This window comes from Acomys russatus, chromosome X (assembly GCF_903995435.1).
Source record: "Acomys russatus chromosome X, mAcoRus1.1, whole genome shotgun sequence".
In the NCBI taxonomy this organism is placed as follows: domain Eukaryota; kingdom Metazoa; phylum Chordata; class Mammalia; order Rodentia; family Muridae; genus Acomys; species Acomys russatus.
In genome coordinates this window covers 75,156,762-75,733,477 of record NC_067169.1, presented here as the reverse complement: position 1 = coordinate 75,733,477, position 576,716 = coordinate 75,156,762, and the positions used below count along the sequence as shown (strand labels likewise).

Sequence of the window (576,716 nt, the reverse complement as noted above, 5' to 3'; positions counted from 1 at the left end):
GGCATGGAACAGAGAGAAACTGAGATGGAAATTTCATCCTTAACTGTTTAGCTTTCATTGTGCTGGAAGGTGATGTGAATACTACCAGAAGAAAAAAAATCCATCACTATTTTCCATCTGTGAACTATAATAATGACTGGTTTGGCAAGATGTGCCTACTTATGCAACAGTGGTATGAACATCATGGGAGTAACCAAACAGTTTCTGAACAAATATAAATCCTGATGCACAATATGAAACCCATATCTGAGGTCAATTACTGAGAAAAGAACCTATGCTTAGACAAGTCATAAGCCTTAGGGAAAAAATACTTTTATTCCACTAAATGGACACAGCATTAGACCAAATCACATTGACTTATCATTATTATCATAGATTAATCAATCTGTCAACTCTCATCAGGGAAGCTTCTATTTTCTTTTTTTTTATTAATTTATTCTTGTTACATCTCAATGTTTATCCCATCCCTTGTATCCTCCCATTCTCCCCCCCCCCCATTTTCCCATTATTCCCCTCCCCTATGACTGTGACTGAGGGGGATTACCTCCCCCTGTATATGCTCATAGGGTATCAAGTCTCTTCTTGGTAACCTGCTGTCCTTCCTCTGAGTGCCACCAGGTCTCCCCCTCCAGGGGACATGGTCAAATGTGAGGCACCATAGTACGTGAGAAAGTCATATCACACTCTCCACTCAACTGTGGAGAATATTCTGACCATTGGCTAGATCTGGGAAGGGGTTTAAAGTTAACCTCCTGTATTGTCCTTGGCTGGTGCCTTAGTTTGATCTGGAACCCCTGGGCCCAAATCTGCCTATTATAATGTTCTACTTGTAAGTTTCTAGGACCCTCTGTATCCTTTTGTTTTGCTGTTCTCCCATGCGTCTCTCATTTAGAGTCCCAATAGGATGCCTTCCCCTCTGTCCCAGTTTCCTGGTAAGTGAAGGCTTTCGTGGGACATGCCCCTTGGGCTAGTATGCAGATATAAGTGAGTATATACCATTTGAGTCTTTCTGCTTCTGGGTTAACTCACTCATTATGATCATTTCTAGCTCAATCCATTTATCCACAAATTTCGGGAATTCCTTGTTTTTAATAGCTGAGTAGTATTCCATAGTGTATATGTACCACAGTCTCTTTATCTACTCTTCTACTGAGGGACACTTAGGCTGTTTCCATTTTCTGGCTATTATGAATAAGGCTGCTATGAACATGGTTGAGCAAAGTTTCTTGTTGTGTGCTGGAGCATCTTCTGGGTATATTCCAAGGAGTGGAATAGCTGGGTCTTGAGGAAGCCCTATTCCCATTTTTCTGAGATAGCACCAGATAGATTTCCAAAGTGGCTGTACTAGTTTGCATTCCCACCAGCAATGAAGGAGTGTTCCTCTCTCCCCACATCCTCGCCAGCATGTGGTGTCGCTTGAGTTTTTGATCGTAGCCATTCTGATGGGTGTATATGGAATCTCAGAGTTGTTTATTTAAACATTTTATTTATACTTAAAATCCTCCTTAGATTACATTAAATGAAGACACACACATATCTTACCATACATATACATATATGTATATGGTAGTATTATTTTTTAATTAAACCAAGGGCTCGGAGCAAATCTCAGTGACAGAATATAGGTTTAATATACATTGAGTTCAAGACCCAGAAATACAAATAAATAAATTTTACATTTTAAAAATGTGACATGAACTCTGATGCCCTCAATTTGATCACTTCCCCTTGGTGAGCAGGCCCATGCGCACACAGAGGAAGGAGAAGCAGGCTATCCAGATGAGACTGGACAGGCTGTGGTCATATGGTTGAGGAGGAGGTACCCTTCTGTCAGACGGACAGGGGAGGGAAATTGTGCAGAAAAGGGAGGGAGGGTGGGAATGGGAAAGTACAAGCAAGGGGATAACATTCAGGATAAAATCTGAATGAACTATAATGAATTTTAAAAATGTGTTTCCCTAAGCAGTAAATTCTATGGTTCAACTACCTCATACATTTTATAGACAAACAGAAACCCAGTTTTAAAATTTTTCTTTGAAGACAAAAGCAACAATTTTCTTGATCATTAGGTACTGTTTCTGATAGCATAGAAATGTAGAGAATGATAAAGTGTGCATTTTTGCCTTCAATGACATAATAAGGTTGTTAAACAAACCCATAAAGAGCTTTGTGCTTTTTTTCCTTTAAGGCTTAAGTGGTGGGAGCTTAATTGTCAAGAAATCCATGCTGGGAATTATAAGCTTTGCAGCGATTGGACCTAATGAGAGGTCCTTAGATCATTGTTGCCTCAGAAGGGATTAAAGTAGTTTCCCTTGTTCTCTGATTTTTCCTGAAAACAGATTGTCAGAGAGAGAGAGAAAGAGAGAGAGAGAGAGAAAGAGAGATAGATAGATAGATAGAGATAGAGAGAGAGAGAGAGAGAGAGAGAGAGAGAGAGAGAGAGAGAGAGAGAGAGAGAGAGAGAGAGAGACACTAATCCTGGGGTCATTCATATTAATTTTCTTGTCTTTTTCTTCCTGATACAGCCACTTCCTCCTTCATATGACTCCATTATTGTTACAGGATCCCTTGTCAGAACATCCATTGTTTCAGTTTTCAGCTTCCCAATCTATGCACTAAATAAACCTCTTTTATTTATGAAGTAATTCTGTCTCAGTTCTTTTGTTATGATTCTTAAAATAACAACACAAGAACAAAAGAAAATCAGTGCCCTACATGCCAAGTACCAACTTTTATGATACTTAACATTCTAAACTTTTAAAGCCAGTGGTTCTCAACCAACCAAATACTGCAACCCTTTAATACAATTTCTCATGTTTTGATGACCCCCAACCACAAAATTATTTTTGTTGCTACTACTTCATATCTCTAATTCTGCTACTGTTATGAATCATAATGTAAACAGGATATCTGATGTGTGACTCCCAAAGGGGTTGTGACCTACTGGTTGAGAACCATTGTTATTATTAACATTGTATTCAAGTAGGACAATACAAATTGAGTTATATGGGATCATTTTACAAAAGACTGCAGGTTGAATTTTGTTTGATGGATTTTTTTTTAATGTTTTTTAAAAAATTTTTAATTAATTTATTCTTGTTACATCTCAATGTTTATCCCACCCCTTGTATCCTCCCATTCTTCCCTCCCCCCCATTTTCCCATTCTTCCCCTCCCCTATGACTATTCCTGAGGGGGATTACCTCCCCCTGTATATGCTCATAGGGTATCAAGTCTCTTCTTGGCAACCTGCTGTCCTTCCTCTGAGTGCCACCAGGTCTCCCCCTCCAGGGGACATGGTCAAATGTGAGGCACCAGAGTATGTGAGAAAGTCACACCCCCACTCTCCACTCAACTGTGGAGAATGTTCTGACCATTGGCTAGATCTGGGTAGAGGTTTAAAGTTTACTGCCTGTATTGTCCTTGCCTGGTGCCTTAGTTTGAGTGGGACCCCTGGGCCCAAATCTGCCTATTATAATGTTCTACTTGTAGGTTTCTAGGACCCTCTGGATCCTTCTACTTTGCTATTCTCCCATGCTTCTCTCATCTAGAGTCCCAATAGGATGTCTTCCCCTCTGTTCCAGTTTCCTGGTAAGTGAAAGCTTTCGTGGGACATGCCCCTTGGGCTAGTATGCAGATATAAGTGAGCATATACCATTTGAGTCTTTCTGCTTCTGGGTTAACTCACTCATGATCATTTCTAGCTCAATCTATTTATCCACAAATTTCGGGAATTCCTTGTTTTTAATAGCTGAGTAGTATTCCATAGTGTATATGTACCACAGTTTCTTTATCCACTCTTCTACTGAGGGACACTTAGGCTGTTTCCAGGTTCTGGCTATTATGAATAAGGCTGCTATGAACATGGTTGAGCAAATTTTCTTGTTGTGTGCTGGAGCATCTTTTGGGTATATTCCAAGGAGTGGAATAGCTGGGTCTTGAGGAAGCCCTATTCCCATTTTTCTGAGATAGCACCAGATAGATTTCCAAAGTGGCTGTACTAGTTTGCATTCCCACCAGCAATGAAGGAGTGTTCCTCTCTCCTCACATCCTCGCCAGCATGTGGTGTCGCTTGAGTTTTTGATCTTAGCCATTCTGATGGGTGTAAGATGGAATCTCAGAGTTGTTTTGATTTGCATTTCCCTGATGACTAAGGAGGTTAAGCATTTCTTTAAGTGTTTCTCAGCCATTTGATATTCCTCTGTTGAGAATTCTCTGTTTAGTTCCAAGCCCTGAATATCTAAGAAGGAGACAGTGTAGAATTTTAAGGTATGGAAAACAACAGATATGATGGCTTAAGGATGAGGCTATTATTGACGTGTTTATAAGACAACAAGAATAATATAAATTTCTGATCATATAGCATTGAAAAATACCAGGAAATAAAAAGCCTGATAGATCTATCATGTGCCAAATCATAAAGAATTTTAAGATGGAGGTAGTTTATAACCATTACACTTGGTTGCTGATCAGAGCTTGATGGTGAGAACCATTGCCGAAGACACCAAACACTTTGGCCACAGGATACAAAGAAATCAATTTGGTATTGATCAGGAAGCATTCATAGTACCATAAAGTGCTACTTAGACTTCTGGGGAAGAAAAGTCTTCAGGGGTTTTACTGAGGTGTGAACTCTACAAACTATAATGAAGACTCTAAGTGTCTATGCTTACTATAGAAATTGAACTTAGAAATAATTTATGGCCATCATATGCAATATTTTTCGGAATGGAACTAACCTTCAATTTCAAGAGAAGATATGCCTACAATGTTCTCTTCTTTCCATCTATTATTCTTAGTTGGGATTTCTGTGTCATTCATGTAACTGGGTGCAAGTTTTTCTACTATGTAAGTTGTTTTTACCCCTCTCTGATCAATCCCTGTCAATATATATTTTTTCTAGATACTGTTAGAAACCACAGCTATTGTGATGACATGGAAGTGTGTACTTCATTAAATGAAAGGCATTCAAATACCCATGATCTTTCTTTAGTTGTTTTGGAGAAGGAGCTACCCCACCAGAAAGTGTGCTCTCTATTCTTTCAACATCTATGTATGTTTGTCTGTGTCTGTGTCTGTATCATCTTTATCTCCATCTCCTTATATCTCTATGTATATCTGAACATGTTCATTAACACAAATGATTGGAAGTTGAAAATGTCACTTTCAGGAAGCAGTGAATAAGAAATAGGCATTTCCCTTGATTACATCTTTTCTATTGTCTGATTAAAGGAATATAATTCAATCAGTACACAAAACTGTAGGATTTTATGACATCACAGAGCTATGGGGTGTAGTGAGAGTTTTGGTTTCTTTAAAAACCTAGTTATGTTATGTGGACATGTTTTTTTTTTATTTTAATCTCAGTTGTGGGAAAAGAGCCTGCTTCATTACAGGAGATTATGATTTGCCTTGTGCTCTAGCAGGGGTGTGATCTTTGCCAGCTGCAGATAGTTATTTCTGGGGACTCTGGGGAGGATATGAATGGGAGAGTCCCGAGAGGAACTGTGGTAGATGCTTGCCCTCTGGCTGGCCCCAATTCTGCTGGTTTGTCCTGCTACTGAATTTGCTATTGTTGGAGAATCTGATGATGAAGATTGGACTTGGCTCAAGGAGCTCTATATCTCTAATCATTAGGAAATCATCTAAAAATTTCTCAATGCCACCCTCTCCCCACTAACTTTCTGTTTCTCCTACCTAGTGTTGGGGTGTTGGAAGTAATAGGGGTGGAGAATGGTAGAAGATACAAAAACCCAAATAAAGTAGTGTAAACAAATACACCTACAGTGGGGGATAGGGTAGGGGTAATGGTCTCCTAAACATCCTAATGATCCACAGAGAGGCTGATTCAGCAAGAATTACATTGTCAACTGAGCATGGCACCTTGCTACAATCTCAAGGAGGATCTCTAATTCAAGGCCAGCCTGAGAGAATGGCAGACAGAGATAGAAAATAACTACCATAGCCATTAAAATTTTAATTTTTTTATTAGAAGCTAACATTACTCTAACTGATAATAGTATAAGTGGAAAGAGTAGGAAAGTTTTAGAAATATACTCTAAATAAAAGAAATGTACTCAAACAGAAGTATTAATGTATAACTTTGAGGACAACAGACAATCCTACAATCTATTAGAACCCAAATAAAAAAAAGCAATGAGAATCCACTTGATGCTTAGAATTTGGCTAAAAACTATCATAAACCCTTATGTTTTATCTCTTACACTATAAACCTATATCATGCATCATGATTGAGTATATACATATACACATATGTATATATATACATATCTAAATCTCCCCATCATCCTATAATTCTGTGAGTTGTATAATAAGGCAAGGAAGTTAAAATAATTTCCCAGCACTACATGTTACACAGGAATTGAATGAATGAATCCAGGCATTTCTCATTTCAAAGTCATTACTAGTTATTATTTTCTAATACTTTTTAAATGTTTAGGTTTAAATTGTTTCTTTTATTTTTGAGATTATAATGATATTACATCAGTTTATACTTCCAAACCCTCCCATACATGCCTGTCCACCTTCCTGCAAGTTCACAATCTCTATTTCCACTAATTGTTATTGCATGCATATATATGTATATGTATGTATATACACATCTATTCCTAAATATAACCTTCTCATTCCATATAATAATACTTATATGTTTTCATGGATGAACAACTGGGACTGTACAACCAATTGATGTGTTGTTCCCTGGAGGGGACAACCTCTACTCTTCCCAGGTTTCCTCAGGTGTTTACATTTCTTTCTGTAGGGTTGAGGCATCATGTGCTTTACCCTGTCCACCTTGGCATGCCTATTGGTGTCATCCTTGTTCAGTTCATGTTTATGTAAGAATATTATTAAGATTTTGTGGGAGTAGTTTGTTAATTTAAAATTTTATTGTATGTGTATGGATATTTTTCCTCATTTATATCTATGGTCCATTTGTGTACATGGTGCCCAAGAGGTTTAAAAAAGATTGTCGATTCCCCTGGAACTGGGATTACAGATGTTTGTGAGCTGACATGTAGGTTCTGGGGATCAAATCCAGGTCCCTTGAAAGAACATCAAATGCTCTTAACTGCAGGGCCATCACTCTAGTCTTCTAACAGTTCTTCAAAAATAATTGAGAGTGATATTACGGGAGTTGGGATTTAGTTCAGTGTCAGAGCAGCTCCTAGCAAGCATAAAGCCCTAGGTTCACTACTCAGCTCATGGAAGGAGAGAGAATGTTCACTAGCAAGAGATAGATAGATAGACAGACAGACAGACAGACAGACAGATAGATAGATAGATAGATAGATAGAAAGAATATGATACTGTGCAACCAATATCTGGATAAATGATAAAACTAATAGAAATCTAATGCATTAGAAAAATTTAGATCTACATTTATTTCTTTTCATTAAATATTAAAAAAATCACAAAACATTCAAATCAGAAATTATTGTTATATAGCTCATCTATAATATATGTGGATTAAAATTAGAAAAATTGTTTTCCTTTCTCTGATTTGTTTACATTTATTCTGGGAAGTGATATCTTCCCTTGCACCTAGGAAGAATAGTCAAGAAATGTTCCTTATGTTTTCTGGTTACCCTTAAGCAATACGAGTCTTATTTCAGAAATTATTATTATTATTATTATTATTATTATTATTATTATTATTATTTGGTTTTTTGAGACAGAGTTTCTCTGTGTAGCCTTGGATGTCTTGGACTTGCTTTGTAGACCAGGCTGGCCTCAAACTCACAGCAACCCACCTGCCTCTGCCTCCGGAGTGCTGGCATTTAAGGTATGCACCATCACCACCTGGCAGCAATTAATATATTTACAATAGCGTATTTATACTGTTTACTTTATCCAAATTTCTGTCCATTCCAGAAGTTTCACAATTTAACTTGAATAAGAGGGGCAGATTTTTTACTATGTTTTAATTTTCCTCCTGTATCTTGTTAATTGTGTATTTTCCAGAAGGGGACAGGAAGGAAAGTACTATACCATACTACTATGGGGAGGCACAGACACTTCATGGAGCTAGAACTTGGTCAAGTTCAATTCTGGCTTTCTAGAATGTCCAATTAATATTCATTGAGACTATCTCATGGAAACATCACCTAAAATTCTCTCTGTCTTTGCTTTCATGCATCCATTCTGTATTTTTTCCCTCCAATTACTTTGCCACACATAGGAATCTGGGAATTTATACTCTTGTGGAAAGTGACTCCTCTGACTCGATTCTATGTGATCTGTTGGCTTTTTCTTCTAGAGCATACACATATATATGAATGTACATTTTGTCCTAAAGTGCAGACATTCCTCAAGTACAGAAAGTTCTATTTGCTCTGCATCTGCTTGCTTATTCATTTATTATTTTAAAGGTTATATTTGCTCTGTTATGTGGATACTTAACCTACAAACCTTGCCCTTTAGGCTATCTAGGTAATATGAGTCATATATTAATGTGCTGGATATTAGCTTCAAGATATTTCAAAGTTTCCATAGTTTTTTTTTTTTTTGATGACTCTTTCCCCTGGCTTCTGATAAGGTTCAAAGATCCCAAAATAATCATCCACTGAGAAAGTAGTACTAATAGCATATCAATAATTCTTTTCAGAAATCCCTTCTAAATGCCAAATCCTTTAATCAAACCAACCAATCTCCTTTGTAAGCTAAAAATGATATCCAACTAGAATCCTTCCAGCAATATTTAACTATTTTCATAAATTCCACACGATAAACTGTCACCTGGTACGTTATAACATTTTAAATTTTAGAACACAAGTCAAAACACGTATTAAGTATTTTCATTTTAATGATATTATTTAAAACGTCAAAATAAAATAACAAAATCAACTGAAAATGGCTGAACAAAAGAAAGAGGAGATTGAGAAGTACAATAGATTATAATTCTAAAACTGATCTTATTCAACAATCTGAACTCTTATATTAAGGAGCCTTGAGCATGGGGGTGTAATTTGCATTCTGCTTTTATAAGCAATGAAATATCTAAAGAAACAATCAAAAGGTTCTGTTTGGAACAGATTTGAAGGCTAAAAAGCTAAGTCCTTCAGACCAAGAGAGCTTATAATTCTGACAATGTAACAGAAAAACATCAATATAACTTTCTGGAGGTACTGACCAAGAGGTTATTTTATGTGTACCAACAAATGGTCCACACAAATAATTTTAACATTACTTCTATTTAAAAGCACAAAGCTCACGGGGTGTACTGCTCTGAGTTAGCTAATTATACTAACTTATTGGAAAGATATGCCTTTTTCTAGTTTAAAGGGGAATGGAATTAATGATACTGAAAGTAGAGCATAGCAAAACCAGAAAATTAACCCATATGTGATGAAGGTATCAACAATAGTGCCGTTCTTATTTTGTTAGCTATATTAGCAATGGCAGACAATTATTCCTCAGGTAAAAATGACTAGTGAAGCACCAGTACGGAATAATTTTAGTAATGACAGACAAGATTTAGAAGACACCAGGGTGGTCTTTTCCATCCAGAATGCAGAGCATAAAGAGTACTCAGGTATGGGATTTGGATATGACAACCATATAAGTTAATATCTAAAGAAATACTCCTTTTTGAGCTAATATTTTTATTTTTTTCATTTCTGGCATTAAAGCCCTCCTTGATGACCTCCTTGGCCTGAGGTTCTTTGCCATAGTCCTTAACCACCACACAACTAAAACCACTACTTTATGTGGCTTCCCTCTCAAGTGATCGATTTTACAGAGACCTACCCATTCCCTAGTTTCTTGCTGTTATCAACCTTAATTAGGTTGATTTGGTGCTCAGCACAAAGTGCCTCCATCAGTTTAACTTACATGGACTCATCACAGTTGAATTCAAGGACACATGGATGGGCCTGGCACTTGTCTAAGGCTTTGGCAGCTTCCCATATTCCTTATGCTAGGCTATTGTGGATGGGGGCATTCCTCAAAACTTCTTATGCAGAGCAGTATTGACATCCATTATGCCTCCAGCAGCAATGCCTACCTTGGCCATGGCTGTGGATTACAGGTGAGGCCTAATCTTGAACGCACCTAAGCCTCTGCCTCTATACAACTTCACAGAGGCAGGGGAAAAGCAAAAGTGACTCCTTTTAAGAGTGAAGAGATTCCTAAGTCCCATTTATTGATTTTTGATCTTAGAGCCTGAGCTGTTGGTGTTCTGTTCAGGAAGTTGTCTCCTGTGCCAATGAGTTCAAGGCTCTTTCCCACTTTTCCTTCTAACAGATTTAGTGAGTCTGGTTTTATGTTGAGGCTTTTCATCCACTTAGACTGTAGTTTTTGAAGGATGATAAATAAGGATGTATTTGCAATTTGTAGATGTAGACATCCAGTTAGACCAGCACCATTTGTTGAAGATACTTTTTTCCATTGTATGGTTTTGGCTTCTTTGTCAAAAATCAAGTATCCACAGCTGTGTGAGTTTATTTCTGGGTCTTCATTTTAATTCCACTGATCCACGTGTCTCTTTCTATGCTAGTACCATGCTATTTTTATTACTGTTGCTCTATAGTACAGCTTGACATCAGGGATGGAAATACCTCCAAAAGATCTTTATTGTATGGGATTGCCTTAAATATTCTGGATTTTTGGTTTTCCATATGAAGTTGAGTGTTTATCTTTCAAGGTCTGCAAAGACTTGTGTTGGTACTATGAAGGGAATTGTGTTGAATGTGTAGTTTGCTCTCCGTAAGATAACCATTTTTACAATGTTAATCCTACCAATCCGTAAGTGTGAGAGATCTTTCTACCTTCACTGTCTTTCTTCAAAGGCTTGAAGCTTTTTTTTTTTCATACCAGTCTTTCACTTGTGCGGTTAGCATTATACCAATATAAATTATGCTTTTAGTGGCTGTTGGGGAGGGTGTTAGTTCCCTAATTTCTTTCTCAGCCTGTCTTTGTATAAAGAAGGGCTGCTGACTTTTATTTATTTATTTATATTATTTTTACTTTAGTGTATTCAGATTATATCATGTTATCTCATAATTAATAACTTCCTCTTCCCACCCTCCCTCCCTCTTCTGTCCTATACCCTTCCCCTAGACCTATGCCAGTAGGGGACCTCCTCCCCCACCATATGATCACAACCTATCAGGTCTCATCTGGATAACCTGCTTTCCCTTCTTCTGAGTCCTGCCAGGCTTCCCCAGCAAGGGGAAGTAATCAAATTGGGGACATTAGAGTTCATTTCAGAGGCAGTCCCTGCTCTCACCACAACCTTGGTGAAAGAGCTGCCCTTTGGATAGATCTGAACAGGGATTCTAGGTTTACTGCATATATTGTCCTTGATTGGTACAACAGTTTGTGCAGGGTCTCTGAGTCCAGATCTGCCTTGGTGGTCTCCTAGTGGAGCTCCTGAATACTCTGAATCCTTACATCTACCCATTCTTCCATACCACTCTCACTTGGAGTCCAGTTGCAAGTCCCAGCATCTGTCTTGATCCCAGGCTGAGTGGAGACTCTCAGAGGACATTTATGTTGGGCCAATATTCACTTATAAGTGAGTATACATACCATGCATGCCTTTCTGGGTCTGGGTTACCGCACTTAGGATGATTTTTTTCTAGTTCCATTCATTGGCGTGCAAACTTCAAGATTTCCTTGTTTTAATAGCTGAATAGTATTCCATTGTGTATATGCACAAGTTTCTTTATCCACTCTTCAGTTGAGGTACACCTATGTTGTTTCCAGATTCTGGCTACTAGAAATGAATCTGCTATCAATATAGTTGAATAAATGTCCTTATTGTATGAACTACTGTTTTTTTTAGTTGATTTTGTATCTAGACACTTTGCTGAAAGTATTTATTAGCTGTAGGAGTTCCTTGGTAGAATTTTTGGGGTTACTTATGTATACTATCATATCATCTGATAATAGTGATACTTTGACTTCTTCCTTTTCAATGTGTATCCCTTTAATCAACTTTAGTTGTCTTATTGCTCTAGATAGGACTTCAAGCACTATATTGAGTGATATGGAGAGAGTGAACAGTCTTGTGTTCCATGTTTCAGTGGAATTGATTTAAGTTTATCTCCATTTAGTTTGATGTTGCCTATAGGCTTCCCATATATTGCATATATGTGTCCTGTATCCCTGATTTCTCCAAACAGAGAAGCTTCTGTAAGGCAAAGGACACTGTCGACAGAACAAAACCATAGCCTATAGACAGGGAAAAGTTCTTCACCAACCCTGTATATATATAAAGAACTATAGAAATTGGACACTTCCAAACCAAATAATCCAATTAAAAATGGGATACAGAACTAAACAGAGAATTCTCAATGAAGGAATGGCCTAGAAACAAAGAAATGCTAAATGTCCCTAATCATCAGGGAAATGCACATCAAAACAACCCTGAGATTCCACCTTACACCCCTCAGAATGGCTAATATCAAAAAACCAAGTGATAGCACATGCTTTTGAGGATGTGGAGAAAGCAGAACACTCCTCCACTACTGCTGGTTGGAGTGCAAACTGGTACAACCACTTTTCCATTCAATCCGGTGTTTTCTCAGAAAATTGGGAATAGTTCTACTTCAAGACCTAGCTATACCACTCTTGGGCATTTACTGGAAAAATGCTCCACCACACAACAAGGACATTTGCCCAGCTGTGTTCAGAGCAGCTTTATTTGTGATAGCCAGAATCTGGAAAAAACCTAGATGTCCCTCAAATGAAGAATAGATAAACTGTGGTACATTTACAAAATGCAATACTACTTCACTATTAAAAATAAAAAAATATTGAAATTAGCAGGCCAATTCATGGAGCTAGAAAATATCATCTTGAGATAGGTAACCCAGACTCAGAAAGACACATATGGTTTATACTCACTTAAAAGCAGATATTAGCCATATAAGACAGGATAACCGCACTACAATACACAGACCAAAAGAAGCTAAACAACAAGTACGACCCTATAGAGAATGGTCAATTCTCGTTCAGAAGGGCAAATAGAATAGACACCAGAAGTGGTTGAAGAGAAGAAAAAGGAAGGGAGCCTACCATAGAGCTCCTCTGAAAGACTCCACACAGCAGAGGATCAAAGCGCATGCTGAGACTCACAACCAAACTTTGGGGTGGAAGGCAGGGGTGTAGGGATTCTTATGAAAGAGTTGGCAAATAGAAGGACCTTGAGAGGACAGGAGCGTCAAAAGGTGACTAATGGAGCCAACAAATCCAGAGAGAGGAGGGGGATGCTAGAGAAACTGATGCACCAACCAAAGTCCATGCATAGTGAGGTCCTAGACTTCATGCTAACATGTAGTGTATAGACAGCACAGTGTCTTTGTGGGGCCTATTATATGAAGAGTAGGGGCTACCTCTGACATGGACTCTGGTGCCCACTCATGAATCAGTTCCTTCTGGTGTGGTAGTCTTGCCAGGCCACAAAGGAAGAAGATACAGGCAATACAGATGAGACTTGATAAGGCTGAGGTCAAATGATAGGGAAGGAGGGCTCCCCCTTTCTGAGGTCTAGTGGAGGGGGGAGAGGGTATGACAGAGTAACGGAGGACCAGGAGGAGAGATGAAGGAGGGAGCTATAATTGGTATGTAAATTGAACAAATTAAAAAATTTTAAATGCGTGAACAGAAGTACTGTTAGTTGATACAGCAGCCTACACATCCTGGGAGTACAGGGACATAAGGTTTTCTGAGCATAAAGGAAAACTGACTTCTTATTTGTGTTTCTTTACTAACAAATGGAGTAATTACTCAAGTTTTTTAGTGGAATACACAAACTGTGCAATTATATCTATTTTTAGAATGAGTACTTAGCAACGAATAAAAACCATTCTTTTATTTGTACTATCATATTCAATTATTTCCCAAGACATCTAGTTTTATTTGCAGTCATGAATTATCTATATTTATATGCTCCTTTCTACATAAGTTTAGTATAATTTATAATCTCAACTTTGAATTAAAGCATATGGAGAATTTTGCTTATATTAACTCACCGCCTCTGAAAAGCCTCTAGGTTTTCTGTAAATTTTGGAGAGTTGATTGATTTAGGTAGTATGAGGGGGGATGCAGATGACTGGGTAGTTGGAAGAATAACAGCAAAGTCTAAGGAGCTTAATTTTGATGTGAGGGATTATGAGCAGTTCTTGTAGGGTTTTCAGAAGTGTGGGAGCATTCAGTTGAATTTAATAATACTGCCTATTCTTGCTACATATAATCTGTTCTACATGAATTTATAATCTGTTTGGAAAGACAGAAATCTGCACATAAAACAATTAGTGTACAGACCAGATGATTAGATCACAAAGTGTGAAATTCAGTATTGAATACTATAGTGTAACCTCTTAAATATAGAAAAAAAAAAGTATTAAGCACATTATACTACCTAATACCGACATTTCATCAGTTAGAAAACAGTTCAAGATACTGATAGAGATGATTCATCTGACACTCCTACATTTCCATAATGTAAAGCTGTCATCTTAATGTGGCTGCCCAGCCAATGATGACATTTTCTCAACCCCAATGACATCTTCTTATAATAACCTATGCATTCTGTTGTGACAATGTGACAGATTTTCAATAGTGAAATGTGGGCCAAAGTGTTGTGTGTTACTTTGGAGATAGTTTATTATGATGAAGCTGCTTGTGCTTTTGCAGTGCTTAATTCCTCTATCTGCCAGCTCCATACAAAGGAATTCCAGGACCTAAATCTAGTGCTTTCAATCCCCATGTGGAGGAAAGTGGCATGTTGAAGAGGAACAACTACATTTGACTATTCACATTAATGAGAAATTAACTTGTATTTTGTTGAGCCATTGGCACTTTTGGGATTTCTTTGTTACAGCAATTAGTATTGCTTCAAATAATATGGACACTAAGTTTTACAGAAGTTCACAGGAACAGGCCGTCTCATAGTTCTCCAGGATTTAATTGCTTACTGATTTGTATGCTCCATTATTCAATGTAATTAACAAATGCATTAGTTCCCTCTCTATATTTACCTAATAATAAGTGACTCCTGAAAGAAGATTAGAAAATACTGATTTTTTTGACCCAGCCTTTCTTGCTGTTTTCTTGTTCAAAGTAATTCCAGCATGATTGAATTAAGCAGTTGACATTTTTACACAGATTTGCACAATGGAAGTGAAACAGAGTACTCTCTAGACTTCAGAGTGGGAGCATGCTCTAAGTAGTTTGGAAGAGTACTCTTGTTTACCTGCAGAAACTTATTTTTATGGTCTAAAAATGATATATGAAATTCACATTTAGGATAAGAACCCATCTTATGCAGCTCTGAGTTTCCAAGATTCCAAACTTCTTTTACCCTTAGATCTATTGAATAGCAATTGCATTACAATGTCATTAATCCGGTGAGGTTAGCTAAAAACTAGAGCATGGGTTAGGGAGTTTTTACCTTACTTGCTTTGAAATGCAATATCACAAAAATGTTCAAGCAGCAGATTTTATATTGAATTCCCTGCTTTTGGCAGATTGATCTGGGATTGTTGTCATGTCAGATTTGAATTGGTAGGAGAGTTACAGAAGATTATTGTATTAGCCCATGCACAAGTTGATAAGCAAACTTCACTAAGGTACATTTAAGCAGATTTGAATAGAGAGCAAGCACATGTTCAAACTTGCATGACTTAAAGTATAATTCTCTCAAATTAATCTTGAACTTTAACATAAACCCAATGAAATCTCAAATAGGATGCTCTTTTTATTTATATCTTAGAAAAGAATTCTAATATTTATCTTAAAAGAAAAAAAAAAAAAAGACCTTTGTGAAATAGAGTAGTACTTTGAGATAGATAGCAAGAAAAGATGATCATAGGAAACATTAAAGCATGTGCTTATAAATATTACATGTATGCTGTATTTGCTTGATTAGCCAAACAAGCAACTGTGATAAATTTAAGAGAATAATAAAAATTGGCACAACTACTAAATTGATTAGCATAAAAGTGACATTTAAGAAGCAATACTGAAATATAAGAGTACTTATGGAATAAGTGTCAATTAAAAATGACTCTAGTAGAGAGGTGGTTCTCAATGTATGGTTCCCACACTGTGGGATCAAAACCATATAACAATCAGAGTTTCAGATATCACCAAAGCTGAGAGTGGGGACCTGAAAACTATCAATTAAAAATTCTTACCAAATGATTTATATGCACAATGAAATTTGAGAACAACTAGACCAGAGTAGGAAGCAGTAAAAATTCACAACAATGAATTAGCAATATTTGCCACTTACGTGTCTACTTGTGAATGAGTATCTCTGCTTTACATACTCACTTGGAGATCCTTGCTGACACAAACGGTAATATATTTGTACTTAGAAAAGTGTATTATACTTTGACCATACAAAAGTAAACAAATTCTCTGTTATGCTGTGAGGACTAACTATATGATAATCTAGAACAGTCAGGAGTCTATAAAAAGAAGACGTTGAAATGATCACTACTATCTTTGTCACTCATCTGAACTTTTAACTGCAGGAAATGAAATCATGCCTTAGGAATATACAGGTCACTCTAAAATATATGCCATAAGAAAATTTCTGTACATTTGGAAAAATTATAACGGCTTAGATCTTTCTCCATAATAGACACTTTATATAGAATTCTTATTTTGTTTGCTTGAAACTTTTACATATGAACGCTGTCTCTCTATATTTTTTCTGACTTCCCTCTCCTCTTTCCAAATCTCTTCCACCATATTGTATCTCAAATTCACAAACTCCTTTTCTTTAATCATTATTGTTACATATATAAATTAAACCTGCTTTTTAAACTTGATGAGTCCATTTAGTGTTGCTCATACACACACACACACACACACACACACACACACACACACACACACACACATGTGTTGTTGGTACATGTTTAATACTGACAACTTAGTATTGGATTACCAATTAGGGAGTTTATTCCTGGAGAACACAACTTTTTTCACTTAGTAGTCTGTCTGAAGAACTCCCAGTAGCTATTCATCTAAGAGTTTTGTTAGCTTTCCTTCAGTGACAGTGGCATATTAAGTAGGGCTGGAATTGTTCAAATCTTGCCTAGAGGACCAAACCTTTTTCCTACCAATTTCCATATTTCCCTCTCTCCCACCATTTTCCCCATGACCCTCTCCATAGAACATGTGCTCTACTCTTCCCCTTTTCTGCAGGGCTTAATTTAAACATAATTTCCTTAAAGAAATGTTTCTTCATCTTTTCAGCAATATCATGTATCTTAGACAATGCTCATCATAAAATTCTCTGTATGTCTTTTATATGCCCAATTTAGATATATAATTATGTTTATTTGTTTTTACTTATATTAGTAAAAACTTCAGGGAGGGTAACATTGTTTCATGAACATCCTGAGTAGTTCGAAGTTAAGAGGACTTTAATTCAAAAAAAGAAGAAAGAGAAGAAGGAAAAAATGGAAAAATAAGGAAAAATAAGTGGAAGTAACAAGACAGCTCCTAGGACACCTTCAAAGAAAGCTTCCAATTGCAATTGGTCTAGCATTTCAGACTGTCCCATACAGGACTCTAATTAAGCCTGAAATGTCTCAACATTTAGAAACTGGACCACAAATGCTACCGAGCTTAATTAACCATTTCCCCAATTTTTTTTTATAATTTTTTTTTTATTTTTTTTTATTAATTTACTCTTGTTACATCTCAATGTTTATCCCATCCCTTGTATCCTCCCACTCCTCTACCCCCCATTTTCCCATTATTCCCCTCCCCTATGACTGTTCCTGAGGGGGATCACCTCCCCCTATATATTCTCATAGGGTATCAAGTCTCTTCTTGGCTACCTGCTGTCCTTCCTCTGAGTGCCACCAGGTCTCCCCCTCCAGGGGACATGGTCAAATGTGAGGCACCAGAGTACGTGAGAAAGTCATATCCCCCTCTCCACTCAACTGTGGAGAATATTCTGAACATTGGCTAGATCAGGAAAGGGGTTTAAAGTTTACCTCCTGTATTGTCCTTGGCTGGTACCTTAGTTTGAGCTGGACCCCTGGGCCCAAATCTGCCTATCATATTGTTCTACTTGTAGATTTCTAGGACCCTCTGGATCCTTTTATTTTGCTGTTCTCCCATGCGTCTCTCATTTAGAGTCCCAATAGGATGCCTTCCCCTCTGTCCCAGTTTCCTGGTAAGTGAAGGCTTTCGTGGGACATGCCCCTTGGGCTAGTATGCAGATATAAGTGAGTATATACCATTTGAGTCTTTCTGCTTCTGGGTTAACTCACTCATTATGATCATTTCTAGCTCAATCCATTTATCCACAAATTTCGGGAATTCCTTGTTTTTAATAGCTGAGTAGTATTCCATAGTGTATATGTACTACAGTTTCTTTATCCACTCTTCTACTGAGGGACACTTAGGCTGTTTCCAGGTTCTGGCTATTATGAATAAGGCCGCTAGGAACATGGTTGAGCAAAGTTTCTTGTTGTGTGCTGGAGCATCTTCTGGGTATATTCCAAGGAGTGGAATAGCTGGGTCTTGAGGAAGCCCTATTCCCATTTTTCTGAGATAGCACCAGATAGATTTCCAAAGTGGCTGTACTAGTTTGCATTCCCACCAGCAATGAAGGAGTGTTCCTCTCTCCCCACATCCTCGCCAGCATGTGGTGTCTCTTGAGTTTTTGATCTTAGCCATTCTGATGGGTGTAAGATGGAATCTCAGAGTTGTTTTGATTTGCATTTCCCTGATGACTAAGGAGGTTGAGCATTTCTTTAAGTGTTTCTCAGTCATTTGATACTCCTCTGTTGAGAATTCTCTGTTTAGTTCCAAGCCCCATTTCTCAATTGGGTTATTCGGTTTGGTGGTGTTTAATTTCTTGAGTTCTTTATATATTTTGGATATTAGACCTTTGTCAGATGTAGAGTTGGTAAAGATTTTTTCCCAGTCTGTAGGCTGTCGCTTTGTTCTCTTGACAGTGTCTCCTGCCTTACAGAAGCTTCTCAGCCTCATGAGGTCCCATTTATTAATGGTTGACATTAAGGCTTGGGCCGCTGGTGTTCTGTTCAGGAAGTTGTCTCCTGTGCCGATATGTTCCAGGCTCTTTCCCAATTTTTCTTCTAAGTGGCTTAGTGTCTCTGGTTTTATGTTGAGGTCTTTAATCCACTTGGATTTGAGTTTTGTGCAAGGTGACAAATATGGGTCCAGTTTCATTTTTTTACACATAGACCTCCAGTTAGACCAGCACCATTTGTTGAAGATGCTATCCTTTTTCCATTGAATGGATTTAGCTTCTTTGTCAAAAATCAAGTGACCATATGTGTGTGGATTCATATCTGGGTCTTCGATTCGATTCCGCTGATCAACCAGCCTGTTGCTGTGCCAGTACCATGCTGTTTTAATTACTATTGCTTTATAGTACAGTTTGAGATCAGGTATGGAGATTCCTCCGGAGCACCTTTTATTGTACAAGATTGTTTTAGCTATTCTGTTTTTTTTTTTGTTTTTCCATATGAAGTTCAGAATTGAACTTTCAATGTCTTTAAAAATTGTGTAATTATTTTGATAGGGATTGCATTGAATCTGTAGATTGCTTTTGGTAGGATGGCCATTTTTACTATGTTAATTCTCCCGATCCATGAGCAAGGAAGATCATGCCATCTTCTCAGGTCATCTTCAATCTCTTTCTTCAGAGTTTTGAAAATTTTTTCATACAAGTCCTTCACTTGCTTAGTTAGGGTAACTCCTAGATATTTTATATTGCTTGTGGCTAATGTGAAGGGTGTGGTTTTCCTAATTTCTTCCTCTGCAAGCTTGCCATTTGTGTATAGGAAGGCTACAGACTTTTTTGAGTTAATTTTGTATCCAGCCCATTTGCTGAAGGTGTTTATCAGCTTTAGGAGTTCTCTGGTGGAGTTTTGAGGGTCACTTATGTACACTATCATATCATCTGCAAAGAGGGATAATTTGACTTCCTCCTTTCCCATTTGGATACCCTTGATCTCTTTTTGTTGTCTTATTGCTCTGGCTAGAACTTCTAGATACTATATTGAAGAGATATGGAGAGAGTGGGCAGCCTTGCCTCGTTCCCGATTTTAGAGGAATTTCCTTGAGTATCTCACCATTTACTTTGATTTTGGCTATTGGCTTGCTGTATATAGCCTTTATTATGTTGAAGAAAGTGCCTTGTATCCCTGATCTCTCTAAAACTTTAAACATGAATGGGTGTTGAATTTTATCAAATGCTTTCTCTGCATCCAAGGAGATGATCATGTGGGTTTTTATTTTCAGTTTGTTTATATGGTGGATTACATTGATGATTTTCCGTATATTAAACCATCCCTGCATGCCTGAAATGAAGCCTACTTGGTCATGATGAATGATATCTTTGATGTGCTCCTGTATTCGTTTTGCAAGTATTTTATTTAGTATTTTTGCATCTATGTTCATAAGAGAAATTGGTCTGAAATTCTCTTTCTTTGTTGAGTCTTTGTGAGGTTTAGGTATCAATGAGACTATGGCCTCATAGAATGAATTTGGTAATGTTCCATCCATTTCTATCTTTTGGAGTAGCTTGAAGAGTATCGGTATTAGCTCGTCCTTAAAGGTCTGGTAGAATTCTGCACTGAAACCATCTGGCCCTGGGCTCTTTTTGGTTGGGAGACCATCGATGATTGCTTCTATTTCTGTAGGGGAAATGGGACTATTTAGCTTGTTTATCTGTTCTTCATTCAACTTTGGCAAGTGAAATTGTTCAAGAAAATCGTCCATTTCCCTTAGATTTTCAAATTTTGTGGCGTATATGCCTTCAAAGTAGGATCTTATGATTCTTTGAATTTCTTCAGTGTCTGTTGTTATGTCTCCCTTTTCATTTCTGATTTTGTTGATTTCAGTACTGCCTTTTAGTTAGTTTGGCTAATGGTCTGTCTATCTTGTTGATTTTCTCAAAGAACCAGCTTTTGGTTTTGTTGATTCTTTGGACTGTTTTCTTAGTTTCTAATTTGTTAATTTCAGCCCTGAGTTTGATTATTTCCAGGCGTCTACTCCTCTTGGGTGTTTCTGCTTCTTTTTTTTCTAGGGCTTCCAGTTGTGTTGTTAAGATGCTTATGTGCGATGTTTCCAATTTCTTTTTAAAGGCACTTAGTGCTATGAATTTTCCTCTTAGCACTGCTTTCAATGTATCTCACAAATTTGGGTATGTTGTTTCTCCATTTTCATTGAATTTCAGAAACTCCTTGATTTCTTTGTTTATTTCTTCCCTGACCCAGGTGTCATTTAGCAGAGAGTTGTTTAGTTTCCACGTACATATAGGCTTTTTGTTATTTCTGTTGTTGTTGAATTGCAGCCTAAGAGCATGGTGATCTGATAGGATATAAGGTATTATTTCAACCCTCTTGTATCTATTGAGGCTTGCTTTGTGACCTTCGATGTGATCAATTTTGGAGAAGGTTCCATGGGGTGCAGAGAAGAAGGTGTATTCTTTCTTGTTTGGGTGAAAGGTTCTATAGGTATCTGTTAGATCCATTTGACCCATGGCATTGGTTAATGATGTTATTTCTCGGCTTAGTTTCTGTTTCAATGACTTATCCTTCAGTGAGAGTGGGGTGTTGAAGTCTCCCACTATTATTGTGTGGGGAAAGATGTGTGGTTTAAGCTTTTTTAGGAGATCTTTTACAAATGTGGGTGCCCTTGTATTGGGAGCATAGATGTTCAGAATTGTGATGTCATCTTGGTTGACTTTACCTTTGATGAGTATGAAGTGTCCTTCCTCATCCCTTTTGATTAATTTTGGTTGAAAGTCTATTTTGTTCGATACTAAAATGGCTACACCTGCTTGCTTCTTGTGACCATTTGCTTGGAATATTTTTTTCCAACCTTTTACCCCGAGGTAATGCCTTTCATTATGGGTGAGATGTGTTTCTTGAATGCAGAAGAATGTTGGATCTTGTTTATGTACCCATTCAGTTAGTCTGTGTCTTTTTCTTGGAGAATTGAGGCCATTGATGTTGAGAGATATTAATGACCAGTGACTGTTAAGAGTCTTAATTTTGATGTTGTTTCCAGTCGAGCATTTGTGTAGTTGTGTTTTTGCCATGGGATAGTTATCTATTTCCTGGGTAGTTTTGGTTGTAGCTTGACACTTTCGGATGGAGTTTTCCTTCTAGTACCTTCTGTAAAGCTGGATTTGTGGATAGGTACTGTTTGAATTTGTTTTTGTCATGGAATATTTTGTTTTCTCCATCAATGTTTATTGATAATTTTGCTCGGTAAAGTAGTCTGGCCTGGCATCTGTGGTCTCTTAGGGTTTGCAGGATCTCTGTCCAGGCCCTTCTGGCTTTTATGGTCTCTGCTGAGAAGTCGGGTGTAATTCTGATAGGTTTACCATTAAATGTTATTTGGCCCTTTTCCCTTGCAGCTTTTAATGTTTTTTCTTTGTTCTGCAAGTTTTGTGTTTTGATTATTATGTGGCGGGCAGTTTTTCTTTTCTGGTCAATTTTATTTGGTGTTCTGTAGGCCTCTTGTATGTTTATAGGCATCTCTTTCTTTAGATTGGGGAAATTTTCTTCTATGATTTTGTTGAGAATAGTTTCTGGGCCCTGGAGTCTGATGTCTTCTCTTTCTTCAATGCCTATTATCCTCAGATTTCTTCTTTTCATGGTGTCCTTAATTTCTTGGATGTTTTGTGTCAGGAGTTTTCCAGATTTGGCATTTTCTTTAATGGTTGATTCAATATCTGTGATTGTATCTTCTAGCCCTGAGATTCGTTCTTCCATCTCTTGGATTCTGTTAGAAAAGCTCACATCTGTGTTGCTCGCCTTCTTCTCTGAGGTCTCATGTTCTCGTTTTTCTTCTGTCTGTGTGTTTATCATTGAATCCATTTTCATTTTCAGATCTTGAACTGATTTTTTGATTTCTTTCATCTGATTTTTTGTATATTCCTGAGTTTCTTCCATTGCCTCTTTATAGGTCTTCAGAGCTTGAACCGTTTTATTTATTTCTTTCATCTGGCTGTTTGCATTTTCCTGCAATTTTTCCAGTTCCACTCTACATGCTTCTTTTATGTCTCTCACCTGTTTGTACGTGTCTTCCTGCATTTGATTACGAATTTTATTTGTTTCCTCCATTATCATCCTCATTACTAAGGATTTGAGGTCATTTTCTTGTATTTCCATTGTATTTGAGTTCTCTGGGTTGTTTTCTTTGGGATAGCTGGAAACTGGAGACGCCATGTTGTTTTGGGTTTTTTTGCGTATGCTTTTTCGTTGTCCTTTAGACATCTTGCCATCTTTGTTTTTGTTGGGTAGCTTCCAGAGTTGAATGGAGGGTGTCTGACGATAGATTCACTTGTTTTCTCACGATTTCCCTAGGCTGCGAGCTCAAACTTCATTGGTGTGGATGTTAGGAGGTTAGCCCTGTTGTTCAGGTCTCTCACAGCCAGTGATCCTCAGCCCCCCTCTGCTGTGGATCCTGCAATTGTTCTGGGTCTCTGAATGATCGTTGGGTCAGGCCAAGGTATCCATAGCCTTCTGTTTTCCCTGCCAAATCCAGCGAGGAGCACTGGGACCGAACCACGGGCTGAACTCAGCTAGATTCTCAGGGCCTGAACCGTCTGCCAAGCTCAGCTAGGGATTTTGGGCCCAAAATGCACACAGGGTCCAGCCAGAATTTTTGGGCTGGGACTACGCACCAAGCTCTGCTAGGGCCTTTTGGCCCAAAGTGCGTGCTGTGGTCAGTTATTGACTCAGGGCCCGAACTGACCACCAATCTCAGCCAGGAATTCTGGATTCAAACTGCACACTGTGTCCAACCAGAGTCTTAGAGCTGGTGGAACCGAGAGCTCTGTCCAGCTTGTGCCACAGCAGGAGAACTGCGGCTGCTCTGAGTTAGCGCCAGTGGTGGAACAAGTGCTCCGCCCAGACTGTGTCACCACACGGGAGCTGCCGCTGAGCTGAGGTGGTGCCTAGGATGGAACTGAGCACGCCACCAAGCCTGTGCCACAGCAGGAGCACTGCGGCTGCTCTGAGTTAGCGCCTGTGGTGAAACCAAGTGCTCCGCCCAGACTGTGTCACCGCAGGAGAGCTGCCGCTGAGCTGAGGTGCTGCCTAGTGCGGAGCTGCGTGCTCAACTAAGCCTGCACCACAGCAGGGGAGCGGTGGCCACGCTGAGTTAGTGCCTCAGGCAGAATTGCTTGCTGGGCTGGGCCAGTACTCTGGGGCCGAATTGTCCGCTGAGTCCAGTCTGGGTCCAAAGGCTCCATGCGACCCAAATCCCGCCCCGAGTCCCCTCTCCTGCAGCAACTCCCACCAGCCACCACACCAATCGCCTCCACCGGAAGGCTATGAGCTGCAAACCTCAGCCGCCGCTGCTGGTGCCGCTGGTGTTGCTGCTTCTGCCGCTGCCACTCCGATCAGAGAAAAACCATGCTCCTCCCGTGTGCAGGGGTATGCAGGTTCTCTGCACCCTGGTCCCTCCGAACCGTGGAGCACTCCCGCTGCTGTGATGTTCGGACCTCGGTGTTCCTGGCTCAGAAATCTGTGCAATTCCCTGAATTGTTCACTGGAGCCTCCAAACGCGGTCCACACTGCTCGTCGCCATCTTGGATCCTCCATTTCCCCAATTTTATTTGGGCTCCTACAAAGGTATTATTCATCCAAAATCAGCCATAAGAAACTTTAGGAGAATGATGCCCCATTTCCTTTAAGGAGAGCCAGGTAGGTTTTTGGTTTCTTTCTTAGACTACAGAGTGTTATTATTTATCAATGGGAGTTGGTTTCAAGTTATTATTTAAAGAGAAAAGAAGGTTGGACTTAGTGATATCTTTCTTTTCCTTTATCTGCCATTCTTAGGTTTGGAGATTGGGGTTGAAAAGAAAGAAAGGGAGAATATACAAATATCTAGGGAAGATAGAACAAAGAATAGATTAGTGAATTTACTCCTCAATTTAATACCTCAATTGTCACTCACAAGGTTATTTTTAACTCACTGGTATAGAATTTTGTATATAGATGCTAAATAAGTTTAGTTTTAGATACAGTGGTATATAATTCAAACGTAAGGTTATTCTTCACACACATTTTATATATATACATACATATATATATACATATATATATATATATATATATATATATATATATTTCTACCCTAATATGAGGTATTGTACCCATATAACTCAATTATAATACAAGGTTTACTTCTAATACTTTGAAAGTGCTATTGAAGGATGTTTAGGATAAATAAGATATACAAGTTAATTGTTAGTTGATCAAATCAAATCATGATCATATCAATTCCTAGTCTATTTTTATCACAAGAATATACATCTTAGGTGCAACAGATAAGTATGATTCTATAGAAAGAGAAGGTAAAACAATTAGGTAAGGTCTTCAAAAACCTCAAAGTCCTACATAATACAACATTCAAATATGTTTTTTATTGTTTTAAGAATTATTTGACAGTAAGACAGGTTAACTCTTAGCAAGACCTAGCCTTCCTCAAAGAAGATGATGAGCATCAAAGAACCTCCTTATGGAGATGGCTTCAAGTGTGGCAAACCAGGCACTGGGGAAAATGTCCACATTTTGACCACTAACAGAATTCTGCTTAAAAGTAGACAAGCTTGGATGCAGGCAGAGTCTGTGGCCAAACTCTGTCAAGACAGGGTAAGGATGTTCTCAACAGTTCCTGCCTCACAAATATGTCTGTTAGATATATTGGGCCAGAAGGCTGAAGATGATGCTCCAATGTTATAGAGAGTTTGGGTGACTCTTCGGGTAGAAAACTGTCACTGTCATCTTCTCATTTGGAAAGCTACTAACTGCATTCCTTCTTGGTATACTCAGGTAATCAAGTTTATTCCTTCTCAAGTCTCTGATGGAGTTGAAACCCAGATAGTTTAGTTTTACAATTAAGTTTTATTGTTTAGGGGTTAAGATGTTTTTAGGTCTAGATAGATGTTTTAAGTAGATAATGACAAGATGTCATGGAGATTCATTTACATTCAGAATGTTAGACGGACCAAGATAGGAAAGATGTTTTCTTCGAGGCTGCCAAACACAAATAGCCAAAACACTAAGAATGTAATATTTATATAATTCCTGACTGTGTCATGGTTCTTCTTGTTATAAGAAGTTTAATATATATATATATATATATATATATATATATATATATATATGTGTGTGTGTGTGTGTGTGTGTGTGTGTGTGTGTGTGTAATAATAAAAATGTATATGTCAAAAATAAAAATATTTTAAAAGGTATTTTCATAATTGTTATGTCTGAAAACGTGAAAGTAATTATTTTTTTTAATCATTGCTTTCTGAAAAATTCCTGAGTTAAAATTTCTGAAAAAAATTCTGAGTTAATTTTTAAAAACTTTTACAAACAGAATAAGTAGCACTTTTGTTCTGATAAGTAAAATGACTACAGGAGTAGTAGGGAAAGGCTGACAGACTCCAGAGATAGGTAAATGTAGGAAGAACATGAGAAAAGAGAGTCAATGACAATACTGTTAAATAAGTAATCTCTTTCATCTAAACATAATTACTTTTCACCTTTTTTTAATTATAAAAAATGATGATATAACACATGTTTTTCCTTGGAAACATTTATGGTATTATTGGTGCACTTTTGAACCTGATTAAGTTTAGGTATAGAGTGGTGGCTTAGAGTATAAAATGGAGGTGTGTTTTGGAGAATTGGAGGCGGTAGATCTTTCAGATTTTACCAAATGAAAGAAAATAAGAAGAGAAGGATAGAATTATAAGGGAAGAGAGTGAGAAAACTAGACAAAGTTCCTATGTGTATTGAATGAGAGTCAAAGGTAAAAAGAAAAAGCAATTTTTAATCATTGGCAAGTTTTTTGCTTGTGCCACTACACAGATGGTGGTAGTGATTTGATTTTTGGAAAAGAAAGTATCAACTTTGAAGTAAATGTTTGTATGATATCATTTGGAGGAGGATTATGGATCAATTTAGGAATGAAATTAGAAGCAATGATATCAGCTTTTGGATTGAGCAGGAGGAGGCTATTAATTTGATATAGGGGAACGTCAGGGTATTTGTTGGCATTTTTTGTTCAGTTTGAGACATTTAAGTAGAAGCATTTTTGTTGGATTCTGTTATTTGTAGTAAAAGATTGTTTTGCATTTAGAAATGCTGTTTTAGGGGTCATAAGGTTATAGATAACAACCAAAGAAATAACAACAAAGAGATGGCTAGAAGCCCTGAATTTTAAACTGATCTTTCCCCCAAAGTCTCAAATGTTTTCCTTAATTTATTTATTTTATTTTTTACATATACATTTATATTATTACAACATATATACAATAGATTACCTATAACAAGAAGAACCATCACACACACACACACACACACACACACACACATATATGTTACATTCTTAGTGTTTTGGCTATTTGTATTTGACAACCTTGACGAAAATGTCTTTCCTATCTTGGTGCATCTACATTTCTGAATGTAAATCAATCTCCATCACACATTGTAATTGTCAACTGTAAACACCTATCTAGACTTAAAAACATCTTAATTCCTAAACAACTAAGTATCATTGCAAAATTAAGCTACCTGGTCTTTAACTCCATCAGAGATTTGAGAAGGAATAAACTTAATTACCTGAGTATGCCGGGAGTGCAGGTTAGTAGCTTTCCAAATGAGAAGATGACAGAGACAGTTTTCTACCTGAATAGGCACCCAAACCTCTATAATGTTTTAATAACAACAAAACTGTGAAAGTGCCAATGTACTCCAGTGTTTCAATTACCAGAGTAATTTGGTATTTTATATAGTATTCTACCTTTGTCCAATCATTTTCTATTTCTGATTTTTTTTCAATTCTTCCTTCTTTTTGATGAGTTTTTTGAAATGACTTTTCAAGTATGCAATTGGAAAGAAAACAAGAATGGCATTAGATGTTTATATTTTTGTTTAGAAAGAATTTTGTCATACTCAGTAGCTGTGGAATTCTTCTGTTACAGGTAGTTACAGTATTTTTTGTTGTAAGATGCTAGACTGTATAGCCAGTAGTTAATTCTAAGTCTTTAGAAAATTATAGAAAGCAGAACAGCACAGCGAGAATTTGTGATACTATTAAGATGGTGTGTTCCACATTATAGTTAGTGTCTTTAAAATGTACTGAGTAGACCTGGGTGGTGTCCCATGCCTGTAACTCAGGAAGTGCCAATGGAGGGAATGCTGATTTTTATGCCAGCACTGCTACAAAGCAAGACCCTGTTTCAAGTAGAAACCTGCCAGACTTTTTCTCTTTTAATAAAAAAAAGTTATTTATGCTCAGACTTTTCAGTGATGAAAGTTTTCATACTAAACAGAAACTTTATGGATTCTTATATCTCATATCTAACTCGACAGCAATGACTGGCTTTTCCATATCAGATATTTATACGAGGCTTCTGATCAAATCTGAACAATCACTATAAGGCGAAGAATCAATTTACAAAAATTGTATCTTTCTTTGGAAAATGCTAAGTGATTTCAGAGGCATAGCAGTGTTAATATCTAGTTGTTAATAGTCTATGTGCTTCATTTAACGGTGTCGCTTTTCCTTAGATTATCTACCATTAGATCATATGCAATTACATCTATTCAATATCTCCTTTTTATGGTTTCTACTAGACATCTTTTTCAGCCAAGGAGTTCAGAATAGCTACAGCAAACAGATTAATTATTTTAGTCACGACTGCATATTTCATTGATAAAACATAAAGGGAAAAAATTTAAATATATAATAAAAGTAAGATTCCTAATGCTAAGAAAAGTTACTGTCTATTGAAGACAGTAATTTGACCACAGGGAGCATTCTTAGAGCCTTTCAGACTAATTAGAATTCATTTACTTATTCTTTATCAGGTCCTTCTTCAACTAACATCTTCTCAAATGACCTTTTCTTTTCTTCACTTATGACTAAACCAAAGACTATACTTTCCCCCAAACAATCGTTCAAATAAAAATTCATTTTCCCTAATAAGCAGTTCTTAAGAATAAATGAAGAAAGTATGGCTACAGTCAGCTTATGTGAAGTGCTGGAAACATAATTTATAGATTTTTTTTTTAAGTAGATGTCATCAAGTAGGAGGGATATACGTCTGGCTTCTGAGGCTAGGAAAATTGGAAGTGTGCTAAGAACTTGTTTTGATCAACTTTATTTGTTGATGTCTAGGTCATGTATGAACTGGGTGTCCTATGCCTGAAAGAAAAAATTCCAAGTAAGGCGAGAATTATATTTATGCACTCTGCACAGGAATTTATCAAGAAAAAGGCACCAATATATACATTATCCTAGAATCAAATATTTAAATATCCAAAGCATTGACAACTTAGTGTAGCCTACTTGACTGAAAGGTGTCTGTTCTTTTTAATTAATTACTTAATTAATTTGTTCACTTTTCATCCCAATCACAGCCTCCTCCCTCCTCTCCTGCCCATCCCACCCTGTCCCCTGTTCTTCAGAAAAGGGGAACTACCCCCTCCCAAATCCACCCAAAAGGGGAGCTACCCCTTCCCAAATCCGCCCAAGCTCATCAAGTCACATCATGACTCAACAAGTCTTCATCCAGTGTGGCCTGGCAAGGCAGCCTCACCAGTGGGGAGTGAGCAAAAAGCAGGTAACTGAGTCCATGTCAGAGACAACCCCTGATCTCCTCACTAGAGGACCCACAAGAAGTCTAAGCTGCCCATCAGCTACATCTGTGTAGAGAGGGTTTGCTCCTTTTCTGGAAAACTGTAGTAATGTTTAATGCTTTCTGACAATTACTATGTTTTAGTCAATATTATTCTCTAACCTTTGGATGATTTTAGTTAAAGTTCCTGTTGCTGTGACCAAACACCACATCCAAGAACAACATAAGGAGGAAATAATTTAAGGCTATACTTCCATTTCATACACCATCACTGATGGAAATTACGGCAAGAACTCAAGGCAGAAACCTGGAGGCAGGAACTGATCTAGATATCACGGAGCAATGATATTTATTGTCTTATTCATGGTTTGCTCAGTCTGTTTTCTAATACACATATGTGAGTGTGTGTGTATATGTGTGTGTTGTCTTTAATAACATACATAAATGAATTCCTATTTCAATAACAAATATATACTTTCTTGGAAGTATTACAGAAATGATATTTGATGACATCTTTATGCTTGATGAAAGTAGGAGAGAATTAATATAATTAATACTAAGTAAGGAAAAATAAGTAGTAAAATGGAAGTTTTCAGTCATTTTCAGCTAGTTTAATAGAAAAATCTGACCACTAGGAAATTATGATCAAAATGAATTTGAAAGTTTTATCAATTTCTTGACACTAAACCAATTACAATGAAACTTATAGTAGGAAAGACTTAGGAAGGTGTTTCTATATCTTAGTTTTCTAAAATTACAAAATCTTTTGTCTGTGTATCATTTTGCTTGAAAATGCTACACTATGCCATATTTATAGAAAGTGACCCCATTGCTTCATGATCTTGTTATTAATTATTAGTATAAAGTTAATATAGTTCACCTTGAATTTTTTATTTAATTTCATTTTGCCCCTATTGAGTACTATAACGTTTCAACAATACTAGAAAAATTGTAGTTCACATTATTACTCTGATATCAATTACTCATTCTTATTATTATCTAAAGTGGCTGTACCTTTTATACTACAAACAAACTCAAATCATTGATTTTAGACGTTAAGCAGTTGGATTCATTACTATTCAAATAAAAAGTTAGGTGGATAATTAAACACATTGTGAAAACTAAGACTTGAGTTAGGAATTTTCCCAGATTCAAACATCACCTTTATTGAGTTATGATAAGCACAAGCTAACAAAAATCTCACTTGACAAAATCAAATCAGTGATTCTTTATAGTGACTGTAGACTCATTTTACAGACTGGCATTTCATCATTATAGTTTAGCATCTCTCACAAGTTAAAATTCTCTTATATATTTGAAACTGTTATTGTTACCATGCCACATTTACTCTAAGTATCATTTTCAAGTTAACTGCTCTAATTGTGAAACACAAACTGTTTATACTTTTCATTATGTATTTACGTACCATTAGTAAATGAAGTCCTGTTATAAGAAAAATAAAACAAAACAAAACAAAACAAAAAGCAACTTCATGGCCTCCCATATATTTTGTTGCTAAAATTTTTAATTAAAAATGGAAAATTTAGATAAAGTTAAAGCAAAATTTGCTGATCCACCCTCACAGAAAATGAAGTGCAAGAAAATTTTATTGATCTCTCTGCCTTCTTACCACCTCTCCCAGCCCTCTCCCTACCCTCTCCCCACACACATCCCTCTCTCTCCCCCTCCCCCCCACTCACATCTCTCCTCCTCTGGCCCTTACCCCTGCCCACACCCCCTTCCTCTCCCTTCCCACACCCTCCCTCTTCTCTCACTCTCCCAGCCCTTACCCCACCCTCACCCGCCTCCCTGCCCACACCCTTCTCTCTCCCCACCCTCACCCCTCCCTCTGCCCGCCTTCGTCCTTCCTGCCATGCTGTTTCCAGAGGAAACTCTTTCCTTGTAGGCATATACTACCTCTTGGAATTATACTATTTCCACTTCTGCAATTATTCCTGAGCCTTGCTAGGAGGGAGTGTAGTTTATATGTTCTGTTCAAGGATGAGCACTCTGCATTTTCTTGTTTTACACACATTGATCAGATATGTGTCCATATTAATCACCATCTACTGCAAATAAAAACTTCCTGATGAAGATTTACAGATGCATTATTCTATGAATATAATTAAAATTCTTTTGAAGTCGTTTTAATACTATGCCCATTTAGCTGAGTAATAGTTAAAATACTCATTAAATTGATTTTATCTGAGGTCATGGGCAGTATTTTCATCAATTTCTGAAATGGTCTTAAATATACTTTTGCAATGGTGCCCTATGTATTAATTATAAAATAAAAATGTTAAACAGTGTTGAAAATTTGACAATAGTCTATAGCAGAATTTAAAAAATTACCAATCAAAATTAGCTCTTTATGGAAAAATAAACAAGTGCATTCATCTTATTACTGTGTATACTGAAGAATTGTTTAAAATAAAGATTCCTCTTTATTATCAGTAAATACTTGATTTGCATAGCTATTTTATCAATCTCTATACATGTAGTCACAAAACAAGACATAATCTGAATAGTGTTCTCAAGTGGAAATGTTTAAGGATACCTTATTTAATTAATCTCATAAGTTTTGAGCACTTTGGCTATATTGTTTCTGATCTAATCAGATACATCTTCTAGACCTTAATGCCAAGAATTAAACCCCAAGTTTACTAAACCTTCTGTCTTCTCCAACCAATAATCAATTTATGTAATGGAAAACTAGGAAAAAGGAGAAAAGAATGCCCACCTTCAAAGATGGCATAACCCAAAAATGAAACAAACCAATAGACCACTACTCTGTAGTATGGTGAATCTTACAATGGAGCTATGTGGGAAAGATAAATTAGAAGAAAATCTGATTTGATGGGCTGGAGAGATGGCTCAGAGGTTAAGAGAACTAACTGCTCAATTCCCAGCAACCACATGGTAGCTCACAACCATCTATGATGTGATCTGATGTCTCTTCTGGACAGCAGGTGTACATGCAAGCAGAGCATTGTATAAATAATAAACAAATAAATCTTTTTTAAAAATCTGCTTTGGTGTTTCAAGATGCTACCACTTAGGACTTTATGTTCAGCTGATATTAAGTTGGCCATTCAAAATTGTATATTTAAAATTTATTTTAAACATCTTCTAAAACTTTTTTATTTAACTTATTCAGATTACATCTCAATTGTTATCTCCTCACATTTATCTTCCTGTTCCTCCCTTCTTCCCCCTTTCACCCTTTCCCCCTCCACTAGGACTGTGACAGAAGGGGACATCCTTCTGCACAATATGCTCACAGCCTATCAAGTGTCATCCTGGTAGTCTGCTTATCTCTTCTTTGAGTGTCACCAGGCCTCCCCACCAGCCTTGATGGTCTTCTTGTAGGTTTCTACAAGACATGGGGGTAGGAAGAGGAAGAGGTGAGGGCAGGTAAAGGGCTGAGAGAAGGGGGGTGAGAGCAAGGAGAGGGGGTGAATGGGAAGGGTGAGGACAGAGAGAAGGAGATATGAGGGCAGGGAGAGGGCAGAGAGAGGGAAAGGAGAGGGAGAGAAGAGGATGGAGAGAGGGAAGGGTGAGGGCAGGGTGAGGGCAGAGAGAGGGAGGGGAGAGGGAGAGAAGAGGATGGAGAGAGGGCAAAGTGAGGGCAAAAAGAGGCAGGGAGAGGGAGGGGTGGGGCTGAGAGAAGGAGGGGTGTGAGTGGGGCAAGGGCAGGGAATGGGAGGGGTAAGGACATGGAGAGGGCGGGGAATAGGGAGGTGTAAAGACAGAGAGGGCAGAGTGAAGGGGGTAAGGGGGTAAGGGAGGGGAGAGGGAGGGGTTAGGATGGAAAGAGTGCAGCAGGGGGGCAGCGTGCGGGGAGGAAGGGCAAGGTGAGGGTGGGGAGAAGGAGTTGTGAGGGCAGGGTGTGGGTGGGGAGAAGGAAGGGTGAAGTCAGGGAGGGGGTGGGGTGTGGGTAGGGAGAAGGAAGGGTGAGGATGGGGAGAGGAAGCGGTGTAGGCAGGGATAGGGCTGGGAGAAGGAGGGTTGTGGGTGGGGAGAGGTTGGGGAAAGGGCAGGGTGAGGGTGAGGAGAAGGCAAGTGGAGGGGTGTGGGCGGGGAGAAGGAGGGTTGAGAGCAGAGAGAAGGAGGGGAGATGGAGGGGTGTGGGCAGAGTAATAGCATTATGTTCTTCCAGAGAGCTTATGACCTTATGGCCCAAACAATGGTACCAGATATAGATTTAATCTTGTGAAGTACGAAGACTTAACTCCAGTCAGAAAGTGTATGTTTACCTGTATGATGTTCATGCAACTAGTACACCAGTAGGTATGTCTTGCCATGCCAGTCATTATTATAAATAGCAGTGTTTGCAGGTGAGTAAGATTGATAATTACTCAAGCATATTGCCTCTTTAGCTATAGATAATAACTGCCATAGCAAAACATACCTACTAATATATTAGTGACATGAATATCATGGAAGTAACAAAAACACTTTCTGACTGGATTTAAGTCTTGCTCTATAAATTGAAATCTATAGAGAAGTAATTTCCGGTAGGTAACCAAGAGCACTGAAGATACTTTCATTGTTTGTTGGTCTATGGAACCTCACTGGAAAATAACTTCAAAAGAAGTAAATAATAAATTTCATTGGGTCTTTAATTTGTTAGTGTCTAGTGTACAGTAGGAACATTGTGCAATTACATTTCAAAATTGTTAAACTTTGAATAGAATTTATAAACATTAATTTCTATAGAATGTATTAATTACTGCCTGAAACCTTTGTAACTGCTTACCTTGAAAAGAAGTAATGTATGCAATTTTTCTTTGATTTAAAATATTAATTACCTACTGTGTTCTAGGTGACAGGCTAACTGTTGAGAATACAGTGATGAATAATGTGGATTGCCACCCTGTGTGTGCTTCTTTCCTCAGGGTATCCAGGCTCATTGCACACTGGAGGGAGGGAAACTTATCGAGGTGCAATGCAGAATCTCAGTTGGTAGTGAGTGCATGAGAAGCAGCCTTCTCGGGATACAGTTTCAGTGAGAGTTCATTTAATTGGGGCAGGGGGACAATGGCTATTTAAAACTTTGGGGAGTGAGTAAAGGCTTTCAGGGTGAATGTACATCATTGGCCAAGGCCAAGGTACTGGGAATGCCTTATTTTTTTTTTTTTAACTGTGAAACTAGTTTTCTGTTTTATTTTATCTACTTCTTTTTTTTTAAAATTTAATTTTATATTTTTTTATTAATTTATTCTTGTTACATCTCAATGGTTATCCCATCCCTTGTATCGGGAATGCCTCATTTTAATGAAGAGAAATTCTGGGTTTTTCCTGGAAGTGACATTATAAAGAAAAAGAGGAACATTAGCTTGTAATATGGCCACCAGGCTATTTGAGCACATCAAGGTTTGCAGAGGTGGGGGCTGTAAAGCCTGCAAGCTGACATGTAAGCCCAGGACATGGAGGGATCAGTTCTACTCCTGCCAGTTTCTAGAATGTGTTTTCAGTGTTTGGACACTCCTTGACCTTACACTGTCTCCAGGCTTTCTCCCCTGATCACACAGCTCCCTGCACCCACATCAATTAAGTATTTAAAGCAATATATAAGGTATTAATTTTTAAAAATGTTTTAATCAAAATTAAGATACATATTTTTATCTAAACTGTTACAAAATACACATAATATGATAAATATGTCCTTAAACGCACAAAAAGACAAACATGATTCTAAAATATGTGTACATAAATAAATATGATGCATGCATTCATTTTTAATTTTAATTTTTAGAATTTTGTAGTTCTTATTATGATCTTCCATATCAATTGAAACAATACCTTTTTTAAAGTCTAAATATTATTTTTTCTATAACTTATTGACAATCTATTTCCACTGTTATGTTTTAAAATTTAAATTTATTTTTAAAAATTTCTTCACTTTATATCCCAATTATAGCCTCCTCCCTCATCTCCTCCTCATCTCACACTCTCCCTTTTCCCCCTGTTCCTCTCCTCTAGTCCTCAGAGATGGGAAGCCCTTGTTCTCTACCAACTGACCTCATCTCTCTAGTCTCATCAGGACTGCCTGAATCCTCTTCCTCTATGACCTGGTAAAGTCATGACCAGGGGAAAGTGATAAAAAAGCAGACAAAGAGTCCCTTACTAGGAGACTCATATGAAGACTGAGCTACATCTGAGCAGGGGGCCTAGGTCTTCTCCATGCATGCTCCTACATTTGTGCATCAGTCTCTGCTGGCAAACCCTGGGCCCATATTGGTTGGCTCTGTTAGTCTTCTTCTTTTTTTTTATTAATTTATTCATATTACATCTCGATTGTTAGCCCTTCCCCTGTTTCCTCCCATTCTTCCCTCCCTCCCATTTCTCCCCTTCTCCCCTCCCCTATGTCTGTGACTGAGGGAGACCTCCTCCCCCTATATATGCTCTCAGAATATCAAGTCTCTTCTTGGTAACTAGCTATCCTTCCTCTGAGTGCCACCAGGTCTCCCCATCCGGGGGACATGGTCAGAAAAGGGGCACCAGAGTTCGTGTGAGAGTCAGATCTCACTCTCCAGTCAACGGTGGAGAATATTATGTTCGGCGGCTAGGTCTTGGTAGGGGTTCGAAGCTTACTGCCTATATTCTCCTTGGCTGGTGCCATAGTTTGAGGAGGACCCCAGGATCCAGATCTGCCTGTCATAAAGTTCTTCTTGTAGGTTTCCAGGACCCTGTGGGTCCTACTATTTCCTCTTTCTTCCATGCTACTCTTGCCTAAAGTCTCAATCGGATATCCTCTCCTCTGACCCACTTTCTTGGTAAGTAAAGATTTTCATGATACGTATCCCTTGGACTAGTGTTTTGATATAAGTGAGTATATACCATTTGTCTCTTTTTGCTTCTGGGTGAACTTACTCATTATGATAATTTCTAGATCATTCGATTTGTCCACAAATTTTGGGAATTCCTCGTTTTTAATAGCTGAGTAGTATTCCATCGTGTAAATATACCACAGTTTCTTAGTCCATTCTTCTACTGAGGGACACTTAGGCTGTTTCCATGTTCTGGCTATTATGTATAGAGCAGCTATGAACATGGTTGAGCATATGTCCCTGTTATGTGGTAGGGCATTTTCTGGGTATATTCCAAGGAGTGGGATGGCTGGGTCTTAAGGAAGCCCTTTTCCCATTTTTCTGAGGAAGCGCCAGATAGCTTTCCAAAGTGGTTGTACTAGTTTGCATTCCCACCAGCAATGAAGGAGTGTTCCTCTCTCTCCACATCCTTGCCAACATGTGGTGTCATTTGAGTTTTTGATCTTAGCCATTCTGATGGGTGTAAGATGGAATCTCAGTGTTGTTTTGATTTGCATTTCTCTGATGACTAACAAGGACGAGCATTTCATTAAGTGTTTCTCTGCCATTTGGTATTCCTCTGTTGAGAATTCTCTGTTAAGTCCAAGCCCCATTTCGCAATTGGGTTGTTTGGTTTTATGGTGTTTAATTTCTTGAGTTCTTTATATATTTTGGATATTAAACCTTTGTCAGATGAAGGGTTGGTGAAGATCTTTTCCCAGTCTGCAGGCTGTCGCTTTGTTCTTTTGACAGTGTCTCCTACCTTACAGAAGCTTCTCAGCCTCATGAGGTCCCATTTATTAATTGTTGACCTTAAGGCCTGGTCTGTTGGTGAACTGTTCAGGAAGTTGTTTCCTGTGCCTATGTGTCCCAGGCTCTTCCCCACTTTTTCCTCTAACTGAATTAATGTCTCTGGTTTTAAGTTGAAGTCTTTAATCCACTTGGACTTGAGTTTTGTGCATGGTGACAAATAAGGGTTTAATTGTATGTTTCTACATGTAGACATCCAGTTAGACCAGCACCATTTGTTGAAGATGCTATCCTTTTTCCATTGAATAGATTTGGCTTCTTTGTCAAAAATCAAGTGAGCAAATATGTGTGGATTCATCTCTGGGTCTTTGATTCAATTCCATTGATCCACCAGTTTATTGCTTTGCCAGTACCATGCTGTTTTAATTACTGTTGCTCTGTAGGACAGCTTGAGATCAGGTATGGAGATTCCTCTGGAGGATCTTTTGTATAGGATTGTTTTTCCTATTCTGGGTTTTTTATTTCTCCATATGAATTTGAGAATTGATCTTTCAATATCTTCAAAGTATTTTGTAGGTATTTTGATAGGGATTGCGTTGAATCTGAAAATTGCTTTTGGTAAGATGGCCATTTTTACTATGTTAATTCTCCCGATCCACGAACAAGGTAAATCCCTCCATCTTCTCATGTCATCTTCAATCTCTTTCTTCAGAGGTTTGGATTTTTTTTCGAATAAGTCCTTCACTTGCTTGGGTAGAGTTACTGCTAGATATTTTATATTGTTTCTGGCTATCGTGAAGGGAGTAGTTTTCCTAATTTCTTCCTCTGCCTGTTTGACATTTGTATACAGGAAAGCTACTGACTTTTTTGTTTATTTTGTATCCTGCCAATTTGCTGAAGGTGTTTATCAGCTGTAGGAGTTCTCTGGTGGAATTTTGCTGGTCACTTATATACACTATCATATCATCTGCAAATAAGGATAATTTGACTTCTTCCTTTCCCATTTGGATCCCCTTGATCTCCTTTTGCTGTCTTATTGCTTTGGCTAGAACTTCAAGAACTATATTGAAGAGATTAAGGGGACAGGGGGCAGCCTTGTCTGGTTCCCGATTTTAGAGGAATTTCCTTGAGTATCTCTCCATTTAATTTAATGTTGGCTGTTGGTTTGCTGTATATGGCCTTTATTATGTTTAGATACGTGCCTTGTATTCCCGATCTCTCCAGATCTTTGAACATAAATGGGTGTTGGATTTTTGTCAAATGCTATTTCTGCATCTAAAGAGATGATCATGTGGTTTTTCTCTTTCAGTTTGTTTATATGGTGGATTACATTGATGGATTTCCGTATGTTAAACCATCCCTGCATACCTGGAATGAAGCCTACCTGGTCATGGTGAATGATGTCTTTGATATGCTGTTGTATTCGCTTTGTGAGAATTTTGTTGAGTATTTTTGCATCAATGCTCATAAGAGAAATTGGTCTGAAATTCTCTTTTTTTGTTGGGTCTTTGTGAGATTTAGGTACCAATGTGACTGTGGCCTCATAGAAGGAATTTGGTAATATTCCATCCATTTCTATCTTTCAGAATAGCTTGAATAGTGTCGGTATTAGCTCCTCTTTGAAGGTCTGGTAGAATTCTGCACTGAAACCATCTGGCCCTGGGCTTTTTTTGGTTGGGAGACTATCAATGGTTGCTTCTATTTCTATAGGCGAAATAGGGCTATTTAATTTGTTTATCTGGACTTGGTTCAATTTTGGCAAATGGATTCGGTCGAGAAATTTGTCCACTTCCCTTAAATTTTCGAATTTTGTGGCATAAATGCCTTTAAAGTAGGTTCTTACGATTCTTTTATATTTCTTCGGTGTCTGTTGTTATGTCTCCCTTTTCATTTCTGATTTTGTTAATTTGGATAGTGTTTCTCTGTCTTTTAGTTAGATTGTCTAACTGTTTGTCTATCTTGTTAATTTTCTCAAAGAACCCGCTCTTGGTTTTGTTGATTCTTTGGATTGTTCTCCTGGTTTCTAATTTATTGATTTCAGCCCTGAGTTTGATTATTTCTAGGCGTCTACTCCTCTTGGGTGTTTCTGCTTCTTTTTTTTTCTAGAGCTTCCAGATGTGTTGTTAGGTTGTTTATGTGGGATGATTCCTTTTTCTTTTTGAAGGTGCTTAGTGCTATGAATTTTCCTCTTAGCACTGCTTTCAATGTGTCCCACAAATTTGGGTATGTTGTTCCATCATTTTCATTGAATTTCAGGAAGTCTTTTATTTCTTCCCTTATTTCTTCCGTGACCCATGTGTCATTAAGTAGAAAGTTGTTTAGTTTCCATGTGTTAGTATGCTTTTTGTTATTTCTGTTGTTGTTGAAGTACAGCCTTAGACCATGGTGATCTGATAAGATACTAAAGATAACTTTACCTTTGACGATTATGAAGTGACCATCCTCATGTTGTTTGATTAATTTTGGTTGAAAGTCTATTTTATTAGATATTAGAATGGCTACCCCAGCTTGCTTCTTGTGACCATTTGATTGGAATATTTTTCCCAAACTTTTATTCTGAGGCAATGTCTGTCCTTGTGGTTGAGGTGTGTTTCTTGAATGCAGAAGAATGTTGGGTCATGTTTATGCATCCACTCCGTTAGTCTGTGTCTTTTTATTGGAGAGTTGAGACCATTGACTTTGAGAGATATTAATGACCAGTGATTGGTAAGTCCCTTCATTTTTGGTATTTGTAACAGCTGAGATTTTGTGAGGTTGTGATTTTGCAATGGTATATTTACCTATTTCCTATGTACTTTTGGTTGTAGTTTGACCAGTTGGGTTGGAGTTTTCTTTCTAATAGCTTCTGTAAAGCTGGATTTGTGGCTAGGTACTGTTTGAATTTGTTTTTGTCATGAAATAACTTGTCTTCTCTGGCAATGGTTATTGATAATTTTGCTGGATATAGTAGACTTGCCTGGTATCTGTGTTCTCTTAGGGTTTGCAGAACCTCTGTCCAGGCCCTTCTGGCTTTCATGGTCTCTGCTGAGAAGTCAGGAGTAATTCTGATAGGTTTACCTTCGTATGTTACTCGGCCTTTTTCTCTTGCCGCTTTCAATATTTTTTTCTTCTTCTGTATATTTTGTGTTGTTAATTTTATGTGGCGGGAGATTTTCTTTTCAGGTCTATTCTATTTGGTGATCTGTAGGCCTCTTGAATGCTCGTATGCATCTCTTTCTTCATACTGGGAAAATTTTCCTCCATTATTTGATTAAAGATGTGTTCTGGGTTGTGGACTCAGCTGTCCAGTCTCTCCTATATCCCTATTATTCGCAAGTTTCATTTTTTCGTGTGGTGTTTTAGTTCTTGAATGGTCTGTGTTAGGAACTTTTCAGATTTAGCATTTCCCTGAATGGTTGTTTTCAGTTCTGCGATTGTATCTTCAAGTCCTGATATTCATTCTTCCATTTCTTGCAATCTGTTAGATAAGGCCACCTCTGAGATGCTTGCTTTCCTCTTTGCAGACTCTTTGATCATGTTTTTCTTCTGTGTGTTCCTGCATCATAGCTTCCATTTTTATCTTCATGTCTTGGAATGTTTTAGTAATTTCCATCATCTGGTTATTTATATTTTTCTGAAATTCTTCAAGTGCCTTTTTATATGACTCTTTTAACTCTTCTGCCCTCTTGTTTGCTTCCTCCTGCACTTGTTTACAGATTTTATTTGTTTCTTCCATTATCATATTCTTTACTAAGAACTTGAGGTCATTTTCTTGCCTATCCATTGCTGTTAGGTTCTCTAGGTTGTTTTCACTGGGAATGTTGGGATCCAGTGATGCCACTCTGTTTTGGTTTTTGATAGCATTCTTACGCTGTCCTCTTGTCATTTTGATGGCTCCGATATTGGAAGGTATTTTGTAGTGAATTTTGCTGGTTGAGAGTGGTTAATTGATGACTGATTATAGGTCAGGTGCTCTTTCCTGTGGGGATCAGGGGGTATTTTTGTGGAACAGGTAGGTGATCCGGTTTCACTCTTGGTGATTTTCCTCTGCCCCCTGGGCTCCAGACTGAGCCAGCCAAAGTAAATATCTGTTTGGACTTTACTGCTGTAATTCAGATCAGCAGTCTTGGGACCTAGAATAAGGTCTGCACACAAACGTTTTGGCTGAGTAGGTTGATCCCAGCTGCCTATCCTTCCTGTGGATTTGTAGTCAAGACCCCAGGTAGATCAGATCTTCTGGGGGTGTAGCTGTCTTTTAGCTCTGCCTCTATACCCTGTAGCAGTGCCCAACCTCTCCCAGAACTATATGCCTGGAGGGACCAAGGTCGCTCTTGGTCAGCAATTAGGCACTGCAAGCAAGACCCTCTTTTCGTCTCCCAATAGAGTGAAAGTGCCTGCCTTGCTTGGGCCAGGATCTCCATTGGACTCTCTCATCCGGGAGCAGGGAGAGCAGTGCCAGGGCCTTGAGGCTGGGCGGTTAGTAAGACTGGCTCTGCAGAGCTCTGGTGGCCGCTCGCAGAACCAAATCTTTCCCCTGGGGTAAGTTGGACCCCTCACACTCTGGGTCAGCAATTAGACACTGGAAACATGGCCCATCCACGCCTTGTCTCCCGATAATGTGAGAGTGCCTGCCTTGCCCGGGCCAGGATCTCCAGCTGGGCTCACTTGTTTGGGGATCAGGGAGCGCAGGGCCAGCTCAGCTGGGCTCTCTCTTTCGGGGAGCAGGGAGCGCAGGGCCAGGGCCTTGCGGCTGGGCGGTTAGTAAGACTGGCCCTGCACCACTTTGGCGGTTGCTCATGGAACTAAATCTTCCCGCTGGGGTATGCTGGTCCTTTTAGACTCTAGGAAAGCAATTAGACTCTGCAGACACGACCCATCCACTTCTCGTCTCCCGATAATGTGAGAGTGCCTGGCTTGCTCAGGCCAGGATCTCCAGCTGGGCTCTTTCGTTCGGGGAGTGGGGAGCGGGGAGTGGAGTGTAGGACTAGTGCCTTGCGGCTGGGTAGGAACAATAGGGTTGCAGAGCTCTGGCGGAAGCCCGGGGAACCAGGTCTTCCCGCAGGGCCAATAAGTTCAGCTATAGCTCTAGGTAAGACCCACGTCTCCCGATGGGTCTGTGGAAGCAGTTCAAGCTGATTTCTCACTGCTGCTGTTTGCAGGCTCAGTCCGCTGTGATTGGTGTTAAGTTTGGCCCCGGATGGCCAGCGAGCTGTAGTCCCACTATAACTGTCTCTGTTGGGTCCCGCCGCCCGTGTTTTCAGTCGGGCTAGGCAGGTGACCTCTGCAGTTTGGGGTGGTGTGGAAGGAGGAATCCTAGGGCAGATTCACCCTCTTCACTGAGACTCCTCTCGCTGGGGACTCTAGAAAAACCCCTCCCCAAACAGTGAGTCTGTGCTTTATATACAGGCTGCAGTTTGCATGTGGATTCTGTTTCAGAGTTTGGGGAGTGCATTTAGCACCTCCGGGATGTTGCTTGACCCAGGGGGGTAGGCCCCCTGTTTGGTCTGTGGCCTTTGGGGCCCCACTCACTTACAGTTCTCAAAGTCCAGCAATCTGTTGCTCCTCTTATGTCTCTGGTCTCCACGGAGTAGATCAGTTACGTGGCTTAATGGTCGGCACCATCTTGGAATCTGCTCTGTTAGTCTTCATGTGGGGCTCCTGTTTTTTCCTAGTTCTTGTATCCCCTCACTCTTCTATAAGACTCCCTGTGCTCTTTCCACAGTTTGGCTGTGAGACTTAGTTTCTGCTTCCACTCTCTGATGGCTGGAGTCTTTCAGAGCACATCTATAGGGACTTCCCATTCCCACTTTCAACAACTTCCTGCGTGTATTCTATTTGTTCTTCTGAATGAGAAGTAAGCATACTGCCTAGGGTACTCCTTGTTACTTAACTTCTTCAGGTCCGTGGATTGTAATATGGTTATCTTGTATTATATGTCCAATATCCACTTATAAGTAAGTATATACCATGTGTCTTCTGGGGCTCGGTTACTTTACTCAGGATGACCTTTTCTAGATCCATTCATTTCCCTGCAAATTTCATGATGTTCTTGTTTTTGATAGCCAAATTTTATTCCATTGAGTAGATATAGCACAGTTTCTTTATCCATTCTTTGGTTAAGGGACATCTAAGCTGTTTCCAGATTCTTGCTACTAGGAATAAAGCCACTATGAATATAGTTGAGCAAATGCGCCTGTGGTATGTTAGAATGTTTTTGGGCATATGTCCAGGACTAATGTAACTGGGTGTTGATGTAGCACTATTCTCAGTTTTCTGAGAAAGTGCCATGTTGATTTCTAAAGTAGTTGTACAAGCTTGCAATTCCACAGCAATGGATGAGTGTTCCACTTCCACATCCTCAGCAGCATGTGCTTTCATTTGAGATTTTGATTTTAGCCATTCTGATAGGTGTAAGGCATAATCTCAGAGTCATTTTGATTTGCCTTTCCCTATGGCTAAGGACATGGGTTCAGCAATTCTGTGTTTCTTTGCCATTTGATATTCTTCTATTGAGAATTCTATTTAGCACTGTACCCCATTTTTAAATTTGATTATTTGGTTTGGTGTTGTTTAAAGTCTAGAGTTCTTTATATATATTGCATATTAGTCCTCTGTGGAATGTAATGTTGGTGAAGATTTTTTCCCAGTCTATATGTTATCATTTTGTTTTATTGACAGTGTGTTTTGCTTTACAGAAGACTTTCAGTTTGATGAGGTCCCATTTATTAATTGCTGCTCTTAGAGACTGAGCTGTTGTTCTGTTCAGGAAGTTGTCTCCTGTGCAATTGAGTTCAAAACTCTTCACCACTTTCTCTTCTAATACATTCAGTGTTTCTGGTTTTATATTAAGATCCTTCATCCACTTGGGCTTGTGTTGTGTACAGGGTGTTAAGTATGGATCTATTTGCTTTTTCTACATGTAGACATCCATTTAGACCAACACCATTTATGGAAAATTCTATTATTTCCATTGTATGATTTTGACTTCTTTGTCAAAAAATCAAGTATCCATAGGTACATAGATTTATTTCTGGGTCTTTGATTTGATTCCATTGATCCATCTGTCTGTTTGTATGCCAGTACAATGCCATTTTTATATTACTGTTGCTCTAGAGTACAGCTTGAGATTAAGGATTTAGATACCTCCAGAAAAATCTTTCATTGTATAGGATTGTCTTAGCTATTCTGTGTTTTTTCTTTTCCATATGAAGTTGAAAAATTGTTCTTCCAAGGTTCTTAAAGAATTGTGTTGATATTTTGATGGGAATTTCATTGAATCTGTTGATTGCTTTTGGTAAGATGACCATTTTTACTATGCTAATCCCATCTATCCATGATCATTGGACATCTTTACATCTTTTGATATCATCTTCAACTTCTTCTTTTAGAGACTTGAAGTTTTTTTCCTACAAATCTTTCACTTGCTTGGTTAGAGTTATGTCAAGATACTTTCTGGGGGTTTTGTTTTGTTTTGTTTTGTGTGTATCTATTGTGACAGGCATTGTTTCCCTAATTTCTTTCTCAACCCTATTGTCTATTGTATGCAGAAGGGATACTGATTTTTTTGCATTAATTTTGTATCCATTCCTGGGATGAAGCCTACTTGGTCATGGTGACTGATATTTTTGATGTGTTATTGGGTTCAATTTTTGAGAATTTCATTGAGTATTTTTACATCAATGTTCATGAGGGAAATTGGTGTGAACATCTCTTTCTTTATTGGGTATTTGTGTGGCTTAGGTATCAAGATACATGGAGCTTCATAGAATGAGTTTGATAATGTTCTTTCCATTTATATTTTGCAGAATAATTTGAAGAGAATTGGTATTATCTCTTCTTTGGTGGGCTGGTAGAATTCTGTGCTGAATCCATCTGACCCTGGGCTTTTGTTTGTTTGTTTGGGAGATTTTTGATGACTGCTTCTATCTCCTTAGGGGATATAGGATGATTTAATTTGTTTATCTGATTTTTGTTCAACTTTGATAAGTGGAATCTGTCAAGAATATTGTCCATTTCATTGATATTTTCAAGTTTTGTTGCATATATGTTTTTGAAATAAAACTTAATACTTCTTTGGATTTCCTCTGTGTCTGTATCTATGTCCTCTCTTTCGTTTCTGATTTTATTGACTTGGTGAGATTGGCTAAGGGTTTGTCTATCTTGTTGATTTTCTCAAAGAACAAACTCTTATTTCATTGATTCTTTTAATTGTTCTCTTTGTTTCCATTTTTATTTTATTTCAGCCCTGAATTGGATTATTTCAAGTCGTCTACTCCTCTTGGGTGTGTTTTATTTTTTCCCTAGGGCTTTCATACATGCCTTTAAGTTGCATGTATGAGATGTATCCGATTTCTTTATAAAGGCACTTAGTGCTATGAACTATCCTCTTAACACTGCTTTGATTGTGCTCCATAAATTTCAGTATGATGTGCCTTCATTTTCATTGAATTTTAGAAAATCTATAATTTCTTTATTTCTTCCCTGATCCAGATGTCATTGTGTAGAGAGTTCTTCAGTTTTCATGCATGTGTAGGCTTTCTGTTGAAGTCCAGCTTTAGTCATGGTGATCTGATAAGATATAAGGTATTAATTCAATCTTCTTGTATTTGTTGAGGTTTGCTCTGTGACTGACTATATGGTCAATTTTGAAGTAGTTTCCCTGAGATGCTGAGAAGAAGTTATATTCTTTCGTGTTTGGGTGAAAAGTTCTGTTAGATGTCCATTAGGTCCATTTGATTCATAACATCTGTTAGTGTCATTATCTCTCTGTTTCATTTCTGTTTTGTTGACCTGTCCTTTGGTGAGAATGGAATGATGAAGTCTCTCACTAATAGTGTGTGGGAATGTTTCTTTTACAAATGTGGGTGCCCTTGCATTTGGGGTAGGTTTTTCCTTTGATGAGTATGAAGTTTATGTCCTCATCTCTTTTGATTAAATTAGATTGAAAGTCTATTTTATTAGATATTAGAATGGCTAATCCAGTTTGTTTCTTGTGTCTGTTTGCTTTGAAAACCTTTCCTAGCCCATTATTTTCATATAATGTCTATGTTTTGTGGGGAGCCATGCTAAATTCAGCCATGTTAGAACTCACATGCTTAGGCTCCATGCTGTGACCTTTGAGTTATTCACCCTTGCTGAAGGCAGTCTTGTGTTCTAGGCTATTTTTGGATTGTCTACCCAGAGAAATAGGGAAGTTCTTACAGGCAACTACCCAGAGGATTAAGGAAATTCTTATGGAGAGCTATTCAGGAGATTGTATTCTTGCCCAGGGGGCTAGGGAAAGTGGGATTATAATAGATCTTGTTAACCTTGCTATATAAAGTCTTACTATCTGTATTAAAAAGAAATCTCCAGACTTGACTGAATATTTCTTATGTCTCTGTCCTGTACTTTCAATCCCCACTCCCTCTTTCAGGTGAACCCTGGTTTAATTTGTCCTGTGGGCCTGGACAATGTTTGCGGCTGAGGTGTGTTTTCTTGTATACAGCAGAATAGTAGGTCCTGTTTAAACACCTCTTCTGTTAGTTTGTACCTTTTAATTGGAGAGTTGAGGTCATTGCTCTTCAGTATATTAATGGCTAGTGCCTTTTAGTTCCTTTTATTTTGATGTTGGTGTGATAATGTGTTTGTGTGCTTGTCTTCTTTTGGTTTTGCTGCAGTGAAGTTATTTATATCCTGTGTTTTTGGGAGTGTAGTCAACCTCCTTGGGTGAGAGTTTCCCTTCTGTTATCTTCTGTAGGGCTGGGTTTGTGCATGGATATTGTTTAAATTTTGTTCTTCCGGGGGAGTATCTTGTTTTCTCCATCTATGCTTATTGAAAATTTTCTGGATATAGTAGTCTGGATTGGCATCTGTTGTCTCCTAGGGTATGTAAGATGTCTGCACAAGCCTTCTGGCTTTTATGGTCTCTTCTGAGAAGTCAGGTGTGATTTTGACAGGTTATATGTTCCTCAGGCTTTTTCACTTGCAGCTTTTAATATTTTTCTTTCTTCTGTACATTTAGTATTTTGATTATTTTGTGATAGGAGGATTTTCTTTTCTGGTCTGGGTTTGACCTATTAGTCCCGATCCCCATCATTGTAGAGTTCAATATCTTTGCTTATATAAGCATTTTAAAGGTACTTCTTCAAAATATATTTTGACTAGTTAGAGCCTGTTTTATTTGCAAAAGTCACAAAAATTTTCCCATAACTGCTGCATGTAATTAGATAAAAAATTTGTAGTGATAAGATCCAATGGTGGTGTGGATTCTTGGAAACCTCTGAGGACACTTTACTATTACTCATCAGTGACAACATGTAAACACATAATGCTTCTCTGTCTTGTCCACCCCTCTGCTGAGATTTTTCCTGTTCTTCCCATCTGAGGGGAGACATTTCTTTAGACACATCCCTATTGCTGGGGTTATATAGACTCTTATTGCCCTGTCCAAATGCAAACTAAGTATGTATTAATGCATTTTGTGATTATATTGTTTTCCTTATCACCCATAAATAAGTTTATATCTTAACAGAACATAATGAAAACATATATTTGAGTTAGACATGACTAAGTATACTTGCAAAATGTTAACTGAAAATCTAATTAAATATATTATAAATGCATGTATGGATAGGTTAAAAGAAATGTGAAAAGATTAATGTGTGACACAGTTTTATGGGACTCTTCATTTTCATTGAAATGTCTGAATAATTTGTAATACAAAATTAAACTTGTATTTCTTTTATGTTTTGAGATAGAGATTAAAGGCAGATTTGATTCTTTTTTTATTTGTTTAGTCACTTAGTGTAGCAGTTCTCAACCCATGGCTCACAAACCCCCTTAGAGATTGCATATCAGATAGCCCATGTATCAGAGCTTTATATTGTGATTCATTCCCACAGAAAAATGAGTTATGAAGTAGTAATGAAATAATTTTATGGTTGGGGGTTACCACCACATAAGAGGCTATATTAAAGGTTGATAGCTACTGACATAGTGTCTTTATTTGTTAGCATTATGAATGTCCTACTTAATTTGCTTAGCTAAAGGTGATAAAGAATAACATTACATAAATTAGTCTTGTGAGTAGTTATGAGTGGGAAGTATTTTTTAATATTTAAATTAATTTATTCATATCACATCTCAATTGTTAGCCCTTCCCTTGTATCCTCCTATTCCTCCCTCCCTCCCACTTCCCCCCTTCTCGCCTCCCCTATGTCTGTGATTGAGGGAGACCTCCTCTCCCAAATATGCTCTTAGATTATCGAGTCTCTTCTTGGTAACTTGCTGTCATTCCTCTGAGTGCCGCCAGGCTTCCCCATCCAGGGGACATGGTCAGAAAAGGGGGCACCAGAGTTTGTGTGAGAGTCAGATCTCACTCTCCACTCAATGGTGGAGAATACCCTGTTTATCGGCTAGGTCTGGGTAGGCGTTCAAAGTTTACTGCCTATATTCTCCTTGGCTGGTGCCTTAGTTTGAGGAGGACCCCAGGACCCAGATCTGCCTGTCATAAAGTTCTTCTTGTAGGTTTCCAGGACCCTCTGGATTCTTCTATTTCCCCATTCTTCCATGCTACTCTCACATAAAGTCTCAATAGAATGTCCTCTCCTCTGACCCACTTTCCTGGTAAGTAAAGTTTTTCATGGGACGCATCCCTTGGAGTAGTGTCTCGATATAAGTGAGTATATACCGTTTGTCTCTTTTTGCTTCTGAGTGAACGCACTCATTATGATAATTTCTAGTTCAATCCATTTGTCCACAAATTTCGGGAATTCCTTGTTTTTAGCTGAGTAGTATTCCATAGTGTAAATGTACCACAGTTTCTTAGTCCATTCTTCTACTGAGGGACATGTAGGCTGTTTCCATATTCTGGCTATTATGAATAAAGCAGCTATGAACATGGTTGAGCATATGTCCCTATTGTGTGGTAGGGCATTTTCTGGGTATATTCCAAGGAGTGGGATAGCTGGGTCTTGAGGAACCCCTATTCTCATTTTTCTGAGAAAGCGCCAGATAGCTTTCCAAAGTGGTTGTACTAGTTTGCATTCCCACCAGCAATGAAGGAGTGTTCCTCTCTCTCCACATCCTTGCCAACATGTGGTGTCATTTGAGTTTTTGATCTTAGCCATCTGATGGGTGTAAGATGGAATCTCAGAATTGTTTTGATTTGCATTTCTCTGATGACTAATGAGGACAAGCATTTCTTTAAGTGTTTCTCAGCCATTTGATATTCCTCTGTTGAGAATTCTGTTTAGTTCCAAGCCCGATTTCTCAATTGGGTTATTTGGTTAGATGGTGTTTAATTTCTTGAGTTCTTTATATATTTTGGATATTAGACCTTTGTCAGATGTAGGGTTGGTGAAGATCTTTTCCCAGTCTGTAGGCTGTCGCTTTGTTCTGTTGACAATGTCTCCTGACTTACAGATGCTTCTCAGCCTCATGAGGTCCCATTTATTAATTGTTGACATTAAGGCCTGGCCTGTTGGTATTCTGTTCAGGAGGTTATCTCCTGTGTCTATGTGTTCCAGGCTCTTCCTAGTGGGAATTTTTTTTGACCGAATACTGGTTATTAGTGGAAGCTTTAAAAATTCCAGATAAACATCGTGGTTTGTGTATTTATATTGACATGTTAATTCTATGTTAAGTGAAGCCTGTGATCTTCACGGGCATAAGAAGCAACACCAAGAAAGTGTAATGTTAGGTCATGAGGAGGAATTGAATGTGGACAAAAGGACATGCACACAATTCATGAGTGGGGATATAAAGCCATTTTTTCTCGTTTCCACACTGTCTTTGAATTTTTTCTCTTTTTGTGATGAATAGGTATATAAAATGTAATTAATAACAAAAATATAAAGTCTTTATGTAAAATTTCACAGCTTCGGAATGGCCATTCTAACTGTTTAAAGGTACACCATAATGTACAGAGTTTGCTCTACCCACTACTTCAATCCAGCTGTGTGATGGTTACATTTGTTAGTTCATTACAATAAACTGATTCTCTTTACTACAAAGTAAATATGTGTGCCATAGTTAGGGGCACTACTGATATAATGAAACACCATGACCAACTTGTAAAGAAAGGGTTTATTTTGCTCACAAATCCGTATAACAGTTCATCATCAAAAGCAATGAGGGCAGGAAATTGAGCAGGGCAGGAACCTGGAGGCAGGAGCTGATACAAAGATCACAGGATGAGTGCTGTTTACAGGCTTGCATGCTTTCTTATAGACCTCAGGAATACTAGCCCAGGGATGGCAACACCCCTATCAATCACTAATTTTAAAAATGCCTTAAGTCTGGATCTTATTTTGTAAATCATTTTTATTTTTCTTTCATGTATTACATCCCTACTGCCATTTCCTCTCCATCCTCTTTCCCCAGCCTCACCCCACCTCCTCTTTTCCCAGATCCACCCCTTTCATCATCCTTTCAGAGAAGAACAGGCCTCCCAGGGACACCAACTAAACAGCATAACAAGCTACAAAACAAAACAAAACAAAAAAACCAGACACATATCAACATCTGAAGGCTGGACAAGACAACCCAGTAGGAGGAAAAGGGCCCCACAAGAAGGCAAAAAAATCAGGGACAGTCTTTGTTCCCATTATTAAGATTTCCACAAGAACACCAAGTTAATAAGCCATAACATATATGCCTAAGATTTAGGTCATACCCCTATAGGCTCTCTGATCTTTACAAGTTCCCATGAGTCCCAATCAGTTGATTCTAGAGGCCAAGGTCTCCTGGTATGTCCCTGAGTCTTCTGGTTCCTCTGTTCCTTTTTCTCCCTCCTCCATAGGACTCCTAGAACTTTGATTAATGTTTGGGTGTGGGACTCTACATCTCTTTTAGTCAATCTCTGGGATAAATTCTCTCTGATGATGATTATTCTAGGCTCCAGTGCCAGAGCACTCTGCAGACATGACAAACTGTAGGTTTTGTGGCTGGATTGCTGCCCCAATCCCTCCACTTACAGCTTTGCTTGATTACATAAGATGACTGGTTCAGGCTTTATGGCCCTTATTACTAGGAGTCTGTGTTAGAGTCACTCTCATGGAGTTTTCATTGCACTATGTTTCCACTTCACCTTGAAATGGCCTCCATTTCTATTGCTTCTCCAATAATTTCTCCCTTCTCCATCTGATCACTCCTTCTTCCAATCCCACTGGCCCCCAAACAACTGCAATATCTGTTCTATTTCCCTTTCGCAGGGAGAACCTTGCATCCCTCCCCCCAAGCCCTCCTTGCTCCTTAGCCTTTCTGGGTATGCAGACTGTAGCATCATTGTCTTTTACTTTACAGTACAGCTGGGTCTTATGAAGGCATTTTCTCTCAATTGAGGTTCCATCCTTACAGACGACTCTTTTTTATTATTTAATTAATTTATTCAGATTACAACTCAATTGTTATCCCATCACTTGTATCACTTTCCTTTCTCCCTCCTGCTTTCACCCTATTCCCCTCCCCTAGGTCTAAGACCAAGGGGACGTCCTCTCCCACTATATAATCATAGGCTATCAAGTCTCTTCTTGGTAGCCTGCTTATTCTTATTGTGTAAAGTTGATATAGAACTAGCCAGGACTGTATGCAAAAGGAAAAAATGTATCAAAACTAAATAAAATCCACATCAGATGTTAGCAATTCAGGAAATGCATATTTCCTTAATTTTATTCTAATATTTATTATACCATGAAACAATGTTTTGTATAGGCTGAATTAAACTTCGTAAAATTACAAAGAGGGTAAGTTTTCTTTCAGCGTCAGGAAGTCTTTCATTGATATATTTATTTATTAACATAATTTATTACCATCACCATTCAATGATTAGTGATAATGAGAAATAGTATGCATTTGTGAATTACACTTGAATTCGAATTATAGTTCAAATATTGGAAAATATTGTCAATATTGAGACAAGATTTTGAAATTCAGTTTTTAGTCTTTCATCACTTACTTTTTTGACAAGTTATATCTGAGCTTATATAATCAGGCATTTATTATATACCCAATGACTATATGTGCTAGAAAAACTAAATACAATTCTAGTTTATGTCCCAATGCCTATCAAACATGTTGCAAGATAAATGCTTGGTAGCCAGTAATCCAGTAATAAGATGGAATTTAGACTGGTTTTACTGGGCCCAAATATCCCTAATTTGTATAGACTTTGTCATTTGTCTTCTTTGTTCCATTCTTCCAAAGGGAGAACTATCAAGCACTAATTTAGACTGTCATAGCAAAAGGTTTGACAGTCACTTGAAAAATAGTCATTATAAAAAAGAATAGAACACAATTATTGAAAGGAGAATTTAACTGACTACACAGTAATGAACTTACTGAAGATTGTGAGCTAGAACCATGACCATTCCAAATTCATGGATTTCTGCTTTTTGCTCATTTCTGTTCTGGCTTACTCAGTCTATTATCACTGTCAAGAAAGAGAGTGATTTAATACATAAGCTCATTGTTACAAAAAGAATTCTCCAAAAGAAAAGAATTCTTTTTCATCTTGCCTCCTAAGTAAAATAAGCTGTAAAGAAAATTAAGTTTTGGTAATATTTGACTTTTTGTGGAAATAAAAAGGCTATCTTATCTTTCTACAGTCAGAAAATGGGACAGTCAAAAGTCTAGCCAAAAAAAAAAAATCTGTAAATAATTTCAAGGCTGATCCTTGGGACGTTAATTTAAAAAAATTCATCACTTGACAGGTATCAAATGCCTCTGCTGATTCAAATGATGTGTAATTATAAGGATTCCCTAAAGTGAATAGTATCAAGCTTTTCTAAGCCAAGATCCAATTTTTAGTTTACCGTATATTATATTTCCCTCTTATTGTTCCTTGTGTTGTCATGAAAGCAATATGTTCATTTTATATCCTAGGATACAGAGTTACTGCTATACTGAAATCACAGTTAACTTAATTCATCTCTTTGTTCATCATCAAGACCTTGGGTTGATTTATTTTCAGCTATAAAACTTTCTTTGAACATTTTCCTACTGAAAGTAAAAGATTATCCACTTAGTAAATGTGAACTATACCTTTTGTTTTGCTTCTAAGTTAGTGGTTAATAATGTGGTTGTCTCATAAAACTTAAATTGGAGCCTGATTTCTTACAATAACATATACTACTTACCTGTCTGATCTAATCTCTTATTGTTCTTTTCCTTATTTGCTATTTATTTACTTGTTTATTTATTTATTTATTCACTGTACATCCCAATTCATCATAGCCCATTTCCTCCTCTCCTCCAGGACCTATCCCCTCTCTCTTCTCCCTATCCCCCCTCCCCTACTCCTCAGAAAAGGGGAGCCCCCATCCACCAACTGATACAGAACATCAAGTTGCATCAGGGCTGAGTGAATTATCTTCCCATGTGGCCTGGCAAGGCAGCCCCACCAGGGGGAAATGATCAAATAGCATGTAACAGAGTCATTGTCAGAGACAGTCACCATCCCCTTATTTACTAGATGGCCCTCATGAAGCTTGACCTGGCCATCAGGTACATATGTGCAGGGGACCTAAATCCAGTCCATACATGAGAAACCCCTGTCTGCCCTGGTTAGTTGACTCTGTTAGTCTTCTTTGGAGCTCCTGTCACCTCCAGGTTTTTGGTAGTGCATGCCTTTAATCCCAGTAGTTGAGGAGGCAGAGACAGTTGGATCTCTGTGAGTTTGAGGCCAGTCTGGTCTATAAAATGAGTCTAGGACAGCCAGGGCTATGCAGGGGAACCCTGTCTCAAAAAGCAAAACAAAACAAAAAACAAACAAACAAACAAAAAATCAAACCCACAAGTCAACTAACCATTAAACAAAACCATTCTTTTCCTTATTTGCAAAGGACTAACCACTTAGATATTTCTGGGAATTTGTTCTTATATTATTTATGTTTTTTACAAAATTTTAAAATATTTTATCAGCTCTTTGGGGGATTTCAAACAATGTATTTTGATCATATTCACCCTTCCTCTCCCACTCCCAACTCTTTTGGGATCTAACCATCTTTTCCTTCTCAGTCAATTTCATATTCTTTATATTCTACAATTGGGGCCAATTTGTGCTACCCAAGAATTATTTAATATCTGTCCTTCTCCTGGAGTATGGCCCATTAACAAAAGGTTACACTTTTAGAGAAAGCTAATATTTCTTCTTCCATCAGCTAAAAATTATTAATAACTCCCATTTTGGGGGTACAATTTCACATTCACTTTCCATCCCCACTCTGGAATTTGGCCTCACTTGGCCTTGCACAGGTCTAATATGTACTGTCACAATAACTGTCCTGAGTTCATATATAGGAGTTAAAGTTAGATTTTCCTACACTACCTACTCACCTTTCTGTTGTGTACAGAAGACACTGATTCTTTGTAGTCATCCACTGTCTCTGGCTCTTTCTCTTAGCCACATTATACTCTTCTTTTTGAATAATCCTCTTTTTGGTCTCCCTTCATAGAATACTTTGCACTGTAATCTTGAACAATGTTCTTATAATATCAATTATAGAAAATATTATATTGGTAAGGATACTTACCCATACCACCTGATATAAACACATGTTTAATCAATTATAGTTGCCAATGGTAGTCACTATTGTTTCTGTTAAAAAGTATTTTTCATAGTATTTTCTATTATTTGATATTATGTTATTTTCAACACCAGTCTGTTTCCACTAGGGTATAATCCAGTGAAAATCATACCCTGCTGTCTTCCTAACACCTTCTTATTTAATACTGGAACAATGTGGATGGTAAGGTATATACTAAAAATTTTGTTTCATGAGTTGAGTCATTTGCTTTTTAATGTATATTTTATTCATTATATTTTATGCACAGTACCGACTGATTGTTATCCCCTTGCTCTTATCTTCTCATTTCCAACCCCCTCCCTTTTTTGCCTATTCCCCCCTTTTAGACCTACTGCCTGATGGCACCCTATTAGGTTTCATCAGGATAGCCTGCATCCCGTTCCTCTGTGTGGCCACTAGGCCATCGTGTCAAGGGGCACTATGTGGGTCCCAGAGTGCATGTCAAAGGTTCAGCAGCAATTCTTCCCCACGAGGAGAATCAGAAGTCCATATGTTACATCTGAGCAGTGGGTCTTGGTTCTCTGCATGTATTGTCCTGGGTTGGTGCATCAGATTGTGCAGGATCCCGGTACTCAGATTCACAAGCCTTGAAGGTTTCCCTTTGAAGCTGCTGCTCCCTTCCAGACCTTCCACTACCCTACTCTTCCCTGTAACTCTCAGTGCTCTGCCCAGAGTCCAGCTTCCAGTACCAGTATCTGTACCAATCCCACACTGGGTTGATTCTCTCAGAGGAGATCTATTTTGGTCTAATATCCACTAATAAGTGAGTATATACAGTGTGTGTTTTTCTGGGTCTCAGTCTCCTGATTTAAGATGATTGTTTCTAATTCCATGCATTTGAATAAAAATTTTAAGATTTCCTTGTTTTTGATAGCTGAATAGTATTCCAATGTGTAAATGTATCACAGTTTCTTTATCCAGTCTTCAGCCAGGAAACATCTAGGTTGTTCCTGATTCTCGTTACTACAAATAAGCTGCTATCAACATAGTTGAGCAAATGTCCTTGTTGTATGGTGGAACATCTTTTGTGTATATACACAGGATTGGTATCTTGAGGTAGAACTATTCCATTTTCTGAGAAAGTGCCAGATTATTTTACAAAGTGGTTGTATAAATCTACACTCCCAGTAGCAATGGAGGAGTGTTCACTTTTCTCCACATCCTCAACAGCATGTACTGTCACTTGAGTTTTAGGTGTTAGCCATTCCGATGGGTGTAAGATGGCATATTAGAGTCATTTTGATTTGCATTTCCCTGATGACTAGGAATTTTGAGCATTTATTTAAATGCTTCTCAGCCATTCAATATTCCTATGTTGAGAATTCTCTGTTTAGATCTGTACTCCATTTTTAATTGGATTATTTGGTTTGGTGGTGTTTAGTTTCCTGAATTCTTTATGTATCTTAGATATTAGCCCTTCATCGAATGTAGGATTGGTAAAGATCTTTTCCCAATCTGTAGACTGTCTCTTTGTTCTAAAGTCCAAGTGGATTAAAGACCTCAGCATAAAACCAGACACACTAAATCTGTTAAAAGAAAAAGTGGAAAAGAGCCTGGAACTCTCTGGCACAGGAGACAACTTCCTGAACAGAACAACAATAGCTTCTGTAAGGCAAAGGACAATGTCAACAGAACAAAAAAGTTGATTCATTTTCAAAACACAATATCTATCTATCTATCTATCTATCTATCTATCTATCTATCTATCTATCTATCTATCCCACTCAATATTATGAATTGGTGCTCAGGAGCAAGAACACTAAGCTGTGATGTAGGAGAAAGAACCCTGCATTATTTCATCCAAGAATTTCATGATGTATGTAGATAAAGATACTTTAAGCAAAATTTATTTAAAATCCAATAATTCTAGGGCTTGGGAGATTTCCAGTGAGTGGGTATTTGCACCAAAGCCTAATTCCCTCAGTTTGTTCCCTGGGTCCTAAATGGTGGAAAGAAAGAATTGATTACTGAAAATTGTATATGAGAGAGTGCCTGCTTGTACACATGTGTGTGCACACAAGCATACATGCATGCACACGCACACACACACAGACATGGACAAAAACACACAAATAAATAAATAAATAACAGTAGGAAAATATAATTTTAAATGCAGTAATTCTGAATTCTACTAAAACCCTTCTAAACTCTTTCCATCCAATACTGAAACATTTGGCAGTGATATCCTTGGAAATAGAACTTTAAAATATATTTTCTCATAGCCTGTACAAAATCCTTGTTTTTACTAATTCATTCCTTACACTCTATAGGATGATCTTTTGAAAATATAAATGCAAAAACAGTCACATGGTTAATTCTTTTTAATAGAAAACATCCAAAATCATTATCTTATTTTTAGAGCCCCAGCACAATCTACCTTTCTTCCCTCCAGACACTCTGATCCTCTTTCTGTTCCCAGAACATGCCTTGCCCTTTCCCTTATTCTAGACCTTCACATATGCTATTCTTTTAGTCTGAAGCACTCTCCTCTGCCTTATCGCTCTTTCTAATTTTGCTTTCTTATATTAAATGGTGCTTTCTTCAAAAGGCTTCTCTTACCATCTTGACTTGTTGAAAATCTACTGTATATCCAGACAAAACCCTATACATTTCATCATTGTGTTTAAGGCACATAATTGTGAAGACACCCTCCAGAATAAAGTCCAGGGTATAAGTACTGTGTTTAGCACTGTATCCTTAACAAAGATAGTGCTTGACACAGAATAGAAGCTCAATAATTACTTAAATGAAATTACTTAAAGACATGTTTGTTGTTTTATCAGTCATATCTGGATAATGACCAGTTTAAATTCCTTAACAAGAAGTAACTTTAGAAAAAATGAGAGACTTGTCTTAGTTTTGTGTACTACATTCCTTGTTATTTTATTTAATAAAAAGGCCATGTTTTCACTTTTCCCATCACAATTTTTTTCTAAAAGAGATTTTTAATATTTGGAATGGTTTAATTTTATTTTGATTATATCATTTCTTCATTTTATACTTGTCATTCTAGAAAGAATATAGACAATCAACATAATAATATTTGCTTTTGGCTTCCTAAGTTTTATTTTCTCATTAAATATTAAAGCAGTAGTGGAGAATCAAATAAAAAAAATTAAGAGGACAGGAATGTCTACACTAATTATAACTTTTGTATATCATGGGAGAGAAATGCCTGACACATCATGAGTGTTGATCAAATATTGCTTAAATAGATTTTTGTCATCTATTATCTTTGGCCTGAAATGGAAAGGAGCCATAGATTCTTGACAGTTTTTGAACATCTTCTGAATGTCAATAATATTAGTTTTTAAAATGCATGCTAAAATGTGGGAATGCAAAGGTTTTGAGGTTTAATATGTAAGATGTTTTAATAGGTGCAATATATCAGTTTCCAGGTAAACTTGTCTTTGATAAAAAATACAATTAACAAAATACACTAATATGCAGCACAACTGATAGGTTCAATTACTATAAATATATAAATTTTTACCAACATTTTAGTTCTATTATTTTTCACATTATCAAAAGAAGCTAAGGCACTATTTTTATTTAATGACATATGTAAACAACTTGCCTATAGTCTTTTTACTGGTTTTGCTTTTTTTGCAGATTTCATACAACTGAATGACCTACAACTCACTCTCTAGCCCAAGCTGACCTTAAATTCATGATCTTCCTTCCTCAGCCTTCTGAGTGAGAAATATACTATTCAAAAAGGAAATCAAAATTCATAGGACTTTTGATACTTTAAATGCAATGAATTTATTTATTCATGTGACTTTTCGTGACCTTATCTAACCCAGTGATACCACACTTGCTTTCACAGTCTATTATCTCTCAACTCCTCTCTTCAAAGAAGATTAACACAGATAACAAAAATATTGATTATATATACATTTTTTTGAGACAGAGTTGCACTGTGTAACCTTGGCTGTCCTGGACTCCTTTTGTAGACCGAGCTGGCCTCAAATTCCCAGAGATCTGCTTGCCTCTACCTCCTGAGTGCTAGGATTAAAGACGTCTTCCACTGTGCCTGGCTGTATATCCATATTTTAAAGTATCTCTTCACCATACTGAAGAACAGTAAATAACTAAATAGGGATTCTCTATTTTATTTCAAAGTATAGATAAGAATTAAAATGTTGTATGCTGGCTAGAGGACTGAGAGAATGAAGCACTTCTTACACAAGCCTAACGATCTCAGTTTGATACCCAAAGCTCAGGTAAAGGGGAAAGGAAAGAACCAACTTTATCAAAGTGGTTTTTTCTTGCCAAAAGTGTGCTGTAGCATCATGTGCATCACTCCCACATCACAACAACACACATACATATACGATAATCTTTTAAAAACTAAAAATAAAATAATTTCTGACCTTATAGTTTAGTCCTGGAGTTCCTTGCTTATATAGTAGTAAAGACAATGTGTTGAAACTAGTTAAGATATGACAAGCTTTCTATATATAAATTTTGAGTACATGCATATAATTCTTTAATTAACCTAAGATCAACTTGATTTTATATATCAAAATTCCCAGAATATAGTTTTAATTTTGTTATGTATTTGATACTCCACTTTATAATATTAGAAGACAGTTTGATTTTTAAAATAGAAAAAAATTGTTTCAAAAGAGAAATAAGTAGAAATGAGGAAGGAAGCCTGCATTTTTGAATTGAACAATGTCACAATAGCAACCAATTCATTGCATCATCTTTAAACTCTTTTCTTCCTTATAATTGGAGAAGAAAATTGCAGGAACTTATGCTAATGATTGAAAATGCTGAGCAGAAAAACCCATGCCTTCTCTTTTGTAAGATTCAGAGTCTCTGAAGTCTCTTAGAACAGCTATACTTTGGAAAAACAAACTTTTTTTCTAGTTTGAGTTATGAAAAAATTTCTTAATCTGAATAACCACAGAGGGTTGGTAACTAGTAAGGGAGCAGTAGGAGGAGATGATCTTCCAAGAAAGTGGAAATGGAGTATAGTGTTATGAAGAGATAAAAGTGGAAACTAGAATAGAAAATTTTAATGGGTAGGGGATGGGAGGGCAGGGTAAAGGAGGAGATATTGGGATGAGAAACAATATTAATGGCATTCTGAAAAGATATGGAATCTACGACTGTAGGAGTTTCTTGTATTTGATATATAAGTGAAAGAAATTTAAATGGAGTCACAATATTAGACATCTTATAGCACTAAATAAAATATGGAGTGACAGGAATGAGTTACATCCTGTTGCATAATTGGCCCAAAGAGCCACATAATACCCCCAAACATAAAGCTGTTTTTGTTAGATTGATTTGCTTAGGCAAACTCAAATGTTTTTGATGAGGCAATGAAAATTTTGATTACAATTATGTAGCATACTCAATAATCCTGAGATTACAGAAAAAAGAGCAAAGTTATATGAGTGAAAAAAATCTTAGATAAGAGTATATAGATATAGAAATCTAACTTTATGTATATGCCATTCTTAAATTTCTGACTTGCAGTATAAGTTAGAAGTTAATTTTAGGTCTTTTAAAACATGTCAAGTATTTAGAATACACTAAGAATCATGAGTCAAGTCTAATTCTATCTTTTGAGGATCTTGTCTATGGTTATCCTTGCTTTCTGCGACATAAGAGTACTTTAATACACATCAAATCAACTATTTATCCAAATTTTCAGTGAAGTGTTTTCCTGATAATAAACTGTTCTACTCTGGTTTAATATTGACAAAAACAAAAGATTTTTTGCTTTCCAACACAAGTACATCAGATTTTTCCAGCAGGAGATTTAAAGAGTAAATCAAAGAGTGAGAAAAAGGACAGACACAAGGACAGACACACGCACACATGTGCACACACATGTGCACACACATACACAAAGAGAGAGATTTTAATTAATTTATTTATTTATTTATTTATTCACTTCATATCCTGATCTTAGCTTCCTCCCTTTTCTCCTCGCAGTTGCACTCATCCTCCCTATTCCCCCTCAGAAAAGGGGAACCTCCACAACTACCCACCCCAGTTTGTCAAGCCTCATCAGGAATGAGTATGTTTTCTTCTGCTGTGGCCTGGCAAGGCAGCCCTGGCCAGTGGGAAGTGATCAAAAAGCAGACAACAGAGTCCATATCAGAGACAGCCCCTGATCTCCTTACTACAGGACCACATGAAGCCTGAGCTACCCATTGACTATATTTGCTACCTCTGTGTAGGTGGCCTAGGTCCAGTCTATACATGGTCCTTTGTTGGTGCATCAGTATCCTCAGGAACTTCTGGGCCCAGGTTAGTTAGAGCTGTTGGTTTCTTGAGGAATCCTTGTCACCTCCAGGTCCTTTTATTCATACCCCCACTTTTCCACAAGACTCCCTATGTTTCTCCCAATATTTGCCTGTGAGTCCCTGCATCTGTTTGGATCTGCTGCTGGGTGTAGCCTCTCAGAGGACAGCTATACTAGGCTTCCATCTGTGAGCATAGCAGAGTATCATTAATACTGTCAGGGTTGGCTCTCTCCCACAGAGTGGGTCTCAGGTTGGACCAGGCATTGGTTGGATTTTCCCTTAATTCATGTTCTCTTTGTTCTTGCCCATTTTGCAGGCAGGGTGAATTTTGGGATGATGATTTTGTGGGTGGGTTGGTGTTCTCCTCCCTTCACTAGGAGTCCTATATAGTTAGAGAGTATCCTCTTCATTATCCATGGATGATGCTTCTAGGAGTCTTGGCTAGATTTACCCCCATATCCTTCCAGGAGCCTATCCTGTCCTAGGTCTCCTGCTTGTTACAGAGATATGAGGCCCTCTGTCCTCCTGCCCCTTCCCAGGTCTGCTCTCCAACTTCATTTCTCTCTGCTGCTGTGTTCCCTCTCTTCAGTAACTTCTGTTGTCTGTTCTGTTTCCCCTTCTGAGTAAGATCTTATTGTTCTCCCTTGGGTCCTCCTGTTATTTATTTTCTTTGGGGCTGGGAATTATAGTATGTGTGTCCTGTACTTAATCCTGCTTATAAGTTGAATATATACCATGTGTGTCTTCCTGGGTCATCTCACTCAGGACGATCATTTTTTAATTCCATCCATTTGCCAGCAAATTTCAAGATTTCCTTGTTTTTAATAGCTGAGTACTATTCTATTGTGTAAATGTACCACAGTTTCTTTATCCATTCGTCATTGAGGGACATATAGATTGTTTCCAGATTCTGGTTATTATTAATAAAGATTCTATGAACATAGTTGATCAAGTAGAGGAAAGGAAAGAGGGAGGGAGACAGAGAGAGAGAGAGAGGAGATAGAGTGACAGAGAGAGAGAGAGAGAGAGAGAGAGAGAGAGAGAGAGAGACAGAAAGACAGAGAGAGATTTAAAGCAAAGATATATACACAAAGCTATAAGAATCCTGCACATAATATTTATGAAATATATAATAAAGTAATTAAAATAGTAAGTTAAATTGAATGACTGGGGGAATTAGGAAAATTTCAGAAAATATAAATAATTAGAACTGATTCCAAACCAGCAGGAGCAAAATACACAAAAACATACTAGCATATTAGCAAAACCAAAATTCTTCAAAAGCACAAGGATGATTACCAAAATAAACATAATTTGGTCATATAACTTGATTAAAAGTATTTTATTTTTAATTTTTATATTTTATTAATTTATTCATATCACATCTCAATGGTTATCCCATCCCTTGTATTCTCCCATTCCTCCCTCCCTCCCATTTTCCCCCTACTCCCCTCTCTTATGACTGTGAATGAGGGGGCTTCCTCCCCCTTTATATGCTCATAGGGTATCCAGTCTTTTCTTGGTATCCTGCTATCCTTCCTCTGAGTGCCACCAGGTCTCCCCATCCAGGGGACGTGGTACAATATGGGGCACCAGAGTTCCTGTGAAAGTCAGAACCCACTCTCCACTCAACTGTGGAGACTGTCCTGTCCATTGGCTAGATCCATTCAATGGAAAAAGGATAGCATCTGCAACAAGTGGTGCTGGTCTAACTGGATGTCTACGTGTAAAAAAATGCAATTGGACCCATATTTGTCACCTTGCACAAAACTCAAATCCAAGTGGATCAAAGACCTCAACATAAAAACAGAGACAATAAGTCAGTTAGAAGAAAAAGTAGGAAAGAGCTTGGAACACATTGGCACAGGAATATCTCCTTTTTAAAAAATATATTTCATTAATTTATTCATATTACATCCAAATTGTTATCCCATCCCTTGTATCCTCCCATTCCTCCCTCCTTCCCATTTTCCCCTTACTCCCTTCTCCTATGACTGTATTTTCAAAATTATATTAAAGTCCAAATTCTTTTTAAATATAACATTATGTATGTCAATGAAGTTGTATAAGTGGTACAGATGTAATTTGGGGATTATATGGGGGATTTCTAAGCACAGCAAAATCATTTTGAAGTAAACTTGGAAATATATATATGTGAAAAAGCTTAAGACACTTACCTTGCAACTTAGTAATTCTAATGACTGAAATATTTTTTAAAAGAACAGCTAGAAAAATGTAAAAGAATCCATCTAAGAATATTAAAACCACCAATGGAATTGGCTACAAACAACAATTTTGTATATCTATTACTGTATAAAACTTTACAGAAGTTTTACACTTTTAAGTAAAATATAATCACTCTTCTTGCTTTTCTTCTCTCCAGCTTCTACCATGTCCCTTCCCTCCTAATTTCCCTCTGCTCCCTTATTTATAGCATTACTTTCTTTGAGTTTTGTTATAGACACAATAGTTGTTGCCCTTGTACGTGTCTCAGAAGATGAATCCCTATTGTGAAGACAGCACACTCAAGGACATAGAACTTGGATAATTCAAACTGGATCTAATATGGGAGCCTTCTTCCTGAACAATGGCATTAATAGAAATGCTAACTCAGATGCTAGGAACCTCAGGTTGTCTCACCAGTAGACAAAGAACTACAGGCAACTGATTACTTCTGAAAGTAAGAATTAGTTTCTCCCACTGATGAGCACCTTGGTTGGATATCCAATACAAAGTAATCATCTATGAAACCATATGAACACAAACACAAAAAATGGACTCAGATGGCTGTATTTATCTCACTATGTATTACTTCTCCGTGTGTGTAGCTCTCTTTTTGTCTATCTCTATCTCAATCTCTGTTTATACCATTTTATGATTTGAAAGATCAATGGGGAGTATATAAAAGGAGTTGGAAGAAGGAAAGGGAAGGAATAAATGATGTAATTATAATTTTAAAAAAGAAAAAAGAAATAATAAAAAATAAAACCAAAAAAACCCACAAAACTCTAAAGAAAATACAATACTGTCAGAAATATTTAAAAACTGAAATAAAACCACTTAATATCCTTAACATATGAGCAAGTTTCAACCAAACCATTAGAAAACATTAAATAGAATAAAATTTAACATGGGTCATAAACAGAATAATCCTTGATATTTTATGAAAAAGTAACCTCAAAATAATCAATACTCAGATGAGAAATTTTTTCAACCATCAACCTAAAAACTGGTTATGCAAACATGATTCTGGCAGGAACATTGGGAAATTGGCATTCATATTCAGTGAAGATGAAGTGTAAATCAGTAGAAATAATTTTGATGAAAACTTGGCAATGTAAAGGCTTGAACAGTTTTTAACCTTATGACCTAGTTATTCTACTCAATGAAGTTTACTGTAAAGGAACAACCAAAAATATCTATAAAAACATATAAAAGACCCTCTGAACATTTGTCTTCTTATTTTATTATCTTCTTATTCTATTTTCTCTAAGATTTTATATAATCACTCTATATATGCTTTTTTCTATCCCTGTCTTTCCTTGCTTCCAAGTTCTTTTATGTCCCCCCCATTCAAACTCATGACCCTTTCCTTAACTATTATTGTTACATATGTATATATAAATATACCCCGATCAATCCATTTAGTGTTGATCATATGTATATTTCTGTAGAGGTCAAGAGGTCATTATGCTCAACGATGCGCACTAGCAAAACTGGGGACATTAAATACTCATAGTTGTCTTTTCAAATGAAGGGATGTATAACTTTGTTTTCTTCCCAGAAGGCTGGGAATGGAGGTGGTTAATTATCTGGAAATCACTAAGCTATCTATATGGCCAGGCCACATCTGTATCTCCCAGATTCTTTATCTAAGCCATCCTCCCAGACCCTTATCTTGAGCACTGTTTTCTCATTCAATTGGTAGTACTCATCCTTATAGAAGATGTCACATGAATTCTATAAATAGGAACAATTTTCTTAATAGCCTGGTCACGCTTTTGCTGTCTTTCTCACTGAAACCGCCCTAGATCCTCCCTTCCCTAAACCCTTAAGATGTCACATGTACCACAGTTTCCATGTTCTGTGGTACATATACACTATGGAATACTACTCAGCTATTAAAAACAAGGAATTCCCGAAATTTGTGGATAAATGGATTGAGCTAGAAATGATCATAATGAGTGAGTTAACCCAGAAGCAGAAAGAATCAAATGGTATATACTCCCTTATATCTGCATACTAGCCCAAGGGGCATGTCCCAGGAAAGCCTTCACTTACCAGGAAACTGGGACAGAGGGGAGGGCATCCTATTGGGAATCTAAACGAGAGAAGCATGGGAGAATAGCAAAGTAGAAGGATCCAGAGGGTCCTAGAAACCTACAAGTAGAACAATATGATAGGCAGATTTGGGCCCAGGGTTCCCGCTCAAACTAAGGCACCAGCCAAGGACAATACAGGAGGTAAACTTTAAACCCCTTCCCAGATCTAGCCAATGGTCAGAATATTCTCCACAGTTGAGTGGAGAGTGGGATACGACTTTCTCACGTACTCTGGTGCCTCACATTTGACCATGTCCCCTGGAGGGGGAGACCTGGTGGCACTCAGAGGAAGGACAGCAAGTAGCCAAGAAGAGACTTGATACCCTATGAGAATATATAGGGGGACGTAATCCCCCTCAGGAACAGTCATAGGGGAGGGGAATAATGGGAAAATGGGGGGGGGGAGGAATGGGAGGATACAAGGGATGGGATAAACATTGAGATGTAACAAGAATAAATTAATAAAAAAAAAAAGAAAGAAAGATGTCACATGTAGTCTATTTATAGAACCTATCTTTATGGAAAGAGGTCATATGTACTTCACAAAGAGATTTGATGTAACCACGCTTTAAATTTTGTTTTACATTAAGGATTGAGTTAATTACCACCAGGGAGCTTAACTATGCTCAAAATACACTGCCTGATGTCAGACCCTCAAAGTGTAGGTCACCACTGTCTACCGAGTTCCTTCTTGCCTCAGATGGATTGGCACTATGCTGGCCATGGGGGTGGCACAGACCTCCACATATGTGCTGAGGTATGAACTTTTGGCTTTGGATAACCATATCAGTGTTTGACTACTAGAAAAGTCTGATTCTCCTTCTATAAGCAGTTATTAACTGCCTCTAGCTCTTTATGTATGCGTGGTGCCTGTGAGATTTTTCTTATCTACATTAGCATGTCAGCTGAGGTTTTCATTGTGCAGATCTTGTTAAGATGACCATAGTTTTGAGATTTTGTGGGTTCTGGTTACTTGGCATATATAGAAGGAACCATCTCACTCTAATATTTCAATCTCTCCTTTTCCACAGTTCCTGAAGTAGGGGTTATATTGCCATTATATCAATTGGTGTGGGTGTTCCATGGTCTGTTGTTCTGTGTAGTTGATCAATTGTAGGTTTCTACAGTACTCACTGTATGCTGAAAATGAAGTATATTTGATGTGGGGTTACAGTCATATTTCTCCGTGCATGTAAGCATAATTATTTAGCACACAGATAGAAATTATACTGATTGATTAACGAGATAGTAGTAAGATTCTCCTCTAGGATCCATGGCCTCACTAGACAGGAACTTGGCTGGTTTTAAAGTATCAGGCATGAATTCCTTCCTGTGGACCGAGCCTTAAGTTTAATTGGAAGACTGTTAGCTAATCCCAAAATATAAGTGCCATTGAGGATATCTTGCTATGGTAACCATTTTGTGCTTCATAGGCTTTATAGATGGGTAGGACTATGGATTTTTTTTCTCCCTTGGCATCTAGCATAGCATCTTCAGATACCATGAAAACATTTCTTCAGGGAAGAGGCTTCCAGGTCATTTCTACATAAGTTCCTTCAAGCACCATGTCTGAAATATGTGATGTTTTCAAAATATGGTTTTAACTTTAAATAGTGAGAGGTAGCCAAGGCTAACATCAATAGCCTATTACTATTGTTTGGTAGTTTCATTGACTCCTCTGACAAACACTTCAAAAAGATGTTTCTAATGCCTAATACTAGGGTTTTGTTAACTAGTCTATGTATTTGGGGAAGAATTATATCACCTGAAGTGGTATAAATTCTATCTATCTATCATCTATCTATCTATCTATCTATCTATCTATCTATCTATCTATCAAATTAGATATTATATATTTAAGTAAGACAAAATTACACTATGGCTTTTTCAAATATTCTTAGTACTGAGAAATCTCTTATTAGCAAACATATGGAATCAGCCTAACTACTCAAAAATAGGGCTTGTTTAAGTAGTTATGGAGTATTAATACCATTAAAAAGTATATTTTGTGTGGTAATTCAAGATCATGGCTAAATAATTGAGGTAAAAAATGGAAAAAGTAAAGAAACTGGTATATTCCTACTAAGTTATCTGGGAATGAGTACTAACGTGCTTTATGAGAATGATACGAGCTCCAGAATACACAAGCTTTGAATAAAAATATAAGATTGATAGCCTCTATTATTCTGTATCTTTATTTGGGAAAAGATCAAAAGCAATGAGTTTTTGTTAATGTAAATATAAACAAGATTCACTTATCTGCTTTTATTAGAACCCTAGACATACAGAATGCTTGCTGAAGGGTTGTGCTTCACAGTCTTGAACCCAATATAAGGAGACAATATGACATTGCTCTGATAGAGATGTATATGTTAATATCCCTTTCTTTTGAAACTCAGGAGGCTTGCCTGTTGCACAATACTTACACTAGAACTAATGTTAAAGGATATCCTGCTCTGAGTACAAGCAGCTACTGAATTATCTTATACCAGACTCCATACTCACTGCATTAGACTCCCATAAGTGGCCATAGCATTCGGACAGTCATTTCGAAAGTTAATGCTGAAGATTGTACATATATGCATACATAAGAAGGATACTAGACACCAATCTCTCACTAGTTGCAAAATTCAATTCATATGGATTAAGGACTAAAAGAATAGGAAAAATTATCCAGAAATTCTCTGGAAAGGATTTTTTTGTATAGAAGCTCAGAAACAAGCTACAAAAGCTACAAAAATAGACAAGTGGAATTACATTGAAAAAACCCTCAGCAGTGAGAAGACTTAGCAGCATGGAAATATATGTAATATAATGAGAGAAAATATTTCAAGCTATATATATTAAATGAAATAATATCATGATTATATAGGCAGTAAATGGACCAATTAAAAAATTGGCAGCAGACCTGGGGCTTTCAGTCAGTGATAACAAGCTTGCCTAGCATGTAGAAAGCACTCAGTTTGGCCTTCAGTGACAATGAAAAAGAGGCTATATAGAACAAAACAGACATTTCTCAGAAGACTTACAAATGACCAATAGATGTGTAAAAAGTTTATTATCATCACTTATCATCATTATGCAAATCAAAGCAATTTGACAGAAACATTATTTTATACAAGTTACAGTGACTATTTGTCAAGAGGCAAAACAAAAAATAGCAAATATTGGTTTGGAAAAAGGAAAATGTATTATTATTATTAATATATAATATAATAATATAAATATAAATAATAATTATATATTATTAATTCATATAGCTATTTTAGAAAACAAGTTACTGTTTCCTCAATAATTGATATTAAAATGACCATTCAAAGCAATAATCCTTTTACTTAGCTGAGAACCTAGAAGGTTTAATCATGCTTGTCAATTTGATTGGACATAAAATCTGTAGAATACATTTTTCAGAAAGGATTAACTGAAGAGGAAAGACCCTCACCCATCGTGGGCAAGACTTGACAACATCTACTCAGATAAAGAAAGGTATGAAGAAAACACAGTGCTGCTTGCTGACCTGAGCTCCATCCCTTTACAGCCTCTCTCCTGCTGCTTCCATCCTTGTTTGTCATCATAATATTACAATATCATAGGAAGTTAATGAAGGAAAAACTATTTTCTTCTAGTCAAAAAATAAAATCAAATCCACCTTTAGGTGGAGACCTAACATTCCAAGATTTAGGACTACTCCTCTGGCTGGTGGAGTCACCTTAAGCTTTGCTAAAGGGTGGGGGGACATATTTATCCCTTTAATGAGATAAACAAACCTACCACAAGGGCAATTGCTTGCAGAGACACAGCCATGTAACTTCTGTTAATCTTTTCTGAAAAGTGTCACTTTTCTCTTTTTCTGGTTGATCTCTTTTCTAAGTATGTTTTCTCTAACATCTTGGGTTTCCTCACTGTTTATCTAAAGCTCCCCCATCAAGCATTTTTCTATGTGTGTGTGTGTGTGGGTTTTTTTTTTTTTTTTTGTCTGCACCATGGATGACTTCCATTGCTAAACATGGCAGCATAACTGCAATTGCATGATTTTCCTTCCTTTCCTCTTCATTCCTTTAGAGAGATAAAGAGATTTACAGCTTACATGCCCTTGGATTTTTCTTTTAAACTTTAATAAAATTGCCCCAAAACATTTTCCTCATTCCATTACAGATATAATATATATTATATTTATTGAAATGTAATTATGTCACTTTCCTCTTTCAATTTCCTCCCTCCACCCCTCTACAAGGTGGGCAGAAAGATTATAATAGCCAGAAGAATAAGAAGTTTTCTCAGAGATTGTGTCTCCTATAAATGTCAGAGGTGCTATACCCATGAATTCTCATTAATACAGCTGACTAAACTACCCTAGACAAAGAACTACAGCAACTAAGAAATGCTGAGAGGTGGAAAAATAGTCTTTCCCAAGAAGAAGCCTGATATTGAGTCTATTATTCTTAATTTTTTAGTAAGACTAAGATCTCTGATATGGGTTCCTGATTTTTCTTCAGTAATGTGTGGTACTTATGAAGGGCCTTTCCTGAATTACCAGTAATGATAATCCAGCTTCTTTAACATTCTAATGTGGAGATAATGTTAGTGGCTTTCCATAAATTTACAAAGCCTTGAATACAATATTGAGACCACTGAGACATCCAGATTTGTGACAGGTAGCCTGTCATTCTCTCCAGAGTGCAGACAGCCACTCTTGGATTGTCTATCCTATGTTATATAAGTGAATTTACTAAACCACTCTGTCACATATATGCTCATTACATTATTGGTTATCTTCCTCTAAGAATCCCTAACTAATATATATCTTTAAAAAATTAATTCAGGATATTGAAGTTTTTCACACACACAGACACAAATGCACACATAAACACATAGGGAGGGAGAGAGAGAGAGAGAGAGAGAGAGAGAGAGAGAGAGAGAGAGAGACGAGAGAGGAGGAGGAGAGGAGAGGAGCGGAGAGAGAGGACGAGCGAGAGAGAGGAGAGAGAGAGAGAGAGAGAGAGAGAGAGAGAGAGAGAGAGAGAGAGAGAGAGAGAGAGAGAGAGAGATGTACATTCATGGTAAGTGGAGAAAGAGTAAAAGATTTGGAATTAATCTAAGTCGCTAACAATGAATGCACAAACAAAATGTGGCATATAGATAGTGGAATACTATTTTTCTGTGAAAAAGAATTGTGACATGAGACAATATGGAAAGACTTGTAGGACATTTTATTAGACATAGAAAGTTAAGTGATATATAATTTTTTCTTGTATATACTTTTAAAGAACTTTATTACATAGAGTTCAGATTATGTAGTTATCAAAGATTTGGAATGCAAGATGACTTGGGAAAATCAGGTAGTGTAGTCAATAGGTACAAGAGCACCAGTATACATGAGGAATAAAATATAATGCTTTGATGCATAGTCAAATACATATAGTTTAAGGTAACATATTGCATATCCAAAATATATGGAAGAGAACAGTTTAATAAGATTATCAGAGACAGACGGTAGATTCATGTGCTGGATAGTTCTTGTGAACTTTCCATAAACTAAAATCATGTGGGTAGAGGAAATCTTAATGGAGGAATTGCCTCTATAAGAATTGCCTGGAAACAAGTCAGTGGGACTTCTTTTTGATTAATGATTGATGTGGGTACTCCTATTTTACTCTGATCAATGTTACCCTTGGGCAGGGGATCATTAATTGTACAAGAAAACTGGCCAAGCATGCCATGAATAGGAAGCCTGTACGCAACATTTCCCCATAGTCTCTGCTTCAGTTCTTGCCTTCATGTACCTGTCTTGCATTCCTGCTTTGACTTAATATGATAACGGACTCTAATATATAAACCAAATAAAATTTTTTCTTCCAGTGTTGCTTTTGGATTCAGTATTTATCACAACAACATAAAAGCAACCTAGAATAGATTATGAGGTTTTTAAGTAGAATAATTATGCTTATTTGATCATTATGTAACGTATGCTTGAATCCATCCACTATACTACACTATGTCTGTGAAACTTTTTATTCTTAAATTATCATATTTACTTATAAATATGTAATCTCAACCAATATTCTAAGTATTTACTTTAAAAAAGTGTGTTTGAAACAATAGCATGGTAGAAATATATTGCTCAATTTTAGAACAATAATCCCCAAACAGAATTTAAATTGATTTCACAATGATGTTCATGGGTAAATAAATGTATAAGGAATATTAAAAAAGTGATTTTTGTAGTGGGATTTTAATAATCTTGTTCTTATTTTCTATTATGTTTCTATTTTCTTTATTTTCTAAATTATTTCCAATACAGCTCTGATATATTTTGTTGTTTCATTTATTGCTATGACAGGTTCTCACACTGTAGCTAAGGCTGGACTTGTATTTTCAATCCTGTGCCTCTGTCTTTTGAATGATTGGATTTCAGGCATACACTACTATATCCAACTTATATTCTGTAATTATAGAAGTTATGAATCAGGTTTGCTAAAATCAACCTCTTCTATGAAAATGTGAAAATGAATATAAATTCATTCAGAGTCTGTCAACAACTATTCTAATTCCTTAATATTTGGAAGGTACAAAGAGAACAATACTTTAGAAATCTGAGGACCCCCCAAAGTTAAAAAGGTCATTCCACATAAAGGTGCCTTGTAATGCAGTGGTTGGTGAATGCAAGCATAAGTTTGAAAATGGTAAATTCAAAAGCCAGCACATAATTACTTTCATTGGCATAGAGGGGGTAAATGAAATTCCTTAGATGAAACTGTTGGAGAGATCATATTTTACTGGTTCCTGGGTCTTTTGTTTTTCATTTAGCTTTTCCTTTTATATGATGCATTAAATTTTTTGATAAGCTCCCCTTTGCCATAAGGATGGATTTGATCGTTTAGCATTGTATTATCTGGAGTAAGCCCACTAGACCATTCATTCAAGGTAATTTCATTTTATCTGGAAGTATAATTGAAGAATCGCATTTTCAATGTTAGAAGATCACTAAAATGGTTCCTAGCATGAACCTTGGTCAACTGGATGCAATCCTATTTAATAGTGCCTTTGATAGCACTCATTTAAAATCCTAGCGCCAAATTCTGGGGGAAAGAGACCTTGAATAAAATTAGTTTCTAAAGGAACAAAGAAGGTAACATGTACTTTTTTTCCCTTAGAATTGATGACAATCTTAAAATGTCAGATCTGCCTGCATTTAAATAGCACATTCATAGAAAAATGAGCTATTTTTGCATAGGATAAAAAATACACATGAGTGGTCATAGAACTTCCGGAGGACAAGTACCTATTTTATCTTCTCTTTATGTTATCAGAAAGCAGGTTGAAATGCCCTTTGCAAAACACTTTTATAGTATTGGCAAAGAGAAAATTCAGCCAAATGGCTTGATTAAAGTTCTAATAATTATGAGATTGAAGTGTAATTTAGTTATCTGTATTTTATTTTCCTTTTAGCTCTTTTAAAATAAAAATGCATAGCTGTAGGACATCATAATTGTTAGAAAGACTGAGTCACTTCCATTTACTTTAAGAACTAATTGGCACAAAAATATAGTTTAGAGATATTTATTTGTCTTGACAAATACAATATTCTAGCTGCCTACAGTTTGGAGAATGCATTCATATTTTGCTTCACAGTATAAAAATATTAAAACCCATGATTATCACTAAAGGAAAGTAGACAAAAGCACACTTTAAAATCATCAAAAATATGTTTTCTCATTTTGAAAATAAAAAGAAACTATGGAGACAAATGTAAGAGTCATACTCTCTTTTTCTGGCATATAAAAATAGAGAGGGACCAAGAGCAAGCAGGTTGCTAGAAATGGAGTTTGAAAATGCCAAAATACCTTAGAGGTAACCAACAGCTCTCAGCTCTCAAATTGGACTAAAGATGTACACAAAAATGGAAAATTTACCTTGTAATGTTCACTCTCAATCAAGCATATTTCTTTTTGAAATAGACAGAGACCAGTATATGAAATGACATGCAATCAAAACGCAAAGTTTTGGAGCCCAGTCCCCAGTGTATACACCTACAAAACACTCCTGTACCTCAGGTTCAGAGAACACTGAAGAACAGGGACAGAAAGTTTGCAGCAACCAGAATATCAGAGAGTTTTCTGTGAGATTGTGTCTCCTTGTAATGTCAAGAGTTACACCTATAAAATCTCACCCACATGGATGCCCAAATGTGAACAGAACAAAGACGGTATCTATTGTTCTGGCTATTCTTGGTTGTCAACTTGACTACATTTGGAATGAACTACAATACAGAAATGGAGGGCATACTGGTGAGATATATTTTGCTTGGCTTGAAGTGAGTGGATCTACTTCTAGTCTGCATCTTGAGGTAGGAAGACACACCTCTAATTTGGGCCCTACATTCTGCTAAAAGCCTATATGAGGACATGGGAGGGGAAAGGAAGCCTTTCTCTTTGCATGCTTGCTTTCTCCATGCTAGCAAGTCTATTTTGTCACTGGCATTAAAGCCTACTTCTTTAGGATTTCACCATCTACTGGTGACCAGCTCATCCTGCCTTGTGGACTGAGCAACTACTGAATTTTTTAACTTTCTGTTCATAGTCTGCCTTTGTTGGATTAGTTGCACCATTGGCTATAAGACAGGTTCAGTCTAAAAGTTCTGCTACTCTAGAGAATCCTTACTAGTACATCAGTGAACATGCAAAGCTGGATGAAATAAAGCCCACAAGGCCTCAACTCTACAAAAAGAACAATATATAGGCAACTGAGAAAAGCTAGGAACAGGAGTGGTAATCTTCCCCAGGGAAAAGCACTCTACTCAATCGTCCAGTGTCAAATGGTAATCCCTAAAAGCATACATACAAATAACAGTATATGGACTATACAGATAACATTTATGAATATATATGAATATTCATATACATATGTGCATGCAATAACAAGGAAAATGGGAAGGAATATATAGGATGATTTGGATGGAGGAAAAGGAAAGTTTAAATGTAATTAAATTATAATATCAAAAATGTTAAAAATTATTAAAAGGTTTATGTATCTTATGAAAATTTTAAAGAAACTGTTGAACATTAAGATCTATCTGGGTATAGTTTTCATAAATTATCTGAACAACCATATACAGATTATTTTGATATCTGTAAATCAAGCCAATATCTTGTGATTGTGTCATTCTAAGATAGTTAAGGTGAAAAATCTCTGTGTATGTGTGTGTGTGTGTGTGTGTGTGTGTGTGTGTGTGTGTGTTGGTTCTCACTCTATGTAAAGGCACTAGATAAAAAAATATTTTTCCTTGCCTATTGTAACTATTGTTTTACAGTTTCCAAGTTAAATGGCAAACTGTCATCCCAGTAGTACACATGTATAATAGTAAGGAAGCCAATTGTCTAGAACCTCAAGAGACAAAAGGAATTTGCTGAAACTAGATTTCAGGTAAATGGACATCAAGTATAGATGTATTATCCCTAACACTGATCCTGTTTTATCTGCTGGGTTGAATACTCTTGGTATTTCAGATGTGTTAAGAGTGTTACTTACTGTTGATTCACCTGGATAAAAATTTAAAGAGACATACACTTTTATTTCATTTCATTTGTATTATTTAGTTTTTGAGAATTTCATATATGAATATTATATATGAATATCATCTCTCTTCTCCCTCTCTTCCTACAAACTCTGCTTATTCTACAACTTCTTTCTCAAATCCATGGCCTCACATTCTTCATTATTGTTGCTTATTTATTTATCTATTTATTTTATTTTTTAATTAATATTTTATTTTTTATAATTTACTGACATTACACACCAATTGTTACACCCTAGCTAGTATACTCCTGTTCCCACCCTCCCTCTCCCTCTCCCACACCCCTATTCCTTTCCCCTAGTCTTCTGACAGAGGGAGCCCTCTTCCCCTACCATCTGACCTCAGCCTATCACATCTCATTAGGATAGCCTGCATCCTCTTCCTCTGTGGCCACACAAGGCTGCCCTGCCCAGAAGAAGTGATTAAATTCTGGGCACCAGAGTCCATGTCAGAGGTAGTCCCTACTCTCTTAGGGGATCCACATGGAGAATAAGCTGTCCATCAGCTACATCTGAATAGGGGATCTAGGTCCTCTGCATGCGTTACTATTGGTTGGTGCATTAGCTTCTGCAGCCCCCCCCCCTACCCCTGCTCAGATTTGCTGGCTTTGATGATCTTGTGGAGTGCCTGTACCCTCTGGGTCTTTCTATGCCTACATTCTTCTGTAAGAGTCTCAGTGCTCTGCTTAGAGTTTGGCTGTGAGTCTTAGCATCTGCTTTGATCTCCTGCTGGATGGAATCTTTCATAGGACATCTATGTTGGGACTTATAAGGGAGAATATACCTTATGTGACTTTCTGGGCATGCGTTACCTTACTGAGGATGATCATTTCTAGTTCCATCTATTTGCCTGAAATTTTCAAGATGTTGTTGCTTTTAATAGCCGAATAGTATTCCATTGTGAAAATGTATCACAGTTTCTTTATCTATTCTTCAGTTAAGGGACATATAGGTTGTTTCCAGATTTTTCCTTGAGGGAAATTTAGTGTCTTTCTAGATTCTGGCTATTATGAATAAAGCTGCTATGAATGTAATTGAACAAGTTCCTTTGTCTAGTGGAGCATCTTTTGGGTATAGGCTCAGGAGTGGTATGGCTGGGTTTTGGTAGAGCTATTCCCACTTTCTGAGAATGCTCCAGATTGATTTTTCACAAGACACCTTGCATTGTGCCTACTGTTTGGCTGTGAATATCAGCATCTGTTTCAAACTGCTGCTGGATGGAGCCCCTCAGAGGACAACTCTGCTAGTGCCTGTCTGTAAGCATAGCAGAGTATGATTAATAGTGTCAGGAGTTGGCTCTCTCCCATGGGCTGGGTCTTGTGTTGGCCCAGGCACTGGTTGGCCATTCCCTCAATGTTTGCTCTATCTTTATCCCTGCAAGTTGCATGCAGGGTAAATTTTGGGTCTATATTTTTACGGATGGGTTGGTGTCCTCCACCATCCTCTAGGAGTGTTGTCTACTTGGTGTCCTTTTCATTCTCCAAGTCTCCTGCTCCTAGGAGTCTCAGATAGGTTCTCCTCCATATCTATCCGAAAACCTACCCTGCATAGGTCTCCAGCTTGTCACAGAGATGCATCCTGCCCACAGTTTCTCCTTTCTAAGTCCTCTCCACCCTCTCTCTGCTCTCACAGGGTCTAATCCCCACTCTCATTATCTCTCTGTACTCTCTCTCCTACCTTGTTACCTCTTTTCATCCACTACTTATGTCTATTCTATTTCTCCTTTTGGGTGACATTTAAGCATCCTCCATTGGGTGATCCTTGTTACTTATCTTCTTTGGCTCTGTGCATTGTAGTATATTTATCCTGTACTATATGGCTAAAATCCACATATAATGGAGTATATACTATGAGTGACTTTCTATGTCTGGGTTACCTCACTCAGAATTATCTTTTCTAGATCAATCCATTTTCCAGCAAATTTCATTATTTCCTCATTTATAATAGCTGAATATTCCATTTTGTAAATGTACCAAAATTTCTTTATCCATTCTTTGGTTGAGAGTCATCTAGGTTGTTTCCAGATTTGGGCTATTATTTTTTTAAATTTTTAAATGATTTTATTTTTATTATTTTTATGTGCATTGGAGTTTTGTTTTTTTTCTTTTTTCCATTTTTTATTAATTCATACATATTACATCTCAATTGTTATCCCATCCCTTGTATCCTCCCATTCCTCCCTCCCTCCTGCCTCCACCCTATTCCCATCCCCTATGACTGTGACTGAGGGGCACTTCCTCCCCTTGTTTATGATCATAGGGTATCAAGTCTCTTCTTGGTAGTCGGCTATTCTTCCTCTGAGTGCCATTGAGCCTCCCCATCAAGGGGATGTGGTCAAATATGGGGCACCAGAGTTCATGTGAAAGTCAGTCCTCACTATCTACTCAACTGTGGAGAATGTCCTGTCCATTGGCTAGACCTGGGTAGGGGTTTGATGTTTACTCCATGTATTGTCCTTGGTTGGTGCCATAGTTTGAGCAGAACCCCTGGACCCAGATCTGCCCATCATAGTGTTCTTCTTGTAGGTTTTTAGGGCCTTCTGGATCCTTCTATTTTCCCATTCTCCCATACTTCTCTCACCTAGAGTCCCAATAGGATATCTTCACATCTATCCCACTTTCCTGGTAGGTGAAGACTTTCATAGGAGATGCTCTAGCACCCAGCAAGGACATATGCTCAACCATGTTCATAGCAGTCTTATTCATAATAGCCAGAACATGGAAACAGCCTAAATGCCCCTCAGTAGAAGAATGGATAGAGAAACTGTGGTACATTTACACTATGGAATACTACTCAGCTATTAAAAACAAGAAATTCCCGAAATTTGTGGACAAATGGATTGAACTAGAAATGATCATAATGAGAGAGTTAACCCAGAAGCAGAAAGAGTCAAATGGTATATACTCACTTATATCTGACTATTATTAAAAAGTTGCTACAAACATAGTTGAGCAAATGCCCTTGATGCATGGAGGACCATCTAGCTATTTATTTTATACATGTAACCTACTCAGTCCTTTTAGTAAAGCTTATGTATAGTTCATATATATTTTTAGTGCTTCTTGTTTATAGGTATTTAGAGTTGCCAATATGATTTTGTATAACCTATCAGGAGGCTCCTTCCTATAAAAGGCTAATTCTCCCTCTCCTGATAGTTATTAATTACCATTCTTCTGTATCAATCTGAAAATTTCTATCTAGACCTAAAAACATGTTAGCTCCTAAACAACTAAACTTAATTGTAAAACTAAACTATCTGGTCTTCAACTCCAATAATAGATATTGATTTACATTCAGACTTTTAGACTCACCAAGATAGGAAAGATGTTTTCTCCAAGGTTGTCAAATACAAACAGACAAAACACTGTGAATGTAAAACTTACATAATTCATAATTGTTTTGTGTCCTTCTTGTTGTATGTAGTTTATTGTATATATATGTAATAATATAAATGTATATGTAAAAGTAAGATAAAAAAGATTGGAGAGGAAACAACATCAATGGATTTACACAATACTGGATACTGTATATTGTAATATCAACCCACTGGGAACATGTGCTCAATGATGTGGTAGTGGCATGTATCTAACTGGCATGTTGGTTGGATATGAGACATTTTGCACAGAAGGGAATTCATGTTTGGTCCTATAAACACATTTAAAACTCATGATAGATTTGCTATAGTTCCAAAAGGAGAATCTACTAATGGTATTTTGCTTAATAATCATTTATCAAACTGACTTCTAAATATTTATGATTATATTTATAAATTTGTGCTGCTCTCAAAAGATTACTGGTCTTCATCTAGTAGTTGGTCTTGTGAAATTTCCACCATCTGTATAACCAACCATGTAAGCTGATATTATTGTTTAGGTACCAGTATTTGTTGTGGTTTTATTGGGGGTATTGTCATAGAGAGACAACTATATCAGATAGATATCCTGGCTCTCTAGCTCTTAACTATATTTTTCTCTTCTTCAGTGGGGTTCCTAAGCATTAGGTGTATGGAATGTGTTATTTGTGTGCTGAGTGGGCTCAAAGCTTATGGTCAGTTGTTCTCTAAATTTTAACCAATTATGTCTTTCTGTAATGGACTCAGTCTGTTGCAACAAAACTTCTTTGATGAGACATTTAACTACAGTTATTTGTGGGAATAAGTATATGTGTTTAGAATGCACTTAGAAAGTAGACTCTGTTTAGGGAAATAACACTAATAGAACTGCTTTTAGGACCCATGAGGCCATGGGTAGTGGCTAGATTTATAGTACGAGGTGTGGATCCTCTTCAGCTGATTGTGCTTTAAGTCCATTTCACCCACTGTGGGCTACCATGATTCTTTCTATAATTTTTTAGTGTTATCCATTTATCTACAATTTTTATTAGTTTATTCTTTTATATAGCTGAACAGGATTCCATTGTATTTTTGTGCTACATTGCATTATCCTTATATTTATTGAAAGAATTGTAGGTAGTTTCCATTTCCTAGCTATTGATTGAGACTAGTGGCAATGAATATGCATGAGAAAGTATCTCTGAAATAGGATATGTAGTTCTTTGGGAACGTGCCAAGGAATGATGGTATTTCTGTGCCATATGGAAGTTTTACTTTTAGCTTTTTAAAAATTCTCCACAACAATTTCTAGATTGGCTATACCAGTTTACAATCTGACACACAGTGAACGAGAGTTCTCCTTTCCCTAAACCCTCAACATCATTTGCTGTCTTATTCTTTATCTTAGCCATTATGGGATATGAAGACATCTCAAAATAGTTTTAATATGCATTTTATTAATTGCTAATGATGTTCAACATATTTTGAAATATGTCTTAGTCATTTTTATTTTTTCTTTTATGAACTCTATGTCCAGACCCACAGCATATTTTTAACTAGGCATTTGTTTTCTTGAGTTTTTGCTTTTTAACTTCTTTATATATTTTACATGTTAATCCTCTATTAGATTATTCTCTTTTACTCTGTGAGGTTCCTCCTAACTGGAGTGATTGTTTCTTTCTTATACTGACACTTTTTAGTCTTATGTGTCTTATTTATCAATTGTTAAGATTAATTCTTTGGCAAATGGGGTTGTATTAAGAATATCCTCTTGGGGATGGGTGTGGTGTCACATGCCTTTTTCTCCATTATTAAGGAAGCAGAGACAGGGAAACCTCCAAGTTCAAATCTAATCTGGTTTACAGAGAGAATTACAGAAAACAAGGGCTACACCGAGAAACCCAGTCTCAAAAAACAAAGATACTGTTATCTATAGTAATATAGAGAATATCAAAAGAATTGACAAAGTAACATAAGATAGAATTATGATATGAAAAGCTGCAAACAGTAAATGGATGGAACTACAAAAATCATATTGAGTTAGGTAGCCCAGACAAAGAAAGAAAAAAAATCACAAATTCATTCTCATCTTTGCATCCTGTCCCCAAACCTTTAGATCTGCGTACAGACTCAGGAGTAACTGCACAAAACAAGATAGCAAAAAGCAACCATTTACATGGTTTTGGTGTGGGGTAGATGAGCAATAGGGAGGAAAATAGGAGGTACAAGTGCAGTATTAGAGGAAATGGGGAGAATAGAGAGGCTGTAATAAGGAAGAAGTGATATAAATACTGAAAAGGGGGAGCATGCAGTGACTTTGCGGATGTCTGAAAATTAATGGAGAAATAAACTATTAACTATCTATATAAAAGAACTATAATACATGGTAAGTCTGTGTATAAATATACATAAATAATTTCAATGAAATTTTCTCATCTAGGCTGACAATGCTCCCTTCAAGAGCCAATTACCTCATAACCAAAACCTCTACTCCAGGCATGAGAAGCCCTCTGTTGAGTTGTTGGTCAGAGTTGTTCAAAGAAACTCCCCCAAATTACAACCTGTTCCTAATGTTCTTAGACATCCCCAGTGGTGAAAGGTAATTTCTACTTGCTGAAGATATAATTTTCTTCAGAAAAAGGGCCTAGAAAACTCTGAGGTGGAACTAAGATAAAAGTTCCTCCATGAGGACTACTTTTCATGGTAACAGTCTTATGTAACTGTGGCAACTATGTGTGATAGTGGCATGCATACATTAGAAGTATCTAATAGTTCTGCAATTAGAATTAAGAATAACTCAACAAAAGGAAAATTATGCCTAATACAGGAAACTAGTCAACTCATCAGGACTAGTTAAGTCATGGATCTTGGCAGAGAATGTACAACTAGTACTTTAGGAAACCAACATAATACCAAACTACATTCTAATTATTTGCCTATATATCTACAGATTAAGTATAGATTCCATGCCTCATCAAGGAAACTTCTCTTTGCAATTGATGGAAACCATTACATAAAACCAGAACAAGTGAAAAGGCACAGTTTTACAACTCAAGTTCCGGGAGATGCATCTACAATAAAACTCATGTATCTAAGGATCAGGGGGCATTGAAGATGAGATGAGACAGAGGAACAGGAAGTTTGCTGTGAGATTTTTTTCCTAGTAATTTCAGAAACTACATAAATAAAGTCTTACCAACAAGACTTTCTGAACATATGTTGAACAAGGAGAAGAACAATAGACGTATTAATGTGTATGTTGAATGCTCAGGTGAATGCAACCTAAGAACTACAGGGAGCTAAATAATGCTGAGAGTTGGAGAAATACTCTTTGTCAGGTATGAGGACATCAATTAGTTATCCAAAGCCAAACGGCCAGTACTAAAAACCTGTATACAAATAACAGTATGAAAAAGGTGTAGGTTGTTTTAATGTGTTTAAGAACACACAGACACACAGACACACATCTATCTATGTAACAACAATGAAAGAAAAAATGGCTGAATTTAGAAGAGAGCAAAGAGAAGTATATGGTTAGTGTTTGGAGGGAGCAAAGAGAAAAAGAAAGTATAAAATTATACTACAATCTCAAAAAACACACAAAAAAATAATTTTAAAAGTTATAAGAAATATATTGATATTTATTTCATTTTTAGTGATTTAGGGATATTGAATAGAAAAAAGTAATAACCATAGTTTGCATGTGTTGATCATGTCAAATTATAGCTTTCCATGCTTTTAAATATACATTTAATCCAGATCCAGAAAGATACACATGGTATATACTCATTATAACCTGACACTAGCCCAATAGGGATGGCTTTTGAGAGTCTTCATTCAGTGGGAGGTTGGGGCAGAAGCTAGGACTTCCTATGTGACTCCAGGTGAGAGAGGTATGGGAGAATAGGGAAATGTGTGATGCAGAGGGTCCAGGAACTCTACAAGAAGACCACCAAGGCTGGTGGAGCTGCACCCAAGTGGTTATGCTCAAACTACAGTACCAACTAAGGACAATACATACAGTAAACCTAGAGCCCTTATTCAGATCTAGCCAATGGACAGTGGATTCTCCATAGTTATGTGGAGAGCAGAGACTGACTCTGACATGAACTCTGGTGCCCCTACCAGACTACTTCCCCTTGATGGGGAGGGCTGGTGGCACTCAGAGGAGGGTTAAGCAGGCTACCAGGATGAGACCTGATAGGCTGTAATCATATGGTGGAGGAGGAGGTCCCCTTTTATCACAGACCTAGGGGAGGGGAATAGGGTAAAAGAGGGAAGGAAGGAGGAATGGAAGATACAAGTGAGGGGATAACAATTGAGATGAAATCTGAATAAATTATTTAAATAAAATTTCAAAAAACTGAAATATATATTTAAGCACTGACAGAAAATCAACTTAAGATTATTGTAAAGCTTTGTATTTATGTATGAAGTGTCCAGTTCCAAGTCAATGAATATACTGCTGTGAGTTGCGGTCTTACTCTGGAGCCATTGGTGAATTTAATCAGATCACTAGCCCCTGCTTTCTATTTCTTATGGTCTTAACAGTGATTTCAGAAGCTACAGAAGGGAAAATCTGTTTTCATAGAGCGAAATGGGTCCAAATATTGCTCAGAGTTTGGCCCCATAGTCAGAAATTTTAGAATTATTTGTGTAATTACATTTTCTCTCCAAAAATTTGAAGGACATGATGTCTATATAGTGGGCTTAGTTTACTTTCAGCCCATCCAGTTTCTCTTTGAAATGAGCTTCGGTAATGGGTCAGATGTTTGATATTCAGATACTCCAGAGATATGAATTCGAAAGGCAACTGTAGATTTTGTTTTAATTTTTTAAGCAAAGGACATTAGTTTTTAATTTTTAATATATTTATTTTTAATACATATTTATATTATTACACATATATACAATAAACTACCTACAGCAAGAAGAATCATGAAACAATCAAGAATTATATATATATATATATATATATATATATATATATATATATATATATATATTACAATCATAGTGTTTTGGCTATTTGTATTTGGCAACTCAGGTGACAGCACATGCTAGCAAGGATGTGGAGAAAGGGGAACACTCCTTCATTGCTTGTGGGTGAGCAAATTTGTACAACCACTTTGGAAATCAATTTGGTCCTTTCTCCAGAAATTGAGAATAACTCTACCTCAGGACCTATCCATACCACTCTTGGGAATATACCCAAACAATCCTCCACCATACAACAAGGACAATTGCTCAACAATGCTCATAGCAGCTTTATTTGTAATAGCCCAAATCAGGAAACAACCTAGATGTCCCTCAATTGAAGAATGGGTAAAGAAATTGTGGTACATCTACACTATGGAATACTATTCAGCTAGTAAAAACAAGGAAATCTTGAAATTTTCAGGCAAATTGATGGAACTGGAAAAGATCATCCTGAGTGAGGTAACCCAGACCCAGAAAGACATGCATAGTATATACTCACTCATAATAGGACATTACCCACATAATACAGGATAACTACACTAAAAAACAGAGTCATAAACATCAACCAAGGACCATGTATGATGGGGACCTAGACCCATTGCTTGGATGTAGTAGCACAGTCTCTATATGGATCCCATGTCTGGAGAGCAGGGACTACTTCAGGCATCCACTCTGGCCACCGGACTTATATCACTTCCCCCTGGCAAGACGGCCATACCAGGCTAGAGAGGAAGAGGGTACAGCTAATACAGATGAGACTTGTTATACTGAGGTCAGATATTAGGATAAAAGAGATCCCCTGTCTGAGTAGTAAAGGAGGGAGGGAGAGGAGATAAGGGAGGGAGGAGAATTGGGAGGGAATGCGTGAGGGAGGGGTGATGTGAAGAATTTAAACTGCAGAACAAGCAGGTAACTTGTATTGCTAATCCCACTATATGGGACTAGCTCTGAGACTGGCTGAGACGTGAATGTCTATGCATAGACAATGATTCTTGTTGACTAAAGAACCCCAATGAATTACGATTAGATGCCATTCTTCATATGGCATGAATGAAGATTTACAGATGTCTTCTTTTCCTGTTCATACAAAGAACAGAAATCCAGCCTTAATTGTTCCATGCATCACACACACCTTTTATACACTTATAATTTTAGGACTGTATAATGCTTGTGAGAAATTATGTACTTTCAGAACAAAAGAACCAGACACTGACATTGGATCAGACCTGACAGGATGCATTCCTCGCAGCATACTGGACATTGACATCCTGTTTGGAGAAAGTGGTTGAAAAGAAATAAGGGAGAATATAGAAATGTACAGGGAAGATAGAAGAAAGAGTAGATTAGTGAATCTACTCCTCAACTTAATGCCCCAATTGTCACTCACAAGATATTTTTAATTCACTGATATAGAATTTTGTATGTAGATGCAAAATAAGTCGTAGATACAGTGGTATGGAATTCAAATGTTAAAAATTCTATACCAGTGAATTAAAAATAACCTTATTTGTGAATAACAATTAAAGCCTTAAGTTGAGAAGAAGAGTCAATAATCTACCTTTTGTTCTATCATCCCTATATATTTCTATATTTCCTACTTCTTTCTTTTCAACTCCTATCCCCATGCCTACAAAAGACAGATAAAGAAAAAGGAAGACATCCTTGAGTCCAACCTCATTTTCTCTCTGATTAAGACCAATAATAACTTAACCAACTCCCAATGAAAGTGGGAGGGAGGTAGGAATGAGAGGATACAAGTTGAAATCTGAATAAATTAATAAAAATTTAAAAAACATTCAAGATGCAATCTGAATAAATTATAATGAATTAAACTTTAAGAATTAAAAGCAAAACAAAACAGAAGAAAATGAATAAAATTCCACTGGCCATAAAAAAGAAAAGAAAAGAATCATCTTTAGCCCAAAAGAGCAAACAAAAACCTACCCAACCCCTCTTAGAGGAAATTGGGCATTGATCTCTTAAGGTTTCTGCCAGCTGATTTGAGGCAAATGATATCTTTGTAGGGGCTGAAATAAAACTGGGGAAATGGTTAAACAAGCTAGGAATAGCATTTGTGGTCCAGTTTCTAAATGTTGAGAAATTCCAAGCTTGATTAGAGTCCTTGTGGGACAGTATGAAATGCTCGACCAATTGGGATTGGGAAGCTTTCTTTGAAAGAGTCCTGGGAGCTATCTTGTTCTGATGAGGAACAGCAATTGAAGTAGTTGGTGCTGGAACATGAAGGATACAGCATGTCAGTCTCCAGCATGCTGCGAGGAATGCATCCTGTCAGATCTGATCCAAAGTCAGTGTCAGGTTCTTTGGTTCTGAAAAGTTACTATTTATCACAACCCCATTATACAGTCCTAAAGTAATAAATGTATAAGATGTTTCTGATGCACAGAACAATTAAGGCTGGTTTTCTGCTCTTTGTATGAGCAGAAGAAAGTTGTCTGCAAATTTTCATTCATGCCATAGGAAGAATGGCATCTAATAAGAAGTCGCAGGGATTCTGTGACCAACATGAAGGCTTGTCTATGCATTGACATTCATATCTCAGGCAGTCTCAGAGCTATTTCCATGTAGTGGGATTAGCAATATAAATTATCTGCTTGTTCTGCAGTGTGAATTCTTCACATCCTGATTGTATCCACCTCCCTCCTTACCTCTTGATCCCACCCCCTCCCTTATTCCTTCTCACTCCATCCCTTAGTCTTCATAAAGAGGAACACTCCTCCTTTAACATCTGACCTCAGTCTATCAAGTCTCATGTGTAGTACCTGTGTACTCTTCCTCTGTTGCCTGGCAGGGGCACCCAGCCAGGGGGGAAGTAATGAAAGTTGGAAGGCCAGAGTCCATGTGAGAAGTAGCTCCTACTCCCATATTGTGGGACTCACAAGGAGACTGTGCTGCTTATCTACTAAATTTGAATAGAGGGTCTAGATCCACATCATATATGTACTTGGTTAGCATATCAGTCTCTGTATTGTAATGTGGTTATCCTGCATTACGTAGCTAATATCTGCTTATGATTGAGTTTATATCATGTGTGTCTTTCTGGGTTTGGGTTACCTCACTCAGGATGATCTTATATAGTTGTTTACATTTGCCTACAAATTTCAATATTTCCTTGTTTTTAATAGCGGAATAGTATTCTATTGTGCAAATGAACCATTGTTTCTTTATCCATTCTTTGGTTGTGGGACATCTAGTTTGTTTCCAGATTCTGGCTATTGTAAATAAGACTGCTATGAACATAGTTGAACAAATATCCTAGTTGTATGGTGGAGCATCTTTAGAGTTATATGCCCAGGACTGGCATGGCTGCATCTTGAGGTAGAATTATTCCCAATTTTCTGAGAAATAACCAGATTGATTTCCAATGAGGCTGTACAAGTTTACACTCCCATCGGCAATGGAGGAGTGTTCTCCTTTCCCTACACCTTCTCCAGCATTTTCTATCACTTGAATTTTTAATCTTAAACATTCAGATAGGTTTAAGATGGAATCTCAGTTATTTTGATTGGTATTTCCCTGATGACTAGCTCTGTTGAGCGTTTCTTTAAATGTTTCTCAGTCATTCAGATATTCCTTTGTTGAGAATTCTCTGTTTAGCTCTGTACCCTATTTTCAATTGGGATATTTAGCTTAGTGGTGGTGTTTAATTCCTATATATAGGAATATATATACATACCTCAGATATATTTTTTGTTGGATGTAGGGTTAGTGATGATCTTCTCTCAGTCTGTAAACTGTTGTTTTGTTCTGTTGACTGTTTCCATTGTCTTACAGAAGCTTTTCAATTTCATGAGGTCACATTTATTAATTGTGGTTCTTAGAACCTGAGCTGTTGGTGTTCTGTGCCAATGAGTTCAAGACCCCTCCCCACTTTTTCTTTTAACAGATTTAGGGTGTCTACTTTGAAGTTGAGATCATTAATCCACTTGAATTTTATTTTGTATATGGTGATAAATGCGGGTCTATTTGCATTTTTCTATATGTAGCCATCCAGTTAGACCAGTACCATTTGTTGAAGATGTTATCCTTTTTTCCATTGTATGGGGTTGGCTCCTTTGTCAAACATCAAATGCCCATAGGTGTGTGGATTTATTTCTGTTTTTTCTATTCCATTCCATATGATGTGGAAAATTGATCTTTTAAAGTCTGGAAAGAATTGTCTTAGAATTTTGATAGGTATTGCTTTGAATCTGTAAATTGCCTATGATAAGATGGTCATTTTTATTATATTGATTCTCCTGATCCACAAACATGGGAGATCTTTCTGCCTTCTGATATCTTCTTCAATTTCTTTCTTTAGAGACTTGAAGTTTTTTTTTTCTTATAAGTCTTTCACCTGTTTTGTTAGAGTTACACCAAAATAATTTATATTATTTGTAGCTATTGTGAAGGGTGTAATTTCCCTAATTTCTTTCTCAGCCTATTTGTCATTTGTATACATCAGGGCTATTGATTTTTTGAGTTTATTTTTTTTATCTTTTTTTATTAATTTATTATTGTTACATCTCAATAGTTATCCCATCCTTTGTATCCTCCCATTCCCCCCCATTTTCCCATTATTCCCCTCCCCTATGACTGTTCCTGAGGAGAATTTCCTCCCCCTGTATATTCTCATAGGGTATCAAGTCTCTTCTTGGCAACCTGCTGTCCTTCCTCTGAGTGCCACCAGGTCTCCCCCTCCAGGGGACATGGTCAAATGTGAGGCACCAGAGTATGTGAGAAAGTCATATCACACTCTCCACTCAACTGTGGAGAATATTCTGACCATTGGCTAGATCTGGGAAGGGGTTTAAAGTTTACCTCCTGTATTGTCCTTGGCTGGTGCCTTAGTTTGAGCAGGACCCCTGGGCCCAAATCTGCCTATCATATTGTTCTACTTGTAGATTTTTTGAGTTTATTTTGTATCCAACCAATTTGGTGAAGGGGTTTATCAGCTGCAGGTGTTCGTTGGTAGAATTTTTAGAGTCATTTGTGTATATGATGATGTCATCTGTATACAGTGATAATTTAACTTTTTCCTTTCCTATTTGTAACCCCTTGATCTCATTTAGTTGCCTTATTGCTTTAGCTAGGACTTAAAGTACTATGATGAAGAGATATGGAGAGAGTGGACGCCTTGTCTTGTCCCCGATTTCAGTGGAATTGATTTAAGTTTCTCTTCATTTAGTTTAATGTTGGTTATAGGCTTGCTGTATATTGCCTTTATTATGTTGAGGTATGTGCACTATATCCCTGCTCTCTCCATGACTTTAAACATGAATAGGTGTTTGATTTTGTAAAATGCTTTTTTGGCATCTAAGTCTATGATCATGTGGGTTTTTTCTTTTAGTTTGCTTATATGATAGATTACATTTGTGGATTTCGATATATTGAACCACCCCTACATGCCTGGAATGAAGCTTACTTGGTCGTGGTCTAGTAGAATTCTGCACTGAATTCATCAGGCCCTTGGCTAATTTTTGTTGGAAGACTTTTGATGACTGCCTCAATTTCCTTAGGCGATACATAGAGGACTATTTAATTTATTCACCTGATCTTGATTCAATTTTGGTAGTTGGTATATATCAAGAATATTTTCCATTTCATTTAGGTTTTCAAATTTTGTGGCATATAGGCTTTTGAAGTATGACCTAATGATTCTCTGGATTGCCTCAATGTCTGTTGTTATGTCTCCTTCTAATTTCTGATTTTGTTGATTTGATTCCTCTCCCTTTGCCTTTTAGTTCATTTGCCTAAGGTTTGTCTATCTTATTGATTATCTCAAAGAACCAGCTTTTGGCTTTGTTGATTCTTTGAATTGTTCTCTTTGTTTCTATTTTATTGATTTCAGCCCTGAGTTTGATTTACAGCAGTCTATTCCTCATTATTGAGTCTACTTTTTATTCTAGAGCTTTCAGGTGTGTTGTGAAGTTACTACTATGGGATCTCTCCAATTGCTTTATAAAGGCACTTAGTGCTATGAAATTTCCTCTTAGCAGTATTTTCATTGTATCACACAAGTTTGGGTATGCTGTAGCTTCAGATTCATTGAATTTTAGGAAGTTTTCATTTTTTAAATTTTATTCTTTACCCAGATATCATTGAGTAGGTAGTTGTTCAGTTTCCATGAGTTACTGTAGGCTTTTTGTTGTTGTGTTATTGAGTTTCAGCTTTAATCCATGGTGGTATGATAGGAGGCAAAGGATTTGTATCTTTTTGTATCTGCTGAGGTTTGCTCTGTGACCAAGAATATGGTCTATTTTGGAGAAGGTTCCATGAGGTGCTGAAAAGAAGGTGAATCCTTTTGTGTTTGGGTAAAAAGTTCTCTATATATCAGTTAGGTCCATTTGATTCATGACATCTATATTTTTGTCATTTCTTCATTTAGTTTCTGCTGCAATGATCTATCTATTGTTGTGAGTGGGGTATTTAAGTCTCCCATGATTAGAGTGTATATTTATGGGAATTTCTTTCTTTGGGTAAGGGAAAATTTTGCCTATGATTTTGTTGAAAATATTTTCTGGGCCTTGCAGATTGGAGTCTTCTTCTTTTTCTATCCCTATGATTCTTAGGTTTGGTCTTTTCATAGATTCCTAGATTTCTTGGATATTTTGTGTCAGGAGCTTTTTAGATTTAACTTTTTCTTTTACTGCTGTATCAATTTCTTCAGTCATATCTTCTGTCCCTGATATCTCTTGAATTCCGTTGATAATGCTTGTGTCTGTAGATCCCAACCTCTTCTCTAGGGTTTCCCTTTCCAGGATAGTCTCAGATTGTGTTTTCTTCATAGCTCCTATCTCCAGTTTAAACCTGTTCTTCTTTTCCTTCTCCTTTTATGTGTAGTTTCTTTAAGTGACTCCTTCAATTCTTTCTTCTTTTTCTTTTTGTATTCCTGTTCTAGTTTGAGGGATTTTTTCCCTCTATGGCCTCTATCATTTTTATAACCTCAGATTTGAAATCCTTCTCTTGTGCATCATCTGTGATAGCATCTTCAAGGCTTGTGGTGGTGGTGGGACTGCTGGTTTCTGATGGTATCAAATGGTCCTAGAAATTACTGCTTGTGTTCTTACACTGACCTCTTCCCATTGTGATGTCTCTGGTTGTGTTGTGTGCCCATTGCCTTCTTGGACCCTGGAGCTTTCTGTGGATTTGCTGAGTGATCGGACGTTAGATCCACTAGTGTTCCTGACTGCGGTGTCTGCTCTGTGTTGGAATGCACAGACTTTGGTGTTTTTGCAGGCCTCAGCTCACTCTTTTCTCCTGGGGTATTCAAGAGCTGCCTACCAGCCAGGTGTGTGGCATGGGCACTGGTGCCTGGTGGTTATTTGGACTCCTAGGAGCTTTCTGTGGCTTTTCTGGGTGACCTGATGTCAGATCAACTACTGTTCCTAACAGTGGTGGCTGCTCAATGTTAGAACCCACAGACACTGGTGTTTTTATGAACCAAGTCTCATTCTGCATGCCTGGATTTCAGAAGCTGACTGCCAGCCAGATGTGTGACACTAGCCTTCAGAGGCTGTAGGCTCATTTCTTTGGGGACCTGGGACTTTGTGTTTTTTCCAGGTGGGCAGAGGCTGGACCGAACCATGCCCCACACAATTTGGACCACTCTCATCTGTGGGTAACCAGTACTGGTGTTTTGCTTTTCTCAGATCGGTCCTTAGGTTGCTGAATAGTCAGTGCTGTCATGCTGGTCAAACAAGGTATTTGTTAGGCCCTACCATATTGGATTTCCTCTAATTTTTTTCTTAAATACACAAATAGCACATGAATATTTCAGAAAAACAAGAAACTATAGATAAGCAAAGCATTTTAAATCATCCCCTCTCCCACTATTTGGACTGAAGTATAAGCACATGCATCTATCTAGAAGTGTGTTTGTACTTGTAGAGTGAGATTTATTAAGAATAATTACTATAGTATATTGTTCTATAAATTGAACTTACTTAAATTAAAGCAGTCATAAAATTTAATATTCAGTAAGTTCATGTATTCATTTTTTCCAGTTGCATTGTATTCTGTTGTGTGTACGTAATTTCACTAAATTCTTTTCATGGTCTTTTATGTAGTTTTTAGTAATATAAGCTTATTGACCCTAGCAAAATTGAGCAATAACATGTTGTGACATTTCCATATTAATGTAAGTTTTAAAAAAGTGTGATCTGTCTATTTCAATTTAAGATCTGATATATTTACCATATTTGTAAATCAAGATTTCTATAGCTCCTTCTTATAAGAAGTCTTTGTGTTTCTTTGTGTATACACATTATTTAATTTGAGATACCTATAGCATATCTCCAAGACTGCCACATGATCACATGCTGATTTCACAGAGAGTGTGTTGCCTTGCAGGAGAGAAACCCCAGTCTTGTAAAGAATGGATATATATATCAGGTAATAAAGAGTCATGCTTGACTTTTTTTCTGGAATGGGACACAGTCTTGAAGCAACATTACTTTTTTCTTCTGCTATGTAAACATCCTTGCAGAAGTAGTCAAGAACAAAGGACAGTCAGTGCTTCCACAAAACCGTCAGAGACTAGAGAGCTAGAGAATTTTTTTCAATATAATTATTGATTCATAATGGATGTGCATGGTAAGAAATTTCAAAGTTATACTCTTTAATATTCTAATGTTCACTTCTTTCAATAAACTTTGAAAGTTCCCACTTACTGACATTCCCACACAATGTATTTGTTGCCAGTCCTTCAAATTATAGTTATTAATATACATGGTGCTTTATATTTAAATTTTTAAGTTAATCTCTATGTGTACATTTGCCTTTTGTATTCATTCAATGGTTAATTTCCCTTTTAAGCTGTCTATAAATTTTTCTATTTTTTGTTTTGTCAAATTAATTTATAGGTGACCTTAAAAAATTAAAATATGGGTGTGTATAGCAAAGACATGCTTTAAATAGTTCTTGGTTTTGTGTTTGAATTTTATTTTCTTAGATGAAAAAATTTCTAGTATGATGTATACTTATTGAAACTCTCTCCTCATAAATTATAACATTCTTTCACAAATACCTCTGTGTATACATATGAATTCAATGTTATCCCAAAATATGTAATGCACACAGTCACCAGATGATGTCTGCTAAACTCATAGTCATTTTATGTTCAAATACTACTTCTGAATGCATCAATAGTTATTTTTCCCCTCATGTTTCAAGTTCAGTGCAGTTAGATATCTTGTCAAATCAGTAAGGAAGTACAGTATTATAAACCTTGGGGGGCCAGAAAGTTTTGCCTCTCAGAGCTCTTTTAATTCAAAAAATCTACCCTCACTGAATTTCCTTAGCAAGTTTCATGACCTAGCCATCTGACAGCATTCAACAAAATTAAATACCTTATCCTTTTCAGCTTCTGCCAAGTATCTCATAAACTGACTATGGTTAGCGGCACAAACACAAAAAGAATTCACTGCCTCAATCACTTCTTTCCCATGACTTTACCTTACACAGCAAAAGCCTGCCTGACAAATGATGAGGTGGAAACTATATACAGAACCTTTCCTTTTTTCACTTGAATGAACTTTTGAAATGTTCTTTTTTATTGCAAGTACCTCATCTAGAGAAAATGAATCCAACTTTTATATATTAGGAGGGAAGACTTCAAACTATATTTTGGCAGGTAGCTAAATATCATAAATGTTAGAAACACTGATATTTAATGGTGATATAGAGAAAGGTTTTTAATTAAAGGATGAACTATTCAGTTAATTAAACTAAAAGATTCATTATCTACATAGCAAAAATAAAAATGAATTAACTACCTCAGAATATGTACAAAACTCAACTCCAAATGGGATAAGTGTTTTGATGTGAAAATCAAGCATGTATAACTTAAATAAATTTTATGTGATAATCATTTTGGGGTAAATAAATGATCTTTTGAAGCATATGGAACACAAATCAAAAAGCAAAATATTGACTTTATGGATTATATTCATAACAATTGACCCACAACCATTCAATGTAGATAAAAGAAACTGTAGAGTGCTCACTTCTGAAAAGGACATCAGAATTATATTTTCTACTTCCAAGGCTCAGGGATCATCATGATAGAGGGAGTGGAATGATTGTGAGAACAAGAATTAATGGACAGCTACAGTAAAACCTTACTTTCTGGACATGACAGGGACATTGCAGACATTAACTCATGGTTGTCTATGGATAAATGTACAATCCCTAAAAAGATCAAGAGAGTCAAATCCAAGAATTGGTGGGGATAGAGGTGGCATGACAAATTAATTCACACCATAGATGAGAAGATATTGACAAATTTTGACAGCTAGATGAAGGAGAGAGGAAAGTCAGTTTTCCTTAAAGTTGTAGACCCTAAGATGCTACCCGTGCTATGCTCTGCTAGATGGTCTTAAACCCATGTACATTCAGGCAGCACTAAGTTAACTCAGTGGGTTTAAAACAAAAGAGCACATGATGTTGATACAGAAAAGTGATGGTAGTGATTAGGAATTATTTTGAGGAGTGGGAATAGGGATTTGAGTCAATCTAAATACATCCAATGAATGGATGGAACTCTTAAATCATAAAAAAATGAAAAAATAATGATAAAGTTCTAAACAGTAAAGTGAGCAAAAGATATACCAGTTCACAGAATATAAAGCTCCACTTGTGAGTATCAGACTTGTACTAAGAGACTTTCACTAATAAATTTCCTAATGGTTTAATAAGTAATGTGATGCTTATAACAATAATATGCTGACTAAGATCAAAGATAGGTAGGATTGCTCAGAGTGCAATGGCACTTACTACTGCACTTACTACTAAAGCTGAGCATTTGACTTTGATTCTGAGAATCCACAAGGTGGAAAGAGAAAGTCACGTATTGTACATTTCCTGCTGACTTCCACAGGTATGCCATGGCACATATGTTCAAAAATATACATAACACAGACACACATACACATACTCACAATAAATGCAACATACTTAAAAATATCAATATCAAATTGATTGCATTTAATACCAATTTGAGTAGAAAATGGCATCAAGAACTTTGGAAGTATCAGGTGATTTGGTGGCTTGTATGAGAACATAAAAAACTATATCCACTTTGGAAAAGTTTGTCATAATCTTATAAAGTTAAATATCCACATGCCACATGGTATGGAAATTATACTACTAGGTATATTGCCAATAATTTTTTAAAAGTGAAAAAACATATTAATAATACCACACCTTAATAGCATGGAGTAAAGGGGAGGAAATTAGAATACAATTTTAATAATCATAAACATATCTAGAATTTACCAGATACAGATCATTGATAAAATGACCATGAGAAACACTGATCATGAGAGAATGTATGTTTAGTGCAAAATGAAGACTCAGAATATTTCATGGGCTTATTAAATGCAAATTCAACTAATATTGGAAAAATATATTACCCTATGAAAGTATGAGATGAACTTGGTTTTAAATTCAAGGATGTGATAAAAATTTAAATTGCAATAATTATTTCTATTTATAGAAGTAAACTAGGGATAAACTAGAAGAGAGAGACAAAGGTAGATAGAATCCACTACTACTGTTCTGGGGTGAGGGGTAATGAAATCTATGGTATTCACTAAATAACCAAAATATAAGATTGGGGATTATACAAAATAAGAGATTTACTCATATGGGCTCTTTAACGTTATGTTACCCAGAAGGGATGAAAATAGTTCAAAGTAAGACAAAGTCTTCGTAAACAGTTTTTTCCTCACTGGTAGTTGAGGGCTGGATCCTTTCTTATATGGTAAATTCTGAGTATGGAGGTCTTGAATTAGCTGTGATTTATGTGTACCACTGCTTTGCAGAGCTGGTTTGGAAAAGTGACCCACTCTTTTGGAATGTAGCAAGAAGCAGAAAGTAAAGACAAGAAGAGTTGCAGTGATTTTTGGTCATTGATACCATCATATTAATTATGATAAACTCTCATACTATACCAAAACAACCCAGTGAACATATTTCTGCACAAGCTTTATTTTAAGTAGTATTGCTGATAGAAAAAACAAATATTCTTGATCAATATATTAAGAGGATTGAAAAAGTAAAGGATCAAGAATATTTTGAAAGATCATATCGTTAAATCTTGTCTATTCTGTAATAGTTGAGCATAAAGTGTGTATGTATTAGTGTAGACTTGAAATTAAGTACTTTCTGAACAAGCTTATTTCCTAAATTAGCAGTATCATTTAGAATTTCTACCACGATATTATTACTTATATCTTTGTATGTAGTAATTTAAGATAGGACCTCAAACTAGTTTTTCCTGCTAAACTAACTAGAAAGTATACCCAAGAAATAAGGTTTTTCCATTTTTAAGGAGAAGCCTACAACTGTCTGTGATCTATGTTATTTAATTTAAACTTCTTGGTTTACAATCTGAATAGTTTGATCCAGTAAGATGAATAATTTATGTAAAAGTACAGTTTTTGTAAATCCCTGGAACCAGAATCCAAGACATTCCATCTCTACTACCTCTGATACCTACTATGTAAGTACTGACTGCTCCCATTCTCTGCTCTAATAGAAGAATAATTAAATAATATTTTTATAATTTTATTAAAAGAAAATTTATGTATAATTTGAATATGTAAAAGCATCTGGAATAAATGGATGGATCTTAGCTAACTCTTTTATCTTCAATTAAATAAAGAAAAAAAATGAGGATCAAGGCAAGGGCCTCTGTTGGCTTTGACAGTAGCTATTATTCTCAAATATTTTCAGCTTTCTCATCTGAAAAGGAATAGCTGCACTTCATGCTTTAATATGCATGTGTAAACTAAACAAGATAAAATAAAAAAACAGTTTTATATTGTACAGTACCCATAAATTATTTATCTAATCCTAGGTTTGGATTTCTTTTTTAATGCTTTTGCTTTATTGTATGTGTATAGGTGTTTTTCCTGCATATATATATCTGTGTACCACATGTATCCTGGTAGTCTGTAGAGGGCAAAAGTATGACATACCCAAGAACTGGAGTTACAGATGCTTGTGAACTTCCTTGTAGGTTACAGGAATTAAACCTGGGTCTGCTGAGTGGGTCAGTGAGTGCTCTGAACCATTGATCCACCTCTCTTGCCTCATGGTTTTGAATTTCTTGATATCATAATTTACTTATTAAAATGTGATTGTTGCAGCTGAAGACCTATGACAGGGTAGGCTCCTGGGAGATATGAGGGTGAATCAAGCTGAGACTCCTAGTAGCAGGGGTCATGGAGACTGAAGAGGCCATCCTCTATCTAGACAAGACTCTTAGTGGAAGGAGAAGAACTCCAATCCTCCCAGGGAAACTTCAACCCTAGGCTTGCCTTGAGTACAAGACGTGTAGGGATAAAGTTAGAGAAGAGATTTAGGGAATATCCTACGGATGCCTGGTCCAATCTGAGACCTACTCCATGGGAGAGAGCCAACCTCGGGCGCTATTTAATGATATTCTGCTATGCTTGGCAATGGGAGCCTAGCATGGCTGCTCTTTGAGTGGCTCCGCCGCTGTTGGAAACAAAAGTGGAGACCCACAGACAAACATGGGATGGAGCACAGGAGTCTTGCAGAAGAGTGGGAGGAAAAATGGAGGACTCAAAAGAGAAAGGAGCTACACTGGAAGGCCGACAAAGCCAACCTACATTGACCCACGAGGCACAGTGGAGTCTGTGGCTCAGCCTGGGACCATTCATGGACTGGACCTTTGGCGCCCTGCACAGCTATAGGCTATAGGCAGCTCAGCACCTGATTACCCTAGTGAAGGAAGTGGGAGCTGTCTCTGACATGGAGTCTGCTGCCTGAATTTTTGTTGCTTTTCCCTGGAGGAGCTGCCTCGCTGGACCACCGTGGAAGAGGATACTCTTAGTCCTGATGTGACTTGATATGCAAAGGTGGGTGGATTGGGTTTCTCGTCTATGAGGAGTAGGAGAGGAGGATGGGAGAAACAGGGAGAGTGGGTGAGATGGGGGGAAGTGAAGGGGGACCAAAATGTAAATGGAATAATTAATAAAAGAATGTAAACAATATAATTATTGCTCATTATCATTAGTCTTAAGAGTGACTACATCTTACCTTATTTCCCCTCACTGGGAGTACTTCTATAAGTCGTATCTGTTGGATGTTTAAAATAAAAAAAAATGCTTCTATGACAGTAGAGTGAACATCTATCAGGCATCAATGATGACTTCCTCCCATTTAGAAAGGATACTATGATTGTCAGTTTTATTAATATTTCTGCTGCCAGTTCGCCTATTTCCTCTTTCCTACACTTAACGTTGTGCTACTAAACCTTTCTCGTCTTGGTTCTACATTCTTTTATAAAAATTGTTTCCCATAACATGTTTCTTAAGCCAGTATATTTTTCCATATATTTTATGTCTTGAACCTCCTAAAGGACATTCTTTCTATTCTGAAGTGTTTTTTTAAATGCTTCTAATGACATCTTGAGAAAAAAAATCAATAAATAATAATTAGGACAACAGTTGGGAAAATTCATTGCAGTGTGTTGAGATTATACTGAGAAAATACATATAAAAATAGGGGAAAGATACAGATACTCACTTCTTGACAGTAAAGTATGTTTTCAAAATATTTCTGCACAAAAGATTTGCCACTACTTCTAGACCTGTAGTTGTATAGGTTACTATTCTTTTCTCAGTCTCCATTATTTAAAGTTGAAAATGGTTTCAAATATAATTGTGCTGTGGCAAATGGAATTATAAAAGAAACATCTGTTTCTCTAACCAGCTATTTATGTATAGATCACTAACAAGTTAGAATTTATGGCTAACTCATATGGGTAGACGAATGAAATCTCTTGAGTTAAAAATGCATTGACATTAGAGGAAACAAGCTGAAAAAAAAAAACCTCATAGTCCTAGGAAATGAAGAGCATGCCACAATTGGGAAAACGTCTACATTTTGACAAAATAGTAGAAGTTTACCACTCTTGACAGTTTTGCTCACAACCTCTTCCTAAATTGGCTCTTTCAGTTGCATGAACAAGTTTCCAAGTGTAGTCATTGAACCTGTTGGATTAGTTAACACATTTCAAAGAACAGTTGTCATTTGAGACATAAAAAGGCAAGATTCACTGAATTCCAAAAATAAATGGGTTTTGCTCCTTTGCAATGGAGAGATATGGTGAGAGTGAGAACAAAAGCAGAGGGCAGGGAGACAAAAATAATTAGTGACTGGAAAAAGATATTTAATAAGATCAAGACTTAACTAAAATAGTGATGTTTTATTAATATTTAATTCTATTCATCCAATTAATTCAGAATATATTACAAGCATTAGCTTAAAACCCGATGAAATCTCACCTTTAAAAGGTAATTTCTACTGACCGATATTTTCTCCAGAAAACTTGCAGGTGATCTCGATAAAATCAATGGCTAGGTAAGGTTATAGGTTTCTTTTTCTTTTTTTCTTTTTTGTCTTTGTTCTGTTTGACAATGTATTGCTAGAATTTTAGTCTGTTACTATTAATTATTCATTTTGTTATGTTTAAGTCAATTAACTTGAGAGTTATTTACTGTTCTTGATAATTAGATGTAGCAATTAAAGCATGCTTTGTATTACACTTGAATTTTCTTTCTAAATAGCTCATGAACACAAAAACCATGCTGGGTTTGAAGATGTAGTTTTAAGTGGGAATCTTTGAAGTACAGTGATGGGTATATCCATTCTCCACTTGAAAGAACTCACTATAACACATTTTATAAGCCCAGTGTTTATAAACTGGTGAGTAAATGAGTACCAAATAGTCAGTTTGCTGTGCATGATCATGGCCATTATTGGTGAGCCAGACTGTTTCTGCTATACTATATTAGATAATCAGCTATCACACATGTAACTGCGATGGGGCTTGGCTTTGGGTCTCCATATTTGCAAGGAAAGCAAGTCTCGATATCTGTTAATGTAATGAGAGAAAAATGAGTACTCATAAACAATTTAACAGATTGCAGAAAACAGTGACAATTAAAGTACCCTGTGCCAAGAGGGAGGTGAATACTGTATCCCTTTTGGGAAAGTTATTTGACCTATTTAGTAACCTTAGCTAAATTATAGTGGTTTACATAAATAATGAGACTATTTTTGATTGTTCACATCAAATCTACACACACACACACACACACACACACACACACACACACACACACACACACAGAGAGAGAGAGAGAGAGAGAGAGAGAGAGAGAGAGAGAGAGAGACATATTAAGAATACGCATGGTGTCATTTACTTTTATATAAGAATTTAATATTTCATTTCATAACTGAGTGATGAGTAGAAACAAAAAGTGGAAAGTCTTAATAAATGTCAATGTTTTATATGCACACCTACACATAGGTTCATGAGTGTAAAGGTGATTTAACAATATTCCTACCCTCAGTTTAATTGAAAACAACAATTATTAAGATAAATTTAAAGTGCAATACAGTAAATATAGCAAGATATTCAGCAATAAGAACCAGAGTAAAGGTTAATGAGATAGCTCAGTAGCACAGTGCTTGCCTAGAATATTTGAGGCCCTGGATTCCAACCCTGGAACTACAAAAATTAGCTAAAACAGTATCCATGGGTAATACGTATTTAACACCAAGGCCTTTTGTCAGTTACACTATTCATTACTTTCAGAACCATGCCACAATTTGTCACAGCAAATCTTCACATAACACTGTGAGGTAGGTATGAACACGATCATCATTAATAGATCAGGAAATTGAAGTTTGGATATAACTGCAGTTAAAAGACCTGCATATGTTTGGTCGGGTGTTAGGAAGAAAAGCCATGAGGAGAAGCCTGGAAATGGCAGTGTGGTTGTTTTCTGGGAATTATAAATTAGAGAGCAGTGATAGAAAGCCAGATGATCTAGTTTATTCCCAATGCTAGTCAGGCCACAGATGGCTTACCAGTCTGTCTTACTTTCAATTAACTGTTCAGTATCATTTTCAGAAGATTCCCTTTCTTAGTTTCATCAATGTCCTCTATCCTCTATAACAGATTTGCTGAAACAAACAGAAGTCCAATTTTGTATGACTTCTCACAAATTCTAGGTATCTTAGTGATGGGTTTCTTTTTCTAAAATACTCTTTGGGACACCAATTTAAAAAAATCTGAGAATCTCTCAGATTATGTCTATATGATCAGGAAGTGGGTCAATTGTGGCTACAGAGCACAGAATGATGAATAAGTTAGCTTATGAGAAGAAAATGTGTATGTAAAATTTATTTGAAAAAAGAAAATTTAAAAATATGAAGATGGAAGACCTATATTTTAAATATTGAAAGCAGATCCTTCATGCTTCTTCTGGAAAGTAAATTATTGTTCTGTCCTGATGATTTTCTGTAGCTATCATTCTAATGTCTTCAACAACCTACTCAATGATAAAATAGAGCTACTTAATTTTATTTTTTATGGTTGTGTGCTTATATTTTATTAAGGCGACTTTAATAAAAATAAAAATTTAGATACACTTAGCTGCATTATCTCATGGTAACGACATAGTTCTGTGATATAGAGCTGGTCCAGTGTGCACAAGGGCCCAAATTCAATTTCTAGGATCCTGTTTGTCCTCCTGCCCTCCTACCCCAAAAAGAAGAGGATGAGAAAAATTCATAATCATGATTAGCTGAAGAACTATGGGTCAAAGGACAAGGAACATATATGAATGAGAACTTACTAATCTCACCCTATCTAAAACTTCATATTCCATTTCCACTTCTGTTATTCCAGTACATTTTTATAATACCCTGACTTATCACAATTTGCTGCAATACCACAGCATCTACTTTACTTGTATGTTGTATATATTTCTTTTCCTGATGACCTTTGTTTTAATTCCTGATGGGGTTTGAACACATGTCATGATACAATCCACTTTTAACCTCAGTTTGTAGCTTATGGGCATCAGGCAGTATCTTCCTCCTCCCTGTATCATTTATGTCCAAGTGAACCACACTTAAACCTCATTGTATTCATAGGCTTATTTAATTCCGTCTTTTAAAAAGTTAGACTCATGCTATAGAATGTGATGATGAGCATATTTTACAAATAAAGCTTTAAACCAAGGTCATAAATTATGGTACTGAGGTACAAGAATTCTAATCAAGCTCTTGGTATATTTTAGCATAGTATATGACAGAAAAGTGAGTGTGGGGCCTATTATCTCCATTTGCCACACTGTAGATTATCTATTACCTTCACTTTATGTTCTTTGTTATAGAGCAACTCAGTTATAGTTATTATGCCTAGATTTTATTTTATTGTATATTATATTTTTGGATTATAATATAATTATACTCCTATTTTTTATATCCTACCCCTCTCACCTTTTGCAAATTCATGGCCTCATTTTCTTTATTATTTTCTACATATATAGTATTACTAAATATATAAATGCAATTTGTTCTGTATGTATAATGTTACTTGTATGAATATATATTCAGGGCTGACCATTAGTTATTGGATAACCAATTGGTGTCTTCTTCCCTATTTCTTCTGCTCTTAGCATCCCCTAGTTGCTTGATGTTCTTTGTCTATGGTGTGGACCCTGTGAACTTTTCATCTCCCATGTCAGGATGTCTATTGATATAATCCTTGCTTAAGTCCTGCTTAAGCAACCATGTAGGAGAGACTTCATGTGTGTAGCTTCTGAAATTCCTAAAGTTGCAGTCTTACACTAAAGTCCTTGTTCCTTTGCCTCCTATGAATCCCCCCACAACTCTTTTGCAATGATCTCTCAGTGTTAGGTATATTAGTTGTGTCGTAGATGAAACATTTGGGATTGGGCACCAAAGAGAGTTTTCCTTAGTGAAGAGTACAGTTATCGTAATTTCAGGGTATACATATAAATATTTTGAATATACCTAGAGATTATACTGGATTAGTAAAGTGGCAATTGTAGATTCTCTTCCAATAACCATGACTGCACTAGCCTTGGGTAGTTGGCTAGGTTTCCAGTACCAGGTATGGTTTTCCTCTTGATGAGAAGTTCAGTCCGGAATACTTTCTCTCAGGATTTATGTGCAGCTATTTTAACCCTAAGGTTAATTGTGCTATGCTTGTTATTATTGTGATTCATTGCCATCATAGAAAACAGGACTATTGATGTCTTTTCTCTTTTTGAAGCTTCCATGGCACCTTCTGGTTCCATGAAATATTTTCCACAACTAGAAAGCATTCACCATTTGAAATTTTTTGATGCGAATATTGCTTCAGTGTCTTTTCTTCAAAGTCTCCTTCTGAGCTTAAGTAATTGTATGAAGGAAAACTAAGACTAGATCATTGTGGAGAGAACAGTGACCCTAATCATAAATGACAAAATGAGGAGAAATCTGTTGGTCAACTCTGAGAGATTGTAAGTTGAGATTCAAAGTGCACTGGGTCATGACATGATTGTAGAAACATGACATTTAGATATAACTTAAAATGGCCCATCATATAGTTTTCCAGATTGGCTAGAATTTCCTTAATTTCTCATAATCAAATGAAATTTCTATATTGTAGGCCAAGTCATCTCAATAATAATACAATAATATAATAATATAACATTCTTATATCAGCAAACTGTTGATAGAGTTCACTCTATCTATGTCAATCATTGTTCAAGAATACTCGAAGAATGTCCATCTTTAATAACTGATAGAAAGTAGAGACAAAAACTCTGTCACCATATTACAGTCTCTTACCAGTTCCTGGTTACGAGTAGTTTTCAGCATTAGCTTTTACTGATAAAGATTTTATATTATTTCATTGGCTCTCTAGAAAGGAACTTTGTTTGACATGTTGTGACATTAGCCTTGATAGAAATGAATGGGTAAAACAGGGTCATATGCAAATAAAATGCAGGCCAACATGTACCTTCAATTAAATATGGGAAAATGTTCTGTGGTCTCTATTAAAGCTTTTATTATGCTTCTTTTCTCTTGTGTGGTTAGAAAATACATACCATTTACCTGGATAAAGAAGAAGAACATAAAAAAGATGTATAGTTTCAGTAAGAAACCAAAGAGTGTTCATTTGTAAGTAGTTTGCTCAAATAAAATTTCTATGGTAGTTGGCATTGCTCAAGTGAGTCATTAGTTACAAATTGAATTAGTACACTAGGCAAAATAATGCTGTGTCAATACTATTGATGTGGAGTCAAGTTGCTTCTCCAAATATCATGACATTTCTACATCACAGATCATTTTTACTTTAATATTAGTAAAACTCTACTTGTAAAACTGATTTTTCTCATTTGGAAGATTTTCTGTCTCCATATTTTATACTTTGAGAGAGTAAATGAGAATAGTAAATATTTTTGTCAAATAAAAATGATCACTACTTGCAAAAAGAAATCATTGCACTAAATAATCTTCCCAGATAAGACATCAAGTCAACTGGAACTTATATTGTAAACAATGAAACTCTATAGAAAGATCATCAAACTCAATAGGTTGGTAACTTTATAAGGTATAAAACCTGTTTTAACCTAAAACATAATAATGATTTAAAATGCAAAGAAAAACATGGCAGCAGGCTTGTTTCTGTGGCTTTGCTATAGGTATTTGAAAAAAAAAGTGAAGTATTTTCCTCAGCACAGCACAATTACTAGTTCATTGCATGGAATCCTTATCTCTAACAACCCTTTACGCCTTCAGCTAATGGGAGCTTTCATTTTGCATGATCATTCCTTGGTTATGAGCCATTGCAATACTTCTGACTTTTCAATCAAAACCAGAATTTATAAACACAATAAGAGAGCATCTATAAGTCTGAGCCAGCAACTGAAGCAGGAGAAAAAGATGTATGTTAATGATTCAAGGACTAAAATGACTAGGCTATTCTTAGATAATAACTGTTTCATGTTCAGAATTAATAATTTTTATACATACTTATAATTATTAACTAAATTTTAACTCTTTTTGAGAAAATGTTCTGGTTTTGCAGAAATAAAATAAATTACTGGAATGAAAAAGTTGTGGAATATGAGAAAAATATATGTGACATATTTTGATGGAGGTGAATTGTCAACAGCAGGACATGGTTTTAAGCAGTTATATAATTGACATGACTCATTATTCCAGAGTAAACTTTTATAAGCAAAGCTCAGTCATATAAAATTTGGATGGAAGAGACATTACAGGCAGTGCAATGATGAAAAGAGAAAGTTAAAAGAGCAGTGGTCCTGAAAACTTACCTGTAATGAGCAATAAAATGATAGCAGATCATTATCTGTTTGTAGGAAATTCAGAAATTCATAAACTGATATAGGGCCCAGAAAAGAAATGAGTGGAAAGCACCAGTGCACTCTGTGCACAGAAATTGAAGAACCGTTATTATGGAAAACCTGAATGTGCAGTGGGGTAAATAATAAATTAAAAAGCTGCTGATTCAGGAGTGAGATCCCATCTTCCTATCAAGGAGAAGCAAATGGGTGGCTCAAGGGTGGAGTGGTGCAATTTAATAAGATAGCCCTGAGAATATAAAATTGAAGAACTCTATATGAATGGAGGCTACAGAATGTTATTTAGAGGAATTAAATTATAACAGCAGCACAGAACTTGAAGCTATTTTTAGTCAGATGTAGCAAAAGGCTACACAGTGCACCTATACCAATTCTGGGAGGAAATAGTTGTACATAAATAAAACCCATATGTGAGAATTTTTCTTTTTTATTAATTATTCAAATAACATCCCAGTCACAAACCCTTACCCCCTCTCCTCCTTGTCCCAAACTACCTTCCTGTTTCCCCATCCCTGATTCCCTACTCCTCAGAGAAGGGGAGTCCTCCCTACCCACCCACCCCAGCATATCAAGTTGCATCAGGACTGAGTACATCCTCTTCCCCTGTAGCCTCACAAGGCAGCCCAGCCAGGGTAAAGTGATCAAAAAGTAGGTATCAGAGTCTATGTCAGAGTCAGCCCACATTCCCCTTACTAGGAGAACCATTGAGACCCAAGCTGCCTATCTGTTACATCTGGGTAGAGCACCAAGGTCCAGTTCATCCATGGTCTTTGGTTGGAGCTTCAGTTTCCACAGTCCTCAACCCCAACCAGGGCCCTAGTTAATTGGCTTTGTTAGTGCTTTTGTGGAACTCCTGTCCCTTCTGAGTCTTTCTATATTTCCCCCCCACTCTTCCACAAGATTTTTTGTTCCACGCAATGTTTGGCTGCGAGTCTCTGCATCTGTTTCCATCAGCTGCTAGGTTGAGGTACTCACAGGACAGTTATGCAAGGCTCCTGTCTGCAAGCATAGCAGATTATCTTTATTAGTGTCAGGGGTTGGTTGTCTCCCATGGGGTAGGTCTCAGGTTGGTTCAGGCATTGTTTGGACATTTCCTCAAGCTTTGCTTTATTTTTGTCCCTGCGTATCTTGTAGGCAGAGTAAGTTTGGGTTTAATATTTTTGTGGGTGGCTTGGTGTTCCCCTTCTTCCACTAGGAGTCTTATCTAGTTAAGGGTGGCCTCTTCAATCTTCATGACCACTGCTGCTAGAAATCTCAGCTAGTCATCATCCTATCCTCCCAGGAGCATACTATGTTGTAGGTCTCTAGCATGTCACAGAGAAGCTCATGTCCAAGATTTCTGTTCTCTGTGTAAGCCCCCAGCCATCTCACCCCTGCTCTTCCTAGGTCTGATATGGACACTCATTTTTTTCTGTGCTCCCTCCCTCTGTTTCCTCTCTTTAACCACTTCAACTGTATATTCTATTTCCACTTCTGAGCGAGGTGTAAACATCTTCATTTGGGTCCTCCTTTTTACTTATCTTTGGGTCTGTGAATTGTAGTATGGTTATCATGTACAATATGGCTAAAATCCACTTATATAAGTGAGTACATACCATGTTTGCCTTTCTGCATCTGGGTTACCTCACTCAGGATGATCTTTTCTACTTCCATCCAATTGCCTGCAAATTGCATGATTTCCTTGTTTTTAATAACTGAGTAACATTCCATTCTGTAAATGTACCACAGTTTCTTTATCCATTTGCTTGAGTGTCAACTGGGTTCCAGTTTCGGGCTATTAGGAGTAAAGCACATACGAACATAGTTAATCAAATGTCCTTGTATGGTGGAGCATCTCTTGAGTATATGCCCAAGAGTGGTATAGCTGTGTCTTGAGGTAGCACTATTTTCTGACAAAGCTCAAGATTGATTTCCAGAGTGATTGTAAAAGTTTGCATTCCTACCAGCACTGGAGGAGTGTGCCCCTTTCACCATATCTTTGCCAAGATGTGCTGTCACTTGAGACTTTGATCTTAGCCATTCTTTTGGGTGTAAGATGGAACCACAGAGTCATTTTGATTTATATTTCCCTGAATGCTAAGGATGTTGAACATTTCTTTAAGTGCTTCTCGGCCAATCAAGATTCCTCTGTTGAAAATTCTCCATTTAGTTCCACTTTTAAATTGGATCATTTGCTTGTTGTTTTTTTTTTTTTAATTTCTTGAGTTCTTTATATATTTTTCATATTAGCCCTTTGACAGATATAGGATTGGTGAAGATCTTTTCCCAATCTGTAGGCTGCCTTTTTGGCAATCAGTGCAGCAGATTATGTTTAGGGGACAAACATGCAGTCCAAGGAGTCTTTTGAAAACTGTCTTCTCTATACCGTATGGATCAGAAGTACCATTCTCAAACTGCCTCACTTCTAACTGAGGACATGTATTTCCTGCTTAGAGAGAGCCAAGGCAGATGGAATTCAGAATTTGAAAAACAATGATGCTTCAATTAATGGGCTGCTGACACGCAGCCTCTGTGGTGCATATTTTACTCCTACATACATTTTACTCATGCATACACAGTCGTGTATATGATTTTTTAACCTTTTAAAGAGAGGATCATCACATTTTATGACAGAATGTTCCTGAAGAGAATTCCGTATGTATTGCATTTAGCAGTTTAATTCAGTGGTAACAAAGAGAAAGGTATACAATCCAATTTCAGAAGCAAAATGAACTACTGACGTACTTGGTAAAGACAAGTCCAATTTCAAAATCAAATAGTCTTCCTCTCAATGTGTGGCAGATCTAATTAAATTTAAGTCTAATATGATAGAGGGCAGGAAAACTTCTGCTTGTGCTTGATATGTATGTTGAGAGAACAAGGAATGGAGAACACATTCTAATTTCTACTGAGAAGAAAATAGTAACTGAGTATGTTATATTGGAAAGAGTTGAAACATGTGCTCCATTTCCTCTCAGTTATGGGATGACATTACTTCTCGGTTCTTAGCCAGATTCCAGGGAAGCAGATAGATAGAAAATTATGGAGTACATAATAATATAACAACATTAGAATTTATAGTTCTTCAATACTTAATTGCTTTATTGTTTCACTTCCTTGCAAGGGGATAATATGAAGAAAGTAGAAAATTTTCAGGAAATAAGTTAGGAATAACATTTATAATTAGATAATAACTTTTATTATGAAAACATTAAGCAAATAGTATCATTTAACAACCATTTATATCTTGAAAATTAACTAGAATGTTTTGAGAAGTAATTGAGGAATAAAAAAAGTGCACCTGTCCAGTGTCATTCTTGCCAGTAGTGAGATGTTTTGCCTGCTGCTTTGATAGGCATGCCAGTTGGGTTCTCAGATATCTATAGATTCAAAACTCTGTCCTAAATTTAAAGCAATGATTAAACTTATGTTTCCAAACAGTAAGCTTATGTACATTAAAAATGCATTTAGAAAGACATGAAAAGGAATACTTCAGAACTCAGCTAGTGGAAATGTCTTAGTCATATATTTACATAGGCTGTTCTTAATGTGAATCTGCCTTTAAGTGGAATCTTTTAGGTAGCTTTATCATTTAGAAAGGAAAATATTGGCAAGTGCACAAACATGTGACAAAGAAGGCAGAGGCAAAAGTCTGCTTGCACAAGAAGCAAAGTAAGAAGAAATAGAGGTCTAAGAAAATTCAGTAATAAAATAATATTAGGCTAGCAGCCACAGATCAATGGAAACAATAAGCTTTTTGTTTAGTTTTTGTATCAGAGCTTTTATTAAAAATGAAAAAAATAACAACTACCTCAGAAGTTATATATCACATAGAAGGAACTCAGCCTGGAGGAAAGGAAATTTTCAAATCAATTAGCAACCTAACATCAGGGCAGATTTCCCCAATTATTGAGGAGTGTGCAAGGTCTTGAAATTGAAATTCCATGGCTTTGTGGCCTCAATCATTGAACAATATTTGTTACTAATCTCTGGGTTTCTAACATTTCTTTGTAAGATGTTTCCATACAAAAAATGGCATCTCTGCCACTGATCTCCTATTTTACATAAGTTGTTCTCATCCTTTTATTGTTTCAGTCTTTGAAATCACAGTGTTTTATGATAGGGATGCTCTGAAATGTAGCTTAAAGGATGATTTCTGCATAAAAGGGCTAAGCTTGAAATAATGCTGATTAATGCCACTAGTTTTGCAGAAATGTCTTCACTCTGCTCTGTATGCATTTGCCTTTTGAAATCATTCCACTAGGAATTTTGTCTCTGACTTTGGTGTTCTAATCTTCTGCTATCAGGTTGACACTGCATGTTGCTAACTTTCACAAAAATGTCTGAAATTTGCAGGAAAGCTTGTCTTTTTGGCTGCCTCAATGAGATAGTGATGTGCCAGTTGGTAGGAAGAATGCTTATATTGGGAGATTAGATAAATATTTTAACTAGTTAAATGGTGTGTTGGAAGAAAAAGATATTTGACATAGATGAGAGTATTTTGAATTTGATTTCATTTTTTTGTTTTAATTTTAGGAAAAATATTCACTACGTACCTCTATTTTGATTCATTATGAATTTCTTCTCTAACTATCAGGAGCAAAAGACCATATATTCAGAAGTTGAAATGTTTTATCATGTCAGTTGAAAAAGTCCACCTAAATATTTCTACAATTGGGAAAAGAAAATACACATTGCATTTTCCATGATTACTAATCAGTGTTAACCATAGTATAAACACAGTATTTTATTTCTTAAAATGTTGTTGAAAGTGGTCTACTCACAGCAACCAATCAAAGGCAGAAATATTGAATCTCAGAATCTTTAGTAAGTTGAGAAATTATTCAAAAGCTTCAGATTTGTTCGCCATTATACAAGGGTTCACGCATTGCTATAGTTCTTCTAGTCCAATGTCTTCAAGCGATTTCGGCTATCATTAACTACATAAACACAATGGTATCGGCCATGCCTGTTCATGTCACATTGATGCTGAGCCCAGGCAGACTGCAGACATAGAAGTTGTCTAGATTCTCATCAATAAGAAGTATTTCTTGAAGACTTATAATAAAATATATTTAAATTTTATGAAAATGTTAAGATTTTGCAAATATGAAAAAGAAAACATCACAAAATTACGCATGAGTTTCTGCACTCAATTATCAGATTGCTATTGCTCATTAAGACAGCATATACTTTAATGGATATATAAATTACAAATGTAGTTGTTATATGTATTTGCTAGTAATACAAAATTCATTTCCATCTTTTTAATATAAAGTAATTTTATTTTATTTTTAAGTTATGTACATTAGTGTTTTGATTACATGTATGTCTGTATGATGGTACCAGATCCCCTGGAACAGTACGTACAGACAATTGTGAGCTGCCATGTGGGTGCTGGGAATTGAACCCAGGTCCTCTGAGCTACCTCTGCAGCCCCTATTTCTATCTTTTTAAACCGCCAAATCAGCAATAGAAAAAAATTATCTTTTAATAGCTGAGTAGTATTCCATAGTGTAAATGTATCACAGTTTCTTTATCTATTGTTCTAATGAGGGACACTCAGGTTGTTTCCATGTTCTAGCTATTATGAATAAGGCTGCTATGAACATGGTTGAGCAAATTTTCTTGTTGTGTGCTGGAGCATCTTCTGGGTATATTCCAAGGAGTGGAATAGCTGGGTCTTGCGGAAGCCCTATTCCCAGTTTTCTGAGATAGCACCAGATAGATTTCCAAAGTGGCTGTACTAGTTTGCATTCCCACCAGCAATGAAGGAGTGTTCCTCTCTCTCCACATCCTCGCCAGCATGTGGTGTCACTTGAATTTTTGATCTTAGCCATTCTGATGGGTGTAAGATGGAATCTCAGAATTGTTTTGATTTGCATTTCCCTGATGACTAAGGAGGTTGAGCATTTCTTTAAGTGTTTCTCAGCCATATGATATTCCTCTGCTGAGAAATCTCTGTTTAGTTCCAAGCCCCATTTCTCAATTGGGTTATTTGGTTTGGTGGTGTTTAATTTCATGAGTTCTTTATATATTTTGGATATTAGACCTTTGTCAGATGTAGGGTTGGTGAAGATCTTTTCCCAGTCTGTAGGTTGTTGCTTTGTTTTGTTGGCAGTGTCTCCTGCCTTACAGAAGCTTCTCAGCCTCCTAAGGTCTGATTTATTAATTGTTGACATTAAGGCCTGGGCTGTTGGTGTTCTGTTCAGGAAGTTGTCTCTTGTGCCAATGTGTTCCAGGCTCTTCCCCACTTTTCCTTCTATCTGACTTAGTGTATCTGGTTTTATGTTGAGGTCCTTGATCCACTTGGATTTAAGTTAAAAGCAAGGAATTCCCGAAATTTGGCGACAAATGGATTGAACTAGAAATGATTATAATTAGTGAGTTAACCCAGAAGCAGAAAGAGTCAAATGGTATATACTCACTTATATCTGCATACTATCCCAAGGGGCATGTCCCATGAAAGTCTTCACTAACCAGGAATCTGGGATGGAGGGGAGGGCATCCTACTGGGACTCTAGATGAGAGAAGCATTAGAGAATGGCAATGTTGAAGGATCCAGAGGATCCTAGAAACCTATAAGAAGAACATTATAATAGGCAGATTTGGGCCCAGGGATCCTGCTCAAACTATGGCACCAGCCAAGGACAATACAGGCCGTAAACTTCAAACCCCTACCCAGATCTAGCCAATGGACAGTACATTCTCCATAGTTGAGTGGAGAGTGGGGTCTGACTTTCACACGTACTCTGGTGCCTCTTATTTGACCACGTCCCCTGAATGGGGAGACCTGGGGACACTCAGAGGAAGGATAGCAGGTTACCAAGAAGAGACTTGATACCCTATGAGCATATACAGGAGGAGGAAGTCCGCCTCAATCACAGTCATAGGGGTGGAGAGTAAGGGGAAAATGGGAGGGAGGGTGGAATGGGAGGATACAAGGGAGGGGATAACCATTGAGTTGTAATATGAATAAATTAATAAAATAAAATTAAAAAAGAAAAAATTATCTTTACCACTTTGACAGTGGTTTACTTACTATTATTTAATATTCTTTTGTAAACTATCAGGAGATATGTGAACCATAAAAATACAATTTTGTGAATTATATGTGTACAAAGATACACATAGATTTCTTTCAACAAAAAACTTGAACATCATAATTTAATATTTATTTATATATGCACAAATGTCAATTTTTCATTCTTAAGCCTAGCTAAAAATATTGTCAGTCATTTTTTCTTTCTGGAGAGATCATATATTCTATTTGCAGAATGATTTAGATTATTTTAAAATGCTACTCTTGAAAGGTAAATACCAAGGTCATTTAAATGAAAAAATTTCAATTAAGTTTAGATATCTTAAATTTATGCAGAAAATGATGGAAAATATTGCAAATTAAGCAGCCTAATGAAAACCTTATATCTGATTTTACTGGTGTCTTCCTTAAGCTTAACACAGTGTAATGGACATCGCAGGTATCATATTTCCAGGTAATGTACACTGATGTTTACTGTTTGAAGTCAGACAATAAGAATAGCAGCCCTCTTAGCAGAAAATTTGTGTACTATTACTTATGATTCATTGTGTAAATATTTTTAACTACTTCACAATTTTGAATAATTTTTAAAAATAAAATTTAAAACTTTAATATTCTTTGAATAGTCTTGAGTCTTCTGATGAGTTTTTTTCTGAAATTATGTGTCAGCTGCCATTACATATATGTTGTACTTGTGAGTAACATTAGAGATTTAAACAACAAGAAAATTTAAATATGCAAGGTAATAATTTTGAACACTAAATCCATATTCATAAATTATAGGCAATACTAATTAGTAAACTGTGATAAATAGTACTCTATTAGTTAGTTCAGATACTAGCACTCTCTTGACATGTAATATGTTCATCATTGATATCATCTTTTTTATCAATATTGTCCTAAGTATTTACCTATTAGAAAGGTACTATGTACCTGATCTTATTCTAGACATTGTAGATTGCTTTGAAGTATGTCATGAATATTAGTGATTTGTGTTAGTTAAAATTTAACAAAGGCACATATGCCAAGTATATTGGAGTAATATATTGATGTATAATGAGAATACTGCACATATCTTACTACAATTTTATATTTTTCACTAAATATATTCTGTATAATGGAAAGAGAGTTTATTTGTAAATGGCTTCTGAACATCAAAGGAAAATTCAACAGAGTAAAACAACAATAGAAAAATTGGTCAAAAGCTGACAACTTCCATCTAACACAAGAAATATATAAGGAACTCAACATAAGCAATAACAAAAAGTAATTCAATTAAGAATAAAGAAATGATGTGTAAATAAAACTTCTAAAGAAACATGAGTTACCAACAAATATATAAAAATGTTTAATTTTAGTAGCTATCAAGGAAATAGAAATCAATGGTATTATAAGGCATCACTTCACTCCAGTTAGAGTAGCTATTAGTTAGAAAAAAATACAAATGGTGGTGCAAAACAGAAACAAGATATCACACACTTGAGTTGAGAATATAAATTAGTCCAACTAGAATGAAGGAGTTCCTCAAGTAACTAGAAATAGGGCTCCTATATGATCCTCACATTCTACTTGTTAGTATGTATTCCAAGGAAATCAAGTGAGACTATCAAATAAATAATATGCACCCATGTTTCTTATTAGGATATTCATAATAGCTAAATATAAAATTGATCTAGGTAATTATAACAATTTTTAAAAATGTGTATTATATATACTATTATTAAATTATAAATAAAAATGTTATCCTATAAATTTCACAAAAAATGATAGAAGTGGAAGAAAACATGTTTTTTGTTTTTTCAATTTTTTTATTACAATTTATTCACATTACATCCCAATTGTAGTTTCCTCACTCTTATCTTCTTGTTTCTACCCTCCCTCTGGATTTGGACCTAGGTGGGGGGCTGCACAAACTGATGCACCAACCAAGGAGATTGAAAGCAGAGATCCTAGATACTCTGTTTATATATAGCCAATAGACAGCTCATTCTTCATGTGGGAAAGGGTAGGAGAGAGCTGACGACTGCCTCTGCGTCTGACAGGAACTGTGGTGCCTGCGATTTGATCACTAACTCTTGCCAGAGAGGCCCTGTGAGAAGACAGCATGTTAAGTGAAATAAATTAGGCATGGATAAGTATTAATGCTCTTCCCATGTATGATGTGAAAAATGTCAATCTCAATGCAAAATACTGATTATTAGAAGTGGAAATACATGATTGAGTGTGAGAGACAACTGAACAAAACAGAAAATCGGAAACTGTAATATATAAGCAAAAATTCACCAGTATGAAAAGTAGAATGCCCCAACCAAAACCAAAACAAAAGAATCAACAAACAAACAAACAAACAAAACTCCAATTACAACTGAGTTTGTTTTGGGTTGACTACCTATTGTTGGGCATGGGGCCTGCCCCTGAGTATGGAGTATGGTTTGTGTATCAATAAGATTCCATTGGAGAAAATTGTTTGCAAGGAGATAGTCAGTTGAAGATAGCTTCTTGGTTAGGGATAGGAGCTTTTGTTCAGTCTCCCTCTCAGTGCTCGTACCACATCTTGCTTTGATATGTGCAGACCCTGTCCTTGCTCCCATCATCTCTGTATAAATCACATGTGCATCAGTACTGTTGTATCTGTAAGGCATTGTTTCCTTGGTGTCTTCTACCTCCACTGGCTTTTACAATTTTTCTACCTCCTCTTACACAAAGTTCCCTGAGGCATGAAGGGAGAAGCTTGATAAAGATATGCCATTTGGGACTCTAAGACTCAGTGTTCCAAGGTTTGTCTGTCTCCGCCCGCCCCTGCTTTCTCTCTCTCTGTCTCTCTCTGTCTCTGTCTCTCTCTCTGTCTCTCTCTCTCTCTCTCTCTCTCTCTCTCTCTCTCTCTCTCTGTCTCTCTCTCTCTCTGTCTCTCTTTCTCTCTCTGAACAATTGTCCAGTTGTGTTTCTCTGTACTTGTTTCCATCTACAGCAATTTGAAGCTTCTCTGGAGAAGGTTTGGAAAGACCCTGATCTATGGGTATAGCAAAATGTTCCTAGGAGTCACATATTGCTACATATCTCTTGAAAAACAGTAGTACTTTTTATTTCTTCCTATGCTCATGGCAGATCTATTCGAGGTTCTTGACCACCTCAGCAGGTTCAGCCATGGGTAGCATGCCATGAATTGAGCCTTAAATCTAAACAGATGGTGGTTGGTTACTCCCACAACTTTTGTTCCACTATTGCACCAGAGTATCATGTAGGCAGGTCATTACTGTAGATTATAGGGTTTATATTTGAGCTAGTGTATGCCCTTATCTTATGATATCATGTGTGTTTTCCCATTCCCCTCTCCCCAGGTATTTCCACTGCCATCAATTTTTTTTTCAATTTTCCATTCATAACATCTGTGTCCAACTGTATTATTTTCTAGTGCTCACTCTCCCTCCATGTCCTGCCAGCCACATTTTTACTTACCTCCCAGTTCCATGAACATTACTCAGTAGAGGTAAAGACTGTAGATAAACACTGGCTAGACTTCTTCAAGTTCAGTTTCATATGTAGGTGTTGTCTTCGGAAATAGAGACTTACCATCTGTTTGTGATAGCAATACACTTGGCAATTGCCTATGTTGTTTGAGGTTTTCCATAAGGCTTTTTTGGTTAAAAATACAATTAGATTTAACACATTTCTGGCACTTGAGGTTTCACTTGGGGGTGAGATATGCCTAATTGAAGTTTTATTTACCTATTATTTGGAAATTCCATTTATGTTTCTTTCATTTATGCATATATATATTAAGATGCTGTTGCTGTAGTAAGTTTCTTTGTGACTCATCAGATAGGGCTTAATTTTATCTGTCCCTCCCCTTTCTTCCATCCCTAACGCTCTCTCCATTACCTCACCAAACTCTTGCTTAAATGGTACGATGAGTGAACACTTACTTAGAGCTTGGTGTGGGGCATTTTTGATTTTTAATGTAGATTTACAAGAATTTCACACATGAACACTGTATTTACATCACTTCCATCCCATACTCTCATACTCTTCTCCCTAAGTCCTCCTGTGTGATTCCCCCCAACTTAACCAAATAACCTCTTTTTTAAATGTTTTATCATACATACAGGCCCACATGCACATTCACACACACACACACACACACACACACACACACACATACACACACACACACACACACACACACACAGAGAGAGAGAGAGAGAGAGAGAGAGGAGGAGAGAGAGAGAGAGAGGAGAGAGAGAGAGAGAGAGAGAGAGAGAATCATTTAGTATTGTTTGTATGAATATATATTATGTATCTAAGGGTTACTGTTGGAATTTGATAAATTTTCTGTGGAGAAGGCTGATTCTCCTTTTTTCAGCAGTCATTAGTTATTTGTAGCTCTTCTAGGCATGGAGCCTTGTGAAATTTCATGTTTTTACATTGGCATGTCAATTTGGTGTTGTCATTGTTTAGATCTTGCTTATGTATGGCGGTTTGAAAAATAGTGGCCACTATAGGGTCATCTAGTTGAATGTTTAGTCAGAAGGGAGTGGGACTACTTGAGAAAGATTAGAAGATGTGGCATTGTTTGAGTAGATGTTGTTATGGTGTGTCAATGTGGGTGGACTTTCAACTTTCAAAAGCCCAAGCAAAGCCCCTTGTCAGTCTCTTCTTGCTTCCTTCACATTTAGAGGTAGCACTCTTGGCTTTCCAGCAACATGTCTGCCTACATATCACCATGCTCTCCAACATGATGAAAATGAGATAAACTTCTGAAAATGTAAACAATCCTGAGCTAATTACACTATTTTATAAAATTTGTCCTTTTACCACAGGATAGGTCAACGAAACAGAAGCTAAACCAAGAAACAATGACACTAACCAATGTCATGAATCAAATAGATCTAACAGATATCTACAGAACATTTCACCCAAACACAAAAGATTATAACTTCTCAGCACCTCATAGAACCTTCTCCAAAATTGGCCATATAGTAGGTCACAAAGCAAGACTCAACAGATACAAGAAGATTGAAATAATATTTTTATCCTATCAGACAACCATGGACTAAAGCTGGACTTCAACAACGGAAATAACAAAAAGCCTACACACATATGGAAACTGAACAACTTTCTATTCAATGACAACTGGGTCAGGGAAGAAATAAACAAAGAAATTAGGGACGTCCTAAAATTCAGAGAAATGAAGGTACAACATACCCAAATTTGTGGGACACACTAGTGACAGAATATGCTGGCAAAGATGTGGAGAAAGGGGAACATGTCTTCATTGCTGGTGGGAGTGCAAACATATAACCACTTTGAAAATCAATCTGAGTTGTTAAAACAACTCAGAGATTCCATCTTACACCCATCAGAATGGCTAAGATCAAAAATTCAAGCGACACCACATGCTGGCAAGGATGTGGGGAGAGAGGAACACTCCTTCATTGCTGGTGGGAATGCAAACTAGTACAGCCACTTTGGAAATCTATCTGGTGCTATCTCAGAAAAATGGGAATAGGGCTTCCTCAAGACCCAGCTATTCCACTCCTTGGAATACACCCAGAAGTTGCTCCAGCACACAACAAGAAGATTTGCTCAACCATGTTCATAGCAGCCTTATTCATAATAGCCAGAACATGGAAACAGCCTAAGTGTACATCAGTAGAAGAATGGATAAAGAAACTATGGTACATATACACTATGGAATACTACTCAGCTATTAAAAACAATGAATTCCGGAAATTTGTGGATGAATGGATTGAGCTAGAAATGATCATAATGAGTGAGTTAACCCAGAAGCAGAAAGAATCAAATGGTATATACTCACTTATATCTGCATATTAGCCCAAGGGGCATGTCCCACGAAAGCCTTCACTTACCAGGAAACTGGGACAGAGGGGAGGACACCCTATTGGGACTCTACATGAGAGAAGCATGGGAGAATGGCAAAGTAGAAGGATCCAGAGGGTCCTAGAAACCTACAAGTAGAACATTATGATAGGCAGATTTGGGCCCAGGGGTCCCGCTCAATACCCAGATCTAGCCAATGGTCAGAACATTCTCCACAGTTGAATGGAGAGTGGGATATGACTTTCTCACGTACTCTGGTGCCTCACACTTGACCATGTCCCCTGGAGGGGGAGATCTGGTGGCACTCAGAGGAAGGACAGCAGGTTACCAAGAAGAGACTTGATACCCTATGAGCATACACAGGGCGAGGTAATCCCCCTCAGGAACAGTCATAGGGGAGGGGAATAAGGGGAAAATGGGAGGGAGGGAAGAATGGGAGGATACAAGGGATGGGATAACCATTGAGATGTAACAAGAATAAATTAATAAAAAAAAAGTTAAAAAAAAAGAAAATCAATCAGACGATTTCTCAGAAAATTGGGAATAGTGGTACCTCAAGACCCAGCCATACCACTCCTTTATTATTGTCTGTTTCTCTTTCCAGAATTTCCAGTTTCTTTTTTCTTTCTTTGCTTCTTTTCTTTTTTTCTTTCAATCTGGAAGATAATGGTTTGTTTTGGATACAGAGGGGAAAAAAACGTTGAAAATTGAGGATACATAGCCTTGACCTTATTTGGAGCTATCTTTTCTGCATATTTGAAATAAAGATTCTTTAAAGGAAATGATACTTTATTATTAACATCAAAACACTTGGTCAGGTCCCCAAGCTGCTCTTTTTTCCTTCTTTGTTGCTTGTGTGTTAATCTGGTGATTACTACCTTAGATATCTATGCAACTTTCAAGTATTCTGTGGCATCAACAAAGAAAACATAATATAAAAGTGGTTGTATCGTGTAAAGCTTTATCACGACAAAATTTCCCCTTAATAGTATAGACCCATGAAGGGAAACAGAGGAGGAGTGTATCTGGGAGAAGGAAGGTGGGAGGGTGACTGGAAGGAGTGGAGGAGTTTTAGTCAGGATATATTGTATGAGGAAAACATACATGTAAAAAGAAAGAAAAAGTTTCCTGAAGATGCCATTAGGGAGATGATGAGTGAATTAATATTTTAACAAAATGAACTAACCGTAGTAAATTTTCATCCAGGTTCATTAAATTTTCCACTAAATGTGGAACTTAAATGTAGTAAGTAATCAATATGATAGTGAGCAGCGCAACTTTATTATGAAAGTGAAGGAACGATAGTAATATATGGCAGCATAAGGAGGTTGAGAGGGCTGTATGACTGATAAGTTAATAGACAAATTAAAGAAATTTATAAGAAAGGGAATACACTAAATTCAGTAAGAGATAGAATTTGTAGTGATTTTAAGATTTGTAGTGTCAGCTACTGTGAAAGACTATACAACCTGTCTTCTGAAGATGTTAAATAAAAGAACAAATATTATTCTTCATTTTTAACTTTATAAAGTCTTATCAGGTAAGAACACTTATAGTTCTTGCAGAAGACAAAAGATCAGTTCCCAGCACCCACACTGTGGCTCAAAACTGACTGTGACTCAAGTTATAGGGGGTCAAACACAATTTTATGTCCTCTATATGTACTAGGAATTCATGCGGTACTTATATTTGCATCTGGGCAAAACATCCAGAAACGTAAGACAAAGATAAACAAATCTTTAAAAAAATTAGAAACCATGGTAGTTGTGAGAAGCAATTGCTTTGTTATATGGTTTCCAAAAAAATTAGAATTTTAGGACATCATTGCTATTAAAAACTGGTTTTACCTTTGTGTTACATGACTATTGTAAAAGTATAAATACTTGTTATACATTAAAATTTCAATTTATGAAATGTCAAGGTATTATCTTAAATGACACATGTCTAAAAGTGCAGCATACATGAAAATAACAATATATTGCCTTATGTGAAAGTTAGGTTATCATCTAAAAATCAGTAGTCTATGAATTAATATCTTATAGTCTATGGTAGTTCTTTTTCTTTTGCTATGATACAAACGATGACCGAGGCCACTTATAGCAAATTTGTTTTGGCATACAAGTTTTAGAGTGATAGTAGTCTATGATGGCAAATCAGAAGCATGGCAGCAAGTAGCTGGCATGGGGAAACAGAACCTGAACAGGCAGCTGAGAGCTCATATTTCGGCCTGCAAACAAATGAACTGAGGCTGATGGGAGATTTGAAACTCTGAAAGGATGCATCCAGTGACTCTGTCCTTCAGCAAGGCAATAGTTCCTAACTTTCCTCCAACTGTGACACCAACTGGGACCAAGTGTTTAAATGCCCAATACCATAGGGGATATCTTTCATTTAAAGTACCACATTCTGTTCCATGTTCGCCATGTCATAAGAGTTCATATAGTCTTTTAAAATCTAGACACTGTTTAAAAGCTCAAAGTCTCTTCTGAGACCCAAAGCAAGCTCTTAAGCATAACCCACTGTCAAATAAAAAAGCAAGGTATATATGTGCAACATACAAAGGCACAATATACATTATCATTTCAAAATGGAGATAATGGAGATATTGTGGGGAAATAGTATACCAAGCAAGACTGATACCTAATAGAGTGAACGTCAAATCTTGTGGTTCTACGCCTGATGTTAAAGACTTTAATTTCAAAGGGCTCAGATTCCATTAAGTTGCCTTGGTTATTGAATTTGCTGGCTGTAACATACATCTTTCTATTGGGTTGGTTTTACTCTCTCTGTACAGTTCACCTTGGTAAAATGCTACCTCCAATATTTTGGAGGGTATTTACTGTAAATCAGGCTTCGCTTTTACAGCTTCTTGCAAAAGCATCTCAGGGCCTCTTATCCTTCATGCAGGGACTCCCCTAACTACAGTTTATCTGGCCTTGGCAGCTCTTTGAAACCTTCAAGGAAGATTCCTTTACTCTTATATCTTTCATGATTCTAAATCCATAATCATGTGGAAGATATTTCTAAATTTGGAAGCCAAGGTAAGAATGGACTCTTGAAAATATACATGTATATATATGAAATCTGTATTACTACAGTAATCAACTCCTATATTTAGGAGTTAGAAACACGATTCAGTGATGAGAGTTCAGGACAAAATTTGATGGTCAGAAGACTGTATATCTAGGAATGGTGCTGCTAGTTACACAGTCTTCCAGATTTTTCAGTTAAAGGTTAATCTTTTAAGTTCAAGAGAAATGCAGAAATATGACAGTTTCTTACTTGGACACAGATGGTATAACTGAAAGAGCCAGAATTGTGAGCATGTTCTCCTTTCTCTATGGAAAACAGTTTTAAAATCATTTTCAAAGGGTAGTTTATTTTCTTCCTTTCTGAGTTTGACCCACGAATGCCATGAACTGTTATTTATTAGAATACTTGTTTAGATGAGTCAAACAAAAGCTGTTTGTTGAATTTTTAAAAATACTACATTTAGCTTTTTTGAACAGGCAAGACCACTCTGTCTAACAGATGGTTCAGCAGTTGTAAGAAAATTATTCACAACCCAAAAGCAGCATAAACAATCACTTGAAAACACTGTTTGTTCTCAATTTACATATTTTAGAAGATAAAACGATTCTGTTTTGTCTCCTTTTCTCACTATGTCTTTTAGTAGACATTTCATTTTTTTTAAATTTAAACATAGACAAGCAAATAAAACCTCTTGTTGGACACTGGGCTGATATCAATCTTATGAGCTTTTTAAAGGATTGTGAACTCATTGAAAAAAATTGAGAGTTTGAATCATGCTGAACTTTATTTTTTGATACTTAAGTAGTAAATATGAAGAAGGAAGTTAGTTTAAGGAAATAATTTTCTGTTACCATGTTCTACATTCATTTCTTTTTTTGTATGCATTTTTTTATTAATTTATTCTTGTTACATCTCAATGTTTATCCCATCCCTTGTATCCTCCCATTCCCCCCCCCATTTTCCCATTATTCCCCTCCCCTATGACTGTTCCTGAGGGGGATTACCTCCCCCTATATATTCTCATAGGGTATCAAGTCTCTTCTTGGCTACCTGCTGTCCTTTATTTGTGTGTGTTATGGGAGAGAAAAAATCAATTCTTCCAATAAATAAGTCCATGAAAAATTTTCTTACATAAGTATTCTAGTTTAGTTTCCGTTCTTGTGATAAATATCATGATCAATATTAGTTTGGTAAGGGAGTGTTGGAATTGTAGTGCCACCACACAAAAATCTTAAATGTATTTTAAAAAGAATTATAAGATATTTGAAAATATATTCAAGCAAGCATTGTGCAGTGCATTATCTTCCACCAAGATCACATAAGCATCATGTTCCACATGGAAAAGAAGTGCAAAGGGTTTTATTAAGTATAGGAATACAAACCTTCAAAGTGTCTATTTCTTTAAAAAACCAGAAAAATCTAACATTTTTCAACTTTGAGTCCTAAATTCCATTTGACTTCATTTTCCTTTCAGAGGAAAAAATATCCAAAATAATTTCATGATAAATTTAAAGCAAACTCTCCTTTCAGATATTTAAAAGGGAAAATGATAGGGGTTTAGTCTCTGTATAGCTATATTATACTTTCCATCTCTTTTACTTGGAAGAACATGTGCTTGACTAATTGATTAGGCTATATTATTTCCTTATAAAGTCAGACCACTCAATAACTGTAATGAAGAAAACTACTGCAAGACATACAATGTATGTTATAGAAACACAATATTTACATAATGTTATCTATCAGGAGTATCAGAAACCCACCCTTTGCATAGATATCACACAGGGATAACAAAGTCATATCACATCTCCAAAGGTAAGCATTCATGCTAATTCCCATGATGACATTGCAATTGCTATTTGTGTTAGCAGTGCACCTATGTGAGCTATGCTCAGCAAAAGAAAGCATACTTTTCTGCCAAATAAATGTCAGGAATTGTGTTTTACATCTCTACAAAACTAGTGCTTTGGGAGAAGACTTAGAGAGGCTATCAATCACAAATAGCCACAAACAGATCAGATTGATCCTGATAGTTAAAGCTACCTTATGGATTGCAGGCCTGTGAATATTGTGCTGTTTTCCAAAGTGTTCGTAGTTTAGATATTTCTTCACCTCTATTTTCAGTGTAAGATGCTACAGTAACCTATTGATTTTTCTACAAGCCCAAACCTCCTTTGCTGTGGTATTTCCTATATATTTGTTACATGGCGCTCTGAATGTCAGCCATAAATAACTCCACAGGTTAAAAAAAAACAAAACAAACAAGCAATCAAAACAAAATGACAACAACAGAAACAGGAACAGAAGCAACAGTAACCCATGAAGTAGTTCTGTAACCACTTGTGTTAGAACTTGAATCCTATCTAATTTTTCTCTGACCATGTCCCCTGGAGGGGGAGACCTGGTGGCACTCAGAGGAAGGACAGCAGGTAGCCAAGAAGAGACTTGATACCCTATGAGAATATACAGGGGGAGGTAATCCCCCTCAGGAACAGTCATAGGGGAGGGGAATAATGGGAAAATGGGGGGGGGGGAGGAATGGGAGGATACAAGGGATGGGATAAACATTGAGATGTAACAAGAATAAATTAATAAAAAAAATTTTATTCTGCTCTGTTTCCTCATTTTTATTAAAATAAAAATGAAAGGGCATATTGATATAGTGGGAAAATATATTTTTCAGATTTAAATATTGGTTCATCCATTGGTTACTGTCCAATTCAATGACCTTAAACAGGAGAGTCACATAACTCTTCAGAGCCTCAGTTTTCTTCTATTTTAGATAGGAACAAAGCTTTGATACAGCCATGAATCGCACTAAATAAAAGGTAACATTGTTAATACTCTTTTAAAAATACTCTGTAGGACACATTTATGCTTTCCTTATAAAACTCAAATAAATTCTGCATTAATTTTTCCCAGCAATTTCTTTCCCCCTACTATGGAAGGACTACTAATATAATGTCTTAAATTTTTCTTTCTTCCTAAAAATAGTTATAATTCCATAAAAGTTTGCATTTTGGAAGAGTCTATTACCATGTTTAGGTTTGAAACTGTTATTCTCGTTACCAAAAAGAGACTTGATACCATATGAGCATATACAGGGGGAGGTAATCCCCCTCAGGAACAGTCATAGGGGAGGGTAATAAGGGGAAAAGGGGAGGGAGGGACGAATGGGAGGACACAAGGGATGGGATAACCATTGAGATGTAACAAGAATAAATTAATAATAAAAAATTAAAAAGAAACTGCTATTCTCTAAAAATCAAATCTTTCTTCTCAAAAATATCTTTGAAATAAAGCAATGGAAAGAACTATATTCTGAGCTTTTTGCTAGAATGGAATTCAATTTTCTGAAAGCTTGAAATATTTTTCTTCTGCTGTTTCTATTCCACTCAGACTGGCAAATGCCTGAGGGAGATGGCATTCTGCTATATTGCTTGACTTGCTCCAGTCTCCACTGAAAAAGACTCATGAAATGTCAGCAGTAGGAGCCTCCTCTTGCAACATAAGCAGGCATGAGTCTCAAACACATCCAAACTCTTTGTTGGTGTGCTGAATCTCTCATAATGCCCAATTGATGACATCAAGCAAATAATGACATCAAGTATTCAAGAAACTGAAGAAGTATACGTTATGTAGGTGTAGAACTGAGCAGCAAATATATTGTGTCTTCAGTCCTTGTTCATCCTCTAGATGATTGAATTAAAAATAATCTACCTAACATTAGCCATAGCCAGACTGTTTCTTTTTTATTCATTCATTATTTCACACAAATTTAACATACTTTGATAGTATATTTCCCTTATTCTCCTAGAATTTTTAACATGAGTTTAGTGATAAAAGGCTATTGTATTTTGTCAGTCATATTTTTCTGTATCTAATGAGATGTTGACAGTTTTAATTTTTATTGTGTAATATTGAATAATACATGATTTAAATATTTTAAATTTAACTTTTAAATTAAATTAATATTCTTGAATAATGCTTACTTTCAGAGGATATATACTGACAAAAAAGTGGGAGAATTTAATGTAAAAAGAATTATACCATCTAATTAGTCAGTAAAAATGACAAGTTTCACTTACCTGGAACATTGATGTCAAAGAAATACTATTGTCTTTATTAATCTAGCTATGTGCTTAGATGTAGAACTATAGACAATTAACAGCTGTTATAAGAAGAATCAATCTTCACCAGGAATTAACCTCTTGATTGGTTATCCAACATTAAGTGGGCATACCTAAAAATATACATATGGTCAACACTTAATGGATTCATCATATTGTATTGTAATATTTATTCATTAAAATTAATAATTTAAAGTTAGTATACAAATGGATGGGGTTCATTGTGTTAAATACACATATGTGCTTTAACTTTGTCATCTCCATTACCTACTGTCTTCCTGCTCTATTCCTTACACACTGATCTAGTTTGCTGATATCCATACTTCCCCTTTTCTAATTTCATTTCACATATATTCTATTACCCTCTCTTTACACGCAACTTAATTAAGATCTCTTTTTCCTCTTTGATGGTCTCCTTCTACTTTCATGACTCACTCATATGAATATCTGTGGTATTTTTCTAAGTATAGCTTCTTTTAACACAATGAATTCAAGTTGACCTAATCTTACTGAAATTAGCATTATTAAATTTTCTTTTAGGGCTAAAAATTTCATTGTGGATATGAACCATACCATATTTTCTTTATCTGATCATTTTTTATGTATGGGCTAGTTCTTACATGTCCTAGTAGAAATCTACAAGTAGAGCAATATGATAGGCAGATTTGGGCCCAGGGGTCCCGCTCAAACTAAGGCACCAGCCAAGGACAATACAGGAGGTAAACTTTAAACCCCTTCCCAGATCTAGCCAATGGTCAGAATATTCTCCACAGTTGAGTGGAGAGTGTGATACGACTTTCTCACATACTCTGGTGCCTCACATTGGACCATGTCCCCTGGAGGGGGAGACCTGGTGGCACTCAGAGGAAGGACAGCAAGTAGCCAAGAAGAGACTTGATACCCTATGAGAATATATAGGGGGACGTAATCCCCCTCAGGAACAGTCATAGGGGAGGGGAATAATGGGAAAATGGGGGGGGAGGAATGGGAGGATACAAGGGATGGGATAAACATTGAGATGTAACAAGAATAAATTAATAAAAAAAAAAAAAAAAAAAAAAAAAATATAAGAATTTCTCTGGTTTGCTGACCTAAATTTTTTTACATATACATTTATATTATTACACATATATACAATAGACTACCTATAGCGAGAACCATGACACAATCAGGAATTATATAAATGTTACATTTTTAGTGTTTTGGCTATTTGTATTTAACAGCCTTGAAGAAAATATCTTTCCTATTTTGATGCATCTAAAATTCTGGATATAAATCAATATCTATCATATCTCATCTCTATCAACTTGAAACATCTATCTAGACCTAAAAACATCTTAACCCCTAAACAACTAAAAGGCTTTTGAGTATATATCCAAAAGTAGTTCATTTATATCGCACAAAGGAAGGCTTTCACTTACTTGATTAGGGTTATTCTTTTCATTTGTTTGTTTGATTTTCTGGACAGTATTTCTCTATGTAGCCTTGGCTGTTCTATACGCACTTTGTAGACCAGTCTAGCCTGGAACTAAGGTAGATACACTTGCCTCTGCCTTCTGTGTGCTGGAATTACAGGTGTGTACCACTGCACCTGGCTGATCAGGGTTATTATTATATATTTAATTTTCTTGGAAATCTGAGTTATTTTTTCTGGATTATTTCTCAGGAAGTTTGTTTGTGCTATATGGAAAGGCTACAGACTTCCTAATCTGATACTTTTGCAAGTATGTCAAGTTGAGTTTTCCAAAAGAATCTCTGCAGTTTTTTAAAGAATCATGTCATCTGGCAATAAGAAGACTTATTATTTTCTCATTTATATGTCTTATATTTATTCCTCTTTTCTTATTCTCCATGCTAAGACTTTGAGCACTGCATTGAAAAAGTTGCCAATAGAATAAGTGTAATTAGTAATCCTATGATAGTGATACATTTACAACACATCGCCTATACCTAAGGCTCAGGGAAAATCATGGAAGAAGGGGTGGAAGAATTGTAGGAGGTAGAAGACCAGGACATCCACTATAAAATAACATCTTCTGTATATTACATGGAATCTGCTCCCATGAACTCTCAACAATATAGCTTCCTGAACAAGACCAGCATAATGGCCACACCAACTGACATTGAAATATTCAAGGGAAATTCCACATAGTCTCACCCATAGTTGAAGAGAAAGAGCTGGTCAATGGCTAGTGAGAAATGGAGAATCAATCTTGTCCAGGGAAGAGGTCTTATATAGACTGTTGAATTCAAGAAGGCCAGCACTGGACACATATACAGTACTAGCAAAGCTAAAGGGGCTCAATAAGTTATATACACATATCCACATATATTATATTTATGTATGTGCATATGCATTTAACAATAAGAATTAAAGACAAGCTTATGATTTTAGAGGAGGCATGAAAAAAGTTGAGAGAAGTATATGATGGACTTAATATTTGATTTAGGACAAAATATAAACTATGGTGATGACGCTGCTTCTCTATTAATAATAGGTAGAAAATAGAATCACTCTAGATATAGAACACCTGGTAAATGGTATTAATGAAATATGATAGATATACACAGTGAAAGATTGTTTAGCTGTGAAAAAAACTTAAAATATTGAAGCTTGCAAGTAAATAGATAAAAAGCATAGTAACTCAGGATTAGAAACAAATGCCACTTCTTCTTTCTTATAAGTATAGCCTAGCTTCAAGTCTTTACATTTGTGTATTTATGTAAGTTCCCTTAGAAGAAAGAAAATGGCATTAAAAGATTGAGTTGGAAGTTATCTTAAGGAAAGAAGTTACCACAACACAGATGGGATGAAAACAAAGAAAGTGTATTAATGGGGTATAATGTTTACTCTTGAATAGGGACTGAGGTATGAGAAAGGACCAGGGAGAAAAGCTTAACTAAAATGAAGGGTTTGTAAAAATGCTTTATGTAAGCTTCCAACTTTGTAAATTAGGGGTTGGAAAGATGGATACATGATTAACAATAGTTGTTGCTCCTGAGGAGGACTGGTGGTTGGTTCCCAACAACTAGTTTGGGTGTATCACAACTGCAACTCAAGCTCCAGGGAATCTGACACTCTCTTCTGTCCTCCTCAGGCACTTGTACATTTGTGATCATAGGAGCACAGACACACATTCATACACGTAAATAAAAATTTTAAATAATTAAAAAAAGAGAGTTATAAGGGAGATTCCTTGTATGTATGGATAACAATACTCCTGAAAGCCAAGGGTCATTAAATAGAAATATTGTGCCAAGTAAGTGATATATCCTTATGAATTAACAAGTCAAGAGGCTCTAGAGGTCCCTAAAATAATACCTGCTGTCATTCTTCCTTGATAACCACCATAGTTGTTTAATACGAGGCAACTGCATTCTTAACAAGTATGGAACACATAGTTTGGTTATAATGGAAAAAGAAATGAAACTAGAACTGAGATGGAAATGTGCTCCCTTCAGATGAGATTTGAAAAGGTTGGAAGATACTATACAGAACTGTAAAGATGTGTTCTTCAAGGCTGCAAAATACAAATAACCAAAACACTCTTTGTCTGCCTGAGTCAGAAAGCAGCTACTTTAACTTTTCTTCTATGCTGAATAAAGGATCTGCCTGTGGAAAAAAAGGAATTAATTGTCTCACCCTTAATATGAATCTAACAATCTAAAATACCAACTTGTCAATCAAGAAATGCGTATCTGAGAAATAGTGGTATTAACCACATATCATGTCATTGAATTTTAAGCTTCTACCTCAAGAGAGAATTCATATCTGGTACACTGAACCTGGAAAAAAATTGGCTAAGAATGGCTTTGGTGAACTCACTACTGTTCTTTAGTTAAATTATCATATTACTGATCACTTTCTAAATATTTACATTTATGCCAACAGAAAAGTGCTACTCCTAACCTTAGAGATGTCCATCTTCAAAATGTCTAGTGGTTATGGGAGACATGCATGGCTCCACAGTATCCTGAGTATTAGCAATGGTTGAGTACTGCTCCTAAATATGACATTTTAAAACGTTAAATTTCCAAGGCTCAAAAATCACTGTGAAAGACAGGGCAGAAAGAATATAAGAACCTTAAGATAGGGAGGACAGTGAAATACTGACTTTTAAACATGGAGCAATCAAGGAGTCATGGTTTTATGACTTCACAGTGTCTCTGGCTTTCTGCAGTAGGTCTTCATAAGACTAGGCCAATTCATAGTTAGTAATGGATTGTAAAGGTGCCCAGGACTTCCATATTTTCCTGTTGAAATATTAGCTAGTTATAGATTCAGAAGTTTGGGCACTCCCTAATGATATGCCTACCAGGATCCAGTAAATAGTTTTACACTACAGTCACACTGATGATGCTGATTAAAACTAAAATTAAAATAACACATGAATGTTTGGTTAATAATGGTGAGAGAGCTTAAAATTGCAATAAAAACCCTTATAATTTACTTAAAGTTACTGTTTTTTTTTTTTTAAAAAAATGTAAGCCCAGGTATTGTGGTAGTTTTGAAGCAAAATTTGGTTTATTCAGAAGCCACCATTATTAATAATGAGCAGAACTGTAAGAAAGGTACTGAATCACTGAACAATGTTGTTTTTAAGCAAGATTTTTCCCTATTAATATTCTGAATTTGAAGAAGAAAAATCTTATATATTTTACATATGGCATTCTACTGAGTACATGGTATCACTATATGATAAGACCCATTGGCATTGGAAGATACAAATACGTAAGGAAAGTAAAGATCCCAAGAAGAAACACAAAATTGGAATTTAGAGCCATCAATATTCTGAAAGGCAATGAGCATGCAGCTTTAAATATTCACACAATTGCTTAGAACATAGCTCTGGCAGAAAAATGTGCCCATTAACTATATCATGCTTGCTGTTTTATTTTATCTTTCATGTAAACAAAATTTTGTCTGCATGTGTGTATATGCACCATGTTCATGCTTTGTACTTGCAGAAGCCAGAAAGTGACATAGAACAATTGGAATTATGACCAGTTCTGAGCCACTAAGTGGGTACTGGGAACTGGACCTAGTTCCTTTGCAAGAACAATAAGTGCTGTTAATTTCTGGGCTAGCTGTCCAACCCTTCCTCATATTTATGTTACGTGTTTTTCATCTTATAGTACTAAGAATAGAAGGCTAAGCAACAGTTTTGAGAAATATTTCATGGGGCATTTTCCATTTTCTATTATAAATCTATCACTTCTAGGTTTTTTTTAGTATTAAATAGTCTCTTAATAAGACATTATAAGATAGTGTTCTTGGCTACCTTTTCCATCAACCCATGTGCCTGAAGGATCTATTATTTTAAACAAGTGACATACTTATAAAGGAATATAATTACTTTAAAAGGAGGACACTTTCAATTAGAAATAGAATATTGTGGTTGTTTGAATAAGAATAACCCACTCATAGGCACTTATTTCAATGCTTAGTCATCAGGGAGTGGAACTATGTGAGCATATTAGAAGGACCAGGAAGTATGGCCCTGTTGGAGGAGGTTTGTCACTAAGGTGGGCTTTGAGAATTTAAAAGTCCATGATAAACTCAGGCTATCTGTGTTTCTTTTTCTTCTGCCTCTGTCTCTCTGTCTGTCTCTGTCTGTCTGTCTGTCTGTCTGTCTCTCTCTCTCTCTCTCTGTCGATCTGTGGATCAAGATGTAATATTCTCATCTCCTACTCCTGCCTGCATGCTGCCATGCACCCCTGCCATAATGGACTAAACTTCTGAAACTGTAAGTCATCCTTAATTAAGTGTTTTCTTTTATAAGATTTATAAGATTCTCCTTAGATGTTGAAAGAGCATTTGACAAAATCCAACACACATTCATGTTATAAATCTTAGAGAGATCAGGGATAAAAGGCATGTACTTAAACATCGCAAAGGCAATATACAGCAAGACTAAAGCCAACATCAAACTAAATAGGCAGAAATTTAAATCAATTTCACTAAAATCAGGCATAAGACAAGGCTGCCCACTCTTTCTATATCTCTTCAATATAGTATTTAAAGTCCTAGTTAGAGCAATAGGACAACCAAGGGAAATCAAGAGGTTACAAAATTGAAAGGAAAAAGTCAAAGTATCACTATTTGCAGATGATATAATAGTATACATAAGTGACCCCAAAAATTCTGCCAGTGAACTCCTATGGCTGATGAACACCTTCACCAAAGGTGCTGAATACAAATTTAACTAAAAGAAATATTAGTAGCCCTCATGTATACAAAATACAAATGGACTGACAAAAAACAAGGGAAACAATATCTTTTATAATAGCCACAAAAATACAAAGTATCTTGGGGTAACTCTAGCCAAGCAAGTGAAAGACTTATATGAAAAACTTCAAATTTCTGAAGAGAGAAATTGAAGAAGATATCATAAGTTGGAAAGATCTCCCATGATCATAGATAAGGTAGAATTAACATAGTAAAAATGGTCCTCTTACCAAATGTAAGCTAGAGATTCAATGACGTTTCTATCAAAATGCCAAGACAATTCTTTACAGACCTTGAAAGAACAATTCTGAACTTCATATGGAAAACAAAACAAAAAAACAAAAACAAAAACAAAAACCCATTTATTAATTGTTGACATTAAAGGCCTGGATTGTTGGTGTTCTGTTCAGGAAGTTGTCTCCTGTACCTATGTGTTCCAGACTCTTCCCCACTTTTTCCTCTAACTGGATTAATGTCTCTGGTTTTAGGTTGAGGTCTTTAATCCACTTGGACTTGAGTTTTGTGCATGGTGACAAATAGGGGTTTAATTGCATTTTTCTACATGTAGACATCCAGTTAGACCAGCACCATTTGTTGAAGATGCTGTCATTTTTCCATTGAATGGATTTGGCTTCTTTGTCAAAAATCAAGTGAGCAAATGTGTGTGGATTCATCTCTGGGTCTTCAATTCTATTCCATTGATCCACTAGCCTATTGCTATGCCAGTACCATGTTGTTTTAATTACTGTTGCTCTATAGTACAGCTTGAGATCAGGTATGGACGTTCCTCCAGAGGATCTTTTATTGTATAGGATTGTTTTTGCTATTCTTGGCTTTTTGTTTCTCCATATGAAATTGAGAATTGTTCTTTCAATATCTTCAAAATATTTTGTAGGTATTTGGATAGGGATTGCATTGAATCTGTAAATTGCTTTTGATAGGATGGCCATTTTTACTATGTTAATTCTCCCGATCCATGAACAAGGTAGATCCCACCATCTTCTGATGTCGTTTTCAATCTCTTTCTTCAGAGATTTAAAGTTTTTTTTTTTTCAAATAAGTCCTTCACTTGCTTGGTTAGGATTATTCCTAGATACTTTATATTGCTTGTGGCTATCGTGAGGGGAGTAGGCCTTAACATCAACAATTAATAAATGGGACCTCATGAGGCTGAGAAGCTTCTGTAAGGCAGGTGACACTGTCAACAGAACAAAGCGACAGCCTACAGACTGGGAAAAAATCTTCACCAACCCTTCATCTGACAAAGGTCTAATATCCAAAATATATAAAGAACTCAAGAAATTAAACACCACCAAACCAAATAACCCAATAAAGAAATGGAGCTCATACCTAAACAGAGAATTCTCAACAGAGGAATATCAAATGGCTGAGAAACACTTAAAGAAATGGTCGTCTTCATTAGTCATCAGAGAAATGCAAATCAAAACGACACTGAGATTCCATCTTACACCCATCAGAATGGCTAAGATCAAAAACTTAACTGACACCACATGCTGGCGAGGATGTGGAGAAAGAGGAACACTCCTTCATTGCTGGTGGTAATGCAAACTAGTACAACCACTTTGGAAAACTATCTGGTGCTTTCTCAGAAAAATGGGAATAGGGCGTCCTCAAGTCCCAGCTATCCCACTCTTTGTAATATACCCAGAAGATGCACTACCACACAACAGGGACATATGCCCAACCATGTTCATAGCGGCCTTATTCATAATAGCCAGAACATGGAAACAGCCTACGTGTCCCTCAGTAAAAGAATGGACTAAGAAACTGTAGTACATTTACACTATGGAATACTACTCAGCTATTAAAAACAAGGAATTCCTGTGATTTGTGGACAAATGGATGGAACTAGAAATTATCATAATGAGTGAGTTCACCCAGAAGCAAAAAGAGTTAAATGGTATATACTCACTTATATCGAGACACTAGTCCAAGGGGTACGTCCCCATAAAAAATTTTACCTACCAGGAATGTGAGTCAGAGGGGAGGACATCCTATTGAGACTTTAGGTGTGAGAAGCCTGGGAGAATTAAGAAATAGAAGGATCCAGAGGATCCTGGAAAACTACAGGCGGGTCTGGGCCCTGGGGTCCTCCTCAAACTATGACACCAGTCAAGGAAAATATAGGCAGTAAACTTCGAACATCTACCCAGACTAGACGATGGACAGGACATCGTCCACCGTTAAGTGAAAAAGGAGATCTGACTTTCAAACAAACTCTGGTGCCCCATATTTGACCATGTCCCTTGGATGGAGATGCCTGGTGGCACTCAGAGGAAGGATAATAGGTCACCAAGAAGAGACTCAATACCCTATGAGCATATACAGGGGGAGGAGGTCCCCCTCAGTCACAGACATAGGGGAGGGGAATAGGGGGGAGCGGGAGGGAGGGAGGAATGGGAGGATACAAGGGATGGGCTAACAACTGAGCTATAATATGAATAAATTAATAATAAAAAAATTAAAAAACAAAAACAAAAAACCAAATAGCTAGGGCAATCCTGTACAATAAAAGATCTGGATCTATCTCTATCACTCATCTCATGCTGTACTGTAGAGCAACAGTAGTAAAAACTGCAGAGTACTGGCATGGAAACAGGCAGGTGGATCAATCGAATTGAATCAAGGACCCAGAAATAAACCTACGCACCCCTGGACACCTGATTTTTTACAACAAATTCAAAATCATACAATGGAATAAAAGACAGAATCTTCCAAAATTGTGCTGTTCTAACTGGATGTCTACATGTAGAAAAAATACAACTAGATTCATATTTATCACCATACACAAAACTCAAGTCCAAGTGGAATGAAGATCTTAACATAAAACCATAAACACTAAATCTATTAGAAGAGAAAGTGGGAAAGAGCCTTTAAGTCATTAAGACAGGAGACAACTTCCTGAGAAGAACAGCAACTGCCCAGGCACTAAGATTAACAATTAAAACATGGGACCTCATGAAACTGAAAAGCTCTGTTAAGCAAAAGAGACTGCCAATAAAAAAAAATGACAGCCTACATACAGATTGGGAAAAAATCTTCACCAATCCTATATCAGACAGAGGGCTAATATTCAAAATATATAAAGAACTCAAGAACACCACTAAACCAAATAATCCAATTAAAAATAGGGTACAGGGCTAAACACAGATTTCTCAACAGAAAAATGGCCAAGAAGCACTCAAAAAATGCCCAATGCCCTTAGACATCAGGGAAAATAAAATAAAAATGACTCCGAAATTCTGGCTAAGATCAAAATCTCAGGATGTGGAGAAAGGGGAACACTCCTCCATTGCTGGTGGGAGTGCAAATTTATATAACCTCTTTGGAAATCAATCTGGCCCTTTGACACAAAATTTGGAGCAGCTCCACCTCAAGATCCAGCTATACCACTCCTGGGCATATTCCCAGAAGATCATGCTCAACTATGCTCAACTATGTTCATAGCAGTGTTATTTGTAGTAGATAAAAATGGGGAAAACCCAGCTGTCCCTCAACTAAAGAATGGATAAAGAAACTGTGGGACATCTACCCAATGGAATTCTAGTCCGCTCTCAATAAGAAAGACATCATGAAATTTGCAGGCAAATGGATTGAGCTGGAAATGATCATCGTGAGTGAAGTAGCCCAGACCCAGAAGGACACCCATGGTATATACTCAGTTATAAGAAGATATTAGCAATATAATACAGGATAACCATAGTACAATCCACAGACTTGAAGCTAAGTAACAAGGAGAACCCTAGGTAGGATGCTTACTTCTTCTCATTCAGAGGGCAGACAGAATTGACACTGGAAGTGGCTGAAGAGAGGGAACAGGATTGGAGCCTACCAAAAAGGTCCCCTGAAAGACTCCACTCAGTGTGAGATCAATGCAGAAGCTGAGTCTCATGGCCAAACTTTGGGCAGAGTGCAGGAAGTCTTTTGGAAGAGTTTGGTGATAGAAGAGTCAGGAGGGCACTGGAGCTCCACAAGGAGACCAATGGAGCCAACCAATCTGGACCCAGGAGTTTCTGGTGGAGTCTGATGCACCAACCAAGGACCATGCATGGAATGGACCTAGGTCCCTTGCTTAGATGTAACCAATAGGCCTCGCAGTTTTGTTCATTCCCTAATAAGTGGATCATGGGCTGTCTCTGCCACAGACTCTGTTGCCTGCTCTTTGATCACTTCTCCCTGGGGGTGTGCCTTACCAGGCCACAGAGGAAGAGGATGTAGGCAGTCCTGATGAGGCTTGATAGGCTGGGGTCAGTTGGTATGAGAGGAGGGCAACTTCTTCTGAGGACTAGGGAAGGAGCATAGGGGAAAGAGGGAGTGAGGGTTGGGAATAGGAGACAAGGAGGGGGCTGTTATTGTGATATAAAGTGAGTAGATTTAAAAAGAGTTGCCTTGGTTATGGCATCCTTTCAAAGCGATAAAAGAGGAAGAAAGACAAATAATATATAATTAAATGAGTCACATCTAAACATGAGTGTTCTCATATATACATACACCAGAATATGAAAATATGTTATATGGAAAAATGTCATTTTTTGCACCATGTAATGTTTTTTTCTTAAGAATTGAAGTCTATGGGCTAAAGAGATGGCTCAGTAGTTCTTATTGTTTTTGTGGAACACCAAGCTTTGATTCTCAGTACCCATATGGTATTTCACAACTATCTTTAGCCTCAGCCCTAGGGAATCCAATGGCCATGCAAGAGGTGTACACATATACATGAGGGCAAAGCATTTGTACACATAAGGTAAGATAAATAAATATAAACAATAAAAATCTCGAGGTACATATTTCATATCCACATGAGACAGTAAAATTATATTCTGAGCAAGTTTTACACTTTGAATTCATAATTTTTGAATAAATTACTTCAACATTTCTGCTTATATATTCATTATCAGATATTGTATACTGGATATTTCCTTGTAAACTATCATTAACATGAATCACAGAGAATTCTGTTCCTTTACTTTACTGTGAACTTAATTGTTATTAATTTTGTTTCTAAGGATATTGCTTTACTTCAAGGGTCATTAAGCTTTCAGGTGTAGTGTATAACCCCTAAATAACAGGGCAATAGTTTGCATGCCTCTTGCTGGGACTTAATGATTATTTTTGTCTTGTCAGTTCCTTTAATACTAAACTAATTCCACGGCCTGCAAAATAAAAACATATTGTTTTTACTTTTTCTGATGAAAACTAGTACTTGCTCCAGAAATTGTTGAATACCGTCCAATCAATTTCCAATAACTCAGCGATGATCCTCATTATATACCCTAAAGAACAAACTTATATTTGTATTAATTATCTTACATATAGTTCATCCTGATTAATTGTAGTATTTTTATTCTATTTCAATTAATGTTGGTGATATAACTCTTAATCTACATAGGATTAAGAAATAAGATAGATGTCATTCACATTTTCTAAGTTGCCTATATTAGTATCTTTTCCAGGGTTTGTAATATGTATTATTTTATGTGTATGTGTGTGGCTGAGGGCATTGATGTGCATCATGTATGAGCAGCACTTATTAATGTCAAAAAGAGTACCAGATTCCCAGGAACTGGAGTTTCAGGAAGTTGTGAAGTAGTATGTTGGATCTGGATACAAATTAATGCAAATTTTAAGACTTCTTGTAAATATATTTGCTTTGATATTGATTGTAAAGTATTTATGGCTTCATTAATATCTTAATCTAGTAATTATATTATTGAGTATCTTTACCCTGACATTTTATGAATGGTTGTTGAATTTTATCACAATTTCTTTATATTTCAAGATATCAATATTATTTTAATCTAAATTTTATTATGTAATGAAGCACACTAATGAGTCTTGCTATTTTGTTTTTTTTAACACTATAAATGTTTGTACCATTTATTAATTTTTTCCATTACATAGGTTTATTTTTTTCATTTTATTATTTTATTCATATTACATCTCGATTGTTAGCCCTTCCCCTGTTTCCTCCCATTCTTCCCTCCCTCCCATTTCTCCCCTTCTCCCCTCCCCTATGTCTGTGATTGAGGGAGACCTCCTCCCCCTATATATGCTCTTAGAATATCAAGTCTCTTCTTGGTGACTTGCTATCCTTCCTCTGAGTGCCACCAGGCCTCCCCATCCAGGGGACGTGGTCAGAAAAGGGGCACCAGAGTTCGTGTGAGAGTCAGATCTCACTCTCCAGTCAACGGTGGAGAATATCATGTTCGGCGGCTAGGTCTTCGTAGGGGTTCGAAGTTTAATGCCTATATTCTCCTTGGCTGGTGCCTTAGTTTGAGGAGGACACCAGGACCCAGATCTGCCTGTCATAAAGTTCTTCTTGTAGGTTTCTCGGACCCTATGGGTCCTACTATCTCCTTATTCTTCCATGCTACTCTCGCCTAAAGTCTCAATAGGATGTCCTCTCCTCTGACCCACTTTCTTGTTAAGTAAAGTTTTTCATGGTACGTATCCCTTGGACTAGTGTTTTGATATAAGTGAGTATATACTGTTTGTCTCTTTTTGCTTCTGGGTGAACTCACTCATTATGATAATTTCTAGATCAATCCATTTGTCCACAAATTTAGGGAATTCCTTGTCTTTAATAGCTGAATAGTATTCCATAGTGTAAATGTACTACAGTTTCTTGGTCCATTCTTCTACTGAGGGACACTTAGGCTGTTTCCATGTTCTGGCTATTATGTATAAAGCAGCTATGAACATGGTTGAGCATATGTCCCTGTTGTGTGGTAGGGCATTTTCTGGGTATATTCCAAAGAGTGGGATAGCTGGGTCTTGAGGACCTATTCCTATTTTTCTGACAAAGTGCCAAATAGCTTTCCAAAGTGGTTGTACTAGTTTGCATTACAACCAGCAATGAAGGAGTGTTCCTCTCTTTCCACATCCTCGCCAACATGTGGCGTCATTTGAGTTTTTGATCTTAGCCATTCTGATAGGTGTAAGATGGAATCTCAGTGTCATTTTGATTTGCATTTCTCTGATGACTAACGAGGACGAGCATTGTTTTAAGTGTTTCTCTGCCATTTGATATTCCTCTGTTGAGAATTCTCTGTTAAGTTCCACGTTCCATTTTGCAATTGGGTTGTTTGGTTTGGTGGTGTTTAATTTCTTGAGTTCTTTATATATTTTGGATATTAAACCTTTGTCAGATGAAGGGTTGGTGAAGATCTTTTCCCTGTCTGTTGGCTGTCGCTTTGTTCTGTTGACAGTGTCACCTGCCTTACAGAAGCTTCTCAGCCTCATGAGGTCCCATTTATTAATTGTTAAAATTAAGGCCTGGGATGTTGGTGTACTGTTCAGGAAGTTGTTTCCTGTGCCTATTTGTCCCAGGCACTTCCCCACTTTTTCTTCTAACTGAATTAATGTCTCTCATTTTAAGTTGAGGTCTTTAATCCACTTGGATTTGAGTTTTGTGCATGGTGAAAAATAAGTGTCTAATTGCATTTATCTACATGCAGACATCCAGTTAGACCAGCAGCATTTGTTGAAGATGCTATCATTTTTCCATTGAATAGATTTGGCTTCTTTGTCAAAAATCAAGTGAGCAAATGTGTGTGGATTCATCTCTGGGTCTTCAATTCAATTCCATTGATCCACTGGCCTATTGCTTTGCCAGTACCATGCTGTTTTAATTACTGTTGGTCTGTAGTACAGCTTGAGATCAGGTATGGAGATTCCCCCGGAGGATCTTTTATTGTATAGGATTGTTTTTGCTATTCTGGGTTTTTTATTACTCCATATGAATTTGAGAATTGATCTTTCAATATCTTTGAAATATTTTGTGGGTAGTTTGATAGGGTTTACGTTGAATCTGTAAATTGCTTTTGTTAAGATGGCCATTTTTACTATGTTCATTCTCCCGATCCACGAACAAGGTAAATCCCTCCATCTTCTCATGTCATCTTCAATCTCTTTCTTCAGAGGTTTGACGTTTTTTTCGAATAAGTCCTTCACTTGCTTGGTTAGAGTTACTCCTAGATATTTTATATAGTTTGTGTCTATTGTGAAGGGAGTAGTTTTTCTAATTACTTCCTCTGCCTGTTTTTCATTTGTATACAGGAAAGCTACTGACTTTTTTGAGTTTATTTTGTATCCTGCCAACTTGCTGAAGGTATTTATCAGCTGTAGGAGTTCTCTGGTGGGAATTTTGCTGGTCACTTATATACACTATCATATCATCTGCAAATAAGGATAATTTGACTTCTTCCTTTCCCATTTGGATCCCCATGATCTCCTTTTGATGCCTTATTGCTCTGGCTAGAACTTCAAGAACTATATTGAAGAGATAAGGGGACAGGGGGCAGCCTTGTCTGGTTCCTGATTTTAGAGGGATTTCCTTGAGTATCTCTCCATTTAATTTAATGTTGGCTGTTGGTTTGCTGTATATAGCCTTTATTATGTTTAGATAAGTGCCTTGTATTCCTGATCTCCAGAACTTTGAACATAAATGGGTGTTAGATTTTGTCAAGTGATTTTTCTGCATCTAAGGAGATGATCACGTAGTCTTTCTCTTTCAGTTTGTTTATATGATGGATTACATTGATGGATTTCCATATGTTAAACCATCCCTGCATGCCTGGAATGAATCCTACCTGGTCATGGTGAATGATGTATTTGATATGCTGTTGTATTCGCTTTGTGAGTATTTTGTTGAGTGTTTGCGCATCAATGTTCATAAGAGAAATTGGTCTGAAATTCTCTTTTTTTGTTGGGTCTTTGTGAGGTTTAGGTATCAATGTGACTGTGGACTCATAGAAGGAATTTGGTAATATTCTGTCCATTTCTATCTTTTGGAATAGCTTGAATAGTATCAGTATTAGCTCCTCTTTGAAGGATTGGTAGAATTCTGCACTGAAACCATCTGGCCCTGGGCATTTTTTGGTTGGGAGGCTATCAATGGTTGCTTCTATTTCTATAGGCAGAATAGGGCTATTTAATTTGTTAATCTTGTTTTGGATCAATTTTGGCAAATGGAATCGGTTGAGAAATTTGTCCATTTCCCTTAAATTTTCGAATTTTGTGGCATAAATGCCTTTAAAGTAGGTTCTTATGATTCTTTGGATTTCTTTGGTGTTGTTATGTCTCCCTTTTCATTTCTGATTTTGTTAATTTGGATAATGTTTCTCTGTCTTTTAGTTAGATTGGCTAGCGGTTTGTCTATCTTGTTAATTTTCTCAAAGAACCAGTTCTTGGTTTTGTTGATTCTTTGGATTGTTCTCTTTGTTTCTAATTTATTGATTTCAGTCCTGAGTTTGATTATTTCTAGGCATCTACTGCTCTTGGGTGTTTCTGCTTCTTTTTTTTCTAGAGCTTCCAGATGTGTTGTTAGGTTGTTTATGTGGGATGATTCCTTTTTCTTTTTAAAGGCACTTAGTGCTATGAATTTTCCTCTTAGCACTGCTTTCAATGTGTCCCACAAATTTGGGTATGTTGTTTCATCATTTTCTTTGAATTTCAGGAAGTCTTTTATTTCTTCCCTTATTTCTTCCGTGACCCATGTGTCATTAAGTAGAAAGTTGTTTAGTTTCCACGTGTTAGTATGCTTTTTGTTTTTTCTGTTGTTGTTGAAGTCCAGCCTTAGACCATGGTGATCTGATAAGATACAACGTATTATTTCAATCTTCTTGTATCTGATGATGTTTACTTCGTAAACAACTATGTGATCAATTTTAGAGAACGTTCCATGAGGTGCTGAGAAAAAGGTATAATCCTTTGCGTTTGGGTGGAAAGTTCTGTAGATGTCTGTTAGATCCATGAGATTGGTTAATGAGGTTATTTCTTGGCTTAGTTTTTGAATCAAAGACCTATCCTGGAGTGAAAGAGGGGTGTTGAAGTCTCCCACTATTAATGTGTGGTTATCGATGAGTGGGGCAAGCTTTGTTAATAACTCTTTTACAAATGTGGGAGCCCTTGTATTCGGAGCATAGGTGTTCAAAATTGTGATGTCTTCTTGGTTGACTTTACCTTTGATGAGTATGAAGTGTCCATCCTCATCTCTTTTGATTAATTTTGGTTGAAAGTCTATTTTATTAGATATTAGAATGGTTACCCCAGCTTGTTTCTTGTGACCATTTGCTTTTGAATATTTTTCCCCAATCTTTTACTCTGAGGCAATGTCTGTCCTTGTGGTTGAGGTGTGTTCCTTGAATGCAGAAGAATATTGGGTCATGTTTATGCATCCACTCTGTTAGTCTGTGTCTTTTTATTGGAGAATTGAGACCATTGACGTTGAGAGATATTAATCATCAGTGATTGGTAAGTCCCTTCATTTTTGGTATTTGTAACAGTCGAGATTTTGTGAGGTTGTGATTTTGCAATGGTATATTTACCTATTTTGTATGTAGTTTTGGTTGTAGTTTGACAAGTTGGGGTGGAGTTTTCCTTCTAATAGCTTCTGTAAAGCCATATTTGTGGCTAGATACTGTTTGAATTTGTTTTTGTCATGAAATAACTTGTCTTCTCCGTCATTGGTTATTGATAATTTTGCTGGATATAGTAGTCTTGCCTGGTATCTGTGTTCTCTTAGGGTTTGCAGAACCTCTGTCCAGGCCCTTCTGGCTTTCATGGTCTCTGCTGAGAAATCAGGAGTAATTCTGATAGGTTTGCCTTCATATGTTACTCGGCCTTTTTCTCTTGCCGCTTTCAATATTTTTTCCTTGTTCTGTATATTTTGTGCTGTTATTATTATGTGGCAGGAAGATTTTCTTTTCAGGTCTATTCTATTTGGTGTTCTGTAGGCCTCTTCTATGCTCGTATGCATCTCCTTCTTCAAATTGGGGAAATTTTCTTCCATTATTCGATTAAAGATATGGTCTGGGCTGTGGAGTCGGCTATCTTCTTTCCTCTATGCCTATTATTCTCAAGTTTCGTCTTTTCATGTTGTCTTTTAATTCTTGAATGGTCTGTGTCGGGAACTTTTCAGATTTAGCATTTCCCTGAATGGTTGTTTCCAGTTCTGTGATTGTATCTTCAAGTCCTGATATTCGTTCTTCCATTTCTTGCAATCTGTTAGACAAGGCCACCTCTGAGATGCTTGCTTTCTTCTGTGATGCCTCTTGATCACGTTTTTCTTCTGTGTGTTCCTGCATCATAGCTTCCATTTTTATCTTCATGTCTTGGACTGTTTTAGTGATTTTCATCATCTGGTTATTTATACTTTTCTGAAATTCTTCAAGTGCCACTTTATAAGACTCTTTTAACTCTTCAGCCCTCTTGTTTGCCTCCTCCTGCATTTGTTTACAGATTTTATTTGTTTCTTCCATTATCATCTTCTTTACTAAGACTTGAGGTCATTTTCTTGCCTATCCATTGCTGTTAGGTTCTCTAGGTTGTTTTCATTGGGAATGTTGCGATCCAGAGATGCCAAACTGTTTTGGTTTTTGTTAGCGTTCTTTTGCTGTCCTCTTGTCATTTTGATGGCTCTGATGTTGGAAGGTATTTTGTAGTGACCTTTGCTGGTTGAGAGTGGTTAATTGATGACTGATTATAGGTCAGGTGCTCTTGCCTTTGGGGATCAGGGAGTATTTCCGTGGAACAGGTAGGTGATCCGGTTTCAGTCCTGGTGATTTTCCTCTGCAGCTTTGCTCCATGCTGAGTCAGCCAGAGTAGATATCTGTTTGGACTTTACTGCTGTAATTCAGATCAGTAGTTTTGGGACCTAGAATAAGGTCTGCACACAAATGTGCTGGTTGTGTAAGTTGATCCCAGCTGCCTGTCCTTCCTGTGGCTTTGTAGTCAACACCCCAGGTAGATCAGATCATCTGGGGGGTGTAGCTGTCGTTTAGCTCTGTCTCTATACCCTGTAGCGGTGTCCAACCTCTCCCAGAACTATATGCCTGGAGGGACCCAGGTCGCTCTTGGTCAGCAATTAGATACTGCAAGCAAGACCCACGTTTCATCTCCCGATAATGTGAGAGTGCCTGCCTTGCTTAGGGCCTGGTGCCCGAGTTAGGGTCTCTCATTCCAGGAGTGCAGGGCCAGAGCCTTGCAGCTGGGAGGTTAGGGAGACTAGGGTTGCAGAGCTCTGGCGGTTGCCCGCGGAACCAGATCTTCCCGCCGGGCTATGGCGCTCCTCTAACGCTCAAGGTCAGAAATTAGACACTGCAAACAGGACCCACCCACGTCTCGTCTCCCGATAATGTGGGAGTGCCTGCCTTGCTCAGGGCCAGGAGCCCAAGCTAGCCTCTCTTTTTCGGGGAGTGCAGGGCCAGTGCCCTGGGTAGGAACAATAGGGTTGTGGAGCTCTGGCGGAAGCCCGCAGAACCAGGTCTTCCCGCAGGGCTATGATGTTCAGCTATTGCTCTAGGCAAGACCCACGTCTCCTGATAGGTCTGTGGAAGCAGTCCAAGCTGATTTCTCACTGCCTCAGTTTGCAGGTTCAGTCAGCTATGATCGGTGTTAGGTTGGGCCCCGGTAGGCCAGCGAGCTGCAGTCCTGCTTTAGCTGTCTCTGTTGGGTCCCGCCGCCTGTGTTTCCACTTCACCTAGGTGGGTAACCTCCGCAATTTGGGGTGGTGTGGAAGGAGGACCTAGGGCAGATTCACCCTCTTCACTGAGACTCCACTGGCTGGGGACTCCGGAAAATCCCCTCCCCAAACAGTGAGACTGTGCTTTATATACAGGCTGCAGTTTGCATGTGGATTCTGTTCCAGAGTTTGGGGAGTGCGTTTAGTACCTCCGGGATGTTGCTTGTCCCAGGGGTTAAGCCCCTTGTTTGGTCTGCGGCCTTTGGGGCCCCACTCACCTACAGTTCTCAAAGTCCAGAAATCTGTTGCTCCACTTATGTCTCTGGTCTCCTCGGAGTAGATCAGATATGTGGCTTATTGGTCGGCACCATCTTGGAATCGCCGAGTCTTCCTATTTCGATTAAAATATTTTCTAATATTGCTGCATTCTTGCGATATGAGAGACAAACTACTATAGTTATAACAAATTATTATCGTTCTTGTTGTTCATACTGTATTCTTATTACTTTAAGGTTTTTCCATCTGTTTTGAATAGGATTCTAAGGTTCTTTTGTCATACTGTATTTAATATGTTAAGAGTGTCACTACAAAAATTATGGAGGAATTAAAATAAGAAGTTTATTAAGAAAGAAGACAAAGCTCTTAGACTTTTACTTTTGTTAAAAAAAAAAGAGGTCTCAAAGGATGGAACAGGATGATATGAGAGAGAAATGAAGTTTGTTCTGTATCTGGTCTCTCTGAACAGGACTTTACTACAGTGAAAAGTATGCAGCTTTTTAGCCAGATTAGAAACAGTGACTGACTAGAGCCCAATGAAAACTAACACAGAAAAAGACAAATATTCTTAAAAAAAAGTAATGTGATATTCCTGAGTTAGGGTGAAAAATCAAAGACCATTGAAAGATTTCAAATTAAAATATCTAAATGTAGGTAAAGAAAAATAAATTGGAGAAAAAAATCTTTTTTTTTTTTGGTAGTCATTGAGTTTTTATTTATTTATTTATTTATTTATTTTTAATTTTTTTCTTTTATTAATTTTTTTTATTAATTTATTCTTGTTACATCTCGATGTTTATCCCATCCCTTATATCCTCCCATTCCTCCCCCCCGCCCCATTTTCCCATTATTCCCTTCCCCTATGACTGTTCCTGAGGGGGATTACGTCCCCCTATATATTCTCATAGGGTATCAAGTCTCTTCTTGGCTACTTGCTGTCCTTCCTCTGAGTGCCACCAGGTCTCCCCCTCCAGGGAACATGGTCAAATGTGAGGCACCAGAGTACGTGAGAAAGTCGTATCACACTCTCCACTCAACTGTGGAGAATATTCTGACCATTGGCTAGATCTGGGAAGGGGTTTGAAGTTTACCTCCTGTATTGTCCTTGGCTGGTGCCTTAGTTTGAGCGGGACCCCTGGGCCCAAATCTGCCTATCATATTGTTCTACTTGTAGATTTCTAGGACCCTCTGGATCTTTTTATTTTGCTGTTCTCCCATGCGTCTCTCATTTAGAGTCCCAATAGGATGCCTTCCCCTCTGTCCCAGTTTCCTGGTAAGTGAAGGCTTTTGTGGGACATGCCCCTTGGGCTAGTATGCAGATATAAGTGAGTATATACCATTTGATTCTTTCTGCTTCTGGGTTAACTCACTCATTATGATCATTTCTAGCTCAATCCATTTATCCACAAATTTCGGGAATTCCTTGTTTTTAATAGCTGAGTAGTATTCCATAGTGTATATATACCACAGTTTCTTTATCCACTCTTCTACTGAGGGACACTTAGGCTGTTTCCATGTTCTGGCTATTATGAATAAGGCTGCTATGAACATGGTTGAGCAAATTTTCTTGTTGTGTGCTGGAGCATCTTCTGGGTATATTCCAAGGAGTGGAATAGCTGGGTCTTGAGGAAGCCCTATTCCCATTTTTCTGAGATAGCACCAGATAGATTTCCAAAGTGGCTGTACTAGTTTGCATTCCCACCAGCAATGAAGGAGTGTTCCTCTCTCCCCACATCCTCGCCAGCATGTGGTGTCGCTTGAATTTTTGATCTTAGCCATTCTGATGGGTGTAAGATGGAATCTCAGAGTTGTTTTGAAAAAATCTTTAAGAACATAATATTCCACCAAGTGATTATAAATAATATAAAATATTTGATAGTAGTAAAGTAGAAAGATTGCTTTAAAGCAATATTAATGATTTTTTAAATTGAAAAATAAAATCATTCATATTACATCTCAATTGCTATCCCATCCTGTGCATCCTCCCATTCTTCCCTCCCCCCGACTTTCACTGCATTCCCCTTCCCTATGACTGTGACTGAGGGGGACATCTTCCCTTTGAATATGATGCTAGGTTATCAAGTTTCTTCTTGGTAGTCTGCTATCCTTCCTCCAAGTGCCATCAGGCCTCCCCATCAAGGGGACATGGCCAAATATGGGGCACCAGAGTTCGTGTGAAAGTCAGTCCCCAGTCTCCAATTAACTGTGGATAATGTCCTGTCCCTTGGATAGATCTGGGTAGGGGTTTGATGATGACTGCATGTATTGTACTTGGTTGGTGCCATAGATTGAGCAGAACCTCTGGGCCCAGATCCACCCATCATAGTGTTCTTCTTGTAGGTTTCTAGGACCCTTTGGATCCTTCTATTTCCCTATCTCCTATATTTCTCTCACCTTAGGATGTCCTTACCTCTATCCCACTTTCCTGGTAAGTGAAGACTTTCATGAGACGTGCCCCTTGGGCTAGTGTCCAGATATAAGTGAGTATATACCATTTGACTCTCTCTGCTTCTGGGTTAGCTCACTCATTATGATCATTTCTAGTTCAATCCATTTGTCCACAAATTTCTGGAATTCCTTGTTTTTAATAGCTGAGTAGTATTCCATAGTGTAAATGCACCACAGTTTCTTTATCCATTCTTCTACTGAGGGACACTTAGACTGTATCCATGTTCTGGCTATTATGAATAAGGCCGCTATGAACATGGTTGAGCATATGTCTCTGTTGTATGCTGGAGCATCTTCTGGGTATATTCAAAAGAGTGGAATAGCTGGGTCTTGAGGAAGCCCTATTCCACGCTTTCTGAGATAGTGTCAGACAGATTTCCAAAGTGGCTGCACTAGTTTGCATTCCCACCAGCAATGAAGGAGTGTTCTCTCTCCACATCCTCATCAGCATGTGGTATTGCTTGAATTTTTTATCTTGGCCATTCTGATGGGTGTAAGATGGAATCTCAGAGTTGTTTTAATTGCATTTCTCTGATGACTAAGGATGTTGAACATTTCTTTAAGTGTTTCTTAGCCATTTGATATTCCTCTGTTGAGGAATTCTGAGCCCCATTTCTCAATTGGATTATTTGGTTTGGTGGTGTTTAATTTCTTGAGTTCTTTATAAATTTTGGATATTAGACCTTTGTCAGATGTAGGGTTGGTGAAGATCTTTTCCCAGTGTGTAGGCTGTCACTTTGTTCTGTCTCCTACTTTACAGAGCTTCTCAGCCTCATGAGGTCCCATTTATTAATTGTTAACCTTAAGGGCTGGGCTGTTGGTGTTCTAATATTAGTGATTTTTTAAATGAATCTCAAACCAGTACAGTGGGATATGACTTTCTCACGTACTCTGGTGCCTCACATTTGACCATGTCCCCTGGAGGGGGAGACCTGGTGGCACTTAGAAGAAGGACAGCAGGTTACCAAGAAGAGACTTGATACCCTATGAGCATATACAGGGGGAGGTAATACCCCTCAGGAACAGTCATAGGGGAGGGGAATAAGGGGAAAATGGGAGGGAGGGAAAAATGGGAGGATACAAGGGATGGGATAACTATTGAGATGTAACAAGAATAAATTAATAAAAAATAAATAAAATTAAATAATTAATTAATTAATTAATTAATAACAACAACAACAAAAAAGTAAGAATAGTTTGGCCTGCATGTACTTTAAGGGAGAAAATCTAGGAGACTTAATGAATTGGAGAATACAAAGAAGGAATATAAAAAAATAAGACATTATTAAACAGTACAGTGATAAATCATGTTCAGACTGGGTTAGACTTGACTTGACAGTATCTCCTGAGTATAGTTATTCAAATCTGGAAAGTGAATTTGGACCAATATGCCTGAAGACTAGATACTTTTGACATAGTCAATGTTTATTGATTTTTTTTTATGTCTTACTATGTGGGCCCAATGAAGATGAACTTTGGAAAGTATATTAGGAAAACAAACACCTGCATAACAAGCAAATCAAGAAGAAAATTAAAGAAGCCTTCCAAATGCAGTGTTATATATATATATATATATATGATATATATATATATATATCATAGTAGAAATGGGAAGTGCTTCGAACTGAAAAAAATAGAACTAAGTCACATTCCACTCAAAGAGAAAATAAAGAACAAGAACAGCAGCAACAACAAAAAGTTTTCTTATGTTTTATGAGATTCAAAGAAGATAAAAGGTATTACCTTTAGGAGAATATGATACAGTTATTGACCAATAAGGTCTCCTGGGAGACTAGGTTCAGAAATCTAGACATTGCCTCCACCACAGGAATTCGTAGAGGGTGATCGTCCAGCAGAAGAAAGCTTTGTAATGGGAGTGCTTTAAGAGAGGCTTGACCCAGCAGCACTTTAAAGTAGATGCTGAGACACACAGCCAAATTTTGGGCAAATCATAGGGAGTCTTGAAGAAAAGCGGGAGTGGGTGAAAGGATAAAAGGGCCTGGAGGTGACAGGAGCTCCACAAGAAGACCAACAGAGCCAACTAACCAGGGCACAGAGGGGCTTGCAGAGACTGAAGCACCATGAAAAGACTGAACTTAGGCCCCCTACAGATGGGTAGCTCAGGGTTCATGTGGGTCCTCTAGTAAAGGAAATGGAGGTGCCTTCTCTGGCCTGGAATCTGTAGCCTGCCTTTTGATTTCTTCCTTTTGGGGGAGCTGTCTTGCCAGGCCATAGGGGAAGCATATGTGCTCAGTACTGATGTGACTTGATGTGCTGGGGTGGGTTGGTGGGGGGCTCCTCTTTTCTGAGGAGTAGGGGAGGGAGGAAAGTGGGAGGAAGAGGGAAGAGTGAGCCTGGGAGGAATCAAGGGAGGGAGCTACAATCTGGATGTAAACTGAATAAATAAATTAATTAAAAATTTAAAAACATAAAAATATAAAAGAAATAATTCAAACGCCAGGTTTATCCTTAGTAAGAAACAATAGAAAAGGCCACTTTGGTTTACATTTGAAAAAGCTTATTGGCACATATTGAAAGCTTTGTTATTAGGAACTCACTATGTTCAGTGTAGCTTTAGGGTTTTAGAAATATAGAAGCCAAAACAGAAAATGGAAAATAATACATGTGACATTTACGAAAATGAATACGGGCTTAAAGAAAAAATACCTGGGTCATCACAACATCCAGTGGATAACATTTGCCAGAGATTATGTCTCAAATGACACTTTCAGTGCTATTAATCAATGATGTGCATTACTGCTGTGAAGAGTCTGCATAGTACCCAAACTAATTGCAACAGGAATTTTCCCTCTCTTTTGAGATTCACAAGTCACAGACTCTGATAAATTGGCATTGACTTGGTGGCATTTTCAAGAAACTTCAAAAATTGTTTTTCTCTGTTATTTTTTTCTACTTTAGATCTCACATATTGTTAGACATAGTGAAAAGGCTTTCTTAATAATAATAAAAAAAAGCAGTAGATAATAGAGTTGGCAGTACAAATGCTGAGGCCTTGGAGGAACCACTTTAACCCTTTCAGAGAATTTCATGTGGTATTATTGGAAATTAACTCTGTTTTCAAACAACAGGCATTCTGTTCTACTAATCTGCACCATACATGTTTATGAAATGCATCCTCCATATAAATTTAACCTGTAATAAGGAATATATTTTAATGATCCTCCTTTTCCTACTTGCCTCTCTCTATTTTTCTCTCTCTTTCTGTCTTTCCCCCTCCAGCATCAATTGTAATAAATCTTTGCTTAGGCACATTTTATATCTCTGCCACTCCTCTCCATGTTGTCAGTTTTGCTTGGCTTGAGCCTGCACAGATCTTGTGCATATTGCCATAATTGCTGTGAATTCATATTTGCAGTTGCCATGCTGTTTCTAGAATACATAGTTTTCCTTGTATGTGTTCACTGCATTTGCCTCTTACACACTTTCTACTCCTTCTGCAATGCTGCCTGAGTGCTGGGTAGACAGTTTGTTCTATAAATATCCCATTTAGAGGTAAGAATTCTGAAGTGTCTTATTCTATGCACCCTGAGCAGTTGTGAATCTCTGAGATCACCATCTACTGTGAGCAGAAGCTTCTCTGATGTTGATTCAGAAATTTATTGATGTATGAGTACACTGATGAGTAATTAGATGTCAGATTAATGCTATGTCTATGTAGCAGAATAATTGTAGTAGGGCTCATGAACTGTCTAGACAGAGTTTGTTGGGTCCTAAAACAACATCAGGTATGGGTTTCATCTTATGGAGCAGGTCTTAAATATAATCAGAATGTAAATAGTTACCCTACTGATGTTCATGCTATTACTGTACCAGTGAGCATGACTTGGCAGGGCAGTGTTTGTTTTAGCTCTCAAGAGTTCACAGCTGGGTATGGTTGATAATTACTTTTTTTTCTCCAGTAGTATGGAATAGCACTGTTGAACACTATGAAAAATAAGCAATAGGCATTTAACTTCCATGTCAATCCAAGCTTAACATCTACATGTTCTATAAGCCAAGCATATGGTGGCTTCAGCAGTAGTCTTACATTGAAGTTCTGGGAGGCAACAAAAAACATTGGTAGTATTCTGTAATACTTATGGATATTTGGTATCTGACTGGCCAAAAAGAGGTAAACCATCCTGACATTGGACTTCATTTGTTACCTTGCAGTGTCTATATATGCTTTTACAGTAGTAGGTAGGTTTCTATATGACTTTTCTTAAAAGTACATTAGTTCTTATTTATTTCTCCTTTTATATCCTCGTTCTCAACCCATTGTAATCATTCTTGTTCCATTAATTACTTTGAAGCCGTTATATCAGTGGGGTATAAATACCTTTTCTTAAAATTCTTCCCTTATTGCCGTTTACTAATTTTTGGCTTCTATGGATATTCCAAATGAAACATGCCTATCTGAAGATTTTAAACTAATAGCCACAGATGAGAGAAATCAATCTAATTTTGTCTTTATGGATTTGGATCACCTAAAAATTCATATACTGAGGTATTATTTAAGTATTTGAAACTGATAATAATAAACTCTATTGGAAACATATAGATGTTTAGAAGTATTCTCAGAAGTAGAAAGAGACTGAAAGTAGAATATAACCTCAGAAATTTGTTATCATGGTAACCCCTGTCTTTTTATCCCATGAACAACAAGAAAATTAAGGCATAAGTTTAATTCATTCATCATTTAAAGTTAAGGGGTTGAAATGAGGCTGCCATATTAAACCATACTTGACTTTTGAAAGATACATTCAAATTGAACGAGAGATCAGGAAGATTCTTCCCTACAGCAATAATTAATTTGGGGGTTCTCTATACCCCACTTTGCTCCTAAATACCTATTTGGATTTTCTACTGCAGTTCAGATCACTTAGTTCCAGAATAAAAGACACAGAGATGTTTCAGATTTATAATAAACCTTAAATCACTAGATCTAGGCAGATATCACATCTCTAAACTATTTTGCTATTTCCCAGCTACACACCTCAAGTTTCTTGTCATAATTGTTGGTGCCTGAACTGCTTTTGTTCCATTAGACCAGTTCTCATGGCCCTAGTGCTTGTGGTGCATACTGGCCCATGGCTACTTCTTTCTCTCTGGTTTCCTCTCCTTCTCTCCCCATTGAGATCCCCATCTGAGACCCCAAGACCAAGAAACTCAGGTCAGACTACTGCTCTTCTGCCCAGTTACAGGCTTCTCCTATATTTTTAACCAACCAACTTTAAATTGGGGAGCCAGGTTTACACAACAAAGGCTTCTGTACATGAGAATGCATTCCTCTGGCAAGCAAACATATCTTGGAGGCCCCTACTTAACATTTAAATACATAGCACCAGACCAACTCCCCAACACTTCCTGCTGGCCAAGCAAAAATGAAAATATACTTTCTTTACCGACAATTCTTTGTAGGTAAATCTGCTATACTCTATGAACCTTAGAAAACATAAACTACACAGTATTAAAAACTCAGATTAGTGTTCCCATGAAATAAGAGAGCCACTAGCATTTTTATCATTGCCATTAGAGTTTAAAAGAGGTAAATACTTTGCCAAACAAATTATTACTACAAAAGGTAAAGTAGTATGTAATCCTTATCTAATTTCTACAGGGAAATTTCCTCATAAGAATATGAAATCAACGCATAAAAACAAAGTTGCAACAAATGCCCAATACTGATGGCTATTCTCTGGCACTCAACAATCACAACAAACAGGAGGACAGATGTAAGAATGTAAGGCCATGGTGAAAACAAAAGTGTTCTTTTAAAATTTAGTATCCCCTGAATGGAGAGGCCTGGTGGCATTCAGAGGAAGGATAGCAGGCTACCAAGAAGAGACTTGATACCCTATGAGCATATGAAGGGGGAGGAAGTCCCCCTCAATCATAGTCATAGGGGAAGGAAGTAAGGGGAAAATGGGAGGGAGGGAGGAATGAAAGGATACAAGGGATGGGATAACTATTGAGATGTAATAAGAATAAATTAATAAAATAAAATTAAAAAAGAAAAAGATCTTTAAAAGTACATATTTTGAAAAATACATAACATAGTATATGAAAAATGAAGCAAATGGGAAAGTTAAATAGAAGGCTAAACAGACAATATGGACTTATTGAAGCAGATGTTAATAATAGAAACTTAATACAATTGATCAAAGAGCTGACAATATGGAAAATTTCAAAGACATTTTGAGATATTGATGATGGTGTAGAAAACTATAATGTATCTATTAACTAGAGAAGATTACAGTGTGTAGAATGGATGAAAGGAGGAGCCTTGTCAGAATTATGAAGTGTGACATTTTAGACAAAGGGGCAGAAAAATCTGTTTCAGGAATATGGCCAAGATTATGAATCTATTGCAGTTACAACAATATCAAATGAAATAGATTTTGGGAAAACATTACTAGAGATAAAGGTGATTGATACATAATGACAAAGAAGTGTTTGTGCTTATATACTTGGTAATTATAAAGTTTTACATATATGATGTACTTTGAGATGTACAAATATACATAAATATATAACTCCAAATATATTAAATTTTTGGATTAAGCTATAAAGAAGTCTATTTATCACCCATTATCCATCATGGAACATTATAACTCTCTTTTTCAATTTATTTAATTGTCCAATAATCAAAAATCTTGTAATTGTCTATCAAAATTTAGCGAATTTCTACAAAACTTTATTTAATGGATATTATATGTATAAACTTCTTGGTCCACTAAGTTTTTAAGAAAGTTGGGTAGGTATCATGAGGTCCCAATTATTAATTGTTGATCTTAGAGCTTGAGCTATTGGTGTTCTGTTCAAGAAGTTGTCTCCTGTGCCAATGAACTCAAGGCTCTTCCCCACTTTTTCTTCTAACAGATTTAGTGTGTCTGGTTTTATTTGAGGTCTTCAATCCATTTGGACATTTGTTTCATGCAGGGTGATAAATGTGGATCTATTTACATTTTTCTACATGTAGACATCCAGTTAAACCAGTATCATTTGTTGAAGATGCTATCTTTTTTCCATTGTATGATTTTGTCTTATTTGTCAAAAATCAAGTGTCTATAGCATTAGGTCCTACTGCAGGACATGGCTGGATTGGCCTGCCCTCTATCTAGGTGCAGCAGATTCCCCTCCCCCAGAGATTTATTATATAAAGCAGACATTTTGATTTCAGGGCCCCCTTTCTCCCCATCCTTTCTCCTTCCCTTCCCCCTACCTCCAGTGTGTACTCTCCCTTTCTTCCTCCTCCCAAGTGGCTTCCAATAAACCTGCATTTATATATTGTATCTTCCTCGCCAATTAATTTATTCTGTTTATTTAATCAGTCACATAGGTGTGTGGATTTATTTCTGGGACTTTGATTTCATTCCATTGACCAACTAGCCTATTTCTATGCTAGTATCATGCAGGTTTTATTACTGTTGCTCTGTAATATAGCTTGAGATCAGGGATAGAGATTCCTCTGGAAGATCTTTTATTGTACAGGATTGTTTTAGCTATTCTGGGTTTTTTGTTTTTCTATATGAAGTTGAGAATGGATCTTTCAAAGCCTGTAAAAATACTGTATAGGTATTTTGACAGGGATTGCACTGAATCTGCACATTGCTTTTGGTAAGATGTCCATGTTTATTTACTATGTTGATTCTCCCAATCCATAGACATGGGAGATTATCCCATCTTATGATATCCTCTTCAATTTCCTTCTTCAGAGACTTGAAATTTTTCATATGTCTTTCACTTGCTTGGTTAGAGTTAAACCAAGGTATTTTATGTCATTTGTGGCTATTGTGAAGGGTGTATATTTGCTAACATCTTTCTCAGCCCTATTTTTCATCTGTGTACAGGAGGGCTACTGACTTTTTTGAGTTGGTTTTGTATCTAGCCACTTTGCTGAAGGTGGGGAAGTGCACTGAACTCATTGGCACAGGAGACAACTTCCTGAACAGAACAGCAATAGCTCAGGTTCTAAGATCAACAATAAATGGGACCTCATGAAACTGAAAAGCTTCTGTAAGGCAAAGAACACTGTCAAGAGGATGAAATAAGAACCACCGACTAGGAAAAGATCTTCACCACCTCTGCATTCGACAAAGGAGTAATATCCAAAATATACAAAGAATTCTAGAAATAAAACACCACCAAACCAAATAACCCATTTAAAAATGGGGTGCTGAGCTAAACAGAATATTCTCAACAGCTGAATATCAAATGGCTGAGAAACATTTAAAGAAATGCTCAACATCCTGAGTCATCTGGCAAATGTAAATCAGAATGACTCTGAGATTCCATCTTACACTCATCAGAATGGCTAAGGTAAAAAAATTCAAGTGACACCACATGCTGGCAAGAATGTGGAGAAAGGGGAACACTCCTCCATTGCTGGTGGGAGCGCAAACTTGTACAATGACTTTGGAAATCAATCTGGTGCTTCTCAGAAAACTCCTCAAGATCCAGCTATACCACTCCTAATTTATATCTGAAAGACTCTCCACCATACCACAAGGATATTTTTTCAACCATGTTCATAACAGCCTTATTCACAATAGCCAGAATCTGGAAACAACCTAGATGTCCCTCAACTGAAGAATGAATAAAGAAACTGTGGTACATTTACACAATTGAATATTACTCAGCTATTAAAAACAAGGAAATCTTGAAATTTTCAGGCAAATGGATGGAACTAGAAACAAACATCCTGAGTGAGGTAACCTATACCCTGAAAGACACGCATAGTATATATTCACTTATAAGTGGATATTAGCTCAAAAATACAGGATAACCACACTACAATACACAGACTGAAAGAAACTAAATAACAATGTGGAGCCTAGTAAGAATAATTAATTCTCATTCAGGAGGAAAACTAGAATAGACACTGGAAACAGTTGAAGAGAAGGAACAGGAAGAGTGCATACCATAGAGGACCTCTGAAACACTCCATCCAGCAGGAGAGACAAGCAGATGTTGAGATACAGCCAAACTTTGAGGTACAGCACAGGTTGTCTTATGGAAGACTGGGGAATAAAGGGACTTGAGGGATTAGGAGCTCCATGAGGAGACAAATTGAGCCAACAAATCTGGGTGGTGGTGGGGGGTGCTGCAGAGACTGATGCACCAACCAAGGGCCATGCATGGTGAGGACCTAGATCCTCTTCTCAGATGTAGTAGATTGACAGCACTGTGTCCTTGTGAGTCTCATAATATGGGGAGTATGGACTAATTCTGACCTGGACTCTGGCTTCCATGAGTTGACCTCTTCACCCTGGTGTGGCAGCCTTGCCAGGCCACAGAGGAAGAGGATACAGGCAGTCTTCTGAGATACTCCACCAAGCAGGAGATTAGGACAGATATTGGGAGTCAATGCTGAACTCTGGTGGAGTGCTGAGAGTTGTAGGAAGGAGTGGGAGGATGGAAGGCCCTGGAGGGGTCAGGAGCTCCACAGGGAGACCATCAAGGCAGGTAGATGTAGAACCAGGGGGCCTGCACAAACTGATGCACCAACCAAGGACAAGGCACTTAGAGAACCTAGACCCTTTGCTCAGATGTAGCTGATAGACAGTTGATTCTCCAAGGAGGTGAGAGGAAAGACTGTCACTGAACATGACATGCACTCTATTTAATCATTGCAGGCTATCCTGATGATACCTGATAGGCTCTGGTCAGATAGTGTGGTACGAGTGCCCCCAGTCAGAAGTCTTGTGGAGGGGAATAGGGCAAAAGAGGGAGGAAGGGAATGGGAAAATAAGAGTGAGGGGACAACAACCATGATGTAATGTGTGAATAAATTACAATAAATACAATATAAAAATAAGTAAAAAGAAAGTTGTGTAAGTTTTCCATTACTTTAATAAATTCTTAAAATGATCAAATTACAAAGTTTTTTTTTTATGGTTTCAGTTAATGATTAGTTGGCCTTGTAACTTTGCTCCTCTGGTAGTACATCAAAAGGTTACAATATTATGAAGCAAAATTGCATATCTCATGAATAGTTGGAAAGATAAAAAATGGAAAAAGTGACTAGGTTTCCACACTCTATTTTGAGATAATATGATCATTGATATAAGGACTTCCCTCTAGGTTCCATCACTTTAACAACTTGGGGGCTAAACCTGTAATGTGTGGACACTGAAGAGCCACTCAAACTATAATTAAACTTTTTGCTAAAGGCCTAGTCGTAAAGATTTGGTAGCCCAAGATAGAAGGATAAAAAGTGACAAAGACCTAACTCAGATACAAAGAAAGTTCAAACCTATCCTACATTCAGTAAGATCCTTACTGAACACCTGAACCAAGAAAAAAGGATGTACACTATAATTTATTTGAGTTTGCTTCTTTGTGGATTCCTTACTCTCTTCCACCCTTCTCTACCCTTTTAACCACCAACACTAGATAGGAAAAAAAAGGATATGGGGAAAAGGGGGCAAAGTTATGGTTAGACTACTTCATGCTGATTAGAGGCATCTAGTTCCTTGGGGCAAGTTTGCTCTTTTCTGTCTGGATATCTAATTTTTTCTTCTCATTTTGTTGTGTACTACTACTTAGCAAACCGCAACCAACAGCATTCAACCACCAACCAGTGACCAAAAATAAACTATCTGGGCACAGGCATTTATATATTTTCTTAAAAGTTCCCAGAATTCCAAAGGTCATACACTCTCAGTCAATTGGCCTTGTAGAATGTTCCACATAGGTACACATTTTTTTAAAAGAAATTTCACTTTTTAAACCTAGGCATAATTTTTGACCACATAAAACAATAGTACAGAAGAATATTTCTAAGTATTACCAGGGATTAAATCCAACAGTAAAATCTCTCTACATATCTTTACTTTCTAGAACAGAGCTGATAAAAGTTCTCCTGTACTAAACTTGGATTTTTATGCCTAAAGAACTCATAAGACTCTTTAAAAGATTGCCTGTTAGCCTGAGATCATGACTCCATCATTTAGAAGGCTGAAGAAGGTCTATATTGCAAAATAGAAAAGAAATGCAAAGAAAATAAGATATATTTTGACAATTTGCATATTATATGTCAGTCCTGATTAAACAGCATTGACCAAAGTAGATAACATAAGCAAATTTAATCTTTCTATTTTAACTACCACATAACCAAAATATGTAATCCTTATTTCATTTATATACTTAGGTTACCTGTTAATTCCATGATACACACTTGATACGAGTATAAATATGAATGTGAGGATTTTTGTTTTATTATCTCTACAGTACTACAGGACAACTTGATTATTTTTATTATTTCAAATTGTTGGACTGGTATCAATTAAGCCAGATGTTTGTTATTTAAAAAAAAAAAAAACTACATTTTTTTCTTTGGTTCCTAGGTGTAAGCAACAATTGAAACATTTCCAACAGTTAAAATATACTGAACTAGCCCACTGACTCAAAGGTTAAGGGTATTTACCATGTAAGTTTGGTGACAAGAGTTTGATCCCCCAAACCCCAACTAATGTCAAGGAAAGAAGAGACTCCATAAAGCTTTCTTTTGACCTCTGCTTGGCATATGTGTGCACAAACACATCAGAAGTACACAAGTAAAGTACCCAAACATATCACAAGTACACAAGTAAAGTACACAAATAAAAGTGCATGCAGAAGCATGGAATAATTGAAAAAGTTAAAAGGAAGAGGAATGATTATCATTCAATGTAAATGTTAATTGATCACATACTCAGATTATAACTAGAACTATTTTTGGGTATACAACAAAATTTACTAGTATAAATTTTTAAAAGTCACTGAACAAAAGAAAGCCATAAATCAAGGTGTTTTTAAAATACATTGGTGAGAACATCTGAGTAGATACACAATTTAATAATAAGATCATGCTTGTAATGCATTTTACACATTGTTGATATGTTAACAGAGAATTTCACACTTCATTGAAAAGTCATTAAGACAATTACCAGGTCATTAGTGTACAAGTTAAGCCTCAGCTTTGAAACCCTATTCTCTAAAGACTTCATTTTGACAGACAGTTTAGCTTCTAGCATATGCTGACTCAGAATGTAATTTGCTCCATTTTTTTTACATACCAATAGACTAGCCTTCAGAGAGTTCTAAGATGGTGTTTCTGGGACTCTGGCAAACCTAGAAAATTTATTTAACTGTGCCTTGCAGATTCATTTAGGTTTCTTTAAAGAAAATCCCACTAATCTGGTACAATGAATTTCTGGTCTACTGAGACCCCTGAGTGACTGAATAACCCTTTGTAAAAATCAGTCATTAATGTTCACTTAATATACAGTTAAAAAGGAAAAAATGCTTTATAATTTACTCACTCATTTAGCATGCTAATATTTTTTAATTTTATTGTTTATTTTTAAAATTTATTATAATTTGTTCAGATTACATCCTGATTGCTAACATTTTAAAGAAACACAAATGGTATCAAAATTCCAAAAGAGTTTGTATAAATTGTATGCATTTATAGTATTTTACTGGCTTATTTATGTTATGTATGATATAAATGTCTTGTAAATTAATTTGTCAATATGTGTAGAAATTCCTGTTTAGTAGTGGCATTTTATTTTACTTTATGTATATAATTTAATATTTTTTATTTCTCTTACTGTTGATAAATAGTTGAGTATTTTAGCATTTTGTATTGTAAAACAATGAACTTCATATATATATGACTATATAAATATATATTCATGTATAAATATATTTCATGCAATTTAATGATAAATTCCACATGTTCTGTCATGTTTTGCTGATTTCTCTAGGTCTAACAGGAACTAAGAAGTTTTTTACATGTGTAAAAGGATAATAAAATATATTTGGATCAGTGCAAAATTAAGTAAATATCCAAAGATCAAAAAGGCCTTTGAGATATTTTCATATACACCTATGGTCCATTAGCTTGTTCATTTTTAGCTCCCTTTAACTCTCATGCCAATTTTCAAAATCGCAAAAACAAATACTATTTGGAAATCCAGTGGAAATGATAAGGCTGGAACATCTGAATGATACAATTCTAGTTAAATGTGAAAGTATACAGGAAAAAAAGAGTAAGGAAAATTTACTTGGAAAATATTTTAAAACTCTATAGGAGATACTCTGTATTTGGTTGGATAGCTCTTTTAGACAAATATTGGGAGGTGTGAGTTGAGTGATTCAAAAGAGGGCTTTTGTTTTTATATCGGCATTGACGTCACTTGGCCTGGTCTTTGTCTCCTAAACTAACACATCTTTCCCAGCTGAGATTATAGATATAAAAGCACCATTTCTGGCTTTGGCTGATGAAAGTCCTTAAAACACATATCACAAGTTCTCCGTGTCTCTTGAGTATACTCTGAGGATTCAAAGTATCAGTAGTCTTTAACAATGAGAAAAGATTTAAAGAAAATGCTGTCATATGTCTGGAAAATAAGGTTAGAAGTGAGAGGCTGTTAACTTACCCCTGATATTTTGGGTGTTTGTGACTTTTCTCATTTTAGTCTGTACCTGAATGGGAATAGACCTCAGTTCCCAGTGATCATATTGGCTCTGTCTGAGGCCCCAAAACTCCTGATTTATGACACTCCTGTCTAGCCACTCACTTAGCTGAACATGACCTTGCTTGTTGACCCAGCACACAGCTAGCCCTGCATGACCTGAGTAGTTATAAGAAGCTGACCACAATTTAGCATCTAGTGGTTCGTGAAAAATCCTGCTGCTGTTAGAAAAAAATCTTGCTCAGTCTTGCAAAAACCCCAGGAAGCCTCGGGATACAGAACTTACCAAAAGATTTGCAACTGAAAAAAATTCATGTCCTTTTGCAGTTTGTGACTATATGACAATTTTTCTTTTTTATTCTTTTTCTTTTTTTTGACATGCATGGAGCTGGTGGAAGTAAGCCAAGAAGCCCAAAGCACAACTCTACATTACCTTATAACTTTCCATAATAATGGGTTTATATTGGAACACAATTTTCTGTCTCTTTTGCCTTTCCTACCACCAGAATATCCAGTTGATTTATTTGTATGGTACTCATAATGATCTGCAGCTCTATGTGCTATTAACGTATAGCTGAGTTTGTAATATAACAGAGACTTTTCATAGTTGCTGTTACTTATTGCCACTAATTTACTTTAACATGAACTAGAGTGACTTACTTGAATGTTGGAATTGTGCTCTTGTCCATTTAACGTCATCCATTTGAAACAAATATCCACTACATAGGAAAGACTACCAAGAGGTTATTATTACAGTGATCAGCAGTTGACTAACCCTAACCTACTTCAGTACAGATTATCTTACCATACCAATTGTGATTTAAGGAGATCAGAAGACGAAGTGAACAGAGAGAAATACAGCAGCATGTGAGACATCTATTATGGAAACAAGCTAGTCTGTGTCTGAAATGCTAAAGCAAGTCCTTTGTAGGAAGAATACACTAATCAGTCACTGACAGGAATTACTTCTGTACTAACACAGTTGATTACTGACAGGCAAACTTTCCCACTCTATGTATAACTTGTGAGTGTGCCTTTGATCACATGGAAGATAAGTCCTTCCTAATTTTGACAAAAAAATATGTCTCTCTATACATTAATTTGAGTTTGATGTGAGTTAATTAATCGATTTTATAGTTGTCTCCACATATTATAGTTTATTAATTTCTAAAATAAAATATGTACTTCTGCCTCAGCATATAAAACAAGAAGCATAACAACACAGTTAACAAGTTAAAAAACATCTGCATACTGTAAGGATGTATAATCAGTTATTATAAAAAATAAGGTATGGGGACTCATATTAAACACAATTTTAACTATTAAAATGTTAAAAGTAACAGTGTTTCAGGTAGAGTGGCACATAACATAGTCCCTTCATCCTCTTGGGAGGTTAGGACAGGAGGATTTTTAGGAGTTTGAGACCAGCCCAGGTTTCACTGTGAGTTCCAGTCCTGTCAGAGCAGTGGAATGATGCATTGTCTTGGGAAAAGTGATTACAGAGTCAGAGATAGCCTCTACTCCTGTTGTTAGGGAAGTCATGTGATGACCATGTGGCACAGCCTTTGGATCCCTTTCCCCTAACTGGGCTGCCTTCTCTGGCCTCAGTGGGAGAAGATGCGGTTACTTCAGCTGGGACTTGAGATTCCAAGGAGGGTTGCTACCCCTTATGACCCTCCCCTTCTCTGAGAAAAAGAATGGGGAATGCGGGAGGGTTCAAGAGGGCAGGACTTGGAGCAGAGAGGGAGGTGGCTGGGATTGGGCTGTAAAGAGATTAAATAGTTTTGTTTAAAAGTGATTGCAAATAAAGATCTCAACATAAAAACAGACCCACAAAACCTGTTAGAAGAAAAAAGTAGGGAAGAGCCTTGAACTCATTGGCATAGGAGACAACGTCCTGCTCAGGCTCTAAGATCCACAATTAATAAATGGGACTTCATGAAACTGAAAAGCTTCTATAAGGCAAAGGACACTGTCAACAGAACAAAAGGACAGCCTACAGACTGGAAAAGGAACTTTGCCAACTGTACATCTGACAGATGGCTAATATCAAAAATAATATAAAAAACTCAAGAAATCAAACACCACCAAAATCAAATAATCCAATTAAAAATGGGATACAGAACTAAACAGAGAATTTCACCAAAGAAATCTTGAATGGATGAGAAAAACTTAAAATATGTTCAACCTCCGTAGTCATCAGGGGAATGCAAATAAAAATGACTCTGAGATTCCATCTTACACCTGTCAGAATGGCTAAGATTAAAAACTGAAATGACAGCACATGCTGGCAAGGGTGTAAGGGAAGGGGAATATTCCTCCATTGCTGGTGGGAGTATAAACTTTTACAACCACTTTGGAAATCAATCTGGTGCTTTCTAAGAAAATTAGAAATAACTCTACCTCAGGACCAAGCCATACCACTGCTGGTCATATACCTGAAAGATGTTCCACCGTACAACAAGGACATTTGCTCAAGCATGTTTATAGCATCTTTATTCATAATAGTCAGAATCTGGAAACAACCTAGACATCCCTCAACTGAAGAATGGATAAAGAAACTGTGGTATATGTACACAATAGAATACTATTCAGCTATTAAAAACAAGATTTTGAAATTGGCAGGCAAATGGATAGAACTAGAAAAGATAATCCTGAGTGAGGTAACCCTGACCCACAAAGACACATGTGGTATATACTCACTCATGAGCAGATATTAGCCACATAATACAGGATAACCACACAATAGAGAGACTGATGGACCAACCAAGAACCATGTATGATGTTGACTTAGACCCTCTGTTCAGATGTAGTAGACAGACAGCACACTCTCCTTGTGAGTCTTGTATTATCTGGAGTACGGACTTCCTCTGACATGGACTCTGGCCTGCACATGTTGATCACTTCCCTCTGGTAGGGAAGCCTTGTCAGGCCACAGAGGAAGAGGATACAGGCACTCCAGATGAGACTTGATAGGTTGAGGTCGGATCTTAGCGGAGGAGGGCTCCTCTTTCTGAGGACTAAGGGAGGGAAGGGCATGTTATGAGGGAGGGAGGGTTGGATTCAGCAATGGGGGATAGACCTACAATCTGGATGTAAAATGAAAAAAATAAAAATAAAAGGTGATTATAATTTCATATGTATAGTATTTAATATTTGATGAAACTCTTTATTCTATTTTTACCTTTTCATACTTAGAAGTAAATTTGAAAATTGTTTTATGTTATCCCATCATGAGTAGTGTAAAAGTAAAACACATCTCGCTCTGTATTATGAAGATTCATAAAATGTCACATTAGCCAAGAAGGTTAATGGAACTGCTCTGTGGAAAATTACCACCTGCTCATTTTTTGAGATGTAAACCTAGCAGTTTGTAGTATGAACCCTAGCTTACCTAAACCAAATTAATAAAACATATTACAAAAAATGTTGTCTACTTTCTCTACTGAATGTTATTTTAAATATATAATTCTGAATAGATATAGTTAGTTTTAGAATTTATTAGAATTTAAATCCATTAAACATACTTGATAAACACTTGGTAAACAGTGCCTTAACTAGTCAGTCCCATTGTGAACAGGTTCTCATGTACAGTACAGTACTACCTTAGTTTTCTAACTATGGTTCCAGTCACTATTTTTTTTTCTTTTAGCACTAAAACACATTTTTTCTAAGCATGATACATGGTTTCCATGGGAGTCTTTAGGTTGGATTTTGTTTTAAGGGGAATCAATTATTTTTGAATGTAAAATATTTTGAACGAAATTGTGAATATATTCTATCAATATACTAACCACAGTCATACTACTAATAACTGGCTTATAATTTGCAGATGAAATATTAGTCATCTATGTATCATAAAGATTTTGTTAGAAATATATTCACAATCAAATTAATCTCTTTAGGGTTCACATACTACAGAGGAAATATATCACACATTGATTTGGTAAAGTTTGTTTTATTTGAGAAATTAATGTCAAATCTGTCCTCCTAGAGCTTCAGAGTTATTTATGTATATATTATGACATGATTATTTAAATAATTTCTTGGGTTGTTATGATTTTCTATCTGTAAAGTCTTTTTATTTTACCTATGTATTTTTAATTCCTAACCCTTGCCTTTTTGTGTTCTATGTAACTCTATCCACCTTTGTATCTGACTGGCCTGAAAATTATTTATTATTCCATTGTTTGTGAAATTAGAAAGAGGAAGAAGTCAGAAAGGCAGAGCTGGCAAACTTACACTCATTAAATCAATATTCTGACATCACTTACTGAGTCTCCTACAATAATGCATTTTATTTTTCACTCTTTTGGAGTTTGATCAAATGAATACAAATTATTTAATAAATATGTTAATAAATTTTCCTAATACTCAAATGAGTATGCCATCAAGAATAGATCTTTCAAACAATCTCAGAGATTCTAAAGACTTCATTTTTTGCTAATAGATATTTAAATAAGAAATTTTATTTCTTCTCAATTGTCTAGATTTTGTCATCAGAACAATTATTAAAATGTAATTATGCTGTTTGCCAGTTTATTCATAATTTATTTCAAGAAATATCTTCATTACTGGTAAAAGTTTTTATGTTGATTTTGGTCTTCGTTGTACTAATGTCCTTTAATATTTAATAATGCTGCATATTCAACTGTATAAGATATAAATATATATAAAACTAAGCCTATGGTTTTGTGAAGATATTTTTCCCATGAAAAGTTTCATGGATGCTAGAGTAATTCAGGATCAATATTTTGGTATTAAAAGCTGATGTGGCATATAAAGGAGTGTGGGGATATGATTTTTGATAATTGTCTTTAATTAACATCATTACACATTTCCAACTCAGCTTCATCTTTCTTACTTTATACTTAGTCATGTAATAGAAAATAATAAGAAGATAAGATTTGATTGCAGGCAATTCTGGATTAAAATTCTGCCTCTAATGATTATGAACTATATTGTCACTTTTGGTAGCTATTGCATTTCTATTTGACTTCATATCAGTAATTATTTTACTTGGAAATATGTGTGTAATATGTTATCTCATTTATATTTACTCTAATATGAGGTATTGTACCCATACAAATCAATTATAATACAAGGCTTACTTCCAATACCTTGAAAGTGGTATTGCAAGTTGTTTAGTATAATTATGTAATACAATCCAATTAGTTGATCAAATCATAGTCATGTCAATTACTAGTCTATTTTTATCACAAGAATATTAATCCGAGGTTTAAAAGATAGATATGATTCTATAGATATATAAAGTAAAATAGTTAGATAAGACCTTCAAAAGCCTCAGAGACCTACAGAATATGGCATTTAAAAATGTTTTTACATCATATTTTTGTCATTTACTGGTTGATGGAGCCAAGCTGACCTTTGGTTCTGGTGCTTCACCCAGTTTGGAGCTTTAATCTGTTTGTAACCCATAGATCCACAGATTCTCTTGAAAGCTAGACCAGCACTTCTTGGACAATGGCATCTGGAAATAGGGCTGTCTGGTATGGAAATGCTATCTGTAGACCTTGAGAGCCAACTGTACAGATGCTTCCATGTTACTCCTGCTTGCCACCTACCCCATCACATTTGACTCAGTGGGAGTGGTTATCCATGCACTTGTGTATGTGAAAGTCATTTTACATTTCCAAGCAGTCTGTTTCTTATTTTTATATTTTAACTCTATTCTTGGATGTATAAAGTGAACATTTTGGCTTCTGTCAGTATGCTCTATGCACCTCTTATGTTATATCTTGTATTTATATATTTTACACAGTACTGGTCAATTCTGTAAATGGAGAATAAGAATGTCTTTTCCTCATTTTATATCTTCAGCACCCTTTATTAAAATGGTGTCACTTACTTCTGTGCACCAATTTTCAAAGCTACTGAGTGCTGTGATGCCTGAAGTGAGAAGGAAGTACTGACATATGACCCATGTTTGGCTCTGTGCCTTGTCATCTGTCATGCAGGAATCTACCATAGTCTGTAGCACCAAGACAGCTGTTCACATACCATTGAACAAACCTGTATTTTTCCTTGTATCTATTCTCTTCCAGCCTTGAGTGGCTGTTCTGCTGCTATATAAGAAAAATCACCATCACCAGTGTTAAGTGTTTCTGGATTCATGAGTGAGTTCCTTGGGCAGTCCCAGACAGGCTTTCTGGATTTGGCTCCAAGGGCATCACATGTCAAAGCAATACGGGGGATCATTAGGCTCCTTTTGACTTACTTTGGACAGTAGGTTTCAGGGGAACAAAGCAATGCCAGCTGCCTGCCTCTCCTATCAAGGTTCCATCAAGTAGACATTCTTGTATTTGTCTGACTTTGTCCCAGTATTGGCCAAGTCCATGTTGTATACTCATAAGTTTCTTTACCAAAGACCAGAAGCAGGAGCCAAGCATGGCCAGTACTCCTCTTCTGAAACCTTTTAGGTCTCAGAAGTGAAACTTGACATTGGTCTGGTCCATTGGGCTGCTCAGAAAAGCGGTGCTCTTATACATCTCATTGGTATTGGAAAAATAAACCTGTACCACCTGAAAAAAAGATGTTTTTTTATTATTTTAAATATTCTTTGACAGGTTAATTCCTGGCAATACCTGCCTACCTCAAAGAAGATGATGAACATCAAAGAATCTCCTTCAGAGAGAAGAGATACAGGAAAATTATCTTAAAATAAACGAAAACAATATACCAGAATTCTATCACTATTGCCATCCTAAGGGGAGAAAAATGTATCAAAACCATTTCCACTAAAATCAGAAACAAGAGAAGAATATCCAGTATTCCTATTCCTGTTGAACATAATTACTGAAGTATTAGCAAGAGCAATAAGAGTGAAGAAGAGCCAGGTGTAGTGGTGCATGCCTGCAATCCCAACATGTGGGGAGGCAGAGGCAGGCAGATCTCTGTGACATCGAAGTTAGCCTGGTCTACAAAGTGAGTCCAGGAGCAAAGGCTACCCAGAAAAATACTGTCTCAAAAATTCCAAACAAACAGAAAAAGTAAAGAATATAAAGGTGGTAAAAATTAGGAAAAGGAGAATTAAAATGTCTTTACTTACATATGATATGATTCCACATAAAAAATTCCTTATAGACTCCATCAAAAAATACATAGGTGATAATATAACCAGAAAAGTACAGGGATGCAAAATTAATACAAACATGTATAGTCTTTTGTGTGCAAATGAAAAGCATACCAAGAAGAAAATCAAGGATATAATATCATTCTAAATTATCTCCAAAATATCCTTGAATAAATATGACCAAGAAGAGAAAAGACCATTACAATGAAAGCACAAATCTGGTTCCAGGTATAGAAGGAGCATACATACAATAGATTACCTATAGCAAGAAGAACCATGACACAATCAGGAATTATATAAATGTTACATTCTTAGTGTTTTGGATATTTGTATTTGACAAACTTGAAGAAGGCATCTTTCCTATCTTGATGCGTCTAAATTTCTGAATGTAAATCAATCTCCATCACATATTGTTCTTATCAACTTAGAACACCTATTTAGAGCTAAAAAAACATCTTAACCCCTAAACAATTAAGCTTCATTGTAAAACTAAGCTACCTGGTCTTCAACTCACTCAGAGACTTGATAGGAAGTAAACTTGATTATCTGAGTATACTGGGAGTGCAGTTTAGTAGCTTTCCAAATGAAAAAATGACAGAGACAATTTGCTACCTGAATAGTCATACAAAACTCTCTATAGTGTTGGAACATCTTCAGCCTTCTGGCCCAATATATCTGACAGACATGTTTGTGAGGCAGGAATTATTGAGGAGTTGCTTGCCCTGTCTTGGCTGTCGACTCTACCTGTATCTAAACTTGCCTTTTTTTTTAGGCAGAATTCTGTGGTAGAAATAAGGACCTCTTGCCCAGTTGCTAGTTTGCCACATTTGAATCCATCCCTATAAAAAGGTTCTTTGATGCTCATCATCTTCTTTGAGGTAAGCTGGGTGTTGCCAGGAGTTTACCTGTCTCATTGTCCATGAATTTTTAAAGTAATAAAAACATTTTTGAATGCCATATTCTGCATGTCTCTGGGATTTTTGAAGACCTTGTCTACCTAGTCTTCCTTACCTTTCTATGCAGTCATATCTATCTGTTGCAACTAAGATGTATATTCTTGTGATAAAAGTAGACTAGCATTTAACATGACTGTGATTTGGTATACTAATATTTAATTTGTGAAACTTATTTCTCCTAAACAGCTTGCTATAGCACTATCAAAGCATTGGAAGTAAACTTTGAATTGTAATTGAGTTATATGTGTACAACAACATTAGAGTAGAAAAAAATATACATATATGATGAAATATTTGTGAAGAATAATCTTATATTTAAATTCTATACCACTTTATCTAGATTTATACTTATTTTGCACCTATATACAAAATTCTATACCAGTGAATTAAAAATATCTTGTGAGTGACAATTGAAGCTGATGTGGGCTGTCCCCAGGGATTTTTCCATATGTTGGTGGGTGGCCAGGGGTCAGACCCACCCGTGCTCCACACAGTTTGGATCCCTCTCACCTGAGAATCAGCAGCACTGGAGTTTTGTAGTTCTCACTTTTGTTTTTAGCTTTCTGTGCAGTACTGGATTTCCAGCTATTCAGATGCAGTGTGGGCTCAGTGTTGCCATCTTGGAATACTCCCGACCCAAGTGTCATTTTTTTTTTAGATGAGTACACAACTATAAAATTATTCAGAGTTTTATCACAATGGTAAAGAGCAGGGGATGGTCTATGACAGACTTGGAGTAGAGATTAGCTTTGTAACTTTTTTAAAATAATAAAACAAAACTATTGAAAAAGCCCTTATTTACAGAGTCAAGTTTCAATTTTTGTTTCCTAGTCCTTTGTAAGGCATTCTCCTTCTAACTTTGGCTGGACAGCTTAGCCAAGCCCTATTCCTAAAGTCTGTTAAGATAATTGCTGGAACATCCTCCTGGACAAAGCAGACTTAACTTAGTTGATGTGCTCTGATTTTGAGTACAGGCTCCACTGAGGTTCTGGGAGGAGAAAGTAATAAAATCAAAGCAGTGATGTATTAGACCCAACCCAAGTGTCTTAACAAGTGTATATATGTGTTTTTCAAGTCTTTTTTTGTACTTTGACAATTTGAATATGTACTTGATCTTTGAACAATAGATGCTTGAAATAGTTATATAAATATCTAAATTTCAATTTCTTTGGGATTTGCAACAATTTAATAAAACCGCCATGTACCTTAGAAATAAAAGTTAGGGAAAGAATAAAAAGTTAGGTATGTTATAAATTATTAAAACACCTGTGGAATTACATTGTCATTTAATACCATAATGAATAGAAAATATGAAAAGCTCACATTTATCAGTATTCACATGTGGTATATTAAACCAGTTACAGTAGAGATAGATACAAATATTAGCATAACAGTATCATATCATTAACTCTAGAAAATGTCTCAATCTGCTCTTGGTATTATAGTAAGCATAAGTACTGTTGTTATTTAATTAATACATTATTTGATACTAATCACCTCTATAAATGAAGTTTATTCATCCAGTAAATTGCATATCTCATTGTGAAAAGTAATCATTTTCAGCTGCCACACTTTACCTGACATTTAGGTTATACCTTAATTTGCTGTTGATATTAAATGATAAGGCTTCTAGACAACAGCAGAATATTGGTAAATACTTTGATAAGCTAAATGTTACAGAAGAATTGGTGAATGTCTAGGGTTTATGCTCCTAACACCCCTATAGTTCAAGTTCAACTTTAATAAGCATTATTGTATCCTTTGGGTTGGTTTTATTTGGAATCTCTACTGGCTAGTTTTATGTCATCTTGCCAAAAGCTAGAGTCATAAGAGAGGAGGAGCTTCAATTGAGAAAATGCCTCCATAAGATCAAACTGTAAGAAAATTTCTTAATTACTGATTGGTGAGGGTGGGCCCAGCCCCTTGTAGGTGGTGCCACACCTTGGTTGGTGGTAAGAACTGTAGTATGGTTATCCTGTACTTTATGGCTAGTATCCACTTATGAGTGAGTATATAACATTTGTGTCTTTCTGAGTTTGGGTTATCTTTCTCAGGATACTCTTTTCTAGTTGCATCCATTTGTCTCAAAATTGCATAATCTTCTTGTTTTTAATAGCTGAATAGTATTCCATTGTGTAAATGTATCACAGTTCCTTTATCCATTCTTTGGTTGAGAAACATCTGGGTTGTTTCCAGATTCTGGTTATTATGGATAAAGCTGACATGAACATAGTTCCGCAAATGTCCTTGTTGTATGATGGAACATCATTCAACTATATGCCCAGGAGTGGTATGGCTGGGTCTTGATGTCGAACTATGGCCAATTTTCTGAGATAGCACCAGATTGATTTCCAAAATGCTTGTACAAGTTTGCATTCCCACAAAAAAAATGGAGGAGTGTTCTCTTTCTCCACATCTTCACCAGCGTGTGCTGTCACTTGAATTTTTGATCTTAGCCATTCTGACAGATGCAAGATGAAATCCTCTTAACGGCTCTACTCAGCAGCTGATGGAAACAGATGCAGAGACCCTCAGTGAAACATTGCATGGAGTGCAGAAAGTCTTGTGGGAGAGTGGGTGGAAGGATAAAAAAGACCTATAAGTGACAAGAGCTCTACAAGAAGACCAACAGAGCCAAATAATCAGTGCCCAAGGGGGCTTATGGAGACTGAAACTCCAACTAAGGACCTAGGCCCCACACATAGATGTAAGTGATGGGCAGCTAGGTCTTCATGTAGGCCCCCTACTAAGGGGAATGGGGGCTGACTCTGACAGGAATTCTGTTGCCTGCTTTTTGATTGTTTTCCCCCGGCATGGCTACCAAGTCAGGTCAAATAGTAAGAGGATGCACTCAGCCCTGGTAAAACTTGACATGCTGAGGTGAATGGGTGGGATGACTCATCTTCTCTGAGGAGTGGGAGTTGGAGGAAAAGTGAAACAGGGAGCGAGCATAGGACCTTGTGGAGAAGAGGGAGGGGCCAATAACTAGGATGTAAAGTGAATAATTAATAAAAATTTAAAATGAAGAAGAAAACGAAAAAGAAAAGGAAAGCAGTCTGAGCAAAGCATGGGGGAGTAAGCCAATAAGCAGTACCCCTCTGTGGCTTCTTAATCATCTCCTGTCCTGGCTCCCTTTAATAATGGACTACAGTGTGGAAGTGTAAGCACAACAAACCCTGTCCTCCCCAGCTTGCTTTTTTGTCATTGTGTTTCATCACAGCAATAGAATTGCAAACTAAGATAGTCCTTTGGAATTTCACTAATGTATCTCTTTTAATATTTGAGATGTCTTTACAAAAATAGCACTTCAAATGCCTCTTCTTCTTCTTCTTCTTCTTCTTCTTCTTCTTCTTCTTCTTCTTCTTCTTCTTCTTCTTCTTCCTTTTCAGTTCTTGAACTCCAATAATTCAAATTTTAGAACAATAGTGTCTAATAGAGCTTTTATGCATGCTTTCCCTCCTTTAATCATCTTTCTTCATTTTCTGATAGATATCTAATTTCTAATGCTGTCTCTTAAAATTCACTGATCAAGGATGTTGCTGAAGTTGTCTAACATGATTACATTCCTATTATTTTGTTTTTCAGCTCCAGGAGTTCCATTTGGTTCAGTTTTATGATTCATACTTCTTTAATAAACTTTTCTTTTGTTAGTGCATATCTTCCTTGGGTTTGCTTATTCATCTGTTTAGGTGCTTTTATCAAGCTACATTATAGTGCTTATTTTTAATTACATTTAAAGAAATGCATGCATTTCTACATTTTTGGAATTGATTTCTCGAGCTTTAATAGCTATTTAAGTTTTTGACGGTGTCATACTTATCTTATTGTTATTCTTGTAACTTTGCATCAGACTCAGAGGATTCGAAGGAGCAACATGCATATCTCTTTCAGTCTTTACAGATGAGTTTTGTGAGTTGGTCTCTAATTAATGAAACATTTCTAATTTCATAAGTAAGCAGAACTGCAGTTAGTTTATGTGGCTATTTTTAGGTCTACAGTGCAAACTATGTTTCAAAGGTGAACTATAGGGGCTCAAATAAGCCAATATTCTTACTTTTTACTGAAAATATAGTGACTATATGAATGTATCATATATATAATTCCTGGTTGTTTTGTCGTTCTTCTTGCTGTAAGTAGTTTATTTTATATATGTGTGATAATATAATGTATATGTAAAATGTTCAATAAAAATTAAAGAAGAAAAAGAAAAGATAGTGATAACCTCTATAAAGTTTGTTAGTTGGCTGTGTTATTTAGTGATTTTGAATATTCCTGGACTGTGATTTAATGGTATTGGACCAGACTGTAGGGATCCTTCAAGATATATATTAAAAATTATTCGGGAATTATTTTACACATTCAGGGACAAGGGGCAGCATGACTCTCTCAATAGTACTGGTTTGGCAGATATGCTGTTAGAATGAAGCTGAGAGTGGCTGAAGAGAACTCACAGAAATACTTCATGACCAAGGAGAGCAGGCTTGCCTTTCAGAGATGCAGATGAATGCCTTTCTCTCTAAGTTGTTGGGCAAAGAAGACTACACCCACACTTTTGTTGGGAGGAACTGGATCTTAATTATATAGTTCCCTCAGGATCTGTAAGCATTGTTTTTTGACAGGCTGGCATTTATGTGCACATGTGGGCATGTCTCCTGTGGAGTTCGCTGATAAGCAGTACTTCTCTTATATAATGGGTGAAAGAGACTACAGCCAGATCAAAATCCATGACAGAAGCCACAACTGAGTTTATTACTTGTAGTATTAGTGGGTTTCTTTTTCTTTTGGTCTCTTGTTTAATGAGAGTAGTCACTGGATTATAGTAAAATGGGACTATAGCCAAATCCTCAAAGGTACAGGCATGATTCCAGCCTTATTGGAATCTGTCAGCATTTTGAACCTCCTACCTGGATTCCAATGCTCCTTCAAAGTCTGATTTTTGTCAAAGATAAATGCCAAATTTTTGTCACAGTGGGAGTATAACAGCAGGGGATTCACTATTCTATCATCTTACTTTACCACATAGTCTTGTTTACTGTGTTGATTTTTCTATATTTTGCTTTTAATTTTTCTTTATTGGTTATTACACAGGATTTTAAGTAGGATAGTATAGGTGCTTGATTTCTGCAGTTTTACATGTTATCTAGGGCATAAACAAAAGAAAAACTTAGCAGGTTTTGATTATGATTATATCAGATCAGTAGTTGAATTTTGCTGTTGAACATTATTTGAAAATTTCTGTTTATAATATTCAGTCCCCTACAATTGTATTCTTAATCATTCTTGGTTATATTTTTGTTTCAGTTTCTGGTAGTTGTGAATATTTTATGAAATATATCACTAATTATGCATCATTTTATTTTACTATACATGATAATTTACACTTTCAATGTTTAAGTTTTGATGCTAGTAATAGAAATAGATTTCATTTTTCTATACTAATGTTTCCCTTATAATCATGCCAAATTAATCATTTCAAGTTGCCTTTAGTCAATACTTCGATAATTTTTTATATAAATGATGGCTTAACTGGAGCTTTATTTCTCTCTATGGATTTTGACATTTTATTCATTCCATTGTTCATTTACATAGCCAATATTGTCTTAATAGTGGTAAATGGAAGTAGTAAAAGTATACATTTTATAATGTTAAAATTTTAGGGGATATATGCATTGCTCATTGTAATATGATATTTGGCATAAACCTTTGTCCAGTACATTTTTATCACACTAAAGACATTCCAACATTGTTTTGATTGGTATTTTTTCTTTAATTTCAAATGTGTTCTGAATATCACAAATGGACTAAATCATACAAAACATTTCTTTTATAGTTATTTGTGGTTATTATATATTTAAAAAATTTAATACCAGAAATTAACAACTTTGTTGTCTTGTGAATATAATTTTCTCGTGATGATTTATCCTTTTGATATAGAGTTATGGTTAACATTTCTGAAGTAGAATTTTGGGATTATGCACTAATGTGAGATATTCAAGTGTATTTTCCATATTAATACTTTTACTGATAATATCAGAAATTTGGCTTCAGGTATACCTCTGATTTTGTACTTCTTGGAAAGTAATTTGTGAAGTTGAAATTAATTCTTCCTTCAGTGCTTGGTAAGATCCAATATCGAAGCTATTTACATTTGAAAATTCCTCTGAAAACTTTCCGTGTTCAGTCATTTAAAATAAATAATTGGTTGCTCACTTTACTGTTTCTTTTTATTTATTTGCTTGTTTATTTATTCATTCATTTTACATCCCAATCACAGCCCATTTCCTCATCTCTTTCTCCTTCCCTCATATCTTTGCCCTTCCCTCCTCCTCAGAAAAGGAAACTTCCCACACCCTTACCCTCACCGTGCCTCTACCTCCATACAAACACATACTGGCACATCAAGTCACATAAGGACTAAGCGCATCCTCTTCCACTGAGGCTAGACAAGGCAGCCCAGTTAGGGGAAAGTGATCCAAAAGCAGGCAACAGAGTCCATGTCAGATATAGCCCCCACTCTACTTGCTTGGGATGCACACGAAGACCAAGCTGCTTGTCGGTTACATATGTATCCAGGGCCTTGGTCTAGTCCATGCATGTACTTAGGTTGGTGCTTTAGTCTCTGAAATCTTCTATGGGCCTAGGTTAGTTGATTCTGTTGGTCTACTTGAGGAGTTCTTTTTTATTATTATTATTATTGTTAATTCATTCTTGTTACATCTCAATGGTTATCCCATCCCTGGTTGTCCTGGAACTCGCTCTGTAGATCAGGCTGGCTTCGAACTCAAGGAGATCGCCTGCCTCTTCCTCCCAAGTGCTGGCATTAAAGGTGTGTGCCACCACTGCCCAGCCTTGTTAGAGTTCTTAAGGATGAAACTGTGCTGTCAATGTGGTCAAAGGATCTCACTGAGTATCTTTCCTTTGGTTCTCTATTGTTTTCTTTCATATTTCTTTTCATAAGATCTTTCATCATTTGCATGCCTGTCTGGTGTCTCTTTGTTTTCTATAATATTTTTAAGTATATGAACCAGATTGGAATAAGGCTATCCCAGTTAGTCTATTTTTAACTTAATTATCATTTTAAATTATTCATTTGAATTGATTTTTAAAAAATGTTCCTCTTCCATATGCAGCCCCATTCTGAGGTATTTAGAGTTAGGAATTAAATATATGAATTTTGAAGAATACAATTAAATCTACAACAAATCTGCTTTCTTAAGCCCTGAATTCATGTCGGTTTCACAGATAAAGCACATTCATCCTCTTTATCCAACAGGTAGGTAGTTTAGCCTGATTTCAAAACAAATTTAATTATTAAATTTTACTGAAATATCCTGTTTATTGAGTGTTGTTGTAACATGAAGTAAAATGATGGTGTGATTTGTATCCAATTCAAAGCTGATAAAATAAAATAAGAGCTACTAGTTCCAAGAAATCCCAAAACATGAATGGACTAAGTTAAACATCTTAAGGCTCTAGAGTTATCCTCTCTGGCTTCATAGACTGACCATAACTTGGTGGAACTTTACTATCACTGTGAGATAGAAGTCTCTTACAGATTCTTTAACTTTTAGATAAAATAATTTAAAATTGGACTCAGGAAGAAATCTAAAATTTGTAACATGGCTGTTTAAGGTAGAAATCAACAGGGCAGGGTAGTAAGAGTTTTTATTAGTTACTAGAAGGGGGAGGATGGGAAAGGAAGAAAGAGAGCTATGTTTTGTATGTTAGAGGCCATGAAATTAGGTGTACTCTGCAACAGAAGTCTGTAAGTAGCCTAAAATAAGAATGGTTTCTTCTGAGAGAGGGGGAGACAGGGAGAGGAAGAGGGAGAAAAAGAAAAGAATGCATGAAGTTCCAGGGGAAGCCAACACAGGATTTAGCCTGCTTCTGGAAAAGGGAAGGAAAAAGTGTGTTTTGTGGAAAGACTATGGGTTTCTGTTTTGTAAATTAAACCACAGAAATCAAGCACAGTTTAATACCACACATATGCAAGCAACTCCATCAAAATAGGAGCATTTATGGTATTTAACTCCACATCTAATTAAAAGGACAGTCATTCTCATTTTCACAATGTTTTCAAGTGAACTATGTGCCTTTCCACCTTTAGCTTCCAGGGTGGTTAAATTTTTCATATTATAAGAACCTTTTCTCAGCAAGGAAAGACCCTGCTTTCTAGATCAAAAGAGTATTATCAACCACTGGCCAAGCCATTTGGGGATTACTGATTATTAGCCAAGTTATTTGTGCCAAAGAATGTTAACACATTGGGATTTATGTGAAATGGAGGTTCCTGAAACTGGGGGCAGCTGATACCTCCAATCAGAAAACAATATCATTGTTTATGGGTCATATAATTTTAGTAGCAGAAGGTATCACATATGTCTCTGGTAGCCCCTAAGAAGCAGAGGGCTACAAGTGGTTCTTTTCATAAAACCACTTTCTGCATAGTATCTTCTGTCATTACCATTGATAGAATTGTAACACTGTTCTTGGTGTCCTGTAGAATAGCTCCACCACCAAAGGCCTTGAGTGAGGGCCTGTCCTTTGAAAGTATGTGTTGTAGAAGCATGACCCACTGGAATGAAAACTGAAAAGGAGACACCTGTCTCCATTTTTACCTGCACCTTTGGGACCTGCAATAGTAGTAGCAACTACTACTGTTAGTCAATGAACTAGCTTTGGACAATAACACATTCCTATAGCTAGTTGGCTCTGTTGTTTATTAATTAGTATTCTAGAAAGAGATACCACATCCTAAACAACTGTGAAACTGAGAAAGGTGGACACAGAATCTTAAACATCTAAGTCAGGCCTCATTTGTATACTGCAGTAGGAGTATGCTGTAATGGCCTTAGGATATAGTGCCCTTTAAGCTTTACTAGTTGTTGTTTATTTGACTGCTCTGTAGTTGGTGCCTGGGAAGTCCTGATGTTCCATAGTTTTAATAACTCTACCTACCTTTCATCTGTCAATATCTCTATTCCCATGAGTGCACTCATCACTCTAGTGGAATATCCCTTTAATTATTCTGTCTTTATGTGTAATTTTGAAGACATTATCTTAATAGTGATACAATATGGTATGGTCACCATATAAATCTCTCTTTCTTCAGATCCATGCCAAGTCACACACTTCAGTCTACTTCAGCCATGGCTAGAGATCCATGGAGTATTTCGCTAAAAAGCATGGAGACAAATACTTAGGTGATATTAGCAGTGATGCCACATGGAACACACCAGAGTTGTTCTAAGTAACTCTGTCTTTATAGGCAACTGGTTCTCTGAAATATCTGGGAAGTCTTTATCCTGATAGTTAATGCTTTAGGAGTGTTTACAGTAGAAGATTGCTTCATGCTTCCAAAATCTGGATAATTCAAAGCATTCCACAGAAAAACAAATGCTACAGCATTAGTGCAGGTCTCCTATAATAGGAGGCATTTTTCTTCAGTTATTGTTGTTGTATTAATTATTTTGAGTATTAATTCCCTAAATGTTCAATATGCTTAATCAATGATAGCACTTATTCCTAAAAGTTCCTTATGGTTGGAGAGTTTTTTTTAATTGTCTTCATACTACTTCATGAAAATGTATATTTCTGCTTCTTCCACAATTCTTCCTTGATGAGCTGTGAGTTCTTAAAACTGTATCTGTCTTGCTTAGGTTATCCAAATTAATATGTACAAATATTTATTAATCTCTTATATCCCTTTTAGTGCTATACAATGGGTAGTAATGTAACAATTTTCACTTCTTATTTTATTTCAGTCATAACTTTATTTCTTATTAAAATCAAACCAACCAAATGCTTAAAAATCCCTTGTATACCTCCCCACAAAAGAAAACAAAACAAAAAATTATATGTAGTCTGTTTCATCTTGGGTATTTACTCCTGCCAGGACTGTGGTTGCTATACCAATGTAGAGATGCTTATTTGTTCCTTAGTACTATCAATATTTCTTATATTTAGGAGTCCTAATCCACTTTGCATATATTTTTATAATTGAAGTATATTCTTGGGAAGTTGACATGTTTGCTACTATAACATGAATTCTCCTTAGTGTTTTCAACTCAGTTGTCTTTCGGTGATATTAATATATATGTTCTCTTCATTTTTTTCCCCTGGAATTTCATTCTTCCTCTTCACTGTCAAGTATGTACTTAGACCTTTTAAAAATTATTTTATACACTGGATTCTTTATATTTAAAATCCATTATGCCAGTCTACATCTTTGATACCCAGGGAAGACAGGGCAACATAGAAGTCCAATTACTTTTTAAAGACCATCCAACTTTTGGATAATTATCAAAAATGTTTTATTGTAGGAATAGACAATGCGGACTCCAAGTGGATTGAGAAGATCTGCATGTCTCTTTGAGGGAAGGCTGTGATGATGATGGGCATGAACACTGTGATGTACAAAGGCATTTGAGGGCATCTGGAAAACACCTCCTAGCTCTGGAAAAACTGCTACCTCATATCTGGTGTAATGTGGGCTCTGCATTCTCTAAGGAGGACTTCACGGAGATTAAGGACATGCTGGTGGCCAATAAGGTGCTGGCGATCTCCTGTGCTGGTGCTATTGCACCATGTGAGGTTACTGTTTCAGTCCAGAAAACTGGTCTGATGCCTGAGAACTTCTTTCATCAAGGCTTTAGACATCATCACTATGAAATACCAGGGGTGCCATGGAAATTATGAGTGATGTACAGCTGATTAAAAACTGGAGAAAAAGCAGAGCTGCAACGCTGCACTGAAAAACATGGTGAACATCTCCCCTTTCTCCTTTGGACTGATCATCTAGCAGGTGTTTGATAATGACAGCATTTACAGCCTGGAAGTTCTTGGCATCAAATAGCTGACAGGGCGCTTGCTTCCTAGAGGGTGTCAGAGATGTTGCCAGTGTTTGTCTGCAGATTGTTTAGTGGATTGTTGCCTCAGTATCACATTCTACCATCAATAGTTACAAGTGAGTCTTGGCTTTGTGTATAAAGTCTGAGTATACCTTCCCACGTGCTGAAAAGATCAAGGACTTCTTGGCTGATCCATCTGAACTTGTGGCTGCTGTTCCTGCTGCTGCTGCAGCCCCAGCCAAAGCTGAAGCAAAGGAAGAGTCAGAGGAATCAGATGGAAACATGAAATTTGGTCCCTGTCTACTCCCTTCAAAGCAACCAGATGAGTCAGATAAATTTGAGAAACATGTGAATAAAGGATTTTCTTTCATTTTTTCCTAAAAGAAGCTATTACCATCAATTCACATTTAAAGTAATTTATATAGGAATTCTCTAATTCAGCTTTACTTGCAAGAAAAAAAACTGAAACAAAACCAAACAAAACAAATAACCAACTAATCAACCAACCAACCAACAACCAACCAAACAAACAAAAAACAGAAACATAGAATCTCAAAGGTATAGTCAAACTGCAGTGGGGAGAATTTATATTTACCATTTTGCAATGCTTTTCTATCAGTCTTAGAATTTTCTTCTCATTTCTCTCTTGCTAACTTCATTTGTGTTTTTTCATTCAATGACTTATTTCTACTTTCTTTTTGTTTTGTTTTGTTTTTTTCTTTTTTATTATAGTTTATTCACATTACATCTTGATTGTTACCCCCATCACTCTTATCTTCCTGTTCCCACCCTTCCTCCCTCTTCAGCCCTGTTCCCCTCCCCTAGACCTCTCTGACAAAGGCTGGGCTCCTGTCCCATTATCTGGCCATAGCCTGTCAGCTCTCACTAGAATAGTCTGTATCCCCTTCCTCTGTGTGCCCACAATGCCTAGGGAAAGTGATCAGATCACTGGTACCAGGCCTTATGTCAGAGGTTCCAAGGCAGTACCCTTGTACATGGAGAATTAGCTGTCATTTGGCTATATCTGAAGAGGAGGTCTAGGTTTTTGCATGCATTATCTTTGCTTGGTGCATTGGTTTCTGCAAGCCTCCCTTTGTCCAGATTCGCCAGCCTTGATCATTTCCCTGAAGACCTCCTGACCCCTCCAGGTCATTTTATCTCTCCACTCATCCATACAACTCTCAGTGCTCTGCCTAGACCCAGCTAAGAGTCCCAGTATATGTCCCTATCCCCTGATGGGTGGAGTCTCTCAGAGGACATCTATGTTAGGCTCAAATCCACTTACACATGAGCATATACCATGCGTATCTTTCTGGGTCTGGGTTACCTCACTCTGGATAATATTTTCTAGTTCCATCCATTGACCTGCAAATTTCAAGATTTTTTTAATAGCTTAATAGTATTCTGATGTGTATATGTACCATGGTTTCTTTATCCATTCTTCGGTTGAGGGACATCAAGGTTGTTTCCAGATTCTGGCTCTTATGAATAAGGCTGCTATGAAAATAGATGAGCAATGTCCTTGTTGTATGGTGGAGCATCTTTCAGGTATATTCCCAGGAGTGATATAGCTGGGTCTTAAGGTAGCACTATTCACAATTTTCTGACAAAGCACCAGATTGATTTCTAAAGTGGTTGTACAAGTTTTTACTCCCACCAACAATGGAGGAGCTTTCTCCTTTCTCCATATCCTTGTTACCATGTGCTCTTGCTGGAGTTTTTGACCTTAGCCATTCTGACAGGTGTAAGATGGAATCTCAGAGTCAGTAGTTCTCATCTGCACTTCCTTGATGGCTAAGGATGTTTAGCATTTCTTTAAGTGTTTCTCTGCCTATCAATATTCCTGTGTTAGGAATTCTCAGTTTAACTCTATACATTTTAGAAGTAGACTGTTTGGTTTGGTGGTGTTTAATTTCTTGAGTTCTACATATATTTTAGATATTAGCCCTTTATCCAATGTAAGCTTCATGAAGATCTTTTTCCCAGTCTGTAGGCTGTCATTTTTTCTGTTGACAGTGTCCTTTGCTGTACAGAAGCTTTTCAGTTTCATAAGGTCTCACTTATTAAAGGTTGGTCTTAGGGCCTGAGCAGTTGGAGTACTGTCCAGAATGTTGTCTCCTATGCCAATGAGTTCAAGGCTCTTCTCTACTTTTTTTCTAACATATTTAATGAGTCTGGTTTTATGTTGAAGTCTTTAATCCACTTGGACCTGAATTTTGTGCAGGGTGATGAATATAGATCTATTTTCATTTTTCTACATGGAGAAATCCAGTTAGACCAGACCTATTTGTTGAAGATGCTATCTTTTTTCCATTGTATGGTTTTGGCTTCTTTGTCAATATTAGCATATATAAGTGATCCCAAAATTTCTAGCAATGAACTCCTACAGGTGATAAACACCTTCAGAAAAGTATCTGGATACAAAATCAATTCAAATAAAACCAGTAGCCCTCCTATACTCAAATGACAAATGGGCTGAGAAACATATTATGGAAACTACACCCTTCACAATAGCCACAAATAATAAAAAGTACCTTGGTGTAACTCTAACTAAGCAAGTGAAAGACTTGTATGAAAAAAAAAAACTTCAGGTCTCTAAAGAAGAAAATTAAAGAAGATATCAGAAGATGGAATGATTTCGCATGCTCCTGGATCAGGAGAATCAACATAGTAAAAATGACTATCATACCAAAAACAATTTACAGATTCAATGCAATCCCTATCAAAATACCTAAGCAATTTTTTACAGACCTTGAAAGATCAATCCTCAACTTTGTATGGAAAAACAAACAAAAACAATCCAGTACAGTAAAAGACCTTCCAGAAGAATCTCCATCCGTGATCTCAAGCTATACTACAGAGCAACAATAATAAAAACTGCATGATACTGCCATAGAAATAGGCTCGTTGATCAGTGGAATCAAATCAAAGACCTATAAATAAACACACTTATAGACATTTAATTTTTGAGAAAGAAATCTACTTTCTTTTTAAGTATATTATATTGCTTTTTCTGATTACCAGGAGAATCATGTGTAATATCTTAAAATTATAAGAATCTATCTCATGGGGATTTAGTTCAAGATCCTGAATTCTTTATAATATTGGTGGCATGAATTCCAACTTTATATATTTTAAATAACATATACATTTTAATAACAATTTTATGAAAATTTAAGTACTACTAGTTTCTATATGTATAAATGTATTTAATTTCAAAATCTTAATATTTTGTGTGCTTTGAGTCACTATATTGTGCTACTTAAACCTGACTTGAAAGGTTCATTTTATGATTTCTTCCAGGATTGTATAGTTGTTATGGACTCCTTTAGTTTTATTACATTAATACCTTAATTTACAGTTTGTTTTTGAAAAGTAGTTTTGCTTGATGTACAATATTATCTGTAAATATTTAACTTTGTAGTTTTTGTTTTCATAGATTAATATAAAATCCTGCCAGCTTCCAAAGTTTCTATTAATTTTTTTGATATTATAAACATGAAGTATTCAATACTTCAAAGTATTGAAGGATTGAACTTGGGTCTTAATGATTGAAATGTAGGTCTTTTTTAACCACTAAATTACCTTTGTAACCCTGTATTCTAGAGTTTAAAAACAGACCATAGAACCGAGTATAACAATTAATTTCCTTGAGAAGCATAAATATATGTTAACAATTCCTAAATAAAATTTGTTCTTCTGCATTGTCTTAATAGATAAAATTTGGAACTCAAATGCTATTTCTATATTATGCACTCCTTCAGGAGACTGAGTGCTGATGAAAACAAGTAAATATAACATGAAAATCCTTATGATTTTTAATGAAATTTAATTGATATTTTTAGAATAGAAGAACCATCAAACTATTTTATAAAGTTATTTTATTCTGTCTTTATGGTAAATGTGGGGATTAAGACAACAGTTTTCTAGTTTGTCATCAGTCTAGTGTAATTTCTCCATTTTTATATTAAAATATTGTTTCTTTATCAATATTGTTTTTAACTCTAGAATCAACCTTCATTGATATGAAATTTTTTAATGGTTTAATTAATTTCACATCCCAATTTCTGACTGTCCTGAATGTCAGCATGTGACCTTATATATAAATGAGGATATTAAAATATAATCAGTCTACTATTCTTTTGAAAGAATATTACATTAGGATTCATCCAGTCTTTTGACTAATGTTCTTATATGAATAATAAAGAGCACAAGAAAACAAAGTAGACAACTTAAAGATCAAAGCAAACATACCGTAAGGATCAAACACAGCCTACTCAGTCTGGACAATGCCTGTAGTTTTGTTTTTGTTTTTGTGTGTGTATGATTGTAGGGTTTTGAGGCATTAAAGAACATTAGAAATGAGGTATGATCTCAACAAAAAAGGTCAAGGTTTATAATGGAATGATGCATCTCCATGCTAATAACTAACTACTAGAAGGACTGAAAATGTGTGGATAACACATGCGATACATCATTTCTCAGAAGTTTCAGAAGGAGTTACCCCTGATAGTATACTGACTTTGAATTTCTGTACATCCAAACTGTGAATAAGTCTACATTTTCTTTCTTTAAACCACTTACTTAGTCCTTTTGTAATGTCTTATTTTTACTCAAGGATACTAATAAAACTACCATTAAAAATAGTTTTAGTTGAGTATGTACATTTTATTCAGAACTTTATGTATAATTATATTCAAAGTGGTTCTTTAATGACAGCATATTTTATTTTAATCTGATATCTACTTTTCAATTGAAATGTTCAAGCAATTTATGTCTGATTTATTTTTCATTATAGTTAGATATAAATCTAAAATATTGGTATTTGTTTTCCATTTGTTCCATCTGTTGTTTGTTCACTCCTCGTTTTTCTTGACTTTTAAATTTTTGAATATTTTGTTAACCCAAATCATCTTTTTGGATTACTACCTACACTTCTTTGTTTTATGATATTAATAAACTTTCAATTATAATATTATATAACTATTATATAACTATAACTATATATATCTTCTTATTATTGTCAGATATCCAAAATACTTAATTCTCCATGTTGTATAAAAATGTTACAGTATAGTTTCACTATTCTTCTTTTCTTCTTAGTTCATATTTCTCAGAAATCTTAACTCTTTATATGTTCTAAACCCTAAAATACATTGGTACTGGTTTTGATACAAAAACACAGTTGATTTTTTCGGGGAGATTTAAAATTTTGAGTACTTCTTTTTACTTATACTATGACGTATTTCATTTATATTTAAAATTTCATATACAGATCCCCATTTTCTTATACCATTCTTTATCTTTTGCTTGAGGAGTTTCCTTTAAAGTCTCTTTGATGTAAATTTTGTAGCAATAGAAACTCTTTCCCCTCAACTGTATTTACCTTTTTAAGCCTTTATTTTTCAAATATACTTTTTGTTAGAAATGTATTTTTGTTTTGTATATGCTGTTATTTCAAGGTTTATTTTTGTTTTTAAATGTTTTTTATTTTGAACATACTATTGAACTCAGTTTAATACTTCCTGAGGAATAATGTTTTGTCATTAATTTTTTTCTCTGCATGTATACATTTTCTCTAATTCTATATTTTGTTTAGTATTGCTTCTGTACATTACCAATATGTTATAATTTTATTCATATATTTTGTTTCGTACTCATAGAGCAAGTAGTAATTTCAGATTTATATTTTAAATTATATTGAGAAAAATCTCATTTGGCTGTGTTTCATTAAATACTTTTGGCCTTCATTCTTCTGTCTTTCCTTTGGATTCCAGTCATTTTGGAGTGTTTTTTGGTACGTCTTCTAGTTCAATCTACATTATTTTACAATACTTAAAGTTCATTAAATTCAGGTAGTGTATATGTCACCTAAAATGCTATTAGTTAATGTTAAAGTATCAATTTACATGGTCACTTTATAGAGCATAGAAAATATGTTAGTCTTATGAAGAAGGAAACAAAACAAAATTTACTGCCACCACCATGACTGAACAGTGAGTAAGTTCAATTTGGAGAAGAAACATCTTCCCAAAACATATTCATGTCATAGTTGCCTCCTCTGACATTTATTTCAAGAAGGAAAAGAAAAACAGCAAAAATATAGAAAAATCAAAGTTACAAAGCACATTTTAGTTATTGACAATGATAAAATGTAAATATAGTGAAGTCATAGGCTTTAGAAAAGATTCTAGTCCCATTACTTTGGCAAACCAGCATAATTTCTTACTACATTCTAAATCTTATCCTTGTACCTACATATGAGTATAGCTATGAGTTCTCATCAAAGAAGCTTCTTTTTACAGCAAATGGAAATCATTACAGAAAACCACAGCTGGAAACAATGCAGAGATTTATGGATTGTGGGGATCCAAGCACCAACAGATACAGCTAAATCACAATTCTTGCATCCATAGTTCTGGAAACACCCCATAAGAGGGATCAGAAAGATTAAAGAGACAAGATACCAGGAAGTGTGCTGTGAAACAATATATCCTATAAATGGCTATATAAACTAGACCTGAATAATGGCACTATCAATGAATGTGATAATATGGAAGGGGGAAATTTTATGAGTTTCCAAATAGACAATGAACTACAGGCAACTACTGACTTCCTGCCGAAGGAGAATTAGCTTCTTCCAGAAATGAGCTACCTTATAGGTTGTCCAGTTCAGAGTTGTCATCCTTGAAACCATGTGCATATAAGCACCAAAATCACCCAGAGGGTGATCCACACACATACACACACACACATCTGCCTACACATGCATAGACACATAGACATATATATAATCAAGCGTATATACACATACAGTAAATATAAGCAAAGATAAACAGGATATCAACTGGAGAGGGGAATGGAATTGGAATTGATTTGAGAGAAGATTACAGAAAAGGTCTGGAGGGAAGAAACATGCCAGGGAGTGATATATTTTTTTTAATTAAAAACATTTTTAGGAAGATAAAGACTGACTGACAAGGTTAAATACTCCATTTATAAGAAAATAAATTCAAAAGTACATGTATACATAGACTGACAGTGAGAAGAATGAAAAAAAATTCTACACATCAGATGTAAGACATGATCAGGAGTAAATTTATTTAATATGTATTAAAATTAAAATAAATGTACATACAGACAAACACCAGTACATAATAAAGATATGATCAATTCAGCAAGAATATGAGAATCAACACTGGATAAACCAATTTTATAAAGCAAAAACTATTAGGTAAAAAGAAAAAAGCATCTATTGCCTTAGTATGCTGCTTCTTTCAGTCATCCAAACAGAAATACTTAAGGTAAACACAAAAACATTAGATTTAGATATCTATGTACACCAAAAGGACCTAATGGTGAATATTTACAGAACATTTTGTTAGATACTTGCAGAATGCACATTAGAGTTAATTAATAGAATATTCACTCTATTAAAGAACGATAAAACAAATTTCGATGAATTGTAAAAGCATGAAATTGTATAGCATCTGTTTTCTGTGACTGCAGTATTGTAGAGTTAGGATTTGAGTAAGAAGAAATACAAAAAATTTGCATGGAAACAGCACAGCACTTATTTGAAACAGCCACATGTCAGTAAAGAAATCCAAAGTGAAATAAAAATATTCCGGACACAACTGAAAATAAAAAGAAAGCTATATTAAATCTAATGTGAACTAATTTATGCAAGACTAGGCAATATAGAGAGATTTTTGTTTCACATATAGATAGACTGATGAATTAATAGATAGACAGATGATAGATAGTTAGATAGATAGTATTTCTCCAGATTGATTGTGAGCTGTATAAAACATCTAAAAGAATGAATGACCTTTTTCCAAGTCTTATATAACCATAGAACTAAAACTACAGAAGAACATAACATAAAGGAAAATGACTGGCCAATATGTCTGACGAAACATTGATTCAAAAATCCTCAAAAAATGCTGGATAATGAATTAAATGAATTAAACACTGAGTTAAAATGCAAATAGTAAACACGGTTTTTGACTGCCAAGTGATTTATTCTAGTTATACAAGAAGGGTTCAATATACAGAAATCAGTAAATATAAAATATTACATAGATACATAGATACCATTGAGGATGAAAAACATGTAATTACCTAGTTAATGTAACAAAACAATTCAATAAAATTTAACTTAATTTCAAAATAAAATATGCAAAATATAGTCTAGGAGATAACAGATAGAAATAAACCCATCCAAACAGAAAAGTGAAAACCGTAAGTGTCCATGTCATCACATAAAGTGACTTTACATCTAAAGGGTCCACACACAAAAACATTATAATTAAAATCCAAAATTAATCTAGTAAGGTTTTTAGGCTTAAAATAGCATACAAATACAGTAGTTTTGCCTATTCTAATAATGAAAATTCTGAGAATATTAAAAAAGTAATCTTACTAATTTCAAAACAGAAAGAATGCAAATAATTTGTACAAATTATAAAAACATTGAGAGAATAAATTTTAGCATCAAGAAAAAATGAAAAGTATGTCATCTTTATGGATTGGAAATAATATTGTTTTATGTTCTTAGTAATAAAGAGTTATACAGATGAATTGAAGTTCCTATTAAATCCTGATGACATTCTTCTCAGTTATGAAAAAATACTCCTAAAATTTGTATTGAACCAAAAATTCATCAAGCAGCTAAAATTTCCTATAGAGAAGATATTTCCCTGTGTGAATTAAAAATTTATTATAATTCTATATTAATGAAAAGTCCCTGTATTTGACATAAAAAATAGAGAAAAAGGTTAATATAAGAGCAAAACAAGCCCAGAAATAAATCAACTTTCTTATGGGTGATTTTTTCCCAAAGATATGAATGATATTCCAATACCACAGAACGGTATTTTTAAAAGGTGCATGGAAAGTTGGAATCCAAATATGGAAAAGAGCTGAAATCTTATCTCATTATGCATACAAAAATCAACTTAGGACAGATTAAAAGCTTAAAACCAGTAGCCCAAACCAAGAAACTACTGAAAGAAAAGTATTGATGCAGTGCTTCAAGATAATAATCTGGGAAAATAGTTTATTTTTTTACTATCAACCTAAAAACAAAAGCAATAGAAACAAAATGTAAAAATATGATCACATTAAAACAAATAGTTTCTACATAGAAAATTATAGAATCAATAGATTGAAGAGAGCCTACAAGATGGAGATGCTTGAAGTATTTATCCATCAAATGATAAATAAATACAAAGAATCCAAATAACTCATCAACAAAATAATCTGATTAAAAATGAAAGAATCATTTAAAGAGTAATTTATCTAAAGATTATATACAAATGGCCAAGAGCATATGAAAAATGGATTAAAACACTAATTATGTGGTGAATGAGGTTCAAAACCATAATTAGATAACATTTCTCCAGTTAAAGGCTTATTAATGAAAGACAAAAGATAAAATATTTTGATGATGATATGAAGAATGAGAATAACTAGACTTGACCTTTTTTTCTGAGATAGGGTTTCTCTGTGTAGCCTTGGCTGTCCTGGACTCCCTTTGTGGACCAGGATGGCCTCAAACTCAGAGATCACCTGCCTCTGCCTCCCTGAGTGCTGGGATTAAAGGCGTGCACCACCGTGCCTGGCTAACTACACTTGAATTAAAAAAAATGTTTTTCTATAGCTGGTTGAGGTGATTTTGGATGTTTCCTACATAACAGAGTGCAGGGTCAATACGTGAAGTAAATTTCGAACCCCTACCCAGATCTACCCAATGGACAGGACATTCTCCAGTTGAGTGGAGAGTGGGGACTGACTTTCACACAAACTCTGGTGCCCCATATTCGACCATGTCCCTTGGATGGGGAGTCCTGGTGGCACTCAGAGGAAGGATAGCAGGCTACCAAGAAGAGACTTGATACCCTATGAGCATATACAGGGAGAAGAGGTCACCATCAGTCACAGTCATAGGGGAGGGGAGCAAGGGGAAAATGGGAGGGAGGGAGGAATGGGAGGATACAAGGGATGGGATAACCATTGAGATGTAACAAGAATAAATTAATAAAATATATTTTAAGAAAAGAATGGAACACACACAAAAGAAAAAAAGAATGATGCCATAAACTCTTCAAAATTTTTGTAAACATTCACATTTTATTGACCACCCAATTCACTGCTATGATTGAAGACAGGAGTATAGCATAACTGTCGTCTGAGAGACTTTGTGCAGCAATTGATGGAGACATAGGCAGAGACCAAAGGCCAAGTTCCATACACACACACACACACACACACACACACACACACACACACACACACACAAATGTACAAAAGGTCATATGTGGATCTCCTAATAATAGGAGTAGTGGCTGTCTCTGATTCTGTTTACCTCCTGCTGTGTAACTTTCCCCTAGCTGGGCTGCCTTGTCACTTCCAGGTGGGAAAGGATGTGCTTAGTCCTGCAGTGACTTGAGATACCAGAAGGGTCTTCCCTTCTCTAGGACTAAGGACAGGGGTATAGGAGGGGGGGTGTAGGGATGGGACTGGGAGGAGAGAGCTGGGATCTGGATGGAAAGTGATTAAATAAATAATTGGAGGAGAAATATTTTAAAGCTTCCAAGTATTATTTTATATATATTATATTATATATATATATATATTATATATATATTTCCAAGTCTGATCTTATTGTTAAACTGGCCCAAATAAGTCTTCCTTATTTGATATTTAGACATTTCTTTTTCTTAAGTTTATCATTTAACAAAGTTCAATCTTGGTAGGAATTCAAACTAAAACATTCCTCCTTCCCAAATTGCATTCCATAAGACATGATTTCTGATAATTATTTTAACTATAATGCCCTGACCTTCTTAGATACAAACTATTGTGTTTTTTTATACATTTATTTATTTTAAATTTATTCACTTTACATCTCAAATTGTAGCCCCTTCCATCACCCCTCCTGGTTCTATACTCCCCCCCCCCCCCCCCCCCCCAGTTCTTGGAAAGGGGAAACCCTCCTCCCCTAACATCTGACTCAGGCCTATCAAATCTCTTCTGGACTGCCAGTATCCTCTTCCTGTGTGGCCTGCAAGGCTGCCCTGCCAGAGGGACATTGTCAATGAGTGGAAAATAGAGTCCATGTCAGAAAACCCCTACTCCCCGTATTATGGGACTCACAAAGAGACTGGGCTACCTATCTACTACAACTGAGCAGGGAGTCTAGGTCTTCTCCATGCATGGTCCTTGTTTGTTGCATCAGTCTCCTCAGGTCACCCTGAGTCCATATTTCTTGGCTCTGTCCTTCTTCTTGTGGAGCTCCTGTCCCCTTCAGGTCCTTCTGTCCCCAAGCTCTTCCATAAGTCTCCCTGTGCTCTGCCCCAAAGTTTGGCTGTGAGTATCAGCATCAAAATCCCTGCTAGGTGAAGACTTTCAGAGGACCTTTATGGTAGGCTCCCATCCTATTCCCTCTTTTCAAGCAATTCCAGTGGCTGTCCTATTTACTCTTCTGAATAAGAATTAAGCATCCTCCCTAGGGTTTTTCATGTTATTTAGCTTCTTTAGGTCTGTGGGTTGTAGTGTGGTTGCCCTGTATTATTGAGCTAATATCCACTTATAAGTTACTATATACCATACATGTCTTTCTGGGTCTGGGTTACCTCACTCAGGATGATCTTTTCTAGTTTTATCCATTTTCCTGACAATTTCAAAAATTTCTGGTTTTTAATAGCTGAATAGTATTCTATTGTGTACATGTACCACAGTTTCTTTATCCATTCTTCAGTTGAGGGATGTCTAAGTTGTTTCCAGATTCTGGCTATTACGAATAAAGCTACTATGAATATAGTAGTGCAAATGCTCTTATTGCATACTGGAGCATATTTTGGGAATATGGTCAGGTGAGGCATATCTGGGTCTTGAGGTAGAGTTATTCCCAGTTTTCTTAGAAAGCACCAGATTGATTTCCAAAGTGGTTGTACAAGTTTACACTCCCACCAGCAATGGAAGAGTGTTCCCTTTTCTCCACATCCTTTTCAGCATGTGCTGTCATTTCAGTTTTGCTCTTAGCCATTCTGACAGCTGTAAGATGAAATCTCAGTGTTGTTTCGATTTGTATTTCCCTTATGATTAAGGACTTTGAGCATTTATTTAGAAGTCTCAGTATAAGCTATTGTTAAGAGAAGCTTTTGATAAAGTTACTATGGCTGTATCTGAGGTTAATTATATGTGTTAAAGCTGATAAAGACACAGATCAATTTCACAGAAACTGGAAATGTTATTTACATATTGTCATTAGTAGAGTAAAACAGTGAGCTAAAAGAAACTTACATCCAAATCTCATACTTTGTTTATATTCTCAAATATCACAATGGAAGTATATAATATAGAAGCATAAGTAAAATGAAGTGAAATATATTTCTTTTCAGGATGTGAAAATAATCTAAATTAGCCACAATAAATGAATGCATGTATGTCTAGTATTTGAACATTATTGGGTTAGTGATCAATGTATAATTATTTGGTATGTACTTATTTTTATAAAACTTCATCATTATGCTGCTTGATCTTCTGTTTATATCAAGTAATACGCATTTAAAATAATGTGTTCTACTTAACTACAACATTTTCATTATATAAATTAATGGGCTTAATCATTATACATTCATATATGTCTACTATATTATTTTATCACTCATACTATGAATTTAAAAAATTTTAATTATATATATAATTTAGATGATCTCTGATCAAAGCCATTCCAATTCCTTCTTTACTCCTTCCATCTCCCACAGTATCTCTTTTATTTTATAAGTCCCTCTCTTATTTGAATTTCCTACATAAGCATGAGTGTGAGGTTGCATATTTTATGACAGGCAATGTACCAGTGACTGTACTATTGAGAAATATGATTATACCTCCTCTATTACCAATTAGCTGTCTACTTATCCTCAAGGCAAGATGGGACCTTAGAGCCTCTTCTATCAGTTATAGAATGTTGATGGGCCAAGTCTTCCACAGAAAATCACTGCTTCTGTGACCTTATATGTGCAGCACCCATATCAGATGCAGTAGTATTTTGAAGACCCACTTTTCGTCTGTAACCTCTATGAATTGCAAATTATAAGAAATATTGGTCATGGAATTTAATTGTAGTCCTTAAAAATACTTCTGTATTATCCAAAGCATGTGCACATAGCAAAAGATATTTAAAAAATCATGAAAATCTACCCTACTCCAGACTATGCATTCTACCTTGCCAAGAATTTTTAAATAAGCTTCTGAAAAGTTTCCAGGCATTCATGCCTAAATAATACAATATGCAAATCAAAAGTTTCACTTAACCCTGCCAGAATCATATCAGTACAGAGCTAGATGATTTTTTTTAGTATTTGCTTATTTTTACAGTATATGTTTTCACATGAGAAAAAGAGATTATTAAACTACATTTGCACTGAGAAGAATATAGATTCTTTTATGACTATCAATATTTATATAAACTGTCAAAGATATATCAAAAATAAGCTAGCATAACTAGAATTATATATTTTGAAGTTTCTGCATTTTGAAATTTAATAATTTTTCAGATTGCTAACAGCTTTTATAATGACCAATAAAATAGAACTTGGTTTCTTAGGTTTGTGCAAGTTTCATGTTAATAATCTTAAGATTTTCCAAATAGGTTTTGTGAAAAATCACAAAGTAATAAGTTTCATTTAAAGAAAAAAATAAACATATAGGGCCTTACAACAACTTATAGTAACAAAACTTTGGGTTTCCACTCATATTATACTTTGTCAAAAATATGAGCACATAAAAATTAATAATTTGGTTTTATATCAATTTATCAAAATTCTCTATATTTGTCTAGCAGATGGCTGACAGATTTAAACATCAGTATATATTTTAGAGATCTTAGCATTAAATTCTTTTTGTAATGCATCATCAGATAAGCAAAACTTTCAAGCAAGCATTTTAAATGATGTCTATTTATTAATATAACCTTAACTTGAGAAGATTAAATATTCAAAATTTCTTGTGCTGCTTCTTCATAGATTTGTTGAAGAACTAATCTTACTAAATTTTAGACACTGCATGCAATATAGAAATATTTTAAAGTAATTATAATTTTTAATTGCAGAAATTAATCCATCTGAAACATCAATCTGTTTTAAAATGACATAAATTCTCAAAGTGGTTGACAGTCATGTTAAGTGTGATATTTCAGTAAAAGTGATTTGCCTTGTTTGTAGTAGATTATTTTTTTCAACACAGCTAAAAGTGCTTCTGACATTTTTTCTTCTATTTCTTATATTAAATTGTCATGATGCCTTACTGTGTAATCTCTTTCCTTTTATTGCTGTCTTATAATCTACCCATTGTTGTTGTGTTGTTGTTTTTCAGTATAAAGTTTTTCCAAAAGTCCTTTTTTTGTGGTTTGGTAGGAATAAGGATATACTGGAGGTATTTATGCTCTCTCCCCTTTCTTTTCATACTCAGGCACTCTGGAGCCATTGCAAAATTGTTTTGTGTTGGAAACTGAACATATTAATCACTTTTTTGCTATTTTTATGGTGTTTACTTAAATATGAATGACAGTTTACCACTAAGCCTGCTCATAATAAAATAGTTTGCAGTTAGATGGTAACTCTTGACCAAACAACTCAGATTATGATAGAAAGCTAAATGTCCAACATTGATGTAATAGATAAGATTTTTTATAGCCATATGTGCACCATTAATCAATGACTGAACTGCCAAAACCATATATGGGTATCTTATTCCAGACTACTGACCAAAACAATGGTTACTTTGGTATTTGGGTTAAGCATTAAAAATAAATACAGATTGTAATTTGAAATGATTTCATAATTTAATAAAACAAAATGTGACAGTCATTCACTTATTATTTAACTATGTTATGGTGATATTGGAATAAATAACTTTCATTAGAATAAATGGCTTGTGTTAATGTATTAACACCAGTTCTCACAAAAAAAAAAGCTATAAAATGACAAAACTTTACTGAATGTTTTTATTTTTAAAGAAACCAATTTTAATGCTGTGCTTATTTCAAAACCTCCAGTCAAAGGTTAAATAGATCTGGATATAGGAAAGGCAGTGCTGGAAAAGCTGTAGATGACATGTTATTTTTCTTGGATAGTCTAGTTGGCAGGTTAATTGGAAAGCATTAGCTAAGTCTCACAGGGTGGAGTTAAATAAAGACCTGTGAAATCTGTTACTAACAGCAGCAAGTGATACACGGAAAAAAAATAAGGGTTAAAAGATTCATTCCTATAGGATTCTTATGTACTGAGTGACATTTTCTAACAAACAATTTATACTAAAAATATATAATGATTGGTATAAAATTGTCAACATTGAAAATAATAAATCATAGAACAATGATTAGAGCAATTTGACAAATTTTTATAGATAGAAATTAGATAAATATTTGTTTTAGTCACTAAAAATAAATGCAAAAATGTTGGTGCAATACATTCTATTTTTATTGGTACCAGCTAGGTACTCCATATATTAGAGGCCTGGTGGCACTCAGAGGAAGAATAAGCAGACTACCAAGATGAGACTTGATAGGCTGTGACCATATAGTGCAGGAGGAGGTCCCCCTCAGTCATAGACTTAGGGGAGGGGAATAGGATGGAAGCGTGAGGGAGGGAGAAACTGGAGGATACAATGGATGTGATAACAATTGAGATGTAATCTGAATAAATTAATTAAATAAAAAAGAAAAATACACATATGTAAAAAATAAAAATGTTTAAAAAATATTTTGTGGCGCCTGCGCCACCACGGTACCGAGTTGAGAGCGAGGGACTGCAGATTTAACTAATGCGCGCGCGCGCACACACACACACACACACACACACACACACACACACACACACACACACACACACACACACACACACACACACACACACACACTAACACAGCGGGTCCTTCATGTTAAGAGAGCAGCAGTTGCAGCAGCAGCCGCGGCAGCGGTTTATTATTCTCCTTCCCCTTCAGAGTTCCGAAGAGCCTTCTTATAGGCAGAAAAACAGGAATCCTCCTCCCAGGTGAAATCCCTCAAGAGGTGATTGCACACAGGATGAAAAGTCTCGAGGAAGGGAGGGGCACGTTCTCAGAGCAGTAAACATGACTAGCTAACCAAGATAAACACAGACATGGAAACTGCTAGAAACAGGACATGAAACAGCAAGACAGGCAGGCAGCCCAGTCAGGCCTGGTTCCTACAATATTTTTATTTTTGATGTAATATAATTATATCATTTTCCCTTCTCTTTCTTCTTTCCAAAACCTCCTATATATCCCTTTCCTCTCTTGTTAAAATCATGCTTTTTTTCTTTCTTTGTTTTTGAGGCCTTAAAGTCTTTGTTTACTGTGAGATTGCTTGAAGATTGACAGTTAATGAGGAATGGCATATATATTTGATATCTTAGTTATATCATACTAGTTTTACTTTTATATTGACTTATCAAAACTGTGTAACTATGTGTCATTTTATTATATCATATATTATATAATATATTGTCCATATGTATATACCATGCACATCATATTTAAATATCTCAAATATATAAATATTAATACACATATCAGATTCTAGTTTTTGACCTAAAATTACAAAAAAAAAAAAAAAAAAAAAAAACCAACCATCAGCTAGATCTTAGGAAGTTCTGTCTTTCATAACAGAACTTGAGCCATCAGCAAAGTGGAAATTCAAAATCCATTGGTCTAAAGCATTATCAATAAAATTCTCAAAAGCAGAAATATACAAATTATCAAGGATGACCGTGATAATTTACTATTATGCAAGGTGTATTGGGTTCACAATATGTAGTTGTATTTAATCTTAATTTTCTTTAAAATATAATTACATTATTTCTACCCTCATTCTCCTCCTTACTACCCTTCCCATGTCAGATACCACCTCCCATATTTATGGCCTTTTCTTTTTAACCATTGTTATTACATATACACATCATAGTAGTTTTACTTGTATATTGATTTATCAAAGACCACTTATTTATCAACAATGAATAGCATATAAATATAACCTGTTCGGTCTGTTAACTGTTGGTTGTATGTATATGATTTGAGTGTTGACAATGCAGTATTTGACAACCAATCAGGAAGTTCAACTCTAGGGAAAACTGGTTTTTTATCTTTCAGATATTGTTAATTGATGGTAGCTCTTCATTTGGAAGCACGGCCTCATGAAATTTCCCTATCAACATGCAATGTCAGTTGTTGGAATTGTTCAGGCCTTGATTGGGCAGTCACACTGCCAAATCCTAGAAGTGGCTTCCTTGTTATATCTAAAAAACACAATTTCAGAGCAGACCTGCTGGTGTATTATTTCATTCCTCTTCTTTGATGTTCCCTGAGCCTTGGGTGCAAGATTCAGGTTGGAGATTTGGCTGGGCTCTCTACACCCTGTTGTTCTCTGCATTTTTACTAGTTGTGGCTTTCTGTGATGGTCTTCCACTGTTGCCAAAAGCTTCTTGAATGAGAGGTGAGGTCTATACTTATCTACAAATATAAAAAAGTATTTAAAATTTAGTTAGGAAGTATACTTGTTTAGGAAACTATTGGTAGTCTGTTCTACTCTTAGATGCATCATCTCACTTGCCACTAATTGCTGACTAGTTATACAATACCAGGCATATTTCGCCCCTTTTTAAGCTGACTGTGAGTTCAATTAGGCAGCTGTTAGTCACCATCAAGATATAAATGCCTCTATTTCACATTTAAGAATATCTTACCATGATGATTTTTGTTGTGTTTCACAGGAGTTCCAGCTAGGTAGAGCAATTGATTGCCCTCCTCCCACTGTAATTTTGCAAAGCAGATTAGAGTTCTCTGAACCTATTTTTGAAGGAGAAAATGTAGGGCTTATATTCAGGTTGAATATCTGAGTTCTATGTAGGAATCATGCATTGGGTTTACCAATTGGGACTTAACATTGTCTTCTGAAGTCAACCAAGGGAAACATCCACGGCTTGTATTTATGTTGCAGGTTGTTTGGACACCCTGAGCTGCATCTCAAAAACGCGATTTTTATGCCCATTACCACTTTTTTTTTATTTGACTTTTGCCCTTGTGTATAGTATTATAACATAAAGTACTATAACTTCATTTAAATTACACACACACACTACACACACACACACACACACACACACATACACTTAATATTTTGTATTTTAGATAAATATAAAATAACAATTCTCTATGCTTTCTGAAAGCATTCTCTTTGTTTTTGTTTTGTTTGGTTTGGTTTTGAGCAGACTTTCTCTGTGTAGCCTTGGCTGTCTTGGACTCACTTTGTAAGACCAGGCTGGCCTCAAACTCACAGAGATCTGACTGACTCTGCCTCCCTGAGTGCTGGGATTAAAGGAGTGATCCACCACATCTGGATTCTTGGTAGTTTTTTTTTTTTTACATCTCTCTTTCCTCCCTCTCCTTCTATATTGATTTCTTATTTCCTTTATACAATTAAACCCCACTTTTTATACTGGTTATTTATAATGAATTGTCTTTTAATATAAATATAATGGTATATTTGAAATTATTAGTTATAAAGCATTGACATTAACTTATTTTACTTATGAAAATTTCATTTATTTGTTTATTGATAATTGATTGAATTGGGGTGGTGTATACCACAGTGTGTATGTGAAGTTCAAAGATCAACTTCTACTTTGGTACCATTTGAGTCTTGGGGTTTTAACTTGTGTCCTCAAGCGTCAGAGCAAGTATCTTCCAGGCTTACACATTTCACTAGCTAATCTTATTATATTCTAAAATTACATTATATTTCTCTTGTGTGATCTACTACGAAGGGACATAAATTGATAGGAGAAATAGTATTAGAGAGTTATCTTGGTCATATCAAAGATAAGTTACGAGAGAAATATGAAGACAATTTTACTTATAACCACCAGTCCTATTTTGTGTACAGCATTTGGATTGATAGAAATACAACTATGGAAGCAATGGAAGAAAATATAACTAAGATGTTATCTTTCTGAATATACAAATGCTGTATGGTAATACACTGAAACTCAATTCTATTTTGCTTAAGGATGGTCAATATGATTTCTTCATTTCCAGCCACACCCTTTATGAAAATTTAGAGCTTGGTATTTTATGTTTATTCTGTATTTCATGAAACATGTCCAATCTTATTATTGGCAATTATAGACCAACATAGAATCAACAGCAATGATAGCTTACACTCATGCAGTACTTCACAGTTCACCAGAAATTTCTTACAATGATCATATATAGATATATAAAAATAGTAAATAGAAAAAGCATAATATAAAGAAAGTTAAAAGGCTTTTGAGTAATCAATCTAGAATTGAATCTTGGCTCTCTTTGCTTTCTTACTTTGATCAAGTTACATAATTTCCTTGGATTCTCCTCTCTTGTATATTGTAAAATATAATAAATAAAATATTATCTGATCAAATTGTTATGGTTAACACATTGCCACATATGTTTGTAGCATCTTACTCCAGAGTATTTGGCATTTATTGCTATATAAGTGACTGAACTTACATGATGTTCCTATATGATGAACATTTAGCGGCTCCAAGTATTTGTGACTTACTTAATTTATAAACAGCACTTAAAACTTAAACTTTTAATGTTTCACTTTATGGGTGTAATCACTATGGTTATGAATATTGAAGATACAATGACAATATGATTTAATTTAAGGTAATTTAGCTTTTCATGTTTTGCTATTGAGTTTTTCTCTCTAACTCATCAATGATGCTCAAATTTTCTGAAGTTCTAAACAACCAATGAAGTATAGTGGAGATGTTGTTGACATAAGTAGTGCTAGGGACATCTAGGTTGTTTCCAGATTCTGGCCATTACTAATAAAGCTGCTATGAACATAGTTGAGCAAGGGTCCTTGTTGTATGTTGGAGCATCTCTTGTGTATACACCCAGGAGTGGTATTAACTCGGTCTTAAGGTAGCACTATTCCCAATTTTCTGAAAAGGAACCAGATGTATTTCCAAAGTGGTTGTACAAGTTTGCACTCTCACTAGCAATGGAGGAGTGTTCCCCTTTCTCCACATACTTTCCAGCATCTGTTGTCACTTGAGATTTTGATCTTAGCCATTTTGACAGTTGTAAGATGGAATCTCAAAGTTATTTTGATTTGCATTTCTCTGATGATGAAGGACATTGAGCATTTCTTTAAGACCTTCTTAGCCATTGGAGATTCCTCTGTTGAAAAGTTTCTGTTTAGTAAGACCCATCCCCTGGGAGAGAGACAACCACTGACACTATTCATTATACTCTATTATGGTTGCAGAAAGGAGCCTAACAGAATTGTCCTCTGGAAGGGTCCAACCAACAGCAGTTTGAAACAGATGCTGAGACTGCCAAACACTGGGCAATGTGTAGGAAGTATTATGGAAAAGTGAGGGAGAGGGAGAGAAAAGGGCCTTGAGGTGATAGGAGCTCTACAAGAAGACCAACAGTGCCAAGTAACCAGGGCCCAGAGGGGCTTGCTGAAACTGAAGTACCAACCAAGGGCCATGCATGGAGTGGATCTTGCATCCTACATGGGTACAGCCATTGGGAAGCTCAGGCTTCATATGCATCCTCTAGTAAGGGAAGGGGTCTGTCTCTCACATGGACTCTTTTGCCTACTTCCTGCCTGGACTGCCTTGCTAAGCCACAGGACAAGAGGACTTGCTCAATCCTGATGCGACTTGATGAGCTGGGGTGGATGGGAAGGCATGGTGTCCCCTCTTCTGAGGAAAAAGGGAGGGGAGGAAAGGGGAGAAAATGAGTGGGGCTATGATTAGGATGTAAAGTGAATAAATAAAAAAAGTAGAAGATTTTCATTTACCTTTTGGATAGTCATTTAAGAAATCTATTTAGTAATGTAACACATGTTACATGGACCCTGGTTGAAAATGTTTGTTGAACTTACATTTAAAGCTATTTCTTCCAAGTCATAGGCCATGTAAGTGACTTTATCTTTGAATTTCTATGACATTTTATTTTCTGTTTAAGTATAAGTGAATAATTTTGGAGATCAGAACAAAGTTGGGCCATTTCAGATGTTTTTTGAGAAATATCTATGACATATAATACAATGTGTTTAATTCACTAAATTTGATGACATTAGTTACATGGAGAAAGGTAATGAGTTTATTATCAGATCCTTATCATTTTCAAGGAAAAACAAAATGTCAAGGAGAGATCTTACTGAGAACATAAGAAGTTTAACGGAATGAGATTTTGTGGTAACATGTGAATGATAATGTATACATTGTACAATAGAAGAGAAGATTATAGCAGGCAAATAGAAGTTGCAATATCAGAATTATTTATTGACAACATTTTCAAAGATGAAATTTAGAAATATACATTCAATAGAACTATATTTTGTTTCCTTAGAAGAACAGAATTGTGAGGGGATTTATGGGTAGCCTAGCTATAGTAGTTAACCACTGTTAATTGACATTTATTAAAGATATCTGGCATATCACTTATTGTTAATATTATTTTTGATAGCATATCTCTATATATGTCAAGCTGGCCATTTGTTCCATGGAAATTCTCCTTTCTCTGCATGCTAAAATTATAGTCAAGAACCACAATCTAATCCTCAGCTCAATACATTACGTTATTCATGCTGTACACCAAGCTTGCAAAGGGATACTATTTTTGGCCTCATTCCCATTTTAGGAAAAAGAAAGATTATTCAACATCACAGTTGGAAAATACACTCAGAGTCTCACTTTGCTGACCTCAAAGCTTGACTATGTTCTAATGAAGTCTCCAACTTCCTTTGCCACAGAAGAAACTAGTTAGTGTTCTGAGGTGTTCTTACCTTTTTTTTTTTTTTTCCATTTTATTATCTTTACGTCTCTTACAGCTACAGATACTATTCAATAGCCAACATGTAATTTTTAAAGCCATGTAAATGCACTCAAGAATCAATGATGTTTCTTTAAGTGTTTCTTAGACATTTGATACTCTTGAGAATTCTCTGTTTAGTTCCAAGCCCCATTTCTCAATTGGGTTATTTGGTTTGGTGGTGTTTAATTGCTTGAGTTCTTTGTATATTTTGGATATTAGACCTTTGTTAGATGTAGGGTTGGTGAAGATCTTTCCCCAGTCTGTAGGCTGTCGCTTTGTTCTCTTGACAGTGTCTCCTGCCTTACAGAAACTTCTCAGCCTCACGAGGTCCCATTTATTAATTGTTGACCTTAAGGCCTAGGCTGTTGGTGTTCTGTTCAGGAAGTTGTCTCCTGTGCCAATATGTTCCAGGCTCTTCCCTACTTTTTCTTCTAAGTGACTTAGTGTCTCTGGTTTTATGTTGAGGTCTGTAATCCACTTGGATTTGAGTTTTGTGCAAGGTGACAAATATGGGTCCAGTTGCATTTTTTTTACACGTAGACCTCCAGTTAGAAGAGAACCATTTGTTGAAGATGCTATCCTTTTTCCATTGAATGGATTTGGCTTCTTTGTCAAAAATCAAGTGACCATATGTGTGTGGATTAATATCTGGGTCTTCGATTCAATTCCACTGATCAACCAGCCTGATGCTGTGCCAGTACCATGCTGTTTTAATTACTACACTCAGAGGGAGGATAACAGGTTACTAAAAAGAGACTTGATACCCTATGATCATATACAGGGGGAGGAAATCCCCCTCAGGAACAGTCATAGGGGAGGGAAATAAGGGGAAAATGGGAGAGAGGGAAGAATGGGAGGATACAAGGCATGGGATAACCATTGAGATGTAACAAGAATAAATTAATAAAAAATAAAAATAAATGAAAAAAAGAATCAATGATGTGCAGCTGAAAACCAATCTTTACACACTAGGTAGATCTGAAAAGAAATGGATATATATATATATATATATATATTCCAGATCTAGAAAAATATTCCTTGTAACCTTCTATTACCATTGTTCCATTTTCAGTAGTTTTCCAAAACTTAAAGCCACACAAAAGAATACGTTCATAGCAGCCTTATTCATAATAGCCAGAACATGGAAACAGCCTAAGTGTCCCTCAGTAGAAGAATGGATAAAGACACTGTGGTACATTTACACTGTGAAATACTACTCAGCTATTAAAAACAATGAATTCCCGTAATTTGTGGACAAATGGATTGAGCTAGAAATGATCATAATGAGTGAGTTCACCCAGAAGCAGAAACGGTCAAATGGTATATACTCACTTAATCTGGACACTAGCCCAAGGGGCATGTCCCATGAAAGTCTTCACTTACCAGGAAAGTGGGTCAGAGGGGAGGACATCCTATTGGGACTCTATGTGAGAGAAGCATGGGAGAATGGGGAAATAAAAGGAGCCAGAGGATCCTAGAAACCTATAATGAGAGCATTATGATGGGCAGCCCAGGGAACCTGCTCAAACTATGACACCAGCCAAGGACAATACGTGCAGTAAACTTTGAATCCCTACCCAGATCTAGACAATGGACAGAACATTCTAGTAGAGTGGAGAGTGGGGTCTGACTTTCACACGAACTCTGGTTCCCCATATTTGACCACATCCCCTGGATGGGGAGATCTGGTGGCACTCAGAGAAAGGATAGCAGGCTACCAAGAAGAGACTTGATACCCTATGAGCATATACAGGGGGAAGAGGTCCTCCTCAGTCACAGTCAAAGGGGAGGGGAGTAAGGGAAAAATTGGAGGGAGGAAGGAAGGAATGGGAGAATACAAGGGATGGGATAACAATTGAGATGTAATATGAGTAAATTAATAGAATATATTTTAATAAAAGAATAAGAGATGACCTCATGTCTAGAGAACTACCATTGTATTTTGCTGTTTAAAGTACATGCGTTTACTGTATTGATACATTTAATTTGCAGCATATACATTTCTAAATTGCTACTAACATTGTTTGCACTACTACCTACTTCTCCTGTGCTGTAGTTGACATTTGCTGTATATATTTCCAAATTTAGTGTGTATCTAAAACGTCCTATTTCCAGGAAGTAAGCCTGTAATGGGATTTAGCTTATAGATGGAGGAATTGGATGGTGGAAAAGTTTGAAATTAGGCATCAATGAAATTTGGTGTTGAACATGTATCCTTTAAAGGTTTACTCCTAGAGTCCTCAGTCATGTTTGTTTTCCTATAGAAATGTGAGCCACTAGCTCTAAACAAAGAGCCATATTACCCAAAGTTCAGGCATCTCTAATAGCAACATATTTATTTTTATTTTTATAACAGAAACAGCAAGAGCATTTGGGTTTTTGGCCAAAATACTTTCTGATTTTAATTTACTCTTAGATAGAGTGAATTTCAAAGAAGAAAAAAAGACATTTAGCATGATGTATTTTAGTACTCTGGTGCCGCATATTTGACCATGTCCCCTGAATGGGGAGACCTGGTGGCACTCAGAGGAAGGATAGCAGGGTACCAAGAAGAGACTTGATACCCTATGAGCATATACAGGGGGAGGTAATCCCCCTCAGGAACAGTCATAGGGGAGGGGAATAATGGGAAAATGGGGGGGGGAGGTATGGGAGGATACAAGGGAGGGGATAATCATTGAGATGTAATATGAATAAATTAATGAAATAAAAAAAGAAATATGGCTGGATATGGAAGCTTAGCTTTCAGAAGAATGAGACAAAAGCATTTCTATGAGTTTGCGGCCAAACTTGTTTATAACCTGAGAAACCATCTCACAGAAAACTTGTGTTTAAAGTAGTTTTTGTGTGTGTGTGTGTGTGTGTGTGTGTGTGTGTGTGTGTGTGTGTGTGCCTGCTCTCATGTGCACATGTATGTGCATTGGAAATAATAACTACTGATCAAATCTATTATACTCTTTTCTATTTTGTTCTAATTTCTATTATTCTTTGTTCTACTCTACTCAACATATTATTTTAGTCATGACTGATCTAAGCTTATGATTTTCTTGTGCTATATAATCTGAGAAATTATCTTCATTGATTAAGGAATTTTGGCTTTGATATCCAATTTGTGATAAAAGGTGGGTCAGAAACAAAAAGAAATAATATGAAGACAGCAGGGAATGTCCCTTTAAGTGAAAGGTTATTAACAATGTAGAGTATTCAACACATAATATAGAGCAGAAGATATCATTTGTGGGTGTTATAGTCATCCTCTTGGGACCGAGTTTATAAAAACACTAATATATTCCATTGGCTTTTAATAAAATGGGCGCAATTTTCTAGACACTTTCTTCTGGTTTTAAAACTTAAACACATATTTGTAATTAACTTGAAAGTTATAAACAATTTCCATTATGACAAAGGGTAAAAATTGAAACATTTTAATATTATCATCTACTAATGAAATTTAACTATTCTCCACCATATTTTGCAACTGTATCATCTGCATTTTTTCTTTAGCAAAAATTGAGATCACCATATGGGGAATTCAGTTTTACTTAAAATCATATCATACTGATATTTGTGGCATTGGGTAATGTACTTATACTAAAAGATAGGTACATTATACTACCATATAGATAGATACATGTATATATGATATACTACTGTTTATATATGTCATATATATATATATGACTAACCAACTGCTCATCATTTAATATAGTGTGTGTATGTGTGTGTGTGTGTGTGTGTGTGTGTGTGTGTGTGTATGTGTGTGCCTGCGTGTGTGGGAAGAATAATGTGCTTTTCTGATTTCATCTATTCTATTTCCTTTTTTTCAGATTGTATTCCTTTTATTTTGTTTTAAATTTGTTCATTTTCTATCCCACTTGTAGCCCTCTCCCTCATCACCTCCAGGTTCCACTCTCCCTCCCTCACCCCTCTCCCCTAGTGCTCAGGAAGGGAGAGCTCTCCTGCCCTGACATCTGACCTCAGTCTAGCAAATCTCATTTAGACTGTCTGTATCCTCTTCCTCTGTGGCCTGGTATGACTACCTCACCAAGGAGAAGTGAACCATGAGTGAACTCCCAAGCCCACGTCAGAAGTAGTCCCTACTCCCCATATTATGGGACCCACACAGCAGGGGATCGCAGTAGATGCCAAGACTGGCAGCCAAACTTCCAGGGTGGAGCTCAGGGAGTCTTATGGAAGAGTTGGGAGACGGAAGGACCTGGAAGGGACAAGAGCTCCACAAGGAGACTAATGGAGGCAACAAATCTCTGTGGAGGAGGGGGTGCTCCAGAGATGGATGCACCAAGCATCATGCATGGTGAGGACCTGGACTTTCTGCTCAGATATAGTATATAGGCAGTACAGTCTCTTTCTATTTTATATTTATGCCAATAAAACATGTATTCTTGCTGATAGACATACATAATAATAACAAACATTTTAAAGATAGCAAGCATTTATGTATATATACACATATATGATGTATTTATCAGAGTTTTGTAGAGAAACAAATATGTACTTGTAGGAATGAATACATATTAGAAGAATATGTATTTAAAAGAATATATTAGAGGAATGATATATATTTAAAGGATATTGATAGAGTTGACTTATATGCTATGATCTTGGTACATCAGCAGTGGCTGTCTCACACTAGAAAGGCTGAAATCTAGGTCACAACTCAGTCCATTAGTCTGGATATCTCACCAGTGCTATTGTGGTACTGAAGTCTTGGAAGATTCCAGGATAGTCAATTGTATTTACCCTACATTGGAAGTCTGAAATTGAGTCCCAATGTTAGGGAAGTGATGCGGCAGTGGCAGCAACAGGGTAGATCAATTCTCCAGTGAGATAGAGAGTAAGCAGGCAAAAGATATGTCTTTCTTCTGCAATGTATCTAGGCTGCCACCAGAATGTGCTAAGCACATTAATGTGAGTTTCCACATTTTGAATAATCCAATTAAACAACTCCTTTACAGTTGTTCTAGATGACTTGCCTTTTAGTTGACTATAGGCCCCATCAAGGTAACAACCAAAATCAAGCATCAGAATTTGTATATCTGTTTTTTATTAGATATTTTAGTTGTCTTAGCTTGGGTACTCAAATTTTTGTATCATAACAAACAGTACTTCACTGAACACTATTTCATGTGTACTCTTGGCTATTTTTCTTAGTTTCAATATCATGATACAATTTCAAAGAAGAATCAATGCATAAAATTATTTTATGCATATTTGACCATATCATCAATTATTGTTTAGAGACTACACTAATTAATATTCCCACAAAATCTATAGTAATAATATTGATTTTGTAAAATTTAAAGAAAAAATCTTAGATTGGGCCATGCATTTGGTTTAAGATTCCCTCAATCTCTGCTCTATCTTTTTCCCTGTATATCTTGTAGACAGGGTAAATTTTGTGACTAAGTTTTTGTGAGTGGGTTGGTGTTTCCCTCCTCCTAATAAGAGTTCTGTATAGTTACATGGTCTCTTCTTCATTCTATATGACCCCTGCTACTAGGGGTCTTAACTAGAGTCACCCCCATCTCCTCCCAGAAGCCTGTCTTTTCTTTTTTATCATTATTTGTATTTATTATAATTTATTCCCATTGCACACTGATTTTTATCCCCTCACTCTTCCAGTTCCCATCCTCCCTCCATCATCTTCCCTATTCCCCTCTCCTAGACCTCTGACAGGGGGGCCATCCTACCACACTGTCTGGCCCCAGCCTATCAGGTTTCATCAGGATATCCTGCATTCCCTTCCTCTCTATGTCCGCAAGACCGTCATGTCAAGGGACAGTGATCAAATCCCAGGCACCAGAGTTCATGGCAGAGTCATTCCCCTTCCTCCACCCTCCCCATATATAGAGAGAATAAGATGTCCATGAAGTACATCTGAACATATGGTCTAGGTACCAGCAGGCATTGTCCTTGGTTGGTGCATCAGTTTATGCAGGCCTCATGGGTCCAGATCCTCTCGCTTTGGTGGTCTATTTCTGGAGCTCCTGACACCTCCAGTCCCTTCCATCCACCCCATGCCTCCATACAACTCTCATATTTCCTCCCAGTGTGCTGCTGCAAGTCCCAGTATCTGTCTTGAATGGGCCCCCAGTGGAGTTTCTCAGAGGACTTCTATGTTGGGTTAATATCCATCTATAAGTGAGGATATATCATGCATGTCTTATATGGTCTGGATTGCCTCACTCAGGATGATCTTTTCTAGTTTTGATCCATTTGCCTGCAAATGTCAAGTTTTCATTATTTTTGATAACTGAATACTATTTCATTATGTAAATGTATCACAGTTTCTTTATCCATTTTTCAGTTGAGGGAAATCTAGTTTTTTTCCAGATTCTGGCTGTTGTGAATAAAGCTGCTATGATGATAGTTGAGCATATGTCCTTGTTGTATTCTGGAGCACCTTTTGGGTATATGCCCAGAAGTAGTATAACTAGGTCTTGAGGTAGCACTACTAATAATTTTCTGAGAAAGCACCAGATTATTTTCCGAACTGGTTGTACAAGTTTGCACTCAACCCAGCAATGGAGGAGTGTTTTCCTTTCTTCACATCCTTGCCACCATGTGCTGTCACTTGAATTTTTGATCTTAGCCATTCTGACAGGTGTAAGATAGAATCTTGGAGTTCTTTTGATTTTATTTCCCTGACTCCTAAGGACATTGAGCATTTCTTTAACTGTTTCTCAGACATTTGATACTCCTCTGCTGAGAATTCTGTGTTTATCTCTGTACTCCATTTATTAATTGGATTATTTGCTTTGGTAGTGTTTAATTTCTTGAGTTCTTTATATATTAGCACTTTGTCAGATGTAGGGTTGGTGAAGAGCCTTTCCCAGTCTGTACACTCTCATTTTGTTCTGTTGACAGTGTCTTCTGCCTTACAGAATTTTTCAGTATCATGAAGTCCCATTTATTAATGGTTGACCTTAGAGCATGACCTATTGGTGTTCTGTTCAGGAAGATGCCTCTTGTGCCATTGAGTCCATTGAGTTTAAGGGCCTAAAGCACTTTTTCTTCTGATTTAGTGTGTCTAGTTTTATGTTCAGGTCTTTAATTCACTTGGATATTAAGTTTTGTGCAGAGTAATAAATATGTACTATTTGCATTTTTCTGCCTGTAGACATTCAGTTAGTCCAGAACCATTTGTTGAAGATGCTATCTTTTCCCCTGTATGGTATTGCCTTCTTTGTAAAAAAACAAAAACAAAAACAAAAACAAAAACAAAAAAAATCAAGTACCGATAGGTGTGTGGGTTTAGTTCTGGGTCTTCAGTTCAATTCCATTGCTCTACCAGCCTATATCTCTACCAGTACCATGCTGATTTTATTACTGTTACTGTATAGTACAGCTTAAGATCAGGGACAGAAATTCTTCCAGAAGATCTTTTGTTTTCTGTAATTCTTCTTTTTTTAAAAATATGTTATTAATTTACTCATATTACATCTAAATTGTTATCCCATTCCTTGTATCCTCCCATTCCTCCCTCCCTCCTGCTTGCCCTCTACTCCCTCCCCTATTACTGTCCCTGAGGGGGACATCCTCCCCCTGTATATGCTCATAGGGTATCAAATCTCTTCTTGGTAGCCTGCTATCCTTCCTCTGAGTGCTACCAGGCCTCCCAATCCAGGGGACATGGTAAAATATGGGACACCAGAGTTCATGTGAAAGTCAGACCACACTCACCACTCAACTCTGAAGAAAGTCCTGCCCATTGACTAGATCTGTGTAGGAGGTCGAAGTTTACTGCACATATTGTCCTTGGCTGGTGCCATAGTTTGCACAGACCCCTGGGCCCAGATCTGCCCATCATAATGTTCTTCTTGTAGGTTTCTAGGACCCTCTGGATCCTTCTATATCCCCATTCTCCCATGCTTCTCTCACCTAGAGTCCTAAAAGGATGTACTTCCCTCTGTCCCACTTTCCTGGTGAGTGAACCTTCATGAGACATGTCCCTTGGGCTAGTGTCCAGATATAAGTGAGTATATACCATTTGGCTTTTCCTGCTTCTGGGTTAACTCAGTCATGATCATTTCTAGTTCAATCCATTTGTCCACAAATTTCGGGAATTCCTTGTTTTTAATAGCTGCGTAGTATTCCACAGTGTAAATGTACCACAGTTTCTTTATCCATGCTTCTACTGAGAGACACGTAGGCTGTTTCCATGTTCTGGCTATTATGTATAAAGCAGCTATGAACATGGTTGAGCATATGTCCCTGTTGTGTGGTAGTGTATCTTCTGGGTATATTCCAAGGAGTGGAATAGCTGGGTCTTAAGGAAGCCCTATTCTCATTTTTCTGAGATAGCACCAGATAGATTTCCAAAGTGGCTGTACTAGTTTGCATTCCCACCAGCAATGAAGGATGTTCCTCTCTCCCCACTTCCTTGCCAGCATGTGGTGTCCCTTGAATTTTTGATCTTAGCCATTCTGATAGGTGTAAGGTGGAATCTCAGAGTTGTTTTGATTTGCATTTCCCTGATGAATAAGGATGTTGAGCATTTCTTTAAGTATTTCTCAGGCATTCGATATTCCTCTGTTGAGAATTTTCTGTTTAGTTCTGAGCCCCATTTCTCTATTGGGTTATTTGGTTTGGCGGTGTTTAATTTCTTGAGTTCTTTATCTATTTTGAATATTAGACCTTTGTCAGATGAAGGGTTGGTGAAGATCTTTTCCCAGTCTGTAGACTGTCATTTTGTTCTCTTGACAGTGTCTCCTGCCTTACAGAATCTTCTCAGCCTCATGAGGTCCCATTTATTAATTGTTGACCTTAAGGCTTAGGCTATTGGAGTTCTTTTCAGTAAGTTGTCTCCTATGCCAATGTGTTCCAGGTTCTTCCCCACTTTTTCTCCTAACCAGTTTAGTGTCTCTGGTTTTATGTTGAGGTCTTTGATCCACTTGGACTTGAGATTTGTGCATGGTGACAAATATGGCTCCAATTGCATTTTTTTACATGTAGATATCCAGTTAGACCAGCACCATTTTTTGAAGATGCTATCCCTTTTTCATTGAATAGATTTTGCTTCTTTGTCAAAAATCAAGTGACCATATATGTGTGTATTCATATCTGGGTCTTCAATTCGATTCTACTGATCAACTAGCCGATTGCTGTGCCAGTAACCATGCTGTTTTAATTACTGTTTATCCAGTTAGACCAGCACCATTTTTTGAAGATGCTATCCCTTTTTCATTGAATAGATTTGGCTTCTTTGTCAAAAATCAAGTGACCATATGTGTGTGTATTCATATCTGGGTCTTCGATTCGATTCTACTGATCAACTAGCCTATTGCTGTACCAGTAACCATGCTGTTTTAATTACTGTTGCTTTGTAGTACAGCTTGAGATCAGGTATGGAGATTCCTCCTCCTCCAGAATATCTTTTATTGTATGGTATTGCTTTAGCTATTCTAGTTTTTGTTTTGCTTTGATTTATTTTTTCATACAAAGTTGAGAATTGATATTTCAAGTTCTGTAAAGAATTGGGAAGGTATTTTCATAGGGATTGCATTGACTCTGTAGATTGCTTTTCATAAGATGATAGTTTTTACTATGTTGATTCTCCCAATCTAGGAGCATGGGAGATCTTTCCATCTGATATTTCTTCAATTTATTTCTTAAGAGAATTGAAATTGTTTTCATACAAATGTTTCGCTTGCTTTGGTAGAGCTACACCAAGATACTTTCTGGTTTTTGGTCACTATTGTGAAATGTATAGTTTCCCTAATTGCTTTCTCATCCTCTATGTCATTTGTATAAAGAATGGCTACTAATTTTTGACTTGATTTTATTTTCTGCCACTGTGCTGAAGAAATTTGTCAGTTGTAGGAGTTTCTTTGTTCAGTGTATGGGGTCAATTATGTATACTGTTGTATCATCCAGGAATAGTGATATATTGATATCTTTCTTTCCACTTTGTATTCCTTTGATCTCCTTTAGGTGTTTTATTGCTCTAAATACTACTTTATGTATTATATTGAAGATATATATAGGGAGAGTTGATGCCTTGTCTCATCCCTGCTTTCAGTGAAATTGTTTTAAGTTTCTCTCAGTTTAGTTTGATGTTGGCTATAGGCTTCTTGTATATTTCCTTTATTTAGTTGGGATATGTGCACTGTATCCCTGATCTCATCAAGACTGTTAACATGAATTAGTGTTGCATTTTATTAAATGTATTTTCAGCATCTAAAGAGATGATCAGGTGTTTTCTTTTCTTTCAGTTTGTTCATATGATGGATTAAATTGATGGATTCCCATATATTGAACCACACCAGCATGCCTGGAATGAAGCCTACTTTGTTATGGTGAATCTTTGAGGTGTTCTTGGTTTCGGTGTGTGAATATTTTATTAAATATTTTTGCATCAATGTTCATAAAAGAAATTGTCAGAAATTATTTCTTTGTTGACTCTTTGTGTGGTTAAGTTATTAAGGTGGCCTTATAAATTCAGTTTGGTAATGTTCTTTCTCTTTATGTTTCGTGAAATAGTTTGAAGAGAATTCGTATTAGCTCTTCTTTGAATGTCTGACAAAATTCTTTGCTGAATCCTTCTGGCCTTGGGATTTTTGTGCTCTGGAGACTTTTGATGACTGGTTCTTTTTTCCTTAGGAGATATAAGAGTATTAAGTTTGTTTACCTGAACTTAATTGAATTTTGGTAATTTTTAGCTATCAAGAAAATTGTCCATTTCATTTAGATTTTCAAATTTTGTGTCATATATGCTTTTGAAGTAAGACCTATTGATTATTTGGATTTCCATGATATCTATAGTTCTGGCTAAATTTTCATTTCTGATTTTTTTGAGATGAGTACTTTTCTTCTGCCTTTCAGTTAGTTTCCCAAAGGAATTGTCTATCTTGTTTATTTTCTCAAAGAACCAGCTCTTTGTTTCATTGATTCTTTGAATTTTTCTATTTATTTCTAATTTATTCATTTCAGCTCTCAGTTGGATTATTTCCAGCTGTCTACTCCACTTGAATATGTGTGCTTTTTTTGTTTTATAGCTTTCAAGTGTGCTAATAAGTTGCTAGTATGGGATCTTTCCAATTTCTTAATGAAGGCACTTAGTGCTATGAATTTTCCTCTTAGCACTGCTTTTATTACTTCCCGTAACTTTGAGAATGTTGTGCCTTCATTTTCATTGGATCCTAGGAATTCTTTTATTTCTTTTTTTATTTCATCAAGTAGGGAGTTGTTCAGTTCCCACGAGTTATAGGATTTCTGTTGGTACTGTTGTTTTTGAGTTCCAGCTTTAATCCATGGTTGTCTATTAATATGCAAGGGATCATTTCAATCTTGTATCTGTTGATGTTTGCTTTGTGATCAAATATATGGTCAATTATAGAGAAGGTTCCATAAGGTGCTGAGAAGAAGTTATATTCTTTTGTGTTTGAGTGAAATGTTCTGTAGATATCAGTTTGTTCCACTTGATTCATGATGTCTATTAGTTTCATTGTTTCTCCATTTAGTTTGTGTCTTGATGATCTGTCTATTGGTGATAGTGGGGTGTTGAAGATCCCACTATTAATGTGTGGGGTTCAATGTGTAATTTAAGCTTTAGTAATGTTTCTTTTAAGAATGTGGATGCCTCTGCATTTGGAACATAGATGTTCAAGATTGAGACTTCATCTTGTATATTTTTCTTTTATTGTGTATGGTGTTCTTTCCAATTTCTTTATATTAGTTTTGGTTGAAAGTCTATTTTATTAGACACAAGAATGGGTATTCCAGTCTGGTTTTTTTTTCAGTCTGTTTGTTTGGAATATGTTTTTCCAATCCTTTACTCTCAGATAATATTTATGTTTATTGTTGATGTGTGATTCTTATATGCAGCAAAATGATGTGTCTTCTTTTGCATTCAATTTGTTAGCTTGTGTCTTTTTATTGGAGAGTTGCACCCATTGATGTTGAGAGATATTCATGACCAGTGGTTGTTCCTGATTTTAAAGTTGGTAGTGGTAATGTGTGTGTGTGTGTGTGTGTGTGTGTGTGTGTGTGTGTGTGTGTGTGTGTGTTTCCTTTCTTTTGGTTTTGTGGATGTGGGTTTTTTAAATTTTCTTTGTTTTCCTGGATAAACTTAGCTTCCTTGGGTTGGAGTTGTCATTTTAGTATCTTCTGTAGTACTGGATTTGTGGCTAGGTACTGTTTAAACTTGTTTTATTTTCATGGAATATCTTGTTTTCTCCATCTATGCTGATTAAAGGTTTTATTGGTTATAGTAATATGGTTTGGAATCTGTGGCCTCTTAGTGTCTGCATGACATTAATGCATTTATAATTTACTATTGGAGAAGGGCCTACTTATCAGAATATACACTCTTATAGAAAAGTTTATGTCCTCCCTCAAGCAGCTTCTTACCACTATCATTTTGCTAAATGTATAGCAGGAGGTTCTGCATCTCACTCCATTCCAGAAGCTGGAATTTGGTCTAGTTTAGGCTCGATATTTTTGTCTCTCAGTCTCTATGACTTCCTATATGCAACTCTGCTGTGTCCAGGTGTTGCTCATAGTCAATCGCTAACTTTAATACATATTATATCTTCATCATTTCCTACAATGTTCTTTGATCTCTTTCTCTCTCCGTGTGTGTGTGTGTGTGTGTGTGTGTGTGTTGTATGTTTTCTTTAGGGTTGGGCATTTTAATACTTATGTCCATTTAATAAAACAATGTTAATAGGCCTTTCCCTTGTGTCTATGTCCTATGTAGTCAGAAGTTCTTGTCTCAATAATGATGCAAACAAATGCTTCATCTTTTGGAATAACAGGAAATATAATCAGAAGTGATTGGTTACTCCTATGATGTTCTCTCCATTATTACACCAGTGGACATGTCTTTTCAGGACAGTCATTATTGTAGTTCACAGAGCTTACAGCTGGAAGTCACCAAAAATTACTTTTCATGTAACTTGCATGGTAACTTGTAACAACACTATGAATCTGAGCCAATAGAGAGAAAACATCCTGGTCTGTTCCAGCTTGATTTCATCATGTTAAATGACTCAAGTATATAATATCTTAGCAACAGTTTCTTTTCATCAAGTTCTGTAAGATTATCAAGAGTAATGACAATAACATAATATTTTCTGTTTGTGGTTTTATGAAACCACATTGACTAACACTAATAAAAAAAAGTAACAACTTCCTGACACTGAGATTTTCATTTGATAACCTGTGTTTTCCAGTAGGTGAGCTATTATCCTGTTATAGAATAATTCCATTTTTGTTTATTTTTATGTACATGTATATGATAATCTAAAGTGTTGATCATGTGTTCAAATTTCACAGATATATCTTACATGTTTACTCTTAAGTATGCATGAATTGAATACAGGTAATCAAGAGGTAGTTGTATAGAAAGTTAAAAAACCCTAGCCAAAATATTAAAAATATACAAAACAGTAGAGTTGATAAAAATCTTTATTTCATCTTTATTTATTAAGTAAATTTCCACTGAAGGTTACTCAGTGTACATAGATCTATGTTACCATGTTGCTGTGATCTATAAACCTAGATGAGTTGATAGTAATGTGATAATCAGAAAAAAATCTTATTCTTCAGTAGAATCAGAATAATCAGTTGACACCTGAGAACAAATTTGTGTGTGTGTGTGAGTTTAAATAAAGTAATATTTATTTGTTTGTGGGTTTAAGTGTGTTCATGCATATATGTGTGTGGATATATATGTGCACTTCTATTTGTGAGAGAAGTTGGGGAAGGGAGTAAACATGTTAAAAATTACAATATATAAAATTCTCAAAAAACAAAATCGAACATTTGAACAACACTCAAAGTTAAACTATGGTCTCTGTATGAAAATACATAAGTAATATATTTAAATGAATTATAGTTTTTAATCCTCAAAAAATAGGAAAGAAAAAACAGAATACAGTGAAAAATACAGATGATTCAAAGGAGTTGTTGAAATATAGAAAATTGAATAGTAGAAAGAAAAAAATTTTATTGGAGATTTAGGAGGAAAATTGAATCATCCGTATAGAAATATATGTTCTAGAACATAATAAGCGGACATTATAATAAAATTAAGAGTATTTAAAATTATTTGAATTATATACTATTTTACTCTATCAATTAATGTCAGATGTGAACAAAATGTGTTCAGATGTTAAAGTGTTCATAATTTTCCTACCAAGTACCATGTTATAATATAATGGAGGTTGTAATATTTATGCAAATTAAAACAATTTTTGTGAGGGAATACAGAGATAATCAAAATAGATATTCCTAGTATGATGTTGAATGACAGAAACAAAATATAATTATGCAATAGACTTACTGAACTACCACTCTGAATTGGAGCGGTTATAATCAAAGGTCCTTAAAAGCCTCCTACAAGAAAAGTAATTAAATTTATGGACTGTTGAACTACCTTAAAGAAATGAGATGAGATTTACATCTCTGGTGAGGAGTTTAGGAATAAGTGAGAAATTTGTATAAAACTCTTCACAAAAAACAAATGCAAGAATTTACCCTAGGGATAACAAGTTTTATTACACATGGAAGGAAATGTAATATTCTTTTGTAATCTAGTTGTTTATCATAGCATAAACAAAGATCATTGATTTTGCTAAGAAATCTACAGAGATAATTGAGAAATATGGCAGTGAAGGTGAATATGTATATGTGTAACAGCAAACACATGCATTTGTGTGTACATTTCAGTGAATATAAAATGTTTAATTTTTTTTTTTTTTTTTATATTTTTAAGTTGTTTATATTTTTTCTTTTGGAAACTCTATGTTCAGTCTCATAGAGTTTAATTGGGTTGTTTGTTTTCTTTTTTTTTATTTTTTATTTTTTTTTATTTTTTTATTAATTTATTCTTGTTACATCTCAATGTTTATCCCATCCCTTGTATCCTCCCATTCCTCCCCCGCCCCATTTTCCCATTATTCCCCTCCCCTATGACTGTTCCTGAGGGAGATTACGTCCCCCTATATATTCTCATAGGGTATCAAGTCTCTTCTTGGCTACTTGCTGTCCTTCCTCTGAGTGCCACCAGTTCTCCCCCTCCAGGGGACATGGTCAAATGTGAGGCACCAGAGTATGTGAGAAAGTCGTATCACACTCTCCACTCAACTGTGGAGAATATTCTGACCATTGGCTAGATCTGGGAAGGGGTTTAAAGTTTACCTCCTGTGTTGTCCTTGGCTGGTGCCTTAGTTTGAGCGGGACCCCTGGGCCCAAATCTGCCTATCATATTGTTCTACTTGTAGATTTCTAGGACCCTCTGGATCCTTTTATTTTGCTGTTCTCCCATGCGTCTCTCATTTAGAGTCCCAATAGGATGCCTTCCCCTCTGTCCCAGTTTCCTGGTAAGTGAAGGCTTTCGTGGGACATGCCCCTTGGGCTAGTATGCAGATATAAGTGAGTATATACCATTTGAGTCTTTCTGCTTCTGGGTTAACTCACTCATTATGATCATTTCTAGCTCAATCCATTTATCCACAAATTTCGGGAATTCCTTGTTTTTAATAGCTGAGTAGTATTCCATAGTGTATATGTACCACAGTCTCTTTATCTACTCTTCTACTGAGGGACACTTAGGCTGTTTCCATTTTCTGGCTATTATGAATAAGGCTGCTATGAACATGGTTGAGCAAATTTTCTTGTTGTGTGCTGGAGCATCTTCTGGGTATATTCCAAGGAGTGGAATAGCTGGGTCTTGAGGAAGCCCTATTCCCATTTTTCTGAGATAGCACCAGATAGATTTCCAAAGTGGCTGTACTAGTTTGCATTCCCACCAGCAATGAAGGAGTGTTCCTCTCTCCCCACATCCTCGCCAGCATGTGGTGTCGCTTGAATTTTTGATCTTAGCCATTCTGTTCCACCACTGGCGCTAACTCAGAGAAAATGTTTAATTTTTGTCATCCATAACAGAGAGTTAATTTCCAATATTAAAAATAAAATATTTAAGAATTCATAAGATTTTACGATTTAGAAGCAGAAAACAGTGTACTAAAAAAAGCACAATATATTAAACAATTGTTTCCTCTGGAAGCAGAAACATTGGTGGTAGGTGGAGATGGGGTAACTTTTACTGATACTAATTTTATAAGGTCAGTTGATTTTCATATTATGAGTTGAGAGTTCTGATAAAATTCTATCAATTAATAAACAAAATACAAATAGAATGGTGTACATGTCAATTTCTCGTGTTGGCCTCATATAATGTATTGTTCTATTCAGTGTTAGTAAAGTATTCAGCACATACCAGCACATACTGAACTTAAGAGTTTGCAGATGAACATATTTTTATAGACTTAATTTATGGATCATCACCCAAGCTTCTATATTTTCTTCTTTGTAAACAGTCATTTTGCATATAGAAGATCTACAGAAATTAAGTATAAAAGGTATAATATAAGTGGATGATAAAGATAAAAATAAAACTTATCCTCTTAAAAGCTTCACAAAAATTTAAATGAAATAAGTGACCAACAGGATACAAGATATGGAAGAGAGAATTTCAAGTGTAGAAGATACAAATGAACTTATCAATAATATTAGTTAAAGAAAAAAGTTACTGACACAAAACACCCAATAAATATGGGACACTATAAAAAGACGAAACCTAAGAATAATAGGACAGAAGAAAGAGAATGCTCCAAGCTCCATGGCTCAGAAAACATTTTAAACAAAATCATAGAAAAACATGCCTAACCTAAAGGAAGAAATGCCCATACAAGAAGCCTACAGAAATACAAATAGATTGGCAAGAAAAGAAAATCCTCCTGCCACATAATAATCAAAATACTAAATGTACAGAACAAAAGAATAATACTAAAAGCTGCAAGAGAAAAACGGCTAAGTCTCATACAGAGGCAAACATCACAATGACACCTGACTACTCAATGGAGACTATGAAAACCAGAAGCACCTAGGCAGATGTCATGCAGACACTAAGAGACCACAGATGTCAGCACAGACTACTATATCCAGAAAAACTTTCAATCACCATAGATGGAGAAAACCAGATATTCCATGACAAAACCAAATTTAAACTGTATCTAGCCAAAAATCTAGCCCTATAGAAGTTACTAGAAGAAAAACTTCAACGAAAGGAGACCAACTACACCAAGAAAAACAAAGAAAATAAATAACCCCACATGTATAAAACCAAAAGAATGGAAACTCTCTCTTCACCAACATAAAACAAAAACAAAAACAAAACAAAACAAAACAACAAAAAGAAAAAACCCAGACACCCCCAAAAAACCCAAAAACTAGAACAACCACTGGTTATTAATCTCTCTCAAAATCAATGGCCTCAACTCCTGAATAACAAGACACGTGCTAACAGAATAGATTAAAAAATGGGACACATTATTCTGCTGCATACAAAAACACACCTCAGAAATAATGATAGACATTACCTGAGAGCAAAGGGTTGGAAAAAGGTATTAAAAAAAAAACACAACCATGAAAGCTGGAGTAGCTATTCTAGTATCTAATAAAATAGACTTTCAACCAAAACTAATCAAAAGAGATGGGGAAGGACACTTCATACTCACCAGAAGAAAAATACACAAAGATAACAGTTCAATCCTGAACATTTATGCCCCAAATGCATGAGCACCGACATTCTTACAAGAAACCTTACTAAAGCTTAAATCACACATCATACTCTTCATATTAATAGTTGGAGACTACAACACCCCACTACCATCAAAGACAGATCATCAAGACAGAAACTAAATGGAGAAATAATGAAAGTAGTAGACATCCTGAATCCATTGGCAATAACAGATATCAATAGACTATTTTGTCCAAACACAAAAAATTTTCACAGTAGTTTAACGAATCTTTTACAAAATTGGCCACATGCTTGGTCACAAAGCAAACCTGAACAGATACAAGAAGATTGAAACAACCCCTTGCATCTAATCAGACCACCATGGATTAAAATTTGAACTCAGTAACATAAACAACACAAAGCCTACAAACTCATGAAAACTGATCTAATCTCTACTCAATGGAATCTAGGTCAGGGATGAAATGAAAATAATAAAATTAAAGATGAGAAGCAAGGGGATAACAATGGAGATGTGATCTGAATAAATTATAAGTTAAAGTAAAAAACAAAATTTCAAAAGCCTACACACACAAAAATTGAAAATCTAAATGAAATGGACAATTTTCTTGATACCTACTAATTACCAAAAATAGATCAAGATCAGGTAAACAAATTAAGTACCCTTTTTTTCTTTTTTTTAAATTTTATTTTATTAATTTATTCATATTACATCTCAATGGTTATCCCATCCCTTGTATCCTCCCATTCCTCCCTCCCTCCCATTTTCCCCTTACTCCCCTCCCCTATGACTGTGACTGAGGGGGACTTCCTCCCCCTGTATATGTTCATAGGGTATTAAGTCTCTTCTTGGTAGCCTGCTATCCTTCCTCTGAGTGCATTAAGTGCTCTTATATCTCCAAAAGAAAAAGAAAAAAAAAGAAAAAGAAAAAAAAGAATCATCAAAAGTCTCCCAAACAGAAAACAAACAAACAAAAATAATAACAACAATAAAAAGACCAGGGCAGGAAAGACTCAGTGTAGAATTATATCAGGACTTCAAAGAAGAGCTAATCCAATTCTCTTCAAACTATTACACAAAATAGAATCAGAAGGAACATTAGAAAATTCATTCTATGAGACCACAGTCACCTTGATATCTAAACCACACAAAGAACCAACAAAGAAAGACAATTTCAGATCAATTTCCCTTATGAACACTGATACAAAAATACTCAACCAAATTATTACAAACCAAACCCAAGAACATATTAAAAAATATCATTCATCATAACCAAGAAGGCTTCATTCCAGGCATGCAGGAGAGTTTCAATATACATAAGTCCATCTATGTAATCCATCATATTAAAAAAAAACTGAAAGAAGAAAACCTTACATGATCATCTACTTAGATGATGGGAAAACATTTCACAAAATCCAACAGCCATTCATGTTTAAAGTATTGGAGATATCAAGGACTCACTAGAGCAAAAAGACAACTAAAAGAGATCAAATTGTTAAAAATTGGAAAGGAAGAAGTCAAAGTGTCAATATTTATAGATGATATGTTACTGTACATAAATTACCAAAAAATTCTACCAAGGAACTACTACAGCTTATAAATATCTTCAGCAAACTGGATGAAAACAAATTCAACTAAAAATAATCATTATCCCTCCTTTATACAAAAGACAAATAGAATGAGAAAGATATTAAGGAAACAATATCCTTCAGATTAGCAACAAAACCCACAAAATATCTTGGTGTAACTCTACCCAAACAAGTGAAAGACACGTATGAAAAAAAAAAAAAAAACTTTAAGTATCTGAAGAAAGCAATCAAAGAATGTATCAGAAGATGGAAGATGTCTTATGCTTATCTTCTATATATTTCTCCATCCCTGATCTCAAGCTGTACTATAGTGCAACAGTAATAAAAATGGCATGATACTGGCATAGAAACAGATAGCTAGATCAAGGGATTTGAATCAAAGACCCAGAAATAGACACACACAACTGTGGACACTTGATTTTTCACAAAGAGCTAAAACTACACAGTGGAAAAAGATAGCATCTTCAGCAAATGGTGCTGGGCTAACTGGATGTCTATGCACAGGAAAATGCACTTAGATCCTTAATTTTCACTCTGCACAAAACTGAAGTCCAAGTGGATTAAAAATTTCAGCTTAAAACCAGACACGCTAAATCTGTTAGAAGAAAAAGTGGGGAAGAACTTTGAACTCATTGGCACAAAAGACAACTTCCTGAATAGAACACCAATAGCTCAGGTTCTAAGCACAACAATTTTTAAATGCAACCTCATGAAACTGAAAAGCTTCTTTAAGCAAAGGACATTTTCAACAGAACAAAGCAACCGTTTATAGACTGGGAAAAGATCTTCACAAACCCTAGATCAGACAGAGGGCTAATATGCAAAATATACAAAAAATTCAAGAAATTAAACACCACCAAACCAAATAATCCAATTAAAAATGGGGTACAGCACTAAAAAGAAAATTCTTAACACAGAAATATTAAATTGCTGAAAAACACTTAACGAAATGCTTAATATCCTCAGTCATCAGAGAATTCCAAATCATAACTCTGAGATCCCACCTTACACCAGTCAAAATGGCAAAAACTAAAAACTCATGTGACAGGATTCACTGGCAAGGATGTGGAAAAAGGGGAACATTCCTCCATTGCTGGTGAGAGTGTAAACTTGTACAATCACTTTGGACATCAATCTGGAACTTTCTCAGAAAACTGGGAATAGTGTTCCAGCAAGATCCAGATGTATCACTCCTGTGCATATATGAGAAAGATATTCAAACATACACCAATGACATTTGTTCAGCCATGTTCATAGCATCCTTATTCATAATAGCCAGAATATGGAAACAACTTAGATGTCCCTCAACCAAAGAATGAATAACAAAACTGTGGACAAATTTACACAATGGAATATTTCTTAGGTATTACTTATAAGACATCTTGAAAATTTCAGGCAAATGGATGGAAATAGAAAGAATAGTCCAGAGTGAGATAACCCAGACCCAGAAAAACATGCATGGTATATATTCACTTAAAAGCAGATATTAGCCAAATAATAGAGGATAACCGCACTACAGTACATAGACCCAAAGAAGATAAATAACAAGGAGAACTCTGGGGAGAATGCTTAATTCTCATTTAGAAGGACAAATAGAATAGATAATGCAAGTGTTTGGAGAGAAGGAGCAGGAAAGGAACATACCAAAGAGATCCTCTGAAAGACTCAACACAGATGGAAGCAGATGCTGAGATTAACAGCCAAAATTCAAAGTGAAACACAGAGACTCTTGGACTTTTATGCAAGAGTTGGGGAAGAAAAGGTACTGGAGATGGCAGGAACTCCACAAGGAGACTGATGAAGCCAACAAATGTGGGCCTTGATGAGATAAGTGAGGGTACTGCACAGACTGGTGCACCAATAAAGGTCCAAGCATATTGAGGACCTAGACCCTCTGCTCAGATGTAGTAGATAAGCAGCACAGTTTCCCTATGGGTCCTATAATATAGGGAGTAGCAGCTAGCTCTGACATAGACTCTGGTGCTCACTAGTTGATCAGTTCCTCCTGGCTGGGTGGCTTTGCTGGCCTCAGAGGAAGAGGATGCAGGCAGTCCAGTTGAGACTTGATAGGTTGAGGTCCCTTTCTGAAGACTAGGGAAAAGGGCAAGTGGGGATGAGAGATATAGGTGATGAGGGAGGCTACAACCAGGATGGAAAGTAAACAAAATTTTTAAAAAGAAATAAGTGGCTTGAAGCAAAAATAGAATTTTGATACTCCATTTGCATTTGGGAAAGGACAAATTCATGGCAATTTCTATGTAATCTCAAGGGAACCTGAATATCAGAAGTGATTTGGAAAAGAATGAATAAATTTGGAAGCATACATCTTAAAAAGAAATTGTTAAGCCATTTTGCAATACTACAATGAGCATATCAACTCATATATAAAGGAGGTAGGCTAGATAGAATGGAAATTAGCTCTTACAATCTTCCAAAAGTATTCCAAGATTGGTAGATGGAGAAAAAATGGACACTAGAAATATTGAACATTCAAATGCAAAAGAATGTTGTTCTCTCTCCATTCTTTTTATGTTTGCATTTGTTCACATATCACACACAAATAAATATAAACATACATCTACTAAAGATTGAAACATAAAATAAAAATTCCCAGGATATATTATTATAGAAAGCATCACAGCATTGGACATCATGATATTTTCGCATTGAAATGACACCAAAAGCACAGAGAAAAAGAGAAGAATTTATGAATCACATTGTATCACATTAAAAATGCTTGCCTGTCAAAAGACACAAAAGCGTGAAATGACAAGTTCAAAAAAGAAGATAATAATTTAAGAAAAATGCAGTTTATTATAAATATGTCTGAAGTATTGATATCTACTTGAACATATTTCATTGTAAGACATCTAAAAATAAGAGTGAAGATAATTTTCATTTATTTTTGACATTATAATACAATTACATCATTTCTCCTTTCACTTTCCTGCCTTGAAAACTTCCTATACACCTTTTCTTGTTCTTTTGCAAATTAATAGCCCATTTTTCAAATCAGAAGACAATAATTTAAATAGTATATCTCATGAGTTAATATTGTTTTGTAGTTTAGAGTATGAGATTTAATTTAAATCACAAATGACAAAATACAATGTAATTATATAGTTCTTTGTTTCTTAAACTTTACTCGTTTTTCTAAAAATCTAATGCATTTGTACTAAATGCCCAGAATGGAAACTGATTCAAATATTATGTCCTCCAATTTATTTAATCTTACAGATCTTTTCTTTATATAGCATTATTTCCAATTTGTGTTTATGGGTTTTCTGTGTGTATGAAGGTGTGTGACTCAGCATCCACATGTGTTCTTATTACTTTTTCTCTAGGTCCTCCCAAAGCTCTTTTTTTTTTTTTTTAATTTTTGAGCTTCGTTTTGTGTTTTTTTATCTGTCTTATCATGGTTTGTTATTTATTTTATATTTATTATTTTAGGTGCCTTCTTATTTTCTTTTTAGTCTTTTACTGAAAATAGATTTTTTTATTATACAATATATTCTTTTTTGAAATTTTTTATTAATTTATTCTTGTTACACCTCAATGTTTATCCCATCGCTTGTATCCTCCTATTCTTCCCTCCCTCCTATTTTCCCATTATTCCCCTCCCCTATGACTGTTCCTGAGGGGGATTACCTCCCCCTGTATATGCTCATAGGGTATCAAGTCTCTTCTTGGCAAGCTGCTGTCCTTCCTCTGAGTGCCACCAGGTCTTCCCCTCCAGGGGACATGATCAAATGTGAGGCACCAAAGTATGTGAGAAAGTCATATCCCACTCTCCACTCAACTGTGGAGAATGTTCTGACCATTGGCTAGATCTGGGTAGGGGTTTAAAGTTTACTGCCTGTATTGTCCTTGACTGGTGCCTTAGTTTGAGAGGGACCCCTGGACCCAAATCTGCCTATCATAATGTTCTACTTATATCTGCATACTAGTCCAAGGGGGATGTCCCACAAAAGCCTTCACTTACCAGGAAACTGGGACAGAGGGGAGGACATCCTATTGGGACTCTAAATGAGAGAAACATGGGAGAACAGCAAAATACAATATATTCTTATTACAGCCTCTTCTCTCTATTTTGGCCATTTTCTTCTGATCATCCCTCCTATTCGTATGTAGCCCCTTTCTGTCTCTCATTAGAAAACAAATAGGCTTCCAAGGGATAATTATAAAGCATAAAAAATAAAACACAATAAGAAAAACTATTATTATCGAGTTAGACAAAAAACTGACAGAAAGGAGTGAAAGATAAAGCACAAGAATCCTAGACCTACTTGTTCACACACTCAGTATTACCATAAAAATACTGAGTTTCAGTTTTTTCTAGGATTGTGATGACTTATGTACTCTTTTCTTTGATTTAACATTGGTTTCTAAAAGAATATTTATTACTTAGAATCTACAGTATGCTTTATGGCAACAATAGATAATAGCTTTTTCAAACTGAAAAGCAATTGGAGCATCCATAAACAGAAATGCCAAATTGTTGATGGTCATTGTTGCTGTTTAACATAAATATGAAATTGATTCAAAAGGAAGCCTGTTCTTCATGTTCAGTGCTTGAGGTGTGGAGGGTAGAAAGAGGAAGTTTTCTTAAAATGAAAATAATTACTGCTATTTTAAAATTTCCTGATTATTGAATGTGAGATCATCTAATATGATTTGAAAAACTCTACACATATAGGCAGAATTATTTTTCTGTTTATGTTCTTTGTTTTATTAGGGGGATTGGGAGGTGTCTAATTGTTGTTTACTTCTTTGTTGTATAATTTCAGTAAAAGATTTAAAACAAACAATCAATCAAACAAACAAAACAAAACCCCTGAACTGGAAACCATGATATATACACAAACGAACTTGAGCTTACAGGCCCTATGCATTTTGTGTCAGTCTCTACAGAGACTGTTTCTCCTGGTGTCCTGTGATTTTTATACTCTTTCTGCTCCCTCTTCCAGGGGCTTCCTCGAGCTTTGAGAGGGAGCATTTGATGTAGTCATCCATTTTAGGGCTGAGTGTGCCAAGGTCTCTCACTCTCAGCTATCTGCCTTTGGGTCTCTGTATTTGTTCATATCTGCTGCAGGAGGAAGCTTCTCTGAGCAGGACACTGGTCTAAGAACATAGAATGCCATTAAGAATAATTTTAATGTTACTTTATTTTAAAGACATGTAGTATTTGGTTTTATTCTAGGTTGCTGAAATATCTATTCTCTAGTTCTTGATTACTAAAGGGCACATGGAAACCCTATACAGTAGGTAATTTCATGTATATGTGACTGGGTTACATGTAATTGAGTTGTTGGCCAAAGGGGTTTAGGAGAATCCCCAAACTCAGGCTATTACCAAGATTATAGGTTGCTCTCCACAAACTGACAACAGCGCTCCATTGATGAAGACAACACCAACATAACTCATTGAACATGGAGAAGTTGAGCTGGTGCCTTCCATTAATCTTAAGTTCTAACATCTTTGGTAAAGGAAGATATTCTGCACGTTACCAAAAATAGAAATGTAAACACCAAACCAGCCACAAACTTTTGATCTACAAATAGTTTGCTGCCTGAAATATATGCAAGGGCTATGGTGGCCTAAGTGTTATGGGAATAACCAACTAATATCTGGTTTAATTTAAGGCCTACTCCACGAGATAGAACCAATACTTGACACTGCTTGCATTAATATCTTGAGTATACAAATAACTCCTATAATTGAATACAAGAAATCAAATAACTAGTTTTAAATTTGTGCAATAGATTTGACAAAGTATTTCTCCTGATAAAATCTACAAATGGCTAAGATGGTTCATATAAAGAAAGTAAGCCTGGAATTTCACAACATTTGGAAAATGGACCACAAATGCTATCCCTGGCTTACTTAACAGTTTCCCCAATTTTTAAGGGGCCCTTGATTTCACCCTAAATCAGCGTGAAGTAACCTTAAGAGAATAACATCCCATTTCCTCTAAGGGGGCTTGCATAGGTTTCTATTTACTCTCTTGGTCTACAGATGCTTATTTTCATTGGGAGATGGTTATAACTCATTATTGGTCTTAAGTAAACTCGGTTGGACTCAGGGACATCTCTCTTTTCCTTTATCTTTCTTTTGTAGATAAGAAAATAGGACCTGAAAAGAAAAAAGGGGGTTATGTTTTCAGAACAAAAGGCCTGGACACCGATGCTGGATCAGACCTGACAGGATTCATTCCTCTCAGCAAGCTGGATGCTGATGTCATGCACCCTCCATGTTCCAGCCCCGGGCACCTCAGTTGTTGTTACCTATCAGAGCAGGATAGCTTCCAAGACAGCACTGTAGAAAGTTTCTGATCCCAATTGGTCCAGCAGTTCAGATTGTCTCACAGAGGACGACTATTAAACCTGGAACTTCACAACTTTTAAAAAGTGGACCACAAATGTTATTCCTGACTTACTTAACCATTTTCCCCAATTTTTTTTGGGGGGGGGGCTTCAAAGAAATTATGTGCCTTAAATCAGCCTGAAGAAACCTTAAGAGAATGATGTCCCATTTCCTCTAAGGGTGGTTGGATAAGTTTCTGTTGACTCTCTTCGTCTACAAATGCTGATTTTCACTGGGGTTGGTTATAAGTGTTATTGGTCTTTTAAAGAGAGAAAACTAGGTTTGACTCAGGGACATATCTTTTTTCCTTTTATATGTTTTTGTAGGTAAGGAGATAGGAAATGAAAATAAAGAAATGGGGATATAGAAATATAGAGGGAGGATAGAACAAAAGATAGATTATTGAATCTACTCCTCTTCTCAAGGCCTTAATTGTTACTCACAAATAAGGCTATTTTTAATTCAATGGTAGTGAATTTTGTATATTGTTGCAAATCATGCTCATGTCAAATACTAGTCTAATTATCACAAGAATATATATTCTAGGGCTAATAGATATGATTCTATATATATATATGTAAGGTAAAATAGTAAATAAGGTCTTCAAAAGCCTCAGAGACCTACAAAATATGGCAGTTAAAGATGTTTTTGTTATTCTAAAGATTCTTTGAGAAGTTAACTCCTGGCATACTCAGCCTGCCACAGAGAAGATGATGAGCATCAAAGAACCTCCTTATGGAGATGGCTTCAAATGCTGCAAACCAGCCACTGTTAAAAATATCCTCATTCTGTCAAATTCTGCCAAAACTAGGCAAGTTTAGATGCAGGCAGAGTAGATAGGCAAACTCTGCCAAGACAGGGTAAGCAAGTCCTCAATAGTTCCTGCCTCACAAATATGTCTGTCAGATATATTGGGCCAGAAGGCTGAAGATGATGCTCCAAGGTTATAAAGAGTTATGAGTGATTGTTCAGGCAACCAACTGTCTCTATCTTTTTTTTTTTCAGTTTGGAAGCTGCTAACCTGTACTTCCTGTTTGCTCAGGTTATTAATTTTATTCCCTCTCAAGTCTCTGATGGGGTTGAAGACCAAAGAGATTAGATTCACAATAAAGCTTAGTTGTTTAGTGGTTAAGATGTTTTTAGGTCTAAATAGATGATTTAGGTTGATAGATATGAGATATGATAGACATTTATTTACATTCAGAATTTTAGACTCACCAAGATAGGAAAGATATTTTCTTCAAGACTGCCAAATACAAATAGCCAAAAACACTATGAGGGTAACATTAATATAATTCCCGACTGTTTCATGGTTCTTCTTGCTCTATGTAATAATATAAATGTGTAGGAAAAAAGCAGCTAAAGTAATGGTGCTATCTCAGGTTTGCAAAAAATGGCATGTTTTATACTTTTAAAAATTATTTTAATGCTTGACGATTATTTCAAATGCATGTATATTAAACGTGTTTGCTGACACTAAAGAGAGTTAAATTTTTGGATTCTTAATTTTTCAATTTGTGTGTCAATAACTTCTAAAACAACTGTTAAATCATTTCTGTATCATACTGTAATAAAATTCAATAAGGTAAGAAATATTTTTATCACCTCAAAATGATCATATTTGTATTATTTCATGCACTTTATATTATTGCATAAGTTAGACTTGCATGGAGATGAGCTTGAGGCTGCATTCTCTAGAGCATGCTTACTTGACATTGGGTCACATGTAATTTTACAGCTGTTAGTAAATATCCAACCCAACATTAATGCCCTTTATTTTTCTATTCTAGCAGTTTAATTGGGAAGATGGTCTGAAACAGCTGAACTCGGATCTTGGTTTAGAAAAAAACGTGCCAAGTGTTTTCTGAACTTGTGAGGACAGTGTCCTACGAGGACAAAATTAATTTTCTGAAAATTTGTCCTATTGAATCCATAGTCAACAAAGGCAATTTCTTGAGGGAACTGATAAAGAGTCATTGTCATTCTCTTTCCTTCAAAGTTGTATTTGTAGATCAAAATATTCAAAAATCACATATTCAGATCATTGTATTTTCTTATTGTCTAATGCATGGAAGGTACATGATAAATATTTATTTTATACATGAATTCATGAGTTATTAGTTTCTTTAAAAATGCTGAAGAAGTCTTACTCTAAAGGAACACTGAATTTGAATTCAGGCATAATATTAATCCGGTATGTTTAATCCAACTGGGGAGGTCATTTGAATTTTGGCAAATCAGAATATGCTGAATGGATCAGACATCATCTATAAAGCAGGAATATTGTTATTAAAAAAAAACAAAAATTTCAACAGAGTAATCAAATTAGAAAATGCATTTTTATGCATTTATTAGCCATATTTCAATATAAAGTGTAACATGATACCAGATTTAAGAATCCATTGCATGCACTGTTCTATGCCCGGTGTTATGGATGATAAAAAGTAAAGCATGACCTTGTGTCATTCATTCAGAATCCACTGCATTCATTGATCAAGTAATTGAAGGACGGCCTTTTATTGTTTTTAAAAATGGAATTACTGAGAGAATTTTAGATGGGATAAGTAGATATTAAATAGCAAACTCTAGTGGTAGGCTTGACTGACAAGTTCAAATCAGTTTACAACTGTCTTCTATAATCGTGTGAAATTTATTTTGTGTAAACAAATAGAGCTGTGAATTGTCATAGGCCTTATGTACAACAGTGCTTGCAATGTCTCCTAATTCTTGTGGTTGATCACATTACTCTATAAAATCTAGAAATGAGGTTCAAAACAAGAAGTTAAAATCCGAAGGTGTTCAAAATTCAAACCAGGACTCTGAATATGAGTACTGTTGTAGTTGACAGATGCTAGTAACATTTTCTTTCGCTGTGGCATGGTGAAGCTCATCTTTTTAGGCCATAGCATGCTTAAATTTGCTCACCAAAAAGACAACGTTTCTTAACTTACAGATTTCCTATTTTATAAACTGTAGAATGACAATAAGCTGGGATCGTAAATTAGTATGCTATATCTCTTGAGGTTATTGAAGTGTGTGAGAAGGAGTATCACTTTGTATCAAGAGTTCTGCAGAAACACCATAGGACAAGGAGAAGGAACAGAAATGTAACTGAAAATGAAATAACAATCACAGAAAATATTTTTATATTTATATGAATGAGTACATAAGAAAAGAATTCTCACTAGATTATAAAACAGTGAATAGCATGAAAAGATAATTAAAACAGAATAAATCCAATTTCTTTTCTTTATTTTCTTAAATTTTTATTTTTTATTTTATTTTTTTCTTTGTTTTTATTAATTTATTCTTGTTACATCTCAATGTTTATCCCATCCCTTGTATCCTCCTCCCATTAACTAATTTACTACTCACCACGCCCCCATTTTCCATTATTCCCCTCCCCTATGATTGTTCCTGAGGGGGTATTACGTCACCCCTGTATATTCTCATAGGGTATACAGTCTCTTCTTGGCTACTTGCTGTCCTTCCTCTGAGGGCCACCAGGTCTCCCCCTCCAGGGACATGGTCAAATGTGAAGGCACCAGAGTACGTGAGAAAGTCGTATCACACTCTCCACTCAACTGTGGAGAATATTCTGACCATTGGCTAGATCTGGGAAGGGGTTTGAAGTTTACCTCCTGTATTGTCCTTGGCCCAAATCTGCCTATCATATTGTTCTACTTGTAGATTTCTAGGACCATCTGTATCCTTTTATTTTGCTATTCTCCCTTGCGTCTCTAATTTAGAGTCCCAATAGGATGCCCTTCCCCCTCTGTCCCAGTTTCCTGGTAAGTGAAGGCTTTCTTGGGACATGCCCCTTGGGCTAGTATGCAGATATAAGTGAGTATATACCATTTGATTCTTTCTGCTTCTGGGTTAACTCACTCGTTATGATCATTTCTAGCTCAATCCATTTATCCACAAATTTCGGGAATTCCTTGTTTTTAATTGCTGAGTAGTATTCCATAGTGTATATGTACCACAGTTTCTTTATCCACTCTTCTACTGAGGGACACTTGGGCTGTTTCCATGTTCTGGCTATTATGAATAAGGCTGCTATGACATGGTGAGCAAATTTTCTTGTTGTGTGCTGGAGCATCTTCTGGGTATATTCCAAGGAGTGGAATAGCTGGGTCTTGAGGAAGCCCTATTCCCAGTTTTCTGAGATAGCACCAGATAGCTTTCCAGAGTGGCTGTACTAGTTTGCATTCCCACCAGCAATGAAGGAGTGTTCCTCTCTCCCCACATCCTCGCCAGCATGTGGTGTCACTTGAGTTTTTGATCTTAGCCATTCTGATGGGTGTAAGATGGAATCTCAGAGTTGTTTTGATTTGCATTTCCCTGATGACTAAGGAGGTTGAGCATTTCTTTAAGTGTTTCTCAGTCATTTGATACTCCTCTGTTGAGAATTCTCTGTTTAGTTCCAAGCCCCATTTCTCAATTGGGTTATTCGGTTTGGTGGTGTTTAATTTCTTGAGTTCTTTATATATTTTGGATATTAGAGCTTTGTCAGATGTAGGGTTGGTGAAGATTTTTTCCCAGTCTGTAGGCTGTCGCTTTGTTCTCTTGACAGTGTCTCCTGCCTTACAGAAGCTTCTCAGCCTCATGAGGTCCCATTTATTAATGGTTGACATTAAGGCCTGGGCCGTTGGTGTTCTGTTCAGGAAGTTGTCTCCTGTGCCAATATGTTCCAGGCTCTTTCCCACTTTTTCTTCTAAGTGGCTTAGTGTCTGTGGTTTTATGTTGAGGTCTTTAATCCACTTGGATTTGAGTTTTGTGCAAGGTGACAAAATGGGTCCAGTTTCATTTTTTTACACATAGACCTCCAGTTAGACCAGCACCATTTGTTGAAGATGCTATCCTTTTTCTATTGAATGGATTTGGCTTCTTTGTCAAAAATCAAGTGACCATATGTGTGTGGATTCATATCTGGGTCTTCGATTCGATTCCACTGATCAATCAGCCTGTTGCTGTGCCAGTACCATGCTGTTTTAATTACTATTGCTTTATAGTACAGTTTGAGATCAGGTATGGAGATTCCTCCGGAGCACCTTTTATTGTACAAGATTGTTTTAGCTATTCTGGGTTTTTTGTTTTTCCATATGAAGTTCAGAATTGAACTTTCAATGTCTTTAAAAAATTGTGTAGTTATTTTGACAGGGATTGCATTGAATCTGTAGATTGCTTTTGGTAGGATGGCCATTTTTACTATGTTAATTCTCCCGATCCATGAGCAAGGAAGATCATGCCATCTTCTCAGGTCATCTTCAATCTCTTTCTTCAGAGTTTTGAAATTTTTTTCATACAAGTCCTTCACTTGCTTAGTTAGGGTAACTCCTAGATATTTTATATTGCTTGTGGCTAATGTGAAGGGTATGGTTTTCCTAATTTCTTCCTCTGTAAGCTTGTCATTTGTGTATAGGAAGGCTACAGACTTTTTTGAGTTAATTTTGTATCCAGCCGATTTGCTGAACGTTTTTATCAGCTTTAGGAGTTCTCTGGTGGAGTTTTGAGGGTCACTTATGTACACTATCATATCATCTGCAAAGAGGGATAATTTGACTTCCTCCTTTCCCATTTGGATACTCTTGATCTCCTTTTGTTGTCTTATTGCTCTGGCTAGAACTTCGAGTACTATATTGAAGAGATATGGAGAGAGTGGGCAGCCTTGCCTTGTTCCCGATTTTAGAGGAATTTCCTTGAGTATCTCACCATTTACTTTGATTTTGGCTATTGGCTTGCGGTATATAGCCTTTATTATGTTGAGGAAAGTGCCTTGTATCCCCGATCTCTCTAAAACTTTAAACACGAATGGGTGTTGAATTTTACCAAATGCTTTCTCTGCATCCAAGGAGATGATCATGTGGTTTTTTATTTTCAGTTTGTTTATATGGTGGATTACATTGATGGATTTCCGTATATTAAACCGTCCCTGCATCCCTGGAATGAAACCTACTTGGTCATGATGAATGATATCTTTGATGTGTTCCTGTATTCGTTTTGCAAGTATTTTATTTAGTATTTTTGCATCTATGTTCATAAGAGAAATTGGTCTGAAATTCTCTTTCTTTGTTGAGTCTTTGTGAGGTTTAGGTATCAATGAGACTATGGCCTCATAGAATGAATTTGGTAATTTTCTATCCATTTCTATCTTTTGGAGTAGCTTGAAGAGTATCGGTATTAGGTCGTCCTTGAAGGTCTGGTAGAATTCTGCACTTAAACCATCTGGCCCTGGGCTTTTTTTGGTTGGGAGATCATCGATGATTGCTTCTATATCTGTAGGGGAAATGGGACTATTTAGCTTGTTTATCTGTTCTTCATTCAACTTTGGCAAGTGAAATTGTTCAAGAAAACCGTCCATTTCCCTTAGATTTTCAAATTTTGTGGCGTATATGCCTTCAAAGTAGGATCTTATGATTCTTTGAATTTCTTCAGTGTCTGTTGTTATGTCTCCCTTTTCATTTCTGATTTTGTTGATTTCAATACTATCTCTCTGCCTTTTAGTTAGTTTGGCTAATGGTCTGTCTATCTTATTGATTTTCTCAAAGAACCAACTTTTGGTTTTGTTGATTCTTTGGACTGTTTTCTTAGTTTCTAATTTGTTAATTTCAGCCCGGAATTTGATTATTTCCAGGCGTCTACTCCTCTTGGGTGTTTCTGCTTCTTTTTTTCTAGGACTTCCAGTTGTGTTGTTAAGATGCTTATGTGCAATGTTTCCAATTTCTTTTTAAAGGCACTTAGTGCTATGAATTTTCCTCTTAGCACTGCTTTCAATGTATCCCACAAATTTGGGTATGTTGTTTCTTCATTTTCATTGAATTTCAGAAACTCCTTGATTTCTTTCTTTATTTCTTCCCTGACCCAGGTGTCATTTAGCAGAGAGTTGTTTAGTTTCCACGTACGTGTAGGCTTTTTGTTATTTCTGTTGTTGTTGAATTGCAGCCTAAGAGCATGGTGATCTGATAGGATACAAGGTATTATTTCAATCCTCTTGTATCTATTGAGGCTTGCTTTGTGACCTAGGATGTGATCAATTTTGGAGAAGGTTCCATGGGGTGCAGAGAAGAAGGTGTATTCTTTCTTGTTTGGGTGAAAGGTTCTATAGATATCTGTTAGATCCATTTGACCCATGGCATTGGTTAATGATGTTATTTCTCGGCTTAGTTTCTGTTTCAATGACTTATCCTTCAGTGGGAGTGGGGTGTTGAAGTCTCCCACTATTATTATGTGGGGATCGATGTGTGGTTTAAGCTTTTTTAGGAGATCTTTTACAAATGTGGGTGCCCTTGTATTGGGAGCATAGATGTTCAGAATTGTGATGTCATCTTGGTTGACTTTACCTTTGATGAGTATGAAGTGTCCTTCCTCATCCCTTTTGATTAATTTTGGTTGAAAGTCTATTTTGTTCGATACTAAAATGGCTATGCCTGCTTGCTTCTTGTGACCATTTGCTTGGAATATTTTTTTCCAACCTTTTACCCTGAGGTAACGCCTTTCATTATGGGTGAGATGTGTTTCTTGGATGCAGAAGAATGTTGGATCTTGTTTATGTACCCATTCAATTAGTCTGTGTCTTTTTATTGGAGAATTGAGGCCATTGATGTTGAGAGATATTAATGACCAGTGACTGTTAAGAGTCTTAATTTTGATGTTGTTTCCAGTCGAGCGTTTGTGTAGTTGTGTTTTTGCCATGGGATAGTTATCTATTTCCTGGGTAGTTTTGGTTGTAGCTTGACCCTTTGGGATGGAGTTTTCCTTCTAGTACCTTCTGTAAAGCTGGGTTTGTGGATAGGTACTGTTTGAATTTGTTTTTGTCATGGAATATTTTGTTTTCTCCATCAATGGTTATTGATAATTTTGCTGGATAAAGTAGTCTGGCCTTGCATCTGTGGTCTCTTAGGGTTTGCAGGATCTCTGTCCAGGCCCTTCTGGCTTTTATGGTCTCTGCTGAGAAGTCGGGTGTAATTCTGATAGGTTTACCATTAAACGTTATTTGGCCCTTTTCCCTTGCAGCTTTTAATATTTTTTCTTTGTTCTGCATGTTTTGTGTTTTGATTATTATGTGGCGGGCAGTTTTTCTTTTCTGGTCAATTCTATTTGGTGTTCTGTAGGCTTCTTGTATGTTTATAGGCATTTCTTTCTTTAGATTGGGGAAATTTTCTTCCATGATTTTGTTGAGAATAGTTTCTGGGCCCTGGAGTCTGAAGTCTTCTCTTTATTCAATGCCTATTATCCTCAGATTTCTTCTTTTCATGGTGTCCTTAATTTCTTGGATGTTTTGTGTCGGGAGTTTTCCAGATTTGGCATTTTCTTTAATAGTTGATTCAATATCTGTGATTGTATCTTCTAGACCTGAGATTCGTTCTTCCATCTCTTGGATTCTGTTAGAAAAGCTCACCTCTGTGTTGCTCGCCTTCTTCTCTGAGGTCTCACGTTCTCGTTTTTCTTCTGTCTGTGTGTTTATCAGTGAATCCATTTTCATTTTCAGATCTTGAACTGATTTTTTGATTTCTTTCATCTGATTTTTTGTATATTCCTGAGTTTCTTCCATTGCCTCTTTATAGGTCTTCAGAGCTTGAACCGTTTTACTTATTTCTTTCATCTGGTTGTTTGCATTTTCCTGCAATTTTTCCAGTTCCACTCTATGTGCTTCTTTTATGTCTCTCACCTGTTTGTCTGCGTCTTCCTGCATTTGATTACGAATTTTATTTGTTTCCTCCATTATCATCCTCATTACTAAGGATTTGAGGTCATTTTCTTGTATTTCCGTTGTATTTGAGTTCTCTGGGTTGTTTTCTTTGGGATAGCTGGAAACTGGAGACGCCATGTGGTTTTGGGGTTTTTTGTGTATGCTTTTTCGTTGTCCTTTAGACATCTTGCCATCTTTGTTTTTGTTGGCTAGCTTCCAGAGTTGAATGGAGGGTGTCTGACGATAGATTCACTTGTTTTCTCACGATTTCCCTAAGCTGGGAGCTCAAAGCTTCACTGGTGTGGATATTAGGAGGTTAGCCCTGTTGTTCTGGTCTCTCACAGCCAGTGATCCTCAGTCCCTCTCTGCTGTGGATCCTGCAATTGATCTGGGTCTCTGAATGAGCGTTGGGTCAGGCCAAGGTATCCACAGCCTTCTGTGTTCCCTGCCAAGTCCAGCCAGGAGCACTGGGACGAACCACGGGCTGAACTCAGCTAGATTCTCAGGGCCTGAACCATCTGCCAAGCTCAGCTAGGGATTCTGGGCCCAAAATGCACACAGGGTCCAGCCAGAATTTTTGGGCTGGGACTACGCACCAAGCTCCGCTAGGGCCTTTTGGCCCAAAGTGCGTGCTGTGGTCAGTTATTGAGTCAGGGCCCGAACTGACCACCAATCTCAGCCAGGAATTCTGGATTCAAACTGCACACTGTGTCCAACCAGAGTCTTAGAGCTGGTGGAACCGAAAGCTCCGTCCAGCCTGTGCCACAGCAGGAGAACTGCGGCTGCTTTGAGTTAGCGCCAGTGGTGGAACAAGTGCTCCACCCAGACTGTGTCACCGCAGGGGAGCTGCTGCTGAGCTGAGGTGGTGCCTAGGATGGAACTGAGCATGTCACCAAGCCTGCGCCACAGCAGGAGAACTGCGGCTGCTCTGAGTTAGCGCCAATGGTGGAACCAAGTGCTCTGCCCAGACTGTGTCACTGCTGGGGAGCTGCCACCGAGCTGAGGTGGCGCCTAGGGTGGAACTGAGTGCTCGGCCAGGCCTGCGCCACAGCAGGAGAACTGCAGGTGCTCTGAGTTAGCGCCTGTGGTGAAACCAAGTGCTCTGCCCAGACTGTGTCACTGCAGGGGAGCTGCCGCTGAGCTGAGGTGCTGCCTAGTGCAGAGCTGCGCGCTCAACTAAGCCTGCGCCACAGCAGGGGAGCTGTGGCCGCGCTGAGTTAGTGCCTCAGGCAGAATTGCTTGCTGGGCCGGGCCAGTACCTGGGACTCTGGGGCCGAACTGTCTGCCGAGTCCAGTCTGGGTCCAAAGGCTCCACGCGACCCAAATCCTGCCCCGAGTCCCCTCTCCCCAGCAACTCCCACCAGCCACCACACCAATCGCCTCCACCGGAAGGCTATGAGCTGCAAACCTCAGCCGCCGCCGCTGTTGCCGCTGGTGCTGCTGCCTCTGCCGCTGCCGCTCAGATCAGAGAAAAACCACGCTCCTCCCGTGTGTAGGGGCATGCAGGTCCTCCACACCCTGGTCCCTCCGAACCGTGGAGCACTCCCGCTGCTGTGATGTTTGGACCTCGGTGTTCCTGGCTCAGAAATCTGTGCAATTCCCTGAATTGTTCACTGGAGCCTCCAAACGCGGTCCACACTGCTCGCCGCCATCTTGGATCCCTTCTTAAATTTTTATAATGGTATTAATTTGCTACATCATCTAATTGTATTTATTTTTTTATGTTATATAATATTTACTACAGGATTACACATAAGTTCATTTTGTTATTTACAAGTGAAAGGTTTTTTTAGAAAGTTATTTACAATATCAATGACATTTGAGATTAAAAGGCAATGGAAAATTTGTCATAGGGCTGAAATGTAGAAGCAACAATTTGTATCAAAAAACAAGATACAAAAATTTGCTTCAGTTTGAGTGAGACCCCTGGGCCCAAATCTGCCTATCATAATGTTCTACTTGTAGGTTTCTAGGACTCTCTGGATCCTTCTACTTTGCTATTCTCCCATGCTTCTCTCATCTAGAGTCCCAATAGGATGTCCTCCCCTCTGTCCCAGTTTCCTGGTAAGTGAAGTTTTTGTGGGACATGCCCCTTGGGCTAGTGCCCAGATTAAGTGAGTATATACCATTTGATTCTTTCTGCTTCTGGGTTAACTCACTCATTATGATCATTTCTAGCTCAATCCATTTATCCACAAATTTCTGAAATTCCTTGTTTTTAATAGCTGAGTAGTATTCCATAGTGTATATGCACCACAGTTTCTTTATCCATTCTTCTACTGAGGGACACTTAGGCTGTTTCAATGTTCTGGCTATTATGAATAAGGCTGCTATTACTTGGTGGCACTCAGAGGAAGGACAGCAGGTTACCAAGAAGAGACTTGATACCCTATGAGCATATACAGGGGGAGGAAATCCCCCTCAGGAACAGTCAAAGGGGAGGGGAATAAGGGGAAAATGGGAGGGAGGGAAAAATGGGAGGATACAAGGGATGGGATAACCATTGAGATGTAACAAGAATAAATTAATTTAAAAAAATTGCTTCAGGTATTCTTTTATATTTTTCTTCTGTCCTGTCGTTACGTTCTGATCTAGAACTTAGGACCCCATAAAAACGCAAGAAACCTAGGAACATCAACCATACTTAGGATAAAAGCTACAATAAGACTAGGCACATGCCATCACATCAAGCTAGATAAGGCAACCAAGAAGGAGGAAAAGGTTTCCCAGAGCAAGCAAAAGTCACATTCCCACTCCCACGGTTTGGGTTCCTAGAAGAACATCAAGTAACTCACCCATAACAGATATGTAGAGGACCTCTATATACCCCTATAGGTTCCCTGATCTCTGCAAGTGTCCATGATTCCTGGTCAGTTGATTCTGTGGGCCATCAGGTTCTTGTGGTTTCCCTGACCCCTCTGGCTTCTTCACTCCTTCCTTTTCTTTCTATGCAAGACTATACCCTATAAATATATATTATTTCCTGACCAAGTCATAATTTTGTTTTAAACGTAATTCTTCTAAGAATAAGAGTGTGAGAAATTTTTGGAAAAATTTGGAAGCAATATGTGTTCTTTCATCAATTAATTTATTGGTCTAACCAATTAAACTTAGTTGAAAATTATTACCATAATCAGTGCATACTGCAACCAGAGTTAGTAATTTTGGAATATGTATCATATAAATGCAGAATTTATTAATAATATATTCATAGAAACATAAAATTACATTTTAAATTAGGGGAGGATGAAGCACACAAAGTACATATTTAAAGTAATGAAATGTATATTTAATGTTGTATGAGAACTAAGAAGACTAATATAGGCTAGGCCTACGTAAACAATTAACATTTGACTTATTAGTGTAGAGTCTATGAAATTTACATGAAATGGAACAGTTAGAATGATACTTATAAATTGGTAGACTTCAGATATATACCTGTGAACTGAATATGTTTTTCAATTAATCTTGTCAATCCAATTTTTTTAATCTTGTGATGTAGAGCCTTAAAAATAGTTTGCATGTTTAGCAAAGTAACTTCAAAGGCACAGATGCTATAGGAGAAATATTGGGACTAAAGGGGGACTAAAAAGGAAATAGTTGTGTGTGCCTGTAATCTCAGAGCACATGAAGGAAGACAAGAGGATTGGGAATTTGAGGATAGTCTGGGCTACATAGCAAGGTGCCATCAACAGAAAAATATAAAGTTATTATTTCTGAGACAGTTTAAGGATATACTCTTAGAGATAAATGACTGCCAATTGGGTAGAAATGTGAAAATTTAAAGACAGGAGAATATGCAAAGGTCAGGATGATAGAAAATAAGCATGGTATGTTGAAAAGACCATAAGAAGGTCACGGTGGCTGGAAAAGAAAGCAAGATAGGGAAAGGCCTGAAATAAACATCTAAAGATAGAGATAAAAAGGTTTGGGGCCCTAAATATCATAGCATGGGGTTATCTTTTTATCCAGAAGACAATGGAGACAACAAAGTTGTATGGAAAGAAATTGCATGTTATCATTTGTCTTTTAGGAGAATGTTGCAAGTGTCACCAGCGAGGGGAAAGACAGGGAAATACTGCAACGTTTTGAGCACTATGTAAGTAAAAGAAAATTTTAGGCATGTTTCAGTTTTGGAGAACACTGAGATGTTAAGTATATTAACATTAGGTAAAAGTATTCAGCTAGAGCTGTGATTCTGCACATGGTTCTTATATAAGGGCAACAATATCTTATGTAATAAATAAGCTAATGAGATTCATTTAAGAATACAACTAAATAGATATCATATTGTTATATGTGGGGCATATCTAACTCCAAAGTACTGCCAGCTAAATATTAGAGGAAGATATGCTCTGCTTTTATGCAATCTCTTATGCATCATTTATTTATGGTATAGTGGAAATAAAAGCTAAAATTAAAATCTTAGTTACAGAAAACCAAGTGTTCCAGAGAATATATGAAAATTATTTTTATTCTTTTGTAACTTTATTATTTTATTTACCAACTTCAAAGAATTGTGCCCTAAAATCAGTATTCTGCACCACCCACCTCACTACATCTTGAGCAGTGAAACCTTAAACCTTATAAAGCTGGCTTCTACAGGTTCTCCCGGGACTTCATTACTAGAATGATGCAATCATTCAGTGGAGCCCTTAGGGCCTCAGAGTGATGGGGAAAAAATACCAACTAACCCACTGTGTCCTTTAGCTGCCACTGATAGACTGGCACCATGTAATACTCCAGGTAGAATAACTGCCCTACAATCAAGTATTCTATATTAACATTACAAGCTTTACTGGCTAGAACACCAAAAAAAGTCTGTATTTAATATATGTCAATGTCACATTTCAGTTCTCTTAAAAGTCCTTGATAATAATAATAATTGAGATGAAACTACTATACATATAATTTCTTTCTGAGTAAAATTAGACATTTGTGTAAAATTCCTACTAGTCTTTTAACCATGACTGAGACCAAAATGTTTGACTATAATGATTTCTTATCGACATAATGGAAACTTTGAGCAAAGCAGTTGAGACTATGTATTTCTCCAATGCCTTCCCTCATACAATAAACTGAAATATACTTTAAAACAGTCAATCTTAGCTTTTCAGCATCAGTGAAAGGGAGTTGACTGTTTATCTTAAAATTTAGGTATTGTCAACAGTTTAAACTACAGTAAGTATGAATCCCATTAGAAAATCTTACTCAAAGGATATGTTGGAAAAAGTGTAGGTTGAATGTACACTAAAGAAAGTCTGACTTGTCTGAGCAATGATTATATCTTTTCTAAATAATTTTATATTTTCAGTAACTAATGTACTGTTACACAAAGAGAAACCGTGCAATAATTATTACTGGGGGACTTAGTGAATAATCAAATAAAGAAATGAATCATGATCTAGATTATGATTAAGTTACCTTAAATAATTTCCCATGTTTTCCAATTCAATTTAAAATAAAATAAAGGTACATATTAAGTGTATCTGGACTGAGTCTAATGAATGCATTTTAAAAGTCCTTAGCATTTTCTGTTTTGTATACTCTGACTTAAAAGTCTCTGCTTCCATATAAATCGATGTGGAGATATGGGACCTGTTTGGGACTGACAGAAAACAGAGAAGCAAGGCTTTAGTGCTCCTTTTTGCCTTTTGACACTATGTGACCACAGCAGTATGTGAATTAATCGTAATTTTAGATCTGAAGCATATTTCTGGAAATTGCAAAGCTACATTAGTTCTCTCTTCTCCAATAAATCGACTTAGCCATGTGGGATGATCTTGTATCAATTCTATAAACTTGTGTTCATTATGATCTTGTATCAATTCTATAAACTTGTGTTCATTATAAGTGAGGCTTTCCAAACTTGATTTTATCCAGGGATTCTTTTTTATATTGAAAGAAGACCTTATTCTGTCACCTGTAAAACTTCGAAAATTTTTTTCATTTAATACAACTATTGGACATAAGCAGAAATGAAAATTAGTTATTAGAGTATAGATTTTTCTGGGACACATTTAAAAATGTGACTGCTCAGGAAAAAGGCATTCATATATGGATGGCCATGTCTATTATCATACATTTTTTTACATTTGGTAGGTGTTGGCAAATGTTCACTTTTCAAAAATGTTGGTGTTCTACCTTTGTGGTATAATAAGATGTCATTGGGAAAAGACAAAGAATTTTAGCTCTTATAAATACCTAAAATATTACTACTTTCAAAGTCAGTTTATTAGTTACACTCTAGCACTTGTAGTTTCTTCCTCTGTACTGTGTAATCAGTAAAGTTATGGATTAACCGATACAGGACCACAAATAACATATTTGAGTGACAATCAGACAGTGCTTCAAGATGGTTACAAGCCTTCTTGAGAAACTATTACAAAACTAATTAGATAGACTTGTGAGTCTTATATACTCAATGATTAAAAATATAGGCTATTGGTTAATGTATGAAATCATCATTTTTCATAGAATTGTACATAATCATGGTATTTACATAAGGTCTAATAAAGCAGTAACAGAACTCTGATTTAGGCATCTTACTGACATAATAACATTAAACACTTGTGTAATTTTTAATGCAGGACGGATTCTTCTAAAAAACTTCATGTGTGCTGTTTAATCAATTAAAAATTATATTAATGTAGAATCACTTTTATCTTCTGGTGAACTGACTGAAAAGATCCTTAACATTGGGTTAATTCCTATATTCACATATTTGAAATATTTCTCATTGCCTAGATTGTATCCTCACTTTTTAAATATGACATTTTCATTTTGCTTGATTTGGTCAATAAATTCTTTTGTGAAATGATATGTTAGACATAGTCTACAAGGTGACACCTTGTATATGGGAGAGTGGGCTTCATGTCTTGACATTGCAGTACAGTAGAGCTGTTCCTGGATGTGTGGGTGCAGGTGGGCTGACCCTAAGGACATTAGAGCTGGAGAGGTTACCCTGCCTCCTGCCAGTTGTGGCATTGGGTGGTCTAGCTGGAATAGTGTGGAGAGCCCCCGAGGACCGCACCCTAAGATGGCGCCTGGCATGCCGCCAGAGCTGCCTTTGTAGAACACAAACAAGTCCTTATTTGGATATAGCCCACTGCCTGTGGTAGTTCCGCCTTTGTGGACCTATGAGGTTGCGAGATGTGGCGTGAATGGATTGGATGATAGTATGCCTTATTAGTGCATGACGGGTGTGGTTCGGGAGAGTTGCTTGCATGAAGAGCTTGAATAAACTGCTTGGAGAAGAATTAGTGGTCGCGTCTTTCTTGCTGGCCGAGTGAGGTGCGACAGAATAGTGCTGGAGCGCTCACCATGCTGGTGTGGATATGGGTGTGGATAGTGGTGTGCTGAAGAGCTCGGCTATCACCCAGGTCCAGATCCAGGCCTACTACAAAATCTGTATCATCTGTGAATAGTTGGGAATAGTCCTGGTGTTCCAAAGCTGTAGTATCTCCATAAAACAAGCCAACAACAGCGTAAACAGGAGGAGTCCCTGTGAAGATCCAGTATTGATGGTGTCACAGAGTCCAGAGATCTCTTACCAGACCAGTGACTCATTGCAATGAACATTTGCAAGTGAATATGTGTTGAAATTGGGATATACTGTGGGACACACTATTACATACTACAGCTTCCACGATGAGATAATTTCTATGCTGTGTCTCTTTGTTGGTGTGTGTGTGTGCGCGCACATGCATGCATGTACATGTGCAAATTTTTGTTTTATTTGGGGGAAATTGCAAGGATGAAGGGAAGATAAGATGGTATGGGGAGATGACTGGAACTGGGGTGCATAATGTGAAAATCGCAAGGAATCAGTAAAAAGTTTTATAAAAAGAAGTCTAAAATTTACAAAGACATTTTTCTTTCTATTATTTCCTGTCTTAAAACAGGGCTTATCTCTGGGAATGTTGTAATCAAGTACTTACTTAGCATATGCTATACCCCATGGTATTTAGTATGGGAAAACAGTGGCTGGTCTTACATATAGAGTATGAGAGAGAGTCCCTGTGTGAGACTGCTAGTCATGAGTTCCTAGCTGACTGACTTTAGAGCCTAAAGAACTGTCTCTTATCTCATGTATAGATCACTACAGATCATAAATGAGCACAATGAGAAAAGTCACTAGAGCCTAGTGCAAACTTTCTATGCAAATATGTGCTAAATAATGTTTCAGTTTGTGTGACAGTTGTTCTTTTTTATTTTTTAATATATTTTATTAATTTATTCATATTACATCTCCATGGTTATCCCGTCCCTTGTATCCTCCCATTCCTCCCTCTCTCTCATTTTTCCCTTACTCCCTTACCCTATGACCGTGACTGAGGGGGTCCTCTTCCCCCTGTATATGCTCATAGGGTGTCAAGTCTCTTCTTGGTAGCTTGCTATCCTTCCTCTGAGTGCCACAGGCCTCACCATCCAGGGGATGTGGTCAAATATGGGGCACCAGAGCTTTATATCACCACGGTTTGTGGATACTTTATGAAACACAAGTATTAGGAAATTTAGCTCAGAGAGGTTCAACTATCTATTTTTCAAGATCATACAGCCCAACAAATACAAGGCAAGCTTTGATTCTATGACTATAGAACAATGAAGTGTATAGTATAACTCATTATTTGAGAATATATTCAACCAGCACTAGCAGTTTTGTGACATTAGCCCAGCATTATATGTGATACTCCCCCCAAATGTTGTTTTAAATGTTTTTGTGGCACATCCATACTGAAGATACACACTTCTGAAAAGACTGGAATATGTGTGTGTGTGTGTGTGTGTGTGTGTGTGTGTGTTTGTGAAACAATTCATTTAATAGAACTATTTTAAATTGGAAAATGCTATAAACATTTAGAAATAGAGAAACCCAAAGGGAAAAGCATTGCACATGCATTCATAAGCAGGTTTTTTGTTGTTGTCAGTGCAGCACTCAGAATATCTATTTTGAAACTGTTTTTTAAATCCTTTAGAAAAATGAATTCTAGACAGCTGCTTTCATAGCAATGATGGTGCTAAATTAAAATGACATCCTGAACACACATTCACAGAACAACATAAAAATAGTATCGCAATACAGAAATAAAAATGCCTAAATGTTATAGAATTTTTTTGAAAGTTGAGAATAAAAATATTTATTTATTATTCAGGAACCAGTTTCTCATTCTAGACTTTGCTTTTTCAATCTTTCCTCTAAGGAGTATTCATATAATTTATAAAAGTTATCATTGGCCTGACATGTGATACAGTGTCAGAAAAACTCAAAGAACTAAAGGAAACATGAATATTTATAAGCTTGGAATGATACTGGCCTGGAGACTTTGAAGAGAGCACAAGGATGATACAAATTGTAGGCATTATAGTAAAAATAACTTGGTTAAAAAAAAATGAATGATAGCTAATGGTCACTTTATTGACTAAAATGTGCTAATGTATTCTTAAATCTCCAAAGGGCAAGGCCTGTACATTTCTTTTTTGCATCAGCCTGCCCAGAAAGGAGCATGAATGCCCACATGTGCACAAACACCTTTGGGTATAGAGGTTATTGAAACAGCATAATGACAGCTGAGTGTAAAGAAAATATTTCAGTATTCAAAACAAGCTGAGAACTTTTAGTTTCAACCAGAAAGAATAGAAAAACATCTAACCAAAGGCAAGACATCCTCATGCCCTAAAAAACAAAATATGGAGTTCATCTTGTGTTGCACAATTACTCCTGAACATGGGTCGGATTTGAACTATAGTTGATATATTCTCCATTGCAGAAACCTGTTTGTTTTCTCTTTCACAGCAGGAAAGAATTGCAAATACCTTCTTCAGTAAGGTCGAGACTTGTTTTGGCATTTTTTGTCATATTGGTTTTTGTTTGTTTTAATTTTTTGTTTTTTGTTTTAGACAAAGTCATAAAGTTGATTAGGTAGGGAAGTGGGGAAACTCTGGGAGGAGTTTAGAGAAGGGAAAGAAAGGAATATGATAAAAAATATACTATGGAAATCTTTAGGTAAAAAAGAAGAGAATCAGAAAGAGGTAATTAGTGTTGGCTTCAAAATTGTAATGATATCAAGTAGTGGAGATGTCAAAGACTCTCCATGCTCATTTACAGTTTATGCTATTTAATGTACTGCTGGCATAAACTGTGGGAATGGACTTGTTTATCTCTAGTACTTCTAACATGGGCATGTAGAGCAGGTGGATAAGGATCTAAAAATGAATGTTCAAAAGTCTCCACAGGCAAAATACTCTTCATCACACTGAAAAAAAAATTAGTTGAGGGGGATTGAGGTACTAAGTATTTTTGCTGTTTGATTTTTATGTCAAGTCAAGAGTCTTATATTAACTGCCATTGAGTTATACAAAATGGAAGTTAGAGCTATAAAATTGAACTCCTATTCGGTAAATTTAAAGGAATTTAATTTTGAGCTGGAGAGATGGCTCACTCAGTAGTTAAGAGTACTTACTGCTTTTTCAGAGGTATAGATTCATTTTCTAGAACCCAGTGCAGTACTCTCTGTCTCCTGCAAGTGCCTGTACACAAGCACTTCACATAAATTCATGCCTACATGCACACATACACATAAATAAAAACAAATAAATATTAGTCAGCAATGGTGGCATAGGTTTTACTACAGCATGTAGGAAGAGGTAGGCAGAACATTGTGATTTTCTGGCCAGGGTAGATACAAGATAAGACCTTGTATTAAAGATCTAAAAAATAAACAAATAAATAGGTACACATTGAAAAACGAAATTAGATATTTACCATGGAACTTAAAAGTGTCTCTCTTTCAATAAAAGAGAATAGGCTTTGGCCTATAAAGTATGTGGGCAGATTAAAGCTTATTACAAGAAAGACGGTAACTAAACTGGCGATGAAATGGATGCCTTCAGTTAAAGTGCTTTTTATATAAAAACATATCCATGCACATGTAAAGGCTGGTTTCTCACTTGGAAGGGATAGTTTTGAATGAGTTCAATCACTGATTAAATGGAATGGTGAGTAATCGAGTAATCTCTTCTTTTGAGTATCATCTAGTGAAGAGAATTCTCCAATCCTCCATCCTTTCAGCTGGTAGATTTCTTCATGTATCTAATGACTTTAATTAATGCTATAGTGACACTGATGCACAAATGCAGGTTCTATAGTGATTCTCTTCATGGTTTTAATACTGAGGAGCATCCAACTTTTCACTTCATAAGGAAATTAGCAAGATAGTTACTTTTCCTATGAGTCAGTATGAGTCTGTGTGACATGGAGAGCAGAAGATGCAGAATGACTTTTATGCTCATCCAAGCTTCATTGTGTTTGGAAAACTTGTTAACTCTTGCACCAAAAAACCAGCACAACACATCAGTCATTGTGATTGAAACATTGGAAGCATATTTTTATATATTTTATTAATTTATTTGTATTACATCTCAATTGTTATTCCATCCCCTGTATCCTCCCATTCCTCCCTCCCTCCTGCTTTCCCCATACTCCCCATCCATATGACTGTGACTGAGGGGGACCTCCTCCCCTGTATATGCTCATAGGGTATCATGTATCTTCTTAATAGCCTGCTATCCTTCCTCTGAGTGCCACCAGGCCTCCCCATCCAGTGGACATGGTCAAATATGGGGCACCAGAGTTCATGTGAAATTCAGTCCTTACTCTCTACTCAACTATGGGGAATGTCCTGTCCATTGGCTAGAACTGAGTAGGGGTTTGAAGTTTACTGCATGTATTGTCCTTGGCTTCTGCCATAGCTTGAGCAAGACCCCTGGGCCCATATCTGCCCATCATAATGCTCTCCTTGTAGGTTTCTAGGACCATCTGTATCCTTTTATTTTGCTATTCTCCCTTGCGTCTCTCATTTAGAGTCCCAATAGGATGCCTTCCCCTCTGTCCCAGTTTCCTGGTAAGTGAAGGCTTTCGTGGGACATGCCCCTTGGGCTAGTATGCAGATATAAGTGAGTATATACCATTTGACTCTTTCTGCTTCTGGGTGAACTCACTAATTATGACCATTTCTACTTCAATCTATTGTCCACAAATTTCAGGAATTCCTAGTTTTTAATAGCTGAGTAGTATTCCATAGTGTAAATGTACCACAATTTCTTTATCCATTCTTCTACTGAGGGACACTTAGGCTATTTTCATGTTCTGGCTCTGATGAATGAGGCTGCTATGAACATGGTTGAGCAAATTTTCTTGTTTTTGCTGGAGCATCTTCTAGGTATACTCCAAGGAGTGGAATAGCTGAGTCTTGAGGAAGCCTTATTCCCAGTTTTCTGAGATAGCGCCAGATAGATTTCCAAAGTGGCTGTACTAGTTTGCATTCTCACCAGCAATGAAGGAGTGTTCCTCTCTCTCCACATCCTTGCCAGCATGTGGTGTCACTTGAACTTTTGATCTTAGCCATTCTGATGGTGTAAGATGGAATCTCAGAGTTGTTTTGATTTGCATTTTCCTGATGACTAAGAAGGTTGAGCATGTCTTTAAGTGTTTCTTTCTCAATTGGGTTATTTGCTTTGGTGGTGTTTAATTTCTTGAGTTCTTTATATATTTTGGATATTAGGCCTTTGTCAGATGTAGGGTTGGTGAAGATCTTTTCCCAGTCTGTAGGCTGTTGCTTTGTTCTGTTGACAGTGCCTCCTGCCTTACAGAAGCTTCTCAGCTTCATGAGGTCCCATTTATTAATTGTTGATATTAAGGCCTGGGCTGTTGGAGTTCTTTTCATGAAGATTTCTCCTGTACCAATGTGTTCCAGGCTCTTCCCCACTTTTTCCTCTAACCAATTTAATGTCTCTGGTTGTATGTTGAGGTCTTTAATCCACTTGGACTTGAGTTTTGTGCATGGTGGTGAATAGGGATCTAGTTGCATTTTCTACATGTAGACATCCAGTTAGACCACCATCATTTGTTGAAGATGTTGTCAATTTTCCATTGAATAGATTTGGCTTCTTTGTCAAAAATCAAGTAACCAAATGTGTGTGGATTCATCTCTGGGTCTTCAATTTGACTCCAATGATCCACCAGCCTATTGCTGTGTCAGTACTATGCTGTTTTAATTACTGTTGCTCTATAATACCAATTAAGATCTGGTATGAAGATTCCTCCTCCTCCTCCTATTGTTTAGGATTGTTTTTGCTATTCTGGGCTTTTTGTTTCTCCATATGAAGTTGAGAATTGATCTTTCAATATCTTCAAAATATTTTGTAGGTATTTTGATAGGAATTGCATTGAACTGTAAGTTGCTTTTGGTTAGATGGCCATTTTTACTATATTAATTCTTCTGATCCATGAACAAGGGAGATCATTCCATCTTCTCATGTCATCTTCAATCTCTTTCTTCAGAGTTTTGAATTTTTTTTCAAACAAGTCTTTCATTTGCTTAGATAGAGTAACTCCTAGATGTTTTATATTGCTTGTGGCTATTGGGAAGTGTGTAGTTTTCCTAATTTCTTCCTCTTCATGATTGTCATTTGTATATAGGAAGAATACTGACTTTTTTGAGTTAATTTTGTATCCATCCAATTTGTTGAACATGTTTATCAGCTTTAGGAGTTCTCTGGTGGAAATTTATGGATCACTTACGTACACTATTATATCATGTGCACATAGGGATAATTTGACTTCCTCCTTTCCCATTTGGATCCCCTTGATCTCCTTTTGTTGTCTTATTCCTCTGGCTAGAACTTCCAGTACTGTATTGAAGAGATATGGAGAGAATGCGCAGCCTTGCCTTGTTGCCAATTTTAGATCAATTTCTTTGTGTATCTCTCCATTTAATTTGATTTTGGCTATTGGCTTGATCTATATAGCCTTTATTATCTTTAGGTATGTGCCTTGTATCCCTGATCTCTCTAAAACTTTAAACATGAATGGGTGTTGGGTTTTTATCAAATGCTTTCACTGCATCTAGGGAGATGATCATGTGGTCTTTTATTTTCAGTTTGTTTATATGGTCGATTACATTGATTGATTTCCATATATTAAACTATCCCTGCATGCCTGGAATGAAGCCTACCTGTAATGGTGAATGATATCTTTGATGTATTCTTGTATTTGTTTTGCAAGTATGTTCTTGATTATTTTTGCATCAATGTTCATAAGAGAAATTGATCTGAAATTCTCTTTCTTTGTTGGGTCTTTGTGAGGTTTAGGTATCAATGTGACTATGGCCTCATAGAATGAATTTGGTCATGTTCCATCCATTTCTATCTTTTGGAGTAGCTTTAAGAGTATCAATATTAGCTCATCCTTGAAGGTCTGGTAGAATTCTGCACGAAAACTATCTGGCCCTGGGCTTTTTTTTTGTTTATTTGTTTGTTTGTGAGACTATCAATGATTGCTTCTATTTCTATAGGGGAAATGGCACTATTTAGCTTACCTATTCTTCACTCAATTTTGGCAAGTGAAATTCAGCTAGGGTCTCAGAGCCCAAACTGCACACTGAGTCCAGTTTGGGTCCAGAGACCCAAACCACACACTTATCTCAGTCAGGGTCCCAGGGCCCAAACCCTGTGAGGAATTGAGCTAGGGACTCTGGGCCCAAATAGCATGCTGAATTCAGCTTGTCCACTGAGCTCAGCTAGAGTCTCAGTGGCCAAATCACACACTGAGTCCAGTTTAGGTCTCAGGGCCCGAACCACGGGCTGAGTTGAGCTTGAGTCGTGGGGCCCAAACCAAGTGCTGAGCTCAGCTAGGGTCTCGTGGCCCAAATCTTGCACTGAGTCCCCTCTCCCACAGCAATTACCACTGGTCACCACTCTAGTCGCCTCTGCTGGAGGGTTCCCAGCTGCCAACCTCAACTGCCTCTGCTGCTGCGCTGGTTAGAGAACATCCGTGCTCCTCCTGTGTGCAGGGGTACACAGGTTCTCTATATTTTGGTCCTTTCGAACTGTGGAGTACTCCTGTTGTAGTAGGGTGGAGAGCTTGGTTTTCCTAGTTAAGAATTGCATGAAATTCCCTGAATTGTTTACTGGACCTTCTAAACATAGTCCACAATGCTCACTGCCATCTTGGGGTCCCCTGCAAACATATTTAAATATTTTTAATGAGTGCCTTGGGAGCAAAGAAAGAAATTGTGTGTATAAAGTTCTGAGGAAAGAGAAACACACGACTCATAGTGTAAATCTACATTTGTTAGTGAGCGGTTTGAGGAAAAGCAGAACTATATGTTTGGTTCCCCTTTACAAGACTGTCTTTCCTAAGTATTAATTATCTTTTCTCTGCTGCATGAGTCCTCACCTTGTCTTCTATGCCATTCACTAGTAATGCATTGTGTGGACCACTGACAACTAAGCATCTGTGATCCAACTCTGATCTGATAAAACCCTAGCATGAACATTTTTGAAAGTCTCTCCATGTGTTGGAAATTAAACTCATATGATTATGTGAGTTATTGCTCACTTATATTCTTTTTTTCTAATCATATATTCCCTGGTTGCTTTCATATCTCTATCCTTCTTTAATGCTGAATTAGCAATTTCTTAGCTCCTTGTTCTTTATTGACTCTACATTTGCTATCAGCTCCAATCTTTGTGAGTAAACTTCTTATCCACTTTCCAGAAAACTAGCCAAGCTGCCACTTTACCAATCTGGTTATTTAAATCTTATTTTCCCAAAGACATATTTCTGCCATTTTAGCAAGAATTATTTTCTCTTCTTTCCTATCAGCTGTTATTATTTTAAACTTAGTTGATGTCAAGTATTCTTTTATTTGTGTCCTTTTCCTTTAGCATTACATTGAACTGTATAAAACTAGAAGATTTCAATTGCTTTTGAAATGTTTAAAAGGTATAAAATGATATATTACATATGTCTCCTAAAGACTAAGCTCCTTTTACATATGTATTATGTTCAAAGTTGACTACTGTGTTTAAGAATACTCAGTCAGGTTGGTCATTTAAGTTAGAAAGTTGTTTATCCTTTATGCTCTTATTTTCCTTTCAAGCACTTATTCTAGTGCATCTAGACACAAATATAACTACTTAATTCTGTGCATTTTTCAAAACCTATCAAATCACATTTAAGTCGTGATTTATTTACTATTTTAAAAGATGACAGAAAATAGGGTAGGAATTTGAAAAGGAGGAAAAAATGAAGGATGGAAAAGGGAAAGAGAAAAGAAAGTAATGAAAGCCATTGTCCAGTCTTTCTTCTTGCAGTTTTGTTTGGTTCTTCAGGTTAAGGTGGAATTCTAAGAAAGAAAACATGAACAAACCATCATAGGCATTGCAAATTGTGGAGCAGAATTCTTTAGACTTGTTCACTCTGTGTGTCATGATACATTTTGCTTAAAGGTGATAATCATGTAGCACGTATGATGAACAGATTCCTAAGGAAAATTCACTCAGCATGTAGGACAAAAATAGAAGATGCTACTGAGAACAACACACAAATGAAAGCCAAACATACCTAGTAGTATGAGTTTCAGAACAGAAGATTGATGGTCTGTTTATCCACAGGAATAAAAAAATATTAACTAGAACATCAAAAAACCAAATTGTTACCCTTCAAAATCTGAGCCTCAAGGGCCATAGTTACTGAAAAATTTTCCACCTCCCTTCACCATCAATATATAAAACCACCACAAGAATAGAGGAAATAATAAATGACTTCCAAATCTATTAGCTATATATTCAGAACCTACAAGCCTGTGAGGCATAGGAGTAAGATTATTTTTTTAAGTTAAATGTCACTCAGAAAGTTCTTCCCAGCAGACAGTATATCACAATGCTGGCTCTGAAAGGCTGTTCTCCAGGTGAGACACTTTTCATATGGTTGTCCAGTCATCTATTGGCCTCTTGGTCTGGGGGTTAATAACACATGATTAAAAAGAAAAAAATCTCCTTTTCGAGAAAAAATTGAATTTCTGTTAATCAATCCCTTTTACTTCAGGTTAAAGAAACTTCTTAAACTACACTAGCCACAGGAGTGGCAATTCCAAAGATGTTGATTAAGAACATTGGTTCAAGCTTTTAAACTGAATTTCTCCAGTTTACATCAAATGGAATTCTGCCAGCAAAAAAGATGCACAGCATGCACGTAGGAAAATGATACTGTTCTACTGAGATTTTGGCATACTTATGGTATAAGATTAAGAAAGATCTTACCAACTGAAATATTTTTCTCTTTTCAAAATTACAAATTAGTACATTTTTAAATTGAATTCACTACTGATAAACAATGTTTTTTTGTCCTACTTTCAAGCTCAGTAAGAAGAATGTTATTCAATGGGTAATGAAAAAACTCATAAAAATATGGAGCTGGTGAATACTGGCTTTTTGTACCAAGAGATGCAAACTTTTCTTTCTAGGAAGTAGACTCTGAGCTCACAAATTAGATTTAATTTCTGAGCATTTTGCATCCATAATGTATCTGAATCTGTGCTACATTTGATGGATTGTGTTGTCTTCCGCATTTCAAGGTGCATGTTTCAAAGTCGTCTTGGGATTATTGGAATCTAGAAATACTACTGGAATCCTGAGAAAGCCTTGTGTAGTATAATACTCCTTGAAAAGATGTTTAGAGTGAATAACTCTGAGTGAATAACTAGGAGAAAATAAAATACAAATATTTGGGATGAGGTCGAAATAACACTAGGCAGGGAGACAGATTATATATATATATATATACACAACAATACACAATTTATTGGATCATTATAAATAATATGCAGAATATTCATAAATTATGAAAATCAGGAATTGATATAAAGTTTTGGGTTTTACTACAGTAAAAGTCATTGACAAGCTTAGTGTAGTAAAAATAAAAGGGTACAAAGTCTTACCTCAAACTGTGCAGCAATATATTTACACTTGTAAAGCATCAAGTTTGCCCACAAAAATGCAAATTCATTTCGTCATCACTTTACTCTCTTGACTCCTATCTTAAACTAGAACTTCATAGATTTATTTAGCCATGTAGTGCATCTAAAGTAGATACTCTTCCTCAATTCCTAAGGTGAAGAATGGGTGTTACTGGAAAATAGATGTAGTACTCCCTGCTTTCTCTCAGAGGAGTATGGTTCAGATAAATCACAGGGCACAGTCTTCATATTACAAGAATGTCCATTCTAGAAATACCAGAAATTTGCCTTTCCATGACATTAACTTTTAAAACGTTGATAACACCCAACTTCTCTCTCAATTTGAAACCAGAAAACTAACTCATTTGTTCTTAGTCTACACTCTATTCTAGGCCATGTGTCAGGATGTTCCAAATATCTTATTGAGCCTCCACAAACAGCTTTTTCAAGATCATTTATTGTGAATTAAACATATTCTTTCATAATTGCTTTGATAATGCAAATAGTCCCTAATCCACTTTGCAATGGTCAATTTTGCAAATCCTTAAATAACAACAAAGTCCAGCCCAGCCTTTGAAACATGAAATGATGCCTGAAAACACAAGAATGATGTCACATTCTTTTAATGTTCTTATAAAAGCTGTTAAGTGTTAACAGAAGTTTGGGTTAATTATTATAGTAGCCTATTTCCAATAATGTTAGAGGATTTCACAAATTTGGTTACTACTAGTAAATGCAGTCACTTTTCCATTTTGCAGTCATTCATTTGAAGTTAAACATTTTATCATGACAGATAGACACCAGTGTATTGTGTGATACATATATACATACATGCACACAAACACACACAAATGCACACACACACACACACACACACACACACACACACAGAGAGAGAGAGAGAGAGAGAGAGAGAGAGAGAGAGAGAGAGAGAGAGAGAGAGAGACATTAGGGAATAATTATTCCAAGTAGAATAAAGCAAGGATAAATTTTTTTGTCTCATTTTTTCTATCCCCAAACCACAAAATAAACTGACCATTTATACGGTAGTCTCAAGTATTAAACTCAGTTGAGAATTTAAAAAGTTGTTGTTGTAGTATAAGATATATTGGAATCATCCTTCTCACATATTACTTAATAGTGCTTCTTAAATATCCATTTAGTTAGTAAAGAAGACAATACCAGTGGTAGAACTGAGATGTCTACTAAATACATTAGTTCGACAAAGGGATAGATCATGCCTGAGACTCTAGTCACTTTTGGCCTTTGGGTTTGTGTCTTAGTATTCACTCACGAGACAATTTTGCCTTTCATTTTACCCCTCTGTAAGGTACATCTGAAGATGCTTTTACCAAAGAAGGTGAATGTAAGCATTAACTGATATTTTCAATATGCTTTCAAGTACTGAGATGAAAAGCACAAAGTATTTATATTCTTGTTCCTTATGTTTTGCAGTAATTGCTTATGTAATGCTTTTGGATTAAACATTAAACATGATGGTTTGTGGAGTATGTTGGAGAAGAAATATACCAGGAAAATATTAAGTTGTTCTATTGTGTATCAGTGGAGTATCAGATTACCCTTGGGCTTGATTTTCCCTGTGTTTCTTATCCTAAAAGAAATATGGCTCTGTGTGAATTAAAGGAAGAGTATAGCCTTGGGATATTTTCTCAGAGTTCCAGCTTGGTGCTTATTTTATAAAACTTCCTGTTGATCTCAGAAGCCTCTTCATGATGAGTGATTACCTTTGTCATTAAAGTCTCTGTATTGTTAGCAGAGAGCGCTATAATTCAACAGTTAAAGTCTTAAGTCCCTTGAATCATTGCTTACTGCCCAGGGTGGGGTTGAAGGGCAGGGATGAGGCAATGTCACACAGTAGATGAGAGTGAAAACATTGAACAAACTGGAATAGGGTTTGATTTGTTACTCCATCTGTGAGTTTAGGCAAAGATATTTTTAAGCTCTTAATGATTCTATTATCTTATCTTTAAAATAGGATGAAATCACAGCAAATATTTTATAGACTTGTTACAGTGATAAGTGAGAGAATCCATGTAAATTGTTTAGTAAAATGTCTGGTCTGCATTTCTCTGTAAAATATACCTGGAAATATTCAACACTTTTAATGTGGAAAAACAAATAGTTAATACATATAAATTGTGTTAAACAGGCTTGGAAATATAGGGAGAATAAAATTACATGCTTTTCTTCAAGTTTGAAAGTTCCATGAAAAAACCAAACTGAAACCCTTTTCCATCAGCACAGTAAAACTTTGTCTTTTAGGAGATCTTCATTTCCATTTTCCTAAATTTGTCCATTTATATAACATACCTTATAAAAAATTTTATTCTATCATGTATGATCTTTTCTCCAGCTGGAAATTTTCTGTCTGACTTAAAAAAAAAACAATTTCCTGTTCAATATATATGTGGCAAATGTGGAACCACTTTAAGGTCCTCAATTATTTGCTTAAGGAATGATTGGGTCAGGATGGGTTTGATGGCTGGTATTTTGATGTCCAGACAAGTGGAATTGTTGTGAGTCCAGTGCATGATAAAGCTACATGGTGAATTCTGACCAGTGTAGGCTATAGAATAAGACCCTCTCAGAATATCCAAAAAGAAGACAATGAGTAATAGTGAGAGCATACAAAGAGGTGGAGAAGGAGAAGTAAGAAGGGCGTGGAAGAGGAGCAGAAAGAGAAAAAGGAGGAGGAAGACTATGATGATAATTATGATAACAATGAGTTAGAACAAATTTTACTACCATCTTAAAAACATTTATTTTTAATCATTTTAGACTTAATTTGGTTATATAAATCATCCACTCTAAATGCCTATCATGGATTATTTTTCTTTCCTTAGCATTACACCATCTTCAACTTTCTAGAACTTGATCTCAAAATCCATCCCTTGATGTGACAATATAGCATATAAGTTAATTATTCATATTCTTCATTGGGAAATCCTTTGCCTTCAATTCTAATGTAACATCAGTCCTCTATTATCATTGCCCAAGGTAATTATTGCAGAATCATGGTGCTTTATCATTCTTTAATCATATTTTCCTTTGAATACATTATTTATTAAAGTAATGATTTAAATTATCAAAAACTATCCTTTTATTATTTTAAAGGCTTTCTTTTAAAATGACACAGACACTGACATACTAACAACGATAGTTATGGTATTATTAACCAAAAGATAAATTAAAATGGAAAAAATGTAGAAAGGAGATATTTTGAAGTTGATGATTGAAAAATATGTTAAATTTTAGACATTAAGCATGCCTCATATATTATTCTTTAAAAAATATTTATTTAGTCACCTTACATCCCAATCATTCCCCTCCCTCTTCTTCTTCAGGTCCCACCCTCCCTCCCTATTCCCCTATTCCCCCTATGCCTCAGAAAAGGAGAGCTCCCTTATCATCCCACCCCACCTCATCAAGTTGCATCAGGATTGAGCATTTCCTCTTCCCATGTGGCCTGGAAAGATAGCCTTGCCAATGGGGAGTGGTCAAAAAGCAGGCCAGATTCTATTTTAGAGAAAACCCCCACTTTCCTTATTAAGGAATACCTATGAAGACCAAGCTGCGCATCAGGTATATATATGTAGCAGCCCCAGGTCTATTCCATGCTTGGTACTTAGTGTTTCTGTCTCATCAAGCCCTCTTGGGCCCGGTCTTCTTGTATAGGCCCTATCCTCTCCAGGTTCTTCTATCCCTCCCCTGTCTACTCTTTTACAAGTCTCCCTGTACACTGCCCAATGCTTGGCTGTGAGTCTCAGCATCTGTTTTGATCTGCTACTGGGAGGAGCCTATCAGGGGACAGATAGGCTAGACTCCAGTATGCAAGCATAGCAGATTATCATTAATAGTGTTGGGGTTGGCTCTATCCCATGGGGTGGGTCTCAGGTGGGGCCAGGCATTTGTAGGACATCCCTTTAATCTCTGCTCTATCTTTATCCCTGGACATCTTGATGGCAAGATAAACTTTGAGTCTAAGGTTTTATGAGTGGGTAAGTGCTCCCTTCCCTCCATTAGGAGGCCAATCTGAAATCGAGTGTGGCCTCTTCAACATCCATGACCCCTGCTATGAAAGGTCACAGCTAGAATCACTCTCATATCCTCTCAGGAGCCTACTCTGTCTTAAGTCTCCAGAATGTCTCAGAGATGGCCTGCGCAGTTTCTCTTTTCTCTGTAAGTCCCCTGTCTTCCTGTCTCTGATTTCCCCACATCTTATCCCCACCTTAATTTCCCTCTGCACTCCCTCTCCAATTCTGTTCCCTCTCTTCAGTTACTTTGGCTATCTATTTTATTTCTCCCCATCTCAGAGTGATTTCAATCATCCTCTGCCTTTGGCCCTTCTTGTTATTTAGCTTCTTTGTGTCTCTGATTTGTAGTGTGGTTATCCTGTGCTATATGGCTAATATCCAAAAAGTGAGCATATACAACGTGTGTATTTCTGGATCAGGGATATAAGTCCCAGACCTAAACATAATAAAGGCCATATACTCCAAACTGATAGCCAAAATCAAATTTAATGGAAAGAATCAAGGAAAAGACAAGGCTGCCATTCTCTCCATATTCCTTCAATACAGTACTTGAAGTTCTAGATAGAGCAATAAGAAAATGAAAGGAGTTGCAGGGGATACTAATTGGAAAGGAAGAACTCAAGGTATCTTTATTCACAGATGATAGATAATATACATAAGTATTCCCCTAAATTCTACCAGAGAACACCTACAGCTGATAAACACCTTCAGCAAAGTGACTGGATACAAAATCAACTAAAAACAAACAACAGTAGCCCTACTGTATATAAATGACAAAAGGGTTGAGAAAGAAATTAGGGAAATGACCCTTCACAATAGCCACAAATGATATAAAATATCTTGGTGTAACTCTAACCAAGCAAGTGAAAGACTTGTATGACACGAACTTCAAGTCTCTGAAGAAAGAAATTGAAGAAGGTATCTGAAGATGAAATGATCTTCATGCTTGTGTATTATTGGGTTAACATAGTAAAAATGGCCATCATAACAAAAGCAATCTATAGATTCAATGCAATCCCCTTCAAAGAATTCACACAATTTTTTTTACATATCTTAAAAGAACAACTCTCAAATTCATATGGAAAAACAAAATGCCCAGAATAGCTAAAAACAATCCTATATAATAAAAGGACTTCTGGGGGTATATCCATCCCTGAGTTCAAGCTGTAGTACATAGCAATAGTAATAAAAACTGTATGGTACTGGCATAGAAACAGACTGCTTTCTCAATGGAATTGAATACAAGAACCAGAAATAATGTCACACTCCTATAGACACTTGGATTTTGACAAAGAAGCCAAAATCATACAATGGAAAAAAGAAAGCATTTTAAACAAATGGTGCTGATGTAGAAAATTGAAAATAAATTCATATTTATCGCCATGAACAAAACTCATCCAAATGGATCAAAGACCTCAACATAAAACCAGAGACATTAAATCTATTAGAAGAGAAAGTGGGAATCAGCCTTACACTCATTTTCACAGGAGATCAACAATTAATAAATGGGATGTCTTGAAACTTAAAAGCTTCTGTAAGGCAAAGAACAGTCATTATAACAAAATGGCAACCTATAGATAGAGAAAAAATCTTCATGAACCCTATATTTGACAAAGCGCTAATATCCACGATACACAAATAACTCAAGAAATTAAAAAACACAAAACAAATAATCTAACTATTCCATCTTACACCTATCAGAATGTCTAAAAACAAAAAAACCCTAGTAACAGCACATGTTGACAAGGATGTAGAGAAAGGGGAACACTCCTCCTTTGCTGGTGAGAGTGCAAACTTATACAACTACTTTGGAAATCAATATGGCACTTTCTCAGAAAATTTGGAATAGCTCTACCTTAAGATCCCACTATATCATCCCTGGGCATATAGCTAAATGGTGCTCTACCATTCAACAAGGACTTTTGATCAGCTATGTTCAAAACTACTTTATTCATAGTAGCGAGAAACTGGAGACAATCCAGAAGGTATAAAGAAATCGTGGTACACAGTAACAATGGAATACTACTTACGTATTAAAAGCATCTCTAAATTTTAATATTTTGTTTCCTGTTCCAGCATACAGTATGATGCCTTATTTATATAGCAGGTAAATACATGGAGGATTAATCATAAATGTATTAAGGAAATAATTTTGCAGTATCTGATAATTAGGTGGTGTGTTATATTTAAAATCATTCTAATTGTGACTAAGAAAGGCTAAATATATGAGATCACTATTACTTTTATCTATATTTAAATGTGCGTATATATAATAATACAATAAGAGCATAAAAATAAAAATTTCATGGAGTTTTAAAAGATTTGTGTTGTGTAAATTTGAAGTAATTTGTGACAATAGAGAGTATTTACTAAGATGTTAAAAATGAGAGTTTTGAATTCCAGAAAGAGAGATATATTTGGGACTAGATGCACATTCATGGTACTAAGACTGAATGAAATTATCTATTCAGGAAAACATATATACCACATTTCCTAATTTATTCCTTTAATATATGCATTGTCTTGGAGATTAATAATAATCACTGAAGGAAAGGATTATATCTAGAAATATTGATTTTTACCCTAATGTATCAACCAATCCAATTTTTGTCCCCTCAGACATGTGAGCTAAGAAAATTCATTTAAGCAGAATTAATTTGCCCCCATTATTACCTCTTTGATTATGAGAATGTTATTGTATGCTATTATGTATGAGTGATATGGTAATAACTGTATAGACATATTGTTTTTTATTTATATTTTTATTATATATATTATTAATTTATTCATATTACATTTCAATAGTTATCCCATCCCTTGTATCCTCCCATTCCTCCCTCCCTCCTGCTTTCCCCTTACTCTCCTCCCCTGTGACTGTGCCCGAAGGGGACCTCCTTCCCCTGTATATGCTCATAAGGTATCAAGTCTCTTCTTGGTAGCCTGCTATCCTTCCTCTGAGTGCCACCAGATCTCCCCATCCAGGGGACGTGGTCAATTATGGGGCACCAGAGTTTGTGTGAAATTCAGTCTCCACTCAACTGTGGAGAAGGTATATGGACATTTTAAAAAGAAAACTTTATTATGCTATATTAGTAGCTCATCATATACTACAAATACTGATTAATTTTGAAGCTAGCAGCCACATATATTAAGTACATTCAATCTGAAAGAGAATTTCTACCTTTATTTTGATGAAATAAAGCATGTCTTTCATCCTCCCAAAACTTATAAACTAGTTATAATACAAAGCTATGTTACCTCTGTTGATGCTATTTTTCACTTGTGTGCGACAATATTCAGTTTTAAGAAGAGGATATATTAGCAACTGAGATAGAATGCTACTTTTAAATTGAGGGGCACATATGTGCTTTGTTTCTTCTTCTGTTTTGAAACAATTAGTTGCAAGAGAAATATTATTCAATAATGAATAAACCTTAAAAACAATAATTAAAATAGACATTATGATAGATACTTTCAGAAGACCCCCAATTGTTCAGGTAAAGATTTTCAATATAAAAAGGACAAGAAATGAAAAAATACACAGCTCCATATCTGTAATCTCTAATGAAAGTTGTGTGTATATCAAAGGAATAACTCTGATTATCTTGCAGAGGTCACAGTATGTGACTTACTTCAGCTAAAATCTCTCACAATAGAGATTCATATATATTATTATATAAATATAGAAAAATAATAGTACCACTATCTTCAAATATAATTCTGATTTTGAAATGTTTATCAAACTAATATTAAAGTTGTCTTAGGTGTGTTTTTATTGCTTGATAACTGACTATGATCAAAGCAAATAACAGAAGAAATAGTTTATTGGCAGTTTCCAGTTTCAAGAGGTGAGTCCACAACTATCACAACAGGGAACATGGAAAAAGATAGGTAAGCCTGTAGCTAGAGATGCAGATAAGATCTTATTCTCTTAACAGTAAATGGCAATAAGAATCAGAAGGAGAGCAAGGAAGTAATAATGGTGTGAGAATTGGAAACTTTAAAGTCCACTCCTCCCTTGTGGCACATCTCCTTCATCAATGCCAAATCTCCTTCAACAAATGCTTCACATCTTATTTGTGTTTGTCTTCAGTTACTATTATTTCCAATAGAACTCTTTATAATTTAGTTTACCGTCCTGCACTATGTTGGATTGTTGTCTAAACTGTCTTTATTCTACTGAATTAAAATATCCAATGGTATATTCTAGACTCATGACCAATTATTCTTATATATGATGAGACTTTGATAGTCATTCTTATTCAAACAAGCACATGTAGATTCAATTTTACTATATTTTTTCAGATTGTTATATGATCCTGGGATATATTCTGTCATTGTTTAGTGACATTGATAGCTCATTCCTCCTTGAATTAGAGGAGTAGTTGATCTTTTTCGTCTAAATTTAAGCATAGTTAATGGTCTTTCAAAACTATTCACTCATTTATTACATCAATAAATATTTAATGATCACTAGTGATGTTTAAAGTACATTTTGAGTAAATGAGTAACTCTAATGATATTCAAAATGTGCTCAGAGTTATAAAATGGTACAAATAAGATGCTATTGAAGTACAGAGAGATTAGTGATTACATTAGGAAGGTACTTCATTGAGAATAAATTTTGAGTTTACTACTAAGTTTCTATAGAAGAAAATGTAATAGCATTGGAAATGGTTATTTCTGTTTGAATGAATTAAAATTTATATCCTGTGAAAGGTAGAATACACACTTATAAACAAAGTAAGGAACTATTTCTACAGCACATACTACTGATGAATTTTTGGAGGTAGATTGAATGTTGCAATGTCAGCTTGTAGCAGTATAGAGACTAAATGATTGGGAAAATATAAATGAGATTCAGAGTAATATTCAGGACAAAATAGCTTGTTTACCAAATTACTATTATTTCCCATAGAACTCTTTATAATGTAGGTTACTTTCCTGAAGTTTGTTAGACTACTAAATACATTAGTTTTTTTCTGATGTAGTAAATTATTCAGTGCATACTCTATACAAAGGTAAGATATAGTATTTACATTGTATCACCCTTACATACAAGAGTAACAAATGACTGCCACCTAGAAAAGCTAAGATTTCTTTGATATATTATAATATTGTTTGAAGATTGTTTTGTCAAGTATTACTTGTCTTGAAAAAAAATTAATTATTTATTTTATTTTATATATTATTATATATCAACTAGATAAAAATTTGGAGGCTGAACTCCATTACTTTGTAGAAAAATCCTAAAGGAATGAATTATATAGACATTCTAAGCAACAATAAATATTTAAAAATGACAGGGGGTCTTAATTTTTTATTGTAAAATGTTACGAATATAATACAACCAAGTAGTATATTTTTGAGTTCTATGGCTCCTAAATAAATTTTAACCACTTTTTTGTTCAACGGGAGATCACTAACTCCTTTTTTTCCTTTCCATTCTTTTCATATGAGAAACACTTGTAACTTAGCCAAGTAGAGCTTTGTAGTTCTATAGAGTCAGAGTATTAAGAACTCTTATTATATTCTGGTTTTTTTGTTTTGTTTTGTTTTTAAGACAGGGTTTCTCTGTGTAGTCTTGGATGTCATGGACTCTGTATGTACAATAGGATGACCTCAAACTCACAGTCATCCCCTGCCTCTACCTCCCAAGTGCTGGAATTAGAGGAGTGTGGCATCATACCCATCGTGTTAAAGACTCTTAATTTAGGTTGTTTTGGGGTGGGTTATATTTTCCTGGAAATAATTTTATAATACTATCTTCTTTTGAATTCATCATTAAGTTGCAGTCAGTCTATAAGAAGTAAAAGCCAAAACATAACTAAAGACTTCCTAGGTGAACCATAATGAAGAGTTTTATAAGAGTTGCTTTGGTCATAGTGTATCTTCACAGCAATAGAATTGTGACAAAGATGTCAACCAATATCCTTTTAACTTAAGGCCTACTCCATGCCATAGAAGCCACATCTGACACTTCTTTGGTGACCAAGAACCTGAGACTAGTTGGCCAAGGAATCTAGAGAAACCAAAATGCTAGTGTTCTAGTAAAGGAATATTGCAATAAAATGACATTCTTCTATGTTCATAGATAGATGTCTTGTTTAGCCATCATCAGAGAAGCCTCCTTCTACAAAACTTAGGAACAAATAAAAAAAAAAAACCCACACCAGAATATAATCAGAGACTGAGAAACCTTGTAATCTTCAGATGAAAATTGGATGCCTTTATCAAATCTCTCCCATCAGGCCTTGGAAACTCTGCAAAAGAGTAGGCAGAAAGAGTGTAAGCGTGTGTGAATTCACAGAAACTGGGGCAGCATTCACAGGGACTGAATGGGCTTGCATCAAGCCTCCTAGAGTTAAAAGGAGAAGTGGACACATGCCTTATCCCTAACTCAGAACCTATTTACAATTGATAACCACGTGCAAACAGAAATTTAATTTTCTCCGATGGAGTCTCAGGGGAAACAAACTATTCCTAAGGCTAGGCCACACGCCTAGCAGTAGATGGCCAGCAGAAAATTCATTTAATGGCGTATTTGGAGATTCCTTGTCTCATAGTGTCATGCTTGGACTTGTTTTTCTTTTTAAATTTGGTTTTATATTTTTACCCTGAAAGTTCTTTGAGTATATATTATGGCTTCCAGTTTTGTGTTTTTATGGGTCTCCTAAGTGCATGAACATGTGGGTCTCTTCATCTTTCTCTATTTCTTATACCTTCTTTTGATCTCTTTACCTTCTGTTTGTTGGTTCTAATTGGATTTGTTTTTTATCTTTTATTTTATTTAAATGAAGCCATTGCTTTTTAAACCTCAAGATGAAGTTAGGAAACATGGATGTAGAATAATGATTGCTAATTATAAACATAATGTTATTAGTAACAACAGAGTTGTAATATACAGAAGTTAATATTTATTGTGCATTCCAAGCTTTCAGGTTATTCAGTGTCCTTTACTGATTTATCCCATTAAACAACAACTTTTTTAGATAGACGTTATTATCATTTCCATATATAGATAATGAAGCTGTAGTCAAAAGGTTAAAGAACTAACTAAAAGTTAAATGACAAAGTAGAAAAACTGAAACTACAAATAAGATATATTTAACACAAAATTCCCAACTCTTACAAACTCCTTGAAATGATAATGGTTATAAATTTTACATACTTTTTTACATATGTGTTATAATAAATCCTTAAAGGGAAATGAAAATTGTTGTTTTTACATGCTGGTCTCACCACTATTGATTATGTAATTATTTTATCTTCATAACAACATAGAGATATACTACCTATTTATCTATATCTACAATCTATCATCTATCTGTCTATCTACTATTATCTACTATCTATCTCACATTCTAGGAAACTGAGGTTCAGAGAGATTAAGTAAATTGTCTAAGGTCATAGAGATAGCTAGTGATCAAGTCAGGGCACAAATTCTACCTGAAAAATATAGAAACACTTGACTTTTAGTCTCTTTAAATCCTTTTGCCAAGAACAAATATGTAAAGCAAAGATATTTTTCATTTCTAACTTTGTCATAGGTTTTTGTTTGTTTATTTTTGGTAGTTGATGAGTATATAGATATTTTGTAGTGAAAATGTAAAATCCAACATAAAGGCCCACAGTTTCATAATGTCTACATTAAATAAATAGAAGTTTGTTGAGATGTATAGACTTGAGTCTGGTTGATTTTGATGTGTGGTACTTTTATTTACAAGAATTTTTTAAACAATAAGGTTAATTAAAATATTTTCTCATTTTCATTCTTTGTTCTTTGGAGTTAGTCCAGGTTGTCAATGTATAAAATTGCTTAATTTCCTGTTAATGAGTCAGTCAAAAGAAAGAAGAAAGGAGGAGAGAGGAAAGGCAGAAGGGAAGGGAAAGATAGAGATTAGAAGTAATGAATAAGGTATTCTAAATTAGCTCTATATGGAACTATTTATGATCTCAATAAACCAAGAGGTCTTCTATTTTGATAACACTCAATATTGTTCTATTTGATAATGCTTCATGAGTACTTTTTGTTCACAAAGCTACTTGATCTCTATCTAATAAGAATGAATTTAATTGCAATAACTCAGTTGGTATTTCCTTCTTTGACAAAACATCTCTGGTCTCTGAGAGATCATACTGCTGGAGAAGTACAAGTCTGGATTTATAGAGATTGATTAGAGGATTTTCCTACATTCTTCACTTAGCACTGCATCTACCACTATAGTTTTAATCCTCTAAATTAACCTCCTCTGATTCCATGTCTTTTGAAAATTACTTTATTAAAATTCCTCTGTTATAAAACTGCAAATAGTACTTCAGAAGATCACTTCACTTCACAGATCCTTAATTTCTTTTAAGATCTCCAATGTCTCCCTAGGATTAAATTTCTTTTGCTTATCTATTATTGCTTCATTTAAGAGAAATGGGTGCTTTTAAGATTATAAAAACAAAATATATGTGTAGGACAATACTAAATGCTTGGGAAAGGTAAACCATGGGTGGCAAATATAGAGGCATCAGTACATGAGTAGAATAAAAGACCCATGCTTACCGTTTTGTTGTCTTGGTCATTATTCTTCCACATAATATATCTGCAACTATTTACCTAAACATTCTTTTTTTTATTTCAATGTGTTTTGGATTAAGGCTTGTAAATCTTGCAATACAAACGAAACTTACTTTCTGTTTCTCTTTCTAATACTGATGAGTGATGCTTTCTGAGAGCTCTAGGTGTCAGTACATTGTAGCTTAAGTATCTTGACTGACGTTTTAACCTTTGATTAAATTACTTCAGTGTTTACATTTCTAAGGACATCTTATAAAATAGCAAAAACTTGCAAAGTAGGTTCAATAACATGCATTCTTCAATTTGTGTGAAATTTTTAATATTATTTCAACAAAAAATGTCAGAGAAAATTGGCAACAGAAATACCAAAAGCTACTGTGAGAGGATGCATACTAAGATGAAGAAAATGAGTAAAAATTTGGGAACTTTTCTATGAAAAGATCTGGAGGAAGAGGAAATATAAGTTACTAATAATCAATTTACCAATTATTATATTCTGAACATGGCTTTTGATATTTCTTCAATTTATGGAAATGAAGGAACATGCCATATTACATGTTCCAGTGGATTTTGTACATGATAAATTAACAAAAATGCAAATTAATGTCAATTTATGATGACTGCCTTAAAGGAAAAATAAATGAATAAAAGGAAGGGTGAATCCTTTGGGATGGGTTAGGTATTATTCCTCAATTTTTGAAAACCTACTTACTCTAACTAGTACTCCCATATTCTTATGACACTACCAGCTGGATTAAGCACAGTCTATCATTGGCCATACCCTCAAGAAAGCATGATTGTTTTTCTCTCAACTGCAAATAATTTCTGATGTAGATTGGTACCTGGAGAGAATTTCCCGTATGTCAATTGGCTTGATCTTATGCAATCCTTTTACAGATCATATTGCTTAGTCTCTTTTTCATTAATGGACATTATTTCACATATTGGTACACCAAACATCCCATTAATTTGAAATTTTAATTCCTATTGCATATTATTTATTGGTTGAATTATTGTATTGTACAGTGCTTCTGTTCCTTTTCGTCTTCCTTCCGTCCTTCCTTTGTTCCTTCCTTCCCTCCCTTTTGTCTATCTGTATCCCTTTCATTTTATCCTTTCTTCATCTTATTCTACTTGTGTCTCAGTTCTTGCAGGCTGGCCCTGAACTCTTTACGTACCTGAAGATGACCTTGAATTTTCAATGTCCTCCTTTCACATCTTGAATATTGAAGGTATGTGCCATAACCTGCTCTGTTTTTGTAATTTTGGGGGCTGAATCAAAGGCTTTGTGAATGCTAAATGAACACTCTACTAATTGAGATGCCTTTGCAGTTTAGTAATTGTATTTTTAATTATTTGTGGAATTTCCATAATTATTTATATAGTTTTGATACTAATTTACACTTTTTTGAGTGGGTGTTCAAGTGTTCCTTTTCTTTGACATTTCTCTAGCGTTTGTTGTCTTTGATGTTTCTGGTGATAGGCATTTTAACATGGAAACAATATCTCATTGTGGCTTTAAGTTTTGTTACACTGATGATTAGTACTTTAGAACATTTTTTCATGTATTTGTTTGCCATTTTGTGGGAAGTAATGTTTGCTGAGTAGGAAACAACATTTTTAACTGGATAGGGGATTTAAAAACTTCCTTTATATCTTCTTTTAAGAAATGCCAGCTTAATATAATAGTCATCTGAAGTTAATGGAGAGAAAGAAATGTGTAGGAGAAGGGGTGGGGAGGGTAACTAGGGTGAAGGTCAGGTATGGGGAAGTAGGGAAGAGGAGTCCAGGAGAGAGAATGGAAATTGTTCATAGGGGCATCTCTTGAACAAAGGAGGCTTCTAGGCATTCTATCGAGGTGATCTAGCTGAGACCTCTAGCAGCAGGTAATATGGAGCCTTAAGTAGCCACCTCCTGTAGCCAGGTAGAACTTCCAGTAGAGGGACTGGGAGTCCTACCCAGCCATAAAATCTTCAACCTCAAATTTGTACTGCCTACAAGAACTGTAGGGGTATAAAAAATGAAGCAAAGATTGGGGGAATATCATATCAAAGGGTGGCCTAACATGAGACCCACTCCACAGGAGAGAGCCAATTCTTGACACTATTAATGATATTCTGGTATACCTGCAGACAAGATGTTAACATAACTGTCTTCTGAAAGACTTCAAACAGAAGCTGATAGAAAAACAGATGCAGACACCCATAGCAAAAAAAAAAAAAAAAAAAAAAAAAAAAAGGCATGGCTTGGTTATTTTTGTGGATGAAAGAGAGGAAGGATTTAGAGAGATGAAGGTGTCAAGGACACTACAAGAAGACTTGCAGAGGTAATTAACCTGGGGCCATAGGGGCTCACAGAGACTGACTCACCAACCAGAGAGTATGCATGGATTGGTCCTAAGTGCCCCTACACATATGGAGCAGATGGGCAGCTAGGTCTTCATGTGGGTACCCTAACAACTGGATTGGGACTGTCTGACCCTGTTGCATGCCTTTGAATCTCTTTCTCATAGCTGGGATGCCTTGTTTGGACTCAGTGGGAGAAGATGTACTTTGTTATGCTGTGACTTGAGTTTTAGGGTGGGTTGGGACCCCTTAAAGGATCCCTCTTCTATTAGAAGGAGTAAGGATGGGATAGGGGAGGGAGACATGAGGCTGGGACTGGACAGAGGAGAAGGAGGGGACTGGGATTAGGCTATAAATTGATTAAATAAATAATAAATGGGGAAAAAGATGAAATGTCAACTAACTGCCTCAAGGGCCAGGACCTGTGGTTAGTCCAGAGACCTAAGATAGAACCAATTATGACCAGAAAAAATGTCAGTGAAAAAGTCTTCATGTTGCTCTGCTATAATTTTAGAGTAATGTCTATCCCAGTTATCATCAGAAAGGCTTCATCAAGCAACTGATTGTAACAGATACAGAGACCCATAGGCAAACATTAGACACTGCTTAGGGAATCCTGCAGAAGAGGAAGAAATGATTGTAGGAGCCAATGGGGTCAAGGACACCATAAGAAAACCCACAGAATCAAGTAATCTGGGCTCAAAGAGGATCACAGACACTGAAACAATAATCAAGGAAACTGCATGGGTCTGAGGTAGGCTCTTTTCATATGTGTTAGAATTGTGTAGCTTGGCCTTCTAGCAGTAATCCTAACAGTGGAGTGGGGGCTCTCTCTACTCTTTTGTCTGCCTTTGGAACCCTTTTTCTCATACTAGGTTGCTTTACCCAGCCTCAACATGAAGGGGGTTGCCTAATTATTGCACCCATTTACGCTATGTTTGGTTGGTATCCTGAGGAGCCTTGACCTTCTCGGAAGGGAAATGGAGGAGAAGTGGATCTAGGGGAGAAGGGAAGTCTGAGCAAGTGACTGAAAGGATAAGGAGGGAAACTGCAGTATGTAAAAATAAAAGAATAAAACAAATTAAAAAGAAATTTTAGCTAATTCCTCTGCCTAATATTTACTCAGCTTATTTTATCATTTTATTGTTTTTGTTACACACACACAAACACATACACATATATTTAACTCCATATATATGCACTTTATAATATATACATATATAACATATATTCACACATATATATGTACATATATATATATATATATATATTTAAATCCTATCAGGAGTTTTGTACCATATCTCACTAGACTAAACATTTTATTTTCCTGATTTGGGTAAATATTTTCCTTGTATATTCTTAAAAACTAACCAACTTTTCTAAAAACAAGGAAGGATAATTATTTCTTTGCATAATTCTCCATTTGGTTTGAGTCAGTTACTGTTGTATCATTCATTACTTTTTTATATCAAATTTACATTATTTTTCTTGATCTCACTGGATATATATTGTTGTTGTGCAGATTTTTAAAATGTAGGTATTCATTTCACATTTTGCAGAGTTGTATTATCTAGGAATGGTTTTGCTCATCAGCCCCATCAAAGACTCCTGACAAGGTAATTGGCATGGTCTTTGGTCAGATTTCCTGCTGTAGTTCTTGGCCTATCTGGATTGACTTCTGAATAATCCAATGAGTTTCTCCTAACAATAAAGAGCATACCTAGAATCTATAATATACATGGGAGATAGCATGATGATTGGTTTGAGTATCCAGGAAGTAGAATGGATAATGGACCTGGTTCTATACAAATAGGCCTGAAGATAAAATATTGGTGCCAAGTGTTTGAACTTAGTCTAATACGGCTATAGACTGGCCTTATGTGTGAATATGTGTATTTATGTGTGGAGGGGAGAGTTGAATCATACTTATTTTTCCACCACAGACTCTCACTGGAAACCAGTATTGGCACTGAATCTGAATACCAGGTGTGTATAAGGATGAGCCTACAGCCCTAAGTCTATTCATACAAGCTTGGTTCATGACTTCCCTATGTAGAAATGAAGTCTGAGGCTATAGGGATAATTCTGATGTCAGTCTGTGGGGATTTCTCTGATACTTGTGCTTGGACCACTGATATCCCAGGCAGTAGGATCCTTGAGACTGATTTGAAGCCTGAGACCTACCTGGTGCTATGGCATGTATGGATACTGAGTTGGAGAGAGGTGGTCTTCAGTTCTTAGTCACAAAAGCAAGCTTGATAACTGAAAGAACAGAATCTATTCTATAGCATGATAATATAGTGGCTGATCAAACAAAACAAAACTAAACAAAAAACCTGAGTGTGTAGGTACTATATTGGTGAATTGGTCTACCAGACCTGATTTGAATCTTGAAAGTATAAAATCTGTAGAAGTAACTCAGTGCTATACTTTGAATTAACAAGACCTGTCATGGATTCTATTTTAATAGAGGGGATAGATATCTTATTGTGTAGGTCCTGACCTAGAGTTCCATAAACACAAACCTGCGTCTTGGGGCCCTGGACTTTCCCATATAACCTCAGTTTGTTACAGTGAGTCCAGTATTAAGTTGGTAAAAAGCTTGAGACACCTGGGTCGTCCTTGATCAAAGGTAGTCATATATGCCAGCACATGGGTATTTTGCTGGATTCCAAAGCAATATGGGTTTGCTCATGTTGAAGTCTGTTCTGGTGGTCCTGCTTTTTTAGTCTGGGGCAAAACTGGACATTCATTTCCTTCTCCCTTTCCAAAATGGAAGATATTTATTTATACTATGCGTCTTGGAATTGATGAGAAATGTTGAAAAGGATAATGTCAAACTGTCACTACCACCTTTAGTGTATCTTTTCTTTTTTATGTCTTACAGCCAGGTAATATCTCTAATCTGGTTTTGTTAGCCTCTTATAAAGGTATTCTTATGCATTATGGTCAATATAGATGTTTCTATAGAGAGGAGGAATAATTGTATTTCAACTTATATTATTTGGATGTTCATTGAGGCTTAATATGCTATAATTAAATTTCCACTTTCAGTTATTAATCAGGTTGGACCTACTACTATTATTACATTTAGAGGTCTGCTTTTGAAAACTTTTAAAGGACAAAGTCATTAGGATAGAAAACCATTAATGGTTTCCTTTGTTTTTTTTTTTTTTTTTCAGAAAAACAAAGATAAAACATACATAGCAAGAAATGTTCTCTGACTCTTGTATGCTATGTATCATGTAATGATTCTGCAAGCAAGAAGATTACCAGTGCATTTGACTTTCCAGCACTATAATCAGAAAGAAATCTTTTTGTTAGTTTGTAGTATTGTGTTTTTAGCAATTTTAAAATGTGTGAGTGATGCTGGAATGACCTGTTCTGTCATCTTGCTGACATCTACATTCAAACCAGAATCTTAAAGTTTAGAATCAATAGATGCAATAAGTTATTTTTCTAAAAGTCAAGGACCAAGTTTACAAAAGATGGTTTATATAATCAATATCTGTCTCATTGTTTGTTCTTCCCAAACTTTGTCTGAAATAGAAGATATTATAAACCCATATTTTTGCTTTCCATGTGTCCTATTTTGGCAACTGATGCTACTTTATGTAATTGGAGAAGAAAAGCAGCATGGTGATTTAAGATGTTGCTTTCTTGTTTGACATGTTCTTAAATATGGAAAAGTGGAAAAGAGAGATGGAAAAGAGCCACAAAGGTTCCTGGGGGAAAATAAACAATACTAACACTTGCAAAAATTTTAAAAATTTGTATTATTGTAGCTCAATTCACAAGTCTAGTCATCTCACATTAAATATCAAGACTTAGTATGTCTTAAACAACCATAAGTTAATGCTTAGAAAACTCACATGTAATTTCTGAATAGCTTTCAAATCTGTGGGTTTTGAAAGTTGTAATTAAAACTTATTATTCTCCCTTTCTTTGTCTACCAGCTGTCTGATCACAGAAAAAGAGAAAACAATTTTTTTCCTTAACCAGTGAAAGCATTTTTCATATTTAAAGAGAAATTATACTTTTAAGTATTAAAAAAACATTTCTCACTAGAGGAACGGATGAGTTGAGTTACGCTCAAATTAAATTTTATACATTTAAATGGAGCAAAGCTAATGAATAGCTTCTCAGTGACATAATTTTCTAAAAATGGCATTTCATAACATTGAAAAGCTTGAATTTGGGAAGAATCTGTGCCCTGTATGGCAGTTCTCATTATTTTGCCATTATGTCTACTATGTAATAGTATACTATTCTGACTATTAAACATCTGTTTAACTTTATATTGGGATATTCTTGGAAAATTCCAATTTATCCTTACTTACTATGGCAAGCTAGGTATGATGAAAGGCTCATGTTTACTGAATAATTTTACCTTTTAATTATACCTACCTTGCTTCAATAGAAAACCCAACAATATGCCGATGACATTTTCCACAGGACTGGAAAAAGCAAAATTCTAAAATTCATATAGAAACACAAAAGACCCCATTTAATCAAAGCGATCTTGGACAAAAAGAACCAAGCTGGAGGCATCACAATATGATTTCAAGATGTATAGAGTCATAGTAACCAAAACAGCATGATATTGGCATAAATACAGACATACCAACCAAAAGAACAGAATAGCGATCCCAGAAATAAATCCATGTATCTACAGCCAACTGATTCTCCACAAAAGCACCAAAACATTCATTGGGAAAAGGCACAGCCCCTTCAATAAATGATACTGCAAAAGCTGGATAGATATTCACATACAGAAGAAGAACATTTGACCTTTATCACTCACCCTGTATAAATCCAACTCAAAATGGATCAAAACATTAAATGTAACATTGAAAACTTTGAAACTATTAGAAGGAAGCACAGAGGAGACTTTGTAAGACATTGGCATGGGAAGTGAATTTCTGGAAGGTCACTAACAGCAAAGGAAACGAAAGTGAAATTTAAAAAATGGAATACATCAAACTGAAAGTTACTGTACAGTGAAGAAAATAATGCACAGAAGGAAGATACAACCTAAAAAGTTGCTACCTGTCTGACAGTAAATAACAAATAAGGTGAAAATATTAACAATAAAACCCAAGTAATTTATGTCCATAATATGGACACATGATCTGAATAGACATGTCTTATAAATAAATATATACAAATGACAAATATATGAAAATTTTCAATAGCTTTAGCCATCTCAAGATATACACTCAAACTGCATTGATGTGCCATTTATTCTAGAAAAAGTGGTTATTAACAGAGAAAATGCTAGCAACAACTTTCCGAGAATTAACATGTGTACTTGATTGTTAGAGATATTACTAAGTCCAGACATTATGAATAACAATGCAGAGATGCCTGAAGAGTAGGAGTACAAGAAAAAGCTCTAAAATTAAATACTTATCTTATTTCTGAATATATGTCAAGAGGAAACAAAATTTCCATAGCAAATTTATATGTCTGCCCATGTTAATTACCATAGCGTTAACAAAAGCCAAGATACTGAATCAGTCTAATTGTCCATCAATAGATAAAGAAATGAAATATATATCTATATGTATATAGATATATTTATAGATATATACATATATAAATAAAATACTTAAATATTGATAGTTTTGCCTAACAGCCTACTGTTCTAGCAGTAGATGAAGAGATAAAATTTTGTATTCCTAAGTGGTGGAATAGTATCCTTCAAAAATAATTAAATGCTATTATTTGTTGTCAAATAAAAAATTTAATGACACTGTCAAGCGAAGAAGGCAGATACAGAAAAAATACTACCTGTTCTCTGTGATATATGGAATTTACAAAAAGATGTCTATAATGTAAAATATTCCTAGAAATGTGAAGGCTATGAAAGTTAACAAAATGTGTTGCAAAAGGAGAGCAATATTCTGTCAGTTCTTTATATGGAAATATATGAAATTTCATTTATGTATATAATTAATATTTATGAATAAGACAACTCTATTGTCTAGCTGTGAGTTTCTATATTAATTTCTTGAGTGCTTTATATATTTTGGATATTAGCCCTTTGTCAGATGTAGGGTTGGTGAAGATTTTTCCCAGTCTGTAGGCTGTCATTTTGTTCTGTTAACAATATCCTTTGCCTTACAGAAGCTTTTCATTTTCATGAGGTCCCATTTATTAATTGTTGATCTTAGAGCCTGAGCTATTGGTGTTCTTTTCAAGAAGTTGTCTCCTGTGCCAATAAGTTCATGTTTCTTCCTCACATTTTTTTTCTAACAGATTTAGAGTGTCTGGTTTTTAGTTGAGGTCTTTGTTTGTTTGTTTGATTTTTTCAAGACAGGATTTCTCTATGTAGCCTTGGCTGTCCTGAACTTGCTGTGTAGACCAGGCTGGCCTTGAACTCATAAAGATCTGCCTGCCTCTGCCTCCCGAGTGATGGGATTAAAGGCATATACCACTATGCCCACATTAAGTTGAGGTCTTTAATCCACTTGGATTTAGTTTTGTACAAGGCAATAAAAATGGATCTATTTTCATTTTTCTACATGTAGCCATCTAGTTAGACTAGTATCATTTGTTGAAGATGTTGTCTTTTTCTTTTTTTCAAACTTTATATTAATTGATTAATGGACATATATTTTTTATTTGTGCCAAGATGATTTTTTAAATATTTTAATGTATAAATTTATATTATTATACATGAATAAAATAAATTACATACAGCAGGAAGAACAATGAGGCAATCAGGAATAATATAAATGTAATATTCATAGTGATTTGGCTATTTGTATTTGGCAAACTTAAAGTAAAAATCTTTCATATCTCGCTAGGTCTAAATTTCTGACTGAAGAGCATTGTCTATCATATCTTATCTCTGTTAACTTAAAACATCTATCTTGATCTAAAAACATCTTAACCGCTAAACTACTAAGGTTAATTGAAAGACTAAACTCTGGTCTTCAACCTCATCAGAGATTTGAGAATGAATAAAGCTTAAGTACCTAACTTAACCAGAAGTGCAGGTTAGCAGCTTCCAAAATGAAAAACTGGCTGAGACAGTTTATTGCCTGAATAGTAACCCAACACTCTCTATAATGTTGGATCATCATCTTTAGTCATCTGGCCCAATATAGCTGACAGACCATATCACTCTGAATGTACCTTATCTCATCTTTTTTCAATTCTATGGGTTTTTATTCTTTGTCAAAAATCAAGTGCCCATAGGTGTGTGGGTTTATTTCCTGTCTTCTATTTGATTCCATTAGTCAAAGTAACCCATTTCCTTGAGAGACCATGCTGTTTTTTTTTTATCACTGTCGCTGTATAATACAGCTTGGAATCAGGGATGGAGATTCCTCCAGATGATCTTTTATTTTAATTATTCTGTATTTGTTTGTTTGTTTTCCCAATGAAGTTGATAATTGATCTTTAAAGGTCTGTAAGGAATTGTGTTTGCAATTTTGATGGGAATTGAATTGAATCTGTACATTGCTTTTGGTAAGATGGCAATTTTTGCTCTGTTGATTCTCCTGATCCAGGATCATGGGAGATCTTTCCATCTTCTGATGGCTTCTTCAGTTTCTTTAGAGGCTTGAAGGTTTTCATACAAGTCTTTCACTTGCTTGATTAGAGTCACACCAAAACACTTTATATTATTTGTGGCAAATGTGAAGAGTGTAGTTTCCTTAAATTCTTTCTCAGCCTGTTTGTTATTTGTATACAGGAGGGCTACTGAATTTTTTGATTTGATTTTGTATTCAGCCATCTTGCTGATGTTGTTTATCAGTTGCAGGAGTTCTTTGGAAAAATGTTTTTGGATCATTTGTGTACACTATTACGTCATCCATGAATAGTGATAGTTTGACTTCTTCCTTTCTTATTTGTATCCCCTTAATCTCCTTTAGTTACTTAATTACTCTAGCTAGGACTTCAAGTATTATTTTGGAGAGAGTGGACAGCCTTGTCTTGTCCCTGATTTCAGTGGAATTGATTTAAGTTTCTCTCCATTTAGTTTAATGTTGGCTATATGCTTGCTGTTCATTGCCTTTATTATGTTGATGTATGTGCCTTTTATCCCTCCTCTCTCCAAGACTTTAAAAAAGAATGGGTATTGAATTTTGTCAAATGCTTTTTTGGCATCTAAGGAGATTATCATGCATTTTTTTCTTTCAGTTTGCTTATATGATGGATTACACTGATGGATTTCCATATATTGAAACATCTCAGCATGCATGAGATGAAGCGTACTTGGTCATGGTGAATTTTATTTTTGATGTGTTCTTGGATTCACTTTGTGAGTATTTTTGTGTTCATAAGAGAAATTGGTCTGGAATTATCTGTCTTTGTTGAGTCTTTCTGTGGTATAGGTATCAAGGTGACTGTGGCCTCATAGAATGAGTTTGGTAATGTTACATTCATTTCTATTTTGTGCAATAGTTTGAAGAGAATTGCTATTAGGGATCTGATAGAATTCTGGGCTTAATCCACCTGGCCCTGGGTTTTGTTTGTTTGCTTGTTTGTTTTGTTTTATTTTTGCAACTTTTGATGACTGCCTCTATTTACTTGGGAGATATAGGGCTATTTGATTTGTTTACCTCACCTTGATTCAATATTGGTAGTTGGTATCTATCAAGAAAATTGTCCATTACATTTAGATTTTCAAATTTTGTGGCATATAGGCTTTTCAATTACAACCTAATGATTCTTTGTAGTTCCTCAATATCTGTTGTTATTTCTCCCTTTTCATTTCTGATTTTGTTGATTTAATTACTCTCAGTACACCTTTAGTTAGTGTGGTTTTAAGGTGTGCTGTTAAGTTGATAGTAGGAGATATCTCCACTTTCTTTATAAAGGCACTTAGTGCCATGAACTTTCTTTTTGGCACTGCTTTCATTGTTTTCCATAATTTTGGGTATAGTGTGCCTTCAGTTTCTTTGAATTCTAGGAAACTATTAGTTCCTTTTTTTAAAAAATTTTATTCCTTACCCAAATATCATTAAGTAGAGAATTGTTCAGTTTCCATGAGTTTGTAGGCGTTTTGTTGTTTCTCTTTTTGTTGAGTTAAGCTTTAAACCATGGTGGTCTGATAAGATGCAAGGGATTATTTCAACCTTTTTTTATCTGTTCATGTTGTTTTGTGAACAAGTATACGGTCAATTTTGGAGAAGGTTCCCTGAGGTACTGAGAAGAAGGTCACGCTGATCAAACAAGGTGGGTTTGGCACCACCATCTTGTACCCTCCATCTGAAACTTAATTATTTATTTATTTATTTATTTATTATTTTTTTATTAACTATTTCTTGTTAAATCTCAATGGTTATCCCATCCCTTGTATCCTCCCATTCGTCCCTCCCTCCTATTTTCCCATTATTCCCCTCCTCTTCTTGGTAAAGTGCTGTCCTTCCTCTGAGTGCCACCAGGTCTCCCCCTCCAGGGGACATGGTCAAATGTGAGGCACCAGAGTACGTGAGAAAGTCATATCCCACTCTCAACTCCACTGTGGAGAATGTTCTGACCATTGGCTAGATCTGGGTAGGGGTTTAAAGTTTACCATCTGTATTGTCCTTGGCTGGTGCCTTAGTTTGAGCGGGACCCCTGGGCCCAAATCTGCCTATCATAATGTTCTACTTGTAGGTTTCTAGGACCCTCTGGATCCTTCTACTTTGCCATTCTCCCATGCTTCTCTCATCTAGAGTCCCAATAGGATGTCCTCCCCTCTGTCCCAGTTTCCTGGTAAGTGAAGGCTTTCGTGGGACATGCCCCTTGGGCTAGTATGCAGATGTAAGTCAGTATATTCCATTTGATTCTTTCTGCTTCTGGGTTAACTCACTCATTATGATCATTTCTAGCTCAATCCATTTATCCACAAATTTCGGGAATTCCTTGTTTTTAATAGCTGAGTAGTATTCCATAGTGTATATGTACAACAGTTTCTTTATCCATTCTTCTACTGAGGGACACTTAGACTGTTTCCATGTTCTGGCTATTATGAATAAGGCTGCTATGAACATGGTTGAGCAAATTTTCTTGTTGTGTGCTGGAGCATCTTCTGGGTATATTCCAAGGAGTGGAATAGCTGGGTCTTGAGAAAGCCCTATTCCCAGTTTTATGAGATAGCACTAGATAGATTTCCAAAGTGGCTGTACTAGTTTGCATTCCCACCAGCAATGAAGAAGTGTTCCTGTCTCCCCACATCCTCGCCAGCATGTGGTGTCACTTGAATTCTGATGGGTGTAAGATGGAATCTCAGACTTGTTTTGATTTGCATTTCCCTGATGACTAAGGAGGTTGAGCATTTCTTTAAGTGTTTCTCAGCCATTTGATACTCCTCTGTTGAGAATTCTCTGTTTAGTTCCAAGCCCCATTTCTCAATTGGGTTATTCGGTTTGATGGTGTTTAATTTCTTGAGTTCTTTATATATTTTGTATATTAGACCTTTGTCAGATATAGGGTTGGTGAAGATTTTTTCCCAGTCTGTAGACTGTCGCTTTGTTCTCTTGACAGTGTCTCCTGCCTTACAGAAGCTTCTCAGCCTCATGAGGTCCCATTTATTAATGGTTGACATTAAGGCCTGGGCTGTTGGTGTTATGTTCAGGAAGTTGTCTCCTGTGCCAATATGTTCCAGGCTCTTTCCCACTTTTTCTTCTAAGTGACTTAATGTCTCTGATTTTATGTTGAGGTCTGTAATCCACTTGGATTTGAGTTTTGTGCAAGGTGACAAATATGGGTCCAGTTGCATTTTTTTTACACATAGACCTCCAGTTACACCAGCACCATTTGTTGAAGATGCTATCCTTTTTCCATTGAATGGATTTGGCTTCTTTGTCAAAAATCAAGTGACCATATGTGTGTGGATTCATATCTGGGTCTTCGATTCGATTCCACTGATCAACCAGCCTGTTGCTGTGCCAGTACCATGCTGTTTTAATTACTATTGCTTTATAGTACTGTTTGAGATTAGGTATGGAGATTCTTCCTGAGCACCTTTTATTGTACAAGATTGTTTTAGCTATTCTGGGTATTTTGTTATTCCATATGAAGTTCAGAATTGAACTTTCAATGTCTTTAAAAAATTGTGTAGGTATTTTGATAGGGATTGCATTGAATCTGTAGATTGCTTTTGGTAGGATGGCCATTTTTACTATGTTAATTCTCCCGATCCATGAGCAAGGAAGATCATGCCATCTTCTCAGGTCATCTTCAATCTCTTTCTTCAGAGTTTTGAATTTTTTTTTGAAATAAGTCTTTCACTTGCTTAGTTAGAGTAACTCCTAAATATTTTATATTGCTTGTGGCTAGTGTGAAGGGTGTGGTTTTCCAAATTTCTTCCTCTGCAAGCTTGTCATTTGTGTATAGGAAGGCTACAGACTTTTTTGAGTTAATTTTGTATCCAGCCAATTTGCTTAAGGTGTTTATTAGCTTTAGTAGTTCTCTGGTAAAATTTTGAGAGTCACTTATGTACACTCCTTTCCCATTTGGAGACCCTTGATCTCCTTTTGTTGTCTTATTGATCTGGCTAGAACTTCGAGTACTATATTGAAGAGATATGGAGAGAGTGGGCAGCCTTGCCTTGTTCCCGATTTTGGAAGAATTTCCTTGAGTATCTCACCATTTACTTTGATTTTGGCTATTGGCTTGCGGTATATAGCCTTTATTATGTTGAGGAAAGTGCCTTGTATCCCCGATCTCTCTAAAACTTTAAACATGAATGGGTGTTGTATTTTATCAAATGCTTTATCTGCATCCAAAGAGAGGATCATGTGGTTTTTTATTTTCAGTTTGTTTATATGGTGGATTACATTGATGGATTTCCATATATTAAACCACCCCTGCATGCCTGGAATGAAGCCTACTTGGTCATGATGGATGATATCTTTGATGTATTCTTTTTGCAAGTATTTTGTAGAGTATTTTTGCATCGATGTTCATAAGAGAAATTGGTCTGAAATTCTCTTTCTTTGTTGAGTCTTTGTGAGGTTTAGGTATCAATGAGACTATGGCCTCATAGAATGAATTTGGTAATGTTCCATCCATTTCTATCTTTTGGAGTAGCTTGAAGAGTATCTGTATGAGCTTGCCCTTGAAGGTCTGGTAGAATTCTGCACTGAAACCATCTGGCCCTGGGATTTTTTTTTTTGTTGGGAGACTATCAATGATTGCTTCTATTTTTGTAGGGGAAATGGGACTATTTAGCTTGTTTATCTGTTCTTCCCTCAACTTTGGCAAGTGAAATTGATCAAGAAAATCGTCCATTTCCCTTAGATTATCAAATTTGTGGCATATATGCCTTCAAAGTAGGATCTTATGATTCTGTCTATTTCTTCAGTGTCTATTGTTGTGTCTCCCTTTTCATTTCTGATTTTGTTGATTTCAAGACTGTCTCTCTGCCTTTTAGTTAGTTTGACTAACAGTTTGTCTATCTTGTTGATTTTCTCAAAGAACCAGCTTTTGGTTTTGTTGATTCTTTGGACTGTTTTCTTTGTTTCTAATTTGTTAATTTCAGCCCTGTGTTTGATTATTTCTAGAAGTCTACTCCTCTTGGGTGTTTCTGCTTCTTTTTTTCTAGGGCTTCCAGCTGTGTCGTTAAGATGCTTATGTGCGATGTTTCCAATTTGTTTTTAAAGGCACTTAGTGCTATGAATTTTCCTCTTAGCACTGCTTTCAATGTATCCTCCAAATTTGGGTATATTGTTCCTTCATTTTCATTGAATTTCAGAAACTCCTTGATTTCTTTCTTTATTTCTTCCTTGACCCAAGTGTCATTTAGCAGAGAGTTGTTTAGTTTCTACGAATGTGTATGCTTTTTGTTATTTCTGTTGTTGTTGAATTGCAGCCTAGGAGCATGGTGATCTGATAAGATACAAGGTATTATGTCAATCCTCTTGTATCTATTGAGGCTTGCTTTGTGACCTACGTTGTGATCGATTTTGGAGAAGGTTCCATGGGGTGCAGAGAAGAAGGTATATTCTTTCCTGTTTGGGTGAAAGGTTCTATAGATATCTGTTAGATCCATTTGATCCATGGCATTGGTTAATGATGTTATTTCTCGGCTTAGTTTCTGTTTCAATGACTTATCCTTCAGTGAGAGTGGGTTGTTGAAGTCTCCCACTATTATTGTGTGAGGATCGATGTGTGGTTTAAGCTTTTTTAGGAGATCTTTTACAAATGTGGGTGCCCTTGTATTGGGAGCATAGATGTTCAGAATTGTGATGCCATCTTGGTTGACTTTACCTTTGATGAGTATGAAGTGTCCTTCCTCATCCCTTTTGATTAAATTTAGTTGAATGTTTATTTTGTTTGATATTAAAATTGCTGCGCCTGCTTGCTTCTTGTGACCACTTGCTTGGAATATTTTTTTCAACCTTTTTCCCTGAGGTAATGCCTACTCTTATGGGTGAGATGTGTTTCTTGAATGCAGAAGAATGTTGTATCTTGTTTATGCACCCATTCAGTTAGTCTGTGTCTTTTTATTGGAGAATTGAGACCATTGATGTTCAGAGATATTAATGACCAGTGACTGTTAAGAGTCTTAATTTTGATGTTGGTTCCAGTCGAGCGTTTGTGTAGTTGTGTTTTTGCCATGGGATAGTTATCTGTTTTCCTGAGTAGTTTTGGTTGTAGCTTGACCCTTTGGGGTGGAATTTTCCTTCTAGTACCTTCTGTAAAGCTGGATTTGTGGATAGGTACTGTTTGAATTTGTTTTTGTCATGGAATATTTTGTTTTCTCCATCAATGGTTATGGATAGTTTTGCTGGGTAAAGTAGTCTGGCCTGGCATCTGTGTTCTCTTAGGGTTTTCAGGATCTCTGTCCAGGTCCTGCTGGCTTTTATGGTCTCTGCTGAGAAGTCGGGTGTAATTCTGATAGGTTTGCCATGAAATGTTATTTGGCCCTTTTCCCTTGCAGCTTTTAATATTTTTTCTTTGTTCTGTATGTTTTGTGTTTTGATTAATATGTGACGGGCAGTTTTTCTTTTCTGGTCAATTCTATTTGGTGTTCTGTCGGCCTCTTGTATGTTTATAGGCATCTCTTTCTTTAGATTGGGAAAATTTTCTTCTATGATTTTGTTGAGAATAGTTTCTGGGCCTTGGAGTCTGATATATTCTCTTTCTTCAATGCCTATTATCCTCAGATATCTTCTTTTCATGGTGTCCTTAATTTCTTGGATGTTTTGTGTCACTAGTTTTCCAGATTTGGCATTTTCTTTAATGGTTGCTTCAAGATCTGTGATTATATCTTCTAGACCTGAGTTTCCTTCTTCCATCTCTTGGATTCTGTTAGAAAAGCTCACCTCTGTGTTGCTTGCCTTCTTCTCTGAGGTCTCACGTTCTTGTTTTTCTTCTGTGTGTTTATCATTGAATCCATTTTCATTTTCAGATCTTGAACTGATTTTTTGATTTCTTTCATCTGATTGTTTGTATATTCCTGAGTTTCTTCTATTGCCTCTTTATAGGTCTTCAGTGCTTGAACCGTTTTATTTATTTCTTTCATCTGGTTATTTGCATTTTCCTGAAAAATTTTCAGTTCCACTCTATGTGCTTCTTTTATGTCTCTCACTTGTTTGGCTGTGTCTTCCTGCATTTGATTACGAATTTTATTTGTTTCCTCCATTATCATTCTCATTACTAAGGATTTGTGGTTATTTTCTTTTATTTCCATGGTATTTGAGTTCTCTGGGTTGTTTTCTTTGGGATAGCTGGAAACTTGAGACGCCATGTTGTTTTGGGGTTTTTGCATATGCTTTTATGCTGTCCTTTAGACATCTTGCCATCTTTGTTTTTTTTTTTTTTTTTGTTTTTTGTTTTTTGTTTTTTGTTTTTTGTTTTTTGAGTAGCTTCCGTAGTTGGATGGAGGGAGTCTGATGATAGATTCACTTGTTTTCTCAAGATTTTCCTAGGCTGGAAGCTCTAATACTTCACTGGTGTGGGTGGTAGGAGGTTAGCCCTGTTTGTTTTGGACTCTCACAGCCAGTGATCCTCCGCTCCTCTGTGCTGTGGGCCCTGCAATCGTTCCAGGTCTCTGAATGAGCGTTGGGTCAGGCCAAGGTAGCCACAGCCTTCTTTGTTCCCTGCCAAGTCCAGCCAGGAACACTGGGCCCGAAACACGGGCTGAACTTGGCTACATTCTCAGGGTCTGAACTGTCGGCCGAGCTCAGCTAGGGATTCTGGGCCCAAAATGCACACAGGGTCCAGCCAGATTTTTGGGCTGGGACTGTGCACCAAGCTCAGCTAGGGGCTTTTGCCCCAAAGTGCGTGTTGTGGTCAGTTATTGACTCAGGGCCAGAACTGTCCACCAAGCTCAGCCAGGAACTCTGGATTCGAACTGCACACTGTGTCCAACCACAGTCTTAGAGGCGGGACTGTGCCTAAAGCTCAGCTAGAGTCACTGGGCCCAATCAGTCTCTCAAGCACAGTTAGGGACTGTGGCCCCAAACTGCACGCCAAGCTCCACCCGAGTCTCCAGGGTGGAATTGTGCACCTAGCTCAGCCAGGGACTCTGGAGTCACACTGCGCGTTGAGTTCAGCCTGGGACTCCGGGCCTAAACTGCGTGGGTAGTCCAGCCAGAGTTTTAGGGCCGCTGAGCCTGTGCACACAGCTCAGCTAGAGTCTCTGGGCCCAATCTGCCTGGCAAGTCCAGCTAGGGCCTCTGGGCTGAATCTACGTGCTGACTTTAGCCTGCCCGCCGAGCTGAGCTAGTGTTTCAGGCAGAACTGCTTGCTGTCCCGAGCCAGCGCCTCCAGTGGAACCGAGCACTCTGCCCAGCCCGTGCCACAGCAGGAGAACTGTGGCTGCGCTGAGCCAGTGCCTCCGGGGAACTGAGCACTCCTCTCAGCCTGCGTCACAACAGGAGAACTGTGGCTGTGCTGATCTAGGGCCTCCGGTGGAACTGAGCGCTCTGCCCAGCTTGTGTCACAGCAGGAGAAATGCGGCTGTGCTGAGCTAGTGCTAATGGTGGAACCAAGCACTCCACCCAGCCTGCGTCACAGCAGGGGATCTGTGGCTGTGCTGAGCTAGTGCCTCGGGCAGAATTGCTTGCTGAGCTGAGCCAGGATCTCCACAGCACTGCGCACTGAGCTGAACCTCGGACTCTGGGGCTGAACTGTCCGCCGAGTCCAGTCTGGGTCCCAAGGCACCACGTGACCCAAATCCTGCCCAGAGTCCCGCCTCCCACAGCAACTCCCACTGGCCACCATACCAATCGCCTCCACTGGAAGGCTCTGAGCTGCAAACCTCAGCCACCACCGCTGTTGCTGCTGGTGCCGCTGGTGTTGCTGCTGCGGCCTCTGCCGCTGCTGCTCCGATCTGAGAAAATCTGTGCTCCTCCTGTGTGCAGGGGCATGCAGGTCCTCCGCACCCTGATCCCTCTGAACCGTGGAGCACTCCTGCTTCCGTGGTGTGCAGACCTCGATGTTCCTGGCTCAAAAATCCCTGCAATTCCCTGAATTGTTCACTGGAGCCTCCAAACATGATCCACACTGCTCGCCGCCATTTTGGATCTCCCAAAATTTTCTTTTCCATGTCTATTTCTTTGGTTGGTGAAGCTCACTTCTGAGCTTCTGTTCGACTTTTTGAGCCTTTCATTTGTAGATTTATTGTAGTTTGTTTTTTGTTTGTTTCTTTGTTTCCTGATTCTATTTCTTTGTTAAATTCTTCTTTTATATCTTGATTTATTTTCATTATTTCATTCAGGTGTTTGTTTTTGTAATGATATTTATTCAGACATATATTCATACCCTATTTAATGACCTTGAACATATTCATAACTGATATTTTGAAGTCTCTGTTTTATACTTTAAATTACTTTTTTCATGGTATATTACAGTATGGTTAATGGCTTCTGACAGAAGCATATATATTCTTGTTTATGCATTCTTATTTCCTTTTCACAGTCTAATCATCTGGAGTTATGACTTCTGTGGTTTTGTTGGTGTAGATATGAGGTCTTGATTTTGCTGTGTGGGTGTTAAGTTCTTTGATTGCTGCTGCCCCAATCTGAAAAGTTATAGATTAGAAGAACTATGATTGGTTTTTAGTCTTAGGATCACTCTGAGTTTTGAGGTTCTGACTGACTAATCCTGGATCTGGACTTACTTTGTAGATCAATCTGTCCTTGAACTCACATTGATCTGCTTGCCTCTGCCTCCCAAGTGCTGGTATTAAAAGTGTTTATCACTACCTCTCTCATTTTTCCAGACAAGGCTTCTCTGTATAACCCTGGCTGTCATAGAACTCACTCTATAGAATAGTTGGCTTTTAGCTCAGAGATTGCCTGTCTCTGTCTCCCAAGTGCTGGGATTGCAGGGGTAGGCCATCACTGCTAGTTTGCAGTCAATAATATTCAGACTGATTAATCCTGGAACTTAAGTTCTGGTTGGAATTATGTGTTCAGATGAAAGCTATCTTACATTAGTTCAATGAGTTAGGAGTTTGGTGGGTTATAGGATAATGTGGTGAGAAGGACTGACTCTCTTGATCTCTTGAGCAGGATAAGGGTTCCAGCTCCACTTAAGTTGATAGAGGCCGAACTTTTGTTATGGTCAACTTTGTCAAGGAATCAAAATAGAATGAAAGTGGACTAGGAAGAGGAGCTGAGGCTGTCATATGGTGTGTTTAAATGTATTCTGAAGAGATGACCATGAGAGAGGGGAAGGAGGATGAGGATAATATACCTGAGTCCCAGCCAAGTGTGTCAACTATGTGGCTCCTAGTACAGAGATGTTCTTCAGTTTTGCAAGAGTCACAAAAGAAGTAGATGGGCTAAGAAAAATGGCTGTTGCACAGGGTAAAGGAAGAATAACTTAAATGTGATCTTTGACCAAAATTTCAAAATATCTAAGCCTCAGTTCCTATGATTATAAAATGAGGATAGAAATATTAGAAGATAGTTTTCATGGTGGTTGTTAGATAAGAGCAGGTAGAGCAGTCATTTGGTGATAGTAAATATGATATAAAAAATTCTTTGGTTAAGTGTCATGTCACTCTTGAACTGAAAAGAGGCTAAAAATAGGTGATAAATAGCAACAAAAAAGGTAAAATGTGTTTAAATATAAATCTTATTAATTGGTGAGCCCAAAATGTATGCCACCACCAATGAATATGGGGAAAGTGCTTAACTAAGTGAACATATGAAATTTTATTTTAGATTCTTTGAGGTTTTTATTATAAGATTTTAAGTGGGACCAATTCTCCCATCAAAAGCAGCTTTTTATTCATTTCATTGTCAGTAAAAATGACTTTTACTCATCTGAATGCACTCATGAGATCTGACAGTTTCATCATCTGAATAAATTGTTTATTACATATGCTTTTACCATATATGTTTTCCTGCTATTGAAAACCAAGACATGCCCTCAAACAATCTAATTTTGTGTTTTATTTTTAATGGAAGTTTTAATGTCAATAATTTGTCAGGGAAAACTGAACAGTTTAGAAACCAATTTCAGAATGATTGAGAAAAATATTATTTCTTGCTAACAATATTTTAGTTTTCCTTGGTTGATACATATATGGAAATAGTTTGAATAACATAAACTAGTATTTTTGCCAAGGGTGTTTAAAAAAGTGATGAGAAATCACAGAAGTAGCAATTTAGAAAGGTACATTCCCAGAAAATGAAGTATCATGTTTCTAAAAGCAATGCCATTTGTCCTCTAATTTGAGAAAGGAAGCCACTCTATCAGTGGCATGAACAGTGAGGAGACAGATATTTTAAAGGCTCTGGGGCCTAACATGGTAAAACTGCTGTATTTTGTTCTTGTCATAAGCCCTGTATAGGTGAACAAGAAGGTTTGATTTTTAGAATTCCTCAGAAATGCAGACTGCAATCTATGTCCACAACATAATGGGAGAGTGGAATTTGGAAACTATGCACTAGCTATTGAAGTTTTTACTTTAAACAGAAGCTTGAAGTTATACTTGTATTTTATTATTAAGAATCACACTTCCATTCAAGTAGTCTGGGAAGCACAATGATACCATGCATCAAAAATGAGAAGATCAGAAGGAAGAGCGACAAAAAAGAACAAAGCCATTTGATAATAACCCAAGGAATCATTTTATTTTTTATTTATTCAAAATTAGACATCAAATTAAATGAAGAAACTTGGGTTGAAAACATATCACATAAGAGCCAGAGACTAAAATATATCCCAATACCAGGCACTAGAAGGCTCCTATCAAGTATTTGGTCAGAATAAACCAAGTGATTCCCAGAACAATAAAGGCTATTGCTGTAACACTTAGATTCCTCTCAAAGGAAACACACTATTATTGCTGAAGATACTATACATTTAGGACAGGACATAAACTATGTGAAGTAGATTGAATCTAAAACCTTTCTCCCTGCTATCTAGTTTCCATACTACCCGAATGTCCTACACAAGCTTCCAAAGTAGGAAAATAATTAGTACTAGTCATATCCAGCTATAAACCACATCAATGACCAATAGAAAAATATACATCAATATGATATATTGTCACTTATATGTTGATCATAACTAACAGCTACTCAGATGGAATTATCATCAACTAAAAGGAGAAAAATCATGTTTGTTACTACAAACATAGCCAACTACACCAGGAAAGTGAGATAATAATCTTAAAAGACAGTATACAACCTCCACTTCATTAGACAAGTATTATTCCATAACTACATTCTAAATCTTATTATTATATCCACAGAAAAGTGTATCTATCACTCCTCATCAAAGAAGAATTTCATTACAACAAATGGACATTATTGGAGAAAACCAAGACTAGAAAAAATGCAGAGATTAGTGGATATCACCTGAAGCAGAGATTCTGTATCTATGGCTCAGGGAACATAAAGTGTGTGTGTGTGTGTGTGTGTGTGTGTGTGTGTGTGTGTGTGTGTGTGTTTGTGTGTGTGTGTTTGTGAAGAGTCAGAATAACTAGATATTGTGAGACTGCCTCTCTTATAAATTGCTGAATAAATTATAAATGAACAATTAAAATATCAGTTGACAAGGGGAAAACCTCCTAGGGTCCCACTCCTAGACAAGGAACTACAGACCGCTACAAAGAACTATAGACCTCTAGACAAAGAACTACAGTTCCCATACTCCCTCTTATCACGTCCCCTCCTCTATTCCTCAGAAAAAAGGAGCCCCCCACACATAACTACCTTTTCCAGCTCATTAAGTTGCATTAGGACAAAACAATTCCTCATCTCCTGTGGCCTGGTAAGGCAGCCCCACCAGGGGAGGAGTGATCAAAAAGTAGGCAATTGAGTCCATGTCAGAGACAGTCCCTGCTTCCATTATTAGGGGGCCTATATGAACTCTGAGCTGCCCTTAGGCTACATTTGTGTAGAGGCCCTATGTTCGGTCTATTAATGGTTGGTAGATGATGCTGGAGACTCTGAAAGCCCCTCAGGGCCCTGTTTAGTTGGTTTTCTTGGTCTTCTTGTGGAGCTCCTGTCATGCCTAGGTAATTTTCTCCTTCTCCTACTTTTCCACAAGTCTCCCTATGCATTGCCCAGTGTTTGGCTGTGGATTTCAGCATAGTTTTGGATCTAGTGCTGGGTGTAGCCTCTCAGAAGACAGCTATGCTAGGCTTCTGTTTGAAAACATAGCAGAGTGTCCTTAATAATGTCAGGGGTTGGGTCTCTCCCATGGAGTGAGTTTCAGAGTGCTAAATATAGGCTTTGTCTTCATGGCGTTCTCAGTTTGCTCTCTCATTGATCATGGGACTTTCATCCTAGAGAACTCAGACACTAGCCAAAATTTTCTTGTGCTTCCTGCATCAATCACCAATTAAGAAAAAAAAAAAAAACAAAAACTAAAGCCTTTTCAGCAGGAACTGAAATCAAAGATAAGAAATGGCTGTTTACTCTCTCCATATCTCTTCAATAGAGTACTTGAACTCCTAGATGGAGCAATAAGACAACTAAATTGGTTCAAAGGGATACAAATTGGAAAGGAAGAAGTCAGAGTATCACTATTTGCAGATGATATGATATTATACATAAGTGACCACAAGAATTCTACCAAGGAACTCATATAGCTAATAAACACCTTCAAAAAAGTATTTGGATATAAACTTACAGGACACAATGAAATCACTGCTAAGTGGAAAATTCATAGCACTAAGCACCTTCATAAATAAATTGGAGAGATTCCATACTATCAACTTAAGAGCACAGTTGAAAGCTCTAGAACAAAAAGAATCAGACACACCCAAAGGAGTGCACAGTAGGAAACAATCAAACTCAAGGCTGAAATCAATAAAATGAAACAAGGAGAACAATTCAAAGAATCAACAAAATTAAGTACTTGGTCTTTGAGAAAATCAGCAAGATAGACAAACCATTAGCCAAACTAACTAAAAAGCAGAGGGAGAGAACTCAAATCAACAAAATCAGAAATGAAAAGGCAGACATAATAATAGACACTGGAGGGAATCCAAAGCCTATATGCCTATATGCCACATAATTTGAAAAGCTAAATGAAATGGACACTTTTCTTGATAGTTACAATTCCAAAATTGAATCAACATTAGATGAACAAATTAAATCATTCTATTTCTCCTAAGGATATAGAGGCAATCATCAGAACTCTCCCACCACCACCACCACCAACACCAACACCAACAAGAACAAAAACAATAGGAGCCCAGGGCCAGGTAGATTTCAGTACAGAATTCTACCAAACCTTCAGAGAATACCTAATAACAATTCTCTTTCTCTACACAAAGTAGAAACAGAAGGAACATTACTAATCTAATTCTATGAGGCCTAAAACACACAAAGACTCAACAAAGAATATTAATTTCTAACCAATTTGTCTTATGAACATTGATCCAAAAATAAAATACTTGCAAACTAAATCCAAGAACACATCAAAGATATTCACCATGACGAAGTAGGCTTCATCCCAGGCATTCAGGGATGGTTCAATATATGGAAATCTGTCAATGTGATCCATCATATAAACAAACTGAAGAAAAATCACATGATCATCTCTTTAGATGCTGAAAAAGCATTTCACAAAATTAAACACTCATTCTTTCTAAAAGTCTTTGGCAGATCAGGGATATAAGACACATATCTAAACATAAAAAGGCAATACACAGCAAGGCTATAACCAAAATCAATATAAACTTAAATCGATTCCACTGAAATCAGGGACAAGATGAGGCTCTCCACTCTCTCCATGTCTCTTAAATATAATACTTGAAGTCTTAGCTAGAGCAATAAGAAAATTAAAGGATATCAAGGGGATGCAAATTAGAAAAGAAGAAATCAAATTATCACTATTCCTAGATGATAGCACAGTATGGATCAGTGACCCCAAAAATTCTACTAAGGACTTCCTACAACTACCACCTTCAGCAAAGTGTCTGAATACAAAGTCAACTCAACAAAAATTAGTAGCCCTCCTGTATACAAATGACAAATGGGTTGAGAAATAAATTAGGGAAACTATGCACTTCACAATAGCCACATAAAAGAAGAAGTATCTTTGTGTAACTGTCCTCAGGCAAGTGAAAGACTTATATAAAAACAACTTCAAGTTTCTGAAAAATGAAACTGAAGAAGCCATCAGAACATGGAAAGATCTCCCATGCTCCTGGATTGGAAGAATCAACATAGTTAAAAATAGCCATCTTACTAAAAGTAATCTACAGATTCAATGAAATCCCTATCATAATACTCACATAACTATTTACAGACTTTGAATGATCAATTCTCAACTTCATATAAAAAAGAGAATAACAAAAATAATCCTGTACAATAAAAGATCTTTTGGAGGAATCTCCATTCCTGATCTCAAACTGTACTACGGAGCAACAGCAATAAAAATGGCAGGGTACTGGAAGAGAAATATAATGTTTGAGCAATGGAATTGAATTGTAGTCCCATAAATAAATCAACATCCTTAGTCATCAAAAACATGCAAATCAAAACCATTCTGAGATTATATCTTACACCCCTCAGAATGTCTAAGATCAAAAACTCAAGTGACAGCACAGGCTGGCAAGGATATGAAGAAAGAGAAACACTCCTCCATTGCTGGTGGGAGTACAAATCACTTTTGGAAAACAATATGATGCTTTCTCAGAAAATTGTGAATAATTCTACCTCAAGACCCAGCTATACCAGTTCTAGGCATATACCAGAAAGATGCTCCAGCACACAACAAGGACATATGCACATCTATATTCATATCACATTTGTTCATAACAGCCAGAATATGGAAAAAACATATATGTACCTTAACTGAAATATGGATAAAGAAACTATGGTACATTTACACAATGGAATACTATTCAGCTGTCACAAACAAGGAAATTTAAAATTTGCAGCCAAATGGATGGAACTATAAAAGATCATCCTGAGTGAGGTAACCTAAACCTAGAAAGACATGCATGTATACACTCACTTACAAGTGGGTATTAGCCCAAAATAGACATCCTCTGAGAAACTCCACTTAGCCAGCATTTGGGAGGATACCAGAACTTGTAGCTGAGAGTTGTATGAAAGAATGAGGTGGGGTAAAGGACTAGGAGGGGTCTAGAGCTCCACAGGGAGCTCCACCAAGGCCAGTGGATCTAGACTCAGGGAGCTTGCACAAACTGATGTACCAACCAAGCACATGTATGCAGAGTACCTAGAGGCCCTGTTCAGATATAGGTGATGGACACTACATTCTCTATGTGCATGGGGAGTTCAGAGATAGGACACTGCTTCTTATAGAAACTCTGGTGCCTGCAAATGGACCACTGCCCCTTGATGGTGAAGCCTTGGGGGCACATAGAGGAAGGGGATGTAGGCTACCCTGATGAGACCTGATGGGCTGTCATCAAACAGTTGGAGAGGAGGTGCCCCCATCAGTGGGGCGGGAGTATGGCAGAAAAGGGAGGAAGGATGAGAACTGGAAGATAAGAGTGAGGAGATAACAATTGAAATGTAATGTAAATAAATTTTAATAAAAAGAAATAATATTTAGTAACATGGAATAAATGAAAATGAATTCCAAAGTTATAAAACACAATTTAATGAGTTTGTAATAATAGGACAATACATTTAAAAATCGTTATAGTTTTCAGGGCTAATCTTTTTACAATGGACAACCAATTGGTGTACTTTTCTCTGAGCATGACCACTTTTCCCATTCCCAGTTTTTATTAGAATATATACAAGTAGCATTATATGCACTGAGGTGATTTCACATATACTTGTAAGAACAATTAATGAAAAGGCAGCTATGGACTTTAAGAAGAATGGGGAAGGTTATATGGAAAGACTTGGAGGAAGGAAAGGAAAGGGAGAAATATATTTATATTATAATCTCAAAAAATAAAAACAAAAGCAAAAAATAATATTATGGTGGTTTGGATGAGCAATTTTCCTCATAGACTCATGTATTGGAATTGAACACTCACAACTTGTTGGCACTCTTTTGAGGAGTTTCTGGAATCTGTAGGAGATATTCCCTTGATTAAGGATATATATCACAGTTTAATGGCTTTGAGGGTTTATAACCATATAGATGAATTGTGTTCTATATTAGGATCCTGAATGAAACACTATCCAGTTTTTTGGGGATATACTTTAAAGTGATAAATTTGGAAAAAATAAAATGAGCAAAGTCCACTTAGTTTCTCCTTTCCTTTGGTACATGGGCCTTCTGAAAAGTCAATGCATTATTCTCTGCTACCATGTGGACACAGCAGGCTAGAGCTTCAATGTGTTTGTATGTAATGTAACTAATGCTCAGGTTGAGCTTTAGAAAGACTTTTAGCTTTTAAAGTAATTTGTAGTTGCCAAAGTAGAGTTTGAAATTAATTAAAGTACTTAAAAGGTGCTATTTATTTGGGTCACCCATAGGGCCCAAGCATAGTTTTTGACTGATCAAGGACACCAGGTTAAACTTCATAAATAAAAGACTGTTTCACATTTTAATTATATCCTACATTTCTCTTCTAAAATTATTACACATATTTCTTGAGGCATATGAGCAGATAGTAGCAAAAAGAAATCTCTTACTCATCTTAAACTAGTTTATTCTATAACATAGTTGGTTTTTAAAACAAATATATTTATTCAATTAATAAATCAGTAGTAATGAACTACCAAACATCAACAGATCTTAAACAGGCTTTAAAATAACAATATGTAAAAATTTCATGCGAGGAAGTTGGAGGTATCATGTGTAGTAAAAATGGGGAATAAGTACTGAGAGAAGATCCTTCTTTAGCACTACTTTTCCAGTCACTGTTCTCATAATTGCTTTAATTTATTTAGGATATAATTTTTGTAAACCTGTAGGGCAGGTAAGTTATCTTTATTTTACACTTTAATCTCCAGAACTAACATTCTTGCTTACTTTCAACCGCCTCATTTTTATAATAATCAAATTTTATGGAGTCATCACTAGCCTTTTGTTGGCTGGTGACATTTTCCTTCCCTTCCATGGACATTTTCATTTTTGACATTCTGAACACTTCCAACATAGTTAGTTATAACTTTATCTGGTGTCTAATTTCATATAATGCTCTCTTTAAACTTTTGACCGTATTTGGGGATGGTGCTACTCATATTAAGCACAGAATTTGATTACCACAGTGTAGCATTCAGATTTTTTTACCACTCATTCCATCAGTCTATTGCTTGAGGCTTTTAAACAACTTCCAGCAATGTAGATTATCAAAGTTTGTGTCACATTGTGTTTTGTTTTGAACCACAGAACAGATAGTGCATTATTATGTACTAAAATTCTTGGAGTCTTCTCATAAAGTCTGTTCCATTCCATCTTATCTCTATATTTATTATACCATAATGTAATTACATAGATCATTCTTGTGGGGTTTGGAAATGATTAATTTAAGTGTGTGAAATAAGTAGACATTTTTATCAAAGTTTAAAAGAATAATGTTGGCTCTCAGAGTCTGAACATTATACACTTATTTAAGGGGTACAGTCCAGGACTAAATCAGAATAAGACTTTACAAAAAGGACCAACAAAAACTGAACATTTCTGTAAGACTTATAGCCTAGAGGCTCACTACAGCTTTTATCATGGTACACTGCCAGTGTCTTTAGAGACATCAAGCATTTGGAAGCATTTTCCGTGATTCTATTTTTTTTTTTCAAGACAAAGTTTCTCTGTGTAGGTTGGCTGTCCTGGAACTAGCTCTGTAGACCAGGCTGGCCAATAACTCACAGAGATCTGCCTGCCTCTGCCTCTGGAGCACTGGTGTTAAAGGAATGCACCACCACCATCTTCATCTGGACTTTTTCCTGAATCTTTGTTTAATAATCTAAAGAACATCTGACACCTACCTTTGGGTTCACATCCAAATGATTTTGTGAACCATACAGGTGTTAATATTCTTGACCTCTATAAGAAAGACAATTTCAGCATTTAGACTCCAGGTTTTTTCAAGATCAAACTAAGCATAACTTTGAGTTGACAGCTAAGTTTGAGCAAAGACAAACAGTAGAATTTTGATGCAATATGACTTCACATTGCACAGAAAGAAAAATGGTCATATACTTAAAGTGGATACAATCACCTAGGCAATATTTTTGAAGATTGTATGCCAGCTTTTCTACTATGTGTGGATTTACCTTATTATTTTCTTTCTTTCTTTCTTTCTTTCTTTCTTTCTTTCTTTCTTTCTTCCTTCCTTCCTTCCTTCTTTCCTTCCTTCCTTCTTTTCTCTTTCTTTCCTTCCTTCTTTTTTCTTTCCTTACTTTTTGTAAATCTCAGAATGAATACAACAACAGCACCATGTATTTTCTCTGAGACACTTGCCTCATCATGCCATTTTTCTTTTCTTTGAGAACCAGTTTTATTACAGAAAAAAAGGTTGGCATGTCAGTTAGAACAGACTATGTTCTTGCTTTTCTTTTTTTTTCTTTTTTTATTTTATTTATTTATTTTGGGGATAGGGTTTCTCTGTGTACCCTTCGCTGTCCTGGACTCACTTTGTAGATCAGGCTGGCCTTGAACTCACAGTGATCCACCTGCCTCTGCTTCCCAAGTTGCTGGGATTAAAGGCATGCACCACCAAGCCCAGAACTATTCTTTCTTTTCTGTCAATTACTTTCATATCTTGATCTCAATCACAATGACAAATTTTTGAATTTCAAATTAGTAGTAAATATGGCAATTTTAGCATTAACATAAATGTTAGCAAAGATTATAATGATAATTTATTAACCCGCTTATTAACAAAGGTAACACTAGCCATTTCAATAATAAAAGTAAACAATTCCAATTGTTTACATAGTCGATTGTACTGTTTGTAGCATATATCTAACTCTTTTATCCTTTAAAACCCATTGCTAGCACAGAAACTTTTTAAAAATAATTTTTATTTAAATAATTTTACTTTTTAAATTTTATCTAAATAAATTAAACTTTTATTTAAATAATTTATTAGGTTACATCTTGATTGTTGTCCCCTTACTTGTATATTCCCAGTTCCCCTACTTCCCTCTTTCACCCTATTCCCCTCCTCTAGGTTTGTGACAGAAGGGGACCTCCTCCTCCACCATATGGTCACAGCCTATCAGGTTTCATCTGGGTAGCCTGCTTCCCCTTCCTCTGAGTACCATCATAGCATAAAATCTTAAAAGCTTACTTTAATAGCCTATCCCAGTTTGAATCATATTCTTCCTAAATAACTTATCAATACATTTTAAATGAATTACTTGAATTCTGTAGAAAAGTTCAAGGATGAGAATACTTGCTTCTCATACTATCAAAGCTTCATTGTACATACTACTAATCTCTGGTCATATTGCTTGGTACTTAGCTACATTTTGTAGAACAAAATTCAATATTGTTATATATGTATATATTTCAAAATTTATACTTTGTTAAAGAACCAGTAATAAATAATAATATTTCTTTCATAAAATAGTTTTCTAAGCTATCACTTTTTACTACAACTGATAAATATTCCATTCTAAGACTATGTCATAAAATATTCAATCATTAAATGACTTCTGAGCATTTCCAAAAACTCAAGAAAACTATCTTAGTTCCATATTGTTTTATTACTCCTAATAATTTCTTTTAACAAACTGTTCAGCACTGTAGAACAAATTGGATGACTAATGTTGTATATCAATGCAGACTCTGGCAGAACACTGTTCTCATTATCAAGGCAAACAATTGCTGAGCTGTCCATAGAAAGCATGCAACATAGAATGCTTGTGACCACGGGGCTTACATCATTTGTCTTAGACTTAAAGCATATTACAAATGCATTTAAAATGAGATCAAACCTGAGAATTGTAAAGAATGGCAATTCAGCAGGATATATATGCATACACACATACACATGTACATATGCATGTATACACCAAAACAGTGATTGTTTTGTATATAGAATAAACATTGTATTGATATAATATCTGAGATTTAAAACTGGAATGCTACTAATCCAGTAATGCACAAATGCCAAAATTCTTTTATACACTGTTGGTAAGGAAGAATTGTATTTTGCTATCAACTCTTTGGAAGTCAATTGAAAGGTATTATCAACATTTACTGTGTAATGACTGAGCGGTTTCATCTATTAAGGTTCTATTCATAAACAAAGCAAAGTTAAAATAGACAAAATATTTATGTACATGAATACCTTTCAGCATTTAATCAATAAAACAAAATCAAACAGAGAATCTTAAGAGAACATAAAATATTCTTTACTAGTGAAATGATGCAGATATTCAGTAGGCTAATATTAGCTATTATAAAAATATTTATAAGTGCTAACTGTGCTGGTCTTGGCATTTGCTCATGTTTTATTGTTAAGTGATATTATAGTTATCAGTATTTCATACACATACTGGCAGCCATTCATATATAGAGGTATATATCTGCATACATGCATACATACACACATACAAACATATTACATACTAGGGGCTTATGGGTAGTTTTAATTATATTTTTTTAGCTTTTACTATTACTGACTTTCATTATTTACTTATTCATTCATTTATCCAGTACAAGGGTCCTAGAGTCCCAATCTTGACATAAAATATACTACAATTTCAAACCATGTGAAGAGTATCATTACTAAATACTCATGAGCATTTTGACATGATTATTTAAAATCCAGTTTTGGGTTTATTAGTTAATGTACTATAGCAAAATCAATAAAAATTTACATATTCATTTTTACTTGGAGGTTACCATATTCTAAACTCTCACACTGCTTACCAAATTAGTTAGTAGTAGTTCATCAGATTGGGTAATATTTTATTTCATTCCTGTTCCTTGCATGTACTTTGACACAAGTGCTAATGAGCAATGCAATGGCTAAACATATTGAAACACTGAAAGAGATGGATTTGCAGTTCTCAATAAGTATGACTTATAAATTAAATGTACACATACTTGTGGCCATGTGTTGAAAAATCTCAATATGGATCTACCATTCCACATAAGGTCTATATTTTGTAAGGCATTATCTTAGAAAGATGCCATCTCTCTTTTAGATGTATAATGTGATTGGATGAAATTGAGTTGCTATTAATAATGCTATTGAGAACTAAATGTTAATGAAGGATTGGAAATTTTAATTGAAGTAACTTACTTAACCATCAAAACCCTAAAAAATAGTAATTATAAGTATCTGTAATTCATAGGTGTAGAAATAAAGCAACTTAAAAAATAAAAAAATAAATAAATAAAAAAGAAATAAAGCAACTTGTGGAAAATAAAATGGTAATTTAATGATTAAGTAGTATTTCAACCTCAGGCATGTTGTATTCTAAAACATATGCTTTTAATGAATGAATAATTGGATCAATAGCAAGTTCAATCCTTGATGGACATTATGGATTAAAATGGATTTGATACATTACCAAAGTATCTCTGAGAAAATTCATAGCACTACATAGCATGATTAACAATTTGGGAACATTAGGAATTGCTTGTATATTTATATACATAGCTATGACTTCTATTTTAATACTTGTCCCATAAGGATTCATGAAATATTTTAGTTTTCATTACTCACCTTTCAGTTAGCTATATTTAGAAATCTATTGAAAACATTAAAAATTAGAAACACTTACTGTGCTTCTGGTCTCAGCCTTGATATTAAGTCACCAGGGACCTTACCTTCCACAATTAATATCAATGATGTGGCTGAATGGTTATCCTCTTCCTTTGTCAGTTCCTATCTCTTATACACTATACCTATACCTTTATTTTTATCTCCCAACCTCCATGCTATCTCTCTCTGCTTTGTATCATGTTTTGAAAGATTGACATTATACATTTTTTTCATTAATTTGGGGTGAGGACAATGTGGATGACTAGAAGATTAATCAGAAGATATAAAGATCATGAGGTTTAGTGATTTTTCTTTATCCTACTTCCTTGTGTAGTCAATATAGACATTTCAATAAGATGCCATATAGTCACTCCATTTTAAGATTGCTGTCACAATCAACTTTTTGGACTCACTTCTTTGACTCTTTATCCCATACTACCCCAAATATTTCAACTTGTCCATTCTTGTATTGTTGTCATAAATTGTCCACATCTTCAAAACTATTTTTTAAAAAATTTCCCACAATACTCATTATGAACTGATATGCCCTGTATGGTGGTCTGAATAAGAATGCACCCCATAGCCTCATACATTTGAATGCTTAGTCATCAAGGGGTGGCACTACTTGAGAGGGATTAGGAGGTGTAGCCTTATTGGAGGAAGTGTTACTGGAGGTTGGCTTTGAGGTTTCTGAAGCTTAAGCCAGCCCCAGTTTTTCTTTTCTTCTCTGATTGCCTGCTGATCTGAATGTAGAACTCTCAGCTAGTTCTCCAACACCATGTTTGCCTGTGTGGCACCATGCTCCCCACCATAGTAAGAATGAATTAAATCTTTTAAGCTTTAAGCAAGCCCCAATTAAATGCTTTCTTTTATAAGATATGCAGTGATCACAATTTCTCTTCACAGCAATAGAACACTGACTAAGAGAGTGTTGTACTTGATTATCAATAGCCATCAATATCTAGGAGGACATTGATCAATTCACCTGTATCTCTCTGGGTTTGTAAATCCCATGGTTGAACAAATTTATCTTGGACTGGTGAGATGTCTCAAGGGGTAAAGTGCTAGCCACATAAACCTGATAACAGTGTTTTGTTCCTTCAAACCATGCAAAGGCAAGAACCAACTCCACAAATTTAGCCTCTGACCTCCACATGCACATAATGCAGTGTGAACACATGTACACACAGACAAACACAGATACAGACAGACAGACACACACACACACACACACACATACACACACAGCAACCACCACCACCACCACCACCACCACCACAACCACCACCACCACCACCACACCATACATACAATAATAATGAGTAAAAGCAGAAATTTACTTCAAAGAAAGTCTGCTATTTCAGGTTAAGTTTCTATGATTCAGACAAGTAACTGTCAGCAATTCATGTATTAAAGGCTTAGACTGTAGTCTGTGGGATGCCCTTGGGTTAAAGTATGCCCTTTAAAAGATAATAAAAACCATGGCCTATCTGTTCATCTATGATATTTTAGCTATGTGGTTTTTTTTATAACTATCTGTAATGAAAAGCCTCACCTCAAGCCCCAAAAACAGAGTTAACTGAATATTGATATTGCAAAATTGAACCAAAATTAACTTTATTATTTATGTATTGATTATTTCACATTTATTGTTATATCAGTGATGTATTAATTGCATTTCTGATGCTAGGATAAAACACCATGACTGTGGCATTCAACCAAAGTAAAAATTTATTTGATCTTATGGTTCTAGGGGGGAAAGTGTTCATCAGGAGCTGAAAGTTCACATCTCCAACCACAAAGATAAAACAGAAAGAGCAAATGAAGTGAGGTAAGGCTATGCAATTCTACAGTCTGCCCCTAATGATATAAGGCTTCCACCAAGGCTCCACTAGTTCCCCAAACAGCACCACCAACTAGTGGTGAATACCTGTTGCAATGAAAGACATTCCTTACTCAAACCACAAATAGAAACACAGAGATATTCAAGAGCATTCCTTGCTGGTATAACTGAACAAAAAATTAAAGCTAAAATATATAAGGTCCAAATAATTCTTTACCTGGTGCTTCTATTTTCTCTATTGTATTGGCTTAAAACCTTGAAATAATAAAACTGTATTTTCCTTACTAGAGAAGCTTATTGCTTGTCTGCAGGTGGTATGAGCAATGAGGTTTTGTAAAAAGATTTATCTTTCGTTTTTAATTATTTTTTATTAACTAAATAATTAATTTACTTTACATCCCTGGTAGGTGATCCTTCCTCTTCCCTTAGTCCTTCCTTCTCACCTCTGCTATCATTCTTTCCTTTCATTTTCCCTCTTACATCCACTCATTTCCCCATGCCCTGCCCTTCCCCTATTCTCAGAGAAGGGGAGACTTCCCAAGGTATCAACTTGCCTGGGCATATCAAGTAGGACTGGGCCCATCTTCTTCTACAGAGGCTCGAGAAGGCTGTCCCTTTAAGAGAAAGGGATCCAAAGACAGGCAATAGAGTCAGAGGCAGCTGCTGTTCTTATTGTTAGAGGTCCCTCATGAGAACCAAACTGTACGTCTGTTACATATGTATGGGGAGCCTATAACCATCTCATGGATGTTCTCTGGTGGTTCAGTCTCTGTAAGCTTCTATGTGTCCAGGTTAGTTGATTCTGTAGGTTTTCCAATGGTGTCCATGACCTGTCTGGCCCTTGAAATCTTTTATCTCCCTCTTACATAAGATTCACAGAGCTCCACTAATGTTTTGTTGTGGTTCTCTCCATCTGTTTCCATCAGCTGCTGTGAGAATCCACTACGACTATTAGAATATTATTATAGGGTCAGTGGTAGCCTCACTCTCATGGCATGCAACTCAAGATGGGCCAATCATTAATTGGCTGGATTGAAGGATTTGTGTTTGGGTTGGTATCTTCCTCCTGCCACTGGAAGTCTCCCATGCCTACAGGAGGTGGCCAATTTGGGCTCCATTTCCCAGCTGCTAGGAGTCTCAGCTAGAGTCCCTTGAGCCTTCCTCTTCCAACAGAATCCCTCCTACAAATTTTAGTTCTCTCTCCCAGCTCTCTCCCATTTCCACACACCTTATCCACACTCCAGTTTCCCTCTATACCTACTCTTTCACTAGTTCCTTCCCTCAGTCTATCTGTCAATTTTATTTCCCTTTCTGAGTGAAATTTAAGCATCCTCTTTTGGGCCCTTCTTGTTATTTAACTTCTTAAGGGGTATATGGATTGTAGGATATATCCTATACTTTATGGTTAATATCACTTATAAGTGAGTATAAACTATACATTTCTTTCTTGGTCTGGATTACCTCAGTCAGGATGATATTTTCTATTTCCATCCACTTGTCTACAAATTACATGATTTCGTTGTTTGTAATAGCTGAGTAGTATTGCATTTGTGTAAATGTGCCAGTTTCTTTATGTATTCTTCAGTTGAGGGACATCTAGGCTATCTCCAGTTTCTGGATATTAAGAGTAAATCTGCTATGAACATAGCTGAACAAGTATCCTTATAGTACATCTGAGCATATTTTGGGTATATGCCCAGGATTTATATAGCTGGGCCTTGAGACAGAGCTATTCCCAATTTTCTGAGAAAACGCCAGATTGATTTCCACAATGGTTGTACAAGTTTGCACTCCTACCAGCAATGGAGGAGTGTTTCTCTTGCTGTATATCCTCACCAGCATGTCCTGTCACTAGAGATTTTGATCTTAGCCATTCTGAAGGGTATAAGTTGGAATCTCAGAGTCATTTTGATTTGCATTTCTCTGGTAACTATTGACTTTGAGTATGTCTTTAAGCACTTCTCAGTCATTCATGATTATAGTGTTAAGAATTCTCTGTTTAGCTCATTTTTAATTTGGTTATTGGGTTTGATGTTGTTTAATTTCTTGAGTTCTTTATATATTTTGTATATTAGCCCTTTATCAGATGTAGGATTGGTGAAGATTGTTTGCCATTCAGTAGGCTGCTCTTATGTCCTATTGACATTGACCTTTGTATTACAGAAGCTGTTTGGTTGAAGAGTTCTCATTCATTAATTGTTGTCTTAGTGCCTAAGCTGTTGGTGTTCTGTTCAGGACTGGTTTCCAGGACCAATAGGTTAAAGGCTGCTATCTACTTTTTCTTCTAACAGACTTACTGTGTCTGGATTTATGTTGAGATCTTTTTGTTAATTATTATTCACTTATATCCCCGTCCCTTCTCTACTTTATGTCCCACCCTTCCTCCCTCTTCTATCCCTCATCTTCTATCATTCAGAGAAGGGGAGCACCCCCCACCAACCCACCCCAGCACAAAAAGTCACAAAAGGACTGACAAAATCCTTTTCCTCAGTGCCTGGCAAGGCAGTTCTTCCAGGGCAAAATTATTTAAAAGCATGCAAGTGTTCTTGTCAGAGACATCCTGTGTTGCACTGACTAGGGGACCCACATGTTGAGGTCCTTGATACACTTGGTCTTGAGTTTTGTATTGGGCAATAAATATGGATCTATTTGCATTCCTTTTTTTCATTGTATGGTTTTGGTTTCTTTATCAAAAATCAGATGTCTCTAGATGTGTAGGTTTATCTCTTGGTCTTTGATTCAATTCCATTGATCAATCTGTTTGTTTTTATAACAATAGTATGAAGTTTTAATTACTATTGCTTTGTAGTACCCCTTGAAATGAGGGACAGTGATATCTTTAGAAATTATTTTATAGTATAAGATTGTTTTGGTTATCTTGAGTTTTTTTCCCAAATGAGGCTGAGAATTACTCTTTTAAGATCTGTGAAGAATTTTCTTGAAATTTTGATGGGAATTGTATGGAATTTATAGAATGCTTTTGTTAAGATGGCATTTTATGATGGTCATTCTACTGATCCCTGAGCATAGGATATATTTCCATCTTCTGATGTCATCTTCTAGTTCTTTCTTAAGAGACTTGAAATTCTTGTCATATCGTTATTCACATGTTCTGTTAGAGTTACACCAAGATGTTTAATATTATTGGTGACTATTGTGAAGTGTGTAATTTCCCTAATTTCTATCTCAGCCAGTCTAGAATTGTATAAATAATATATAAACATATTATAAAAATGATATATAAATCATAAGTAGAAGGCTACAATTTTTAAGTTAATTTTATATACAGCCACTTTGTTGAAGGTGTTTATCAGCTGAAGAAGTTCTTGGTAGAATTTTGTGGGTCACATGTGTATACTATCTATCATCTGCAAAAGGAATACTGTGACTTCTTCATTTTTAATTTGTATCTCTTTTATTTTCTTTAGTTGTTCTAGCTAGAACTTCAAGTACTTTGTTGAATAGATAGGGGGAGAGTGGGCAGCCTTCTTTTGCCCCTGAATTTAGTAAAACTGCTTTAATTTCTCACCATTTAATTTGATGCTGGCTATTGATTTGCTGTATATTGTCTTTAGGTATGCAATTTGTATCCCTGATTTCCCCAAGACTTTTAACATAAGCAATTTTAAAATTTTGTCAAAATTTTTTTCTGCATGTAATGAGATGATTATGCCATTTTTCTTTCAGTTTCTGTATATGATAAATTACATTCATGGATTTTCCTATGTTGAATCACCCATGCATCCCTGGGCTGAAGCTTACTTGATCACGGTAGATGATGGTTTTTTGTTTTTATGTATTCATGTAATCAGTTTGTGAGTATTTTATTAAGTGTTTTTCACCAATATTTATAAAGGAAATTGGTCTGAAATTATCTTTCTTTTTTGAGCCTTTGTGGAGTTTAGATATCAGAGTGACTCTAACCTCAGGATAAATTTGGTAATGCTCTTTCTGTTTCTAATTTGTGGAATAGTTTTAAGAGTATTTTTATTTTTATTTAATTTATTTATATTTTATTAATTTATTCATATTACATCTCCATGGTTATCCCATCCCTTATACCCTCCCTTTCCTCCCTGCCTCTCATTTTCCCCTTACTCCCCTCCCCTATAACTTCCTCCCCTTCTATATGCTCATAGGGTATTTTTATTAGCTATACTTTGAAGTCTGGAGGAATTCAATGCTAAAACCATCTGGCCCAGGGCCTTTTTTGTTGTTGTTGTTATGAGACTTATAATGACTCCTCTATTTCATTAGTGGCTATTGGTCTATTTAAATTGTTTACCTGATCTTGATCTTGATTTAATTTGGTGTTACCTATCAAGAACCATCCATTTCATTTACATTTTCAAAAGTTTGTGGATTATAAGCTTTTGACGTGGGACCTAATGATTCTTTGGATTACTTCAGTGTCTCCCTTTTCATTTCTGATTTTTGTTAATTTGGGTAATATCTCTTTGCCTTTTCACGAGTTTGGCTAAGGATTTCTCTATCTTATTAAATTTTTGGAAAAAAAAAGTAGCTCTATGTTTTGTTGATTGTATTGTTCTCTTTCTTCCTAATTTATCAGTGTCAGCTCTGAGTTTGGTCATTTTCTGCCATTGATTTTTCTTGGGTGTGATTGCTTTATTTTTGTTCTAGAGCTTTCATGTGTACTTTTAAATTGATAATATGAAATATCTCCAAGTTCTTTTTGAAAGCACTTAATGTTATGAACTTTCTCTTTAGCACTGATTTCATTGTGTCCCATGAGTTTTGGTATGTTGTACATTCATCATCACTGGTTTCTAAAAAGGCTTTCATTTCTTTCTTTATTCCTTTCTTGACCCATTGGTCATGGAGTAGAGTTGTTCAGTTTCCATGAGTTTGTAGGCATTCTGTTGTTCCTCTTGTTTTTGAAATCCAGTGTTAATCCATGAAGGTCTGATAAGATATGGGGAGTTATTTCAATTTTATTGTATCTGTTGAAATGTGCCTTGTATCCAAGTAGATAATTGATTTTGGAGAAGGTTCCATGAGGTGAGGAAAAGAAAGTATATTCTTTTGTGTTTGAGTGAGATGTTATCTAAATATCTGTTAAGTTCATTTGGTTCATAATGTCTTTTAGTTTCATTATTTTACTAGTTAGTTTCTGTCTGGGGATGGCCTGTTCACTGATAAGAGAGAAGTGTTAAACTCTCCTACTATTAACATGTATGGTTTGAGACATGATTTTAAGCTTCAGTAATATTTCTTTTAGAAATGTGGGTGCTTTCACATTTGGGACATAGCTATTCAGAATTGAGATGCCATCTTGGTGGAGTTTTTTTCATTGATGAGTATTAAGTGCCATTCTCTATCTCTGATTAATTTTGGTTGGAAATATATTTTGTTAGATATAAGAATGTGTATTCCAGCTTGCTTCTTGGGTCCATTTGCTTGGAAAATCTTTTTCCAGCCCTCTACTGTGAGGTAATGTTTGTCTTTATCGATGAAATGTGTTTGCTGTATGCAACAGAATGATGGATCATGTTTTCACATCTTATTCTGTTAGCCTATGTTTTTTTTTAAGTGTAGTTTTTCAAGACAGGATTTCTCTGTGTAGCCTTGGCTGTCCTGGACTCACTTTGTAAACCAGGATGGTCTCAAAGTCACAGAGATCCACCTGCCTCTGACTCCCAAGTGCTGGGATTAAAGGTATGTGCTGCTATGCCTGGCTTAGCTCATGTCTTTTTTATCAGGGAATTGAGTCCATTGACTTTGAGCAATATTAATGACCAATGATTGTTAATTCCTGTTATTTCGATGATGGTTTGGTAGTGTAGAGTGTGTGGCTTTGTATATGTCTGTCTGTGTGTGTGTGTGTGTGTCTGTGTGTGTCCCTTCTTTTGTTTTGTTTTTCTGGTGTGAAATTATTTGTTTCCTGAGTATTCTTGGTTGTAGTTACTCTCCTTGTGTTTGAGTTTTCCTTCTAGTATCTTCTGTAAGGCTGGAATTAAAGAAAGATATTGTTTATTTTAGCTTTGTCATAGAATATGTTGTTTCATCCGTCTATGTTGATTGAATGTTTTGCTGTATATACTAGTCTGAGCTGGCATCTGTAGTCTCTCAGAGACGGAAAGATATCTTCCCTTGGTATTCTGGCTTTTACGCTCTCTATTGAGAAATCTAGTGTAATTATAATATTTCCTTCATTATATTTAATTTGGCCTTTTTCGCTTACTGCATTTAGTATTCATTTTTCTTTTATTTACCTAGTGCCTGGAGGATATGTTTCTGGTCCAATCTTTTTAGTTTTCTGTAGGCTTCTTGTCCCTTTATAGGCATCTCTTTCTTTAGGTAGGGACATTTTCTTTTATGATTTTGTTGAAAATATTTTCTAGGCTTTGGCCTGGGACTTTCCATAAAAGATAGCTCCTGTAGTATGTAAAAATAACATATAACTGTAATTACTTTGTATCTTAAGCTGAACCTAAAAGAAATTTTTGGGACCCAAGATAATTATGAGAATAAGATGGTAATGATTGACAAGGAACAGTACTGAAAGGAAATTTCCTTTTTTGGAATGAAAAAGTTTAATATACATTTATATCATTATACATATATACAGTGGACTACCTACAGCAAGAAGAACCATGAAACAATCAGGAATTATATAATTGTTACATTAATAGTGTTTTGGCTATTAGTATTTGGTAATCTTAAAGAAAATTTCCCATTTTGGTGCTTCTAAAATTCTGAATGTATGTATATATCCAACATATGTCATCTTTGTCAATTTAAAATGTCTATCTAAAACAAAAATAAAAATACTAACCCATAAACAGCTAAGTTTAACAGTGAAACTAAACTATCTGGTCTTCAACCACATCAGAGACTTGAAAATGAATAAAATTAATTACCTGAATAGACAGGAAGTACAAGTTAGCAGCTTCTAAAATGAGAAGATGACAGAGACAATTTGCTGCCTGATATGTCAGTCAACACTCTCTATAACCCTGGAGCATCATCTTCAGACTTTTGTCCAATATATCTGACAGACATATTTGTGAGGCAGGAACTGTTGAAGACTTGCTTACCCTGTCTTGGAAGAGTTTGACTGTTGACTCTGCCTGCATTCAAGCTTGCCCTTTTTAAGGCGTAATTCTGTCTGTGTTAGAAACAAGGATATTTTTGACAGTTGCTGGTTTGACATATTAAAAGCCATCTCCATAAGAAGATTCATTGATGCTGATCATTTTCTTTGAGGTAGGATGGGTGTTGCCAGGAGTTAACCTGTATTATTGTAAAAGAATCTTTAAACTAACAAAAATATCTATACATGCCATATTCTGTATGTCTCTGAGGTTTCTGAAGATCATACCTAGCAATTTTACCTTATCCATCTATAAAATCATATGTATCTGTTCTACCTAGGATATATATTCTTGTGATAAAAATAGTTTAATAATTGGTATGACCAATATTTGATCAACTAGCAATTAACTTGTATTACCTAATAATCCTAAGCAGCAATAACATTTTAAATTATTGGAAGTAAACCTTGTATTATAATTGAGCTACATGGGCAAAATACTTTGTATTAGAGAAGAAATATATATATATATATATATATATATATATATATATATATATATATATATATATATAGTGACTGTGAAAAACAAACTTAAATTTGAATTCTATACCAATGTATCAAAATTAAGCTTATTTTGCATCAATACACAAAGTTCTATAACAGTGAATGATAATAATCTTTTGAGTAACAATTAAGGAATAGAATTGAGGAATAGACTTAATAATCTACTTTTTATCCCATCATCCCTATATATTTCTCTATTTCCCCTTCATTATTTTCAACCCCTATCTCTGAAACTGAGAATGAAAAGTAAAGGAAAAGAGAAACATCCCTGAGCCCAATCTTGTTTTCTCTCTGAATATGACAAATAATAATTTATAACTGACTCCCAATGAAAATAAACATCTATAGCTCAAGAAAGCAATCAGAAACCTACTCAAAACCCCTTAATGGAAATGGGGTATCATTCTCTTAAGGTTTCTTCCAGCTGATTTGGGACCAATAATAGCAATGTAGTGACCCAAACAAAATTGGGAAAATGGAAAAACAAGCTAGGACCAACATTTGTGGTCCAGTTTCTAAATGTTGAGAAATTCCAGGCTTTATTAGAGTCCTGTGTGGGACAGTCTGAAATGCTAGGCCAATTTGGGATCAGAAGCTTTCTTGAAGTTGCCTGGGAGCTGTCTTGTTCTGATGAGGAACAACAACTGAAGCACTTGCTGCTGGAACATGAAGGATGCATGATGTAAAGTGTCCAGCATGTTGAGAGGAATACATCCTGCCAGGTCTCATCCAGCGTCAGTGTCTGGGGCTTTTGTTCTGAAAACAAAAAATTTCTCACAAGCATTATACAGTCCTAAAATTATAAATGTATATGGTGTGCTGGATGCAGAGAACAATTAAGGCTGATTCTCTGCTCTTTGCACAGAAGAGCTATGCCATACAAAGAATGGCATCTAATAATAAATCATAGGGATTCTGTAACCAAGAAGAAGCATTGTCTATGTCTAGACATTCATGTCTCAACCAGTCTCAGAGCTATTCCCAAGTAGTGGGATTAGAAATATAAGTTACCTGCTTGTTCTGCAGTTTGAGTTATTCACATCTTGATTGTAGTCCCCTTGCTCATGGCCTCCTGATCCTCCTCCCTCCCTCATCACCTTTCCCTCCCATCCCTAGTCCTTACAAATAGTAGCCCTCCTCCCCAAACATCTGACTTCAGCCTGTCAAGTCTCATCTGTACTGTTTGTATTATCTTGCTCTGTGGCCTGGCATAGTCACCCTACCAGTGGGAAGTGATTCTTTTAATTGAAAATTTTTGTGTGAAATTAATAAAAAGAAACAGCACAAGAAAAACATAAATAGAAGTTTTCATTTCCAAGATGTAGTAGTGACACTCGGAAGGAATGGAGAAAATGTGTAAAATTTAAGAAAATGTGCTGGGCATGCTGGTGGCAGAAACATTCACAAGGATTTCCTGCAGAGAGTCAAGGGAGACAACGCTTTGAAATACTAAGATTGCATTTCTTTCAAATCTGCATATTCTGCAGCCCTTAAGCCATTACCTGCAGCTGAGGAGTTCCAATAAAAGTGATTTAAAAACTCATTCTGGCTGCTTCCAGATGCCTGTCCCCTGAGGTTGCCACCACACATTATTTAATATGAGCTTGATGGTTTCAATCCTGTTCCTGATGTATGATTCAGCTGTTCTATAGGCAGCTCCTTCTGTCTGTAACTGACAAGTTGTTGCTAATGACTGGATCTTTGAAAAAATCCTACTGGTTTTTGACATCTATTTCCTTTACATTATCCATGATTTATTTTATTCCTTTCTACATTTGTGTATTTATATTCGTTAATTTATACCTAAATCCGAATCTGATGAATTCTATCTTAAAATGCCACCTGTCAGAATATTTCATCAAAAGAATGAAGAATAAGAAAATTTGCTCAACCATATTCATAGCAGCCTTATTCATAATAGCCAGATCATGGAAACAGCCTAAGTGTCCCTCAGTAGAAGAGTGGATAAAGAAACTGTGGTACATTTACACTATGGAATACTACTCAGCTATTAAAAACAAGGAATTCCCGAAATTTGTGGATAAATGGATTGAGCTAGAAATGATCATAATGAGTGAGTTAACCCAGAAGCAGAAAGACTCAAATGGTATATACTCACTTATATCTGCATACCAGCCCAAGGGGCATGTCCTACGAAAGCCTTCACTTACCAGGAAACTGGGACAGAGGGGAGGACATCCTATTGGGACTCTAGATGAGAGAAGCATGGGAGAATAGCAAAGTAGAAGGATCCAGAGAGTCCTAGAAACCTACAAGTAGAACATTATGATAGGCAGATTTGGGCCCAGGGGTCCCGCTCAAACTAAGGCACCAGCCAAGGACAATACAGGCAGTAAACTTTAAACCCCTACCCAGATCTAGCCAATGGTCAGAACATTCTCCACAGTTGAGTGGAGAGTGTGATATGACTTTCTCACGTACTCTGGTGCTTCACATTTGACCATGTCCCCTGGAGGGGGAGACCTGGTGGCACTCAGAGGAAGGACAGCAGGTTACCAAGAAAAGACTTGGTACCCTATGAGCATATACAGGGGGAGGTAATCCCCCTCAGGAACAGTCATAGGGGAGGGGAATAAGGGGAAAATGGGAGGGAGGGAAGAATGGGAGTACACAAGGGATGGGATAACCATTGAGATGTAACAAGAATAAATTAATAATAAAAAATAAAAAAAAGAAGAAGAAAGAAAGAAAAAAAGAAAGAAAGAAAGAAAATATGACCATGACTCTAGATTCCTATTACTTAGCAAAAAGCAAAAAAGAAAATTGCACTTTATGCATCTTCTCAAAATGTATGATACTAATAGGATACTAGTGCTGGAAACAGTTAGATTGTGTGTACATACAGCAAGAAATAAATTACATAAGATGTTTCTAATGTTGTTTAAAAACTCATAATTTTTAAATGATGTGGATGTTGATGCTTCTTAAAACACATCCATAGATGTAGATGTACATTAAAAGATTTAAGTTGGAATTATCTTATAAATGACAATGATGCTCCGATTTGACATTAGTAGCTAACAAGAAATTAGCACAGTTCCAGGAATGGGTTACCATTTTTGAGGGTTGTTAGCACATAAATTCTGAAAGACCCTCAAGCAATGAAGGATACTGTCAGTGCTTTTGTTTATTTTCCATAACTTAACAGTAAGAGCATGCCTCTGAAGACAAGCATGCTTTATTCCTAGAACATAGGTATCAAGCAGGTACTCAATTGTGATTGGGTAGGATTCATAGTAAGATTCAAGCTACCAAAGGAGAAAAGTATTAGTCAATCATATCACCTATGAAACCTGTGGGCTGCAGTAATTATTGGCCTAATAAGACATGACCACAAAAATCACGGGACTAATCAAACTCTTTATTAAATTGTATTTAAGTCCTACTTCACTAGATGAAACCTATATCTGAAAGCATTATTCTTGGCCAAAAAAACTATGGCTAGATAGATCATAAGCCCTAGGATGGAACCTATTATTATTATATGTTGCTAGATGGAATGGATATAAAATCAATTCCTAATGAATTATTATTATATCTATATATTAAGACACACTTAATTCTCAAAAGCAAAACTGTTACAGTAGATGTTGACTAACACAGAGAGCCACAACTGACCAAGGTGTAGAGAATAAGTAAATGCAGAACTTCAGTTCCAAAGGGAAAGTATATATTGCACTCCTTCCTCCAAAGTCTCAGTGCTCATTGTAGACAACTGAAAAGAAAGAGTGTTAGAGGCAGAGGTGTTGCATGGCTACAAGAAAATAGTATGTTCTGGCACAGAGGGATGGCTGCAGATATGAATTTATGTACTTTATGACACCATACAGAAGCCCTGTACAAGCCAAAGACTGATCAAATCTCAGAATGAAGATGGAAGATGAGCATCAAGTTGTACCCCTAGTGAAAGAACTACTGACAAACTTGGAGAGTAACAGTAGGTTTTCTTTAAGAGAGTAGCCACTAATTAGTCAACTACATTCCAGTAGACGATCACATATCCAAGAATAATTGAGCACCACACATTTTCCTTGGTAGGGAAAAAAGACGCAAACTCATCCACATTCATAAAATGCTATTTTTCTTATCAAAGTAAAAAGTCTGTCTTATTTTTACAATCATTACCTTCTTTTTCCTTCTTTAAAGTTCTTTGGTGAGGAGATGCTTGTGGAGTTAGGATGAAGGAAAAGAAAAAATACATTTGTGTTCTATCTGAGCCACTGTAGGGCCTTAGCTTCCTAAAACTATTTCAATGAATCTAATTGTATACCTATACAGAATATTTCATTTCTTGTACATTTATAAATCAGGACTGAATTTCTGTGAGAAACTGTCTTAAGGTGCTTTATATACCTGTTTTATTAATCCCTTTCATAAAAAAAGTATACAGAGAAAGAGAAGGATGTAAGCAAAATTAGGTATGCATACATATTTATTTTGAGGTTCATAAATAGTTCTGGATGCAAATACCTGGTTGGTTTTCAGTAGCTGTGGGCATAGTCAGAGCAAAGGGAAGTGGAGTGAATCCAATTCCAAGCCTCTGAGTGTCTATTTTCCTCTCAGTATTCCTCTTTGCCAGTTTGGCAGTTGATCTGTGCTAATCAAATCCATCAGGGATTGACAGGTGGTGAGTGGGTAATAGAATTTCAATCTATTTAACATAATCGTAGTATATTGTGCAATTCCCAGAAATTGTATGGTATTATTTTAATAAGTGAATTAGCAAAAGTGAGCACTTCACAATTTTCACTGTTAATTATTTAAAGTACTATTTAACTTCATTGACCATGTTGGTCACAGGACATGTATTATTTACATTCCAAGCACATTATTAACAAATGAGAAATAAAATTTCAAAAATTCTTTACTTTTGAATCAACCAACGAAAAAGGTATAATGCAACTGATAATTGGGCCCTTCATACAAGCACTGAAATTACTCTTATATGTGAAACTATGTAGAGGATATTAATCCAGCAACATCGCCACTCTGGCATGGGATCACATCCAATGACCTAGGTCTGTGTGATCCAGTTAGAATAGTCATGCCCTTAATAAACATCTTATTCCTTCTGGCTGAAATATAAATCTTTAATCCCTCTGTCTGGAATATGGACATGCCTTTAGTACACCTTTAATCCCAAAGAATGACTTCTAACTGAGTAGATTAAATGCGAGAGAGAGAGAGAGAGAGAGAGAGAGAGAGAGAGAGAGAGAGAGAGAGAGAGAGAGAGAGAGAGAACTACTTAACTACTTAAAAGCAGCACATGAAGAGATTTAGACAGTACAGTACTGCACAGTACTGAGGAGTGGAGTAAAGTAGAGTACAGAAACACCATAAAGTTCATGCAGTCAGGTTGAGTTCCGGCAGTTTGGTGTGGTTCAGTTAATGAAGTTCAGGGGCAAATTTTCCAAGCACAACAATTCAGTGATAATACTAGAAAAGTCTTTCTGAAATAGTTAGCTTGGAGAGGAGTTTTACACCAGAATAGCTGAGTTGAAGCAGCAAGGCAAAGTTTAGTAAGAACTAGATAGGGTGAGTTTATTCAGCAGTAAGTCTAGGAGGCTAAAAACATCATAGGATAGCTTAGCAGACAGAGGCTGGAAACTGATGCCTTCACTGTCCAGGCTTGCAGAAAATAGATTGTATGGAGACTAGAAGCTTTCAGGCCTAAGCCTAAGGATATTTAGATAGAAACACTATGAGTTCACCCAAAGCCACTATTTGTAAAGCTTGGCTATGACCTTTATCTCATTCCATTATCTAAGGAAATAAAAACAACATTTACCACAGAATTAATATTCTATATCCTACATTTTCTGTTCATATTACATGGCCTCTTACATGTCCATAGATGAGTTGCTACAATTCATCCCAGTAATTTTTTTTTTTTGCTTTTTGTGCAAATGTATCATAGAAACATGCATGTACAAGTAACATTAGAGTACGTATTTCACTTCACATGGACAGTGGTAAACATGACTAGCTGCTTTTATGATAGTGTTGTCAATAACAGATGTTTAACATATTTCCAGAAATGTGAGCAATATCGGGTACTTAAGCTAAGAGCTTCTGAATTGTTACCAATGTTCAATTAATATAAAAACCAAGGGAAACATGAGATGTTTGGTGTATGTACACACATTAAATGCCGTCTTTTGTCCTGTTTACTAGGATTGTATGTAGGAAAAATATTATCAATATATACTCTAATGAAAATAAAAATTAATTTTCTTCGATTAAAAAATCACTCCGCCAGGCATTGTGGTGGCACATGCCTGTAATCTCAGCACTCTGGGAGGCAGAGGCAGGCAAATCTTTGTGAGTTTGAGGCCAGCCTGGTCTACAAAGTGAGTCCAGGACAGACAAGGCTACAATGGAGAAATCCTGTCTCAAAAAAACAAATCAAATCAAATCAAAATAAAACACCACAACAAAAAAACCCACCAAAAAGTCATTCCAGGAAATCACTACAGAAAGCATTACGTACAAAGTAGTACATGTTCTGATCCTATCTCTGAATGTATAAGGTAACCAATATTTTCATATAAAGATCACTGGGAGAAATGAGTCAGAGCCATCTGAATGGATGTACAAAAAATTGTTGTACTTTTTGCTGCTCATCATCCAAGGAATAATTGTGTAGTGTATTACCTGGAATTGTGATCCCATGTTTCAAAGTTGTACATTCCTTTCCTTTCTTATGGGCCACAAGATAATATGTATAAAAATTAGATTATTCCACTCTTGAATCTAAAGTGAATGACAAAAGGAAGTTATGATAGTTAAAAGTAGTTTAGTTTACATACTACTATATCTAGAAGTAACACTTTTTTTCCAGAGGAGGTGGGTACTTGGAAATATTGACGATTCCATCAGAGACAGATTTTTCATTTTTAAAAATTTATTTATTATAATTTATTCACATTACATCCCAATTATTATCCCCTTTCTCTTATCTTCCAGTTCCCACTCTCCCTTTCCTGCCCTATTCCCCTTCCCTAGAGACCTGACATATGGGAGGCCTCCTCCCGAACTGTCTGATCACAGTCTATCAGGTCTCTTCAGGGTAGCCTGCATCCCCTTCCTCTGATTTTTCTGAATAATGAATTATTGTATATCCAATGCTTTCTTGTATTCATAAGTCTATATGCCAGTATAACATTTTAATGAATCTGTTTGTATTGCCTAGAATATTTACAATATTTTACTATTACTACACTGTAAAACACTGTTATACTCCATACAATATTTCCTGCTATCTTTATAGTAATAATGCTTAACAAGGTGTTTATTGTGCCTTCTAGAGATCTCAGGAATGTATCATACATTTGACATAATAACCCCTAAATATATAATTAAAATTTCCCAAAGAGCATTATTATTTTTATTTTGGGAAATGGATCATGTTTTCCCACAGGAAGAAAAAAAAAAAAAAAAACGTAAGAAAATGGTTGGTCATAATAGTTAAAGCTTGATGTAGAGACTATGAAGTTAACTTTTTTTAAGGTTATATAATTTTTCAGTAATTTGTTTATTTAAATGGTTCTATATAAAATATCAGACAGATACAGATTAACATATGTCAATTTCTACTAAAAATAGTAACTAAAAATCTCATCAGAATTTTTCAGTTTTTTATTATGTTTTCATTCTTTGATAAGTTCACACATGGATATCCAATATTTGGGACATTTTATTTTATTTTTTAATTGTTTTTACTAATTTATTCAGATTACTTCTCAATTGTTATCTCATCACTTGTATTCTCCCGTTCCACCCTCCCTCCTGCTTTCACCCTATTCCCTCAGCTATTAAAAACAAGGTAATCATAATGTTCTACTTGTAGGTTTCTAGGACCCTCTGGATCCTTTTACTTTGCTATTCTCCCATGCTTCTCTCATCTAGAGTCCCAATAGGATGTCCTCCCCTCTGTCCAATGGTCAGAACATTCTCCACAGTTGAGTGGAGAGTGTGATATGACTTTCTCACGTACTCTGGTGCCTCACATTTGACCATGTCTCCTGGAGGGGGAGACCTGGTGGCACTCAGAGGAAGGACAGCAGGTTACCAAGAAGAGACTTGATACCCTATGAGCATATACAGGGGGAGGTAATCCCCCTCAGGAACAGTCATAGGGGAGGGGAATAAGGGGAAAATGGGAGGGAGGGAAGAATGGGAGGATACAACGGATGGGATAACCTTTGAGATGTAACAAGAATAAATTAAAAAAAAAAAAAAGGAAATCCCAAAATTTGTGGACAAATGGATGGATCTACAAATGATCAGACGGAGTGAGTTATCTCAGAAGCAGAAAGACTCACATGGTATATACTCACTTATAACTGGGCACTAGCCCAATAGACATACACCATGAAAGTTTTCACTTACGAGGAGATTGGGATAGATGTGAGGACATCGTACTGTGGCTCTAGGTAAGAGAAATATTGGAGAATGGGGAAATAGAAGGATCCAGAGGGTCCTAGAAACCTATAAGAAGAACATTGTGTCTGGTGGATCAGGGCCCAGGGGCGGGTCTGCTCAAACTACTGCACTAACCAAGGACAATACAAGTAGTAATCATCTAACCCCTACTCTGATTTGAGGCATTTTAATCTGTCATTATCTCTCATCCCTACTATCGCTCATTTCAATTTCTAACTCCAATAAATCCCTCATGGTCTATATTGCATGCCGGTTCTAACTCCTAATTCCTAGACTGTTTTGGTTAATTTGTAGCAAGTCAGAAAAAGAACATTAGATGGAATAAAAGATGAAAAGAGAAAAAAGGGAATGGGAATTGCCAAACCCATGTGATACGTAAACAGATAGGGTAATACTGGAGAGAAAATATTTAAAAAGAAATGGGGGTTAGGAGATAGATAGGAGGAATGAGTGGGGAGGAGGTTTAATGAAGGACTATGGATAGTTCATGGATTCTTGGAGAGAGGACATAATTTTCTTCAGTAACATAGGCACTGACAAATTACACATATTCCAGTAAACATCCCTTCAATTATGCTCATGAAGACAATCCTAATTAAACTCAGTGGGTCAAAACAAAAGTAAAAAAAAGGTAGGTTTTTAGAACTTTAATCTTTCATTTCTTCCTTCTTTCCTTCCTTTTTTCCATTCCTACTCCATATTCTCTTTTTCTTCCTATTCCTTTGACAGGACCTTATGAATCGCAGACTTTCCTGAAACTCACTATGTACCTGAGGGTTAACTTGAATTTTTGAATTTTTGATACTCTTGCATCCAAGCTATAGTGCTAGAATTAATACCCAGTTGGTTTGAATGGTACAGTGCACAGATTTCTTGGTTTTACACATGCTAGGCAAATACTCTATCAGCTGTTCTTCATTCCAGTGGGGTTTAATTTTGACTCTGTTTCTTATTCCTTTTCTCTGAGGTAAATTATTCAAGTCTTATAACCTGTTATGAAATGTTTGTTAGAGCAATGTTACACGTAGTATTATAACATCAGAAAGTGCGATATAAGTATCATAAACTTAGTAAGGATAAGCATGATTTAGCCCAGGTTGGCCTCGAACTCATGATCCCCCTGCCTCTGCCTCCTTCAGCAAATCCTACACGAACTCTGGTGCCCTATATATGACCACGTCCCTTTGATGGGGAGGCCTGGTGGCACTCAGAGGAAGGATAATAGGCTATCAAGAAGAGATTTGATACCCTATGATCATATAGTGGGGGAGGAGGTCCCCTTCAGTCAGACATAGGGGCAGAGAATAAGGTGAAAGCGGGAGGGAAGGAGGAGAGGGAGGGCACAAGGGATGGGATAACAATTGAGATGTAATATGAATAGATTAATAAAAAAGTAAAAAAAAATATGAATGCTTTATCATTTAAATAATGCTTAGAAAAAGTCAGAACTGTATACTATAGATTTCTTCATTTTGTTTTATATATTGTTATTAATTACTTTGTTTATTTACATTACATCCTGTTCATACCCCCATTTCTCCTGTGCCCCAAGTCTAACCCTTCTTCTGTGCTTATCTCCCCTTCCTTATTCCTGAGAAAAGGGTGGCCTTGCCATCCACCCACCCCAGCTGATCCAGTAGCATCAGGACTGAGTACATCCTATTCCTTTGTGGTGAGGCAAGATAGTCTCACTAGAAGGAAGTGATAAAAAAGTTAGCAAGAGAGTCAATGTCAGAGATAGCCCCCACTCCCATTAATAGAGGACTCACATGAAGCCTGAGTTTCCCATTGGCTGCATCTGTGTAGGGGCCTACGTCCAGTCCATAAATGGCCCTTGGTTGGTGCTTCCATTTCACAAGCCTCTCTGGACCCTGCTTAGTTGGCTTTATTGGTCTTCTTGTGGAGTTCCTGTCACCTCCAGGTCCTTTTCTCCTTGCCTCTACTTTTTCACAAGACTCCCTATGCATCACTCAATATTTGTCTGTGAGGCTCAGCATCTGTTTCAAAGTACTGCTGGGTGGAGCCTTTCAGAGGATAGCTATGCTAGGCTCCTGTCTGCAAGCATAGTAGAGTATTGTTAATAGTGACAGGGATTGATTCTCTTGCAAGGGGTGGGTCTTGTGTTGGGCCAGGCACTGGCTGGACCTTCCTTCAGTCTCTGCTCTACCTTCTCTATCTTAACACCTGCACATATTGTAGATTTCTTTTTGTGGTAAAAGTATAGATGATCATCAAAATGAAATATCGAAGTAAATTGCATCCCTATGTTAAAGGTAATAAACAAAGAAACTGAAGAGCAGAAGGATTAACATTTGCTCAAAGACACACAATTATTACATCCTTACAGTAGCCAAGAAATATAAATATCTAAACTATTCATAAGCTATGAAGATAAAGAAAATACATTGCATGAATTAGAATGTTATTTAGTCATAAAAGAATAAAACCTGGCCATTGTTGTGCAGTGGATGAATCTGGAGGTCATTATGTTAAGTGAAAGAAGCAATACTAATTAAGACAAAGGTCTTATAGTCTCTTTCACATAAGTAAACAAGCAAAAAACAAACAAACAAACAAACAAAAAAAAAAACAGGATACCATGCAGGTTGAGAGTAGACTATTAATAGATAGATCCAAGTCTTGGGACAGCTTAGCAGAGACAGCACTGGAAAAAAGTTGATTGCTAGCTATGGTTACAGGTATATAGGAGTAAGAACTCCTAATCATTTATCATACCAATGTATAATTTTTATAGATAATAATTTAAATAAGCTAAAAGAAATATTTTGTTTCATCAAGAAGAAGGTAAGTGTTTAAGAAGACAGATTTGCTTATAGTTAGTTAAATGTTATAATATATGTATATATATGTGTGTGTGTATGAATATGTATGTACACACACACACACATATATATACACATATTTTTTCACATTGGCCTAATAATATGTATATTTTTTCTGGTTTTCCTTAGTATTTAAGTTTAACTAAATTCTTTCAAATCTCCATAAAAGTGTAAGCCAATTAAGCCCTTTTCTAAGTTGCTTTTGGCCATGGTGTTTCATCACAACAATAGTAACCCTAGCTGGGACACGGGTTTGCTATGTTTCTATGATGATTCCCTGAAAAATGACTGAAGAACAAGAGAATACAATATAGCCATTCAGAATAACAAATGTCATGATTTCCTATTAGCCATTGCAAGAGTTGCATGCCCACTACTATGCATAACAAATTCAATTGTGATGAGGATAGATAGCTAGTTGGAGTTTGTTCACACCTAAGACATGAGTTAGAATGAAAAGGGTTCATGTGCATAACATTCGTCATGTTAACCTCTGATTTTGTGGGGTAAAGTGAACAAAAGAGAGGACAAGTTAAAGATGTTGTCTTCCTATTTCTTATTGACAGTAGGGGTAAGTACAAATTAGATCTGTGATAGCATTCTGATGCTGGATCCAATAATCTAGGGCCCCTTGGAAGCATTGGAAACTGAGAAAAAAGGAAGATTTGTACAAGTAAGTGATAGAAGATACCTATACGATTGAAAGTTTAATAAAGAAGAGAAAATTCATGATTCAGTATGCATATGAGGACTTTCTTAATGCCCCAGTGTAGAAGAATATGATACTTCAGTAGTATACTGCCTCTGAGCTACTCAAATTAGGATAGTCATGTAAGCAAGAAATAAGAACCTCTTATGACCTAGGCAGTGAAAGCATGGGCATGGGGCCAGATAAGATCCATCTGAATACTCTGGAATAGAGAAAATGATTTGTAACTACATGCAGCTCCTTGAGAAAAAGGATGAATAATCTAAGAAGATACAAGGATAATTCAGTCCTTACTAGAACAGCACAATTTCCCACATATAGTAGATACTATAAGATAAGAGAGGAGAGATTTGCATTACTAAGAGAATGAACCATGAAAGATGTGGTGTTTGTTAACCAGTTCACTGGGTGGGACAGGCCTGTACTCACTGAAAAATGTAGAGGGAAGTTATGTGAGCAAGGATTCCAGTATTATTATGGCTGTTTGGTAAAGCCCAGTGGAAGATGAGATATTCATGAGTTAAGAGGCCTTTGAAAGACTTGAGTAACAGAGTAGCCTCTTAATTGGTACAGAGAAAATCAGAAAGAGATGAGAAAGGGGATGTGTCCTGGTCATTGGAGGTCAAAATATATAAGCTTTTCTTTGATCCAGAAGTACTAGAGTTAAATGAAGAGAAAGCAAAGTGCTGTGCCAGTCAGCCTCTGGAAGGCTTTATAACCCGAAGAATGCTTTGAAAATGCATAAATGATGAAACAGCACAGGTTAAAGGGAATGTGCTTGCCTCATGGATGGGCAATTATCCCCTGAAACTATGCACTGTACTCTGCCATAAGAGAATGTGCCAGAGATATAGACTGTTCATATAGATCTCAGGCCTCTCAGAAGACACCTGAGGCTAAGGGGAATTCAATGGCAGTGGGTTTGATTATTTTTGGAGGGATGACTTTTATTTCAGTGTCAGGGTCCAAATCTGGGACCTTGCAATTGCTAGGCAAGAACATTAGGTTTAGATTTAGGGTTAGGGTTAGGCAAGAATGTTAGCATTGAACTAAGCTATCTATTCAATACTTGCACCCTTGAAAATTTTTTATAATAAATAATCTGCCAGTGTGTCTGATGTACTATTATTTTCAATTGATGAGCACTCGTGCTTATTTTTTCTATCTGGTAGATTTATTATTTGCATTAAATGAGATATTATTGATGCATACTTCTTATTATCACTCACAATTCATGATCAATAATGATTAGTATGTGGTCCTTCCCCCTCCTCTTCTTCATCCTTTTGGATTATTTATTATGGAATGTAAATATATATCAGTACCTGATATACTAGCTTACTAGGCAGTGAACTTGTATAATGTGAATATTGGAAACACTGCTTGCTAGTCCTTGATCATGTTACTATCTCTTTTGGTTCTAGGTCTTCCTTTATAAAAGGTAAAAGGGTTACACAAGTTAAAAGCCTTTACAATACTTATGAAATTATTTGATTGTATTTAATAGAGGGAAAGGGAGACGGAGGAATAAAGAAGAGAGAATGTTCAATTCTTTTTAAATTTTATTTTATTAATATATTCATATTACATCTCAATGGTTATCCCCTCCATTGTATCCTCCCATTCCTCCCTCCCATTTTCCCCTTACTCCCCTCCTGTATGACTGTGACTGAGGGGGACTTCCTCCCCCTGTATATGCTCATAGTGTATCAAGTCTCTTCTTGGTAGCCTGCTATCCTTCCTCTGAGTGCCACCAGGTCTCCCCATACAGGGGACATGGTCTAATATGAGGCACCAGAGTCCGTGTGAAAGTCTGACCCCACTCTCCTCTCAACTGTGGAGAATGTCCTGTCCATTGGCTAGATCTGTGTAGAGGTTTGAAGTTTACGGCCTGTATTGTCCTTGGCTGGTGCCATAGTTTGAGCGAAACCCCTGGGCCCAAATCTGCCTATCATAATTTTCTTCTTGTAGGTTTCTAGGATCCTCTGGATCCTTCAGCTTTGCCATTCTTCCATGCTTCTTTCATCTAGAGTCCCAATAGGATGTCCTCCCCTCTGTCCCAGTTTTCTGGTTAGTGAAGACTTTCATGGGACATGCCCCTTGGGCTAGTATGCAGATATAAGTGAGTATTTACCATTTAACTCTTTCTGATTCTCAGTTAACTCACTCATTATGATCATTTCTAGTTCAATCCATTTGTAAAACACACACCATGGTGTTATGCATTTAGTACAGTACACAAAATATAGATTTTGATAAGATGTTGAGTTTAAGGTTTTTTTTTTTTAATGAGCCACTACACCAGCCAGGATTGCTATCACATGTTTGTAATCCTAATATTTAAAAAAAAAGAAATTAAGGAAGGAAGACTGTATAATTAATACCATCCCAGGATATAAAGAAAAAAAATATTTTAAAAAGACCTAATTGCTGAAGACACTGTGTTTAACCTACATGACAGGGAAATCAGGCTAGGGCTGATCTGGATGTCTGGGTTTTTTGTTGTTGTTGTTGTTGTTGGTTTTTTTGGTTTTTTTTTTTTTTTTTGTTTTTTTGTTTTTTTTTTTTTTTTTGTTTTTGGCTTTCTTTGTCCTGGAAATTGTTCCTTAAACTTATAGAATAAGAAATGGAAAAAAAGAAAGCATCTTCAACAAATGGTGCTTGTCTGATTAGATGACTACATGTAGAAAAATACAAATAGATCCATATCTATCACCCTGCACAAAACTACTGTCTGAATGGATTAAAGTCCTCAACATAAAACCAGCCACACTAAATCTGTTAGAAGAAAAATTGGGGAAGAGCCCTGAGCTCATTGGCACAGGAGACATTTTCTTGAACAGAACACCAACAACTCAGGTTCTAAGATCAACAAAGAATGAATGGGACTTTATGAAACTAAAAAGCTTCTGTAGGCAAATGACACTGGCAACAGAACAAAAATAGCCCACAGACTATAAAAATGTCTTCACCAATCCCATATATGGCAAAGGGTTACTATCCAAAATATATAAAGAACTCAAGAAACTAAACACTACCAAACCAAATAACACAATTAAAAATGGAGCACAGAATGAAACAGAGAATTCTCGACAGAGGAACATATAATGGCTAAGAAATAGTTAAAGAAATGTTCAACATCCGTAGTCATCAGGGAAGTGCAAATCAAAATGACTCTGAGATTCCATCTTACAACTATCCTAATCGCTGAGATAAAAACACAAGTGAAAGCACATACTAGCTAGAAAGGGGAACACTCCTCATTTACTGTTGGGAATGTAAACTTGTACAATCACTTTGAAAATCAATCTGGTGTTTTCGTGAGAAACTGAAAATAATTTTACCCCAAGACCCACCCATACCACTTCTCACCATATACCCTAAAGATGCTCCATCATTCAACCAAAAAATTTCCTCAAATACATTCACAGCATCTTTAGTCATAATAATTAGAATCTTGAAACAAGCAAGATGTCCCTCAAATGACGAATGAATAAAGAAACTATGGTACATTTACAAAATGGAATACTACTCAGCTATCAAAAAAAGGAAATCTTGAAGTTTGCAGGCAAATAGATGGAACTGAAAAGATCACCCTGAGTGAGTTAACCAAGACTCAGAAAGACATGTATGGTATATACTAACTCATAGCAGATATTAGCCATGTAATACATGATAAGCACACTGCAATATAGAGACTGTTGCACCAACAAAGGACCATGTATGGTGTGGACCTACACCCTCTGCTCAGATGGAGTAGATGGGCAGCACATTCTCACTGTGAGTCCTAAAATATGGGGAGTAGGGCCTACTTGTGACATGGACTTTGGCCCCCTAATATTGGTCACTTGCCCCTGGCAGGGCAACCATTCCAGGCCACAGAGGAATAGAGTACAGGTAGTACAGATGAGACTTGATAGGCCTAAGTCAGATGTTTGGGGAGGAGGCCTCCCCTTTCTGAGGACTAGAGGAGGGAGTGAAAGGGGTTGAGGGTTAGAAGGGGACTAGGAGGGGATGATAGAGGGGACTATAATCAAGATGTGAATAACTCAAACTGCAGAACAAGCAGGTAACTTATATTTCTAATCCCACTACTTGGAAATAGCTCTGAGACTGGTTGAGACATGAATGTCTAGACATAGACAATGCTTCTTGTTGGTTACAGAATCCCTATGAGTTATTATTAGATGCTATTCTTTGTATGGCATAGCTCTTCTGTGCAAAGAGCAGAGAATCAGCCTTAATTGTTCTGTGCATCCAGCACACCATATACATTTATAATTTTAGGACTGTATAATGCTTGTGAGAAATTTTTTGTTTTCAGAACAAAAGCCCCAGACACTGACGCTGGATGAGACCTGGCAGGATGTATTCCTCTCAGCATGCTGGACACTTTACATCATGCATCCTTCATGTTCCAGCAGCAAGTGCTTCAGTTGTTGTTCCTCATCAGAACAAGACAGCTCCCAGGCAACTTCAAGAAAGCTTCTGATCCCAAATTGGCCTAGCATTTCAGACTGTCCCACACAGGACTCTAATAAAGCCTGGAATTTCTCAACATTTAGAAACTGGACCACAAATGTTGGTCCTAGCTTGTTTTTCCATTTTCCCAATTTTGTTTGGGTCACTACATTGCTATTATTGGTCCCAAATCAGCTGGAAGAAACCTTAAGAGAATGATACCCCATTTCCATTAAGGGGTTTTGAGTAGGTTTCTGATTGCTTTCTTGAGCTATAGATGTTTATTTTCATTGGGAGTCAGTTATAAATTATTATTTGTCATATTCAGAGAGAAAACAAGATTGGGCTCAGGGATGTTTCTCTTTTCCTTTACCTTTCATTCTCAGTTTCAGAGATAGGGGTTGAAAATAATGAAGGGGAAATAGAGAAATATATAGGGATGATGAGACAAAAAGTAGATTATTAAGTCTATTCCTCAATTCTATTCCTTAATTGTTATTCAAAAGATTATTATCATTCACTGTTATAGAACTTTGTGTATTGATGCAAAATAAGCTTAATTTTGATACATTGGTATAGAATTCAAATTTAAGTTTGTTTTTCACAGTCATTATATATATATTTCTTCTCTAATACAAAGTATTTTGCCCATGAAACTCAATTATAATACAAGGTTTACTTCCAATACTTTGAAAGTGCTATCACAGACTGCTTAGGATAATTAAGTTATACAACTTAATTGTTAGTGGATCCAATCTTGGTCATACCAATTACCAGTCTATTTTTATCACAAGAATGTACATCCTAGGAAGAACGGATAGATATGATTCTATAAATAGATAAGGCAAAATAGATAAGGTCTTCAAAAACCTCAGAGACATGCAAATTATAGCATTTAAAAATGGTTTTATGAGGCATCAGAGTACTTGTGAAAGTCATACCCCACTATCCACTCAACTGTGGAGAATGTTCTGCCCATTGGCTAGATCTGGGTAGGGGTTTAAAGTTTACCGCCTGTATTGTCCTTGGCTGGTGCCTTAGTTTGAGCGGGACCCCTGATCTGCCTATCATAATGTTCTTATTGTAGGTTTCTAGAATTCTCTGGATTCTTCTATTTCCCCATTCTCCATTACTTCTCTCACCTAGAGTCCCAATAGGATGTCCTTCCCTCTGTCCTAGTTGGAGGGGGAGAACTGGTGGCACTCAAAGGAAGGATAGCAGGTTACCAAGAAGAGACTTGATACCCTATAAGCATATATAGGGGGAGGAAATCCCCCTCAGGAACAGTCATAGGGGAGGGGAATAAGGGGAAAATGGGAGGGAGGGAAGAATTGGAGGATATAAGGGATGGGATAACCATTGAGATGTAACAAGAATATATCAATAAAAAATAAAAAAATAAAAATAAAAATGGTTTTATTATTTTAAAGATTCACAGACAGTGAGACAGGTTAACTCCTGGTAACACCTAGCCTATCTCAAAGAGGATGATGAGCATCAAAGAACCTCCTTATGTTGATGGCTTTAAACGTGGCAAAAAAGTCACTGGGCAAAATGTCTTCATTTCTATCACTGACAGAATTCTGCATTAAAAGGTGCAAGCTTGGATGCAGGCAGAGTAGTTGGCTAAACTCTGTCAAGACAGGGTAAGCAAGTCTTCAACAGTCCCTGCCTCACAAATATGTCTGTCAGATATATTGGGCCAGAAGTCTGAAGAAGATACTCCAAATTAATAGAGAGTTTTGGGTGGCTATCCAGGTAGAAAATTGTCTCTGTCATCTTTTCATTTGGAAAGCTACTAACCTGCATTCCCGGCATACTCAGGTAATCAATTTTATTCCTTCTCAAGTCTCTGATGGAGCTGAAGACCAGGTAGCTTAGTTTTACAATGAAGCTTAGTTGTTTAAGGGTTAAGATGTTTTTAGGTCTAGGTAGATGGTTTAAGTAGATAATGACAGGATGTGATGGAGGTTAATTTACATTCAGAACTTTAGATGCACCAAGATAGGATAGATGTATTCTTCAAGGCTATCAAATACTAATAGTCAAAACACTAAGTATGTAACATCTATATAATTCCTGATTGTGTCATGGTTATTCTTGCTATAGGTAGTTTATTGCATATATGTGAACTAATACAAATGTATATGTAAAAAATAAAATTTTTAAATTAAAAAAATGTTTTATTATTTTAATAATTCATTGACAGTGAGACAGGTTATCTCCTGGCAATATCCAGCCTACCTCAAAGAAGATAACAAAAACCCAAAAACCCTCCTTATGGTTGAAGAATAGATAGTTTAATTTTACCATTAAGCTTAGTTCTTTAGGGACTAAGCTGTTTTTAGGTCTAGATAGATGTTTAAGTTGATAGTGAATAGATATGATAGGCATTGATTTACATTCTTAATTTTAGATGCACCTAGATAGGAAAGATGTTATCTTCAAGACTTTCAAATGTAAATAGCCAGAACACTATCATTCTTTATTGTTTCATGGTTTTTCTTGCTGTGGATAGTTTATTGTATATATGTGGGATAATATAAATGTATATGTAACAAATAAAAATTATAAAAAGAAATGCTATAGTATATACAAAATGGTAGGCTAGCTGAAAGAAGGAATCCCTGATTCAGCTTCGAAGAAATGACAATCTCTAATAAAGTGGGACTTTGCATTTTTTTTTTCTTTTTGGACTTCGCATTTTTGCATCCCCCAGTCTCTTGAAAGGAACTATTCACATATGTTCTGTAAGTAAGCTCAGCACACACATTGGTTCACCAAATTGGACTTTTGGTGGAATCATTTTTTTTCTTTCATTGTTGCTTTACCTGGAATGAATACACAATTGTTTACACCTCCTCTCCAAAAGTTAGTTCTACACAGATTAACAGAATATAACATAGTCCTTCCTTTGAAATTATGATGGGCTCTAGCCTCATTCATGAGTGGACAACTGCTTTCATGAAAGTCCTATTTCGCATATTGTGTTAAATCCAGGCAAGCTAAAGGATACCAGAGGTTACTTCCCTAGTTTAAAATTTAAGCATGTGCCCATAGGCATTGGTGACATATCTGGATAAACATCACTGTAGCAAAGGTGGGCAGACCACCAGTGATGCCAGTGTTCAGCCACTAATTCACTCCCATTTCATAAGATTATAAAAAAAATTAAAAGCTTCTGTAAAAGCAAAGAGAATCAGAGCTGGCTCTGCACCAGGCCCTGTAGCTATGCTCATGAATCATTGTTGCTTCTCCTCCTGGGTACAAGCCCACTCCGGAATCCATGCCACCTGTTGTTGCTGCTGTTTTCTATTTAAGCTTCTCTTTTTTGTAAAGAGTGTTTTCATCTCTGATTGACAAGCTTTTTAGTTTTTAAAACTTTTTTAGGAAAGCTGTCAGATGAGGATCAAATGCAGATCTTTGTTTCCAGTAATGCACCAAGAACTCATTAGGCCACACAATGTGATAGGAGACTGTAACTCTATATTTAAGTGCTGACTGGAAGTTAGATTAGATTAGGCAAGATTTATCAGCCAGACACACCTTGTCCCAAACACTTGAATGTTTTTTTGACCTTTAAAAACATCTTTAAATATCTTTGTCTAGTGAATAACTTGAAAAATAAGACTGGTTTCTTACTTCCTTTTCAAATTTACTTCCTGGTCTCATATTTTCAGCATCTTCTACAAACCATTCTTACTGTCTGAAAATTGTTTTGTTTTAGATGAGTTTTGTAAAAGAGACAGAGTGTCTGTGAAATTATATTATGTACATTTCATGTGCATGAAGCAGCTCCTTCAGTTTCAAGTTTAATTGGTCATCTTACAAAAATATGCAATGGAAAATATCTTTTGCTAAGATGTCAAAGTATGTAGAGATAATTTTTTGTAGTGGAAATAGCTAACTCTCTAGAGAATTCCAAGATAGAATTTCACTGTCAGGAAAAAGGATACACATTAAATTTAGTAGATTTCTTGAAATGATTTCTGTTGTTTTTCTTTATATGGCTTCTTAGGATGAGTACGTGATGGCTGTAAACCACTCAGGTCTATGTTTCTGAGACAGGCGTTCATTTGATATCCATGTAAAATTTTATTGACCTATTATCTCCATGTAGAGATATGAAATGCTGTTCCCACTGTAAGGAACAATGGCATCCTTACAACATGCTTTCAAAAGGGAATTATCTTAATCTTCATATGATTTCCATGCAGTAATGGTGTGTATGCAAAGAAAGACGAGAATCCACTATTATTTTCTTCATAATGCTTTGGAAAGCTGACAAAAATAGTGGGAATCTGTATGTACTACCATCCTAAACTTTTGGTTTTTAACATGATTTTCTCCTTAATATAGATATTTGAGTATTTCTTGGTCTACAAAAAGATATGGTTGGTGTCTTCCAAGTGCTATCAGGCTGCTAACTACAATCCAGTTCTTTCACTGAATTTTCTTTTCTATATCTTTAGGAACATGGGACAGAAAAGACAGATGATTATATGAATTTCTCTAGTCTTTCATGTCACTCAGATATTACATACCAACGCTAGTATTTCTCTTTAAATAAAATGTTTTATCAATACGAAAGCATTTTCTATATCTCTTTCTCTCCCCATCTACTTATCTCTTTTTCTCTATATACAGCATACGATGGTCTCCATTGAATACTACACTAAGTGACTTCAGTGTTAAAAATAACTCTTCTTTCTTCACATAGTAGCAGAGAATTCTGGAATCTTTCTAAGGTCTTGCCTATATTTAACATCCTCATTCTCCTCACCTACATGTCAGGAAAAGAAAAAAAGAATACTGTGTTACTGCCATAGCATGAGCACTCTAATAGGACCAACTAATGCCATTTTATAATTTGAAAATTGCTGTGAATGGGACAATCATATCTCAACAGTAAAAATTTACATTACTAAAGACAACACCTTTCATGAAAGAGATTTTGCTGAGAATTCTTGTTTTGGTGCAGGAAGCATATCAACAATAGTTCTGAAATCTAGTACCAACAAACTCGGAAAGAAACCATAATAAGAACAGAAGAGAAACATGTACTGTGAAACCTCACACCACTAAATATATTTTACTCAAGTTGCAGTGTAGATGTCTAAGACTTCACAGAGGTGAATTCTTTCTGTTTCTTAAATTTTTACTTTAGTAAGTCAAAATAATAATAATAAGTTAATATTAATAAGTTAACATATTTCAATACAGTCAAAAGTATATATTACTGGTCACTTTAAGTAGACTCATTTAAACATTTGGTTTGTGTCTCTTCAAAAAAATCAGAAAAGAAAATGAACTGAAAACCAAAAATCACATATTGTAAAACATGAGACCAAGTTTTATCAGAATTTTGGGGCCTCACCTTGTTCTTCTAGGAAATGATTAGGTGAACATAATGAGTTGTGCCAATTTATATTCATCTATCTCTATCAATCTGTGATCTAATAAACTTGACAATGTTACTTGAAGTTTTTCATTATTTTATCTTGATGCTACATATGAAAAATAAGTGCATGTTTACCATGCACTTACCCAGCCTTTCATGTCATTTAATGATTGTCTATGGCCATCCCACCCTGAATGCGCCTGATTTCATAACATCATTTAATGGCAAAAGTACCAGAGAAAAGATTCACACTTCTATCTGGTGTTTATAAATTTTCATTGATTTTAAAATGATAGTCCACCTTCTTCATAACTTTAATGGTAGCTTTCTGGAGCTTCTATGTAATTCTCTGTAATTTCTTTCTCACATTACCTTCATATTACCAAAATGACCACTGAGCAGTGGACCTTACCACTTTGGGAATAATGAAGCTGATGAAGAGTTGGAGGCTAAGAAAACAAGTGACTACAATTGTTCCAATTTTTCTTCACACTTCCTATGAGTTGTATTAGAGGTCACAAAGAAGAGTTACTTGAAGTAGAAGGCCTGCTAGTTTTAAAGGAATAAGAAATTTTATTCCCTGAGATTGTCAAAATGTACTGGAAAGCGAACTTACAACTGTGGTCTGAAAAATGTTTGCTTCTACATACAGTTGGACGAAGGGGATTTTTTCAATATATCTGGCAGGAAAATGTAACATATGTATGTTCTTTTCAACCTTTTAATACTGGTCTGGAATTAAATCATCTGTCATATATTACAAGTTGTTTAAAAGATATGTTTTCTTTCTTTCCAGTTACATTTTATACCATTCTCCTTTCCTTGGTCTCAGTAGTCTCATTTCCTATAGTCTATAAGCTTGCTCACTCATACTGTTTTCTCATACAGTACAATGATGAACATTGCCTGTGGGGCACTAAAAAGCCTGTAATAAGGTTTTCATAACCATTTTATTCAGATAAATCTTGTATGCTCTTTGTTCTCAAGTTGTCAGCATTTTTACAACCTGCCTACCACTATGACATGAATAACTCTCGGTTACATTGTTGTATTTCCTAATGTATTTTTACCATAGGAGTCATCCTCTTCTGCATTAGGTTAAGCCACATGAACATCAAATATCATGGCCTTTAATTCTAGCCATACTTCTATGAGTCTTCATTTCTTATCATCTATTCTGTCCTCATTCTTCAAAACAGACTCATTACCTAACTACCTAATAAAAATGTCCTATGGAGAAGTTAACACATACATAAAAATTAGCATGCCATCAAGCTGGCTTTTCTCCTTCTTTCCAATGTCAATTAGTGACACAGTCAGTTCTTTCAGTTTTCAGGGACAAAACCCCTGAGGCCTTCATTGGCTTATCACTTAATTTTAGCTTACATGCTATCAGTAAAATCTCTTGACTCTAATTGTAAATATTGATTTCTTCTTACCATTTCCATTGTTACTATATGGCTTATATCATTTTTACCTCTTAGCAAGATCTCTGCAAAACAGCCCCAATTCATTTCCTTGCTTTCACCCTTTTCTTACCTGAAAAAAAATCTATAGCAAAAATGACAAGGTTAAAATACAAATCTGATTGTGTCACTAGTCTATTTTTTTAATATTGAAAGTGAAAAGCCATGAGTTAACAATGACCACCGAGGCATTGTTGTCATCTTTTATTTAATGTTTTATTAAGTGACCCTTCTTTCACTAGCATTGCAGAAACATTGACCTAAAAACTAACTTGTTATTTAGGTATGCCAGACATTTTCTCCCTTCAGGCTTCATATTTGCTGTTCCATTCACCTTAAGCAGCCCTCCTCTAATAGCGTTTTGTTTCAAACTCATTTTGGTTTTGGCACTAAACTCACTTAAAATCACAATTATATTCCATATCTGAGGATATCTGTGGCAAATAGTTGATGAAAAAATGAACAAACAACTTGAACATTTTCAAGGTTGTATTTTAAAACCAAATAGATACTATACGTGGCACTTAGTTAGGTGAATGTCTTTTTCGACCTGAAATAGAGAGTAAGTTCCTTAAACATAAGTGTACATTCTGAAAATTAAGAAAAAAAACAACAGTATTTTATTTCTAGAAAGAAACATTGACATATATATTGGTTAGATTCAAGAGAAGCATCTGTATTTAACTTCAGGAACAAAAGCAGATAAATTAGTTTTTAATTATTTTAAGTTTTTTAGAAGTTTCATATGTTCACTATTGATAACATTATTTCTAGTGTGAATTCAATCTTGAAGTCAACAAAATAACAGTTGAGGATATAATTCATTCATAAAATGAGATGCTATTCGCCCTAAGGAAAAGAATTAGAATATTTTTTAAAGAGCACAGGGTTTATTAAATATAACTGTCAATATCTCTGGCCTGCTGAGCTCCTGGGGCCACTTCCAAGGGAGCTGCAGGCATCTCAGGTTGTGGTTCTCCCTTAAGAATTATTTAGGGCAGATCCTTCTCTCAGGCAGCATGCAAATGGGGAGCCATTGTACTGATGACAAAGTTCCCCTGTCCTTAGCCTTCATCTCAAGAATCAAGTAATGGGCACAGGATGAAAGTCTCCTATAGAAACAAATAAGGTGCAGTGATTCCAGCAGCATGGTCCCAGGAAGGGAGGGATGGAGAGGAAGAGAAAGAGGCTGGTAGGTAGGAAGGGAAAACATACAAGAAGGAATCATTTGTCCTGGGCAGTGTCTGCTGGGTCTCAGGCAACAAAGAGGTCAGTGTTGGGGCTGAATTACCAGCTAACAAGTCCTAGGTTAAGGGGCAACCAGGATGGTAGAAGTGTATGTGGCCTGTGTTTTTGAGTATGGCAAAGGCACCAGCTCTGACCTCTCTTATACTCTGTTTAGTGTAGTGCTGGCAGCCCTCCCTTCCAGAAACAAAGGAGAGTATTTCAGAGTTGACTTTGGGAAGTTAAACAATCCATGTCTCCAACTCCTCTACCATTCCATCCTCTTGCCAGTCTGCAGTAAATAGCTAGTCCATGTCTAAATAAATAGTAAAATATCTCCTAAATATTGTGTGTTGTGGGAGAACGTAGCAAAAAGGCAATTAGAGTTCCAGCAGCACTTGGATCAAGCTTCTGACAGCAAAGGACTGGGAAGGCAGGAAGCCCTTTCCACTGGTATTAGGAAGCCTTCAGGTGGCAGCTGATGGAGCCTAGCTCTTGCTGGCTAGTGTGAGGAAAGGATGAGAAACTTTTCTGTTAACCAGCCTTTATGACTTCCACATGAAAGGAGGGAAGGGATATGGTTAGAAACATCTACTTGCTTAACAGGGAGCAACGCAAGGCATCCACCCCCAAAGCCATGACATAGCAGACCAGAAGGAGGAAGTCAGAGCAGTTGTCATCAGCAAAGAGAGTCCCATATCTGGATGACATCAGGCAGCAAGAAGCTCTGCAACAACAGCGGTGCCAGTCATTGAAAGGCAAAGAACTGAGGCTTAATATTCTGCTCTTGCAGGTTCCGGTAGAGTTCCTCATCCTTACTTTTCAAGGTGGAGTACACCTTTTCCATCTTGTAGGTGGTGCTGCATTGGGAGTCATCCAGGCTCTTGATGAACTTGTCCTGCATCTCATCCATAGGTTGTTTTTTTTCTCTATTTCTTTTTTTATTAATATATATTTTATTAATTTATTCATATTACATCTAAATTGTTATCCCATTCCTTGTATCCTCCCATTCCTCCCTCCCTCCTGCTTGCCCTCTACTCCTCTCCCCTATGACTGTGACTGAGGGGGACCTCATCCCCCTGTATATGCTCATAGGGTATCAAGTATCTTCTTGGTAGCCTGCTTTCCTTCCTCTGGGTGCCCCCAGGCCTCCCCATCCAGGGGACATGGTCAAATATGGGACACCAGAGTTGGTGTGAAGGTCTGTTTCAATGTGCTCTTCCCACTTGCTTTTGGGATCAGTGGTAAAAGTATAGTGTGGTGGTGGTGGGGGGTACAACTCATTCATTCCCTGCACATAAATTATGTCAGGGTTGAGCTTGGCATAGATGAATAGGATCTGCTCTACCACCTCCCAGTGGGCTTCACAGTCATTGGGTGGGACCTCATACTCATTCAGGGCTAGTGGTGTGTTGTCCTTGTGTGGGGAGCTCATTTTTCTGTTCCCACTCTGATTTCCAGCCATTGTGTGGGATTTTCGGGTGGTCTACTCCACCCACTTATGAAGGGTCTCAAACTCATTCTGGGGTTCAGGATGGGGAGGCAGTGGTACTAAGTGACTCCTTGAAAGAAGGATATATCTGGGCACAACCCCTGGACATATTTGTAGGCTCAATTTTCTTAACACTTATATGTTATTATGAACTTATTAACCGAGAATACCTCACTTATAACCCGATTAACCTAAACAATAGGAAAAGAAGATTAAAGAATACAATAATGAAACCATAAGGATATCAGTTCCCAGGAACTATTCTTCTGGTATAATCAGCAGCATTTCTTCTGCTAGAACCTAGAGCAATCAGAACCCGGAACCTCAGCCGGAGCCTGGAACACCGGAGCCTTCCCTTGAGCAGTTCTCTCTAGGAGTGTCTCAAAGTGGAGCAATGAACAGCCAAAACTATCCCATGTCTCCAAAGGCACCACCGCTCCTGTTCTTGGCTCACATTTATATCTTCTCTCAGAATCTGTTTAAAGATGTTTCTCAACTGGTTGACAACCAATCGCTCTAACACAGTGGTTTGACTTCTAAGGGGATAAATATCACCTGCTCTCTCACAAGTCTTTTTCTTATGCCCCACTTGTGATCTAAATAAAAAACATGTTTATCTCTCTTTCTCATCTTTGCCAATCTGCAGTAGCATGTTGTCCTTAAAACACATGTTCCACTATTGTCAATGTTTGTATGGAGTGGATGGCTCTCAAAGGTCATATCATCCCTGGATACTCCCATGTTGGCCTTGGCAATGCCAGGCAACATAGTCATCTCTTTTAGCAACTGAGAATAGAGCCCCTCTTCTTGGCCAGGAGAAGTCCACAAAACTCTCTTCCAAAGGGACATAGTTCAGGAAGATCTATACAGAGAATAGCACAGCTCTGGACAGTAACAGTGGCCTCAGTCAGATCCCAGCTCAGCTCCTTCCTTTGTTTTCCTTGAACTGCTAGTACAGGTATCACAGTCTGCCCTCACAGGGGTTGCCACTAACACTGGCTTCTGGAAGCTTTTGCAACACAATGGCAGGCTCTTTCAGGACCTCCTGGAAGTCTGCAATTAGGCCCTGCCACCATTCCCCTCTCTCTAGGGACACAGAGTGCTCAAAAAAATTGTAGGTGTTAACACTAAGCTAAAGTTTCAGGGGAAATGGGTTTGCATAATTCCAGAAAACACAGCAATATATATACCAGACCTCATCAAGCTGCCAAGCCTTGCCTAGGTCCTACGTCCTTTGTACAGGTTCATTCTGGTGTGTTTCTTGAATCTTAGCCTGTCATCAACCTCCCTAATCCCCAGATTTATCCCAGGTCACACACTATATGCTACCTCAGTCTGATCAGTCCTGCCTACATTGCTTCCAACCTTCAGGTTTTGCCCAGGTGATATACTCTATGCCCAGTCCATTCTAGAGTGTCCTCCAGAACCTAGTCGGCTTGTACCCCAGCCAAAACTCAGTCATAGCCAGGCATATACATCTGTTTATGAATGCAGGGTGTTCAATTCCTAGAACCTCTCCTGCCTGCACTATCCGCAACCCTAATGGTTTGCTTTGTATACACTTTTAATTAGCCTAGCTAGAGACAGCCTAGAATATCAGACACAAAACAATAAAAGAAATTGACATGTCCAGGTCTCATCATAAAAACACAAACAATGTCAAAGACAAAGATAGCATATCTTGCCCCTAAATCTACCAGTATTATAATAATATTAACCCACAAGAATTGCCTAAATGAACTCATGGACAAAGAACTTAAATGAATAATCACAACCTCTATCAGAGAATACATGGAGTTTAAAGAAGACAAGAATAAACAGCTCAAAGATCTCAATGAGAATAGCAATACATGTCTGAATGATGTTCAAGAAAACACAGACATACAGCTGAGTAATATGATAGACAATCCACTAGTAGAAAACTGGGAACTCATTGGACTGAGAATTGCCAATATTTATTTTAGTCCACTGCTTGAGTTTTCTACAAAAGTGATTTTTTTTTTTTTGTATTTAAATGAAGTTTCCAAGGCTTTATGGGTTATACTAACTTTTTTTTCTTTTTTTTTTTCTTTTTTTTATTAATTTATTCTTGTTACATCTCAATGTTTATCCCATCCCTTGTATCCTCCCATTCCTCCCCCCCCCATTTTCCCATTATTCCCCTCCCCTATGACTGTTCCTGAGGGGGATTACCTCCCCTGTATATTCTCATAGGGTATCAAGTCTCTTCTTGGCTACCTGCTGTCCTTCCTCTGAGTGCCACCAGGTCTCCCTCTCCAGGGAACATGGTCAAATATGAGGCACCATAGTATGTGAGAAAGTCATATCACACTCTCCACTCAACTGTGGAGAATATTCTGACCATTGGCTAGATCTGGGAAGGGGTTTAAAGTTTACCTCCTGTATTGTCCTTGGCTGGTGCCTTAGTTTGAGCGGGACCCCTGGGCCCAAATCTGCCTATCACATTGTTCTACTTGTAGATTTCTAAGACCCTCTGTATCCTTTTATTTTGCTATTCTCCCATGCGTCTCTCATTTAGAGTTCCAATAGGATGCCTTCCCCTCTGTCCCAGTTTCCTGGTAAGTGAAGGCTTTCGTGGGACATGCCCCTTGGGCTAGTATGCAGATATAAGTGAGTATATACCATTTGAGTCTTTCTGCTTCTGGGTTAACTCACTCATTATAATCATTTCTAGCTCAGTCCATTTGTCCACAAATTTCAGGAATTCCTTGTTTTTAATAGCTGAGTAGTATTCCATAGTATATATGTACCACAGTTTCTTTATCCACTCTTCTACTGAGAGACACTTAGGCTGTTTCCATGTTCTGGCTATTATGAATAAGGCTGCTATGAACATGGTTGAGCAAATGTTCTTGTTGTGTGCTAGAGCATCTTCTGCGTATATACCAAGGAGTGGAATAGCTGGGTCTTGAGGAAGCCCTATTCCCATTTTTCTGATATAGAGCCAGATAGGTTTCCAAAGTGGCTGTACTAGTTTGCATTCCCACCAGCAATGAAGGAGTGTTCCTCCCTCCCCACATCCTTGCCAGCATGTGGTGTCCCTTAAGTTTTTGACCTTAGCCATTCTGATGGGTGTAAGATGGAATCTCAGAGTTGTTTTGATTTGCATTTCCCTGATGACTAAGGAGGTTGAGCATTTCTTTAAGTGTTTCTCAGCCATTTGATACTCCTCTGTTGAGAATTCTCTGTTTAGTTCCAAGCCCCATTTCTCAATTGGGTTATTCGGTTTGGTGGTGTTTAATTTCTTGAGTTCTTTATATATTTTGGATATTAGACCTTTGTCAGATTTAGGGTTGGTGAAGATTTTTTCCCAGTCTGTAGACTGTCGCTTTGTTCTCTTGACAGTGTCTCCTGCCTTACAGAAGCTTCTCAGCCTCATGAGGTCCCATTTATTAATGATTGACATTAAGGCCTGGGCTGTTGGTGTTCTGTTCAGGAAGTTGTCTCCTGTGCCAATATGTTCCAGGCTCTTTCCCACTTTTCCCTCTAAGTGGCTTAGTGTCTCTGGTTTTATGTTGAGGTCTTTAATCCACTTGGATTTGAGTTTTGTGCAAGGTGACAAATATGGGTCCAGTTTCATTTTTTTACACATAGACCTCCAATTAGACCAGCACCATTTGTTGAAGATGCTATCTTTTTCCATTGAATGGATTTGGCTTCTTTGTCAAAAATCAAGTGACCATATGTGTGTGGATTGATATCTGGGTCTTTGAATCGATTCCACTGATCAACCAGCCTGTTGCTGTGCCAGTACCATGCTGTTTTAATTACTATTACTTTATAGTACAGTTTGAAATCAGGTATGGAGATTCCTCCGGAGCACCTTTTATTGTACAAGATTGTTTTAGCTATTCTGGGTTTTTTGTTTTTCCATATGAAGTTCAGAATTGAACTTCCAATGTCTTTGAAAAATTGTGTAGGTATTTTGATAGGGATTGCATTGAATCTGTAGATTGCTTTTGGTAGGATGGCCATTTTTACTATGTTAATTCTCCTGATCCATGAGCAAGGAAGATCATGCCATCTTCTCAGGTCATCTTCAATCGCTTTCTTCAGAGTTTTGAATTTTTCTTCATACAAGTCCTTCACTTGCTTAGTTAGGGTAACTCCTAGATATTTTATATTGCTTGTGGCTAATGTGAAGGGTGTGGTTTTCCTAATTTCTTCCTCTGCAAGCTTGTCATTTGTGTATAGGAAGGCTACAGACTTTTTTGAGTTAATTTTGTATCCAGCCAATTTGCTGAAGGTGTTTATCAGCTTTAGGAGTTCTCTGGTGGAATTTTGAGGGTCACTTATGTACACTATCATATCATCTGCAAATAGGGATAATTTGACTTCCTCCTTTCCCATTTGGAGACCCTTGATCTCCTTTTGTTGTCTTATTGCTCTGGCTAGAACTTCGAGTACTATATTGAAGAGATATGGAGAGAGTGGGCAGCCTTGCCTTGTTCCCGATTTTAGAGGAATTTCCTTGAGTATCTCACCATTTACTTTGATTTTAGCTATTGGCTTACTGTATATAGCCTTTATTATGTTGAGGAAAGTGCCTTGTATCCCCGATCTCTCTAAAACTTTAAACATGAATGGGTGTTGAATTTTACCAAATGCTTTCTCTGCATCCAAGGAGATGATCATGTGGTTTTTTATTTTCAGTTTGTTTATATGGTGGATTACATTGATGGATTTCTGTATATTAAACCATCCCTGCATGCCTGGAATGAAGCCTACCTGGTCATGTTGAATGATATCTTTGATGTATTCCTGTATTCGTTTTGCAAGTATTTTATTTAGTATTTTTGCATCTATGTTCATAAGAGAAATTGGTCTGAAATTCTCTTTCTTTGTTGAGTCTTTGTGAGGTTTAGGTATCAATGAGACTATGGCCTCATAGAATGAATTTGGTAATGTTCTATCCATTTCTATCTTTTGGAGTAGCTTGATGAGTATCGGTATTAGGTCGCCCTGTAAGGTCTGGTAGAATTCTGCACTGAGACCATCAGGCCCTGGGCCATTTTTGGTTGGGAGACCATCGATGATTGCTTCTATTTCTGTAGGGGAAATGGGACTATTTAGCTTGTTATCTGTTCTTCATTCAACTTTGGCAAGTGAAATTGTTCAAGAAAATCGTCCATTTCCCTTAGATTTTCAAATTTTGTGGCATATATGCCTTCAAAGTAGGATCTTATGATTCTTTGAATTTCTTCAGTGTCTGTTGTTATGTCTCCCTTTTCATTTCTGATTTTGTTGATTTCAATACTGTCTCTCTGCCTTTTAGTTAGTTTGGCTAATGGTCTGTCTATCTTGTTGATTTTCTCAAAGAACCAGCTTTTGGTTTTGTTGATTCTTTGGACTGTTTTCTTAGTTTCTAATTTGTTAATTTCAACCCTGAGTTTGATTATTTCCAGGCGTCTACTCCTCCTGGGGGTTTCTGCTTCTTTTTTTTCTAGGGCTTCCAGTTGTGTTGTTAAGATGCTTATGTGTGATGTTTCCAATTTCTTTTTAAAGGCACTTAGTGCTATGAATTTTCCTCTTAGCACTGCTTTCAATGTATCCCACAAATTTGGGTATGTTGTTTCTTCATTTTCATTGAATTTCAGAAACTCCTTGGTTTCTTTCTTTCTTTCTTCCCTGACTCAGGTGTCATTTAGCAGAGAGTTGTTTAGTTTCCACATACGTGTAGGCTTTTTGTTATTTCTGTTGTTGTTGAATTGCAGCCTAAGAGCATGGTGATCTGATAGGATACAAGGTATTATTTCAATCCTCTTGTATCTATTGAGGCTTGCTTTGTGACCTAGGATGTGATCAATTTTGGAGAAGGTTCCATGGGGTGCAGAGAAGAAGGTGTATTCTTTCTTGTTTGGGTGAAAGGTTCTATAGATATCTGTTAGATCCATTTGACCCATGGCATTGGTTAATGATGTTATTTCTCGGCTTAGTTTCTGTTTCAATGACTTATCCTTCAGTGAGAGTGGGGTGTTGAAGTCTCCCACTATTATTGTGTGGGGATCGATGTGTGGTTTAAGCTTTTTTAGGAGATCTTTTACAAATGTGGGTGCCCTTGTATTGGGAGCATAGATGTTCAGAATTGTGATGTCATCTTGGTTGACTTTACCTTTGATGAGTATGAAGTGTCCTTCCTCATCCCTTTTGATTTATTTTGGTTGAAAGTCTATTTTGTTCGATACTAAAATGGCTATGCCTGCTTGCTTCTTGTGACCATTTGCTTGGAATATTTTTTTCCAACCTTTTACCCTGAGGTAATGCCTTTCATTATGGGTGAGATGTGTTTCTTGGATGCAGAAGAATGTTGGATCTTGTTTGTGCACCCATTCAGTTAGTCTGTGTCTTTTTATTGGAGAATTGAGGCCATTGATGTTGAGAGATATTAATGACCAGTGACTGTTAAGAGTCTTAATTTTGATGTTGTTTCCAGTCGAGGGTTTGTGTAGTTGTGTTTTTGCCATGGGATAGTTATCTATTTCTTGGGTACTTTTGGTTGTAGCTTGACCCTTTGGGATGGACTTTTCCTTCTAGTACCTTCTGTAAAGCTGGATTTGTGGATAGGTACTGTTTGAATTTGTATTTGTCATGGAATATTTTGTTTTCTCCATCAATGGTTATTGATAATTTTGCTGGGTAAAGTAGTCTGGCCTGGCATCTGTGGTCTCTTAGGGTTTGTAGGATCTCTGTCCAGGCCCTTCTGGCTTTTATGGTCTCTGCTGAGAAGTTGGGTGTAATTCTGATAGGTTTACCATTAAACGTTATTTGGCCCTTTTCCCTTGCAGCTTTTAATATTTTTTCTTTGTTCTGCAAGTTTTGTGTTTTGATTATTTTTTGGCGGGCAGTTTTTCTTTTCTGGTCAATTCTATTTGGTGTTCTGTAGGCCTCTTGTATGTTTATAGGCATTTCTTTCTTTAGATTGGGGAAATTTTCTTCCATGATTTTGTTGAGAATAGTTTCTGGGCCCTGGAGTCTGATGTCTTCTCTTTCTTCAATGCCTATTATCCTCAGATTTCTTCTTTTCATGGTGTCCTTAATTTCTTGGATGTTTTGTGTCAGGAGTTTTCCAGATTTGGCATTTTCTTTAATGATTGATTCAATATCTGTGATTGTATCTTCTAGACCTGAGATTCGTTCTTCCATCTCTTGGATTCTGTTAGAAGAGCTTACCTCTGTGTTGCTAGCCTTCTTCTCTGAAGTCTCATGTTCTCGTTTTTCTTCTGCCAGTGTGTTTATCATTGAATCCATTTTCATTTTCAGATCTTGAACTGATTTTTTGATTTCTTTCATCTGATTTTTTGTATATTCCTGAGTTTCTTCCATTGCCTCTTTATAGGTCTTCAGAGCTTGAACCGTTTTATTTATTTCTTTCATCTGGTTGTTTGCATTTTCCTGCAATTTTTCCAGTTCCACTCTATGTGCTTCTTTTATGTCTCTCACCTGTTTGTCTGCGTCTTCCTGCATTTGATTACGAATTTTATTTGTTTCCTCCATTATCATCCTCATTACTAAGGATTTGAGGTCATTTTCTTGTATTTCCGGTGTATTTGAGTTCTCTGGGTTGTTTTCTTTGGGATAGCTGGAAACTGGAGACGCCATGTTGTTTTGGGGTTTATTGCGTATGCTTTTTCATTGTCCTTTACACATCTTGCCATCTTTGTTTTTGTTGGGTAGCTTCCAGAGTTGGATAGGGTGTCTGACGGTAGATTCACTTGTTTTCTCACGATTTCCCTAGGCTGCGAGCTCAAACCTTCACTGGTGTGGATGTTAGAAGTTTAGGCCTGTTGTTCTGGTCTCTCACAACCAGTGATCTTAAGCCCCCCTGTGCTTTGGATCCTGCAATTGTTCTGGGTCTCTGAATGAGCGTTGGGTCAGGCCAAGGTATCCACAGCCTTCTGTGTTCCCTGCCAAGTCCATCCAGGAGCACTGGGACCGAACCACGGGCTGAACTCAGCTAGATTCTCAGGGCCTGAACCATCTGCCAAGCTCAGCTAGGGATTCTGGGCCCAAAATGCACACAGGGTCCAGTCAGAATTTTTGGGCTGGGACTACGCACCAAGCTCCGCTGGGGCCTTTTGGCCCAAAGTGCGTGCTGTGGTCAGTTATTGACTCAGGGCCCGAACTGACCATCAATCTCAGCCAGGAATTCTGGATTCAAACTGCACACTGTCCAACCAGAGTGTTAGAGCTGGTGGAAACGAGCGCTCTGTCCAGCCTGTGCCACAGCAGGAGAGCTGTGGCTGCTCTGAGTTAGTGCCAAGTGCTCCGCCCAGATTGTGTCACTGCAGGGGAGCTGCCGCTGAGCTGAGGTGGTGCCTAGGGTGGAACTGAGTGCTTGGCTAAGCCTGTGCCACAGCAGGAGAACTGTGGCTGCTCTGAGTTAGTGCCTGTTTTGGAACCAAGTGCTCCACTCAGACTGTGTCAACGCAGGGGAGCTGCCGCTGAGCTGAGGTGCTGCCTAGTGTGGAGCTGCGCGCTCAACTAAGCCTGCGCCACAGCAGGGGAGCTGTGTCCGAAGCTGAGTTAGTTCCCCGGGCAGAATTGCTTGCTGGGCTGGGCCAGTACCAGGGACTTTGGGGCCGAACTGTCCGCCGAGTCCAGTCTGGGTCCGAAGGCTCCACGCAACCCAAATCCTGCCCCGAGTCCCCTCTCCCACAGCAACTCCCACCAGCCACCACACCAATCGCCTCCACCGGAAGGCTATGGGCTGCAAACCTCAGCCACCGCTGCTGGTGCCGCTGGTGCTACTGCCTCTGCCGCTCCGATCAGAGAAAATCCACGTTCCTCCCGTGTGCAGGGGCACGCAGGTCCTCTGCACCCTGGTCCTTCCGAACCGTGGAGCACTCCCGCTGCAGTGATGTTCGGACCTTAGTGTTTCTGGCTCAGAAATCTGTGCAATTTCCTGAATTGTTCACTGGAGCCTCCAAACGCGGTCCACACTGCTCGCCGCCATCTTGGATCCTCGGGGTTATACTAACTTTTAGTGCTGAACAAACTGATATCAGCTAAAGAAAAAGAGAGACATTGAAAGTTCAAAGTTTAAAGTTTCAGGATGTAGAACATTGAATTAAAAAGAATGTATCCCTATACCCACACAGAAGAAAAAGAATCATGGAATACATTTCTTAAGCTTGTACAATGACCTATTCAAAAACTTCTGATTTCCTTTTTCACTCATTTTGTTTTAATTGAATCACATAAAAAGCAAGCATATTTCTTGTGAGGCAAAAAAAAAAAAAAAAAAAAACAAAAATACAAAAAACAAACAAACAAACAAACAAACAAAAAACCCAACAACCACACACACACACAAAACTCCATAAAGGTTTTGGGCTTAAAGTCTGCGCCTTAAGCACACACAGCAAGAATTCTCTTGAAAAATATTTGTCAGCGTGGGTATATTTAGAATGGAATTTGAAGGATCTTCTTCACTGAATACTGAAGTCTCTTGTTAGACTTATTCTTGTTTTCTGGAGATAAAAACTCTTTATGATTTTTATTTCTGTCTGTTCACCATGTATTTGAATAAAGCTGTATGGTTGAGAGCTGCTGGGAAAGGAAGAGTCATTATTCTTTAATGATGTGACCTCTAGAAGGCCCCAATATCAAGACTAGCTGAACAATACAAGCTGAACTTTATAGTGAAAGAAAAAAAGAAAACGAAAAAAAGATATCTTAAAGTTGGGTGAGAAGGCAGAAAAGGAAGAGAGGATGGTGAGGGGAGGAGTTGGAGTATGGGGCTGAATATATTTAACATACATAATATAAAATTCTTTTTCATTCATTTTTTATTTAATCACTTTACTGCATGATCACAGCTCTTCCCTCCTTTGCTCACAGTCTCATCCTCCTGCCTAGCCTCCTAGTTCTCCCCTTTCCTTCTCAGAGAAAAGGAAGCCCCTAGGGGCTACCAACCCACCCTGGCACTTCAAGTACTAGCAGGATTAAGCTACTCTTCACCTGCTGAGGCCACGAAGGTACACGAAGGCACTCTGCATGCTAACAAAAAAGAAATATAAATACAATGCCAGCCAAAAATACTTTTTTGTTCAATGGTGCCCTACTTTCAAGATATGCTAGTGCCAGGGTGGCATAAAGCTTGTGGGAGTAACCAACCAATAACTGATTTGACTGAAGGACCCTTCTATGAGAAAGAATTTATACCTGACACTGCTTGGATGACCAAGAAACTGAGACTAGATAGCTCAGAAGTATAGGAGAAAACAAAATTCTACTGTTCTAAAAAAAAAACTAAGTGCAATAACATTACTTCTAATGGAATTCTGCTGTACTTGCAGATCATTGTCTTGTTCAGCTATCATAAAATCTCCCTGCAGCAGACAGAAACAACAACAACAACAAACAAACCAAAACAAACAAACAAACAAACAAACAAACAGAAACCCCCAAAAGCCAGATGTTATGCAGATAGTGAGAGACCTAAGAACACTTAGCTTAAATGGGATATCTCCATCAAATCTCTCCCCTCAGGGATCAAAGAACACTGTGGAAGAGGAGGCAGGAAGCATATAAGAGCCAAAGGAGATGAAGGACACCAAGAAAACAAGGCCCTTTAAATCAACACGATCAAAGCTCATATGAACTTACAGATTCTGAAGTAGCCTGCACAGTGCCTTCACAGGTCAGTATCAGGACCTCTGCATATTATTATTATGGATTCTAGTTTTGTCTTTTTATGGGATTTCCTGGGATCCATCGGGAGGCACCCGATGGAGACTTCCAATTTATACTCTCTCCACATAATGTCTGGCTGTGTGTCTCTGTACCTGCTCCCATCTGCTGCTGGAGAAAGCCTCTCTGATAATGACTGTAGAAAGCACTGATCTATGAATATAGCAGAATATCATTAGGTATCATTTCTAGTCTCTTTGGTGTGGGAAGGTACTCCTGGAGACTACAGAAAGAGAAACCCAGTCACAAAACCTTAGACCTGCAATCTGTCCTGACTGCAAGATGTGCTGGGACAATGGTGGCACAGAACTTATGAGAATGATTTTCCAATGTCTAGATTAACTTGAGGCCCATGTTATGAGAGGGAGCCCATGCCTTATACTTCCTGGGTAGTAGGAATTGGAAATTGGATAGCCCAGAGACAGAGGATAGAACCAAACATGACTGACAAAGAGAGAGAGAGAGAGAGAGAGAGAGAGAGAGAGAGAGAGAGAGAGAGAGAGAGAGAAGGAAGGAAGGAAGAAACCATTTTTAATAAGAAGGTTTTGAAATTTCAAGGAGCTGCATCATGTGAGGATCTTAAAATCCCACCACAGATTTGTTTCAGCCTTGGAAATGCTGATGGAATCCCCAGCCTTTGTCTAGACCTAGTGCTACCTCTTGTTCATAGCATATCAGAGAACAGCAGAGATGACAGGTAACTTGTCAACCAGATAGCATAATGTCGCCTAGCTGAAGGGGGACAAGAGCTTCACAAAAGGATCTTCATTATGTTGTGAAATTTGAAAAGTCCCCTGGAGGGGGAGACCTGGTGGCACTCAGAGGAAGGACAGCAGGTTACCAGGAAGAGACTTGATACCCTATGAGCATATACAGGGGGAGGTAATCCCCCTCAGGAACAGTCATAGGGGAGGGGAATAATGGGAAAATGGGGGGAGGGAAGAAAGGGAGGATACAAGGGATGGGATAAACACTGAGATGTAACAAGAATAAATTAATAAAAAAAATCCTCTTAAAAAAAAAGAGCCCTTCAGACTCAGACCTCTGGGGATATTCTATCCTCACAGGGATGATATAAGAAAAAGATGAAAACAAAAACCTGTTTGTTGTTTTATCCTTTTTCACATACCAAAAAGAAGAAACAATTTGTATCAGCCAAGGTACACATACATTGGATGAGAATCTTTAGTTAAAATCCAAAGGTATGTCAGATATAGCTGTTTTCGAATTCCAGTGTTACATCTGCTCTAAAATAAGGCAATTTGTCACTGAATTGAGGTGAAGTGCTTCTGACCTTTGAGCAGACAAGAAATACAAGCACAGTTTCTCTCCTACACACACACACACACACACACACACACACACTTTTAAAATTCTGGAAATATATAAAGAATAATGCTTTAGAAAAACAATACTCTGGCTTTTTAAGCACAGAACAAAGCAACTTGCAAAAGTAACATAAATGATCCAACCAAAATAAACAACAATAAAGCCATTGCATTGTTCTAATTTTAGTGATGTTAAAAAGATATGAACTCTGAACTGCAGGTGGCTGAGGGATGTTGCTAGGCAACTTTGTTTTTTATATAGGAAATTGCAACTTTTGGCTTAAAATTGTTTTTGTTTTACATCTTGATTTTGAGCAAATAGAAGGTGGGCCTACCTAACATGATAATGAAAAATGGATGAGACAGTTACAGCTGTACACATTGTTTGGTATTCTCTTTAAGAATCCACATAGGGTAAATGTACCACAGTTTCTTTATCCATTCTTCTACTGAGGGACACTTAGGCTGTTTCCATGTTCTGGCTATTATGAATAAGGCTGCTATGAACATGGTTGAGCAAATTTTCTTATTGTGTGCTGGAGCATCTTCTGGGTATATTCCAAGGAGTGGAATAGCTGGGTCTTGAGGAAGCCCTATTCCCAGTTTTCTGAGATAGCACCAGATAGATTTCCAAAGTGGCTGTACTAGTTTGCATTCCCACCAGCAGTGAAGGAGTGTTCCTCTCTCTCCACATCCTCGCCAGCATGTGTTGTCACTTGAATGTTTGATTTTAGCCATTCTGATGGGTGTAAGATGGAATTTCAGAGTTGTTTTGATTTGCATTTCTCTGATGACTAGAGATGTTGAGCATTTCTTTAAGTGTGTCTCAGCCATTTGATATTCCTCTGTTGAGAATTCTCTGTTTAATTCTGAGCCCCATTTCTCATTTGGGTTATTTGGTTTGGTGGCGTTTAATTTCTTGAGTTCTTTATAAAGTTTGGAAATTAGACCTTTGCCAGATGCAGGGTTGGTGAAGATTATTTCCCAGTCTGTAGGCTGTCGCTTTGTTCTTTTGACAGTGTCTCCTGCCTTACAGAAGCTTCTCAGCCTCATGAAGTCTCATTTATTAATTGTTGACCTTAAGGCCTGGGCTGTTGGTGTTCTATTCAGGAAGTTGTCTCCTGTGCCAATGTGTTCCAGGCTCTTCCCCACTTTTTCTTCTAACTGATAGTGTCTCTGGTTTTATATTGAGGTCTTTAATCCATTTGGACTTGAGTTTTGTGCATGGTGATAAGTATGGATCCAATTGCATTTTTCTACAGCTATTAAAAACAAGGAATTCCCAAAATTTGGGGACAAATGGATTGAACTAGAAATGATCATAATGAGTGAGCTAACCCAGAAGCAGAGAGACTCAAATGGTATATACTCACTTATAACTGGACACTAGCCCAAGGGGCAGGTCCCATGAAAGTCTGCACCTACCAGGAAAGTGGGATAGAGGTGAGAACATCCTATTGAGACTCTAGGTGTGAAAAATATAGGGGATAGGGAAGTAGGTGGATCCAGAGGGTCCTAGAAACCTACAGGAGGAACATTATGATGGGTGGATCTGAGCCCAGGGGTTCTGCTTGATCAAAGGCACCAAGGACAAAACGTGCAGCTATCATCAAACTCCTACCTAGATCTAGCCAAGGAACAGAACATTCTCCACAGTTAAGTGGAGAATGAGGACTGACTTTCACAGGATCTCTGGTGCCCCATATTTGGCCATGTCCCTTTGTTGGGGAGGCCCAATGTCACTTGGAGGAAGGATAGCGGACTACCAAGAAGAGACTTGATACCCTAGCACCATATTCAGGGGGAGGAGGTCCCCCTTGGTCACAGTCATAGGGAAGGGGGAGTGGGGTGAAAGTGGGAGGGAGGGAGGAATTGGAGGATGCATGGGATAGGATAGAAAATGAGATGTAATATGAATTATTTTATTTTCCAATAAAAAAGATGTTAAAAGATAAAATAATAAAATAAATAAATAAATAAATAAATATTGAGCACAAAAAGTGAGAATTTTGGGACATGCTAAAGTTCAATAAAGTTAATTTGTTCTCTGAAAAAAAAAAGAATCCACATAGGTATACAACTACGTTGTTACAAAAAAAAAAAAAAGATGACAACATGAAATATAGCAGCCATTTTTCTCTCAAGAAAAGGAGCTTGTAAATTTACTTGGTCCAAAGTATCTCCTGCTTCAGCAATACATCAAACTGTGCAGTCCCATCAGTCTGAATCAATTAGAAATTACTCACAAAGTAAATTACAGTGAGAAGCTTTGACTTTTTACCACAGTTTGTTACCTTTGTCTTCAATCTCAAAAGACTGAAAGCAAAACTAAGAATGTAACGTGATAGTGAAATGAAACTTTTATTGAGATTGATGATAACTTATTTGGTACAATATCTGCTTTTAATAATTTAATTTTCAAACACTCCAGGGAGAGCTATAAATATTTGATTACGAAGTTTCTAGAATAAACTCTGGCTTGTGCTGCTTCTTGATGGTTTGAAAATACTTATATCACTCTTTGTAATAACCTCATTGACAGTGGCTTTAATTACTTAATTGCTTCCTTCCATTTGAGTAGCATATACTTTCAGGACCATGTGCTTTATGTACTTGTGAAATATATTATGGAAAGACATCTGAATTTTGAAAAGAACTAATTGAATGATAGCACTTGATACTAGTTTTCATCTACACAGAAATTTGTTGGAAAGTTTCCTTTAACTAGGTGAATTTGTGACCATTTAACAAACATTGTTTGGTGCTGTCTGCAACATATGAGATCTAACAAACTGAGAAAGATTCTTACAGCTAGTAGACTGCACCATGCATGCCACTCAGGTTTTTACATAGTTACAGATCTTTAAATTCAACATGTCTGAAACATGCAATAGTCATTATTCTATGATCATTTCTTGAGGATTAAAATACCTCACCCTGGGACACATAAGGCAGGTCATAAGAGCTGGGAATCTACTACACTAACACAGGGTTGAAAGAGCTCAGAAATCTCAAAAGACTAGGGAAATTCAAAGGGTCATAAGTTTCACAAGGCATTGCCCTGATGTGGAGAGGGGGCTGTATCATCATAAGTGTATTCTTGGGGAAAATTAAAGACGCATTTGAATGAAACCCAGAACTTTAGACAACATTTTCTAGACAACCACTTTAAGTCAGCAGTTGACAGCTGCCAGGACTCCTGGCAGCAGGTGGTCAGCACTGGTATGCAAGCAGGCATCCTCGTGTCCTGCTTCACTACAGCACTCTCCTTCTATGATGGGTACAGACATGAAGTGATGCCAGCCTAATTGATCCAGGCTCAGTGGGATTACTTTGGGGCTCACACCTATGAACTCTTAGCCAAACCAGGAGATTTATCCACACCAACTGGACAGCCACTGTGGCAGTGTGTCATCCTCTTCATGCAATGCCCAGAAGGCCTGTGACTTTGCTCTCTCTTCCCAAACTAGGACAGGCCCTGTGGCACACAGCACTCCTTTTTGCCCTAGTTCCTGCTGAGATCTTTTAGCCAACTGTTGGCTGTGATCGCTGAAGACGGGACCAAGGTCTGGTGTCCAGTAGTTGCTAAACCACCATGTATTCCACTTGACTTTTTGCACTGCCAGGAACTGGCCTAGTCCGCCACTGCATGACTGCTCCCTGACTGAGCTGTGCCATGTGGGTCAGACAGGCTGCAGCTCTTAGAACACAGAGAAGATGAGTGTGTGGAATTGTACAACCTGGACCTTGGCTCATGTGTGTGGGTTCTGATGTCCTCCACTCAGTAAAGACTATATGTTGTTACACTCTTCTCCACCAGCTTCTGGGTGTGTCTGAATATACCAACTGCTGTCCCACTAGCAGAAAGTTCTGCTTTGAGTTCACTATATGGGAATTGGTTTGTTTTCTTTTTGAAGGCGATGATTAAATCTGGAGAGAGGTGAGGAGGCACCGAGAAGTAGGTGGTCTTTTTTCCTGGGCACAGTAGATGCCCGGATGTTTATGTAGCATCCACCCTGTCACACACTTGTAATAAACTTTTTAGACTGGCTTGGTCAAAAACTCGATTGACCAAATAAGAAAAACAGATATACAAATAAGCAATATTACTAGTCTTATTGGGGTCTTGTATGACTCTTTCTGGAGTCAAAATGCTCCATAGGGAAAGAGTGAAGAAGGATTTTCATGGGATATTTCACACAATTGTGTTGTATATATATTGTAGGTTGTACATGTTGTAAACTTTGTTTATGTGTGAGTACTGGATAGACAGTCCAATAAAAACCTAACTTATCCATGGGCACTGACTTTCTATATCACTTCTATATTGACTACTATTTGTACTATGCTTTTTGCGTTTTACATGAAATCTCAAACTTTCAAGCTACTAACTGCAGAATTGTTAGCAAGACATAGTTATGTTCAGTTGGTCTTAGACTCAGCTTGACTTTTTAAGACATATTTCTATTCTTTTTTGTTTGTTTTTTCAAGTATCATTTAACGATAAACCAAAAACACAGAACAAACATTCTGCAAGCGAGCATAGGCTGCTGAATAGGAGTGTTCAGCACAGCGGGTTGCTGTATTTGTTTTTGTCCTAGTTGTTGCTGTTTTGAGAATGATTTTTCAAAATTACTGGTATTTTTGAGGTTATATATAATTACAACATTTCTTCTCTCCCTTTCTTCCCCCCAAACACTCTCATACACCCTCCTTGCTCTATTCCCAATACATGTCTTCTTTTAATTGTTATCAAATGCATATTTGTACTTTTTATTTTTATTAATTTATTCAGTTTACATCTCAACACCCCAATATCCCATAACTTGTATCCTCCTCTTCTTCTCTCCCTCCTGCTATCACCCTATTCCCCTGCCCTAGGTCTATGACTGGGTGGGGGGCACCTCCTCTCCCACTATATGGTCATAGCCTATCAAGTCTCATCTTGGTAAACAACTTATTCTTTCTCTGAGTGCCACCAGGCCTCCCCACCAAGGGGAGGTGGTCAAATATGGGACACCAGAGTTCAATTTCTAAACATTAACTGTTTAGTCCATATCCTGTTATTTATATATTTTTTCAGGACCGACCTTTTGGTATTGTGTAACTAATTTCTGTTCACTTTCCTGGTAAAGGCCACCTTTTGTCCTCCCCATTTTGCTCATTTGCATATAGCACTTTGTGTAGGTCACAGGCCTTATAAAAATTTCCCTGTCCATCTCAGCATGCATGAGATATATCTATATTACGTCATTTCTTACAGTCTAAAGGTGATGGATTTAAGGGTCTACATCATAAAGAAATATAAGCAGTATGGTTTTGGATAAACTAGTTGATTGTAATAAAGTTGATAACTACTCTATTACTTCATGGATTATTGTTATTCTAAATTGTTTTCACTTAGAAATGATCCTTCAGTGCTTTGAATTTTAAAATATTAGGTTAAATATTACAGTAACAAAGCTTGGGGGCTGGAATAACTGCTCAATGATTAAGAGCATTTGATGCTCTAAAAGAGGATCCAGATTTGGTTCCCATTACACACACACACACACACACACACACACACACACACACACACACATATATATGGTATAAAAACATACATATTTCTCATTCTAGGCATCCTCTTCTTTCCTCCATGGTGCATAGATGCACATTTAGGCAAACACATATGAAAAATAAAATATAAACTATAAAAAATATAAATTATAAAAATACAAAAATGTAAAGCAATAAATAAATACATCAAAACCCTTTTTAATGAAATAAAGCCTTAATGTAAATTTTAAGTTTTGAATGTATAGAGAAAGATAATATTTCAAATTTGGCACTTAGGGTGGTAAATTTTAAATACATCTTAAGTGTGGAAGAAGATGAGGCATGAACTGCTGGAAATGGGATGATAACTGATTGACCTAAAGGAATCGAAGAAGTCTACATTGAGAAGAGAAAGTTTGATAAAAAATATATACCATTTATTTTTCAGAAAATATATTACCATTATTACTCAGTATTTAATATATTAAAGCATAAATAAATAGATGGAAATTTGGAAGTTGAAAAGAAATAAATTTCAGCTGAATATAAATAAAATGTCTTAAAATTTAGCTGTAAAACATTGTAGTTACCATCTCATAGAAGCTTATCTTTGTTCATGATTTAATTGAAATTGCATGATTTCTAAGGGGTATCTGATAGATTTTAATGTTGTATGGACAAATATTTAATTTGGATCACCTTTGAGATCACCGTAGGCTTTCAGAGTTTAGTAAAATAGACCACATTTATTTTCAAAGTATATTGACAGTCTTGACTCTTACTTTCATCATTATTCAATAAAACATTTTTATCACAACAAAATATAGAGAGAAACAATTGCACAGGTCAGAATGTCTTTTGTTTGTTTGTTGTCCTAGATAAATTTATCCTAGGTAAATGCCTATTTTGAAAGTGTGCTATTATTGTTGTTGTTGTGGTGGTGGTGGTGGTTTTTTGAGAACAAGTTTTCTCTGAAACTTTGCCTGTCTTGGACTCACTTTGTAGACTAGGCTGGCCTTGAACTCACAGAGATCCTCCTCCTTTTGCCTCCCAGAGTGCTGGGATTATGGACATGTGAAAGTGTGCCTATTATAAAGAAAAATAGGAAAGAAAGACAATAGGCAAGGAAATTAATGAGGTCAAGGTCTTAAATATGAAAAAGTAAATAACCAATACATTTAAAAAAGAATACAAGAATAATGAGGTATGAGTGACTTAGGGCATTAAATTGGTAAAATTCAACAGAATGAATGAATAGGACAACACAAAGAATAGAGTTGGGCAAGTGGAGTAGTGGTAGAAAGGATCTGAGAGTAGTTGGAAGAGGATAAATCATGATAACAATATATTGCAAGAAAATTATTTTTAAAAGAATGTTTAAAAAAAATAGGAATCAGGTCTCCCCCTCCAGGGGACATGGTCAAATATGAGGCACCAGAGAGGAAGGATAGTAGGTTACCAACAAGAGACTTGATACCCCATGAGCATATATAGGGGGAGGAAATCCCCCTCAGGAACAGTCATAGGGGAGGGGGATAAGGGGAAAATGGGAGGGAGTAAGAATGGGAGGATACAAGGGATGGGATAACCATTGAGATGTAACAAGAATAAATTAATAAAAATTAAAAAATATAATCATCAGCAAAGTAAAAAAAAAAAAGAACTCGACTTTATTGCATAGTTACATAATTACATAGACAACTCATTGTAAAAAATGGACGTGAAAGCTATGCAGTCACATAAATTATATTTCTGGATACATAAAATTTTTTATTTTCTTTCTTATTATGTTTCTTTTTTAAAATATACATTAATATTACTACACATGAATAAAATAAACTACATACAGCAGGAAGAACCGTGAGACAATCAGGAATTATATAAATGTTATATTCATAGTGAATTGGCTATTTGTATTTGCCAAACTTGAAGTAAACATCTTTCCTATCTTGTTGGGTCTAAGTTTCTGAATGTAGATCAATATCTATCATATCTCTATTATCTTAAAACATCTATCTTGATCTAAAAACATCTTAACCCCTAACCAAGTAAGCTTAATTGTAAGACTAAATATCTGGTTTTCAGCACCATCAGTGACTTGAGAAGGAATACAACTTAAATACCTGTGTGAATAAGAATTGCAGGTTAGCAACTTCTAAAATGAAAACATAAGACAGAGACAGTTTGCTGCCTGAACAGTCACCTGACACTCTATATAACATTGGAGCTCTATCTTTGGCCTTCTAGCCCAATATATCTGACAGGCATATTTGTGAGACAGGAACTATTGAGGACTTGCTTACTCTGTCTTGGCAGAGTTTGGCCAATGACTCTGTCTGCATCTAAGCTTGGTCATTTTTAGGAATAATCCTGTCTCAGGCAGAAATGAGGACTTTTTGCCCACTGGCTAGTTTGCCACATTTGAAGCCAACTCCATAAGGGGATACTTTGATGTTCATCGTCTTCTTTGAAGTAGGGTGGGTGTTGCCAGGAATTAACTTCTCTTGTTGTCAAAGATTCTTTAGAATAATAAAAACATATTCTATAGGTCTCTGAGGTTTTTGAAGACATTATTTAACTATTTTACCTGTATATCTATAGAACATTTGGGTCGTGTGTGTATGTGTGTGTGTGTGTGTGTGTGTGTGTGTGTGTGTGTGTGTGTGTGTGAAGTTGATCTAATTACATTGGTGTTTAGTTGCTTTCCTGAAGAATTTATTCCATATAATATTTCCCTTTGCATAAAATAGCTTGACTTTTGTTTGTTTACTCTAAAATATCTAATTTTACATGTAATCCCTAGAGACAGTGAATACCATCAACTCAAGCCAACTTAGCTCCCAGCTACATTTATAATCCACTCCATAATTTCAATATCTCACTATGGGTTCTTGATGCTTTGCTTTTTTTTTCAAATTTGAAACAAAATTTATTCACCCAAATTCTCAAATCTAAGGGAAATTGTCAGAATGTGATCTTGTCTGTTTTCTTATATACTTTAGTTTGGACTCAAGCTTGATACATTAACATCACTGACCATCCCTTTTCTGGAACTGGGATTGCTTTGCTTCACATATAAAACTAAAGACAAGGGAAAAAACAGAGACACCTTTCTTAACTGCACTCAGAGCAGAGACAGATGCTGCATACACTTGAAGGGTTGCTCAGATCTATTGCTGGGGCCTCCTCAAAAAAAAACACTGTTGACCTTGAGATTCTTCACCATTAGTCTTCCTGCAGACAATTCATTAAGTGGCGCTGTTAAAACCTGACCACTGTGTTTCTCACTCAGGTTGTTCCTGTGATGACAGTGAGAATCAGTGCCCTCTTGTGCAAAACAAAGTTCAGGTGCAGACTCCCTGAAGTCTCAGAACATTTTTGTGTAAGTCTGTTGGTCTGACAAAATGAAGTGTGGGAATTTTCATTATTAGGAAAGACCATTACATGTATTTATTTGTAATAAGAGATATAAAACAAGTTTATTTGCTGATCTTAGGAAACTGATCCTGGTTTGGATATTTTCCAAAGATATTAACACACCCCAAAGAAAATATAACGGATAGTTTATCATTTCATCATAACACTGGGATCCTATTATTATAAAGAAGGAATGATAGTATAAACAATTTATGAAATAATATGGTAGCACATTATGCAAAAGTTAATTGTTAACTAAATCTTTATCAACTGTTTAATTTATATGCTCAAAAATCCTTACAAGTAACTCTGCATCTGATAGATTGAAGTGCTTGAAGTACATCTACTATGTTAACTTGAGAAAGCTTTCATAATAGTTTAGTTGGTGAGTAAAGTTATTTATTGAATACCATAATAGTACAATCTCACTTCTTATACATGTATATAGATATGGATATACATACGTATACATTTATGTGAACAAGAATAGAAAGGCAGCGTAACAATCACTGTGTTTAAGACAGAGTTGGAACTAAAATAAAAACCGGGCTAATTTATGTTTAAAATATATTTTAAACAATTTGCAAAAGTTGACATTCACTAGACTATGTTTTGTACTCTTTTACATGTGGTGTCATTATATTTAATGAAATAACAAATTGATCCAAACATAGTTATTTGTTGAAAATCTTTTCATCTTAGCCACAGACTTTTAAAGATAAAGACAGCTTGCTTTCTATTGTTATAATAAACATCATGACCAAAAGCAACTTGAGGAGGAACACTGCTTACTGCTTCAATTCTCATAGCTTGTTCATTTTGTTTCCTTTAGCACCCAGGAACAGTGCCCCGGAGGCCACTGCCCAGAGTGACATGAACCCTTCCACATCAATCCGTAATCAAGAAAATGCCCTACAGACATGATCATAGGCCAGTTTTATGGAAGTGTTTTCTCAGTTGAACTTTCCTATTCCAAAATAATCTCAATATGTGACAAGTTAATAAAACCAACCAATGCAAAATGCGCAGTATGTGAAATAAGTAGGTGTATTACTACTCTGCTATGCAAAAATTCGCAGTAGGCAAGCATTGGTAGAGTGGAGGAAGTATGAATCCACGACTTCAAAGCAGGGAATGTGAGCTGGCATTCTCAATATTTTTATGGAATTAAGATAAATTTAAAGATAAAGGCAACTTTCTTTGGGGAAAGCAAATAATGTGTTGTATAAGTTATTTTACAGATAAAATGTTACAGTTGAATATATTTTCATTGTAGTATAAAACATCAAATTTTCTAAAGAAAATTAGAACATGTCTACTGTATATTTTCTTCTTAAACTAGTTTTCTTAGGTAACCTCAGGAGTCCAGCTGATTGAACCTATAAACAGAGCCTTGTTTTAAATGTGAAAAAGGACACCAGTTTTAATTATGTTCTTATACAGATCTCTAAAGTGGTTTTGGGCACCATTTTCACTACTGATCTTACTGTGTTACATTTGAGTATTCTCTCTAGCTGAGTAAAACCTCTGGAGCTAAAACCTAAGATTATGCTTTCCCACTATGCAAAAAAGTTACTTTTTTAGAGAAGGAAAAATCCTGCAGGACCCCTTTTGAAGGAATGTTCAGTAGATTGGAAAGGAAGTAAGTAAAAAATGAGAGCCCCAGTGAACACTATTTTAACACAGGCCAAATACATACCCTGAAACTTCTGGCACAACTTCTGATCTTCTGTTATGAGTGATTACATCTGACTGGAGAACCGAGTGGGAGCATGTTTCCTCTTGGTAATGAGCCTAACTGATATACGCAGGACAATTGAATTTTGGAAGTAGAGTCTAAATAACTTGGAGAATACTATGAAGTTTTAAACTCAGAACAGAAGGCTTGTGGAAATTTTCTCCTAATCTGGGGCACAACATATTATTTGAGGATTTTTAATGCTATTCGAAAACCATACACATTGTGTGGTGTTGGCTTCTTTGTCAAAAATCATCTATCCAATTGTGTGTGGTGTATTTCTGTGTCTTAAATTTGATTCTATTCATCAGCAAGTGTGTTTCTATGCTAGTATGATGCAGTTTTTATTACTATTTCTCTGTAGTACAGCTTGAAAACACAGATTGAGATGACTCCAGAAGTTATTTTATTGTGTAGTATTGTTTTAGCTATTCTGGTTTTTTTTCATATAAAGTTGAGAATTGTTCTTTCAAGGTCTGTAAATAATTGTGGGATATGCATTGAATCTGTAGATTGCTTTTGTTATGAAGGCTAGTTTTACTATGGTAATCCTACTGATCCATGAGTGTGGGAAATCTTTACATCTTCTGATGTCTTCTTCAACTTCTTTCTTCAGAGACTTGAGGTTCTTGTCATACATATCTTTCACTTCCTTGGTTAGAATTACACCAAGATACTTTATATTATTTGTGGCTACTGTAAAGATTTTGAAGAATTTCTAGAAACCCGGATTTAACCAAATACTACATTAGTGTTTTTCTTCCTTTTGTTTCCCATATCAACGTCTATATCTATGTCTACATCTATATATCCATATTTATTTATCTCACACAAACATATACACACTTTCATAATTTTAATTAATGACTTTTATATTTTAGCTTCATGGTATTAGAGCTAATTGAACTCATTGTTGAAATGGGAATACTTAACAGGAGAACCACATCAAAATGTAGGAGATAATGAAGATTTTTAATTACTTTGTAACAATAATGATGTATCTTACAACGATTTTTAATAATTTCAGGGATATAGAATTATTCAAATCAATATGGTAATGTGAGATGTTCAAGTTTAATGCTTTCCCTTTTAGTAGTTAAAATTTTCAGTATTGTCTTGGACTCCTATGAGGGAATATTTGTGTGGGTTTCATTCTTAAGTGAGTAATGTTCTTGTTCTAATATCAAGATGCTTACCTCCTAATGGTGCTGAAGTTTTATGTATTGTTATTATAGTTGATAATTAATAGTAGCAACAGCAGCAGCAGTAGTAGTTGTTGTATAGCAAAGTATTATATCACAGTATTTATGTATGTGGAATATAGGGAATTCTACTATCTTCATTAGTAATTCTGATAAAGTTATGTTTCTTTGCTGTCCTATGATATGCTAAGAGATATACATACTGAACAGTTAGTGATATTATTGAGATATTTTTCAAAGTCATTTGTATTCTTGGCTAACATAGTCTTGTTTATTTTCTTGTAGCTTCACTTGAATTAGTGCTATTTTGATAAAGCTATTTTTATATAGCCTTCCTTCATCTTATACCAACATATTTATTTTTCTAAAATAAGATTTGTTACCCAGTAAGAAATATCTGCTGGGAGTTGGTATATACGTGCTTTCTTATTATAGGTTTTGTGGAATGACTGGACACTAATAGATGCTAAATCACTTTTTAATCCAGACACAAGAGTTCATTTCATCTAAAGTTTTGTTCTGTTTTGGATTTTTAAAGCTGCCATGTCAAGTATAAACACAACTCTGTCACTTCTGCATTTTGTGAGGGAATTTCAGTATTAGCTTAATGTTTCTTCCCTACTAAATCTGTTCTTCTCTTTGAATATTATTTTATGCTATTTTTAATTCTAAATCTAGGGAAAAATAATACAGTGAAATATCACCCAAGATGAAATAATGAGACAGGATTAAGGAAGACAAATTTGCAACACAAGTCAGTCAATATGAGATAAATGTGTTAGCTTTTTCTCTCTACAATACTCAGTTTCTGTTAGTTTAATATTTAGTGTAATCTCAATATTAATTAACTTGATTATGTTCTCTAAACACATTAATTTGTGCTAAATGTCGTAAAATGTTCTTTCCCACTTCTTTGTATTTACTTATCTTCTTAAGTTACTGTTATGTCTTCAGATATTCTTGAATGTTGAGTGCATTTTGGAAAACAGAGAAGCAAATATATAATTTTATAATGAAAAGTCAGTAGGTAAAAGGATTAGGGCATATATATTCACATTAAGACAATATTTAGATGTCATATCTATTTCTCTTTGAAGTTTTATGGAATGATTTGAATAGATAATTCTAATGTTTGAGAGAGAGCAAAATATTTTGTAGTTCTTATATTTTATTAGTACATTTTTTGTTACAAATATAATTAAGAAGAATACTTAAAAGCATATGAGTGTAAACAAATATCACATTAGACTGAAAAAACTGGACATTTGAGGTTTTAAATTCATTGGGTTTAAAAGTGGTTCATTAGAATCCAAAACCAAATGTCAATTGAGTCATCACTCCATTAATTCACAGTGCCAAGCTTTAATAATGCTCATTAGTCCTGGAATGGACCTTTTAAACCATAAAGTGTTTTGTCAATATTAACACATTTTACTCGCATGAAATTGTGATTGAGTTAGTATTTGTAGTCCCCATTTACAGAGTAAAGAAAAGAGGAAGTGTGTGTTGTACAGAGTGATTGAATCATTTTGGAGAGAGTAAAATGTCATTAACTACATTGAAAGACTAATATAAACCATTAAAAAAACACTAGATAAGGTAAATTTCTGTGAGATATTCAATATTCCCAGGGTTATTATTAGTAGCAAAAAATAAGAAAAGAGGTTATTCCAATGCAGAATTAGGGTTATTTACATGTTGTTGAATCCTCACTGTAGAATACTACATGTTGCATAGTGTAGATACATATTCATTTTATAAAGATGATGACAATGATGAAGAATATATATACATTTGCCTGTATGTGCCAATGTACGCACATAAACAGACATGTACGCATGAGCATGCACACATGTTTACTCATGCCACTGTATATTTGTGCATGTTAAAAAATAACACTGTCGGGTTGGCTTCTCTCCTTCCATCTTTGTGTTGGTCCTAGAGAAAAAAAATCCAAGATGTTTTCATCAATATTTATCATGGTTGATGTATGGGGCCTATGAAGACCCACCTCTCCCTTAAATACTATTGATTGATAAATGTTATTGAGGCTAAGTTAGTCATTCTTTTTCATGGTGTAGGCATGCATATATTGTCCTTTACACAGTAAATAACATTCTAAGAAAGCTTGGTCAAGAAATTGTAATTATACTCAGTGGGCCACAAAGAAAAAGAAAATATGAAAGTTGCAGGGGAGTTTATTGAGGATTCCACTATGAGTGAGAAGGAGTTTGAGAGGGAAATAGGCAGTATTGAAAAGAAAAAAATTTGTTCTGTAGAATATGAACCTGTGAAACAATAAAAAATAAAAAATTTAGTATTCAGTTTTTCCATGATTGAGGATGATAGGACATTTAAGAGTTGGAAGTTAAAAGTAATAAGTTAGGCATCTGGGATCCCACCCCATCTCGCTCTCTTTCTCATTCATATTTGAAATATCTATTCCTGTTTCTTTATTTTTATGTAATATAAAGAACAGCTCTTTCTTCTATGTGCTTCTTCCATTATGTACAGTGCTATTACAGGCCCCAAAACAAGAATGACAAAAACTGTACAACTTAAATCTAAGAAACTATTAACCAGAATAAAAATGTCCCTTAAAATGTGTTTACTTCTGATATTTGTTACATTAATAATATATGGCTAAATGCCAATTGTATTGTTATAGTTTGCTTTTGTAAATGACATAGTATTTGAAAAATGAATAATTACTGACCTTGGGCACAACAATTAGAGGTAACCTGCAAGCTCTCCCCCAGCCTCATCATTCCTGAAAAGGCATACAGACCCCCCAGTAACATGCAGTTTAGACATTCCCACCACATCCCCCAAGCTCCAACTTTACAGGTCCACCAGGGGCACAGCCAACAGGGATGAGCTATATGCTTTCCTCCAAGCCTCATCACCCACCTTCCTAAAGAGGACTTCAGTGATCCAGTAACATCAAGCCTAGACCCTTCTGCATCTTGCACTCTAGATCCTTCTGAATCATAGCTAGCAGAGGTGAGCTGTGCCCTGAGTGCCACTCTCAGGCTCATGACTCTGCCTCCCTTCCTAAGTAGGCCTTCAGAAACCCTGGAACATTCAGGATCACTGAGGCACAGCCAGAAGAGGTGAGCAGCTACCTATTCTCTGAGCCTCATTGTCAGGCTCAAGGCTCTGTCTGCCTTCCCAAAGAGTCCTGCTTGCATCAGTAATATCCAGCCAATATCAAAGACAACCAGATTGTGAAAGGTCAGTAAAAGAACATAATCAACAAGAACCATGACAATATGGCACCACCAGAGCCCAAGTATCCTACTATATCAACCCTTGGATATCCAAATACATGCAAAACACAAGAAGATGACCTTAAATAGTACATTTTAAAGAGGAAATTCATAAATTACTTACATAAATATAGGACAATACAATCAACAGATGAAGGAAATGAATAAAATGGTTCATGACCTGAAAATGAAAATACAAGAAATAAAGAAAACAAAAACGGAGGGTATCTTGGAGATAGAAAACTTAAGCATTGAACAGAAAATACAGACACAAGCCTCAGCAACAGAATACAAGAGATGAAAGAGAATCTTAGGAATAGAAGATACAATTGAAGAAATTGATAAATCTGTCAAGGAAAATTATAGATCTAAAAAGTTCCTGACATAAAACATCCAAGAAATCTGGGACACTCCGAAAAGACGAAACCTAAGAAAAATAGGACTATAAGAAGAAGACTTTTATTTCTAAAACCCAGAAAATATTTTCAGCAATTCATATAAAAAGAAAACTTCCCTAACCAAAAGAAATAGATGCTGGTAAACATACAAGAAGCCTACAATACACCAAATAGATAGGATCAGAAAAGAAAATCATCCCACCATACAATAATCAAAACATTAAATGTAGAGAACAAAGAAAGAATAATTAAAAAGTGACAAGGGTAAAAGGCTAAGTAAAATATAAAAGCAATTCTATCAGAATTACACCTGACTTCTCAACAGAGACTCAAAAACCCAACAGATCCTGGGCAGATAGTGTTCACTCAAAGACACCAAAGATGTTAGCCCAGACAACTATACAGCAAATCTTTTAATCACTACAGATGAAGAAAACAATATATTCTACAAAATCCCTCAAATATAAACATATCTATCCATGAATCCAGCCCTACAGAAGAAAACAGGATGATAACTCCAACACAAGGAGGTTACCTACACCCAACACACCAAAGGAAATAAACATCTCTAAATAAGACCACACCAGCAAAACCAATAGAAGATAATCTCTCTCTGTCTCTGTCTCTGTCTCTCTCTCCCCAGCCACCAACATAATAACATAATAATAACAGGAACTAATAACCATTGGTTATGAACATCTCTCAACATAAATGTAATCAACTTTCCACTTCCCATAAAATAGATACAGGCAGAATGGATATTAAAACAGAATCTGTCACTCACCTGCATACAAGAAACATACCTCAGCAACAAAAACTACATTACCTCAGAGTAAAGGCCTGGAAAAAGCTTTTCTAAGCAAACTGACCAATGAAGCAAGATGGAGTAGCCGTTCTCATATCTAGTAAAATAGGCTTTCAACAAAATTTAATCTAAAGAGATGGGGAAGGATACTTCATTTTTATCAAAAGAAAAATCCCCCAAAATGATGTCTCAAATCTGAACCCTTATACCACAAATGTAAGAGCATCCACATTTGTAAAAGAAATATTACTAAAGTTTAAATTACACATCAAACCCCATACATCAATAGCAGGAGACTTCAACACCACTCTCTCACCAATAGACACATCATAAATACAGAAACTAAGAAGAGAAATAATGAAAATAACTGACAGTAGGAATCAAATGAACCCAACAGATATCCACAGAGAATTCCAGCCATACACAAAATAATATCCCTTCTCAGCATCTTACAGAACTTTCTCCAAGATTGAACATAGAGGTGGTCAAAAATCAAGCCTCAACAGATACAAGAAAATTGAAATAAATTCTTGTATCTTATCACACCACCATGGATTAAAGCTGGATTTCAACAACAACAGAAACAACAGAAAGGCTACAAACTCATGGACACTGAGAGACTCTCTAAGCAATGACCATTGAATCTGGGAATAAGTAAGGAAAAAGAGTTAAAGACTTCCCAGAGTTCAACGAAAATTAATGCACAGCATTTCCAAACTTATGGGATACAATGTAAGCAGTGCTAAGAGGAAAGTTTATAGTACTAATTGTCTTCATAAAGAACAACGGAAAGCTCTAGAACAAAAAGAAGTAAATACACCCAAGAAAATAATCAAACTTATATGCAAAATCAGTAAATTAGAAACAAAGAGAATAATATAAATAATCAACAAAAGCAAGATCTGGTTCTTTAAAAAAAAGCGACAAGATAGACAATCTCACAGACAAACTAACTAAAAAGCAGAGTGGCAGCATCCAAATTAACAAAATCAGAAATGAAAAGGGGGACACAATAGACATCAAAGAATTCCAAAGAAACTTTAAGTCTTAATCACAAACCTGTACCCCACAAAATTGAAAAATCCAAATTAAAAGGAAGATTTTCAGTATACATATCAGTTAACAAAGTTAAATGAAGATCATATGCACAATTTAGATATAACTATAACAGGTAAGTAGATAGAAGCAGTCAATAAAATGTTTCAACCAAAAACAAAACAGCCAAACAAAAAAAACATACCGTGGTCCAGGTAGTTTTGGTGGAATATTCTATCAGACATTCAAAGAAGAGTGAATACTAGTACTCCTCAAACTATTCCACAAAACAGAAACAGATGAACATTGTCAGACTCATCCTATGAGACCACATTCATCCTGTTACATAAACCACACAAAGACTCAACAAAGAAAGAAAATTTCAGACCAGTTTCTTTAGTGAACATCAATGCAAAAACACTCAATAAAATACATGCAAACAGAATCTAAGAACCCATCAAATACATCATCCACCATGATCAAGTAGACTTCATCCCAGGGATCCATGATGGCTCAATATATGAAAATCTATCATTGTAATACACAATATAAATAAGCTGCAAGGAAAAACATACACACATGATCATCTCATTAAATGCTGAAAAGACCTTTGATTAAAAAAAAAAAACAACAGCACTCCTTCATGTTACAAGTCTTGAAGAGATCAGGGACACAAGGCACATACCTAAACACAATAAAAGCAATATACAGCAAGCCAACAACCAACATCAATTAAATGGAGAGAAAAATTAAAAGAATTCCACCAAAATCAGAGACAAGAAAAGGATGCTCACTCTCTTGATATCTATTCAATATAGTACTTTAATTTCTAGCTAGAGCAAGATGACAGCTAAAGGACATCAAGAAGATACAACTTAGATAGGAGGAAGTTAAAATATGTTTTCCTACATAGTGATAGTGTACATAATACACCCTAATATTTGTACAGAGAATGTCTATAACTCTTTAAAAACCTTCAGTAATGTGGCTGGATAAAAAATTAACTAAAATACAAAACAAAACAGTAACCCTCCTGTATACAAATAAAAAATGGGCTGAATTGAAGAATGGAAAAAGAAACTGTGGTATATTTACACTATGGAATACTACTCAGTGATTAAAAACAAAAAATTCTGAAATTTGTGGATAAAGAAATGGAACTAGAAATTATCATACTGAGTGAGTCAACCCAGAAGCAGAAAGACTCACATGGTGTATACTCACTTATAATTGGGCGCTAACCCAAACGACATGTCCCACGAAAGTCTTCACTTACTAGGAGATTGGGATAGATGTGAGCACATCCTACTAAGATTCTAGGTAAGAGATGGGGAAAGAGAAGAACCCAGATGGTCCTAGAAACCTACAAGAAGAACATCATGATGAGTGGATCGGGGCCAAGGGGGGTCTCCTCAAACTATTGCACTAACTAAGGAAAATACAATAGTAAACATTGAACCCCTACTCTGATCTAGCCAATGGACAGGACCTCCACAGTTTTGTGGAGAGTGGGGACTGACTTTGACATGAACTCTGGTGCTCCATAATTGACCACCTCCCCTTGGTGGGGAAACCTGGTGGCACGCAAAGAAAGAATTAGCAGGCTACCAAGATGAGACTTGATAGCCTATGACCATATAGTGGGGGAGGAGGTCCCCTTCGGTGATAGACCTAGGCAAGTGTAATAGGGTGAAAGTAGGAGGGAGAGAAGAATGGGAGGATACAAGTGATGGGATAACAATTGAGTTGTAATCTGAATAAATTAATAAAATTAAAATTGAAATTAAAAAAAGAAATTAGAAAGAACTCATAGTATTAACTTAACAGAACACCAGAAAGTTCTAAAACAAAAAGAAAACACACTCAAGAGGAGTATACAGCTGTAAACAAACTCAAGGCTAAAATAAATAAATTAGAAACAAAGAGAGCATTTTCTTTCTTTTTTCATTTATTCAGATTACAACTCAAATGTTCTCCCATCACTCATATCCTTCTCTTCCTCCTACCCTTCCATACCCACCCTATTACCCTCCCTTAGGTCCATGTCTGAGGGGGATCTCCTCCCCCACTTTATGGTTGCAGGCTAGCAAGTCTTATCTTGGTAGTCTGCTTATTCTTTCTTTCACTGCCACCAGGGCTCCCCTACAAGAGGAGGTCATCAAATATGGGGCACCAGAGCTCATGTCAGAGTTAGTCCCTACTCTCCACATAACTGTGGAGGATGCCCTGTCTATTGGCTAGATCAGAGTAGGGGTTTGGTGTTTACTATTTGTATTGTCCTTGGTTAGTGCAATAATTTGAGCAAACACCCCTGGGCCCTGATCCACCCATTACCATGTTCTTCTTATAGCTTTCTAAGATCCTCTGGATCCTTCTATTTCCTGATCTCTTCTATTTCTCTTACCTAGAGTCTCATTAGGATGTCCTCACATCTGTCTCAATCTCCTGGTAAATGAAGACATTCATGAGCCATGTGTTTTGGGCTAGTGTCCAATTATAAGTGAGTATGTACCATGTGAGTCTTTCGTTTCTGGGTTAACTCACTTAGTATGATTGTTTCTAATTTCCTCCATTTGTCCACAAATTTATGGGTTTCTTTGTTTTTTATAGCTGAGTAGTATTCCATAGTGTAAATGTACCACAATTTCTTTGTCCATTCTTCAACTGCTGGACATTTAGGCTATTTACAGATACTGGTTATTATGGATAAGGCTGCTATGAACATGGTTGAGCATATGTCCCTGTTGTGTGGTGGAGCATTTTCTGGGTATATTCCAAGGAGTGGAATAGCTGGGTCTTGAGGAAGGCCTATTTTCATTTTTCTGAGAAAGCGCCAGATAGATTTCCAAAGTCTTTGTACCAGTTTGCATTCCCACCAGCAATGAAGGAGTGTTCCTTTCTCCACATCCTTGCCAGCATGTGTTGTCACTTGAAATTATGATCTTAGTCATTCTGATGGGCGTAAGATGGAATCTCAGAGTCGTTTTGATTTGCACTTCTAATGAGTGCAATTTTTAAAAATCAATGAAACAAAGAGCTGTATTTTTTTTAGAAAATCAACAAGAAAGAAAAACCCTTAGCCAAACTAATTAAAAAGCAGAAGCAAAGTATTCAATTCAACAACTTCAGAGAAGAAAAGGGAGACATAACTACAAGCACCAAGAAAATCCAAAGAATCATTAGGGTTTACTTCAAAACCCAAATGCCACAAAATTCTGAAAATCTAAATGAAATGGAAATTTTTCTTTATAAATTCCACTACCAAAATTGAATCAAGATCAGGTGAACAAATTGAATATTCCTATAATACCTAAGGAAATAGAGGCAGTCATCAAAGGTATCCCAACCAAATAAAGCCCAGTACCAGATGGATTCAGCACAGAATTCTCCCAGACCTTCAGAGAAGAGCTAATACCCATTCTCTTCAAACTATTTCACAAAATAGAATCAGACAGATACAAAAATAACTCAAAAAATCAGTAACCCACCTGTATACAAATGATAAAAGGGCTGAGAATGAAATTAAGTCAACCACAACCTTCACAATAGCCACAAATAATATAAAGTATGTTGGGGTAACTCTAACATCACAAGTGAAAGACCTGTGTAGAAAAAAATTGAGGTCTCTAACACAGGAAATTGAAGAAGATATCAGAAGATGAAAAGCTCTTCCATGCTCCTGGATCGAGATAATCAATAATGGCCACATTCCCAAAAACAATCTATATATTCAATACAATCCCTACCAAAATACCTACAAAATTCTTTACAGACCTTGAAAGATCAGTTCTCAACTTATATGGAAAAACAAACAAAAAACAGAATAGCTAAAACAATCTTATACAATAAAAAATTCTTCCAGAGGAATCTACATCATGGATTTCAAGCTGTACACTAGAGCAACAGTAATAAAAACAGCATGGTGCTGGCATAGAAATAGGTTGGTTGATCAATTGACTTGAATCAAAGACCCAGAAGTAACCCACACACCTATGGACATTTGAGTTTTCACAAAGAAGCCAAAATCATACATTGGAAAAAAGGTAGCATCTTACACAAATGGATGTCCATATGTAGAAAAAGGCAAAAAGATCTGTATTTATGTCCCTGCATGAAACTAAAGTCCAAGTGAAATAAAGCCATCAACTTAAAACCAGATCACACTAAATGTATTAGAAGAAAAAGTGGGGAAGAGCATTGATGTCATTGGTACAGGAGACAATTTCCTGAACGGAACACCATAGCTCAGGATCTAAGTTCAACAGTTAATAAATGGGACTTCATGAAACTGAAAAGCTTCTGTAAGACAATGGACACTGTCAGTAGAACAAAATGATAGCCTAAGACTTGGCAAAAGACCTTCACCAACCCTACATCATAAAAAGGGTTAATATTCAAAATATATAAAGACAGCAACAAAGGAGTTAATCCTCTTTAAAATGGACTACATTGCTTAACAGAGAATTATCAACAGTGGAACATAGAGTGGCTGACAAACACTTAAAGAAATGCTCAATGTCATTAGTTTTCAGCATTATGGAAATAAAAATGACTCTCAAATTCCATCTTACACCTATCAGAATGGATAAGAAAAAAACTCAAGTGACAGCACATGCAGGTGAGGATGTGGAGAAAAGGGAACACTCTTCCATTGCTGGTGGGAGTGAAAACTTGTACAATTACTTTGGAAATCAATCTGACACTTTCTCAGAAAATTAGGACTAATTCTACCTCAAGATCCAGCTATACCACTCCTGGGCATACACCCAAAATTTTTCTATCATAAAAGGGCATTTTCACAACTATACTCATAGGAACTTTAGTCATAATCGCCAGAATCTGGATACAACCTAGATGTTCCCCAACTGAAGAATGAATAAAGAAAATGTGGTACATTTACACAATGGAATGCAATTCAACCATCAAAAACAAGGAAGTGTTGAAATTTGCAGGCAACTTGATGGAACTAGAAATGATCATCTTGAGTGAGTTAATTGAGTTCCTGAAATACTGGCATGACATATACTCACTTATAAGTGGATATTAGGCAAACATAGATGTCTTCTGAGAGACTCCACCCAGGGAAGGATCAGGACAATTACTAAGATTAGTAACAGGACTCTGAGTGCAGCACAGAAAGTCCTATGGAAGAGTTGGGGGATTGATGGATGGGGAGGCTGTGCTGTCAGGATCTCTGTAAGGAGACTATCAAGGCTGGTGGATTTGGACCCAGAGGGGCCTGAACAAATTGACGCACCAAACAAGGACATTTCAAGCAGAGAACTTTGACTGCCTGTTCAGATATAGCTGATGGACAGTTCATTCTCCACGTGGGGAAGTGTGTATGTTGGGGGAGAAGAGGGAATTGCCTCTGACATGAACTTTAGTGCCCATGATTTGATCACTTCCCCTTGCTTGGGAGGACTTTGGGGGAACACAGAGGAAGAGGATGCAGGCTATACAAATGAGACCTGATTGGCTGTTGTCAGAAGGTGGGGAAGGAGGGCTCCAACTGTCAGAGATCTAGGGGAATGGAATACGGCATAAGAGGAAAGGAAGGTGGGAATGGGAAGACCAGAGTGAGTAGATAACAATTGAGATTTAATGTGATTAAATTATAATAAAAATGAAAAAATAATAGAAATTAAAGATCTTCATGTCAAATGCTAAGAAAATATTTATTTTCAAGGATATTGGCAATCAATAACAATTTTAAAATAGCAGCTTGTTAACAGAATTTGAAAATGGGGGTGAATAGAAGAACAATATTAAACTATAGTCAAAGGCAAAATAATAGAAAGGTATTAATGTTTAGAATAATACACATTAGCATTTTGTGTCATACATATTAAAGTTACAAGATTCTATATGGAACTATTTAAATCACAATTTCTGGCCAAGGGGTTGAGAGCAAAGAAAAATACTCAGGACAAGGCAATTATATATAAAATACATAAATGTGGTCATTCTACAGATGATGTTGTGAGTTACCATGTTTAAAGGAGATTGTCTACCAATTAGTGACAAAGAATGGGTATGAAAAACCAAAGCTAATAGAAGAAATATTTCATGCATATAAAGACAAAGAGAAAAAGGTTAGGGAATCAAAATCTATCATCTGTGTTTTTCTTGAGATAATGATGTAATAAAAGGAAAAGAGAGCTGGAATTATGGTTCTGTGACTATGAGTATATGATGGTCTTATAGAGAAGCTGCTTTGAAATTCAGTATTTTTTTAGGTGGTTCAAAGCTACCAGTAAATCCCACTTTCATGGAGTCACCACATCTGGCATCAGTGAGCATCTGCACTCACGTGAACACCATGCACACACACACACACACACACACACACACACACACACACACACACACACACACACACACCTGCATGCACTAATATATAATTTAGAATAATTTGAGGAGTAGAAACAGCAATATGAATGTCACATTTGTTTCGTTTTTGCTATAGTTCAAAACACTGTGGCACCTCATGAGGCTGAGAAGCTTCTGTAAGGCTGGAGACACTGTCAAGAGAACAAAGTGACAGCCTACAGACTGGGAAAAGATCTTCACCAACCCTACATCTGACAAAAGTCTAATATCCAAAATATATAAGGAACTCAAGAAATTAAACACCACCAAATCAAATAACCCAATTGAGAAATGGGGCTTGGAACTAAACAGAGAATTCTCAACAGAGGAATATCAAATGGCTGAGAAACACTTAAAGAAATGCTCAACCTCCTTAGTCATCAGGGAAATGCAAATCAAAACAACTCTGAGATTCCATCTTACACCCATCAGAATGGCTAAGATCAAAAACTCAAGCGATACCACATGCTGGCGAGGGTGTGAGGAGAGAGGAACACTCCTTCATTGCTGGTGGGAATGCAAACTACTACAGCCACTTTGGAAATCTATCTGGTGCTATCTCAGAAAACTGGGAATAGGGCTTCCTCAAGACCCAGCTATTCCACTCCTTGGAATATACCCAGAAGATGCTCCAGCACACAATAAGAAACTTTGCTCAACCATGTTCATAGCAGCCTTATTCATAATAGCCAGATCATGGAAACAGCCTAAGTGTCCCTCAGTAGAAGAATGGATAAAGAAACTGTGGTACATATACACTATGGAATACTACACAGCTATTAAAAACAAGGAATTCCCGAAATTTGTGGATAAATGGATTGAGCTAGAAATGATCATAATGAGTGAGTTAACCCAGAAGCTGAAAGACTTAAATGGAATATACTCACTTATATCCGCATACTAGCCCAAGGGGCATGTCCCACGAAAGCCTTCACTTAACAGGAAACTGGGACAGAGGGGAGGACATCCTATTGGGACTCTAGATGAGAGAAGCATGGGAGAATGGCAAAGTAGAAGGATCCAGAGAGTCCTAGAAACCTACAAGTAGAACATTATGATAGACAGATTTGGGCCCAGGGGTCCCGCTCAAACTAAGGTACCAGCCAAGGACAATACAGGTGGTAAACTTTAAACCCCTACCTAGATCTAGCCAATGGTCAGAACAGTCTCCACACTTGAGTGGAGAGTGTGATATGACTTTCTCACGTACTCTGGTGCCTCACATTTGACCATGTCCCCTGGAGGGGGAGACCTGGTGGCACTCAGAGGAAGGACAGCAGGTTACCGAGAAGAGACTTGATAGCCTATGAGCATATACAGGGGGAAGTAATCCCCCTCAGGAACAGTCATAGGTGAGGGGAATAAGGGGAAAAGGGGAGGGAGGGAAGAATGGGAGGACACAAGGGATGGGATAACCATTGAGATGTAACAAGAATAAATTAATAATAAAAAATTAAAAAAAAAACCACTGTGGCATTCAAAGTACCTTGTATATCCCTAAGCAGCAGTTTCAGAAGCTATGTTATTAAGAAGCCATCTTAGTCAGAGATCTGCAGGGTTCCTTCATGGAAAAAAATCAACCTTTTATTGCCACAAAATTAGCAAGTAATCACCACCAAATCATGTGAACACCCAGTTTTCTCAATGACCAGAAACAGACTTATTTTAAAGTCACTGACCACCAGTCTTTCAGTGGTCTCTTAAGCTTATTATAAAAATGAAGGAAAAAACTTGTACACTGCAAAAAGAAAAAAGTAAACTCATTTTAACAAGTTTTCCAAATTTAATAAAAAGCATTTGTGAAAAATAACAGTCTCTAGGGCTTATTCAATCCCTTGCTTTGCACTTTAGGTGAATTACTTTAGCTCTTCTTTAAAAAAAAGAGAGAGGAAAGATATTTTTGGTGTTAGGTCATAAATGTGCAAAACTATTAATATTTTATAGAAACTCTTTCTAACCCTTGCCTCTTGGGATAGGACTAAAACTGCGTTATTGGCTAGACGTATTCTAGCCTTCCTTTACTATATGTAGTTATATTTTGGGAAACATGATTTGACCATCAGTCAGTGTCTTTCTGAGCTATGTACCTACTTGGCTCAAAAATAGAGTGTATCAAACACAAAGCTGTGGTTTCATGTATACCACATTGCTGACTCCTAAGCATGGTCGGAGATTCTACCTGCTGGTTCAGGAGCTGTCAGTATTCATTTGTTCAGTCTGACCAAAGAAAATAAGAAGGAAGGTCTCACAGTAGAATTTGCTTATTTCACAATTTCACTTGACCATAAAGCTCTTTCAGCAAGTAAACAGACAAAAGTGATTCTCCTTACCCACTGGGATACATTATTCATGGTCTTCCTCTGAACACCGATCAGATGTAAATGCGACAATGTACATGAACTGAGTAGATCATTTCCTGGCACTCAGTAGGCAAAATATTTCTTCACTGGCCTACTTCCATTTCTCTTACTATGATGTTTGGAACATAATAGTCACAGTCTAAGCTTTTTTGAAACAATAATTTAAACTTGTTGTATTTTTCCATAATTTATAAAACACAGATTAGAGGAAGTAACTGTCAGAAACACATAACCTAGGTCCTAGGAGGAACTGAATAAGTTTCATGGATCAATATCATAATTTCTAATTGCTTCAAGTAGACTCATAGATTTATATCTGATTTGAGTTTATGTCACAGGACATATGATTGCTTTATTTGATTTAAATCTAAAAAATAGTCCCTTTCATACAAGATGCATATATGATATTTTGAATTAAAGTTCTAGCTGTTGCAGCTCTTCCCTTTTCATTTGAAGTTCTTTTCATTAATTCATTTATTTATTTTACATATCAATCTAAGCTTCCCCTCCCACTTCTACCCTCAGTCCCTCTCTTTTCATTCCCCTTCCCCTATTTCCCTTCTCATTCTCCTGAGAAATGGAAGACCTCCCAGATATACCAACCTGCCTTGGCATATCAAGTTGTAGTAGGACTGGCACAGCTTCTTCTATTGATAATAGACCAAGCCATCCAGTTAGGAGAAAGTGATCCAAATAAGGCAAGAGAGTCACAGACAGCCCTTGTTCCTGCTGTTATAAGCCCCACATGAGGACCAAGCAGTATATCTGTTACATATGTGTAGGTGGCCTAGGTCCATTCCATGTATGCTTGCTACTTGGTAGTTCAGTCTCTGTGAGCCACTACAGGCCCAGGTTAGTTGATTCTGTAGGTTGTCCAATGGTGTTCTTGACCTCTCTGGCTCTTTCAATCCTTCCTCTTCCTCATCCACAAGATTCCCTGAGCTTTACCTAATGTTTAGCTGTGAGTCTATGCATTTTTTTCGTCAGCTTCTGGGTAAAGCAATTTAGATGACAGTTATGCTACTCTCCTCTCTGCAAGTATAGCAGAATACTATTAACAGTGTTAGTGGTGTGGTCTCTCTCATGGCATGGCACTCAAGTTGGGTTGTCCAGTCCCACATTTTTCCTCCCTTTTTATCCCTGAACCTCTTAGAAGCAGAAAATTGTGGATTGAAGCTTTTGTGGCTTGTTTGGTATCACTATTCTTACATTGGAAGTCTTGCCTGGTTAAAGGAGGTGACTATTTCAGGTTCCATACCCCCTATTGCTAGGAGTGTTAGCTTGGGCCATTCTCATAGATTCCTGGGAGCTTCCGTTGTCTTATATTTCTATGTTGTCCAGAGATACTCCCACACTGATTCCAGTTCTCTTTCCTGTCATTCTCTCCACACATGATTCCTTCTCTTCATCTTCCCGCCCCCTATCCCACCAAGTTCCCTCCATCCATCCACCCCAAATGTCTATTTTATTTCCCCTACTTGTTACTTAGCTCTTTGGGTCTGCAGACTGTAGCATGGCTATCCTGTTCTTTATGGCTACTATCCATTTATAAGTGAGTATATACCACATATATCTTTCTGAGTCTGGGTTATCTCACTCAGAATGATCTTTTCTAGTTCCATCTATTTGCTAGTAATTTGCATGATGTCTTTATTTTAATAGATGAGTAATATTCAATTGTGTAAATGTACCATATTTTTTATCCTTTCTTCTGTTGAGGGTCATTTAGGTTGTTTCCAGTGTCTGGCTATTACAAATAAAGCTGCTATAAACACAGTTGAGCAAATGTCTTGTAGTATGGTTGAGAAACTTTTGGATATATGACCAGAAGTGGTTTAGCTGGATTGTGAGAAAGAACTATTCCCAATTTTCTGAGAAAGCAGCAGACTGATTTCAAAAGTTGTTGTACAAGTTTGCACTCATACCAGAAATGGAGGAGTGTTCACCTTTCTCCATGTCCTCTCCAGCATGTGCTGACACTGAGTTTTTGATCTTAGCCATTCTGACTGGTGTGAGATGGAATGTCAGAGTCCTTTGATTTGAACTTCCCTGATGACTAATTGTGTTGAAAATTTCTTAAAGGGTTTCTCAGCCATTAAAGATTCTTTTGAGAAGTCTCTGTTCAGTGCTGTACACCATTTTAAAGAGGGTTGATTCATTGTTGTTGTCTAATTTATTGAGTTCTTTATATACTTTGGATATCAGATCTCCATCAGGTGTAGGGTTGGTGAAGATATTTACCCATTCTTTAGGCTGCCATTTTGTCCTTTTGGTGGTGTTATTTGCTTTATAGAAGCTTTTCAGTTTCCTGAAGTCTCATTTATTAATTTTTATCTCAGTTAAGATTGATTCCTGATCTCAGTTAGCAAAGGAACTGGAATGACCACTTGAGCATTTACAGTAGAATGGTATTTCTTTTCAGAGATTAATTTTGTATGTATGCACATGGTGTGCTGTCACTGAGTCTACAATGGACTTTCCAGTTCATGATAACGTAGCTGACTATTATATCTTATTGATATATAGAATATTGGAAATATTTAACTATGAGTATTATTTTATTATTGAAAGTGTCCAAATCTGCGTGTTAGTCATAATGAGAATTTCCTCTGTTATTTCACTTTTGGAAGGTACGATATAGTGACTTTAAAAGGAAGTTTCTACAGTTGGACTTTCTTGGTTGAGAACTCTAGATATGCATTTACTACCTTTGGGAGCAAAGAACTTTAATCCATAAAAGCCATTGTTCCCTTAATAGTCAATTGGTTAAAATGGTAATAGTTCCATATTGTATATAGGGAAGATTAAATGTATTACGATACATATGCAGTTTAATATAGGACAGAGATAGTTATGTTTATGTTATAGTGCTATGTTTATATTATAAAAACAAAATAATTATGTTTATGTTACATTAAATAAAAATTAAGTTACGATACTGGTGGCAATGAGGATAATCAAACAATTGGAGACTTTTTTTTAAGAGCACTGGAATTTGATAGTAGAAGGCAAACATGGCCTTTGTTCTTTAAATATTTTGGGTTTTAGTTTTGATGTTTTCATATTAAGACAGCAATCTGTTGTTTAGCCTCCCTAAAAGAAAGATTTGCCATTTTAATTTAGTGTTCCATTTCCTTGACAATCAGAGCATTCCAAAATAATATACCCATCTATGTAACAGAACATTGTGACAAATGTTAGTACTTCATTGCCAGTGGGAATTGCTGTGTGGTTCATGAGAATATGGCCTTTGCTGGCCTTTTTTCCTTTCTTAGCACTCATGGGAATATATAAAATATGAAACCAACTTTTTTACCACAGAGTTAACTTTGAAAAATATAATTACCACTTTAAAACTCCATTCAGCTAGTATTTTCACACAGAAACTAGTATTTCCTCAGCTTAGGAAATGATCTCCAAAGTGTGCCTATTAAGGTAGTAGAAGTTAAGTATTTTCTTGGATTGTGTAGATACCATATGGGGTTATGGGTCATTCTTTTTGTTTTGGAAATTTGAACAATATGATACAGTTGTGAGAACTCCTTCCTGAAGTTTAGACACTTGAAAAGTATTTTCAGAAACCTGGTTTTAAATGTTGTCCCTACCATTTCCCTGAATAATCTGTATGCAATCAGACATCCTTAAATCTTTCATCACTTATCTTCATACTAGGAAAGAAACAACATAAGATAATGCTCACAGTGTAACTGAACAGGAGGCCTCATATGTAATAATTACTCAGTAAATAGTTGTTAATATTTTTATAATAATCCTTATATGTTCTGCTTTCTGGATTCCCTCTGTATTTCACAAACACTTTATATAGCAAGGCAAAAAACAAAGAGATAGAGATTCATTCTGTTTTCTGGTTTAATATCAATTACTTTCTATTTCTTCTCTGTTTTTGTTTCCTTCAAAGGGGCCACCGAGTCACCCTTACTCCTATTTCCTGATGCATTTCCATTTCATTTCTGGTATGTATACACATCATTGTAAAATATCATCTTTTTAATTATTGTAGCTATTATAGAATTGACTATTATCTAATAAGCAGGTTTGTTTGAACATTCAGAATAGTTAGAAATATCTTACAATCATATAGACTAGAATTCTTGCTTTTTAAATCCAATTTAATTGTTTATATAATACAGATTAAACGGTAGATTCAAACTACATGTATCTTCATTTCATTTTACTCTTTCAGCTTGAATGTAGAATGTAGAGATAGTTTTCAATGCAATTACCCAACGGCAATAATCTACCTGCTCTTTCTTTGATCTGTTATTTAGCACAGACTATAACTATGACTCAGTGTATGAGCCTCAAATTCCACTGTGATTAGGAAGAACAGGATTTAACATATGCTACAGGACCATATAGAATGAGAATAGTTTTTCAAATATCTTTTCCTCATTCACTTTCATGGTACAAATACAGGCATTTGAATGTCAGCTGAGTAAAACTGGAAATGATCTAATACTTGCCTACCATGAGTGTGAAATGAATATGTTCTGACAATTTCAATGACTTTATCAGCCATATAAGGTTTTCTAATCATCAGTAAATAATGTTAATATTAACAAGACCATGAGCATAATATCACAAATACAAATATACCATGATTTTTTTCATTGATTCAATTTTCAGTTGAATTCATTCATTTAGATAAGTTATCTGTTTGGTTCATATGTGCTCAAGTTCAGATGCCTGCAGCATCACTACTATCTTCAAAGGAGCCACCAAAGTAGCAAAGATTTTTCAAAGACTGATATAAGTTCCACCCAAAAGGGTAGCTGCCTTCAGCCTTGACTTAAACAATAGATAGTAGCACCTGCAGGGTCCTGCCCATCCTGCTGGCTATAAACAGTTCCTAAAAAGCCTGCTTAACTCTACACAACAGGGAGTTAAAATAGAGAGAAGGAAAATAGCCTACTAAGAACAGTTTTACTTTTGGAGTTTATCTCAGGAATTCTTCTCTTGCCAGTTCTAGACAATAATTCCTGTGTTTTTATGCTCTAGTTGGCTCTTCAGCTTTAAATTCCTCATTTTCACTTCTTTCTAATATCACTCATATTAAAAATGTGGAGTTAAGTGAAAGAAAGTAAAGCTTCATTCAGTACACTCAGAAATTTTGTGAGGTTAAAAAAATAATGAAGTCAGTCATAAAATTGCTTTCATTTCAAACAGATTCATGTCTAGTCAGCCCGCTTGATAGTTCACAAAGGGTTATCTTCTTTTTGGAAGCACATATATAAATTAGCCCTCTCCCTTAACCAAGAATTGGCCACATGCACGAAGAAACTATACTTCATGTACAAAACTCAGATGAGCACAGTTATTAATCAACAATTCTTCAATTTGATATGTTACTTATGTTCCTAACAGTTTCTTTAAGTCAGCCAACAAGATTGGCTATATAGAAGGACAATATAGTGACAATTCTAAATTTAAGTTTAACTTAGTGATAATTACCAAGGGCATCATAAAACTATGCAGAGTTTTAATATTCAATATACAGTCTAAGGCAGTATTTTCAGATAAGGAACCATAATTTATTTATCTCTCGAACTCTTATAATATGCAAAAGGCACCACTCAGGAGGATTTTGTTTGAAGAAGCAATGAACAAACAATATATATGTCCATTTGGCAAACTTACTGTGCAATAATCTGTAAGATATTTTAATGAATGCCAATGTAATACTTCTTGAAGTGAATGTTAGGCTATGAAAAATGCAGGGTACACTCCATTTCCAAGCAATCATTCTTTATTTTTAACAGGAAAATTATTCTAAAATTATAGCAGGCAATAATAAAACATGATTTAATATATAGAAGCACTTTCTGAGACATTTTCACAGCTATGTTTAATATGTTAAATGAGGTCAAACCTAAAGACAATGGATGGTACTAATGACGTTACTATGTAAAGATATTGTTGATTATTCAAGGGAGACATTCTTTTTTCTGCTTAATAATGCCAACTACAAAAATTCAATAGCTGTAGGACACAATCAAAACAATTATGTCTTTTGTACTATGATAAAGTTGCAGGAGAATTCTAAATTTGCTGTATATTTTATTTTAAGTTCTCTAAGGCAGATCTTACATGAAAGTCTGAACAGTAAGTACTAATAACCTTGTGTAAATTTATACAACAACTTTTGGATCTTAATCTACAAATTTTCTTTGGCTAAAGTTGTGTTGTATTTTTACTTGATCAAATAAGAAAAGAAACAATCTGTGGTGGTGGTACACACTTTTAATCATCCCAGCACATGGGAAGCAGAGGCAGGCAGATCTTTGAATTTATGGCCAGCCTGATCTACAAAGCAAGTTCTTGGACAGCCAGTGCTACTCAGAGAAACCCTGTCAAAGGAAAACAAACAAACAAACAAAAAGGAAAGAGCTTGATACTATGAGTATATCCCTCTCAAATAAAACTAGAATTTGATTTAAATTAAGCTTTTGTTGTGCAGAAATGAAGATTATGGTTCTGTAATGCCTGGATAAACTAGGAATGTTATATTTTGAACAAAACCCAATTATTAAATGGCATTAAACATAAAAGCATATTTTCCACTTTTTCAGGATACCTGCAGCTAGTGAATTATAAGTCACTAGTAGGAAACGGAATATGTAAATATGGTACATCTTAACATTTTAAGGAGTTCATTTGAAACTAGTATAGGTCAGTTTTTTCTCAAATTTCAACACTTCAATCAAGTCTCAGCCAAAGTTTACTCCAAAGGGACGGAGGAAAAAAAACTTATTTAAGATTCTGTCTCAGTCTAATCAAAATTGTTATCATCAATGGAAAATAATGACAGTGAAGATGTTTGCAAAAATGGAGTCTTATTCACTCTTGGTAAGTCTCCTGGATGGGGAGACCTGGTGGCACTCAGAGGAGGGATGGCGGGTTACCAGGAAGAGACTTGATGCCCCTGTGATCATATACAGGGGGAGGAGGTGCCCCTCAGTCACAGTCATAGGGGAGGGGAATAAGGGGAAAATGGGAGGGAGGGAGGAATGGGAGGATACAAGGGAGGGAATAACCATTGAGATGTAACAAGAATAAATTAATAAAAAAATTTTAAAAATGTAAACTTATACAGTTACTATAAGCATCAGTATCATTTAGAAACTGACACATGACCAGGCTATATCTCCTTAATGTGTTCCCAGATAACATGCCATCTCAGAAACACTTGCAGAGCCTTATTTGCAAATATACTACTCAAAATAGCTAAGAAGAAGAACTAGACTAGATATTCATCAATCAATGGCTATCTAAAGAAAGTGTGCATAAAGGTAAAGGAATTTTGTATATTTGTGAAGAACATGGACATCATGACATTTTTAGGAAAATTAATGCAACTGCTACACAAAATAAGCCAGATTCAAAAAAAAAAAAAAAAAAAAAAAAAAACCACCACATTTTTTGTCTAAAATGTAGAAACTAAATTTAAATGTATACTTGTATGTATGTTTATATATGTGCATTTTAGGTCATACACACACATGAAGTGTCATTAGAAGGGAGGAATCTATCTTTTAAAATATTTTATTACAATTTATTCATAACCTATCCCAAATGTTATCCCTGCACTTGTATCTTCCCATTCCCACCCTGACTTCTTCTTTCTATTCCCCTCCCTTAGACCTCTGACAGAAGGGGCCCTTTTCCACCACCATATGACAACATCCTATCAAGTTTTATCTGGATAGCCTTTACCTGTTTCTTCTGTGTGCTTGCAGGGTCTTCCCAACAAGGAGAAGTGATCAACCTGGGTAATCCAGAGTTCATGTCAGACGTAGTCCCAACTCCCTGACCAACAACCACAGAGAATGAGCTGTCCATTGGCTGTATCTGAATGGGGAGTCTAGGTTCACTGTATGCATTGTTATTGGTTGGTGCAACAGTTTGTGCAGGCTCGCTGTGTACAGATCATCAGGTTCAGGGCTTCTGAGCCCTCTGGGACCTTCTACCCCACCACTCCTCCATACCAATCTCAGCTCTCTGTCCAGAGTACAGCTGTGAGTCCCAGCATCTGCTCTGTTCCCACAGTAGGTGGAGTCACTCAGAGGACTTCTAGGTTGGGCTAATATCCACTTAGAAGTGAGTATACACCAAGCATGTCTTTCTGGGTCTGGATTACCTCAGTCAAGGTGATCTTTTCTAGTTCCATCCACTTGCATGAAAATGTCAAAAATTCCTTGTTTTTAATGGTCAGGCAGTATTCCATTGTGCAAATGTACCACAGTTTCTTTATCCATTCTTTGATTGAGGGGCATCTAGGTTGTTCCAGACTCTGGCTATTATGAAAAAGCTTCTATAATGATAGTTGAGCAAATGTTCTTGTAGTAACGTAGAACACCTTTTGGGTATATGCCCAGGAGTGGTATGGCTGGGCCTTGAGGTAACATTATTCCCAACTTTCTGAGGAAGTTCCAGATTGATTTCCAAAATGGTACAAGTTTTCAAACCCACCAGCAATGGAGGAGTGTTCCCCTTTCTCCACAGCCTCACCTGCATGTGCTGTCTCTTGAGTTTTTTATCTTAGCCATTCTGATGGGTGTAAGGGGGAATCTCAGGGTCATTTTGATTTGCATTTCCCTGATGACTAAGGGCATTGATAATTTCTTTAAATGTTTCTCAGACATTTTATATTACTCTGTTGAGAATTCTCTGTTTAGCTCTGTAACTCATTTTTTAAATGGGTTATTTTGTTTGGTGTTGCTTAATTTCTTGAGTTCTTTATATATCTTTTGGTACCTGTTATTTATCAGATGTAGAGTTAGTGAAGATCTTTTCCCAGTCTGTAGGCTGTTGTTTTGTTCTGTTGACAGTGACTTTTACCTTACAGAAGCTTTTCAGTTTCATGAAGTCCCATTTATTAATTGTGGGCCTTGGATCCTGAGCTACTGGTGTTCTCTGTTCAGAAAGTTGTCTCCTATATCAATGAGTTCAAGAATCTTCCCTGCTTTTTCTTCTAACAGATTTAGTATGTCTGGGTTTTTAATTTTTTTTTACATATACATTTATATAAATTATTACATGTATACACAATAAACTACCTACAGCAAAAACAACCATGAAACAAATAAGGAATTATATAAATGTTACATTCTTAGTGTTCTGGCTATTTGTATTTGACAGGCTTGAAGAAAACGTCTCTCCTGTCTTGGTGCATCTAATATTCTGAGTATAAATCAATCTCCATCATATTTTGTAATTATCAACTTAAAACATCTATCTAGACCTAAAACCGTCTTAACCCCTAAACAACTAAGCTTCATTGTAAAACTAAGCTACCTGGTTTTCAACTTCATCAGAGACATGAGAAGGAATAAACTTGATTACCTGAATATGCCGGGAGTGCAGGTTAACAGCTTTCCTAATGAGAAGATGACAGAGACAGTTTGCTACCTGAATAGTTACCCAAAACTCTCTATTATGTTAGAACATCATCTTCATCCTTCTGGCCCAATATATCTGACAGACATATTTGTGAGGCAGGAGCTATTGAGGATTTGCTTACCCTGTCTTGGCAGAATTTGGCCATCACCTCTGCCTGTATCCAAGCTTTCACTTTTTTAGGCAGATTTTTGTCTGTGGTAGAAATGAGGACATTTTTCTCAGTGGTTTGTTTGCCACATTTTAAGCCATCTCCATAAAGAGATTCTTTGATGCTCTTTATCCACTTTGAGGTAGGCTGGGTGTTGCCAGGAGTTAACCTGTCTCATTGTCAGTGAGTCTTTAAAATAATAAAAACATTTTTATTTTATTTTTATTAATTTATTCATATTACATCTCAATTGTTAGCCCTTCCCCTGTTTTCTCCCATTCCTCCCTCCCTCCCATTTCTCCCCTTCTCCCCTCCCCTATGTCTGTGACTGAGGGAGACCTCCTCCCCCTATATATGCTCTTAGAATATCAAGTCTCTTCTTGATAACTTGCTATCCTTCCTCTGAGTGCCACCAGGTCTCCCCATCCAGGGGACATGGCCAGAAAAGGGGCACCAGAGTTCATGTGAGGGTCAGATCTCACTCTCCACTCAACGGTGGAGAATATCCTGTTCGTCGGCTAGGTCTTGGTAGGGGTTCGAAGCTTACTGCCTATATTCTCCTTGGCTGGTGCCTTAGTTTGAGGAGGACCCCAGGATCCAGATCTGCCTGTCATAAAGTTCTTCTTGTAGGTTCCCAGGACCCTGTGGGTCCTACTATTTCCCCTTTCTTCCATGCTACTCTTGCCTAAAGTCTCAATCGGATATCCTCTCCTCTGACCCACTTCTTGGTAAGTAAAGATTTTCATGGTACGTATCCCTTGGACTAGTGTTTTGATATAAGTGAGTATATACCATTTGTCCTTTTTTGCTTTAGGTGAACTCCCTCATTATGATAATTTCTAGATCAATCCATTTGTCCACAAATTTCGGGAATTCCTCGTTTTTAATAGCTGAGTAGTATTCCATCGTGTAAATATACCACAGTTTCTTAGTCCATTCTTCTACTGAGGGACACTTAGGCTGTTTCTATGTTCTGGCTATTATGTATAGAGCAGCTATGAACATGGTTGAGCATATGTCCCTGTTATGTGGTAGGGCATTTTCTGAGTATATTCCAAGGAGTGGGATAGTTGGGTCTTGAGGAAGCCCTATTCCCATTTTTCTGAGAAAGCACCAGATAGCTTTCCAAAGTGGTTGTACTAGTTTGCATTCCCACCAGCAATGAAGGAGTGTTCATCTCTCTCCACATCCTTGCCAACATGTGGTGTCATTTGAGTATAAAAACATTTTTAAATGTCATGTTCTGTATGTCTCTGAGGTTTTAGAAGACCTTATCTAACTATCTTATTTTATCTTTCTATAGAATCATATCTATCTGCTGTACCTAAGATGTATATTCTTCTGATAAAGGTAGACCAGTGATTGACATGACCATGATTGATCAGCTAACAATTAACTTGTAGAACTTATTTATCCTAAACAGTCTGCATTAGCCCTTTCAAAGTCCTGGAAGTAAATGTTGCATTATAATTGAGTTATATGGGTATAATATCTCATATTAGAGTAGAAATATTTATATATAATGTATAAAGAGTAAACTTACCTTTGAATTTTATACAACTGTATCTAGACCTAAATTTATTTTGCATCTATATACATAATACTCTACCAGTGAATAAAAAATAACCCTGTGAGTGACAATTGAGGCATTAAGCTGAGGGGTAGATTCACTAATCTACCTTTTGTTCTATCTTCACTATATATTTCTAAATTCCCCATTCTTTCTTTTCAACCCCCATCTCCAAACTTAAGAATGTAAGATAAGGGAAAAGAGAGACATCACTGAGACTAACCTTTTCTTTCTAAACAAGACCAATAATAACTTGTAACCAATTCCCATCTATAATAACCCTTTATAGCTCAAGAAAGCAACAAAAAACCTACCCAATCTCCCCTTAAAGCAAATGGGGCATGTTACCTTAAGGTATTTTCTGGCTGATTTGGGGCAAATAATACCTAGTAGGGGTCCATATAAAATTGGGGAATGGTTATACAAGCTAAGAATCACATTTGTGGTCCAGTTTCTCAATGTTGAGAAATTGCAGGTTTAATTAGAGTCCTGTGTGGGACAGTCTGAAATGCTGGACCAATTGAGATTGGAAGCTTTCTTTGAAAGTGTCCTAGGAACTCTCTTGTTCTGATGAGGAACAGTAATTGAAGCACTTGGTGATAGACAATAAAGGATAGAGGATGTCAATGTCCAGTATGCGGAGAGGAATTCATCCTGTGAGGTCTGGTGCAATGTCAGTGTCTAGTTCTCTTGTTCTGTAAGCATATAATTTCGTTTAAACATAATACAGTCTTAAAATAATAAGTGTATGAGGTGTATATGATGCACAGAACAATTAAAGTTGGCTTTCTGCTCTTTGTATGAGCAGGAAAAAAAGACATCTGGAAATCTTCAATCATGGCATACAAAGAATGGCATCTGATAGTAATTCATAGGGGTTCTGTAGCCAACAAGAAGCATTGTCTATGCCTAGACATTCATGTCTCATCCAGTCTCAGAGCTATTCCCATATAGTGGGATTAGCAATGTAAGTTACTTGCTTTTTCTACAGTTTAAAGTATTCACATCCTGATTGTATCCCTCTTCCTCATTCCCTTCCAATCCCCCTTTTCTCCCTCATATCCTCTCCCTCCCTCCCTTAGTACTCAGAAATGGGATACCTCTTCCCCTAACATCTGACCTCAGCCTATCAAAACTCATCTATACTACCTGTAACCTCTTCCTCTATAGCTTGGCAAGGCTGTTGTACCAGGGGGAAGTGATCTAAGTTTGGTGGCCAGAGTGCATGTCTTAAGTAGTCCCTACTCTCCAGATGTGGCATCCACAAGGAGACTGTGCTACTACACAAAGGGTCTAGGTTCACATCATACATGGTCCTTGGTTGATGTTTTAGTCTCTGTATTGTAGTGTAGTTATCCTGTATTATGTGGCTAATATCTGCTTATGAGTGAGTATATACCATGTGTGTCTTTCTGGGTCTGGGTTACCTCACTCAGGATGATCTTTTCTAGTTCCATCCATTTGCCTGCAAATTTCAAGATTTCCTTGTTTTTAATAGCTGAATAGTATTCCATTGTATAAATTGGTATGTCTGGTTTTATGCTGAGGTCTTTAATTGACTTGGACTTTAGTTTTGTGCCAGGAGATAAATATGGACCTATTTGCAATTTTCTACATATAGACTTTTAGTTAGACCAGCATCATTTGTTGAAGATGCTCTCTTTTTCCACTGTATGAATTTGGCTTCTTTGTCAAAAATCAAGTGTCCATATTTGTCTGGGTTCATTTCTAGGTCTTTGATTTGATTCCATTGATCAACCAACCTATTAAGAGAAGTAAGAATAGAGATGGTAAAATACATATAACAGAAAATCATAAACAAAGACTAACTGGAGGGAGATACAGAATGTAGTTAGAGTGAGTAAGGAATGAAGGAGGAAATTGGGATAGGGAACAAGTAAAGATAATGCATAACTATAGCTGTGTATGAAAATGCCATGAAAAAAAGTTTTTTTTTTTATTCTAGTCTAAAAACTAAATTATAAAATAGACACATGCCTTTATGTTGGTACTTGGGAGAAAAAGGCAGGCAATTTTCTGTGACTTCCAGGCTAACTTGGTCTACAGTGAGAGTGACAAGGACAGCCAGAGGTACATAATAGTTGGACTCTATCATCATATATATTATAATATTCCTTTTTCTCCTTAAGTTATTATGGCACAAAAATGTTTCTTTACTATTTATTTGACTAATATCTATTGTATTTCTTCTATAATTATGAAATACCCTGAACCCAGAAACAATGATTTGTTATCTAAAATACATGTTGAACATTAAAATTCATCATAGCTAGTTGATGACTTCAGACATTCTCACCATGCTTCTATTAAAAAACTATGATATTTCTTAAATTATCTTCAATTATATTGACCCAGTTTAGAGAGCAAAGTCTCCCAAAGGTCATCATTACGCCATTGTGTAGGCTATTACCTGATATAATCTATTTTCCTCTATCAAGATAACTTAACAAGTAACTTCTACTGAGTTTTAAAATTTTCATTTCCACCTCCTTCCACTCTTATCTTGTAATCAGCCATCTGCTTAATAAGTGATAACATCAAGGGTTCAGTTTTAAATTTTAAGTGCTTAATTACATTGCTAACCTACTGTATAGGGTGTGCTTTGAAGTACTTCAAATTCTATGAGTACCTCAAGAAATAGCTTGCATTGCAGTTGTTTTTCAATACTTTAATTTGATAACCCAGACATGCAGTTGACTATCTGTACTCCTCTTTGGGCAATGAATAGTAGGCTATTAGTAGTTGGAGAATATTGTATATAGATTGCCCTTGAACAATATAACAGCAAGTTTTCAAAGATGTCACAAAGAGAATACATGAATAGGTGTACTTAGTGCCATTTTATGGGTATAACTTTCTGACACACTTTTGCCAACTTTGAATCTATGTACCTTTCTCAATGGACTTAGAAAATATTTCTTAGAATAACTCTAAATATATTAATGCCATCACTTCAAGATAACAATAAGTCTGGAAACATCAGTAGTATATAATCCATTATAACTTCAGCTACAAGTAAAATTACCCTGAATATGATGATAATGCGATTCAATCTCTACTGATTGTTTTGAGATGATCAGCACTTTCCAGTAACAAATTTCTAGACATAAATTATCATCCACTTCAAGTTTTTTAAGAAATGTATCACTCTAAAACCATGTAAGAACAATTTATATTTAAGAATTTAAAATGCAGCCACCATTTGTTAGTTAACCTATATAAAGATTATAAAAATATAACAATGGATTTTTATTTTAACTAATGAATCATTTGCAAAATATTTGCAAAACTCTTTTCCCAGTCTTGGCTTTTGTACATTTCTCTATACTTTGTTCAATGTAAACTTTATTGGATTTAATTTTTGGTGAATTTGTTTATACTTGGAGATTTTGCTTAATGCTAGAAACCAACCATTGCCAAAACTTATTAAATATTTTTTCTAACCCATTGGCTAAAACAGCAGACAGTATTGTGGTTAGATTCCCATGAATGCTTCTTTGATCTTGAAGTAATAATAGGAGCAGTGTGGATATACTTGTGTATATTTATTAATTGTTATTATATTAAATGGAAGAATGAGCCTTCTGAGACCACTTAGTTAAAGAAAATCTCAACTGTGATTGTTCAAGCACTGCAGATCTACCATACTCTCTGGATAAAGGGTCAGTATTAGTGACCTTAGTTAATTGTAAGCTTGATGTATATTACAGTAATTATTGGCTAAAGGTGTTGCTATAGACACAGACATGTTTCTTTCTTTGCATGGTTAACAATTCTGGGGTAAAACAAAGTTTATATAACTAGCTCTAGCAAAGTAGGAAAAAAGAACCATAAATTCTCCATTTCATATATATATATATATATATATATATATATATATATATATATATATATAATTTCACTCAATTCTACCATTCTCTCTTGATGTGTAAAGAACTTGAGTATTTTAGAAGTTATTGAAATTAATCTATATTATGAATACAGTAACTAATCTAAATATATTTCAACCTTGAACTCTTTATTCATAAAGTGTTTTTCTAAACCAGTGTAATTTGTTGTTGGCAGTTTAAAATATAAGGTTGTCACTAGTTTCTAATTGGAAATAGGAAATCCTTGAATATTCATAGGGTTCTTTAAAACTGTAAAATGTATTGAGGATGAATTAATTTCTTTTCTCTATATATAGGACAGACAACTTTTAAATGGTACCACCATACACACATCCTCAAAATAACTCCCATATGATACTTGGGATTTTGAATAATATCAAATTATATAAATTACCCCATGATTAGGTTATACTATATAACACTTATTTAGATTGGAAAATAATGTGTTTGACTAACACAATCATGTAGACTTTTCAAAACTATCACTTAGAAATAACTTTGGCTAGTTGAAGAAAAGGATACCCCAAGTTTAAAACACAGAATTGTACATATTGTTGCTAGTTTTACCCTTGTTTGGGGGTCTACCATTTGTAATGAATGAACGTAAGCTTTAGTAATCTGAGAGTGGCACTTAGTTGACAACTAGTAAAGCAACAAAGTTGCCTGGTTACAATTGCACAGAATTGAATTTGGCTTGCAAGAATGAACTCAGGAGACAATTTTCTGCTATACCCTCAGGATAAGAAATCCCATATTATTTAAGCCTTGTGATACAATAAACTATAATTATGAGAAAATAAAGTGCTATAATATCTATTAAATGTGGAATGATTTATGTAGCAATAGAAAATTAGTGTACTGATATTTATTAGATATTTGTACAGTATATGATCTTTATTTCATTATGAGAAGTGGATTATTTTTCGTGGAAGATGGCTGAACTAGAGCTTTAAAGTTTTGTGCATAAAGAGTATCAAATCTAAGGAGAATTTTTTATTGCTAATTTTCCTTACCTTTCTAAAAACATCTCAGTGTTTTCTTAGTCAAGAGAAAATTAAAAGGATTGTATTTACTTTGTCTTTAACTCATTGCTTTTCACTAACCAGTATACTCCCTCTGCTCTTTCACCAAGGTAGTATGACTCAATTATATTAATCATTATGTTCTACAATATCTTGTACAGATATTTTGAGAAGTTAAAAATCACATGTCTAGCTATAACTTTATTAACTGCATCTTTGGTTGCTATTTCTGTAATTCATAATATACAGTTTAAGAACTACTAATAAATATAGTTATGTGTAATAATGACAGTTTGTTTGATGTTATAGAACAAATAATCTATGTGATTCAATTGGAGTTTGATCTTCTCTCTCTCCAACCCCCCCCAACACTTACACACACACACACCCACACACACACACACACACACCCAGAGGCACACACTCACTCACGCATGCGTGTATGCACATGCACACACACATACCCACATACCTTTAGTAGCATTAGGATTTTTAACAGTTAATGAAAGCTGTAAATATTTTGGAAATGGTGAAGGTAACACTAATGAAACATTTGGCTGAAATTCAATTTGACATAATAAGTGATAGTATAAGAGGTTGAGTGAATGCAGTGTGATTTTACACTGTTGGGAATTTTCTGGACTGAGTTCTCGGAAGAAAATCTTTTATCTTTTAAAAAAGAGCAAATTATTCTGGAATTATTTCAAGAGGATAAATATAGAGCCTTCTGTATACCATATTTTGTAGTTGTTGCTTTTTCTTAAATACACTTTGTAAAACATGAGAATGCAGTAGCTTTAGTGACCATTGTAGCTATACCCCTTCAGTGTTCTTTCTGTACAAACACCAGTTTCATTAAAAGCAGAAGATGTGTTCTTGTTGTTGTAGGACTAGTTCCATCAAAGGTCCTGACCCTGACCAGAAAGTAATTGAGATAATAGACTTCTTTCACAATCTGGATAATGTTTTCTAAATAAAAAATACACACTTTCAGCATTTCTTAGCCTCAATGCCATTATTATCTTTTCTTCTGGGAAGTTTGGTTTTTTTTTTTTTTTATCATCTTATGATACACAAGTTTGAATTTCATACATTTAAGCTGAACCCAGGGACAGTACACTTGGTCATATGATCTATATTTTGCAGAGTAAGGTCACCACATGGTTTCAGTAAAATAAATTATTCAGAAAACAGTTTAGGCTCTCTGAGAATTCTCAGCATCTCTATCTCCTTCAATGACCCATGTCTTCTGACCTGCATTATTCAAAGCTTCAAAAATAAGAAGTAGTTTTACTTTTCTATGGGAACATTTTCCTACTAGCACAGTCATCTGAAATTTATAGGAGAAGGCTATACATAAAGGATTACCCTGAGCTGTAGCCATAAAAGAAATAGAAAAAAAAAAACAGGTACATGTAGGGAGGAAGTTAAATATCAGTAGGTCCTGGCATTAATTTTGGTTCAATAATTTTCTTAGATAATGTGATGTTGACTTGGCAATATTTCATATTTCTCTAAGTATTGTACAAATGAATGCAACTGTATTCAACTAGAAAGTGTTACTAGGGGTATTTAAGAGTACTGTTTAGCTCAATTGAGGAAAGGAGATGATTAGAAGTAGAAATGGCTGACTCTGTAGTAATTCCAATTTGTTACATAAAATAAGCAGAATGTCTGGCCCTAGCTTTTGCTTTGCTTCTCTTAAAATTATTTCACCCTTCACTTGAAATCATTAAAATACTCTCTTCCTCCAACATAATTAACCAATTAAAGCCACTCTTCTACTTATTTTTTAGCACAGTATAAATCATTTAATACCTAGAGTTCCTTTACCATTTAAATGAGAATAAAGTAATGGTATTGTTTTCACGGCTAAAATGTTTTTTAAATTCATTATAGAAAAGTCTTGAATTCTGTATTTAAAAGTTAGCTTTCCTTTATGTTACTTCTGAACATTTTCTTTTTTACTTTACTCATCAACTCTTCTGCACTCAATTAAAAGCATAAGTTATCTGTTTAAGTAGATGGTGTTCAATACTTCGCCACCAAGTATTAGATTGTCTATAACTAAAGTTCTATTATTCTATATTGATAAGTTTCTAGGTGTATTGTTTAGCTTTTACACTAGGATTCAGAGAATATAGATGTGTAACATGGTTCAATCGTAACTATCTAGGTTTATGTTGTATTCTTCATCATTACCATGTTCCAACTCCTATGACCAAACCTTATACAATAATTACAGTTTTACTCTCCACTGGGCAGATTCATTCCTCTTTTTTTCTTACCACTTCATACCCATTATTTATCCATGCACACCATGTCCTCTATCATAGCCAGCATTTCAAAGTATAACTATTTTAACTTTTAATGAAATGCATTGGATGGTGTATTAGGCTCAGAGTAGTCCTTGACTGAACTTATATAAATGAGTCTTTCTAATCTAGGTATATAATTCAGCTTCAGCAGACTCATCTGCCATAATAGTCATTTTAAAAATATTTATGTTAGAAATTTTGGAGTTATGATCCACTGGAGTCATGTTCATTATTTTAAAAACTTTGTCTTTGTGCAATTTGTACATTGATTGTGAAGCTCTTTCTTTTTCTTTAAAATTTAGTGCATGTAATTTGTGGTTAGCAGCCTTTGATTAAGAGACCTATCTCTAGTCTTCTTAAGAGAAGGAAATGCATACATTGAAACACTAATGACATGGAACAAAAATAAGTAAATATATTTTAAATCCAACAGTTAAATAATGAATAACCATAGATAACAAAAGAACAAAAACAATGTACCATGTTTTGACTATCAATTTTCAAATTAATTTATGTTGTTACATTCTGGAACACTCAGTGAGTCAATGGGTACTGTCTTTCCCTCAAGGAACTTTCCCTAATGTCTTACTGGGAAGACCTAAATGTCACCTTAACAATACTAATCTCTTTTAAATAACAGCCACTTTATCAATACTAGCCACATTTTCAATATTAACAGGGTTCAAACTCTTTTCCTTCCCAAACTGAATATTATTGTTTACAACAGTATGTTTATATTATTTTTCCCACCAAACTGTATGGTTTTCATATTTGTATAATATGTTTCCTTTCACCATGAATTAGTGTGAAATAAAAGTCTGTGACCAATACTTATTTCACAGCCTAAACACTATGAAGCCTTAAACTATTCTTGACCAAAGGAATTGTCCATTACTTCTTCATTCACCATTATTTAATTTTTGATTAGCTGAATGTAGTATTATATATTGGCAGGGTATGAGTAGCTTTTACACTAATAGTGTATTTTTTCTCTTCTAAACTTCCATGACCCTTACTTCTGTTTTCTACATTTCCATCAGCACTCTGATCTTTTGAACTCCCATTGGAATAATCCATTGCATTATGATTGCAACATTCTTGGGCTTCTTTAACTGGCAATTCAAAGCTCATATTCCTAAGCAGCTACAACTTCCTTGGAAAATAATACAAAGGAAAGGGTTATCTCAGCAATAAATCCATCAATAACAATGTTCTCTCTTAGTTATCCTTCTTATTTGAATGAACATATGCCTGACAAGAAGCAACTTAGGGGGAATGTATTTATTTCATGAAGCCACAGATTGAGGGTATTTTTATCATGACAAGGAAGGCAGTACAGAAGGAATGGCTCATAGTTGTGGTAGTAATGATTTTCTCACATCTGGGTGGACCAAGATGAAGAAAAAGTTAGATGGCTGTACTCAACTTACCTTCCATTTTTTCCTTTTATATTCATTCTGTTTTTGGGATAATGCCACCTATATTGAGGGTTAGTGTTTTTTTCAACAGACATTCTTTCTTTTAAAGTTCTTACAGATATTGCTAATGGTATTCTTCCTATATAATTATAAATTTAGTCACCTTGATGATGACAGAACTTTGTTTATACAACCTACTGAGTCTATTTAGTGTTGCTAATTTGTGCATGTGTTTAGGGCTAATTGCTTGGCGTTAGATAGTCTTATAGAACTGTGCAAAAGAGGAGATGGAAAGACTGTGAGAATCAGAGGACATAGAAACCCAGTATGATATACTGTCTTCTAAACATGACAGAGAATTCACATCCATGAAATCTCAAATATATGTTATCTAAAAAGATCTGCGTGACAAACCAGTCAATGTTACAACATATAAGGGGGCAATTTCAAAAGCTCTCATGCATGACTTGATGAAGAGCTACAGACCATTGATGGCTACTAAGAGAGAGAGGATCAGATTTTCCATCACAAATAATAAGAATAGAATAAGACAAGAAACAAATAGAGTCAAGGCAGTAAATAAACAATAAAACCCTTATCAGAAAAGCAATATATTAGAGCAGTTTCTTTATGAGCATGTTTTAATATTAGAGGTTAACAGATAGAATGAATGGTGAGTTTATGTGGGAGACTGTTTTAGCCCATTAAACTAGTCCTGATCACAGTCCCTGTTGTTTAACAGTGCATCGGTCAGTATAGTATTTTCACCTATTTGCATAACAGGAAGTAGTTTTGACTACCAGTAGCTTTGTAGTCCTTAGAGTCAAAGGTTCTCATGTATTCCAGAGACTTCCTGGTTTTTACATATTGTGGTAGCTAATGTTTAAGCTAGGGAGTTTTTTTCAACTGTGTTGGGGTACAGCTGGAGCAGGTAGAATACTAAGTCATGTTACTAGAGGATTCATTTAAATGTTTTATGATCTAGCTGTTTCTTAAACACTGTGTAGGAAAGAGGAGGCTCTTGAGACTTGACTTCCAATTTGCTTTAGTGAAAAATTTCGAGACAGAGAGAAAGTCATAGAGGTATTGACACTTACTTGCTAAATTTTCTTTAGAGGCTTTCAGTTGATACCTAGAGTATCAACCCCAAAACAGTAGGACTAATGAACATCTGGCCGCTAGACACTTGGCCTATTCTTACCTGAGCTTTTCTGCATGTCCACACCCCTTCTTCATTAACAACTGCCATACTTACTTGTCACTCACATAGAGGCTATGGTTAGAAATATCCCAGATCCTGGATTTGTCACAATATCTTAATTTTAGTTACTTACTTTTAAGACAGCACTTGAAATACAAAAGAGACAAAATAGTCTTCTCCAAGGCAAATATGTTATACACGCATGAGTCACAATGAATGTGAATTCATTATGTGGATTTAATAGCCAGACTATGGGCAGAGGGCTGAGAGTTGTATGGAGGGGTGGAGGGATGGAAGGACCCTGAGGAGTTAGGAGTCCCATAGGGAGACCTTCAAGGCCATCTGGCAGATCTGGACACAGAGGGACCTGCACAAACTATACCCAGATAAGAACAATGCAAGCAGAGAACCTAGATCCTTGTTTCGATGTAGTTCATGGACAGCTAATTCTCCATGTGGGGAGCAGAGGTGGTAGTGGGAAGGGGGACTGAAGAGACCCTCTGACATATACTCTGGTCTACAATTTGATCACTGCCTCTTGGCAGGGTGGCCTTACTGGCACACAGAGGAAGGGGATGCAGGCTCTCCTGATAAAACCTGATGGACTGTGATCGGAGGGTGGGGGATGAGCAACCCCCTGTTGAAGGTCTGAGGGATGGAAAAGGGGTAGAAGGGGGAGGGAGTGTGGGAACTGGAATATAAGAGCAAGTGGATAATAATTGGGATGCAATGTGAATAAATTATAATTTAAAGAAAATTTAAAAATAATTATGAAGTTTGTCTTATGGTTAGAAATGATGATGAGTTTTTGTTAAGTCAGAATTACCTGGCTTGCCTTGTGAAAGAGTATTTTTTTCCTTTTCTTTATTTCTTGCTTTCTTTTAATTTACATTTTTATTGCTATGCCTTTTCCCCTTTACTTTCTATGGATATTTTATCTGTTAAAAACCCCTATGTGACTTCTGAAGTTCCATTTGTGGAACATATTTTAATATTTGCAATGATATCGTGGGTTATATCATAATTCTAAGAGATTTTGTAGTCCAGGTTGTCTCTTTCTTCCTAAAATTGATAATTCTATAATCCTACATAAAAATGAACCTTTTGAAGGATTATGAAGATATTCTTAGAAACCGTCCTGTATTCATTACATTAATGGAAGTCTACCATCATAAATTGTGTGCAAATTTATCCTCACATTGATTACCAAATGGATCCATATCATTTAGCAAAATTACATATTGCTATGTCATTGCAATCTTACCATGTTGTAGGTGATTTCTATAAGTACATTATTATTTGTATACCCCTATATTCTCTATTTTCTACTCCTTGAGTCAGTATCACACTTTCAAAATGCCTATAAAAGATGAAGACACTGATAATATAAATGATACTACTTCATTATTCAGAATTTTCTTAGTTATCATTTTCTATTTGCATTTCTATGTAAATTTTAAATTCAGCTCATCACACATTAATAGAAAAACTTGTTGCAATTTTGACTGATTTATTTTTAATAGATAGGTCTTTGGGAAGTGATTTCTTACCAATATGAAATTCTCTTATTCATGACCTCATGTTAGTTCACAATGCTATAAACTTTTCTCAGTGAAAGTTTGCAACTTTTAGTGAAGATTTATGGATTGTTCTTTAGAATTATTGTAAGGCTTCTAGTACTATAATATCTTAAGTAAATTTTTATTCAAACATATTGCAAGTATTTGGAAAAAGGATATTTATGTTGGTATTTTTATTCACCAACATTTCTAAATATTTTTATTCATTCTAACAATTTCTAGACATTTTAGATCATATATAAACATACATATATATACATATATGGATACTTTATGAATGATTGTTAAAAATAATTTTATTATATTTTTGATGATTTTTATTATATTTATATTAGAACGTATTTTTATCATGATACTAATATTTACTTTATTTGATAAAATGTTCTTTTAACAACAAATAATGGTAATAATTATGGCCAAATTTCACTAGTTAAAACCTCATGAGTGTTTTTTTGAGTATTCTGTTTTATTTTTAAAATGTTTATTTTTTTTTTTTTAATTTTATTTTGAACCACTTTTCATCAGCTCACTATTTGTTCACAAATGTTTAAACATCACATTTTTGTTCGAACTCACATTAGAAAAGATTTGGAGTTGAATGAGTCTGTCAATGTTACTAAAATCAAATACAGTGAAATATTCCAACAGAGGCTAGCAAAAAGACAGGAAGAAGAAATGAAAAACAGGTCAATAAAATGTTTATTTTTTACATATACACTTGTTACACATAGGTGCAATAAATTAACTATTGTAAGGGAAACATGACACAATCAGGAATTATGTAAATGTTACATTCTTAGTGTTTTGGCTATTTGTATTTGACAGCCTTGAAGAAAACATCTTTCCTATCTTGGTGCATCTAAAATTCTGAATGTAAATCAATATCATCTCTCGTCATTATCAACTTAAAACATCTACCTAGACTTAAAAACATTTTAACCCCTAAACAACTAAGCTTAATTGTAAAGCTAAGCTATTTGGTCTTCAACCCCGTAGATACTTGAGAAGGAATAAAATTGATTACCTGAGTATACTAGGAGTGCAGGTTAGTAGCATTCCAAATGAGAAGATGACAGAGACAGTTTCATTAACCTACCATAATTAACATAGATATGTATACATTTCAATCAACAATAATTACATAAGAAAAGCTCCTTCCTTTTCCTAATTTTCTTGAGATATTTCCCATTAATAGGCACTCAATTGACTCAGTTGTTGACAAATATTTAAGTTATTGAAAACAATTATATCCTACATGAAAGAAAAATTGTTACTTTATTTTTGAAATCTTTATCAGAACCATCATATTTTAGCTGATTTGCATCTTAACTAAATTATGGATATCTGTTCTGTAATTCAGATGGCATATCTATTTTATACCTATATGCTCTTAATATGAACATTTATATCCTCAATGTTAATGTAGTTTATCTTCTAAAAAGCTAGGAGGAGTCATTGTGTACTTCTCATTAGTCAATATTTCAAATACACCTATGTTAAGGCAACTTCATTCTGCTTTAATTGCATTTTCCTCAACAATGTATATATTCATGATATTTGCATTGATATTTTCTGTCTGTTACCATATTCATTGTTCTGGTTTTCAAAACATATGATAGTACCACTTCAAAGCCTATATTTCATAGACAGAGGTTTTATGGTTCCAACCATCACCACTGAACTATTCCTATAAGTCCTTGCTTCAGGTCTTGTATCAGTTGATCTGTGCTTACACTGTTAAAAGCACTGAAACATACATGATACCATATACAACTATAGTTAAGATGACATCTCTTACATTAAGTATGCTATAATTAGGAGAGGGATAATACACACATTAAAGTGACAATGAATAAAACATAGAATAAATCCAAAGAGCAGTCTATGGTTTCAAGCATAATTGAATGGAAAAAATTAAATTTTACTTGAGGCCAAATAGATGTGTTATTTATGATAGACCTCAAGAATATAATGCATTGCATTTAGACATAAATAGAATAAGGGCATTTGATGTGACTTTCTAACATTATCAATTTTATGGTGTACTTGCTATTCCATCTCACTTCATTGACTATGTAGAAAAGCTTCTGATCCTTAGATCATCTCCAATTTTATGATGCTCACAGGTAATTTGGAGAAAAATATGTAAATCTCTTAAATTTCTGATAGCATCAAAATGTTATATTAAAAAAAACTGGAGAAAAAGGGATCCAATAGTCACTCAGTGATTCCATGTAACATTTTAGACATCTTCCAGTCCTGTATATGAAAATACAAATCATAATATTATTCACCCCTCTGGTGTTTTTTTAACCTTTGCAATCATCAATATAACTAATCCACTCTTAATTGTACAATACATTCATTTTACCTCCTTGAAATTTTTTTTAAATGAACCTCAGAGATGATGCCACTAAAAAATTCTACAAAAGTTTTATACCCACTGACAAATTTCTTATTAATTTAGCCACTTCTTTAATAATTACATAGGTATGTTTCTCTGTACTCTTATTCATAATTCATTTTGATTATGCCCATTCTTACTGTATCTCCCCAATACACTCCTTCCAAACACATTCTTCTTCACAGATCTCTTTTCCGTGTAACTTCTTCTTTTGTTTAGTGTCCCACAAGGTTTACCTGGAGTCATCTGTTTGTACCTGAGTTTTAAACTAACCCTCAGAGCCTGGTAAGATCAACAGTACATATTCCTTGAGATAGATATACACATTTTCACAATTCATTGTTAGGTAGATGGCTTTCTAAAATGTCTCCACTTTCCTAACTATTGGAAATACAGATTCAATGAACATAAATGTTCAAATTTCTTTGCAGTAGTTGTTTTTAGAAGTTTCTTGTGAGATTAAAATCTTTTGTTGAAGGGTAAAGAAAGCTAAGACCAGGGAAATTTACAGGGCGATTAAAAAAAAAAAATAGGATGATTTAAGTGGAGGTGGATTATTCCATCTTTAAGTGAAGTTGCTTAAGATCAGAAAGTATACTACTCAAAATTGTTTCAATAAAGTTCCTGATTTATTGACCAGATTTACTAGACCATTCCCTCTCCAAGCCTATATAAACAGTAAAAACTCCTTAGAGACACTCTTAGACAAACTTAGTTGCTTAAAAGAGGCTCAGAGCATCTGAGTAGCCCAGTAGATACCGTATAGTATATGACCAGAAAAATCTTTACAACATAGGTCAGGGTATAAATTTTGAATAGTCAGCTATTATACTGGATTGACAAAAAAGGAGAAGCTTGGGAATTGGGAATAAGGGAACATTATGTTTTCCAAGGATCACAATGTCTATTAGTAGTTCTTGTGAGAAGGTAATTGACAGTTTGCAGAAAAACATATGGAATAAAAAAAAACTAGCCAAGCATCCTGGAAAAGGCAAAGAACATTTGAGCTGCCTAGAAGAACCAAAGACTACTTGTGCATCTAGTAATAAATTCAGACTGAATATGTGACACTCTCTAACAAGTTGATGTGTCTGTAAGTTGTGTAGTATGTTTTAGGTTTCCAATTTTCTTGAGTTGTCATACATCCGAGAGTGGGTTTTGTTTTTGAAGATATCTTTGAATCATTTCTGTTCCTGTAAGTAACTCTTCACCAATATTCCTGTAAGTAACCCCAATAAAACTTATTGGCTCACCTACCTGGACTTTGATGTCCAGTTTTGGTATGTTACTATTTTTCAATCTATGGTGAGTATATTCTATTAATTCTAAACTACCTTACAACCAGGGAGTCCTCCTCTTCACTGAAAGTACTTTACCCATATTCAGACATATTTTAATTGATTAGTTTTTTCATTATTTTATAGAATATATGTTATGGTCTAATTACATTCACCTTTAAACCTTCTTTAACCTCCATTACAACCATGTCAACCTCACTTACTTATAAATTCCTTTTGCAAATTCATGTCTTTTGTTTTGTGACCCAATAAATTTAACTAGGACCATCTTAGTAATTATATGTAAATGTAGTAGTGATTCAACACAATCTGATGGGCTTACTAATATATACACATCTGAAAAATAAAACATCAGGAAAGGAGGAGATGGCAAGATTGATTACTGGTTAAGAATAACTGATATTCTTCTAGAGGACAGAAGTTCAGGCTCCCAAATCCACACCAGGCAACTCACAACTATGGATTAACACCAGGTCCAAGGAATCTGACACCTCTGGGCCACACTGATATCTATACACATATGCACAGACCCACAAACACACACACAAAAAAATAGAAAAAGTCAATAAATTAAACTCCTTAAACAAAATATAGGCTACAGATTTGAACATAGAATGCTCAAAGAATAAGATACAAATCACCAGTAAGTGTTTTAAAAAGTGTTCCACATCATTACCCATAAGTGAAATGCAAATAAAAACTACTTTGAGATTCTATCTTATCCCAGTGAAGATGGCTGTCATCAAAGAATCTACTGACAACACTGTTTTAAAAGGGAACCCTCATTCTTTTATGTGTGGAATATAAGCTTGTATAAGTACTTTGTAAATCAGTGTTTGAATGACTCAAACTACTAGAAGTAGATCTACCCTGTCACCCAGGCTTACCACTGTTGGCCATATATTCAAAGGACTCTATATCCTACTATAGAGTGTTTTGTTTATTCATGCTCATTACTGATCTATTCACAATAGTTAGAAATAGTAATCAGTCCAGGAATCCATCAAGAGAAGGATAGAGACTTGAATTTTTGATGATATCAAAATTACCATTTTGGGGGTTAGGGCTCTTTAATCTACATGTCCACAAATGTTTTAATACTTTAACATTTGCATATGTTGACTGTGTGATCTTTTAGAACTTTTATACTCTTAAATTTTCCTGTGAGTCATGTTGAGATACATATTATGCATGATATGATGCAAAGTCAGGATTTAAAATAAAAATATCTAATTGTTCTAAATTTACTGAAAGACCATCAATGGTTTCAATGAATCACATTGACAACTTCACTAAGTACCCAGTGATCATATTATTATGGACTTGTTTAAGACAGTCTTTTTATTCAGATGAGATATTTTCTGTTTTGTCTGGATGACAGTAACTTTATAGCAAATATTTAAGTCATGTAGCACATGACCTCCACTTATTTTTTTCATTACAACCAGTGATATGGGGAATGATAAATCTGAATTCACTGCTGGTGAGAATGAAAGCCAGTACACTGACTATAGGAATCAGTATTGAAGTTTGTAAACAAACAAAACATAGAGTGACATTATGACTAATTTATAACATTCTGGGGTATATCCTACAGCTTTATGTGCACATTCATGTTCATTATTGCTCTGTTCCCAAAAGCTAGGAATGGAGTGAGCCTAGAAGCTGGCCCATAAAATAAGATACATACAGAGAATAGGGTTTTATTGAACATTATAGAAAAATAAAATTATTTGTAGTTATGTCTAGTTGCCTCAGTCTTTTAGAAAGATATATTGATCTTTCTACTCATCATTGTTTTTTTTTTAAGTTTGGCCTTTCAAACTTTAAATTATTTTAAAACCTATTTTAAGTTATATTCTCTGATGTAGAGTTAAGATGTTATGACTTATTGATGAAATTAAACTTTAGTCAACAGAAAGAAGCTTTCTTTATCTCTGATAATATTCCTTTTATAGAAATTTGTAATTTTATAATGCTATTATAGCCAGTCCTTTGTTACTATGAGTAATATATTTTTAACAATTTGTTTCCTCCACTTTTGTGAGTATAAAAGAGCAGAATCTTTTTCTTCTTTCTGATAACTATTATTTTAAGCTCGGTGTTTAAACAATTCAGATTTAATGCACTTGTGTTTAAATCTACCAGCTTTAATATGCTTACACATATTACTACTTTGTTTCTAGCCATTTCACAGTCATTTTTAATCTTAATTGAATATATTAGAGATGTTGACTCATTCAGGACTTCATTAAGCATGTTTGATGCAATGCTAATATTTGTTTATACTATCCTTTGTTGTTTGCTACTATGATTTGTTTTATTGAAAAACAAAACAATTCTTCATGTAGAATTTCTCAAAATCAGTAATTTCTTGTACTTAAATGTGTTCTCTTTGCTTTTTTTTTCAAACAGAGAGAATTGACTCAATAACTGCTATGTAGGTTGATTGTGTACTAGTCTTCCATACTTTGGCAGAAAATATGTATTTTACATTTACAACAGTGTTCTCAGTATTTGATGCGAGGTTTATTCAAGATGGTCAATATTAACATCATTGTCAGTTCAGTACAAATATTAGCATTCTTCATGTGCTATACTGTATGTTGCTTTGTGTTTAAGTTTATATTGTTAAGGTTTTTCTAGAAAGTTATATATATATATATATATATTCTTTTTAAAATTATGTTTTAATTAAACATTTTAAATATATTTATATTATTATACATATATATAGTAAACTACCTATAGCAAGAAGCATCATGACACAATCAGGAATTACATAAATGTTATATTCTTAGTGTTTTGGCTATTTGTATTTCCCAGACTTGAAGATAACATCTTTCCTATTTTGGTGCATCTAAAATTCCGAACGTAAATCAACCTCCATCGTATCCTGTCATTATCAACTTAAAACATCTATCTAGACATAAAAACACATTAACCCCTAAAAAACTAAGATTAATTGTAAAACTACACTATCTGGTCTTCAATCCCATCAGAGACTTGAGAAGGAATAAAATTAATTACCTGAGTATACTGGGAGAGCAGGTTAGCAGCTTCCCAAATGAGGTGACAGAGATAGTTTGCTACCTGAATAGTCACCCAGAACTCTCTATGACAATATATGTATATACATATATTATAATATATAATGTATATATATTTCTACTCTAATATGAGGTATTGTACACATATATCTCAATTGTAATACAATGTTTAGCTCCAATACTTTGAAAGTGCTAATGCAGGCTGTTTAGGATAAATAAGTTATACAAGTTAATTGTTAGTTGATGAAATAATGGTCATATCAATTACGAGTCTACTTTTATCACAAGATTATAAATCTTAGGTGCAACAGATAGATATGATTCTATAGAAAGAATGTCTGTATGTGCTCATTATTTTAAAGTTTCATTGACAATTAGACAGGTTAATTCCTGGCAACACCCAGCCTGTCTCAAAGAGGATGATGAGTATCAAAAAACCTCCTTTTGGAGATGGCTTCAAATGACAAACAAGCCACTGGGAAAAAGGTCCTCATTTCTGCCACAGACAGAATTCTGCCTTAAAAAGGGCCAGCTTGGATGCAGGCAGAGTCGACAGCCAGACTCTGCCAAGACAGGGTAAGCAAGTCCTCAATAGTTCCTGCCTCACAAATATGTCTGTCAGATATATTAGGCCAGAAGGCTGAAGATGATGCTCCAATATTATACACACACATATATATTCTTATTCAGTCATTTAAAAATAAGTATTCTATACTATACTTTGTCCTATTTAAAAGTCTGATCTTTAGGTTCTCTGCATACATGGGATAGCTTTCAGTTTAATATTTTATGAGACTGCTGAATGTGTAAACAAGTAGATTTATGATTTTCTTCTTCCTCTTCCTATTACTATTATTATTATTATTAGTTCTTATAGACATGGTTTCTCTGTGTATCCTTGGCTGTCCTGGACTCACTTTGTGAGTCCATGCTGGTCTCAAACTCACAGAGACCCACCTGCTTCTGCCTCCTGAGTGCTGAGATTACAAGCATCAGCCATCATGCTCAGTTAAGTTTTTTATTTCTGCACCTTCTCTTCTGGTTCTTTATTTTTTATTTTTTTATTTTTGGTTGTCTTTTCTTGTCCAACTTTGATATAACGGTTTTCATTTTATCTTAGTTTTCTGTTTTGCTTTGTTGTTATCTTCTAGAAACTTGTTTTTATGTAAAGACAGAAAGGGCATAGATGCAGGAGTAGAGAGAAGGGAACCTCTATTCAGATTATATTGTATGAGAATAGAATCTGTGTTTAACAAAGGAAAAAGAATAAAAATTAAAATCTGATCTTTCTACCTTTTCCATAATCAATTCTACTTTGTTGCTTATTCTTCTGCAAAATAGAACAAGATTTATTTGTCTAATCCTATTTTGGTGAGTATTTAATTTGATTTATGGCATTGCACTAGTGTAAAATTACCAAGAACATACATGAGTATATATCATGATGTAATTTTCAAAAAAATTTCTTAGGAATGTGATGCTAGATAAAAGAAATTAGGAATACAAATGTCTATTTATATTCTTATCATCTTTGTATGAGAGTATTCTCCATGAAAGTACTGGATAATATATGTTTTGTGTTTTTGCATTTCTAATTGAGAGTGATATTAGCTATTTGATGCAAAACAGCATCTTATATTACATTTTATTAGACTATTGATTTTCAGTTCAGACATTTTCTTCATAGTTATTTTGGACACGTATTAGGTAAATATTTTTCTGATATTTATTTAATTTTTTACTGATATAGATCTTTGTATTGGCATATTACTTTCATTATATCTTTTTTTTCTGGTGACTAGTCCACATTCTGTTGGTTGTTGCGGCTTTTCTTTATATTAAATTAAAGAGGAAATCTTTGATCAATTTCTTTAGTTTCATCTAATTTCCTTGCTAGTCTCTTTTGTGTGTTCTTACAGATGAAGTTAAAACTGCTTCTGACCATTTAATAAATGATTAAATGTTTTACTTTGTTGGTGAAAAGTTCACATAGCCCCAAATTTAAATTATTCCAGGGAGCATCAACATAATTATGATATTGAATCTTTTTCATTCAATTGTTTTCTTTCTAAAAATTTAGGAGCTGAAGGTTAATGTCCACAGTTTCTACTAAGATAAATGAAATGAGGCTTGGTTATGGAATGTTTGTCAGTGAATTTGGTTTGAATATTTTTAAAGAGCTGTGGGAGATAATAGAGTGTGGGTGGAAGTGCAGCTGCATAATAACTCAGGAGAAAAAGAAGAAATTAAAATACATTAAAGTTTGGAGCACCCAGGTGTCCATGGACCACACAGATTTTTAAAACAACTGTTATAAAATTAAACAAGAAAACAAAGAAAATCCTATTCATCTATCATGAGCAGAAGGTTATTGAGATACATGATGTGTTTTTTAAACATGTTTGAAACCTGTTAGAGAATAAATTGGATGATTTTTTTTTACTTAGAAATGTATGTTTACTTTTCAAAAGTAATTTTTCCCAGAGTTAATGGTGTACTTTTCGAGAACTAGTTCATTTTCAAGTAAGGAAATTACTAATTCATTTGGGCAGCCATGAGGAAAACTGAGTGACTTCTGAATGTGACATGTAAAAATGAAAGACATAGTGCAAAAATGAATATCATTTAGAAGCACACCCAGAGAAAAGCATTTAAACAACTATTTTAATGGCATCTAGAAATATTAAATTGTTCAGTTTCCATCAATATAAGCTTCACTGTTTTTCCTTTTCTTTTTTGGATCTTTTTCTTTATTTGTTTATTCAGTTTACATACTGGTCATAGCCCCATCCCTCCTGCCCTCCCAGTCCCAGCCTCCCTCCTTCTTTCCCTTCCTGCACCTCGATTCCTCAGAAAAAGGGAGACCCCCTAACCACCCACACCAATTAATCAACTTGCATCTGGACTGAGTCTGTCATCTTCTCCTGTTGCCTGGCAAGACAGCCCTGCCAGGAGGAAGTAATCAAAAAGTTTCGGATGAAGTCTGTGTCAGAGACAGCCCTTGCTCAAGTTATTAGAAGATCCACATGAAGCCTGAGTTGCCATTGGCTACATCTGTGTATGGAGCCTAGGTCCAGTCCTTGGTTGGTGCTTCAGTCTCAACAAGGCCCTTTGGGCCCTGTTTAGCTGGCTCTATTGGTCTCCTTGTGGAGTTCCTGTCCCCTCCAGGTCCTTTTCTCCTTCTCCTCCACTTTTCTACAAGATTACTTAAGCATTGCCACATGTTTGGCTGTGAGTCTCAGCATCTGTTTCAAAGCCATGCTGGATGGAGTCTTTTAGAAGACAACTCTGCTGGGTTCCTGTCTTTAAGCATAGCAGAGTACTGTTAATAGTGTCATAAGCTGCTTCTCCTCCATGGGGTGGGTCTTGGGCTGGGCTAGGTATTGGTTTGACCTAACCTCAATCTCTGCTATGTCTGCTCTATCTTTATCTCTGCACATCTTGTAGGTAAGGCAATTTTTTCCTCAAAGATTCTGTTTGTGGGTTGGTGTTCCCCTTCCTTTACTAGAAGTCTTTTCAGTCTCTATGGCCTCTGATACTAGGAGTCTCTGTTAGAGTCTCCTCGTATTGTTCGAGGAGCCTACTCTGACTTAGGTTTCCAGCTTGTCATAGAGATGCTCCCACTCAGAGTATCCTTTTTGCTATAGGGCTTCTGTCCTCCTGGTCCTGCTTTCCCCAGATCTATTCTCCACCCTCTTATCTCCATGCACTCCCTTTCCTATCTTGCCCCTTGTCTTCAACCACAACCTCTGTCTATTCTATTTACCCTTCTGGGTGAGATTGAAGCATCCTCCCTTGGATACTCCTTACTTATTATCTTTTTTGAGTTTGTGCATTGAAGTATGTTAATCTCATATTATATGGCTAAAATCCACTTAGTAATGAGCATATGCTATATGTGTATCACTAGGTCTGAGTTACCTCATTCAGGATGATTTTTTTCTAGTTCCAGTTGCCTGCAAATTTCACAATTGCTCAGTTTCCATCAATATAAGCCTCACTGATTTTCAAATAGGCATAAGAATACCTATTTTGAAGAGGATCCAAGATGGCGGCAAGCAGTGTGGACCGCGTTTGGAGGCTCCAGTGAACAATTCAGGGAATTGCACAGATTTCTGAGCCAGGAACACCGAGGTCCGAACATCAGGGCAGCGGAAGTGCTCCACGGTTCGGAGGGACCAGGGTGCGGAGGACCTGTGTGCCCCTGCACGTGGGAGGAGCGTGGATTTTCTCTGATCGGAGCGGCAGAGGCAGCAGCACCAGCAGCACCAGCGGTGGTGGCTGAGGTTTGCAGCTCATAGCCTTCTGGTGGAGGCGATTGGTGTGGTGGCTGGTGGAAGTTGCTGCGGGAGAGGGGACTTGGGGCAGGATTTGGGTTACGTGGAGCCTTCGGACCCAGACTGGACTCGGCGGACAGTTCAGCCCCAGAGTCGCGGGTACTGGCCCAGTCCAGCAAGCAATTCTGCCCGAGGCACTAACACAGCTCTGGCCACAGATCCCCTGCTGTGGCGCAGGCTTAGTGGAGCGCTCAGCTCCACGCTAGGCAGCACCTCAGCTCAGTGGCAGCTCCCCTGCGGTGACACAGTCTGGGTGGAGCACTTGGTTCCACCACCGGCGCTAACTCAGAGCAGCCGCAGTTCTCCTGCTGCGGCACAGGCTTGGCCGAGCGCTGAGTTCCACCCTAGGCGCCACCTCAGCTCAGCGGCAGCTCCTCTGCAGTGACACAGTCGGGGCGGAGCACTTGGTTCCACCATTGGCCCTAACTCAGAGCAGTCGCAGTTCTCCTGCTATGGCGCAGGCTTGGTGGAGTGCTCAGTTCCATCCTAGGCACCATCTCAGCTCAGCGGCAGCTCCCCTGCGGTGACACAGTCTGGACGGAGCACTTGGTTCCACCACTGGCGCTAACTCAGAGCAGCCGCAGTTCTCCTGCTGTGGCGCAGGATTGGCTGAGCGCTCAGTTCCACCCTAGACGCCACCTCAGCTCAGCGGCAGCTCCCCTGCAGTGACACAGTCTGGGCGAAGCACTTGGTTCCACCACTGGCGTTAACTCGGAGCAGCTGCAGTTCTGCTGTGGTGCAGGCTGGACAGAGCGCTTGGTTCTACCAGCTCTAAGACTCTGGTTGGACACAGTGTATAGTTTGAATCCAGAATTCCTGGCTGAGATTGGTGGACAGTTCGGGCCCTGAGTCAATAACTGACCACAGCACGCACTTTGGGCCAAAAGGCCCTAGCGGAGCTTGGTGTGTAGTCCCAGCCCAAAAATTCTGGCTGGTCCCTGTGTGCATTTTGGGCCCAGAATACCTAGCTGAGCTCGGCAGACGGTTCAGGCCCTGAGAATCTAGCTGAGTTCTGCCCGTGGTTCGGTCGCAGTGCTCCTGGCTGGACTTGGCAGGGAACACAGAAGGCTGTGGATACCTTGGCCGGACCCAACACTCATTCAGAGACCCAGGACAATTGCAGGATCCACAGCACAGGGGGGCTGAAGATCACTGGCTGTGAGAGACCAGAACAACAGGGCTAACCCCCTAATATCCACACCAGTGAAGCTTTGAGCTCCCAGCCTAGGGAAATCGTGAGAAAACAAGTGAATCTCTCGCCAGACTCCCTCCATCCAACTCTGGAAGCTACCCAACAAAAACAATGATGGCAAGATGTCTAAAGGACAGCAAAAAAGCATACACAAAAAAACCCTAAAACAACATGGTGACTCCAGTTTCCAGCTATCCCAAAGAAAACAACCCAGAGAACTCAAATACAATGGAAATACAAGAAAATTACCTCAAATTCTTAGTAATGAGGATGATAATGGAGGAAACAAATAAAATTCGTAATCAAATGCAGGAAGACACAGACAAACAGGTAAGAGACATAAAAGAAGCACATAGAGTGGAACTGGAAAAATTGCAGGAAAATGCAAACAACCAGATGAAAGAAATAAATAAAAGGGTTCAAGTTCTGAAGACCTATAAAGAGGCAATGGAAGAAACTCAGGAATATACAAAAAATCAGATGAAAGAAATCAAAAAATCAGTTCAAGATCTGAAAATGAAAATGGATTCAATGATAAACACACAGACAGAAGAAAAACGAGAACATGAGACCTCAGAGAAGAAGGCAAGCAACACAGAGGTGAGCTTTTCTAACAGAATCCAAGAGACGGAAGAACGAATCTCAGGTCTAGAAGATACAATCACAGATATTGAATCAATCATTAAAGAAAATGCCAAATCTGGAAAACTCCTGACACAAAACATCCAAGAGATTAAGGACACCATGAAAAGAAGAAATTTGAGGATAATAGGCATTGAAGAAAGAGAAGACATCAGACTCCAGGGCCCAGAAACTATTCTCAACAAAATCATAGAAGAAAATTTCCCCAATCAAAAGAAAGAAATGCCTATAAACATACAAGAGGCCTATAGAACACCAAATAGAATTGACCAGAAAAGAAAAACTGCCCGCCACATAATAATCAAAACACAAAACATGCAGAACAAAGAAAAAATATTAAAAGCTGCAAGGGAAAAGGGCCAAATAACATTTAATGGTAAACCTATCAGAATTACACCCGACTTCTCAGCAGAAACCATAAAAGCCAGAAGGGCCTGGACAGAGATCCTGCAAACCCTAAGAGACCACAGATGCCAGGCCAGACTACTTCACCCAGCGAAATTATCAGTAACCATTGATGGAGAAAACAAAATATTCCATGACAAAAACAAATTCAAACAGTACCTATCCACAAACCCAGCTTTACAGAAGGTACTAGAAGGAAAACTCCATCCCAAAGGGTCGAGCTAAAACCAAAGCTACCCAGGAAATAGATAACTATCCCATGGCAAAAACACAACTACACAAACGCTCGAGTGGAAAAACATCAAAATAAAGACTCTTAACAGTCACTGGTCATTAATATCTCTTAATATCAATGGCTTCAATTCTCCAAGAAAAAGACACAGACTAACTGAATGGGTACATAAACAAGATCCAACATTCTTCTGCAGTCAAGAAACACATCTCACCCATAATGAAAGGCATTACTTCAGGGTAAAAGGTTGGAAAAAATATTCCAAGCAAATGGTCACAAGAAGCAAGCAGGCGTAGCCATTTTAGTATCGAACAAAATAGACTTTCAACCAAAATTAATCAAAAGGGATGAGGAAGGACACTTCATACTCATCAAAGGTAAAGTCAACCAAGATGACATCACAATTCTGAACATCTATGCTCCCAATACAAGGGCACCCACATTTGTAAAAGATCTGCTAAAGAGGCTTAAACCACACATCGATCCCCACATAATAATAGTGGGAGACTTCAACACCCCACTCTCACTGAAGGATAAGTCATTGAAACAGAAACTAAGCCGAGAAATAACATCATTAACCAATGCCATGGGTCAAATGGATCTAACAGATATCTATAGAACCTTTCACCCAAACAAGAAAGAATACACCTTCTTCTCTGCACCCCATGGAACCTTCTCCAAAATTGATCACATCCTAGGTCACAAAGCAAGCCTCAATAGATACAAGAGGATTGAAATAATACCTTGTATCCTATCAGATCACCATGCTCTTAGGCTGCAATTCAACAACAACAGAAATAACAAAAAGCCTACATGTACGTGGAAACTAAACAACTCTCTGCTAAATGACACCTGGGTCAGGGAAGAAATAAAGAAAGAAATCAAGGAGTTTCTGAAATTCAATGAAAATGAAGAAACAACATACCCAAATTTGTGGGATACATTGAAAGCAGTGCTAAGAGGAAAATTCATAGCACTAAGTGCCTTTAAAAAGAAATTGGAAACATTGCACATAAGCATCTTAACAACACAACTGGAAGCCCTAGAAAAAAAAGAAGCAGAAACACCCAAGAGGAGTAGACGCCTGGAAATAATCAAATTCCGGGCTGAAATTAACAAATTAGAAACTAAGAAAACAGTCCAAAGAATCAACAAAACCAAAAGTTGGTTCTTTGAGAAAATCAATAAGATAGACAGACCATTAGCCAAACTAACTAAAAGGCAGAGAGACAGTATTGAAATCAACAAAATCAGAAATGAAAAGGGAGACATAACAACAGACACTGAAGAAATTCAAAGAATCATAAGATCCTACTTTGAAGGCATATACGCCACAAAATTTGAAAATCTAAGGGAAATGGACGATTTTCTTGATCAATTTCACTTGCCAAAGTTGAATGAAGAACAGATAAACAAGCTAAATAGTCCCATTTCCCCTACAGAAATAGAAGCAATCATTGATGGTCTCCCAACCAAAAAAAGCCCAGAGCCAGATGGTTTCACTGCAGAATTCTACCAGACCTTCAAGGGCAAGCTAATACCGATACTCTTCAAGCTACTCCAAAGGATAGAAATGGATGGAAAATTACCAAATTCATTCTATGAGGCCATAGTCTCATTGATACCTAAACCTCACAAAGACTCAACAAAGAAAGAGAATCTCAGACCAATTTCTCTTATGAACATAGATGCAAAAATACTAAATAAATACTTGCAAAATGAATACAGGAACACATCAAAGATATCATTCATCATGACCAAGAGGCTTCATTCCAGGCATGCAGGGATGGTTTAATATACAGAAATCCATCAATGTAATCCACCATATAAACAAACTGAAAATAAAAAACCACATGATCATCTCCTTGGATGCAGGGAAAGCATTTGATAAAATTCAACATCCATTCATGTTTAAAGTTTTAGAGAGATCAAGGATACAAGGCACTTTCCTCAACATAATAAAGGCTATATACAGCAAGCCAATAGCCAAAATCAAAGTAAATGGTGAGATACTCAAGGAAATTCCTCTCAAATCGGGAACAAGGCAAGGCTGCCCACTCTCTCCATATCTCTTCAATATAGTACTCGAAGTTCTAGCCAGAGCAATAAGACAACAAAAGGAGATCAAGGGTATCCAAATGGGAAAGGAGGAAGTCAAATTATCCCTATTTGCAGATGATATGATAGTGTACATAAGTGACCCTCAAAATTCCACCAGAGAACTCCTAAAGCTGATAAACACCTTCAGCAAATTGGCTGGATACAAAATTAACTCAAAAAAGTCTGTAGCCTTCCTATACACAAATGACAAGCTTGCAGAGGAAGAAATTAGGAAAACCACACCCTTCACATTAGCCACAAGCAATATAAAATATCTAGGAGTTACCCTAACTAAGCAAGTGAAGGACTTGTATGAAAAAAATTTCAAAACTCTGAAGAAAGAGATTGAAGATGACCTGAGAAGATGGCGTGATCTTCCTTGCTCATGGATCGGGAGAATTAACATAGTAAAAATGGCCATCCTACCAAAAGCAATCTACAGATTCAATGCAATCCCTATCAAAATACCTACACATTTTTTTAAAGACATTGAAAGTTCAATTCTGAACTTCATATGGAAAAACAAAAAACCCAGAATAGCTAAAACAATCTTGTATAATAAAAGGTGCTCCGGAGGAATCTCCATACCTGATCTCAAACTGTACTATAAAGCAATAGTAATTAAGACAGCATGGTACTGGCACAACAACAGGATGGTTGATCAGTGGATCTAATCAACTACCCAGATATGAATCCACACACATATGGTCACTTGATTTTGGACAAAGAAGCCAAATCCATTCAATGGAAAAAGGATAGCATCTTCAACAAATGGTGATGGTCTAACTGTAGGCCTATGTGTAAAAAAATGCAACTGGACCCATATTTGTCACTTTGCACAAAACTCAAATCCAAGTGGATTAAAGACCTCAACATAAAACCAGAGACACTAAGCCACTTAGAGGAAAAAGTGGGAAAGAGCCTGGAACATATTGGCACAGGAGACAACTTCCTGAACAGAACACCAATGGCCCAGGCCTTAATGTCAACCATTAATAAATGGGACCTCATCAGGCTGAGAAGCTTCTGTAAGGCAGGAGACACTGTCAAGAGAACAAAGCAACAGCCTACAGACTGGGAAAAGATCTTCACCAACCCTACATCTGACAAAGGTCTAATATCCAAAATATACAAAGAACTCAAGAAATTAAACACCACCAAACCAAATAACCCAATTGAGAAATGGGGCTTGGAACTAAACAGAGAATTCTCAACAGAGGAGTATCAAATGGCTGAGAAACACTTAAAGAAATGCTCAACATCCTTAGTCATCAGGGAAATGCAAATCAAAACAATTCTGAGATTCCATCTTACACCCATCAGAATGGCTAAGATCAAAAATTCAAGTGACACCACATGCTGGCGAGGATGTGGGGACAGAGGAACACTCCTTCATTGCTGGTGGGAATGCAAACTAGTACAGCCACTTTGGAAAGCTATCTGGTGCTATCTCAGAAAACTGGGAATAGGACTTCCTCAAGACTCAGCTATTCCACTCCTTGGAATATACCCAGAAGATGCTCCAGCACACAACAAGAAAATTTGCTCAACCATGTTCATAGCAGCCTTATTCATAATAGCCAGAACATGGAAACAGCCTAAGTGTCCCTCAGTAGAAGAGTGGATAAAGAAACTGTGGTACATATACACTATGGAATACTACTCAGCTATTAAAAACAAGGAATTCCCGAAATTTGTGGATAAATCGATTGAGCTAGAAATGATCATAATGAGTGAGTTAACCCAGAAGCTGAAAGACTCAAATGGTATATACTCACTTATATCTGCATACTAGCCCAAGGGGCATGTCCCACGAAAGCCTTCACTTACCAGGAGACTGGGACAGAGGGGAGGTCATCCTATTGGGACTCTAAATGAGAGATGCATGGGAGAATAGCAAAATAAAAGGATACAGAGGGTCCTAGAAATCCACAAGTAGAACAATTTGATAGGCAGATTTGGGCCCAGGGGTCCCGCTCAAACTAAGGCACCAGCCATGGACAATACAGGAGGTAAACTTTAAACCCCTTCCCAGATCTAGCCAATGGTCAGAATATTCTCCACAGTTGAGTGGAGATTGTGATATGACTTTCTCCCGTACTTTGGTGCCTCACATTTGACCATATCCCCTGGAGTGGGAGACCTGGTGGCACTCAGAGGAAGGACAGCAGGTAGCCGAGAAGAGACTTGATACCCTTTGAGAATATACAGGGGGAGGTCATCCCCCTCAGGAACAGTCATTGGGGAGGGGAATTATGGGAAAATATGGGGGGCGGAGGGAGGAATGGGAGGATACAAGGGATGGGATAAACATTGAGATGTAACAAGAATAAATGAATAAAAAAAAAAACAAAAAAAAGAATACCTATTTTTGTCAATTACATCAGTTTTCATAGATGCCTTTCTTATTTGTTTTTATCATATCCAGGCTTCAAACATGAAATGTAAATTTCTATATTATTTGCTTTTTAAAAAATATTGTCATTTTCTCATAAAGAGAGCTGATAAATTAATTCTTTTGTAATCATTACTTTGATGTTTAGACCGGAATTCAGAGAAAAGTCTTTAAATTGTACCCAAAACTGATTTCTCATTACATTCATTTCAGTTAGCATTAGGTCATGAGTTATAAGCCACTTTGTTCTGTGCCAATTTGTGGAAAGGCCACCTTAGACTAATATAAGGAAAAGTTCAATGGGATTAAAAAGGAAAATAAGATACTTTTGAGAACTGCTAAGGAGAAAGGAAGGAAAAGTCTAAAGGGATCACAAAAAAAAAGGAAGAAAAAAGAAATTTTATGATGGATATTTCAAGTGAAAACTGTCTCAATTTAAACTTTTGAATACAAACTTTTCAACTTTTATTAGTAATCGAAAATACCTTAGCTGTACTGAAGCATATTAGTCCAGTTTTATTTTTGGTGATTTTGGAGGGTATTTACTCAATTATAAAATGCTTCAAAATTTATTGCCAAAAAGAACAGGTCATATTTGGGTAGGTTCAGTCGTCAAAATTTATCACAATCTTATCTGCTAAAGTAAACTTGTATGATGCACAAAGATAATTCCACAGTCTTTATACCAGTTAACCTGCCTTCATAGTTTTAGAAAGGTAACTTAAACTTAAAAATTATATCGTATTCTTGAAGCAATCCCTGGCATAAAATGGAATGTTGCCCACTTTCGGTTTTCTGAAGGATAAAGAATAGAAAAAATATTATTTTCTAGCAATAAGGGTAATATTAAACATTAATGAAAAACAGTGTAAAATAGGCTTTAATGAATTAATCTTTCCATTTTGAAATTATAACATACCTCATCAGGAACAAAACGCATTAGGAAAAGAATAAAGGCTGTTCAGAGATAGAGGCATACCTTAAGATTGCTGTAAGCATAAACTTCCAGTACTCATATAAAATTGGATTGTAGAAGATTTGCAGTAGTTTGTGAGATGAAGATCTAAGGTAACAATAAGCTTTTACATAAGGAATGCATACCTTATGTATATAGTCTCAAAGTGTTCTAAAATTGAACATTAAATATTTAATGTGCTTGATAGCAATACTAGTCATATACATCATGTTTAGGATTTTCTGTCAAAATCAGAGATGAGGAAACAGTTTTAACTTTTTTTACACTGACCTATTTCACAAAATAAACACTAATCAAAATTTTTAGTCAGAAATTGGAGTCAAAGCACGGGAAACATCACTTTTTTTTTTCCTTTTTGCTCTCCCGATCTCACATTTAACACAAATTTCTGGACAACTCATGCATCTTTTACAAAACCCAAAAGGTAGAAAAAGATAGAACAAAAATGTCATTGTTTTGCTAGTATTCCACTCCTAGTAAATTCTATCTAGATGTAATCATTGTTTGAAGCTTATTGTGAAAACTTTTATAAAAAAACTTATGATTTTATTGACATTGTATACAGTAACTTCTTTTTTTTCATGTATCCTTTTATTCAAAGGTGTTTGTAAATAATTCTTTACATAGAAGCTAGTATGACTATGCATTTCAACTATATGTTCTTTTGCTAAAGCAAGAAAGAACATGGTTTATACAATTCAATGCTAGATACATCAACAGCATTATATTGATTTCCTTTTATATACATGAGAATTAACTAAAGCAATGGTCTTTACTTTGTTCTACTTATATAAGATTTCACTAGGAAATCATTCTACATTATCACTTAGAAAATAATTTTATAGTTTGGCATATTGGTAATGTTGTTATAGATCTGTCACAGATGACTAGGATGTTTTCAGTGGTTAATTATTATATTTATAGATATCATTTTCTTCATTTTGAAATGTTGAATATAATAGTAGGTAAGGACTTTAAAATTGGAACAGGAAGGATTAAACAAAATGTGGAATTGGAGGGCAAGGTTGTATAGAGGGGAGAAAGATGGGAGTAAAAGTAAGAGGGGTAGGTGGATTGATTTTGATAAGATGGCCATTTTTACTATGTTGATCTTCCTTATGCATGAGCATGGGACATCTTTTCATCTTCTCATATCTTTCTCAATTCTTTTCTTCAGAGACTTAAAAGTTTTTCATAGAGGTCTTTCACTTGGTTAGTTAGAATGACACCCAGATACTTTATATTATTTGTGGATGTTGTGAATGTTGTAGTTTCCCTAATTTCTTTCTCAGCCCATTTGCTATTTGTATACTGAATTTTTTAGAATTAATTTTGTATCCAGCCACTTTGTTGAAGATGTTTATCAGCTGTAGGAGTTCTCTGGTGGAATTTTGGGTGTCACATAAGTGCACTATCATATCATCTGCAGATAGTGTTACTTTGATATCTTCCTTTCTGATGTGAATCCCCTTGGTCTTTCTTTTGTTATTTCTCTAGCTAGAATTTCAAGTACTATATTGAAGAGATATGGAGAGAGTGGGCAACCTTGTCTAATCTCTGATTTTAGTGGAATTTCTTTAAGTTTCTGTCCATTTAGATTGATGATGGCTATCTGCGTGATATATATATATATATATATATATATATATATATATATATATATATATATATATAGATATAGATATATTTGCTATAATGTTTAGGTATGTCTCTTGTACCCTGATCTCTTCAAGGCTTTTAACATGATTGACTGTTGGATTTTGTCAAGTCCTTTTTAAACATCTAAGGAGATGATCATGTGGGGATTTTTTTTGCTCAGTTTGTTTACATGATGGATTACATTGATGGATTTCTGTACATTGAGTCAACCCTGCATGTGTGGGATTAAGCCTACTTGGTATTGGGCAATATTTAGATGTGTTCTTGGATCCAGTTTATGAGTAATTTATTGAGTATGCTTGTATCAATGTTCATAAGAGAAATTCATCTGAAATTCTCTTTCTTTGTTGGGACTTCGTGAAGTTTAATATCAAGGTGACCACGACCTCATAGAATGAGTTTGGTAATATTCCTTCCAGTTCTATTTTGTGGAGTAGATAAAGAGTATTGGTATTGGCTATTCTTTGATGGGCTGGTCGAGTTCTGCTCTGAATCATATCTATCTTTTACACCTAGGATGTATATTCTTGTGATAAAAATAGGCTGGTAATTGACATGAGAATGATTTGATCACCTAACAATTAATTTGTGTTACTTAATTATCCTAAGCAGCTTGCAATAGAACTTTCAGAGTGTTGGAAATAAACCTTGTATTATAATTGAGTTGTATGGATACAATAGTAGGTAAGGTAAAATAGTTAGATAATATCTTCAAAAACCGATCTGCAGAATATGGCATTTCATGATGTTTTTATTATTTTAAAGATTCTTTGACAATAAGACAGGTTCACTTTGGGCAACACTCAGTCTATCTCAAAGAAGATGATGAGCATCAATGAATACCCTTAGAAAGAAAGCCTTAAATGTGACAAACCAGCCACTGGAAAATATGTCCTTGTTTCATCCATAGACAGAATTCTGCCTAAGAATGGGCAAGCATGGATGCAGGCAGAGTCAATGGCTAAAATCTGCCAAGATAGGGTAAGCAAGCCCTCAATAGTTCTTGCCTCACAAATATGTCTGTCAGATATAGTGGGCAATATGGCTAAAGATGATGCTCCAAAGTTATAGAGAGTTTTGGGTGACATTTCAGGCAGCAAACTGTCTCTGTCATTTTCTCATTTTGGAAGCTACTAACCTGTACTCCTTGTATACTCAGATAATTAATTTTATTCCTTCTCAAGTCTCTGATGGGGTTGAAGACCAGGTAGTTTAATTTTTACAATTAAGCACAGTTGCTTAGAGATTAAGATGTTTTTAGATAAAGATAGATTTTTAAATTTTTTATTATGTTTCTTTTTTAACATATACATTTACAGTATTACACATGGGTAAAATAAACTATATACAGTTTGAGTTGATAAAGATACTGTTTTTCATTCAGAAGTTTAGATGCACCAAGATAGGAGAGATGTTTTTTCAAGGTTGCCAAATACGAATAGTGAAAACACTATGAATGTATTATTTATATAATTACTGAAGGTTTCATGTTCTTCTTGTTGTAGGTAGTTTATTGTATATATGTATAATAATATAACTATATATGTAAAAAAGTTAAATACAAAATTTAAAAAGAATTATATCTACAGCCTCAGTGCAATACCTATCAATATAACTGAACAATTTTTTACAAACCTTGAAAGATCAATTCTCAATTTCATATAGAAAAACAAAAAACACAGAATAGCTAAAAAAATCCTTTAAAGTAAAATATCTTCCCAAGAATCATAGATCTCATGCTGTACTATAGACTAACAATAACAAAAATGGAATGGTACTGGCATAGAAATAGACTAGTTGATCAACGGAACTGAATTGAAGACCCAGAAATAAACCCACACACCTATGGACACTTGATTTTTAACAAAGAAGCCAAATCAATATTATGGAAAAAAGATAGTGTCTTCAACAATTGGTGTTAGTCTAATTGGATGTCTGCATGTAGAAAAATGAAAATAGACCCTTAATTATTACCCTACACAACCTAAAGTCCAAGTGGATTAAGACCTCAACATAAAACCAGACACAACAAATCTGTTAGAAAAAGTAGGGAATAGCCTCAAACTCTGAGGGAATAGCGCCTCGAACTCTTTGACACAGGAGACAACTTTCTGAAAAGAATACTAATATCTTAGGCTCTAAGATCAAAAAATTAGTAAATGAGACCTCATGAAACTGAGATGCACTGCAAGGCAAATGATACTCTCAACAGAATAAAATGACAGCCTATAGACTGTGAAAAGATTTTGAACAACCCTGTATTTGACAAATAGCTTGTATCCAAAATATATAAAGAACTCAAGGAATTAAACATCACCAAACCAAATAACTCAATTAAAATGGGGTATAGGGCTTAACAGAGAATTCTAAACAGAGGAATACCAAATGACTGAGAAATATTTAAAGAAGTGCTCAGAGTCTTTAGTCATCAGAGAAGTGCAAATGAAAAGGACTCTGAGATTCCATTGTACAGCTGTCAGAATGGCCTTAAGATAAAAAAAATTCAAGTGACATTACATACTGGCAAGGATTGGTAGAAAGGGAAACATTCTTCCATTGCTTATGGGAGTGTGAACTTGTACAACTACTGTGGAAACCATTCACATGCTTTCTCAGAAGATTGGGAATAGTGCTACATCAAAACCCAGCTATAGCACTCCTACATATATACCCGAAAGATGCTCTGTCATATAACAGGGAAATTTGCTCAACTATATTCATATCAGCCTTATTTGTAATATCCAGAATCGAGGAAGAACCTAGACGCCCCTCAATCAAAGAACGGAAAAAGAAATTCTGGTGTGTTTATACAACGGAATCCTACTCAGATATTAAGAACAAGAAAATCTTGAAATTTTTAGGGAAATCGATGCAACTAAAAAACATCAATCTGAGTGAGGTCACCAAGACCCAAAAAGACATGCATGGAACATACTCATTTACATATAGATATTAGGCCAACATTGATGTCCTCTGAGATATTCCACCCAGTACAGGTTTGTGATTGATGTTAGGACTCACTTCTAGGTTCTGAGTGAGAGTTGTATGATAGAATGGAGGTATGGAAGGACCTAGAAGTTCAGGAGTCCCACAAGGAGATCATGAAGGCCAGCACACCTGGACCCAAGGGTGTCCGTCACAAACTGTTGCACCAACCAAGGACAATGCATGCAGTAAACCTTGACCCTCTGTTCATATCTAGCCAAAGGGTCAGTCATTCTCCATGGTTGTAGGGAGAGTGGGGACTGTCTCTGACTTGAACTCAGGTGCTCCTTATTTGATCACTTTTATTTGGAGAGGAGGACAGAGGCATGCAGAGGGAGGAAAAGCAGGCTATCTGGATGAGAACTCATATGCTATGGTCATATAGTATGGAAGAGGACCCTTATTTGAGTGGTCTAAGAGAGGAGAATAGAGCAAAAGAAGGACGGAGGGTGGGAAAAGGAAGATACAAGGCAGAGATAGCAATCTGGATGTAATCTGAATAAATTATAATAAATTCAGTTTTAAATAGATAAAAAGCAAAGAACAATTAACAGTAGTAAATTTAGTACTGTAGAAGCTTCCTAAAACATGTTCACACACAGATATACCAAGAGTTAAAATTAGCTGTGCTATAATGGGAGTGTGTCAATAACCTAACTATATAACATGCCCTATGAAATGAAACCCTAGTATAGGGAATGGCACCTTAGTAAAGGTTCTGTTATTGGGATAAATACCATCACCATAACCAATTTGAGTTGAAAACATTAATTTCAACTTACAGTTGTAGTCTAATAGGAAGAGACATGGCAAGACAAGGCAGGAACTGAAGCAGAGGCCCTGGGGGAGTGCTAGTTCATTGACTCTACTGACCTTCTCCAAATTGCTTGCTTTTCCGTCTTGTTATGTAACACAAGACCAAATATCCATGGGCAGCACCATCCACAGTGGGTTCTGCCCTATTAAAGCAATCATTATAAAGAAAGTGATCCCAAAGGCTTGCTTACAGGCAAGTCTAATTGGAGGTATTTTATCAATTGAGATTCCCTCTTATCAGATCATCCTAGCTTTTGGCAATTTGACAAAATATCAGACAGCACAATATGTTACCTATTTTGAGGTTGTGTAGCAATAGGGTATTGTCAGTTTTTCTCCAGAAATTTAGAGTAAGACCCTATTGCTAGATATACCATACACTTGAGTCATGGATCAATCAGTTGAAGGCTTCATCCATACTGGAGAAAAAAAGTAGGAATCTTACCTATCTGTGAATACTGTGAGCTACAATAATTGTCTGCTAAGCAAGATAAGGTTACTGGAGCAATAGAGTCATAAATATTATAGAAATAGTCAGATACTTTTTATTGGATTTAATGACTTTTCTATGATATGGAACCATACCTGACACTATCATTAAGGCTAAAGGTCTGTTGCTACATAGTTCATGGGTACTATGGGAAAATTATTGTTATTTTTATTTTATTATTATTATTATTATTATTATTATTATTATTATTATTACTGCAGAAAAACAACTCCTAGTAACTTAGTATTATATCAATAGATTGGTGCATTGCTCAACTCTCATCAGTGAAATTTCTTGCAGTAAATTGCATTTAACACAGAGATCCACATTTGGTCATAGTACAGAGGATAAGAGACCTCAGAATCTTCAGTCCTGAATGAGATGTCTATATCATAGTTCTTCACTCAAGTCTCAAAGTTTTATATGGAAGAAGTTGCAGGGAGATTGTAAAAGCCGAAGTGACAGATGACTTCAAGAAAACAGTATTTTCTGACACAACAAGAGAGATATGTATATGATCCCACAACAGTTGTAACAGCATGGACAAGACCAGCATAATCTCTAACAAGAAACAATCCTGGCATGGAAGAAGAGAGATGAGTGCTAACTTCTACTTCTTGACAAAAAGCATTTGGAATATTATTGCTGCTGGTAGAGAAAGTCTGTTTTCTTTAATGGTATTATTCCTAGAATATCATCCAGACTCTAGGACAGTCCCCAAAACCACTAGTAGTCAGCCAATATAAACTGGACTGAATTAGAAAAGAGAGAGAAAGATAGGCAGACAGACAGATAGGTAGGTAGACTGATAGATAGACTGAGGGGAGAGAGACAGAAACAGAGAAAATGAATTTGGGTAATTTTGGAGGTAGGGGGAATCTGAGAGAAGTTAGAGGAGAACAAATTATTAAAAAATATATTGTCTATATTATGTGTAAAACATAATACATTTGTTATGTATAATATGTTGTATATAATATATAATATGATTTTGCCTAGAGTAGCAATGATGTCATGAACAATGTTGTAAATATTCTTTGGTAAACATATGTGATTTTTATTTTTGTTGAGTATAAACTTGATGTTGAAGTTACCAGAAATAAGGTATGCTGTCTTCTGAAAATGAGTACTTCACTGGTTTAAGTGTATAAACCCTTTTTTTATAGATTCCTTTTTACTCCGATAATTGTAGGTTTTGAACAAAAATTTTTAGGGTGTTTAACAAAATTTTCCATTTTTTCTTCTTTCTGATAGGTGCCTTTTGATTTCAGCTTAATTCAAACATTTGTAATTGTAAAATATATTGTGTGTATTTTAACTTGTTTCTACTATTCTGAAGGTTTGGGTGCTTGCGTGGAAGGTAGAAGTAGGTGTTCATTATAATTTTGCTGTTCATTGACAAAGAAATGGCATAAATCTGTTTCTAAACTTTCAAATTTGCTATTTTGAATTATTTTTTTCACCTCATTACCATTTTATAGTAATTGCTATGTCTGTAGTATAATCATCCAGGCTTTTTATTTAAGCCTTTCCTGGTCTATTATGCTTTTTGTGTGAATTGTTCTGGGAACTGAATACAGAGTCTCATGCATGCTACATAAGAGCTCTACACCTGAGCTATATTAAATCTTCCCTTTTAAGTTTCTATTTTGAGAATGAGTCTAACTAGAGTATCCAGATTGGCTTGAATACACTTTAGCCAAGGAAGACCATGAAGATGTGATCTTCCCACACCAGCATTCTGAGAACCTGAAATTACATGCCTGTATTAACAGCCAGTTTTCATAGGCTTGTTCTTAACATCTTACAGTTCTATTTATTTTTAGAATGAAACCTATTTATTTATATGAATTGCTTTTCCTTCTATTCCGGAGGGCATTTTCTTTTCTTTTAAGCACTATATTTTCATAGTATATTGTATAAAAACAATTTTCACTGACAAAGGCAATTTATTCCTACATATGAATTAACTATTTAGTTTCTGTAATCTATTGAACAAAACATTTCTTGCTGTATTATTTTCAATTTTTTTAAGTGATTGCTTTAAAAGTAACAGTTTCTTCTTGTGTGAAAAACATATCTAAAAATGTGAAATTTCCCCTGTAATCCTTCTTGCCTTCTAGAGACCTGCTCAACACTAGGTCCAATGGATCTGTTCATGTAGGTTTTATTGAGGAGCTCTCTTTTGTTTTGATATTCATATAGCATGTAGTTACTTTTAAGAGCCACTTCACGGTTGTCAATAACAATGTGTTAAGGTACAATATAAAGTCTCTTCAAATGATGGAGCTATTAATCAAAATGTGTAACATTTTCTTAGTGGTGGATGTGTAGTTTTATTTCTTAAGTAAAGTACGCATTCTTATGTCCCCTAAAATACTTAATCTGTAAAGAACTTGGTTTTATTAAAGAAAAATCTACGCTTTATAAATTATATCTCTCAACCTATGTCGGGTGTTTACTGTACTAGAACATACATATACTTTTCAAATTCACATTCACTATCACTATTTCAGTATAATGGACAAGTGAGATGTTTCTACAGATTGTCAAAGAAATTGAAGTTCCCATGTACATTATGTGACAGAAACCTGGAACGCTAGCATAGCCTCGAGGCAAGACAATTAATGTATAATGCTTTCCTTGACATGTGAAGTTGAACTCTTTTGCTAAGTCATACTGATCAGGAATGGTAAAAGATGCTAGGCTGAAAACAAGTACCAGAAGCTGTGTGGATATTTTACAGTAAAGTTACTATATATGGCATATTTGCTTCAGTTAGAGCTATAACATGCTTAAATTAAGGGTAATTCATTGTAGATTTTGAAGATCCATTTGTTATTTCTCAGCTAGACAAATGAATTGAATGGGACTAAGACAGTGAATACCACCTCTGAATCACAGAAATTTGACAGTAGTACCATATTCTGTAACCAACTCTATCATGAATTATTTCTTCTGATTCATAGTTTTGGCAGGAACGGTATGAAAGGAATTTCAGCAATGTCTACCTATGCTTTCCTATCATAATTTCATAATTTTATTATACCAAAGACATATCGTGATATATATATCAAGTGTGTGTATACATGTGTTTATGTTTATTGTAAAATAATAGTTTTACAGTCATGTATAAGCAAACAGTAGATTATATCACTCTAACACAATTGTTTGAGCATCTCTAGCTAATAGCTCATGAGTATTCTGTGCATTTGAAAGGGAACTAGCAGTTGCATATGAGGCTCTTTAGAGGGAGGAAAGGGACATAAGAGATGTAACTAAATTATAATTTCAAAATCTAAAAAATAAACAGGTAAAAATAGAAGAAGTGATTATTATACTTAGAGAAGGAACAAGAAAGAAGTGAGAGTAAGTGGAGTAAGGGTAAGTGGATACATTTTTTAAAATTTGTGTTTTTTTCTTTTCCTTAACATTTTTTTCATGAATTTTTATTTCACATTCTTGTTCTGGTTTTGTCCTATGTCCTCTCACATGCTTATGTCCTCTCAGCTTAGAAAAGTGTTTATTAAATATTTCCTATTGCAGTTTGTATCAGCACACTTAGTCAAAATTTTCACATTGTCTGTCATATTCATCCAGAAGAGTATCTTGGCTGGGCATGACAAACATGCCTGTAAACCATAGACTTAGGAACTTGGGAGGCTGAGGAAGGAGGATTGGGAACTTGGAGCTAATCTGGAGTAAATAACAAGATCCCAACTCAAAATGGATATAAATAAATGAATAAATAAAACTAATAATATCTCTTACAATTTAATCTTTTTATATCAATTAACAAATGCATGCTGTCATGTCTGTATCTTGACAGGATCACAAAGAATAATTTCACCTTTTGAATGAATCAACCTTACTATACCCTGAATCACCTCTCTCTATATAAGAATATACCTTTTGCTATTGTTGGGTGGAATATATCTGTATGCTTTCACTTAATTAATATAATAGTAAGGCTTTTATTTTGCTTTTTATCATATTTTATTTTATTTTATTATTTTTTACAAATTCTGAATTTATTAGATATATAAACATATTGTTTTAAACAATTTTTATCCTGTTCTTGTTTTTAAGAGCTTATATCAAATTCAGTTATTTCAGATTTATTATTGATAACCAAAGTACCCAAGCAAATAAACAAACAATAGGAAAAAGACACCGTCCATTGCTAAAAGTAAAGCATTTTTCCTGCATTAACTAAATCACAAAAAAAATCTCCTGAAATTTCTGCACTTAATGATCCCCTTAAGTGCAGCATTCCTGGAAAGGAATTCTTTTGTAACTTCCCTGAAGGAAGAAACATGCTTTGGACAGAGTGGACCTGAAAACCATCTGAAGGCAGAACAGTGACTTACTGTTGTCATTTTCTAAGTTTGGAGCTACCCCAGAAAAATGTAATATGAATGGATGTAAATTTGTTCTATTTGCAGTTTTACAGACTTTGACCTTCTGAATCTCTAATTTTGTCTCCAGAAAAATATTGTCTTTCCCATATTTATTATATTGCTTTGAATTTATAATATATATTTCAATTTTATTATTTTCTAACAGTTTTGATATTCTGTGCTTTTTAAATTATTAATTCTCTTTGAACTTTAGATTTGGAAGGTACTACTGACATATCCTCAAGGTAAGTGATTCAGTGCTCAGTAGAATGAACAGTACTGATAAAACTATCAAATGCACCCTATATCTGTGTAACAGTGTTTCTTTACTTGAACATGTTCTTTTCATTTGCTTTTTAACCTGTTCTATTTCTTCGGTCTTTTGGCTTATGCAATATATTCTGTTTTTGTGGTCTCCTTCTTTGTATTAGAGGACATGTTTCATTAGTTATTTTAAACTACCTGCCTGATAATTCTACCATGTTTGTCATATCTGAATTTGTATCTAATTATTGCTTTGTGTCTTTAATGTGTGGTTTACACTTATGTTCTGATATGCTTTATTATTGTTTAAATTCAACCTGATATTGGATAATTTTAATTGATGTTAAATAGATGTCTGAGTTAAAATTTCTGCTAATGTAGCTCAGTTCGAGTTTTATAAATGTTTGTTATAGCTAGAGATGCCATAGACTTTATCTCCCTTCTTGAGGAAAGTCTTCCTTAAGTACTGTTACTCAGAGAGATTTTGCATTATCTAGTTCTGGTAATGGTTCAGTGTAATTGAGCCTTGTTATCTCAAGGTAAAAGGTAGGTAAAAGGATGTTTCCTTTGATATCTTGACTAATTCTCAGTCATTTGGAGGCCCATTTCCATAGACTATGATGCCCATAAACGTTTGAGTTTTTGCCATTTAGCTTAATAAGAAAGACTAGATGATGCTGGAGTGGGAGAAATGTCTTTCCAGTGGATATAAGACCCTACTAATTTGGTTGGAAGTGGTTATGTAAACACTCTCAATATGCTTCAAGATGGTTATTTGTCTCTTCTCCATTCCACGTGAAGACTCTTTACTATGTCTTCACAATTAAACTTCCACACAGAATTTATGGAAACAGAACTAGAGAGTAAATATACCTCAAAGACCTTAGCCATCAGAAGTTTGTATCCCATAGTGTAAATCAAAATCAGGTACATAAAATTTGTTGAAATTCTCTAATATAGTATATTACAGTTTTTAAAAGTATGGATATTAGTTATAAGTTCTAAGGAATCCATATATTTGAGCTGAAAATATAATTGAACTACTTTATTTAACTTCCTTAGCTAAGTCTATTTGTATAGGAAGTTTGTATGAGGGAGCAAGAAAATGATTTGAACAATCACATATTTCTCTTTAGGGCTGTATGAGTTGTTTTGTCAATTTGACACAATCTATGTTCATCTGGAAAGCAGAAACTGCTGTAAAATGGCTCCAGTAGGTTTGTCTGTAAACAAGTTTGGGGCATTTTGATTAATGATTAATTTGGTGTCGCCAATTTTACTATGGACAAGACCAACACTCAGAATATCATTTTGGGTTGTATAAAAATCGTTGAGGAAGCCATGGTGAGCAAGCCCATAGGCACCATTTCTCCATTGTCTCTGCTTATATTTCTTCCGTGGGTTTTTACTCTGATTTAGTTTCATGAAGAACTGTGAATAAGACATGTAAACCAAATAAACCCATTTATCTCCAAGTTTCTTTTGGCTATAGTATTTTATGGCAGCAAAAAAAAAAAACAAATTATATCTATGACTAAGGGATATAAATGAATATGATATTTCTAAATGCATTAAATTAAAATCACAGCTTTCAGAAATTTTTTCCACTCTAAGTTACTGGTGATTAACTTCATATGAAACTGTATACTTATTTTATATTCAAATTATTTTTGCAGATTCTCAGGACTTAATGTTTAATGGCCTTCCAGCAAAGTTTTAATTATTACCATTTTTTCAATTGTCTTTTGTGTTATACAAGCAATCATTGGTTTTATAATTCTTACTATGTGACTTACCTGCTAGATTGTAATAAGAGCCACATTTTGCTTCCCTCTTCTTCAGTTGTACTTTACTATCACTCCAAGTTAAGTATATATTCACGATGTTCAATTTAAAATGTGAAAAAAATTTTCTCACAATCTCAGAGGTTCAGGTTGATAGTGAATAAGGCAGTTTCTTTTAGTCTTATAGTGAAGAAGTACATCATGGTTGGATGGCCAGTGAACCAAGCTGATTACCTCACAGATGCTAGGAAACAAAGAAGAAGGAATTGGCCCACTGGACCTGATAATTTCATAAATGATTCATCCTTAGGTAACTAACTTCTGTCCCTAGACAACTTCCCTGTCCTCACACACCATAGCACCACAAAATGATGTTGAAGCCTTTATTACATGTGTCTTTTGGTTATTCTTATCTAAACCTTTTCATAATCAATGTTTTTACTATTCTTATTTTATTAAGTACTTTGGAATTTGATTTATCAGTTTCTTTGAAAATGATTTCTATTTCTTTTCATCCTTTTCCATACACTTTATTGATTTATGAAGAGAAATAGTATCTAGTAAGCTTCAGCATGTTTAGCCTAAAATATTTCACTACATTTTTTATTGAACCTGAGAACATAAAGGTGTTACAGGGGTGATGTTGACTAGATCACTGAGGTTATTCAATGTTATGGACAAAGAATTGAATATCTGTGAAAGACACAAGGCATATCAAGAGGAAAGCAAAAGGAATAACTTTATTTATGAAGAATGAGAGGACCCTTACTGATGCTATCCCACTCATCAACATCTTAGCTATTTTATAAAGCTCTGCAGCACCCTCCCTCACATTGTTTCTCTTTAGATACTTATTTCTGTGCCTTCCAAACATTTCTCCTCACAAGTCCTCTGGGAACAATCATGAAGGCTATATTCACTTTCTTTGTCTACTTCTGTCCCTCTCACTCCCCCTTAATGAGATCATGTATTATAAGTGCAGCATTTAACATGGTATAATGGTGTACATATATTTGTTTGTTTTAGTATTTGAGTTTCCATGAACTAATTGCAAACTTCAAGCACATCTAAGAATAAAATCTTTCCTTTCTAACAATAAATTTTAACATCAATAGTCTCACTAAATAATAAGAAAATGTAGTAATTTAGTAACTTGGCAGGCATGTGTATTTCTGGCTTCATGTTATCTTAAATTTAAAAGTCAAAGTGCAGAAGTAAGCCAGTAGAATCTATTGTGTAGCAAAGCCCAAATGTAAGGAGTATAAGAAAGAGGGTACTTGTAGGTTAGTCTCATGTAGAGCCACACATTTATGTTCACAGGACTGAAGAGTATAAGATAATGTAAGTACTCAAGGTACTTAAACGTCTTTAGGTTTTAAAGTGATGATTAATTCACTGTAAATGTCAAATTCATAATAAATAGATAAAATGCATACTTAAACATATTGTTGAAAAATAGTAAATAGGCCTTCTATATTCACCTGTAAAGAAAGATAATAAGGAATACTGTTTTGGATCTAAACGTTCATTTTTGTATTTAATTGTACATCTTTCTGATGTGGTTCAGAGATTATGTTTGCTATATTAAAATGATCTCAACAACAGAAATTGGCACACTACTTGTCTTTACCATATAATTTGAAATATTAAATAAAAATCTTCTAATTTATAGATTATTACTCATATAAAATTTAAGAAGAAATAATTTATTTAAGCATAATTCATTTTCCATAAAAACTAAATAGTACAGTAGTGGAAAGTTAAGGCTATCATATTTTTAAAATAAAATGATCATTTACTTAGTTCAGTTCTATATACAAAGGTGTAGGTTTAACCACTGAGGCATAGCATGTGTATATAGCACCAATTGAATTAAATTGGTTAAAATATAACTAATAAAATAGAGGACATGATAATGAGAGATAGATGTGTTGTGTGGTATTGGTAGGAATTAGAGGGACAGACTCAGGGATGGATATCAAGTTTCATTGTATAAATGTATAAAAGTACCCAAAAGAAATAAAATATTAAAAAATAAAATTATCAATAAGGTACATCAGTTATCAGTAATATTTATAAAATGTAGAAATGTAGAATTAAATTATTTTATATGACATATAGCTATTCTGTTAATTACAATAAAATTACTTTAATTTTCATTATATAATCCAACCAGGCATAATGAACATTTTTTAAATTATTATTATTATTATTATTAATTAACATTGTATCCTGATTGTAATTCCTTCACTCTCATTTTCCTGTTCCCTCTCTCCTTCCTTTTTCCATTCTATTCCCCTCCTCTAGACCTCTGACAGAAGGGGACCTCCTCCTTCACCATCTGGCTACAGCCTATCAGGTCTCATCTGGAGAGCCTTCTTCTCTTTCCTCATTTTATAATTTTTATGTTAGGGTATTTTTATAATACTGACAGAGAAAGCAATATAATTATACTCAAGAATGTATATAATAAATTAATAATTGATAGTATACAAAACCGACACCACATGCTGGCGAGGATGTGGGGAGAGAGGAACACTCCTTCATTGCTGGTGGGAATGCAAACTAGTACAGCCACTTTGGAAATCTATCTGGTGCTCTCTCAGAAAAATGGGAATAGGGCTTCCTCAAGACCCAGCTATCCCGCTCCTTGGAATATACCCAGAAGATGCTCCAGCACACAACAAGAAAATTTGCTCAACCATGTTCATAGCAGCCTTATTCATAATAGCCAGAACATGGAAACAGCCTAAGTGTCCCTCAGTAGAAGAGTGGATAAAGAAACTGTGGTACATATACACTATGGAATACTACTCAGCTATTAAAAACAAGGAATTCCCGAAATTTGTGGATAAATGGATTGAGCTAGAAATGATCATAATGAGTGAGTTAACCCAGAAGCAGAAAGAATCAAATGGTATATACTCACTTATATCTGCATACTAGCCCAAGGGGCATGTCCCACGAAAGCCTTCACTTACCAGGAAACTGGGACAGAGGGGAAGGCATCCTATTGGGACTCTAAATGAGAGACGCATGGGAGAATAGCAAAATAAAAGGATACAGAGGGTCCTAGAAATCTACAAGTAGAACAATATGATAGGCAGATTTGGGCCCAGGGGTCCCGCTCAAACTAAGGCAGCAGCCAAGGACAATACAGGAGGTAAACTTTAAACCCCTACCCAGATCTAGCCAATGGTCAGAATATTCTCCACAGTTGAGTGGAGAGTGTGATACGACTTTCTCACGTACTATGGTGCCTCACATTTGACCATGTCCCCTGGAGGGGGAGACCTTGTGGCACTCAGAGGAAGGACAGCAAGTAGCCAAGAAGAGACTTGATACCCTATGAGAATATACAGGGGGACGTAATCCCCCTCAGGAACAGTCATAGGGGAGGGGAATAATCGGAAAATGGGGGCGGGGGGGGAGGAATGGGAGGATACAAGGGATGGGATAAACATTGAGATGTAACAAGAATAAATTAATAAAAATAAAAAAAAATTATTTTTGACAAACAAAAGTCCCACAAGCAGTGTCAAGATCAAACATAATTGTGACAGCTCTCCAGCAAAGCTGTCTTTCCAGTTATTGCCACTGCCTTAAGTGTTACCATTATCTTGATACCAATATTTATAGATTAGTTGTATCTGTGTACAAAGCAAAGGAAGGAATATATGACAACTAATACCAAAATGGCTTTTGTAAAAATCATATGGAAACCTACTACTGTTGCAGCTTCCTAAAATGTATACATATATTAAAGGAATCTAAAAGGATTTGGCAAATAAGATTTAAAAAAAGGTCCCAGATAGACCTCTTATACTACCAACTAAAACTTCCAGTGCCTAGTGTGGGTTACTTCTTTTGAATCATTAGCAAAAGTGGTCCTATGGAACATATGTAAATTAATCAAATCAACTTATAACAAAGGTAATATACATTCATGTATATTATAACACTATACATAGTAGCTAAAAAAAATTGGAACCAGCCAAGATGCCAATCAGTAAGTGAACAGTAGAGAAAAATACAGTCCATATACAGTGTAGAGTGTTATTTTTAACTTAAAGCATAATAAAATTATGTCATTTGCTTTGAAATAGATATAACTAGAGATCACTATATTACATGAAACAATTCTGATTAAAAAAAACACTTGGCACCTCCATTTTGTTTTTGTAGATTCTAAGAACAAAATGATATAATGTGAAGGGGATTATTAGAGAAAAGGAAGGAGACTAATCTAGTGTGACAATGATCATGGACAAGAGAGAGCCATGAAGGGAGAAAACCATGACAAAAGTACTGTATGTGTTTGTATGCAAATGTCATGAGAGCCATAGTTATGGAAAATTAACATATACTAACTATATATCCTAAATTATAGAAAATATGCTCACTGAAAAAGACAGGCAATATTGGCTTAGGCTATTATCAGCCAGAAAGAGGACTTGAGATTTTAAGCTTGACCACAAGTCCTAAGGGCATTACAATTGACTGGAGAGAGATGATTACACTTATTAAACTGATATCAACCAGTCTTTGGAGAAGAAAACTGATAATTGTACACTAGACCTTTGAAAAGAGCTTTAAAAGTCAATTAGTACATGGAATAGCTGAATTAACAAATGTGACACTCAGGTAATTCCTCCATATGACTATCATTACTACAACTGAATAGCTTTTCTTTTTAAAATTTTGGTATTGTTTTCTCTATTCTCTTTCTTTCTATTTTTACTTTCTTTTTTATTATAATGTATTCACATTGTATCCAGATTATAATCCCCTTGCTCTTATCTTGCTGTTCCCTCCCTCCTCCCTACCTCCAATCTTATTCCTGTCCCCTAGACCTATGGCATTTGAAGTTCTCCTCTCCCACCATCTGTCCACAGACCATCAGATCTCATCCTGACAGTCTGCATCCCCTTCCTCAATGTTCCCTCCAGACCCCTCCACCAAGGGACAGAGATGAAATCTCAGGTACCAGAGTTCTTGGCAGAGGCAGTCCCCTCCTCCCCCCACCTTCTCCATTTAGAGAATGACCTGTTCATTGGCTACACCCGAACAGGGGGTCCAGGTCCTATGCTTGCACTGTCCTTGGTTGGTGCGTCAGTCCTTGTAGGCCCCTTCTGGTCCAGATCCATCAGCCTTGATAATCACCTTGTGGAGCTCCTGACCATCCCCTCAACTGGCTCCTTCCATTCCCCAACTCTTCTGTACAACCCAAATTCCTTACCCAGAGTCCAGCTGCAAGTCGCAATATTGGTCCTGATCCTCCACTAGGTGAAGTCTCTCAGAGGACATCTAGGTTGGGCTAATATCTGCTTATGAGTGAGTATATACCATGCATGTCTTTCTCGGTCTGGGTTACTTCACTTAGGATGATCATTTCTAGTTCCATTCATTTGCCTGAAATTTTCAAGATTTTCTTGTTTTTGATAGCTGAGTAGTATTCCATTGTATAAATGTCCCACAGTTTCTTTATCCATTCTTTGCTTGAGGGAGATCTAGGTTGATCCAGACTCTGACTATTATGAATAAAGCTATTCTGGACATAGTTGAGCAAATGTCCTTGTTGTATGGTGAAGCATCTTCTTGGTATATGCCAAGGAATACATCTGGGTCTTGAGGTAATACTCTTCACATTTTTCTGAGAAAAACCCAATTTAATTCTCTCTCTCTCTCTCTCTCTCTCTCTCTCTCTCTCTCTCTCTCTCTCTCTCTCTCTCTCTCTCTCTCTCTCTTTCAGACTGAGTCTTACTATATTGCCTAGTCTGCCCATAAAAATGATCATGCTTCCCTGTCTCTGCCAACTGTGTGCTGGAAATAGTGTCATATTTCTTCGTGCCTATTATTTTATTAATTTTATTCCTTAAACCTATATAAGAGTGGAGTATAAAAAAGGACTAATCTGAATATGCCATTTTCCTACTTTAGTGCTTTTATAGTTTTCAATTTTCAAAACTATCTTGACGCAAACTGCCTTTTTTTAGAATTCTCTTATGATATCCTTCTTCCATACTACAGGCATACTGGCCAATTTGCAATTTCCTGTAATTCTTTTGGTTAGATTTCCCCATGATACTTCCTCTGACTGAAAGAATTTAAACATTCCTATTATTTCATATATTTAATAATTATTTTATTTTTATTGTGCATGTATGTGTATGCATGGTGTGTTTGTGTTTATGCATGCTATTGGGTGGATGTGGAGGTAAAAGGACGACACTATGCATATATTTTCTCCTTTCACTTTTATGTGGCTTTTGGGGATAAACTCAGACTGTGAGGCTTGCATAGAAAGTGCCTTTACCTGATAAACCACCATGTCATCTCAATAATATTGTAAAATAAGTACAAATGAAAGTCTTCTTTAACCATCTCATGTTTCAAAAATATTATATTTACCAATCCCATAACACAGGCATAAAAGTAAAAATTAATTTTGATTGCAGAGATATAGTGAAGCTATTTGATTAGGATTCTGTATCTAATAATCACCATCTGTACTACCTCAGTTTGTTACAACAAAATAATTTAGATTTGGGGTTTAAAACAACAGAATTTTTGGTCATAGCTTTTTTATTTTTGAGTGGCATCTGAAAGAATTTTTAAAAGTTTTTTATAGTTTCTTTTTTAAAATTAATTTTAACATATACTATATATTTATATTACTGCACATGACTAAAATAAACTACATACAGCAGGAAGAACTGTGAGACAATCAGGGGTTATATAAATGTTACATTCAGTGATTTGGCAATTCGTATTTGTCAAACTTCAAGAAAGCATCTTTCCCATCTTGTCAGGTCTAATTTTCTGCATAAAAAACAGTATCTATCATATCTCCTCTCTATTACCTTAAAACATCTATCCTGATCTAAAAACATATTCACCTCTAACCAACTAAGCTTAATTGTAAGACTAAACTATCTGGTCTTCAACCTCATCAGAGACTTGAGAAGGGAAAAAACTTAAATACCTGAGGGAACCGGAAGTGCAGGTTAGCAGGTTCCAAAATGAAAAGATGACTAAGACAGTTTACTGCCTGAACAGTCACCCAGCATTCTCTATAATGTTCAAGAATCATCTTTGGCCTTCTAGCCCAATATCTCTGACAGACATATTTGCAAGGCAGGAACTATTGAGAACTTGTTTACCCTGTCTTGGCAGAGTTCGGCCATCAGCTTTGTCTGCATATAAGCTTGCCCACTTTTAGGCAGAATTCTGTCTGTGGCAGAAACAAGGACATTTTTCCCAGTGGCTTGTTTGTCACATTTGAAACCAACTCCATAAGGAGGTTCTTTGATGTTGATCATCTTCTTTGAGGTAGGCTGAGTGTTGCCACGAGTTAAATTGTCTTGTTGTCAAATAATATTTAGAATAATAAAAACATCTTTTAATGTATACATTTATATATTATTACACATGAATAAAATAAACTACAAACAGCATGAAGACCCATGAGACAATTAGGAATTATAAAAATGTTACATTCATAGTGATAGTTTTAAGGCTGAAAGTCTGACACTTTGGCATTAGCAGGTCTATTTTATTTTTTAATTTTATTTTTATTTTAATCTATTCATATTATATCCTGATTGTTATCCCCTCACTGGTATCTTCCATTTGTGTCTTCCTCCCTTTTATACCCCATTACCCTCCTCTAGACCTGTGACAGAAGGATACCTCCTCCCCCACCATGTGACCACACCCTATCAGAACTCAACAAGATAGCCAGCTTCCCCTTCCTCTTTGTGCTGCCCAGCCTCCCCACCAAGAAGAAGTGACCAAATTAGAGGCACCAGAGTTCATGTCAGAGGCAATCTCGATCTCTCCACAACCATGGTGAATTAGCTCCCCATTGGCTATATATGATCCCTAGATCTACGTTTACTGCATGCATTGTCCTCAGTTGGTACTTTTACAAGTGACTATCACCAAATTCTTGTCTGATTATCTGGTGAAGATAAAGTGAGCAATCACATATGTATTTTTTAATAAAATGCATTAAATATTTTAAGTAGCATGCAAAGCATTTGATTATTAAATATTTTAAGTAGCATGCAAAGCATTTGATTATTTCATTTCAGACATTGTTTCTCTTCATAGCTACCCCCATCTACTCTTTAACATCTTGCCTCTGTCCTCCAGTACTAACTACCAAACTTAAAACAAAAGGAGATAAAAATTTAAATAGATCAATCACAAGCAATGTGATTGAAGCATCATGAACAAACTGAGGTCAGAACCTGATGCATTCATCACAGAATGTTTTCTGACCATTGAAGAAGAGCCAACACTAACTATTCTTTAATTATTCCATAAACTAAACAAGGAATGGACACTTTCAATTTCTTTTTATATTAAATTCTAAGGTAGATAACAAAAGGTGAATTATACACAAATACAGTTCTTAAGCAGTTATAAACATTCTCAATAAAATACTTGCAGGCTGATTTCAAGAATACATGATAAAAATCACCACCACAATCAAGTCAGTTTTATCTGAGGGGTTTAGGAAAGGCTCAAAATGCATTAGTCAATAAATGTACTCTACGACAAAAGTGAACTAAGTGGGAGAAACCACATAATCATCTAATTAGGTGCGGAAAAGAATTTTTGACAAAGTCCAGCATCCTTCACAATGAAAGATTTGGAGAGGATAAGCAAGTAAACATATATCAATATAGTGAAAACAATATCCAATAGCTCTGAGTCAACAACATACTAAATGGAAAAAATCTTGATTATTTTCACTGAAATAAGAATCAAGGCTAAGTTGTCCATTCTATTAGTTTTCAATACAATACTTGAAGTCTTAGTCATAAAAATAAGACATAAGAAGGAAACAAAAGGTGTACAAATAGAAAGGAAAGAAGTCAAGTATCTTTATTTGATTCATAAAATAGCCATGAAGAGCCCACTAGAAAATTCTACAGTTAATAAGCATATTCATTAAAGAGGCTGGGTACAAAACTAACACACCAAAATCAATAACTTTGCCACATACTGAGAAGGAAATCTGGGAAATAATCTCCTTCAAAATATCCTGAAAGTATTCCTGGAATAAAAGTAACCAAGAACTTGAAAGACTGTGGCAAGAAACATTTAAAGCACTGAAGAAAGTGCCAATGCAGTGGCTCAGTGGTTAAGAGCATTTTCAGCTCTTCTCAGGGACCCCATGTCAGTTCTAATTATCCAGGGCAGGCAAATTGAAACCATTTCTAAGGCTCAGCTCCAGGTAATTGGATACTTCAGGCTCCCTTGGGCACCTACACTCATGGTGCAGATATACAGACCTAAACATAATTAAAAATAAATCTTTCAAATTCTGAATAAAGAAACTGAAAATGATGTAAGAAAATGCAAAGTTTCTCATGCTCATGGATCTATAGGATTAATATAGTCAAAATGGTCATCCTACCAAAACCAGTCTACAGATTCTGTGCAATCTCTTTTTAAAATTCCAATGGAACACTTCACAGATATTGAAAAAACAACCGCAAATTTCATATGGAAACACAAAACACTACAGATAACAAAAAAAAAAAAAATTTGAACAATAAATGCATGAGAGGAGGTATCATCACCTCAGATTGGAAATTATACTACAGAGTGACAATAATAAACATGGTAGTGGCAGAAAAACAGACACATTAATCTAAAGAATGTAATTGATATAATTGAGTATATATATGTATATATACATATATAGAGAGCGTGTATATATATTATATGTATGTGTATATGTGTCTGTGTGAGGGTGTATTACAGTCATCTGATTTTTGACAACTAAGTCAAGAATAAACACTGGTGAAACGACATCTTCAAAATATGGTGTGGTCAAACTGGATAGCTACAATGTAGAATAGTGTTTCTCAACGTTCTTAATGCCACAACCTTTCAATACCTTCTTCATACTGTGGTGACTCTCAACCATGTTACTTTCATTGTTATATCATTATCTTAATTTTGTTGATGTTATGACTCATGATGTAAATATCTGTGTTCTGCATTTGTCTTAGGTGACCTGTGAAAGGGTTGTTTGACTGTCAAATGGGTCACTACCCATAGGTTGAGGATCACTGATGTACAAGACCTGTGCAAAGCTCAACTCTGTATTAGTCTCAACTTAAGACATGATATCCTGAATGTTCTAGAGAAAAAAACAGAGTGTATTTCTGCTTACAGTTAAATATTTTTGGTATAGAATCATGGTTGTACAGAAAATAAGACCAATAACTGAGGAAACTGTACAACAAAGGAAAACGCCTACTAGCAAAAAGCAGACACCAAAATGAGGAAAATATCTTTGCTAGCTATACATCTTACAGAGGATTGATGTCTAGATTGCATAAAGAACTCAAGACTCTAAACACTAAGAAAACAAACAATAAATGGGTTTTGAGCCTGAGCAGACTGTTTTCAAAAGAAGAAACAAGAATTTTGAAGAAAAATTTAAAAATAATGTTCACCAATTTTAGCCATTACAGAAGCTTTAAATAAAACTACTTTGAGGATTTTTTTTCTTCATCCAGTCAGACTGTTGATTCCACTCATCAACCACCCAATTTATATGCCAGTACCATGCTGTTTTTATTACTGTTGCTCTATAGTAGAGCTTGAGGTCCGGCATGGAGATTCCTCTAGAAGATCTTTCATTGAACATCATAGTTTTAGCTATTTTTGGTTTTTTGTTTTTCCATATGAAGTTGAGAATTGATCTTTCAATGTCTGTAAAGAATTATGTAGGGATTTTGATGATAATTGGATTGAATTTGTAGGTTGCCTTTGGTAAGATGGCCATTTTTACTATATTGATCCTCCAGATCCATGAGCATAGAAAATCTTTCCATCTTCTGATATATTCTTCAATCCTTTCTTTAGAGACTGTAAGCTTTTTTCCTTTTATATAAGTCTTTCACATGCTTGGTTAGAGTTACAATAAGAGACTTTATATTATTTGTGGCTATTGAGAAGTGTGTAGTTTCCCTAGCTTCTTTCTCAGCCCATTTTCATTTGTATACAACAGGGCTACTGATTTTTTTGAGTTGATTTTGTATCCAGCCACGTTGCTGAAGATGTTTATCAGCTGTAAGAGTTCCTTGGTAGAATTTTTGAGTCATCGATGTATACTATCATATCATCCACAAACAGTGATAATTTGTCTTCTTCATTTCAAATTTGTATCCACTTGATCTACATTAATTGTCTTATTGCTCTAGCAAGGACTTCTAGTACTATATTAAAAAGATATGGAGAGAGTGGACAGCCTTATCTTGTCCCTGATTTCCAAGGAATTGATTTAGAATTCTCTCCATTTAGTTTAGTGTTGGATAATCGCTTGCTATATATTGCCTTTATGATGTTTAGATATGTGCCTTGTATCCATGATTTCTCCAAGACTTTAAACATGAATGGGCATTGGATGTTGTCAAATGTTTTTGGTTTTGTTTTTGATTTTTGGCCTCAATTGAGATGATCATGTGGGTTTTTTTTTTCAGTTTCTTTATATGATATATTACATTGATGGATTTCCATATATTGAACCAGCCCTTGCATGCCTGGGATGAAGCCCACTTGGTCATGGTGAATGACATTTTTAATGTTTTCTTGGATTTGGTGTGCAAGTATTTTATTGAGTGTATTTGTGACTATGTTTATAAAAGAAATTGGTCTAAAGTTCTCTTTCTTTGTTGCGTCTCTGTGTGGCATAGGTATCAAGGTGACTGTGGCCTCATAGAAAGTGTTAGGCAATGTTCCTTCTGACTCTATATTGTGCAATAGTTTGCAGAGTATTGGTATTAGGTCTTTTTTGAAGATCTGTCAGAATTCTGTGCCGAATCCATCTGGACCTGGGCTGTTGTTGTTGTTGTTGTTTTCTCACTGCCTCTATTTCCTTAGGAGATACAGGACTATTTAATTTGATGCAATTTTGATAGTTTGTATTGATCAAGAAAATTGTCCATTTCATTGAGGTTTTCAAATTTTGTGGCATATCTACCTTTGAAGTAAGCCCTAATGATTCTATGGTTGTCCGTGGTGTCTGTCATTATGTCTCCCTTTTCATTTCTGATTTTGTTGATTTGAATATACTTCCTTTGCCTTTTAGTTAGTTTGGATAAGGGTTTCTCTTTCTTGTTGATATTCTCAAAGAACTAGCTCTTGGTTTTGGTGATTTTTTGAATTATTCTCTTTGTTTTTAATGTATTGATTTCTTCTCTGAATTTGATTATTTCCACCCCTCTATTCCTCTTTAGTGTGTCTGCTTCTTTTTGTTCTAGAGCTTTCATGTCAGCTGTTAAGTTGCTAGTATAGGATATTTCCAATTTCTTTCTTTCTTTTTTTTTTAAATAGTTTATTTAATTTTAATTTGTGTATGTTGGTGTAGGGGTGTCAGATCTTGGAGTTACGGACAGTCGTAAGCTGCCATGTGGGAGCTTGGAATTGAACCCAGGTCCTTTGGAAGAGCAGGCAGTGCTCTTAACCACTGAGCCATCTCTCCAGCCCTGCTGAGCCATCTCTCCAGCCCCTTCCAATTTCTTTAGAAAGGCACTTAGTGCTATGAATTTTCCTCTTAGCATTGCTTTCATTGTGTCCCATATGTTTGGGTATGTTGTGTCTTCATCATCATTGAATTCTAGGAAGTTTTTTATTTCTTTTTTTTTCCTTTACCCAGTGATAATTGGTTAGGGCATTGTTCATTTTCCAAGAGTTTTTAGGCTGTCTCTTCTTTCTATTGCTGTTCAGCTCCGGCTTTAATCCATGGTGGTCTGGTAAAATGCAAGGGATTATTTCAATCTACTTCTTGCATCTGTTGAAGTTTGCTTTGTGAAAAAGTATATAGTTAGTTTTGTAGAAAGTTCTATGATGCTGGAAAGAAGGTGTATTCTTTTTGTTTTGATAGCATGTTCTGTAGATATTGGTTAGGTCATTTGATTCATGATGTGTATTAGTTTCATTATTTCTCCATTTTGTTTATGTCTTGATCTGTCTATAGGGGACAATATGGTGTTGAAGTCTCTCATTATTAATGTGTGGGGTTCGATGTGTGATTTAAGCTTTGGTAATATTTCTTTTACAAATGTGGCTGTTTCTGTATTTGGGACATAGATGTTCAAAACTGATATGTCCTCTTGGTGTATTTTTCCTTTGATGAGTATGAAATGTCATCTCTTTTGATTAGTTTTAGTTGAAAGTCTATTTTAGTAGATACTAGGATGGCTACTCCAGTTTGTTTCTTGGGTCCATTTGTTTGAAATATCTTTTTATAATACTTTACTCTAAAGTAATGTTTATCTTTATTTCTGTGATGTGTTTCTTATATGCAGCAGAATGATAGATCCTGCTTTCACATCCATTCCGTTAGTCTATGTCTCTTTATTGGGGAGTCAAGGCCATTGATCTTGAGAGATATTAATGACCAGTGGTTGTTGGTTCCTATTTTTTTGATGTTGGTATTTGTTCAATGTGTGTGTGTGTGTGTGTGTGTGTGTGTGTAAAAGAGAGAAAGAGCTTCACTTTTTTTTGGTTTTACTGATGTGTGGTTATTTATTTCCTTTATCTTCCTTGGTAAAGGTACCCTCCTTGTGTTGGAGTTTTCCTTCTAGTATCTTCTGCAGGGCTGAATTTGTGGCTAGGTACTGTTTCAACTTGGTTTTGTCATAAAATGTCTTGTTTTCTCCATCTATGGTGATTGAAAGTTTTGCTGGGTTAGTTGCTTGTGTTGGCATCTGTGGTCTCTTAGTGTCTGCATGACATATGTCCAGGCCCTTCTGGCTTTCATAGTCTCTATTGAGAAGTCAGATGTAATTCTGATAGGTTTGCCTTTTTATGTGACTTGGCCATTCTCTCTTACAGATTTTAGCATTCTTTCTTTGTTCTGTACATTTAGTGTTTTGATTATTATGTGGCAGGAGGATTTCTTTTCTGTTCCAATTTGTTTGTAGTTCTGTAGTCTTCTTGTATATTTATGCATATTTCTTTCTTTAGGTTGAAAAGTTTTTCTTCTATGCTTTCATTAAAAATATTTTCTGGGCCTTGGAGCTTGTAGCCTTCTTTTTCTTCAATTCCTATTATTCTTAGGTTTGGTCTTTTCATAGTGTCACAGATTTCTTGAATGTTCTGTGTCAGGAGCTTTTTAGATTTAACATTTTCTTTGACTGTTTTATCAATTTCTTCAGTCATATATTCTATCCCTGAGATTCTTTATTCCATCTTTTGTGTTTTGTTGCTGATGCTTTTGTGTGTAAATCCTGTCCTCTTCCCTAGGTTTCCTATTCCCAGGATTGTCTCAGATTGGTTTTTTTTTTCATTGCTTCTATCTCCATTTTTAGTTCTTGAATGATTTTATTCATTTCCATTTTTTTATTGTAGTTTCCTGTCTTTCACTAATTTCTCTAAGTGATTTGTTCAATTCATCTCTTTCTTTATGTACTCCTGTTCTAGTGTGAGGGGTTTATTTTCCTCCTTTAAGGTCTCTATCATTTTCATAACCTCATATTTGAAGTCTTTCTCTTATTCATTGAATGTGATATTATCTCCAGGGCTTGTTGTGGTGGTGGGACTGTTGGTTTCTGGTAGTATCAAATGATCCTGGTAATTGTTGCTTTTGTCCTTATGCTGACCAATTCCCCTTGTTATGTCTCTGGTATTAGCTGGTTTGGTGGTCTAATGGTCAGAGAGTTTGGGGGAAGGTGTAGACAATAGTGATTCAGCCCCATGCTCTGTTCACTTCTCGTAAAATTACTGCCTCTTTGGCTCCCTCCTTATGATCCAGGGAGTTCATGCACCTCTGCTTAGATCACTGTCTCTGTTAGCTCCTTGATTATGAACCAGTTGAGCTGTGGAGCGGGCAGAAAGATATCAGAGTAGAGCTGCTCCAGTGGTCCATCTTGCCTGTAGGGATCAGAGGGTAATGTGTGACCTGGGTGCTTTTGCAGCTTACAGTTCCCTCTGGGATAAGGAGGTTAGAGATTGTACTCAGGCCAGGTGTGATGCTGATAGCCTCTGGTGCAATCCATGCCTGTCTAGACTAGGGAACTTTCTGTGGGTTGGTCTGGGGACTTGAGGTCAGATCCAATTGTGTTCTGGACTGTTCAGTCTCCAGTGAGCCAGAAGCCACAGATTCTAGAGTTTCTGCAGCACACAGTTCCCTCTGAGCCCAGGAGGTAAAATATTGCAACTCCTGCAAGGCATGCTATCCCTAGATCTTGGAGCAGGTAACCATGTCTGCAGGGTGTTTTTTATGGGATTGCTGGGTGGCCCGAGGCCAAACTTGCTTGTGCTCTCCATAGTTTCACCAGCATTGGTGTTTGGTAGTTCTCAGTTTGGTCCTTAAGCTGCTATACAGTCACTGTTGTCCTGCTGATCAAACATGGTATGTGTTAGGCTCAGTCATCTTGGATGCCCTCAAGATACTAATTCTAAAGGCATCATATACTTAGGTCACAGGATATTTACACATCAAGCTGGAACTTGAATAGAAGCTTCCTCTTTACTGACTAGCTTTCATAGTTATGAAGTTTACTATCAGAATACTAAGAGAGAAATATCAACTGTCTTACCTAGCTGATATCGCTATGATCTATAATTAAATTGAACCTAACAAGAAATGTTCATTGGTGTATAGTGTCATGACTATTATGGTAGTAATTAGACAATCTATGATTAGATTTGGTCTACTTAACAGGTTTTATCTCATACCTAATACTGTAAATGTCATAAAATAATTAATTTGATATCATAAGCCCTAGGGTGAACATACTTTTATTATTTCTAAGTAGAGGTAATAAAAAATTACCTACTAAATATGTTTCTGTATATATAAATTAACATAGTTTTCATTCCTTTTCAGAAAATCCTTTTGTTGAGTGGAAAATGGCTAACATGGATACTCAAATGCCAAATGCAGAAAAAAATAAGAGTACTTAGTTATAAATGGGACACCCATATTAACACCACAACTTCCTTTAATCCTAAAGGTCAGGAGGTATTATTGAAGATGGTGCATAAGGATTACAGGAGACAAAGTTTAGGGATGATTGGGGAAAAACAGTATCTTCTGAACATGATAGTACGGTAACACTCATGGATTCATATCAGGTATGATTATTTGCATGAGATTGCAATCAAGCCAACATTTTAACAGCAGTTTGGGAGAGGTCAATGAGTCCATACCTATAGTTGAGGAACTAATGGAAGTTGAATCCTGCTGAGACAGGAAATGTTAGTTTCCATAAGGGTGGCAACCTGTGTTAGGTAGTCTATGGTCTAGTAGATTACCCTACACACCTCTACATCAGGCTTCAATAAGTGGACTCAGTGGATTATGAAAAGATAATTTTAATTGGGAAGGGGCATGTGGTAGAGAAGATCTGAGAAGAGTAGGCAGGGAGTGAGACATGGATATAATCAAACTGCACTATATATTGTATAGATACATGATATTGTCAATCAATTAATTAAAATAATAAAATAAAATGAAATACCATAAGCATGGTAAAGAAAATGTATGCATGTGAAGTGTGTGTGTGTGTGTGTGTGTGTGTGTGTGTGTGTGTGTGTGTGTGAAGTGATGTGCAATCAGCTGCTAGGACAAAGCAGCCTAGTGAAACAAGAATGCCAGTAAATGGATATATAAAACATTTCCCTCAGAGAGGGGTGATGAATGACTGAAAAAATTTAGTGATGCAAATATTCAAAATATGTGGAGAATAAAAGATAAATTGGTAAGTGTTTGGCTCAAAAAAAGAAAGAGTGTCAGTTGCCAGGGCTTGTCAGTTTTGAGGCTGATACAATTCAGACCCCATCCTCCCATTGCACTGGGACAGGAGAAAGACAACACAGAAGAGCATTTGGCTAGCTTATGCATGAGTTTATCAAATATTGGATGCGTTTGTTTATTCCTACTAAAAGATTGTTTATTTACCCCCCACCCCAGTAAATATTCCTAGTAAACACTCATGGGCAGTTGGTGGTGATATGATGCCAACATGGAAATGTTGCTTTGCATTTTCTTTAGGAAACAACTGGGAAATGTAGCAATATAATTACCAACCATTATGATTTGATGAATATTCTATTTCTAAGCAGTCTGTGTTTCCTTTGAGGCCCCCTGTGTTTAACAGTGTGAACATTGGCAGGAGCTGTGAAACAGTGCTCTTCGATGCACTTAAATATTCTGAACAGGATTTTTTTCCTACATTTTAGAGGCCTAGAAAGGCATTTGTATATGGTGAAACTAGCATTCTGAAATGACGGTCACAGTGACAGTTCAGTTTTATCCACGTTGAATGTAATTCCAAGCTTTAAAAAAGATTCCAGAGCTACCAGTATGTCACATTATATTTTATTCAGATCTAGTGAGGGATGTGTTGCAGAGACATTCAATGTGTGTTAAATTTGTGTCTTCTTTCCTTCTATGTGTCTCTTCAAATAAATCAACTTAAATGTCTCAAATAATAATAGAATTTTTGATGGGATAATATGTTCCATTTAGAATGGAGAAAAGGTCTCTTTTCTTAAGAATCTAAGGTTCAGCACAAGAAGATGCCTTCCTGAATTTTCCTTACTTATCAAACTAGAAAGTTCAAAAAATTCTTTTTGTACAGTGAAAAAAATCAATACAGAAAGGTATTAGATGAGAAATCTTTAGCATATGTAACACAAGATTGTGGCCTAAATATTAAAGTAATCTTTAATTCCCAGTTTTCTGAGATAGTGTCAGATAGATTTCCAAAGTGGTTGTACTAGTTTGTACTCCCACCAGCAATGAAGGAGTGTTCCTCTCTCTCCACATCCTTGCCAGCATGTGGTGCCACTTGATTATTTGATCTTAGCTGTTCTGATGGGTGTAAAATGGAATCTCAGTGTCGTTTTGATTTGTATTTCTCTGATGACTAAGGAGGTTGAGCATTTCTTTAAATGTTTCTCAGCCATTCAATATTCCTCTGTTGAGAATTCTCTGTTTAGTTCTAAGCCCCATTTCTCAATTGGGTTATTTGGTTTGGTGGTGTTTAATTTCTTGAGTTCTTTATATATTTTGGATATTAGACCTTTGTCAAATGTAGGGTTGGTGAAGATCTTTTCCCAGTCTGTAGGCTGTCGTTTTGTTCTCTTGACAGTGTCTCCTGCCTTACAGAAGCTTCTCAGCCTCATGAGGTCCCATTTTTAAATTGTTGACCTTAAGGCCTCGGTTGTTGGTGTTCTGTTCAGGAAGTTGTCTCCTGTGCCATTATGTTCCAGGCTCTTCCCCACTTTTTCTTCTAAGTTACTTAGTGTCTCTGGTTTTATGTTGAAGTCTTTGGTCCACTTGGATGTGAGTTTTGTGCATGGTGACAAATATGAGTCCAACTGGGAATAAGGCTTCCTCAAGACCCAGCTATTCCACTCCTTGGAATATACCCAGGAGATGCTCCAGCACACAACAAGAAAATTTGCTCAACCATGTTCATAGCAGCCTTATTCATAATAGCCAGAACCTGAAAACAGCCTAAGTGTCCCTCAGTACAAGAATGGATAAAGAAACTGTGGTACATTTACACTATTAAAAACAAGGAATTCACAAAATTCATGGACAAATGGATTGAACTAGAAATGACCATAATGAGTGAGTTAACCCAGGAGCAGAAAGAGTCAAATGGTATATACTCATTTATATCTGGACACTAGCCCAAAGGGCATGTCCCATGAAAGTCTTCCACTACCAGGAAAGTAAGACAGAGGGAAGGACATCGTATTGGGACTTTAGGTGATAGAAGCATGGGAGAATGGGGAAATAGAAGGATCCCAAGGGTCCTAGAAACCTACAAAAAGAGCATTATGATGGGCGGATCTGGGCCCAGGGGTCCTGCTCAAACTATGGCACCAGCCTAGGACAATACATGCAGTAAACATCGAGCTCCTACTCAGCTCTAGCCAATGGACAGGACATTCTCCACTGTTGAGTGGAGAGTGGGGTCCGACTTTTACAGAAACTCTTGTGCCCCTTATTTGACCATGTCATCTGGATGGGGAGACCTGGTGGCACTCAGAGAAAGGATAACAGCCTACCAAGAAGTGACTTGATACCCTATGAGCATATACATGGGTAAGAGGTCTCCCTAAGGCACAGTCATAGGGGAGGGGAGTAAGGGAAAAATGGGAAAGAGGGAGGAATGGGAGGATACAAGGGATGGGATAACAATTGAGATGTAATATGAATAAACTAATAAAATATATTTTTAAAAAAGAAAGAAGAAGAAAAAGTAGACTTTAAATTTAATTCACTTTTTAGCTTATGTTTATGTAGTTGTGTTTTTGTGAATATATTCACATGGGCATGGAAACCCTTGGAGGCCAGAAGACAGCATTGGAGGCCTTGAAGCTGCAGTAGCAATTCCGGTTGTGAGTTACCTGAAATAAGTGCTGGAATCTGAATTGTGATCCTCTGAAAGGAGTATCAAGTGCTCCTATCACCTGACCCATCTTTGTAGACCCATGTAGACTTTAAGAAAAGAAATGAGAGAAAATATGATTAGTAAATATTATATTAATAAAATATGGTATATTTATAACAGTATTATATGAATATTATATTCTTGAGAGAAAATATTTGTCAATTACTATTCAAAAGAAATGTTTTGAACCTGTGGGTGAAACCTTTGTAAAGTACAATGAGAAGTCATTTATAAGTGTGCCTCAGGACTATCTTTTAATGTGACTGGATTTTTGCCAAACATGGAAAAGAAACAAGGACAAACTAGAATCAAATAATAAAAATGAACAATGGCCACTGATTTATTTTCTTAAATAGTCAAACACAATGCAAAATACTGCTTTTCAATGCCATGAACTCCAGAGAACCAATACCTTTAGAAGAAGAAAACTCGTATTCTATTTTATGAGGGATGGTTCTTGATTTTATTTCAAATTGTCCATTTGTCAATGTTAAAAATAATCTAAATAGTGATAAATTGGTAGATAAAGAATTCTTGATTCAATTTTTCATTCAGGAGAATTTTTTTTCTGAAAGAAGAAAACCAAATACTTTGTTGTTAATGTAGAAACATAATTTTTTGTTTATTCTTTGAATATGCATTCAATGTATTTTCATCATATCCACCCAATACTATTACCATCCAGCTCTCCCAGGGACCTCCAAATAGATTTCTTTCCTGTCATCAGGTTTTTGGATCTTTGTTTTAAATTTATAAGTCATTGAGTCCAGTTAATACTGCCCATATATACATAGGTGTTAGGCCATCCATTTGGGCATGGGAAACCTATCTGTGGTCACACCCTGAAAAAAAAGTGATTTTCCAACCCTCATCATTTCTCAGATTCAAACAGCTTCTTTGTAAGTGGTGTGGTTTTGGAATTCCCTCTCATAACCATGCTGGAATTCATCTAGTGTAGGTGTTCTACAGTTAAGAATAGCTGCTTTGGATTAATTAGTGCAAAACACATATCATGTGTACAATATATTACAAGGACCTCTTCCTCATACTCTACAACTTTTATAATTATTAAATAATACTACCTACTGTGGGTGTTGAATGTAGGTGGAATTATGGGCAACAAAATCCAAAGGGAAAAAATGAAAATTAATTCTATTTAATGACATGTGGCATTTAAATTGGGCTTATTTACTAGTCACTGCTGACTGTATTAACTGTTGCCTGCATGTAGAGTTTTGTATTGATCTATTGAAATTACACCATGCTTATTAATTGGCACATATAGTACATGATGCAAAGAACACTAAAAGTGTTGTCTTCCCTTTAGTCAACCCACTGTTTCATTTGGGAACAATGACTTTGTGTGTATGTGCAATGGGTGGGTTAATTTACAAAAGAAAATGTCTTTCGTTGCTCAAAAACAAATGCCCATCACTTGGGAGTCTGAGGCAGGGTTATTGTCAACAGTTCTAAGTCAATAAGGCCTAAGATATGAGACTTTCCCATAATATTAGAACAACTGAAATTTATTTCCAATATGGAAAAGAGTTCTTAAATAAAATATGTAAAAGAAGTGAGGAAATTATAAAACATTGCACAGAGCAATGATTTTTAAATTGCAGTATATTATTAAATCAAATATTTTTAGTACTTGACATGTTTTTAAATTTTTTAATAATTTATTCAGATTACATCTTGATTGTTATCCCTTTGCTTATGTCTTTCCATTCTCCCTCCCTCTTTTGCCATACTCCCCTCCCCTAGATTTCTGACAGAAGGGGACCTCCTTACTTATCATATGGTCACAGCATATCAGGTCTCATCTGGATATCCTGCTTCCTATTTTTCTGAATGCAACCAAGGTTTTCCACCAAGGGGAAGTGGTCAAATTGGGGTCACAAAAGTTCATTTCTGAGGTAGTCCCTGCTTTCCCCACAACCATGGAGAATGAGCTGTCCATTGGTTAGATCTGATTTAGGGGGTCTACGTTTATTGCATGCATTGACCTAGGTTGGTACAGCAGTTTGTGCAGGGCTTCCTAGGCCTAGATCTGCCAGCTTTGATGGTCTTCTTGTGCGGCTCCTGGACCCTCTGGGTCCTTCTATCTCCCCATTCTTCCATACTACTCTCACCTGGAGTCCAGTCGTTGAGTCCCAGCATCTGTGCAGATCACCCACTGAGTGGAGGCTCTCAGAGGACATACCATGTGTGTCTTTCTGTTTCTGGGTTACCTCACTCAAGATGGTCTTTCCTAGTTCCTTCCATTTGCCTGAAAATTTCAAGGCTTCCTTGTTTTTAATAGCTGAGTAGTATTCCATTGTTTAAATACACCACTCTTTCCTTATCCATTTTTCAATTGAGGGACATCTATGTTGTGTAAAGATTCTGGATATTATGAATAAGGCCTCTATGAATAGAGCTGAGCAAATGGGGTTCAGAGCTAAATGGAAAATTCTCAACAGAGGAATATCGAATGGCAGAGAGCAACACTTGACTAAATGTTCAACACCCTTAGTCATCAGGGAAGTGCAAATCAAAATGACTCTGAAATTCCATCTTCCACCTATTCTAATGGCTAACATAAACACTCAAGTGACAGCACACGCTGGCGAAGATGTGGAGAAAGGAGAACACTCCTTCGTTGCTGGTGGAAGTGAAAACTTGTACAACCACTTTGGAAATCAATTTGGTGCTTTTACAGAAATTTGTGAATAGTGCTACCTCAAGACCCAGCTATTCCACCCCTTAGCATATACCCAAAAGATGCTCTACCACACAACAAGGACATTTGCTCAACTACTAAATGAAATGTTAAATCAGAAGACAATAATGCCTAATACAGTAGGCATAGAAGAGAAAACAGGCAAACATATTTGGGAAATTTTCCTAAATACATTTGGAACATTTTTTTAGTTTTACACACACACACAGACACACAGACACACACACACACACACACACACACACACACACACACACACACACACACACACACACACATTTTCCCTTTAGTCAAACTACTGTTTCATTTGTGAATATTGGCTTTAAGTGAATCTTAGGTGGGATACACACATATGTTATATGTATATATATCACAATATCTCTCTCTCTGTGTGTGTGTGTGTGTGTGTGTGTGTGTGTGTGTGTTACTGAGAATTTCCTCCTTAAACCCATATTTTGGAAAACCCTGATATCCTGATATGGATTTATGTCTCATGTTTTAAAAATTAGAAGTTTATTTTTGCCTTATTATTATTATTATTTAATTGAAAGCTCTAGGGATTAGTATAGTTATAAAATACCCCTTATGTGGCTCTTATTTCATTAATGCTCAACATCTACTGGAGTAGAACAGTGCTTTGGAATTTGTATGTTTGAGAAAAGTAAATAATCATTAAAATCTCAGTTTCCAGTCTTGTAAATTTGGACTAAAAATTGAACTTACCTCATATGCCTCCTCTGAGAATGAACTCGGATAGTGCATGGAAAAAAAAATACCACAATTTGTAGTAAATTAGAACAGTGAAATAATTGGTTTGTACCAATTCATTTAGTATTTTAAGAATGGTTATATATTTGGAGAACTATATCATATAGCCAAAAGAAAATAACCATGCAGTTCCTTATTAGGGTACCAAAAATTGTCCTAAAATGCAGAAAAATATATTTAACATATTTTCCAATGATTTATATGCTTTCAATATATTTTTCCTTTTTATTTATTCTTTTAAATATTATACCTTGAACTGCACTTTCCTCTCCCTCTCCTCCCCAATCTTTTTCCCCACCTCCCCTTTTCTTCATGTCCTCCCCACATCACATCTCCTCAGAAAAAAGCAGACCATCCAGGGAAATCAAACAAATATAACATCACAAGCTATAATAAAACAAGACCCATATATGTAGCCTAAAGACTAGAGAAGGTAACCCAATAAGAGGAAAAGGATCTCAAAGGCAGGCAAAAGTGTCAGAGACAGCTCTTATTCCCACTGGTAGGAGTCACACAGAAACACTAAGCTACACAACCATGAGATATATGCAGATGACGTAGGTCATACTTATATAGGCTCCCTGATCTCTGTGAGCCCACTTGAGTCCTGCACATTTGATTATATGGGCTGTGTTCTTTGGATGTCCTTGATCTCTCTCTCCTCTAGTCCTTCCACCCTGTCCTCCCCAGGACTCCCCAATCTCTTCTTAGTATTTGGCTGTGAGACTCCATATCTGCTACCATCAATTGCTGGATGAAGTCTCTTGTCTCTTCTCATGAAATTTTGGTAGGCTATGGTCCCAAAACACTCTGCAGGCATGATCAACTATAGGTCAGAAGTTTTGTGGCTGGATTGGCATTGCAATATCTCCACTTGAGGTCTTGATTGGTTTGTTCAGACCTTGTGCTCTATTAGTTTTGGAAAACCAAAAACAGCCACATTAGAAAAATAGACAATCATATTTTCATCAAGGTATTGTAATATTAAATGCCTCCTATTTTTGGCTAATCCTGAAGCTACTTTAATGAGTAGGGTTAAGATTCAAATTTTCTGCTAAAATACCTTATTTATATTCATTCACCTGCTTCTTCTGACAATTCAGTGAAGTGCGTTTAATTATTTTTTTTCATTTGATGACGAAGATGAAGATCAGAGTAGTTAAGCCATTGGCAGAATGTCACAGATTGATATTCAAAATTGTATTGTGTAATACAAAATAGCTAGTGGGTAAATTTCTTAGGGGTAAAACTATAAGATACAATGCTATTTATAAGACTGAAAGAACTCAATTCTACTTTTAACTTATATATGATTTTTACAAACTAGTAATCATTTCATAATATAATAGATTTTGAAATATGTTGAGGATTTGGAAATTTTTCATTTACTGTTTTTTTCAGGTATTAATAAAGTAATAGATAGATAGATAGGCAGATCATTTATATGTAATTTTATAATCAACTTAAATATTTAATGCATGAAAAATATACATTCTATAATGAAGAATGAAATGACAGTTGAAATTTGTGAAGTTCATTGTATCAAGAGAGTGTTCCTATGCATACATCAACTTCTGCGATCCTTACAAATAGTATAATGAAAGCTTTGGATAATATTAATCTTTTATTTTTAAAATTTCTATAACTAATATTCTTTGTAAATCTGGTGGATTGTTTTTGTAACCATCAACGTCCGTCTCACTCCTGGCGCAGTATTTTGTATCCGTTCAGCCTACAAAGCAAATAACTGACACAGGGAGACTGAAATGTATTTTAAAGCTGCCAGCACTTCACCAGGCAGAGTCTGAACTGATTCTAATCTACTCGTAAACTAAACAAACTGCTCTAAACCTTATAACATATGTTTATTCTGAGCATTTGCCACTATGACCCCTGGGTCGGTCTTTGTCAAGTCCCCACCATCCTCCTCCAACTGTCAAAAACCTCTTCCCTTCCCCAACCATCAAACTTTCTCCTCCCCTCCAGGAAGCCTCACCTTCCACTTCTTGTCCTTCTGTACAGCTGATTGGCTAAACAGTGCTTTAGTGACAGCTGATACAGTTGCTCAGCATTCCTCCACACACTCCCATATTCTTTCTATATTATTTTGATTCTCTGTGTTGGTCTCTTTCTATCTTTGTTGCATTCTTTCTCTTTCATCCCAACATATACACAAATAGGCAAACAGACAGACAGACACACAGACACACAGACACACACACACACACACACACACAGAATAATTAAATGCATTCAGAATGTTAAAAGTGTATAAATGCATTGGAAAAAAAAACACTTTATATTTGGACAAATTGTTCCTATTGTAAGGTGTTTTCCTTGATGGAACTGATCCCAGAATTTTTTTGACCTTGATTCCCCTTTGGACTTTTAAACACATTTTATTGATGACTCTTATGAAATGGAGAGAGTCAAACTTAACAGTGCATCTTAGGAAAACTACTGCTACAAACGTTGTATTGAGGCATGAGAGCTATTGAGCTACAGAGCAAAACAAGAAGTTTAGCTAAAGTGCTATGGAAAGATAAAGGTGGGGAGCACTCTGTTAGTGGAAATTCTGGAATAACAACCCAAGCAGCACTTGATTTGTTATTCTCTCTCAAGGTTGCAATCATTAGAAAAGGTGACAATTACCCTCTTCTACTTTCTATACTGTTACTTTTTGGTACTCCAGATATATGGGATTTATGTAATTTATTCTTCGAAGCTTAACCATATGTATCTGTTGTTATTTTTTTCCTTCAATATTAGCTTCATGGTTTTATAAGCAGTGATTCACCTGGATGAAAAGAAGCAAATATGCGGAGAGAAGGGTGCTAAGAAAAGAGAGAGGGAAAAAGGAAAGAAGCATAGATGTGAATCCAATGAATTTCATCCTAAAGTAGAGGATCTTACCATGGCTATATATATACTACTATGTAATTAATATCAGTACATTTTATAAAGCCAGGAAATTATACCTAATATATCTGAACTGGCTAGACAAAACGTTTCTTTAAGAACCAAGAAATTCTATTAACAAGATGCAAATATTTTCATCTTATAAGTTGATATTACTTGGTGGTTTTTTTTTTTTTTTTTTTTGTCAAAATGCTATCTGTCATTTGTTGTCTATTTTAAATTATTGAGATTTTAAATATATTTTTCATGAAAGACATTGTGTTGTACAAAAGAAAAATATTTTCCATAGATCCTTCATGCACATGAATGCAGCAGGCATATGGTACATTCCCTTTAGGCAGTTGAAACACTGAGTACAGAGGTAACTGCACATCTCAGTATTTTGGCTTGCCTAGAAGTGTATTGGATAGTGTTAAAGTATGAATAAGAAATTAAAAAATATTCTATTGACTGTTCTTTATTGTGCTTGAATGAGAAATATATGATAGTTCAAATTTTTCCATGGTGGCGTGGCAAGAAGGCATAGTGGGTAAAGGTACTTTCTGCCAAACCTGATGACTTCAGTTCCCAAAAGTCACATGGTAGAGAGAAAAAAAGCTGGTGAGACTGCTGCAAATTGTTGCCTGACCTTGCCATGTGTTGTACAAAGCACATACTACCCCATACACATACACACATAAGCACATAATTATAAGAAACACTATGGACTGTTTCAAAAACTGTGAGACAATCTTTGTCTTACCCAAAAAATTTAGTATAAAAGTGTCTAGTTGTAAGGATGACCTAGGATAAAGAATATCTGTCATATGTAACACAAGAGAAGTTCACTATCCTCATTGTGTGTTGATATTAAGCCCTTTCATTTGGTGAAACAGAAATGAAAAAATAATAAAAATGCTCCTCACAATTTAGATCCAGAGTCTCATACCTCTTTTGTACCCTGCTTAGTATTTTTGCACAAGGGTTTCCCATGTTCAACTCCATGTTTTCAGGTATCTGTACCCTTTTGTAACAGGTAACTGATTACATTTTACCAGCTGACAGAAAGAGACCATTAATCAGATTCTATCATTCCAAATCTAATGTAAATTTTTCATATGTAATTTTTAAATGCTTAATTTGTCAACCAACAATATATCAATGACTATTCATAATACTCACTCGTTTTGAGGAATAGATAAACATATTATTAACTATTCTAAATAATACTAATTTAAAGCCCATAGTCAAACTAGAATTTGTGATAGTATAAATAATATGATGTTACTGTACAAATGAATGCCTGCCAAAAACAAAATATTTTAATTTTTTTCTCCTTGACTATGTATTGTTGAAGTTAGGAAAAGTTGAGTCAGTCATTACAAAGGTGTGCTTCTATTAAGGTAATTGTCCTTAATGGAGTAGATAATGACTTGATGCCATATGCAGATTCATTAAAGAGAAAGGTAAAATGGAAAATTTAAAATCTAATCAAACTTCAGTATTGGCAACTATCTTATTTTCCTTAATTATAAATGTAATGTTCAGGAATTCATCCTCTACAAAGTGCTAAAGACAGAAAAAAAATCAAACAAAGAATACTTTAAGAATTCAACAAACTATTAAAACTAAAATATTCATTTCAAATATCTTAAGAAAAGATCCAGAACATTATAGTTCATTGTGCTGCTGGAAGAAGGAGAATCATAATAGAGTTCCTTAGATATCCCCTACAGAAATACACATGAATTAAAGCATCAGAGAAACTGATTAGAATCTATGTGGAGGCCACATATTGGTATGTTATGGAAAATGATATATTTTTTTCTTTAAAAAAAGACTGATTAAATGTAACAGAAAACTAGAAGTTTATGGTTATCTGAAGTATCAACTATTTATGATAATGGCTGATGATCTCAATTAAATAGAGTAAATGGTTTTTATATTAGCGTGTAGTGGGAGAGTGAAGGGCTGGAATTTGGTCAAGGCTACAAAGTAAACACCTGAGACTCCACTTCAGGAAAACTTTAATCTTCTTGAGATTTTAAGGGAGATAAAGATATTAGTAAGTGGCCAGATGCTGGTACTTAAAGCCAGATTGTCTTTCTTATCCAAGTAATCAGTCTTAATTTGAATAGCTGGCGAATACTTTCCTGACAACTATCAAGGCACTTCTGGAAGCATTTATGAGTGGCATGTTTGATTCATCAAGAAAGTAATGGTTGATAATATGATCACCAAACTAAGATTGCAATCAGTAGTCCACGAATAAGGAGAGATATTTTTTTCTGTAAGTGTTTTTTTTTTTTTTTCTGATTTTTTTCCTATGGTTTTCTTTTGTTGTGGTAATGCAGAACCTAACATGCCTTGTAAAAAGAGCTGAGAAGAGACTTGGGGATTTGTTCGCAGAAAGAAAAAAAATGTAGAAAATCTTGCAGGTGACAAAGTAAATAAGAAGAAACTGGAGTTTTATTCTTCCTCCTTCTTTAAAATCCTTAAACCATGTGTTGTACACATGATAATAAGTCTGTTTTAAATGTGACCGAATTTTCCCACTGTGAGAAAATATAATTCTTGAAAAATAATTTTTTGATGATTAGAGACTTACACATTTAGAAAGTTTTAAAAAAATAAAAGCTTGTTTTATAAATTTGGTTTAAAATAACTAGTTTAAAATAAAATATCCTGTATTATTTCATTTTTATTTAGTGAAATATTTGGAAAATTGTAGTGTATCATGATTCTTATATAAAATGAACACTCTTTTGGAGTCCCTTACATACTAGATATTATGGAGAGAAGTGGGCTTAATAGAAATAAGGAAGTAAGTGCTCAGACTTTAAGTAAAATTCTCTACTACAAGAAAAGAGATTTCCTCTATAAAATAATAAACTTTTTGCATCAATATACAAAATTCTACGCCAATAAATTAAAAATAACCTACTTTGTGAATAACTATTAAGGCCTTAAGTTGAGGAGTAAGTTCAATAAACTTTTTGTACTATTATCCCTATATATTTCTATATTCTCCATTCTTTCTTTTCAACCTCTATCTCCATACCTATGAAAAAAAAAAAAAGAAAGAAAGAAAAAGGAAAAGAGAGACATCCCTGAGTCCAACTTTATTTTTCTCTCTGAATAAGACCAAAATAACTTATAACCAACTCCCAATTAAAATAAGATCTGTAAGCCAAGAGAACAACCAAAAACCTACCAAATGCCCTTCAGGGGAAATGGGGCATCCTTTGCTTAAGGTTTCTTCTGGATGATTTGGAGCAAATAATACCTTTGTAGGGGCCCAAATAAGATTGAGAAAATGGTTAAACAAGCCAGAAATTCCATTTGTGGTCCAATTTCTATATTTTGAGAAATTCCAGGCTTAATAGATATCCTGTGTGGGACAGTCTGCAAAGCTGGGCAAATTGGAATCAGAAGGCTTCTTTGAAGCTGTCCTAGGGCCTGTCCTGTTCTGATGAGGAACAGCAACTGAAGCATTTGGTGCTGGAACATGAAGGATCCAGGATGTCAGTGTCCAGCATGCTGAGAGGAATGAATCGTGTTAGGTCTGATCCAGTATCAGGGTCTAGTTCTTTTGTTCTGCAAACATATAATTTCTCACAAACATTATACATTCCTAAAATAATAAATGTATGAGGTGTACATTATGCACAGAACAATTAAGGCTGCTTCTTTGCTCTTTGTATGAGCAGAAGAAAGACATCTGTAAATCTTCATACATGCCATACTAAGAATGGCAACTAATAATAAGTCACAGGGAATCTTTGACAAGCAAGTATTGTCTATACATTGACATTCATGTCTCAGCCAGTCTCAGAGCTACACCCATGAAGTGGGATTAGCAATAGAAGTAACCTGCTTGTTCTGAAGTTTGAATTATTTACATCCCCATTTTAGTGCCCTACCTCATCATCCCCCTATTTTACCCTCCCTCCCTCAACCCCTCTCCCTCTCTTCCCTAGTCCTCAGAAAGGGGAGCCCTCCTCCCCTAAAATTTGTTCTCAGTCTATCAAATCTCATCTGTGCTACCTGCATCCTCTTCATCTTTGGCCTCAAAAAGCCACCCTGCCAGAGGGGACGTGATAGTGCAAATGTACCACAGTTTCTTTATCCATTCTTCAGTTGAGGGACATCTTAGTTGTTTCCAGATTCTGGCTATAAAGCTGCAGTGAACATAGTTGAGCAAATGTCCTTGTATGGTGGAGCTGGAGCATCTTTCGAGTATATGCCCAGGAGTGGTATGACTGTGTCTTAAGGTAGTACTGTTCCCAATTTCCTGAGATAGCGCCAGATTGATTTCCGAAGTGGTTGTACAAGTTTGCACTCCCACCAGCAATGGAGGAGTGTTCCTCTATCTCTCCATCCTCTCCAGCATGTGGTGTCACTTGAATTTTTTATCTTAGCCATTCAGATAGGTATAAGAAGAAATCTCAGAGTCCTCAATAGTTCCTGCTTCACAAATATGTCTGTCAGATGTACTGAGCAAGAAGGCTGAAGATGATGTTCCAATGTTATACAGACTTTTGGGTGACTCTTCAGGCAGCAAACTGTCTCTGTGATTTTCTCATTTTTGAAGCTACTAATCTATACTTCCTGTCGACTCAGGTAATTAATTTTCCCTTCTCAAGTCTCTGATGGGGTTGAAAACCAGATAGTTTAGGTTTACAATTAAGCTTAGTTGTTTAGAGGTTAAAATGTCTTGAGTCTAGATAGATGTTGTAAGTTGATAAAGATGAGATATCCTAGATATTGATTTACTCTCAGAAATTTACATGCATTATCATAGGAAAGATGTTTTCTTCAAGGCTGCCAATTTCAAATAGCAAAAACACTATGAATGTAACATTTATATAATTTCTGATTCTTTCATGGTTCTTCTTGCTGTAGGTAGTTTATTGTATATATGTATAATAATATAAATGTGCATGTAAAAAAGAAGAAAAAATTAATAAAAATCATGGCAGGCTTTTCAATGTTTGGTTAAAGAATATGCAAGATGATTATTAGTTCTCAACATAAACTGCCAGAATTTTATGAAGGTGACCCTAATGAGGACTCCTAATAATGGAGGATTCTGAGTGGCCATCTTCTGTAATCAGGCAAAGCTTTCACTGGTGGACCAGAACACCAACCCAGCCACAAAACCTTTGACTTACAATTTATCCCCGGTTTCCTCCATTGAACCTAATAAGACCCCTAATAAGAAGTGAAGGACTATTTTAAGAGCCAGACAGATCAAGAACACGAAAAGAACATAGCCCACAGATATCAACTAAATAGTGCTCATAGAAGCTTACAAAGACCAAAGTGGCTATCATGGAGCCTGCATGGGTCTATGCTATGCCCTCTGCATATATGTCATAGTTGTTTAGCTTGTTGATTTTGGGGGACTCCTAAACAGTGGAAATGGAAGTGTCTCTGATTCTTTTGTTTAATCTTGGGATTCTTTTCCTCCTACTGGGTGGGATCAACCATCCTTGATATGAGGGTTTGTGCCTAGTCTTACTGTATCTTGTTATGCAGTGGTTGGTTAGTATCCCTGGGAGCTTGCTCTCTTCTGAGAGGAAATGGAAGATGAGTGGATCTTGGGGAAAGAGGAGGTGAGAGGACTGGGAGGAGTTGATGGGGACTGAGAGGAATGGAAGGAGGGTAAATTGGTCAGGATGTATTAAAAACAAAACATAAATAAAAGAAAAATACAAAAATTCCACTGTACAATAAAATACAGGAATCCATGCTTATAAATGTATATAATAAAATACTCAGGAAAGATGACAAATATCTTACTTATTTTAGTTGATGTATGATAAAAAATTACAGACTTGAAAAAATATCATTTGCTTTTTAATAATTGCCACAGGCAAAATTTATCAATATAATTTAAACTCATAATAACATTGTAGGTTGAAACTTACTTGTCAATGAATAAGTACAAGAACCATTTTACCTAAATAAACCTAAAGGCACCATTTAAGCTGGTAATCAAACGATCATGGCACTAACAACCTTTACAGAGGTTACTATAATAAAAATGTGTTCACATGAGTAGCCTATAACATTTTTTGAATAGTGTCTTTATAAAAGACAAAGATATAGGGCAAGATGGATGTGAAAAAATAATTTAGAAACTTTCTACAAGTAGGGAAAAATGACCATGTATATGAGAAGAGAAAAAGTTCACAAAACAATTGAAATTTCAGATACCTGTATCTAAGTGTGTTAGGTTCCATAACTATTAGGAAATATTTTTGTTAAATACATACATAATCTGTGATCATTTAGTCTAGCATCCATAACAAACTAGCATTGTCATGTAACAAAGACAATTAAAGAATTAACTCATATTGTAGAAAACAAAGGAAAGATGAAAACCAAATACACCATTGTACCATTAAGAATATAATGGTTTCTAATCGGCAATGTTTGAATGAGTTCTGTAGGTTAAAAAATATTTCAAAATTACTATACTAATTTTGATAACTATACTACTATTATGTAAGATATTAACCTAAGAGAAGTTTGTTAGAGGGCATACAGGGATCTTTGTAGTAGCTTGGAAATTTTGTAAATCTGAAAATATTATATAATTAAAAGTTAAAATTTAATATAAGTGATGCTTGAAAGATGTATGTTGGAAGAATTTCTTTGATGAATTTGGATTCTTGGCTCCGTTATGTTCTTTAGAACCAAATAATATGCTTTACTTGTTCCTTTTTGAATATTATCCACTTTTAAGAGCTAAATGGGTATTTTATAATATCTTTTACAGAACAAAACTCTTTATACATAGCATTCAATTGTAATTTCAGTAAAAATTAAGTTCAACCAATTGATGGAAAGCAAATATGAAGTTTATTATACAAGTAAGTAGTAACTATTGAGTACAAAATGTACTTTGGAAGTTTTCACTTAGCAATATGTATTGGATATTTATTATGTGAAGAACATTGTGTATAAAGAGAAAAATAAATATGTTATTTTCCTTCTAGCAATTTACATAATTGACTTAGCTAGAATCATGTGAAAGGAGGAGTGGTTAAATGAGAAAATGCCTCTATAAGATCCGGCTGCAATAAAATTTCTTAGTTGCTGAAGAAGGCCAATCCCATTATGGTGGTGCCATCCCTGGGCTGATGATCCAAGGTTCTGTAAGAAAGGAAACTGAACAAGCCATGGAGAGGAAGCTGGTGAGGAGCACTTCTCCTGCCCTGACTTCCTTCAATGAAGGATGATGATCTGGAAACTTAAAGCAAAAACAGACAAAACCAAAACAAAACAATACAAAAAAAAAAAAAAAAAAAACCCAAATCAAATGAACAACAACAAACATTCCACTTGCTTTTGGTCAACGTGTTTCACCACAGCCATAGTAATTCAAACTAGGATAGGTACACTCATAGTACCTTCCAACAGTATGAAATCCAGGCACTAGAGATGAATTTATATGAATATCAGTTTGATGTCCCCATATTCTATGATTCAATCATGTGGTTTCTTAAGTAATCATGTCTTACCATCAAGTTCTAAAGAGTACTATTAGCATTGGAAATAGCCTGCGATGTTTAAGAGTATATGGAACCGCGTCTTCCAACACTTCCAAGGGAAGTAATATTTTTATGTCAAAATAATATCCCAGTGACTCTCTAACATATTTTCTTTCTCCATTTGTTTTTGAGCATATTGTTTGGTTCTACACTACACTGATTATTGTGAATAATATATCAAGAAACATGAAGTTGATGGGATATTAGAAGATTCTTTTGTGTAATCATTATTGAGAAGCACTAGAATAATAAAAGAGCCATATTTCATGGATAAAAAGAAACAGGAGGATATGACAGACAACAGACAGACAACAAAAGAACATAGAGAAATGTAGAGGTAATGCATTGAAAAGTGGAAGCAGTCTAAATTCCTCAAGATGGCTAGGGAAAGGTGAGAAACTCAATGTCTAAACCACAAGTTAGGCCTCTTAACCACAAACTGACAGTGGTATGTGTTGAAGAAAACCATGCTTTTAATAGCTTCAAAACCAATGTGGTAATTTACTATGACAGAGACTCATTGGATAAGTAATCCAGTATATTATTCTTTAGGTTGCAGACTACTATACCTAGGCATCAATTTGAGAAGTGTTCTTAATATGAACTCCAGGAGCAACCACAAATCAGGGAGCCTAGACTCAATTTTGCTACATTAATAATTTTGAGGAGAGCCACAGGAGGTAGTAATGGAGAAGGGCAGGCTCTAAAGGACTATGTGTCCTTTCCCTCTTAGGCCAGACAAGGTAGCCCAGATACGGAAAAGGGATCCAAAAGCAGGCAGACAATAGAATCAGAGACAGCCCCTACTCTGGTTTGTTACAGGACCCACATGATGAGTAACCTGCACATCTGCCACATATGTGTAGGGGGTATAGGTCCAGCCCATGCATGCTCTGTGGTTGGTGGTTCAGTCTCTGTGAAGCACCCCATGGAACCAGGTTAGTTTACTCTGTAGGACTTCTTGTGGTGTTCTTGAATGTTCAGCTCCTTCAAGCCTTCCACTCTTCCATAAGACTCCCTGAGCTCTGCCTATTATTTGACTGTGGGTCTCCTTCTCTTTCGATCAGCTGCTTGAGAAACAATTATGCAGGGTACTACTGTCTGCAAGCATAGCAGAGTACCATCAACAGTATCAGGTGTTGATGTCCATGGGGTAGGTCTCAAGTTGTGCCAGTTATTGGTTTGTCATCCTATCAATCACTGCTCCGTCTTAATCCCTACACTTCTTGTAGGCAAGACAAATTTTGGGTCGATGGTTTTATGGGTGGGTTGGTGTTGCCTTGCACTCCCTCCACTGCCAGTCTGACCTGCCTACAGGAGATGGTGACGTCAGGCTCCATATTCTCCATTGCTATGAGTCTCCATAGGGTTACCCCATAGACTTCTGGGAACCTCTGCTATTTTGATGTTTTGACTATAATAGCACCTTGAGAACACCTGTTTTGATTAAGTTTAGTTGGTACCTTTTAAAATTACATATCTTGGATATTTATTTCTTTGTCAAAGTTTGGGAAGTCTATACTTGTTATTTATTTGCATAGGATTTCAAACCCATTCTCATTCATCCTCCTTACATTTCATCCATAAGCCAAGTATTTACTCATCTCATGATGCCACTCACATTATCAATTTTTACTCCTCTTAGTAGTATTTATGTCTCACTAACCCTAACCCTAACACTACCCTAACCCTGACCCCCTAACCCTAATCCTAACCCTACCCTAAGCCTAACCCTAACACCCTCACCCTAACCTTAACCCTACTCCCTTTGAGCTCAAAAATTCTTTATCTGCAAGATCTGTAGTGTTTTTAGGCTTATATCTATATTTATATCATTTATTTTAACTCTTTATCTCCAATATATTTGTGGTTTTACTATGATCACTATACCTAGCTGAATTTATCTGTGATCATATTTTATTCCCCTAATTATGAAATTACTTCTGAAATTCTGATGTATTTTGTTGTATCTCATCTAAATTATTATTCCATATGTTTTTCTGCAAACTGTCAATTACCTTCTCACAAGAACTACTAATAGACATTGTGATCCTTGGAAAACATAATGTTCCCTTATTCCCAATTCCCAAGCTTCTCCTTTTTTGTCAATCCAGTATAATAGCTGACTATTCAAAATTTATACCCTGACCTATGTTGTAAAGATTTTTCTGGTCATATACTATACGGTATCGGGTAAATGTGCTTCCTGGTTTTATTTCCAGTTTAGTAGCATAATATAACGTCCATTCAACATATATCGACATAATTATAATTAGTAGAATGTTAATGCTCGCACATGCAGTATTTGGCAGCAGGGAGGTTATTAGCTAGTAATTAACTCTCTTAGAAGAACCTAGGTTTATCCCAATTGGTACAGCATTTCAGACTGTCCTACACAGGACTTTAATTAAGCCTGGAATTTCTCAACATTTAGAACTTGGACCACAAATGCTATTCCTATCTTGGGTAACCATATTTCCCAAATTTATTTGTGCCTCTACAAAGGTATTATTCATCCATATCATCCAGAAAAACTTTAAGAGAATGACACTCCCCGCCTTTTAAGGGAAATTTCTTTTATTGAATATTTTTACATATACGTTTATATTATTATACATATATACAATGAACTACCTATAGCAAGAAGAATTATGAAACAATCAGGAAGTATGTAAATGTTACAATCATAGCCATTCTGTGTCACTTTACTTATCTCTATGCCATTTGTCTAATACATTTTTTTGCTTTTGTCAAACATTATTCTGGCATGTTAGCTATGTTTATTTCATTCTCATGCTTTTCTTGTGGAGGTAAACTTTTCACACATCTCTAGTTAGCAATTCTACTGGCATCATCCTGCTCTCAATTCCAATTGTCTGCTTGAATTTTCACATGCTCCTACATGTTATTTACATAACTATGATAGGATAAAATAGTAAGTTTCCTATGTTTCCACAATTAAATATACCATATCTTAAAAGAATAGATGTCTATCAGTCCTATAAAAATCTATTATCGGAGATCCAAGATGGTGGCGAGCAGTGTGGACCACGTTTGGAGGCTCCAGTGAACAATTCAGGGAATTGCACAGATTTCTGAGCCAGGAACACCGAGGTCCGAACATCACATCAGCGGGAGTGCTCCACGGTTTGGAGGGACCAGGGTGCGGGGGACCTGTGTGCCCCTGCACACGGGAGGAGCCTGGTTTTTCTCTGATCGGAGCGGCAGTGGCAGAGGCAGCAGCACCAGCGGCACCAGCAGCGGCGGCTGAGGTTTGCAGCTCATAGCCTTCCGGTGGAGGCGATTGGTGTGGTGGCTGGTGGGAATTGCTGCGGGAGAGGGGACTCGGGGCAGGATTTGGGTCGCGTGGAGCCTTTGGACCCAGACTGGACTCGGCAGACAGTTCGGCCCCAGAGTCCCGGGTACTGCCCAGGCCCAGCAAGCAATTCTGCCTGAGGCACTAACTCAGCGTGGCCACCGCTCCCCTGCTGTGGCGCAGGCTTAGTTGAGCTTGCAGCTCCACACTAGGCACCACCTCAGCTCAGCGGCAGCTCCCCTGCAGTGACACAGTCTGGGCGGATCACTTGGTTTCACCACAGGCGCTAACTCAGAGCAGCTGCAGTTCTCCTGCTGTGGCGCAAGCTTGGTGACGTGCTCCGTTCCATCCTAGGCACCACCTCAGCTGAGCGGCAGCTCCCCTGCGGTGACACAGTCTGGGCGGAGCACTTGTTCCACCCCTGGCGCTAACTCAGAGCAGCCGCAGTTCTCCTGCTGTGGCACAGGCTGGAGGGAGCTCTCGGTTCCACCAGCTCTAAGACTCTGGTTGGACACAGTGTGCAGTTTGAATCCAGAATTCCTGGCTGAGATTGGTGGTCAGTTCGGGCCCTGAGTCAATAACTGACCACAGCACGCACTTTGGGCCAAAAGGCCCTAGCGGAGCTAGGTGCGAAGTCCCAGCCCAAAAATTCTGGCTGGACCCTGTGTGCATTTTGGGCCCAAAATCCCTAGCTGAGCTTGGCAGACGGTTCAGGCCCTGAGAATCTAGCTGAGTTCTGCCCGTGGTTCGGTCCCAGTGCTCCTGGCTGGACTTGACAGGGAACACAGAAGGCTGTGGATACCTTGGCCTGACCCAACGCTCATTCAGAGACCCAGAACAATTGCAGGATCCACAGCAGAGGGGGACTGAGGATCACTGGCTGTGAGAGACCAGAACAACAGGGCTAACCTCCTAATATCCACACCAGTGAAGCTTTGAGCTCGCAGCCTAGGGAAATCATGAGAAAACAAGTGAATCTATCGTCAGACACCCTCCATTCAACTCTGGAAGCTACCCAACAAAAACAAAGACGGCAAGATGTCTAAAGGACAACGAAAAAGCATACGCAAAAAACCCCAAAACAACATGGCATCTCCAGTTTCCAGCTATCCCAAAGAAAACAACCCAGAGAACTCAAATACAACGGAAATACAAGAAAATGACCTCAAATCCTTAGTAATGAGGATGATAATGGAGGAAACAAATAAAATTCGTAATCAAATGCAGGAAGACGCAGACAAACAGGTGAGAGACATAAAAGAAGCACATAGAGTGGAACTGGAAAAATTGCAGGAAAATGCAAACAACCAGATGAAAGAAATAAGTAAAACGGTTCAAGCTCTTAAGACCTATAAAGAGACAATGGAAGAAACTCAGGAATATACAAAAAAATTAGATGAAAGAAATCAAAAAATCAGTTCAAGATCTGAAAATGAAAATGGATTCAATGATAAACACACAGACAGAAGAAAAACGAGAACGTGAGACCTCAGAGAAGAAGGCGAGCAACACAGAGGTGAGCTTTTCTAACAGAATCCAAGAGATGGAAGAACGAATCTCAAGGCTAGAAGATACAATCACAGATATTGAATCAACCATTAAAGAAAATGCCAAATCTGGAAAACTCCTGACACAAAACATCCAAGAAATTAAGGACACCATGAAAAGAAGAAATTTGCGGATAATAGGCATTGAAGAAAGAGAAGACATCAGACTCCAGGGCCCAGAAACTATTCTCAACAAAATCATAGAAGAAAATTTCCCCAATCTAAAGAAAGAGATGCCTATAAACATACAAGAGGCCTACAGAACACCAAATATAATTTACCAGAAAAGAAAAACTGCCCGCCACATAATAATCAAAACACAAAACATGCAGAACAAAGAAAAAATATTAAAAGCTGCAAGGGAAAAAGGCCAAATAACATTTAATGGTAAACCTATCAGAATTACACCTGACTTCTCAGCAGAGACCATAAAAGCCAGAAGGGCCTGGACAGAGATCCTGCAAACCCTAAGAGAACACAGATGCCAGGCCAGACTACTTTACCCAGCAAAATTATCAATAACCATTGATGGAGAAAACAAAATATTCCATGACAAAAACAAATTCAAACAGTACCTATCCACAAACCCAGCTTTACAGAAGGTACTAGAAGGAAAACTCCATCCCAAAGGGTCAAGCTACAACCAAAACTACCCAGGAAATAGATAACTATCCCATGGCAAAAACACAACTACACAAACGCTCGACTGAAAACAACATCAAAATTAAGACTCTTAACAGTCACTGGTCATTAATATCTCTCAACATCAATGGCCTCAATTCTCCAATAAAAAGACATAGACTAACTGAATGGCTACATAAACAAGATCCAACATTCTTCTGCATCCAAGAAACACATCTCACCCATAATGAAAGGCATTACCTCAGGGTAAAAGGTTGGAAAAAAATATTCCAAGCAAATGGTCACAAGAAGCAAGCAGGTGTAGCCATTTTAGTATCGAACAAAATAGACTTTCAACCAAAATTAATAAAAAGGGATGAGGAAGGACACTTCATACTCATCAAAGGTAAAGTCAACCAAGATGACATCACAATTCTGAACATCTATGCTCCCAATACAAGGGCACCCACATATGTAAAAGATCTTCTAAAAAAGCTTAAACCACACATCGATCCCCACATAATAATAGTGGGAGACTTCAACACCCCACTCTCACTGAAGGATAAGTCATTGAAACAGAAACTAAGCCGAGAAATAACATCATTAACCAATGCCATGGGTCAAATGGATCTAACAGATATCTATAGAACCTTTCACCCAAACAAGAAAGAATACACCTTCTTCTCTGCACCCCATGGAACCTTCTCCAAAATTGATCACATCCTAGGTCACAAAGCAAGCCTCAATAGATACAAGAGGATTGAAATAATACCTTGTATCCTATCAGATCACCATGCTCTTAGGCTGCAATTCAACAACAACAGAAATAACAAAAAGCCTACACATTTGTGGAAACTAAACAGCTCTCTGCTAAATGACACCTGGGTCAGGGAAGAAATAAAGAAAGAAATCAAGGAGTTTCTGAAATTCAATGAAAATGAAGAAACAACATACCCAAATTTGTGCGATACATTGAAAGCAGTGCTAAGAGGAAAATTCATAGCACTAAGTGCCTTTAAAAAGAAATTGGAAACATCGCACATAAGCATCTTAACAACACAACTGGAAGCCCTAGAAAAAAAAGAAGCAGAAACACCCAAGAGGAGTAGACGCCTGGAAATAATCAAACTCAGGGCTGAAATTAACAAATTAGAAACTAAGAAAACAGTCCAAAGAATCAACAAAACCAAAAGCTGGTTCTTTGAGAAAATCAACAAGATAGACAGACCATTAGCCAAACTAACTAAAAGGCAGAGAGACAGTATTGAAATCAACAAAATCAGAAATGAAAAGGGAGACATAACAACAGACACTGAAGAAATTCAAAGAATCATAAGATCCTACTTTGAAGGCATATACGCCACAAAATTTGAAAATCTAAGGGAAATGGACGATTTTCTTGAACAATTTCACTTCCCAAAGTTGAATGAAGAACAGATAAACAAGCTAAATAGTCCCATTTCCCCTACAGAAATAGAAGCAATTATCGATGGTCTCCCAACCAAAAAAAGCCCAGGGCCAGATGGTTTCAGTGCAGAATTCTACCAGACCTTTAAGGGCGAGCTAATACCGATACTCTTCAAGCTACTCCAAAAGATAGAAATGGATGGAAAATTACCAAATTCATTCTATGAGGCCATCGTCTCATTGATACCTAAACCTCACAAAGACTCAACAAAGAAAGAGAATCTCAGACCAATTTCTCTTATGAACATAGATTCAAAAATACTAAATAAAATACTTGCAAAACGAATACAGGACCACATCAAAGATATCATTCATCATGACCAAGTAGGCTTCATTCCAGGCATGCAGGGATGGTTTAATATACGGAAATCCATCAATGTAATCCACCATATAAACAATCTGAAAATAAAAAACCACATGATCATCTCCTTGGATGCAGAGAAAGCATTTGATAAAATTCAACACCCATTCATGTTTAAAGTTTTAGAGAGATCGGGGATACAAGGCACTTTCCTCAACATAATAAAGGCTATATACCTCAAGCCAATAGCCAAAATCAAAGTAAATGGTGAGATACTCAAGGAAATTCCTCTAAAATCGGGAACAAGGCAAGGCTGCCCACTCTCTCCATATCTCTTCAATATAGTACTCGAAGTTCTAGCCAGAGCAATAAGACAACAAAAGGAGATCAAGGGTATCCAAATGGGAAAGGAGGAAGTCAAATTATCCCTATTTGCAGATGATATGATAGTGTACATAAGTGACCCTCAAAACTCCACCAGAGAACTCCTAAAGCTGATAAACACCTTCAGCAAATTGGCTGGATACAAAATTAACTCAAAAAAGTCTGTAGCCTTCCTGTACACAAATGACAAGCTTGCAGAGGAAGAAATTAGGAAAACCACACCCTTCACACTAGCCACAAGCAATATAAAATATCTAGTAGTTACCCTAACTAAGCAAGTGAAGGACTTGTATGAAAAAAATTTCAAAACTCTGAAGAAAGAGATTGAAGATGACCTGAGAAGATGGCGTGATCTTCCTTGCTCATGGATCGTGAGAATTAACATAGTAAAAATGGCCATCCTACCAAAAGCAATCTACAGATTCAATGCAATCCCTATCAAAATAACTACACAATTTTTTAAAGACATTGAAGGTTCAATTCTGAACTTCATATGGAAAAACAAAAAACCCAGAATAGCTAAAACAATCTTGTATAATAAAAGGTGCTCCGGAGGAATCTCCATACCTGATCTCAAACTGTACTATAAAGCAATAGTAATTAAAACAGCTTGGTACTGGCACAGCAACAGACTGGTTGATCAGTGGAATCGAATCGAAGACCCAGATATGAATCCACACACATATGGTCACTTGATTTTTGACAAAGAAGCCAAATCCATTCAATGGAAAAAGGATAGCATCTTCAACAAATGGTGCTGGTCTAACTGGAGGTCTATGTGTAAAAAAATGAAACTGGACCCATATTTGTCACCTTGCACAAAACTCAAATCCAAGTGGATTAAAGACCTCAACATAAAACCAGAGACTCTAAGCCACTTAGAAGAAAAAGTGGGAAAGAGCCTGGAACATATTGGCACAGGAGACAACTTCCTAAACAGAACACCAACGGCCCAGGCCTTAATGTCAACCATTAATAAATGGGACCTCATGAGGCTGAGAAGTTTCTGTAAGGCAGGAGACACTGTCAAGAGAACAAAGCGACAGCCTACAGACTGGGAAAAAATCTTCACCAACCCTACATCTGACAAAGGTCTAATATCCAAAATATATAAAGAACTCAAGAAATTAAACACCACCAAACTGAATAACCCAATTGAGGAATGGGGCTTGGAACTAAACAGAGAATTCTCAACAGAGGAGTATCAAATGGCTGAGAAACACTTAAAGAAATGCTCAACCTCCTTAGTCATCAGGGAAATGCAAATCAAAACAACTCTGAGATTCCATCTTACACCCATCAGAATGGCTAAGATCAAAAATTCAAGCGACACCACATGCTGGCGAGGATGTGGGGAGAGAGGAACACTCCTTCATTGCTGGTGGGAATGCAAACTAGTACAGCCACTTTGGAGATCTATCTGGTGCTATCTCAGAAAAATGGGAATAGGGCTTCCACAAGACCCAGCTATTCCACTCCTTGGAATATACCCAGAAGATGCTCCAGCACACAACAAGAAACTTTGCTCAACCATGTTCATAGCAGCCTTATTCATAATAGCCAGAACATGGAAACAGCCTAAGTGTCCCTCAGTAGAAGAGTGGTTAAAGAAACTGTGGTACATATACACTATGGAATACTACTCAGCTATTAAAAACAAGGAATTCCCGAAATTTGTGGATAAATGGATTGAGCTAGAAATGATCATAATGAGTGAGTTAACCCAGAAGCAGAAAGAATCAAATGGTATATACTCACTTATATCTGCATACTAGCCCAAGGGGCATGTCCCACAAAAGCCTTCACTTACCAGGAAACTGGGACAGAGGGGAAGGCATCCTATTGGGACTCTAAATGAGAGACGCATGGGAGAACAGCAAAATAAAAGGATCCAGAGGGTCCTAGAAACCTACAAGGAGAACAATATGATAGGCAGATTTGGGCCCAGGGGTCCCGCTCAAACTAAGGCACCAGCCAAGGACAATACAGGCGGTAAACTTTAAACCCCTTCCCAGATCTAGCCAATGGTCAGAATATTCTCCACAGTTGAGTGGAGAGTGTGATACGACTTTCTCACGTACTCTGGTGCCTCACATTTGACCATGTCCCCTGGAGGGGGAGACCTTGTGGCACTCAGAGGAAGGACAGCAAGTAGCCAAGAAGAGACTTGATACCCTATGAGAATATATAGGGGGACGTAATCCCCCTCAGGAACAGTCGTAGTGGAGGGGAATAATGGGAAAATGGGGTGGGGGTGGAGGAATGGGAGGATACAAGGGATGGGATAAACATTGAGATGTAACAAGAATAAATTAATACAAAAAATCTATTATCAATCAAGGTATATACTTTATCTGAAGATTAGAACAGATAAATTATTTAAGGCAGTCAAATATTTTTAAGACCTAACTTCTTTATTCTACTCCTTTTCTCTTTGTATATGATTATATATATATATATATATATATATATATATATATATATATATATATATATGGAAAAACAGTATATTAATGATATCTAATAATCCATGGAATATATAAATGTGACAATCTCAGCATGTTTACTTTCATTTTAAATCTACTGTAGTCTATAGAAAACCTGCATTCAGATACATTGAAATTCTTTCCTTTTATATATAATATAACAAATGCATAGGAAAATATGTGGAAATATGTATATTTTTGTGAAATACAGTGTAGATATATTAATCAAAAACTATAAAGTTGGTTGTTTGCAAAGCATGCTTATGAATAAATATTATGTAATGAAAAAGGTAGGAGAAATCAGTGTGATGCTTAACATACAGAAATAATAAAACTAAATCAAATTGTTTAAGACTGAATTAGGAGAGCCTGGAGAAGGAGTTCAGTATTTAAAATTCCGTAACAGCAATATGTAGCACTAGTAATTAAATAATAGATCTTGAAATTAAGAAGAATTAGTACTGGAACACAAGATGAGCTAGATCAGTGGTAGAGTATGGGGGAAATTATTTAAATACAGTATTCCTTTATGAAATATATAATAAAAATAAACATAGATATATGACACAAAGAATCTAAATTCAAAAAAAGTGTACGGTCTCCATGTAGAAAACCGGAGTTAAATTACTAGAATTCACGTTTGGCAGTTCACAACTGCCTATAACTCCAGCTTCAGGGTAATTCAACAAATACTGGCCTCTGTATCGACACATATGTGTATACCTATCTACATACACATAATTTTAAAAGTTAAATAAAATAAATCATTCTTTAAAAACAATGAATATTAAGATTCAGTGTATGTGTGTGTGTGTGTGTAAAGGCAGGTTTATGGGAGCAGTGGAGGAGGGGAGGTGGAGAGAGAGAAAGAGGTATGCTCACAGAGATAGGAGAGAGAGCAAGGAGATTGAGAGGGGAGAAAGGAACCTAAATGCCTGGATCATATAGTAAAGAGTCTCTGGGAGAGAAGAATCCCTGCCTCTGGGCTAGGGAATTCAGAGAAGAGAGCAAAATATGACAGCCATTCTATGAAGCATGTATGGACCTAACATCCCAGCCTTTTGTTGATACTGTATTGATAAATGGAGAAGAAATTGTCTTTGGCTACTTGCTGACATTGGAGGTATTCATACTGGAGGCTAGAGGTAGCATGGGGGGGGGGTTGGGCAGCACACACAAAAAACTGCAATGTTGGCCAAGTCTGGGAGAGCAGTCTGTTCTATTTTCTGTCCAGGATCTGTGAGATCATCTGAGGCAAGGAAACTGTAAGCCTAGCTAGAGGTTTAGGCCAGTGCACCTGATTTCTGGATGCCATTTTTGAGAAAACACCTAGCAGGATGGTGGAACATATATACATATAGGCCCATGGTCTTGCTAGTTGGAGGCGGATAGGTCCCAGGACCAGGGAAAGAATAGATCCCACTCTCAGTCAGACAGGCTGTGGTACTTATCTGGAGTCCATTTGTCCTGTGAGAAGTGTATTTATTCCCTAAAGGTTAGAAGAATCTTCCTAAGTTTACAAAAAGAGACAAAATTTAAATATGTTAGCATCATCTCCAACCTTCACAACTTGCATTTACCAACATTAAAACACCTTCTTAGACAACCAAACACTTTCTTGGAAGCTCAGACCTTAAATAAACTTTAGTTTAATGAGAAGGCTGCTGAAACTTTGCTTTCTGTGTTTAAACTAATCCTCAAACATATCAAATACCTGTGAAGGATATATTATTGCAGGGAACATAATCCAAGTGTCCTATATTTTGAATAATATAACAGAAGCTTACCCATTATACAGACAGACTTTGCACTAGGCTCCTGTAATGTCGCTGTACGCATAAGTCCTAGGTCAGAATCAGTTTTTGGCTGGCAGGACCAGCAAATCTGAGCAGCCTTTCTGTAGGGGGAAACTTGGGAGACTGACTGACCTTATTGTGTCTAAGCAATATGGGGCAGTTAACTCTTTGGGTGTTTTGTTTGTCCACAGCTCATGCAGGGCCTTAGCAGCAGGTGAATTTGGGGACTGTAGTGCCAAAATCTTCTTGGAGGCCTTGGGGTTACCACTAATACTGGAGTCTCTGCCATAGGAAGCCTTTTAATTAAGCATTTAAGTCCCATATTCTTCAGATTCTCTGACAGGTTTGAAGACCATAATCTAGCAAGCATAGCTGAGCTAAACAAAATTTGCTTGCTTTTAGCTACCCATTCTAGGCTTAACCTTGAAAATGTAAAACAAAAGACTATATAAAGCTTAATCTTGTAACTAACTGTATCTGTTCTTAGCATGACTTAAACTATATTTATGAACTAGCATCAAAGCAAAAATCCCAAGTTTGTAACATAATATGTGTGTGTGGGTGTCTGTGTTTGTGTGTGTGAGTGTGAGTGTATACATTAGATATGCATTTTCTCGTATACAATATTAATTTTGCATATATGTGTGTACCTGTATGTGTTTATGTGTACCTGAGTGCAAATGACAATGGTGGACTCCTAGAGCTTGATGGTATTCATTGAAGCTTCAGAGTTACAAGTTGTTATGAGTCATCTAATGTAGATGCTTTAATTAAACTTAGTGCTCTGTATGAGCAGTATAGAATCAATTCAAGATGTCAAATGAGCTATAAATGAAATTGAAAATAAATCAAATGCTTATTCAGTAATGATAGGTAGGAGATAGGGTGGGGATCTAAAATAAGTTTGCGTTTAAGTGTGTGCTTTTTAGGAATAAGATTTTGAGTAGTTATTATGATAGAAAGGAGATATGAGATAGATGAGGGCAAGAATTATGTCAAGAGACAATAAAAACAAAGAGATTGGTAGTCATTATTTCTTAGTTCTGTCAGAAAAAAGGACATAGAAATAATATATTTATATCTTGTTCTTAAAATCTTAACCTTTCCTTCTAGGAGTAGGGTTCTTTGGAAACATTTCAGATATCATGGTCATCATAAAAGACAAGAGGATACATATTCCAGAAAAGAGGACAGTAGAATTGTTTCTCATTAACTGCCTGACAGTTGGAATATAAAAATGATACAACATAATATATTTTCTTTATTTACTCTAATAAAGCTATTTGTTTACTTTGATAAAAAATATATAAATCATTAAGAAACAAAAACTAAGAATGTTGAGACATTGTAGTCTTAGAGTAGAATGCTGAATAATAAATATGAAGAAAATGGTAGAGTAGTGGATATGAATAACTATATGTGAGCATCAGCATAATGATCAGTTTAAGCAAAAGTCATCATTATGTTAAAATGTGGTCAGCATGTAGTATATGAGAAAATAATAAAAAATCAAGTATGAGGGATAGTATTTACTAAAATTCCTCTCTTGGCAAGAATGAGAAGGATGTGACTTTTGCATTTTTGGTTGTGATCCTTAACCTTTAAGGACTGAGCCATTGTTCCAGTCCTGGGATGTCATTCTTTTATTGAATTTCTTTCACAGATATAGTTCAAAGTTATTTGTATTAACTCCCTGTATTTAAATTCTCACATTTTAATTGAAGCCATGATCTCTTTACTAGACTCTCAAAGGCTTTGTTTTTATCTGCTTTACATATGAGATTGTAAATGGTTATTTATTTATTCACTTTACATCCCAATCTTAGCCTTCCTACTCCTCTCCTCACAGTTCCACACTCCCTCCCTCCCTCTTCCTCCATCCCCCTCCCCTATTCCTCAGAAAAGGGGAGTCGCCCCCAACAACTTTAAACTATATTTTCATAACATATTTATTATTGAACTGATATCGAATCTAAGGGAGTTGAATTCCAATTTAATAGGAGCTAGTCATTAGTGCAGAGATGAAATTTTGTAGTAGAAAGAGGAAATTTTAATCAACCAAAAATGAATTACAAATGAATGGCTGCATAATAAGCCACATATTGTTAAACTTGTTCTTTAGTCTTTATACTTGCAACATTCTGATAACAGCTGACGAAGAAGTGTCATGTCATGAGCATATAATTTTGCTCTGATCTTTTTTTTTATTTTGGCGATTATAGCTGCTGCTTCAACACATTTCTGAAAATCATAGTTACCATGTTTATTCTTGTCAGCTTGACTACATCTGGAAGGAAATAAATGCCCCAAATAAAAGCTATCTGTGGGGGAATTTTGCTTAATTTGAAATGGAAAGATCCACTTGTTATCCAGATCATTGTGAGGAGATGACACACCTTTAATTCAGATGTATTGAGGAAATTACATACATCTTTGATCTGGGCTATACCTTCTTCTGGAAGCCTATATAAGAACATGGAAGCAGGAAGCTTCCTTCTTTGCCTTCTTGCTACCATCTCGCTAGCAATCCAGTAATTTAATGGCACTAGAGCCTATATTTTCAAGTATATTGAATTCCAGTTTATATTGAAGAACGACTGAGATATTCAGCTTCATGGAGTGAATAAAGACTGGATTCTTAGACATTCAATTCATTGGCAGCTATTGTCAAATTACCCAGGCCACAGCCTGTAAGTCATTCTTCTAATAAGTCCCACATACATACATATGTACATACATACATACATGAATACACATAAATATATACATACATGAATACATATGCATATATCACATATATGTAATATATGTGATACACACACACACATATATATATATATATATACATATTCTATAAGTTTTGCTACTCTAGAGAACCCTAATATAATACTAAAACACATAAAATAGGAAGAGTTGAGTCCCACTGTTACCTTGTACTTACAATCCTATTAATCATTCTTTTCTCTTGCAAGCACTCTTTGTTCTAGAACACATATACTTTTCTATGATTATCTAGAGTTGGCTTCAACTCAGAACATTTCTGCTTCCTACCTGAATCTATAAGTGACTCAGTATGTTCTTCCTGCATATTCACTGAGTACTTCAACATGTTGCTGGTTTGGTGAAGCCCCTGTAATTTATTTCATCCTTTATTAATATCTATGGGATCAAAAATAACCACAGGGAAAATGGTGCATAATTTGAAATTTCAGAGTTTTTCTTTTTATCATCATTTTTGTTTGGTTTAAGCTTATCTAATTTGTTATTAAATGCTTTCGCTCTCTCCCAAAGAGTCATTAAGAAGCTCCAGGTTTATATGATTAAAGCAGTAATCTCCCCTCCCATCTTTTTAAATTTGTAGGTGGTTATAAAATATCTATTCATAGGATATATTTCACTGTGTTTTTCATCAATTCCAGCCACCTATTATTTACACTCTCTTTCCTTTTGTTCTCTCATGTCATTCATTGTCTGAATAGTCTCCTTTTCATTTCCTTTCACATTGTCTAGTAAATGGCTTTGATATTACACTGTATCAAGAATAAAAATATTTCCCTTATGTCTAAAATATTTGTAGAATTTCATTTTTGCCCCTTCATAATTGCCCTTTAATGACCTAATTAGAAAGTAGATAAGCCAAATGCCCATTTACCTAATTAGTATTTGGTTAATTCCAAGGGTCAGTTCATTTCTGTCACTGATATCAAATTTCAGGAGTTTTCATTGAGTATCATAGCTCTATTATGTACAAAACTTTTCATACAAGCCTGATTAAAAGAATCATGAAGAATGAACTGAAGCACGATAGCACCTAATCATCCCCATGTGGTTGATGCATTGTTTTTCCTTTTGCACTGATGAAAGCAACTTAAGCAGGAAACATTTATTCTTGTTCATAGTTCCATGTTATGCTCATCATTGTGGAGAAATTACAGTGGCAAGGAATGAGGCAATGGTTTATATTCTAACCATAGTCAGAAAGCAGAGGATAAATGTTTCCACTCACATTACTTTACCCTTCTAATTTAGTCCAAGATCTCAGTTCATGGAACAGAATTGAAAGTTAACTTAAAGCTAGATAACTTGTCACAGACATGCAGAAAGACTTGTCAATTCAGTGATTCAAGAACTTGTCAGGGTGACAATTAATAGTAACCATCTTAGTAGTTCATATCAAACTGTATTTATCAGTCTTCATAACTTGAAAGTATTCTTTGTATAGATGAAAAACATTAAATTAATTCAATTAGCACACTTTAAAATAATTTATATAACATGAATTAAACAAACTTATAGTATCCTAATTTCATTGCCCAACTAGGCTGTCAGGCGTTTGGCTTCCTTATTGCAGAACTTGCCTGGTGATGAAATAGAAAACTACGTAACATGGCCACTTTCCCTAGCACCTGTACAAAGAGATGGTGAAATTTGTGCCGGCCACTTAGCAACTGGAATACTAGAGTGTCAAATAGGAGTATACACCCTCTCCCTTCCTTTGGAAATACAAATTTTGGGAATTTTAACACACTACTACAGGATTTTTTCAGTTTGAAGTATCAGTGGCTTGTAAACTTGGCCTTAGCTTACATTTGAGCTGTCCAGTCTGTGATTTGGGCAGCTGAGTAGTCCTGGATGACTGCCAATTCTGCTGCTGTGTGTGCACACTGTGGCTGATTGGGTTGACACAAATCTCTGTGAATGCAGTATTGTTTTTTACTGTGCAGTCCTATTCCAAATATCCATGGTAGATATTGATATCTACAATCCAGAGAAGTTCTATTGCTCCAGCACTAAAAGGGCAACAGCCATTGGACTTAAATCAGGATGATACCATTATCTTAATATCAGGATAAGAATTCTCAACAGCAATTTTCTCAAATTTTTCATGTTTGCCTGAATACCAGCAGAGACAAATATAATATTCCACTGGGGAAAAGTTCATAATTTCCTCCTAGCATTTTGCTATAAGGTGAAGTTTTGATGACATTACAGTAACTAATTTCTTATCTTTAGTAAGTATACAAGGAGTGAATAGTTAATAGCAGGCTAGCTTTCTATCTACCAGATAACAAAGTAATGTGTTTTCACTTTTCCTGATTATTATCTGTGCAGGTAATTATACTTCTTCTTTACACATAATTTAAGTGAAGGTTGATTTTATTTCATTGTTCTAAGTAATAAAATATCAAGTTAGTTCTCAACTAATCCTTTTTTGTAGTATAGCACAGCTTAAGATCCCTGTCATATTCCATTTAGCAAGCACAACATAGATTTGAATTAGAGTTATCACAATCTGGAACTTTTGTATGATTAATTTGTAGGGAGAAATCTTTACATGGATGTTATCCAAACTGAAAATGAATTCTTTTGGAAGGATTCAATTGACTTTGTTTTTCATCTTGCTCTAAATTCTCTTGCTTTCACAACCTCTGTTGTTGGATTTTGCTCTTTTTAATTTAAGATTGCTTAATTTGTTCTATTTGAACACAACCTTTTCTTACCGAACAGTGAGATTGAATAAGTTATCATTACTCTTCATGTAAACTGCCTAGTTTTACAAACTTATACATATGAGATGCTTATTTTTCAAGTAAGGGACTATTCTGTTGAAATTGCACAGTCAATATATGTGTATAGCTAGAAAATATTGACCAAGCAAAATTAATGTATTTTATTTCAATCATAAAGACATTCTCTGACTGGATCCAGGAGGTAAGGGATCCATCATGAAATTATTTTCCTGACAAAAATGCCAGTCGCACTGAATTTTACTAAGTTGCACATATTGATAGTATGTAAAAGCACTCTTCAATGACAAAAATTGATCATCTACAGTTTGTTTTAACATCAGGTACCATACAGTAATATGCTATCATGCATTTCTATTTTCTGAGTATATGTGTGTGACTTTGTGAGTTTATGTGCCCTAAACTAAGTGAAAGAGCAAAATGATAACAGAAAGAGGACATTAGATCTCTGAAACTAGAATTAGATGTTCTATGAGCTGTCACAAGAGTACTCAGAACTGAACTTTGTTCTCCTGCAACAGCTATGAATGTTCTTCCCAACTAGGCCATCACTCCAGCTCCTAACCCAGTATTCCTTTAAAACTTGTGCAAGGTTAGAGTCTAAGATGGCCTTAAAGAGAATTGACTCCGGAAATAAAACATATCCTTATTATAATTGATACCACTGATATGAATTTATTTTGTTTTATTGTATTTATGTGTGCTTGAACCTGAGGATGTGGCTGTGTTTATGTGAGAATTCTCAAATACCACAAACATTTAAAGGTGAAAGGACAACTATGTGAATATTGTTCTCTCCTTCCACATGTACGTGGTTCTGTATATCCAAGTTGAGTTGCCACATTTATTAGCTACTGTTTTTTTCCTGCTGACCATCTCTCTGGCTCTGACCCTTGATATTAATTCAAACTGATGCTGCTGATTGCTTCAATTAATGGTCCATAGTGGCTCATTGTTACTACTCCTTCAAAAATATTTTAAAATTGATCTTTTGTACAGCAATTTCTCCCTGATAGACATTTTTTTTTTCAATTAAGCATTCACTTTGAATAAATTGACTATGGCTCTCTTATTAAAACTAACAATATTTAATATGTTGAGAATTTTATATGATGTCTCTATTTTATTTTTGAGGTTATAATATAAATATAACACTTATTTCATTCCTTTCCTTTCTCCAAAAACTCCCACTTATCGCTCCATGCTATCCTTCACACTTATGATTTATTTTATCACTGTTATTGTATGTATTTATGAACATGTATAAACATACATATATCTAATATACCCTGTTCATTCTGATTCCCTATTCCTTCCAGATCCACTTTCACATCCCCATGCATACAACTTAAAGTTCTTTTCCTTTTTGTTTTTTTAAATTTATCTTTAATTCACACATTCACTTTACATCTCGATTGTAGCCACCTCCCTCACCCCTCCTCCTGTATTTTCCCCTCTCCTTTTCCTCATAAAAGGGGAGTCCCTCAAACACCACAAACCAAATAATCCAATTGAGAAGACACACAAGGTATATATTAACTTTAAGGTGCATATTAGCCACATAATACAGGATAACCACACTACAATACAGAGACTGATGCACCAACCAAAGACCATGTATTATGTGGATATAGACCCTCTGCTCAGATGGAGTAGATAGGCAGCACAGTCTTCTTGTGTGTCCCACAATATGGGGAGTAGGGAATACTTCTCACATGGATTCTGGCTCCCAACTTTGATCACTTCCTCCTGGCATGGCTGCCTTGTCAGGTCACAGAGGAAGAAGATACAGGAAGTACAGATGAGACTTGGTAGGCTGAGATCAGATGTTAGGAGAGGAGGGCTTCTTTATCTGAGGAGGAGGGAGGGAGAGGGGATGAGGGAGGGAGCAAGAATAGGTAAGAAATGAGGATATAATCTGGATGTGAAGAATTCAAACTGCAGAACAAGCAGGTAATTTATATTGCTAATCCCACTACATGGAAATAGCTCTGAGACGGGCTAAGACATGAATGTCTACGCATAGACAATGCTTCTTGTTGGTTACAGAATCCATGTGATTTATTATTAGATGCCGTTCTTCATATGGTGTGAATGAAGGTGTACAGATGACTTTTTTTCTGCTCATACAAAGAGCAGAGTACCAGCCTTAATTCTTCTGTGCATCACACACACCTTATACACTTAATAATTTTAGGACTCTATAATGCTTGTGAGAAATTTTGTTTTCAAAACAAAAGAATCAGACACAGACACTGGATCAGACATGACAGGATTCATTCCTCTCAGCATGCTGGACGCTGACATCCTGCATACTTCATGATCCAGCAACAAGTGCTTCAGTTGCTGTCCTCATCAGAACAGGACAACTCCCAGGACAGCTTTGAAGAAAGTTTCTGATCCCAGTTAGCCCAGCATTGCAGACTGTCCTACACAGGACTTTAATTAAGTCTGCAATGTCTCATAATTTCAAACTGGACCACAAATCCTATTCCTAGGTTGTTTAACCATCTTCCCCAATTTTATTTGGGACCTTACAAAGGTACTATTCATGCAAATCAACCAGAAGAAACCTAAAGAGAACAATGCTCTGTTTTCCTTAAGCGGGGTTGGGTAGGTATCTGGTTGTTTTCTTGGGATACAGATGTTTATTTTCATTGGGAGTTTGTTCTAAGTCATTATTGGTATTATTCAGAGATAAAACAAGTTTGGACTGAGTGATGTCTCTCTTTTCCTTTATCTTTCTTTCTTTGGTAGGTGATAGGGGTTGAAAAGAAGGAAGGGGGAATATAGAAAGGATATATAGGGATGGTAGGACAAGAAGTAGATTATTGAATCTACTCTTCAACATAATGCCTTAATTGTTCCTCACAAGGTTATTTATAATTTACTGTTACATAATTTTGTTTATTGAAGCAAAATAAGTTTAATTTTGATACATTAGAACATAATTCAAATTTAAGATTATTGTTCACACACAATATACATATATATATATATTCTACTCTAATGTTGTACTCATACAACTCAACTATAATACAAGGTTTACTTCCAAGAGTTAGAAAGTATTATTGCAGGCTGTTTAGGATGAGTAAGTTCTGCAAGTTAATTGCTAATTGAGCAACTCATGGTCATATCAATTACTAGACTATTTTATCACAAGATTATACATCTTGTGTAACAGATATGATTCCATAGAAAGATTTGGTAAAATAGTTAGATAAGGTCTTTAAAAGCCTCATAGACCTACATAGTATGGTATTTAAAGAAGTTTTTACTATTTTAAAGATTAATTGACAATGATACATATTAACTTCTGACATCACCCAGCCTACCTCAAAGAAGATGATGAGCATCAAAGAGCCTCCTTATGGAGATGGCCTCAAATGTGGCAAACAAGCCCCTGGGCAAAATATCCTCCTTTCTACCACAGACAGATTTCTGCCTAAAAATGGGCAAGCCTGAGTGCAGGCAGAGTCAAAAACCAAACTCTGCAAAGACAGGATTAATAAATCGTCAATAGTTCCTGCCTCATGAATATGTCTGTCAGATATATTGGGCCAGAAGGCTGAAGATGATGCTCCAATGTTATAGAGAATTTTGGGTGACTGTTCAGGTAGCAAACTGTCTTTGTTATCTTCTCATTTGGGAAGATACTAACCTGTACCTGCTATATATTTAGGTAATTAATTTTATTCCTTCTCAAAGTCTCTGATGGGATTGAAGACCAGATAGTTTAGTTTTACAATTAAGCTTAGTTGTTTAGAGGTTAAGATGTATTTAAGTCTAGATAGATGTTTTAAGTTCATAATGACAAGATATGATAGATATTGATTTACTTTCAGAATTTTAGATGCACCAAGATAGAAAATATGTTTTCTTCAAGGCTGCCAAAAAGAAATAGCCAAAACACTATGAATGAAACATTTATATAATTCCTGATTATTTCATGGTTCTTCTTGTCGTAGGTAGTTTATTATATATATGTGTCATAATATATATTGTATATATAATAAAATATTTAATAAAACAATACTGATAAAGCATAAAAATAAAGTTATGGTATCTTTTCTGACACAGAAGTTTTAAAGTTTATTCTATTCAAATCAGGTAAGCAATATACATTTTGTTGAGTAATTGTTACCTCATATTACTATGTTCAAATTTTAATCTCTTGCTCCTTTTTGTAAAATTTCGTGATTGATGTATATTCAATATCACCAAATGCTGTGTTGCTATATTAATGTTTTAGAGCTTCATACATGAGCACCATACCTCTCCTTCTCCTCCCTCGTGTCCAAATATATCACCTTTTCCTCCCGATTATTCTTTATTTTTGCTACATGCATACATGCTATCGAGTCCATTGAGCTTTGATTATATGTGCATGTGTCCAAATATGACTAAATGGGTATGGGCAAACTATGTGAGAGTTTGTCCCTGAAGGAATCTCCTTCTTTACTTTTTTCAGCAGTCATTGATCACTTGTAAATCATCTTTTGGAGTAGGACAACATTTTTTCCTGTCCAGCTGGCATGTCAACTGATATCATTATGCCAGTCATGTTGAGGTATTCGTGTTATTGAGATTTCATGAGTGAATATTTTGTCATGTTTTAGGGCAACTGTTTAGCAGGAGATGTCCTGAACTTCTGGCCCCTACAATCATTAGCTCCCTATTTCACAATTATCTGTAAACTTTAGTGTTTTGTTCATTCTTATTTACTGATATTATTATATGCTTTGTCTTTCATCTCATTATATTGTTTGTGGTATTGTTAAGGTATTAAACTTTTGGCTTGTATTGCATCCTGTAGGAAATGATACTAGATTATGATGTTTATGTTTAGTAACATATTTATCCAGGCGTCAGTTAGCCATAATTTTTAAGCATAAGTTTGCGAGTGGGAGGTAATGCTCCCCTTACTTTCTGGTTTCAAGCCATGAACTTGGCACAGGTATCCATTTTTGAGTGGAACATTTTTAGTTTCCATCACTCACAGAAATGGAATACCCAGCTGCCATTGAAACGCACATATGTGGTGCCAATCAAACCTTTGGATTCAGTCCCATTTAACACTTGATAATTCTGTGGTTCATATAAGAAATTGCTTTTTACAAGTGAAAAAATGAGGTTTATACTCTTCTACTTTCATTATTTCATCATTTTATTCTTTTATAATAATTATGTAAAAGTCTGAACTTAATGTAACAACTTTTACATACTCTCCATGGCATTTAATGGTAGTGGAAGTTGGAAATATGTTAATTACCTACTAATGGGAAATGTGTTATAAATTATGGCATTAGTATGATGAATATAGTAGTAAAATACCTTTAATATATTGGGGAAAGATAAATGATATAATTTTGAGTGGAAAAACTGCAATCCAGCTAAGATGTAGAAACAGTGGATAAGATTGTACAATCTGTACTTCTTTCTTGGGTGAAATATTCCTTTATAAAATAATGACCTTAGCTACTTACCTTTTTTTGTATAAGTTTACAATTACTTTACTAGAGTTTACAATTACTTTATTAAAGTAATGCTAATATTAATAAATTAAAGTACTGTTGTTACTGAATAAAATTTTACATAAAATATGTTGTTACTGTAAAATGCCTGTGCTTGCTACATTTGGATTAATATCATTGATATTCTAATTTGAAAAACAAAATGATCATTTCCATATATGTAGGGAAAAAAGAGGAGACAGAAATGTAAATAGGTGGAGTTATCACTGGTATTAGCATTGTCTTTTCTATTGAAATAAAGCATGAAAAATTATCTTAGCCATTTTCATATACCCTCTGTACTTGATTAATGAACAATCTCCATGACTATTTCCAAGAGGAAAATTTATACCATTTTACCACTATTTACAACTACCACAGAAACACATATTCTCTAAGAAGTATATGGGATTGTTTTAAATTTTATTTAGCTTCCTTATTCATTTAATTGTAAGGATTCAAATTATGATGGAAACCAACAAAATATTTACATTAAATATTAGTCATTGCTATGAATTTAATTTGTATGGTTTTAAAATAAATATATAACTCCCAGTACTTGCTTTGCAACAATAAAAGAACAAAAGTTACATGATTCTGCACAAATTGATTCGAAATATAAATAAATTTGTATTTTTCTCATATAATAACAAAACCATAACAGAGTAGAGGAGACATTTATCAATAAAAGTATGAGTGTTCTCTTAAAAATCCGTAACACTGTGTAAAGAAAGCCAAAAGCTAATAAAATTACTAACAATGTCAAGATATTACATAGTCATAGCAAATATCTCTGACAATATTTGAGCAAATATCTGAAGAAGGTGGCCTAGGCAGTAAAAATTGCATCCTCTTCAAAGGTCCCATTTATTAAATGTTGATCTTAGAGCCTGAGCTGTTGGCATTCTGTTCATGACGTTATCTCCTATGTCAATGAGTTCAAGGCTTTTCCCAACTTTCTCCTCTAACACATTTAATGTTTCTGGCTTTATGTTAAGGCCCTTAAACCACTTGGACATGAGTTTTGTACAGAGTAATAAACATGGGTCTATTTGCATTTTTCTACACGTAGCCATCCAGTTAGACCAGCACCATTTGTTGAAGATGCTTTTTTTTCCATTGTATGGTTTTAGTTTCCTTGTCAAAAACCAAATGTACATAGGTATGTGTATTTATTTTTATTCCATTGACCAACCAATTTATTTCTATGCCACTTCCATGCTGTTTTTATTATTGCTGCTCTGTAGTACAGCTTGAGATCATGAATAGGGAATACCTCCAGAAGACCTTTTATTGTACAGGATTCTCTTAGCTATTCAGTTTTTTTTTCCATATGAAGTTGAGAATTGTTCTTTCGATGTCTGTACAGAATTGTGTTGCTATTTTGATGGGAATTGTACTAAATTTGTAGATTGCTTTTGGTAAGATGACCATTTTTACTTTCTTTTCTTACCATCTTTTCTTCTTCTGATATATTTTTCGATTTCTTTTTTCAGAGACTTAAAGTTTTTTTTTCCATTCAAGTCTTTCATTTGCTTAGTTAAAGATACACCTGAAAGTTGCTCCACCATACAACAAGGACATGTGCTGGGCTATGTTTATAGTGGTGCTATTTCTAACAGCCAGAAACTGGAAACAATCCAGATGTCCCTAAACCAAAGAATGGATAAACAAACTGTGGTACATCTACACAATGGAATACTATTCAACTATCAAAAACAAGTACATCATGAAATTTGCAGGGAAATTGATGCAGCTGGAAAATATAAACCTTAGTGAAGTAACTCAGACAAAGAAGGACACACGTGGTATATATTCATGTATAAGCTTATATTAACCATATAATACAGGATAACCACATTATAATCCACAAACCTAAAGATGCTAACTAACAAGGAGTACCCTAGGGGAGAAGCTTACTTCTCATCTAGAAGGACAAATAGAATAGGCACTGGTAGCTGTTGAAGAGAGGGAAAAGGACTGGAACATACCATAGAGATCCTCTGAGAGACTTCACCCAGTAGGGAATCAAAACCGATGCTGAATCTCACAGCTAAACTTTAGGCAGAGGGCAGAGAGTCTTATGGAAAAGTAGAGGCATAGAAGGACCCTGAGGGGACAGGAGATCCACTAGAGGACCAACAGAGGCAACCAATCTCTGCCTGGGGAGACTGGCAGAGATTGATGCCCCAAACAAGGTCCATGCATTGAGAAGACTTAGGACCGCTGCTCAGATGTAGCCCATAGGGAGAACAGTCTCAATACGGGTGCCCTAGTAAGAGAAGCAGGGAATGTCCATTCATGGACTCTTTTGTCTGCTCCTTGGCAATGTCCCATGGTAGAATGTTTTATCAGGCCACAGAGGAAAAGGATGCAGGCTGTTCTTATGAGACATGTTGGCTGGGATCAGTTGGTAGGGAAGAAGGGCTCCCTCTCTCTGGGGACTAAGGGAAGGGCATAGGGGAAAGAGTGAGGGGAGGGAGTGTGGAACATAGAAGAGATAAGGGAGGGTGCTACATTTGGGATATAAAGTGAATAAATTGAAAAATAATTTAAAAATCTGGTAATTTGGAATATCTTTTTAAAATTAAAAATTGTGGACAAAAAGAAAACATTTTAAGTGTAGTAGTTACTTCTAAATAGGTAACTGAGAATCAGTGAGTTTCCAAAAAGGCATTTTTGTGTGCAGAAAGTTTTACATATTTTTTATTATTTTTTATTTTAATTTTTATTTTATTAATTTATTCTTATTACATCTCAATGGTTATCCCACCCCTTGTATCCTCCCTCACATTTTCCCCTTACTCCCTTCCCCTATGACGGTGACTGAGGGGGACTTCCTCCCCTTTTATATGCTCATAGGGTATCAAGTCTCTTCTTGGTAGCCTGCTATCCTTCCTCTGAGTACCAGCCAAGGACAATACAGGCCATAAACTTCAAACTCCTACCCAGATCTAGCCAATGGACAGGACATTCTCCACAGTTGAATGGAGAGTGAGGTATGACTATCACAAGTTTTACATATTTTAACATATACTTGAAGTGAAAATAGTAAAGCAGTATATCCATTGTTAAACTTGGGTGATGGGAATGTGTACAAATAATGGATCATTATTACCCATAGTTTCAATGTATTCATAATGTTGAAGATTGAGGGCTGCATTTAGTATGTCCATTGGGGAAAACATACAGCAACAAAGTTAGATTAGGTGGAAGTATCTCTGCACTGCATAGAGGCTTATACTGATGGTGTGAATAAGTAATAGAAGAATAAAGTATTAATCCCCTCTTTTCCTATAAAAGTTACCTAGTGCAGAGCAGCTTTGCTGTTGTATGACCAAAGAACAAAAGAATATCAAGATTAGACATATAAATAAATACTACAAATTAATAAAATGTAACATTGTATTATACCAGAGGTTGAATAATAACTACAGCAGCACCCTAAAAATTACAAGTTGATAATATGCTGCTTGGGAGATGGCAATCTGCCCAGGCTGGCTTGGGGATTATCTTTCTGTCTAGTACCCTTGAAACCACAAGAACTACCACCTTGAAAATAGACTTTAATATTTTGACAAAATGTGCCTCAAGATTCTTAGAAGTAGAGATATGGAGTTGATGAGGGGAATTTATTATAAAACTTAACTCTGTTCTTTCAATGATGATTAAACTTATAACCAAAACAAAGGTAAAACACATGTTTGGGGACAAAAGTTATATAATCTATATTTTGGAGCAACTCCCTGCCTACTGAGTTCTGTATAAAGAAGCACCCAGACTCCAAGCCAGTCAGGCTATAAAATTCCTCAGAACCTCATGCCTGATTCACTCCTCCCTTGCCAACTTCTTATCTCCTCTTAGGGACCTGGCCACTGTCATGGTTGGTCCCTGGCACTTTATCATTTGTATTTCCCAAATTCAATGAATTATGTTGAGTTTCAAGGGACAAAATTTGTCTGAGTACAGTAAAAGTCATTGCATACCAACCAGATGTTTGATACATGGTTTTATGAATAAGTAGAAGGTATAGTGTCTTCTAAATACAAACTTAATATTACAGAGTAGAAAATGAGATAAAGAGTTTACCAAGCCATTACTTCTAAAAATCACTGGAATAAGGTAAATTCATAAAAATAATGCCAGGAAATTGGTAAATTATTTGACATATTAGTAAGTTTTGACATAATCAAGTTCATATACAAACCACATAGAAGACTTATGTGAGTTTCTGCATATACTCAAATATTTATATTTAACTTTCATTTTCTAGAATATGAAAACTCAGAGAATATATTTATTCATCAAAGTACCTTTATTTCAAATTCTTGGTTGGATAAAAGTATAAAAGACATTATATAAGCATTCCTTAGAAGGAGAATTTTTTAGCTTACTTTTAAAATGTATTTTTATTTCTGTTCCTTAAATCTTTATTCCTTCTTCACCCAATTCCCTTCCAACCTTCAAACATCAGGTAGGAAAGAAAAAATGTTAGTTGGGAGAGAGGGCATAGTTTTCCTTAGATCCTTCCTGCCATTTAGCATTGTTGTGTCCTTGGGGCAAGTCCAATCCTCATTTCAGGATATCTCCATCTTCTTCTCATTCAACTGCATCAACAGCAACTTGGAGCAGTGGGGGGGGGGGGGGGGAGGGAACACCAGCAGTCTTCTTCTTTCTTGGAGCCTATTTCTCTCACCATCTGGCTTTTATCCCCCTGGAAAAGACCATGGTCCTGCATGAGGTAGTTCACAGCTGATGAACATCACGTTCACTCTCAGGAGACAGTTATCAGCTGTGGACGAACTGGAGCAGCCCCAATATCCCGCACCTGAGATTACAACACAAAACATGTTTATGTATAACCAAAACTTCCATTGACATTTTTCTTGAATTTAAAAAAAAACTCACAAAAGTATTATAGCCAAAATATATGCATGAGTAACTGAAGGCTTCCATAATAGTACATTTTCATGTGGAATTGGATTTTTAATTCATTAATACATTTTTGGGAAGCTACCTTGTCTTTCTTGACATTATTTCAAATTTTCAGTTATCTAAAGTGCTAAATGCATTTGCACATCTTTCTGTTGCATATACATATAGTATACATTATTTGATATATTACTCAACTGCCATTAAAATGTATGTTCACATTCCTTAGATGTTTTGTACCTCAAAACTCCATTCTATCTAAATTAACTTACTAAAATCATTTAACCAATAACAGAGACATTCTATGTGCACATATTTACTCAGTTTAAGAATCAGTGATCTAGTAATCTCGAGTCATATAATCTAAATATTCATAACTTCCCATGAACACTGATGTGGCCCTCAGCTAAAAGAATTAGTAGATTTGAATTAGGAAATATGAATATTGGACACAGAGTGCCTTAATTTCCAATGACTACTGTTTTATTTGTCTGGCAAAGAAAACAGAAATGTATCAAAGTATCTAAAGTTCATAATAGGTGGTTGAAGAATTCACTATACCCAGAAATAAAGAATGGCTAGAAATTCCATTCTGAGGGATACAAATGAATGTCTTTCATTTTAAAATTAATATGACTCATTTAAAACTACATAATTTTCTTAACTTTATGCATACATATGTATGATATATAGAAAGAAATATCAACACATTTAAAATCCATTTAGGAATAATAATGAAATTTATAAATACTCATAAAATGATAAACTTTGGGTGCAGACAGGTATGTTCATGTCTCATTGAACTTTTGACTTTCAAATAATGCAGAGAATATTAAGGTTTATGCTTTTAGAATATGGAAAATACATAATCTGATGTAGGCATAAGGTAATTGTGTATTTCAAATGCTGATTTCTGCAACCTCCATACCTGGTTGCAAGCCTTGTTCTGAGAATCTCCAGTTTCAATGTTGTGTAAACTCTGCTCCCTAATTGCCCCCCACATATATCAATAAAGCAGCTTACTGCTAATTGTTGAGCAAGGGAAATAATAGGGCTGGACTTCCTGCCAGCCAAGGGGGAGGGGTTAGAAGACTCAGCCAGGAGACTCAGCAGAGGATTCAGCCACAGGCAGGAGAAAGGAAAATGATTCAGCAGAAGCAAAGAAAATTGAAAAGCAAGTAACTTGGGGATTTTTGGCAAAGATGGAGTCAGGATAACAGAAGATTAAGAACATACTTAAACTGCTCAAGATTGTGCTATAAAGCTTTATAAACAAATATAAAATTGTCTCAATTAATTGTGTGATAACCAGATTGAGAAATAAACTAAGAGAAACAAACACAGTTTTAGAAAATAACTGTAAAACTCTATTTTAAAAATAATTTATTATTTTATTTTTACATATATTTTGTGTTTGTCCTATATGTTTGTCTGTGTGAGGGAATTGGATCCACTGGAACTTGAGTTACAGACAGTTGTGAGGTGCCATATAGGTGCTAGGAATTGAAGCGGAGTCTTCAGGAAGACCAACAAGTGCACTTTTTTACAGGTTGTTTTTTAAAATATATTTTATTGATTTATTCATATTATTCTCATTTGTTATCCCATCCCTTGTATCCAACCATTCCTTCCTCCCCTATGATGGTGACTAAGGGGGACCTCCTCCCCCTGTATATGCTCATAGGGTATCAAGTCTCTTCTTGGTAGCCTGCTATCCTTCCTCTGAGGGCCACCAGGATTCCCCATCCAGGGGATGTGGTCAAGTATGGGGCACCAGAGTTTGTGTGAAAGTCAGTCCCCACTCTGCACTCAACTGTGGAGAATGTCCTGTCCATTGGCTAGATCTGGGTAAGGGTTCAAAGTTTACTTCATGTATTATCCTTCCAGCCAGTGCTCTTAGCTACTGAGTCATCTCTTCAGGAGTGCATATAAAAAGCATATCATGTTAGGGGAGATTAGCTAATATAGTATACAGTAGTCATTACAAACTAATATATTTTGACAGAAGGATGAAACTACTTAGTATCTTCACAAACACAAAATAATTTCCTTATACACTACAATACATGTCTAATAATACTGATATTTGTAGTTAACAAACTAAACTCATTGGTGTGTGATTGTTTTAAATACATGTTTACTATGGTGACTTCTTTGTTGAACTTTATTCTCTTTTTCTTTCATGATATTCTTAGAATTATATTATTTCCCTTCACTGGTTCATGTTCTTAGTTCTAAAGAAACTACTAATGAATGTATGCCATGTTATGTAATATAAAATGCCAATAAGTATTGGTTATTTGATTCAGAGAGCCTTGTTCTGCTGGTTTCCTCCATGCTTTCTAGCTCCTACACTCTTTCTGCCTCCTCTTCCATGGGGTTCCCTGAGCCCCAAAGAGAGCGATTTGATGGAGACATCCCATTTAGACTCCCTCTCCATTTAATGGCTGACTGTGTGTCTCTGCATCTGTTCCCATGTGCTGCCTGTGAAATATTCTCTGGTGATGGCTGAATAATGCATTGATTTAGGAGTATAGCAGAATATCCATCATGAGTCACTTTACTAATGCTTAAATAAATGGTACTGTTTGCTTTTACCCTAGGTCTCTGGAGTATCTAGTCTGTAGTTATTTGCCACCCAAGTGATGTCAGGTATGGATTTTGTCTTGTGGGTTGTCCTTAAGTCAAAGTAGATGTTGGTTAGCAACATCCAAATGTTTAGTGTCACCATTTCACTAGCATATCTTGTATTCAGGATGAGTGTAAGTCCATGGTCATGTGGCTGGGTTTGAATCTACATTTATCTTTCCACAAACTGCAGTGTACCTTCCTGTATCAAAGAGAGCATACAATAAGGGAGAAGGCTCCAAGTAGGCATAGGCTAGAGTACTCCATGTGGGTGGCATGTGGGTGTTTTCCTAGGTAATGGAGCCCTTCTGTTATTTTGCAAAGATCAACCTATTGTCATAGCAATAGCATGGGGTTTTGGGGAAATTCCTTGGGACACCCTTTGCCAACAATCCAATTGAATGCAATCCAGTTGTACTACTGGAAGCCTTTTTTTGTGACCAAAGATGGCCAATAGAGACCCCATATCCTTCATTATTAGGAGAACTCATTATGATCATGTTGATTTCCCATGAGAAGTTTCCACTACAGCAGGATCCCATATCATCCTTCAAATACCCTCACAATAAAACATTACTAATAATTGCTCCTTGAAATTGAAATGATAATGTAATTTATAGAAAATGAGAGACTGATTAGACACTAAATGTTAACTCTTATTAATATGCAAAATGAAAAGTCCTCTGAATCTATGGTAGGTATTCAAATAATCAGTTCAATTAATTAAAAATCTATAGACTTAAGTTTTTTAAATAATAACAAGAATACATTGTGTCAACCATTTTTGGTTAGAAATAATCATATAACTCAGATTTTGTGGATTCTGAAAAATAAAATAAACTCAGAATAAAAATAATATAAACATAATACCTGCTTTCATGGATCTTAGGGCGCAAGTGTGAGAAACTATAAGTGTTATACATTTCAAAAGTAGAGGTCTTCCAATGATGATAAAGTTTATAATTTGAATTAAAATTTCTGAGTAGTCAAGGAGAAGGGAAAGAGGACAACAAAAAAAGAAATGCTGAGATAGGTATAGATTGTTCTTATTTCACTGACCTTTGAATGTCACACTAAGAGAATTAGATTTTATCCTGTAAGTATTCAAATAAAGAACAGTATACTGAAGGCAAAATCTTAGAAATATCATTCTGTTAGTTACATAAGGTCTCTATCAGTAGTGTGTCACATCTCTGTTGAATATTGTGAATAAGCAATGTTTTGCTGCTTTTATTACATTGTGTGCTTCCAGTGAATTGCACAAACAACAAAAACATTCTAGCGATTCACAAAGGGAGAAAAGAAGTAGGTACCTAGCATCTTACAATATTAAAGGGGATTACTAAACAAATGATCTTAAAGATGAAGAGTGGGGCAAGGTATATTGGCGATAAAACTCAGAACAATAATTTTTACCGAGTACTGTATTTTAACTCTACTTTATTATTTCTATAATATCAAATATCCATACAGTGAAAGCAATAAAAAATATCTTACCATTATAGTAATTCATAGTTAATACATTTTTAATGGTTGTTTAAAAACTGTCTACCTTAAATAGCATAGGAGAAGAACAATGTATTTGATTTTACAGTATCAAAAGTGCCAGTCCATCAAAATAGAGAAATCATCATGAAATATAGGAAGGAAAAGAATTATACATAATGGTACCTATGTGAAAATACTACCAGATGTCTGTGTTCATGACCTAGTTCATTCAAGAAGCTTCCCAGTTACTAAAGATTCCAGAGACTCCAAAAATAACACTATGTAGATTTCATTGAATTATAAAGCGAACAGTGAACAAAACAAAATCAAGTTACATGATAGTTCAAAAATTTGTCAGGCACACCTGTAATTCCAGCCCCTAGAAAGGCAGAATCAGGTTGATTGCTATGTGTTTGAGGTCAGCTTGTTCCAAAAATCAAGTCCAACTTAGGCAAGGCTACACAGAAAAACCCTGTCTCACAAAACCGAAAAAGTAAAAAAGTTCAAAAAATTTTCACGTATTCATCTTATAAGAAATTACTGCCTAAAATTATAAAAAAAACCACATAAAAGTAAACATCAAATTTCAATTTACCAAATATATAGAAAGATAAATGATCTGAAGAAATAGTTTGCAACAGAAAAAGTACAAATGGTCAATAAACATATGAACGAAAAGTTCAATATCCTTAACAATCAAGGAAATGTAAATCATAATTAGGTTGAGACTCCATTACACTCTAGTCAAAACACTTATCATTAAGAAAACAAATTACTGTTTGAATTTGTTTTTGTCATGGAATATCCCACAAAAGCCTTCACTTACCAGGAAACTGGGACAGAGGGGAAGGCATCCTAATGGGACTCTAAATGAGAGACGCATGGGAGAAGAGCAAAATAAAAGGATACAGAGGGTCCTCGAAATCTACAAGTAGAACAATATGATAGGCAGATTTGGGCCCAGGGGTCCCGCTCAAACTAAGGCACCAGCCAAGGACAATACAGGAGGTAAACTTTAAACCCCTTTCCAGATCTAGCAAATGGTCAGAATATTCTCCACAGTTGAGTGGAGAGTGTGATACGACTTTCTCACGTACTATGGTGCCTCACATTTGACCATGTCCCCTGGAGGGGAAGACCTGGTGGCACTCAGAGGAAGGACAGCAGGTAGCCAAGAAGAGACTTGATACCCTATGAGAATATATAGGGGGAAGTAATCCCCCTCAGGAACAGTCATAGGGGAGGGGAATAATAGAAAAATGGGGAGGGGGAGGAATGGGAGGATACAAGGGATGGGATAAACATTGAGATGTAACAAGAATAAATTAATAAAAAAAGGAAAAAAAACAATCAGGAATTATATAAAAGTTATGTTCTTAGTGTTTTGGCTATTTGTATTTGGCAGCCTTGAAGAAAACTCTTTCCTATCTTGATGTTTCTAAAATTCTGAATGTAAATCAATCTCTATTGCATCTTGTAATTATCAACTGAAAATATCTATCTAGACCTAAAAACATTTTAACCCCTAAAGCACTAAGCTTCATTGTAAAACTGAGCTACCTGGTTGTCCACTCCTTCAGAGACTTGAGAAGGAATAAACTTGATTGTCTGAGTATGCTGGACTGTACCCCATTTCTCAATTGGATTATTTGGTTTGGTGGTGTTTAATTTCTTGAGTTCTTTATATATTTTGGATATTAGGCCTTTGTCAGATGTAGGATTGGTGAAGATCTTTTCCCAGTCTGTAGGCTGTCACTTTGTTCTGTTGACAGTGTCCATTGCCTTACAGAAGCTTTTCAGTTTCAAAATGTCCCGTTTATTAATAGTTGATCTTAGGGCCTGAGCTGTTGGTGTTCTGTTCAGGAAGTTTTATCCTGTGCCAATGAGCTGAAGTCTCTTCCCCACTTTTTCTTATAACAGGTTTAGTGTGTTTGGTTTTATGTTGAGGTCTTTAATCCATTTGGACTTCAGTTTTGTGCAAGGTGATAGATAGGCATCTATTTTCATTTTTTTATGTAGTCATCTAGTTAGATTAACACCATTTATTAAAGATGCTACCAATGGACTGGACATTCTCCACAATTGAGTGGAGAGTGGGGACTGACTTTCACATGTACTCTGGTGCCCCATATTTGACCACGTCTCCTGGATGGGGACACCTGGTGGCACTCAGGATAGCAGGCTACCAAGAAGAGACTTGATACCCTACGAGCATATACAGGGGGAGGAAGTCCCCCTCAGTCACAGTCATAGGGGAGGAGAGTAAAGGAAAAATGGGAGGGAGGGAGGAGTGGGAGGATACAAGGAATCGGATAACCGTTGAGATGTAATAAGAATAAATTACTAATAAAAAAAGGAAACTGAAAAAAAAGATGCTACCTTTTTTCCATTGTAGAGATTTGGCTTCATTGTCAAAAATCAAGTGTCCATAGGTATGTAGGTTTATTTCTGGGTCTTCAATTCTATTCCATTGATCAACCAGTCTGTTTCTATGCCAGTACCATGCTGTTTGTATTATTGTTTCTCCGTAGTACAGCTTGAGATCCTGGATGGAGATTCCTCCAGAAAATCTTTTATTGGACAGGATAGTTTTAGCTATTTTGGGTTTTTTGTTTTCCATATGAAGTTGAGAACTGGTCATTCAAGGTTGGGAAAGAATTGTGTGGTTATTTTAATGGGAATTTCATTGAATCAGTAGATTGCTTTGTGTAAGATGACCATATTTACTATGTTGATTCTCCTAATCCACAAAATCTTTCCATTTTCTGAAATCATCTTCAAATTCTTTCTTCAGAAATTTGAAGTTTTTTTCATACAAAACTTTCACTTTCTTGGTTAGAGTTACACCAAGAGACTTTATATTATTTGTTGTTATTGTGAAGGGTGTAGTTTCCCTAACTTCCTTCTCAGCCTCTTTGTCACTTGTATACAGGAGGGCTACTGTTTTCTTTGAGTTTATTTTGCATCCAGCCACTTTGCTAAAGGTGTTTATCAGCTGTAGGAGTTCCTTAATAGAATTTTTGGGGTCACTTATGTATACTATCATATTATCTCTAAATAGTGATAGTTTGACTTCTTCTCAATGAAACTGCCAAAATAACAGAGGAGACAGAGACCGAATTGGACATCTCTCATCCAGAAATTATACTTCAGTACAAGGAATGGGTTACATCTAAATGAATTGTTGAACAAATGGGTCCAATATGAGTCTCCAAACAAGCCAAATTATTGCAAAGTTTATTGATTGCTTTCCAAACTGCTGGAAAGGCCCTACAACTGAACAGAACATCTACATCTGAACTCACTGAACATGGAGAGGTTGAGCTGGTGTATACCAAGAGCGTAGGGACATAGGGGAAAACAAAATATTGCTGTTCTACAAAATTAACATAGCTATAAAATGGCTTGTAATGACATTCTCTTCTACTCAGAGCTCAGTGTTTGCTTGGCCATTATCAGAGAAGGTTTTCCTTCCAAAAGATGGGAAAAATACAGAGGCCCACAGGCAGACAGTAGACAGAACATAAATGACCATGGAACACTCATCTCTAAATGTGATGTCTCCATAAAACCATCCCTTTAGAGATCCAGGATCCCTGCAGAAGATGAAGTAGAAAGAGTGTTTTTAGCATGTATTATGGCTTCTGGTTTTGTGTTTTTATGGGATTCATGAATATGAAAATGAGTATCTTTGTGTACATATCTGTTTCTTGTGCCTTTGTTGTGCTTTTTCTTCATTTTGTTATTTTCTATACATAGATCATTTTAACAATTTATTCATATTACATCTCAATGGTTATCCCATTCCTTGTATCCTCCCATTCCTCCCTCCCTCCCATTTTCCCCTTACTCCCCTCCCCTATGACTGTGACTGAGGGAGACTTCCTCCCCCTTTATATGCTCATAGGGTATCAAATCTCTTCTTGGTAGCCTGCTATTCTTCCTCTGAGTGCCACCAGGTCACCTCATCCAGGGGACGTGGTCAAATATGGGGCACCAGAGTACGTGTGAAAGTCATGCCCCACTCTCCACTCAACTGTGGAGAATGTCTTGACAATTGGTTAGTGAATCCTGATGTTTTGATATCTTTGAATAAAATAATTAATTGACATTTCTAGAGTTTACTTGGAAATTAATCACAGCTCTGTAACTTATAATCATAGAACCACCGCCTAAAGAAAATGAAGCATTCAGGTTTTAGATGTTAATTCATGCTTAGTGACATACTAAAGAACCAGAGCATTCAGTATCTGAACAACTGGAAATAAAAAAGAGGTGAACAAATATTGTTGTCACATTAATGGTGATATTTAAATTGTATATTCTGAGACTTGATGAACTCTCCTTAGGTCATATACATAAAGAAAATCTACAATGTGTCTTTTGATTGTAATGTATTCTGCTTATCACTGCAGAAAAGATTGTGAATGCCCAGCAGTTTCCACAATATTACATAAATAGAGAGTAACAACAGTAGCCAGTAAGGGAAGAATAAAAAATGTACCTGCCTGTGCTTCCCATCCTCCCCTAGAAAACAATAATATTGATTTGTAATAAGAAGGTAAACCCCCTTGCTATTCATAGGAGAAAATTAATATCTGATCAAAGCTATGAAAAAGAAATATAAACAAAATATAGGAGAGAGGTTCAGAAATAAGTCCTGAGTTACATGTTATTTCAATAGAGAGAAACCATTACATATGATTCTATGCGTCCCATGAAAAGAATGTCTGATATTGAACATAATCAAAACAGCCCAAAATTTAACCAAGTGGAGGTATGCATCCCACTCCACATCTCAACCTGCATAACAATTAAAGGTATAAGTAATTTGCAAGACAGAGACTGTCTCTGAGTTATGCTACAATTGAAGACTTAAGCATGAGGATATAGTATATGTTAATAGAAAATAGAATCTACTGTAAGACTTACTTTTATAATTGAAACCTACCAACAATGAATCAAATGGAGATATTATAAATGAAAATAATAATAAACAGATAAATAATTGTTTTACTAAGTTTGGTAGACAGTATGAAGTTAGGAAGACAATGAATGGGTTTGAATATAGATATATAGCAATAACCATAACAAGAATGAATGGAAATATTTTTAAGATATCAAATCTTTCAAGGACTGTGATTTAGTGAAGAAATTTGTAATAGATAATTAGAATCTAAGATTGGAAGAGAAAAATAATGGAGTAAACAAAATTAATTTAATAAATTTGAAAAACATTTGAGAATATTTTAACTTAACAAACATCAAAACACATATTCAAGACATTCCAAAATTTCAAACAAAGAAGGAATATATAGGCAAATGAACCATAGATAGAGATATAAATATTAAAGACCAAAATAATCAGATATACATTATCTATAAATGTTTCCTACAATAAGTGAAATAGAAATTTTGCTGTGAGAAACTATATAGTACTGAAATTTCATAGTGCAAAACACCACATAAATAAAATAAAGTAAGGAAAGTAGCTGGACTTGGAAGAAAGTAAAGCTATGTTGCACTCTTTAGTTTTCAGTTGCTACAATAAAAATAACATGATAAAAACCAACTTAGGGAAGAAAAATGGTTTTATTTGGCTTATGATTCCAGAGGAATAGAATTGATCATAGTGAGGAAGGCATGGGAAAAGGCAGGGAAAGTATGGTGATGATAGGTAGAAATTGGTTGGTTACAATTCCATCCTCACATAAGAAGCAGAGAATAAATACAGGATAAAACCATAAACTCTCAAAGTTCACTCTAATTGATGTACTTCCTTCATCAAGGCTCCACCCTCTAACATTCCATAAACTTCAAAAACATTTCTATCAACTGGTGATGAAGTTCAATACGTAAGTGTACAGGCGACATTTCTCATTCAAACCACCATACTATTAATTACTTTCCCTCATTATTATTAATTGTCTTAAGTTATAACCAATGAAAAATAATCACAGAGTATTATGAATATATACGTACATAAATATACTATATAGCAGTAACATTAAGAGGAGAATACTTGGATATAGTTTAAGGTCATGTTTAGAAGAAAAGTTAAAATATTACTTGAAAATGTATCATGAATAAATAAGATAAACTGCACTGCAATCCTGGGAGGTTTTTATTGAATAAGTGTTAATTGTTAATATATTTATGAAATCAAGTGATGGAAATATTGTTACATTTATAAAATATGAAAAAATGAAACAGAACATGAGTACATGGACCATATACAAACAGCCAAATTGCTGAAATATAATTAAATACCTTCAATAATCACAGTAGATATGAATGGTGTAGAATATGTGTTTTTAAAAAGCACAAACAAGGTCTCATTTATTAATTATGACCTTAAGGCCTGGGCTGTTGGTGTTCTGTTCAGGAAGTTGTCTCCTGTGCCAGTGTGTTCCAGGCTCTTCCCCACTTTCTCTTCTAACCAATTTAGTGTCTCTGGTTTTATTTTAAGGTCTTTGATCCACTTGGACTTGAGTTTGTGCATGGTGACAAATATGGGTCCAGTTGCATCTTTTTTTACACATAGACAACCAGTTAGACCAACACCATTTGTTGAAGATGCTATCTTTTCCCCCTTGAAAAGATTTGGCTTCTTTGTCAAAAATCAAGTGACCATATGGGTGTGGATTCATTTCTGGATATTGATTCGATTCCATTAATCAACCAGCCTATTGCTGTGCCAGTACCATGGTGTTTTAATTACTGTTGCTTTATAGTATAGCTTGAGATCAGGTATATGGAGATTCTTCCGGAGGAACTTTTATTGCAAATGATTGCTTTAGCTATTCTGGGTTTTTCGTTTTTCCATATGAAGGTGGGAATGGAACTCATAGCGGCCTTATTCATAATAGCCAGAACATGGAGACAGCCTAAATGTCCCTCAGTAGAAGAATGGGTAAAGAAACTATGGTACATTTACACTATGGAATACTACTCAACTATTAAAAATGAAGATTTCCCGAAATTTGTGGACCAATGGATTGAACTAGAAATGATCATAATGAACGAGTTAACCTAGAAGCAGAAAAAGTCAAATGGTATGTACTCATTTTTATCTGGACACCAGCACAAGGGGCATGTCCCATGGAAGTCTTCACTTACCAGGAAATTGGGACAGAGGGGAGGATATTCTATTGGGACTCTAGATGAGAGAAGCATGGGAGAAAAGCAAAGTAGAAGGATCCAGATTGTCCTAGAAACCTACAAGAGGAGCATTATGATGGGCAGATCTGGGCCCAGGGGTCCCGCTCAAATTCTGACACCAGCCAAGGACAATACAGGCCGTAAACTTCAAACTCCTACCCAGATCTAGCCAATGGACAGTACATTCTCCACAGTTGAGTGGAGAGTGGGGTTTGACTTTCACACAAACACTGGTGCCCCATATTTGACCACGTTCCCTGAATGGAGAGGCCTGGTGGCACTCAGAGGAAGGATAGCAGGCTACCAAGAAGAGACTTGATACCCTATGAGCATATACAGGGGGAGGAAGTTCCCCTCAGTCACAGTCATAGGGGAGGGGAGTAAGGGGAAAATGGGAGGGAGGGAGGAATGGGAGGATACAAGGGATGAGATAACCATTGAGATATAATAAAAATAAATTAATAAAATAAAATTTAAAAAAGATGTTTTTATGTCTAGCTAGATGTTTTATGTTGATAATGATGAAACATGATAGATATTGATTTACACTCAGAATCTTAGATTCACCAAGATAGAAAAGATGTTTTTTTCAAAGCTTCCAAATACAAATTGCTAAAAACACTATGAATGTAGTATACATACAATTTGTGATTGTTTCATGGTTCTTCTTACTGTATGTAGTTTATTCTATATATGTGTAATAATAAATATTTATGTAAAAATATTCTTTAAAAATTAAAAAAATACAAACAGTTAATGAAATTGGTAATGTAGTATATTTACCAAATGAAGATTTACTCAGCTATAAAGAAAAATTAAGTTATAAAGTTTATGAGTAAATTAATGGAACTCGAAAGACCATGTGAGCAAGATAGCCTAGGCATAGAAAAACAAACACTACGTGGTTTCTTTCATATGTGCATCCTGGCTTCAAATCTGTAATTCTGTGTGTTCAATCTGAAATAACCTCTAGGAAGCAAGAAACTTGAAAGACACCACTGGATAAGGATGATTTAAAGAAGTGAGGAAGTGGGATATGTTGAGTGATTATTAATACTTTCTGTTGAATTATTATTTTAGTGAACTCAGTGGTTATACCCAAATCAGCTTAACATCTGTGTAACCACACAGCGAAGTCAGGATCTATTTAGTTAGCCTATAGCACAAATTCTGCCACTAATTACTCTATCCTAAACTTCCATGCTAGTATAGTTTCTTCCCATTTAGATTCCCCACATTATACTTGTTTTGAGTTATCTCCTAGGACAGGTTATTTTCTCCTGATGTTTATATGTCTTGTCCTCATGTATCCATCATCTCCTTCCTTCTCTTTCTCCTCCCTTCACTGGATCACGATGTCCCACTCTATTCTCGGGTATTGCTCAGCATTGGCTAGTTTGTTTTTATTGACAACAAAGAGAACCAATGGTGACCTATATATACAATCTTGAAACAGGAGTTATTTAGAATAAAGTTAACAATGCAAGTGGACCTCCTGATTGAAACCAGATAGTGGAGTAGAGAAATGAGCATTTGAATGAACAATGGCAAACTGTTCACAGTCCACAAGAACATTATGCCAACATGAATAGTAGAGGGTAAGTAATGTAAAAGTCAAGAGTGGGGTTTGGAATGTTTAAGCTGTAAACAGCTAGGGTTAGGGAAGAGAAATAGATGGTGAACAAAGTAAATCAAATCCAATCATATATCATAAAGTGTACATGGAAGCAATTCTTTTCTAACAAAATTAAAATATATATAATTTATCAAATAGTAGGTTTCATAAGAAATACCTTGCTGGGAATTACAACCTCTTCCTAAAAGCCATGAGAGTTACTTAAAAAAAAAAAAACCTGTGCGAAGTATAGGATACCTCTGCTTGATTTAGTGATTAAGGCTCCAGAGGTCCCCAAACAATACAGAATTTTGCAATTTTACTTGGTCACCCAGCAGAATTAAATAGGAAGTCTCTATTACTATTGGTTCCGAATACCAAGTTTATATTCTGTAGAGAAATCAACCTGGAGGCAAACAGACAGCTTTCTCTATGCCTGTCATATTTCCAGAAGATGTTGTTTATATGGAAGAAAGACATCAATAGTCTTACTGTGTTGTGAACTCTTTGAACAACAGGACCAACCAACTAGTCACAATGTACTCAATAACAATCACTATCTTATACAATTGGTGCCTGTCTAATATAGTCAATGTCTAGTGCCGTAAACCTTGTCAAAAACCCATGGCAGAGGAAAATCATAAAATATTTATAATTTCTTTTTATTATTTGGAAATTTTATACATGTCTTCAATGTTTATTGTTCATATCCAACTCTCACTAACTCTCTCTATCTTGCCTCTACTCCCCAACAGATCTCCATTCCAACTTCATTCTTCTTTTAAAATTTATCTCTGTTATTTAAAGTCCACTGAATATAGTGTTGCTCATATGCATATGGGTTGTGTATGGGAAAATTACTAATAGTCATACCTCCTAATTGAAACATCTCTGCTTCTCACAGCAGCTATCAAGTATCAATAACTTCCAAGGTAGATGTAGGTCATCTGGAGACCCTTTCTCATCCATGCTAGAATTTTTATTTGGCTTTATTTGTTCAGGTCATATTCAGACAAGGACAGTTGTTGTGAGTCCCTGTATTCAACTGTGTCATATCCAATAGTCGGGATTTCAAAGCACTCTTCCACATCATCTCACTCTCAATTTTTTTTGTCTCTTCTTCCATTGATATTCCTTGAAGTTTGAAAATGGGCAGGAACATATATATATATATATATATATATATATATATATATATATATACATACACATATATATATACATATATATACGTACATATATATATATATATATATATATATATATATATATATATATATATATCCCATGTCCAGATGAACACTCGTAGATGATTATTTTTAACATTTAGGAGTGGTTATGAGTCTCTGCATTCAGAAGCCTTCCTGACAAAGTTTGAGTGCAGTGGAAATCTGTGATAAATATTTATGTTGGTACATGTAGACGAATGCTATCCTAAGCATTGCCCAGAGAAGCCTCTTTTCAGAGAAGTCTCTTATGCATAACTTTGGTTCTACAATATTCTGAGAACAAGGATTGGAAGAGTTTCTAACAATATTCAAAGAATTTATACCATCTTAAGGTTCAGAAAACATTGAACAAGGAACAATAAGAATTTAGGTGCCAAGAAATGGGGAGGAAGTCTGTTTTCTGGGCAAGATACATTTATTGCAATTATGAGCTCGTAGCAACTTCAGATGTTTGCATTGGGTCTGTCAAAAGTCAGATATAGATAGAGGATTGGGAAAGAGGACCCTAACCTTCATTACTGGAGTATTTTTCATTGATATATTCAGGGAAAGGATGAGTCACTTAGTAGTGTGAACACTAGTGGCTACACAAGGCTGTTATTTTTTCTTTCTCTTTCTTTCTTTCTTTTTTTCTTTCTTTCTTTCTTTTGTTGTTGCCTCATTTTTTGTTTTTCGGCCTTTTCTCCTGGAGACAGTGTTTCTCTGTGTAGCCCTGACTGTAGTGGACTTTCCTTTGTAGATCAGGCTGGCCTCGAATGCACAGAGAGATCTGTCAGCCTCCCCGAGTGCTATAATTACAGACAGGGGCCACAATGTATAGATTCTATTAGATATTTCCAATCAATGATTATACTGGTGGGAGAGGTTAAACGATATGAATCATAAAGCAAAATGCCACATGGGAGAAGAACTATTGGGAAGGGTGAATAGTTAATTTGGATGGAAGGAAGATAAGAGTCATGGCAGAGAAAGGATATAAATGGCATAATAGACATACATGAGATGATGAAACAAGATTTATTAATGTAAAGTTAAAATTGATAATTTGCATTTATAAATTAAATAAATCACTGAGAAAAACCACTTTTTGAAGATATTTCAAAATGCACTTACATCCACACTTACAGTTCTTGTGACATACACATGTGGAATTGAATATACAAAATAAATATTTATTAATAATTTTTAAAACGCTTCTTATGACACTAAAACTTGAAAAGGACACAATCAAATTTGCAGAGATCTAAGTGAACGTCTCATGAAAGACAGTATATAAGTAGCAAATGAACATAAAAATCTAGGATGAACTATCCTGCTTATTAGGGAAATCCAAAGGGAAACTGCAGTGTGATAACACTACAGCTTCATTAGGATGGATAGAATAAAAGCTGATAGTACAATTGAGGATAGCTAAATCTGAAACTCTTATGATGGTAGGAGTGCAAAGTAGTACAACCACTTGGGAAAACACTTTGGCAAAGTCTCAAAACGTTGTAAGTCCCAGAAATCTTACTGATGAGTTTAACAAACATGTTAGCACAAAACACACTGCATACTACTGTTTACAGCAGCTTTATTCACAATAACAACAGGCAGGAAGCAATTCAACTGGTCTTAGTGGGTAGAAGGAGCAATAAATCAACCTGTGTCTCACCCAGCAATCAAAATGAACTGTAGATACATGTAAGAACATAAATGACTCTTGAATATCCTGTGCTGAAAAAAAAAAAAAAACAATGTAACCACAAGGTTTCATATTTTATGATTCTATTTAAATTATTTAGATGAGATTATTGGTTGCTAGGAGTTGGAGAAAAGGCAGACATCCACAGCAACCTTTAATGGCACTGAAACTAATTTCTATATTTGAAAACTATGTTATAAATCTAAATATTAGGAATATAATAACTGTAATATGATTGGACAAAAATAGAAAGTATAATAGACAAATGGGTTTTCTGGTTACTGCTTTGCCATTTTCAAGTATTAATTATCTTTTTGAATGAAAATATCTATATTAAAATGTACGGAAAAGGATTAACTTTCTTCACTACACAAACAAGAAGATTAAGACTAGTGGAAAGTTAAGGAGATACTCAGAAATTATTATTATAGCTGAAAATTTGTACTGTACTGACATCTCGCCATCTGATCTGACCCTAGCTCTTGGAAAGTACCATTATATTTACTATTTCCATGAGACTTGTTGTCATTCTTGTTGTGGTTGAATACATATATCAAATCATCACATTCTTTACTTTAAATATATACTAAATTTATTTTTCAAATATAATTTTAAAAGATGCTAGACATTTTATGTGAAAACTACTCTTATATGAAAGAAAGATTGTTTTCATAAATCACATAAATAATAAAAACAGTCCCAAGATAATGGCTTGAAATTATAACTTTGATAGTTTCTGCTCGCTTTACTAACCAAATACCAACTAGAATTCATTCTATACTGGCTTAACATACTTAGTATATTTCAGAAAATTTGTTATTGGCTAGTGTTTCTTTATATAGTAGTCCACTAAGCTTTCAGTTTTATATATGTCCACAAGCTTAAAATATAACATTTATCTCAAAAAAAGAATGATTAAAATTAATTTTAACAAATCAAAACTACCTCGAGCTCTGTGCTCCATACGCTGTACTGCGTTAATTCAGTATGCTAGCCCATGGCTGTAACCCTAGAATTCATGTGTCTCTCCCTCTCCTCTCCATTTTCTTTATCACTTTCTCAGAATTTCTTAGGTGCCTGTCATTCTTGGTGTAGGGTTAAAGCCCTAAAAAAGTTTACACTTCCCTTCCATGTTAGCATGTATTATGCTGTCCTTGTTTGGGCAAACCTTTGTTGACACTTAAGGATGTATCTTCCAGAAAAATTTCTGGAACAGCTAGTTTCACAGATATCCAAAAGCAAATGGTCACCTCTCAAATCATAAACATGGTAACATTATACATACAAGACTGTATCTTTGTATTTTGGAATATGTAAAATATATATATGTGTGTGTGTGTGTGTGTGTGTGTGTGTGTGTGTGTGTGTGTGTGTGTTAGCAATGAAAGAAAACAAAGCCAGAGGCCACGAATTTGAGACAGAGCAAGGGGTAGGTTAACATGAAAGGGTTTGGAGGGAGGAATATGAAAGAGAATATGATTTTATATTTTAATTTTAAAATATCTTCAAATTAGAAACAGAAGTATATAAAAGCATTAGCTCTTGATATCGCCTTTAATAAATCATTTTACTTTAACATTTTTATATTTTTACTATCTGATACCTGCTTATTAACAGTACCTATCTTCTATGTAAAATTTATAGTTTTATTTGCAGTCTTGTAGACTCCTTTAGAAGGGTTGTTCATGGGGCATAGATCTGTTTACATTTATTCATTCGTGCATTGCTAATTAAAAATGTGTTTCATTAAACTTGTTAAAGAATACTTAGGGAGAGAATGAACATGGTGAAATTAAAGATCCCTAGGCTATAAAATAACTTCAACAGTTGAGCTGCTAAAACTAATGTGTGTAGCAAGAGTGTCAAAAGTATCTATCACTTATCACAGTGTATAAAATGCAAAATAAAGTGTATATGTCAGGTATGTCAGGTAACATTAGAGAGTATTTTTTAATTTATACTATATATAGGGCTCTGAATCACTTTTCTTGATGTTAATGCCATACATATTAATGCCATAACTACACAAGTTACACTTTTGAAAACAGCATTTTTGATTCTACAGTTGAGTCAGGACTTCACTACTAATATTGAATTTCAAATTTTTAGTAATAAGTGCATATAGCTCCTTGAATTATCATACTTTAAGTATAAATTAATACCTTTATCCCTGTTCTAATCCGCAGATAAGCTCTGAAATAACCAGATTTTCTTCTGACTTCTTGGTGTGTTTTTTATCCACTTTAGAATGTCATTTTGTTCTTTATTTATTTGTTTATGTATATGTCTATTCATCTATTCTCCTAGTAGAAGATAGATTCTTTTCTCATACAACATATCCTGATTATATTTTACCCTCCCTCTCTTTTTTCCAGTTACTCCACACCTCTTCATCTCCCATGATCCCCCACTTCTGTCTCTCATTATAAAAGAAGAGGTTTCTCAGAGATAACAAGCAAAGATGACAAAATAAAATATAAGATGACCCTCTGGATACTTCTACTTTTAGAAACGTACAAGTAGAACATTATGATAGGCAGATTTGGGCCCAGAGGTCCCGCCCAAACTAAGGCACCAGCCAAGGGCAATACAGGCGGTAAACTTTCAGCCCCTACCCAGATCTAGCCAATGATCAGAACATTCTCCACAGTTGAGTGGAGAGTGAGGTATGACTTTCTCACGTACTCTGGTGCCTCACATTTGACCATGTCCCCTGGAGGGGGAGACCTGGTGGCACTCAGAGGAAGGACAATAGGTTACCAAGAAGAGACTTGATACACTATGAGCATATACAGGGGGAAGTAATCCCCCTCAGGAATACTCATAGGGGAGGGGAATAAGGGGAAAATGGGAGGGAGGGAAGAATGGGAGGATACAAGGGATGGGATAACCATTGAGATGTAACAAGAATAAATTAAAAAAATAAGTAGAAAAAATATATAAGATGAATGAAAAACTATCATATCTAAGTTGGACACAACAACCAATTTGGAGGAAAAGAGACCCAGGAGTAGGCACAAATGTCAGAGACCACTTGTTCTCACAGCTGAATGATGTCTCATTGTGTAAATGTACTTCTCTCCTTTTTAAACTTTTTAATTGTTCTTTGTGACGTCCCATCATGCACCCCATCCTGCTCATATCCCTGTCCCCTCATATCCATCCTTTGCCCTTACAACCTCCCTCCTCCAAATAATACACACACACACACACACACACACACATACACACACACACATACACACAAATACACACCAAGAAACAGAGAGAGAGAGAGTGAGAGAGAGAGAGAGAGAGAGAGAGAGAGAGAGAGAGAGAGAGAGACAGGCAGAGAGAGAGAGAGAGAGAGAGAGAGAGAGAGAGAGAGAGAGAGAGAGAGAGAGAGAGAGAGAGGTATAGGACAACAACAAATCAAAGCATAGAAAGCATTGCATTATGGAAGCTGTAGTATGTCACAGTGTGTCCTACAGTATATCCCTCTGTCCACATATCTTTATTCGCAAATGTTCATTGCAATATACCATTGGTCTTGTTTGAGATATGGCTTCGGTGATACTATCAATATTGGATCCTCATCAGGACTCCTCTCAGTTATCTTCCTGTTGCCCTGTATCATGGTGATCCTGCAGATTTTGATCAGCAGGACTGATCCTTTCCTGCACCACAACCATTAACAAATTATGGATTTTGGGTGGGCCAGTTCAGAGCACTAGGTTTGGGACAGGGTTGTTGCTGATCTGGTCAGCCTGCCAGTTCTCCCTTATCTGTTACAACAGGATGAGATCTCCAGCACTGCTCCAGATAGGCCACCCAATACCACCATCGGCTGGGACAGGGTCACCTATCCTACTCACTGCGGTTGGCTTTTCCACACCCATTCCTCCAAAGCCAGCTCTACTGTGCTGCTTGGTCAAGGTGCACTGCCCAGTCTCCCAAGTGCTGCAGTCTAGGAGGGGCCTGAACAGCTCTCCTGATCTCGCACCCCTGGGGCTGGCTCACTAGTGCCTTCCCCATCAGGGCCAGTTCTATTGTTTTACAGGGGGCCAAATGCAGGGCCCACTCACTGGAGTGCTGCAGCCAAACAGGGACAGCTCTCCCACTCTCATGATCCCTAGGCCAGCTCTCCCAACGGCTAAAGGTCAAAAAGAGCAAGAGGGAAAGAGGGCTTTCTCCCTTGAACCCATGCCATCTATTTGCAGATAATGGTAGGGCCAGTTCTCCTGCACTCTCCTTCGGGGCTGGCTCTCTTGAATTCAGCCAAATAGGGTCAGTTCTGCTATGCTCTCCAGGTGAGGTGCAGGGCCTGAGTGCTGCAGGTGGTGATGGCCAGGGTTAGCTCTCCTGAGCTCCTGAGCTCCTGACGCTATGGGCAGCTTTACTAAATGCTGGAGGTTGTGAGTGGCGGGGGAGGGGTATTACTTCTGTGCCCATGTCACCCCTTGGCAGATGAGTGGCAGGGTCATCTCTTCAACACTAATACCCTCAGGGCTGCTCAGCCATACTCCTGCCACCAGGAACAGGTACACAGTGCTGCCTAGGTGAGGTGCAGGCTCCACTAAAAGATGGGGCCATTTCTCTAGAGTGCAACATTAGTGAGGGGCTGGGACATTTATGCACAGCCCTTAGGCCTTTAACTGATCCCTATCAGCTGCCCCAACAACAGACATCCTCATGTTCTCTTGTGGTAATAAGAGCCACAGATATCAACACCAACCCCTGCTGCTGCATAGGCATGTACTCAGACATGTTCTTCACCAGCAGCTTGGGTTAGGCTCTCAAGTTGGATCCAGGTGGCTGGGTTGGCTACTCACAGCAGGCTACTCCTCTCCACTCTCCAGTCTTCAGTCCCTTCTCTTTTCCCCAAGCTCTTTCACTTCTCTTTCTTTTCCATCTGACCACCATATACTTGCATATTGTAATGGCTCCTACTGCAGGCTGACCACACAGCAAGTGGGCCCCTGGGATATAGTCTCCATTTCCTGAGAGATGTGGTGGCTCGCTGATGTCCATGGCCTGCCGGTGTATGCAGTAAACCTAGAGCCCCTGTTCAGATAGAGCCAATGAACAGCTCTTTCTTCATGGTTGTGAAAGGAGGGGAGACTCCCTCTGACATGAACTCTGGTGCCCCCAATTTGATCACTTCCCTTTGGTGGGGAGGCTCACAGAGGAAGGAGAATCAGGCTATCAGGATGAGACCTGATAAACTGTGGTCATATTGTGGGGAAGGAAGTCCCCTTCTGTCATGGGTCTATGAGGGGGATAGGGCAGAAGAGGGAGCGAGGGTGGGAACTGGAAGACATGAGGGAGAGGATAACAATCAGGATGTAATATGAATAAATTATAATAAAGTAAAATGCTATGAAAAAATAAAAATCAAGTGATCATATGTGTATGTGGATTTATGTCTCAGTCTTCATTTAAATTCATTGATCAACATGTCTGTTTTATGCAAATATATTGTACTTTTATATGGGTTTGAAGTATAGTGCTTCTCAACATGTAGTTTGTATCCCCACCAAGGGTTCCCTAACACCATGAAAATTACAGGTCTTTACATTGGCATTCAACACATTAGCAACATTATATTTATGAAGCAGCAAGCAAATAAGGAATTGTAGTAAAGGATTGCAGCATTAGGAAGATTGAGAACCACTGCTGTTGTAAGTCTTGAAACTGGCAATGATGTGACCACCAGCGGTTCTTTTATTGATCATCATTGTTTTAGAGATCCTGAGTTTTATGCTTTTCCATATGAAATTGATCATTGTACTTGCAAGGTCTGTACCTTGGAAAGTGTTGGAATTTTGAGGGGAATTACATTGATTCTGTAAATTTTTTGTTATGATGTAGATGGTCATTTTTATTATATTAATCCTATAGATCTGTGAGCATGGAAGACCTTTCTATCTTCTGATATATTCTTCAATTTCTTTTGTCAAAGACTTAAATTTTTTATCCTGTAAATATTTCATTTTCTTGGTTAAAGTTATTCCAAGCTATTTCTTATTATTTGAGGTTATTGTGAAAACCGTTGTTTCTGTTATTTCTTTCTCATTCCGTTTGTCATTGGTAAATAAGAGGGCTATTATATTTTTAAATTTAATTTTATATCCAACCACTGGTAGCCAGAAAGGATCCTGCAGCTGGTGTTCTGTTACAAGAGTTGGGATGAGACTTGGGAATTGATTATGGGGCTATAAAGAGAGTTGGAAATGATTTGCTGCCAACCTACCTTTTTACTGGAAGGCAAGGCCTGTGTTTTAGCAGCTGTTACCTGCTGGAGTCATAAACTAGAATACAGCAAAGAGTAAGGGGAGGGATGTGAGCATGGAGAAAAGGGGGCTTCAGCTGGTGTCCTGTTGCATGCTCAGGAAGAGACTAAGGGATTGAGGCTGGTGGAACAGAAAGAACATAGAAGGAAAGTCTGAGGGGAGCCTACCTGTTTTTCTGTGAGGTGTGGCCTTCTGCATAGCAGGAGGTACTTAGAATTAGGAACTGGGATACAGTGATGAGTTTGGGGGCAGGTTAGGAGGAAATGATCTGTAGGATCCACAGGAGATGTGGACAGACTGGAGGGAGGAAGGGTGGAACTGGTGTTCTGTTGCAGTGCTACAGGCAAGACAGGGGGATTGGGTCTGGGGAAACAGAGTTACATACCTTTTTATAATTGCCTTGAGCATCACTGACATTATTCTAATTTTGTTTTCAGTAGTCCACAAAATCAGTTTCTTCTTGCTAAGAATACATTCTTGGGATTATTCAGGTTTCAATTTTGCACATTTCTTTTATTTATGCCATCCATTTGATACACTATTTCTTCATATTGAGAAAACTAAGTCCAATTCTGTAAGCCATTCAATGATGGGATTCACAATAAGATATATTTCAATCCTTTCCATTAGTTGACTAATCATTGATTTGAACGTGATGGAAGAAAAAAGTTAGAACAATAGAAATATCTAATATCCAAACAATTTTAGCAGTGGACTGCTGAAACATTAAGATGCAGTCTTACAATTCAAAGAACCTGTAATACATTGAAAAGACTGGGAAAGAGAAATAAGCAAAAAATATTCCAGGATAATTTGGACATTTTCAATAATAAGTAAAGATGGATACATATATAAATATATAGAGTGTTACAACCATTTGATCCCCAAATGAACTCTACTAAAGGACTTAATTTATATTATTTTATGAAATATATTGATATCTTAGCATGTGAATATTTTATACTAAATATTAATGTTAAGACAATAACTGAAACCAAGCATAATTTTAATCTAAAAATTTCCTGTTTGTTTGGATATATTTATATGTATATATACATATATATATCTTATCTATGGTGTATAATATAAGAGAGGAAAAATAAAGCAGTTCTTAATACAGTTAAGGAATATTTAGAGGAAAGTGAATTTTGATTGTTATCTGAAAAAATGACTAAAGTCAACAATAAAAGCTGTAGGTGATAATGAAAGAAGCCCTTGCAAAATTATTGGAAGAATACATGGTTTGCATAATATTACAAAGTAGTATAAAAAGGGTATTAAAAATTGCTTAAAAATTAGAAAATAATAGAAATGCCACCCTGTTTTGATTACTGCACATATATCAAATTCTCAAACTCTATGCTACACATTCAAAGAACTTTAATAATTATTATTTAAAATATTAAATTCATGAGAAAGACAGGATTTTTTGAAAGAAAGTATCTAAGGATCATAAAATGAAGAAAAGGCAAAGCTGGGAAATCAAGAAAATTTAATTCTCTGGTTTATTATACCCATGAAAAACATTGAGCAAAGTCAAACCTTCTGCGACTATAAAGTATTTTCAGAAAAACATCCTTATTCATCCCATTTCTTCACAGGTTGTTGAAACTTCAACAAAATGACTAGGACTTAAAGAAAACTAAATACAGTATAAAAAGAAAAAAATATAAGGACACATTCATATATGATGCACATAATAGAACTATCAGAAAATTAAAACACGTATGTTATGGTATATACTCACTTATAAGTGGATTTTAGTCATATACTAAAGGATAAACTTAACACAATGTACAGACCCAAAGAAGATAAGTAACAAGGGGGATCCAAGGGAGGATGCTTGAACTTCAACCATAATGGGACATATAATAGATAGAAGTAATGGTGAAGAGAGGGAACAAAGTAGGAGAGGAAACAGAGATATGAGGGTGAAGATTGGACCTGGGGAGAGGGGAAATGACAAAAGGCCTGAAAAAACCTGCATGCAGGAGTATCTCTGTGACAAGCTGGAGAGCCAAATCAGGGTAAAATCCCAGGAGGATATGAGATGGACTCTAGCAGAGACTCCAAGTATCAGGGGGCATAGAGAACTGAAGACAATTCTAACTAGTAGAGGGAGGAGAACACTAACTCATCCACAAAAACTTTCAACTCAAATTTCACCCTTCCTACAAGATGTGCAGATATAAAGATAGAGCAAATGCAGCAGAGAGTGAGGGAAGGTCCATTCAATGCCTGTCCTAACCCAAGAATCACTCCATGGGCGAGAACTAACCACTAACCCTATTAACAATATTCTACTAGCTTGCAGGCAAGAGTCAAGCAGAGTTGTCTTCTGAGAAGCTCCACACAGTAATGCCTCCAAAAAGATGCTGTAGGGACACCTGTGGAAAAATGAGGGAAAGTAGAAAATGTCCTGGAAGTGACAGGAACTTCAAAAGAAGACCTACAGAGCCAACTAACCAAGGCCCAGAGGAGCCTGCTGAGTCTGAAGTACCAACCAAGGACCATGCATGGACTGGACCTAGTCCCCATACAAAGATGTAGCTGATGGGAGCTCTGACTTCATGTGGGTTCCCTAGTAAGGAGAGTGGGTCCTCTCTCTGACATGGACTTTCTTGCCATCATTTCAATTACTTCCCCCTGGGCAGAACTGCCTTCCCAGGCCACAGTGAAAGAGGATATGCTCAGCCATAACATGAATGGATGAGCTGGGGTGGATGGAAAAGGGATGTCCCTTTTTCTGAGGAAAAGAGAAGGAGGAAGGAGAAAGGGAGGGAGGGTGGGGCTAGGAGCTGAGGAGAGATGGGCTACGAATAGGATGTAAAGGAAACAAAATATTAAAAATAAACAAATACCTATATTATTGTCAGTACGTTCTGATTGAAGGCTTAAATGTTTGGAAAACAAAAAAAATAGGCAGGATAGTTAAGTTGAATAGAATATTAAAGAAAATGTAATAAATAAAAAGATAATACAAATGAACAATTAGTATATTTGTTTTAACAGAATTGACACAGACAAAAAACCCGTGACTTTGAATGTGGTTCTGAATTAAATGCAAGGAGAAAGGGGGTAAAATTCAAAATAATATGCCAGTATCTGTGAGAAAATTGAAAAATTTGCAAATAGAATAATGTATGTATGTAAGTATACATGTAAGTATGTACTCATTTTTAGTGTTGGGAATGGAGGAGTATGGAGAAGAAGATATATCTGCATTAATAAGAGATAAGGGAACTCAGAGAACATAAATATAAGAAATAATGAAAGAGAGAGAAAAGGATGGAAAGAAGGAGGAAGGGAGGAAGCAAGGAAGGAGAGAGGGAAGTCTTGTTCTACAAGTACACATATGGACCCATTACCAGGAACTTAAGAAGTCTCTCTGAACCCCCTAGAGACTTTACTGTTATGACTAATGACCTGGAAATTTGTGATCCAGTTTCTTCTATGAATACCTATACTTCACAAAATGATTTTGTGACCACTGTGCATAGTGTATGAATAAACACTGCCACAATGAGTGTGTCTGCAAGTAATACCATGCTGAAAACTTCTTCAAGAACCCCCTACTATCTTTTTTTTCATTTTTTTTATTAATTTATTCTTGTTAATTCTCAATGTTTATTCCATCCCTTGTATCCTCCCATTCCCCCCCCCCCCATTTTCCCATTATTCCCCTCCCCTATGACTGTTCCTGAGGGGGATTACCTCCCGCTGTATATTCTCATAGGGTATCAAGTCTCTTCTTGGCTACCTGCTGTCCTTCCTCTGAGTGCCACCAGGTCTCCCCCTCCAGGGGACATGGTCAAATGTGAGGCACCATAGTACGTGAGAAAGTCATATCACACTCTCCACTCAACTGTGGAGAATATTCTGACCATTGGCTAGATCTGGGAAGGGGTTTAAAGTTTACCTCCTGTATTGTCCTTGGCTGGTGCCTTAGTTTTAGCGGGACCCCTGGGCCCAAATCTGCCTATCATATTGTTCTACTTGTAGATTTCTAGGACCCTCTGTATCCTTTTATTTTGCTATTCTCCCATGCGTCTCTCATTTAGAGCCCCAATAAGATGCCCTCCCCTCTGTCCCAGTTTCCTGGTAAGTGAAGGCTTTCGTGGGACATGCCCCTTGGGCTAGTATGCAGATATAAGTGAGTATATACCTAATTATAGCATAACCCATTGCTCTGGTAAACAGCCAGTATTGACTGTTGATAATCCCTACAACATTCATGAAGGTTGAATTTAGAATACCCCAGATTCAGAAACACTAAACTCTGCAGGTAACTGCTGCAAGAGCACAGGTTATGTACAAATCCACAAGAAACACAAAACCCAGTGCCAGGAGATACATCTACAAAACACTCCTGCACCTCAGGCTCATGGAACATTACAGAAGAGGTAGTCAACAGATTTAAAGAAAAAGAGGGTCAAGGGGACTGCTGTTAGATTGGTTATCATAGTAACATCAAAAGCTACAGACATCGTTTCACCAACATGACCACCTAAACCTCATCTAAACAAGGGTGACACTGATAAAAATGCCAAACTAGATAGGCAAAAGCCCACAAGGCCTCTACTCTACAGAAAGAACTACAAGCAACTGAGTAATGCTGGGAGAGGAAGAGGTAATGCTCCCCAGGGAGAAGCACACTGATTGGTTTCCAGTGTGATCAGGCCTGAAAACATACATACAAGAAACTTTATGTGGATTCAATAAGCATATACTTGGGAATACATGTGTGTGTGTGTGTACAAATACATGTATATAAATAATAAAAGTTAATGAAAAAATAGGCCATGAATTTGACACATAGTTGTGAGGGTTATATGGGAAAATTTAGAGAGAGGAAAGAGAAGGGAAAAATGTTCTAATTAAATTACAATCTTAATAATAAACACCATAACAAAATGGCATTTTTCTATAGCTTACTACAAGGAAATAGAGATCTAAATAGTTCGTCACCCCACCCCACCCCCCGAAAAAAAAAAATCAAGGCAACACAGAGGCACAATTATAATTGGACCAATCAATGATATTCTTTTATTTTTCAAGATTACTTTAGCTATCAGAGGTTTTTGTTTGTTTGCTTTTCTATATAAATTTTGGAATTATCATTTTATAGTATATATTGAATTGTGTTGAAATTATTCTAGGAACTGCTTGAATATTCAAATTGCTTTGCATAGAATGACCATTTTTACTATGTTAATCCAACAGACCCATGAGCATGGGAGATTTTTTCACCTTCGGATATCTTCTTCAATTTGTTTTTTCACAGACTTGAAGTTTTTCTTATACAGGTCATTCATTTACTTCGTTAGAGATATGCTAAGAAATTTTATATTATTTGTGGCTAGTGTGAAGGGTATTGTTTCCCTGACTTCTTTCTCAGTCTGCTATTTATTTGCATGTAGGAGGTTTACTGATATTTTTGAGTTAATCTTGCATTCAGTCACATCACTGTAGGTGATTATCAGCTGTAGTAGTTCCCTGGCAAAATTTTTAGGTTTGCTTATATACACTATCATATTATTTGCAAATAACAATAATTTGATTTCTTTCATTCCAATCTTTATCCCCTTGATTACCTTCCATTCTTTTATTGTTGTAGCTAAAATTTCAAATACTTTATTATATAGATATGGAGAGTAGACAGCCTTATCTTGTTTGTGGGAGTGGCCAAACAATGAATTGTTTGACCTGAGGCTCACTCAACAGAAGGGAGCTCATGTTGTGATCTGAATGAATTATAAGGCAGAATAAATTAAAAATTATTATGGAACAATACTGCATGTACACAACAAAAGTTTTTGCAAAGATATAACAAACAAATCCAGGATTTCCTGAGAAAACATCAACTCAAGTCTACAAGTAAAATGAGGAGACATGACATTATTTTAGTGTTAATATTTACTTTATTTTAAGACATTTAATTAAAATATAATCACATCATTTCCCAATTACAGTTCCTTTATTCAGCCCCTGCAAAGTTCCTTCCTTGTTCAGATTCTTTTCTCTTCCTCACTGTAAAGTTAATAAATTCTTATTCCCTGAGTATTGTTGTTATACAGACACACACAAACAATCTGCTGAGTCTGTTTTTGTTGTTTGTGTATTATGTGTGTATATGGTTTCAGGGATGACCATTTTGTATTCAACAACCATTTGGGAAATTCTCCCCTGAGAGTCAGCTTCCTCTCCTTCTTTCAGTAGTTATCAGTTGCCTCTAGTTCTTAATCTTAGTTTATGACAGAATTTTTCAAAGAAGTTATGTATCAAAAATTTACAATACATATAAATAAAAGAAAAACATTTAAAGAAATTATAATAACATGAATAGTTATTTGATTTCAGTTTAATTGATCTAGTAATTTTTTGTTAAAAATTAGAAGAACAACATTTTGACCATGTAAGTGAGTTGTCAAAATAAAAATGGATAATTTTATTATAAAATATAATATGCAACAACTGGTATCATAGAACATGAAATAGGACTTATGTATAAAATTGCCTGGTAAGCTTGTGAGACAATTGATAAAAAATAGAAGTGCGAGTAAGGTGTTAAGAAACTGATAAAATAAAATTATTTTTAATGCACATTTAAAAGCATAAGAGACAAAAATGGGAAATTAAAAATAGGAATGAATGATATGGTTAAATTCAGAAAGCATTAATAGCAGTTACAAATATTAAAGCCACTATATAATTCATCACTGTAAATATTAATGATATAAGATTATAAATTCCTTATCCCATAATAACTGAAGAAATGCAAGTAATAGATGGAAGTATTGAAAGAGATTAAAAATATGTTTTTATAGTACTGAATCTCCCATGGAATTTTATTGGTGATAAGTGCAAATATGTGTGTGTGTGTGTGTGTGTGTGTGTGTGTGTGTGTGTGTGTGTATGTGTATGTATTCTGTTGTGAAGTAAAATCTGATAGGAAGCTATACAGCTGCCATTCTGAACGGTGATTTTAACCGTATTAATGCTTTCTTAGATTACAAGTTTGGAGTCTGATTTATTGTGGTGTTTTATATTTTTTTATTTGCACAGTTTTCAGGATAATGTGAGACAAATTGATTCAGTAGACAGAAATACAAGCTGCTTTAGATATAAGGCTCACTATTAGAGTACTTGTCTAATATGTACAAAAACTTTATTTCCATCCTCGTTACTGCATACACAAAACAAAATAAAAAGAGTAAAAAATTATATTATACTATATGCACCTGTGAAAATCCTACCTTAAATTCAAAGACTCTTGTATATTAAAAGTTAAAAGCACACTCCAGGTATAGCGTTGTGTTCTGGAATAGTTGGCCAATACAAAACTGATTCTATGTTTTGTTTTGTATTTTATTTTGTTTAAAGATAGAAAGAAATAACATGAAATTAAATGTATAAGGAGGAAGGTATGTGGGAGAAGTTGGGAAAGGAGATAGAATAGGTCTAAAATATATGACAAATTTAAAAATAAAACTAAATTTTAAGTAAAAACTTTATTATTTCATTTTTTACATCTTTTTTTTTTTTTAATTTAATCACTTTACAGCTTGATACCAGGTACCACCCTCCACTAAGTCCTGACCTCATTCTCCCTACCGCCACCCTCCTCTCTACTTCTTTTCAGAGAAGGGGTGGCCCTAAGGAGTACCAACTCACCCTGGATCCTTAACTCTCAGCAGGATTAAGTGCATCCTTTCCCACTGAGGCCAAGTAAGGCAGCCAGACTGAGAGAAAGGGATCCAAAGTGGAAATTTTAAAAGCTAAATAATAAGATGTATACTACAGCAACATTAACCAAAAGCAAGCGAAATAAAACTATGTATATATAGCAGGGTAATAGTAGTAGATTCTCTCTTAGGGTCTTTACCCTCCCTAGTCACAGGCTTCAATTCCTGATTATGGGTTTATGTAAATTTTATATTGTGGAGTGATCCTTAAATCCAATCAGAAAGTTGTTGATCATTTCTGTAACATTCATGTCACTATTACCTAACTGGACATATCTTGCCAGGCTGGTTATTATGGTAACTCTTAAGATTTACATCTTTACAATACTGATGATTACTTTTCAAGTCCAGTAATGTGCATAGGAATGAAGTTTCCCTGTCAAAACCAGATTGATATTTCTACATTCAGCAACTCAGGTATATAGTGTCTTCAGTAATAGGGCCTTAACATCAAGATCTGGATGGTAACCAAGAGTAATGGCAATAAACTATATAATGTTTAGGGGTTTTGTAAGACCTCACTAGCCAACAACTCCCAAAGAAGTGACTCATGCTTGGCATTATATGGGTTATTTTGTATTTTTATGTGTAGCTTTTTTTTTTTGGAACTACACTATGTCTTTTAGTCATTTATGTTTCTACATATATCATTTGTAAAACTAAATAGTATTCTGTTGTGTGCACACATAAAATAAATTTGTAAAACAGTTTTCAAAATCTCAGTGATACTTTTTGAATCAGAAAAGAAAAATATAACAAAAATTTGAGTAGAACCAAAAAGTTGCTAAGAAATAAAAAGTACGAAAGTACAGCAAGTTAAACAGAATCAAATTTAAATATGGGTAATCCTCATAGAAGATAATTATGAAAATAGATATCAAAACCACAAGGTAGTTATAAGGGCCATTCTAAAAATATACAAAAGGCATGCCTATGCCAATATGTGCAGAAAAGACAATAATTTCATTATATTATTAGAAAGAAAAGTTAACTTAACATGGAAAATATGAATGTACCTTAAAATACTTGGAAATATTCTATCATATGCTCTATGCTTACTAAAACAAAATTGTTTCTATTTGGTCTCAAAAGACTAAATTCTGAAGTTATAAAATAATATGATAAATAATATAATTTGATTACTAATTGATTTAGTGCAATTCCTATAATGTAATTGGATATTTTTCTGACTACTATCCAAGACTTTAAATAGTGCTCTTCCTGTGGTGGTTGTTTCTCAGAAACGTTGTTCAATAGGAATAGAGCACACTTTGGTTCTTAAGCATTCTTAGAATTCCAATGACCTATAGTCACTGTTTCTCTAGCTGAAATTTAGCTTTGTGCCTTTCAAAAAACAAAAGTCTATATTTCCATTCTGTAATTTCTATACAGCTTTCTTAGTGACATATACATAATTCAAGTATGATGAAAATATGTTAGTAAATTTAACCTGGAAGGAATGTGCCTGATGTTTTTATGTAACTATTTTTGAAAAAGATGATTTTTAAAGTCATTCTGATTCCCAAAATTATTGAAATTTCAAGTCACTGAAAATTATATTTAAAAAGTTTACATATTTTAAATTCAAGTTAAATATCAAATCTGAAAACTAGTATTATGTAGCTATTTTTAGAAATAAGGACAAGACACTAAATCTTTACTAACCATAGATTATATAATAGTAAAGTTAACTTTTATTTATTTTAATTACTATTTATTTAAATACATTGAACTTTTTATTAATTTTTGTGAGAAACCAGTGTTTCTTCAGCATCCATTTTGAAAGAGACAGAGACTACATTTCTCCATAATTTCCCTATAATTTAGATACAAAGAGAGACAGAGCGATATTACCACTTTCTTATCAGGTGGCCTGTGTTCCACAGCCTGGTTTAGATACTGGAAGAGATGGACCTCAAGATCAATGGTCTCAAGAATGCCTAGGGCACTTTCAGGTGAGGCTGGTGTGCTAGTTCAGAGTATGAAAAGATTTTTCAATGGAGAATTATAGCTTACCTCTTTTAGAATAAGATTTATGGTATCACAAGGTAGTGGAGACTCAGGAACTACACAATCCTGTGATGATACCTAAGTGTCACAGACCTTTGTGCCCTGCTAAGCAAGGCAGAGGAAGTGGGCAGAAGCCTGAAACCAGCCAGAAGTCAACACTGGTGAGATGCAGACTATGGGATGCTTCATTTGTGTTCAGCATGGAGTGAGGGCCATGGAGCAGGCTTCAGGTGCTGATAAGGCAGCTCTACCATCACTGCCTGACCACTGGCACTGGAGCCCCAAGCATACAGTGGTGATTCTTCCCCAAAATAAATGGAATCTCAGACAGTTATGGTGGAGGAATGGTGGGACCATTAGAGAGCAAGCCATGCAAAGTTTACTTATAAATAATGGGCAGTGAGGAGAATTTTGTGCGTAAATGTGTCTGATTAACGAGGGCTAGTGATGCCAGGAAAATTAATCTACATGAAATGGTACAGTACCTCATTTACATACAGTAGGATGGAATCCAATCACAAGAAGGAAAGCATAGTATTCAATTATCCTATGGGTGGGAGAAGAACTTCTAGGTATGATTAAAGATAATTTGCTAAAGGCTAGGATCTCCAGAGTACAAGGTGGAGTATATGCAGGAATCCCCAGGTGCTTTTTGAACTGGTTCGATCAGGAAAGGATTGGGCTTGTAATCTTCCATGAGAGCTACGTGGTATTCTTTACAAGATCAGGGATGTCCCAGATCAGGCAGAGAGCACCCCGCTGAGAAGGGGAGTCAGACATCATACACTGAACTCAGAAGCTATTCAGTAATGTTATACTTCAACCTTACAAGCAGGGTTCCAAACTTTCTAACAAAAATCTGGATATTTACAAAAAGATTTGCCTCACGAAACCAAGTATAGTATTGATATTTCAGTACCCATTAGCACAACTACACTGTTGAATTAAATCTTTTTTTGTGAATTCCAGGAAAAAAGTTATATGTAGTTGAACTCATGTATTCATTGATGATTTTTTAATGAAAAGCATGCCTTGGCAACAGTCGCTTCTGATATTCACACCAAAATAATTGACAGTTGTAAAAGACAAAATTTGGGGGGCATCTTTGAAATACATTTAACAATGTATTGAAATATCTCTTTGGAATAAATAGTTCAATCAATTTATTATGTGACTAAGTTGTGCACGTTCATCCATTCTTTAAATCATATTTAAAATGTCTGAGTTCTACTATACTCAAATATTTATCTATATTTACTTCTTAAGATGGGAATTTTTTCTAATTGATACATTTTAACTGAGTTTTCACCTTGCATTCTGACATACTGTCTAATCTGAAGAATCTGAAATATGGAGGGAGGAGGAACTAGCCAAGATTTAAAGTAAAATGTCCTTAAATATCAACTACATAAGCTTTTTTGTCAGTTACATCATTTAGAATGATTTTTTTAAATATGGAAAAATTAATGGAGTGACTACACACACACACACACACACACACACACACACACACACACACACATTAAATGTCTACATTACCACTGAATAATGCTTTCATCTGTGTAAAGCATAGGGCAATCACACATTTTCACCTGAGGATGTTCTTATTCCATATGTGAGACTTTATACAGAAACATTAAATGATTGATGCAAAACAATGACATGTGCCAAGATGCTTTGTATTTTACAGTTTAATATCATTCTTCATCATCTTATTCATTGCATGTCCTTTAACTGGTTGTCCCTATTCAGTTAAATATTTCAAGAATTTTGTCTGAATTGAGAATGAATACATTTTGATAAAAAATTTCAGATAGTCTTCTTTCTAATTTTTGTTTTATGAACAAAAGACATATACTCAAGTTTTTCACCATGATGATTTACATATAGGATTCTTAGAGGAAATTTTTATTACTTGCCCCGTATGTTTTCAGTATTTAATGATTAATATCAATTAAATATAATTTACAACTAGATATAGTATATCAACTAAGAGGCTGAGGAATTCCTTGAGTGAGGCTTTTCTGTGGACTTGTATGTGAAATATTGTTTCAATTGAAGATATGTGTGGTGAGTCCCAGCCCACTTTCAATACCATTGTCCGTAGGCAGGTGGGCCCAAAATATAAAGGAAAAGAATGGGAACCTACCATAGAAGTTCTCTGAAAGACTCCACCCAGAAGGGGATCAAAGCAGATGCTGAGACTCACAGGCAAAGTTTGAGGCAGGTTGCAGGGAATCTTATGGAAGAATTAGGAAATAGAAGGACCTGAAGTGGAAAGGAGCTCCACAAGGAGAACAACAGAGCCAACAAATATGGGCCTAGGCGGACAGCCAGAAAATCTCCATACCTGATCTCAAGCTGTACTACAGAGCAACAGTAATTAAAACAGCATGGTACTGGCAAAACAATAGGCTGGTGGATCAATGGAATCGAATTGAAGACCCAGAGATGAATCCACACACATTTGCTCACTTGATTTTTGACAAAGAAGCCAAATCTATTCAATGGAAAAATGATAGCATCTTCAACAAATGGTGCTGGTCTAACTGGATGCCTACATGTAGAAAAATGCAATTAGACCCTTATTTGTCACCATGCACAAAACTCAAGTTCAAGTGGATTAAAGACCTCAACTTAAAACCAGAGACATTAATTCAGTTAGAGGAAAAAGTCGGGAAGAGCCTGGGACACATAGGCACAGGAAACAACTTCATGAACAGTACACCAACAGCCCAGGCCTTAATGTCAACAATTAATAAATGGGACCTCATGAGGCTGAGAAGCTTCTGTAAGGCAGGAGACACTGTCAGTAGAACAAAGTGACAGCCTACAGACTGGGAAAAGATCTTCACCAACCCTTCATCTGACAAAGGTTTTATATCCAAAATATATAAAGAACTCAAGAAATTAAACACCACAAAACCAAACAACCCAATTGTGAAATGGGGCTTGGAACTTAACAGAGAATTCTCAACAGTGGAATATCAAATGGCCGAGAAACACTTAAAGAAATGCTCGTCCTCATTAGTCATCAGAGAAATGCAAATCAAAATGACACTGAAATTCCATCTTACACCCATCAGAATGGCTAAGATCAAAAACTCAAATGACACCACATGTTGGCGAGGATGTGGAGAGAGAGGAAGACTCCTTCATTGCTGGTGGGAATGCAAACTAGTACAACCACTTTGGAAAGCTATCTGGCGCTTTCTCTGAAAAATGGGAATAGGGCTTCCTCAAGACCCAGCTATTCCACTCCTTGGAATATACCCAGAAAATACTCCAACTAAGAACCATGCATATTGAGGACCTAGACTCTGCTCAGATGTAGTAGATAGGCAGTACCGTCTCCTTGCAGATCCCTCTGACATGGACTTTGTTGCCTACTCACTGATCAATTCTTCCTGGCAGGGCATCCTTGCCAGGCCACAGAGGAATAAGAATCTGGCAACCCAGATGAGACTTGATAGGCTGGGGCCAGATGGTGAGTGAGGACTCTGAGATAGGGGAGGGAAAGAGGAATGGAGGATGGGATTGGCAGGAGACAATGGTGGGGACTAAAATTGGGATGTAAAGTGACTTAATTAAAAATAAATAAATTTTTGAAAAAGAAGAAACCTGGATACAAAGCCAGAGGACAAGCCATTGGGCAGCATTTCTCTATGGTTTCTGCTTCAAGCTCCAGCCTTGAGTTTCTATTCTGAGTTTTATAAATGATGGACATGACTTGGAAGTATAACCCAAATAAAGACTTTCCTCTCTGAGTTGTTTTTCATCATTGTCTCATCACAACAATAGGAAAGTAGCTAAAAGTATTAATAACATATAACATTCAGTCTGTCTGTTCATTTTCTGTATTTTCTACTTATATTTCTATAAGTTTTCAAATAACTTTCAAAAACTGATGCATGCAAATAATTAGCGTTTATATTTTTTAAAAGTAGAGTTACCATCCTAAGTACTAAGAAAAGTAAGACATCAGAGATTAAAGGTCTGAATGAATGTAAGTTTTAAGGAGAAAAGTAAGAGCAGAAAACTGAGACATATGGGATTGCTCCATGGCAATAGATTGGATATTGCTATGGAAGACATATGTAACAAGTTTAAATGATGAAAATTCTACATATTCTAACACAACTTCACAGTTTCAGTGTAAGATAGTTTGCCATATAGAAAGTATTGTTAGTGAGTGCACAGACATTAAAGTAGAAGGTAAAGAAAATAAAAGGAAATTTTCACTCTGCAAGGACAGTTGGTAAGTAGAGACATGGCTTGACAGATAATATATAAGAATATATATGTAGATATTTTCTCCATTAAATATATTTTTATGTATTGGGAATTCTTTGGAATTGTTTTTAAAAGATCAAAACCACCATCCAGGCAGTGTTTTCGTGTGATCCGGCAGTCATGGTTTGGGTCTCTAGATCGACCAGTCATGTATTGGACACTCAGGCAAGTTCTGCACCACCATTGCTCCAGAACATCTTGACAGCAGGACTGATTGTAGGTTGAATGTTTTGTGGCTGGGTTGGTGTTCTAATTTTACCACTCAGATTCTTGCCTGGTTACAGATGATGACTGGTTCAGGCTCTGTATCCACCATTAAGAAAGAGGAAAAAGGAGGACTGTAGAAGCCAGAAGGGTCCAGAACACTTGGAAAACTCACTCACAGAACTAAGCAATTATCACAGGAGCTCACAGAGACCAATGATGATGCAATCTTGGAGACTGCAAAGGTCTGTTCTAGGTCCTCCTCATATGTTTTTGGTTGTTTAGCTTGGTGATCCTATGGGACTACTAACAGTGTGAGTGGAGTTGAGGTAGTCTCTAAGTCATTTGCTTGCTCTGGGTCCCCTTTTCCTCCTACTAGGTTACCTCAACCAGAATTGATAAGAGGGTTCGTGTCTATTCTTATTATATCTTGTTATGCTATGTTCAGTTAACATATCTGGAAGGCCTGCTCTTTTCTGAAGGGAAACTGAGGAAGAATGTCTCTGGGGAAGATGAGAGGTTGGGGGACTTGGAGGAGTGAAGGGAAAGAAAACTGCAGTCTATTCAGACTATGAGAAAAGAATTTAAAAAGAAGAAGAACAAAGATCTAAATCATGAGCCTCTATGGTTGGTTCTTTCTATTTATTTTTTCTATTTGTTTACTTGTATCCTTGTCTGGTATCTTACTATGTCTTTTTTATGTCCCCTGGGTCATCTTCATGAGAATTTGAAATATTTTTGCCTCCATTGTACATCAAATTGTGGCTGCATCTAAATATATAGAAAAACAACACAAAGTATTACTGAGGTGGGATTCCAAGGTACCAGGACACAGTGTAAATCTTAGATTTAACAAATTACTTAGCAAGTAATCTTTCTTGTCATATAAGAAAAAAAAAGAAAACAACCAATAAGAATTTGGAGAGCAGCCACAGCTTTGCCTGCTTTCCCAGAGGCCTGCCATCACCAGGGATACCAAGTAAGACCACCCTCAAGCCCTTGCCTGCCAACTCCTCAGAAAGCACACCAAACAATAGTAAACTGTACCCTACACCTTGTGACTTATTTCCTACCCCAAAACTTTGTATGCTTTCTTGGAAGCCTGCTAGCAGCAGAGACACCAGGTAAGGACTCCCTGACAAGTATTTGTTTGCCAACTCCCCTGAAAGCACACCCAAGAGTAATAAACTGTACTCCATACCCTGTCCCCCATTTCTTGCACCAGACCTTTGCCATACTTCCCGTATTACTGCAGGCACCAGGAACACCTAGTAAGGCCTCTCCCAAAGCCCTTGCCTGCCAACTCCCTGAAAGTACACCCAATACCCGGAAAATATACCCTGTTCCCTGTGCTCCTATTCCACAACACTGCTTGCCTTCACAGAAGCTAAACAGGCACCAGGGATCCCAAACCACACTCATAATAGGAGTCCCAGGGGCAACTTTAGTACCCAAAATCCCAGAAGCCATGCAGACCACAAAAATGTCAGCAGAGACACTCTACTGATCCTGAAGATTCACTGGTCACCAAAACCCCAGGCAACTCAAATCAGAAAACCAAGACATGTTGGAATTAAATGGTTTTTTTCTGTGCCTACTCTGGCTCTCAATTAATAAGATAGAGAGACATGTTACATTTATAATAAATGTCAAGCAACAGAACTGGGCAGATCTCAATGTGTTCTAACTCCACTATGCAACCTGGCCCACTTCTTAGTGATGCGCCCCATTACATTTTCTCTAATCTTGCCCTGGCCACTCATGTTCCATCCTTGTCCTCATTATCTCCTACGTGGTGACCTCCTCTTCATTGCTTGATTACCTTCTATCTCTCTTTTTCTTCTATTTCTCCCTGGCAACAGAAGTCCGACCTACTCTCTTTTCTGCTCAGTCATAGGCTCTTCAGCTTTTTATTAATCAATTAGAGATATTGAGGAGTAATTTTTAAACAACCTTGAGATAGTAGATTCTAAAATAGCATTGATAATACCAGAATCTGTTAGCATTTAGTTCACTGCCAATTCAGAAACTTACAACCAGATATACAGAGACACATCTTAATACAATGTGAATAAAGAGCACTTCTACATCAGTCCCTTTACTCCAAGAAATGACTTTTTATCTAACAATGATAAACAATATACAATAAGAACAATTATAAAAACCTAACAGGTAAGAATTTCATTCACAATATCTAGTCTACTTGTATGTGACAACCTTGGAGAAAGTATTCCACTGTTTATCTCCCTAGGTGAGTTCAAAGTTCTTAACCCAATTCACTTTTTATGGCCATCCAAGCCTTTATATCCTTTAACTTTTACAACTTGGAATTACCAACTTTAAAACACCTGTTTCTCACTTCCTTCAAACTTCATAAAACAACTTAGACCCTCTAGCCTTCATTTAACAACCTCAAAACATCTTACAACTTATACTTTCATGGCCTCCAATATATATAACATGCATTTTCTATCCTTAAAGCATCTCATTAACCCTAAAACACTTTCTCAGATCTTTCACAGCTTAAGCTTATATGTGAGACTATATCATCTTCAACCTCATCAGAGACCTGAAAAGGATAAATATCACATAAGTAGACAGGAAGTACAGGACAAGCAGCTTCAAAAAGCATAGAAATAACAGAGACAACTGAATGCCTGGACAGTCACTCAATATTTCTCTGCTATATTGGGCCATCATCTTTGGCCTTCTGTCTCAATATATGGCAGACTTTTCTGTGAAACAGGAATTATGAGAGACTGCCTAACTTGTTTGGGCAAAGCTTGACAATCAACTTCTTCTACGTCCTGTTTGTGCAAAACTTGAACAGCATGTTCAAATGGAGGTTCTTCAATGCACATCATCTTCTTTAAAGTAGAATGTGGGTGCTGCCAGCTGACATGTCTCACTGTCAAAAAAGACTTTTAATGATAAAACACTTTTAAATGCCATATTCTGTAGATCTCAGAGATTTTAATGACCATCTATCTAGAGTATATCTGAATAGGCAAATGCTGCTCATTTCTTTCTATTATTATCTGGTCAACCTAGGAAACATATTTTTATAAGCAAATAAACTACTATCTAACATGCCCAGGAGTTTGATTGATTGACTGCTAACTTACATTAGTTAATTATCCTAAAGAGTTTGCAATAGTGGCTTTCAAAAGGACTAGAACTTTACATTGCATTATTACATAAGTTTCATAGATATCTTATACAAAAGTTGAAACATATATACAGTATGTTGTAACAAAATGAACTTAAATTTGTATCAATATACAAAGATCCATACAAATTTAAAATATTTGAATTATTAATGCTCTTAAGTGTAAAAGTAGATTCAATAAATTACATTTTTATCATATTATTCCTATACCCCCTTTATCTTTTTGTCCCTTCTTCTCCCTTTCCCTCTAACATTAAATAGAAGAAAAAGAAGATAAGAGTGAAGAGAAAGAGATAAAGAAATTCTTAAATCTAACCTCCTTTACTTTGTCTCCTTCCTGATCATGACAATTAAGAACTCTCAGCCAAATCCTATTTTAATGAGAACAAACATTAAACACCCACTGAATGAACAAAATACACCCACCCCACATTTTTGGAATGGAGTGTCATTCTCTTTTGTATGTCATAAGAAAATTGAAATAGAGGTCCTGTCCTGGAAGAGCTTGCTGTTTCTCTTGCTTTTCAGGCTCTGTGTGATAGGAATGTATAAGGCTTAGCTGAAGTCCTGGTGAAGCAGTATGTAAGGATTAACTGGGGTCAGAAACTTTGAACCTGTCCTGCAAGCAAATTCTGATAAAACAATGGCTAAGGCTCTCTGTTAGGCTGACTCTAGATGGATGATGGAATAAATGTTTCAGCATCTCAGCGTACTCAGCATCCTAGAGGGTGAATCCTGTCAGGATCACTTTAACTTTTTTTTGTGTGTCTGGTTCTTTTGTTTAGTAAACATATAAATCTTTACAGGTAATATACATTTTGTATAAACACAAGTATAGTACTTGCACTGTGCACAATTTAGCTAAAGATGATTCATTGCTGTTTGATCGAGTGAAAGGTATCTGTCTTTCTTCATCAGCCAGTCTGGACTATATAACCAAGCTGTTATATAAATTTTCATCCAGACCATATGAAAAAAAGGCATGATAAGGCTGGAATACTCTGTAGACAAAAAGATTTATTGGTTATTCAGAGACATTTTCTCATATCTGGGTCATTCTCAGAGCTGTTCCCATGTAGAGGAATAAATAATACATGTTACCTCTTTTGTTGGTATTCATTTCTTTCTTTTTGTCTGCAGTCAAGATCTTTAGGAAGGTCTCCCCAAGGCATATCTTGTTTTCATTAATTTGGATGGAATCTAAAGTTTCTCTTCTCTTTTTGATATGAATACAAAGCCTCTTCCCCAACATAACCCATTTCCTATCTTCCATTTTGAGTTAAAACATATAAAGACTAATTCAATTTAGCAGTCCTTTTCCTATTTATGTCTGCTTTTTAAAAAAATATTTTTAAAGAGAGGATGTATAAAACTACAATCAACATTGGACATATAGTTATTTATATGTTCACAATCAAAACAAAATTATACAGGGTCCAAATGCCCTCCTCTACTGCGTTTTCCATTTTTTAACAGGAAAATTCCTTTCTGTTTTAATCTCTCTAATTCTCTCCTTTTTAAGCAGTCTTCTGATAATATTTTAAAAGTAGTTTTTCTGCCTATCGTTTTATATATTCTATTTTCTTTCTTTCTTTCTTTAGCATCTAAGCTTATTGTACCTGTTCCAAGGTTTAGGTCTGGCTTCTCTATAGCTATGCTGTGACTAGCTTTTTCATTGCATGCAATCAGCAGTTCTGCCATTTGATCACGGAAACCACAGATTCTGTGCTTGGGGCCTATTCCTTGGGTGGTATGTATTCTGCTACCTGCCATGGTTGGTGTTTTTCTTCCTTTGTTCACTTTGTTTTTGTTTGTTTTATAATTAATTAATTTCTTTATTCATTTTATATCCCAACTGTAGCCATTCCAGCCTTTCCTCCCAGTCCCAATCTGCCTCCCTCTTCCCTTGATCTCCCCTACTCTACCCCTCAGAAATGGGGAGCCTCACCAACCAACCCATGGACATCAAGTCACATCAGGACTGAGCACATCCTCTTCCTCTGTGGCCTGACAAAGGGAGAAGTGATCCAAAAGTATGCAACAGAATCCTTGTCAGAGACAAGGCTCCACCAGCATTACTAGGGGACCCACATAAAGACCAAGCTACCCATCAGATACATATGTGTAGTGGGACTAGGTCCAGCACAAGGATATTCCTTTATTGGTTATTCTGTCTCTACATGGCACCCTGGGTCCACGTTAGTTGGCTCGGTTGGTCTACTTGTGGATTTTCTGTCTCTCTCAGGTCCTTCTATCCTGTCCCCCATTCTTCCACAAGGTTTCTTGTGCTCTGCACAGTGTTTGGTTGTGACTCTCATGATCTGTTTTTACCATTGCGAGGTAGAGCCTCTCAGAAGACAACTATGCCAGGCTCATGTCTGGAAACATAACAAAATGTCTTTAATAGTGTCAAGGGTTGGCACTCTCCCTTAGTGTGGGTCTCAGGTTCAACCAGACATTGGTTAGATATCCCCTCAATCTTTGCTCTATCTTTATCCCTGTGTATCTTATAGGCATGGAAAACTATGAGGCTGTTGGTAAGCAACTAGCAGGTGATATGATTCCATGTCTAGTGGGTCAGTCCAGGTGCTGCTTGCTTACACATGAGAAAAGAGGGACCTTAAGATCAAAGGTTCCATTTCTCACTTAGGGTAAGTTTAGAGGACTCAGGATGAGGCGCAAGGCCTGGGCACAAGCCCACCTTTCTTGTCTTACAGGGGAGGTGGAAATGAGTTTCCACTGGTGTTATTGTTTAGCTCTTTTAGAATAAAATTTCTAGTACTGGATGGCAGTGGAGACTTAGGAGCTTGCCAAGCCTGTGAAATTACCAAAAGCCCTTTGTCTAGCTGTGATGCTAAGCGAGGCAGAGGAAGTAAGTGAATGTATGAAACCAGCTAGTAGGCAGGCCCAGTGAATGACATGAAAGGCCTGGTCAGGTACTTCATAGGCAGTTAGCACGGTGCTAGTGATGATCGAGTTGGTGTCCCAGCTGTCATGGCAGTTCCACCAATGTTGCTTGACTACTTGGTATCCAGACCAGGTTCTACCCCACAATGAATGGAGTCTCAGATGTTCACGGTGGAGTAATGAAAACCATTCAAATGCATGAGCTCATTAGCCAGTCTTTATTTATAAACCTCAGAAAGTGGGAAGGGGTTTGAGAATGAATGTGCCTGATTTGCTGGGGCCAGGGGAGACAAGACGCTTAATCTACACTCTGTAGTACACTACCTTCTTTAAATGCAATAGCATGGGGTCCTATCATAAGAAGGAAACTAGATATTTAAAAAGTCCTATAGATGAGGGTAGGACTAAAGTGCTTAAGTGCAGGATCTCCTTAGCATAGGGTGCTTGCTAAAGTAACTTTCTTATCAAGAAAAGGCCATGCCCATGATTTTCTCTGAAAGCTATGTGGACGCTCTTTAGAGGATCTGGTGGTCCCAGATCAGGGGAAGCTGAGACGGGGAGTCCATCATAATAGACTGAGCTCAGTTGGCTATCCGGATATACCAGATTTTGACTTCTCCAGCAGTGCCTCACATGGAGCAAAGTTTTTATGGGTGCGCTGGTATTCCCCTTCCTCCACTAGGAGTCCTGCCTGGTTAGAGCATGGCTTCTTCACCTCCATGACCCCCAGTGTTAGGGATCTCAGCTACAGTCACCCTAATATCCTCCCAGGAGCCTACCTTGTCAGATTTTCAGCTTGTCTCACAGAAGCCCCTGCCTACAGTATCTCTTCTCGCGACAAACCCTCTGTCCTCCTGCCCCATGCCCACTCTCCCACATCTGATCTCCACACTCATTTCACTTAGTCTTCCCTCTACAATCTGGTTCCTCCTCACCTCTGGTCTATTCTATTTCTACTTTCTGGTGTGTCTGGTTTCACTCAGGTTGTATGTAAGGTTATCTTCTTTTATTTCAGCTGTGTCAGGGTGTCCAGGGCTTGCTGTAGTAGGCTAGCTGGGTTCTGTTGATTTCATATTGCCCTGGCTCTAGTTGACTCTGTTCTTATGCTGGAGTTTAGCCATCTGCTTGTCCCTGGGGTTGGCTGGGTGTTCATGATGCTGACAGGACTCCCTGAGGAGCAGGTAGAGCCTTGGGCTTGATAGTGGACTTCAGGGAATATCTAACTGCTCACCACTGCTGTCTTGGTGTTCCTGGGGAACTGCAGGCCTGAATGTTCCTCTCCTGTCTGTGTACTAGGTGGGTAGAAGAAAGGCTGGGAGGGCTCTAACCTGGATGATCCTGGGGTCCCGAAGACCTTGATGGGAGGTGATGGAGCTCTGTGGGCCTTGTCCTCTGTCAGGCAAGAAAAAGATGGGAGGGCTCTTACCTGCCTCTTCCTGGAGATGAAAGGCCGACTCCAGAAGGAATGTTATAGAGTTCTTTTGGCTGTGTCCCATAACAGGCAAGAAAAAGGCTGGTCAGGCTCTAACTTCTATCTTCCTGGGTTTAACAGACATCATCCAGAGGGAAGGTTACTAGGAGCTCTGCTCTCTGTGTCACCCCTTCCTGGGCAGGGAGAGGAAAGTCTGAGTGGCTCTACTGTGGCTGTGCCTGGTGAACAACCGATCTGGTTGTTCCTGGGGCTGCCAGGTCTACTCCAGAGGGGAGGTTATGGCGTTCTGCTGGCTGTATCCCCAGGCAGGCAGAAAAAAGCCTAGGCAGGCTGTAATCTCACTCTTCCTGGGGCTGGCAGGCTTCCTCCGGAGAGAAGATTATGCACATACACAAAACAATTATATTCATTTCTCTTTTACTGCTTTCAAAGTTTTAAAAAATTTATTTTTGTACCTAAATTTCTCTAAACTCTCTCCCTTGGAACTGCCTGCCTCAGTGTACATTTCCATTCTTGTCTTCTTAGTCATTCGGTGGCTCTCGGATGGTGCTGGGCCCAGGATGTGGTAGGGGCTCCTTAGGCCAACATGTGCCAATGGCATTGTGCTCCAGACCACAGCTCAGTTTCTTCTCCTGGTTTGCCATCTGCCCCACCATTTCCTCCACTACTTTGTGGTCTGATTTCCCTCTGCATCTCTGCTTCTACTGCCTGGTGTCCTGGACAACCTTCCTCTGGCTCCCACTGCAGCAGCCTGTAAGCTCTGTTGGTGCCAAGCCTCTCTCAGCTGCACTTCTCAGGGTAGATTGGTTCAGGAACGTAGTCAATACTGGGCTGATCTGCCATGCCAAGCTTGGGAGAACTTGTAGTAGCTTTTCCTTGAGTCTTTGCCCAACTCCGACTTAAAAGTACAAGCCTGGTCCACGGTGCCAGCTGCCATGTTATGTGTAGGCTGAATTATGCCTCAGTTACAAGCATCATGTGGTTGCTAAGAAACCACTTTTCCCCGCTGCCCAAACTGGGGCTTCTGTGCCTGGCTTTTTGAAACTTTCTCGGGCCCTGTGCACTCTGACTTCTAGTTGGTTTTACTTCTCTCTTTCATCCCCCAGGAAGCTCCCATTCACTTGCTCAATCACCAGCTCTCTGAGCCCCTTTGTTCTCTCATTTCCTCCACTAATTGCTTTCCAAGCACTTCTACCTCTACTCAAAGCTGTTTCGTTTGCACAGCCAACTCTGCTACCCTTTCAAAAAACGAGAGACTAGAGTAACTCTTTTGGTTTTCCCATTTCATCCAATTTTTGTTTCTCAGAGTTATTCATTTATCTTCTCAGCTATTCTTTCAACCTCCCTTGAGATGAAATATAGGAAGAAAAAACAGAGAATCACTTCTTGGAGAAAAGTGTGAGAAATCCTAGCAGCAGCAACCATAATAAAATTTTTGCTGATATCTTGAAACAGAACGTTCATCCCTTCATCTTCTATCATTTTCTTTACATCAGTAAGAATCAGATTTCCCATTCTTCCTAGTTCCTCATCTGGGCTCCACCTGTTTTTGTTTTGTTTATTTGTTTGCTTGTTTTTAATTTTCTCACTTAAATCCCAATTGTGACACCCTCCCTAGTAGCCTCTAGGTCCCACTCTCTCTCCTTCTTCCTTCCTCCTGCCTTCTCCTAGTCCTCAGAAAGGAGGAGGGCTCCTCCCCTGTCATCTCACCATAGCCTATCAAGTCTCATCTAGATTGCCTGCATTTTCTTCTTCTGAGGGCTGGAAAGGCCACCCAGCCAGGGGGAAGTAATCAAAGTGTAAGGGCCTCCTTAGTCCATGTTGGCAGTAGTCCCTACTCCTCATATTATGTGAACCACCAGGAGACTGTGCTGCCTATTGACTACATCTGAGCAGGAGGTCTATCTAGGTCCTCATCGAGCATGGTCCTTGGTTGGTGTACCATTCTCTGCAGCACCCCCTCCTCTGCCCAGATTAGTTGGCTCCGTGTCCTTCTATCCCCTACCTCTTCTATAAGACTACCTGCACTCCACTTGTAACCATACTTTTGACTACTTTTTTGAGTTATTTTATCTACCACCCTTCTCCAACCTTGTCCTTTCTAAGCCCCCAATACTAGGTAGGAGAGAAAGAAGATTAGAAGAAAAATTGGGTGTCAATTTTGTTAGACTACTTTCTTCTGATGAGGGGCTTCAAGTTCCATACTATGTATTCACTTATGAGTGGATATTAGCCTTCAGGTAGACAATAGCCATGCTATATTCCACAGACCTGAAGAAGCTAAGTAACAAGGACCACCTAAGGGGTGGGAAGGTTGAATCTTACTGAGAAGGAGTAATAGAATATACATGGGTATGTGTGTATGGAGGGAGGATACTGGGTAGGGGAAGGCATGGGGAAGAGAATAGGTGAGGATCAAGAGGGTGGAGGATGGAGGGAGAGAGTACTGTCAGTGTAGCATCTCAGGGACAAGCTAGAAAACTACAGTTGAAGCTCTCAGGACTCTATGAGGGTGACCCTAGCTAATATTCCTAGCAAAGGATATATGGAACCTAAACTGGCCATCTCCTGTAATTCATCAAGTCTTTCAATAGGGATATTAGGATATCAAACCAGCCAGAAAACCTTAGACCCACAAATTTTGCAGGGGCAAAGATGGATCAGAAATTGAGGGAATGGCCAGCCAGTGACTGGCCAAGCTTGAGACCCATGCCATGATAGGAAGTTCACCCCTTACACTGTTAATCATATCCAGCTATACTTGCAGACAGGGGCCTACCTAGCATAGCTGTGATCTGAGAAACTTCAGCCAGCTATCAGCTATTAACTGAAACAAATATAGAGACCCACAGACAAACATTAGGTGGAGTCTGGAAAATCCAGTGGAAGAGGGGGAGGAAGAGTTGAAGGAGTTGAGAGGTCAAGGACACTAAAAAGAAAACCTACAGAATCATCTAACCTGAGCTACAGTGGCCCACAGAGACTAAACCACCAACCAGAGAGCATGCCTGGGACTAACCTGCACCCTCTTCATGTATGTAACAGTTGTGAACCTTGCTGTTTGTGTGGGACCCCCCCTAAAAGCAGAAAAGGCTATCTTTTATGTTGTTGCCTGCCTTTAAATCCCTTTCCCATCCAGGTAGATTTGTCTGGCTTCAGTAAGAGAAGATGTGCCTAATCCTTCTGCAATCTGAAATGTCAAGGCAGATTGATATCTATGGAAGGCTTCTCTTTTCTGAGGAAAGAGGAAGTGGAGGAGAGGTGGAGGGTAGAGGATAAGAGAGAGAAGATGCTGTGTTTGAGATATAAAGTTAATTAATTAAATTAAAAATTATTTTGGAGCAGAAATAGCAAGTTAAAATCGATATAATTAGTAAAATTTACACTGTAAATTTGAAAATTCAGTCTACTATGCTGAGGTAATGGGGAATATAGCCTCACTAAATTTGTATTTTTCAAAGAGAAAATAAAATGCAGTTATCTGAAGAGATATAAAACCAACACACTTCATGTAAAATACACCCTCTATGTGCCAAGATTTTTATTATTACTATCTAATGATAGGAATACCAGAGAATGCCTCTGGCTTCTTAAAATTCTGGAATAGGTAGGGTGGATACGAATTTTTTGTCCTGGTCCTCAGCACTCATGTCAATAAATAAGCTAAAGTGATAAGAGGGCTACAGTGATTCTTAAGAATGATAGGAAGGAGCGAAACAGAAGCCAGGTATTGATTGCCCGGTGTGGTATCAGACAGCAAAGGGATGTGACCAGTATTAAAATTAATTTCATCCTAGAAAACCAGAGTATATACTCTCCATACAGAGAGTTGTATGACATTAGCCTAATCACTTGTAGATTGAATATATTATAGAAAGAAGGGAGGGAAGCATATCATCAAGTTGGTCATACTTAAATAGAAATGACTGAGAAATTAGTAAAAATGACTAACTATGTCATTTGGTTATATTTTTTTGTTTCATGTAAAATGGATGTTCAAATAAGAACCAATTTAAGTATAATTAAAATGTATTTTGTAATGATACTTCAAAACTCACAATAATTCACACATCACAATTTGATATAATTTAAGCATGTTATCAGTATAACATGTTAGATTTTATTCTTACAAGGAAAAACAAAGTGGAAAAAGTATTTGAGGTTACTAGCCGAGAAAATGATAATATCACCTTTTAACAATCTATGTAAATTTTACTCAGCATTACACATATACTACAGTTTTACTAAGCATAGAGACTAGGAGAATTTCTTTTGAAAATGAGGTTAGCCATGACAGTATCCTACATTCATAACTTTAGATAACAGAGATTGTTGTGCCTTTAAATTCATCTTTTTATTACAAATGAAAAACACTGAGATCTAGAGAAATAAAGTCATCAGCAGTTTTCTCTTTTTCAATTGAAAATAGAATTGTCTCTCATACAAAACATTCCAAATACAATTTTCACTACCTTCACTCTTTGTAGCTCTCCCTACCTCCCCTCTATCCGAAATACACTCCCCTTCCATTTATTCTTCATAAAAGAGCAGGCCTCCAAGAGAAGACAGACAAACAGGACAAAATAAAGTATACTATGATAAGCCAAAAGTAGACAAAGAAACCCAACAAGAAGAAAGGTGTCCCAAGAGAAGGCAAAGGAGTCAGATACATACCCACTCCCTCTGTAAGGAGTTTGGGTTTGTCATTTAGTAAGGAGTGTGTGTTCATATCTGGTCATAGTGATGTAGGTTATCTGAATTGTGGAAAATGTGTCATTTATAATATATATATATATATACTAAAAACAAGCCTATGAAATATCTAAATATTAACTTCTATAATTCTTACTAATTTGAGGGATGTCATTTGGAAACAGAATATCCAAAACGGATTCCAGTGTTAGAAATTTGGTCCCCGTTGTAACTACAATAAAAGATGGTGAAACCTTTAAAAGGTGAGTCTTATTAGACATAGTGATGCATGCCTATAATACTACAGTCCAAGAACTCAGAGGGCTGAGGGAGAAAGATGGTGCATTTGAGGGTGCCTGAGCTCATTATCTAGATCCAAGTATCAAACAAATAATAAAATAATACATAAAATGCAGATTTTAGCAAGATATAATAGACCATGGATGTCACTGGTCTAAGAAGGAATTAATATAATTTTCTGAAACTCTCATTATGATGGTTGTAAATATATAAGTCTTGGCCCACTCCCTTTCTTTCTTTTCATTATGTATAATATTTTGGTTTTCAGTGAGATATCATCTGCCCTGGATTCCACACCAGATGTAGCAAACAATGTTTTTAATTCCACTTTCCAAATCTGTGACCTGATTTTTTTCTTTAGAAAATTCCCAGTCTTAGGTATTTTGCTAAGGCTATGTAAAACAGTCCAACACAAGAATATTATAATAAGTACATTAATATCAATATATAATATTTTTGAAACTCTTAGTTCCCATACAAATGGGAAATATGTTTATTAATTCTATGAATGAAGTCCTAAGATGACATTTCACCATAGGCTATAACAAAAGAAAGTCACTTTTTAAAAATCTGAGTTTAATGGTGCAAGGTGAAAATAAAATTCTTTAACATATGGGAATTGGCTATTTAAATACTGCAGCATGGCTTTGACTACTCTTCATTAGCTTAGCTAATGTGAAATCCACAAACATTATTAGTGCTCATAAAATTACCAAGACCTTCTTGGAACTGACTACAGAACTGGCCTCTATGACCTTCATCAGTCTTGCAGTCTATTTCACATTGATCATAGACAGAGTAATATATTTTATTATACTCAAATTTGTCAGCCCATAATTCCAAATGACACTTTGATTTTCTTGTTACTGCATGGAACTGTAAGAAAAGCCTGGTAAGATTTTATTGGTGTTCTTTGTGTCAATCAAATCTTTTATAAGGCTTTGTTAGCCACATTTCTGTTTTCTGGGCAAAAATATTTCCTAGAATAAAAAATGTCACAAGTGAGTTGTTTCACATGCACTTAGGTTAGATAGTTGTTTAGTTTTTTCTTCATCTGTTATGTTTCTAAACAAAATTGTCACTTTTATGATCAGTAATATTTGTATTTATGAACAAATACCAAAATAAGCAAACAGCACAACTAGCTGTGAATAAAATATTCTTTATAGACAGTTGATTTTCTTCCAGTTGCTGCCAGATATTTCAACTACATTGTTCTTGGGTAGGAGAGCCATGCTTAGTGCTGCTCCTGATTGTCCCTAGGCTTGGCCTTGCCAACTGGAAACATAATCCACACTTTCTGGTCTTAGTAGTGGTTCTCAGCATCCTATCATCACCTTTTCATTTTGATGATATTGCTAGTCTACTGCAGTTAAAAATGGGCAATTTCAGAGGTTACTTGGTGTGCAACTTTTTCTCCTTTAGGGTCCTTATCTAACACATTGTCAAACATCTTTGTATGATGCACCTTGTGTTACCTGATTTTAAACCTATCTTGAAATTTGCTTTAAGCTTCATTATTTTCAATGTATTAATTTGCCCTATAGTGCATCCAGTCTCACACTTTTAGTAATATTTCATCTAGAAATATTTCCCTCAATTTAAATGAGAAATTAGTTTGTCCAGCTTTGTCTGATGTTTTAAAGTTCAGAGAGAATTTTTATTTCATATTAATTTTTTTTCTGTAGCCTGTGTCAATTTCAAGCACTTTACTCTGACCCTGAACTGCTTTTTAAAAATATCTTATTGAAATAACAGAAAAGGCAAAACAAAAGAAGAGCTCCTCTTCTCCCCGAGAATTTCCTTAATTCCAAGATTCTTAGAGGCACTGAATCAATACTTCATCAATGTGGGGGAGAGATGGCTCAGAAGTCCAGAGTTTGGTTCCAAGCACCACTTAGATTAGTTTATTTGCCTGTCACTCCAGCACCATAGGGATCCATTACCTCTGGACTCTGTGGCCACTGAAGTCACACACACACACACACACACACACACACACACACACACACACACACACACACACACTTAAATTTTAAAATTTTTAAAATGTCAAGTTCTTAAACAAGTACTCTAATAATACCTTAGTAAATTAGATTTACAGAGTATTGGGTAGGATAAGGATTGTATATCATTGTCTCATTGATAGTAGAGGTCAAAATAGATACCGATCACACATACTAAATATAACAGCCAAAGGTATGTGTCTTTGTTACTAAATTTGATTTATGAGGATGTAAGGTCAATGAGCTAAAGAATCTCTTTAATGCTTCTAGTGTTAATAGTAAATAAGAATATTGTGCTCATGGGAGACAGAAAAATGGTGGATGAGTACTTGATTGGCTATTCCAAATATAAATGTACAGGGAGATTTCAAGATTATTTTTACTCTGCCTTTCACTAACCATTCTTAATCCTTCCCCCTCTCAACACAGCACAAAACTATTCTTATAAAAATCATAATCTTCTTAAAGTTTAAGCCAAGAACCATTTATCCATTATGAACTAACTTCTTCTTGAAGAATTACTAAATTTCAACTCAAAAACTCCACACCCACCGAAAATCTTTCTATCTCTATGCTATTTTCAATACTACTTAGTTGTTTCAAATCGTTAAGAATTCCAAGAATGTTGCACACCTTAACATTAGGTTCCAGCATGCTTTTAAGATATAAGAATAGGCTCATTGCTCATCATTAACCACTTCCTGTGTATTATGTTCTCATATAGATTTCAACGTTTCTCTTAATGATTATCATGGTAAAATAAAATTTTGAATGGACATTTGTTTTTACAGTTTAAATTGGTCTTTTGTTTGTGTTGAATGAATGGAAGAGCCCAGAAATGATATCTTAAATTAGGTTTACTAGTACATAGGAAATTGTTCATTATCTATGAACAGATCTCTATTTTATGTGGAACATCAGAGTCATTCTATCTCTTGTATCCTTGGGTACATGTAGACTGAGATCATTCTTGTTCAACAAAATAAATACTCCAGCAAACATACTAAACTCAAAATATGATCAAGTCAGAATTATTGATGGTTGTCTTCAGTAGGATTCTGGTGTTAATGTTTGGCATATGACCTCAGATTTTTTTTTTTTTTTACTATTTTTTGTTCACCATATATATATTAAAATTAGATCATTTTTCTAATCCTCAAAGAATTAGAGAAGTAGATTAAGACAAATCATAGTGAAGAAGAGAACTCTTACAAGAAGATACAATATTTACATAAACTTGTAGAAAAGGCAGTATGTCTAAACTACTCTACCATTATTTGCAAGTAGACAATTTTATTGGGTAATTTAGTTATTGAAGTTAATATATTCTTGTGACTGACATCACTGTGACGTTAGTTCATTTGCAAACATCACTGACTACTAATATTGTCTTTGCTGTCATGCAAATCTATAATAACATAACTGAAAATTACATCTCAAAATATTGATTTTTATATTACAAAAGATTGTCAAGAAGTATGCAAATTCAATAACAATCTTCAGACATCTCATGAGGATTGTGACAAAGCCTATTTTAAGAGAACTACATGCTGTATAAATGTTGGGTTATTGTATATAGTCTAACATATATCTCTAAGATGCATTATTTTCCTAGGTAAGTTTACAGTAAAATCTGTCACATTTTATGAGAATGTACTTAAAAGTAAATTTTTACCTCAAATCACTATTCTTGGATATTTTATGTATTGTATATAATTTCATTTTTGTTAATATATATGTTTTTGCATATTCTATGCAATTTTATACATAATATTTTGAACTCCAAACAGAGAGTATTAACCTTTGTTTAAATTGTGTGTTACTTAACTACTGTATAGTCATGATTATTCTTTTGCAATTTTCTTTGCTATTCTTTTCTATCCTTACTGTCAATCTTTCTGCCCATCTTTATGGACCAGTAAGTTGTTTATCTTATTCTTTTTGTCATTTTGTTTATAAGCAACTGTGAACCATGGTTAAGAATATTAACATTGGGCTTTTCAGCATAGTATTTTAAGGACTAGACATGAAGTTGGAGAAAAAGCTAAACTATCTGTTTCTTACAAAGTTGATTAAACTTACTTCATTTAATAAAAGACTTGATTGAATTGGAGTTTATGTCAAGAAACATAACAAATATTTGTTAATTATTGCAGCAATGCTATTGCTAAAACAAATTTTGAGAATGAATATAGAATTCACTTAAAGAAATTTATATCTCAAATCATTAATTCTTTCCTAATAATCCTTTATTGAATAAATTTAATCAAAGAAGATGAACGATTACAAAATAAGTATTACATTCAGTAATTTGATATGTATTGAATGTAATAAACATTCAAAAATATTAAACAACTCCCTCCCTCCTTTCTTTCTTTTTTTCTTTCTTTCTTTCTTCACTTTATAGTCTGATCCCTGGCCCCTCTCTCCTCTCCTTCCAGTTCCAACCTCAAACACCCCCCATTGTCACCTCTCCTTCGTCTCAGAGAAAGAGAGGACCCTAATGGGCACCAACCTACCCTGGCGCCTCAAGTCACAGTAGGACTAAAGGCATTCTCTCTAGGGGAAAGAGATCCAAAGGCAAGACACGGAGTTAGAGACAGCCCCTCTTCCCATTGTTAGGAGACCCAAATGCTGAACAAACTGCACTTTTGCTACATATGTGTAGGGGGTTTAGGTACAGCCTCTATTGGCTCTTTGGTTAGTGGTTTAGTCTCTGTGTGACACATGGGCCCAGGTTAGTTTACTCTGTATGTCTTCTTGTCCCCCCTCATCTATCTCTATGGTTCCTGCTCTGCAAAACTCCCCAAGCTTGGGCTACTGTTTGACTGTGGATCTCTACATCCATTTCCATTGGCTGCTGGATGAAGCATCTCAGAAGACAGTAATGCTAGGGTCCTGTCTGCACACATAGCAGAGTATCATGAATAGTAAAAGAAGTTCATTCTATGCCAAGCAGTGGTTCTCAAATTTGACCAATCATTTATTTGCCATTCCTTCAATCTTTGCTCCATCTTAATCCCAACACTTCTTGCTGAAAAGATAAATTTTGCATGAAAGGTTTTATTGGTAACTTTCCCCGTTCCTTCCATGGGAAGAATCCCCTAGCCACAGGATGTGGAGACTTCAGGCTCCATATACTCTGGTGCTAAGATTCTTACCAAGTGTCACCCCCATAGACACACAGAAGCCTCCCCTGTCTGAGAGATGCACCCCCAACTGATTTCTATTCTCTCTCCCAGTCTGTCCCACTCTCTCTCCCTACGTGATACCCACCACTGTTACACTTCCTACTCCCTTTCTGAAAGCTTATTGTATGCTTATAGGCATCTCTTTTTTTATATAGGGGAAGTTTTCTTTTACGGTTTTGTTGAAAATGTTTTAGGGTCCTTGGAGCTGGGATTCTTCTCCTTCTTTGATTCTTTGAGAAAATCAACAATATAAGACACACCATTAGCCAAACTAACTAAAAGGCAGAGAGACAGTGTTGAAATCAACAAAATCAGAAATGAAAAGGGAGACATAACAACAGATACTGAAGAAATACAAAGAATCATAAGATCCTACTTTGAAGGCATATATGCCACAAAATTTGAAAATCTAAGAGAAATGGATGATTTTCTTGATCAATTTCACTTGCCAAAGTTGAGTGAAGAATAGATAAACAAGCTAAATAGTCCCATTTCCCCTACAGAAATAGAAGCAATCATTGATAGTCTTCTTTGATTTCTATTATTCCTAGGTTTGGTCATTTCATAATGTCCCTAATTCCTTGGTTATTTTGTGACAGGAACTTTTTAGATTTAACATTTTCTTTGACTGATATATCAATTTCTTCAATCATATATTCTATACCTAAGATACTTTCTTCATTCTGTTGGTGGTGCTTGTGTCTGTATTTGCAAATTCTCTTCCCTAGGTTTTCCATCTGTAGGGTTGTCTCAGATGTGTTTTCCTTATTGCCTCTACTCCCATTCTTATGTCTTGCACAATTTTATTCACTTCCTTGTCCCTCTATTTCTTTAAGTGATTTACTCAATTCTTTCACATCTTTGATTATATTTGTCCTGTATTTCTTTGAAGGATTTCATTTCCTCCTTTAAGGCCTTTATCATTTTATAACCTCAGATATAAGATGTTTTTACTGTGCTTCAGGTGTAAACTTATCTCCAGTGCTTGCTGTGGTAGGGTAGTGGGTTTCTTGTCATGTCATATGGCCATGGTTTTTGTTGTTCATGTTCTCATGCTGTCCTCCAGCTATCAGGTTGTATCTGGTGTTAGCAGACCTAGTGGTCCTTGATTGTTAGAAAGTTCAGGAGTAAGTGGAGAGGGCTCTAAGCTGAATGTTGTTCAGGATCACCACAGGCCTTCTCAAGATGGTGGATTATGGCGATCTGAACACTAGTACAGATCATCTCTGTTGGCTATGTCTCAGCTGTGTAGGCCAAGAGGCTTATATGTTGAATGTTTCTTGGGCCAACACAGGCCTTCTCTGGATAGATGGCAAAGATGGTTGGGTTCTGCAGACAGCTTACCTCTGAGGGCTTTGCCTCGAGCCAGTTGGCGTTGAACATTTTAAGTGCTTCTTGGCTATTAGATATTCCTCTGTTGATAATTGTCTGTTTAGCTCTGTACCCCATTTTTTAAATTGGGCCATTTGGTTTGTTAGTGTTTAATTTCTTGAGTTCTTTATATATTTCACATATTATGCCTCTTTCGAATGTAGAGTTGGTGAAGATCTTTTTCTGTTGTGTAGCCTGCCATTTTGTGCTAATAGTGACTTTGGTCTTCCTGAAAATTTTCAGTTTCATGAGGTCCCATTTATTGATTATTGATTTTAGTGCCTGAGCTCTTGGTATTCTGCTTAGAAAGTTGTCTCCTATATCAATGAGTTCAAATCTATTCACTACTTCCTCTTCAATTAGAGTTACTGTATCTGGTTTTATGTTGAGATCTTTAATCTATTTTGACTTCAGTTTTATGCAGTGATAAATATTATTGTATTTGTATTCTTCTACATGTAGGCATTTAGTTAGACTGGCTCCATTTTTAGAATATGGTTTCTTGTGTGTTTTTGGCCTATTTGTAAAAATCAGGTATCTGTAGGTGTGTGAGATTATTTTCATGGCAACTGCATAGAATTTGTAGATTGCTTTTGGTAAGATGACCATTTTAACTATGCTAATCCTACTGATCCATTATCATGGGAGATCTTTTCATCTTCTGATGTTTTCTTCAATTTCTTTCTTCAAAGACTTGAACATCTTGTCATACAAATCTTTCACTTGCTTGGTTAGAGTTACACCAAGACATTTTACATTATTTGTAACTATTTGGAAGAGTATTGCTTATCATCTGTAGGAGTTCTTTGGTAGAATTTTAGGAATCACTTATGTATAGAACTTATTCTGGAACTTCAAGTACTGTATTGAATAGATAAGGAGATAGTAGAGATAGTATCTATCATTGTCTTGTCTCTGACTTTAATGGAGTTTCTTCCTGTGTCTCTACATTTCATTTGATGTTTGCTTGCTGTATATTGTCTTTCTTATATTTAGGTATTGGCCATGTATCTCTGATCTCTCCAAGGTTTTTGACATGAAGAGGTGCTAGATTTTGTCAAAGCCTTCAGCAACTAATGAGATAATTATGTGGGTTTACTTTCAGGTTGTTTATATTGCTGTATTACATTGATGGATTTCTGTAAGTTGAACCATCCCTGCATCCCTGCGATGAAGTTCTAGCTACAGAAATAAGACAAAGGAAATCTAGGGCCTACAAACTAAAAAGCAAAAAGTCAAAATATTGCTATTTTCAGATAATATGGTAGTATACATAAATGGCATCCAAAATTCTACCGGAGAACTCATAGAGCTGATAAATAATACCCTTCACAATAGCCATAAATAATATAAAATAACTTGGTGTAACTCTACACAAGCAAATGAAAGATTTGCAGCCTTCAAATAGGATACATTATGTATTCTAGAGAAGAAAAAATAAAAAATATGTAGCTTCTTTATGCTTGGTATTGAACTAAGGGCCTTTTGCATGTTCTAACCATGCCACTGGCCTTATATTCAGCTTATGCTGGGGTTAAAACAGAAATATCTAGTTCTAGAACTGTGTTATGTAACAAATGATCTTGGGATTAAATGGTATCATAAAAACTCATTTAACAAGTGTAATTTGACAAGTCTTTGGCTAAATTGAACTAAGCCACTCTATATGAAATCAAAAGGTTATAACAGCTGGACACTCTACATTTGTTCAAATTTCTGTCTAGGTAACAATATCAATTTAAAAGTTGTCACTAAAAACTGGGTACATGCTATTGGATGGATATTATATTAAGTGTGTAACATTTAAGCATTAATTGGATACTAAAATTGGCTAACTTATAATCAATGAGAACATGTCCTAGCTTGCTTTCTACTGCTGTGGTAAACAAAAGCAATGTTGGAGGAAGGAAGGATTTATTTCAGTTTATAAATTATAGTCCATCACTGAGAAGAAGTCAGGCAAGAATTCCTAGCAGAAACCAGGAAGCAGAAGCTGAAACAGAGACTATAGAAGAATAGTTCTTACTGGGTTGCTTTCCATGATTTACATAGCCTGCCTTCTTTACATATCCCATGACAACCTGCCCAGAATTACTCTAGAACCTATTGGCTAGTGCCTTACAAATCAGTGATTAATGAAGAAAATATCCCATTGACTTGCCTACAGGAAATCTGATGGAGATGATTCTTCAATTCAAGTTCTTTCTTCTTAGATCACCCTAGCTTGTGTTGGCAAAACATAATAGCATGGAGCCTAAATTTTAAAGTTTAAAATGATCCTACCACATTGGTTGAAAGAAAATAATTTTATTTCTCGAATGAAGCACTTGTTTCCGTGGAATAACCTTACTTATTTTAACTAAAATATAATATATAGATATATTCTAAGACTATTTTATGCTAAAATATGGAAAATAAATATCAAAACATGATCCAAGCATCTAGTAGTAGCTCAAACAATAGAATTCTTCTGCTACATTACAAGAAATAGTTCAACAGCTTGATTTTATTCTGGTGTTATTATTTTATTATGGGTAGCACCTATTACTCTCTTACTAAATTCTTTTTTTCATTACATACATTGAAGTTGTACTTGATGGCGTGCTGTAGTTTGGATTTAGAATATTTTTAAGATAGTGTTGCCATAGGATTAGTTCACATCTTTCTGCCATTGGCATTTACTAGATCTTTTAAGATGTGAAGATTAGTGTAAGGTTTTTGTGTCATTGTGATTTTTTTGGTGAAGGGGATAGTAAGAGCCCAGAGCAGTTTCCTCTTTTCTGTCTTAGACATGAGATGAAATGTTTTGCTTTATAATGTGCTTGTGTTATACAAGACTGCCATAGGTCCAACATAAAGATGCCATGAACTATAATCTATGAAACCATGGGCCAAAACTATTTTCTATTTTAATTTATTTCAAATATTTGTAACAGTGACAGACAACTAGCATATCTCCGTTGTTCAAAGAGATTTGATTATTTACATGCAAGTTACAAATACCTCATGATTAACAAGTCAGTATGAGAAAAGAAGTTAAAAAATTAAATTGTATGATGTTCACTTTAATATTTCATACATATTAATTAATGGTAAGTAGTTAGGCATTATTACTCAATGAATGAATAAGAACAAATTTATGCCTTATGTTTACTTACAATTTTCTACTTATCTCCAGGATATAATTTCTTTTATTTAAACAGCAACTAGTTTTTTTTTTCTTGTGGTAATTTATTTCTATATGTTCCATTATTTCTGCAATTGCACATGAACATTCTGTTGGTAATACATACTATCTACAATTATATTTTGCATTTCTATCTCAAAATAAAATATGCAAATAAAGGCAGAGAAAAATTGAGAAATTCCAGTTTAACTGTTGGTATAAGTTTAAAGCTGATGATTAATTATGGAAATTTTCATAAATGAAGATACATCTCTTGAAATTAACATTACACATATGCATATATATAAATATACATATATGTATATATGCACACACATGCACATACATATATATGGGATTCTCATCTCTAATGAGCATATGATAAAAGGAGAAATGAAGTATTTTGACATGTAACAAAAATGATGGAACTTTATTATGCAAAATATCTTCTTTTATAAAGATACAAAAAGATTTGATAAAATATATTTAAATTTTTAAATGTATTATATAATGTCAAGGGAGTAAGAGACATCGTTATAGTATAAAAATAACAAAAAAGAGCATTAATCACAAAGATTTACTGTAGCCCACAGCAGTTCTTGTGTCATTTGCCAGTCCATGCTATTAATGGGTAAGAAGCAAAAGAAAACAAGACAGAGCCTAGGGTCCATCCAAAAAGAAAGTAGGATTTGGGACTGTACATGAAGCAATTATATCTAAAGAGTCATATGCTCACAGTTTCTTTGAACAAGCAAAAAATTTCCTATCTAAGGGAAATAGTTTAAAACACCTGTTTATCTTAAATTTGTCTCATTTTGAATAGGAAAAATATCTCCAGGACATTTTCAAACATAATGTAGCCTTATTTGAATTTAAGGATTGAATCAAATATCTGTGTAACTGTAAAAATCAAAGCTTAGTGATGAAAGTAATGTACAAAATGGTGGATATGGAAATTCTAAGACCCCTTTGCTCCACAGATGTACCTACACACCTATGTTCATACCATCAACAATTGCATAAAATAAGATCAGAGTTGACCTGGCAAATTTTCAAGAAAGGAAACATAATGTCCACTTTCACAAAACCATATTTTATAAGCGCCATTTCATATTTATCTAGTACATGTCTCACACCTTTTTGTTTTCATGAAATAAGATTATTCAGGAAGAGAGTGTAGCTCAATTTGCATTTAAATTCCTCAAATAGTGCAAGCACTATTTACTATAGTTTACCTGGTCCAGTGAATGTTTCAGGGCTCATTTTGTCTAATTCAGATCTATGGTATAAAAAGTAGCATCTTTTACACTATGATAGGCAGATTTGGGTCCAGGGGTCCCACTCAAACTAAGGCACCAGCCAAGGACAATACAGGTCATAAACTTCAAACCCCTACCCAGATCTAGCCAATGGACAGGACATTCTCCACAGTTGAGTGGAGAGTGGGGAATGACTTTCACATGTACTCTGGTGCCTCACATTTGACCATGTCCCCTGGATGGGGAGACCTGGTGGCACTCAGAGGAAGGACAGTAGGCTACCAAGAAGAGACTTGATACCCTATGAGCATATACAGGGGGAGGAAGTCCTCCTCAGGAACAGTCATAGGGGAGGGGAGTAAGGGGAAAAAAGGAGGGAGGGAAGAATGGGAGGATACAAGGGATGGGATGACCATTGAGATGTAACAAGAATAAATTAATAAAATTTTTTTAAAGTAGCATCTTTTAATCATAAAAATTGCATAGAGAATGCCACTCTATGCCCAGGGAAGAAATGAAAAATATAGGCCTATAATATAACACCAAATGATTTAAGAAATATTTAAAATGAAACATCAGGTAATGAAAATATTAAAATATAATTATGTATTCATTCAAATACAGAGACAAACATGGGTAACATATGTGCTCAGAAAAGTCTTGAAGAGACTTAACATTTCACTATTTGCTAACTTAAGTGGCAGCGTAGAGTATAAAGCAAAGAGAAAATATGTAAAGTCTTAGAGAAAAAAAGGATTTTATTCCTAATACATGACTTTTTAAAATGAAAAGGTCCCCAAAATTACATATAGAAATACAAAATATAACTCATTCTAAAGAATAAAATGAGCTGTCAGAAACAACTGAGACAAAAGAAGGTATCATACTTACTAGATTTTAAAATAGAAGTTTTAAATATCCTCCTAGAAAGGAAAACTAAATTTATAGACATAGACCCAAAAAAATTGCAGAAATAAGGAAAATGGCTGATGAACAAAAATAAAATATCAGAAACAAAACAGATTTACATAAAAAAGATAAAAATATAATTTTGAAGCAAAAAATAATGTAAATCAATTGAAAAAATATTGGAGGGCTTCAAGAGTAGACTGGCATAAGCAGAAATAAAAACATTGTGACTGAGAAACACATCAAAGATGTTCATCATTCTTAACAATTAGGGAAATTCAGATTAAAACAATTTTAAGATTTTATCTCAATCAAGTAAGAATAGCAGAGATCAACAAATAGTTAGCAATAAATGCTGGCCAAATTGTGAAGAAAAAGGAATATTCACTTACTGTTGGTGGAATTGCAAATTAGTACAGCCCTCTGAAAATCAGAAACTAAAAACTAAAGAAACTAAAAATAAATATACTGTATGGCTCCTAGAATATTCTCAAAGGACTAGTATTTCTACTCCAGAAATTCATGATGTACAATATTCTATGCTATTCCATACACAATAATCAAGAAGTGGACACAACCCAAATATCTTTCTACAGATAAATGTATAGTGAAAATGTGGTACATATACACTATGGAATGCAATAAAACTGTAAAGAAAAATGAATTCAAGAAATGTTTAGGTAAACATATGGATCTAGAAAAGACTACTTAGAGTTAGGTAACCCAGACCCAGAAAGACAGATGAAATATGCTCTCTTTCATTAGTCATTCCTATCCTCAGCTCATATTTAGAGTTTTTTTTTTTTGAGAATTCAAGCAACATATAATGATCATAGGTTTTCTTCCCAATTCTCCTCCTAGATCCTCCCCATCCTCCTACACATCTAACTCCACTACCTTTTTTCTCTTTTTTTAGACAGGCAAATTTTAAAAAGAAAAAGAAACATCACTATAAACACACATACAATATACTCAGAAAACCTCATAAAAACAAAAAGTAGAAGCCATAATATACATGTGGAAGACAAACAACAAAAACAACACAAAGATATCTAAAAAGACACTATTGAACTCACTTTTGTTTGTATCAATTGCTGGGCATGGAACCTATTCTAAGACTTCAGGTGTTCATATATAACTACATAAAATATAGACAGTATAAACAGGCCATAGGATTGGGGAGTAATTTTAGATGATAACAGCAGCATGAAGATCATCTGAAGTGAGAAACAGAATAACAAGTACAGGTCTTCAACTAGGGGAAAAAGAGAGAGGCGACTACGGAAAGAATATGAAAAATAACACCAAGATTGTTTGAGAAAGCCTCAAGAAATCATGATATTTTTATAATTATCAAAAATTACACATAGTACTTGTAAACTGCATTGAAGGAAGTAATACCTCTTAGGCTGGTAATGACTCGCCATTAAAACTATAGAAAAAAACAAAAGAAAACAACAACAAAAAAGAAAAATAGTACCAGATAACTACCAATGGCACATGCCACCTTTAATTCCAGCATGTGGACCTATGTGATTTTTGAGGCCAGTCTGGTTTATAAAGTGAGTTCCAGGACAACCAAGGCTACACAGAGAAAGCCTGTCTCTAAACAAAACAAACAAACCAAAACACCCATCAAACAAAAAAACACACACACAGAAAAACAACCAACCAACCAAACAAAAAATGGTACCAGACACAAGAAACATCATTTTGAATTTGAATGCTTGGTCAGATTAAGCAAAGGACTCTAAAAGCAATATAGACTATTGATATAACCTCTGGTTGCCTCTCAGAAGATGAAGGTAAATCCCTGTTGCTAAAGATACTACATACTTAGAATACAGGACTCACATGATTTCATTCCAGGTGGATCTAAGCCTCCTTTCTGAAGTCTAACTTCTATACTATGTTAGTGACAAAGAGAGGGAAGCAATGAATAGCCTTACCCATCTGCAACACCTATGAACCACCACAACAAAGAGCACTGTATAATATATGTAGGGTGTAGTACATAGCATTCTTGTTGGTGGTAACCAATAGCTGTCTCATTGCACTTAAGACTTACTCCACAGGAGGGAAGCTGGGTACTAGAAACAAAGCCAACTAACCATGGTTAGTCAGGTAATGAAACTACAATAGCCTCTATACTAGACCAGCACAATTCATTACTACATTCTAAATCTTATTTTTATAGATGCAGATAATTGTAACAACCAACCTGAATCAAAGAAGCCTTTTTTATATCAAATGGAGATAAACACAGAAAAACCACAGCTAGAGACAAATCAGAAATCAACCAATTATGGTTGATAAACCAGCTCTAGTAGATAAATCTGTTTTAGCTCCTACATCTATGGCTCATATAAAACAAAATACTGGCTAGAAAATTGTAAGATCCATGATACCAGACAATCCAGAGTGAGATAGTCTTTTCTAGAAATGGGTGCATAAACAAAACTGGAACAATGGCAATATTAGTAGTCATATAAATATGGAAGAGTTTATAATTTCATGGGGTCACACTTCTAGGTTAAGAACTATATGCAACTAATGACTACTGGGAGAGGGGGGATTAGACCTCTGTAGGGATAAGCTCCCTTATTTTTCATTCAATACAAGGACTCAGCACTGAAGCCATAAAGACACAAACAACAAAACAGAATCAGCAGGATTTATTTGTGCATCTAACACACATATCCATACACATATGTAACAGTGAGAATCAAGGAAAAAGTGGCTATCTATATAATATTTTTTAATTTATTCATATTACATCTCGATTGTTAGCCCTTCCCCTGTTTCCTCCCATTCTTCCCTCCCTCCCATTTCTCCCCTTCTCCCCTCCCCTATGTCTGTGACTGAGGGAGATCTCCTCCCCCTATATATGCTCTCAGAATATCAAGTCTCTTCTTGGTAACTAGCTATCCTTCCTCTGAGTGCCACCAGGTCTCCCCATCCGGGGGACATGGTCAGAAAAGGGGCACCAGAGTTCGTGTGAGAGTCAGGTCTCATGAGAAGAATTAGAGGGACAGCATCAGAAAGCAGTGAAAACAAGAAAGGGAAGGAGCAAAATGATGTACTTTTAATTAAAATACATTTTAAAAGAAAATAAAAGGAATTTGACATTATCAGGTGCAGAGACCAAAATAAAACTGAAAGTGAGCAGACTTTAAGAAATTTGTAAATCCTATTTTTATTTTTTATTGATATTACATCTCAATTGTTATCCCATCCCTTGTATCCTCCTGTTCCTCCCTCCCTTCATCCCTCCCATTTTCCCCTTATTCTTCTCCCCTATGACTATGGCTGAGGGGAACCTCTTCCCCCTGTATATGCTCATAGGGTATCAAGTCTCTTCTTGGTAGCCTGCTATCCTTCCTCTGAGTGCCAAAAGGCCTCCCCATCCGGGGGACATGGTCAAATATGGGGCACCAGAGTTCATGTGAAAGTGAGTCCCCACTCTCCACTCAACTGTGGAGAATGTACTGTCCATTGGCTAGATCTAGGTAGGGATTCGAAGTTTACTTCACATATGGCATGGTGCCATAGTTTGAGCAGGACCCCTGGGCCGAGATCCACCCTTCATAATGTTCTACTTGTAAGTTTCTAGGACCCTCTGGATCCTCTATTTCTCCATTCTACCTTGCTTCTCTCACCTAGAGTCCTAATAGGATGTCCTCCCCTCTGTCCCACTTTCCTGGTAAGTGAAGACTTTCATGGGACATGCCCCTTGGGGTAGTGTCCAGATATAAATGAGTATATACCACAAGGAGACTTCACTGCCTATCAAAAACATCTGAGCAGAGAGTTTAGGTCCTCACCACTCATGGTCCTGGGTTAGTGCATCAGTCTCTGCAGCAACCTCTCCCCACAGATTTGTTGGCTCTATTGATATCCATGTGGAGCTCCTGTCACCACAAGGTCCTTCTGTCCTCCATCTCTTCCATAAGACTCCCTGTGCTCCACCCCAAAGTTTGGGTCTGAGTCTCAGGATCTGCTTCGATGCCCTGTTGGGTGGAGTCTTTCAGAGGACCACTTTGGTAGGCTCCTGTCTTGTTCCTTCTCTTCAAGGGCTTCTGATGTTTATTTTATTTGCCATTCTTAATGAGAATTAAATAGTTTCCCTAGGGTTCTCATTGTTATTTATCTTTTCTAAGTCTGTGTATTGTAGTGTATTTATCTTGTATTATGTGGCTATTATCAGCATATACCATGCATGTCTTTCTGGTTCTGGTTTATCTCACTCAGGATTGTCATTTATAGTTCCACAAGTTTCCCTGAAAATTTAAAGATTTACTTGTTTTTAATAGCAAAATAGTATTCCATGTGTAAATATATCAGTTTCTTTATCTGTTCTTCTGCTGAGCAACATCTAGGTTGATTCCAGAGTCTGTCTATTATAAATAAGACTGCTATGAACATAGTGAGCAAATGTCCTTGATGTATGATGGAAATTTGGGGGATATATTCCAAGTAATGGTATATCTGGGTCTCGAGGTAGAATTATTCCCAGTTTCCTGAGAAAGCACCAGATTGCTTTACAAATTGGTTGTACAAGTTTTTACTCCCACAACAATGAAGGAGTATTCCCCTTCCTCCATATCCTCTCCAGGAAGTGCTAAAACTTGTGATTTTGATCTTAGCCATTCTGACAGGTGTAAAGAGGGATCTCAGAGTTGTTTTGATCTGCATTTCCCTGATGAATAGGTATGTTGAGCATTTTGATAAGTGTTTCTTGGCCATTCAATATTTCTTTGTTGAGAATTCTCTGTTTCGTTATGTACTTCAGTTTTTATTTGGATTATTTGGTTTGGTGGTGTTTAATTTCTTTAGTTTTTATATGTTTTGGACATTAGCCCTTTGTCAGATGGAGGGTTGGTGAAGATCTTTTCCCAATCTATAAGCTATATTTTCATTCTATTGACAGTGTCCATTGCCTTATTCAAACTTTTCAATTTCATGAGGTCCTATTTATTAATTGTTTATTTTAGATCCTGAGCTGTTAGTCCTCTTGTTCAGGAAGTTATCTCCTATGCCAATAAGCTAAAGGTCCTTCCTCAGAATTTTCAACAGAGCAAACTCTTATGGCCAAGAAGAACTTAAAGAAATGTTCAACACCATTAGTCATTAAGGAAATGCAAATCAAAATGACATTGAGATTCCATCCTATACCCACAAGAATGGCTAAGACAAAAAAAAAAAACTCAAGTAACAGCACATCCTGGCAAGGATGTGGAGAAAGGGGAAGACTCCTCCATTGCTTGTGGGAGTGTAAACTGTACAATCAATTTGGAAATCACCTTAGCAGCTTCTCAGAAAATTGGAAGTAGTTCTACCTTAAGACCCAGATACCACTCCTTGGTATATACCTAAAAGATGTTCCACCATACCGCAAGGACACTTGCTTAGCTATGTATATACACAATGGAATACTAGTCATCTATTTCAAACAAAAACAACATGCAGTTTGAAGGCATATGGAAAGAACTAGAAAAGATCATTCTGAGTGAGGTAGCCCAGACTCAGAATGACACCCATGGTATGCACTTGCTTATAAGTGGATATTAACTATAAAGTAGAGGATAACCATGCTCCAGTCCACAGACCTGAAGAAGTTAAGCAACAAGGAAAAACCAAGAGTGTACAGCTGAATGTCATCCAGGAGAGGAACTAGATTAGGCATCATCGCAGAATGTAGCGAAAGGCCTGGCTAGGGGAAAAATTGGGATGAGACAAGGAGGGATCATTTCTGGGGAGGACCAAGGGAAAGAATACTGGGAGAAATAACTAGCATGAGGGGGCATCTCTGGGATGAATGAAAATCGTACTACAAAGTAACATCCCAGGAATCTATGAGGATGAACCTAGCTAATATTCCTAGCAATGAGGGATATAGAGCCTGAACTGTCCATTTCCTGTAATCAGGTAAGATTTTCTATTCAGGGATTTTGACACTAACCCAGCCACAGTACCTTACACCCACAATTTGTTCCATCTATATGATGTGCAGGTGTAAAATTTGGAGTAGAAAATGAGGGAATGGCTATCCAATTACTGGTCCAACTTCAGATCCAGGCCATGAGAGGGAGCCCAACTATTGATGATATTCTGGTATCCTTTCAGACAGGAGCCTAGTATAACTGTCATCAGAGAGGCTTCATCCACCAGCTGATGGAAAGTGATGAAGAGACTCACAGACAAATCTTAAGTGGAGCTTGGGGAATCCTGTGGAAGAGTAGGAGGAAAGATTAAAGGAGCCAGAAAGGTCAAGGACAGCACAAGAAAGCTTACAGAATCAACAAAACTTTGCCCATAGGGACTGAACTGCTAACCAGAGACAATGCAAGGGAAGGACCTAGGCCCTCTACACATTGTAACATTTGTACAAGTGGTTCTTCATGTGAGAATCTTAACAGCAGGCACAGGGGCTTTCTCTGACCTTGTTGCCTGCCATTTGACACCTTTCCCCTAACTGGGCTGCCCTTATCTAGCCTCAATAGGAGAAAATGTACCTAGTCCTATTCCAACTTGATATGCTAAGGCTGGTTAATATCCATGTCGGCCATCTCCTTTTCTGAGGAGAAGGGGGTGGTGCGCATGGGAGGTAGTGAGGTGCAAGGGAGGGAATGAAAGGAGAGGAGGGAGGGGAAACTAAAATCTGGGTGTAAAGTAAATAAATAATTAATTAAAAGAGAATGGGCTATATGCAAGCCTGATGGTGTAAATTTAAATTAATGATTAATGTGGGTGTGCCCAGGACTTTGTGGCTGTTCCTACCCATTTGCTACAAACATGCTGAAACAGCCATGAGGAGCAAGACGGTAGGTAAGCATCACTCCTCCATGGTCTGTGCTTCAGCTCCTGGCCCGCTTCTGGTTTCTTCCCTTCTAAAGTTCCTGCCATGCCTTTCTTTGTTCATTAAGTGTAATTTGAAAATGTAAACTAACTATATCTATTGATTCCTCCCCATGTTGCTTTTTGTCATGGTGTTCTCTCCCAAATACAACACTAACAAAGACAACCATCTAGGCTCTGTTGGTTACTTTTACAGGCTAACTATCAATGGCAGCATGACTACTGGAAATCCTTTGTAATAATGTTGGTTGCTTAGTCTTTCTTATATTCCTGTTCTGGTAAAAAACACAGGCTCCAATATCCAATGCTCTCTTGTAGGTTTTTTTCAGGTGCTCAACACTATGCTAACTTTGTTAATTTTGTATAACATGCAATTGTATAACACATGAATAGTACCTTGGATCATTCAAAGGTCAACTAAACAGAATTCAGGAGACAATTTCCAAACTGTTATTGGCCATAAGCCTATTCAGACTGGATCAAATTCATGGAGTAGATAGAGGCATCAGCCTTGATGTTTTCTGAAATGTCCTTGAGGCATTTTTTAGATGTACTTGATAACTAGTGTCTATGCTAATGTTTTTAGTAAATGAGAAACTTAAAATTGTACATTGTCCATTAAGAGCAAGGATTAATATTTTAACAATATTGACTGTAACTAAATTGATCTATAGACTTAATGTAAGTAAAATGAAATCCCAAGGGTAGAGTTTGTGCAAATTGACAAGATGATTCTAATAGGTATGGAAATACGGAAGACACAAACAGAAATCCATTAATAAGAAAAATATATTTTACCAACGTTTACCATATAAAACTAAAACAATCACTATCTTATGTTATATTAGAAACAAATAAACTAATTTGAGTCTTCATTAAATTTTAATATGTTTCCGGAAATTCCTAAAAGTGCTTGCTATCCAGTTCATAATTATAATCACAATCTCTGAAATAGAGATGTTAATATCTAAGGTATGCACACATAACCTACAGTCTTCATAACTATCTGCAAATTACTTCTCTGGGAGCTGAAATTCTATGTTTTTGTCTACATAATCAAAAAGTGTGTTTTTTTTTTTGGTTCAAAGTTTTTATATTTAAGGTTTTAATTATTTATTGCTAATCAAACTCTATTAGAGAGCTGAATTTTTAGAAAAAAGGTGAGCAAAAATAAGAGAAGGATGTTATATATTTTTGTGCCCCACATTTCTTCTAATTAGTGAGCCTCCATTCTCCATTCATATACACTTAGTACTTACAATCTAGAATTTATGTTGAGTTCCTTCTTTGTGTCCCATACTCTTTGGGTTTGAACTGCTGTAAGGACATGAACTTATCATTGCAGTATCATATAAAATGAAACATCTCAAGTGACAGAACATGCTAGCAAGGATGTGGAGAAAGGATGTGCTGATGGGAGTGCAAAATCATACAACCACTTTGGGAATCAATCTATCACTTTCTAAAGAAATTGGGAATAATTCTACCTCAAGACCCAGTCATACCACTCCTGGGCGTACGCCTGAAAGATGCTCTATAATACAATAAGGACATTTGCTCAACTATGTTCATAGCAGCTTTATTTGTAATACCCAGAATCTGGAAATGAGCTAGATGTCCCTCAATTGAAAAATGGATAAAGGAACTGTGGTACATTTGCACAATGGAATACTACTTAGCTATTAAAAACAAGGAATTCTTGAAGTTTGCTGGCAAATCGATGTAACTAGAAAAGATCATCCTGAGTGAGGTAACCCAGACCCAGAAAGACATGAATGGTTCATGCTCACTCATAAGCAATATTAGCCACATAATTCAGGATAACTACACTACAATACAGAGACTGATGCACAAACCAAGGACCATGTGTGATATGGACCTAGATCCTCTGCTCAGATATAGTAGCACAGGCTCCTTTTGGATCTCATGGTACGAGGAGTAGGGACTGCTTTTGACATGGACTCTGACCCCACCCCAACTTTGATTAAGTCCCCATGGCACGGCAGCCTTGCAAAAACCACAGAGGAAGAGGATACAGGTAGTACAGATGAGACTTGAGAGGCAGAGGTCAGATGTTAATGGAGGAAGGCTCCCCATCTGAGGACTAGGGGAGGGAGTAAGAGGGCATGAGAGAGAGAGTGAGAGGGCATGAGGGAGGTAGGGGTGACTTGGAAGAGATGAGGGAGAGGGATACAATCTGGGACGTAAAGAATTCAAACTGCATAATAAGTCGGTAACTTACAGTGCTAATGACACTACATGAGAATAGCTCTGAGAGTGGCTGAGACATAAATGTCAAGGCATAGACAATGTTTCTTTTGGCTACTGAATCTCTGTGAATTATTATTAGATGCAATTCTTCATATGGCATGAATGAAGATTTACAAATGTCTTTCTTTTGCTCATAAAAAGAGAAGAGACCCAGCCATAAATGTTCTGTATATCCCATACACCTTATACATTTATTATTTTAGGGCTGATTAATGTTTGTGAGAAAATATATGTTTTCAGAACAGAAGAACTGGAAATTGATGCTGGATCAGACCTGAAAGGATTCAATCTTCTCAGCATGCTGGATAATGACATTCTGCATACTTCATTCTCCAGCACCATGTGCCTGGAATTTCTCAACATTTAGAAAATTTAATTTTTATTAATTTATTCTTGTTACATCTCAATGTTTATCCCATCCCTTGTATCCTCCCATTCCCCCCCCCCCCATTTTCCCATTATTCCCCTCCTCTATGACTGTTCCTGAGGGGGATTACCTCCCCCTGTATATTCTCATAGGGTATCAAGTCTCTTCTTGGCTACCTGCTGTCCTTCCTCTGAGTGCCACCAGGTCTCCCCCTCCAGGGGACATGGTCAAATGTGAGGCACCAGAGTATGTGAGAAAGTCGTATCACACTCTGCACTCAACTGTAGAGAATATTCTGACCATTGGCTAGATCTGGGAAGGGGTTTAAAGTTTACCTCCTGTATTGTCCTTGGCTGGTGCCTTAGTTTGAGCGGGACCCCTGGGCCCAAATCTGCCTATCATAATGTTCTACTTGTAGGTTTCTGGGACCCTCTGGATCCTTCTACTTTCCTATTCTCCCATGCTTCTCTCATTTAGAGTCCCAATAGGATGTCCTCCCCTCTGTCCCAGTTTCCTGGTAAGTGAAGGCTTTCATGTACTCCTGGCTTTTTAAAAACCATTTCCCCCAATTTTATTTGTGCCCTTACAAAGCTATTACTCATCACAAATCAGCCAGAGGAAACCGTAAGAGAATGAAACCCCATTTCTTTTAGGAGGGGTTGGGTAGGTTTTTGGTTGTTTTCTTGGGCAATAGATGTTTATTTTCAGTGGGAGTGGTTATAAGTTATTATAGGTCGTGTTTAGAGAGAAAACAAGGTTGGACACATGGATGTCTCTCTTTTCCTTGATCTTTAATTCTTAGATTTTGAGTTAGGAGTTGAAAAGAAAGCAGGTGGAATATAGATATGATGTTCTACCATAATGATGAAAGGACAAAAAGGAGATTAGTGAATCTCCTCCTCAACTTAATGCCTTAATTATTACTCACAAAGTTATTTTTAATTCACTGGTATGGAATCTTGAATATTGATGTAAAATAAGCTTAATTTTAGATACACTGGTATAGAATTCAAACTTAAGATTATTCTTCACACACATTATATATACTTTTACTCTAATATGAGGCATTGTACCCAAACAACTCAATTATAATACATGGTTTACTTCCAATATCTTGGAAGAGATATTGCAGACTGTTTTGGATAAGTAAGTTATACAAGTTAATTGTTAGTTGAGCAAATCATAGTCATATCAATTAGTAGTCTATTTTATCACAAGATTATAATCTTAGGTGTAATAGATAGATATGATTCTGAAGAAAGTTAGGGTAAAATAGTTAGATAAGGCTTCAAAAACCTCAGAGACCTATGGAATATGGCATTTAAAGATGTTTTTATTATTTTAAAGATTCATTGACAAGAAGACAGGTTAACTCCTTGCAATACCCAGCCTACTTCAAAGAGGATGATGAGCATCAAAGAACCTCCTTATGGAGATGGCTTCAAATCTGTCAAACAAGCCACTGGGGAAAATATTCTCATTTTGGCCACAGAATAAATTCTGCCTAAAAATGGGCAAGCTTGGATGTAGGCAGAGTTGATGGCCAAATTATGACAAAACAGGATAAGAAAATCCTCAATAGTTTTTGCCTCACAAATATGTCTGCCAGATATATTGGGCCAAAAGGCCGAAGCTGATACTCCAACATTATAGAGAGTTTTGTAACTGTTCAGACAGCAAACTGTCTCTATCATCTTCTCATTTGGAAAGCTGCTAACCTGCACTCCCTGAATACTCAGGTGATTAATTTTATTCCTTCTCAATTCTTTCATAGGGTTGAAGAGCAGATAGTTTAGTTTTACTATTAAGCTTAGTTTTTTAGGGGTTAAGGTGTTTTTAGGTCTAGATAGATGGTTTAGGCTGATAATGATGAGATATGATAGATATGATTTACATTCAGAATTTTAGATGCACCAAGATAGAAAGGCTACCAAATACAAATAGCCAAAGCCCTAGAATATAATACTTATATAATACCTGATTGTTTTGTGGTTCTTCTTGCTCATAGTAATTTAGTGTATATATGTGTAATAATATAAATGTTTATGTTAAATAATAAAACATATTTAATAATAAAACTAAGTAAAATAAAGTAAAACAACAATTTTAAACATTCATTTTAATTTAATTTTTACTATCAAAGTAAAAAAAGCTTTTTTTAGTTAAGCTTTAATTGGTTTCTAATTAAAAATGTGTAAGATATTTAATGTGCTGATTGATTCTCCTAATCAGAGGATGAACAGATTTAGTCTATCTCTTTCTGAGTCTTTATATTTTTAATTTTCATCTTCATTGTACTGAACATTTAATATCAGCAGCCTGGAAACACAAGCAGGAATACCTCTCATCGATTATGATTTTGAGGCCAGCCTGGTCTACATAGTAAGTTCCAGACCAGCTGGGGCTTCATGATGAGACTTTGTCTCAAAAAAAAAAAAAAACCCTTTTTCCCTAAAACTTAACAAATACTGAACTCTTCATTTCATGTGTAAGTTTGCTAATCCATAATGTCATATAGATAGACTCAAAACAGTATCTAGTGTATTAAAAATTTTTTGGCATGGTAATACACATTTGGCATTCCTATTTTTAAGTCTTGATTAACACGTTTATTTTTATAGATGGATTATGTTTTTTATTATAATTTTTTATTAATTTATTCTTGGTACATCTGAATGGTTATCCCATCCCTTGTATCCCCCCATTCCTCCCTCCCTCCCATTTTCCCCTTATTCCCCTCCCCTATGACTGTGACTGAAGGGGACTTCCTCCCCCTTTATATGCTCACAGAGTATCAAGATGGATTATGTTTTTATGATTGTCTATTGAATACAATTAGGAGTGATTCAATGAGTGAAAATATAAATTAAACCTACCATAAATACTTATGTTTAACTTCATTTATTGTTAAAATACCAATACATTTATGGGATACATAATATATATGCTAGGATCATATCACAACAAATTGTGATCTCCATTTGTTTGTGTTGGATAAATGCCAATTTTAATCTTGTTATTTATAGGTTTATATGTTTTTGTAAATTATAGTTACAACACCATATTGTATAGAAGTGGAACTCATTCTATGAAATTGTTCATTTTCATCTATTACCTGACCTCTCTTCTATCCTATAGTGATCATTATTCTATTCAAATTCACCGAAGTCAACTTTTGGCCATCCACCTACAAGTATCTGGTTTCTTTTATTTTATATAATAAACAACATAAATTATAAGATTTACCTTTTTTGATGGCTGAGGCATAGTCATAATTTAATATCCACTAGTCTCATAAATGACAAATAAGTTGAGTCAATAACTTGAGTGTAGCAGATAGTCCACGAGAAACATAAAAATGCAGGTGTTTTGTGATATAATGATATCTATCCTTGGGAAATATGCCCATCAGAGGAACACCTATTTCGCATGGTAGATTCGCTCTTTGCTTTTCAACGAAATTCCATACTGTTTTATGTAACAGCTGTACATATTTATATTAGCACCAGTAGTCCATAGTGCTTTCCTTTCCTTTCAACTTTCAGTTCTTTTCAGAATTAGTAGTGTGTGTGTGTGTGTGTGTGTGTGTGTGTGTGTGTGTGTGTGTGTGTGTGTGTGTTAAATGAGTGGTCTGTTCATGTAAGTATGCAGGTGCATGCACAGATGCACATGCGTGTTTTGTCCAAAGCAAGACATCAAATTTCTTTTATTGCTCATCAGCATTTTTATTTTAGATAGAGTTTCTCAGAGAATGAACAGTTCACTGTTGCTCTCTGTAGGCTCTCTGGACAAAGAGCTCTTGGATCTTCTTGTTTCTGTGTTTGACCCCAGTGTTTGTATTTATAGGCCCTATCAGACAAGCTTTGCTTTTTATGTGTTAGTATTCAAACTTGAATCTCCAAGATTACATAACACGTACTATTATCTATTGCTCTAACCTTCCACACCCTATATGTTCTCATTTTTTCTAGAAACTCAACTAGAGAGATGAGATATTCAGTTGTCATTTTTTTTAATAATGTATAGGGTGTTTCTTCATGGTGGAATGGTTCCTTTGCTTGTACAAGAGTCTCTACATTTGCCATGCTAGTTATTTATTTTACTTTTTTGCTTGTTGCTTTTACACTCACACAAAAATTGCTTCCTGTACCAATGTCTTAAGCTCTTTCACAAATTTTATACTATACATTTATTGGTGTTGGTGTTACATTCACTCTTAATAATATAAATAATACAATAAATTTATAATAAATATTAAAATAAATCTATTTTGAGTTTATTTTCCTATTGAGTGAGGTTGAGTTCAATTTTTTATTCTTTATGTGCGAACATCAAGTTTTCTAGCATTATTTGTTGAAGTGACAATTCTTTATCCATGTGTTTTAACTGTTGTTGAAATCTTTTTGTGGGTGTATAGAATTACTTCTGGATATTTTATATTATTCTATCAGTCTGTAGGCCTGGTTATTATGTCAGTGAAGTAATTTTTTTGATTTCTATAGCTTTCTATTAGATGATAGCTGGTAAATGGGGAAAGATATGGGCTTTTTCTTCATTTTGTTGATGTGTTGTATTATGATTATTGACTGACATAATTTGAACTGTTCTTAAATCCGTGGGATAACTCCCATTTGACCATAGTATATACTCTTTTTAAAGAATTGTTGAACTTGGTATCCTACTGCTATTTTACTAACAGTTTTTCCTATTTGTGCTAATTAGAGACATTGAGCATTATTAGCACTTTTTTTTGTCCTTATCTGGCTTTATTTTATTGGTAAATCAGATTATGTAGAATGATTTTGAAAGTGATTCTTTCCTCTCAATTTTGTATAATAGTTTGAAATAGATATTATTTTATGCATTTATCTGATATGTTTCCATCATATATATCAACTCTTGCTTTCATCTAACTTCATCTAATATTCCCCGTCTTGAGTCCTTCCCAAGCTCAGGTCATCATTTCATTGTTATTGATAAACCCTGAATCCAATTAGTGACTCCCATATGTGAATGCAAGTAGGTCCATTTGCTGAGGCATGGGCAACCTAGTAGCATTCACCTACAGCCAAGCACTTAGTTACATGTATCACCTTGACCAGTTAGGATTCTCTGCATTAGCCATGACTTACTTTATAAGAAGCTTCTTTGACTAAAGTTGACATAAACACATATCTATGTGTATAAATATGAGCATTCAGAATTCAGTTTGGTAGCAGTACCATTTAGTGAAACCATAATTACAGGTTTCTTATAGAGGCTATGATCTTCCTAGTAACAAGTCTTTGACTGTATTTACAGTTTCAGGTTTGAAACTCCTCCAATACTTATGGTCTATTTAGGTTTTATGAGTCTTTTTGATTGAACTACAATATGTAATATGTGTCCATTAATTTTTCCATTTCATTTGTTTTCCAATTTGTTAGTGTGTAAATTTTCAAAATAGCCTCTAATATTTTTCATATTTCATTTATATAAGTAGCAAATGACTGTTTTTCAGTTATGATTTTAAATAATTGAATATTCTCTTTTATTCTTGTTTGTCTAAAAAAGACTATTATTCTTTTGAATGGATATAATAATAAACTGCTTTCTAAGTTCCTAGTTTTATATCCATAAATAAATACATCTCTTAAGCCACAACAGAAAAACTTCTTTTTGAAGTAGATGGCTATTAACACAACAACTCAGAGAAAGAATAAAAGAATTATAGGTAGTAGAAATCAGCAGCAGAAGAGTGTTTTCAGGGCATGACATGGATGCTATACATATTGACTTACAAAGAATGTAACTACATGCACCAAGACCTGCAAAAGGTCAAGACAACCAACATTCTGTCATGGATTGGAGATGGAGTCATGAAGATCCAACACGAGGTGAAAAATTATTGGCAACTGATACTGCTGGGAGAGGGAAAGTCAGTTTTACTCAGAGATGCAGGTTCTCAGGAGGTAACCTTGCTCTTGTAGAATATCCTACTATGTGAACTCTGTGGACTTTTTACAAAGAACATGATGCCTGGAGAGAAAAATGTTAGTCAGAGCAAAAAAGAGGAAGGAGAAAATAAATGACAGATAAAATGAAAACATTCTATATGCCTATGTGAAATTCTTAAGCAATTAAAACTTTATTATGAAACATGGACTGTTTTTACATGGATTGTTTGACAACTATGCAAAGCATCTCTATTCAGAAGTGGCTATGTTGAGGAAAGCACACCATAGATGTTTGCCCTTTTATTTATATAAGGTCAGATAAGTTCTTTTTCTCTGGTACAGTAGGTACCTGTGTGTGAATGGCAGCATATTAGATACCATGTATTCTTTTCATGTCTGCTATGATGGTTAATTTTCCTTATGAACTTCAAAAGATTGAGGTGCTCCAAGGAAAGTGTGTAATTAGAGTCACAAATATTTCTATAAAAAATTTCCAAAGAAGTCTGACTAGAATGGAGAATGTACTTAAATATGGAAACATCCCCCAATTGGCTGGAAATCTAGGTGGAATACAAGGTGAACAAAGATCATTACGAAGGAAAATATTTTGTCTTTTTGTTTTGTTCTTCTGAGTGCATCACCAATGTGACTGGACCTCTAAAAAACTAGCCCAAACTAAATAAGTTCTCCCTTCAGAATATTTTTTGTTGTCACAAATTTGAAATGTATAATTAATACATTTCCATTGTTCAAGGATTTGTGGTGATGTAATAGTTTTCAATTTTGTAATGTAAAAACATAATTATTTGGTCATATGTTATGAATCCCTAGTTTTTAAGAAACTTCCAAATTACTTTTCAGATGGCTACATTATTTTTTATTTCTAATTAGCAATGCTCCAAAGGTCTTATTTTTCAACATCCTTACCAAAATATGGTATTGTAAATGTTTTGGTTGAATTTTTGCCACTTTGATTCATAGTGGGGTTTTTTTTTTTTCATTTTTATTTACAGTTAATTCATTACACATGTTGTTGTGATTCATCTCAGATCTTTATGCTGTGGTGTGAATATTGTTGCCTCAAAATTCATAAATGAAATATCAATTCTCAATTTGTAGCATGAAGGGGTGAAGCTTTTGGGAAAATAATTTCTGAGGACTTAGCTTTCATAAACAGATTTAATAAGCCAGGCATGGCGGTACATGCCTTTAATCCTGGATCTCTGGAAGCAGAGGCAGGTATAATTTAGCGTAGCCATGGATATAAAGTGAGATGGTGTCTCAAAAATAATAAAAATGAATAAATACTGGCTTAGTGATCTTACTAATTTATTGAAGAGAACCCCCTTACTCTTGTCACTGTGCTAGATTATAACATTCATCTCTTCTGCCTTATATAAAACATAGAGTTGCCATCTATGAGGACCGTATGAGCATCTAACTAATAATCTTCTGTTATTTTAATTTTAGAGTTCTGGTTTCTTTAACAGTTAGTAATAAAGATCTGTTGATCATAAATGATATAATCAGCCATTTGGGTAATGAATAAAAAAAGATGCATTACTTGCTACTTCTATACTTCCACTTACAAATACTATTTTCAATTTTTATGGTATTTTAAATGTACAGTGTAGAGAGATTGAGAAAACATGTTTTAGACTTAGAAAAAACTCTTTATAAAGAATACTCGAATAAGAGACTGGTGTCCAAACTATAGAACATTCATAAAGACCTTAGGGACTTAGTAAAAAGTGTATTAGTTTATATTACGGATAGATTTTGCTGTGTTTATACTTCAGTCATATAGTGGGTATTCATGTCAATTTGGTATTAGATGGACAAATTATTATTTAAATTTCCTACAGACATTGTCTCTACTTCAGTAACATGACAGAGCTCTCTGATGTCTCTTTTTATAGAGATCACAAAAGAGCTCTTTTGTAATGAGAACTATGGGCTTGAATCACACCACGAAGCTTAATAATGTCAAGAACTCATAAGAGTCAACTGAATAAGACATCTGTAGAATTAGTAAAATATAAAACAAAACAAAACAAGAAACAAAAAACAAAAAAAAAAAAAAACGATGACTTTGGAAATAAAATATATTCAGTTTCTAGGGCATCATAGGAGCCACTTTATGTGAATAAGAACATTTAAAAATAATTACATGTGCCAACATGATGGGACATTTCATCCAAGAGTCATGCATGCCATACCATGCATGAGATAAGAGAACTGAATTTCTGCATCCCAAACTTTACTGTCACTACAGAAAAATAACTACTACTGCTATTCAAAAATGCTTTGAGCAAAAGCTCCAACGTTCCAAATGATCCTGCAAATGCCATTTCTATATGGTTTTTAAGTTGTTTAGTTCTGAATCAGCAGTCTAAAAGTGTGTTTAAACACTGCAGGTAACCATTTCCCATGGAACAAATAGGAAAGAAATCAGGTTATGGTGAGGGCACCCAGCAGGACACTTCTACTATCTACTCAGTGTCAATATAAACTGATTTCCTTAAGAAAGACACAGAAAAGAGAACAGATTGCATGAAACATGTTCTGCATGCAAGAAAGAATAAAAAAGATAGGCTATGGGATACTTGGAGATAATTATGTAGAAGGATAAAAAGCAGAACCAACAGAGCTATAGAATAAAAAAACTGAGGCAGGTGGAAGTTACACAAACTAGGCTGTCATTTTTGCTTGCAGCAGCACAAAACAAATGACACATGAAGGTACTGGCTTAGTCTCTTAATTTTATGCAAAATAATTGCTAGCTCATAAGCTTCTGATGGTTACTTTATCATGGTCCATGTTACTCAAATTGCTGTTTGCTAAGCATAAGGTTTGAGCTAAATAAATAGAAAATGCACCACATAGCAAAGAAAGAGTAAACCTAAAAAAGCATCATTCCCAGCATAGAGCTAGAAGTATTATGAAGAGCTTAGGAAAGTGAGATATATTTGTGCTTACAAACTTAATTAGCTTCATGCTACTAAAGCTGAGCACTAGACATAAGGCAACATTATCACAAACAGTAAAGTCTTCTAGCACAATATTTATAGGAAAAAGCAGTTTAGTGAATAAAAATCAGGCATTCTTCTACATTAGGGTAAAATAATTATATTACTAGTGTAAGTAATTTTAAATATTAAACATTTTATTTTGTAGTAATATTAATCTTTTATACAGTGAAATCAGATTTATTGGTTGATTTTAATGGTAAATAAGTATATTGTGCTGAAAAACTAGGGCTTAAACTTTTAAAAAATTAAGGTAGAATTTTCAAACTGACTATTAAATTCCATTTAAATGGAAATTGGAAATTTTGTTTTGTTTTGTTTTTATGTGAATATCTAATTTATACCATTTATATTTTAAGTACTAAATATTTTGATGATAAAAGAACATTATATAAAAAACTAACACATAAGAATACGGTAAAACAGAAAGAGGAAAAGACACTAAATAAGGTAAAAGGAAAAGAGACATTTGTTGGCACACTTGGGATACCCTTAATACATTAAACTGGAACCTATGATATATACACAAAGGAACTGTAGGGCAAAAAGAAAAACTTATAAATAAAATGAAAAATAATAAGATATCATTTTTAAAACAGAAAAGGCCATGCTGTAGTATTATGAGACAAAGAATCTCCAAAGATACCACTGACTTTGTTTTCTATTAAACATCTACTGCAGGGCATTCAGCCTGCCCTTAAGAGTAGTTTGTTCTTCTACTAAAACTGTCTTTGAGGAAACTAATTTTTCATTTAAAAGTGGTTATCAATTGGACACAGCTTCTGGATTAAAGATAGGGACGTGTGTCCTCTTCTTTTAGTTCTAGGAACCTCAACTTGGGCAGAACCCTGTAGTCCTTGTGTTTTCTGTCCAAGTCTCTGTGAATTCATATATGTGTTGATCCGGTTGATTTAGAAGGCCTTGTTTCTTTGTTGTCTTCAGCAAAGAGGCCTTGGCCCAAGTTAGTGGAGAGCAACCTTTATAGTCTTAGAAACAGCATGAGTTGTTTGGGGTGTCCCATGGGAACACTATATCCCATAATTAAACTAAATGGAGTTCAATCTTGGTGCTATAAGCTCCATTTGGTGACAAGACATATCCAGGTGGAGCTGTCTCCCCCATTTTTGTTGTTTTCAAGTGTATCTCCTTCATATATTTTAGGAAGCTTCTACTGCATCAGGTTCTCATACTTATCCTCAAATGACCCTTAGGGTTATCTGTCTCTCTTTGTATTCCCTTCCTCAACTCCTTCATCCTTCCTTGACACTTGACCTCCCAGTTCCAAACAATGCCCCATATATCCATAAATATGTATTCTATTTCCTTCATCTAGAGAGAGCTCTCTGTGTATCTCCCCTTCACCCAACCTAGCCTATTTCTCTATAATTACCCTCTGTGGTCCTACAGATTGTAGATTGGTTGTCATTGACTTGAGAACTAGGCTCCCAAGGTGTATTGTCTTTACTAAAGCAGGTCTCCAGTTCCAGTGGTGCTCTGCTCTAGCAATCAGACCTCAGATCCATCCCACTTCCCCAAGGCCAGCCTCTAGATCACTGGGATCAACATTCCAACATCAATCCACGGCTCTACTGGTTTCCCTAACAAGACCACTTGCACAATACAAACATACAGAGCATGAATCCAAGGTGGTAAAGACCAGAAAAATCTGAGTGCCAGGAGCACAGAGCCTACTTGGCCACAAAATGACTGCATGGCTAAATCTGATTCAGTAAAGCCACGGCATGTTTGCTGCCTTGCTGAATTCTTATTTCTAAATCCTACTCTTGATCTACCCATCCCACCTAGGACACAGTCAGCAGAGCAATGAGCTACAGACAGCAGGGAGGTAAGTTGTATGCAGAACCAACCCCCATTGTTCACCATCCAGAGGATTCTGTTGGGCACCCTACAACAACATTCAGCTTAGTATCCATTCCCTGCTGACTCCAGACCTGCCTGTCACACCTGGGCAAGGCCAGCAGAGGTGAGTAGTACTCAGGCTCTGACACACATCTGCCAACCCAAGGAGGCCTGTGTTTGCCCAAGCAACATTCAGCTTAGAGCCATCGCTCACCTGCCTTCTAACTGCCTGGACAGCAAAGACTACCAGGCAAGTTATCACTAGAGACCACCAGATGGCTAGAGGTCAGCATAAACACACAATCAGCAAAATCTAGGGGCCTATGTCACCACTGAATACCAGTTATTCTACCACAGCAAGCCCTAGAGATACTAACAAATCTGAAGCACAAGTAAATGATCTTAAATCTGAGGTTATGAAAATAATAGGGTCCTTAAAGACGGAAAATAAATCCCACAAAGGAAAGTGGGAAAATACATTTAGACAGAGGAAAGAATTGATAAATCATTTAAAGTTTACAGGAAAATACAATGAAATGAGAGAAACAAATGAATAAAATCATTTAAGACCTAAAAATGGGATTAGGAATAATAAATAAAACACAATCTGAGGCAATCCTGGAGATGAAAAAAACTAGAGAAGAGAACAGGACCTGCAGACACAGTAATCACCAACAGAATACAAAAGATAAAATAAATAATCTGCATTGTAAATGAAGCAGTTGAAATAATTGATAGATCAGTCAAAGAAAATGCTAAAACTAAAAAGTCCCTGACACAAAACATCCAAGAAGGGTGATACACTATGAAAGGACAAACTCTAAGAATGATAGGAATAAAAGAATGAGAAGACTCCCAGATCCAAGGCCCAGAATATATTTTCAACGAATTCATAGAATAAAACTATTCCAATCTAAAGAAAGAGATGCCTATAAACATATAAGAAAAAGATAGATAAATAGATAGATTGATAATCCAAATAAAAAAATCAAAAAGCTAAATATACAGAATAAAGAAAGAATATTAGAACATGCAAGGGAAAAAGGCCAAGTCACATATAAAGTCAACCTATCAAAACTACACCTGACTTCCTAAGAGAGACTATGGAAGCCAGAAGGGCATCAGCAGAGGTTATGCAGACCCTAAGAGACCACAGATGTCAATCAAGGTTACTATACAGAGCAAAATTTTCAATCACCATAGATGGAGAAAACAAGATATTCCATGAAAAAAAAACAAATTTAAACAGTATCTAGCCAGAAATCTAGCAATACAGAAGATACCAGAAGGAAAAGTCCATCCCAAGGAAGCTAATTATACACAGGAAGTAAATAACCCCAGATCTTCAAAACCAAAAGGAAGGACACACACTCTCTCTCTGCAATGGCCTAAGACCCCAAATAAAAAGACACAGGCTGATAGAATGGATGTTAAAACAGGACTAATCTTTCTGCTGCATACAAGAAGCATACCTCAGCAATAAACATAGAAATTACTTTAGAGGTAATGGCAGGAAAAAAGGGTATTCTAAGAAAAAGGTTGGACTCAAGGGTGTCTCTCTTTTCCATTATCTTTCTTTCTTAGGCATGGAGATAGGGGGTGAAAAGAGAGAAGGGGAAAACATAGAAATATATAGGAATGATAGGACAAAAAGTAGATTATTGAATCTACTCAACTTAAGGCATTAATTGTTACTTACAAATAAGATTATTTTTAATTCATGGTATAAAATTTTGTATTTTGAGGAAATATAAGTTTAATTTTGATACATTGGTATAGAACTCAAAATTAAGATTATTCATCATATACTATATATATTTCTACTCTAGTGTGAGATATTGTACCCAGACAATTCAATTATAATACAAGGTTTACTTCCAATACTTTGAAAGAGCTACTGCAGGATGTTTAGGATAAGTAAGTTATACAAGTTAATTGCTAGTTGATCAACTCATGGTTATGTCAGTTACTAGTTTATTTTTATCACAAGAATATGCATCTTAGGTTTAACAAATAGATATGATTCCATAGATATATAAGGCAAAATAGTTAGATAAGGTCTTCAAAAACCTCAGGAGTATACATAATATGGCTTTTAAACCCATAGCCAATGCCGGGCGTGGTGGCGCACACCTTTAATCCCAGCACTCGGGAGGCAGAGGCAGGCGGATCGCTGTGAGTTCGAGGCCAGCCTGGTCTATAAAATGAGTCCAGGATGGCCAAGGCTACACAGAGAAACCCTGTCTCGAAAAACCAAAACAAACAAACAAACAAACAAACAAACAAAAACCCTTAGCCAGACTAAATAAAAGGCAGAAGGAGAGTATACAAATTAAGAAAATCAAAAGTGAAAAGGGGGACATAACAATAGACACTGCAGAAATCCAAATAATCGTTAGGTATAATTTCAAAAGTCTGTATTCCACAAAATTAGAAAATGTAAAATAAATAGACAATTATTTTCTTGATAGATTTCACTTAACAAAGTTAAATCAAAATCAAGTAAACAGTTTAAACAGTCCGGTAATGCCTAAGGAAATGGAAGCATCCATCAAAAGTCTCCCAACCAATAAAAGCCCAGAGCTAGATCATTTTGACTCAGAATTCTATCAGACATCCAAAGAAGAGCTAATACCACTATTCTTCAAATATTCCACAAAACAGAAACAGAAGGAACATTCTCAAACTCATTCTATGAAACTACAGTCACCTTAATATCTAAACTACACAAAGACACAAAAAAGAAAGAGACTTTTAGACTAATTTCGCTCATGAACATTGGCACAAAAATACTCAATGAAATACTTGCCAACTGAGTCCAAGAACACATCAAATATATGATCTACCATGATTAAATAGTTTTCATTCCAGTGATGCAGGGATGATTGAACATATAAAAACCCATAAGTGTAATCCGCCATTTAAACAAGCTGAAAAAAATCACATGGTCATCTCATTAGATGCAGAAAAGTTCTTTAACAAAATTCCACACCTCTTCGTGATAAAATTCTTGGAAATATCAGGGATACAAGGACAGTACCTAAACATAATAAAGGGTATGTAGAGCAATCTGATAACTAACATCAAATTAAATGGAGAGAGACTCAAAACAATTTCCCTATATTTGGGGACAAGACAAGGTTTTGCACACTCTCTGTATCTCTTCAATGCAGTACTTATAGTTCTAGCTAAAGGAATAAGAAAACTAAAGGAGATCAAGTTGATACAAATGGGAAATGAAGTATTCAAAGTATTGGTATTGACAGATGATGTGAAGGTGAAGGCTAGCCACTTTTCTTAAGGTGTTTATCAACTGTAGGACTTCTCTGATGGAATTTTGGGGGTCACTAATGTATACTGTCACATCAACACGAAAGCCTTCACTTACCAGGAAACTGGGACAGAGGGGAAGGCATCTTATTGGGACTCTAAATGAGAGACGCATGGGAGAATAGCAAAATAAAAGGATACAGAGGGTCCTAGAAATCTACAAGTAGAACAATATGATAGGCAGATTTGGGCCCAGGGGTCCCGCTCAAACTAAGGCACCAGCCAAGGACAATACAGGAGGTAAACTTTAAACCCCTTCCCAGATCTAGCCAATGGTCAGAATATTCTCCACAGTTGAGTGGAGAGTGTGATACGACTTTCTCACGTACTCTGGTGCCTCACATTTGACCATGTCCCCTGGAGGGGGAGACCTGGTGGCACTCAGAGGAAGGACAGCAAGTAGCCAAGAAGAGACTTGATACCCTATGAGAATATACAGGGGGACGTAATCCCCCTCAGGAACAGTCATAGGGGAGGGGAATAATGGGAAAATGGGGGGGGAATGGGAGGATACAAGGGATGGGATAAACATTGAGATGTAACAAGAATAAATTAATAATAATAATAAAAAAGAAAAGTGGCTAGGTACAAGATTAATTTTTAAAAAATCTGTAACCGTCCTGTACAACAAAAGACAAATGGGCTGAGAAAGTAATTACTTAAACTACCAACTTCACAATGGCCACAAATAATATACAGTATCTTGGTATAAATCTAACCGAGAAAGTCAAAGACACATATAATAAGAATTTCAAGTCTCTAAAGAAAGGAATTGCAAAAAAGAAAGAAAAGAATTGCAGAAGATATCAGAAGATGGAAAGATGCCCCATGCTAATGGGTTGGTAGGATTAACATAGCAAAAATGGCCATCTTTCCTAAAGCAATCTACAGACTTAATGCAGTCCCCACCAAAAATACCAACACAATTCTTTACAGACCTTGAAAGTACAGAACAAACCTAAGAATAGCTAAAACAATCCTATACAATAAGATTCTGGAGGTCTCTCCATCACTGACTTCAAGCTATACTACAGAGCAATAGTAAAAGCTGCATGGTCCTGGCATACAAACAGAAATAGACTGGTTGATCGATGGATTCGAATTAAAGACCCAGAAATAAACCCACATATATACGGACACTTGATTTTTGACAAAGGCGCTAAAACCATACAATACAAAAACAAATGGCGTTGGTCTAACAGGATGGCTACATGTAGAAAAAGCAAATAGATCCATATTTATCTCCTCAAAAACTAAAGTCCAAGTGGATCAAAGACCTCATTAGATGCACTAAATCTAATAGAAGAGAAAGTGGGGCAGAAACATGAACGTTTTGGCACAAGAGACAACTTTCTGAACAGAACACCAACAGGTCAGACTCTAAGATCAACAATTAATAAATTAGACTTCTTACAACTGAAAATGTTCTGAAATGCCAATGACACTGTTAATAGAACCAAACAACAGTCTACAGATAGTGAAAAGATCTTCACCAATCTTAATATACAAAATATATAAAGAGCCCAAAACAAAAAACACCAACAAATAAAATAACCCAATTAAAAATGAGGCACAGATATAAACAGAGAATTCTCAACAAAGGAATCACAAATGGCCTAAAAATATTTAAATAAATGCTCAAGGTCCTTATTCATTGGGGAAATGAAAATCAAATGACTCTCAAATTTTATATTATACCCATCAGAATGTCTAATATCCATACTGGTGAGGATGTGGGGAATGGGAAACACGCCTCCATTACATATTGGAGTTGAAACTTGTACATCCAATTTGGAAATCAATCTGGTGCTTTCTCAGAAAATTGAGAATAGCTTTACCTCAAGACCCCCTCCTCAGTATATACCCAAAAGATGTTCAACCATACAACAAGAACATTTGTTCAACTATGTTCATAGCAGCCTTATTTATAATAGACAGAATCTGGAAGCAACCTAGATGTCCCTCAACTGAAAAACGGATAAAAAAAAACAAAAACAAAAAACAAAAACAAAACTGTGGTACACTTATTCAATGGAATACTACTTAGCTCTTAAAAACAAAGAAATCATGAGTCTAGAAGGCATATAAATGTACCTAGAAAATATCATCCTGAATGATCTACCCAAGACCCAGAAAGACACACATTGTATTACTTATTTATAAGTGTATTTTAGCCATATAGTACAGGAGAAATATACTCTAGTGCATAGACCCAAAGTAGTTAAGTAACATAGAGGGTCCAAGGGAGAATGCTTAAATCTCACTCAGAATTGGAATTAAAATAGACAAAGGTAGTGGTTGAAGATAAGGAACAAATTAGGAGATGAAACAGTGAAAAATGAGGGTGGGGATTAGACTTGGGGAAAGTGGGTGTGAGAGGACCAAAGTCCTGCAGAGAAAAGAGAAATTGTGTGCAGGGGCATCTCTGTGACAAGCTAAAGCCCAAAGTCAAGGTAGGCTTCCAGGGTGATATGAGAGAGACTCTAGCAGAGACTCCTAGTAGCAGGAGCCATTAGAGACTGAAGAGGACACCTTCTAACTAGACAAGTCTCCTAATAGTAGGAAGGGAACACCAACTCACCTACAAAAACTTCCACTCAAAATTCATCCTGCCTATGTGCAGAGATAAAGGTAGAGAAGACTTAGAGGAGATTGAGGGAATGTCCAACCAATGGCTGGCTGATTCCAAGACACACTCCATGGGAGAGAACCAGCGCCTGACATTTTAAGGATACTCTGCCATGCTTGCAGACAGGAGTCAATCAGAGTTGCACTCTCAGATGCTCCTCCCAGCAGCACCTCAAAAAAGACACTGAGATTCACAGCCAAACATTTGACAATGTGTAGGGAGTCTTTGGGGAAAGTGGGGAAAGGGAAGAAAGAACCTGGAGATGACAGGAGCTTCATAAGACAACCAACAGAACCTATCAAAAGATAGAAGATCTTACATTCTAATGTACACATAGAAGTAATATTGTGAAAATGGCTATCCTACTAAAAGCAATGTATAGATTCATGGCAATCCCTATCATAATTCCAACAGAATTCTTCACAAATATTGAAAGGACAATATTCAACTTCATATGTATGTCTTAATGTTTTTATCATATAAGTTTTCCATTCATCGGTTAGAATTATCTCAAGATATTTCATGTTTTTGACACTACCGTGAGCAGTGTTTTTCCTCTGGTTCATTTCTTAGTCCATTTGTCATTTGCATATGAAAAGGCTACTGTTTTGTGAGGTAATTTTATAATCAAGTTACTTTGCTGAAAGTATTTATCAGCTGTAGAAGTTTCATGGTGGAATGTTAGGGTAAATTATGCATATTATTATAATATCATTTGCAAACAGAAATGACTTGGCTTTTTTATGATGTGCATTTATCTAATCCTTTCCAGTTTCCTTATTGCTCTACCTATGACTTCATGTCATATTGAATAGGTATGGAACATGAGGTAAGCCTGCTTTGATCCTGATTTTATGGTTCTTATACCTTGATAAGCATCTTCTTTAAGTTAGGGGTTTTTTTTCTATTATTTTGTTGAAAATACTTTCTTTACCTTTGACCTGGGTTTCTTCTCCTTCTTCTATTTCTATTATCCTTAAGATTTTGTCTTTCCATAGTATCTCAGAGCTTCTATATATGTTGTGCCAGGATAATTTTAAATTTAAAATGTTTGAAAGAGATATATATTTTTCCTATCTGGTCTTCAATGCTTGAGATTCTGTCTCCCATTTTTGTTTGCTTGTTTTTTTAATTCTGTTGTTGTGGGTGGTCTCTGATATTTCTCTTTGAGTTCCTAAAATTTTCACATGCAAATTTTCCGATATTAAATTTTTCTTTATTGATTCTCTTTTTACTTTCAAGTCTTGAACTATTTTATTCATTTTCTTCCACTCTTTGTGTTTTTAAATTACTGTGATAGAGTTATGGGCTCTAATTGAGACATACTATTGTGATTGTTGTTGACTATTCAGTCAGGGTCTTCTTATTCCCCTGGCAATGGAGACAGAGAGTCTGCTCCAAATCAAGGCATGGGAGTTATGATGGATTTGGGAGAAAGTAGGGAGAGTAAAAATCTGAAGCTTGCCTATCCCCTTTGGAAATGGGGGCAGAGTAAAGGAAGCTGCACAGACATATGAGTGACACTGGGGAATTAGATTTTGAGGAAAGAAAAGAAAAGTGAAAGATCAGCAAATAACCTACCTGCTTTTCTGGTTGTAGTTACCTGGGAGTTTCCAGATAATGCTTGCTGGAGTTGGAGTCTGAGATGAAGCAATAAGGGGGAGGGAACATAAATTTAGGGATTAAAATCTGTGTCATCCGCTGGAGATGGTGCTTGGAGTAATTTTAAATTAACACACAATTCTAAGAACTGTCATAGAGATTGATTCTGCCCTTTCCAAATGTACCAACTTGAAAAACTAAAGCTAATTATTTGAATAAAAATACAAACATTTCAAAGGAAAGGTCCATGACCAAAATCTTACATTGTTCCTTTTTACACAGATTTATTAAAATTGCCACCATCCTTTGTCATTGACCAATGGCAATCACTTACCTACATTTATATGATTTTTCTCATTCTCAGACTCATATAAGTGAAATTATATGATATGCAACCTGTTGAGATTAGCTATTATTTTTGTAAGTATTCTTCCTTGGAAATTTATCCAAGTTGTGGTGTATATTAATAATTTATTCCATTTTGTTGTTGAGTTCATTATACAACGGCTTTTCTAAACTCTATACATTGAAGGATATTTGGATCATTTGAATTGTTCTTATTTTCTGATCATTGTTAATAATGTTTATATGAACATTCATGTATACATTTTTGTAAGCACTAATTTTCATGTATTTGATTAAATATCTTTGAGTAAATTATCTGGTATTTTGATATAATGTATACTTTGTTTTACCAACTTGTCACTCTTATTTCCACTCTGACTATACATTTAAATGCTCACAATCAATGTAAGAGACATGTTATTTTATTATACTTGTAACTGACTTAGATATTTTTATCTGTAGTATCTTGATTTGTTACTGATAACTAATTTTTCATTTATATTTTTCTAAACAGTGATAAAATTCAATATCTTGTATTACATTTCTCAACACATATCAGTTTCATATATTATGGAGAATCAGTACATATATATTCATGGTATTATGTTCATAGATGAAAGCTAAAAAGCCTTTTGCTCTTTATTTCTCCCCATATGCTTCCAAGTACCTAATATCCTTTTCTACTTCTGGGACCATTATTTCTGTTTTTATATATGAAAGAGAACATATGATGCATGTCACTTAAAATAATATGCTCTAGTTTCATCCACTTTGCATAAAAAACACAAATTCCATTTTCTACATAGCTGAATATCATATTAAATTGAATTATATTTTAATGTTTATTTTTTATTTTTTGGTAGAAAGTTGTTTTTATTTTCTAACTTGGTTGTTTGACTGATATTTGCCATGAAGCTGTTAGAGATCCTCCTATATTTAAAATACTAGTAGGTATATACTCAAAATTATTTATCAAAATTTTTTCTCATTCTGAAGCTTGTCTTTTCACAATTTTAATATATCTTTTATAAAACAATTAAAATAACAAAACAAAATTTATAAGGTTAAGGATACAATTTTTCCCCTTATAAATCACTGTTGGCATGGTACCCATTGAACAATTCAGGTTAATGTTTGTATAAGATGTGAAATTTTGGAGACAATTTAAAAATAATGAGTGACTATTGTTTAGTTTTTGTTGATTTTTGTTGTCATTTTCTTTGTATATGAATGGTGCATTTCTCTAAGGGCTGGTTAGATTTTTTTTCTCAACTTGACACAAACTGGAATTATTTGAGAAGGGGGAATCTCTATTTAGAAATTGATCATACAAGAATAGACTGTGGGCAAAACCATAATGAATTTTCCGAGCTAATGTTTAGTGTGGGAGAACCCAACTCACTCTGGTAGGTGTCACCACAGGAAAGTGCTTTCAAACTGTATAAGAAAGTAAAGTGAGAAAAACATTTATGGTGCTTTGAAAATTAGATAACCCTACATTTTAAAGCAGTTACAGTAAGTTTTGACATTTTCCTATGGTTAATATTCCTATTAATAAGTTCAGGGTATGTTTCAAT

General features: G+C 36.2%; 2 pseudogenes; both read right to left on the bottom strand.

The window, feature by feature from the left end:
* Window positions 1-9,474: 9,474 nt before the first annotated feature.
* LOC127185344 (40S ribosomal protein S12-like) lies at window positions 9,475-10,032 on the bottom strand (annotated as a pseudogene).
* A 321,764-nt stretch (window positions 10,033-331,796) lies between these two features.
* LOC127185343 (TBC1 domain family member 13-like) lies at window positions 331,797-333,948 on the bottom strand (annotated as a pseudogene).
* Window positions 333,949-576,716: the final 242,768 nt, after the last annotated feature.